General features: G+C 41.5%; 7 protein-coding genes, 3 long non-coding RNA genes and 1 other non-coding gene across 93 annotated transcripts; 5 read left to right on the top strand and 6 right to left on the bottom strand.

The window, feature by feature from the left end:
- The first annotated feature begins 5064 nt into the window (after positions 1-5064).
- TMEM126A (transmembrane protein 126A) lies at positions 5065-13831 on the top strand. 5 transcript variants are annotated; one of them, XM_012101646.5, is made up of 5 exons: positions 5065-5184; positions 8034-8132; positions 11684-11877; positions 12938-13052; positions 13596-13831. In XM_012101646.5, the coding sequence occupies exons 2-5, from the start codon at positions 8041-8043 to the stop codon at positions 13786-13788; spliced, it is 594 nt and encodes a 197-aa protein (XP_011957036.1). In that variant the 5' UTR covers positions 5065-5184; positions 8034-8040; the 3' UTR covers positions 13789-13831. The 5 variants fall into 5 exon arrangements, with proteins under 5 accessions (XP_011957036.1, XP_004019456.1, XP_011957037.1 ...); XM_004019407.6 differs by having other exon boundaries at positions 7999-8132; XM_012101647.4 differs by having other exon boundaries at positions 5065-5253.
- A 4075-nt stretch (positions 13832-17906) lies between these two features.
- CREBZF (CREB/ATF bZIP transcription factor) lies at positions 17907-23364 on the bottom strand. 11 transcript variants are annotated; one of them, XM_042238149.2, is made up of 4 exons: positions 22048-23364; positions 21393-21835; positions 20632-20700; positions 17907-20012 (listed from the first exon to the last, which is right to left on the bottom strand). In XM_042238149.2, exons 1-2 carry the CDS (start codon positions 23115-23117, stop codon positions 21820-21822), a joined length of 1086 nt encoding a protein of 361 aa, XP_042094083.1. In that variant the 5' UTR covers positions 23118-23364; the 3' UTR covers positions 17907-20012; positions 20632-20700; positions 21393-21819. The 11 variants fall into 11 exon arrangements, with proteins under 11 accessions (XP_042094083.1, XP_042094084.1, XP_042094080.1 ...); XM_042238150.2 differs by having other exon boundaries at positions 17907-18881; XM_042238146.2 differs by having other exon boundaries at positions 17907-18881; positions 19905-20700; positions 21758-21835.
- Positions 23365-39925: 16561 nt separating this feature from the next.
- On the bottom strand, positions 39926-41910 carry CCDC89 (coiled-coil domain containing 89). The gene has a single exon (XM_012101644.5). The coding sequence runs from the start codon at positions 41790-41792 to the stop codon at positions 40680-40682; it is 1113 nt and encodes a 370-aa protein (XP_011957034.1). The 5' UTR covers positions 41793-41910; the 3' UTR covers positions 39926-40679.
- A 6581-nt stretch (positions 41911-48491) lies between these two features.
- On the bottom strand, positions 48492-170142 carry SYTL2 (synaptotagmin like 2). Of its 33 annotated transcripts, none has more exons than XM_060403904.1 (21): positions 161654-170142; positions 116854-117090; positions 114210-114702; positions 101775-101926; positions 99424-99556; positions 87199-87280; positions 85879-85993; positions 83945-84727; positions 80360-80428; positions 73185-73286; positions 71123-71176; positions 69850-69897; positions 66111-66205; positions 63106-63225; positions 61618-61787; positions 60401-60503; positions 57524-57694; positions 54444-54522; positions 51845-51944; positions 50384-50589; positions 48492-49558 (listed from the first exon to the last, which is right to left on the bottom strand). In XM_060403904.1, the coding sequence occupies exons 3-21, from the start codon at positions 114308-114310 to the stop codon at positions 49413-49415; spliced, it is 2829 nt and encodes a 942-aa protein (XP_060259887.1). In that variant the 5' UTR covers positions 114311-114702; positions 116854-117090; positions 161654-170142; the 3' UTR covers positions 48492-49412. The 33 variants fall into 33 exon arrangements, with proteins under 33 accessions (XP_060259887.1, XP_042093969.1, XP_060259885.1 ...); XM_042238035.1 differs by having other exon boundaries at positions 77981-80428; positions 170085-170142; XM_060403902.1 differs by having other exon boundaries at positions 170085-170142.
- An 11202-nt stretch (positions 170143-181344) lies between these two features.
- On the bottom strand, positions 181345-255812 carry LOC121817498 (uncharacterized). 5 transcript variants are annotated; one of them, XR_009597808.1, is made up of 16 exons: positions 255249-255812; positions 253984-254127; positions 240279-240443; positions 239998-240082; positions 238862-239116; positions 238195-238343; positions 237634-237706; positions 237143-237383; positions 223610-223751; positions 220764-221617; positions 218731-219273; positions 216497-216560; positions 212483-212602; positions 190008-190095; positions 186865-187041; positions 181345-183032 (listed from the first exon to the last, which is right to left on the bottom strand). It is a non-coding gene; the product is annotated as an uncharacterized LOC121817498 (long non-coding RNA). The 5 variants fall into 5 exon arrangements; XR_009597807.1 differs by lacking the exon at positions 181345-183032 and having other exon boundaries at positions 184479-187041; XR_009597810.1 differs by lacking the exons at positions 181345-183032; positions 186865-187041; positions 190008-190095 and adding an exon at positions 203280-204491 and having other exon boundaries at positions 255249-255811.
- Positions 195749-197135, top strand: LOC101113971 (RUN and FYVE domain-containing protein 1-like). Its single transcript, XM_042237832.2, has 2 exons — positions 195749-195771; positions 195889-197135. The coding sequence occupies exon 2, from the start codon at positions 195903-195905 to the stop codon at positions 197118-197120; it is 1218 nt and encodes a 405-aa protein (XP_042093766.1). The 5' UTR covers positions 195749-195771; positions 195889-195902; the 3' UTR covers positions 197121-197135.
- On the top strand, positions 215582-274032 carry CCDC83 (coiled-coil domain containing 83). The gene is given in 12 exon segments (XM_027959747.3): positions 215582-215694; positions 215915-215995; positions 222451-222573; positions 228042-228126; positions 236098-236260; positions 239598-239765; positions 247110-247201; positions 252394-252462; positions 257689-257827; positions 261802-261942; positions 262483-262691; positions 266698-274032. Coding segments are annotated over 10 exon segments (1323 nt in total). The 5' UTR covers positions 215582-215694; positions 215915-215995; positions 222451-222478; the 3' UTR covers positions 266860-274032.
- Positions 274033-291308: 17276 nt separating this feature from the next.
- On the bottom strand, positions 291309-550806 carry PICALM (phosphatidylinositol binding clathrin assembly protein). Of its 33 annotated transcripts, XM_060403877.1 has the most exons (24): positions 550718-550806; positions 549021-549078; positions 543212-543261; positions 438002-438103; positions 355330-355472; positions 352012-352087; positions 348307-348409; positions 341750-341843; positions 338580-338691; positions 336986-337092; positions 334939-334980; positions 330711-330796; positions 328852-328975; positions 328441-328577; positions 325928-326031; positions 320759-320908; positions 314959-315066; positions 313195-313326; positions 313069-313099; positions 312790-312889; positions 309587-309610; positions 308183-308242; positions 306579-306683; positions 291309-293996 (listed from the first exon to the last, which is right to left on the bottom strand). In XM_060403877.1, exons 5-24 carry the CDS (start codon positions 355447-355449, stop codon positions 293904-293906), a joined length of 1908 nt encoding a protein of 635 aa, XP_060259860.1. In that variant the 5' UTR covers positions 355450-355472; positions 438002-438103; positions 543212-543261; positions 549021-549078; positions 550718-550806; the 3' UTR covers positions 291309-293903. The 33 variants fall into 33 exon arrangements, with proteins under 33 accessions (XP_060259860.1, XP_060259858.1, XP_060259862.1 ...); XM_060403875.1 differs by lacking the exon at positions 549021-549078; XM_060403879.1 differs by lacking the exons at positions 543212-543261; positions 549021-549078.
- On the top strand, positions 497680-510054 carry LOC121817519 (uncharacterized). Its single transcript, XR_006057466.2, has 3 exons — positions 497680-497768; positions 498267-498918; positions 509547-510054. It is a non-coding gene; the product is annotated as an uncharacterized LOC121817519 (long non-coding RNA).
- LOC132658338 (uncharacterized) lies at positions 549631-550355 on the top strand. The gene is made up of 2 exons (XR_009597804.1): positions 549631-550026; positions 550171-550355. It is a non-coding gene; the product is annotated as an uncharacterized LOC132658338 (long non-coding RNA).
- A 19293-nt stretch (positions 550807-570099) lies between the features above and the next one.
- Positions 570100-570171, bottom strand: TRNAC-ACA (transfer RNA cysteine (anticodon ACA)). Its single transcript has one exon. It is a non-coding gene; the product is annotated as a tRNA-Cys (tRNA).
- Between the last annotated feature and the right edge of the window lie 6545 nt (positions 570172-576716).

Below are 576716 nucleotides of genomic sequence, written 5' to 3'. Positions count from 1 at the left end.
TGTTGTTGTGAGTGGAATTGTGACCCCCTACCCAAATACATTTTCAAGTTCTAGTCCCCAGTACCTGTGAATGTATCCTTATTTGGAATTAGCATCTTTGAAGATTTAAGTTAAAATGAGGTATATTGGATTAGGGTGAATGCTTAACCAACAGTGTCCACTTATACAATAAGAGAAATTTGGGTACACAGACATACACAGAGGGAAAGGCCACAGTAAGTCACAAAGACACAAAGAGAACCACCATATGAAAATAAAAGCAGAGATTGCGGCAATACTTCTACAGGTGAAGAGACCCTAAGCATTGCTAGAAACCACCAGAAGGAAGGGAGCATAGAACAGACTGTCCTTCAGCACTTCCAGAAGGAGCTAACCTGGCTAATACACTGATTTCAGATTTCTAGCCTCCAAAATAGTGAGTGAATAAGTTTGTTATTTTAAGCCACAAAGCTTGTGGTACTCTCCTGGTAGCCTGTGTAAACTAATAGAGAGGTGGACAGTATATGCTAAATCAACTGTTACCATTTTCTAAAAGAATTATACCTAATAGGCCAATGGAGAAATAAAATAGAATTTTAAAATATTCAGTTCAAAAAATAAAGACAGAAGAAAGCGAAGGGGAATGTAGAACATATGAAACGAATAAAAAACAAATATTAACAGCAAGACGATAGATTTATGACCCTAGAATACAAAAATCACTTTAAATATAAATGGCTAGACACCTTCTTCATTAAAAGTAAGAAACTGTCAATTTCGATTTTTAAAAAACAATATCCACTTATATACTATTTATAAGAAGCCTACATTAAGCATAAAAACACGAATAGATTAAAAGTGAAACAATGGGAAAAAACTATGTCATGTTCAGTTCAGTTGCTCAGTCACGTCCGACTCTTTGCGACCCCATGAATTGCAGCATGCCAGGCCTCCCCATCCATCACCAGCTCCTGGTGTTTACCCAAACTCATGTCCATCGAGTCCGTGATGCCATCCAGCCATCTCATCCTCTGTGGTCCCCTTCTTCTCCTGCCCCCAATCCCTCCCAGCATCAGGGTCTTTTCCAATGAGTCAACTCTTCACATGAGGTGGCCAAAGTATTGGAGTTTCAGCCTTAGCGTCAGTCCTTTCAATGAACACCCAGGACTTGCCTCCTTTAGGATGGACTGGTTGGATCTCCTTGCAGTCCAAGGGACTCTCAAGAGTCTTCTCCAGCACCACAGTTCAAAAGCATCCATTCTTTGGCACTCAGCTTTCTTCACAGTCCAACTCTCACATCCAGACATGACCACTGGAGAAACCATAGCCTTGACTAGACACTAATCAAAAGAAAGTTATTGGAAGGACCTACCTGGGAGTCCAGTGGTTAGATTCCATGCTTCCAGCACAAGGGGCACAGGGTTCAATTCGTGGTCGTGGAACTAAGAACTTGCATGCCACATGGTATGAACAAAAAAACAAGAAAGAAAAGTTATTGGAGTGGCTATGTTAATATTAAATAAAGTACAAAGCAAAGCATATTACCAATTATTAAGAAGGTTATTTCAAATTATACAGAGATAAAGGTTTATTCATATAATAATGAAGCTTCAAAAAAAACATGAAGAGCTGATAGAAATGAAAGGAGAAACACAACAATTCCTATAATAGAGATTTCAATAACCTTTCTCAATAATTGATAGAAAAAGTTGGTTGAAATTCAGAAAGAATAAAGAATTCTTCATTATTAATCAACTTATGGTATTGATGTTTTTGAAAATTTGGCACAGCAGCAGCATATACATTCTTTTTAATCACATGAAACATTTACACAGATGGACCAGAATCTGGGCTATAAATACCAATAAATTTAAAAGGATCAAGTCATACAAAGTATATTCTCTCACCACAGTGGAATAAAATTAGAAATCAATAACAGAAAGGTACTCAAAAAATTGAACTAATTAGGAAAGTAACACACTTCCAAGAAATTCACAGGTCAAAGAAAATAGCAGAGAGAATATAGAAAGTGTTTGGAACTAAACTAAAAGAGTGAACAGTGTTTCAAAATCTGTTGTTGTTGTTTAGTCACTAAGCTGTCTCCAACTCTTTTGGGGCCCCCTGCACTGTAACCTGCCAGGCTCCTCTGTCTACGGGATTTCCCAGGCAATAATACCGGAGTGAGTTCCCATTTCCTTCTCCAAGGGATCTTCCCAGTTTTAGGATCAAACCCGTGTCTCCTGCATTAGCAGGCAGATTCTTTACCACTGAGCCACCAGGGAATTAAGGCAGTACTTGGAGCGAAATTCATAGCATTAAACTCACATATGGAGTACAAAAAGATTTCACACCAATGATCTCAGCTTCCTCCTCAAGAAATCACAAAAAGAGGACCAATTTAAATCTCAGGTAGGAATAAGAAAGGAAAAAATATAGAACTGAGCAGAATACATCAAATTGAAAACAGAAAAAAGCAAACCAAACAAATCAATTAAATATGAAACTAGTTGAGAAGATTTAAAAAATTACAAACCACTTTACAATGACCAATAATAAGAAAGCAATGTGGCCTCACTACAAATTTTAGAGAAAAATAAAAGAAAACCTATGAACAATTTAAGACAATAAATCTAATAAATTTGACACTTCATCCTGTCTTGAAAGAACAGTTTCTTAATAAAATCTCAATGTACAAAATTGCTTTTATTACTCTAGAATGGCTTGCTTCAGATATTGTACAGCACACACACTTATTAATTTCAAATTAGCTTCAAACAATTGAAAATGACATTGGAATAAGAGTATAGAGTGTTAGAGGGAAAACGCGCTCACATGCACGCACACATACACACACACACAATCTGGTTTTCCCAAACTTTCTCATTTACCTCGGAAACTTTCCAGCTGGGATGCACACCCGCTTTTCACCTCCATATATGAGGGCCTGTTTTTATTTTCTGGTTCACTGACAAGCGACAGTTTGACAGTAGATAAAGCCTTCTCAAGATGTTCAAGCTGGTTTTAGAAAAGGCAGAGGAACCAGAGATCAAATTGCCAACATCCACTGGATCATCGAAAAAGGAAGAGAGTTCCAGAAAAACATCTATTTCTGCTTTATTGACTATGTCAAAGCCTTTGACTGTGTGGATCACAATAACCTGTGGAAAATTCTGAAAGAATTTTACCAGACCATCTGACCTGCCTCTTGAGAAACCTATATGCAGATCAGGAAGCAACAGTTAGAACTGGACATGGAACAACAGTCTGGTTCCAAATAGGAAAAGGAGTACGTCAAGGCTGTATCTTGTTACCCTGATTATTTAACTTCTATGCAGAGTACATCATGAGAAACGCTGGGCTGGAAGAAGCACAAGCTGGAATCAAGACTGCCAGGAGAAATATCAACCTCAGATATGCAGATGACACCACCCTTATGGCAGAAAGTGAAGAGGAACTCAAAAGCCTCTTGATGAAAGAGGAGAGTGAAAAAGTTGGCTTAAAGCTCAACATTCAGAAAATGAAGATCATGGCATCCGGTCCCATCACTTCATGGGAAATAGATGGGGAAATAGTGGAAACAGTGTCAGACTTTATTTTTCTGGGCTCCAAAATCACTGCAGATGGTGACTGCAACCATGAAATTAAAAGACACTTACTCCTTGGAAGGAAATTTATGACCCACCTAGATAGCATATTCAAAAGCAGAGACATTACTTTGCCAACAGAGGTCATCTAGTCAAGGCTATGGTTTTTCCTGTGGTCATGTATGGATGTCAGAGTTGGACTATGAAGAAAGCTGAGCGCCAAAGAATGGATCCTTTTGAACTGTGGTGTTGGAGAAAACTCTTGAGAGTCCCCTGGAGTGCAAAGAGATCCCACCAGACCATTCTAAAGATCAGTCCTGGGTGTACATTGGAAGGACTGATGCTGAAGCTGAAATTCTGATACTTTGGCCACCTCGTGGGAAGAGTTGACTCACTGGAAAAGACACTGATGCTGGGAGGGATTGGGGACAGGAGAAGGGGACGATAGAGGATGAGATGGCTGGATGGCATCACCGACTCGATGGACATGAGTTTGGGTGAACTCTGGGAGTTGGTGATGGACAGGGAGGCCTGGCGTGCTGCAATTCACGGGGTCGCAAAGAGTCGGACACGACTGAGCGTCTGAACTAAAAGCCCTCTCAGCGAAGGGAGTGGGGAGAGGTCTTCTGCTCAGGTTTCCTATGAAGTCCTTCCCCCACCCCACCCCACCCCCCGCCTTTATCTTGAATACCACTTTCTCCTTAGATAAAGCTCAATTATTTTCCCAACAACTTCTACAAGAGCTCTAACAGGATCCTCACAGCTTTACAAAATAACCAATGAGACTGTTTCTCCTCCTGCTTTATAATAGAGGAAAGAGCCCCTCTCCTGTTTGGTAAGTGAGGAAAGAGGATGCGAGGAGACAGGAAACAGAGGTCTTCAGAGGTTTGGTTCAAGACTTTCGTCCTCAATTGTCCTGACTGATGGAGCCACAAGACTCTCGCGCTCTAGTTTTTCGTTCGCCTCATTCACCTAATCCTCCTTTCATAAACAATACAGAGAAAACAAGCTCCTGCTGCTCTTCAGGCGCTCAGATTATGGTGGCATGATCAACCAAAACGCACCAGGAGCTCAAGATCCAAAGGAGAACGGAAAATCGATGCAGCAAAGAAATCTCAGGTAATTTTAGACTTCGTTTTAACCGACGACCTATCTCGTATGCCGAGGGCTGTGCAATTTCATATATATATATATATATATATATATATATATATGTCAGTACACGACGTGTAAACTATTGGCCAGGAAATTGTAAGTAACATACCCACTAAGAGTTTCAACGAATGGGAAAGGGCTTCAGGTCACTCAGTTTTCACATTGAAATCTCACAATTTCCGCAGTCCGTATCCTGAGAAGCGGACACAGGTTGTAACCGGTACCCGCCGCGTTACCCAAACCTCTGGCCTCTGAGGCGCAGCGCCGCCCACTTGCGAGAAGGCCGAGCGCAGCCTCGGCCCCGGAAACCCAATCCGCTGCCGGCTCCGACCCGGCGCCCGCCTCCGACAGGTCACGTGGCGCTCAAAATGGCCGCGTCCGGGCGACTCGAGCGGAGCGTGGCGTGAACCCTCGCGGGGCCAGGGGAGAGCCGCGGAGGCCGCGGCTGCACGGAGGAGCGCGTAAGGTACCAGCGCTCGGGAAGTGGGGCGCCGCGGGGACTGAGAGATGCCCAGCGCTGTTCTGCCGCAGCGTGGTAATGAGATCCCAGGACTGAGTCACAAGGAGAGGAGGGGAGTCGGTTCCATCGGTCCGACCATCCCTATACTTTCCACCCTAGAAGAAAATATCTTATATTTAAATTAAGCATCTGGCGGCGGGGGCGGGGGAGGGGAAGAGGTTGGAAACCCATGCTTGAACTTAATCCCAGGTTTACTGCCAATTTACCGGGTGACCTTGGCCCAATATAATTTTCATCGGCCCCACTTTCCTCATTGTCTGTCTCGTGAGCTATCTTAGATAACTAATGCAAAAGGCTTTCGAAATGTTTGTAATATTTAAACGTGGCATTGATTATCTTAGGTGTGGAAATATTATTAATAACCAGGATACACACAGTGACCTACTGCGGACCAGATTAAGGGTGACTTTTAATAGCCACACTTTAGAAATGGCTAGCTCACAGCGGAAACCTCAGCAGTATGCAGAGCATAGAACAGGAAACTAGTGATAGCATTGATATTGCTATTGCTAAGTCACTTAAGTCGTGTCCGACTCTGTGCGACCCCATAGACGGCAGCCCACCAGGCTCCCCCGTCCCTGGGATTCTCCAGGCAAGAACACTGGAGTGGGTTGCCATTTCCTTCTCCAGTGCATGAAAGCCAAAGGTGAAAGTGAAGTCGCTCAGTCATGTCCGACTTAGCGACCCCGTGGACTGCAGCATACCAGGCTCCTCCATCCATGGGATTTTTCCAGGCAAGAGTACTGGAGTGGGGTGCCATTGGTGGGACTTTTTGGGGAAACATTTCAGACATATACACTGTACACCTTGTATATACTTAATTTGATTTTTATCTCTCTTTCCACCACCCCGCCAACACAAAACTATTCAGCGTTCCTGTAGATCAGAGATCCTATCATGTTATTGTAACCAAGGCCCTCAAAAAGTTTGAGTCCAGGAAACCTAGACATAAATTTCCAAGCCTGCACTGTACTTAGGGTAACTTGAACTTTGTTGTTTAGTTGCTACATTGTGTAGCCTGCCAGGCTCCTCTGTTCATGGGATTCCCAGGGAAGAATATTGGAGTCGGTTGCCACTTCCTCCTCCAGGGGATCTTCTCCACCTAGGGATCAAACCCACATCTCCTGCCTTAGCAGGTGGGTTCTTTACCACTGAGCCATCAGCGAAGCCCTAACGAAGGCTATGAAATTCAGTGCACTCAACATTTCCCAAGGCATCTAATGGCTACCCAGTAAAATGTATTATAAATTAATATTCTAGCAAATGAATAGTGAACCAAGAAAATTACTTAATAATGTATTACATTCTTTCTGCACTTTGGCTTTTCTTAACTCTGCTGCCCTGAAATATAATGAGCTAAATCTAATGAACTAAATCTTCAGGATAAAATTCATCATTCACCCATTCCCTTACTCTCTTACTCACTTCAACTAGTGCCTAGGTCAACAGACTACCTGCCTGTGGACCAGAGGAAGGTTATCATTTGTTTCTTTGCAGCCAGCCAGGATGAGTTTTATATTTTTTAATTTTTAAAATTGTTTTGTTTTTCTAAGTATGCAACAAAGACCATTATGTGACCCACAAAGCCTAAAATATACTATCTGGCCCTTTAGAGAAGTTTGCTGACCTCTGCTCTAAGGTAGAGGTGAAATTGCAAGTGTCTTCTACCTACTAAATAACAAATTCTTTTCCAAAGTGGTTGTAATGAAAGTCGCTCAGTCGTGTCAGACTCTTTGCAACCCCAGGGACTATAGCCTACCAGTCTCCTCTGTCCATGGAATTCTCCAGGCCAGAATACTGGAGTAGGTAGCCTTTCCCTTCTCCAGGGGATCTTCCCAACCCAGCTACCCAACTCAGGTCTCCTGCATTACAGGCGGATTCTTCACCACCAAGGGAACCCCAGGTAAGCCCGGTTGTACCCAAATTGGATACAATTTATGCTTCCGGCAGCATATGAGTTTCCCTTACCGCACATTCTTACCAGTAATTGAAATTTAATTTCTATTTCCCTGATTATAGTGGTTAAGCATATTTTCATATTTATTGGCTGTTTGGCTTTCCTCTTTGTTACAATTTCAAATTCAGGATTCCCTGGTGGCTCAGCAGTAAAGAATACACCTGGGAGGCAGGAACCATGGGAGACACAGGGTCAGCTCCTGCGTAGGGAAGATCCCTGGGAGGAGGAAATAGCAACCCACTCCAGTATTCTTGCCTGGAGAATCCCTTGGACAGAAGAGCCTGGCAGGCTACAGGCCATAGGGTTGCAAAGAGAAGTGCCTGTTAACACCCTTTGTCAATTTTTCTATTGAGTTGGTTGCCTTTCTCTTATTGATTTCTAGTACTTTACATATTCTGAGTACCAACGACGACTCCTTTGTCAGTTACATTACAAACATTTTCTCTACCACTGACTTATCTTTATGGTATCTATGAATGAGTTCATTTTAACTGGTTAATACTAGTTTAAAATTAACTTTATGTATTTTATGGTTAGTGCTTTTTGCAGATTTACAATATTTTTAAGGGTCACAAAAATGTTCTGTGTTTTCTGAAAGTTTCATGTGTTGTCATCCACGTTCTGGTTCATGTGTTGTCATCCACAATATAGAATTGTGGCAGTTTGGGGGCAGAGGTGTTTATGCTAATCAGTTTCATAATCAAATTGATGATTATGAAATTAAGCTATGGCTAATTTTTTTTTAACTAAATATTTATGGTCTTCAGAAGGCTTTTATAAGCCCTTTTGCTGTTTTTCTATAGATACACATTATTGAAAAATGACATTTTAATTTAAGGCTCAAGATGGAAAATCATGAACCAGATGGTACTATCATCAAGGAGAACTTAATTGATATCATAGCCAGAAAAATTAACCAACTCCCAGAAGCAGAAAGGTAAGATCCCTTCTTATACTTAAAAAAAATTGTATCAGGTGGATTTTCATTATTGATTCAATTTAGTTTGACTATAAATAACATACACTATCAGAAAGAAACTGAGATTTTTCTTGCATTGATGCGAAAGACAAGGTCCAGAGAGATCAGCCATTTTACTTGAAGGCTAAAATTCATTTCTTTGGACATCTAATAGTTCTCAGTTATTCCATTTGGCTTAGAGTAGGGACAAATGTATTTATTTATGGACTAATTTAAATAACAAAATTTTAGATTTTAAAACTGTCTTCTCAGTTCATTACCACTCTTACCACACTCAATTCATTGTATTTACCAGTCTGAGAGTGCTGTGTAACACACATAGCTGGACAAGAAATTTCAGAGAAATGGGATCATGGCTAAAAGGTCATTGAGATATTATTAATTTATATAGGAAACAGGCTGATCTTTGAAGACAACACTGAATGATTTGCAGTCCCTACAAAATGTTCTTAGATCTCCTTCGGAGGCAGCCACTCTAACATTCCATTTAAACTGAAAATCAGGAGGAATGGCATATGCATATGCACAGGTGACAGGACAGCAGAGTCTGTCATATTTGAGGAACCAGTGTTGCTAAAGTATAAGGGAAGTGGGCATAAGGTTGAAGAAACGGAGTTTTGAGCAGGGAATGACCCAGCTAACATTTCCAAAGAACATTCCAGTTGTTTTCTTTCAGGTAGGAGAGAAAAGGAAGTAAGACCAACAGTAGAAAAACTGGCATAGTAATCCCAGGGAATGGTGGTGGCAGTTTGAAGTGAAAAAAAGGATGGATTTGAAATACATTTTGGAAGTATAATCTTACTATCTTGTACAAATTCCAGTCTTGCTGACACCAGCTAAACAAGGGAGAACCTAAACCCAAGGCCAGTAATAAGAACTTAGTGAGATTTTTTAAGCTGTATAGCCAACTCTCCTACCCCACTACCATACACACATACAGAGTTTTCCAGAGGTAAATAGAAAAACCTTTTTAAGCAAATAAAAGATATGCACCCATGTTTCCAGGCCAGTAAGGAAGGGAATGCCACAAAGACTAACACAAAGAAGGGTAGGTGTGACAGCCTTGAAGAGAAGGAAATGGGATGTGCTATTGGGACTTTCACCAAATTAGGATAAGCAATGGGAAAGTGAGCTAGAACTGCAAAGCAAGATTTAGTTTAGAAGTAAACTGTGTTCAGGCCCTGGCACCTAAGCAGGGCAGATGGCAGCACCTCCATATCTTTCCTTTGTTCCCTATTTTTCCTGTTTCTATTTTATGTATCCTAGTTCTGTTTGAATCCTTTCTTATATTATCAGTTGTTGTTTCATCGATAAAGTCATGTCCAACTCTTTCCAATCCCATAGACTATAGCCCCCCCAGGGTCCTCTGTCCATGGGATTTCCCAGGTATGGGTTTGTTATCTGAAAAGTTCTTAAGTGTATTAGGCTTGAATATCAAACACTTCACTTTCTAATCTACAAAATAATTTCATGTAACAAATTTCATTGCCACTTGTTATTTCTGATCTTATATTTCATTTGTTCATGTATCTAGTTATTTTTTATCTTTCCAAAAAAATCCTGAGTTCACGTTTCTAATTTGTATTAGAAACTTTTTGGGAACAGTGACCAGGTATGGCGCTGCTAGATAACAATTTTCTATTGAATTATTAACTAAACAACATGACTTTAAGCCACAGGAAATTAAAATCTAGTTGGGAGACAGCAGACTTTGCTATTCATATTCCAGTTACACTCCTTAATATATTTAGGGACTTATTTATGTAATTTTCAATATTTAACATTAATATGGAGAAGGCAGTGGCACCCCACTCCAGTACTCTTGCCTGGAAAATCCCATGAACGGAGGAGCCTGGTGGACTGCAGTCTATGGGGTTGCTAAGAGTCGGACACGACTGAGCGACTTCACTCTCACTTTCCACTTTCATGCATTGGAGAAGGAAATTGCAACCCATTCCAACATTCTTGCCTGGAGCATCCCAGGGACAGGGAAGCCTGGTGGGCTGCCGTCTATGGGGTCATACAGAGTCAGACATGACTGAGGCAACTTAGAAGCAGCAACATTAATATATCAACATATTATAATGTATATAATAATTACATATATGGGCAAGTTATTTATCTTAGTATTTGTTCCCATGACTAAAAATGAAGATAATAGGTATTTCACAGTATTATTATGAAAATAACAGTATTTTAGAGGAAATGCTTAAGTTTCCCACTCCCTTAGCTCCCACAAAAACATACAGGTCTTTTCTTTATGTCGTTACTGTTCTGTAGTTCTCCAGGCCCTCATCACAAATAGTCTTATGTACCCTAAGTTTCTAAACTGCCCTCTTTGTACTGCCATTACTGTTTTAGTACACTTCTGTTAAATTTCAAGTTTATGTATCTTTCAGTCTCCAGTAATAAACTATGAAAACACTGAAGGTAGACAATTTTGTACCTTCATAGCCAAGTGTGTTGTATGCAGTAAGGTGCTCAGTGACTAAATGCCAAGTACCATTATGATTACAAAGTGACCAGTAAGAGAAGTAATATCTTACACAATGTAGAAAGCTCAATTAGGAATTCCTAGAAAAGCTGTCTTAAGATTGTTAATTAACCATAGTAGTGAGAGAGGGTATTGTATGGTTAGTCTGGCTAATTAAGAGTAATAAGAAAATTGAGAAACTGAAATGCCTGTGTTATAGGGGGCAAGGCAGGTGGTAAAAGAGTTAAAACAGTAGTTAAAACTCTCAGAAGAGTCTGAATTGGAGTATTTCAATATTCAGCAGTTTTAGGGTTGTTTTTTCCCCTGAAACTAAAGAATGGATGGAATGTGCACTTTAAAACTTATACATACCATGCTTAAAAACCAGTTTTACCATTTACTATCCCAAAACATCATTTTTATTTCAATGCGTTCTTGTGAATTGCCTAGCATTGAGGATCCCTTAAATGTCAGTACTGTTCCACCCCCTAACCCTGACACCAATGCTTCAAGATTAATAGGAAACATCAATTCCACCTTATTGAATGCCTTCTGTGTGTCAGGTGCTATTGAAACCAAGATACTTGTATCTTTGTAGCCAGTCTTCAAGTTGTTTACAGGCTAGCTGGGAAGGCTAACATGTAAATCTGTGATAAGACAGTACCACTTTATAATGTGTTGTGCTACAGGAAGTAAGTACTGGGCATTGTAGGAGCCTAGAAAGGCATCTAAGTCAGACTCTTCAGAAGCTCTTCCCTGCTATATAGGGGTCCCGGGGCAGGAGGAATTCCCATACCTTTTACAAAATCACAAAACAAATTGTTCCACTGCATCCTTAATGTGTTGCCAAATTCAGAACCTTTCAGAATAAAAATCTCTACGTAAAACAATGATTTTAGGTTTGTTTTACAGAGCTGTAAGATATAAATATGATCCTAAAATCCTGGTTAAGTTCTGTAACATATGCCGGAATTGTTCTTGGAGAGCCTACATACACGATAGAGCAAAAAGTTACTGTTTTTTCTCACCCATTCAGGAATCTGCTTGAAAATGGATCAACTTATGTTGGACTTAATGCTGCTCTCTGTGGCCTAATAGCAAATAGCCTTTTTCGACGCATCTTACACGTGACACAGGCTCGTATAGCTGCTGGCTTACCAATGGCAGTGATCCCATTTTTGACAGCAAATTTATCTTACAAAGGTTTTGTAAGTTTACCTTTGAATACAGGTAAGTTCTATTTCACCAGTAAGTTCACGTTGGTATACAGTTTGCACCTTACATCAATCCTTAAAGTAGCTATATGATTTAAGGTAGTCACGACGTGCGTACATCTGTCAGATTCGGCTGGGTAAGACTGAACCTTGCTAGCCTCTGTAACGCAGCAATTAATTCATATTAGCATGGTCTACCAAACAAGTAAAATAGATACATACACAGTAATGCTAAATACTTTCCTTTACCTAACTTATCTTTCCCACAGTGCTTAGTAAGAAATACTTGGAAACTTTTAAAAAAATGTTGACTGCCTTAACATGGGAACAAGACTTTATGTAGTAAATCAAAAAGCACCAAATGTGTGTATGTACAATAGTTATCAAATACATGGAGACTTGATTTCCCTTTGGACAGTTCACAGTATTTGCTGAGTACTCCAAGTACAGCTAAATCATGAAAGAATTTATGACTTCCAAAAAAAAAATTACCACAGGTGGTAGTAGGGAAGGAGGCAGTCCACTTAAATTCTCTTAAGGGCTACTTCAAATTTGTTTAAATTGGATGAGTATTTTGTTTGAATCCCCAAGATCACTGTGCAAAGAATCTTGATATGCAGGGAAACAATGAAGTGAACAGAATGAGTGAAAACATAAGTTAACTTTCTAGCACCATGTACTAATTTGAAAATGAATAATTTTATAAAAATAAAAGCAGACTATATAATGTAAAAAATTTAAGATGAATTAAATTGTTAAAACAGATTTCCCATGGGTTTAAAAAAGTTTCTTAAAGACAAAAATACTAGCCCAGGTTTGCTAATACAAATGAAGAAAACTAGAGGCAGTGCAGACTATTATATTCAAATAGAAAACAAATTAGGGAATTTTCCCTAAAATGGTTTTATCAGTTACTCGTTTTAATTATCCATATGTATACCTTTTAACATGCCTTGTAGAAATACATTTGCTGTATTACTGCTTGAAAATTGCCCATCTGTGATACATATAAGGGTACCTTGAGTTCTTTAAGTGTTAGCTTGAATATCCATTTGCAGAACTAATTTGTTTCCTAGGTGATCTGCATTGTGAAACATGCACCATAACACGAGGCGGATTGGTTGGTCTTGTTTTTGGTGGCCTGTACCCTGTTTTCTTGGCTATCCCTCTGAATGGTGGCCTAGCAGCTAGGTAGGATTATTTTCCATAATTACTGAAAAACTTAAGTACACTCTACTTTTTAGGGAATGTTACCTGTTTGATTTGAAAGCATTAATGAGCCTTGTTTTTTCCAAGTAATCAAAGAATATTTTTCAAGAATCTGAAAACATTTCTGGAAATTTATCTAACCTCTTGGGTATGAGGTTCAGGTTTGAAACATAAAGCTGCAAATAGTACTACTGTGACTATGCGTAATGTTCTTAAGAGTTTGTGTACTTCTTCTAAAAGAAAATTCTATCAGAAAATGTGTAGCTATAAGCCAAAATAACTCAGTTATTCTCTGATGAACTCTTGTACCAAACAACCTATGAGCTTCCAGAGGTGAAATGGGGGAAAAAAAGTACAAAACAAAAGGCTAGTTTTTAGGACTATCAGACATTGAAGAGAATGCTATTACCTTAATCTATACCCTAAGCTAGTTTTAAGACTTCTGGAATTAATATATGTTGTACATAAATTTATCACTTAATATAACTATCTCTTCTAGTGAACTGTCTCAATGTTTTCTTACAGGTATAATTCAGCCCTGCTACCAGAGAAAGGAAACATCTTAAATTACTGGATTAGGATTTCTAAGCCTGTCTTTAGAAAGATGTTATTTCCCATTTTGCTCCAGACTGGGTTTGCTGCATACCTCGGGTCTAGACAATATAAACTACTTATAAAGGCTCTTCAGTTACCAGAACCTGGCCTAGAAATTGAGTGATTGTTAACCAAATCTGTACACAAAAATAAAACTATAAAAATAACCTACATCTGATTATGAATAAACAGAGACTTGTACATAAGGTACATTTCTGGGATCTACAGTATTCAACACTGTCCACTTAGGTAAGAACCTAACTTCCTCGTCTTCCCAATACTTCTCCCACATTCACTTGCTCTGCTCCTTTATATTAAGCACTTTGGTTTGTAACACAGGAAAAACCCATACAGCAGTTTTCATTAAAAACCTCATATCCAAACAGGAGTGAAAATGGGGGGTAGGGGGTGGAGAGGTATCAACACACTACAGAAATGGTATTCATTTTAATTCACTGTTTTCTATAGGTATTATTCATAGATTCTTAGAACATATTTAAAAACATTCCTGGGACTTCTCTAGCAGTCTACTGGTTAAGATGCCACACTTCAAACCCTGGTCAGCTAAAAACAACAAAAACTCATTCCTCACAGTGATCAATTCCAGTATTCCTGCCAGAAGATTATTCAGGCTTAGCTCAAGCTGTCCTAATGATAGGCTTCCCTGGTAGTTCAGTGTTAAAGCACCTGACATCAAGCCCTGAAAGAGTAGCCATGTTCTTCCTATTTCTAGTTTTGTTTTTTGAAGTATCAGTCTATTCCTGACTTCCTAAGATAGATTATTTATATTTTTGAAATGACCAGTTGTTTTCCCTTTCTAAAGCTTTTCATCTCAATTCTTGAAACCATTTTACTTGACAGCATCTAAATCAGCATTGAGCTTCCCTGGTGGCTCAGCAGTAAAGAATCTACCTGCCAATGCAGGAGATGTGGGTTTGATCCCTGGGTCAGGAAGATCCCCTGGAGGAAGCAATGACAAGCCACTCTACTACTGTCTGGGAAATTCCATGGACAGAGTAGCCTGGCGGGCTACAGCCCATGGGATTGCAAGAGTCGGACATGACTTAGCAACTAAACAATGACAGATCACTACTGGCCAACAAAACTATGATGAGGAAATATCTTTATACTGTGTATGACTGATAACGTTAGCACTAGCCATATGTGGCTACTGAGCACCCAAAATGTGACTAGTGCACCTGAATAACTGAATTTTTTATTTTGTTTAGCCATACCTAGCTAATATCCTCGGCATTAGACAATGAAGATGGATATCAACACTTGCTTATGAAACAAGCTGGTCATACTAAATTACTGTGTCACCCTAGAATATTATTCACAAGCATCTTAACTATTCCTTTTCAAATACGGTGATACATCTGTTAGTCTTGTGCTATTTAAAATTATATAAAAACATTTAGCTTGTCACCTAAAAAAAGCAGCTTTGAGTGGGATAGGCTTTCAGCGTCCCGTAAAGAAAAGAAAGCAGTACAGCCAAAAATTTAAAATTCAATTTATAAAATACAAGGGAATTCCCTGGCAGTCCAGTAGTTAGGGGAGCTTCCCTGGTGGCTCAGCAGTAGACTCCACCTGCAACACAAGAGCTGCAGGTTCAATCCCTGGATCAGGAAGATGCCCTGAAGAAGGACAAAGCAACCCACTACAGTATTCCTGCCTGGAGAATCCAATGGACAGAGGAGCCTGGGGGGCTATAATCCATGGGGTCACAGAGTTGAACATGACTAAAGTGACTTAGCATGCACAAACACCAGTGCTTTGACTGCTGAAGGTGCAGGTTTATTAATCCAGGGACCAGGAAGACATGTGGCAGGGCTAAATAAAAACCAAGTCAAAAACCTAATAAAAACAGATTATGTTAAAAAAAATCCCCTATCAAACTACATTTGGTAAGAAATGACCCCAATTATGAAGCAAAAGAATATATTTTACTATGGATATTCTCCGGGTTACAGAATTATGGCTGATTTTTCTTTTCATCTTGATTCCTTTCTGGATATTCCAAGTTTTCTGTAATGAATATGCTTTTAAAACTAGGAGAAAAAAAAATATATATATATATATATGGCTAAAAAGAAAAACCCTTTATTTTATAAAATATCTAGATAAAGCTCTGACCCAAAGTTATATAATTTTATATGCATTCTCACTTTTATTGAAAGCATGGTTCTACTCATCACAATAGAAAACCCCAATAAAATTCCTGACTTCAAAAATAAGAAACCCAAATTACTGAATCAGACGTCTTAAAAACAGCATGGTGTAATCAACTTAGATAGTTCAAAACCCACTGATTTAACTATATTGATAATTCAGTACAAATTGTTTCCTTACTTAAACATTTCCACAGTACTTACTCCCTAGCATACCACCATCTGTAAACATACAACAATTTACAATGGTTTCTGCAACCAAAAATGATTTTCTTTCTTACACCTGTCCTCTACCATATTTTTCTTAAATCATCTTCTCAATTAGTAGAAATGGGCAACACAGGCCAAAGAACCTGTTATTTCAAGCCTGTTGCTACAAATTTCCTTACCAAAATTTTTGATCAGGGGCAAATTAGCAAGAACGTTCTATGATCTGCATTACAATTTAAAGAAAGTCCTTTTTAGCTAAGACCTAAAGAACACTGCCTCAGAGAGGAAAATAGTTTATTTCATCAGTTCTGTCACAATTTAAAAAAAACCTATTTAAACTTTTCTTTGTTCTGTGTAGTTATTTGGCTTTAAAAGAGAAGGCTCATGTTATACTGTACTTAAGGTATTAATTTGTAAACCCCAGACTGGTACATTAGATGCCAAAAGGGTCCAGGACTATAAAGGAGAGATACAGAACTTAATGGCACATTCTAAAGGATTCTCAGCCACCAATAAAATTCAAATCTGTATATATTAAGAGCTACACAGATGTTCAAAACACCAAGGGGCTAGATTTTTAAATCAGATTAACTGAAAATTGAGCAAAAGATTTTCAACAAATTTTGCGTCAACAAACTACAAAAGAACTGGGAATTCTCAAGCAGTCCTGCGGTTAAGACTCCATGCTTTCACTGCTGAGGTCCTGAGGTTGGATCCCTGGTTGAGGATCTAAGATCCCACAGGCTGCAGCATAGCAAAAAAAAAAAAAAATATATATATATATATATAAATTATTAGAAGATCTTTAATAAAGCACTGTGATCTGCTTTTTAAAAAGTGGGGAAAATGGCCAAGAAATCTTGAATGTACAAACTGGAGAAAGGTAAAAAAACAGGAATAAAAACACTATTATCAGTAACCAAAGCAATGAAAAGGGCAACTATTAGCCTTTTTTAAAAAATACATAGTTTTCCTTACAGGATTTGTTGCTAAAGTAATTTACTTTTGGAATAAAACTTAAAGTATCTCCAGTTTCATTTTTATGCACTTTAAAACTGAATGTCAATAACCACTTGCTGTCTAGGTTAGAGCTCTGAGCTCAGTCTGTTATTGTAAGACAACAGGGAGTAACAGGCAGATTATTGAGGTATTCAAGTTCAAATATGTACAAAATATTGTGCTAGCTAAGCAAACACTTTACAAGTATCTATTAGAGGACATCCCCTTTTTGATTCCTGGCTTAGATGGTAACCACCTGGTTTCTCAACAAAAAACAGCACAGTAAAATATAAAAACGTAACCATTTGGGAAGGTCTCAAAAACTTTTGTGTCCATAGGCAGGGAGGAAAACCAAACACCTGAAAATATTTTACAAGGTATTCAACTTTAAATCGTCACCAGATTACTTAGCTTAAAACTGTGACTAGACTAGTGAAAGTCACCAGATTACTTAGCTTAAAACTGTGACTAGACTCCCAAATGCGGAACTGGATAATTAAGTATTTTAAAACAGTCACTCATTATCAGTGAATTATCTACTCTATCAAAGCAGCACTTATGGTTACCAAATAGTGTTGATGCCTACCTGATTTTGGTTACGACACAACCAGCTGTACTGTTCAATATACAGGAGCATCCATCAATCACCTAAGTATAACAGAACGCTCTTTGCTGCCTGGCCTCAGACTCTGAATAAACTTGAAACTGAGTGAATTTAATCAAGCTTGTGTACCACCATACAATAATCAAACTGAATAATTATGATGATGAATCATTTTGGTGAGAGAAGAAATAAGAGCCTATCTCCCTCCCACTTCTACCATCTGCACACCTCTGAAATGAGTAAGATAAAATGACCCAGTCTAGACCAGGTGAAACAATGTATTAACATAATCCAACAAAAATGAAATAAAACAATCAGAGTTTTGAGTGTTTTTTCACACTTGTAATGAACTCGAAAAATGTTTCAAATAAGTAAAACCACCATATTCTGTTTTTAAAAACAAACCACTCCCATCATCCAGAATGCTAAAAAGCCTTTCACACTAGAGAAATTTTAATACAAAACAGTAGAAACTAGTATACCATTCATTAGAAACCTCAAAATAATTTTAATATGTCCTCAGAGGAAGCTCAATAAGCCAAAACCTCAGAATCCACACATCTTGGCATTACCCTGAATTGCAATTAACTACCCACACATTTAATCATAATAAATTTTTCAAAGATATACAGACAAATCAATGCATCTATTTAAAAAGACTACTCTTTATAGTTAAAGACTTTACATTAACTCTTATATTCTACTCAGCAAGGTCTGTCTATACTTCAGATTAGCTCTCATGTTCCAGGAAATAAATACAAACTCATGATTCAGCCTTGTGATCACTGATGGCCTGTTTATGTAATTCTACTGGATTAAATGTAATTCCATAAAATGTGCTCTTGATTATGAAAAGAATCTAATATTCCTTGATGAAATACTATCAATCTCTTCTCCAGTGGTTACAATTTTTAAAAGGTATGCAAAGAACTGAGTATCACTCCCATGAAAGACAAAAAATGTATAATTTTGTTCCAAAATTAACTTAGTCTCATGTAATCCTATTAAGTCTTTCAAGGATTCCAGACAATCTTTTCATATCTCCATTTCTGGAAAGTGAAATCTGGAAAGTGAAATCAGTATAGAAGTAATTTGGGAACTTGAAAATGGCATTCATTTTTTCAGCAGATGCCAAATTTTTGACCGACATGGCTCCCACAATTACTTTGTTACCATCAGTCCAGTCAGTTAACAGGTTGTAGGAAAAGATTCGTTTTTGCAGACACTGCTAAGCTGTTTAAAGAGAAGAGAGAGAGATTAATTTAGTGATTATTAAATGAACAAATATTTAAAATATTTTGAACACTTTTTGTTGGATTATATCAGAGGTGTGACTACATTTTAACAAACGTGGACTCTTTAGTTAGGTTTGGTCAAGAAGTGCAGAAACATTAAGTCAATATGATAGAAATAGTAGGTCAATATGATGTGTTAGTTCAATTAATGTATGAATTCCTGTCACAATCAGAAGACAACTATAAAAAGGTACATCTTTAGTTCTTTCTGTATCATTTTGCCATAGAGGCACAATTAGGAAAAGAAAAAAAGACTCCCCAAATACTAAACTTCTTTCATCCATTACAGTAAATAGAGCCAAACCTGAAAATTTCTAAACAATCCATATTATATTCCAGAAATCTCCTTTATCCAGCTACTAATCATTCAGAACACAATTTTCTAAAAATAGTAAGACAACAGTTTCATATTAATCAACTTTTTTAATTAACAAGTAGTGAATAGGACACTTTAAGATATTGTTTACTACATACTGAAATAAACATATCTGTTGTAAATTCAGAAACCCAAACATTTACAGTAAAATGTGTTTACACATAAATATGACCAAATTTATTTAAAGTCCCTGTTAGGTCTTAAATACATGCAATACCATGTAAAAACAAGACTATGACGTTGATGCAAAAAATGACAAAATCACTGTAAGTCACCAAAATTTGAAAAAAAGAGAATGAAATGGAAACTAAGAAAGACAGTTAAAACATAAGGAACCTAACAAAGCAGCTTTTAAAATAGTTGATACTAATCTCCATTTTCAAAAGTTCTTAATCAAGTATTTCCGAAAACTGCCATTTATAAAATGACATTCTAAAAATCTATACTTGGAATTTCAAAGCATCCCAATTCAGAAAGCTTTGACTGTTTCTCCCCAGCCCCCAAACTTCAAATAATGCAGGAAAATCATTGACATTAGGAAGAAAATATTCCAAAGGAATGGTATTTTTAGAAAAACGCACTTACTGCTTCCAGAACCTAAGACCCACAGCATTAACAACAATCATTTTTCCTATTTTCATCCATTGTTTTCCAATGTCATGTTAGAGATGAATAAATTCTTTGAGCCCATAACTGAAAGATCAACAAACCTGATTTTATTATGACACCATATTTTTGTCATTGGTACTGCACAAAATTATATACAAAGATATATATATACAAAATGTTCAAGTATTAATTAAATTTCAATTCAAGGCTTCTGTTTCAAAAAGCTACATTTAACATATTCCATAAAGATAGCACAAATTAGTCATTTCAAATAATTTTTCCAACTACTTTTGGTTTATATATATTATATATTATTCAGTAGGCACTAAAAATCCATGCAGCTGCATTGTGAGGGGCTTGCTCCTGCACTTAGGTATAAGCAGGTTCATCACTCCAGGTTGTGAGTTTGGCTACTATCCGTATTCATGCTCAAGTGCAGTAGATGATTTTACAAAATATGCTGTAATGCACTGGAAACCAGAGACCAAGTTAGGTCTCAGAGTGTATTATCTAGCAACAAAACATTTACAGTTGTGCAAGAACAAGATTCCATTTTCATAACCAAATAACAACAAAATAAAACATTTTATGTGTAAGATAACTTACATCTTTGGACTGCTGGAAAATACTTTTTAATTATGAACATTTTAAAATAAAAGCAGAAGCCCTGATATTACCTCTTTTTCCTCATTTCTTATACTACCTTTTAAAATAAAGCAGGAAATGTGGCCAGCAGCTGGTCCCGTCTCTTCTGCCCCAACAGCTGTATCCACTTTAGCACAAAGAAAAACAAGGATGCTAAATACGTATATACTTTATCAAACAGTGATGTTTCACAAAGAATTTCTTCATGTCCCGTACATTGAAGGACATCATGGCTAAATCTATATACAATCGGATGACAGAGTACTTCAAAGGAAGACTGTGTCCCAACTTTGGAAAAGTGTCAATCGTGTCATTAAGTAGGACAAATACCTTTGAAATATGGAGAGTAAGATTCTTTGTGAAGCCTCACTTTACACGTTTTCATTCACATTTCATAACCTTCAATATCTAATCATACATAAATTTAACCTAAAAATTTAATACAACAAAAATAAAGGTGTTCAACAATTTCTTCATACTCAGTGATAGGGTAATCACTGTGCTGGTCCTCAAAGAAACATTTCATTAACCATTCTTATTCCTCCTTCAAGTAACTAACACAGGAGTCTGGTGTGCATGTTAATTTCCAACTTCTCTAATGGTGAAATATAAAAATCTATTAATCTGAATAGACTGTATGTCTAGATCTATTAAAACTGAAAGGCATTCTTATATTTAAGAGATTTCTGTCATCTCCAGCAAAGTAACTGTCACATTTGTGCATGCCCCAAGTACTTATTGTCAACCTCTGAAAAGTTGCTCTAAAATTGGAATTCCAATTTGCACCTTGTACAACTCGGAAGTTCCATTCAACTTCACCTGTGTCACTGTCTCCAAACTGTATCTCTATTAGCAGCTTTCAGTGTACAGTTGGAACCGATGTCATCCAAGGCCATGTCCACACTGGGGACAGAAGAGCTAGGTACACGCAAGTCTGAACAAGGGGACACATTAACAGCTATTTCAACCAGAAGAAGCATCTTGAGTACATTATTGACCAGCACAAGTCTGTTTCCAGGGTGGACAGGGCCCAAATTAGATTCCCCTCCCAACTTCCGAAAAAGAAAACAACAAACAAACAAACAACAAAAAAAAAATCACACACACGCACAAATTGAGATGTTGCCCATTAAAGTAGACTAAGCAGCAGAGCATGAGCGTTACGTGAAGAGATGGGTCCTTACCAGGTGGTGAGGCGGGAACGACTGTTCTGTAACCCCTACAACGGAGCCTGGCAGGAAGGAAATCACCTAAAAAAGAAACTGTCAGAGAGATTTAATAGTCACATGTTATCATTAGGAGTTGGTTACAGTGTCACATTCATGCTTTTAGCTAAACACTTAAAGATTCAATATTACTTTTTTTTCCTTCTCTGAAATGTGTCCAGTGACGATGTCCCACTAAGGTGTTTTACATGATGTAAGGGAGTTGAAAGGGGATAAACGCGGATAAAGAGCGGATTACTTGACCCTACATTTTAAGAGAAGACGACGCCTTCCGGGCGCACGCCGAGCAGAACTCCACCGACACCTTATCCTTGTCCACATGCAGACACACTCCTCCGGCCGAGTCGTCCTGGTCTTCCAACGGGTCCGGCTGCTGCTTCCCCACAGGCAGAGCGTAGTCGTGGTCCCCGGCGGGCGAGTCCCTGAAGAGCGAGGTGGTCAGCCGCAGTCCCACGCCGCTCAGCCGGCTCAGCAGGCGAGCCAGTCCGGTCTCGTTGGCTAAGACGGCCCGAAGGTAGCGACTCTCCTCCTGCAGTGCCTGCACGCGCTTGCCCAGCTCCCGGTTCTCGGCCCGCAGCTCCTGGTTCTCGGCGGCCAGCCCCCGCACTCGGCTCTCCAGACCCATCACGTATTCCTTCTTCTTCAGCCGGTTGAGGCGGGCAGCCGCCGCCGCCGCCTTCCGGGGACTCTTTGTCGCCGCCTGGTTGCTGTCGTTGCCGCCGCCGCTGCCGCCGCCTCCGCCGCCGCCTCCCGGGGACTTTCTCCGCCTCTTTTCGCCGCCGCCACTGTCACTGCCGCTGCTGCAAGCTCCGATGCCGTTTAACAGCCTCTGCAGCAGGTCCGAAAAGCGCTGCATCTCGGCAGCCGCGGCCTCGTCGTCGTCGTCGCCTCTCCACAGGCCACCGCTGTCCGAGCCTCCGCCGGACGAGGAGAGGGGCCCCGGCGAGCTGAGCCCGGGCTCCAGGTGCCAGTCCGGCTGCCGGGGGTCCAGCAGGTCCGCCAGTTCCAGGCCGGACAGAAAGTCCATGTCCTCCGTCTCCTCCCCGGGGACGCTGGCCATCGCCTCCTCCTCCATCTCCTCAGGCGAGGGCGCGCGCGCGGCCACGCCGCCGCGGCCCCCCCTCCCGGCCTCCGACTCGCCCTCGTCGCCGCGCGGCTGTCTGCGGCCGGGAGATCCGGCCGCCGCCGTCCCCTCGTCCTCCGCCGCCCCGGTCAGGTCCGGGGGCAGCGAGCAGGTCGCGACGGGCGCCGGGCTCTCACTACGCGTCGGGGAGTCGCTGCACGAAGCCGCCAGCAGTTTAGTCAGGCTATGCCTCATGGGGCCCGGCGGCGGGCCCACGTAGGCCCCGGGCCCTCAGATCGGGCCTCGCGGGTCCCAGGGACCCAGAACGGGTAGCCGGGGAGCAGGCCAGAACGAAAGAAAGGGGAAGGTCCGCGTCGCCTCCCGCCCCCGCTTGGCTAGTCGACCCCCCGCGCCGGGGCGGGGGGCAGGGAAGGGAGCTGGAAGCAGCGAGGCCCAGCGATGACTCGACCGCGCCACCCAGACAACGGCCTGGCCGGAAGTCAGTGGATCTCGTTCCAGCCCCTCCCACCGCATTTCGCGCTCCACTGGGCTCTAGTATCGCGAGAGTTCGGTAGACCGGGCGTATTTCCAGATCTGCAGTGATGTCATAGTAACAGCGGCAAAAATAACAACAAACCAGGGATTTATTGGAACGGTGGTCTACCCTCTCGGCCCTCGCTTCTCTGTCCTCTGTATTCTAGCTTCCACCTGCAGTGAAGCAACTCTCGCTCAGAACTGATCGATACCACATCTATGAATAATCAAAGTTATCCTGGAATTTAAGACTGCTGATCAAATCCTTTTTGAAATTGCCCCGCTCCCTTACGCTATAGTACAAGATGGTTTCATTCAAACACTTAAATAGTACTAGAAGAAAAAAGAGGTAAATAAGTCATTCTTATGTAATGTTTCCAAATTGTTTAAAAAATTTACAAATAAACAGAATATGTGAAAGAGTATTCTAATTCAACGATACAAACCAATACCTAGACTCAACAATTAACAGTTTGCCATATACACTTTATCTGTATATAAATGTTTGTAAAACTTTTTGCTGAATTATCCCAAAGTTTGAAACAAAACACACCACCTCAACATGCTTCCGTATGCATCTTTAAAAATAACATTCTCTTTCATAATCATACTACTATTATCAGGTCTGGAGAAAATTAACAATCTTGTTAATATTACCTATTACACATATCATATTCAAAATTTGTTCAGCATTCTTCAAAAATAATCTTTTATAGCAGATGTGTTCTTTTGAGCCAGGATCCAATCACAAACCACTTCTTGCATTTGTTATGTTCCCCCGCCCCCCATTTGTCAAACTAGAACACCCCCTTTTACATTTCACATTGGCTTTTTGGAAAAAACAAAGTCAGTTGTCTTGAAAAATCCACCACAATCTGGATTTGTCTGTTTCCTCATGGTGGTGTTTATATTGTTCCTTAAAACCCACAAGGATTTCAGGTTTGAAGCAGTTCACAAATACACTAAAAAAACAGTGAAATAACTCACATTTTTACAAAGCAAGGTCAGTGAAAATACAGATGAAAAAGATAAGGAGTTCTAAAAGGAGGAAAGGTTTGTTTCAGAATCGGATGGACATAAAATCTTACTCATGTTACTCATGTTGAGCTAGTTCAGTAGACTAAGCTTCTTGGTAACCCAAACAAACAAACTTTCCTTTATTTGCTTATAAGTATACATGAATTCCTTAACTGCTTTTCCTGTTCTCACATCTTAAAGAAATTTTTCAATGGGATACTGCATAAAGTAGCAGATAACCTCACCAATAGTTTCCTTTATTTGGCTGTTTCTTAGAAGGATTCAAAGCAAGTTCCAGGAAATTTGGACACTAATAGGTCCCAAACACAGGGTAGGCTTTGATAATTATTTGTTGAATGAATGAAGAAGGTTTCCAACTTTTAACTGAAGGCATTGCATTAAAATTCAATTAAAAACGATTCTGCAAGGGACACAAATAAGCATGACCTGTGGTATCTAGACATGCGTTTGACCAAGCTCCAGGAGTTGGTGATGAACAGGGATGCCTGGTGTGCTGCAGTCCATGGGGTCACAAAGAGGCAGACACGACTAAGTGACTGAACTAACTGACTGATGGTATCTAGAAGAAAAAATTAGTGGCCTCCAGGTAACTCCTTAACCTTCCCATTAGGAAAAGAAAGAAAGGGAAAAGTGAAGTTGCTCAGTCGTGTCTGACTCTTTGCGACCCCATAACCTTTAGCCTATCAGACTCCTCTGTCCATGGGATTTTCCAGGCAATAATACTAGAGTGGGTTGCCATTTCCTTCTCCAGGGGATCTTCCCGACCCAGGGATCGAACACGGGTCTCTACCATTGCAGGCAGATGCTTTACCCTCTGAGCCACCAGAGAAACCCCATTAGGAAAGGTTTTGCAAAAGTAGAACAGCAAACAGTTCAAGATGATAAATTTTCTGGCATACTTTAACAGGTGTTTTGTATGGCTGGTCATCCAATCGAACTGTATTTTCTCCTAAGGCAAAATCAAGATCATGGATTGATTTATCATTTTTTCCCTAAATTACAAGATTTTGGTTTAAATATACACGGTTTAAGAGCCTCTATATTGAATTAAGAGAAAAGTAAAAAACTGAGAGAGGGGAGTTTTTACAAGTGTAGCCTCAGAAGACAAAAAAGCAGCTGAAGCAGAAACGACCTTCCCTCCCTTTCATCATTCCTCTCCTCTCATTCTCTCCTTCTTCACAGTTGGTTTTTTTTTTTCTTTTCTGGTTATAATGATCACTGTAAAAGATTCAGACAGTGCAGAAATATACAAATAAGTAGAATATTACCCATAATCTAACTACCCCAAAATGACTTATTAAAATTTTGATGTGTAATATAAAGAGTTTTTCTATGTATGGACATATGATATAAATTGTTTTATTTCTCTGAACTCTAATGTTTTGATGTGAATATTTTGTTGACATATTTTATGCTACCAAATATATATTTGCATGCTTATTTTTGTTGACTGTCTAGAATTCCATTTCAGGAACTTTCCAACTTTCAATCAACCTCACTGATAGCACTTAGGTTGTATTGGATTTTTCACTGTTATATATCACACTAAATGTTACACAAACATCTTTGTTCACTTATCCTATGATTTCCTTAGGACAAATTATTGGAAGTAGAATATCTGTCTACAATTGTTATACATAAACTCTTATTACCTATGGGAAGGTATCTGTCACCAATGGTATTTGACAGTATTTAATTCCTATGCACTCATCAGAGTGGATTTGTTCTTTTTAAAACGTGCTAAAAATAAAAAAGGGGCATCTTTTTGTATGAATGTGCATTTCTCTAATTATTAGCCTGAATGTTTTTCAAATGACCAACTGATTTCCAATGTGAATAGTCTTTTTACCGCCTAAGTCCATTTTTCTTTGAAGTGAGAGATTTTTGTCAAAAAAGATATTTGTCTTTTTCCTTCTTAATTTATATGAACCCTTGCATTATAAGAAAAATATACCTTTGTCTCATATATGTTCCAGTTTTTCCTCTCATTTCAGTTCAGTTCAGTCGCTCAGTCGTGTCTGACTCTTTGCGACCCCATGAATTGCAGCACGCCAGGCCTCCCTGTCCGTCACCAACTCCCGGAGTTCACTCAGACTCACGTCCACTGAGTCGGTGACGCCATCCAGCCATCTCATCCTCTGTCATCCCCTTCTCCTCCTGCCCCCAATCCCTCCCAGCATTAGAGTCTTTTCCAGTCAGTCAACTCTTCGCATGAGGTGGCCAGAGTATTGGAGTTTCAGCTTTAGCATCAGTCCTTCCAAAGTACACCCAGGACTGATCTCCTTTAGAATGGACTGGTTGGATCTCCTTGCAGTCCAAGGGACTCTCAAGAGTCTTCTACAACACCACAGTTCAAAAGCATCAATTCTTTGGCACTCAGCTGTCTTCACAGTCCAACTCTCACATCCATACATGACCACAGGAAAAACCATAGCCTTGACTACATGGACCTTTGCTGGCAAAGTAATGTCTCTGCTTTTGAATATGCTATCTAGGTTAGTCATAACTTTCCTTCCAAGGAGTAAGAGTCGTTTAACTTCATGGCTGCAATCACCATCTGCAGTGATTTTAGAGCCCCCCAAAATAAAGTCACCCACTGTTTCCCCATCTATTTCCCATGATGTGATGGGACCAGATGCCATGATCTTCATTTTCTGACTGTTGAGCTTTAAGCTAACTTTTTCACTCTCCTCTTTCACTTTCATCAAGAGGCTTCTCAGTTCCTCTTCACTTTCTGCCATAAGGGTGGTATCATCGGCATATCTGAGGTTATTGATATTTCTCCCAGAGATCTTATTCCAGCTTGTGCTTGGGTTGGAGGGTGGAGTGGGGAAGGGCTAAAACTACTTGTTTTACTATAATTTCTAAATAGTCTACCAAACTTTTCTTCATGATTTCTGGCTTTGCTGTTTAGCTGAAAAAGCCTGTATTAAACTAAATAATATTGATATTTACTTATGTATTTTAGAACTCCTTTAATTTCTTCTATTTATAAATTACTGAGTTTTTCTAACAATATGAGTGATTATTTCACTTATTAATAGATCCAATTGGAATTTATTCTAGTATAAAATGTGATATAAGAATATAACTTTTCAAAAAATTATCTGCCACAGTACAGTTTATTGAAGAATCCATACTTGTACCCACTGATGTCCCAACATTTGTGCCATATACTAAATTCTTATATATAGTTGGATCTATTTCTGGTGTTTTTCTTCTATTTAATTGTTTAGTATATCTATTCTGGAAGCAACATCAGTACATTTTTATTGCAGTTTTATATTTCAATATGTCATAGGACAAGACGTTTTAGTCTTTCTCAGAATTTTAAATCTGCATTTGAATATTTATTCCTCCAGATAACTTTATAAAATTTTCCAAGCTTAAAAAAAAAGCTGTAATTTTCATGGAAATTGAATTAACTCTATTAAATTTTTTTCCTCAGTTACTTCATGCATTTTTTTGGGCTACTGGACTAGATTATTTCCTCTTTTATGCTTTCTAAATGGTTATTGTTGCTCCATAGGAAAGCTACTGATGTTTTTGTTAAATTTTTAACTGACTCACTCACTGAATTTTCTTTTTTTCCAGTTTCCATCAACGTAGTTCTAAGGACCTACAAGGCAAGGATCATTTTAATAATTGTAATATGATAGTAATAACAATAGCTGCTAGTTAGGTGTCCTTATCAATTATTGGGCATATATAGGACTTTACACATATTATTTCCTTAAACATGATAATAGATTTGGGAGGCCTCCCCAGATGTACCAGGGAATCACTGTAGGCTCTCAAGTTGTGCTGTTTAGTTTCTCCCTAGAAATGATACATTTTGAAAAGGCTATCTCCAGACCATTTTCTACCAGATGCTTTCCAGTTCAGTTTTGTTCATCTCTGATGCTTCATGTGGCAGAATAAATATGTATAATGAAGACGGTGTTTATCTATATTCAATGGCTGAACTTTCTTAAGTCTTTATTTTTAGTTTATTTATTCAAATTTCCCTAGTAAACAGTTATATCATCTTATTATATATAATGACAATTTTGCTTCCTTCTTTGCAATACTTGTTTTATTACTTTGACTTATAATCAAATAGCACTTCCAGAGTGATGCTAAATAATGCTGTGAATAATCAATTTCCTTGCCTTATTCCTGAACTTCACAGGAATGCCTCTAGAGTCTAGCTACTGATTTGAGATGGGTATCTTTATTAGGTTAAGCCCAGTTGCAGGAAACAGAAACTACTTCAGCTATTTTAAGCAGGCAAAGCTGTTAATACAGAGAAGATGTATACAAAGTAATTGGAAGGACTAGAAGAGTGGGCATTAGGCCAGGTGATCAAGAATGCCTCTCAGTGCAATGTGGCCTAACAGGCCTGCTAGGGTGCTGTTATCTCTGCCCAGGTTGGGATAGTTGTAGATACACAGATGGAATGTTGGCTTCAAAAGCACTGCTTCCAGGACTCTCAACCCCATTTATTAATTATGTACTGCTGCCTAAAAATGTACCCAAAACCTAAAACAAACAAACAAAACAATAATACATGCTATTGTTGTGGCTTAAACTAACAATAATCATTTCTTATCTCTAGCAGTTTCTGTTGGTCAGAAATTTGTAAGTGCCTTGGCTATGCAGCCTCACTTTGAAACTCTCATGGAACTCAGCCAGATTTTTACTGGGCTGGAGTCATCTGAAAGCTTGGCTGAAACTAGAGCACCTACTTCTAACGTGGCTGACAGGTTGCTCCTGGGGGAAGCCTCGGCTCCTTCTCCCTGTGGGCCTATCCACAGGTTGTGTGAGTGTCTGCACTGCCATGTGGCTGGCATCCTCCAGAGTGAACAATCCAAGACACCAAGGAAGCATCAGCAAATATCCTATGACCTAGCCTCAGAAATCACAATCACTTCTGTAGTATTCTATCAGTCATACGAGTCAGACCTTACTCACTATGGAAGGATATGAACACACGGAGACAAGAATCGTTAGGTACCATCTTGGGGGCTGACTACCATATCTCATAAAACTAGTGAATGGACAGCCACACGTAAAAGATTAGAACATTCTCTAACATCATATACAAAAATAAATTCAAAATGAACTTAAAGACTTAAATGTAAGAACATAATACCCCTAGATGAGAATACTGGCAGAACATTCGTTGATACAAATAGTAGCAAGTTTTTTTGGATCTTTTTCCTAAGGCAAAAGAAGTAAAAGCAAAAATAAACAAGTAGGACCTAATGAAACCTAAAAAGTTTTGCACAGCAAGGGAAACCATGAACAAAATGAAAAGACAATCTACTGAACTGGAGAAAATATGTGCAATGATATGACCAACAAGGAATTAATATCAAAATATATAAACAGTTCATACAACTTGATATCAAAAAAACAACTGATTACAAAATTGGGAGAAGACCTGAATAGACATTTTTTTAGAGAAGACATACAGATGGCCAAGAGGCACATGAAAAGATGCCCAACAGTGCTAATCACTAGAGAAATGCAAATCAACCATAATGAGGTATCACTGCACACATGTCAGAAGGGCCATCATCAAAAAGTCTATACATAACAAATGTTGGTAAGGATTGGAGAAAACAGAACCCTTGTACACTATTGGTGGAAATGTAAATTGGCAAGTCATTATGGAAAAAGAGTATGGAGTGTCTTCAAAAAAACACAAAAATAACTAGCACATGACCCAGCTTCTGTGTATGTATCAAAAAGAAAAAAAGGATGAAAGGAAGAAAGGGAGATAAAGACACAAGGGAGGCAAAGGAGGGAAGGGAGGGAGGGAGGGAGGGAGGGAGGGAGGAAACACTAATTTGAAAAGATACATGCACCCCATTGTTCACAGTAGCATTATGTACAAGAGGCAAGATAAGGAAGCAACCCGTGTCCATCAACATATGAATGGATATGTATACAATGGAATATCACTCAGCAATAAAGAGAGTGAAATTCTGCCATTTGCAACAAAGTGGATGGACCTAGAGAGTACTGTGATTAGTGAAATAAGTTAGAGAAAGAAAAATACTGTATGTTATCAATTCCGTGTAGGATCTAAAAAAATAAAACAAACAAATGCATATAACACAACCAAAACAGACGTATAGATAATAGAAACCAACCTAGTGGTTACCAGTGGGGAGAGAGAAGGGGAGTGGGGAAAGGTAGGGGTAAGGGATTGAGAGATACAAACTACTATGTATAAAATAGACTCACACAAAGGATATATTGTACAACACAGGGAATTGCAGTCATTGTTTTGTAGTAACTGTAAAAGGAGTATAATCTATAAAAATATTGAATCATGATTTACAACTAAAACTAATACAATATTGTAAATCACCTATACTTGATAGATAGATGATAGATAAAACTAGTGAGTGAATACTACGATGAAAGCTCAACATCTCCAAGAATGTGCTTGGGAACAATAACAGCCAAAGCAGGGGGAAAAGATGCCTGCCACATTTGTATCTACCAAATATAACTGCAGAAGAGTCTGAAAATACAATTTTGGGGTGTGTGTTTCTTTTGTTTTAGCTTTTCCATTTGCACAATACAGAAAAGCACATTAAAAACAAATTAAATTGAAATGGGTGATGAGTACCAATCTATTAAATCCTGCACAAAGACCATGGCTGTATGGTACCTCGTCACCAATACATACATCTATCGGATTTTTCTATAGTGGGAGTTGGAGCAGAGATGGTAGGGAATGCAGCTGAATCAGGGCTGAGGTTTCGCTGAATGGATACAGCAGGATAAAAGTGCTAGAGGCCAGAGTGCTTATTTTAATATAATTTGCCTGTGCTCCCATGAAGTGTAATCCATAAAAGGCAGGAACTATAACCATGAGAGGATTTTTATGACTGTATGAAAACTGTAGACTCAAAAGGTTGGTACTGTCTAAGGTACCGTATTAGCAAAATGTGGCTCAGACGGTAAAGCGTCTGCCTGCAATGTGGGAGACCCGGGTTCGATCCCTGGGTTGGGAAGATCCCTGGAGAAAGAAATGGCAACCCACTCCAGTATCCTTGCCTGGAGAATCCCATGGACAGAGGGGCCTGGTAGGCTGCAGTCCACAGGGTCCCAAAGAGTCGGACACAACTGAGCGACTTCACTTTCACTTTCTTTCAGGGTACTCTAGGATTATGTTTACAAGCACTACGTACTTTCATAGATTATAAGCAGTTTTCTGTGTTCTGGCTGTATTTCCATTCCCTTCATCTGAAAAATGCATTTGTGAATGCAAATTAATGAGCTATGGTATTCTGGAATAATCTGGGATCTGATTTATTTTATTTAAAAATGATCACCATTTGTAACCAATTAAAATAGTAAAAACTTACCGTGCTGCTGCTACTGCTAAATCTCTTCAGTCATGTCCAACTCTTAGCAACCCCATGGACTGCAGCCTACCAGCCTCCTCCATCCATGGGACTTTCCAGGCAAGAGTACTGGAGTGGGTTGCCATTGCCTTCTCTGAAGAACTTACCATGCCTCCCAACTAATCAAGCCACACAGCTGGGGCCAGTGAAGGTGAGATTTGCTGCTTTGGAAAGGAAGGAACAACCGGTGGAGAAGTTTGGGCATTGGAGACTTGCAGGATTTTCCTGTTCTGATGGGAAGGACTCCACTTCTCAGATGGGAAATTGTCTTATCTCTCACCCCAGGAATCTCAGAGTCAGAACTTGGCAGAGTTGCTCTTGCATCCCATTACCAGTTTCAAATAATTTCTCTTCCTCCTTCCTTCACAAATCTCAGCTTTCATTGACTTTAATTTTTTTAAATACTGAAAATCTGCAATCATACACAGAGCTAGAGAAAAGAGTACCCTGAATCCCTTATATACTCCTCCAAATTTAAGACATATCCAAATTTTGCCACATATGCTTCATCCCCCTGCCTTTTTTTTTTTTTTTGCTGAAATATTTTAAAGTGAAAATCCTGGTGTAGGGCTTCCCAGTTGGTCTACTGGCTAAGAATCAGCCTGCCAGTGCAGGGGATACTGACTACAGATGGCTTTATTAAATAAGGATCCAAACAATTCTATACATTTCCTATTATCTCTGAAGCCTCTAAGACAGCATCCCTCCACCCCTTTTCACCAATGCCATCTAATTTTCTGAAGAAGCCGAGTGAGCTGTCCTGTTGAGTGTCCCATTATTCTGTATTTGTCTGTTTTCTTTCTTGTGTTGTTTGACTTTTCCCTCAACCCTGTATTTCCTGTAAGCGGGAAATTAGTTCTTAGGGTTTATTTAGCTTAAGGTTCAACAGTTTTGGCCAGAATACTTCCTAAGAAGTGCTGTTTCTCATGGCACATCACGTGTGTGTGTGTGTGTGCGCACGCACACATGCACACTGAGTTGTGTCTCTTTCCAACCCTATGGACTGTAGCCCACCAAGCTCCTCTGTCCATGGGAATCTCCAAGCAAGAGTACTGGAGCAGGTTGCCATTTCCTACTCCAGGGGATCTTCTGTCGGTACCCAGGGATTGAATCCACATTTCTTGTGTTTCCTGCATTGGCAGGTGGATTCTTTACCACTAGCATCAACTAGAAGGCCTACAGGGTCTAGCTTTCCTGTCTTTAGTGATGCCAAGATTGATCAATGTTTTCAAATGGTGACAGTAAACTTCTCCATTAACCTTTCTCCTGATGGCTTCATCTAGTGATGATCAGTGCCTGAATAAATTATTTCACTACATTTATTAACTGGGATTCTTCTACATTCTGGGATTCTTCTGTGAAAAGCGACTCTATCTCATCACAAATGGGCCATTTTGTTAGCCTGAAATACACAAACAGGAAAAGTAGGATAAATGCTCAGTCACTAAAAATTTTAGCTCTCCGATTCCCTCTTCACCCAGTAAGATCTTATTTAAGGACACCCAGTGACAAGATTTGAAACCAGGCAGTCTGATGCCAATGTACCCCTTCACTCACTGTACTTTGCTAGTTTGCTGATCATAGATTTTGGATTCTAAAGGGTCTAGTGAAAGGATTTGAATGCGGACAGGGGAGGCTTAAGCCAGATTATGAAGACTCAGATTTTTAAGAGGAGTGGAGATAAATATGGAAGTGTGCATAACTGGATTAATCTCACCTGTTTCTGTTAGAGTGCTTATTTTGCAGCCCTGGATGGTGTGGCTATTGTGAAAGCAATTTTCTTAAAGAACAGGAAGTCCTACGAAGGATTCTGAACTACTTTCATATTTTCCTCATCTCTACTCTTTGACAATTCTTACACATGCTACCCAGGTAGCTCAGTGGGTAAGGAATCCGTGCACAATGTAGGAGACACTGGTTCAAACCCTGGATTGGGAAGATTCCCCTGGAGGAGGGCATGACAACCTACTCTAGTGTTCTTGCCCAGACAATCCCATGGACAGAGGAGCCTGGAGGGCTACAGCCCATGGGGTCACAAAGAGTCGGACCCAAGTGAAGTGACTGAGCTCTCAAATACACACAATTGCTTTAACTTAAAGCACATTAATACTTTAACTTAAACGCCACTTCTAGGAAAAGCTGTTTCTTATCTCTTCTACCTTAAGAAACCCTGCTATGTACTCTCATGTCATCCCCTCCTTCAGCATTTCCTTCTCACCTACTAGGATGCAGATTCAGTGAGATCGGGCCTCCTTGTTGCTCATGTTGTGCCTAGCACCTAACACAGTGCCTAGTGAGTAACAGGCTCTCGGTAAATATTTGTGACATAAATGAGATATACTAAATAAATCAGTTATTGAAGTTGGAGGATCAGAATGGCTTGGCCTGCTCTTCCTCTACCATCTTTCTTCATCTGTTAAAGTAAAACAAGAAACCAATACCCAAAGCCTAAAAACTTGAAGATATGAGAAGGCTTTCCAAAATCTAAAATTTAGATCTCATACAGACATGTGAAAATCCATGAGAAAAGTTAATATAGTTAAATCTTTAAATTTAGGAGAGACATAGAAATCATTAGGAGGTACTCCTTATGGTAGAAAAAGATACTGTCATTAGCCATGTGTGGCTGAACATTCATGAGAGCAGCAGCTTCCAGATGAAAAGCCTGACCCGGATCTGTCAAGCCGTATTTGGTTCCATATAAAATGTCTTGTCTACGCAGTTCTTGCGGAAGGAAAAACCTGTAGGATTTTTGAGTCATCTACACAGAAATACAGCTTACTAGGAAATAGTTATGTGGAAGATACTTCCTTGTTTTTAATTTTACTACATACAGCTTATATATATATATATATATATATATGCATATATATATATATATATATATATATATATATATACACACACACACATACATATTGCCATGTTGCACAGCTTGTGGGATCTTAGTTCCTGACCAGGGATTGAACCCAGGCTCTCAGCAGTGACAGCACAGAGTTCTAACTACTAGACCATCAGGGAATTTCCAATTTTACTATATTTTTAAAGAGGTGATATAGTCACATGGTGGGGCTTCCCAGGTGATGCTAGTGGTAAAGAACCTGCCTGCCATAAGAGACGAGGGTTTGATCTCTGCATCGGGAAGATCTCCTAGAGGAGGGCATGGCAACCCACTCTAGTATTCTTGCCTGGAGAATCCCATGGACAGAGGAGCTTGACAGGCTACTGTCTACAGGGTCACAAAGAGTCAGACATGATGGAAGATACTTAGCATGCACAGTCACATGATTCAAGAGTCAAATGATATAAAATGGGATAAGTTGAGAAGTTTCCTTCACATTCTATCCCTACCCATCCTTGTCCCCACATTCCTCTATACCACCAATAAACACTTCTCTCTAGCATTTCTTTTTTTCCAGTATTTATTTATACAGATGGGGGTACATATGTTTACATTCTTATTCCCCACCCATTCTCTCTCCCTTGCACTAAGGTAATGATAGATATTCTGCACTCTGTTTTCCCTTACATATACCCTGAAGATATTTTTGTATTAGTACATAGAGAGCTTCCTTTTTCTTTCTGCCTTCCCCCTACCCTTTGCAATGTATTCCAGGGAATGGAGGGCCCATGATTTATTTAATATTTAATTAGTTCCTTATTGATGGTATGTAGGGTAGTTCCAATCTTTTTATATTACAAACAATTCTGTAATGAATCATGTTAAACATGAAAGGGAAGATTATTTTACGTTAATGCAAGAAAAAGCAGATCAGAACATTAAAGAGGGAGAGTTTGGCAAAAGCGAAGTTTCTTTGGTGAACTGGGGAGTGAAGGGGCTGGGGAAAGGGTACTGTAGTTAGTTGAGTTTGTAATGAATGACTAGGAAGTTCTGTCCAAGGGAAAAGTTTTTCTTGAATTAGTTTTGCCAAGTGGGATAAACAGAAGTTTGGAAAGAACATCAAATAAGGAGACTCATCTGTATAGCCCTAGGCCCTAAACTTAGTTTGGAAAATAATATCCAGTTTGTTCTTAAGTAGACAGACAACTGATTAGAAAAATCTTCTCTTGGCCACCTCCCAAAATTCCAACAACTTTTTTAAAAGGCTGAGATTTGTAAAAAATAAAATAAAAATTCCCAGCCTGATCAGGCTGGGAATCTAAGTAGTTGTGGTACAGCAGACATTGTTGGTGACTCACTCAACATCCATCTCCCTTCATCCTTGCTGACAAAGTCATACTTTTGTTAGGTAGCCCCACATACTATATGTCACAGAGACTGGCTTAAGTCGGTCATGGTAACAACTTTGCCCATGGAGATGTTTGGTTGAGGTGTTTGCATATGGCCCAATTTTGGCAAATGATAATGGAAGATAAACCATCTGGTCAGCTTTGGGGAGACTAGTTAGGGTTGTGGTCCTCTTTCCTTTATTTGTGTGGCAAGAGATAGTATCTCAAAGGTCTACCCAAATCTCTTGATCTTGTCATGGTGGGGAACACAGACTCATTCCCGCCTTGAGGCAGTCACAGCCACTCCACAGGTAGCTGAGTCAACAAGGGCTGGATAGAACAGCAAGCACCTGGGCAGGTATTCCTTCAAACAATATTATTTAAAGGTTTAATTTCCATGTAGCCGAGTTGGGGAGAAACAGGTTTTTTAACAATACTTTGTTTACTAGAAACAAATTAACTTCACTTAATTTTCACTAAGTGAAAGAGAGTCGATACTATGAGAACATCAGCCAGGCAGTTCCTTTTTCCTGTAGTTCTCCTTCCTTTTCTATTTCACTTGGAATTTTGGGAACCAGATAAGTTCCTCAGAGGCACACTGAAAGGCTTAATGTGGGTAACACAAAAGATCACACTTATCAGCTACACAGCACTGCTCACATATTAGTTGGTTTTCAAATCTCTAAGGATTTTCATCTTAGGGTTACTGCTTGTGGAGGCCACAGACAAATTCACTAGCAATCTAGGTCTGCTTTAGATAGGAGTTCTGTTGCTCTGTTTTTTCAATTTCCCCTCAAGGGCAGTAATTTGAAAGTGGTTGATTTACACTTTGACAATTTGTTGTAGTGATAAGCATCACTACAGATCAGCATTCCACAGTAACTAGTCACCCATCCTCTGATCCGGTCTGAGTCACAGATTAAATACAAGATAAACATTGAGAGAGTAGAATAGAAAAGTGCTGTGAAGCACAAAGGAGGGGAAAGAAATCAGTGTCTTTTTGTGGCTGGTTAGAAGGTGGTTTGCATACTGGGGGAAAGCATGGGTTTTATAGCCAGTAAGCAGGTGCAGCTACATTATTTGCAGTGCCCAACATGAAAATGTGGAGCCCCTTGCCACACAATTATGATTCTCAGGGCAGCAGCAGTAGAACCAAGTGCTTGATTCATGGGCAGGTGGCACATGCCTAAAACAATCGTGCCAGAAGAGCTGAGGTTCAAACCTCACTCCTGTACCCCAAGGCTTCCTGGCTTCAGGCAAGTCACCCTCTCTGGTCTCACTTTTTGCATCTGTAAAACAGTGATCATTGCACCTCCCTTGAAGAGCTGGAATGAAAGTGACATGAAAAGCACTTGACACATGATAGGTTCACATTCCTCTTAGTTTGTGTTGTGGGTTCTTTTGCTCAGCTGTTCTCTAGGCATCCATCCATCTTTGACCTTCTAATTCTCATTACCCATCTTCTTTCCAGTATCTTTCAAAAGGGTATTAGACTTTGTCAGCAAGGATGATGGGTGTTAGAACCTATCCCTCAGTCACGTCCGACTCTTTGCGACTCCATGGACTGTAGCTTACCAGGCTCCTCTGTCCATGGGATTTTCCAGGCAAGCATACTGCAGTGTGGTGCCATTTCCTTCTCCAGGGGATCTTCCCCACCCAGGCATTGAACCCTGGTCTCTCGCATTGCAGACAGACGCTTTACCATCAGGGCCACCAAGGAAGCCCTCAGGGTATTAGAGTGAGCATTATCAAACAACCCGTAGCTATTCATTTGTGACCTACAGAAGTGAAAATTATATATGGTTCAACTTAACAGGAACTCCTCAGCATGACTTTGAATGGTATTGTCCTTAGACCAGGGGAACTCAGACCCTTCCTTTGCGCCCACCTTGTGGGGAGCATGTACCTGACGTTTCCCCACCTAATAAGGAGTCCCGGAGGCAAGCCCTGCACTAGCCAACACTCAACGAGGAGCCCGGTATTCCCTGCTCACATGGCCCTCAGGTGCCTTCCAGGAGCCTCTTCCTTCTCTTCACAGGCTGGGCGTGAGCAAACGGTGAACCGGTGAACCAGAGAGACCTGCATCCCACATGGTGGTTAGGGCAAGTGGGCGGAGCTTGCACGGGCGGGGCAGGGAGAGCCGTTGGCACGCAGGCGCACAATCTCCTCACCGCTCAGCCTGAACCCGCGTGGGAGGCGGAGGAAGCCGGTGGCACTGTGGGTCCCTGTTTGTGCCCTTGCCAGTCTCCTCCGCCCTCTCTCCTCTTTCCTTTTAATTGTAGACATGCTTCTCCCTCACCTCCTCATAGCCACTTATGATTTCCCCAAATATCCTGGATATTTGTAAAAAAAAAAAACAAAAAACTCCGTGACTTTCTACACAGTGCTGTCTCAAATCTTTCTTTTCTCCACCTTATAAAATTCTACTAGTTGTTTAAAGAACCAGCTTATATGTCAACTCCTGTGTTAGTCATCCCTGGCAATCCTCTCTTCCATCCCAACCCTCACCCTCAGGCATGTAACTGCTCTGTGTGTGTTTTACCCACTATGATCTCAGAACACCCCTGAAAACACATTATTATACTGCTGTGACTGCTCCTTTGCACCTAGACCGTATGGGAGCTCTTCTGGGGCAGAAAACATGCTTTTTCATGCTTATTCTCAGTGCCCACCCCACTCCCTAAGCTTACTCAATAGACAGTCAATAAATCTTTCAGTGTGATGTCATCAAAAACCACTGCTCCCCAGTGACCATGTGCAAATTACTGAATCTCAGTTTTCCTCTTCTTTGAAATAGAAACGAACACTATTACTTTCTTCCCTACTACTAAGGATTAAATAGAGCAATACATTCAAAGTGCTTCAGCACAATGATAAGCAATATGAACTCAATAAAAGGTAACCATAATTAGCTCCTATATTCTGGTTCTTGATAATGTGTAAAAGGAAGTAAATAATCCTTTCAAGCCAGCAAGGTGGATCCTTGGAAACTGTATTTAATACCACGATCTTATTAAAAGTATGAGAAAATTGTTTTTAAAAACTGCTTTAGGTTAAACTGAAAGCAAGTGATGCTTAAAATTGTTTATTAAAAAGGTACCAAGTAATATTTTTAACAAATCCATATCATTAGGTATCTCTTGGCACCCTATACTAAATGAGTGAGAAAATTACTATATTACAATCTGTCTTGGGAAGTAGTCATAATAATGCTTCTATGTCAACTAAATACCTAGAAATAAGGAAGCATAAAGTGTATTTTTATATCTACCTCTTTAAGAACTTTGTATATATATATATATATATATATATATAAAATAACTTGTTTTTAATCATTACACATTTAAGTATTCCTACAGAAATGCTGTCAGTATACATATATACTTCCCATTTAATTTTTATTTTACAAAAGAAAAGAGTTTCAAGAAAGTATGCTAATAGAAATAAAGCAATCACTCTGTGTTACTGTATGTATCATATCCAGTGTATGACTTGTTACCCTAAATTGGGGACTTTTGTTAACATATTGTGAAATATTAAAGCTACTGATATCTGCTTTTTTATAACTCTAAATCCCTGGTGGCTCAGACGGCAAAAGCGTCTGCCTACAATGCAAGAGACCTGCATTCGATCCCTGGATTGGGAAGATTCCCTGGAGAAGGAAATGGCAACCCACTCCAGTACTCTTGCCTGGAAAATCCTATGGACCCAGGAGCCTGTAGGAGGAAAATCCTACAGTCCATAGGGTCGCAGAGTTGGACACAACTGAGTGACTTCACTTTCACTTTCAAATCCTATTTTTATTAAGGGGAGGGGGGTAAAACAAGAAAATGGAATGTGATCTAAGCTTGCAGGGAAATTTTAACGGTGGATTTTATTTATTTGAATCATATTGCTCATATAGAATGGCTATAATAAACTTTGACTACTTTGGAAAAGGTGGATTTTATTTATTTGAATCATATTGCTCATATAGAATGGCTATAATAAACTTTGACTACTTTGGAAAACAATGAGCTTAATTTTTGTTCTCCAGGCTAGTGCAAATAAAAGGATATTCCATAAAGAAGGTAAGGCAAGTAATTGTTTGGCCAGTTATAAAATCAGACACTTTTCTGCAAGTTATTCATGCTATTAACTGTTACAGCTTACAGTCTCAATTGTGGGGGATTACAAGCCTGTTTACAAGGGTTAACTGTGATATTTTTCACAATAATACATCCTATTGCACTTATTCACAATAATACATTCCCCATTGCACTTTGAAAAGAGCTGCTAACTTTAAAACTTAGCACAGCTGAAGATATCTGAGATTGAGAATGAATAAGTTATAGGAGAGGTGGAGATACTGATAGCAAACTTAGGAAGATTTCAAAGGCACACAATGAAATTTGGTAAATCTCGTGTATTCTAGGTGGTGGGACTGAAAAATCAGTGTTACCCTTACAATGGCACTGTAGTAAATATCACTGTAGTAAAGTAGCTTTTCTTTGAGCGGTCTTTCGTAATTAAAAGTAGAATAAATGGAATACAATCTTGACTCTCGCCATAATAGTAAGGCACAGATATCTGATTTCTTCATTGGAGGCCAGAGGAGGAGGAAACCTCCTTATGGAAAGAGATGGCGTAGTTTGGCATTGAGTTCTCTCTCCTTGCTTAAAAGATCCAGGCTGTGCTTTTTGAAAGCTTCAGACTGCAGCCTGAGTTCATCATAGGCGGCCTGGATGCCATCCACCCTGCGCTGTAGCTCCCTGACTCGCAAGTTGCTGTTCACGGCCACGGCCTCTTGCTCAAAGCGCTCGAGCGCGTGCCTCTTGGCCACGTCGGCCATCTGCAGCTTCTCCTCCAGCTGGCAGATCTCCGCTTGCTTTTTCTGAAGCACCTTGCCCCTCTCTACGGACAGCAGCAGCAGCTCCTCTTTCTCCCGAGTGACGGTCTGCAGCCGGGCCCGCAGCTCCTGGTTCCGCTGGCTGTGTGCCTGCTCGGCCTTGGCCGTCTGCTGCAGGGCCTCCTGCTGCTGCTGCTGGAGGCTCTGCAGCTGCATGCGCAGCTGCTCGGTCTCTTCAGTGTGGGCGCAGGCCTGCCGGTTCTGCAGCTCCAGCAGCTCCTGCTCTCGGGCCTGGGCCTGGCAGACATCCTGGGCGTACTTCCGTTGCAGGGTCTCCAGCTCCTTGGCGAGGGCCTCGCTCCGGGCTGTGAGCTGCACCACTTTGGCCTCCTGGGCCTTCAGCGCTGGGCTGAAAAGCTGGTCATTCTCCAGCCTCAGCTTCTCGTTCTCCTCCCGCAGCTTGGCGTTCTGCCTTTTGTGTTCATCCTTGAAGCGGATCATCAACTCGTGGTTGGAGGCCAGGGTCATAAAGCGTTCCTCCAGCTTCTGGGCCTGCTGAGTTTTGGCCTTCAGCTCCTCGGCCTCCAGCAGCCTCTTCTCCTCCAGCTCGGTGTTGAGCAGTTCCAGGGTCTGGCAGCGCTCCAGGGCCTCATCGGATCTCCGCTTCAGGATGCAGATGAGCTGGGACTGCTCCTGGATGCGGGAACACAGCATCGCCCGCTCACTCTTGTCCTCCTCAGACAGCCCCCGGAGGTTCGCCAAGGCTTCCCTCAGATCATCCAGCTCCTTAAACTCCATCTCCTCTTCCTGGACTTCCAGTTTTCTGTTTTGCTTATCTAAGGGTTCTTCAGAGGGTGGGGTGTCCATCCTGGGATCCGACTCTTCCTGAGGCATTGGCACGCTCCTCTACTGACTGCACCCCACCTTCCAGGTTTCAAAAGCCAAGGTGTTGCTAGGGGCTCCTGGCAATCTCCGGCAGTTGCTTGTGCACCCAGTAAGGAGCCCTGTGATTGGTGGACCGGTCTTCAGGCTGCTGTGGAGTAACAACAGGAGGGAGTCCAGAGCCAATCAGGTCAGGTTATGCTTGCCTTTCTAGCTAATCACAGCCCTCCGCTAACAGCCCAGGCTCTGGTATGTACTAAACCGAGATGCCAAGCCCACTTGATTTCCAGCCAGCATCAGGGGAAGAAACCTGACTCTACCTAATCTCTTGTGGGAGTAAACAAATCAAGCAGTGGTGACATAGTCCTCCTCCCTGTCCCCACTTCAGTGGTCATGAGAATAAAGTCCTCTCCGTGGAAACCATTGGCTCTGTAAAGAAATTTGTAATCTATAAATACAAAGTAGCAGGATGACCCTGCGAACAAGGATCCTAAACGGCTGTGACTTTGTACCTGTAGTGATTAACACAGCTCAGTGAAAGAACAAACCCCAGGGAAATGTATCTTGTTTCTTGAAGCACTGTTCCCAGCTGGGAATATATTTATTAGCTAGCACTCCCTTTTTACCTTTTAACACAATAGGGTTACAGAGAAAAGCTTAATGGACAATATAGGCATGATAAACATTAAGACACACACACACAAAAGTTCAAATGAGGCTTACCTTATACACACCAAAGTCAGTTTCAGATGGATTAAACACCTGAAATGTTTAATGTTAAACGTAAGGACTAAAACGAAAACAAAATATTAAACATGGAAGGATGTCCCTGGTGGACTGCGGTTAAGAATCTGCCTTGCAATGCAGGGGACTAGGGTTTGATCCCTGGTCGGGCAACTAAGCCCCTGAACAACAACTACTGAGCCCACGGTGCCTCAACTAGAGAGAAGCCCGAACGTGGTAACAAAGAACCTGTGCTCTGCCATGAAAAGACCCCTATGCCACAATGAAGATCCTGCATGCTGCAACTAAGACCCGACAGAGCCAAAAATAAAATACTGTTTTAAAATGGAAACTAGAGGAAAACAAAGGTAAGCATTGAAGCGCTGGGTGAGGAAGGACTTTCTTAGCCTACCTATTATGTCGTGTCATCGCTCAGTCGTGTCCGACTCTTTGTGATCCCATGGACTGCAGCCTATGGGGCTCCTCCATCCATGGGATTTTCTAGGCAAGAGTACTGGAGTGGGTTGCCATTTCCTTCTCTAACATATTATGTAAGAGACGAATAAGGTAAAGCTTAATTGGACTAAGTTGAACATCCAAAAGATAAAAAAGTTATATATAATTTAAAAACCTGTGAGACTCTGATGTCTCTCTAGTCTTTTCTTCCTCTGGACCTGCCTGCTGCTTTATTCCCTAACCTAACCTAGCTATTGAAGTTTCCTTAGTTGGCCCTGTTGGTGTCCCCTCTGCCTGAAATGCTTTTTTCCTACCTTGTTGCTTTAGTCATTAACTCTGCATTTTGCACTCAGTTAGGAAGCACCTCCTTCATGAAACCTTTCCTGGCACCTACTGCATGTACATACATGACCACTCACCACTTTTAGAGCAGTCACTCTCGCCTATTTGGACTTCTAACAGAGCATTTAAAAGCCTTATTGCACTCATCATTTATGCCCCTGCCTCCTACTATTAAACTCTGAGATCCTTAAGGGTAGGGCCTGTGTCTGTTTCATCCTTAATGATTAGATCAATGCCTTGGGGAGACTCAGATGTGTGTGTTGGATGGATGTTGAAGTCAAAAATCAAATGGAGAAAAACATTCACCATAAATATGACAGACAACAGATTTACTTTTTTACAAAGAGCCTGTACAAATCAATAAAGTGTTAACATCTTAAAAGAGAAATGAACAATTCACAGATGAGGGGGATGAAATGGCTAATAATCAAACCCCATCAGTGACCCAATAAATGTCAGTTATAAATAGACAATACTTCATCTATCAAGTTAGTCAATAAGTTTCCTCTTATTTTTAAGACAATCCATGACTGATAAGGGTATAGTGAAATAGTTACTCTTCTACTGTGATCAAAGTCAATTGATGGCATGTATTGCGAACTTAAGACATCTTTATGCTTTTTGAATTAATGATTGTCCTTCTGGGGACTTGTTTCGAAAGAAATAGTCTGAAAGAAAAAGTTTTATTCAAAGTAGGGTTCATAACAACTGAAAGTTGGAGACCTAACTGTCCAAAAAAGAGAAAATGTTAAGAAAATTATGATATCTTCATATATAATATTACGTAGACATTAAACATTAGCATGTTTATAGGTAATTTGATGGCATGGAAATGCTTGTGTTTGAAAGATAATTGAAAAAAGCAAGATTTAAAAAAATTAGAATTTAGAATGATCTGAATGATGTGAAAACTTAAGCAGAGAGCAAAGAGCTAGCTATTCCTGTGATCACTATTTCTAGTGGTCAGACTTAAACTGTCAAGTCATGATGATAAGGAAAAAGTCTGGGGTGTTACTTATGGATGGATGGATTTTATAATGCTTCAGAGTTCATGTAGAGCAGAATAGATCTGACAGAAGAGTCTGAGATTTTACTTCTGGTCTCAGAGATCAAGCTCTCTTGTCCCCAATCCCAACTCTCATGTTTATGTAGAGAAAGCAAGAAATCAAGGCTGAGGACTGGAGAAATCTCCTGAACTAAAATTTTAGCAACAACTCAGATTGTAGGATATTTAGGGTTTATGAAAGTGGGTTCCAAGACTTTTAAAAACATAAAACATATTTTAAATTTCTGTCTCACACCGCTTCTTCACTTTTCCTTAAATTTCAAGCTTCACACACTGAAAAAAACTTGTAAGACTGAAGGAAGTAATGCTAAGGAACATTAATAAATTGAACACAGCACTCTTCTCAGAGGACTTGCAGTTCAGTAATAACGACTTTTGATTCCTCTCTGCCATGATTGTTTTCTTTACTGTACCTTTTTTCCCACCTACCTTTGATCCTGAAGGTGTTCAGTATATTCCCTTCCAAGGGAGGTCCAAGTCACAAACCTTGGCCAACGTTCTCCCTAGTGGTATCCAACAAGTCCCCCCCCCCACCCCACCTGCCTCTAAGTTTTTAAATGTCTCTTTCGTCTAAGCTACTATTAACCTATTAACATTTACAGAGTTCTTCTATACACCCTACATGAAAGTGAAAGTGTTAGTTGTCCAACTCTTTGTGACCCCATGGACTGTAGACCACCAGGCTCCTCTGTCCATGGGATTCTCCAGGCAAGAATACTGGAGTGGGTTGCATTTCCTTCTCTAGGGGATCTTCCCAACCCAAGGATTGAACCCAGGTCTCCTGCATTGCAGGCAGATTCTTTTTCATCTGAGCCACTGGGGAAGCCCTATATACCCTATGTAATACTAGGCATTTGTACATCTTTCTTCATGTAATTCTAACAATATTCTGGAAAGACAGGCGTTTTGATCCACATTTCATAGTTGGCAGAGAACAAAGAAATTAAGACACAGAGAGGTTAAGCAAGTTGTCCCAAGTCACTCAGAGAGTAATAGAGACAGAATTCACATCCAGATCTTTTTGATACCAAAGCCCATGGTCTTTAGTTCATCATTCATTCAATTGTTTAATTGTTCATTCATTCATACATTCAATTCATATGCTGAGAAACTGGTTTGCAGTCCTGGCTCTTAAGATGACTACAGTAAATGGTAGAGACAAATAATAGAAAAATGGCTATTAGGTGTTATAACTGCTAACAGAATCATGGATAAGTTAGACATACTACTCTTCGCAAAGAATAAAAACAGGGGTGCAGTGATCTGAAGTCTGATCCCACATCCTGACTGAAGTGCTGAGTGTGGAGAGTGAGAGTCTTCTCTTTTAAGGCTGAAGGAGAGGCAGTCTTAACAAATCAGCCAAAGAAGTGGAAGGAATGTGTGTGACTGGATCACATAGGTGGGAACATTCGTTTTGTAAAACAAACTAGGGAAATTAGTGAATGAGTCTAGGAGTGGGCGGAGATAGGAGACCAATCCCAAAATCAGAATGGGAAGAGAGCACAGGAGAAGGCAAATGCTGAGGGACTTTTAAACCTAGATGGTGAGTATGGATGAGAGATCTGCAAAGAAGTCCATGTAGCTTCCCTAGAAGTGACCCTAGGCTAACAGTAATCATGCTTTGGTGGATGCCAAGGCCATGTGACCAGGTTATGCCGTTCCTAGGATCCTTACCACCTCTTTAGAAGCTGCAGCAGTCACGGAGGGTGTAGAAATGTTGGCTTCTCTGGGAGAAGCCAGCAGTGACTTTTCGAAATATTACTTCATTTTTAAAATAATGGAATTTGGAAGTATTTTCACCAGAGGGGGATACAAACTGCAATGGCTACCTAGCCCTTGATTTTTCCAGTGCCTCTCTATATAACACCCCATTCTTCTGAAAATGGATCACTTCTCCCTGGCCACAGGGTGGAGACATAACTTAGGTAGGACCAATCATAAGAGCTTACCCTATCTGTTCCTGGCCACTCTGAGTGGTGCAGTAGGTGAGGATAGGACCCAAGCTCAGCCAGTTTCTCCCAAAGTTCTCTCAAGCTGAACCTAGGAAAGAGGAGTGCTTTAGCTGAGAGCTTGTGACGTTGGAGCTCTCTGTGGTGCTATTTCCTACTCCCAAGGAAGTCAGGATTCCCTGGTGGCTCAGAGGTAAAAGCAACCACCTGCAATGCAGGAGATGCGGGTTTGATCCCTGGGTTGGAAAGAGCCCCTGGAGAAGGAAAATTGCAACACACTCTAATACTCTTGCCTGGGAAATCCCACGGACAGAGGAGCCTGGTGGGCTACAGTCATAGGGTTGCAAGAGTCAGACATTAGTTAGGGACTGATCCACCACCACCAAGGAAGAAAGAGACAGTATTGGAATTCCTGGGAACTCATGTTTCGCCCATGAGTCCCTAAAGTCATACATACTAACAAATGGTCATACACAACCTAGTGTATTTAGGTTTATTTCTGATGGGGTTTCTGAAAAAGAGGAAAAGAGCCCTAAAACATGCAGTCCAAGGAAACACCTCTAATTTAAGAAAATGAAAATTTTCAGAAGGGACTTTGCCAAAAAATCCCACTGAATCAAAAGTCTGCCAACCTGAGTTCACTAAAGAATTTAGGTGGCCCACACTTTATAGTGCATGAAAATCCCATTTAGACTTTGCCTTACAGCCAGTGAGATTCAACATTTATATTTCTTTTTTTGGAAAAAAAAAAAAAAAGTGACACTACATCTTCCTGGACGTCATGAGGCAGTTGGAAGTTCTTTGGGTAGATGCAAGGACGGTTCTGTTGTCTACTTTGGTGTTTTGCAAATCTGGGGCTGGAGGAGGCAGGCAGTCCTAGCCCTGGATGGGGAGGTTCTAGAAGCAATCTCATTAATGCTTCTGAGATGGCTAGATGCTAGCAGATGGTTGAGAAGGTAACTGGAAAAAAAAAAAAGGCTGAGAAAGTAGCTTGTAGTATGAAGTGACAGGGGCTGAAACAGGGTCTGTACTTCTGCTATGGTTGCATGCCAACCTTGGAGGTGTGTGTCTAGTCACCTGGTCTTGCCCTCGTCTACAGTCAGAACAGGAAGAGGAAATACAGCTAGATAAACAACCTCCTAAAAGACCTCGAGAGACAATGGGGCAAGGGTGTTGTTCTAGGTTAGTTGCTTTTACTGGCCAGTGGGTCAAAGGTTCTAGCATTTGTTTGGGGGAAGAGGCAAGCACTGGAGCTGTTTTCAATGACATTTGTTAGATACTTGTTTTAAGATCTCACTGTCTTGTCACCATCTAGGCTTCCTCTGCCTGTGTGCTTAATTGTTCAGTCATGTCCGACTCTTTTTGACCTCATGGGCTGCAGGCTCCTCTGTGATCTTTCAGGCAAGAATATTGGAGTGGGTCGCCATTTACCCCTCCAGGGGAATCTTCCAGACCCAGGGATTGAACCCATATCTCCTGTGTCTCCTGCACTGCAAGCAGATTCTTTACCTGCTGAGCCATCATCAGCTTGTTTTGGAAATGACGAGCTAGTGGAGCTCTAACAGGGAATGATGATTCATGTATTAAATGACCCCAATGTCTTTATGGAAAACTTTAAGAATAAACGACAACTTACCTTCAAAGCTTTTAGCTACTTCTAAAAAACAAAAGTTCTACTCTTAGTAACATAGCTGAAGCTTCCAGTTTAGAGAAAATCATGCCCAGAGCTGCAGCAAAGACTTTGGAGAAATATTAGCCCAAAAGTTCTTTAGCCTGGCTTGTGAATTTAGATTCTAGAATTCCTTCTTTAAAAGAAGTTTTTAAAATTTTTCTTTATTTATGTTTGGCTGTGCTGGGCCTTCACTGCCCCTTGCAGGCTTTCTCTAGTTGTGATGAGTATGGGCTGCTCTCTATCGTAGGGTTCAGGCTTCTCATTTCAGTGGCTTCTCTTGTTGCAGAGCATGGCTCTAAGGTGCACGGGCTCAGTAGTTGCGGCACACACGCTTAGTTGTCCCGTGGCAAGTGGCATCTTCCCAGACCAGGGATCGAACCTGTGGCCCCTGCATTGGCAGGCAGACTCTTAAGCACTAGACCACAGGGAAGTCCTGGCCTTTAAGATTCCTAACATAAAGTATTTCATTTAAATTAAGAAGTCAGATTACCTTGACAATATCATTAAATCATATAATAATTTATTCTAAGGGTTTTTACAAAATACTTTATGAAAATTATACATACATAGGAAGGACAGTATAATTTAACAATTTACATTCTAATTAAAACTTTATCGCAAATCATCTTTGTGACCACTCTCATGCTGCTTCAGATAGTAGAGTTGTAAGAAAAACAGAATCTTATATATGCAAAGTTTTTGTTCTTTGTTTTATTTATGGGTACCCTATTATAAAATACAGGCTTGGAACTTAGGAGAAAATTAAGCCAAAAACTTAATTTCACCTATGGCCAGTGGGTGGCACCAAAGCACATAAGACTTTAAACATTGGGAAAAGGGGCCACTTCTCAAAGCAAAAATACATGCAGTGAATTCAGTCTCATTGTCCTAACATGGAATTCCATATTTCAATAGAGACTACAGAGTGAATAGTTTTCTTATGAACAAATTCTTTATCTTCACGATATTCTAATTTCTTTTCCCTCCTGCTCATAGGAATATCTTTGAGTCACTCTTCAACAACCAACATTTTTTCAATTCCTGCAAGGGTTTTCAGTGATCAAGTGGGAGGCCTTCCTAACCCTTTTGTGATTTGAAACACATGATAGCAAACTGGAAACTTTTGCTTATTAACAACATTTAATATTTTTTGGCAGCTTTTTCTTTGAAGCAGCAGCAATGCTTTGATTTTCTTAGCTTTCTCAAACATCTTCTTTTAACGTTGCAGTCACAAACTAAGTTACACATTTTGCTATTATTTAAGTTTTTTTAGTCCTTGTAACCAAAGAAGCATGTGCAGGTTGACTTTAACATGCTATGTGGCATTTGTTCCAGGCAACAGATAGAAAGTGAGGATCTCTGCCTACAAGATCGGATTCCACCTGTCTGGTGGTTTTCAGTGGAGGAGCCCATGGACTTTGGCTTCACTTGGAAATCTTGGCAATCAACAGCATTCGGAGAGGCAGGATTGCTTCAATCCAAGTGTTGGGAGACTTCACCATCTTTTCCCAGAGAGCCACTTCCTCTGAAGTAGAGTCCATCCAATCCACTTCAGTACCATAGCTTTTACCTGGACAAAAAAGGGAAGCTTTGCATTTAGAAAGGAATAGTTCATTGGGAAAAACTGAGCCATTCCCCAATTATAATCACCAATGGAGACAGCTAGGAAGAGTTTTAACATCACCAGTAGGGCTGGGACTCAACAGAAGACAAGATCTGTTTAATCATACGAGATGTCTGATAATGGAACTCTCCACAATAGGGATTATTCTCATTATTCTCAGAGTAATAACTTCTCTTCTTGACCATATAAAATGCAGATGAAAATCTATCAGGTGTATAATGGAACAGCAAGGAAGATTCCAGCATTAGGTTGAAAGCAACAGTAGGTGATCTCTAAGAAAGTGTTGTTTACAGCTTTAGTGTCTAACACACTCAATTTTGAATCTTGGTTCTGTCACTTATTAGCTCTGTTTCTTAATTTCTTGAAACATCAGTGTCTCTGGGCATAACATTAGAAATAACTCATAGAACTTCTGTGAGGATCAAAGCACTCGGTACAGTGACCAGTGCTCCATAAATGTTAGCTGCTATTATTATGCAAAGCACACGTTTAGCCATGAAGGGCCATAAACGGTTTTTCAGGAAAGGGTAGTGATGAAGGCTTTTCTGGTGTCCACCACAATAACTTAAGCTCTGTGTGGACAAACACAGCATCCTGATAGTCTTCATATCTAGAGTCCCTGGCACGCAGCTTGACATTCCTTTACTGATTCATTTCACCACACTTAACAGAAATAGAGTACATGTCTTCATTAGGATGAAGCAAACCAACCAACCTCTAGTGTCTCCAGAGGCATTAGACTCACGGAAAATTAAAAATGTAACACGCTACCTGTTCCAAAGCCAATCCGAAGACCTCCCAGAAACTGGTTGGTTAATTTGTAATGGTCCCAGACAGTGAGCTCTACACAGGCTTCAGTCAGATCCTCAGGCCTGAACCCATCATAGACCATGGTGTGGTTGAAGACAGGGTTGGTGGTTTTCCCCACAGCTCTCGTCTTCTGGCGACTTTTCCTACTTGTGTCTGGAAGGATGGTACTGCAAAAGGAAACATTCCCGTGAAAGCATGTGAGTAAGACAGCAAACTCTCATGCTTTTAGTGTGCTTCAGCTACTGAGGACTGGCAAGAAGCAACGGAAGAAAAAAAGAACACAGAGAGATGGTAATGGTGGGCATTCTGCTGGCAAGATCATGCACTAGAGTGGACCAGACTTGCTTTGAGGAAGTCCTGACTCTGCTACTTATTGGCTGTGTACTGTGGGAAATTGACTTAACTTCTCAGACACTTGCTTACTCATCTATGAAATGGGAATGGTGATGCCTACCTCATAAGGTCAATATTAGAATTACAGATTAAGCAAACAACTTAGTTCAGTACCTGTATTTAGCATTTACTATGTAGCAACTGTTTGAGGATTCCTCTAAATCTACTCCTGATTATCTGTGAGAGCCTAAGAAACTAGTCTTGTACAGAATTGAAAAAGAAAAGAAACCTCTCCAATTCCCTAGATTTGACTTTGGGAATAAATTATATTACATATTTGTGATTATTTACATATAATTTATGGTAATAATTGAAATTAATTTACCCTACCATGCCTTTTGTAAAGGCAAGAAGGGTTGGACCTAGTCCTGGAATGGGAGATTGACCTCAGCTGAAAAGCTTACCAGTTGACATCTATGAAGAATATGTATAGGGAAAACCCTAAATAATGTCACATAAATTTAAGTAGCTATAACTCGTCTTCTGATAAAATCTATATAGATAAAATTAGTTAGAGTCAGGACAGCACACTAACATCTGTTTAGTTACTATTTTCTAGATGCCAGGCATTTACAGTATAACTGAGAAAAAGGTTTGCAACTTAAAAACCCAAATTGTTTCAAGCTCTTATAAGCTAATTATTAGTGTGGACCTGTTTATCAAATAACTTCCAGATATTCACAGGCTGACGCAAAAGGCTTTTTTGCAAATGGGCCACAATACAGATGTTCGACAAATGATACAAGGGGTGTGGTATCACCATTAGCCATTTCATAAACTCTTTGGTACTGAATATTATCCTCGCCAGCAGATGTACCTCCTATTGTATATATTCCCTCTTAAACTAAATGGAGCCTTGCAGGGGGTTCATGTCAGAGATCCTTCTAGCTTGTGTCACCACTGTCTCAAATTATTTCATTTATACTATGAATGATGAACTTCAGCATCATAGTTACAGAAAATTAAAATCAATTGGCAAAGGCCAGCCTATTGTGGAACTGAGGGAGGCAGAATTATCGATGCTGGTACCATTTAACAAAAGAATTTAGATGGCTGCCCCTTAGCAGTGGTAGATCGAGGCATTCCTTCACCCAGATGTGCACTTCTCCAGTTGTAGGAAGTTTTTTACCTATAACAGAAAAAGAGAGAGAAAATGAAATTCCACTGCCTTTCCTCTCTTGGCAGTACTGCCTCCCAAGATGCCAATCTAAAAATGGTCTGGCATAGCGACGTGACTGAGTGCTTGATGATATGATCCTAAATGATTATATCTATTCTTAATTACATCTTTCGTAGTCTGGCTGTATTGAGCTCAGGGAGCTCTATAAAAATAATTTATTGCAAGTACAGTATATTACATCATTGTTTCTGGGTCTTGCTTGGTTCAACAAAATCAATTATAGATATTAGGTGTGTGAATCATCCATCTATAGTTATGTTCAAAACTACTCAGTGAGATGCATGTACTTTTCAAATATTAATACCATTATCAATCAGTGCTCATAGGAGGCATTTAAACAAATTTGAGTATGAAGTAACCAAAACAGGTACTGGTTTAGGTATAGTCACTCTTGTTAAAAGTAGTTATGCATTTTATAGGAGTATTGTATAGACACATGTAACAGCCAATATTATAGAAGGGGAATTGCTGAGAAGTTGGCCTTAGTCTGAAGTTTCTATACAGGTTGGGTGCACATGGATGGAGGGAAAAAAGTGAAAGTGTTAATCTCTCAGTTGTATCCGACTCTTTGCGACCCCATGTTTTTCTGGATGGGTGAACCCAATCTGTCAACCAATCAGTGTTATGCCCCGTGCTAGGAATGTTGTTGGATATACAAGGAATCCAAGAAATCTATGTGCTTGGGAAATGTTTACAGGTAAGCTAGAGACAGAAACTCAATAAAAGCAGTGAAATGTAATATAGAATGAAATGCCAAGTTATTACTGTGATGATCTAGAAGATGATGTGATCAGTGAGGGTAAATGCATTCAGGAAAAGCTTTGCGGAGGAGATGGGATTTCATCTAAAGACTTGAATAGGTTTAGGGGAAGAGGAAGCCATTCCAGGGAGAAAAAACTATTACAGGAGCAAAAACTCAGACAAGCTGGAGTCCATCACATGTGGGTCTCCTGCCCTTCCCCCAGCAAAAAGTAATCACGGGGAAAATGGGAAATGAGACTAGCAGAATCTCTATGTATGTTGACCATACATGATAGGATACAGATTATATAGGGAAGAATCTGTCTTTTAAAAGGATCCAGATGTAACAAGATGGCAGTTTGGGTGCCATGTGGCCTAAAGATATGTTTTGCTTGTCCTCTCTCTCTTTTTTTTAAGCTGAATTGGAATGCCTTTCTTTATTTAGTCACTGCCCCCACCATCATTTCTGTCATCCCACTACCTTCAAGAAACATTTATTTCTATTTATTTATCTGTTTGGCTGTGCTGGGTCTTAGGTGCAGCATTCACGCTCTCTAGTTGTGCCATGCAAACTTTTAGTTGGTCACGTGGGGTCTAGTTCCCTAAGCAGGGATCGAACCCTGGCCCCCGGCATTGGGAGCACAGAAGCTTAGCCACTGGACTACCATGGATGTCCCTCATATGAATTCTTAAGGAGAATAACTTAGGGAACTGTATGAGAAATGAGAGAGGGGTTAGCACTCATTTCCCAGCAATCTCTTGCTCCTTAACTGTGCTGGAGACCTGAGGCTCTAACATCAAGGATGCAATGTAGTAATTTTGAAGAAAAAACTTTCTACTTTAATGAGACCTTGAGAGTAGAGGACAAATGAGCTCTAATCTCTTAGGGGCTTAATATGAATCCTTTTAATTTCCACCTGTGGGGGGTAAAAACTACTCCAGTTCCATTTGCATCACAGCACTACACAGGAAAAGCCATTTACACTGTGTAGATACGAACTTTGGGGAGAGTGAGGCCAAAGTTAAAACAAGGGCTGTAAACTGGGCTGAGAGAAAAATGAGTATTTTTCTCAAAGAAACAGAAAAAATATAATGGTGGTTACCAGGAAGGGGATCTTGGAAGGAAGGGCAAGAGAAGAGTTGTGGTTTAATGGGTATAGAGTTTCAGACGTACAAGATGAAAAAGTCCAGAGACATGCTTCACATTATTGCAAAGATACTTAACACTGCTAATGGGCTTCCCAGGAGGTACAGTAGTAAAGAATCTACCTGTCAGTGCAGGAGATGAGGGTTCAGTCCCTGGGTCAGGAAGATCCCCTGGAGGAGATGACAACCCACCCAGTGTTCTTGCCTGGAGAATCACACAGACAGAGGAGTCTGGCAGAGTCCATGGGGTCGCAAAGAATCGAACACAACTGAGCGAGCATGCAACAACCACAACCAATCGCACACTTAAATATGGTTAAGAAAAATTTTATGTTATGTGGTTTTGTTTTTTTTATATTATGTGTTTTGACCACAATTAAAAATAAAGAAAATTTTCTAGTTTACAAGTATGGATTGACTCATTTGGATCCTTACTAAGTAAGTTAATTTAGTTCTTCACCTTTGAAAATTAAAAAAAAACCAACATAGAAATCAAAGAAATCCTTGGAGAGGGGAAGGCTAAGGTAAGGCCATAAATCTGGACAGAAAACCAGTACATACCAGGCATTGGCTCTGGGACATACTGGAGAGCCAACTTCATCTCACCTCTGTTTTCTGCTTCAAGGGGAACTGGTGCTGTCTGGAAAATGAAGGCAAGTCAGCAGGTGTGAAACAAAAACCATTCACCCCGTGTGTTGGTGCTCTGCTACAGAGCCATATCTGCCTCATTTCTGAGCTTAGGTATCATTCATGAGTGCCCTGGATTGAAATTTCCCTCCCCATCACAGATGGACTGTTGCTTTGATATCTGGGAAGGCTACACTGTGTATCCTGGAAAACTCTGCAGGGTACCCAGAACACATTTTAAGTCCTTCAGTTCAGAGAAATCAGAATGGGTTTCTTGCAGATGGGAAAGGTGTTCTGAAATGCTTAGATTTTTATAAAAATACGTACATTTTTGCTAGTGATCCAGCCACTGCATAAAACAACTTATCTGTATTTTCTTTATTTAAAGAAGTAGAAAGAGCCAGGGTATGGGTGGGGGACTAATAATACATTTTCATAGCTGCATTAACCTAATTATTTTAGACCAGATGAGGAGATGCCTGTAAGAATAACAAAAGCTGAACAATCATTTTACAATATAAAATGTACAATGTATGTTACGTATGCCCACAGCTGATTCAGGTCAATGTGAGAAATCTAGATGCAGGTCAGGAAGCAACAGTCAGAACTGGACATGGAACAACAGACTGGTTCCAAATAGGAAAAGGAGTAGGTCAAGGCTGTATATTGTCACCCTGCTTATTTAACTTATATGCAGAGTACATCATGAGAAATGCTGGACTGGAAGAAACACAAGCTGGAATCAAGATTGCCAGGAGAAATATCAATCACCTCAGATATGCAAATGACATCACCCTTATGGCAGAAAGTAAAGAGGAACTAAAAAGCCTCTGGATGAAAATGAAAGTGGAGAGTGAAAAAGTTGGCTTAAAGCTCAACATTCAGAAAATGAAGATCAAGGCATCCGGTCCCATCACTTCATGGGAAATAGATGGGGAAACAGTGGAAACAGTGTCAGACTTTATTTTGGGGGGCTCCAAAATCACTGCAGATGGTGATTGCAGTCATGAAATTAAAAGACGCTTACTCCTTGGAAGAAAAGTTATGACCAACCAAGCATTTTCAAAAGCAGAGACATTACTTTGCCGACTAAGGTCCGTCTGTCTAGTCAAGGCTATGGTTTTCCATTGGTCATGTATGGATGTGAGAGTTGGACTGTGAAGAAGGCTGAGTGCTGAAGAATTGATGCTTTTGAACTGTGGTGTTGGAGAAGACTCTTGAGAGTCCCTTGGACTGCAAGGAGACCCAACCAGTCCATTCTGAAGGAGATCAGCCCTGGGATTTCTTTGGAAGGAATGATGCTAAAGCTGAAGCTCCAGTACTTTGGCCACCTCACGCAGAGTTGACTCATTGGAAAAGACTCTGATGCTGGGAGGGATTGGGGGCAGGAGGAGAAGGGGACGACAGAGGATGAGATGGCTGGATGGCATCACCGACTCAATGGACGTGAGTCTGAGTGAACTCCGGGGGTTGGTGATGGACAGGGAGGCCTGGCGTGCTGCGATTCATGGGGTTGCAAAGAGTCAGACACGACTGAGCAACTGAACTGAACTGAACTGATGGCAAAAACCACCGCAATATTGTAAAGTAATTAGCCTCCAATTAAAATAAATAAATAAAATTTTTTAAATGTGTATTTATTATAGAACAGGTGGTTTTCCTTTCAAATTCTGATCTTTTAGAGCCTTATTGCCAAAACGGGGCTATATGTCAGAAACAACAGAAGGAAGCTAAAAACGAGACGCTTTTGACAACTTCTGAGAAATTCTTAACTAGCAAATCTTGGGTAGACCTACAAATAAGAGCTTCAGGTGACCTTAATGTGGTATTTTGGAACCATTCCTTAAGTAGAATGGCTCTACTGTATAGATACTTAACAGTTTGTATAAATTGTATGTATCATACTAACCCTCACATTGAGAACAACAACAACAACAAACTTGATTAAACAAATCTATTTGAAGGTGCTGAAGAATTATTAAGATAGATAGGGTTCAAATGGATAAGCTGTTGTAGCCTGAAATTCTTTCTTTCCACTTCAAGGCATTAGCTGCATTGTGAGGAGTGCTGACTAGCACTACTTAGCAGAAAGAGGCTAAGAAGCTGAGCACAGCCTCTCACAGGGCTGGGGAGGCAAAAGTTGGCTAGCTAAGGAGAGATGGTCTCAGAAAACACTCTAGACCAATAGTTTTCAAAGTATGGTCCCCAGGCCGGCAGTATCAGCAATGCCTGAGAATTTGTTAGAAATGCATATTTGGGGCCAGGTTGGATACATGCTAAAATCTGCAAACTACTACCTAGGTTTTCAGCTGGAGCCCATGAAAGACCACAGCCTAGAAACACGGGCAAAGAAAAATGAGATCAGACCACGTGAAAGCTGAACCCCAGCTTCTCGTCAGTTCATTACCAGGCTAGATTGAGGCAGTGCATCCTTTCTCTGTGGGTCAAATGCAAAAGTAAACCCTCTCAAATTATCCCTAGAATTTTTCATTTTATGCAGTGTCCAGCATGCAATAAAAAAAATGAACAGGCATACCAGAACAAAGGGCCAAATGACCAAACAATAGAAATTAGATGAGACTCACAAATGTTTAAGATATAGGAGTTTTCAGATACATACTTTGAGTAACTTTGATTAATGTGAAGATAAAGAATTGTAGCAGAGAAATAGAATCTATAAAAAAGAGTCAAGTGAAAATATAAATCTGAAAGTATAATAACTGAGGACCCATAGATATCCATCTAGATATTAGATACTAGATTAGACACAGCAGATAAGAAAATTTTTGAACTAAAAGATAGGTTAGCAGAAACTAGCCAGCCCAAAGAATAGGTAGGGGAAGAAAGACTACACAACATGGAAAGGAGCCTAAGAGATTTATTGGACAGAGTGAAAAAACATGACGATCCCAAACAATGGATAAGCATTCTGAACGAAAATGGAATCTTACAGCAGCTCTCTCCTGAATCCCAGGCCCTAAACCACCAAACCAAACAAAAAGTTCCAAACTTACCTTCCGCTTTAGAGGGTACCACTTCAATTGTTTATTCTGTTTGTTGTCCCAGTCCCAAGTTTCCAAATCAAGTTCCACTTCCCCTAGAAAACTATTGCGCTTAAATGTATCTCGATGCCAAACAGACACGTTCAGCTTCTGTGTCTTTAAGGTTTGCTTGTCGATTTTATACTGCAGTTCAAAGAAGGAAATTAAAGGGGTAAATAACATTATTTTAGGCCAAAGTTATGACATAGAGGTGAAGATAAAGTCCTCTGTGTAGATCAGATTTTCTCATCTGTTAGGTTTCAAGTCTCAAAAATACTGCAAAGTCATCTTATTCTAAGTGTCTTGTTTCAAAGAGCTAACATCCATCTTTCACAAAAGCTGATTTTTCTTTCCCTCTCTGGAAAAGCAAATCATGGCTCAAGTATCATAGTTGGTAATAGCTCTCTAAAAACAAAAGCCAATTATTCAGTTTTTACTGGATGTTTTTACTTCTAACTAGATATAACAGGAATCCAATTCAGTCTAAAAATACAAATGAAGCTTAACCCAATGGCCTGTTTTCTCCCTGAGGACAAGGTATTTTTTTTAATAGACTAATTGTTAGAGCAGTTCAGGATTTGCACAAAATTGAAAAGAAAGTACAGAAGTGTTCCCATATTTCACCTGCTCCATATATATACAATCTCTCCAATCACTGATATTCGGCAAGGGCAAAATATTTTTCAAGAAAAGATCGACCTGTTTTTTGCTTTTTGGGGGGCATCCTAACAGTGTTAATCTGAAATGTAGTCAATTCTTGATTATATATAATTATGGAAGGGATGATAGTCTTTCTAATCTAAAAATAATCTCTACTTGGCTTTATGATATACTACTTGAATGTCCATTCTGGTTGTAGTAGACTTGCTTTTCTCCGAGTTTACCATTTAAATGAGCTGGCTTTTCCTGAGTTTGTGGTTCAAGTAGATGACCTAGAAATAGCAAGGGTGCTGAGGTATATCACAGTCAAACTGTAATTAAAAACTTGCTACAGAAAATCTATAGACAATTCATTCACCCATGGATAACTGAGGATTAATTTAATGCAGCTCTTTTTTTCAGAGGATAACCAAATACTTGGACAGAATTTTCAGAAAGAGAATGAATAATACTTCTCACATTTGTTGTTTTAAATAATCTGTTGCCCATGACTAAGGCAGCATGAGACAGTTTGCAGGAAGACAGAACATGGGCATCTGAGCGAGGCATATTCTCCACTCCTCTATCCAGCCATCGTTCCTTCCAACAAACATTTTCAAAGTACCTATCCCAGACACTATACTAAGAGTCAGCATTTACTAAGTGTTTAATGCATACTCTGCATACTGATGGTGATGGACAGGGAGGCCTAGCGTGCTGTGATTCATGGGGTCACAAAGAGTCGGATACGACTGAGTGACTGAACTGAACTGAACTGAATTCATACTATACTATGGACTTCCCTATACCTCAGCTGGTAAAGAATCTGCCTACAGTGCAGGAGACCTGGGTTCGATCCCTGGGTTGGGAAGATCCCCTGGAGAAGGAGATGGTAACCCACTCCAGTATCCTTGCCTGAAGAAAACCATGGACAGAGGAGCCTGGAGGGCTACAGTCCATGGGGTCACAAAGAGTCAGACATGACTAAGTGACTAACACACACTAATGCATATTTATCACTTTACACATATTAACTCTTTTAACGTTCACAACTACTGAAGTAGGTAGGCACTATTCTTTATTATAAATTAATTTTAAAAACTTTTTGGCCACATCATGCAGCAGGAAGGATCTTAGTTCCTACGAAGGACTGAACCTGTGGTCCCTGCAATGGAGGCTCAGATTCTTAACCACTGAACTGCTGGGGAACCAGCAGGCTCCTCCGTCCATGGGATTCTCCAGGCAAGAATACTGGAGTGGGTTGCCATTTCCTTCTCCAGGGGACCTTCCCCACCCAGGGATCGAACCCTGGTCTCCTGCATTAGAGGCAGACACTTTAACCTCTTAGCCACCAGGGAAGAGCAGGGAAGTCCCAGACAGGTACTATTCTTATTTCCCATTTGCAGATCTAACGTGCAGATGGGTTAAGTCATTTGCACAAGGTATGCAGTTTATAAGCAACCTAGAGTTGATCCCTGCTCTTGTGGAATTTACAATTAAACCAGCAGTTAAAGTGCTGAATGTCAGCACCACCTATTGTGAAATAAAGAGACTGAGGCAGCAGACAGCAGGGAAACTTAGGAGTTAAGGACAACCTCTCACAGGAAGAGGCATTTCAGGCTGTGGGAAGTAGTTAGGGACAGCATGTGGGGAAGAACATCCCAGTTTGAAGGAAGAGAAAGTCCCAGCAGAGTGAGAGACTGTAATTCCTCCAAAGAACAGAAAGGAATCAGAGTAACCTGAAAAAAGACGATGAAAGTAGAAGGATGAGGCCAGAGCTCAGGTTCTCAAGGGAGGGGTATGCATGTTAAGATGGCGGGCTTGACCTAAAGGCTAATGGGAGTCCTCCAAGATTTTAAGCAGAGAAATAACACGATCAGAATTGGGCTTTTATAAGATTGTTTTGGCTGCAGTGCTCAACTTTATCATCTGTGTATCCAGTTTCCTTTATTTCCCTAAGCTTCCTTTGCCTCATCTGTGAGATACAGATAATAATAACCCCTGGCAGAGTACGGAGGGAGTGCATGAGACAAGGCATCCAACAGTCATGGTGTATCATCTCATACAAAGCAGATTCTCAGAAAGTGGTTATTCATTTCCTTCTCTCTTGGGGACTGACTTCCTCTGCAGAGATACTACCCAAGATCACATGGCCTTTTAAATGCACAGGTCACCATTGGGGATTTTCCTAGATAGAGAGGTCGTAGGTACCCGCAGTATCTCATTATACACAGGATTCAAAGTTTTCTTCACTACTAGTGTTTTCTTCTTGCCCATTTTGCCTTTGTCTGGTAATAGGTAAGTCTTTACGTATCTAAAAAGAGAATTGAACAGACAAGAAGGTCAGAGAAAATAAAAGTGACATGTCTACCTGTACTTTTAAAAATGCATTCGAAATTGATAGGAATAATTATTTCATGACACTAGCGAAAGTAGTATATAATAAATGCTCTCATCAACACCTTTATGCTTAAACTTTTAAGGGATTTCAGTGGAATGGATCATTTTAAATTGTTCTGAAGATTTTTAAGGGATAGTCCCTGAATTCCTTTTTTCCTTTGACCTTAACTAATGTAGGGCAGGAGAAGACAACTGACCTCTAATGTGATGCTTAATTTCATTGGCTAGTGTCCTATTAAGAAAAGGCTTTGATGTTTGCAGAATTAAAAAAGACTGTCTTTTGAAAGAAAAATCTTGGTACATAGCAATCAGGCCATATTCAGTGTAAAACAGAAAAAAAAAAAAAAAAAAGGAAAAAGAAAAGCTATTGGGCCCCGCTGCTTTTATAACAAAAACAAAGGGTTGGGCTTATGCTAGAAAAATTATTAAGAATCAGACTTCTGCAAAGGGGTAAGTGGGGACTGTCATTCAACTTTTATAACTGAACTGAAATGCCATTAAACCTGTGATTTCAAAAATGAATTGATAATCCCCCCTAAAGTTCCACAGAATATAATTTAAATGTGGAAACTACCTTATTCTAGAATCTTAACTATCTCTGCATCACTGAGCACTATAAAGTATGCCTAACACGTCCCTCCTTTTAGAGAAAGTCTAAAAGTGTGTGCAGAGAGGGGGCTCAAGTCTCACTCATCCTGCTGCTATAAATAGACAGAGCTTGTCTTCCCTATCCTTTGTTTCCTTATCGGTAAAAAAGAAGGAATCAGGGCAAGTTGACCTCAAAGGTTCCTTCCAACTTGAAATGCTTTGTGTTTCCCTGACATTCTTATAATTTAGTAAGTTTGGCGAATGAATCTATAAACAGCATTTTTCCCCAACTCTTTTTTCACCCCCCCAAATCCCGTTTTTTTCCCTGAACATTCCTTTTCAACACAGTCACACACATACCTTCCCTTCAATTTCTTTCTTTCTTTCCCAATTTTTACAAGAGTAACTAAGAGGAAATAGCGACTCCAGAATGTACTTACGGGTCCGAACGCTGTTTCTTAACATCCGCTGCTGCTAAGTCTTTACACTGGGCCACAAAGACATGCAACTCCTTCAGTGAGTCCACGTAGTCGATGGCAAACTGGATGCTTCCTTTCACTTCCAGATTGCCAAAGTCTCCACTATAAACACTCATCACACTGCCGCTGACCTGAAAACGCCAGGAAACACATGGTGTCTGTCTCTGACTCACTCTCGAATCCAGTGCAAGGATTACGTGGGTGTAATCTTTGCTTGCCATTATTTCTCTACTTTGCATATAAAAGCAGCTAATTTAATGTGGCATTAAAAAAGCATACCAACACAGACAACCTGACATGATATACATGACATGATGACTGGTGTTTAACAAACACTGCCTGAAAGAGACATAGATGAAAAGTATGAAATGCAAAGTTATTTAGATGCTGACTCATTTCAAACCAGGGTGATTTTATAGTAGGGGGCACTCAGAGTCCCATTTTTAGGCATGCTTAGAATTTAAAATGTTAAATAAAGAGGATGTGAGAAACCCCAGGGCACACAAATCACAGTGACACATTGCTCTATCAAATTTCCAAGGCACTAAAAAGGAATTTTACTATGTTACCCATCCACTGACTCTAAGAAAATGCTTACTGAGCCATACACTTTTAGAGGTCAGGAAGGGTAGAAAATGGATGATTGATGAAGGAAGTTTAAAGCCTTCCCAAGGCCATACATTTGATTGTTATCAGCAGAAATTCAATTTAAATAGATTTTTTTTAAAGAGTTTGAAAAATGCAAGGCCAGTAAGAATTTAAGCACAGATTTATCATTCATTTAGCATATCTGATGAGATCTGTGCATGTATATACAGATCATAGATATTTGGATAAATGTATATGGATATATTTACAAATATATATATTTCTATATACATGCTACATGCACACACAAAACTATCTCACTTCTATATAAAGTCAAATTCTCCAAATCAAATCTAAGTAACTATACTTAGGGAGCTTCCTTTGGAAAATCCCATTCTGAATCCTTCCATGAGGCAAAGAATCACCTTTCCTTTTAATGTGAATCAGTACTTTTAGTCGTCAGAATAAATGACTTGCTAAAAGAGGTACAATTCTATATCTGCAAAGAGTACATAAAATCATATCTGATAAAAGCAGACTTTGTAATAGGTACCCCATTCGCCACACAGAGAAGTTTAGTGGTTCATCTTGTCGGTAATTTAGGTTTATTTTTGAAGTACGTAACATCCAAAACAAACCGTATTTGTTTATCTTGGATATGAACTGTCTTGTGATTTAAAAAAGAGAAGAAAGGAAGATGTAGCTAGCCAGAAGCTAATTGTGGGTTAGATAAAAAACAAAACTCTCACGCCCCTGGAATCTAAGAAATATAACAAAAGGCCATTTTACAGGAGCAGGAGCATGGCAGAGCAAGGTTGGCAGAAGCAGAGGGATATTAACACAAAGCCTTTGTTTACATACAGAAGACAAGGACGTCATGCCAGAGGAGCTGCTAAGATTGGTTAAAGAGCTTGGGCTCTTCTTGTGTCTGCTGAGCTGGTAACTGCCTTCTGATGCTGTATCTGTCTCTCTGTCATCACTCTACAAAACATCATATAATACACACAAAATTCAAATTCAGAAAGAGTCAAGATCAAGATCTTAGTTTAGATAAAGATAATAGCTTGGTATCCCACTCATGTATGACGTTTTCCAAGGTCAAAGGACAGCAGTGATAACTGCCAAGGAATGGGATTCAAATGGGGTGGGTGGTCTACCCAAGATCTCACTTAAGCAGGAGAGCAGTGTTTAGCTACTGAAATAGCAAAGTGATTTTTTTTCACCAGCAAGGTAGCCCCCAGGTGCTACAGCAGATAGCATATTGTGAGCTTTCTTGGCTTTCTCTTAATATTATACATTTATATTGCTTGGCAAACTTTTTTGCTACATATGAGAAATTATCTTTACCTAGACAATAAAAGGTCTAATATTTACTCTTAAATCATAAAATGTCATGCCTAATTCCTCTCAGTAACATAGACTTAACTTCCCTAAAAATCAAGTCTTTTACTTGAGACACTATTAAACTAGGGAAAACAATTCTAATCTGATCTGTGTTTCAAGATTTTCATATATGCATGTATGTGTATACACACACACATATATGTGAGCTGAACTGATACGTAATTTTAAACCACCTCTTAGGTATTCCTATAGAGTTACTGTGCTTATCTTTTTTGTTGCTACAGGGAGGTATATTGAATTATACATTCTACCCACACTGCATTTTAACAATTTTTTTTTAATGGCAGTAAGGTATTTATTTTAAATATGTCCCTGGAAATATTTACCTGGGTCAAGAAAGAAAAAGTGGTGATAATAAATTTTATTATATTCAGGTCTATAGTATATTAGATGGTAGCTTTAAGGGTCTGTGATTCAGAATGAGCTCCTTTTGGGGTTAGAGAGTTTATGGAGCAGTTCAGCGGCTCCTGGGGTTAGGGAAACACCTTTACAAAGGAGTGGTTAGTTCATGCCAACATATTCCAGGGCCATGCAATTACATGTCAATATAACAGATGCCAATCCTAATGCAGATTAAGAAAGGAGTTTAAAAATTATGATTTATGTGGATAAGAAAAGAATCTTTCCTCAAGGATGAAAAAATCCACACCTTTGTAATGTTTCTATTATCACACTCCCTCCCCACATGCTTAGAGACCATTTCCCTCTATCACAGCCATAATACATTCTACCTGGTACATCAGATCATTAGTGATTATTGGAAGGACAGGACCTTGTCTTGATGACTTGTAACACTGATTTTCACAAAGTTGGCACTCAACAAATGTGACTGATGGTAAGCCTCAAAGGGACAGTGGATGAAGAAGCAAAGTCTGATTTTATCCCACTTTCTTTAACATTCAGTCCAACCCCAAGTACTTTGAAAAGTAAAACAATACAGCTTAAATTGGCATCTCTGATCCACAGACTCAAACTATTTGGACTATCTTTTGTGTGGAGCAATGAGGCAGCAGGTTAAAACTGAAGGAAGGAGAAAAAATCAGCAACTGGTATCATTTGCCTCTCAAATTATTAGCTGTTTTATTCATATGACCAGCCAAGACCAAAGTACATCTACAGAGGTATAAAACTGCAGGAACTCTATCAGGTACCTATGCTGGCTTCTAGCTCATGAGCTTGTTTCAAAGAATGAGTGCTTCTCCAAAGCAACTATAATGTGGGCTGTTAAGCACATGCAGGGGTTGAATATTTTCTGATACAGTTCATGGAAGGCTCAGGTGTAGACAGAAGGGTTCCCAGGAGGTTGGGGAGGAGGGATGTAATTTGCATGTTTTCAGAGTTTCCTTACATTCCATCTACTAAGAGAAAGGATGAAGCTTTTATTTCATCATGAAAAATCAGACCAAAACTGCAAACAGCAACAGTAAGCACTGAGGTACTACGTGTCAGCACGGTGCTGTGTGTTTTCCCTGAATTATCTCACTGACTCCTTACAGTCTAATGAGTTAGGTACTAGGAAAGTGCTCAAGGAAGTTAAGGAAATTGTTCATAACCACATAGCAAATCAGCAGCATAACTAGGGGTGCGAGTGTCTAACATCAAATCTCAGACTCCTAATTACCTGATTGCACAACATGGAATCTTAGTTAAATCAAAGAACCTGAGTTAAAATCCTAGATCTACTTTTTAGTAGCTGTTGAATTTGGGGAAAGGCTCTGTGAGGCTCTTTCTTCTTGTATAAAATGGAAAAAATTGTACCTACCACATTTTGTTAGTAAGAGTTAAAGATATCAGAGTGCCTGGTACTTACTATGAATTAAATGAATAACAGATAATAGTCATGTTCTTATTTGAAACAGAAGGTATAGTAGTTAATTGCATGAAGGTCAGATGTAGATTCCACTCCTAGGTTCAGCCCCTTTCTAGCTGAGTGAGGTTGCCTGATCTCTCCTAATCTCAGTTTCCTCATCTGTAATAACTGGGGATAGTGATGGTGCCCACCTCCCAGGGTGTTTGGAGGATTAAATGAGATAATGTATATAAAGTGCTTACACCTGGTTGACATCCTTAAAGTTTTCCATGTCATTGATACTTTGTAATTTTAACATATGCTTTCAAGCTAGTCATGCTATCTAGACTAAGCTTTCACAAATGAACCGTACTCTAAACTACAGAGAAGTACATGCCAACATTTTTCTGCCTGGATTTCTTATTTTGAAACAAAAGTCACATTCCCTGTATGCAATCTGGCTTCACCACCAAAGAGTTACTGTATGAGTCAAATGAGATATGCCTTGCCTGGTTCCAGGACCAAAAACACTACATCTATTGATAGGAGAGGCAAAGGTCACCCCTGCTGCCTCTTAGGTCTCTGCTATGGCTTAATGCAAACACACCAACCTTGGCATAGCAAATCCACTTATTTGGTTCCATTTCTGGGAAGGTACAAAAGACAAACTTGCCTCATCTTGGAGAAATGCTGGAACAGACTTGCTCATCCTTTTGAGTTTGTCAGGGTGGGAAAACTGATTATCAGGCTGTGAAGACACTGTGGAAACTAAACAGCAGCATTTCCATTCAAAATTATCCTCACAATTGTCAGACAAACATAAGGCATAAGTTGAAAACACACTTTTTTCCATCTATGAACAGAGACGTTTTTGTAAAATGGTTAAAGGCACAGTAGTTCACATGCACAGGACTGTAAGGTAAGCAACATGCAATTTTCGTAAGTTATATAGAGAGAACTAGCAAGGAGTTGAACCAAACAGAATACAGAACTTAAAAACCACTAGGTTTTATTGAACTGGAGAACTGGATTTGAATTATACTGAAATATACTACTAACATGAATTGGTTTTAATTTATATTTTTTCACAGTAGATCTTTGAACCACAAGATCTGTACTTTATTGGTTCATCTCCTTGAGATATATTTTTTAACATGCTGCAGGCTGAAAAACTATTTCATTGAATAGCAAGGATCTTTGTACACAACTCAATTATAAAAGTGTCCTGGCTATTAATGTCTAAAAGGAGGCTGGATTCCTTGGTGACTGTTGGCATTACTGTAAGAGTATTTCTCCCTCAGAATCATAAGAGACTACGGTTTCAAAATTAATTATTTTCTGAAAATAGAAATTATTTAGCTATCTGTCAATCCAGATAACTTTCAACAGCGATATCCAAAGGTCACGTATGAATGACTCAGTTTAAGATACTCTAAGAATTTAATATGAAAATGTAGCACACGGTTTCTTTTTGATACAGTAAGTATATATGTGGAAGTCACAACATGATGATGAATTCTCTTCCTAGTATGTTTAGTTAGAAAACTTTTCTTCTTCTTAGTCTAAGAATGGGAGAAGGCACTGGCACCCCACTCCAGTACTCTTGCCTAGGAATCCCATGGACGGAGGAGCCTGGTGGGCTGCAGTCCATGGGGTCGCTAAGAGTTGGACACGACTGAGTGACTTCACTTTCACTTTTCACTTGCGTGCATTGGAGAAGGAAATGGCAACCCACTCTAGAGTTCTTGCCTGGAGAATCCCAGGGATGGCAGAGCCTGGTGGGCTGCCGTCTATGGGGTCGCACAGAGTTGGACATGACTGAAGCGACTTAGCAGCAGCAGCAGCAGCAGTCTAAGAATGACAACGTCTAAGCTTTTCTTATGGTGAATCAGAGCTTTTGTATTGAATGACTTAATATTTTTCAAGGTACTCAGAACAGTGCTTAGCACATATTAGGCTCTATATAAGTCTTTGCTAAACAAGTAAATATCTGATAGGAAATCTTTAAATTATCTTTTCCATGTGACATAAATATACTGACTTGACTTTCTCATTGCATAGATACAAGGAAAGCAGATAAATAAAAATCAAATTATATATCTACATATAACTCAAAAGGCTCAAGTTTAGCCCTAAATATTAGGCACATTTATCATTAAAAGAAATCTAATGAAGGAAAATGGAAAGTTGAACTATCAAATATTTGCTTATCACATAATAGCTCTCACCTAGTTTTAGGCTCACAAATGCATCAAAATATATTTATGGTGTCTCACAAGATGATAACCTGCTTTAATTACTTCCCATGGTGTGTATTTGAGTGACTTATACTGAAGTAGTATAAGATCAGGTCCTACAAGGGCAAAGGATAGCCCAATGAGTATGCAAAACTTTATTATAACATTGCTCTGTATTATTTTCAAAGTATATATTTACTACTCAAATGTAGTCAGTTTAGTAATATGTTTACTGGGCTTTAGTTATTTGTGTTTTGACCATGCATTTCTTTTTTTTTTTTTTTTTTATGGTAAGAACACACTCTTCACTAAAGAAAAGGAATAACCCCAGCCCAGGCATTAAAAGTCATCTTGGAAAATACCACAAAAAAAGAGAAATAATTTATCTAGAATTTAGCACTGATTAGCCTCTTTGCCTTGACAAAAAACTAAGCTAGTTAGGAAGTCACAAATGAAGACACAGGTATATAGGCATACATCATCCATGTCTATGCTTTGTTTTCACTTCTCAGACTAAATGTTGAATAAAACATACAAAGATAAACCAAGATGCCCAAACTTAAGTATCCAGTTGCCGGTTCAACAGCAACTGGAAAAGCCTCTTTACCCAACACCCCTGAGAGACAGAAGTCTTGTTGCCTCTGCGGCAGCCAGACAGAGAACACACACCAATGGCTGAAGCCTGGACAGCCTTATTTCCTAGGTAGTTCTTAAGAATTTGTCAGGTCATGTGCCAAGGCTCAGCGCCTTCATCTCTGGCAGGAGAACCTCATGAGCAGAGTTTCAGATTTCAGATGAGAAGTCACTGTTTTCAAGCATCAGCACTTTTCCTCTATCTTATGGCTCCTTCCTTTGGCAACGCTTCTCTTTAAGAACCATTAGCACATCCAGTGACTGTTGGGAAACTGTTATTAAAAATCCTATGGGCCGGTATGTGTATCTTCATCCCTCCAACACTTAGGATTTTGAAACCACCTCTGAAAAGGGATGCCAAGAAGACACACAAACATATCTGCATTCCTTGCTAGTCCCCACAAACCCCTTTTAATGCACTATTTGTACTCAAGATGATAGTCACAATTAAGAACAACAGTCTTAAGAGTGAACATAAAACACTGAATAACCATTATCTTTTCCTGGTGGTGGACACTAATTAGTTGATGCATATGAGCTACCACAACTGTACATACATCTTTCTTTTTTTTAAAGTGAAACATAGTTGATATACAGTATTATATTAGTTTTAGGTGCACTACCTAGTAATTGGACATTTGCATACATTATGAAATGATTACCATAACGCTAGTAACTATTTGTCCCCAGACAATGGCATTACAATATTATTGACCATATTCCTTACACTGTATATTACGTTCCCATGATTTATTTTTTATCTTAATCCCCTGCACATTTTCACCCCATCATGACCCCCAACAAACACCCATTTGTTCTCTATATCTTTGAGTCTGCATGTTGTTTTTCGTTTTTTAGGATTCCACATATACATGAGATCACATTTATGTCTTTCTCTGACTTATTTCACTTAGCATAAAGCCCTCTAGACCCATCCATGTTGCCATGTGCATTCACTACTTAAGATTCAGAAGTTCACTTGCCTTATATATTGAACTATATACTATTTTAGTTTTGAACTTCAGAGCTTAAACCCTGGGCATTAAAAAAAATTGCTTCTATAGATAATGTAGGGAGGCATACACAGCCATACTACATACTAATTGTCAAAGTACAGTCCTTTCCTCAGGTCCAAATACATTATAAATTGTTAATGTCTATAATGTTTTGTAGAGGCCATAAGAGATCCAATACTCCAGACCATACTACCAAGTGATATTATTTTCATTAAAGACTCAAAAGGCAGGGAGACTGGCAAAAGCATAATAGTATTCAGCAATAATGTGTGTATATATAACACATACATATATATATAATTTTAAAAATATATAACTATCCTTCAGTAGAATCATGAATGAACACAGAGTAGTAAAATACTTTTAATAAACAAAACCCTTGTCAGAATGAAATAGTTTTGTAAGCTGTAAGAATTTAGTACAATGATAAATGCCGCATTATTAATGGGGTTAGTTATTTCAGTACATTTAACACCATGTAAAGTGGCAACATTTAGTCATTTCTGAGAAAGATTCTGCTACTCACTTCCTGGAATGCATTCATTTGTGTCTGGTTCCTGATCTGCTTTTTGATCTACTCAGAAGAGCAACATTGAGAATAAATACCATTTTAACAGAAAGAGACATGAAAGTAAAGCTCAGATGTCAGTTTCACAACCAAGACTGCAGACTACATCTGACAGGTTCTCAGACTGCTTCCATCCATTCCCCAGTGCAATTCTTCCTCAGCCTCTTTGAGGTCTCCTGTTCAACTAAAAATCCAACATCCAGCATAGATGTTCAGTGTCTTTCCTCTTACTCATTAAGCCATGGCATGGAAAACAAAAGGAACACTGGGCTAGGAGTGAAGCTGAGGTTCCCATCCTTACCCTCTCACTGACTGACTAGCTACGAAAGCTCAGACAGATCACCTCCTTTCTCTGAGCTTTTTTTATCTGTAAAATGAAGATAAAAATCGCTGCCCCACCTACTTCAATGAAATTGTTATCAACGTAAAAGACAAAACCATTACACAAAAGTAAAGAATGACCTTTGAGGATCTCTGCTGCTTCATTTTATATGAGAAAGCTCAGCTGACATACATTTTTATTATTATAGTGAAAGCAACTTAGAAAACAAAATTCTAGCACACAAGTATAAATTACATATTTGTATAAATGCTGAACCATAAAAAATCAGACTCATTTCCATCCTTGCCCCCACGATTACCCTATTCAGTTTATAACTGAACCAAGTATAATGCCTGATCCATAGACAAGCTGCAAGACCTTCTGGCTCCTTAATATTCAGAATCAGTCAAATTCACCCTTGGTCTATACTTGGTTATTGATGTAAGCAGAGGCAAGATACCCAGTCTTATTCTGGGACCCTTTTCTTTGATCTTAAATCTTTACCAGTTAAATCTAGAGAGATCTATATGCTGACTTGAAAATGAAATACAGGAATAACTTAACCCAGGAACCCATGCCACTCTCCCTGCCTTCACAAGGAGTTCTGCAAGTCAGAGTAGCAAAAATCTGCTCATGCTCATAGAACTACGATTTCCTATTTTTAGAACCCTTGCTTCCCAAGGGTCTCTGATGAGATCTTCACACCAGTATCACCAGCAGAAACCTTAAGAATACGAACAGTATTAAATGCACCAAGTCAGAACCATTTTATAACAACTTAGGCACCATTCATCACATAGTGACAAGTGACGTTCTTCTATTTATCCTAATAGCTGTGTCCCGGTGACCACCCAAACCACCCCAGAACCTAACACACAGACAGACATGCAAATACGTAAAGATATTTACCATCTTCAGCACTACGTACTAATTCTTCTGGCAGATTATCTACTTTGGCTTGATCTGTGCAGGAGAAATTAACAAATGGTTAACACGACTGACCCTTGGCGAGCAAGAACAATGAGACTGTCCCTGGAAGCCCCTGGAGTTGGAAGCAATTAGTCAAGATGCCGTGTGAGGGGTGCAACCAAGATGTCTTCCCCAAAATACTTTCTCTTTAGATTAGCTACTCGAGCCAGTGCCATAGCGGGAGCTCCCATTTCAGCCCCGATGCAGCTTACATCAGCACACTGCTGCACACGGACTCCCAAGGGTTAGTGGGTTAGCTCAGAGCAAGCAATCAGCCAGCAGCAGGAGAAAGCACGGGGCTGCAACAGCCTCTCTATTCTTCCGGAAAGGGTAAGATGCTAGCCATGACTAACACCTTCCCAAACCCACGGTCATTAACAAATATTTCTGGGCGTGCATCATTTGTGCATGCCTCTGGGAGCCTTGCTTGGGAAGTCAACTGAAGAGATGTAAGTGGGGACCAGCTGCTAAGTGGAATCTTGGCAGGCTAGTGTGAGAGTGGGTATCGGTATTTGGAAGGGAGCGTGCAGGAATACCCGTCAGCTGATGGTGGTGTTTTTTTTTTTTAACCCTACACATTCCTGAGTACTTTAAAGCTGCACCATGGCAATAGCCCCACGTTTCTCAGGCTCGAGTTTTGCCAAATTGGACAATTGTTGCTGAAGTTTTTTTTCCCCCTTCGGGTCCATCACTGACATCAGAAGGGACAATTAGGGCTGAACAACAAAGGACTGGACTAGCCTTCTCTGGAAGCATTCAGGCGGATGTGGGGGGTTGGACACCTGTTGAGGCTTTAGAGGGAATTCCTGCACTGGAGGGGGAGTTTGGAATGGGTGACCTTCAAGGTCCCTTCTAACCCTGAGATTCCAAGATCTTTGGTGGGGTGAGGGCTGCATTCCAAATTGGGAATACTGCCTTCACAGCCCTGAAAATCTCTGAATTTTATGCCACTATGTTTAGTGGCATAGCTTGTTCTTTTTTCTTTTCCTTTTTAAAATCGGAAACTTTTCAGTGTCAACTGCAGATGCATAGAAATATTTCAAACATGAAAGTGATCAAATTTTAATTATATGAGTTTGGCAGTGGTTAACTTGCACTTGATAAATTTCCTCATGACCATCTGTAATCCCAGGGGTACATCTTAGCTTAGAAAGAAAAAGAACAAAACCCCTAGAAGTCACAGTCTCTAAATCTGTTTGTCTGGCTCACAAGTCCCTATATATGTTAGGCTTTACGTTATTACTCTAGAAATCCTTCACCAATTAAAGCAGTGGGGAAGAGTGTGCCTGGAGTGCTGTATGTCAGTCAGTCTTTGAGCTTATAGTTCCACTATCCAAAAGAAATGGGTGGAAACAAGGGATAAAAGAGAAAGCAAAGTCCCTGAAGCCAGGGATGAATTCATCTCCATATCATGCAAAAATTTATCAGACAAGAAGCAGTTATATGTAATACAATTACCTCATAAATGCTCTTGATAACAGCCTATTGATTTTGAGTCCTAGCTCTGCTGCATGGTATGAAGCAAATTACTTCACCTCTCTGAACTCTACTTACCTCATCTGTAAAATGGGGATAACAATTTGTGCCCCCCACCCCCACATGTGGTTGCCTATGCCAGTTACATGAGATCATGCACATAAAACGCTTAGCCACATCTTGGCACACAGTCCTAAATCAGCGTCAGCTGTTACCACTAGAGCCACAAGGTACCACAGTCTTTTAAAACTCAGTGTTTGAAAAGTGTTTGAATAAATATTCAAACTGGGGTTCTTCAAGAAAACCTAGTATACTTGTAACCAAACCTCATGTGTTATTTTAAAAGCGAAGTTCCAACCACTTTTGGCTGAGCCTGTTTAGCTCGGTTGGGAAAAGCTGTTCTCATCTGTTAACCCCTCCTTTAGGGGTTCAGGGTACAACAGCATGCAGCGAGGCCACAGAAGAGCACATAAGCGTTTTTAAGCTTAGATCGGGGCATGGACAGTGGGGCACACTTTATTCTCACTTGATGAATCTGATGAAATATCTTCCAGACTTTTGGAAGGCATTTTCCTAGCAGCACTCCTTTCCAAAATTTTCAAAACAGGACTGGGTTCTTCTTCTGAACCTGTTACAAGACAAAACCGATGAATACTGCACAATACAAACGAAAAAAGAAAAGAATCAAACTCTTAATAGTTCAACAGACACTGAAATGGTAGGTTGAAAGGAGGTATTATGCCATAAGCCTCCATACTTTCAGGAGGCAGTACTATGAGGCAGTCCACAGAAGAAAATAAAATTTCTTCACCAAAGAATATTAGTGCATGCATGCATGCTCAGTTGTATCCGACTCTTTGCTGCCCCATGGACTGTAGCCCATCAGGCTCCTCTGTCCATAGGATTTTCCAGGCAAGAATACTGGAGAGGGTTGCCATTTCCTCCTTCAAAGATTTTCCTGACCCAAGGATCAAACCCTCATTTCCTGTGTCTCCTGGATTGGCAGGCGGATTCTTTACCACTGAGCCACCAGGAAAGTCATTTAAAGAAATGACTTGTAAGCATAAGAAATATATGTAAGCACAAATAATATAGAGACAAGATTAACATAATGACCACAGTAACAGCAATGTGCTAAGTCTTCTACACCCCTATTTTAGGCACATGATTTGCTCTGTTCTAAAATTTGCATCTTTCCCCTTCACTTCTAGCTTTTGAAGACACCCACAAAATGGTTTTAGGAGCATTAAAATAATTAGCTGAAAACCATAGAAGGCAGGATTCAGATGTTTTAACATCTGTATATAATTGGGTACACAGATGGGTGAATTCTCCAGATCAACGAATATAGACTCTTTGGGTTTCATGAGCTAGTAAGATTTCCATCAAAATGTTGGGTAATGACCTGAGGTGGTCAACTTTTTATTTTAAAATAGAAAGCATTTTAAAGTGGGGGAGGTTGGTCTCTATTAACTACCAAGGGCTTCATTTTATAAAAAATGAACGGTATTTCAGGAACACAAGGAAAAAAGAAAAAGGGCATAACTGGAGAAAAAGAACTGTTCTTTAAATGCATCTAATGTTATAACATTTTTCTCTAGACTGTCTTTAAGTTTTCCATTTTGACAGTGAAAACTCCAACATGGATAAGCCTTGGTCTGAGTACTGTCACTCATCACTGTTATATTCTTAGTGCCTACAACTGCGGCAGGCAAGAGGCACTTCAACATTGTTTGCTAAATCCATGAATGATTCCATTAATGAGTCAATCCACTTGGGAACAACTCTAGACAACACTTTCCTGAAGTGCACCCCAGTTCTGCCCAATGTTAATAAGCATTCTCCAGTAAATGGATTCTAAGATGAATTAGATTTGGGATGCTCTGTGTTCAAATTTTAAAGTTTTCTTACTATGGACCTTCTCAGTGATTTTAATATGCTTAAAAAAAAAAAAAGAATCATGTGCATATGAATCATATAATTCACAATAAAACATGAATCATGTGCATAGTCTCTCAGCAGTCCCTTCTCTCTTTATTAAAGGAACATCATGAGGTCCTGGCTGGTTAAGAGCTCAGCCACAAGTCAAACATATTCGGCTGCTCATCAAAATTGGGGTGGCCTTGTTGCCAGGTTCTTCCATACTCTCATTCCACCCAACTCATTCACTTAAAAAATAATTATTTAGGTTAGAAGTTAGAAAACTATGCCTTCCAGGTGGCTCAGTGGTAAAGAATCTGTCTGCCAATACCAGAGACGCAAGATACACGGGTTCGATCCCTAGGTTGGGAAAGATTCTCTGGAGGAGGAAATGGCAGCCCACTCAGTATTCTTGCCTGGAAAATATCACGGACGGAGGAGCCTGGTAGGCTATAGTCCATGGGGTCGCAAAAGAGTCAGACATGACTGAACACACACACACTCCGTGCACCATTTTATACCTCCTACTTGGCTTTAACATCTCTGGGCTCTGTCTGGGTAATCATTTATATTGATTATTTATTTTTTAGATAGGTTTGTTGCTGTTCAATCAGTTATGCTGGTATACTTAAACACAGCTATACACATTCAGGAACAGTCTTCAAACTTCAGTGTAAATTTATAAGCCTTCACCTCATATAGGCCCATTTACCCTAGTAATTCATGGGGTAGCTTGGTTAAGTCCACTTCGATAAGTTTAAGATACTGACTTACACTCTTGCAGAGACTGGTATTTCACTTTCCTTTTCCCACTAGTTACAAATATTAAAGAGGCTTCAGCTTCATTAACTAGGATTATAGATGGATTCTCTGGTCAGTTTTCAATAAGAGGCCCTATGGCTATTTGCAAAGAAACCCAAACCTCACAAATGAGCCACTCAGCGAAGCTCATTTGTTCTTACTGAGACCGAAGGGAGCTAGGAAATGACACATTCTATTAATTTTCTACTGAGGAAGGTGATCAACACTAGTTGTTGTGCAACTTTGATTAAAATGTTCCAACCGGGGAGCATCCTTTATTATTTCATCACTCTAACCGGGTGACTTCTAATCCCTATTTGTTCCTGGCTTTCTCTCCTAAAATAGTCACGTTGCTCCAAAGAGCAAACTGAGACAAGCCCTTTCTTTGGGAGCCTGGCTGAAACCAGTATCCCAAGTCCACTTAGAGGAATATGGTAATTGATGAAGATCTCTACTCAGCTAAAGCTTGAGCCAAAGAAATGCACAGGCCAGGCCAGGCCCTTAGGTGGGGTCAGGTGAAGTCATCACACTGAGTCACGGCCTAGAAGGGAGGATTCTGCAGGTAATTGGAAACAGGAGGGAGAGAGCAGCAAAAAACGAAAAAACAAACCCCACAACAGTTCACAGTATCTGAGGGCAAGTTCCAGCCCTGCACCTTGTTCCTGGTACTCAGCCACCACTGTGGAAACATGTTGCTCCTAAGAGGGCAATCTATGCCCACCTGCAGCACTTTCTTGCCGCAAATCTTACTGGAGCCTGCTGCGTGGACTGCCAATTAGGAAATTCTAATTCTTTCCAACAGGAAAGCTTGCTTGGATGTCTCAGAGGTACTCTCTAAACCCCAAAAGTTCTTTAAAAGACATTTTTGGAATCTGAAAATTCTATCGTTGATCAGTGAGAATAAAATCAGATTCTGAAACACTGCCTGATGGGTAACACTATCTCTATGTAACTCATTTGATTAAAGAATATAACAGGAAATGCAGTTTTTATTAAGAAAATCTAGGGAGAACTGAAGTACAAAGATGAATTTCGCACCATTTGGGATTATCAAATTAATTTCAGTTTTAAAAACTATATCATTCTTTAAGTCAGCATTACATAAATCAACTCATTAAACGATCAGTGAAAAACCTCAAAACGCTCACTGGAGGTGTTTCTCCAGCTTTTTGCATTAGAACCAGTGTTTCCGTCTGAAAAATCATAGTCAGAGAAACCTTTTTCTTCCTTTTTCTCTAGTCTCTTAAACAGTGATCCCAGAATCAACTCAACTTGACTTGTTTTTGCAGAGTTTTCTTTGTCAGGAGAGGAACGGGTTGCCTATTTCTGGGCACATTAATTGCTTCATTCAGGAGCCTCTTTGAAACCAGGCTCCTGAAAAGCTCTTTCTCGAACCACTGCAACCTCACTTTCACTATCCCTCTCCTCTGGGGGGTTTATAGTGTCTGTGGTCCCTACTTCATGGTCCACGGAAAGTTGTGAGGCTCCAGGGATGTCAACCCCACTTTCAGAACCACAGAGATCTGAAAAGCCAGTCATAGCTTTGTGTCTTCCCAACACTATCACGTTGGTTGACTTGAGATTTGAATACATTACTCTTATGTTTGATTTCCAAGGCCCCTGAGACTGACCAGTGAAAACGGGGCACTCTCCCCCAACACCTGGCCTGCTTTGCCTCTAATGGCTCCTCCTCAGGATATTGTTCCTTCACTGACACTTGGGGCTGATAAGAAGGACCGTTAGATGTTTCTTTAAGGAGTCTCTCCAAACCAATATCAAAAGCACTCTCAGTAGTTGATGGAGCCTCAGACTTCTCTACTGTTTCTTTTATTTTCTCAGGATGGAATTCAGAAGCAGCTTGCCTGGGCACCTCAATAATACCTACTAACTCTGACAAATAAAGACCCCTTGTATCACTGTCATATTTTGTGCAAGGGGTTTCAGTTGTTTCCTTTAGTAGTTTTTCTAAGGCAACACTGAATTCAAGGGGCTCTGATTTAGGCTGAATAGTCATTTCCCTCACAATTTCTGTCACTTCCTGAGGTAACTCTTTGCCATACTGAGCAAGAGTAGAAGCAAATGAGCTAAGGGTTTGGTCTGATGGAGACGTCTGGGCAGCTAAATAAGATCCCATTTTATGAGTTTTATCAGAAACTACATTGGAGGAATAAAAATCCTTTCTGTCTGAAGCTGTGCTGTCCACTGTTGTCTGTGGGATAACTCCCAGAGAATTAGAGGCACTACTTTCTACCTGTACACCTTTAGGAAATTCTATTTTTACTTCTCCAGAAACTACTTCCAGCCCTGCTGGATCACTCAACCAAGCTTTTCTAAGTAGCTTTTGTAATATAGCTTTTACGTCATTCAGTGCAGGTCTGGGTGGAAGAATAACTTTTCCTATAGTCTCTGAAACTTCCCTTTGAGAAAGCAGTGTCTTATCCTGAGGAGAAGAATGGGCATCCCTGGAAGAAGGCATATCTTGGGGAGAGTGGACCACATCCCCGGAAGAACCCTTTCTTTGGCAACAGGAAGGTTGATCCAGGGGATGAGAGCCTTCTGCAGCTGCCTACAACAAGTTCTCTGGATTCAGCTGGCACTCACCACTTTGAGCTTCCTGAGAGAGAGCGCTATTTCCGCAAGTTTCTGTCCCCTCTGGAAAAGAAGCCATTTTCTCTCTCTCATCAGCTGATGTGTTCTGACTCTGCTCTATCCTGTTTTCATCACCGCTACTCTCTTCAGACTCTGAGCTGATCCCAGTGGTGGTGGGTTCACATTTGGTTTGCAAGGGAGAGGGTGGGCTTCCGGTTGCTTCCTTCAGGAGTTTGTCCAGACTAGCAGTCAAAGTGTTCAAATAGGCCTTTGGAGGAGCTACTGTTTTGTCTATATGCTCATTACTGATCTCTTTAGGCCTTTTGGCTTCTTCCTCAGGATCAACAAAATCTGTCTCCTGAGGCCATGTCCTATTTTCAGAAACATCTGGCTCAAACACTTGTTTCGCATGAACTTTTCCACCAGAAGGCTGGAGGACTGGTGATGAGGCTTCGGAAAGCAGCTTCTGTAAGCTGTCATTAAGTGTGTCTTTGTAGTCTTTAGATGAAACACTTGCTTTCACTGTGGATTCTTGAATCTCTTTGAGCTCTTGGTCAGAGTCATCGTTTTCTTCCTTGAACACTGGGGTAACAAAGCATTCAGTATTTTTCCCCATGTTTTCCTTTGGTGATTCGTATCTTGGCAGCTGATGAGTGGACTTTCTGGGTGGTCTCCATGGCAATGTGGTGTCATCTGGCAACACCTGGAGTGTGCCCTTTGAATTTAATTCCTCTGTTTCCTCTCTTGCAGGGATTTCTTTCTGGCTTAGAAGCATCTCTCTCTCATGGGTACAGTTTCCTGACGATGTCACATCACTGAATCCTTTGTGTTTCTGGCTATTAAAAAGCACAGAATTTTTTTGGCTTGTTGTGGTAGTATTCTTCTCGATATTATCTTGACGGTCTGGATTGGCGCCTAAGTCCCAAAACCTTCTCAAATTCTCAAATTGAGAGTGATTATAGACTTGTTCTGTATTGGGTTCATTCATTCTTTCTTGTAAGGACATAACTTTAAAGTTGGGATTCCATTCACCAATTAGAGATCTGTCTTTCTCCAAAGAGGTATGCATTTCAATCCCGACATTTGAAGGATGATGCAATGGTGGGAAAGTAATGTCCTTTTCAGAATGCAAACTGTCTGTCACTGGTAATCTTTTTACAGGCTCAGCTGTCTTATTCTGAAAGAGAGACACTGTGCCTGACTGGTCAGCTGAAGGATCATTTTTGGATGGACCTGATATTTGGGGCCTAGTCTCTTTAGGTTTCTTTGAGGAATAAAAACTGGAGACATGGGCTGCTTGGCCATCGTTATCTAGGATTACGTGTTTGGCAGTGACTTGAGTATTACATTTACCAGGGCCCATAGGTAAACTGTCCACGGACGTCACAGGCTGACATGCTTTAGCAGAAGGTCGTTCCTGACTGAATGGAGATGGCGGTTCTTTATGAACGGCAGCTTTTGTACTTTCCCAAAAGGATATTCTGTCACTCACTCTCTTGTATTTCTCTCTTTGTACTCGGTTCTGGGGAACCTCACCAGCTTCTGGTAACTGGACCTCAAGCTTCTTCCAAGGAGATACGCCGTTGGCAGCCCCAAGTGGTGACTCAACATTCTCTGGTTCTAAAGAAGATTTTAGGATGGAAGTATCTCTTCCTTTGCTCTCGCTCTCTGCCTTTACGTGGGCTTCTAAACTCGGCTCTTGGATAATTGTGGAAGAGTCAAAATTTACTTCTGACTTTCTTGTATTTTTTTCATAAACACGAAGCTTGGGTTCTTCTTCACCTAAGCTGCCAGCATCCTTAATATTGCATAGAACTTGGTCTTCTGCATGAGATCCTTTGTGAATACTATAGGAACAGTTATTGGCTGGAAGAAGTACCCCAACTGCTTTCCCTGTGTTTTTTGAACTTTGGCTATAGTCTTTAGTTTTACTTTCTTGATTTGGACTGTAGATTTCAAATGGTTGCAACATGCCCGGACTTTCCTTGCCTTGTGGGGACAAATTAATAGATCTGGGTTTGATGTGCACATTGTTATCTTGGCAGTTTCCAGAAGGCAGCATACGTTCCTCTACCTGGAATACTGAATCAGGTCCCACAGGTGTCAATTCAACTTTGGTGGGTAGTAGAGCAATCAAACCATTTCCTTCTTGACTGGTGTCATCTGTCACCAAGGCAACAGCAATCTGTGGCTTGGCGTCTGGTTTTTCTTTGGGCTGTATTTCTTGGGGATATTGCAGAGATGCCATACTGTCATCTGAATGAGAGCTTCGGTTAAACCAGTCTAGGACTTTAGATATGGAATCGTCAGTTGTCTTCCTTATCTCAGTGGCATATGGACCAGAATGTGAGGATGTCTTAGCTCTTAGGGCCTGGAGTAGAGGGGGCTTACCTTGCTGATGGTCTCTAGAACTGCAGTCTGGCACCTGAGATGACTTGGGCTCAGTGCAAGACAGTTCATCTGCAACACAGAAATGCTCTTCTAAGTAAGAAAAGAGAACACTTAAAGAATTGTTATTCAATCACATTATCTTCTAAAAAGATTTTGAATTTACATTTGCTCCACCATTAGTTGTTTACAGTTATAATATAAACCATCCTAATTAAGATATTCTACCAAAGATGCCCTATAATAGTAAAGGAAGGTAAATACAGACCCCTGAAATTATGAGGGGAATTTCTTACAAGTGTCTGTTTTATTCTAAAAATTCAAGTAGATTTTATATTCTGATCCATGCTTCATTGTACATACAGATTTTTCTCAAAGCTTTGCATAAAACAGACACTCCAGGAAGATACCTCTTGTTGCTTATCTACTGGCCCACTCATAAACCCTAGAGAGGGCTTATACTCAAGTTTGAGAAACACAGGACTTCCCTGGCATTCCAGTGGTTAAGACTCCAAGTTTCTAATGCAAGGTATGTGGGTTTGATCCCTGGTCAGAGAACTAAGACCCCACATGCTATGCAATGTGGCCAAAACCAAAACCGAATAGAACAAAAATAATTTTGAGTAACAAAGACTTACGCGATTTCAGGAGTTAGGAAAACAACGTTCAAGGAAGATTAAGCAAGGAGTTCCTTCCAAACCATCAGAAGGGCACAGTGAAGATATTTGCATCCTGGGGCCTTAATCCTGATACACTGAGCTAGAATCTCTGAAGACAGGGCCCAGGAATCTTTCCTACTGGCTATCTCAGTGGTCATCTTGTACACTGCAGTTTCAGACCATGGTCTCAAGGGCTCTTCCGCAGTCCCCTACTTCCCTTCTATAATTTGCAACTTTGGAGGAAGTTTCTGTGAGACAAAGTAAGTGAGGACTGACAGAGAATGTGAATTCTACCTGCTGCCTGATGTTTGCTAGCCAATGGCTAGGAGGCTAGAGAAGGGCGTTGAAGTTCTTTCTAAGCTATCGAGAAAGCAGGCCAAGACCTTTCTGAGCCTTAGGCACAGCCATGTGAGGGAACTCAGGCATTCTTTCCCTTTAGTTAACAGGTGGGTGTTTCAGCATTTCTCGCTCTTCCTTAGAAATGCTACATATATGTTCTTGAAAATTATGTGAGCTGAATTTTTATGAAGTTGGCTACATTTCAAGTGCACCAGAGGAGATGTCAATTAATAAAATTTTCTCTTTAATTTTAATAATCAACTCTGGCTAAATATAAAACAACAAAGGCTTATACAATAACTGGCACACAGTGGATACAGTTTCCTTTCATAACTACACATGACACTATTAAAAATATGTCAGTGATGGTGAAGTTCCTTTGAGAGATCTTTAACAGTTCCCTGTTAGGCTGTTTAATGGAAGACTAATGAGGAAAACAATTCTTGTAATACACTGTTAGTGAAAAAAGAAGTCTGGACAGTGTAAACATAACTCAAATGATATCCATGCCTGAAAACTATTGAAAGGCCCTACAATGAAACATTAGCAATAGTTGGTATCACAGGTGATCATTGTTTTATTTTGTGCATATTTCTTTTCAAATGTTTTTACACACTTTTCAATAAAAGTGTATTATTTTAAAAAACAAGAACGGTTATTTAAAAACCTTGATGCCAGGTAATGTTTTTGTTTCCTTTGAGGAATTCTTTTGTTTTCTCCTGGTATAATCATGAGTGTGTATTTGAAAAGCAGAAATAGAGACACAGACGTATAGACCAAATGTACGGTCACCAATGGGAAAGGAGAGGTGGGATGAAGTGGGAGCTTGGGACTGATGTATACGAACCACTACGTGTATAGCAGGTAACTAATGAGAACGGACTGCACAGCACAGGGAACTCTACTCAATGCCCTGTGGTGACCTAAATAGGAAGGAGGGGATATATGTATACATATAGCTGGTTCACTACGCTGTACAGTAGGAACTAACACAACATTGTAGTAACTATATTCCAATAAAAAAATTTTTTTAATGAGTGTGATAGTGATTGTCCTAAAGCTCAGAGCTAAAGTTAAACTCTCATAATTCGCACATTTTAAGAGTTTACCATTTTTCGGTTCTGATTTTCCTTTTATGCTCCATTATTTACTTGTATATATTTTTGTGGTAAGCAGGGAGAAAACAGGGCATTAGTGAATAAGCAGAACTTTGTTTATAAGCTTCAAGACCAGAAGGCCTGTCTGTCAATCAAAATGGGTTGACTGATGATGCCTTCTTCCCAGATTTCATGGTGAGTTAGATTTAAAAATCAGAAAGCATAAATAAATAGCTAACAGAAAATTGTAAAGGTAGCCTATTGGAAAGCAGGCACACTTTGAAAAACAGGAATGGCTTACCATTTTTTTTTTCTATGGATTATACCAAAAGAAAATATTACCAAAGAACTTTTTCATCTTTTAGATAAACATTTAAGTAAGTATCATCTAATTATTTGTTAGTGTTTACTCAAAATTTAGAAGTTTCCTTAAAATGAGTTCCTTTATATCTTCGAAGAAGTACCTGCTAATTTTAAAACTAAAAAAAAATATTCTGCCTTTTGCAAATTATTTAAAATATCCAAGGAGAGGGGTAATAGAGACACTTTGTCTTTAAGAAGCCGGATTGATCTGAATAAGTGTGAAAGAGTAGGACTGAGCAAAAGTGACTCAGGGTCAACGCAACAATGACTAATAGGGGATGAGAAGAAAAATGATTTAGAAACTTGTCTGCTGCTACTATATATTTTTCTGACTACAGAAATTATCATAGGGTTGGAGGAAGACTTAATGAAGATGAGAGAGAGTACATAAAATTGTTTTCACCACTGCTTCTGTTTTAAAACACAAGAACTATGAAGTAATCATATGGGTATCAGAAAGCAGTTTGAGGCATCCTTTGAGAGCTCTAAGATCTTCAAGAGAGGGCTAAATCAATGAGCTAGCAAGAAAAATCAGTATTCTCACTGCCTCTCAACTCATAGCAACTGAAGGAGAAAGTTTCCTTCAGAATACTTAAAGTCTAGGAGCAAATGGATGAAGGCCCTGGGCAAGATATGGTGTCAATACCAAGCTTTTTCCTAGTAAGAATTTAAAGTCTAGTTTCCCAACCTCTGAGGCTAAGAAAGTGAAGGTTCTCCTGAAATTAAAGAGAAACCAAAGTTTTGTTAAATGGGAATCAATCAATTTGCATTAGGTGAATAAGAATATATTTACTCTATGTAAAGGTATTAGCATATGTTTAATTTTCACTCTGTATACAAACCTTGATTTAACTAAAAAAATACTATAATTTGACTAAATAACTGACACACTTACAATTGTTTAGGGTGAAGTGTAAATACGTGCCAGATAGTGTGCTATTCTGGATCTTGTAGTTATTGGCGATTGAGGACAACCTGCAAGTGTCTAAGAGGCATAAACATTCCCTAGTGGCTTCTGCCTGAATTTTAGCTGGAATACCTAGAAGGCAAAATGGGCTTCTACCAGGCTGCCTGGCTATCCCAAGCCCACTGGGTCAGTTTTCAGAGCCTGGTAGTGATGAATCTCTTACCAGCAGGGTTTTTGGATAATTCTGATGAGCTAGTTTTGTGTTCATTGATGGTATGTGAATTCTCAGTGGACTGTGCTCTTGTAGTTAAAACTTCTTTGGAAGAACGGTGCTCATTAATTGGAAAGGAACCAGAAGTCGTTGGCTGACTTGTTTCATTTTTTGATGGACTTGGGCTTGAGGCTGATGACTGAAAAGGCAAACCGTTTGTGTACTGGGAAGGCTGAGGGTCATTCCAAACCTCATCTGGGAGCTCTGCATCTTCTGTTCCATTCTTCAACCTATCGGACTCTAAAACTCTAAATTCTCCCACTTCCCGGCCGTGGACCAGCCCTGGACTCTGTGGCAGTTCATCCTTCACGGCAGAGAATCTCACATGCTTTAATGGCTCCAGCGAGTCTGAGGGGGAGTCGTCTTCTAAAGAATGCTCCTTCTCAGAAATTCTCTCATGGATGGTTAGGCCCAGGGACACAATTTTGCTTTTGGGTTCAAAGTTGTGATGAAAACGCACAGTTTCTGAGTCTGTGCTACTTGAACTGGAATTGCGTTTCAGGATCCCTCTGGGGGCCCCTCTTGTGTTCAGGGAGTCTATCCTTTGTCTAGGAAAAGGCTGGTTATCATCTTGCTTTAAGTTCTGGGACTTGTAGATCATTTTCCTGGCTTTGGGGACTGGAGCCTTGACTGGGGACCCATTCTCAGGACCTGGAACAGTCTGCTTTGGTTTTTCTAACTTTTGGCTTGAATTATCCAGGATAGATGACTCTTCTTTGGACTCTGACAACTCCCCTGAAAAGGAAAACATCAGATGATATACCAAATGGAGAGTAACGCATTAATTTAAAATACCTATCTTAAATTTAATCTACATTTAGCAAAAAATGCTAAAATATTAAAAGACAATAAAGCATGAAGGTTAAGTACAGACCTAATTAAAAACTCTAAAAACACTCATGCATGAACTTCACTGAATTTAAGATGCCTATGCTTTATATTCACACTTTGTGGTATTTTATACTCAATAGAAAAAAAATTTTTAAGAAATTTCAAAAACTCCTTGAGGAGAGTAAAGAAAAAATACAAAAGTTACTTGAAAAAATTCATATATGGAAACCAGAAAAATGAGCTCAGTTTTCTGCAAAGAAAATTTCAACACCTAAAATAAAAATTAATTTTGACAAAAAGGTAAAAAAAAAAATAACATGTTTCAGTGACTTCTTTTCTATGAAATATTTTATGCTATATAAAGTGTATCCAATGGAGAGGATAAAATACACTAATATTAAAACAGTGTAATTGAAACTCTAGTCTATGGGGGGTCACAGAGTTGGACACAATTTAGCAACTGAACAATAAACAAATTAATTTTCTACTCCTTGTCCAGTCTTTAATGCCTAAGGAATCTTCTTACAGTTGATTTTGAAGAGATTAAATTGTCTAATGTTTCTTCTTAATAGAATGTAAGAATGGTAAAATTCTGTAAGAGGCAGACTCCAATCAGTTCAGCAACAAATCTAATCAAAAGCTCCTGGGAGACTGAGCTGATAGTTACAGATTAGAGGATGATAACATTATCAAGTGGTCTTGAGGCAAACTGTTTTAATTTTAAACAGAGAACTGTGTCTGCACAGTAGACATCCAATAAATAGTGTTCAGTAAGTGACTGAATGCCTCTGGTCAAAAAATTTCCCAGGTCATTGAGGGGGAACCCAAGGCATGGAGGTCACCTCTGAGCCTGGAATGTATGAACTTCCGGTTTCTAAAATTTCTGCTTCCTTTCCTTGGGCAGGAAAATGGTGGGTATAGTAGAAGAATAAGAAAACCATCACAATTTTTCACTTTCTCTTGAAAGCTATTTTAGTTAAAGGAACTCTGAGAATTTCCCTTAGTCCACAGATAACAAAGATAAAAATATCTAGCTCAATAAAAATAATATTTACCCTCTTTTGAAGTCTGAAAGAAACCAGTCTTTCCATTTTTTGACTGCTCATTTTTGGTTTGTTGAGATAAGTGATCTTCTGGCAACATGGAGCTATTAAACGGATTCTTCCTTTGCTGGGGAAAAATATTGTTTATTAAATTCATTTTATATGTCATAACAGCAACTCAGTGTCAGCAAATGCTTATTATATGCAATAGTTAATAGTTTTGACCAGTAAACTCTATCTGGCATGTTTGAAAAATGATGGTCCTAGTTAATCCGGTCAGCAAAGAATCACTACATATATGCCATGCCAAAAAAAAAAAAAAAAATCAGACCAAAACTGTATAAAATGTACTCTATCCCAGAGTCTTACAAAGTTAAACTAGAACCAGCCATTTGAATCTAATCTCAGAGGTGAGATTTTTACAGAAGCAAAAAAACTTGGGCCTGAACACATCAAAGAGGTAGTCACAGGTCAGGGTAAACCTGAGGCTCTAATTAGGGCAGATTCACACCAGCGCTCTTTCTACCGTACGGGACTCTCTGTGATAGGTTAAAGTCATACTAAATATGATCGTAACTGACCTTTTCTATAAGGATTTAAGAGTCAAGGTATCTTGAAGTGCTTCATAGTCACTAATACGATCATTGATTCTAATGTCAGAAAACATAACCCAGACGCTTTACCGTCTGAGCCACCAGGGAAGCCCGTATCAATAAATAGAGTTCTGTTTTTCAACTGAAGTATACTTTATTTACAATGTTGTGTTAGTTTCAGGTGTACAGCAAAGTGATTCAGTTATATACATATTTTTCAGATTCTTTTCTCTTCTAGGTTATCATAAAATATTGCATACAGTTCCTTGCGCTATACAGTAGGTCCTTGTTGGTTATCTATTTTGTAAATAGTAGTGTGTATATGTTAATCCTGAACTCCTAAGTTATCCCCGCTCCTAGTATTTTTCTTTATTAATATAAGACTGAAAATCAGTGTTTGCTATCTGTAGTTCCATAAATTGAAAATCTTCTCCCATAGGCAGGCTTCTAACAGGGATTCAGGAAGCCATGAATAGGAGTAAGAACAGTCACGGAACTAACAAGCCACACGCCATATGCTTAAAAGCAGCAGCCCCCAATAGTGTCAGACCTTTTATTCCTTAGGGTAAAAAACCTAGGTCCACCAAAAGAGTGATTTCCTATATTAAATAGTAAAACTTATCTATATTTGATGGGAAAAAAAGTACTACAAAATTCCTCTTTTACATGGTACTTTGATAAAGTGAGAGAATGGCATTCTGGCCCCAGATGAGCTTTTCAAAGCCCAAGTTCAATCTACCTTGGCTGTAGATACAGCTGACTTCCTTGTGTTTTCCTGGGATGCATCAATCATGGTGGGCGCTGGATTTACCACGCTGGAACTGCAAAAGAAACAATAATTCAGAGAATAAAACCTTACCCTTTGAGGAAGCGTAAATCATGCCTCTGAAGCCAGAAGCTATTAAGGCAGGATAGGAGAGGAAGTTTGTCAAATCAAACTGCCAGGAAGGAAAAGGGAGTTGGAGCTGAGATGATTAAGCAGTGAAGCAAAAGCAATGGGAAAACAGGAATGAAAGACAGGCCTGAGACAAGGCAAAGCTATCCATCAGAAGCCTTGAAGATTTCATCACCGTGCCAGGCACACAGGAGGTTCACGGTTGAAATTTGTACAAATAAACTTATCTCAAAGTTGGGACCTCACATTAGATGCAGACTAGAAAGTGAGCAACTTGTTCTCAAGAAGGGAACACCCTTGCTGAAATAAGGCCCCAAAGTCTTCTAGAGATTCTCTGGTCCAAGACTGGAATGGCACTGCTTACTCTAACTCAGGTAGAAAATAGCCAAAGCGGGACTTTTCTGGTAGTCCAGTGGCTAAGAATCAGCCTTGCAATGCAGGAGAAATAGATTTGACCCCTGGTGAAGGAACTAAGATCCTGGATGCCACGGAGCTACTGAGCCCAGAGACCACAACTAGAGAGTCCGTGCACCGTCACGAAAGATCCCCCCAATGCAGCAAAGATCCTGGGTGCCGCAACCAAGATCTGATACAGCCAAACAAATCAGTGTTTAAAAAAAAGAAAATAGCTGAAGAAAACACTCAGGTGAGACAAGTGGTTGGGCAATGACACAGAAGAAACAGCAGACAGAGATGCTGTGCTGGGAGGATGGGGGATGGGGGCAACTTATGGGGAACCTTCCCCGATTCTCCAGGCTGGCCAGGTGAGTTCTTGTTCAAATACAAGAGGAGTGAGGATGGAGCACAGTCAGAGGATGGTGGGAGGTTAGAAGCCTGCAGCTGGCCCAGAGAGGAGAGGAGAACTCTCCAGACCCTGGCTCTCTACCCCAGGGACTGGGCAGCCCTCGGGTGAGAGTACTACCGGAAGCGTGAATGGAGAAAAGTTGAGCTGAGCTGGCTCCCTCTTGAACCACCACTCCCTTGGTGACTGAGTAAGAAGGACAAAGAAGGTCACAGTGGCCTTGGAAAGAGAGGAAAACCACCTGCTCAGACTTCCTGCTCCAGGCGCTCAAGGCATAAGAGGGGAGGTCACTATTGCTTGAAAGCACCGTGCCTTGTTAAACTCTACCCTGGTTAAACTCCTAGTGGCATCACAGAGTCAAGGACTTGGAAAAATACCTCAGAAGGTGCTGGTTTTTCACCAGGAAGCTAAGGAACTGGAGGGAGGGAAGGGGAGCACTTTGCCCCACAGCCAGAGAGCCTTGCCCAAGACTGCTGTCTCTAAACTCATGGGCCAGGTGTTCTTGCTGCTTGATTTCCTTTCCTTCCCCCTGCACTTGGACTGATGCTTCTATGGAGAGGTAGTCCCAGGAACAGGCTGAACACTTGAGGAAGCATGCTTCCTGTTGTTACCTTCCTCGCTGCTGCAGACAGAATTACAGCCGATGAGGCAGACGTATGTGGAACACAGCCTGAACACAGGGATGTGAGAACCTGAGGCGGGGGCAGGATGGGGAGGGAAAGAGCAGGGAACAAGGGTGGGAACTTACAATGGAGCCAGAATTCAGGCTAATATCAAAACACATGGCAGGCGGCCTCTGTTCTTGCAAGAGGTGAGCACAAACATGAATCAAGCTGTCTATCAGCCAACAGGAAAAAAGGACCCTGGTCACTGACAGAACTCACAGTAAAGGCAGTCCACAGCTCAGGACTAGAAAGCTATGTCTCTTGAGTGTCACTGTAAGAAGCCAGTGAACAATATGAGGAAGCTTATAGCAGATGTCATGTTCATTTTCTCAGAGTGCTTTGCATCATCTCCCTTAGCTCAGACAATAAAGAATCTGCCTGCAATGCAGGAGACCCCAGCTTTAATCCCTGGGTCAGGAACATCCCCTGGAGAAGGGAATGGCAACCTACTCCAGTATTCTTGCCCAGAGAGCCGTATGGGCAGAGGAGCCTGGAGGGCTACAGACCGTGGGGTCACAGAGAGTCAGACATGACTGAGTAATGAACACTTTCAACTAGAAATAAATCATTCACATAACCGCAGGACCTGAGCAGACTGCCGCCCTCCTCTCCTACTATCTTCCTCCCTTCCCTCTCCCTCTCCCCAAGAACAAAGGACAAGCAGCGTCCCTACAGCCTCCTCCTTCTGCTCCCTGGAAACCCCACTTCTGCACCCCCAGCCACCACCCCAACCGCCCACGCTGTACATCACGTGGTCCCTGCCTGCCCAGGGACGAAACCAACCTCTCTCTTACCAAACCCTCCACAGCTATGGATTTCATGCGACCATATAGGAGTGATGCAACCTCACCCCATGCATATGTATCTTCTCTCTTACAGTAAGCGGGGAGACCCCTCCAGAGCATCTTGGCCATCTTTCTGTTCCTCGCAATACCATGTACAGTGTCTGGGACACAACTGGTGAGTGAGTGGCTGTGCAACTCAAGGCCAAATAAGCCAGTGCCTGGGAGATAGCAGCACACACAGGTGACCACAGCTTTTGTTTTTCTTTTCAATCTGTGGTTTGCCAAACTACAATGAGGCAAATTATTTAGGTTTTAGACAAGATGTCTTTGTTCCTGCTATTCAGAAAGCAAAAGAGAAAGAAAGAAATGAGGCATTCGGTGCACATGATCAGACACGGAACTACCGGGAACATATAGGGTTCACTGGGTTCTCTGGTGGGTGGGATAAGCAGAAAACGGGATGAGAGTGAGGTACTTAGTTAACCACAGTTCACAAGTCTGCCTAAATAGAAAAAAATCAAAACAGAGTTTCATGCCTCAAAATGCTTCTGAAAAATGTAGCTACTTCCTCGATTAAGCTCCGGCTTTGTGTCCCTCAAGGAATACAATGATGTTTTGTTTGCCTGTCTTTTACTGGGCAACTATCAACACAGCAACCATCCTATTCTCAGCTGACCTTTGCAACATCCCTGTGCTGTATGTACCCTTCTCCCCATTTTACTAGTGAGAAAACTGAGGCTTGGAGAGGTTAAGGTAGTGAAAGAGCTGGGAATGTAAACCAGGTGTCTGACCCTGACTCCAGAGACAGGCACTGGAATGGCTGGGCTGCACTCCACTCATTCCTCAAATCAGTAAAGCCGTGGTTTATGGCAAGAGGACTGGAATGAGGACGGGGTGATTCTAACTTCCCGGTGACTCTCCCATCTGTCGCTTCCTTTCCACCGCTCCTGACTCCTCCCTGTCATCTGTATGAGCCTCACATTGGACGTCTGGACACCAAAGTTCCACTCTCCCCATTCCACCTCTAAGCTAGAACGGTCTGAAACAAGACTTTGGGCACATCCCTCTCCTGCTCGTTACCTTTCTGGGATCCTTAGGAAGGAGTTGGAAACACTCCACCATCTGCCCCTTGTACCCTCCCACTCCTCCTGCCCACTGACCTTCGTGCCAAACCTGGCTCCCTGCCCCTCTCTGCGGTCCCCCCAACCTACCCCCACCCCCTCCCTCAAATGTTGGCTCTGCTCTCTTGACCCACACGCTCGCTCTCACCGCCAAGCCTGGTCCAAATCTCACCTCCCTTGTGGCGCTGCTTGCCTATCAGCCCGATGGCAGTGGGTCTCATTGTCTCAAATCTCACCGCACATTTTATTGGTACTTGGAATTAGAATTTGCTCCCTACCTGGTGCTATTCGAAATCAGGTGATTAAATATTCATAAAGGGAAGCATTATTTTTCCTAAGAGAACACAGTCTCTCTATAGCCACGTAATGCGTCTTTTGTTTCTTACAAGCCCTCTCAGAGGGCTTTCCACTGCTCCTAAGATTTCTATTCTTAGGGTGTGTCCTGTATAATAAGATACTGAATACCTTCCACGTGATGAGTTCTTAACAGCATACAGCAGGCCAAAGCTCACACCTAGTGCTCTGTAATTTCTGACCTCAGGCACCCTTCAAAAACTGCCTGCAATACTAGATGTGCATTGGGAACTCATGTACACCCGTAGCGGATTCATGTCAAGGTACGGCAAAACCAATACAGTATTGTAAAGTAAAAAAAAATAAAATAAAATAAAGAGCAAAAAAAAAAAATACTAGATGCGCACACGTGCGTGCTCAGTTGTGTCTGACTCTTTGCAACCCCATGGACTGTAGCCGCCAGGTTCCTCTGTCCATGGAATTTTCCAGGCAGGAATACTAGAGTGGGTCGCCGTGTCCTCCTCCAAGGGATCTTCCAGACCCAGGGACCAAACTCGCGTCTCTTGTATCTCCTGCATTGGCAGGCAGATTCTTTTAACACTGTGCCACCTGGGAGGCCTCAATACTAGATACAGCACTCAGCCAAAAGTGGTTTACTTCTGTAAGAAGATTATTAAAATGTTAGACTATGATATTGTTGTTAGAGTTTGGCTCCTGAAAGTGTCTGCATTTTAATACAAGTCTTTGAAGGCTTAAATGAAGAAGAATGTTAGGTACTCTGGTTGGGACACGTGGGGAAGAAGGCCTTCACAGCAGTCTTAGAACTACATCACCTGGGCAGTGGGACAGCCCATCTGCTTCTACGTCCAGCTGTAAAGTACTTCTAAGCACATGCAACAACTTTTAAAGCTTTTAAACCTTAGGCAGGCTTTCCCTCTAAAGCAGTTAAAAATGAATTCCCTGGCAGCCCAGTGGTTAGGACTCTGCGCTCCACTGCATGGGCCATGGGTTTGATCCCTGGTTGGGGAACTAAGATCCCACAGGCTGCGTGGTGTGATCAAAAAACCAAAAAATTAGTAAGGAAGTTAAAAATAACAACGGACATACTCTTCTGAGGTATGTTTCAGAATAAATATTAACTGTGTCTGGACCCAGAAGAGAATTTTTCAAGTGATTTTTCTCCCTGTGTTTCTTGCCATTGCTGCTTTCTCCCTTCGAATTGTGAATTCCTTAGATGTAAGTGCTGTGCCTGGCACCCAGCATTGTGCTAACATGTGTTACATGCAATGAGGCTTGAACATGTGAAAAAAAAAAAAAACACATGAAGAAATGGCTCAGGGCTTGAGTGAAGCAGATTCATAAATATACTATGCCAGCCTCTCGAGTCAGTATTTTTTTTTTAAGTAAAATATTACTTCTCTGGTTCTTCCCCAGTTCATGCTACAGATTTATTTAACACAAACATTCCCATCCATCCATAAGGCACACTGATGTCAGGGTGAAACTATCCCTCACAGGGATAGTTTGGGTCTATCTAAGATTCTATAGGATTAGCAGGATTCTTTTAAGAGCTCAATATGAGTGATTCTGTAGAGCAGGCCTCCAAGAAATGAAACAGTCACATCACTGGATTTGCAAGTAGTCCAAGAACAAAAGATCAAATGCATTGTCCCAGAGCTTGGCTCATCTCTACCCTGCCTTTGGGAGTAAGTGAAGTGCCTCACACTGATCTTATTATAAGGGTTAAGTAGCTAATCCCTCTGCAAAAGGGAGATAGATATATACAAACAAAAGCTTTCCAGGAAAAAGAGCATTAGTGGAAAAAACAATACTATTTCAGAGCTAAAGACATTGTGTTAATTGATAGGTTCCCATTCAACACAGAGTAAGAGAGAGGGGTGTCAGAAGTGAGCATCATGGAAGCACAGGAAGTGAAGCTCAAAGATGAGCATTTTTTGGTTCACTATGATAACATATAACGAAACAGCACTTTAATTCTACCAAAAACAAAGAAAGGTGGGGTGCACAGCTTTTGCTTACCGGAATACTCATCACTTTCACAGCATTTCATAGGAAAATTCCCAGAGAAAAATCTGCCAATGTCATGGAAAGAAACATCATAGTACAGGCTTTATCCTATTCTCCCTGAATTCATTTTGGGGACATTCCCCAGGAATATTTTTGATTAATGGGCATCGCAACCCCTGCAGCAGCCAAGCTCCCTCCTACCTCCATGCCTTCTTGTTCTCCATCCTGAATGCTCCTTACTTGTGGTTGTCCAAATTTGAGAATAGCCCTTAAAGTCTCCTCCAGCTTTTATAATCACCAGAGCTCATGGTGATATGTCTGAAGTGAGGCAGTCTTGGCAAAGCAATAAAACCTGGATGTTATCAATGCCATTCTTACCTTGTAGCTTAAATTTTTTCTCGCTGTCTTAGTCTCTTTTTCTACTGGATCCCTGGGGTCCAAAGGACTTCATTCAATTATTTATTACTCATTTGTTTATCCATTAACCCCTCTTTCACCATTATTCTCTATTTAATAATTTATTATATCATAAACTATTCTCAGTCAATCCATCTCTCACTCTCCATCTATTTTTCTCTTTTTAAAAAATTTTAAATATATTTTCCCATATATTCTTCATTCATTCATTTATTCCACAAGACATTTGTTGGGCACTGTTGTCTGTTCCAGGAAGACAGCAGTGAACAAAATGAAATGCAGTAGCAGACAAAGTCTTTTTCCTCGTGCAGCTGAGAGGAGGGGACAACAAACACACAAAAATGATTATGTAATATAATGTCAGGTAGTGATAAGTGATGGACGACTGTAAGAGACGGAACAACATTCATTCACTTGGTTGGTCCATAGATACCAAGTACCTACTATGTGCTGGATATATTGTTGGAAGCTTGGGGGACAGTGGTAAGCGAGACCCAAGTCCTCAACCCAAGAGAACACCACAGTGATACCTAGCCCTGGGAATCTGGATTATTAAAAGTTGCTTGGGCAATTGCGTCATACAGGTCACAGTTGAGAACTTCTCTTCCCTGGTGGTTTAGACAGTAAAGAATCCACCTGCAATGCAGGAGACCCAGGTTTGATCCCTGAGTTGGGAATATCCCCTGGAGAAGGGAATGGCTACCCACTCTAGTATTCTTGTCTGGAGAATTCCATGGACAGAGGAGCCTGGTGGGCTATAGTCCATAGGGTCACAAAGAGTCAAATACGACTGAGTGACTAACACACACACTGATGCTAAAAGAAGTAGTTAGAACCAGATTATGAAGAGTCTTAAATGTTGACCAAAAGGCTGCTGCTGCTATTGCTGCTGCTGCTAAGTCACTTCAGTGTCCGACTCTGTGCGACCCCATAGATGGCAGCCCACCAGGCTCCCGCGTCCCTGGGATTCTCCAGGCAAGAACACTGGAGTGGGTTACCATTTCCTTCTCCAATGCGTGAAAGTGAAAAGTGAAAGTGAAGTCACTCAGTCGTGTCCGACTCTTAATGACCCCATGGCCTGCGGCCCACCAGGCTCCTCCGTCCATGGGATTTTCCAGGCAAGAGCACTGGAGTGGGGTGCCACTGCCTTCTCCAGACCAAAAGGCTAGACTTTCTAAGTCACAAGGAACCATCAAATGACTTTACGATCCAGTTTACTTTTTAGAGTCATGATCTGGTAGCTGTGTAGACGGGTTCAATCCAATAAGGACATTATAACAGAAATTTAGGTGAGAGATGGTGAAATCCTAATTGAGGGAATGGAGAAAAGAGGAAACATACAACAGAATTTGAGAGATGCGTTTAGAAGAGATTTGAAGTGTTGGCAGAACGCTCAAGAGATGACTAGTAATTGATAACTGCAATATATCCACTATATTAGACCCTTCCCGATGTCAAGCTGAACCAGATCCCCATGTCATCCCTCTGCCTGTCCTGTCCTCTGTCTCCCTAACAGAATCCTTCTTATCCTTCAAGAAATCCCTTAAATATAATTATTTCTGGAATAAGTTCCTCAAGGACAGGGATCATATCTTATTCCACTTTGAATTCCTAGCTACCCCCTTGTGTACAACAAATACTCAACAACTGTTTACCGACTGACTGAATGACTACATGGAGAATGAATTTCCAACCCTACAGAATGACCTTTTGGTCATTCTACTAGGTGCTAGAAAGATGCTAAATCTGTGTTTTTCAATCAACTGCAAACAAGGATATTTAAACATTTCCAAAAAATATCCTAAAAGTAAACCAAGCCAACACATGCCTTAACGGCTCTATCCTCACTATCCTTACCTGTGTCTCTTTGTCCTATTTTTCTCTGCATCTCACTCTTAGACGGCTTTTCTTCTGGCTTCCTATTTCTTCTGCCTGTGGCTCAGGCTGGCACACAGTGCCCCCTGTGACTTCTGCTGCAACAGTAGCAGCCATTGGCCTATTACTGACTGTCATCTGTTACTAGAGCCGGTTTATATGTAGTCAGAGTAGGCTACCACGTCCTTCGTGTGGTGTCCACTGCCTCTAATGTAACCTCCTTTGCACCTAGGAACTTGCTTTCTATGGTTGAAGGTTCTGAACCTTATCAGGATACATTCTCAGAGTAATTCTTTAAGCTTCTGGAAACAACCAAGAAAAGGAAAGACGCTCAAAACTTTCATCCACACTGGCTTAAGTTATTAAAAGCTTAAGTAAGCCTTAGGGCAGAATGCACGGTAGAGCGTTCCAAGGGGAAAGGAGGAAACCATAAGGGAACTGAAGGATGTGGGATGGCAACGAGTGTGGGAGGAGAAACCAGGAGAAGAAACGATTTGGGAAGCCTAGAACACACTTGAGAAACTCTTGCTTTTGTTTTTCATTTTTTTAGAGGTCTGGGCTGACCCTGTTTGTGGCCACATACCCACTCCAGCATTCTTGCCTAGAGAATTCCGTGGACAGGGGAGTCTGGCAGGCTAGAGTCTATGGGGTCTCAACGAGTTGGACACAACTCAGCAACTAACACTCTCACTTTTTACTTTCAGCCAAGATGATATAAGCTACCAGAGGGACCAGTCCTCAGAGGGGTAGTCTTAGGGGAAGAAATTGGAGAGATAGAGGGGAACTAAAAAGGTCAGTCCACTTCCGGGCTCCTTCAGACCAAAGTAGCACCAAGGGTGGGGACACGTAAGGCCCTGATTAGTCGAGAGACTACTAGACTCTCCGTGATTCCCTAAGCACCCAAACTTTTTTCCATAGAACATGTCATCTCAAATAATAAAGGTGAGGCTTCTCATCCCAGAGCAGGCCTACCTCTACACCCAGGAAACACACGTTATTCCTCGTTGGGGAGGCAGGATCTGATGCACATGAAATTTCTCACATTTTCATCCTCTGCTCCCCATCAAGGCTCAGCCATGCCCTGGGGATTATTGTGTGCCTGTCCCACAATTATTTGGGGGTAGAGACACGATGTGCTATCAAACTGCGGACCACTGTACCAGTGTCAGTATGTGAGCTGCGTGTTACTGGTTTTACAACAGGTACAGACATCAAGAGTATGCGTTTAGAATCAGTTACAGCAGTTTGCTGAGACACCACAGCACATCTTGAGTGGGCTTATGTTTTGCATGCCCTTGTTGTTATCTTTATTTCACTTTTCGAGTATTCATTTTTAGTATATTTTATTAAAGGGCTCAATCTGTGATGACTAGAAATAGAAAACACATAAATCCCAAACACCAGCCCTTCACCACTGTTTGTGCCAGTACTACCCAGCAGCCAGAACTAGAGTTGAGCACACTTGGAGTTTTCTTTGCCGCTCGAAAGAGAACCTCATCCACTGCCCCCCACCCCTCTGTTCATCAGAGCCCTCTCTGCCTCCTCAGGCTATAGATGCAAAGACCAGTTTCAAAGGAACGCAGGTAGCTTCTCATGCTTGAATACATGTTGAATACCCACAATGAGTTAATTATTCACAAACAGAAGCGCTCAGAATTGTGCCCACAACAGAAGAAGGACTCCTGCCCCAGAGCTCATTAGGGGGAAAAAAAAAATCCTTCAGAAACTGCAATACCCCGTCAGGGTTGCCTCACGCTCCCTGACTCCTGACTAAGAAAGTATTGACAGATATTGAGTCATTCTATTGAAGTTCACTTAGTCTAAAAGTACAGGCCCCAAAATATGCTTAACACACCCAGTTCCCAAAGGTTAAAGTATAGGTGAGAAACAGGCTGGAACCTGACACTGAGTAAAGCAGGAGTTTCTGACACAGAGAGAAGGAAGTTAACAGCTCCTGCTACAGTTCTGGGTGATCACCACTCAGGCCACGTAATGAGCGAAGTATGCCGGACACATCAAACATGTTTATTCCTGTCTTCTTGGCCTACCTCATCTGTGTTATTATAACATGTTAGTCACTCAGTCTTGTTCGACTCTTTGCGACCCCAGGACCATAGCCCACCAGGTTCCTCTGTCCATGGAATTCTCCAGGTAAAAATATTGGAGTGGGTTGCCATTTCCTTCTCCATGGGATCTTCCTGACCCAGGGATTGAACTCAGGTCCCCTGCATTGCAGGCAGATTCTTTACCATCTGAGCCATTGGGGATTGCCAACCTAATATAAGATCACCTGCAAACTGCCCATTTTCTTTCTTCCTGAGAAATGCCAAGTGGTACTTTTACCTCATTACATTTCATCTCATAGCGCCCTGGTGAGGCAGCTTGGTCCTGAGGTACATACAGATGAAACCTTAAAGATGTGTCTGAGGTCATCCAAGAAATGTAACCAACAACAGAGACACAAATGTGGACACTATTCACAGCCTCAAATTGGGAAAGGAAGGTGGGTACCCACCAGGCCGCCTGGCCACAAGGAAATTCAGTCAAGCTCTAAGGGCCGTAGCACCTCGGTCCCTTAGGCCATTTGAGATGAAATGCGTTCCTGGGAGAAGGAAAGAAGTCCTTCACTGTCTCCTGGAGTTTGCTCAAACTCATGTCCATTGAGTTGGTGATGCCGTCCAACCAGCTTCTCATCCCCTGCCACCCCCTTCTCCTTTTGCCTTCAATCTTTCCCAGCATCAGGGTCTTGATAGAACATCACAGATCATCCTGGGTGGGGGCCGGGGGGATATGGTGCCGCCTACCACCCAGGAAAACAAAGTGAGTCCTTTCTAAAAGGGAAATGGATAAACAACAGGTACCTTAATAGACTCAGTATTCCATTATTCATATAGCATAATACTTATATTTGACTCTGAAATGCCTGTTGGTGCCTATAGAATAGACCCACTGTCTCATCCACAAATCATATTGAAAACATCCCCATTTCCCAGGTGTCTCAGCCTTGGACCCTGACTCAGTGACTGTCCCATCAGCAAATTCACTGACTTCACTACAGTTGGAGATTCTGATTCAATTGCCTTCACTGAGGAACTAGAGATAAAATGTAATTGTCCTTCAATCAAAGAGTAACAACTATACCGCCAGTGGACAGATACCAATGGGAAGACCCCTAAATACCTAAAAACAAATCATCTTGGTTGAAAAAGTTTGTGGCAACATAGCCTCATAATCAGCTATATCATAGAAAGGATGTACAAATGTACATTTTGATTGGTCAGGTGATAAAAATGGAAAACACACAAAAGCAAGACTGAAATATCGTGACAATCTGCATCCTTAAGAGGCGTCTATTCAGTACCTACCATGTATCAGGTATTTTATGTACTATTTCTCATCAGAATCTTTCTTATACAGTATGATTCCTACCTATAGTTAGGAAAAGACATTCAGGGAGATTAAATGACTTGCCTATGGTCAAATGGCTAATAAATGGCATATTAAGGACTGGAATTTCCATCTGCTTGGTTTTGGTGCTTAAATTTCTTTAATTACACCAGGCTGTTACAATTTGATCATCACTGATTTCTTTTTTTTTTTTTTTCTTTTGGCCACATTTGCACAGCTTGTGGGGATCTTAGTTCCCCAACCAGGGAAGGAACCTGGGCCCACAGCAGTGTAAGTATCTAAGTCCTAACACTGGATCACCAGGGAATTCCCCCCTCCATTCATCTCTTTCCTTCAATGACTTATTCCACAATATTCATTTTGGAGTACATTTTCATTTACTCTATGAAGAAACCCTTAGTACAAACAACAATTTAAAAAAAACAGCTCTAGTTGGTGCTGGAAGAAATCACCACTTGACATTTTAATTTTATTTAATATGTAGATTTGTTAGACATTCTGGAAGCTGAGAAAGAATACCGCTCAGGCTTTGCTCATATCAGGGCCCAGAACGCTCTCATCCGTGCCCTCCTCCCCACATCCACGAGACCTGGCTGACCTCTGCATGCACACACACAGCAGGACCTAGCCAGGACCCCCACATGCAGCAGCTCTCCCCATGAGCTCGGTCTCACCTGGGGCTTGCTGGGGCTACATCTTCCGGCTCTTCTACAACACCGGTTAGCTCTGGGGGGAGGAACGCATCCTTGTGGACATTATTCACCCAGCTTTCCTTTGCCCTGTTTGCTCTGTCCTTACTCTGCTCATCTGAAACAGGAAACAATACAGGCAAGAAGGTTATCCTGTCTGCTCCACAATCTACAACTTCATATCAGCTCTAACCTCTGAAGGCTGGAACCTGAATGTCAGGCCTTCCCTTAGCACCCAGGCAGTCACGAATGAGTCTGTATACTTGAGATTAGAATTATCAATACATCTGTGAGAGGAGTCGTGTTGTTTAGTTGCCCACAGGTAGAGTCTCCAGAGAGCATGGGCGCACCTTTAAATGTGCTGAGGCGACTGAAGCAAAATTGCAACTGCTCTAGGTGAATCTGACCTGAATTGGGGCCAGAACTTATTGTGTATGGCCAGGGGATGCTCAGGGCAGGGAAGTTCTTGTTGGGACAGACACACCACCATTACCAACTCTTTACTGAACAGCTCTACTCAAGGCTGCCTTCTGGGATACAGAAGGGAACAAATGCTTCTGTTCTGGAATGTTCCTCTCCACTGCCTCCTCCTCTCACAGTCTCTACACAGCCAAATTCTACAAGTTCTCAAAAGCTAGCTCAGATGCCAGAGCCCACTTAAAACCTCTGTGATCCCTCTTCAGGAAATAATCTCTTTGGCCCCTGAACACCCACTGCTCTCTACCTGCACCTCTTGGATAATTAGCATCAGCTGAGTGATGACCGAGTTTGAGGCAAAGTGCTGAGTCCCTTGCATGCATTATACTCTGAGGAGGGAAAAATTTTCCAAGTTTACAGATTTCAAAATTGAAGACCAAAGGGATCAAGAGACTTGCCTAAGGCCACATAGCCAGTAAGCACCAGTAATACTTCCATCAGTGTTAAGAATTAAGATGAAGCAACATGTGCTTAGTCACTTCAGTTGTGTCTGACTCTTCACCACCCCATGGACTGTAGCCTGGCTGGCTCCTCTGTCCATGGGATTCTCCAGGCAAGAATACTGGAGCGGGTTACCATTCCCTTTTCCAGGTGATTCCTGACCCAGGGATTGAACCCAGGTCTCCTGCATTGCAGGCAGATTCTTTACTGTCTGAGCCACCAAGGACTCCCAATTTCCAAATACATTCATAGGTCTCTCTACTCATAAGCCTAGTTTCTTTAGCTGCAAAATGGAGCCCTCAGTATAACCCATGGGACCCTTCAAGATTTCTGGAGTTCTGGGTGGTTTTGGGAGGGTGCATGGCAGAGCTGGGATTTCAGCCCTTCTGATGTAGAGCCACGCTCCTTATAGACTGGGGCTGACTCCTTGTGATGAGCTGTGCAGTGCTCATAGCCCATTGATGACCTTAGGCAAGTTACTTCACTTCTCTGAGTTTTACACATTGCATATATATACCGACCTTATAAGATTGCTACTACAATTAGAAATATTAGGGAAGAAATGCCTATAACATATTAGATGCCAAAGAGGTAATTTCCTTATTGAGAACAGGTTAGAACTAGACAGGGGCTAGTTCTCAGGGGTAAAGGTTTACACTGACTAGCGCAGAGTTAATTAGAGAGAAGGCACCTGGTAAATATTTAATGAACTCAACAGAATTCTAAAGAAGCCTCCAAAATGCTGTCTTTACAGCCCCTTAAATGATGTACTTGGTTTTTAAAGAAGTACCAGGTGTCACAGTCATTGAGCAGGAAGGCCAATCTCTTCCTGTTACTCAGGAGAAAAGGTTCTGAATTTTTAGTTACAGCCAAAGAAAGAGGAGATGGTAGATCCCTAATAAGAGCTTTCCAGGTGGTACACTGGTTAAAAAACAAAAAACAAAAAACCTGCCTGCCAATTCAGGAGACACAAGAGATGTGGATTTGATCCCCCAAGGTTGGGAAGACCCCCTGGAGTAGGAAATGGCAACCCGCTCCAGTATTCTTGCCTGGAACATTCCATGGACAGAGGAGCCTGGTAGGCTACCGTCCAAGAGTCAGACACGACAGAGCACACACATGCACACACACACACACAGATCCCTTATAAGCCTCAATCGTCAATGTTACTCCAAGTAAATATGGCAGCTAAAGGGCTTCCTTTGTTCTTCTTTACCACACTAAGTCACTTAGCTCTGACTTCATCCATCCAAACCCAAGAAGATTTTGACCTACAGGACCACACATTATGCAAAGCACACCCCTAAATGATTTCCCTCCGCAGATTTCAGGAGTGATGGTGACACCCTTCCCTTCTCCCAAGGGCTACTTCTCCCAAACAAATGCTGCCTTGAGAGGCACTAGCCCAATCAACTTACCTGCTACCTGGGGCCTCTTCTTCCTCATGGATGCTCTGATGATATCTGCACCGTGGATTCTGTCTCTGTGTCTTTTTGCCTTGGCTTCATAAAACCACTGGCCACTCATATTCTTCAGTTGCTGGTCATCCTTAACTTTTTCAGGCAAATGTCTACAAAAGGAAAAATGCTTTGTTATGAATCCACAGTAAGTAAATGAGTTCACAGTGACACTGCACAAAGAAGTTGTAAGCATATAGCCAAAATGAAGCTCTCAATGTTTTATGAGATCCCACAAACCTCCCAGATGACTAACCAGTGTATGCTTTAACTAAAAGGTCACAGGATCCAATGCCAACATTTTTCAAAAATTCGAAGATTAAAGCCACGATCCCCAGATGACGCCTGAGATTTCTCAAGAGCAAATTCACTTTTCAGCTGCAGGCTTATGTGTTCACTGTTGAAATGCAAATACCCCAGAGAAAGAGGGCATATTACGTTTCCCTAAGCCTTGGTTTCCTTATTTTTAAAAAGGGGTTAAGGAATTTCCCTGATGGTTTAGTGGTTAAGACGTCACCTTCCAATGCAGCGGGTGCGGGTTTGATCCCTAACTGGGGAGATAAGACCCCACATGCCTCAGTGGCCAAAAAAGCAAAACTTAAATAGCTGCATGCTGTAACAAATTCAAGACTTTAAAAATGTCCACCTTAAAAAACCTTTAAAAAGGAAGGGGGTTAATAATAGTAACTCACCTCGTGAGATTTCTATGAGGATTAAGTTAGCTAATGCATATACACTACAGTCTGCGTACGCCTGGCACCTAAGAAACACTGAGTGGATAACTGGTGGGGAAGTTATCAGCTCATCAGTTCTTGCCATTTCAGTGAAATGAACTTATCAGAAACTTTTGTGGAAGCCTATATGTCCCTGGTTGTAAATTCTAAAAAAATGAATTCAACAAGGCAGGCTGGGATGAGGGAAGATCAAACTTAGGTGGGGTAGGGAGTGCAGGCAGGGATAAATTCCATTTGTGCAGATACTGCTTCTAAGGCTTCCACAGTCATTAATGCTCACGGAAAAGCTAAAATCTAAAGAAGAAACCAAGTACCACCCTCCTAAAGCTTCCCCCATTTTCCAACAGACAGATAAACACTGTTCTGCAATGACAAGTCTCATAACCTCCGCATCTCTATCCGTGTCGATAAAATGAGAGTCAAAAAAAATCTATCTTTTTTTGTTCACAGAGCTGTACGTAAAGTAAAATAAAAGCCTTAAGGAGACTTTCAACTCTTGGAAGATACTGTGCTACAAAAACCCAACAGGGTTTGGTGACTGTCATTCAAGCAAATACACACACTACCTAATGTAGCAAATCTGAGTGTTTTAGCCAGAGAATGCGCAGGGTGGCCACACCAAGGCGGTGGCAGGGCTGTGTGTGACGGCTGCACAAAGGCCCACCTGGGAAAGAGGAAGGCAGGAGGGACAGTCACCAGGGTTCTGGCAAGTACGTTTTCTCTCTCCAAAGCATGCCTGAAGAGACACTTTCCAGCCAGAGTCTGACTCTCTGCTGGAAACGTCTCTGCTCTCCACTTAAAAAAGTGGCCCTAGGCCAAACATGTCCAATCACAACCCTTGGATACACGCTGTAGTGACAGCCCACCACCAAATCCTAACAGGGACAGTGTCTTCACTTCATGGTTCCCATGAAATGTGGCGAATGATTTCCCATTGCCCAGATTTTCTTTTTTCAAATATCTTTATTGGAATATAGTTGGTTTAAAATGTTGTGGTAGCCTCTGCTGTACAGCAAAGTGATTCAGTTATACATATATGTATATCCACTTTTTTAGATTCTTTTCCCACACAGGTTATTACAGAGTATTGAGTAGAGTTCCCTGTGCTATACAATAGGTCCTTACTAGTTATCTATTTTTATATATAGTAGAGTGTACATTTTTAACAGCCAGGACATGGAAGCAACCTAAATGTCCATCAACAAGAATGGAAAAAGAAGATGTGTTCATTCAGTCATTAAAAAAAAAAAAAAGAGTGAAATGATTCTGTGGTAAAAGAATCTGCCTGCAGGGTAGGGGATGTGGGTTTGATCCCTGGGTCCGGAAAATTCCCTGGAGAAGGAAATGTCAACCCAGTCCAGCATTCCTGCCTGGGAAATCCCATGGACAGAGGAGCCTGGATGGACTTAGAGACGCTCATATTGAGTGAAGTAAGTGAGACAGAGAAAAACAAATATTATATGATATTGCTGACATGTGGAATCATTGCCTTGATTTTCAGCAGAGCAAGTAATCCACCCTGGTTGCTGATGGAGCTTTTGCCTTCTCTTCCCAAAAGGACCACATTCAAGTTCAATGCCAGAAAAAAGAAGTCCTTCCAGCTCTCCATGACTAGACAGTGAGCCCCTAGGGGCAGGGCCTGTAGTCAATATATCTTTGCTTTATATCTTTCCAGACATGGAACAGTGGGTGTTCACTCAGCACTTCTGGAAGGAAGGAATATCCTATGCTGCCCCTGACCACCTGGCTTCAGGCTATCTTTTCAGATTCATTTTCCAGCATTTGCTCCCATGCTCCCCACCTGACTTCTCACTGATCTCCAAACTGGTCTTGCATGACCTCTGCAGACATTAAGGGCAGGAGGTTGTGGCAGAAAGACTACGGGCTTTGGCATCTCCCCAGATTGGGTCCAAATTCCAGTTCTGACTCTGCTTACATGCCATCTTTGGCAGCTTCCTGTACCCTTCTAAGCTTCAGTCTCCTTGTTTATAAAGACAGGGGGAAATAATAGGTACTCTGCAGGACTTCTAGGATGATGAAAGGCAGTATTTACCTGGAAGTACCTAACAGTTCCTGGATCCTGGTAAGAGACCAGTAAATGTAAATTCCCTTGGGATGTCTTTCTCTCACGTCTCTGTCCAGCACGTGACCCCTCATCCCTCAGATCTATGCACCGCCTCACCGGGGAAGGCTTCCCTGACTCCCGAGGGCACCAGGCGGCCGGCCCTTCTCCGTGCTCCCACAGCTCCTCCATGGCAGCGCTCAGCACGCCGTGTTCAATGATCTGTTGGCACATCCATCTCACACACTGACCTGCGAACTCTGCTAACCCCTTGAAAGCGAGGACTACCTCCTAATCACCTTTCTAACAAGAGCGCCAGCACAGAGCCTGGCATGGAACTGATGCCTAGAAACTGTTAAGTGGATAACTTATTAATACGTAAATGCACAGCAGCCAGCCTGGTGGGAGTCGGACAAGAGATGGGAGCCTGTTGTTCCTGGGCTTGAGTGAACCAAGCTCCATCACAATGGCAGTGCCTTCTCCGGTTCAGGCAGGACACTTCATCTCTTGGAGGATCAGGAAAATGCCGAAGGAAATCTGACATCAGCCATCAGCTTGTTGAAGACCACAAACCCTCAGAGCGCAACAACGCCCAATTTCCCTTCACGAGGTTATTTATTTACTTGTTTTTGTTGTTCAACTGAAAAGCACTTTGTAAGTGTCTTTAGGCAATGCTTGATCTGCTCCTGCCTAACTGTCTGTCTCCAGGACTCTGGCCCCCCTAAGCCTGCAGTACTGTGGGAGTCAGGCTTCCAGTAAGGTCATTACAGTAAAGAATTCAGGCTGGGTTCCTGGTTCATCTCTTTTAAAGTGGCAAAAAAAAAAAAAAAAAAAAAGGAAATACTTTCAAATGCATTAAGTGCTATTTATATATTTCCTATCATGATAATCACTGCCAGAGTTAATCAATCTCTTTTTCTATCTTAGCCATTTGGAATATTTTATAGATGAAACCACATGGAAGACATCGAAGCCCAAATTCTGCAGAGATGTAGATTACAAAAGAAATCACACCATCAGGGACTTCCCTGATGGTCCAGTGTTAAGACTTGGTGTTTCCACTGCAGGAGGCGCAGGTGTGATTTCTGATTTGGGAACTAAGATCCCACAGGCTGCACAGCATGACCAAAAAAGGAATAAAAAGAATCTACCACCTAGGCAGTGCTGGTAAAATCTTCTTAGCACCTGGAGAATATTATGGGTAGTGAAATAAGTCAGACAGAAAGACAAATCATATATGATGTCACTTACTTGGGGAATGTGCTCATTCCACACACTAGCAAGGTAATGCTCAAAATTTTTCAAGCTAGACTTCACAATACATGAACTGAGAACTTCCAGATGTACAAGCTGGGTTTAGAAGAGGCAGAGGAACCAGAAATCAAATTGACAACATCCATTGGATCATAGAGAAAGCAAAGGAGTTCCAGAAAAACATCTGCTTCTCCTTCATTGACTACACTAAAGCCTTTGACAGTGTGGATCACAACAAACTGGAAAATTCTTAAAGAGATGGGAATTCCAGATCACCTTACCTGTCTCCTGAGAAACCTATATGCAGGTCAAGAAGAAACAGTTAGAACCAGACAGGGAACAACAGACTGGTTCAAAATTGGGAAAGGAGTACGTCAAGGCTATATATTGTCACCCTTCTTATTTAACTTCCATGCAAAGTACATCATGCAAAATGCTGGGCTGGATCAATCACAAGCTGGATTCAAGACTGCTGGGAGAAATCTCAACAACCTCAGATATGCAGATGATACCATTCTAATGGTAGAAGTGAAGAGGAGCGAATGAGGGTGAAAGAAGAGAGTGAAAAAGCTGGCTTAAAATTCAACATGCAAAGAACTAAGATCATGGCATCTGGTTCCATCACTTCGTGGCAAATAGAAGGGGAAAAAGTGGAAGGAGTGGCAGATTTTATTTTCTTGGGCTCCAAAATCACCGCAGATGGTGTCTGCAGCTATGAAATTAAAAGACGCTTGCCCCTTGGAAGAAAAGCTATGACAAACCTAGGCAGCATGTTAAAAAGCAAAGACACACTTTGCTAACAAAGGTCCATATAGTCAAAGCTATGGTTTTTCCAGTAGTTGTGTACAGATGTGAGAGTTGGACCATAAAGAAGGCTGAAAGCCAAACAATTGATGCTTTCAAACTGTGTTGCTGGAGAAGACTTTTGAGGGTCCCTTGGACAGCAAGGAGATCAAACCAGTCAATCCTAAAGGAAATCAACCCTGAATATTTATTTGAAGGACTGATGCTGAAGCTGAAGCTCCAATACTCTGGCAACCCGATGGGAAGAGCCAACTACTAGAAAAGACCCCGATGCTGGGAAAAACTGAGGGCAAGAGGAGGAAGGCGTGACAGAGGATGAAATGTTTGAATGGCATCCCTGACTCAATGGACGTGAGCTTGAGCAAACTCAGGGAGATAGTGAAGGACAGGGAAGCCTGGCATGCTGTAGTCCATGGGGTCACAGAGAGTCAGACACGACTGAGTAGCTGAACAATAACAAAAAATAATACAAATGAATGTATATGCAAAACAAGAACAGACTTAGGGATATAGAAAACAAACTAATTGATAATAAAGGGGAAAAGGAAAGGGGGAAGGGCAAAATAGGGGTACCAGATTAAGAAATACAAACTACGGAGGAGCCTGGTGGGCTGCAGTCCATGGGGTCACTAAGAGTCGGACACGACTGAGCAACTTCAGTTTCACTTTTCACTTTCATGCATTGGAGAAGGAAATGGCAACCCACTCCAGTGTTCTTGCCTGGAGAATCCCAGGGACAGGGGAGCCTGGTGGGCTGCCGTCTATGGGGTCACACAGAGTCGGACACGACTGAGGTGACTTAGCAGCAGCAGCATGTATAAAATAGATAAGCAACATGGATATATTGTACAGCACAGGGAATTATAGCCATTATCTTGTAGTAACTTTTAAAGACATATAATCTATACAAATACTGAATCCCAATGCAGTACTAATAGGAAACATATAATATTGTAAATTAACTATACTTTAACTTTTAAAAATTAAAAAAAAAATCTTCTCTACCAGCCTACACTGATCTCTCATTTTTCTTGAAATTGTACCAACAAATTAGCATTTGATTCTCCAGTTGTACCATTTAGCTGAAGTGGGGAGAAGGGTAAGTTCCTTGGCCCTCACGCTTTTTACACCTTACCATCCTCTCCACTTGCACGTTATACTTAGTAGTGAGCTGAGGACAGAGAAGATGCTCAATAAATACCCACAGGCTGCTGGACAAAGCGAAAGCAGAAGAATACTCAACCTAGAGAAGACACTGTCCTGGCCATGCCCCTATTCCATCAGCTAATATACGCTAAGCATGTGTTTTATACTGGGCTTCATGCATGGCACTTAACATGCATTATCTCATTTAATCCTTACAGGTTTACTATGATGCCCAAAGAATTCAGTCAATTGCAGAAGATGGCCAACTTGCCTCCTCTGTATGTTAAAGGCCTTATCTGTTCGTTTGCTTATCCACTAGTTCATTGATTCCCTGCTGCATACAAGGTCTATGCTTGGAACTGTACATAAAACAGTCTACAGCCAGTCTCACTGCCAGTGCCAGCTCCCGTGGTGCAGAAAGAATGTGAGCGCTTCCACAGAAAAGCCTGAATAGCGGCACCCTTCATCCTGGGTTCAAACAGCTTTCTTCCTTGTACTTACACAGCACACCCCAGATTTTAGCTATTCATCATGAGGAAGCAAAGGTCTAGCATCATAGGCAGAACCTGGACGATGTTATCTGATCAGCTGTGGATAATGAGAATCAGCAGACTGGCCAGAGAGGCTGACCGTTTGATTCCCTAGATAGTATTTTTAACCACTCAGCATATTCTGGGCAAGAGGGTTAGACTAGGTGATTTGAAAGTACTCTTACATTATTGTTTTGAATACGAGAGCTGATAGTTACAAATGGCCTCACTTCAGAGATGAATTGAAACCCAGAGGGGTTAAGAGGTTTGCCCAAGGCCACACAGAGCCAGGACCAGAAGCCAGCCTGCCTCCTCAACCACATTCTTTCTGCTGCTTTCCCACCCTGCCGGGGACAGCCAAACGTGGCTATGATTTCTAAGACGGCTGTCACACTTCACTCTTTCTATGAAGGAGTTCAACCTTTGATAGAGAATCTGAAAACAAGCACACGTGAGAATGAAATAAACTGCATAAAGCTCATTACAGCGGAAAATAAGACCAAACACGCATCACCCACGTTGTGGCTCCATGGCAGGTCCCCAGTCTGCTGTGAGGCAGTACATTGTATGGGAAACACAGGTTTGTAGTTGGATGAGCAAGGTTTCACTCTTACAGGGCGCTTAACCTCACCCCTCCCACCCCCCATTTCCTCCTTGTTGAGTGGGTTCGGCTACACCGTCGCGTGGATCAAGGGGGAAAATGTGACACTGTGTACAATGTCAACCCGGGACAAATGTTGGTTCCTTTCCCCTTTGCTTTGACAGAAAACACCATCAGAGGTGCTGGAAGGCAGTTCTTCAATGACAACTGCCTTCATTTCAAAGAATCTAGGGCTTAAGGCGGCAGCGGAGGATCACAAGATGCGGTCGCGGTTGAGATGATATCTACTGCAAGAGCACCCATCACCCTAGACGTGGTTGTGTGTTTATGGGCTGGGGGCACAGTGCTGGCGGTGTACAGACACCCAGGGGCAATGACTTCCTGCTGGCAGTGTGACGCAAAGCACAGGAAACACCACCTCTAGAGTGTGTCATTTTCAAACCATAAAAGACCAAAATTATATCTATGTATGTGTGGTGGTGTTTCTTAAAAAAAAAAAAAAAAAAGAGGACAGAGAGGGAGGAGGCAGCCAGGAGGGAGAAAAAGAATCCACGCTGATGTCTGCTGCCCTGCTGCTTTGTGAAATGTCTCCAGCTGGCAGTGGGGAAAGCAGGCTGGGCAGAGCGGCACGGTAGGTGACTGCACCTACCACTTGTGGCCACAGGTAGCGGGGAGCTACAGTGGCCTGGAATTGCTGTCTCACTGAACTCCAGAGACACCACAGCAGATATTCCCTGGGGTTCAAATCCACCGTCTACCATTAACAGGTTGAGTGATTTGGGAACTGGACACTTCTTTCTATACGACACTCACTTTTGGTCCATGAAATCTGGAGGTTGTTGTTGAGTCGCCAAGTCGTGTCCAACTCTTTGTGACCCCCTGGACTGTAGCCCGGCAGGTTCCTCCATCCATGGGATTCTCCAGGCAAGAATACCAGAGTGGGTTGCCATGCCCTTTTCCAGGGGATCTTCCTGACCCAGGGATCGAACCCATGTCTCTAAAGTCTCCTGCATTGGCTGGCAGGTTCTTTTACCACTGGCGCCACCTGGGAAGCCCTGAAATTTGGATAGGAGGTAACGTACAGGATAAATCATCTCCAAAGGGTCTTGAAAGAGCTTGGGTGTGAACAAGCCAAAGCATTCCTGGATAAATGAGGAATGGCACAGATTTCAGTTTAAATGCAACTCTCCTCCACAGCCGTACTGAAGACTCCGAGGCAGTGTCTGCTCCTAGCGGGCAGCAGTGCTGTAGCCCATTAGTAATGTCCTCGCCGCCGAGGTCCATACAGAACCAGCATTTGAAATAGCACGCTGAAGCACTCTGAATTTCAGTGGCAGATTTGCCTTTCTAATGGTGTTTTGCTTAGGCTAAGAATAGAATTATCTAAATTATGTCTCTAAAGTCACTCACCAACTTGGAGGAGAACGGGGGCATTGCAAAATCATGTTAAGGAAACAAGGTGGAGGTTTTAAATTTGCAATTGATAATCCAATAAATGGTAAATACCTTGAGGGCTGGGACGGGTAGGCTAGTAATGTTTCAATTACCCTAAAATCCCTTTCATTAGTCCAGAGAAGTCTCCTATACTTAAAGAGTGCTCAATTAGACTCCATTATTTTATTAATAAATAGTTGAGAGCTTTAGGAGTAATTTCCTTCTAAGGAATCAGACCACTAACCAGAGAATTCTGTCCTTTTTTTTTTCCTTAGAGGCAAAGGTGGAGTGGTGAATAAGGAAATTAAAATGTATCAGTCATCTACTATGTGCTAAGAAGATAAAGAATTATTTTATTTGGCTATAATTCTTTTGAGTTTGATACTATGGTTATTCCCAGTCTCTGAGTTGAGGGCTCAGAGAGGTCAAGTAACTTGCCGAATGAACCACAGTTGATTTAGTGGTGAGGAGAGGATTCAAAATCACATTAGTTTTGACTGAAGGGCCCTTACTGTTCTTCTCAAACCAGGGGACCAAGAGCTTTTCTTGTCATGGCGTTGGCACTATCTGTGTGACCCTGGGTAAGTCACTTCTCCTCTCTGGGTTTTTCCTGCTTTACCTGTAAAGTGACCGATATGGACCCCAAAAATCTTTCCAGAGCTGTCAGGCTATAACTCTGATAGAAGCACCAAAGACAAACAGCTTAGGGGATGGTAACAGGACTGAAAAGCAAAAGCCCAAGGAACAGCATTTTGTTCCATCAGTCCAGGAGCAGACAGCCTCAGACTCATCCAAGTCCCTTCAGGGCTAAAGCAAAGGGTTCGAGAGCGCCATTCCTCTTGTATGGAGCAGGCTGTGAGCTGGGCCTCTGTCAGTGTCCACAGGGTGTGGGCCTGCTGCCCATCTGGCCCCTGGCACTCAGTCCTGGACCCACCCATGGCCAAGTCCACCCAAGCTGCTTGGTGCCTAACTAGGAAGGCCCCCAGAATGGAGGCTCAGACGGTAAAGAATCCACCTGCAATGCAGGAGACCTAGGTTCGATCCACAGGTTGGGAAGATCCCCTGGAGAAGGGAATGGCAACCCACTCTAGTATTCTTGCCTGGAAAATCCCAAGGACAGAGGAGCCTGGCGGGCTACAGTCCAGGGGGTCCCAAAGAGTTGGACACGACTGAGCAGCTGACACACCAGAATGGTAGCAGCAAACAGGGTTTGACTCACACTAGATTTTCACCACCCCAAGCCTTCTTCCATCAGTTTACAAAAGCAAGAAACAAGGGCAGCACCAGAGGCAGCTTCAGAGGTGTCCTCAGAAACAGGGCATGGAAGGAGACTCTGCAAGGTCACCTCTGCAAGAAGACCCACAGCCTTCCTGCTGTGGCTGTAGACTCACTGGTGCCAGTGGCTACACATTCCCACCCCTCACCAGGCTCACTTTCAGGCAGAACTTGGAATTTTTAAGGATATTTTCAGCTGTTACCAGAGATGCCTGAGAAATACCTCCACTCATACAGAATCGGAGAACTATGAGGAAGACCCAATGGCCTGGAATCCCAGAGGCCAAGTAAATATAGAAGGGAGGGGGACTTCCCTGGTGGTCCAGGGGCTAACATCCCACACTCCCAATGCAGGGGGTCTAGGTCGGATCCCTGGTCAGGGAACTAGATCCCTCATGCTACAACTAGGGGTTTGCAGCCACAACTAAAGATCCAACACGCTCTGACTTAGATCCAGCACAGCCAAATAATAAATATTTTCTAAAAAGAATAAAATATTAAGTATGTTTAAAATAGAAGGGAGGATAACCTCCCTCTAGCCTTCATAATCCGGCTAGGTGGAGGAAGCAGAATTACAGATCACACGTAAAACGTTGTCGGTGCATGCGTGCTCGGTCACTCCAGTCATGTCCGACTGTGTGCAACCCTACGGACTGTAGCCCGCCAGGCTCCTGTCTCCATGGGGTTCTCCAGGCAAGAATACTGGAGTGGGTTGCCTTGCCCTCCTCCAGACGGTCTTCCCAACCCAGGGATCGAACCCACATCTCTTGCGTCTCCTGCACTGGCAGGCAGGTTCTTTACCACTAGCGCCACAGTGGGAGGAATCAAAGATGGCAGATTGCTAATACTGAAAGTTCCCATGTCTCGAGGCAGGAAGAGGGATGGGGCCCTGGGGCAATCTCAACTCCACTGCTTTCCCTCCGAGTCTCTCCATCTAGCCTTCTGAGAGACTAAAGGAACTCCCATTCCCCTCTATGCTTGAAAAACCTACTAATTTTTCCTCTGCGCTGCTCCCCCACCCCCTCATTTCTAAAATGGGTCTAACAGTCTTGCCTTGCCAAATCTCAGGGCTGCTGGGAGGATCATAAGAGGATGGCATTCATGTACTGTGATTGCTTAAGGATGAATGCTACCAAGAGGCCCCGATGGCTGACTGGCGTAATTCCCAGCTCTACAGGGGACACAGTTTGAGGTGCCCCACTTGCTGAGAGTGGGGAGCAGCAACTTGGAGGACGGAACATGACAAGTACAGAACCCCATTCTCATGATCCCCACCACCTACAGCCGCCTCCTTTCACAGTCCCAGCTCAGTGTCCATGGCAGCCATCCCCTCCGTCACGGCTGGCTCCCAGGATGTCCTGTCTGCTGCAGTTTTCTCAGGAAGGGACAGTACACTCAGTGAATGAGTACCTGCGGGCCAGGATTTAATTCTCACTTCTGACATCTATGGATTGCATGAGCCTGGGTGAGTCACTTGACCTGTCTCAAGGTCAATTTCCTCACACATCAGGTTGGTGTAATTACAAACCACCCTGCATCCCAACTTCATGAGTGTTGTGAGCTCAGAGGAAATAATGGGCATATAAGCCCGTCGCAGTCTGTTAAGCACTGTTTAACATGAATTACGATGAACAGACATAATCAGACACTCTGGAGTACTTAAAGGGAACTTCAGCATGTTCTTTTACAAAGCATCCATGTTCAAATGAGGGTCAACTATGAAAAAATAAATTAAATATGGATACAAATAAATCCATTGTTTATGATCATGGTGTCCCAAGAAGTAAGAAGATGGCTGATGCTCCTCTTGGATAACTCCTGGGATGAGGGGTTATGCCATGAATACAACTAACTTATTTCAGGAAGCCTTTCACTGCCTTCAAAACCCAGATGATGAAGGCAATAAATGGCAGGGCTAGGACTCAAGCACTCTAACCTCATGCTCCTCCTACCCCACAGTAGGTGAAAGTGGTAGGACTGTTGATGCGGAACATTTGGTTTGAGTTCCTCCCAACAAGAACAGCATCACACTTTCTCAAGGGACACGAATGAAAAACTGGCTCAGTCAGAACCAATTTCAATTTGCTGTTGAAATCATTTCAAGCATGTATGAAAATATGCAAAAATGTGAGCTACTTCTCTGTTCTCAATACTTTAGAAACTTAACATTTTTTTCTAATTTAGTACATGATCTACTTTTAAAGAAGTAGATTCAGTAAAAAAAAAAAGTGAATATGTATGTGTTTGTGTACACATTATAGATATATATGGGGAGTGTAGATGTATGGATATGTTTGTAGAGAGTACTTCACTTTTAATTCAGTGTTTTATATGTTAAAGCCATTTAGTTAGGTTTTTAATCAAGACTATTTCTGGCATGAGTCCTATGGGATGAGAGATACCAAGGAGGAGAAAGTCCAGTCCAGGAAATACACCTGAAATTGGAACCCGTAAGTCAGGCTCCAAGTCAGAACGACCACTTACAGCTGAGAGGAATGAAGTGTCTCATCCTGTTACGGACTACCCTCCTCCCCCCGCAGAGGGCCAGCCTCCTACCTGACTCTCTCCTCTTCAGCCCTCTTCAGGGCGGCATCTCGCTGCAGAACCTTCATGATGGCCTCCTGCTCCTCCTCCGTCAGGAAGCTTAAGTCGATCATTTTGAAGAGTGTTCACAAAAATGACAGTAAAAAACACAGCCTCAGATTCCCCAAGCTGAACAAGTCACCGTAGCCAGGATGATCAAAGGATGAAAAAGTGCAGTGGAATGGTATCTTGTTCAGTTTTCAGCAAAAGTCTTCTCTCGGCTAGGCAAAAGTTTTAGGTGGCTGATAGCAAAATCCTAAGCACCCTTTCCTTCAAGGCAGTAGTGGTCTGGAGGGTGATGTCAAGAGGAAGCGCTCAGGATGCTGGATTCTCGGCCAGACAGGTCACTTGTTCCCGCTGCGGCATTCTCACTCACACCCCCTCGCTGGACCAGTCTGAGACAGTTTATTCTCCTTCCGTCCGACGTCAACTCGGTGAGCAGCCACAGGATCTGAGTGTCACCTGCCTGGGGAATCATGAGACAGTAAATACCAGACAGCGACAGGCAGTGGTTCTCATAATTAACAATAAGCCTTGCTCATTATTAGAAGATTTCAAACATGTCTGGGGGGAAAAAGTGACCATGTGAGATGGTCTCCGAGATCAGGGAAACCAGTTCTGCCAGCTTCTTGAGCAAATAGAAAATGGGTCATGAAACATGCTTCAACTCAATTCCGGACCGCCGAGATGGAGTGTGCACAAAAATGCCTGTCAATGTTTAACGATCCACAGAGGGAAGGGATGGTTGCAGAAAGATGGCGGTTCTCTCTGCAAACGCATGGGACACTAGGCTGAAAGGTCACACTAAAGATCAAGAAGACCAGGGAGACCTTATTCCAGTTGTGAAGTGATTACTGGTAGGAAACTAGAAATAAAAATTCACAAATGCCCACTTCTTCATGCACAGGGATGTTCCACTTGCATGCACCTGTGCTCCGTAATGATGGAAGAGTTATTATCAGGTAGAGGGAGTTTGCACCATAGTGAAATCAGTTATTCTCCACTTAGTCCCACCTCTATCTTTTGCTGGACTTGGAGCAACTCACCAAGCTGTCTCCCTTCGTTTCCCAGGAGAAAGAACAGTAACTGTGTGTATATAATCTGGGGGGAAAAAAGAGGCAGGATTTCAAAACACCCCACCGTTCAAAGTGAGCATTTCTGCATAGAAACATAGGCAAGAATCCTATTTTCTCTGAGGCATTTTAAGCCCATGAGCAGGGATTTCCCTGGTGGTCCAACAGTTGAGACTTCACTGTCCAGGGTGGAGGCGTGGGTTTGATCCCTGATCAGAGAGCTAAGATCCCACATGCCTCATGGCCAGAAAATTAAAACATTAAGACAGAAGCAGTATTATAACAGAATTCAATAAAGATTCAAAAAAAAAAAAAGTTTTTGAACCTATGAGAATAAGGTGAGACCTACAGAATGCCACAGCCAGGCTAGACTTGAGGAACTGCTCCAGGACTGGGGTCCTTTACCAAGCAGAGTACTGCATATATAGTAGACACTTAAAAAGGGGGGGATTTACTATATTTTAAAGCAGCCCTACTCAATAAAAGACAGTGTGTACAGTAACGTAGTAATGTCTATGAATACATCTATGAGTAAACTCTCTGCTCTTTGGCAAAAGAGAAGAACAAGGAAGTACTCCCACTACAACTGTCTAACTATAAAACATGAGGCAAGTTACCTAACCACTCTGAGGCTCAGGATTCTCATTAGGACATCCTTCAAGGGTTGCCAGGATTAAATGAAATAATGGCTAGAAAGCAGTGCATACCAAAAGTAGCTGCTAAAAATATACTCTAACTTCCTTTCTGAGTTCACACTTTTGTTCCATTCAGCTGGCAAGAATGTGTTGGTTACATGTTTTCCTTTTCTTTTCTGTATCTTTCTCCCTTACAAAGTTCGGACTTGAAGGCAAGCACTCTGGTGACCTTTATTTTTATCTTCCTGTAGCTCTTTACATATTGCCCACAGTGACTACCGAATTTTAAGATAACACTTCACATTCACTGTTTAAATCAGCATGCACTCCCATGTATTTGCTGTTGTTGCCGTTCAGTTGCTAAGTCACATCTGACTCTTTGCAGCCCTACAGACTGCAGCATGCCAGGATTCTCTGGTGCATATATTACTACTTGTGCATATATAAATATATGTGTGTGTGTGTGTGTGTGTGTATGTGATACTACAAAATTGCAAATATTACTGCCTGCTTAATTGTCTCGAAAAGGACTTATCCTTCAAGATGAAAGTTACTATCTCCAAGAAGCCTTCCCTCATTTCCACAGCTGGAGCTAAATGAGCTAAATGCTGTAGCACATTCGATCGTTGTCGTTGCTGTTTAGTTGCTCCGACTCTTTGTGACCCCATGGACTGTAGCCTACCAGGTTCCTTTGTCCATGGACTCTCCCAGGCCAGAATACTGGAGTGGGTAGCCATTTCCTTCTCCAGAGGATCTTCCCGACCCAGGGATTGAACCTACGTCTCCTATGTTGCAGGCAGATTATCACTAAGCCACTTCAAGTACAGTATTCCTAACTCTTCAGTCCCTCCCTGAAATAGAACAACACAACCATGTTGTCACTAGAGTAAGCAGAGTATTCACCCCTACCTTCCAGATGGTGGGCTTGGCCTGTGACTGACTTTAGCCCATGAACTGTTATCAGTGTGATGCAAGTATAGGCTGTGGATGTGCTTGTGTGGTTTCGCCTGGCTTCTTGTACTCTGGCCATGGGCCCCAAGAAGAGCTTGCCCCAGGTAGCCACTGCCTCTTCAGTCTGAGTCCCAGAAAGAGATACAAGGACAGACCAGAACTTGATCCACCTGAAGCTCGGCCACCTTAGCTGACCTGTAGGTATCAAAGCAAGAAATGAATAGTTTTCGTTGGAAGCCACTGAGGTTTGGGGTTGTCATACAACAAACACTCTTGTAGCAGGGACTTCACTAACACAGAAACTTTCTCCTCCACCTATGTGTTTCCACTGCGATAATGATTTGTCTGCTCTGGTCTCTCCCATCTGACTGTGAGTCTCTTGATGTGAAGAAATAAGTGAATGAGTAAATGACTGAGTGAACCTAATCTAAACAGACAACTTCACCAGGGGACAGCTGTCTCAGTTCTTTCACGCACAGTAGCTTTAATTCATGCACAGTAACTTCCTTAGCTCTCAGAGGCTGGCAAGGAAAGGCACTCAGGCCACCTTCTGGGAACCATGTCCCTGGCATCACACTGCCATCAGGTTCAATGGGAGATTGTTTTTAAGTCCAGTGAATTGAGGACAGGAAGCAAACAAAGAAGAAAAATAAACTGTCCAGCAGTGGAAGCTGGCAGGGGGGCAAGAGGGGAAATGTTGGTTTCCACATCTTCAAGGTGAACTATGAGCTAACCAGTGCTTCTGTGTAAAAGGTTCTAGGGTTAAGTTTTTTCTAAAAATAGGCTATTTATGGGACTTTCCTGTGGTCCAGGAGTTAAGAATCCACCTTGCAATGCAGGGGATGTAGGTTCCATCCTTGATCCGGGAATGAAGATCCCAAAAGCTGCAGGGCAACGAAGCCCAAGTACCACAACTACTGAGCCTGAGCACTGTAACTACTGAGTCCAAGCACTGCAACTACTGAGACTGAGCACTGTAATGACTGAGTCCAAGCACCACAACTACTGTGCCCGAGCACTGCAACTACTGAGCCTGAGCACTGCAACTACTGAGCCCACGTGCTCCGGAACCCATGCCACAACTAGAGAGCTGGTGTGCAGCAATGAAAGATCCTGAGTGCTGCAACTAAAACCCGATGCAGCCAAATAAACAAATAAAAACACACATCAATAAAAAAAATTTTTTTAATAAAAATGGGCTTTTTAGTGAGGCAAAGAGCAAGGTCCTCATTTTACAGACAAAGGAGTAAAGGACTGGAACTCTTGTCTCCTAGACTCCTAGCAGGGAGTCACTACCCAGCCAGACTGCAGAAGAACCCTCAGATGGCAGTCAAGACTCTTCAGTCCCAGGTGCTCCCCCAACTCCCAATATTCTCAACAGTTATCATGAGAGCTAATCGATCATTCATTCATCTCACAAACACTTCCTGAGAGCTTATTATGCACCTGACACTGTTCTAAGCACTGGAGATACAGCAATGAATAAGGCATTTAAAACTTCCTGTCCTTGTGGAGTATGTATGCCAGTTGGAAGGGATAATGAACAAATTAATAACAAACACACAAAAAAATAAAAAATAAATTATATAAATTTGGGGAAGGTAATAAGAACTTTAGAGGAAAATAAAGTTGGGAAAGCAATAATAAGATGAAGGGTGCTGGAGTTTTAAAGAGTGTGGCTAGGGCAGGTCTCACTGAGAGGATGATAACTGAGCAAAAACTTGCCAGAGATGAGGAAACAAGCCACGCAGGTGTCAGAGGGTCCTGAGGTGCGAGTGTGTCTCGAGTGTTCAAGAAACTTCAAGGCAATCAGTGTGCCAGAAGGACAGAATGGAGCGGGTCAGAAAGGAAATAGGTCAGACTATTCTGGGCTTGGAGTTGACTGTAAGATTTCTGGATCAGTGATAAGGGAAGGCAGGAAAAAAGGAAAAGGGAATAAATACTTACTGGGCACCTCCTACATGCCTGGCAGTTTACATATATCATCTCATTGGATCCTCACAAAGATCTGAGGAAGGTATTTTATTATTCTGTGGTGCTGGAGAAGACTCTTGAGAGTCCCTTGGATTGCAAGGAGATCCAACCAGTCCATCCTAAAGGAGATCAGTTCTGGGTGTTCATTGGAAGGACTGATGCTGAAGCTGAAACTCCAGTACTTTGGCCACCTCATGCGAAGAGTTGACTCATTGGAAAAGACCCTGATGCTGGGAGGGATTGAAGGCAGGAGGAGAAGGGGATGACAAAGGATGAGATGGCTGGATGGCATCACCAACTCGATGGATGTGAAGGACAGGGGAAACCTGGTGTGCTACATACAGTCCATGGGGTCACAGACAGACATGACTTAGTGACTGAACAACATTTTATTATGTGTGCTTTTCAGATGAAGACTATGAGGCTCATGGAGGTGCTTGCCACCTAGCTTCTGTGTGTAGCAGGGCTGGCATTTTTTAGAACAAGTCACCACTGGCTTTGTTAGAATAAGTCACCCCAATATTGACCTTCCATTTAATTCTCTCTTGCACACAGATCCTCAAACTGGGGAAGCAGAAGAAGAGCCCTTCTGTCTGCCTGTGGACTCTCATTCTCTGCTTAAGCACAGAAGAATCACTGGCCCAGAGCTGGCTGTCAGCATGGGGGCAACCTCCGTGCAAAAATCCGGGAGGGATGAGTCTTGGCAACAGGGATGCCTGACGTGTCCACAGCAGGAGGAGGATGAGCAAATAGTTCCCCTAAGGTTCAGCCCTCCCTCCCACCCTCCTCCTGCAGCTGGAGGATTTTTCTAAAACTCAGATGTGACGAGGGCACATTCCCAGGCTTAAAACCCTTCACCAACTTTCCACCGTCCACTGGCTAAGGCTCAAAGCCCTCACCACGGCCTGTAGGGCTCTCTGTGAAGTAGCACCTGCTTTCTTTTCCAAACTCTCTTCCTGTCACACTGAACGTTTTCAGCTCCTTCTGCCTTCAGACCTTTGCATATACTTACCCTCCCTCCTGGGCTTCCCTGGTGGCTCAGAAGATAAAGCGCCTGCCCGCAATGAAGGAGACTAGGGCTCAATCCCTGGGTTAGGAAGATCCCCTGGAGAAGGGAATGGCAACCCACTCCAGTATTCTTGCCTGGAGAATTCCATGGACAGAGGAGCCTGGTGGGCTGCAGTCCACGGGGTCGAAGAGAGTCAGACATGACTGAGTGACTAACACTTACACTTTCACTTTCCTCCTAGAATCCCCCTCCCTCAAACAATACCTCCTGGGTCTCAAGTGAGATGGCACGTACTAGAGACGTCTTCCCCATCCTCTCAAGGCCAGGTTGGTGCCGCTCTGGAGTGCTCCATTAGCCCCTAACTTCCTCACCCAGGATACTCAGCAGAGGATCCCAAACCCCATCTACTCATGTCTGTCTTCCCCTGGTTTACGTGCAGGCCTGGGTGTCCGAGTGCTCTGTGTCTCCAGCCAGCGCTTGCCACTGCGGCTCCCCTCTACGTAACAGGCACTCACGTATCTCACCTGTGAACACAGCTGGACGGGAATTCACCTCCCCCTTAACATGAGCCTGGTGCAACACTGAAAAATCAGCCACATGTTCCTTGCCGGGTTCCAGCTCCAGGCCTTCCTCAGGACTGTCTGGTTTACATCAATCACACGGCTTCTCCAAGCCTGTTTCCTCAACTGCACAGTGGATCTATTCACTCCTACCTTCCCTTCCTTACGGAGATCATTGTGAGGATCCGGTGAGAAGGAAGAAAGTGTCAAGGACAAATAAGAAATGAGCAGCTGAAAGGGACGTGGGAGGGTTCCAGGTGCAGACTGTGCTTAATCCCAGCTCTCCTTGTGCCGGTTTTGAAACGTATAGATATACAGAATCACCATGCTGTATAACAGGAACCACCAGAGTGCTGCAGGTCAATCATGCTTCAAAAGCAAACTCATAAAAAAGAAAAGACATCAGGTTTGTGGTTATCAGAGCTGAGGCTTGGAGACAAGGGGAATTGGAAGAAGGCATTCCAAAGGTACAAACTTTCAGGAACAAGATAAAGAAACACTAAGGACAGAATGCACTACATGATACATATATCAAAACTGCTGCGTGTTAAACATGAAAGGGGTTACGAGAATAAATCCTGAGAGCTTCCGTCACAAGATACATTTTTTCTACTTCTTTAATTTTTATACCCATATGAGATGACTGTTCACTGTAGTTACTGTGATAACCACTGCATGCTGCATCTAAGTCAGATCATCGCGCTGTACATATGTGCGTTCAGGCGCTCAGTCGTGTCCGACTCTCTGTAGCCCACCAGGCGCCTCTGTCCATGGGATTCTCCAGGCCAGAATATTGGAGTGACTTGCCATTCCCTTCTCCAGACCTTCCTGACCCAGGGATCAAACTCTTGTCTCCCAAGGCTCCTGAACTGGCAGACAGATTTTCTTTTTTAACACCAAGCCACCTGTACACCTTCGATTTATACGGTGCTGTATGTCAATTATATCTCAACACAACTGGAAGGAAACAAACCCCCCAAAAAATATCTTGCAAGTTTCAGCCCTGTTCTGCCACATCTATAAAAGCTTATTTTCTTTGCCAGCTGTCCAAAAGTTAAACTGAAGGGAGAAACACCACAGCTGGTGTCTGCTTTTGATGCCAGCAAAGAGACGAGTGAGGCTCGTAGGCCTAATCCCCATCACCCGGCCAGCCAGACCCAGGCTAAAAAGGCTGATTAACAGCAGCATTTGTTCCCACAACTTGCTGTGCTCCAAGGAGCGGCCCCAGTGGCACCCTCTCCTGTCTAGGATGGCTGTTGCTGTCCCAAAGCCTCAAGGAAGACCATAACATTCTCCATGACCCCAGGGAAGGGAAGGAAAATTCGAGGAAGTCCTGACTCTCACATGATGAGGTTTTCAGAAGAGAAGCAAACTGTTCTGACAGTCCCATGACATCAAGAAGGAAGCCGTGAAAGAAAAATCTGGGAGGCAGCAGGAGAGCAGAACAAGTATGCTCAAGTCAGGGTGGGTCTGGGGGGAACAAAGGCAGCCTTGATCAATTAAGAGGCTTACCCCCAGCAATGACAAACCGCCATGTCTAAGACCAAATGCTCAAATATCACATGATGTCCCTTGTATGCGGAACCTAAAAAGAAATGATACAGATGAACTTACAAAACAGAAAGAGACTCACAGACTTAGAAAAAGAACTTACTGTTGCCACAGAGAAGGAATAGTTAGGGAGATTGGGATGGTCATGTACACATGCTGTATTTAAAATGGATAACCAACAAGGACCTACTCTAGGGCAAAGGGAACTCTGCTCCATGCTATGTGGCAGCTTGGATGGGAGGGGACTTTGGGGGAGAATGGATACATGCGTACATATGGCTAAGTCCTTCAGCTGTTCACCTGAAATTATCACAATATTGCTAATCAGCTATGAAAGTGAAAGTGTTAGGCGCTCAGTGGTGTCCGATTCTTTTCAACCTCATGGACTGTAGCCTGCCAGGCTCCTCATGGGGAATTCCTTCCATGGCATTCTCCAGGCAAGAATACTGTAGAGGATTGCCATTTCCTTCTCCAGGAGAGCTTCCCAACCCAGGGATTGAACCTGGGTTTCCTGCACTGCAGGCAGATTCTTTACCTTCTGAGCCACCAGGGAAGCCCCCAAAATTGTGTTAGTCACTCAGTCATGTCTGACTCTCTGAGACCCCATGGAACTGTAACCCACCAGGCTCCTCTGTCCATGGGATTCTCCGGGCAACAATACTAGACTGGGCTGCCATTCCCTTCTCCAGGGGTTCTTCCCAATTCAGGGATCAAACCCAGGTCTCCTACATCGCAGGTGGATTCTTTACTGTCTGAGCCACTAGGGCTATACCTCAGCACAAAATAAAAAGTTCAAAAGAAAAAAAAAAAAAGAATGCTAGCCCTCAGAGAGGCATCCAAGGATAAGCAGAATAACCCACAGATGGTTCCTGAGAATCCTCATAAGGAATAAATGGAGTGGGACAATCTGAGATGCTTAGCCCACCTCCCTCCTGGCAGAGAGATCTCTCGTCCCACCCCCACCATGCCCCCCACCTCGCAGTCATCAGACCACCGGGCCACACGGCCAGGGCTCGCAGGCCCTAAGCTGCCAGCTCCCCCGCTGGGCTGCCCCACTTCTCAGGCTGTGCGCTCCAAGGTCGAACCTGCCTGCCATTCCCACCCTTTGCTGCCCTCGGCTCACTCTCGCTTTCACACAACAGTCTATGAGGCAGACAGCACTCGTGTTCTCCCTGCGTCTCTGTTGAGAGGGAGCTGAACTTCCTCCCCTCCGCTGTTCCTCACAGGATGTTTTCCAAGCCTCTCACCATCTCGGTCATGTTTCTCTAGGCTGAAAACTGAGCATGTGGTGCTGAGATTCTTCACCCACAGGACAGCAGTTCATCCCTCTGCCCATTGAATGCGGCGGGTCTTCTCCACATGCTGTGGATAACGCGGAGCTCGAGGAGTTAAGTGACGTCCACAGCTGCTCAACCAGAATGTGATCTGAACCGAGGGCTGTAAGACTCTGAAGAGCACTGACATATATACACCACCGTGCGGAAAATAGACAGCTAGTGGGAAGGTGCAGCTTGGCACGGGAGGCTCCGCTCTGTGCTCTGTGACGACCCAGAGGGGTGGGAGGAAGGTCCAAGAGGGAGGGGCTGTATACACACATATAACTGCGTCACGGCGGAAACCAACACAGCATTGTAAAGCAACCATATTCCAATAAAAATAACTATATGTTCACAATCAAATGCTAAATAAAGCTGCTACTGTTAATCTGTCGCTGCACGCCGATCCCCACTTATTCCCTGAGAGGTCGCACAGCTCGTCAGGCACAGGGATGAGACCAGAGCCCAGGAGTCCTGGCTCCCGGCCCAGCCTGTTCTCACCTGCTGTTCCTCCTTCTGGACGGCCTACTTCTTTCTGTGTCGTTTCCTACGAGCATCACGCCCTGGCTCGCAGAGCACGGCACGCTCCTCTCTGCCCAACTTGTCAGGAACAGGAAAATGGCTGGGCCCTCTAGGTTTGTTATGTGGATAGACGTGGAAAACACAAAAGCATGGATACAGAAAAGGGCACCCAAGTCAACACGCAGGTGTTTATACGGGCTCATTAGCCTCTCAGAATGCGAGCAATCGCTGAAATCAGAAACTATTCCTAAAAGATGCTTTGTGCTTTTTAAACTCAATCAGAATTTTTATTTATTTTTAAATTCATTTAAGTATTCTAACTGGAGGATAATGACATTACAGTATCATGATGGTTTCTGCCACATATTAATATGAATTGGTCACAGGCATACGTGTGTCCCCTCCATCCTGAATGCCCTCCCACACACCTCTCCCCAAGAAATGTGTTTATATGAATAGCAAATTTTGTCCACAGCCCTTTCAGGAAACAATGCCATATGAATATTTTGTTTCTACATGGTCTATGCTTTCATCATTATTAAAAAATACAGGTAAATTACTCAATCTAACATGTTGCCTAAATTTGGCTTCTTGAAAGAATACTTGCCTTGTGACGGGTCCAGAGTAGCTTCTCAAAAACAACCTGAGCTTAGTGAATAAATAAAATGAACACGTGAAATGAGCCCAGGAAGAAGCGAACAAATGAAAAAATACAGACGGAATAATAAAGAGTAAGTTATCCAATGAGTTTCTTTCTGTTATACAGAGGAATAAGTGAAAAAATCAAAATTGACAGGCACCTCAATAAACAGAGGTTTCACTTTGTGGGGGGCTCTTCTGAAGGTGGAAGCCATTTTTCTTCTTCAGGTACCTCCTTCGGGGACAGACTGACGCAGCTGACCGGTAACATTTCCCACAGACTGACTTGGTCACCTCGAACTAAGAACTGAGAAGTAAAGATTGTTCCTATGTGACAATGCTCCCTACCCCTTAATCTCATCTTCCAACTTAATAATAATCTCTGGACTTCTAGAAAGGCTCACCTGCCATTCCCAGGTAAGTTTAGATTATGGTACCCACAGGAATCTAACAGTTTAATCAAGTCCCAGGCAAGGGTAAGATAATGGGCAGTCTGAGGAAGACAGTACCACACACACCTACCCTCGTGGGGCTTTCCTGGTGGCTCAGATGGTAAAGAATCCACCAGCAATGCAGAAGACCCAGGTTCAGTTCCTGGGTTAGGAAGATCCGCTGGAGAAGAACCCACTCCAGTATTCTTGCCTGGAGAATTCAATCATGGACAGAGGAACCTGGTGGGCTACAGTCCATGGGATCACAAACAGTCAACACGACTGAGTGACTAACACTTTCACAAGCTACCCTCATACAAGTACTACATTAAGCGGTAATACAGGAGGTATAAACCAAGCATCAGGGCCACAGGGACTTAGGCAGGAGATCAGAAGAAGAAAATCTTGGGGGCTGAGAAGAAGAGAGGGGGCATTCTGGACAAGTGCACTGGCCGTGAAACTATGGAGACAGGATTTTCAAGGCTGGTAGCTGGAGTGTGATCACAAATGGGGAAACAGTATCTGGGGTCAAACCCTGAGAGGCTGAAATGCCAAGGGAGGGAACTGGAACTTTTCAGTCTCAATAAATATGCCTAAACCACCTTTTAAAATCTGTATTATTTGGGAATATCAGAATTTCAAAAGATAAAAACAGTAGAGAGAAAGGAGCTAAGGAGATAGGCAGCTGAAAACTCATTTTAATCTTCACACTTGGGCTGAAAACTCAAATCTAAAAAAAGGATGACAGCCTACAAAGGGGATGACTTACTTTGACAACACACCGAGGAACTTTGAGAGAGGATGAACATGGCCCATCAGACATGGCACGGAGCTGCTGTGAAACCCAACAGTCACTGGCTCTCACTGATGACACAGCTTGGGAAGCCCCTAGAGTCGTGCCTCCAGTCAAAAAGCCAGAGAGAAACTTCCTCTCCCCCGGCAACCGCAGCATCCACCAAAGGCCCGGATCTCCATTCTGAAAGAGGGGAAGTTGCATGCCCCAAAAGCTGTAATAGTGTACACAATCCTGGCCCTCAGAGAGCTTACATTCTGGAAAGGAAGACAGATGTGAACTAGCCCAGGAAGTCCTGTGAGGCAGAAGAACAGGATGCTATTAAACTTTTAACCAGGGGCCTTAACACAGTCTTGGGGCCCAGGGAAGGCTTCCTCGAAGAACTATGACTTAACTGTAAACTCTCAAGGGATACCGAGATTGGAGATTCTAGCACTTTAATTAACCTAATCATTGCTTACATCCTAACCTGGCTGATGAGTGGCACATTCCCAGATATCACTTAATACCTATTGAAGACCAGGACTTCCCTGGTGGTCCAGCGGCTAAGACTCCATGTTTCCACTGCAAAGGGGCGTGGGTCCGATCCCTGGTCGGGGAATTAAGATCCCACCTGCCATGTCGGGGGAGAAAACAACCCAATGAATCAAGATCTTCACAATGTCCTGTGGCAGCCTGGATGGGAGCAGGGTTTGGGGGAGAATGGATGCATGTATGTGTATGGCTTCAGTGAGTCCCCTCACTGTTCACCTGCAACTGTCACAACATTGTTAAATTGGCTATGTGGTGATGCTAGTCGCTCAGTCATGTCCAACTATTTGTGATCCCATGGACTGGAGCCCGCCAGGCTCCTCTGTCCATGAAATTTTCCAGACAAGAATATGGGAGTGGGTCTTTCCAACCCAGGGATCAGACCCCAGTCTCCCACATTGCAGGCAGATTCTTTACCATCTGAGTCACCAGGAAAGCCCCCAAAACAAAATTAAAAGTTCAAAAGAGGAAAAAAAAAAGACCCAACGAGTAAAGGTAGACAGTTTGACCAGGGCTGCATTGATTAAACACCATATTTAATGGGGCAGTGGGGCAGGGGAGAAAGATCTTCAGGGATGAAGTTCAGGAATCTGCATTTTCTGAAAATTTCCCACATGATGTTTGGCCAGGTTTGGAAATCACAGCTTTAAATGATTCCTTATATGTCAGAAATGACTGGTTGCAGAGCACAGCTGTCAAAGTTAAGCGTGTTCATTTGTATAGCAGTTGTTTCCCAGCTGGAACAAGAGCAAACACAGAAATGAAGTAACAGCTGAACCATGGAGTCACAAGCACCTCTTTGTAGAGATGAGGAAGGCGAGACGCAGAGGGGTCAGAACACTTGTTTAGGGTCACATGGCTCCCTAATGTGAGCGCTGGGACACTCAGAGGGGACTTCCTTTCTCTTTCAGGACAGACACAGTTTCAACCCTCAGAAGGATTTGCAAATGGGCTAATAAAGTGGGTTGAGCTGCCTTTCACAGCAGCCCTGAAGCCAGCACTTGATAACTACAGCCATTACAGATGAATTCTACATTTAGTTATTTTCCAGGTTTCAAATTCAGAGGAGGGGAGTGGAAGAATCAGCTGATTTATTAACCAGGCTGGAATTAAACCCAGAATCATAAAGTTAACTGAACTGTAGCCATCATCAGCTCACATTTTAAAAGAACTACCTAAACCCTCACTTTTGCTACAATCATGTACATTCTTGCTTAGCCTGGCAGTAAGAGACTCTCTCCTAATGTACAAACTCAGGGGTTCCCAAACCTGGTTGTATATTAGCATCACGTGAAAAGCTTTAAAAAATACATCCATGCCCAGGTCTTTGCCTCCTATCCCTTCTCCATGCCACCCCATGCCAGTGATTCTGATTTAATTGGTCTGGGGTTATATCTTACCCCAGATGTTTTTTTTAAAGCTGCCCAGAGGGTTATAATGTACAGCCAGTACTGAGACCACTGAACTCACTGGTCCTCTCCTCCTCTGGCCTCAGCACAAAGTGAGGACCTAGGGTGAGGGAAGCAAGATGCCCAGAGCACAAAATTCAGAGTCAAGATTGTGTGAGCACAGCACACTGTGCTGAAGTGCCCTGAGAGCGAGGTCTCCCTCCTACTCAGGCACCCTGGGCACACGACTAAGGAGGCACTCACTGTCCTGGTATGGCAAGTGCAGTGCCCGCACCTGTATGAGCCTGTCTCCATAGTCTGTGCCCTGGGTACCTCACTGGCCTTGCCCCAGGCCCACACCTGCACAAATCCCTCTGGTCAAGCCATTAATTATCCCATCAAAGATACGTCAACTGCCTCCTGTGTGTGAGGTCTTCCTTGTTCTGCTTCATCCTCTAAAGAGACTCTGGTTTTGAAATGGATACAGGTGAATAAAGCCGACTACATGCATTAATCTTACCCCTTCGACATAAGAGGCTGCTGTGATGGAGTAGGAAGACACATTGGTTTTAAAGTCAAAAGATGCCTGGAAGGGGACTAATCCTTCATCAGTTCTTTGGCAGTTCTGCTATGGACTCTGGGTTTGTTACTTGGTCTGTGCTTTGTAGACAGCAAGGCCTACCTTACAGGGTTTCTGTGAGATGACATTAGGCTGTAAGTTAAATGATCCGGGACATAGTAGGTGCTTCATGGATACCAGCTGACTAAATCTTCAACATTTCATCAACTCTTATTACCTTTTGGAAATTTCACCCCTGGTGGTGCAGTGGTAAAGAATCCACGTGCCAGTGCAGGAGACGGAGGTTTGATCCCTGGGTCAGGAAGATCCCCTGGAGAAGGAAATTGCAACCCACTCCAGTATCCTTGTCTGGGAAATTCCATGAACAGAGGAGCCTGCTGGGCTACATGCTACGAGGTTGCAAAGAGTCAGACGCAACTTAGCGACTAAACAAAAACAGTAACATCACCTTTCTATGCTACTTGAGGTTGGAGTGTTACTGCTGCTGCTTTTTCTGTTTTCCTCTTTAGACTGTCTCCTTCTTCTAACCTCCCACCGTATTCTAAAAAGGAGTCAAACTCCTGGTCTCAGCAAACACCTCCGCCCCAGAAGCCTTTGAGTAGATTGAAAAGAAATCTAAACTTGGGATTGGGGTTTGGCAGTAGAGAGGGTGGGTAGGAGGATCCCATTTTTAAATTACCAAAAATTCTTCTATATCTTGTCATCTCAGGCCTAGACCTCAGCTTGCAAAAATCAAAGCCAAAAGTCTGACATGCTGGTCTCTGGCTCTACATTAGCAGCCCTTCTCTCATTTGCTTCCTCTAGAGCAGGGCAGAGAGGTGCCTTGGCATCCCCGAATCCTCAGTGCCTAGTGTGGTGCCTGAACTCTCAACAGCTGCCTCCTCTACTGAATAAAGGGAACAAGAAAGAGATCATAGGGACAAAAAAGGTTTGACAAGTTAGCGTCCATAGAAGTGCTAACTCTCTGGTAGGCAGAATAATGGTCCTCCAAAGACAGCTACATCCTAATTCCTGGATTTGTGAATATAGCACATGGGGAAAGGGGCTATATGACTGAGGATACTGTGATGGAGGAGTTATCCTGGATTATGTATGTAGACCCAAGGTAATCACGAGGTCCTTATGAGGAAGCAGGATGGTCTGAAGGAGGCAGAACAGTCATGAGGATGAAGACAGGTTGGGTGGTGCGCTTTGAAGATGGAGGAAGGGGCCATGAGCCAAGGAAGGCAGGCAACCTCTAACAGCTGGAAAAGGAACCAAAACTGATTCTCCCCAAACGTGTCCAGCAGGACCTCAGCTCTGCCGACTCCTTTATCCTGTGAGACTCATTTCAGACTTCTGGTCTCCAGAACTGTAAGATAAGAATGCTGTGTTGTTTCAAGTCACTAAGCTTGTGGTAATGTGCACAGCAGCAATAGAAACAGACAGAGCCTGATAGCACGCCTTATTCATCTCTGAACTCCCAGCTCATTGCCTGGAACCCTGTTAACTAAATACAGCCTCATAAGCACCACCAAGGGCTGACGCTTTCGTCTCCTTGCCATACAGCCAATCAGTTGCCAGCAGGTTCGGCTGATTGAATCTCTGTGCTCCGTCCAGTTCCACCTTTTCTCTCCTTTCCTCTCTCATTTAGAAACAGATGGACATGAACTGCACAGGGCTCCTTTAATTGCTGGTTCATTCTCTCTTCTGGCTACCATACACAGTCCAGCTAGACTCACATTCCAAGGCCCTACTTCCAGGATACCATACTCAAGAACCCTACCTAGTTCTTCAACAGAATTTGTACCAAAAATTATCTAAATCTTAATTATATTGAATTGGTTCATCACACGTTTCAGGCCTATTATATACCCTTCTACTTTTCTGTCTATTCATTCTACTGTTTCTTTGAGAATTTAATATTGGAACTTCAAGTAAAAAATCTTAATTTATCTACCCCAAAAAACTGTAACACATAGTGAAATTACATGTAACTTTGTTCTATATTTTCCAAGTTGCCTGTAAATGAATTATCATACTGTAATAATTTAGAAGATGGCAATGACGACCCTGTATGCAAGACAGGGAAGGAGACACAGATGTGTATGGCGGACTTTTGGACTCGGAGGGAGAGGGAGAGGGTGGGATGATTTGGGAGAATGCCATTCTAACATGTGTACTGTCATGTGAATTGAGTCGCCGGTCTGTGTCTGACGCGGGGTGCAGCATGCTTGGGGCTGGTGCATGGGGATGACCCAGAGGGATGTTGTGGGGAGGGAGGTGGGAGGTGGGTTCATGTTTGGGAATGAATGTAAGAATTAAAGATTTTAAAATTTAAAAAAAAAAAATAAATAAAATAAAGACAGACCAAAAAAAAAAAAAAAGAAAGCAAAAAAGAATTCTAAGCAAAGGAATTAAATCTTCACAATATAGATAAAAAATTAAATCTTCACAATGTAGATTAAAAAAATTATCACAATATAGGTGACAATAAACAGATGCAGCTCTTTGGGAAAAACAAAAGCAAAAACATCCTCCCTAGCTCTTCCCTGACTACCAAAAAGTGAAAAAAGTGGAAAAAAAGTGAAAGCGTTAGTTGTTCAGTCATGTCCAACTCTTTGCGACCCATGGACTGTAGCCTGTCAGGCTCCTCTGTCCATGGGACTTCTCTAGGCAAGAAGACTGGAGAGGGTTGCCATTCCCTCCTCCAGAGGATCTTCCTAACCCAGGGGTCAAACTCAGGTCCCCTGCATTATAGGCAGATCCTTTACCACCCAAGCCACCAGGGAAGCCCTGATCGCAGAGTGAGCCCACATTCCTTGTACTGACATCTTTATCCTCCCAACCTCCCTATCCAGTCTTTTTTCCCATGGACCCTTTCCTACCTTGTGAATCCCAGCCAGACCAATATCCGCTGCACACAGTCATCATCAGGCATGTGTTGTTTCTGCTCCTCTGTCCGTGGGGATTCTCCGGGCCACAATACTGGAGTGGGTAGCCTATCCCTTCTCTAGGGGAACTTCCCAACCCAGGAATGACCTGGAATATCTTTTCCTTATATCTCCACACACCCAAACCTTACCCATCACTCAAGTCCCGGCTTAAATGACAGCTCGTCCATGAAGCTGTCCCTGCAGCCCCCGTCCCCTCACAAATATGCCTTCCATAAACTGGCCATAATTCCCTCTTTCACTGACCCCTCCCAGCTCTTCTCCGTACATCTCTCATCTGAAGTACGAAAGAGCACAGACTCTACAGTCAGACAGACCCGGGTAGAAGGTGACACTCTTGTGCAAGTTACTTGGCTTCCCTGAGTCTCAGGCTTTTCATATGTAAAATGGGCATCATACCTTTCTCACTAGGTTGTTGAGAAGATTTAAGCTCACATATAAGTGCCTGACACACTAACTATTCAATAGTTACATAAACATTACAGAAACTTATATACATTACATGCCAAATTCCTTCTCTTTTGGACCATGCAGCAGAGCGGCTGGTGGGATATTAGTTCCCCAACTAGAGAGGAAACCCGGGCCCATAGCAGTGAGCGCAGGGAATTCTCCCAATTTCCGTTTCTAGATTCTTTGAGGGGAGGGTTTATTAAAATATCCACTTTCATTTTTGTAGACGCACAGTACTTTGCATGCAGTGGTTTTTTTAAACAGATTTTTAATATTAAGCCACCGATGTGTTGGGAGCATAGACTCAGGCTTCCTGTTCTGTGTCTAGTGAGGATGGCCTCATTTTTCTCCATTTCAGAGAGAAGGGGAGAAGTACACTGGCTCACCTTCTGATCATCAATGTGACAGAATTAAGGTGGAAACTTTCTAAGATCTCCTCTCATTAGTTAATGCCTCTCCACTACTGTTCATTCCAACCAACAATAAAAAATATTGTTTTCATAAGCATAAGTTATGCACTTCTATTCTAACGTCACTGTGTCTGTTCTAACTCAGAGAACAGCTGTTATTCCAGAGCTAGTGGGACAAAGTTCACTTTTACTCCATCACGTCTAGAAATCCCACACTGGACACGATCCTTCATTCCTTAGCTGGGTATGCAGTTGAGTCACCTTCCTTTTAAAGGCATTCCTTAAACCACTTTTATGCTAGATGAGAAACCTGGCCCTTTATTTCTCAATCTAAGTTGGCAGCATCATGAAGAGCAAAGAACAAGAGATTTAAAGTCATAAGATCTGGTTTGAAATTGAGTCACCCACTTACTACCTTGGTGACCAAAACATACCAAGTACCTGAGTCTCTGTTTCCTCCTTTCTAAAATTGAGACTAACCACGGCCCACCTTCCTTGCTGAAATCACTACAGGGGTGAATGAGATCACATGTGGGAAGACAGTTTGTGCATTGAAAACTGCTGGACAGCTAGTTATCCACTCACCTTCTAACACAGTGTGAGCTCCAGACAGACACCCTAAGACTGGATAGGAAAAAATATTCATGGAGAACTCGAGAAGAAATGAAGGGTGCTTTTGCTTCACCTGCCTGCAGAGAGTCCCTGACACAGAGCAGAGAGGCAGTGTTGTAATTGTAGATGCCAAATAACCACAGGCAAATTCCCCTCACAGGATTCTTAAAGAATACCTGACTTGGTATCTACACAGTGTTCTGAGATGAGAGTCCCGAATGAAGGGTGCTATTCAGTGTAATTACCATGTAATTAGTCACCACTATCTCTACCTAGGCATCGAGCCAGACTTTACATATAAGAACATCCCTGAATCTTCAAAACCCAACCATCCTTTAAGGTAGTCGTTGTAATCCAGAAAGATCTTCACTGTGATTGAGAAGGTATGAGAAATAACCCACCGTATCTAAGACAGCACTTGCCAGTAATTAGCACTTAATGTTAATTAGTGCATAACATTTTAAAAAGGGCAGCAGCCATTCCAATTTTGGTCTACTTTCCCTCACACTCTTATCCCTTATTTCCCAGGACAGGCTGACTCAGACTCAGTAGAATGCCTTACTGAAGGGCAAAAGCCCTAATGAGCACATCTCATGAAAAATTCAGCTGGTCTTTTGGAGAAAAACAGCTGGGGCTGACCTTAAGAATTCCACTAATTTCCCCCTACCACACAGCCTAAAAATAGCCAAAGAGCATTTCTAGCTAGTGATGGCCTTTCCTTTAAAGGACATAATATGCAAAAAGGCATGCTGGGGTCACTAGCCCAAACCATACAGTCCCCATGATAAATCCTCAGCCAAATGTTCCTATGAGAATCTGCCTTCACAAGGACAACACTGGAATTTCATTGTGAAGGCTCCCCCTACCAAGGCCTCCCCCCGCCCAAGCACCACTGGGTCTATACAAAGATGTACATTAACTGTGCAGCCACGAGAACTTCCATTCTCGGTTCTCACTTTCCATATCTGCCAAGTGAAATGCTAGACTCTGATGTCCAAGGTCTCCTTCTGGTGTAAGGCTTCTTGGGCGGTTCATTCAATACCTCCTTGTTGCTTAAAATTCAGACCCCTCAGTGTTGCACGGGACCCTCCAGATCTACCTCCGGTCTTCCTCTCCATTTTCCCCAAATCATACCCTGATGTTCCTTCAATTTACCTGTAAGGCTTCTATGCCTGTAGAACACAGAGCTCCCTCTGCCTGTAACATCCTTTCTCAGCTCCTTAGACTCCTACTCATCTTCCAAAGGCTTCCCAGGTGGCTCAGGTGGTAAAGAATCTGCCTGCAGTGCTGGAGACCGGGTTGGACGCCTGGGTCAGGAAGATCTCCTGGAGAAGGGAACGGCAACCCACTCCAGTGTTCTCGCCCAGATAATTCCACGGACAGAGGAGCCTGGCAGGCCACAGTCCACCGAATGGCAGAGTCAGACACGACTGAGCAGCTAACACACACACACCTTTCAAGCCACAGTCCAGGTATCACCTCCTCTAAGAAGGCTGCCTCTTCCTCCCAGTTGGGTTAGAGTCTTCTCCTCTGTCTTCTCACAGGACTCTGTATTATACAGCAACTGCCTGCTCATTTATCAATTTCCCTTATGAGGAGCCTGGGCATCTGAAGGCAGAGACCTCGTGTTCCTCTCATTCCACCACCTGATCGAGTCCCTACCATTCGATATTTACTGATACTAGATCCAATTCCACCAAAGTATCACCTGTGTTTAAGTTGCTATTCCAAAGAACCAGAAAGCGAATTTTTTTTGTAAAGGAATGTTTTCTCTATTCAAAAAGCAAGAAAGAAAACTATCTCCAAGCTTTTGCCTTATTAGGAAAAAAATATATATATAGCTGTTTGGAATTGTGACATAATCTTTGTGGAGTTGAAAAATATACACTGCATTTGTTTCTGGGAAACCTCTCTTTAAACTCACTGAACCGCAGTTTTTTAAAAAGGAGATTCAAATTTAGAAATGATGTCCGACTTGGTGGGTTTTGGTTTTATGAATTTTTTTTTTAACCAAAAGAAGGAAAAAAATTTCCAAAAGAGATAAATTATACACTAAGCTTTCTGAAGATTTTCTGCCTGGTCCTGGAAAATCAGATGAAAGGCAACAAGAAAGCATGTGATTTCATATAGAAAAGCAAAATGCCTTATATTTACCACTACTTTTATTGAAAGTTATGTATGTGCGCTATAAAAGATAAAAGCTAAATTAATGCAACTAATAGGTAGAACTTGGGCTTGATGGAAAAGTTAAAGAAACAGACATTTTATCTTCCTTCAATACCTTCTCCCACCTTTACATCCATTGCCTCTATACCATAAGCCAAATCAGCAAAGTAGGCAGTGTCCTCTGTGGATTTTTAAATTCATTTATTTATAGTTGGAGGATAATTGCTTTACAATATTGTTGATTTCCATGCATCAACATGAATCAGCCGTAGGTATACATATGTCCCCTCCCTCTTGTCATCTGTTTTATAGATGAGGAAACTGAAGTTCCTGGAGGTTAAGGGACTTGCCTAAACCCATCCTGCCTCTAAACTACAGAGCTGGAATATGAACCCAGGTCTGCCTGGCTCCAAAGTGCTATCAGACACACCAGAAAGACAGTTACTGGTGGAAGAATTGGTGAGGCACACAGGTACCCTGTGACAGAACCCAAAGGTACAAAGACGAGCTGGGGGTTTCCTCAAACCCCCACGCACCTGAGACACCGAGCTCTGCAGTACCGAATGCTGTTAAAACTCGATGTGTGTGCAACTAGTTATGAAGGGAGTTTTATTCTTTCTGTGATCCAATGATCAACATACATAAGCAAACTCAAGTGTGGACCTCAGGCAGAGACTATGATGACCCAGCAGCAGCAGCAAATCTGTTTTTCTGAAAACTTCCTGAACAAAAATCTTTGCACTGATCCAGAAAAGAGCTTTATAGTGGTAAAGAATCTGCCTGCCAGTGTAGGAGACACAGAAGATGCAGGTTTGATCCCTGGACCGGGAAGATCCCCTGTAGGAGGAAATGACAAGCTACTCCAGTATTCTTGCCTGGGAAATCCCACAGAAAGAAGAGCCTGGTGGGCTACCGTCCATGGGGTTGCAGAGAGTCAGACGTGACTCAGCGACTGAACACGCATGCCCAGTGTTAGTCCCTGAAATACCCTTCAAAGGCAGGCAGAAATGATCACTGACACTTCATTAATTCAGGGGCAGCCTGAAGAAAGAGATGAAGATGAATTTTGGTTCTGCCACTAATGACTGAAACCGTTGGTGGTTTGATGTATCTCTCTGGCTGACCTCACCCATCAAACGAGGCACTTGGTTTCTGATCTTATCTGCCATTTAAATAATTTAATTTTCTCATGACCATAAAATCAAGTGATCAGAATGAATTCCAGTATCAGTGCCAAGCTATCTGAGGAAGAAAGAGATGTAGAGAAAGATTTTGGAGGAAAAAACACCATTCTGCTGACCAACGCAAAACGTTTTTTTGAAAAAAAAAAAAAATCCATCTTTCATTAAGATAGTTATGTATTGAGGGAGAGAATGATAATTAGGAAAATAAGGTATAAAAACTGACAAAAGTTGCCCTTCCCCTCTCTCTGTCTCCCCCATCCTTCCCTGTCTCACTGGCACGGTCTTCTGTTCCGGGCGGGCAAGGCAGCAAGGATTCAGCTATCAGGTAGTGAGACCTGGTTCCCATTGTCAAAGAGATTCAATCGTAACAGCTTCCATTTGTACAAGGTTGGGGGTTTACACTATTCTCTGGCATATTCGCTCTTCACAGCACTCCTGGGAGGTAGGGAGGAAGAAGTGTCATCATAATCCTTTTATGGATGCGAAAACGAGGTTCAGCAAGGTCAAGGGGCTTGTCCACGATCACAAAGCTGCTGAAGTGACAGAGCGGGACAGGGAACGCATGCGCAGAGGAGGAACAGGCCTGCGGACGAGACTGCAGTTGCGTCAACCGTGTAATGAGCGGGGCGGTGAAGAGATCGCGGCAGGAACTGGGAAGAGGGGAAACGAGAGTGGAGCTTTGACCATGGGGTGAACCCGAGACAGTTCACAGCCTACACTCACGGAAGCCCACGCAGAAGAGAGCACAGCGCTACTTTAGAGGGGCGGAGTACAGAAAAACAAAAGGATGTCTATATTTATGTGCACACAGCAGCCTACTGTCTTTCATTTAAAAGGTGGACATTCTTTAGTTACCATCAGTAATCAGCATGTGCACTCTGGGTATTTTTCTCAGGAAAATGGGTGGCTCTGAGCTTCTCGCCTGGGTACTCGCTGTGGGTACCAGGGAAAGGGCCAGGTGGCATTAAGGACATGGAATCTCCACCCACTGAGCCAGGGTTAAAATCCTTGACCTTGGCACTCTTGATCATTACTGAAACTGCCTGAGCTCACTGACCTCCTCAGTCAGGTATTCTTCTCTGTGAGAGAAGCAAGTCACGTGCATGCACCGCCAGCCCACCTTCCCAAACTGCATTCGCTGCTACCGAGCCTCAGGAATGTAATTAATAAGCAACCTGGACCTGCTCCTGCAGTGGGAAGGAAGGGGAGGCAAGTGTCTGGGAGAGATTTCAAAGTGATGATAGAATCTCAAAATTACATAAGAGCACAATGAAACAGGCCCAGGCTCTGTATATCAGAGTTGGATTTAAGCCAAAAAAAAAAAAAAAATAGGAATTGGGGAGTTTGTGGATTCAGGCTAAGGGTCCTTGAGAGGAGGGACTTTAGACACAGAAGAATGAGATGAAAGTTAAACCACAGACCTCTTGAGGAATTCAGGTGACAAGAATTCTATGGTTTACTCTTTGCAGAATTATAATTCTTATTTGTTAACTAGTGAGACTTGAGTCAACTCTCCAGAATTCTGATTCCAATTTCATTTCATCAGGTAACATTTCAAACAATACCTATTTCATCAAGGGTGCTGAGATGAAATTCACACAATATAGGAGAGTAAGCAATCCCCCGTGGTCCCCAACCCCAAGCAATTGGCAAGAAGTCAGGATGGGATGGAGGCAGGGACTATATGATGATGGTAAGTGGTTTTGGAGTTTAGACTTGAAAGCGACTCTTCCCAATCAGGGAGAATTTAAAGCTTCTCTTCCATCACAGGTGAGCCCAGTATTATTTGCAGAGTGGATACAATGACCAAGAAAAACAGAGCTCCAAGCTAGAGAGCAGAACCAGTTCCAGCACCTTTCCAGCCTTTCTGGCGTCTTGAGGAACGATCAGAAGGCAGCAGAGCCTTCCACGGATACCCGCCAGTGGAGACCTGAAGATCTGTCTGTCCTTGAGCAAGTGCTGAACAATGACTAAGCTTAGTGAGGAGGAAAAGAATAGACACATATGTACTAGCTCTATCAATGTCTACCCACCTATCAATGTCTAAAATGCAGTGTGTGTGTGTATATATAAATTCAAATATAGATACACATCTGAATATAACAGTATTTATATGCATAACTATATGCAATATATATATATATATTTACTTCTCAATCATTTGTAACCAATTTATGAAATTCTGAGAACCCGTCATCCATTCTTCTATAAAAAAAACTGTTGCTAAGTGACTGTAAAATCAAGATTCTAATGTCCAGGTAAAGGATAAAATCAGACATCTCTCTCCCATAAAACAATGCCCTAACAAAGCTTATTTTGGTTCAGATGTAGTTGGGGTTTTTGTTTTTGAGAGGATAAGCAGTATAATATGTGATGTTGTATAATCTGATGTATAATATGTGATGTTGTATAATATGATATGCTGCTGTCACTATGAAGACCCATAATGTCAGAACACTTACATAACCTACCTCAGTGAATCCTCAGCAACACTGTAAGGAAAGCAGTGCTACCATTCACATTTTACAGAAGAGGGACGGGGCTCAGAGGAGTGAAGGAACTTCACCCCTGTCCATCTTCTTAAATATTGGTTCATACACAGATATGTGCATACATGTGTATTTTATAAATAACAGTTACCTTCTGCAACTTTCTAAAAGAATTTCCTGTTTTCATTTCAAAAAGTACAAACATATGGGTCAGCTAACACTTATACAATCTCATTATTCTAATTTTTTTCTGAATGGAGATAAGTCTTAAACAGTCAAGCTATAATGGAAAGCTGAAAATATTGAGGTAAATCAATCTTTATCCATAACTTTGATTACAGAAAAAGATGGGCACTCATCTTATAAAGCTTTAATCAACAAAGGTTGATGAATAAATACCTCCTAAGGACATCTGTGTGAGAGACTTATCAGGTACATCACACTTCAGAGAGAGGCTGTGGTTGTGGAAAAACCAAATGTACTGGAAAAAGAAAACTGTCATGGGAATTAAGGTCAGTCTCTCTCACACCTCTGATGGCCCAGGCTATGTGATGCTGTGCGAGTCACTCAGCCTTCTGGGTCTTTGCTCTCACTGGCAAAATAAGGGCACTTAAAAAGATGATCTTTCTTTTCCAAAGAGAGATCTCATAGATCCAACAATAAAATGCTCTGATTCATACTAGTGAAAGAGCAAAATACAGACGCCAGCAGAATTTGGCTACGATGGACCATGGCCCTATAACTCACAAGCACACTTTTCATCTCAAAGCCCAGAACAATGCCATCCCAACTGGCAGGAGCAAGTTAACGGGGTCACTCAGTAGTGCTCAAGCTCCTCTAAATAATAAGATATTTTGCAGCCAAATTAAATAGCCCTTATTGACAGTAGTAGCAAACTAGGCAAAATTAGTTATTATTAATAATAACTATAAGAACATCAAAGACTTACATAGCACTGACCATATGACAGAACTGTTCTAAACACTTTTTGAATTTTTTTAATTGGAGGATAATTGCTTTACAAGGTTGTGTTGGTTTTTGCCATACGATAATGCCAGTCATAATTGTATGTATATCCCCTTCCTCCTGAACCTCCCTCCCCCTTCCTATCCCATCCCTCTAGGTCATCACAGAGCATCAGGCTGGGTTCCCTGTGTTACACAGCAGCTTCCCCCCAGCTCTCTATTTTACACATGGTATGGAGAAGGCAATGGCACCCCACTCCAGTACTCTTGCCTGGAAAATCCCATGGACGGAGGAGCCTGGTGGGCTGCAGTCCATGGGGTCGATAGGAGTCGGACACGACTGAGTGACTTCCCTTCCACTTTCCACTTTCATGCATTGGAGAAGGAAATGGCAACCCACTCCAGTGTTCTTGCCTGGAGAATCCCAGGGACGGGGGAGCCTGGTGGGCTGCCATCTATGGGGTCGCACAGAGTCGGACACGACTGAAGCGATTTAGGAGCAGCAGCAGTGTACATAAGTCAATGCTACTTCCTCAGTTCATCCCACCCTCTCCTTCCCCCGCTGTGTCTATGAGTCCATTCTCTATGTCCGTGTGTCCATTCCTTCCCTGCAAATAGGTTCATCAGTACTGTTTTTCTAGATTCCATATACATGCGTTAATAGAAACACTTCATATTATTAATTCATTAATTTCTAACAAAATGCCAAAGTAAGCATTGTACAGCTAAGGAAACAGGCTGAGAGAGACTGAACTACTAGTAAGTAGCAGTTCACAACTCAGCTGTTGTTCAGCCTCGGCATCCAAGCTCTTGACCCCCACGTCACCCCGCCTCTCTCCGACGACAGTGTCACAAAGCACACAGTCCTCCTCCGGAAGCCTGGACTGCAGTCTTGTCCTTGTCCTTTCTCTCTGACCCTTGTGGACTCTGGCTTGGCTCATTTTCTAGTCTCTGGCAGACTCTGCCCACAGACTCGAGCTGAGCTTTCTGAAGCAGCCCAAGGAGAGGAGGTCCCCGGAGACCCCCAGGGGCCCAGCAGATGGACTCAGCGCTACAGCCCAGGATCACGTGTCCCAGCGCAAACAGCGTGGCCTGACCCGACACCATGTCCCAGCATCAACCTTCACCCGACACCCGAAAATTTATGCTTCTCAGATCCTGGAAGAACTTTCACCTTCACCAAGAGACAAGGTCAGAGGAGGAAAAAAAAACCACATTTCCCCAAGAAAAGCATCCAATGAACTCAGATAAATTAAGACTAAACTTTATAAAAGTTTAATGGTAGAGATGGGGCAAGATGGTCTGAAAATAGAGTTTGGACTTTAAGGGCAGCTTAACCACCAAATTCCTTAAATTCCTTCTGCCTCATTCTTCCCAAAGTTACCAAGAAGAAAAAGTGTGGTGAACCTCATGTGAACATGTTGCGAAAAGGAACTAAGTAAATGAATAGAAATGTGAAGAAAAAAAATCTTATCTAAAGATAGGATATACTCTGCCTAATTTTTTTCATCTGAGATACAAGAGAGGGAAAAAAGAATGGAAGAAAAGACAGAGGAGATGAAGGAGAACTCGTCAGCCTACAATGCTTTCACTTCAAATTCTGGGTCCATAGTTTTATTATTCTCCAAAATAATAGCTTTCAAATGCCACTACTATAAGCTGTGATACAAAGGAAACAAATGATATCATCATGGGGCTTAACTTTATGACATGTTCATCTTATTACACTTACATACATCAGAAGCACAGAAAATGACCAGCCTTCAACATTTCACTAAAAAACAAAATTATCCCAAGAAACCCCATCACCTTAAATTTTCATTTTTAATTTCTTCCCACAATTCCACAGAGCTGGTAAGGGAAAAATGTTCCCATCATCTAGACTTATATAAACTAGTTTCTATCAGCCCTGAGAATCACTAGTTATACCACAGCCTTCTGCCTGCCACAATACACCAGCATTTGCATGTATTTAATGCCATGTCTACTTATTTGGATATTATTTCTTATTTGAAACAGTCAGAAAAGGTTTCAAAGTAGGGAGGGAAGAAGCAGAAGGTGAAAAACAGGCAATTTGAGTCAAGAGAATCCCATACCCACTGTCCACACTGAAATCACAGCTATGTATGACATATGGCCCTGCTAAAGGGAAAAGAATTTGGGGACCCGTAAAAACCGAAGGCAAAACACCAGTGAGGTCTGCTCCGTGGGATTCAGTCTCACTTGAGGACAGAGGCTTTTGTAATTCCAAATAAAACTCAAATGAAAAGACATCTCCTAAATAACAGAAGGGACAGAACAGACTTTCAGTATGGGCTCAAACTAAACACAACTCATTTGAGGGCACTTGGAAATAAACCCCCTTTGGGGATGTAAAACAGAAGGAATAGTGGAATTTCAACTTTCCCCTTTGCTGACAAACATCTATACCTTGTAGGAGTCAAAATCCTTACCAATTTTTAAAAAGGAAAAGCATATTTTCTCACTGACTTTTAAAATTAAAGTGTAGTTGATTTACAATGTTGTATGTATCTTTCCTGTACAGTGAACTGTAATATAGTATATATATGTATATGTATGTATACACAGAAGATATTAAGAAGAGGTGGCAAGAATACACGGAAGAACTGTACAAAAACGATCTTCACGACCCGGATAATCATGATGGTGTGATCAATCATCTAGAGCCAGACATCCTGGAATGTGAAGTCAAGTGGGCCTTAGAAAGCATCACTACGAACAAAGCTAGTGGAGGTGATGGAATTTCAGTTGAGCTGTTTCAAATCCTGAAAGATGATGCTGTGAAAGTGCTGCACTCAATATGCCAGCACATTTGGAAAACTCAGCAGTGGCCACAGGACTGGAAAAGGTCAACTTTCATTCCAATCCCAAAGAAAGGCAATGCCAAAGAATGCTCAAACTACCGCACAATTGCACTCATCTCACATGCTAGTAAAGTAATGCTCAAAATTCTCCAAGCCAGGCTTCAGGAATACGTGAACCATGAACTCCCTGATGTTCGAGCTGGTTTTAGAAAAGGCAGAGGAACCAGAGATCAAATTGCCAACATCCACTGGATCATCAAAAAAGCAAGAGAGTTCCAGAAAAACATCTACTTCTGCTTGATTGACTATGCCAAAGCCTTTGACTGTGTGGATCACAAGAAACTGTGGAAAATTCTGAAAGAGATGGGAATACCAGACCACCTGACCTGCCTCTTGAGAAATCTGTATGCAGGTCAGGAAGCAACAGTTAGAACTGGACATGGAACAACAGACTGGTTCCAAATAGGAAAAGGAGTACGTCAAGGCTGTATATTGTCACCCTGCTTATTTAACTTCTATGCAGAGTACATCATGAGAAACGCTGGACTGGAAGAAACACAAGCTGGAATCAAGACTGCCAGGAGAAATATCAATAACCTCAGATATGCAGATGATACCACCCTTATGGCAGAAAGTGAAGAGGAGCTAAAAAGCCTCTTGATGAAAGTGAAAGAGGAGAGTGAAAAGTTGGCTTACAGCTCAACATTCAGAAAACGAAGATCATGGCATCCAGTCCCATCACTTCATGGAAAATAGATGGGGAAACAGTAGAAACAGTGTCAGACTTTATTTTCTTGGGCTCCAAAATCACTGCAGATGGTGACTGCAGCCATGAAATTAAAAGATGCTTACTCCTTGAAAGAAAAGTTATGACCAACCTAGATAGTATATTCAAAAGCAGAGACATTACTTTGCTGACTAAGGTCCGTCTAGTCAAGGCTATGGTATTTCCATTGGTCATGTACGGATGTGAGAATCTGACTGTGAAGAAAGCTGAACGCCAAAGAATTGATGCTTTTGAACTGTGGTGTTGGAGAAGACTCTTGAGAGTCCCTTGGACTGCAAGGAGATCCAACCAGTCCATTCTGAAGGAGATCAGCCCTGGGATTTCTTTGGAAGGAATGATGCTAAAGCTGAAGCTCCAGTACTTTGGCCACCTCATGCAAAGAGTTGACTCGTTGGAAAAGACTCTGATGCTGGGAGGGATTGGGGGCAGGAGGAGAAGGGGACTACAGAGGATGAGATGGCTGGATGGCATCACAGACTCGAATGACATCTCTGGGAGTTGGTGATGGACACGACTGAGCGACTGAACTGAACTGAATGTAGACGTAGACACACACACACACACACACACACACACACACATATATTCTCTCTTATATTCTTTGCCACTACAGTTTATCCCAGGAGATTGGATGCACTTCCCTGTGCTGTGCAGTAGGACCTCAGTCTTTATTGATTCTAAATGTAGTTGTTTGCATTTACCAATCCCAAAGTCCCAGTCCATCCCTCCCCGCCGCCAGCTCCCTCTTGGCGACTGCAAGTCTGAGTTCCATGTCTGTGAGTCTGTTTCTGTTTTGTAGATAGGTTCATCTGTGCCCTATTTTAGATTCCACATGTAAGTTACATCATATGGTATTTGCCTTTCTCTTTCTGACTTACTTCACTTAGTATGATAGTCTCTAGTTGCATCCAGGTTGCTGCAAATGGCATTATTTTCTTTTTGTGGCTGAGTAATATTCCATTGTACATGCATGTATTATATCTTCTTTATCCATTTCTCTGTTGATAGACATCTAAGTTACTTCCATGTCTTGGCTATTGTGAACAGTGCTGCTTTGAACATAAGGATGAATGTATCTTTTTGAATTATAGTTACGTCTGGATTTCTGCCCAGGAATGGGATTGCTGGATCATATTTCAGTTTTCTGAGGAACCTCCATACTATTCTCCATAGTGGCTGCACCAATTTACATTCCCATGAACAGCACAGGAGGGTTCCCTTTTCTCTACACTCTCTCCAGCATTTATTATTTGTAGACTTTTTAATGATGGTCATTCTGACCTGTATGAAGTAAATTTGACTATAGTTTTGATTGGCATTTCTCCAGTAATCAGTGATGTTGAACATCTTTTCATGTGCCTATTGGTCATCTGTATGTCTTCTTTGGATAAATGCCTATTATGGTGTTCTGCCCATTTTTTAATTGGGTTGTTTTCTTGTTTTTGAGTTGTATGAACTCTTTGTATATTTTGGAAATTAAGCCCTTGTCAGTCACATCATTTGCAAATATTTTCTCCCATTCTGTAAGCTATTTTTTGAGTTTGTTTTTTTTTTAATAGTTTCCTTGGCTGTGTGAAAGCTTGTAAGTTCGATTAGGTCCTTTTTTGTTGTTTGTTTCTGTTTTTAAGGAAAAGTAGATTTTTAAACAATTTCTGCAGAAACTTCTTCTATCCTTCTGTTCCAAAATAATTCCAGAGACTGATTGGTAAGATTTTCAATGAAAATTTTTATCATGAAAAGTTCCTGAGAATCATGATAATGAACAAATCATGAAAGTCTGACTTGTTCCAGAAGAATTAAGAGAGTAAAACTCTGAAAGTTGAATTTTTGAGGACTGTCGAGTCCATGGGAGCACAACAATGCCCACACCTGGACTTGCAGTTTGACTTTTTCCCCCAAAGAAACCATATACTGAGAGCCATAGGCCACCGAAGTCCAAGAATCAACAAAGGTAATTTTCACTCACCTATTTCTTAGTAGAACGTAAGTAGTACAATGCGCTGTGGTCTGTTGCTCAGTCATGTCCTACTCTTTGAGACCCCACGGACTATAGTCCACCAGGTTCCTTTGTCCATGGGATGGATTCTCCAGGCAAGAATACTGGAGTGGGTTGCCACTTCCTCCTCCAGGGGATCTTCCCAACCCAGGGACTGAACTTACATCTCCTGCATTGGCAGGCAGGTTCTTCCCACTCAGCCACCCAGAAATCCTCAAATAGTACAATGCCCACCTCACGAAGTACTTGTTGAATGAGTGCAAAATAAAAGAACAAAATATCCCCAAGAAAGGAGTGACAGTGGCTCCAACGCCATACTCTTCCTGAGGCTGGACCCAACCGTGCTACATAAATAGCGTAGAAGAAAATCTTGTTCGTAGCAGTTTTATTTATAATAGCCAGAAACTAGAAATAATCTCGATGCCCTTCAAAAGGTGAAAAGTTAAAGTGAAGTATATCCATACCTCATGATACTAAACAATAAAAAGAAACAAACTATAAATACACACAACTTGGATGAATCTCAGGGGAATTATACTGATTGTAAAAAAGCCAGTCCCAAAGGTTATATACTCCATAGTTTCATCTATATGACAGTCTTGAAATGGCAAAAATATAGAAATGGAAAGCAGAACAAAGGTTGCCAAGGGTTGGGAATTTGTGGGGCAGGAACAGAACACTGTCTCTGTAGTGGTAGACATATGTGATGAAACTGTACGGAACTTAAGACACCCAGGTGTGTACAAGATTGCACACACACATACAGTGTAGTCTTAGTCACTCAGTCGTGTCCAACTCTTTGCAACCCCATGGACTGTAGCCCACCAGGCTCCTCTGTCCATGGGATTCTGCATGCAAGAATACTGGAGTGGGCTGCCACTTCATGTAAAATTGGGGAAATCTGAATTGTACTGATGTCATTATCCTAGGTGTGATTATTATACTACAACTGTGCAAGATGTTACCACTGAGTGAAACAGGGTAAATGGTACACGAATCTCTCTCTATTATTTCTCATAATACATGAGAATCTATAATTATCATATAAAGTTTTTTTAAAAATCTTAAGCAATCTGTCCTCTCCCAGCATCAACACCACCACCTGAGACTGTGTGTGTGTTTAATACATGAAATCTTTTCTATCCACCTACACAGATCTCGCCCATCTCTAAGTACACCAACTGTTTTAACCACATAGTCTAACTCCTCTTCTTACATTAAGGACAGGGATTTCAGGACTCTTATCTCCCTAGAGGATAAAAGCTCCTGAGACAGGGCCCATGTCTATTTTACACCCTCTTGGTGCCTAGCACAATGTTGAACAAAGAGTAGAAACTGAATAAAAAGGTTCTTAATAGATGAGCAAGTGAAGGAAGGAACGTGTACATTCTCTACTCCTCACAGTAGAGCTAGATAAACTGGTAATTCACAATCCTTTTGTTCCCATTTTCTCAACTCTGAAAGGCCTGTAAATGCTGTGCCCCAACTTCTCCACCCTTACGGTCTACAGTGAGATGAAAGATCACCTCCCACTAAGCCTGCAGTAGTAGCTGCATTGATTATTTGCTGTGTGATATGCCAGCTAATTTCTCTGAACCTCAGTTTCCCCATTTGTAAAATGGGGGAAACTACTTATTTTTGCAAGTTTGCTAGGTGAATGAGATATGGTGTACATGAACAGCCTTGCTCAATACCAACTTAAGAAGATGCTCAATAAATGTTTTTAGCCTTCCATAGATACTTCCAGGCACTAATGCCCACCCACTTTGTAGTTCAAGTGAAGTGAAGTGAAGTGAAAGTCGCTCAGTCGTGTCCAGCTCTTTGTGACCTCATGGACTGTACAGTCCATGGAAATCTCCAGGCCAGAATACTGGACTGGGTAGCCTTTTCCTTCTCCAGGGGATCTTTCCAACCCAGGGATCGAACCCAGGTCTCCCTCATTGCAGGCAGATTCTTTACCAGCTGAGCCACAAGGGAAGCCCCTGTAGTTCAAAATGGTGGCCAAATTGGGAGATTGGGATTGATATATACACACTATTATATATAGAATGTTGTTTAGTCGCTAAATCGTGTCCAGCTCTTTGCAAACCCATGGACTGTAGCCTGCCAGGCTCCATTGTCTACAGGATTTCCCAGGCAAGAATACTGGAGTGGGTGCCATTTCCTTCTCCAACGGATCTCCCAAACCCAGGGGCTGAACCTGAGTTTCCTGCATTGGCAGGCAGATTCTTCCCACTGAGCCATCAGAGAAGCCCCACTGTATACAGGATAGGTAATAAGAGCCTACTGTATAGTGCAGGGACCTCTACTCAATATTCTGTAACAGCCTATATGGGGAAGAACCTAAAAGAGAGCGGATATATGTACTGCATAACTGATTCACTTGCTGTACACCTGAAACTAATACGATGTGGTCAATCAACTGTACTCCAAAAAATTTTTTAATGTAAAAAAAATGCTGGCTAATTCTTAGTAAGTTTATGTCTCTTCAATAAATAGTGTTTTATTCATATAGCACCTTCTCTAAAGATCAAACTTTAGCTCCATTTACAATGGGAAAAGTAACGTGGACAAGGTAAATGGAGACGGAGGATGGAGAGATGGAAGACCAGTTCAACTGGAAGATGAGAAGGGAACTTACGGTAGTTGTTAGGACAGGATCAGTCCCCCTCCCTGAAAATCTCTCTGCAGAAAAAGGTTTCTCTCGGGCATGTCCTCCTCCCCTTGGTTTCATGTCTTAGTCCTGTCCAAAGACAACATAGACAGCAGGGCAAGATATCCCGAAAGCCTACAGTCCCTAAGAATACTGGGCTGGTGGTACTGAGGAAAAAGAGAAAGGGCTTCTTTCCTTTTTCTCTAAAGAGAAGTGTTTGTTTTCAGGGTAAGTCTCCTGCTTCCTTCTCAGGACTGGGAGTGCCTTAGTCCATTCTTACCCAGAGGGTGATAACTTATCCCCTAAATACGCAGCTGTCTGAAAACATATTTGCTCTGGATGTGTCACTGGGCCATGAAGAGTTCTATGAGAAATACTTTACACATGGGTGTCTCCAAGCCCGAGCAGTGGAGATATTTGCTGACCCATAAGGCAGAGACAGCAAACAAAGGATATGGTCCCAGGGTCCAGGTTTCAAAAGAATATACTGGGGTCACAAAGAGTCAGGCCTGACTCAGCAACTGAACACACACACACGCACACACACACTTGGATCAGTTGGTCAGTCATTTTGAGCCCTGACTATCCACTTGTCCTTGGCTAGACACTGAGGTCATCCATGACCTTGACAGAAGAGGTCCCCTCCCGAAATGGAGCTCTTGATCTAGTTCTGCGTAGTCACACGTTTGCCTGACTTCCGCCGTGATGATCTTGCGTGGCAGGACAGCATATTTGTCAAAGCCAAGGACTTAAAAATAGAACATCTTTCCAAGCATACTCTCTGTAACCAGCAAAGCATATGAAATAAAGTGAATATAAAGATACGTCAATGTGAGACCACAAACGTGTGGCATATCCCCTAGATTTCAGAGGAAAAAAAAAAAGAATGTGTGGTCTAGAAGGATTATAAATCTTTAAAACTTTATGAGTTCTATTCTCTTCCTTATTAATTTAATGAATAACAGTATTTACTCATTAAGTAATTACTACATGCCAGGCAGTATACTGGGGCTCCCCCGGTGGCGCAGTGCAGGAGAGGCAGGAGACCTGAGTTTGATACCTGGGTTGGGAAGATCCCCTGAAGAGGGGCATGGCAATCCATGTCAGTATTCTTGCCTGGAGAATCCCACAGGCAGAGGAGCCTGGCAGCCATAGTCCATAGATCACAGTCAAACACAACTGAGCGATTTAACACACACACACACACACACACACACACACACACACACACACACACACACGCAGTACACTAAGCCTTTCAAAGAATCATCTCATTTAATCTCAAAAACAATCTCAAGAGTGATGCACATAATATTTTTTCTATTTGAGAGATGAGGAAACGTCAACTTAGAAAGATGAAGGATATACACCCAGGCTCATCTGCTGAGAAGCAGTATTCTTGACCTTCACACTAAGCTACACTGCTCCAGGTTTGCTTGTTTTACAGAGAAGGCCAAGGTTGTTATTACTATTATTGATTGAGAGAGAAAGTATATAATACTGATCCTTCTAACATATTAGGTTGTACCACACAAAACTGCCAATATGCAAATGTTCTGATCCACAGAAATTACGACTTCACTTGGTTCAACGTAATATAAGAACAAGACTGAGAAGGACACGTCTTTCAATGCCTGGCCCTGCACAGTCCCTAACTAGCTGTGAGACTTTAGGCAAATCACTAGTTTTCACTTGTCCCACCCCATAAAATGAAAAGATAGAGCTGAATTTGTTTCTAAGTTCCCTTCCAGCTCTATAATTACCAGTGAGGGAAGAAAAACACCGTAATTCATTTGTTCAACAATTATTTCTTAAGTGACTACTACATGTCAGACACCGACCTTTCCTTTCATTCTAAATTTATCTGCATTTTAAGGACAGCCTCCCAGTAGCTTCCTCTGATCCCTGGGCTCTCACACATTAGAGATGAAAACCCAGCTTGAGGATCCTTGCTTGCCTGCTATTTAGGGAAACTGGCCTGCGCCCTAGGGCAGGGGCCTCCAAGCTCTAGGATCTAATGCTTGATGATCTGAGGTGAAGATAATATAATAACAATAGAAATAAAGTGCACAAGCAATGTAATGCAGTTGAGTCATCCAGAAACCATCCCCTCTCCCCACTGGTCTGTGGAAAAACTGACTTCCATGAATCCAGTCCCTGGAGCCAAAAAGGTTTCAGGCCACTGCCCGAGGGTGCTGGCAGCTCCTGCCCCACCACAATTCTACAGCGGAAGAGAAAACGGAAGGACCTAGAAACTACTTCAGGGTGAAGAGATGAAGTATGGTGTGGCAGAGGAAATGGTAAGTGTGTGCAAATGTGTATCTTCCAAAACAAAGAACTCTCAGGAAGTATTCTGGCTCACAGCAATTTCCAGAAAATATTCTACTTCTTTCTAGACCTTACTTGCACACACCTCCCCCACAATGGGAGATAATCATCTTTTATACTTTAAAAAAAATCCAGAAGGAAGAGCACTTGAGCTGAAGAGAGTAATTGAGCATTGAGTCACAGCGTTTGCAATAATTAAGGACTGGTAATTCAGGATTACAGGAAAACACCAAAGGGCAAGCCTCAAGACATTGATTCAACTCTGACTGTGCTACTCACTAGCTTTGTGAGCCTGGATTCATCATTCAACCTGCTTCTGCCTCAATTTCCTCATCTGTAGGATACAGACTGGAATACACAACCTCTAAATTCCTTTCCTATCCTAAAGGTTGACCAGCCCCTTATCATCTAAATTGTTTCCATCTAATCTGCCACCTGTTTCCTTGTGCACCATCCACTGTGGACACAGCAAACAGCTGTTTTCCAACACACCTACAACAGCTCTTCAAATACATACTTAAAGACTCTTATGTGAGCCCACTCCAATCCCTTGCTTCAGGCTTAAATCAAAAGTCCTAGAGGAAGTCATGTGGTTAGCAAGATGTTGGGAGTAACTCCTATGGGGTCACAGATCTAAACTTTGAGCTCGTAAATGAGGGAATACATGTGACAAATAGCAGTTGGCTTCCCCAGTTTCTTGAAACTGAGAAAGACTCATAGCTCCCAACCTTGTTCCCTAGGAATCCTACCGGCTGTTACAGGAATACAAAAGCTTCAGGAAAAGAGGATTAATAACCATGCTGACAGTCTGGCTGAGATGGCACCTGCACACAGTGTCACTGGTGAATTCCACAGGAAAGATTACCATGCGCTAAATCTGGGTATGTACCAGTAAGAATCAAAGGAGACCAGATGAACAGGTCCAATGATGGGGACAATCTGCTCCAGTGAAAGCCTGTTGTTCTGTACATTAGACTCTGAATCACTGAAAGAGACCGGACTCACGTGGAAAAGCAAGACACCAACTGAGCCTCTAGCCTCTTCAAATCAGAGGTGACCTTGGGCTCTACCTACTGTTTAGTTGTTAAGTCGTGTCCGACTCTTTTGCAACTCTATGGACTGTAGCCCGCCCGGCTCCTCTGTCCGTGGGACCCTGCAGGCAAGAATACTGGGGTGGGTAGCCAATCCCTTCTCCAGGGGATCTTCCCCAGCCAGAGATCAAACCCAAGTCTCCTGCATTGGCAGGCAGATTCTTTACCATTGAGCCACCAGGGAAGCCAGGGCTCTACCAGCAGAGCTCCCCAAACCCTTCTGGGACAGATTAGAAAGGGATATCAGACATGGCAGTGGAGGCCAAAGCCACGTATCCTTTGCCCTTTCCTGTTCTATTCCCAGTCAGGGCTCATTTCTCTCTTAACCTGCAGCTTAACTTTCTAACGCAAACCATCTCTAAATGGGGCTCCCATAAAAAGTGTCAGTTTAAGTGCCTTAAAGTCTCCAGAAGGACTTTTCCTTCTCCTCAAACAAGTACCTTTTAGAAACAATAAACCAAAGAATCAAAATGATTTCACGGGAGAAGTAATCACAAAAGTTAATTGTTAATAAACAGCTTTCCACCTGCACAGATTCTTAGTATCAGAACTTTTATTACATCTGTTTTTCATTATAAAACATGAATATTTATAAGGAAGAAAGTAACTTGAGAACTGTTATTAGTCAAATTCTATGTTTTGGAGATGAGCAGTTTTCTATTTTCTCTTCAGGGGTTTTGAGTTATAAACCTTCTCCAAGAGACAGACGTGGAGAAGTTTCAGCCACATCAAATTTTCAAAACATCCATGAAATGTAAGCTGATATATCTCATAACTGATGTTTTATAAACCTGTCCCTAAAAATCAAGGGCATGCTCTCAACACTTTCTGTCATGGAAATTGTTCCAACGGGCAAATAAAGAGGCATTTCCATGGTTAGGGCCTCACAGTTGTCATATTGCTTAGTTCTGCACAAATGAAAACTCCTATTACCAAAAAAAAGGCTGGAGAATCTGTGGCTGGAATCTGGCAAGCAATGGCATTTCCACATTGTTTTAGTCAGCATGCTCTCTCAATGCAAATATAAACCCCACAAAATAGTCAATTAAAAATAACCATGTGGTCTGAAAAACAAGTGCAGCACAGCTGGAAACATGTCCAAATGGGAAGTTTATGCTTTGCCATCTTTGATTAATGATGCTGTGAAACTCTTTGGAGAAAAGAGCTCACAGTTCCTCAACTCCCATGCTCCAATGGCTTGAAAACTCGTGTTCAACTCTAAAAGACAACAAAACAAGCAATAAAATCTCCCATTTCCTCAGGGTCACAGAATAGACTTTCATATCACAAAATTCAGAAGAATCCAGATTCTCAACTGGGGATCATGTCTCCCCATGACCTGGTCCCCCAGTGAGGGAACTTGAGTTTATGAAGTCTTTCCTGCTTGTTTGAGCTTAATTTCTACTATTTGCCTGGTATTTGTGGGAAGAACAACATTATGTTAGGCAGGAAAGTATAAAAAGACTCAAACATGAATTTTCATTTCTTTCAAATAGTTGTTAAGGTTTATATAGACCTAAAAGAAAAAGCAGAATTTCTAGAAATTGCTCCAGGAATTCATGGAAAGAAATACCTTTCACCTGTACTTTTAATAAAAAAGCAAAGAAACAATAAGAACTAGATGGCCTCTCAAAATGTCTAGGACTCCTCGAATGACTTGTGACAAGGGTACCAGGACATTCAATGGAAAAAGGACAGTCTTTTCAACAAATAATGCAGGGAAAACCGCATACCCACATGCAAAATAATGAAGTTGGGCCCTTACCTAACACCACATACAAAAATTAACTCAAAATGGTTAAGAGACCTAAATGTAAGGCCTACTACATATACTTCTTAGAAGAAAACATTGAACAAAAGCTTCAGGACATTGCATCTGGCAGTGACTTCTTAACTGTGACACCACAGGCACAGGCAACAAAAGAAAAAAGTAGACAAGTCGAAATTCATGAAAATTTCAAAGTTTTGTTTATCAAAACACTATCAACAGACTAAAAAGGCACCCCACAGAATGGAAAAAAATCTGAAAATCATGCATCTGATAAGGAATTAATATTCAAAATTTACAAGAGAACTCCTAAAACTCAACAAAAAAGCCAAATCAATGAAAAATGGGCAAATGACTAGACATTTCTCCAAAGAAGATACATAATTGGCCAGTAAGCACATGAAAAGGTACCTGACATCACTGATCACTAGGGAAATGAAATCAAACCTGCAGTGAGACACCACCTCACATCCATTAGAATGGCTACTATCAAGACACCACCTCACATCCATTAGAATGGCTACTATCAAGGAAAAAAAAGAAACAAAATAACAAGTGGTGGCAAGGATGTGGAGAAGTTAAACCCTTGTGCAGAGCTGGCCGGAGTGCAAAATGGTATAGCTTCTGTGAAAAGCAGTATGGCAGTTCCTCAAAAAATGAAAAGTAGAATTACCATATGATTCAGCAATTCCACTTCTGGGTCTATACCCAAAAGAACTGAAAGCAAGGTCTTGAAGAGATATTTATACACCTGTGTTCACAGCAGCATTTTTCTTTTTTTTTTAATTTAAATTTTTTTTTTTACTTTACAATATTGTATTGCTTTTGCCATACATTGACATGAATCTACCACAGGTGTACATGAGTTCCCAACCCTGAACCCCCCTCCCACCACCCTCCCCATATCATCTCTCTGGGTCATCCCAGTGCACCAACCCCAAGCATCCTGTATCCTGTATTGAACCTAGACTAGCGATTCATTTCTTACGTGATAGTATACATGTTTCAATGCCATTCTCCCAAATCATCCCACCCTCTCCGTCTCCCACAGAGTCCAAAAGTCTGTTCTGTACATCTGTGTCTCTTTTGCACAGCAGCATTTTTCACAACAGCTAAAGAGTAGAAGCAACCCAAGTATCCACTGATGGATAAACAAAATGTGGTAAGTTACAATTTTTCCACAAAATGTGGTAAATCTGTGTACAGAATATAATGGAATATTACTGAGCCTTTAAAAGGAAGGGAATTTCAACATATGCTACAATATGAGAGATCTTTGAGGATATTATGCTAAGTGAAATAAACCAGTCACAGAGAGAGAAACACTGTGTGATACCACTTACATGAGGTGCTCAGGGTAATCAAACCACAGAAGCAGAAAGTGGAATGTAGTTGCCAGGGGTAAGAATACGGTGGGGCATCCCTGGCAGCTCAGTGGTGAAGAATCTGCCTGCCAGTGCAGGAGACAAGGGTTTGATCCCTGGGTCAGAAAGATCCCCTGCAGGAGGAAATGGCAACCCACTCCAGTGTTCTTGGTTGGAGAATCCCACGGACAGAGGAGCCTGGTGGACTACAGTCCAGAGGGGTGCAAAGAGTCGGACACGACTGAGTGGCAGAGCACACACACACAGGAGTGGGGTGAAATGAGGAACTGTTGTTGAATGGGTCTAGAATTTCAGTTTTATAAGATGAAAAGAGCTATGGAGATGGACGGTGGTCATGGTTGCACAACACTGTCAATGTGTTTGATGCCACTGAACACTTAGAAAAAGCTAACATGATAAATTTTTGTGAATTTTATCCCAATAAAAAATTGGGGAAAAATATTTAGGTTCCTGTTCCTTTATAATATGACTGAAGAGAGGTTAGTGACTGCTCTCTGGTATCCACATTTACATTTCAGAATTACCACTTACCTGTGACCTTGGGCAAGTTACATAGCCTCTGCATTTTAGCTTCCTCACTGGTAAAATATCTACTTAAAATTATGACGTCTGGATTAGATGGGTCTGTATGTGTAAAGCATTTAGTCTTGCATAATAAATACTAAGTACTAGCTGCTATTATTCGGAGAAGGCAATGGCACCCCACTCCAGTACTCTTGCCTGGAAAATCCTACGGACGGAGGAGACTGGTGGGCTGCAGTCCATGGGGTCGCTAAGAGTCGGGCACAACTGAGCGACTTCACTTTCACTTTTCACTTTCATGCATTGGAGAAGGAAATGGCAACCCACTCCAGTGTTCTTGCCTGGAGAATCCCAAGGACGGCGGAGCCTGGTGGGCTGCTGTCTATGGGGTCGCACAGAGTCGGACACGACTGAAGTGACTTAGCAGCAGCAGCAGTAGCTGCTGCTCCTATTATTATTACCTCTACCACTAAATCTATGCTCAGCATCACAAATAAAATCTCATCCCGCCAAGAAGAAGCCATTTGCATTTCATTCTCTGAAATGATGATGGCCTGGCCCTAGGTTCAACATCTGATCTAAAAAAAGAGAATCTTCCCTTCCTCAGCAGAAGCACATGAATGGGACCTGGGGCCCAAGTTACTCCATCCTTTGGACAGCAAAAGAGGTAAGACACTTGCCCCCAGTTGTATTTATTCAACAAATGTTAATTGTGTACCTTGTCTGTGCTCACACTCAGTGCTTTGTACTATCCTGTAGAGTCCAAGGCCTTGTTTCCTTATTGAAATATGCTAATCATCTAGAAGCAATGTTACATAAAAAACATTTCCCAAGATGAAACTAACAAGACTAGGGCACCCCAGATTACTCCATTTCTTTTTAAAAATTCATTTTACTATAGTTTCTTTACAATGTTTAGTTTCTCCTGTACATCAAAGTGAATCGGCTATATGTATACGTAGATCTTCTCTTTTCTGGATTTCCTTCCCATTTAGGTCACCACAGAGCACTGAGTAGAGTTCCCTGTGCTATTCAGTAGATTCTCTCATTGGTTCTGTTTTACATGTAGTATCAATAGTGTATGGATGTCAATCCCAATCTCCCAATTCTTCCTACCCTTAGTGTCCATACATTTGTTCTTTACGTCTATTTCTGCTTCGCAAATAAGATCTATACCATTTTTCTAGATTCCATATACACAGGTTAATACGCTGATCTTTGTTTTTCTCTTTCTGACTTACTTCATCTATATGACTATTTCTAGGTCCATCCATGTCTCTACAAAGGACCCAATGTCATTCATTTTTATGGCTGAGTAATATTGCATCGTGTATTTCAAATCACCCATTTCTATTTTCCTTCTTATAGTTCTATTCCTTTAAAAAAGAAAAAAAGCTCTCACTTAAAGAATTAACTTATGGTTGCCGAGGGGAAGGGGAGAAGGGATAGTTAGGGAGTTTGGGATGGAAGGGCAACCAATAAGGTCCCACTGTACAGGACAGGGAACTCGGCTCAGTGTTATGTGGCAGCCCGGACGCGAGGGTAGTTTACAGAAGGACAGATACATGCACATGTATAGCTGAATCCCTTTGCTGTCCGCCTGAAACTATCATAACCTTGTTAATCAGCTATACTCCAATACAAAATAAAAATTTTAAAAAAAAACCCTCTCCATTTACTTTCAAATTTAATAAAGCAGGATGTTCCCAGATATGTTTTTGAGCAAAACTGTCGGGAAGAAAGACTTTCGTCACACCTGCTCTGAAACTGACAAAACAGCAGAGCAGGCTATGTCTGCCCACCACCTATTCACAGACTGCAGCACACACCCGGGCCATGTGAACACAGTCAGGACAGTCCCCCTGCTGCAAGCCCCGCACGACCCTGGAAAGGCAGTTCAAAGCCTAGGGCATGCACAGAAGCCATCATCGCCAGGGCGATTTCCTCCTTCTCCAAACCTTCCAGCTAGGCACCAGAAGATAAAACTTCTCAAAACCCTGACTGAGGTCCAGGTCAGATTTAGCCACTTAGGGACTCCAATGGTTAAGGATCTGCCTTGCAATGTAGGGAATGTGGGTTCAATCCCTGGTGAGGGAACTAAGATATCACACGACTCAGAGCAACTAAGCCCATGTATGACGCATGGAAGATCCTGTGTGCTGCAACCAAGACCAAATAATAAATATTTTAGAAAGAAATATTTAGCCACTCATAAATGGGCTGATATAATGATTATTATTCTTGAAGTCCCACCATTGTGTTCAGGCAGCACAATGGAAAAAGTAAAAGAGTATATAGGCTGGAATTCCAGGGTTACATGGACTGTGTGACTCTGGTTTCATTTTCGTTTGCATCAACTATATTGTATAGCTTAAAATTCCTACCTTTGAGAAAATGATTCATGTTAAGCATCTAGCTGATGTCCCACACCATAGCATCTCAATATTATGGATGTCCTGTCCACCCCTTATTTTCAGGCAGGAAAAATGTTCAAGGCATTCAACTCCTGATTTAGAAGAATCATAAGAATGGGTGGATCCCAGGCTAATACTACCGCTAGTTTTTCTAAAAGCCTAGTTCCGATAAATAACATTTTTATGACAGTACTTGAGATGTTATGAAAAAAAATCAAACCTCCTCCAATACTTCTTTCTCACCCAAATTTTACAGAGACAACCAAGAAGGCTTCAGCTTTACCCTGCAGAGCGCCATGTACCTGCAATATGCAAGCAGTCCTAAGAATTGGGTTCCCCTCTAATGTAAGAAGCTGAAACCTCTCTGAAACTTTAATAACTCTGAAGTTTTAGCCAAAAAACCCACAAAAACCCAAAGGATTGGCTCTGCATTTGTGGCATTTCATGGTGTGTTGAGGGGATTCCCAACACCAGCCCCAGGTTTTTGATGGTTCAGTGGGAGGACTCACAGAGCAGCATACACGTCATCCCCACAGCCATGGTTTATTACAATGAAAGGGTACAAAGCAAGATCAGCAAAGACTAAAGCCAGCTGAGGTGAAGACTGGTAAAAACCAGCCATGGGCTTCCAAGAGGCCTATTTCAGCTGAGTCATACACACAAGCTGTGACAACATGTGTGAAATGTTAACCAGGGAAGCTCATTAGAGAGTCAGTGCCCAGGGGCTTTTATTGGGGACTGGTCAACATGGATACCCTCTGGCTAGCGTGTACCCAAATTCCAGACTCCCAGAAAGAAAGCAGGTCCTCGGCATATACTGCACTATTTGCACAGTTTAGGTACAGTGAGTGCTGGGGAAAGAGTAAGTGGTGGGAACCCTTCTGAGATTCCGGTTCCCAGATACCAGTCAAGGACCAGCCTTACAAGCAGGCATTTCTAAGGACAAGCAGTCTCAGGCTCCCTATGTTAATCGTTTCCTGCAGTCACAAACCAAAACCCCAGATATCTAACTCATAACTACCCTCTGACCACTAAATTCCTATAGCCAACTGACATACTGAAATTCTTTTAAAAAAGTGAACATAACTTAGGGTTTCAAAATATATTCTTTCAGCATATTTGGACTGTGTCAGCCTGCTGTGTTCCAGGCCTTAAGGAAATACCAGCAAGTCCCAGCCCTCTAAGAAACTTCAGACCAATAGGGAAGATAAGCTGAATACACAAAGAATGCTAACACAAGGTGGTGCGTGATGACGATCATAAAAGAGGCGGAAGCCAAACGCTAAACCAGCCAGAGAAAGGAGAAAAAACTTCCTGCTGTGACGAACCAGGAAGATTTGGGTAAGAATTACCATAGGGCTGCAGTTTTCAGGACAGGTAAGATTTGAGAGTAAGCGGCAGGGTTGGGAAGAGCTCAAGCAGGGAAATAAAAGTATCGTTTTGGGCACAGACAGGAAGCTATGTGAACAATGCACAGAGGCTGCTGTAGGGAAAGGGGAATATGGTCTGACTAGAAGATTAGGTTCAGAGAAGAGGACAGTGAAAGATAAGACTCTAAACAGAAGTCAGAAAAACAAATATTGCATATTAACACGTACACATGGAATCTAGAAAAATGGTACAGAGGAACTCCACTTGCAAGGCAGAAACAGAGACAGACATAGAGAACAAATGAATGGATACCAAGGTGGGAAGAGAGGGTGGAATGAACTGGGAGATTGGGATTGACATATATCCACTACTATAGCAGAGCGAGCCTCCTCAATGATCTGTGGTGATCTAAACAGGAAGGAAATCGAAGGACGAGTGGACGGATGCACAGCTGATTCACCGATTATAGCAGAAACTAACACAACACTGTAAGGAGCTGTGTGCTGTAGCCTGCCAGGTTCCTCCATCCATGGGATTCTCCAGGCAATAACACTGGAGTGGGTTGCTATCTTCTACTCCAGGGGATCGTCCCAACCCAGGGATAGAATCTGCATCTCCTGCATTGGCAGGCACACACCCCACTAAAAACCAGAAGAATCTAAAACATGGGTCTCAAATGTAGAATGAAGGAGATTGTCTTTTATGCTGTGGGGACTCTGTGTGTGAGTTTCTTTCTTTTTTTTTTTTTTTTACTTTTTAAAACATGTTACATTAGTATGCATGAAGGAGAGGACTGACTGTAAGCAAAAGGGCTAAGGCTTTTGCAGTAGATCTCCCAAAACTCAGAGAGCTGGGAGGTACAGAGAGGTGAAACATAAATGTCATTTGGGAGCAACATCGAGAAGGAAGCAGTAACAACGCTCCTCAGGAGATGCAGGAATCAAACAAGACTCAAAACTCTCAAGTTAACTTCAGTATTAGCACATTCAACCAGAAGTGCCTGGAAGGCAGCCAGGTTAAAGGTTAAAAGTATTTTTACAGTAAAAAAGAGCTGGTCAAAGAATTCAGTGAAGTATCTAGAACTCCGATGGAGATGAGGTACCAGTGCTCAGGAAGGAGGTCGTGGCTAGATCAGCATATGTGGAAGAAGCCCGCTTAGAGGATCTGCTGGAGCAGAGGAGAAGCCACACACTGCACGTGTCAAGTCCAGAGCTGTGAGTTTCATCAGCCTCAAGCAAACATGACTGAGGCCTTCAGCTTGGCAGAGAGACAGCACTGTAAACTCAAGCATATCCACTCACACACAACTAAGAAACACTCTGGGGCCAGAATGCCTCAATTCAAATCCTGACTCTACTATGTATTATTAACTTTATGATCTGAGACAAGGTACTTAACCTCACTGCCCTCGATTTCTCATCTATGAAATGGGCTTAATAGTAGTACCTATCTCATAAAGTTGTGGTGAGGACTCAATGAGTTAATTCATGAAAAGAGCTTAATGCAGAGTCTCTCTGGCATACCGTGAGTGTTCAATAATTGCTGGCCACTATTATCTTATTTGAGTCTCACGGTCATGTTATGAGATAAAGTCAGGCAATCATTACCATCTCCATATTACTAATAAGGCAACTAAGGCTCAGAGGGGACACGTTTGCCCCATCTTCACACAGTGAAGAATACAGGCTAGGATTTCACAAAGTCCAGCCTCCTTAATGAGATGGACAAGTCTCTCCAAGCTCAGCCCACTCCCTACCTCACTGGCCTCAGTTCTGGCCAAGCTTGCCGTACACGTGAAACTGTGCCCACCACATTAGTTCCTGGGCCTCTTAACTTCCTGACCCCTCTTCATCTCTTAAGTCTCTTCTCAAGTATCATCTCTTCCAGGAAGCCCTTGGCACTTGCTCCCACTTCCCTCTTACCACCCACCTCTCTCAGTGCTCATATCTGACTATTAACACCACAATGTATGCAGTTACAGACCGATTCTTTCCCCACTGGACTCAGCCTGAACAATCTCTAGCACACTAAATACCAAGTATTTGCTGAATGAACTAACTCTTGTCTCTAAGTCTGATATTCTTTCCCTCAGAGCATGTGTGTGTGTTACTGGCTCAGTCGTGTCTGACTCTTTCCAACCCCATGGACTGTAGCCTGCCAGGCTCCTCTGTCCATGGGATTTTCCAGGCAAGGATAGTGGAGTGGGTTGCCATTTCCTCTTCCAGGGGGTCTTCTGGACCCAGGGATTGAACCTGGGTCTCCTAGATCGCAGGTGGACTCTTTACCATCTGAGCCACCAGGGAAGCCCCCAAAGGATACTGTCCCTTTATCAACAAATGTGCACTAATTATAGTTTAAAAAGAATACCAACAAAATTGCAAAGACCAACCAATCCTACTGTTCTAAACAGGTAGTCATTCACTACCTCTAGATGGTGAAGCATGGACATGCACGCGCACCCTCCCTCCCCCTCCCTCCCCCTCCCTCCCCCTCTCCCTCCCTCTCCCCAGAGCTGGCCATTCTCACCCACGGCTTGTCAGACTGGCTGCCTGTGGTCTTGCCTCTATCAAAGATTCCTCCCTCTGCCCGATTAACCCAGTGAGAAAAACCTGGGGCGTGGCACATGAAGGAAGACAGGGTTCAAAGCCCTCACCTTCCGGAAGCCCAAGGTAAGGCGCCCCCGGGAGGTGAACGTGGGCATCTCACCCTCCGTGTACCACCCGTCAGCCTGAGACTTGGTACCAGTCCCTGACAGCTCAGAGACTGACCTTGGGGAAAAGGTTAGCAGAGAGAAAAAGCAAGGAGATTCACTCCATCCGCAGTTCCGCAAACACCAGGCGGACACCTGTGACCGGTTCCACGAACATCTGTTCCCGGAGCCTTCTGACAGGCCGAGCCGCCTCCCTTCCACGCCCCTGGCTCGGGGCCACCACCTGATTCAGGTGGGAAGCGGGCGATCCTTGCCACATCTCGGCCCCCCTGGCAACCACGGCTGATCCCCCGAGGGGATCCTCCCTGGGGAACTCCCAGTATGTGTCAGGTTCTCCCTGTGGTCTGCATAAAGCAGACAACACTCGGTCAGCATAAACAGGGACCTAGAAACACAAACACACACCTGTGCGCGCTGCTGTCTGATGCTGATGGCTCGGGGAACAGGGCCACTCCGTTTCTTGCGATTTGCCCACAGATAAGGGTTTTGTTGCACTGCAAGGAGATCCAACCAGTCCATTCTGAAGGAGATCAGCCCTGGGTGTTCTTTGGAAGAACTGATGCTAAAGCTGAAACTCCAGTACTGTGGCCACCTCATGTGAAGAGTTGACTCATTGGAAAAGACTCTGATGCTGGGAGGGATTGGGGGCAGGAGGAGAAGGGGCGACAGAGGATGAGATGGCTGGATGGCATCACCGACTCGATGGACGTGAGTTTGAGTGAACTCCGGGAGTTGATGAAAAACCGGGAGGCCTGGCGTGGTGCGATTCATGGGGTTGCAAAGAGTCAGACACGACTGAGAGACTGAACTGAAGCGTTTTGTGGCCCATGCCTCCCTGCTCCTCCCCCACCAGGAAACTCAGAGACTGCTAACCACAGCGGTGCCTGCTGAGCACAAGACATTCTGCAAAGCACTAACCAAATTCAGCGTGTACTGGCTGTCAACAATTCGCAGAACTTCAACTCTGGAAATATGGAAAAGGGGCGTAAACGTTCTTTCTGGGGCCAAGCCTCAATCATTTTGCCAAAAGCAAACCCAGGTTCTTATTTTAAAAGTGGTAAATGCTTAGCTCCAAGGCAGGACATGGGCTTCCCTCATGGCTCAGCTGGTACAGAATCCGCCTGCAATGCAGGAGACCTGGGTTCAATCCCTGGGTTGAGAAGATCCCCTGGAGAAGGGAAAGGCTACCCACTCCAGTATTCTGGCCTGGAAAACTCCATGGACTGTATAATCCATGGGGTTGTGAAGAGTCGGACACGACTAAGAGAATTTCACTTCACAAGGAAGGACATATTTATCATTTATGGAATTACTGATCTCCAGTGTGGTCCAGTCCATAGGTTAGGATACGGCATTACCATTTTTCAACACATATATGCCTTCCTATGGCAGTGGTTTAGTTGCTAAGTTGTGTCCAGCTCTTGCGACCCCGTGAACTGTAGCCCACCAGGCTCCTCTTCCCAGGCAAGAACACTGGAGTGAGTTACCATTTCCTTCTCCAGGGTAGCTTCCTGACTCAGGGATTGAACCCCCATCTCCTGCATTGCAGGCAGATTATTTACCATTTGAGTCACCGAGGAAGCCCTATACCTTCCTACAAAAGTCCTGAATTAAATAGCAGTACCATTCTCTACCAAGTACCTTTTATCAAAAGCTTTAAAATATCTTATCTGTACCCACAAGTCCAAACAAGCGTGCCTTCCAGCAACCTCAAATCCACCTTTCAAACTTTGAACAGTGTTACCATTCTAAAATCTAGTTATTTCACACACAATATTGAGATACTTTTATTAGCCCCTTGCTGCCTCCAAGATAAGGAGAAAGTTTTTAGACCAATTCACTGTTGGGCATCAGCCCCCCACATTAAATATATGATCTCATTTAATCCTCTGAACAACCTTGTAAGGCAGGTCTGATCACTGACATTTTACAGACACGTTAAGGAAATGGTGATAAGGTCTCAGGATGCACCCCTCAACATGTCCCAAGACGGTAGACCTTAAACAACCCTAGAATACATTCTATCAAGAATCAAAAAAATAAACTGAAAACCAAGATCCTTTGTCTCTTTTTCTCTTTTCTTCTTTTCCCATTTAGGTTATTACAGAATATCAAGCAGAGTTCCCTATGTTATATAGAAGGTATAGATAGTAGGTATAAAGCTACCTTGATAGGTCCTTGTTGGTTATTTTAAATATAACAGCGTGAGGGACTTCCCTAGTCCAGTGGATAAGAGTCTGCCTGCCAACACAGGGGACATGGATTCGATCCCTGATGCAGGAAGAGCTCACACGCCGCGGGGCAAGCTACACTGTGCACCGCGACCACTGAGCCCCCGCTCCGCAAGAAGAGAAGCCACTGCAATGAGAAGCACCCCCCGCCCCATGCGAGGAAGAGAAGCCCCCATGCCGCACAACTAGAGAAGCCCACGTGTAGCCGCCACGCAGCAACCAAGACCCGGCACAGCCAAACAGAAACGAACCAATAAAAATGCGTACATGTCAATCCCAAGCGCCCAGTCCATCCGTCCAGCTACCCTTCCCCCCAGCCCCCAGTAACCATAAAGTCATTCTCCAAGTCTGTGAGCCAGGCTTTTTATTACTAAAACTGAAATGATTAGCCTAAAACCAGCAGGGGTGAAGATTCTGCCCTCAGTTCAGTCTTCCTCCCAGGGCAGATGGCTGGCGGAGCGGTTGAGGCACGGATCTGGCGGAGCGCCTTGGCTTGGCCAGGGGTCCAGCCCCTGCCCTCAGCCTCAGAGCCCTGGGTTTTAATCATCTGACTCAGCCAGCGGCAGCAGACCCCAGGCGCCTGTGGCTGTGAGTAATGGCGACACAAAACACATCTGTCTGATCAGAAGCTGATGGTGTCAGTTACACCAGGGGTTACAGTAAAACAATGCTCTACAAGGGAAACAAGAACGCCTATTCGCCCCGGAGCTAAGCAATGCCCTTCTTTCTCCAACTCACAATGCGAACTTGTGGTACCATTTACTAGATCTTACCATTTACTAGATCTTATATGCCTTTCTCGAATATGCCTTGATGCATTTATAGAAAGAAGACTTATCTAGGAATAATAAAACAAATCTGTTTCCACTAGTTGCAAAATGTCTACCAAGTCATGACATCAGGAAATGCTTTTATTCTGGCCTTTAATCTCCCACACCGTTATGAGGGATAATGCATATGAAGGTGGTTCTGTAAGTGGTAAGTGCTTCTTATACCGAATGTCAAGACTTCATTTCAAAAGAGTGACTCATTCATTCTTCCCTTCGTTCATGTTATTAATTCATTAAAAACACTTCGCTAAATTCCCACTGAGTGCCGGGCAACTGGATGCAGAATTAAATCAGAGACCCCAAGCCCTTAGAGGGTCAGTTTTCCCCCAAATTGGTCTTTTTATCTCCACAGTATTCCAGCCACAGCCAGCATGCGCTCCTCTCCTCTCTTCCTTCCTCTCTGCCTCAACCATTCCTATAGGTCTGCGTGCTGCTCCCACTTTCTGCAGAAGTCCTCAGCCAGGACCAAGTACCCAGGGTGGTGGTGGTGGTTTAGTCGCTAAGTTGTGTCCAACTCTTGCAACCCCGTCGACAGTAGCCTATCAGGCTCCTCTGTTCATGGGATTCTCCAGGCAAGAACACTGGAGTGGGTTGTCATTTCCTTCTCCAGGGGATCTTCCCAACCCAGGGATCAAACCCAGGTCTCCTACACTGCAGGCAGATTCTTTACCAACTGAGCTATGAGGGAAGCCCAGTACCCAGGGGGTACCAGACAAAAGTACTGTATTTAGTGATTTCAGAAGTGAGTAGGAGTGACACGCATGGCCTTATTAACATAAATAACCTGTTTTCACAGTACTTCTGTCAACCAGAAGTGGTCCCAAAGCAGTTCTCCCTTCTATAATCTGAGGAAGTTCTAGATTAAGAGTTTAACAGATAGATGAGCAGAAACAACTCTCCCCTCGAAGATCTGCGGACCATGTGTTCTCCATGAGGGCAGTCAGCTGAGGAGACCCTGGGAAAATCATGAGAGGGCCCTGAATGCAACCGGAAGTGGGAGCACTTTCTGACCCCTGATTTATCTGTGTAAGTAATGCGCGCTAACTGATAGTACCAGTGGAGCTCCTATCTGATTCATCCGGACACAGTCATTCTCTACCAAGCTTCTATCTGGGCAAATGTGAATGGAAAATAACCCAGAATCATAGACATTTATGGATGGGCTTCCCAGGCAGCACTAGTGGTAAAGAATCTCTCTGCCAATGCAGGAGACGCATGAGATGCAAGTTCAATCCCTGGGTCAGGAAGATCCCCTGAAGGAGGAAATGGCAACCCACTCCAGCATTCTTGCCTGGAAAACTCTATGTACCGAGGAGCCCGGCAGGCTACAGTCCATGGGGCTGCAGAGAGTTGGCAGTAATTTAAGACTGGAAAGAATTTCAACTGGTCCAACTCCTTCACTTTATAGATTAAAAAACACTTGGACTTTCCTGATGGTCCAGTGGCTCAGACTCCATGATCCCAATGCAGGGGGCCCGGGGTTCGATCCCTGGTCAGGGAACCAGAACCCACAGGCTGCAACTAAGATTCTGCCCAGCCAAATAAACAATCTTTCCTTAAAAAAAAAAAAAACCAAGAATCAGGGAGAGGACGTGAGTAACCCCGGATCTCCCAGCATGTCCATGAGCCAGGCAGAAGCTGAGCCGTCGGCTTCCCAAGGCAGGGCCCGTTCCACTGCCCTGCCGGGAGCTGGTGCCTGCCCGTGAGTAGCCCTGACTGCAGGAGCTGCTGCTATCCTCGGGTACACCTCACCTCTCCAGCTGCTCTCACGGCCTTCCCTCAGTGAGCCTGGACCTTGTCTTAGGCAGTGAGAGCCAGCCCTCAGGAGCTCCGCACTCCCTGTGCAGAGGAACAGTTTCCTAGAATGGCAAGCCTGTTTTGACTCTGTGAGAAGGGCTGTGTTCTGTCGTCTTCTCTTCGGGATTGTGATGAAGACGAGTGAGATGCCAGCCAGCCAGGAATCCTATATTCTCTGTGGAAGACAGTAGGGATCCAGTAGAGAGTCTGCATCACAATTAAATTCTACTGATGTAAACCCCAAGAGTTGGAGCCCAGCATTTTATAAAGGCCAACAATGCTTTTGCCCAACCATCAAGTTAGCTTCAACTGCATACACACTGACAGGCAATTCAGATAACAAACAACATTTGACTCTCGGTCCTCCTAATGACTTGTGGTGGAGAAAAATCAAGCAAGTGTCCCAATTTATGAAAGGAAAAGCTGGTTCACAAAAGCTACCCAAAGCCACACAGGTACTAAAATGCAATGTTGGAGCAATGACCTTATCTACGGCTCCCTCCTCCCCACTGGGCATTTTCTGCTCACATGTTCCACGTCAACAACCGTGAAGACCTACCTTTTCGGTTACACCTGAGACATTCAAGATACTTGAGCCACATAAGGAGCACAGCTTGACCCCACAACCTCAGCAGCAGCCCCGGCTCACGGGCACTTGTACTGGAAACTAAACGACACAGGGGAACTCCAGGGGGCGAACTTTGGGGTTCACAAACAAGAGTAACCTTTATGGCGGCTTTAATTATTCAAAACGACTTGAAATGGCTCTTAGCTCTGACAATAAGAGAGTCAAAAGTAAGGGTTATATTCATTTGTTCCTTTTTTTTTTTTGAAATGTATAGATGCAGAGAAAGATATGAAAGGCTACATTAAGTTTTGTATTAGTTGTCTGAGTACAGATGTATTACTGTTATTAATGCTAATCTGTACTTTATCTTTTTCTACAATGATCAGGTTATAGTTTGGATAATAAGAAAACAAACAGTAATGATCTCGCTTTTATGGAGAATCTTAAAAAAGCTAAACTCCTAGAAGCAGAGTAAAATGATGGTTGCCAGAGGCTGGGGAGTGGGGGAAAATGAGGAGATACTGGCCAAAGAATAGAGATTTCCAGTTATAAGATGAGTAAGGTCTGAGGATCTAACATACAGTATGGTGACTGGAGTATGTATTACATACTTGAAAGTGGCCAAGAGTAAATTGCAAACATCCTCACTATAAGAAACACAGAAGCAACATATACACATATAACCATCATGAGCACACCTTAGACTTACGCGGTGTTGTGTATCACTTGTATCTTAATAAGACTTGGGGAAGGGAAAACAATGATTGTTTTTATTTTTTAAATATGTTCTTCACTTCAAAAAATGGGAAAAGAGGTAATCATCACCGAAGGTTGGGAAGCTCTATTACTGTGAACCAAGTGAACAGAAAATGCAAATACTTAAAGCCCCGAGACCAGAACCTTTGCCCTGCTTCTCCATTTGGGTCCCTTCAGCCCCCCAAGAATATAAAGCAATATGCCAGGGCACCAATTTTACACAAATATTTTGGGGAAGAAAACTATATACAAATATTTGTATATAAAAAAACAAACCTAACAAGTATATGGAATCACATAAAAACTGCATAAAACCTTAAAAGCATTTTCAAGCTGCCTGGGGCCCATCTGAACTACACACCCCAACGCGCAGGAGCACTTGCTAGGCTTCTTTGCTATTGGAGACTTTTTATGGAGAAGTCTGGGAAGCTGGAACACGAATAGTACCGTCCTATTTTCCCCTCTTCTTGAAAGAGCAGAAACCTGATTAAAACTAAGTCATTTTTCCAGTTCACTTTTTTAAAAAGTCAAATTCGTCTTCATCCACTATCTTTAAAACTCCTTTACAAAACAGGTGCCAGTCAACATATTACCAGGGTAATCTGTAAGCCCACAAGGGCACAGTTCACCCTACCTTCCTCACCTGAGGAGGAAAACAATCTGGCCTGGCATCCTGGGGTTCTGAGGATGGTGGGGGCCCCGGGCTGCCACTGCCCACTTCTGCAGGATGGCAGACCACTCTGCACAACGTGCTAATTCATTCATTCCACAAATGTTTATTGAGCGAAGCCTGAGAAAGGCCTTTCAGGGGACAGTGGGATCATTCACAACCCAACGGTCAGGTCTAACGGATCAGCTGTGGACAATCAATCTTTCATTAGACCTCAAACCACCTCTAGGATAGAGCAAACAGGGCCCCCACCCCATCCAGGCACCAGCAGCTGGGCAGGATCAGGCAGGGGCATTCTGGAAGGGGGCTGCCGCTGGAGAGAGCCTAACGCATCTCGGATTCCCACCAGAATGACGGGACCCCTCACACCTTAGGTGACATAACACCTCCAAAGTGCTTTGAATGGCGCCCGGCACCTTGTGTAAGCTCAGTAACAGTCATTTCTGCTGTTACTATGCCAACTTGCCCTTATTCACAGAGCACCAAAAAAAGGGGGGAGGGGTGGAGAACACAGGTTTTCAAATCAGAAAGATTGGATTTGAATCCCAGCTCGGCCATTTACTAGCTATATGACTAAGGGAAACAAGTTTTCTGAGCCTCAGTTTCTTATCTGTAAAATGGAGTAAATACCAGTATCCTAGCCCTCACATAGATCAGTGAGAGTTAAGGATATGTTGTTTTACACAACAGAGTATCTGGCCCATAAGGGCCCCCATAAAGTCAATACTGCCACCTCCATGGCCCCTTCCGCTGCCTCTGATGGGCCCTGGAATCTAGTTTCACCCGGATACCACACTGAGGGCAGAAGGGCTACAGGGCAGAGGGAAAGAGATGCGAGAGACCCACAGGGCACCTTCTACAGAAACCCACCAGGGCCCTCTGCTCCGCTCAGCTCTCCTCCCCTGGGTGGCAGCTCCATCCTGCAGACACCTGCCTGCCTCGCTGGGAATGCCTGTCAAGGGGACCGGAAGCTGAAGAGCAGTTGGAATCTATCCAGCCTTCCAGAGTGTGAGTGTGTGTGTCTGTCCGGGGCTTCCTCTGCACATTCCCGAGTGGTGGAGGCTGGCAGCATGATTCATAGTCTCTTCTTATCTCTGCTTGCATCTCAACCCAGAACCCAAGCCCTGGAGCCTGCTGGTCACAGACCAGCAATAAGTGAAAACGAGGACTTGTCATGCAGACAGGAAGGGAGCCCCCTCGAAGTCAAAGGGGCTTTACAAAGGGAGGCGGGAGGAAAGGGAAGCGGGAGGAGGCGGGGTGGGGCAGAGACAGGGGCCCACTTCCTACAGGCTGGTGGAGCCCGCTGTCCTAGCTGCTGAGGCAGTTGGTTTCTCCACTTTGAAAAGACGATAAAGCCCATTCCTGTAATACACAACTCAACCGCGGGACAAGGGCTGGGTGCAGGCAGAGAACTCCAAAACAAACCGGCTTTTTTCCCAGCAGCAACAGTCGGTTCCTAACTCTCCCTCCCCAGCCCCCACCTGTAGGTAGGTCCTCACGCCCCACCGCACCCCACCTGAGCAACCGAGGGGCAGCCTGCAGACAGGTCCACCCAGCAGCCGGCCCCAGGTCAAGCTCAGTCCTCGAAAGCGCAAGGAGCCGCCGCCCACCCGAGCACTCGGCCTCCTGGAGACTCGCCCCCCGGGCACTAGAGTTGGCTCTTCAGCGGGTGGGAGACTAAGCAAGGGCGCTTGCCGGACGCCGCCACAAAGTGCAGCGCGTTTCAGAACTCAGAACCAAAAAGCGTCACACCACAGCAACTCCCACATTTAAGAGAGGAGGAACCAGTACCAGAGAGGGAAAGAGAACTCCTCGAGGTAACACAGCGAGCGGGCTGGACCGGCTGCGGGGAGGCGCAGGCAGGCGGGCGAAGAGAGCATCTCGCTGCTCCCCGTGTCCTCTCGGCTCCGGACCCTGGGCGGGTGGTACAAACCCCGAGCCCCACCCCGGGCCCCCCTAACCCCGGAGCGGCGCGCTGCGTTACCTTCCTCGGAACTGGACGCTGCGCGCCTCCTCTCCCGCGGCGAGGTGCAGGCGGCTCTGCCCCGCGCGCTCGCCCGGCGATCCAGGTACCGCCCGGCAGCTGTCCGCGCGGGGCGGCGCGTGCGGGCTCCCGGGGCGGGCGGCGGGCGGGCGCGGGGGCCACTCCCGGACGCGCCGGCCAATACCTCCCCGCCCGCCCCGCGCCCCGCCCCGGCCCGGCCCCCGCGCGCGTGGGCTCCGGCCTTCTCTCCCGCCCTTCTCTCCACCCCACTCCGGCCCTCTCCTGTGTAATTCTCTCCCCCTGGGCTCCACTTCTTGGCCTCCATCTCAGGCGTAACTTAACTCCGAAACAACTTTTTCACTCTGCAGATCAAGACCGCAACACGGTTATTTTTCGATTCCTGTGCATTAGTGGTCCTTGGAGTCCGAGAGCGTGGAGCGCCAGAAGCCCCTCCACTCTAAGATCGGGGGTCAGCTCCCCACCCGCCCCTGCGCGGGAGAAAGGGGCGCAAAGTGGTACCCGACAAGATGCTTTCACCCCGGATGTCAGTTTCCTCACCAGGGAAATACAGAGAAGTACTTCACAGGTGGTGGTGGCGGTGGTGGTTTAGTCGCTCAGTCGTGTCCTACTCTTGCGACCCCATGAACTGTAGCCCACCAGGCTCCTCTGTCCATGGGATTTTCCAGGCAAGAATACTGGAGTGGATTGCCATTTCCTTCTCCAGGAGATCTTCCCAACCCAGGAATCGAACCCAGTTCTCCTGCATTGCAGGCAGATTCTTTACCGACTGAACTATGAGGGAAGTCCATCACAGGTTGTAGGAGGGATTAAATGAGCTGATGATTTAAAAATACCTTATACAGGGTCTTCCCTGGCGGTCCAGTGGTTAAGACACCGTGCTTCCACTGCAGGGGGCACAGGTTCCATCGTTAGTGGGGGAGGTAAGACTCCCACATGCAGCGTGGCTTGGCCAAAAAATGGTGGGGGTTGGGCAGCGGTGGTCTATGTATTTTATATGTATACACAGTAATACCTGGATAAATGGTGAGGGCGGTTTGTTCGGTCTGACTACCCAGTGGGGGCACAGTAAGGACTGGCACACTGCTGGAAGGTGCTGGTTGCTGCAGAAGCAGGTACGCCTATAAACACAATATTGTATCTTGGCCAGTTTAAAAAAAAAAAGTTACTGATGATAAAGCCAGCTCAGGCAAACTTGGGAAATTGGTGAACTTTAAGGCTTTTTGCTTCCTGGTCATCTCCCCAGTCACTGTTGAACATCCATTTGAAGGTAACCCATGTCTGCCTTGGGTCCTTCCAGAGACCTTCCTTCTCCCAATCTTGCAAATGCTGATCCCCAAAGGACTGGTTCAGGCTGGGTGCAGCACTGCCCATCTGTCCTAGGAATCCTTGCCTTGGGTTAATGTGGGTATTTGGGCTTTTATCCAAGCTTTAAGAGCCTAAATGTGTCCCCATGCTGAGTGAGCACTGCAGATGCAAAAGAGGATTAAGTCTTTGAAAAGACAAATTTGTGAACAATTTAAGTGTAGAGTTGTTGAGTGTAGAGTTGTTGCTCAGTCGTGTCCAGCTCTTTGCTACCCCATGGACCGCATGCAGCACACCAGGCTTTCCTGTCCTTCACTGTCTCCCGGAGTTTGCTCAGACTCATGTCCATTGAGTCCATGATGCCATCCAACCATCTCAACCTCTGTCACCCCCTTCTCGTCCTGCTCCCAATAACTCGTGTAGTAGCTGCACAGGAAGGAGAAGAGTTTATCTCCCTGCTTCTCTTCAGCCTGTTAGGGCAGGCACTGGGTCTTGGGCCCTCCCCACCCTCCCCCTTCCCCACCCTGCATCACCTGTTACAAGGCTTAGTGCGAACCCAATGCTTGCTATTCTGTGTCACTCCTCCCCAGCAAACAGACAGCAACTCCCAACGGCAAGGGAAGGTCTAAGGCTTCTCACTTAAGGTTCTGGGGCAGGCAGGTGGGGGAGAAATTTTGAGGTAGGGTCTCTTTAGGGACTCTGAACTCATCCAGAGCTATATGGCTCAGAGGTTGAAACTAGAGCTCTGAGACTCCTTTAGTGGTCCAGTGGTTAAAACTGTGTGCTTCCCCAGCAGGGGCCATGGGTTCCATCCCTGATTGGGGAACTAAGATCCCACATGCCTCAAGGCCAGTAAATTTTTTTTAAAAAAGCTAGAGCTCTGACGTCAAATGACCAAAGTTCAAACACTGAACCCACCATTTTCTAAGAGAACCTGAGTTCAGTTATTTAACCTCTCTGTGCCTCCATCTGTTCACCTGTTGAGAAGATGATAATCTTGCTCCTCTCTAAGGCTCCTGTGAAAATTAAAATGAGAAAGTGCGTGTGTTTAGCAGGGTGCCTTGCACACAGAGTGTGTTGAATAAATCTTAGTTAACATGATCCTAGCAAGTCCGGGGTGGTTTGTTCCTCTTAACCTATGGATTGCCACTCTTCAAAGTGGTTTGCTTATAAGCGACAGAGATTTCACAGAATTCTCTGTCTATATCGAAGAGAAAGAGAAGGAGGGTAGGGATAATGCAATGCAGTGGTGACAAGCGCCATGTCCTGACTCCGCTGGACTCCACCACTGAACTACCCAGGTGACTCTGGACAAATCACATAAGCTCTTTAAGTCTCGGTTCCTCTTCTGTGAAATGGAAATAGTAAGATTACCTATCTCATGTAGGGAAGACGCTGTAATACACATAGCACACTGCCTGGCCCAGTTAAGATCTCAATGCTACTGCTAAATCACTTCAGTCGTGTTGGACTCTGTGCAACCCCATAGATGGCAGCCCACCAGGCTCTGCTGTCCCTGGGATTCTCCAGGCAAGAACACTGGAGTGGGTTAAGATCTCAATAGCTAATAGTAAGACAGGGCTTCCCAGGTGGCACTTGTGATAAGAACCTGCCTGCTAATGCAGGAGGCATAAGAGACGTGAGTTCAATCCCTGGGTTGGGAAGATCCCCTGGAGGAGGAAATGGCAACTCACTCCAGTATTCTTGCCTGGAGAATCCCATGGACAGAGGAGCCTTAAAGAGCTACAGTCCATAGGGTCACAAATATAACTGAAGCGGCTTAGCGCACACACACGATAATGATAACGGTTAGAAGAGAGGCCTTATACTTTGGAAAAAGGGAAAAGTAATCTGACAGTAATGCATTGGAAAGGGAAATGCAATCCCTCCCCAAACTAAACTTAATCATAAAGGATGGAGCTAGAGCTGTGAAAAAAAACTGATTGGGACGGGGCAGAGGTTAGCTTAGGAACCCAAAGGTGGAGCTCAAGCCTGGGGAGTTTCCCAACTGGGCGTGGGTTATTTAAATTGGGGGCCTCAAGTTTGAACAAAGATAAAATTCTTACAACTCTACAAACTAAAATAGAATGAAGTGTTGTTTGCAGAGTTGTGTATGACTGCCCTCTGAGCTGGCCTCTTGGGATGGTAGAAAGCCAAAGATCTTGTTTTCAAATGGGAATCTGGGATTTAACCCCCCATACCACCCAACTGTGACTTTGTAGAGTCACAGGCTCTTTGCCAAGTTTAGTTTTATCAGCCAATTAGGTAAATATTTGTGGGGTAGGTTAGGTGTGGTTCCTGCAGGCTTGGAACATCCTCACCTCCATTTCTATTCCAAGGAATCCTTTTCAGCCATAAGGACCAGTGACAAATGTCACAAGAATCTACCCTCCTAGGTTGAATGAATCAACCCTTTGAATCTCTCTAACCCCCATGATGTATTACTTAAACCTTTTCTTGGCATTGATTTCATTGTGTCTTTATAGTTAGGTGTCACAGGATATGCCACTCCTCACCAGTTTTTTTTAAATATAAATTTATTTATTTTAATTGGAGGCTAATTACAATATTGTATTGGTTTTGCCATACATCAACATGAATCCACCACAGGCGTACACATGTTCCCATCCTGAACCCCCTCCCACCTCCCTACCCATACCATTCCCTCTGGGTCATCCCAGTGCACCAGCCCTGAGCATCCTGTATCATGCATCAAACCTGGACTGGCAATTCATTTGACACATGACAAAGAATTAATCTCAAAAATATATAAGCAACTCCTACAGCTCAATTCCAGGAAAATAAATGACCCAATCAAAAAATGGGCCAAAGAACTAAACAGACATTTCTCCAAAGAAGATATACAGATGGCTAACAAACTCATGAAAAGATGCTCAACATCACTCATTATCAGAGAAATGCAAATCAAAACCACAATGAGGTACCATTTCACGCCAGTCAGAATGGCTGCTATCCTCACCAGTTTTAAAGCTTCTCCAATTTAGGGGCTTCTCTGATAGCTCAGTTGGTAAAGAATCCACCTGCAATGCAGAGACCCCAGTTTGATTTCTGAGTCTGGAAGATCCCTTGAGAAAGGATAGGGTACCCACTCCAGTATTCTGGCCTGGAGAAGTCCATGGACTGTACAGTCCATGGGGTCGCAAAGAGTGGGACACGGCGGAGCGACTGTCACTTTTCCAATTCAGGGACCCCTTTGTTCTCTTTGTGCTTCTTCTCACAACCTCCACCCGTCCGCCGCCCCCACCTCTACCCCAGATGACTGTACACCATAGGAACTCAATGCTTGTTAAACTGCATCTCATAGTAAGCACGTTACAGAGAACAGCACTGTTGCTACTGTGGAAAAGTGAAACAAAACAGAACAACAAAATCTTCCAGGGAAGACATGCGTTTATCTTTAAGCTATGTGGATTTATAACTTCTTACCCACAAAAAACGGAAGATGTTGCAAAATGCTGTACAATCACATCTAGTATGGAAATGTGGTTAGGTGACATAGCAAGCAGTAGGGATCAAATGTACAACATTTAGAGTATAATTCAGTCATAGTACTGGGTTTTGGAATTTGGTTTCCTAAGCAATTTGCAAATACTGACTATCATTTTAACTTTTGGAAGCACAAATTCTGGCCTTAAATTGTGGTAGCAGTCTCTCCACAGTCTTTAATAATGCCTTGCATTTCTAACAAGGCTTTGTATTTTTCAAAGCTCTTTCACTTTGATTATCTCGTTTGATCTTCACATCAACACCATGATGTACGAAGGGCTGCTATTAGTATCTGCATTTTACGGATGAAGTTAGGAGGGATTTGAAAGGATCAGGCCCTTTGGCTTAGGCCAAATGGCACACTAGTGACACAGCCGGGGATCTGTAAACCAGAGATTTCTGATTTCCATGAACATTTTGGCATCATTAGTTATAAGCTTTATGAGCAACAGTCTTATGCAGACATGTCTTAATTTACATTCATGTGTAAACTTTTTCACACAGAGTTCCTTTTTAAAAATAAAGAAAGGGACCTCCCTGGTGGTCCAGTGGTTAAGAAGCTGCACTTTCACTTCAGGGGGCATGGGTTTGATCTCTGGTCTGGGAACTAAGATATCACATGCCACACAAAAAAATAGGAAAAAAAAAAAAAGTAAAGAAAAACCTCCATGGTGCTCATCTCTCTCTGATGTGTAATAATCATAACTTTTACGTCAGTGCCTCTCATCTGTGGGTAGCAACATGCATTCTGACATTAATTATTCTTTAAAAACATTTCTAGGTTTACTCTATCAGTGTTTCAGAACAAATTTTCTCAACCTTAATATTCAAAGAAGTAACGTTACTTCAAAAATAAAGACCTCCATTTATATGAAATACCTAGAATAGTCAAACACAAAAAGGCAGAAAGTAGAAGAGTGTTCCCAGGGACTAGGGAACGGGGGCGGAGGGGGCGGAATGGGAAGTTACCGGACACAGAGTTTAATTGTGGGATGTTGAAAAAGTTCTGGAGATGGATGATGAGGACCATTGCAGAACAGTATGAATGCACTCAGGGCCACAGAACTGCACAGTGAAAAATAGTTAAAGTGGTCGATCTGTTACCTAACGCAAGCTTGTGTGCCCAAAACACAGAGGGGTCAAACGAACCAAATGAGCGTACAGCAGAGAAAGGGTCACTGCAGGGCTCACGCCCAAAACACCTCCAAACTCCCTGAAGGGCTTCAGCAAAGCGTTTTCAAAGGCCGGGTGAGAGATGGGCATCCTGGAGGGTGTGTCGTCATCTGTGCGCAATTCTCTGATTGGTTGACGGTGAACAATCCTGAGTCACCAGCAGGCCTGGGGGCTAGGTGCTGAAGAGCATGAGGTAGTTAATTTCTTCCATTTGGTGGTGGTTTTCAGCAAATGAAAAGCCCAGGAAATACGCATGAGATACTATTAACCCGGCACTACAGAGAGGAGCTACAGCAGAGGATGGGGGTGGGGTGCAGGGCTGTCCCGGGACCTTCTCAGTTACAGAGTTTTTTGTTATGTATATTTTACCACAATTTTTTAAAAGTAGAAAACCACCTCACTTTAGTAATATGATCTCCTCTAATAGGAGAAGTCTAAAGATAATGTAACTCCTAATCTTTTTTGTTTACTTTTTAAAAAATTCACCTTGCCTAAAAGCCCCTTTACACTTGATGCGGATGAGAAGATAATAATCTGTAGGGAGCCCTGGGCTTCACGGGTGGCTCAGCTGGTAAAGAATCTGCCTGCAATGTGGGAGCCCCAGCTTTGATCCTTGGGTCAGGAAGATCCCCTGGAGAAGGGAATGGCTACCCACTCTAGCATTCTTACTAAGCTTTTTATAAACTCTAAGATGAGTCTGAGGTTTTCATGAAAAGCTGGGATCCTAGTAGATTTTTTTATTGGGGTACAGTTGCTTTGAGCCTTCTATGGCATTGCCTTTCTTTGGGATTGGAATGAAAACTGACCTTTTCCAGTCCTGTGGCCACTGCTGAGTTTTCCAAATTTTCTGGCATATTGAATGCAGCACTTTCACAGCATCATCTTTTAGGATTTGAAATAGCTCAACTGGAATTCCATCATCTCCACTAGCTTTGTTCCTAGTGATGCTGCCTAAGGCCTACTTGACTTCACATCCAGGATGTCTGGCCCTAGGTGAGTGATCACACCATTGTGGTTATCTGGGTCATGAAGATCTTTTATGCTCTTCTGTGTATTCTTGCCACCTCTTCTTAATATCTTCGGCTTCTGTTAGGTCCATACTATTTCTGTCCCTTATTGTGCCCATCTTTGCATGAAATGTTCCCTTGGTAGCTCTAACTTTCTTGAAGAGATCTCTAGTCTTTCCCATTCATTGTTTTCCTCTATTTCTCTGCATTGATTCTGCTTTATTGACTATGCCAAAGCCTTTGACTGTGTGGATCACAACAAATTGTGGAAAATCCTTAAAGATGGGAATACCAAACCTCATTAACTGCCTCCTGAGAAACTGTATGCAGGTCAAGAAGCAACAGTTAGAACCGGACATGGAACAACAGACTGGTTCCAAATCGGGAAAGGAGTACGTCAAGGCTGTATATTGTCACCCTGCTTATTAACTTATATGCAGAGAACATCATGTGAAATGCCAGGCTGGAGGAAGCACAAGCTGGAATCAAGATTGCCAGGAGAAATATCAATAACTTCAGATATGCAGATGACACCACCCTTATGGCAGAAAGTGAAGAGGAGCTAAAGAGCCTCTTGATGAAAGTGAAAGAGGAGAGTGAAAAGGCTGGCTTAAAACTCAACATTCAAAAAACTAAGATCTTGGCATCCAGTCCCATCACTTCATGGTAAATAGATGGAGAAACAATGGAAACAGTGAAAGACTTTCTTTTCTTGGGCTCTACAATCACTGCAGATGGTGACTGCAGCCATGAAATTAAAAGACACTTGCTCCTTGGAAGAAAAGCTATGCCCAACCTAGACAGCATATTAAAAAGCAGAGACATTACTTTGCCAGCAAAGGTCTGTCTAGTCAAAGCTATGTTTTTTCCAGTAGTCATGTATGGATGTGAGAGTTGGACTGTGAAGAAAGCTGAGCCCCAAAGAATTGATGCTTTTGAACTGTGGTGTTGGAGAAGACTCTTGAGAGTCCCTTGGACTGCAAGGAGATCAGTCCTGGGCATTCACTGGAAGGACTGATGTTGAAGCTGAAACTCCAGTACTTTGGCCACCTGATGCGAAGAGCTGACTCATTTGAAAGACCCTGATGCTGGGAAAGATTGAGGGCAGGAGGAGAAAGGGACAACAGAGGATGAGATGATTGGATGGCATCACTGACTTGATGGACATGAGTTTGAGTGAGCTCCAGGAGTTGGTGATGGACAGGCAGGCCTGGCATGCTGCACTCCATGGGGTCACAAAGAGTCAGACACAACTGAGCAACTGAACTGAACTATCAATTGCTTTACAATATTTTGTCAGTTTCTGCTGTACAATGAAGTGAATCAGCTGTATGTATGCACATAGCCCCTCCCTCTTGGACCTCCCTCCTGCCTCCACCCCACCCAATCCAGGTCCCCACAGAGCACTGAGTTGAGCTCCTTATGCTATACAGCTTCCCGCTAGCTAGCTACTTTACACATGGTAGTGGATCCTACTAGATTTTTATAGCTACTACTAATCAAGTGCTTCCTATCTGCCAGGTACTGACTAAATGATTTTACCTATTATTTTGTGTAATCATCTAAGTAGCTCCAAGTGAAAACAGATGAGAAACTGAGTTGTAAGAAGATTAAGTTACTTGCTCAAGCCTAAATAGCCAAACATCTTTTTGGACTTCTATCAAAACTCTTGAGACTGACTCCCCAGGAGGCCATAGAATCTCCCTTCAAGAAGGAATGGTCTAAGCATTTGTCACTGGTTTCAAAAGAATTTGCAACAACACATGCCTGAATTTTGCAAAAATTACACAGTTAACATTGTAGGCAAAAGAATGATGGGGTTTGACCACAAGTTTTTCTAGAATTGGGTGGAGTCCCAAAAGGAAAAGATTGATGTGAAGCTTGGAAATTTTACTTTGGATTACTTAGATCAAATAAGACTCAAAAGTCTGTGTAAGCCCAAATCATCCACATGCAGACTGCAGGATGCTGTGGTTAGTCAGGTTACAGCTCTGATAACCACCATCATGTTCAGAGTAAACAAATAGCAATTCTGGGGCTTGCAGAGAAGCCATGGAAAACCCTGAGAGGGGCTTTAACTTTGAATTAAAGGCCACCAAAACCCACCAAACTGCTGACTATCAACATGTTTATGTTTTGTCTGAAGAGGGGTGGGTGAATGCAAAAGAGTTTGAGTGACTCTCAAAGCTGCTGCCTGTGGTGAGGTCGAAGCAGCCTAGCAGTGTCCAGGGGAAGCGAACTGGGGAAGTGCAACGAAAGGATCCAGCTACACACAGTGAGAGGCTCAGACGGTCCAAGGAGAACTTGAACTTGGGTTGGCCAGGTATTACCCTCTGTTGGGCACATGAGTGGAAGGAAGGGACACTTAAGTCAGTAACAGGTCTCACTCAGAGCAACATAGGGTGTACAGAAGATTGCCACAAGTCTGGTTTATGATCATCAAAAGTGTCTGTCTAAATATGGGGAATGGATGACAGAATTTTGTTGAAGATTTCTCACTAAATGTCACACTGAGTGTCTTGGAGTAGAATGGATTGCATTGAGTATCAGAGAAAATGTTATAACCATCAGAGAGAACTTGCAGTGATACACTTCAATACCTAACGCTTGCTAAATTCTCCCACTCTAAGTAAGATAGAGCGTTGAGATAAGCAAATATCCCCTCTCCCCCAGGACTGGGTAATTCAGTGGGATAAATGAACCAATAGGAAGTAAGCTCCCTGCTTCCTGGGAGGCAGGCTAAGAGGAGCAGGGGGAAGAGAGAGTGAGGAAGACTATGAGAATTCAAAGCTATGACCACAGACCAGGGCTCTGGTGATTTATGTGACATCCATCCTGGGCACATGACTCCCCTGGAGTTTATCCCACTCTTTCTACATTTCCCAGAGCCTTGACAGAGACTGGAAGAGCTGAGATGAGGTCTAGGACAAGTCACATCCTAATCACTACCATCTGCTACATCCATTCATAGGGAAAGGATGCTGGGACCATTAGGTATGCTGCCCTGGGTTAAGAGGTCAAAGAAAAAAGTTTTCATAATGAGTGCCATTTCTTTCTTTGTTCACTTTGCCTATTACATAATTTAATTACTTTCTGACGTGTCTGATGCTGAGTATGAAACTGGAAAGAATCATGGCCGTGAGTTATAGAGGAAAGGTAGCTTTCCTCTGGCTAGTTCCTAGAAGCTATTTTGCAACATGATGCAATACTTTGTGTTTCCAGTTAACTGGACTGTCTACAGTAGAACCCAAACTGGGGGATGGGGGGTGGGGAGGAAAGAGCTGGGTGCACGATTTCTAGCCAAAGAGTCTGGGGTTTGGAGCAAGGATCACCCGAAGCCAGAGCTAAAGTATTAGGCAAGAAAACTGAGGCAGGAGTCCAACTGTATGGATTTTGGCAACACAAAAAGATTAAGGAAACAGTGCTCACAGTCAGAGAGCTGAGAACCGAAATTCAGGCTGTCACTTCCGTTAGTGTAACCCTTGACAAGTGCCTTAATTTCTCTAAGGCTCTGTGTCTTCATGTGTAAAATGGGTACAGTAATAATCTCATAGGTATATTGTGAGAATTAAGCTATATAAAGTACATTGTTGTTATTTAGTTCATAAGTCACCTCTGACTCTTTTGCAACCCCATGCACTGTAGCCTGCCAGGCTCCTCTGTCCCTGGGATTTTCCAGGCAAGAATACTGGGGTGGGTTGCCATTTCCTTCTCCAGGGGATCTTCCCAACTCAGGGATCAAACCCACAACACCTTTATTGGTTCACAGATTCTTTACCACTGAGACACCTGGAGCCCATAAAGTATATAGGTTGAAAATAAACACTTCTTTCCTTTTATAAGCTCCCTGACAAACCTAAAGTCAACAGAAGGAAGGAAATAATAAAGATCACAGAGGAAATAAATGAAATAGAGATTTTAAAAATAGAAAAAAAAATCAATAAATCCAAGAGTTGGTTTTTTGTAAGGGTAAACAAAATTGACAAACCTCCGATCAAGATCACCAAGAATAAAAGAAAGAGGATTCAAATAAACAAAATGAGAAATTAAAGAGGGGAAATAACAAGCAATACCACACACAAAAAAATAAATAAATACGAGAATACTATGAACAATTATCCAACGAATTGGACAACCTAGAAAAAAATGAACAAGTTTCTGGAAACAGCCCACCAAAACTGAATCAAGAGGAAACATATAAGTTAAACAGACCAATTACTACAAGTAAAATAAAATCTGTTAAAAAAAAAAAAAAAGGGGGGGGGGAGGAAAGAAAGATAACAAAAAACAAACAAACAAAAAATCTCCTTGCAGACAAATGTCTAGGACCAGATGGCTTCACTGAGGAATTCTGCCAAACATACAAACAAGAACTTATACTGATCCTCCTCAAACTCTTCCAAGAGACTGAAGTGGAGATAACACTCTCAAGGTCATTCTATGAAGCCACCATCACCCTGATACCAAAACTTGACAGAGACACTACCAAAGAAGAAAATTACAGGCCAGTTTCTTTGATGAATATAGATGCAAAACTTCTCAAAAAGTAACTGAATCTGACAACACATGAAAAAGATCAGATACCACAATGAAGCTGGATTCATTCATTCCTTGGACCCAGGGTCATAAGAATGGTTCAATACATACAAGTGAATCCATGTGCTACATAAACCACATCAACAAAAGAAAAAAAAAACACAAAATCATTTCAATAAATACAGAAAAGGTATTTGATAAAATTCAACATCCATCCCAGAGAAGGCAATGGCACCCCACTCCAGTACTCTTGCCTGGAAAATCCCATGGATGGAGGAGCCTGGTAGGCTGCAGTCCATGGGGTTGCTAAGAGTCAGGCACAACTGAGCGACTTCACTTTCCCTTTTCACTTTCATGCACTGGAGAAGGAAATGGCAACCCACTCCAGTGTTCTTGCCTGGAGAATCCCAGGGACAGAGGAGCCTAGTGGGCTGCCGTCTATGGGGTCACATAGACTCGGACATGACTGAAGAGACTTAGCAGCAGCAGCAGCAACATCCATTCATGAGGAAAACTCTTACCATGGTGGCTGTTCAGTTCAGTTCAGTTCAGTTCAGTCGCTCAGTCGTGTCCGACTCTTTGCGACCTCATGCATGGAAGCACGCCAGGCCTCCCTGTCCATCACCAACACCTGGAGTTCACCCAGATTCACATCCATCAAGTCAGTGATGCCATCCAGCCATCCCATCCTCCGTCGTCCTTTTCTCCTCCTGCCCCCAATCCCTCCCAGCATCAGGGTCTTTTCCAATGAGTCAACTCTTCGCATAAGGTGGCCAAAGTACTGGAGTTTCAGCTTTAGCATCATTCCTTCCAAAGAAATCCCAGGGCTGATCTCCTTCAGAGTGGACTGGTTGGATCTCCTTGCAGTCCAAGGGACTCTCAAGAGTCTTCTCCAACACCGCAGTTCAAAAGCATCAATTCTTCAGTGCTCAGCCTTCTTCACAGTCCAACTCTCACATCCATACATGACCACGAGAAAAACCATAGCCTTGACTAGACAGACCTTATTCGGCAAAGTAATGTCTCTGCTTTTGAATATACTATCTAGGTTGGTCAAAACTTTTCTTCCAAGGAGTAAGCGTCTTTTAATTTCATGGCTGCAGTCACCATCTGCAGTGATTTTGGAGCCCAAGAAAAGAAAGTCTGACACTGTTTCCACTGTTCCCCATCTATTTCCCATGAAGTGATGGGACCGGATGCCATGATCTTTGTTTTCTGAATGTTGAGCTTTAAGCCAACTTTTCACTCTCCACTTCCACTTTCATCAAGAGGCTTTTTAGTTCCTCTTCACTTTCTGCCATAAGGGTGGTGTCATCTGCATATCTGAGGTGATTGATATTTCTCCTGGCAATCTTGATTCCAGCTTGCATTTCTTACAGTGCAGCATTTCTCATGATGTACTCTGCATATAAGTTAAATAAATAGAAGGAACATATCTCAACATAATAAAAGCTATTTATGACAAACCCACAGGCAACATAATACTCAATGGTGAAAAGCTGAAAGCCTTCTCATTAAAATCTGGAACAAGACAAGGATGCCCACTTTCATCACTTTTATTCAGCATAGTCTTGGAAGTCCTAGCCAGAACAATCAGAAAATAAACAAAAATAAAAAGTGTCCAAATTGGAAAGGATAGATAAAACTGTCATTATATGCAGATGACATGATACTATATATAGAAAACCCTAAAGACACCATGCAAAAGCTATGAGAACTGATAAACAAACACAGAAAGGTAGCAAGTATACAAGATCAACACACAGAAGTCAGTTGCATTTCTTACACTAACAATGAAATATCAGAAAGGGGAAGTCAAAGAACAATCCTTTTTAAAATTACATCAAAAAATAAAATACTTAGGTATAAATCTGACCAAGGAGGTGAAAGACTTATAAGCTGAGAAATATAAAACATGATAAAGGAAACTGAAGGTGATTCAAAGAAATGGAAAGATATCCCATGCTCTTAGACTGGAAGAGTTAATATTGTTAAGATGGCCATACTGCCCAAAGTAATCTATAAATTTAATGATATCCCTATCAAATTACCCATGACATTTTTCACAGAACTAGAATAATCCTAAAATTTATATGAAGCCCATTTAAGACTCAGAATTACAAAAGCAATCCTGAGGAAAAAGAACAAAGTTAGAGGCACAGCCTCCCAGACTTCAGACAATACTACAAAGCTACAGTAATCTAAACAGTATGGTATTGGCACAAAAACAGATATATGGATCAATGAACAGAATAAAGAGCCCCAAAATAAGTCCACACACCTACGGTCAATTAATCTTTGACAAAGGAGGCAAGAATATACAATGGAGAAAAAACAGTCTCTTCAGCAAGTGGTGTTGGGAAAGCTGGACAGTTGTACGTAAACTAATGAAGTCAGAACAATCCCTTGCATAATACACAAAAATAAACTCAAAATGGCTTAAAGGTGTAAGTATAAGACGTGATACCATAAAACCCCCAGAAGAGAACATAGGCAAAACATTCTCTGACATAAATTGCACCAGTGTTTTCTTAGGTCAGTCTCTCAAGGCAAGAGGAATAAAAGCAAGATAAACAAACAGGACCTAATCAAACTTACAAACTTTTGCACAGCAAGGGAAACCATAAATAAAATGAAAAGGCAGTCTATGGACTGGGAGAAAATATTTGCAAACTATGCAACTAACAAGGACGTAACTTCCAAAATATATAAACAGCTCTTACAATTTAAAAAAAAAAAAAAAACACCCAATCAAAAGATGGGCAGGAGAGCAGAACAGACATTTCTCCAAAGAAGAAATGTCATACAGATGGCCAATAGGTACATGAAAGTTGCTCAGTATTACTAATTGTTAGAGAAATGCATATCAAAACAACAATTGAGATATCATCCCACATTAGTCAGAATGGCCATCCTCAAAAAGTCTACAAATAATAAATGCTGGAAAGGGTGTGGAGCTAAGAGAACCCTTGCACTACTGATGGGAGCATAAATTCTCTCTACAGAGAACAGTATAGAGGTTCCTTAAAAAATGAAAATAGAGGTATCATATAATCCAGCAATCCCACTCCTGGACATACATTCAAAGAACAGTCTTAATTTAAAAGATACATGCATCCCAATGTTCATAGCAGGACAATTTGCAATAGCCAAGACGTGGAAGCAGCCTAAATGCCCATCAACAGGTGAATGCATAAACAAGATGTGGTATATATATAAAATGGAATACTACTCAGCTATAAAAATTGAGGGTTCCTTGGACTGCAAGGAGAGCCAACCAGTTCATCCTAAAGGAGATCAGTCCTGAATGTTGATTGGAAGGACTGATGTTGAAGCTGAAACTCCAGTGCTTTGGCCACCTGCTGCGAAGAGCTGACTCATTTGAAAAGACCCTGATGCTGGGAAAGACTGGGGGCAGGAGGAGAAGGGGACGACAGAGGATGAGATGGTTGGATGGTATCACTGACTCAGTGGGCATGAGTTTGGGTAAACTCAGGGAGTTGGTGATGGTCAGGGAGGCCTGGCATGCTTGCGGTTCATGGGGTTGCAAAGAGTTGGACATGACTGAGCGACTGAACTGAACTGAAAAAAAAATGAAGGAAAAAAAGAGTGAAATAATGCCATTTGCAGCAACATGAATGGGCCTAGAGATCATACTAAGTGAAATAAGTCAGAGAAAGACAAATATCATATGATATCACGTATATGTGGAATCTAAACTATGATACAAATGAACTTATTTACGAAAGAGAAACAGACTCACAGACATGGAAAACAAATTTATGGTTACCAAAGGGAAAAGGTGTGGGGAGAGAGATAAGCTAGAAGTTTGAGATTAGCAGATACAAACTACTATACATAAAATAAACAGCAAGGTCCTACTGTATAGCAAAGGGAACCACATTCAATATCTTGCAATAAACTATAATGGAAGAATCTACACATAAACACACACACACACACATATATGAATCACTTTGTTGTATACCAGAAACTAGCAAAACATTGTAAATTAACTGCTTTCATAAGAAAAGAAAAGGAATTAAAGATTATAAGCTCCTTGAAAGCAAAGAATGAATCTTAGCAGCAAGCAATGGCTGAATAAAAAGTGTTAAGTAAATGTTTACTAATAAATGAAAGAAAAAAACCAAAACCAATGTATACTAAGACCCTACCCCCAGGTAAGGCTAAGGTCTATACCCATTCTCATTCTTACCACTCAAAGTGAAGTTACGAACCCTTGACATCACCTGGGAACTTCTTAGCAACAGGTTGTCTAACCCCAGTCGAGGCTAATGAATCAGAAGATCCACTGTGGCCTGATCCCCAGGAGATTTGTTTACAGGTGACATTTTGAGAAGCACCGCTTAGTCAGGAGGAATGGGAGGAATGAGCAGGCCTGAGTCTCCTGGAAGAGGGCACCTGTGGCTCCAGCCCGGAGGGACAGGGGAAGACAGAATCTGTCAGGTGGTGTCCAGAGTGATTTCTCAAATTGTGACCACTGTCCATCGGGGCCTGGGCTGATGGCCAGACGGCTCTGCATCAGAGGAGCTAGGACCTCGGCCTGGCTGCCTGCAGACTGCAGGAAAGTGTGAGCAGAGGTGGGGGGTACTTCCCAGGTGGCGCTAGGGGGAAAGAACCTGCCTGCCCACGAAGGGAACACAGGCGATGCGGCTTTGATCCCTGCGTCAGAAAGATCCCCTGGAGAAGAAAATGGCAATCCACTCCAGTGTTCTTGCTTGGAAAATTCCATGGACAGAGGAGCCTGGGGGTTACAGTCCACGGGGTCACAAAGAGTCGGACACGACTGAGTGACTGAGCATGCGCGCCCATGGGCAGAGGTGGAGATACAGAGCCTCAGCCCGGGCTCGAAGGCAACGTCCAAGGTCAAGGAAGTAAGAAATCAAGTCCAGGGGCATCAGGCGAGAGAACCTAAAACCGGTCATGCTGGTGCACGGAGCCAGAGCCTAGAGAACAGAAACAGCCACTTCTACTAATACTCAGGGCTTTCCAGGTGGCGCTCATAGTGAAGAACCCGGCTGCCAATGCAGGAGACGTAAGACACACGGGTTCGATCCCTGGGTTGGGAAGATCCCTTGGAGGAGAAAATGGCAACCCACTCCAGTATTCTTGCCTGGAGAGTCCCATGGACAGAGGGGCCTGGCGGGGTACAGAGGGGTCTCAAAGAATCGGACACGACTGAAGTGACTTGGCACGCACGCCCTAATACTCACTGAGTAGCTGACGGGTAAGACAGTGAGCTCTCCCTTCAGGAAAGCCTGCTCCTTGTTCTGGGTCTCCCGCCTTCACTGTGTGGGTGGGCGGGCCTTTGCAGCTGTTTCTGTAGTCCACGTGACGGGGCTCGACATTACAGTAAGGGCAGGCGTGACACTTGCTAGTAGGTTCCTGTCCTGCTGATTGAGAGACAACAGTGTGGGAAAGTGAACATTTCAGAGACTAGCTTTGCAATTTTTGTGAAAAACTGGGTAGATATTCCCAGAGCCTTTCGCTCACACCCTGGCCCTGTGTGTTTTCAGTCAGGAGTGGGCTGCGCTTCAGGAGATAATAGGAGATAATAGATAATGCTTCAGGCATCTTCAGCATCAGATGCCCCCTAGTCACCCAGATACACTGACTGGTATATGGCAGTGGAAGGGAAAGATCCAGGTAATGGCGGAAGTGTGTTTAGGAAATGCAAAATGAGACACCCTTAAAAAATGTTGGTAGGTCCATAGCATAGCTGCCTACGAAGGGGTCACGGGGACTGGCACATGTTTCTTGTGATGACAGTTTTTTCAGACCTCACCCTGACCTTCTGCCACACTAAGAGTTTAGAAAACATATGGCCACTATGGAGAACAAGATGAAGATCCTTAAGAAACTAAAAATAGAACTACCATTCAGTTCAGTTCAGCTCAGTTCAGTCACTCAATCATGTCCGACCCTTTGTTAACTACATGGACCGCAGCACACCAGGCTTCCCTGTCCATCACCAACTGCTGGAGCTTGCTCAAACTCATGTCCATCAAGTTGGTGATGCCATCCAACCATCTCATCCTCTGTCGTCCCCTTCTCCTCCTGCCTTCAATCTTTCCCAGCATCAGGGTATTTTCCAATGAGTCAGTTCTTCACCTCAGGTAGCCAAAGTATTGGAGCTTCTGCTTCAGCATCAGTCCTGCCAATGAATATTCAGGACTGATATCCTTTAGGACTGAATGGTTTGATCTGCTTGCAGTCCAGGGGACTCTCAAGAGTTCTCCAACACCACAGTTCAAAAGCATCAATTCTTCAGTGTTCAACTTTCTTTATAGTCCAATTCTCACATCCATACATGACTCCTGGAAAAACCATAGCTTTGACTAGATGGACCTTTGTTGACAAAGTAGTGTCTCTGTTTTTTTAGTATGCTGTCTAGGTAGGTCATAGCTTTTCTTCAGAGGAGCAATTGTCTTTTAATTTCATGGCTGCGGTCAAAATCTGCAGTGATTTTGGAGCCCAAGGAAAGTAAGTATGTCACTGTTTTCATTGTTTCCCCATCTATTTGCCATGAAGTGATGGGACTGGATGCCATGATCTTAGTTTTTTGAATGTTGAGTTTTAAGCCAGCTTTTTCACTCTCCTCTTTCATTTTCACCAAGAGGCTCTAGCTCTTCTTCACTTTCTGCCATAATGGTGGTGTCATCTGCGTATCTGAGGTTATTGATATTTCTCCCAGCAATCTTGATTCCAGCTTGTGCTTCATCCAGCCTGGCATTTCACATGATGTACTCTGCATAGAAGTTAAATAAGCTGGGTTACAATATACAGCCTTGACATAACTCCTTTCCCAATTTGGAACTAGTCTGTTATTCCACGTCCGGTTCTAACTGTTGCTTCTTGACCTGCATACAGATTTGTCAGGAGGCAGGTAAAGTGGTCTGGTATTCCCATCTCTTGAAGAATTTTCCCCAGTTTGTTGTGATGGACACAGTCAAAGGCTTTGGTGTAGTCAAGAAAGCAGAAGTAGATGTTTTTCTGGAACTCTCTTGCTTTTCCTATGATCCAACAGATGTTGGCAATTTGATCTCTGGTTCCTCTGCCTTTTCCAAGTCCAACTTAGAAAAGGAACTTAGATCTGGAAGTTCATGGTTCATGTACTATTGAAGCCTGACTTGGAGAATTTTGAGAATTACTTTACTAGTGTGTGAGATGAGTACAATTGTGTGGTAGTTTGAATATTCTTTGGTATTATCCTTCTTTGGGATTGGAATGAAAACTGACCTTTTCCAGTCCTGTGGCCACTGATGAGTTTTCCAAATTTGCTGGCATATTGAGTGCAGCACTTTGACAACATCATCTTTCAGGATTTGAAATAGCTCAACTGGAATTCCATCACCTCCACTAGCTTTGTTCATAGTAATGTTTTAAAGCCCATTTGACTTCGCATTCCAGGATGTCTGGCTCTAAGTGAGTGATCACACCAGTGATTATCTGGGTCATGAAGATCTTTTTTGTATAGTGCTTCTATGTATTCTTGCTACCTCTTCTTAATATCTTCTGCTTCTGTTGGGTCCATACCATTTATGTTCTTTATTGAGCCCATCTTTGCATGAAATATTCTTTTCGTATCTCTAGTTACCATCAGAATTATCATAAGACCCAGCAATCCCACTACTGGGCATATGCCCTGAGGAAACCATAACTCAAAAAGACACGTGCACCCAGTGTTCATTGCAGCACTATTAACATTACCCAGGACAACAGAAGTAATTTAATGTTCACAGACAGATGAATGAATGAAGATGTGGTACATAGATACAATGGAATGTCACCCAGCCATTAAAAGAAACAAAACTGGGTCATTTGTAGAGACAAGGACCTAGATAGAGTCTGTCATACAGAGTAAAGTAAGTCAGAAAAACAAATGTCTTATATTAATGCATACATGTGAAATCTAGAAATATGGTACAGATGAACCTATTTGCAAGGCAGGAATAGAGACGCAGAAGTAGAGAACAAACAGATGGACACAGGGTCGGAGGCAAAAGGGGAGTGGGATGAACTGGGAGATTGGGATTGACCTACATTCACTCCCAGGTGTAAAACAGATAGCTAGAGGGAAACTGCTGTATCAGACCGGGAGCTCAGTGTGGTGTGATGACCTAGAGGGGTGGGTGGGGGAGGGTGGGAGGAAGGTCCGAGAAGGAGGGACTGTATGTATACATATACTGTATACAGATACAGCTGATTCGCCTCACTGTATAGCAGAAACCAACACAGCACTGTGAAGCTACTGCACTCCAATGGAAAAGGAAGCGCTCTTAACCCCAGTAACCATATTTGACATTACCATTAGGTAATCTTCTGAAAATTTAACAAGGAATTATTCACAACTTACCTGATGACAAAATACAGCCATAAAACATAGTGTTTGGTATTTCTAAGGCATCTCTGGTGGACGAACGAATCTCTCCCAAAAGACCCATCTAACAGGGAAAAAAAAAAAAACACCAAATAAATATGAATTCGCATTGTGCTAAAATTTTTCTGAATATGCAAGAATTTAAGTAGACAAATTTCAAAACTGGCTTTCCTCCTTAGTATGTAGGCAGTAAATTACTAAGGAGAACTCATCATGTCTTGAGATAGTATTACCCCCAAAATTACTTTTACAAGCATTGTAGAATGATTCAGCAGGTTAACTTGACACTGCTCAAGTATCATTTTATTTCAAGTAACACTTCCTGGTAAACAGGTTTTTAATTAAAAAGGAAAATTATATTTGCATCCCTGAAAGATAAGAAACTACAGGTTATTTAACTATCTACAGTTTCTATCTTTACTCATCTTTGGCACCAGTTACAAAGGAAAACTACCTGCAAAGGATAATTTCTCCCACAATAATCCCTTCCAGGACTTAACAATTTATAGTGTTCACACATATGATTTCATTTGATCCTCTCAACAGTCCTGTAAGGCAGGTATAACAAGAATTAGCATTAACTTCATTTTATATGTGAGGAAGCTACATGACTTGCTCATGGTCATCCTGCAAGTGGGGTTCAGCCAGATCTTGAACCCCAAGTTGCTGACCCCAGGTCTATCTCAGTGTTATTAGCATCAGGTAAGCCGTGGCTAAGTCTATCTAATGTCTTAGGTCACACTGCAGAGGGACCTTGAGAGTCTTCTAGAGCAGTGATTCTCAAACTTTATTTCTTAGAAACTTAAAGGTCCACAGTGATACTTGGGATACTTGGGAAGCCACTCTAGGAAAGTGAGAAGTCTGGGTCCTGGGCTACTAGTCCAAACGAGCTCTGTGTTTATGTCTCAGGTAAAATTTCTTTGAAAGGAAATGATGTTTGAAACTCCAGAATACTAATCTAAACTACTCATTTTATAGATTGGAAAAGACCCATAAAGATCACATAATTTATCCTTGTTCACACTCAACTAAGGCTAGAAACCAGTCTTTTTGATTGGGATAAAAGTTAATCCTCTCAGTACGGTGCTTTGTCTGCCTCTGAAGTTCTCTGACTTTAGCGAGTAATCAGGAATACTTGCGGGGCTGGTTGCAGAGTTCTGAGTCCTCTCCCCGCCTTCCTCCACTGACAGAGGTTCTACTCAATAGGGCTGGGGTTGGGTCTGAGAACTTGCATTCCAGGTGATACTGATGCTGCTGAACCAGAGAACACATTTTGAGAATGACTTGTCTACAGGATATAAAACAACAGAAAAGTCAGCTGCATTGGCCAGCTAATTTCATCCATCTTATTTCAGTCTGGGAAAATGGTAAAAAGGAAGTTCCTCCTTCAGAATTTATAAATCCACTGCTCTCACCGTATTACTACACATTCCTCACCAGCTAGCACTGATATTCTATCACATCAAAGATCCTAAATGATCCATGTAGCAGATGGCATTGGCGTTCCAGCCCACAGCCCCTTACCAGCTTCTGAGCTCATCTGCAATTGCACTGGGTGGTTGGCATGCTCCCTGCCAGCCTCCCACCTCAACAGCTAACATTTCTTTGTGCCTCTGTCTGGGGACTTTCTTTAGTCAACAAGAGTGTGCTCAGTCCGCAAGCACTGTGTGTGTGTGTGTAATTAATATCCCCACTTTCCAGGGTGACCTTCAAACAACGAGGCTATGACACTGCAGAAAAATACTCCAGAGTCACCATCTCTCTGGGGGACAACTGTGAAGCTTGTTCAAATGACTCCTCAGAGGGCCCCTGGTGAGACTGAGCCCCAGTCTCCCACAGCATCAACTTGCTCATTAGTGCACCCTTTCTTGGCATTTCTCCCTTTCCATCCACTCCTCCCCCTTCCTTACTTGTGCTTCCAGGGACCACTTCCTACATAAATTATCTGGATTGCAAGCTCTTATCTCAGAATCTGCTTTTGGGGAAATACAAATGAAGACACTCAAAGTTCTTCACGAAATTCATGGAAGCATCACCTGCTGTCAGACCCATATCTGCTTTTTTTCACCTCTCCATTCTATGCCCGAGGGCTTTATTTAAAGGTTTTGGGGCTGGACTCGATGGACATGAGTCTGAGTGAACTCCAGGAGATGGTGATGGACAGGGAGGCCTGGCGTGCTGCAATTCATGGGGTCACAAAGAGTTGGACACAACTGAGCAGCTGAACTGAACTGAACCCAAGTTCACAAAGAGTCAGACACAACTGAGCAACTGAACTGACTGAACCGAATCCAAGTTCAACAGTGTGTTGCAAAGCAGAAACATCACTCTGCCTACAAAGGTTCATATAGTCAACGCTGTGGTCTTTCCAGTAGTCAGGTATGGTTGTGGCAGCTGGACTATAAAGAAGGCAGAAGGCCAAAGAATCGATGCCCTAGAACTATGGTGCTAGAGAAGACTCCAAAAAGTCCCTTGAACAGTAAGGAGATCAAACCAGTTGATCTTAAGGAAGATCAACCCTGAATATTCATTGGAAGGACTGATGCTGATGCTGAAGCTCCAGTATTTTGGTTATGTGATGCAGACAGATGACTCATTGGAAAAGTCCCTGATGCTGGGAAAGACTGAGGACAGAAAGAGAAGAGGGCATCAGAGGATGAGATTGGATGGCATCACCAATGCAAGGAACATGAACTCTGGGTGATGGTGAGGGACAGGGAGGCCAGGCGAGCTGCAGTCCACGGGGTCACAAAGAGTCAGACACGACTGGGCGACTGAAGTACATGAAGTACAATAACAACAACAACAAAGCCAAGTTCAGTGCACTCAATGGGAGTTAAATGATACAACGATTGTTGCTGCCATAACAGTAGCAAAAATACAGACTGTTGAATCACGTGCAGATACTCATGACTCATTAATTGTACACCTAAATAGTCACTCTTTAGAAAGAGGCCCAAGTTCATGTAGTTCCAGATCTGTGAAGGATGACAGCTGAAAAAACCTGGCATTATGAATATTTTTCAAGCATGACTATAAAAAGCAACCATCAATTCTGAAATGGAGATAAGTTTCCTTTTGTACTGTTAAAGCAAGATTAACCTTCAGCAAATATTTACATTTAAGGAGTGGAGTTTCAGCAGTGATGACATCAACATTTGTCAAACTGCAGTTTGGATCTCAATTTAAAAAAAGAGCTATCGCAAAAACAATTAAATTGTCCTCAAATTGGAGCCAAATAGTGGAGACAGATCCCTTTGGTTTAAAACATAATTAAATTAATCAAATTGTATCCTAAATAATAGAGCTATTTCATGTATTTAATTCCATTTATTGTTGGTGGCTTAATTTTTAAAGAAAACAGCCTCATTGTGGCATAACTGACATATAATAGCAGTACAAATTTTGACATAAGCATGCACCCAAGAAACCACTGTGCTGGCTTGGTTTTGAAAGCAAGTCTACCTAATTTTAAGTGTATATCATTTTTAAATCCAACTTTGGAATAATCTATTAATTACACTTATATAGTGACCACTATGAGCTAAAGCTCTTTACATTACTCCCTATTTTAAATGGCTGAGTATGCTCCAAAGTATATAGGTGCAAAACAATAAGTAAATTCCAATCTCCAGAATTTAGAGGCATATCTCGCAAATAGTATTAACAATAAGTGCTACCACTTACTTGAGTTAGAAAAGGCTGTGGTCCATGCGATCAGATTGAATAGTTTTCTGTGATTATGGTTTCAGTGTGTCTGCCCTCTGATGCCCTCTCGCAACACCTACAGTCTTACTTGGGTTTCTCTTACCTTGGACGTGGGGTATCTCTTCACAGCTGCTCCAGCAAAGCACAGCCACTGCTCCTTACCTTGGATGAGGTCACCCCTCCTGACCTTGAACGTGGAGTAGCTCCTCTCAGCCCTCCTGCACCGGTGCAGCTGCCGCTCCTTGGATGTGGGGTTGCTCCTCAGGCCGCTGCTCTTGACCTCGGAGTAGGGTAGCTCCTCTCAGCCGCCGCCCCTGACCTCAAACATGGGGTAGCTCCTCTCAGCCACTCCTGCAGTGTTGCAGCCTGGCACTCTTGGTCACCGCCCCTGACCTTGGGCATGGGGTAGCTCCTCTCTGCCATGCTTCTGCATGATCCATCGCAGCCACCTCGCTTCAGAAAACTAGCCAATCTAATCACACGGACCACAGCCTTGTCTAACTCAATGAAACTAAGCCATGCCATGTGAGGCCACCCAAAACAGGCAGGTCATGGTGGAGAGGTCTGACACAATGTGGTCCACTGGAGAAGAGAATGGCAAACCATTTCAGTATTCTTGCTTTGAGAACCCCATTAACAGTATGAAAAGGCAAAATGATAGGATACTGAAAGAGGAATTCCCCAGGTCGGTAAGTGCCCAATATGCTACGGGAGATCAGTGGAGAAATAACTCCAGAAAGAATGAAGGGATGGAGCCAAAGCAAAAACAATACCCAGCTGTGGATGTGACTGGTGATAGAAGCAAGGTCCAATGCTGTAAAGAGCAGTATTGTATAGGAACCTGGAATGTTAGGTCTATGAATCAAGGCAAATTGGAGGTGGTCAGACAAGAGATGGCAAGAGTGAACATCGACATCCTAGGAATCAGCGAACTATAATGGACTGAAATGGGTGAAGTGAATGCAAATGACCATTATATCTACTACTGTGGGCAGAAATCCCTTAGAAGAAATGGAGTAGTCATCATGGTCAACAAAAAAGTCCAAAATGCAGTATTGGATGCAATCTCAAAAATGACAGAATGATCTCTATTAGTTTCCAAGGCAGTCCAAGCCTATGCCCCAATCAGTAATGCTGAAGAAGCTGAAGTTGAACGGTTCTATGAAGATCTACAAGACCTTTTAGAACTAACACCCGAAAAAGATGTCCTTTTCATTATAGGGGACTGGAATGCAAAAGTAGGAAGTCAAGACACACCTGGAGTAGCAGGCAAATTTGGCCTTGGGATGCGGAATGAAGCAGGACAAAGGCTAATAGAGTTTTGCCAAGAGAACACACTGGTCATAGAAAACACCTTCTTCCAACAACACAAGAGAAGACTCTACACATGGACATCAACAGATGGTCAACACTGAAATCAGATTAATTATATTCTTTGCAGCCAAAGATGGAGAAGGTCTATACAGTCAGCAAAAACAAGACCAGGAGCTGACTGTGGCTCAGATCATGAGCTCCTTATTGCCAAATTCAGACTTAAATTGAAGAAAGTAGGGAAAACCGCTAGACCATTCAGGTATGACCTAAATCAAATGCCTTAAGATTATACAGTGGAAGTGAGAAATAGATTTAAGGGACTAGATCTGACAGACAGAGTGCCTGATGAACTATGGATGGAGGTTCGTGACATTGTACAGGAGACAGGGATCAAGACCGTCTCCATGGAAAAGAAATGCAAAAAAGCAAAATGGCTGTCTGAAGAGGCCTTAAAAATAGCTGTGAAAAGAGGAGAAGCGAAAAATGAAGGAGAAAAGGAAAGATATAAGCATCTGAATGCAGAGTTCCAAAGAATAGCAAGGAGAGATAAGAAAGCCTTCCTCAGCAATCAGTGCGAAGAAATAGAGGAAAACAACAGAATGGGAAAGACTAGAGATCTCTTCAAGAAAATTAGAGATACCAAGGGAACATTTCATAGAAAGATGGGCTGGATAAAGGACAGAAGTGGTATGGAGTGAGAACTCCAGTTAATCCGCACGTGAGTGCTCAGAGCCGACCAGCCGACGGGTCTTCCCTTCGTTGTTCTGCGTCTAGCCTTCTCACCCGGGACTGCATTCAGTGCACTAACGAAGCTGTCCCTGCTTCCGCTCCACAGCTTCCAAGGGCCAGATGATGGAGGAGCGTGTCAACCTGATGCACATGATGAAACTCAGCATCAAGGTCTTGCTCCAGTCTGCCCTGAGCCTGGGCCGCAGCCTGGATGCAGATCATGCCCCCCTGCAGCAGTTCTTTGTAGTGCTGGAGCATTGCCTCAAACATGGGCTGAGAGTTAAGAAGAGTTTTATTGGCCAAAATAAATCTTTCTTTGGTTCTTCGGAGCTGGTGGAGAAACTTTGTCCAGAAGCATCAGATATAGCCACTAGTGTCAGAAATCTACCAGAATTAAAGACGGCTGTGGGAAGGGGCAGAGCTTGGCTTTATCTTGCGCTCATGCAGAAGAAACTGGCAGATTATCTGAAAGTGCTTGTAGACAATAAAAATCTCTTGAGTGAGTTCTATGAGCCTGAGGCATTGATGATGGAGGAAGAAGGGACAGTGATTGTTGGTCTGCTGGTGGGACTCAATGTGCTTGATGCCAACCTCTGCTTAAAAGGAGAAGACTTGGATTCTCAGGTTGGAGTGATCGATTTTTCTCTCTACATTAAAGACGTGCAGGATCTAGATGGCGGCAAAGAGCATGAAAGAATCACAGATGTCCTTGATCAAAAAAATTATGTGGAGGAGCTTAACCGGCACTTAAGCTGCACAGTTGGGGATCTTCAAACCAAGATAGATGGCTTGGAAAAGACTAATTCAAAGCTTCAAGAAGAGCTTTCAGCCGCAACAGACCGAATTTGTTCACTCCAAGAAGAACAGCAACAATTAAGAGAACAAAATGAATTAATTCGTGAGAAAAGTGAAAAAAGCGTAGAGATAACAAAACAAGATACAAAAGTTGAGCTGGAGACTTACAAGCAGACTCGGCAAGGTCTGGATGAAATGTACAACGATGTGTGGAAGCAGCTGAAGCAGGAGAGGAAAGCCCACCTGGAACTAGAAAAAGAACTGGAGTTACAAATTGGAATGAAAACCGAAATGGAGATTGCAATGAAGCTGCTAGAAAAGGACACCCATGAAAAGCAGGACACTCTAGTCGCCCTGCGCCAGCAGCTGGAGGAAGTCAAGGCCATTAACTTACAGATGTTTCACAAAGTCCAGAATGCAGAGAGCAGTTTACAACGGAAGAATGAAGTCATTACATCCTTTGAAGAAAAAACCAATCAAGTCACGTCCAGCATGAAACAAATGGAAGACAGGTACAAAGGCATTTCAATGGAGAAAGGATAGTTTTTTCAATAAATGATATTGGAAACAGTTGGGTATCCATAAGCCAAACAATGAACCTCAATTTAGGCCACACCTTTATATAAAAGTTAAAAAGAATCATGAATCTACATGTAAAACTTAAAACTAAAAACTTTTAGAAGAAAACATAGGAGAAAATCTTTGTGGCCTTAGGTTAGACAAAGAGTTAGATGTGACATAAAAGCTCTGTTCATAAGAGAAAAACTTGATAAATTGAACTTCCTCAAAATTTAAAACTTTTGTTCAGTGGAAGACACAGCTAAGAGAATAAAAATCCCGTATCTGACAAAGGACTCATATCTAGACTATATAAAGAACTCTCAATGAACAATCCAGTCTAACACAGACAAAAGACTTGAAAAGACCCTGCATCAGATAGGACATATGGAGGGCAAATAAGCACACAAAAAGATAGTCAAGAAATCTGTTGGATATCTTAACACTAACTATGAAATATTAGAAAGAAAAAAAAATTGCTGTTTAAAATCACATTAAAAAAAAAAAAACAACCCTAGGGATAAACCTAACCAAGGAGGTGAAAGACTTTGAAGATGATTCAAGGAAATGTAAAGATATGCCATGTTCTTGGATTGGAAGAAGTAATATAGTTAAAATGACCATACAACCCAAAGCAACCTATAGACTTAATGTGATCCCTATCAAATTACCTATGACATTTTTCACAAAACTGCAACAAATAATCCTGAAATTTATATGCAACCATGAAAGACCCTGAATGCCAAAGCCATCCTGCGGGAAAAGAGCAAAGCTGGAGACATAACCCTTCCAGACTTCAGACAATACTACAAAGTGATAGTAGTCAAAACAGTATGGTATTGGCACAAAAACAGACATGGATCAATGGACAGAATAGAGAGACCAAAAATAAACCCACACACCTACATCAATTAATCTCTGACAAAGGAGGCTAGAATATACAATGGAGAAAAGACGGTCTCTTCAGCAAGTGTTGGCAAAGCTGGACAGCCTCATGTAAATCAGTGAAGTCAGAATACTCCCTCACGCTATATGCAAAAATAAATTCAAAATAGTTTAAAGACTTAAAAAAAAAAAAAAGAAGTGGTATGGACCTAACAGAAGCAGAAGATATTAAGAAGACGTGGCAAGAATACACAGAAGACCTGTACAAGAAAGATCTTCATGACCCAGATAATCACAATGGTGTGGTCACTTACCTAGAGCCAGTCATCCTGGAATGTGAAGTCAAGTGGGCCTTAGAAAGCACCACTACGAACAAAGCTAGTGGAGGTGATGGAATTCCAGTTGAGCTATTCCAAATCCTAAAAGATGATGCTGTGAATGTGCTGTACTCAATATGCCAGAACACTGGAAAACTCAGCAGTGGCCATGGGACTCGAAAAGGTCAGTTTTCATTCCAGTCGCAAAGGCAATGCCAAAGAATGCTCAAACTACCGCACAATTGCACTCATCTCACATGCTAGTAAAGTAATACTCAAAATTTTCCAAGCCAGGCTTCAGCAATATGTAAACCATGAACCTCCAGCTGTTCAAGCTGGTTTTAGAAAAGGCAGAGGAACCAGAGATCAAATTGCCAACATCTGCTGGATCATCAGAAAAGCAAGAGAGTTCCAGAAAAACATCTATTTCTGCTTTATTGACTATGCCAAAGCCTTTGACTGTGTGGATCACAAGAAACTGTGGAAAATTCTTCAAGAGATGGGAATACAGACCACCTGACCTGCCTCTTGAGAAATCTGTATGCAGGTCAGGAAGCAGCAGTTAGAACTGGACATGGAAAAACAGACTGGTTCCAAATAGGAAAAGGAGTACATCAAGGCTGTATATTGTCACCCTGCTTATTTAACTCATATGCAGAGTACATCATGAGAAATGCTGGGCTGGAAAAAGCACAAGCTTGAATCAAGATTGCCGGGAGAAATATCAATAACCTCAGATATGCAGATGACACCACCCTTATGGCAGATAGTGAAGAGGAGCTAAAAAGCCTCTTGATGAAAGTGAAAGAAGAGTGTGAAAAAGTTGGCTTAAAGCTCAACATTCAGAAAACAAAGATCATGGCATCTGGTCCCATTACTTCATGGCAAATAGATGGGGAAACAGTGGAAACAGTGTCAGACTTTATTTTTTGGGTCTCCAAAATCACTGCAGATGGTGATTGCAGCCATGAAATTAAAAGACGCTTGCTCCTTGGAAGGAAAGTTTTGACCAACGTAGACAGCATATTCAAAAGCAGAGACATTACTTTGCCAACAAAGGTCTGTAAAGTCAAGGCTATGGTTTTTCCAGTGGTCATGTATGTATGTGAAATTTGGACTGTGAAGCAAGCTGAGTGCCAAAGAATTGATGCTTTTGAACTGTGGTGTTGGAGAAGACTCTCGAGAGTCCCTTGGACTGCAAGGAGATCCAACCAGTCCATCCTAAAGGAGATCAGTCCTGGGTGTTCATTGGAAGGACTGATGCTGAAGCTGAAACTCCAATACTTTGGCCACCTCATGCGAAGAGTTGACTCATTTGAAATGACCCTGATGCTGGGAGGGATTGGGGGCAGGAGGAGAAGGGGACGACAGAGGATGAGATGGCTGGATGACATCACCGACTCGATGGACACGCATTTAGGTGAACTCCAGGAGTTGGTGATGGACAGGGAGGCCTGGCATGCTGCGATTCATGGGGTCGCAAAGAGTTGGACACGACTGAGAGACTGAACTGATCTGAACTGAACCACTTACTTAGCATCTATCGTTGCCAAGGTCTATTTTGTAACTTTTTAGATACATCATTTGTAACCGTCACAACAGTCCTTTGAGATCAATATTACTAATTCTGTCTCACCAGTGAGCAAACCAAGATTAGAGACATTGAGTGACATTGAGTGAGATTAGAGACACTTAGCTAGCTAGAATATGACTAAGCTGGGAGTGAGAGTTATCCCACTATGCTATTTCCCAAATTGTTAATTTATTCAACAAATATATGCCAGGCTCTAGGTTAGATGTTGGAGATTATAGCAGTGAAGTTCATGTTTCCAGCATCATTAACTTAATAATCAGGGGTACAGATTGGCCACTTCACTGAAATACATTTTAACATATGTATAAAGATGATAAAGATGATAAAGATTATGAACATATCCATCACTGCTATAAGATTCCTCTTGATCCTGCCTAATTCCTGTCTCCTAACCCTCAGTTCAGTTCAGTCACTCAGTCGTGTCTGACTCCTTGCAACCCCATGAACTGCGGCCCGCCAGGCATCCCTGTCCATCACCAACCCCTGGAGCTTGCTCAGACTCACTACCCTACCTATAACAAAGCAACCGCTGATCTGCTTTCTTGTGCTGTGATCAGTTTGCATTTTCTGGAGTTTCATATAGATGGAATCGTGTGTGTGTGTCAGTCATATGCTCTGCGACTCCATAGACTGTAGCCCGCCAGGCTCCTCTGTCCATGTGATTTCCCAGACAAGAGCACTGGAGTGTGTCGCCATTTCCTCCTCCAGGGGATCTTCCTGACCCTTGTCTCTGCATCTTCTGCATTGGCGGGTGGATTCCTTATCACTGTGCCACCTGGGAACCCCAGATGGTATCACACATACGTATTATTTGCCTGATTCCCCTTGGATATATTTGACCTTTATTCAATTTTTTAAAATCAGCTTTATTGAAGCATAACTAACAGACAAACTCACCAATTTTAAGTGTAGAATTTGATGAGTTTTGATACAAGAATATTAATGTAATCACCACTAAATCAAGATACAGAACATGTGAAGAGGGATATTTTAAGTCTAAGCCAAGTTTTACCCTTAAAAGCACAAAATTTATTAGTTTCAGAAAAAGCCAAGTGTGCTGCACAGGGGACATTCATGCATATCCTGGGAGCACACTAAAATCAGTGCCACTTTGCCTCCTTTTTAAACCTGCACCGTTGTGGGAACTTGCATTCTTATTGTTTGTGGGAAACCTTTGTGACTGCTATTCCCAGGTGGTGCCAGTGGTAAAGAAACCGCCTGCCAATGCAAGGGATGCAAGAGACGCGGGTTCGATCCCTGGGTCAGAAAGATCCCCTGAAGAAGGAAATGGCAACCCACTCCAGTATTCTTGCCTGGAAAATTCCGTGGACAGAGGAGCTCAGTGGGCTACAGTCCACGGGGTCGCAAGATTTGGACACGACTGAGCGACTGAACACAGGCACACACCTTACTCTTCTTTGAAACACCCCTTCAGTGCTTTGGGAAACAACTTCAGAGAGAACGTAACAGGAAGGGCCCGACTTCGATTCATTCACCTCTGCGATTTCTCGGTCGCCAGCCAGTCCAGTCACCTGCAGTGGAGAGCTTCACGTGGCCCCAGCGTCCGTCAGTCAGGCCATCTCAGTCTCTTTGCTATCTGTTCCCCAGCCTCCAGCCTCTCCCCACGCCATTCCCTCTAAACATCACCGTTCCACATCTCGCTTGGCAGCCGTGCTTTCAGCTTGCTGGGAAGTCTCTCCTCACGGCCCAACAGTGCCCGCAGGAGCAAGTCCACGCTCCGGGAGGCCGCCTTCATAGGCTCCACCTGCTCGTCCTGCTGCTGAGGAGCAGCTGGGAGCCAGCTTCCAGGGCTGAGCCCGGCTCCGCCTGGGTGGGCTCTGGGCGTTTCGAGCTCCCTGGCGCTGGCACAGCGTGTGGAGTGGCCGGGGACTAGACGAAAGACATCAGGACCATACTGGTCGCAAGGGGATGCAAACGCACACCCTAAGCTTTGTCTGTTGCTGTTGTTTAGTCACCCAGTCGTGTTCGACTCTTTGCAGCCCCATGGACTATATAGCCCACTAGGCTCTTCTGTCCATGGAAATTTCCAGGCCAGAGTTCTGGAGTGGGTTGCCATTTCTTTACTCTAGGGGATCTTCCCGACCCAGGGATCAAACCTGCATCTCCTGCCTGGCAGGTGGATCCCTTACCACCTGGGAAGTTTTACTTAGAAAGTCTAAGTAGGCCTTTTGTTGGCATTATTAAGAAATGTCAGTGATGTATGTGAGTGTGGGGATTCAGACTTAACAATAGTTAGAGCTTTTGTTGCTGCCTGTGTTAATTTTTTTTTTTTTTTTTTTGTCAAATACAAAACATGATGTGACTGGGTTCCTTTCTGAAAGGATCATATTTCACTTATCCAAACATTCACTAAATATCTCTTGAGCACCTATCACATATCTGGCTCTGTGCTAAGCCCTGGTGGTACCCTGGGGAAGCGGAGAGGTGCTGTGCTACGCCCTTACAGAGCTAACAGATGAGTCGATGACTCGGGCCAGGGCGAGGAGAGCCACGAAGAGGAGATGAGACGCCTTCCGGGAGCCGTGGGGACACGGCTGGCCCGCCCGCGTCCGCTCAGCACCCACCAGGCAGACGCAAGGCTCCTTCCCCGCAGGAGCGCCTCTGACCACAGGGAACAGGAGCTCGGCCCTCTCCCGGCGCAGGCTTAACTGCGGGGGAGTCAGGGCCCCGGGGGGCTGCCCCGGGGGCAAAAGAGGACTGAGAACTAATCACCCCGCTCCCCCCTGGGGCAACCTCCGACAGCTCTGAGGCTCTTCTCTGCCGCCTTAGCTGGAGCTGCCAGTACAAAATGCCAAAAACAGCAGCATTTTTTCTCACAGTTCTGAGAAGCTGGGTGGCTGAGATTAGGCTGCCAGCATAGCTGGTTTCCTGTGAAGCCTCTCTTCCTGGCGTGTGGGCAGCCACCAGATCTCTGTGTGTGCACGTGACCTCTTGTGTGACCCCAGAGGGAGACACACAGAGAGGTCTCCAGTGTTTTCCTTATTTTTTTTTTAAGTATAGTTGCTTTACAATGTTTTATTACTTTCTTCTGTAAAGTGAATTGGCCACGTGTGTGTGTGTATATATATATATGGGCTTCCCTGGTGGCTCAGCTGGTATCCGCCTGCAATATGGGAGACCTGGGTTAGATCCCTGGGTTGGGAAGATCCCCTGGAGAAGGGAAAGGCTACCCACTCTAGTATTCTGGCCTGAGAATTTCATGGACTGTATAGTCCATGGGGTCATAAAGAGTCATACACGACTAAGCAACTTTCACCTCATATATATATATATAATATTTATTTAAATATAAAATATATTTATCATATTGATTTTTTAATATATTTATATACATATATCGCCTCTTCCTTGGAATTCCCTTCCCATTTAGTCAGAACAGAGCAATGAGTGGAGTTAGGTTCTCATTAGTTATCTATTTTATACATTCAGTTCAGTTCAGTTCAGTCGCTCAGTCGTGTCCGACTCTTTTCAATCCCATGAATCGCAGCACTCCAGGCCTCCCTGTCCATCACCATCTCCCGGAGTTCACTCAGACTCACGTCCATCGAGTCAGTGATGCCATCCAGCCATCTCATCCTGGGTCGTCCCCTTCTCCTCCTGCCCCCAATCCCTCCCAGCATCAGAGTCTTTTCCAATGAGTCAACTCTTTACATGAGGTGGCCAAAGTACAGGAGTTTCAGCTTTAGCATCATTCCTTCCAAAGAAATCCCAGGGCTGATCTTCTTCAGAATGGACTGGTTGGATCTCCTTGCAGTCCAAGGGACTCTCAAGAGTCTTCTCCAACACCACAGTTCAAAAGCATCAATTCTTTGGTGCTCAGCCTTCTTCACAGTCCAACTCTGACATCCATACATGACTACTGGAAAAACCATAGCCTTGACTAGACAGACCTTATTCAGCAAAGTAATGTCTCTGCTTTTGAATATGCTGTCTAGGTTGGTCATAACTTTTCTTCCAAGGAATAAGCGTCTTTTCATTTCATGGCTGCAATAACCATCTGCAGTGATTTTGGAGCCCAAAAAAATAAAGTCTGACACTGTTTCTACTGTTTCCTCATCTATTTCGCATGAAGTGATGGGACCAGATGCCATGATCTTCATTTTCTGAATGTTGAGCTTTAAGCCAACTTTTTCACTCTCCTCTTTTACTTTCATCAAGAGGCTTTTAGTTCCTCTTCACTTTCTGCCATAAGGGTGGTGTCATCTGCATATCTGAGGTGATTGATATTTCTCCCGGCAATCTTGATTCCAGCTTGTGTTTCCTCCAGTCCAGCGTTTCTCATGATGTACTCTGCATAGAAGTTAAATAAGCAGGGTGACAATATACAGCCTTGACATACTCCTTTTCCTATTTGGAATCAGTCTGTTTTTCCATGTCCAGTTCTAACTGTTGCTTCCTGACCTGCATACAGATTTCTCAAGAGGCAGGTCAGGTGGTCTGGTATTCCCATCGCTTTCAGAATTTTCCACAGTTTATTTTATACATAGCAGTGTGTATATGTCAGGGGCTTCCCTGGTGGCTCAGTGGTAAGAAATATGCCTGTAAAGAAGGAGACCTGGGTTCAATCCCTGGGTTGAGAAGATGCCCTGGAGGAGGGCACAGCAACTCACTCCAGTACGCTTGCCTGGAGAATCCCATGGACAAAGGCACTGCAGCCCATGGGGTCGCACAGAGTCGGACATAACTGAGCAACTAAGAGGCAGCAGCAGCAGCTTGTAAAGGTCAATGTCAGTCTCCCAGCTCACCCAGCTCTCCCTTCCTGCCTCGATAACTAGCCATACGTTTGTTCTCTATGTCTGTCTCTATTTATGCTTTGCAAATAAGTTCATCTATACTATTTATATAAATTCCACACATATGCATTAATAGACGATATTTGGTTTTCTCTGACTTCACTCTCAATGACATCTCTAGGTCCATCCACGTCTCTGCAAATATGGTGCTTCTTTTCATAAAGACACTAACCCTACTATATCTAGGCCCCACCTTTATGATCCCACTGTAGGACCTTCTTGATTTTTAATTACCTCCTAATATGCCCTATCTCGGAGAAGGAAACAGCAACCTACTCCAGTATTCTTGCCTGGAGAATCCCAGGGACAGAGAAGCCTGGCAGGCTAGAGTCCATGGGGTCAAAATAGTCAGACACGGCTTAGTGACTAAACCACCACCACCACCATGCCCTATCTCCAGACACAGTCACAGTTCAGGTTAGGGCTCCAACATACACCTTCTGGGGGAACACAATTCAGCCCACAGCATATACCATCTTCCAGAGTTCTCCAGTGAGGCTGAGCCCCAGTTACCCATCTCCCAGGAACTTGCTCACTAATGCATGCTGAATTGTTTTTTTTTTCCTTCCCTCTTCATTTTCCTGTCTTCCCACCAGAGTGTCCTGAGACTATCTCCCAAATGAACAGTTTGCACTCAAATTTCAATCTCAAGGTATCCTTCTGCTGCTACTGCTGCTGCTAAGTCGCTTCAGTTGTGTCCGACTCTGTGCAACCCTATAGATGGCAGCCCACCAGGCTCCCCAATCCCTGGGATTCTCCAGGCAAGAACACTGGAGTGGGTTGCCATTTCCTTCTCCAATGCATGCAAGTGAAAAGTGAAAGTGAAGTCGCTCAGTCGTGTCCGACTCTTAGTGACCCCATGGCCTGCAGCCCACCAGGCTCCTCCGTCCATGGGATTTTCCAGGCAAGAGTACTGGAGTGGGGTGTCATCGCCTTCTCTGAAGGTATCCTTCTAGGGGAACCCAGCCAATGACCAGAGCGCATAACGGTGGCCTGCCATAGACCGGATGAGATTTTAGAAAGCCTTACCAACGGTGTCAGGAATTCTTTCCTAAGGGCTCTGTAGGAAGCCACTAAGGTCTTAAGCAAAGGACTGAATCTCTGGAAGGATGTAGAGAAAGGATTAGAGGAGGTAAAAAGTTGACTCAGGCAACTAGTTGGGAATCTATTCTTCAGTCAAATTAGGACTAAATTGTGAGCCATATTAGAAAGGAGGCAGTGAAGACAGAGACTGACTTGGTGCCTGGTCCATAGTGAGCCACTCAACAAATATTTTTGGATGAAAATTAATGAATGGGCTCAATTTACCCAGTCTCAGGGTAGACTGACAGAACTCAAAGACTGATTAGATCTGGGGCTGGGGGGAAAGGAAGGAACTGAAAATGCTCCCTGTCTGCAGAATTAAACAGCTAAGTGGATTCTGGTTCTATTTGCTGAATATGGATATAGCCTCGAGGAGCAGGGGCAGATACAGGTGGTAGGAGATGAGTTTGATGCATGATATACATGTGAGACATCTAACTGATGCTGAGTAAGCAGTTGACTATACAGGTTTGGAGCTGGGTAGGAAATCAACCTGAATATTCATTGAAGGACTGTTGCCAAAGCTGACGTTCCGATACTTAATGCCACCCAATGAAAACAGCTGACTCATTGGAAAAGACCCTGATACTGGGAAAGACTAAAGACAAAATGAGAAGGAGGTGGCAGAGGATGAGATGGTTGGATGGCATCATGGACTCAATGGACATGAATCTGAGCAAACTCCAGGAGATAGTGAAGGACAGAGAAGCCTGGCATGCTGCAGACCAGGGGGTCGAAAAGAGTTGGACATGACTCAGCGATAACACCAGAGATGCCTATTTGGGTCCCACCAGACCAGCCACGTAGGAAATATGACCCAGAAGGTCTCCACTTCCCCTACTTTCTGGAGTTCTCTCTAAAGTAATATTTTAGAAGGACTATGATGGAGTGTGAAGGAGTATTCCTGGGTTGGGAAGATCCTCTGGAGAAGGAAAGGGCAACCCACTCCAGTATTCTTGCCTGGGAAATCCCATGGACAGAGGAGCCTGGAGGGCTACAGTCCATGGGGTCTCAATGAGTCGGACATGACTTAGTGCCTAAACTACCAGCATGATGGAGAAGCTACTGCGTGCCAGGAATTGTACCAGGTGCCTATTTAATCATCAGAACAGTACGAAACATTATCTCCACTTATAGATGAGGGATTGAGGTGCAGAAAAGTGAAGTTACTTACTCAAGGTCACACAGCTGGTAAGCAGCTTCGGAAAAATTCTGGACTATCTTACTTCAGATTTCATGGCCTTAAAGAAAATAAGCACCAACAAAGAGTGGTTCTGTATCCTACGTCTCTCAGCCTCACTGCACCCCACAGTGAGCAATTTCCAAAGTCAGGTGCATTCACTAGAAGGATCTTTCCATTTCAGGGCCCAAAGACTCTCTGCAGTGCCCTGCTGAGCGACTCAGCAGTCATCTGGACAGTTCTCTCTCCAAGTGGTCCCCCTGCTGGTGACCCTGTTGTGTACAATTCAAACTGAGGTCTCAATTTCTGTCTGTAGATTTGCTTTTTCTGGACATAGCATCTAAAAGAAATTACATCATGTGGTTTTTTGCAAGGTTTTCTTAGTGTGCTGTATAAAAGGTAAAATATTTAGTATTTCTTCAACACCCTATGAAATGGAGGGAATAATCCAAAGCCTCATTGTTTGTATTTAAAAATAGAACACACTGCCTTGGATTTGCTAATATTAATATATAGTCCTGAAAATGTCCCAACTATTTTCTCTTCTGCAAATAAATATTTTTTTGTAAATCTGCATTAAACTTAAACATTTATTTGGAAAGGACTGACATTGACATTCTTCAATGTTATATATTTTCTCTTTAGGTACACAGTATTTCCTTTCCAATGAAATATGCTAATTCAAAAGTTTTAAGAGCTTTAAAATATATGTATTATTTAGGTTTTAAATATATATTATCAGTGTTATAAACTCTGTTCTTTCTGTGATATTTTCATATGGCATATTTTCCCATAGTCTGTTCTAAATCATTGTTTCTGATAGGAAAGCTATGGAATTGTGAATTAAAATTTTGGAAAACAGTATAGAGGTTCAGAAAATTCAAAATAGAACTACCATATGATGCAGCAATTCCGTTTTTGAGTATTTTTCCAAAAGAACTGAAATTAGGATCTCAAACAGACATCCGCACTTGTAAGTTCACTGGAGTATTACTCACAATAACCAAAATGTGGAAACGACATCAGTGTCCATTGATAGATAAATGGATTTACAAAACATGGTATATTCATTCAATGGACTATTATGTACCTTTAATAGAAGGAGGAAATACTACCGCTTGCAACAACATGAATGAACCAGGAGGCCATTATGCTAAGTGAAATAAGCCAGTCACAGAAGGACAAATACTCTATGATTCCACTTATTGGAAATACCTAAAATACTCGGACTCACAGGAAGGGGAAACAGGGAGCTGCTGTTCAACAGGAATGAAGTTTCAGTTATGCAGCTGCATAAATATTAGAGATCTGCTGTTAGACAGAGTGCCTATTGTTAACAACACTGTTACTATACACCTGAGACTTTAAGAGGGCATATCGCATGTGTTCTTACCACAATAATAAGAAAACCAAGTGAAAAACAATTATACAAATACAGCTTCTAAAAATGGAAGCTATTATCCATATGGCCCCGTTCTCCATGTGGAGGCAGTGTCACTCCGCATGTTCAGATTCCTTTAATGTTTGTTAGAGGCAGAGTTTCATAGACGACTTTCTGGTGCGGGGGTGGGCATCCCACCTGAGGCTCAGAGAAGGCTCCAGAGATTGGGCAAGCTGATGACTTGAGCCCAGGAGATGAGCTCACTCTTTCTGCCAGTCACTGCCCTCTGGCAAAAGGCAGAGCCTGAGAAACTAGACCTTAGGTGAGAGGCGCTGAGGCAGAAAAAGACATGGTCAGTGGAGTTCATCCTGGAGACTGTCTGCATCTGACTTCCCCCACCCTCCTCCACACTGGAGCCAGCGTGAACACGTCTGATCGTACAGGTGTGTCCCTGCTGGCTCACCCAGCCTCCCCTCTCGCTCCATTTCTCTCTCTGAGACCCTAACCATTTCCCCAGCTCCATAAGGAGCTGACTCATCACGCTCATTTCCACCTCTAGGCCCTGGGACACGCCCTTGTCTCTGTCCCAGCCCCTCTCAAGTCCCCGCCTCCAAAACTCATTCTTGCTCACTGTCAAGCTGGGTTTAGCTTGACAGTCAAGCTCACTTCCTCTGGGAATTTTTTCCCTGAGTCTCAAGACTGGGCTGGGTTTTCCCTTAACACTTGGCTTTCACCCCTGTTCCAGGGGTTACCCAAGTCTGCTTCTATTGCCCCTTCCCCTCCAGACTGAAACCTCCTCCAGGCAAGAGTCAGAATCTGTCCAACATCTGACCTCATGAGATAACCCAAGTTAGAACTGCCCAGTCAACTTGCTCCTAAATTCCTGAGCCATAAAAAACTGTGAGATAGTAAGTGATTATTGTTGTCTGAATCATTAAATGTGGGATAATCTGTTATGTAGTAATGGACTGTCAATGCACTATCAAAACTCGATGGTTTCAAACAACCATATCCCAGACTCCGTAGGTTAGTATCTGATGATTCTCTTGTGGCTTCAGCTGAAATCAACTCAGCAGTACTCAGCTGATGGATGGGCTGGTTGGGAAGAGCCAAGTTGGTTTTACTCACGTACCTAGCACTTTTGGGGCTGGAAGGCAGAACTCAGCTGGTTGACCACGGAGCATACTCTTGGTCTATCTAGTACGGTCGTCTCAGAGTGGACTTTCTACAGGCAGCTGACTTCCCCCACAGTCCTTTTATCCCAAAAGAACCTAGAAGAAGCTGCCTGCATGTTTATGATCCAGCTTTGGAAGCAACATAGAGTTGTTTCTGCCATATTCTGTTGGTTGAAGCAGGCATAAGACCACCCAGATTCAAGGAGAGGAAACAGATCCCATTTCTTGATGACAGGAGTTATCAAATAACGTGTAACCATTTTAAAATTAACTTTAAACACGTAATCTATATATGATAGAATGCACCCACTTAAAGATAATTTGATGAGTTTTAACAAATACATACACCCTTGTAACCACCACCACGATCGAGCTCTAGAACATTTCCTTCCTCCTGTCCTGTTATAGTCAATCCCTTCATCCCCCCCAGCCCCACCCCCACCAGCATTCGGTAACCAGTGATCTGCTTTCAGAATTTTCCAGAATTTTCTGTGATATGGTATATAACTTTTCACGCTTGACTTTTTCACTTAGCTAAATGCTTTTATGACCATCATGCTGTTGGATGTATTGATGGTTAATTTCTTTTTTATTACTAAGTAGCTTCTATTGTATGAATGTAGACTTTTTACTTATGCAATTACTTGCTGATGTACATCTGAGTTGTTTTCAGATTTAGATTATCATAATAAGGCTGCTTGGACATTCATTTTAATTTTTTTTTTTGGATAAATATCTAAGGGTATGGTGGTGGTTTAGTTGCTAAGTTATGTCCAGCTCTTGCGACTTCACGGACTATAGCTCACCAGGCTCCTCTATCCATGGGATTTTCCATGCAGTACTGTAGTGGGTTGCCATTTCCTTCTCCAGCAGATCTTCTGGACCCAGAAGTCAAGCCTGGGTTTCCTGCATTTCAGGCAGATTCCTGCACTGCAGGTGGATTCTTTACCGACTGAGCTACAAGGGAAAACAAGGGTGTGGTAGCTGGGTCATACAGTAGATATGTTTAACTTTATAAGAGATTACCAACTTGTTTTCCAAAATGGTTGTGTCATCTTCCTCTTCCACCAGTAATACAAGAAAGTTCTAGCTGTTCCACATCCTTGTCAACACATAGTATTATCAGTCTTTTTAAGTTTAGCCATTCTAGTGGGTAAATAGTGATATCTCATTGGGGTTTATTTTGTATTTCCCTTATGACTAATGATGTTGAGCATGTTTTCATATACCAGTTGGCCAATGATATATTTTCTTTTGCAGAGTGTTTGTTCAAATCATTTGGCATTTATATCCGACTATTCTATTTTCTCATTACTGAGCTTTAGAAGTTATTTATAAATTATGGATACCAGCCTTTAGTCAAGTATATAAATTGAAAATATTTTTCCAGATTGTGGTTTGCCTTTTCATCTTCTTAAAACTAATTGAAGACTAAACACCTGGGAATTTTACTGCTAAACATAAAGTTGCTCATATTTGGAAACAGAACAATTTTGCAAAATCGAGTAAATAAGTTAAGTATGTGGTCCCTAAACTAAGGTTCCTAAAGCCTTTCTCAGTCTGGGCCGTCTTCAGGCACGCAGATCCATCTCCAAATGAAACCTCGAGCAGGAAGGAGCCTGATACCTAAAACTGAGCTTGTGTGATTGACACCGGGCTGCAGCAACCTTCCTGCCGAAAGAGGAAGCTCATCTGAACCTTTGAGAGACTTCCCAGGATAATGCACTGAGCACTGAAAACCCCTCCGCTCTCACTTCCCCTTCATCCCTGAGGACTGCGCTCAAAATTCTTCTCTTCCCTAGTCCCCTTCTCTCAAATTTATATTCCTCTTCTGCCATAAAATTTATTCTTTTTCAACTCATGGGGGCCCCAAGATAACTTCTGGACACAAATACAGGGGATTTTCTTACAATGCCAATGAAATGTTCCACGATTGCCTAGAACATTCTTGAATTTGACTTGACTTCAAGGAACCAGAAGACAAAATACTGTGCATGATGACTCTTTGTTTTGAAACTCATGTAACTGTTTCTTAAGAATTCCTGCCTGTTGACCTTAAAAACATACCAAGTAAGTGATTAAAATTCCATTTTCTTTTTAAAGAAACTAAAGAGCAGAAATACTTAATTTTGATTAAGTCCAAATTATTATTATTATTAAGTCCAAATTATTATTATTATTATTATGTCTCTCTCTTTAGATTCAAGCTCTTTGCCTACCTAAGGTCCCAAAGATTTTCTTCTGTGTTTTACTCTAAAAGTTCTATAGCTTCAGCTTTTATGTTCAGAACTATGATTCATTTTTAATTTCCTTGTGTATGGTCAAAGTAAGCCTCATTTTTTTTCTCCCCAGATACACAATTGCTACTGTAGCATTTGTTGAAAATAATATCCTTTTGTTAATTACCTTGGCATTTTTGTCTGAAGCAACTGGCTATACGTATGTCCAGATTTTTTGCTCATGTTCTATTTACTTGAATGGGGTTTCCCAGGTAGCACTAATGTTAAAGAACCCACTTGCTAAGGCAGGAGACACAAGAAACGAGGGTTTGATCCCTGGGTGGGGAAGATCCCCTGGAGGAAGGCATGGCAACCCACTCCAGTATTCTTGCCTGGAGAATATCCCATGGACAAAAAAGCCTGACCAGCTATGGTTTACAGGGTTGCAAAGAGTCGGACATGACTGAAGTGACTTAGCACAAACACACACATTTATTTGAATGTTTATCCTATGTGGTCATGTTTCAAAATGGCCTGAAAGCTGAACTGCTCTTGTGACACCACACACTGAAGCCTGCAGGCACCATGCACAGCACCTGGCTCAAGCTCCTGGGACATGACCCTCTGTCTCCGACTTAGCATCCTGGGCTCCTCTTCCCCAGAAAGAACAGAGATCACACAATCAATTTCCAAACTTACTCAGAGGAGATCAGTGGGAGAGAAGAGGTGTGATTTCTTTTTTGCCAGAGTTCTCTTCATTTAACTTAAACTTGGTTTGAAGAGATGACAAGACGTAGGCTGAAGAGCCATACCTCCAGCCTAAAGGGGATAAAAAAGAAATGCAACCTTTATCCCCTGGAGGAGGAAAGGGCAACCCCCACCAGTATTCGTGTCTGAAAAATCCCGTGGACAGAGGTGCCTGGCGGACTACAGTCCAAAGGGTAGCAAAGAATCAGACATGACTGAGGGACTAAGCAGGCATAAATAAAGTGGAAACAACCCCATTTTATAATCATACCAGTGGATGACAGGTCAAAACATTATCCCTTCAATGTGTTTGTCACCATGCCTGCTTAAAGGTGATGTAAACTTTTCATCTCAAGAGAGCATTTTACTTCATGACTGTTTTACAAAACACCAGTTTAACTGCTCCCAATTTTTTGGGAACCAAGTTTTTGGATGAGAAGTTACAGCAGGGCTTTTCCAGTGCTGAAAAGTAACTTTGTTGTCAGTTAAAGCTCTGATTTACCAGAAGTCTGAACTGTTTTACAAAATCAGTGGGTTAATCACTAGCTCATATTTCTAAAAATTATTGTGAAACTTAATACATTTGGTTGACTGCCTTATGGTTTATTTGCAGAGGTAATGAAAATAAGTTTAAAAGTATAAAATGTTTAGCCACAGAAATACCAAACAAATTCTTTGTGTTTCTATCAAAATCAGATAACACAGTTGGCTTTTTCTACCACAGACACTGTCCTACCTCTATTTCTGCATCATTCAACATGGAAAGGCTAACAGAAAATCAAGGCCAAATGAAGAAACTCAGCAAATGGTTTTTATCTGGCTTCACTGTTTGACCACCAACTGGCAAACACCATAAGAAAAACTGCACAGGAGATAAATGATAGGGTAAAAGTACATTTTTGACCATGGGCCCAGACTCTAGCAAAAGAAGCTGGCCTAGAATTTATAGAATGTGATTTGGGAATGAATTCAAAGTCCTGAAGAATCACAAAATTGTTTTTCCGTTTAACAACAACAAAAAAAATCCCCGTGCTTTAAAAACTGGGATGGTGGTAGCTTTTCTCCTCTTACATCTGTACTCCATTCAATTAGTTTACTCCCCAACCTGTTGCTGCTCTTCTAGAGAAGACCAAGGAACTAAAAACACTTTATCAGATGTGTAGAACACAGCAAATAATTGACACTGAACAAATATAAAACACTAATAGAATAAAGGGCAGTTTGAACAAGATAGAAGACATAAATGACTTCAAACTAGCTAGGTTTCAGGTGACTTTTTACTTAGAAAAATTACCTTAACCAAAGGTAATTAATATTTTTATTCACTGCTGCAGTTCTCATCCATAAGCTCTTAATATGTATTCATGTAACAGCATTAATCATGAAATATATGAAAATGTATTTTTAAAAAATCAAATTCAAGGATGCCAAATGGCAGACTTATAAGATAAAAAGGATGGCTAATTGACTCAAATGTAACTAAGTGCTCTCAGAATATAAGAAATTGTCTTGAGGCAGGAAATGGGAATGAACCCAGGTGAGAAAAGGGGGAAATTCAGAGGTTGTAGGTGTATATTTTTCCCCCTTGAAATTAGGAGTTCAGTTCAGTCACTCAGTCATCAGCATCAGGTTCTTTTCCAATGAGTCAGTTCTTCACATCAGGTGGCCAAAGTATTGGAGTTTCAGCTTCAGCATAGTCCTTCCAGTGAATATTCAGGACTGATCTCCTTTAGGATGGACTGGTTGGTTCTCCTTGCTGTCCAAGGGACTCTCAAGAGTCTTCTCCAAAACCAGAGCTGCCAAAAGTGGAAACAGAGGGAAAGACGAAATCTATACGGGGTTTCTTGAGGTTTTGGAGCGAAAAAAAAAAAAAAGGTAAAACGAGAAGGAACATTAGCAGGATCAAGGGCTTTTAGAGCTGCAAGTTACCTTAAAAGCATTTAGTCCAGGGGTCTGCAGTTCTCCTTGGAGTTAAACCCGGGAGAATGCTTACACAAGATGAAAGCAGGCAGGAGAGAGGCCTCAGTGGCGGAAGGGGCGGGGTGGGCGCGGAGAGGCGGGCAGAACTCACATCCCTTTCCCATCCTACAAGCTGTCGGAAAACCACTGTCCACTCCTGATGTCTAACTTTACAATGGAAGAAACAGTGAGTAGCTTACAGTCGCAACACAGAGCCTAGGTCTCAAGCCTCTACACCACTCGAGGCTTCCCGGTTTGCTGCGAGAGGGAGTTAAAAGTGGGCGAGTGAGTCTTGGAAGCAAAGTTATGACCAACCTAGGTTCGTTATGATCAACCTAATATGCTAGACAGCATATTCAAAAGCAGAGACATTACTTTGCCAACAAAGGTCTGTCTAGTCAAAGCTATGGTGTTTCCAGTAGTCATGTATGGATATAAGAGTTGGACTATAAAGAAAGATGAGCGCCAAAGAATTGATGCTTTTGAACTGTGGTCTTGGGAGAAGACTGGGGAGAGTCCCCTGAACTGCAAGGAGATCCAACCAGTCCATCCTAAAGGGCAGATCAGTCCTGGGTGTTCATTGGAAGGACTGTTGTTGAAGCTGAAACTCCAATACTTTGGCCACTTGATGCGAAGAGTCGACTCATTGGAAAAGACTCTGATGCTGGGAAAGATTGAAGGCGGGAGGAGAAGGGGACGACAGAGGATGAGATTGTTGGATGGCATCACTGACTCAATGGAATGGGTTTGAGTAAGTTCCAGGAGTTGGTGATGGACAGGGAAGCCTGGCGTGCTGCAGCCCATGGGGTTGCAAAGAGTCGGACACAAGTGAGCGACTGAATTGAACTGAACTGAGCTGAGGGAGTCTCGGTGCAGCTGCGCGAGTTGAGACGGTGGGAACCGGATGGGCAGACTGCGGGAGCGCGGACTCTCGACCTGACTGTTCCCCGCTGCGGCCACCAGGGGGCGCGCCCGGCCCGCCGCTCGCGGCTGGTGTTGGTGGAAGGGGGAGGCCCGCGCGCGCCGGTCGCCTTGGAAACGGAGGGCTCGGCGGCTGCCCTGGAGTGAAGGGGCCGGGTCCGCCCGCCCGCCGTGCGCGCTGCCTTCGAGTCCACTGCTGTGTATCCACACCCGGAAGCCGTCCAGGGGAGGTCAGGACACTACCTAGCCTCCTTGCGCGGCCCCGGCTCCTTCCAGTCTGACTCGTAAGACTTTTTATGAGCATCTCCGCCCGGCCATTGGCTCTGCGGCTGGCTCCGCCGCAAAACGGGCCTGGGGTTCTGACTTTCTGGGGGTCCAACATTGGGTGAAGTGCTGGGCGGTTAGGAGCCGCTAACCTAACCTTTTCACCCAGGAGACACAGAGGGAGGAAGAACTTTTTGGATCCGATCAGAATACTAACGCATCTGTCTTTCCGCCTCTCAGTAGAACCCCTGGATACGTTGCTCATTTGCCTTTCTGAGATCTCAGCTTTCCTCCGGAGAGCAGGATCTGACTTTCACTCAGGTTTGTAACCTTCGTGATGCCCTCAGCCTCTAGCACACAGCGGGTGCTCGGTAGACTAATCATGCCTTCTGTTCGTATGGGGCTTTATCGCTTGGCAGTTTTCCCAAAGCATTTGAGCCTCATTAATAATCCTGACAGGTAGGAAAGATGGAAGAGAAAGCGAGGGTCAGAGAGGTCTAGCGACCTGTCCGAGGTTATAAAACTCCTTCATGGAGAACCTAGGTCTAGACTCCAATCTCCTTAGTGCTCTTCTCGCTGAATCCGCAGTCTGGTGAAAGGCTTTAGATGACAGACCCCCCAAATCCTTGCGTCCTTAGTACCAGCATGGAGCCCTCCCGCTGCAGGAGCTTTGTAAGCTCTCGGTGTGGCGCTGATGGCCCTTCACCCTCTGCTTCTTGCCCTGGCTGCTGGCAGCATCCTTCTAAATAGGACGCTTGGCTTCTTTCATTAATCTGTTAGATTTGTATAGCAGCTTGTTTGTCTCCTCATTCCCCTTCTTACCCCGTAATTCTTCACTGGGTGGAGAGTTGAGAAAGCAGCTGGGAGGTGAGAGAACAGGTCACATCTGATGAAAAAAAAGAGAGAGAGAAAGCTTCCTGTGAAGGCAGAGAAGGAAAAGAAGAAGACTAGGTATTTATCAACATGTGTAATAATTGCTCATTGTTTTCTTTCCACCACCCCCAAGACCCAGCCCCAGTTGGTACACTTTATTCGCTGTTGAAGGAGAGAGGTCTTTTCATTCTCCTTTGCCATCAGAGTGTGGAAAGTCCTGCATGTATATATGTCCATTATTCTCACAATATTCTTTTCACGGTTATGTTTCTTTTCCAAATTGGCTGTCTCTTACATTTTAAAGTTGTTTGGGGCTATATGTACATAATCTATACAAAAGAGGTGGGCCTGAAATTTTGTGAGACTAAATGTAGGTGATATTATCACTACTAAGAGCCTTTAAATGAATTCATGGTTTTTTTTTTAATATGCTGGAGAGCATTTCTACAACATTTTAGATTGTATTAAAAATGTATCCTAGCCTAACTGAGAATTTGAATTTGAAAGTCATTTTACTTTCCAAATTCAGGGTATATACAATATTATGAGCAAATAAATAGGACCGTCGGGAAAGAAAGTGACTGTGCGTTATTTGCCAGTCAAGCATTTGAATCAGACCTGAACACCCAGTTTGTGCCCACAGGAGATGGTGACCTATATGCTAATATCTGTTTTGAATTAAATGAGTTGCTGAAGTAGTTACCATTCAGTATTTGAGGAGTTATACTTTGTTGAAGATGAGTGCCTTAATGGTTAGATGTCAGATTTAACAAAGGCTTTTGGAAGTACTGCATTATTACAGCTGTTGTTAGACTGACATAATTTTATAGCTTGTTAATGGCAAAGCCATGTCTAGACTTCAAGACTGCCAATACTCATGGAGAGATCTTTTTTTTTAACTAAATCATGCTCTCAACCCCTGATGGAATCTTATTCAGAACTTTTATCATTACTAATGCTATTAAGTAAATATCCACCATTTCAATCTATCTATGAAACATTAGCTAGCAAACATCAGGATCCACTTCAAATGTCTAGAAAGGCATTAGGGCAGAACTGCCGCTCCCAGCCTCCATAGAACTGTGAAAGGAGTCATTAGGAAGCTTCTGGATATTCATGACTCCACAAAGTCATGAGGAACTTTCTAGGTGTTGAGCCAGGACCCTGAGATGGTGCAGGAAAGGACAGACTCCTTGTTTGGGGGACAATGCAGAAGGTAAAGAATCCACCTGCAATGCAGGAGACCTGGGTTTGAGCCCTGGGTCAGGAAGATCCCCTGGAGAAGAGAATGGCTGCCAACTCCAGTATTCCTGCCTGGGAAATCCCATGGACAGAGGAGCCTGGTGGGCTACAGTCCATGGGGTCACAAAGAGCGGGACACAACTGAGGGACTAACACACTTTACAGAATCAGAGCATTATGGGATGAGAGGATATTTGAAGAAGATGGCTTTTTATATATTGCTTTTTACTAAATAGACTTCTTACTTTTCACTGAGAAGCACTTGGGGAATATTTTTGAAATATTTCATGATAGAAAATGACTATGGAATAGTCTCTGAAAAGGCTGGATACCCAAGTCCTTCAAACCCAGCCTCCTCACCGGCCCTCACTGCGTGTGTGTATGTGTGTGTGGGTGTGCACTCCGTAATGTCCAACTCTTTGTGACCCCATAGACTATAGCCCACAAGGCTCCTGTTTCTATGGAAATTTCCAGGCAAGAATACTGCAATGGGTTCCTATTTTCTCCTCCTGATCCACTGATCGAACTGGTGTTTCTTACATCTCCTGAACTGGCAGGTGGATTCTTTCCACTAGTGCCACCCATAATGTATCTTACTGATGCCCCAATAGAGTTGGGAGAGGAAAAGCAAGCACAAAAGATCATGCCCTGGGGAAGTGTCTCTCTAGCATTTATGACTTGTATGGTTTTCTAAAGCCTTTTAGAGTTGCTGTCTTTTTTTTTAAGTTCTATTGGAGTATGCTTCTTTCTTCCTATCAGTCTAAGTAGAGGTCTCACCTCTTTTATATTTTATAACTACAGGCCAGAAAAATTGCCACAGATGAACAGGCACTTAATAGATGTTTGAAGTTACTGACAAGTTTTCGTTTGTCAGAAATTATTTTAAGTGAAATCTTCTTGGAGGATAGTTATTTTGTAGCTGTTTTTTCTAGAATTCTCACCTTTCCCTGAGATAGGAATCCTCTAGGTGGTCAGGAACTGTAAATCCTTGTCAATGTTTATTAAAATCCCCACTGTTTGTAGGACATTATCTAATGCAAAAGTACATTTTGACAGAATGTCATTCAGTTCAGTTCAATTCAGTCGCTCAGTCGTGTCCACTCTTTGTGACCCCATGAATCGCAGCATGCCCAGCCTCCCTGTCCATCACCAACTCCTGGAGTTCACTCAGACTCACGTCCATCAAGTCCGTGATGCCATCCTGCCATCTCATCCTGGGTCGTCCCCTTCTCTTCCTGCCCCCAATCTCTCCCAGCATCAGAGTCTTTTCCAATGAGTCAACTCTTTGCATGAGGTGTCCAAAGTACTGGAACTTCAGCTTTAGCATCATTCCTTCCAAAGAAATCCCAGGGTTGATCTCCTTCAGAATGGACTGGTTGGATCTCCTTGCAGTCCAAAGGACCCACAAGAGTCTTCTCCAACACCACAGTTCAAATGCATCAATTCTTCAGCACTCAGCCTTCTTCACAGTCCAACATAGCTCACTGCAAAAAGGCAACTGTTAGTCAGGTAACCCAAATGGCTTACTAATTTTCTATAAAGAGTGTGAAACAATGAATCTTAATATAGTTTATGCACAAACCACTTATGCTTAATGGATCCACATTTTCACTCATATTTTATTAAAATCTTTTTCCTTGAGCTGCAGTTAGGTAACTAACTACGTTGGTCAGAGAGTCAGAAACGTAAGAACCAGGTAACTGAAGTAATTGAGCAAAATGAGGTCATTTTTCCTTCAGCACCAGATGGGTACCACAGGTGGGAACCATAACATTTGATCTCTTCCATATGACTCAAAAGAAAATTAGAGGTTAATGTTATCTGTTTCCGCTTTTAAATAGAATGTTTTATAGTAAAAGTTTTTGTTAAACACTAAGTTCTTGTAAAATGAAACCCTTGACAGCATGCTATGGTTTTGTGTAGCTGTTAAGTTAAAAATGCTAATTTTAAAATAGAAAGTAATATAAAAATTCCGTTTTTCTGAAGCAAAAGATAGCAATTTTGTCTTCCTAGTGACAAGTTTCTGTGAACTGTGCCAGTATGCGGCCTATGGAATCATTCTCAATACTTCCACATCTGAGACAATAACACAATATATTAACCTGTCTTAATGAATTGAATCTTTTTGATATGTCACCTTTGTGGTTTCAGCAAATATATTGTAGTATATTTGCATTCACAAATCCTAGAATCTATTAGGATACAGAGATGAACACACTTGCCTAGAAAAGTGTTAGGTACCAAGACTGAACCTCGCTAGAGGTCTGGTTATGCAAACAGCAAGTCTGCAGGGGAAAAGTGTGTTTTTGTTTCAGAGAGTGTTTCCATTGTGGATCTGAATGATTTATGTAGATTGCCTATTTGGTGATCCAAATCAGTGATGAAGGCTGATGGTCGAAAACCGCAGGGATTTGTTTTTACACCTCACCTCTTACTTGGCAGCAGGCAGCATTCGTCTGCTTTAGCTACCTAAAATTTACCAGATTATGCTTCTGGAGCCATAACTAAAGGGACAAAAATACGTACCAAGTTCTTTCTATATGGCAGACACTATGCCAGATGCTTTAGATATTAACCCATTTCCTGCTTCTCCTGCATTGCAGGCAGACGCTTTACCCTCTGAGCCACCAGGAAAGCACCATTTCATCCTTACTAGTGTTTAAAATAAGAATTTTGTTCTCACTTTACAGATGATGGAACTGAAGCTCAAAAAGATTAAGTAGCCTGCTCAAGGTCACCTAGATAGTAGGTGGTAGATGTAGGATTAAAATATGTCTACCTGACTCATCCATCTAATTGTTCATTTGACAAGGACCGCATCTACTGTGCTAGGAGGGGAAATACAGTAATGTACAAGAATTACATCATCCCCACTCTCATGGAGTCTCCAGCCATTTTAACAAATAACTACAAAGGTTATGTTTTTCCTACCACATCCACCTAGTAATACATTGAATACAGGTTAGGTACTTACCTTCTTGAGGTCTGTTGTTGTTTTTCAGCTGCCAAGTCGTGTCTGACTCTCTGCAGCCCCATGAATTGCAGCACGCCAGGCTTCCCTGTCCTTCATCATCTCCTTACATTTGCTTAAATTCATGTCCACTGAGTTGGTGATGCCATCCAGCCATCTCATCCTCTGTCGTCCCCTTCTCCTCTTGCCCTCAATCTTGCCCAGCAACAGGGTCTTTTTCAATGAGTCAGAACTTCGCATCAGGTGGCCAAAGTACTGGAGCTTCAGCTTCAGCATCAGTCCTTCCAATGAACACCCAGGATTGATCTCCTTTAGGATGGACTGGTTGGATCTCCTTGCAGTCCAAGGGACTCTCAAGAGTTCAGCACCACAGTTCAAAAGCATCAGTTCTTCACTCAGCCTTCTTTATAGTCCAACTCTCACATCCATACATGACTTCTGGATTTGACTAGATGGATCTTTGTCGGTAAAGTGATGTCTCTGCTCTTTAATACACTGCCTAGGTCTGTCATAGCTTTTCTTCCAAGGAGCAAGCATCTTTTAATTTCATGGCCACAATCACCATCCACAGTGATTTTGGAGCCCAAGAAAATAAAGCCTGTCACTGTTTCAATAGTTTCCCCATCTATTTGCCATGAAGTGCTGCGACCAGATGCCTTGATCTTAGTTTTTTCAATGCTGAGTTTTAAGCCAGCTTTTTCACTCTCCTCTTTCAGCTTCATCAAGAGGCTCTTGAGTTCCTCTTCACTTCCTGCCATTAAAGGGTATCATTTTCATATCTGAGGTTGCTGTTATTTCTCCCAGAATTTTGATTCCAGCTTGTGAGTCATCCAGCCCAATATTTCACATGATATACTCTGCATATAAGTTAATAAGCAGAGTAACAATATACATTAATAAAAAATCCAAAGATAAAAAATCTGTCAAGAAAAACTATGATCTTAAAAGATATGCATTAGTACCCATACCGAATTCTCAAAGTGTTCCTCCTTACCATCAAAACTAAAAACAGTGGGTCTGGTTTTCCCTTTTAAAAAACATTATTTTTGATGTTTCTTATTGTAAGATACAGAAGCAATTAATAGCTGATAAACAGTCACTGGTAATGATAATACATTATTTTTATCATCCTTATTTTGAAACTTCTTAACCATTTAAAAAACATTTTTATTAAAGTCCTTATATTTGCTCTTTATAGCAACCCTGGCCAAACCTAGTTCCTTTGGATCCCTGTTCTGACTCTTTTGGAGCCAAGTTTCCTGGTCCTCATAGAAGGTTGTGCTTTTGTTTCATCTTAATTTTTAATAGCTAAAAGACATTTATTGAGCTGCTGTTACAGGCAGGGCACTCTACCAAACACTGTGGAGACATGAAATGATTGAAAAAGTTAAGTACTTGCTCTTAAAGAAGCTCGATGGGGGCAACAGTTGTTGATGGATAGTGTAAGAGAGTGAGTCTCAGAAAGTTTGGGGTCCTGGTCTAGACCTGCTGTAAGCATGGAACTCAGACTCAAGAATCCAGCTGATTCCTGATGACCCAGCATTATGGATGATGTCAGCTCTGGGGACACAGGAGCAATCTGGATGGAAGAGCCAGTTTTAAGTTAAGTCCCAGAAGTGCTTGATCTAATAAACACAAGTAAAGGAACAAGGGATTTATTTATTTTTCCTGTGTCTCTTTTTTCAAACAGGTATTCTTCTTACTAGCTAAGCAACACAATGGAAACCACGGCGAAAACAAATAAAAGGGATATTCAAGATGGGCCGCCAAAAGAAGTCAAATTGCCTATCAGTGAAGCACTTCTGGACTATCAGTAAGTTTAGATTATGAAATCCTGAAGTTCTCATGCATAAGTGGCAAGCACTGCTAACACTCACATAATTCCAGCGGAAAAGGAAGCGTTCCAAAGCTGTCAAGGAAGCTGGATTAGAGGCATAATTTCACTCTCATGCTACGTGCATATTTTTTTAAGGTTTTGGCACCTTGGCAGGAACACAAGCCAAGCCATGAAACAGCATTCCTGAATGGGTTTTGGCTCCCTCGCCCCCTCCATTGAATTATTGGTCACTCTCCCTCAAATGCACAGCAACTTGCTGGCTTACCTCTTCAAATAGAGCACACCTCAGTTAGTGTCCATTTACAAAAGAGTAAATGTACACACACTTCTCTTCTTCATTTAACTTTTTATTTCCAGACATTCCAATTTGCATTGTCCTCAAATGCCTACAAATCAAACTCAAATGATTTATGGTTATTTTCAATAAGAATGGGCTTCCCTGGTGGCTCAGCTGGTAAAGAATCTGCCTGCAATGTGGGAGACCTGGGTTCGATCCCTGGGTTGGGAAGATCCCCTGGAGAACAGAAAGGCTACCCACTCCAGTGTCCTTGCCTGGAGAATTCCATAGACTGGATGGTCCATGGGGTCTCAAAGAGTTGGACATGACTGAGCGGCTTTCACTTTCACTTTAATAAGAATACCTTAATATTTCTATCCCAGGAGCTGGAGACGAGACTACAGGTGATACTTTTCATATGTTTCTGTTTTATCTAACTGATGGAGAGTAAGCCCTTTAATAGCTTTTGAACTTCAACTTTGGGTCCCGGGTTGGTGTTTTAATGTGTAACACTTAGGAAGTGAATGAATACATGTCAGTTTTATTTGTTTGTTTTTCAAATAAGAAGGCACTTCATGCCTATTGAGCAAGTATTTGAATGTTAACCAAATACATAACAGGCAAGTGCTGATCACTGGCGGGCAAGAGTGAACCGGCCCACACGGTCCATTCCTAACGAAGCGCGGGAGATGGACGTTAAACACAGAGTCCGGTCTTTCCTGAAAAGTTGCATACCTTAAAGAAGATGCTGCGGAAGAACAGTGTAGGGTGCTCCGCGATCGCGTAACTGAAGGACTGGACAGACTCAGTGCGTGCGTGCTCGGTCATTTCAGTCGCCGGGATCAGGAAGAGCTCGTCTGAGGGGGCGATGTGGGCGCTGATCTCGGAAAGAGGAGGAACAGGTGTTACAGAGCCGGAGTGATAAAGCGGGCGGGTGAGGAAGGGCGTGTCGAAGCCCAGGAACGGGCAGAAGGCAGAGGGAGCGAGAGAGGGCAAGCGCAGGGGCAGATTAGCAGACCCCCGTGGACACGTGGGTCTTGCTAGCGACCCTGTATGCAAGACAGGAAAGAGACACAGATGTGTATAACGGACATTCTAACATGTATACTATCATGTGAATTGAATCGCCAGTCTATGTCTGACGCAGGATGCAGCATGCTTGGGGCTGGTGCATGGGGATGACTCATGTTTGGGAATGCATGCTGACTGGGGAGCAATGCTGGAGACCAGGTCTCTGTTCAAGGGAATCGTTCTCAACGACCTTCAGGGAAAATCCAATGTCCTTCTTGTGAGACTCTGAGTCTGTACGTTCTTATTAGAAGACGGTGAGTGAGAGGGTCAGAACACTGACGGCACCCACGGGAAGGGACTTTTCACCAAGTGCCCTTTTACTTAACACTGGAGGTAACATTAAGCGACGGTCAGATGCTCCCTGCACGCGTTTTGCAGCGTAACTGAAGACGTGGCTCACAGTGGCTTCTGAGAGGTGGGCAGAAAGCCCAGCTCTGTGACTGCAGTCTGGCCTCTCACCTTTTCCCCAGGCCCACAGGGATGGCATCCAGCTACCGCTCCTTCTCTCTCCTCTGGGTCAACCAGAGGCCAGTCTTTCTCCTCTTCAACAGAGGTTTCGCACATTTAAAAATCCTCATGATCTAGTACAAGACGGAAGTTGAGTTCCCATGCTTTCCATTCTCTTCCTTTGTGGAAACTAAGTAAACAGCCTCATGGACTGGAACAGCCTGGGCCTTCCTGCGCAACACGTCAGCTGCTCCCTGAGGCCCCAGGCGACGGGACTATGGCCGCATGATGAATAGTCAAGACGCCCATCTCACCATCTGAGGAAGAATCATCCAAGGGTCCCCGGCAGTATCTTATATTTCTCTTAGACAACCTCAGCCCCTAACAAAGAGCTCAAGGGCCCAGAGCAGGTGGTCCATGACTTCTGAACAACTGAACTTTTCTTAATCTCTCTCAAGAAAATAAGGCCGTAGACCTCTGTGGTGGTTGGCAAAGAACTGAGACTGCCAGTGTTGAATCTGCAGAGTGATCGTGTCTTAGTCACCCTTTTTCCTCAGGGAATTTGTTCCAAGACTCCCAAGGGATGCCTGAAATCATGGATAGTACCAAACCCTTTATATACTATGTATTTTCTTCATGTATATACCTATGACAGAGTTTAATTTCTAAATTAGGCACAGTAACAGATTAACAATAAATAATAATAAAATAGAACAGTTCTAACAATATACTATATTAAAGTTATGTGAATGTGGTCTTCCTCTCTCCCTTTAGCAAAATATCTTACTGCATAATGCTAAATCTCTAGGTGATGGTGGTTTTTATTTTTTCTTTTATATTTATTCCCCCCAACCCAGTTTTCAACAACAAGTATGGACGTAGGTATAGCAATAGGTACAGACATAGTTACGGGTTTTAAAAGTATAATAAGTAAGAGTATAGATTCTTTTTTGGAACCCAGATTTGTGTTCCTTCTCAGAATTTTTAACAAAATTGCATGGAAGAAGGAACTTGACACATTACTACATTAATACTCAATAAACAACCTATAATAAAAATAGGAAAGAGTTTTATTCAAGCCAAACTGAGCCCAGGGGACACAGATGCAAGAAGCAGTTGAATTGTGTTCCACTGACTGCAAAATGGGGAGGCTTATGTAGGCAAAAGGGCTACTTTGGTGCCTCAGTGGTAAAGAATCCACCTTCCAATGCAGGAGATGCAGATTCTATCCCTGGGTTGGGAAGACCCTCTGGAGATGGAAATGGCAACCCAGTCCAGGATTCTTGCCTGGAAAATCCCAGGGACAGAGGAGACTGGTGAGCTACAGTCCATGGGCCCAAGAGTTGGACACAAATTAGTGACTTAACAACAACAGCAACATACAGGCCCAAACCACAGTTACATATTTGTCAAGAATTAGGGTTGGAATTGGTGAGAAGCAAGGATTGGTTGGGATCCAAAATGATCACACAGTTACCAGGGAGACTTTAAGGCCATAAAATTGCAGCTGGCAGCCCCTGGCAAAGATATTATTTTGAAAATGGCTGGTGGTATCTTTGAGTTTGATACAGTTCAAAACAGAGTTCTCAGTGATATGGAAATGTGTCTGAAACCGCGTCCAGGGTGGCCGCCCAGCTCCATTTTGAATGCCTGAACCACAGGCACTCCGTTTTCATGTTCAAATGCACCCTTTTCTGTCACGGTTAAAGCAGATGAACAACAGATGCTTGACAGGCCACAGGTTGTTCTAGTCAGCATAAAGTCCAAGCCAAATCAGGAATAAGCCAGGGTGACTTCCCCGTGCCTCAACATGTGAAAATTCCTTCCATCAGCTGACATTTTGATAAGGAAGGAAGGGACACGGTGACGACGCATTGCATTAGCGTTAATTCCATATCACTGTGCTTCAAAACAGCGCAATACCCTTGTCAAAGCACTTCGGTGTATATTAAGTGCTCAGTATAAACCTCATTGGTTTATTTTCCCACTTGCTTAAGCATTTAGTGTGACATGTGGGTTACTAGGCCACTGAGTAGATAAAGGAGATGTGAAAAGGAAGAAGTGTTCAGAGACCAGGGAGGCTTGAATTCCCACAGTGGCTAATGAGGCTTCCCCTGAGGCTTAGCTTCCTCTGAAAGTGAAAGTGTTAGTCATTCAGTCATGTCCTACTCGGTGACCCCACGGACGGTAGCCCACACCAGGCTCCTCTGTCCGTGGAATTCTCCAGGCCAGAATACTGGCGTGGGTAGCCTTTCCCTTTTCCAGGGGATCTTCCCAACCCAGGAATCAATCCCAGGTCTCCTGCATTGCAGGCGGATTCTTTACTGTCTGAGCCACCAAGGAAGCCCTGCTTCCTGATAAATTCATCATCTCTGAGGCCCGAGGAGGCTGCAGTGAATTCCCAGGAGAGGCTAGGTGAACGCTCCACAAGGGGGCCGTTGGAGGAGCCAAACCTTTAGGGCATCTTAGAATCGACCCCACCCCCAGGCTTGCTGATGCCACTCAGACCTCTCCAAAGTGCCCCCTGCAGAAGCAACTCAAGGCAAAGCCTAAAGGATTTGCTCATTTTTAAAATGTTCTGTTTTTCTCTTCATTTGGAAAGAAAGAGCTTTATTTTTCTTTCTACTAAGTTTACAATATCACAAATATAAATGATATTCCAGGAGAAGGACTGAGGACATAAGATTAAAATTCACCTGAAATTTACGGAGCACTTACTTTATGCTAGAAACATGCACATATGATTTCTTATTTTCATCTTTATAAAACACATAGAGCTGGGTGGGTGTTGTTATCTCTCTCTTGACAGCTTGGAAACTGAAGTTCAGAGAACTGACTTGTTGAGGTCATGTAGGTATGAAGTGGAAGAGACAAGATTGAAAAGCAGAGCTTCTCATCCTGTAAATACTCCTCTGTTCACTACACCGCAGAGGTGCTAGATGTATATAGAGAGATGGATATTTAATAGAGGCAAGGGATTTACATGGAGCTAGCTCTGTTCCTTTATTTTGGTCTCAGATTTAAAGTGGTAAGATTTATGAGGTAATAGAGATACCCTTAACTCTTCAAATAGATATCAAATTGCCTATACCAGAGTCTTTCCATGCTTTCTATATTTTATACCTAACAGACATTCAACAAATATTTGTTTGGTATTTAAAATATATACTTGTGTCAAGAAACCTTTTACTGTCTATAGACAAGATGGTATACTAATGGAATTGACCAGTAGGTCAGCCTGGTTTACGCTACTGTTTCAAGAAGCTGCGCTTGCCCTTGTAAAGTCTTTGTCTTATTGTTTTTGTCTGAATGTTTTTGGATTTCCAGGAAGCATGTTTTCTGTATGCCCTTTCCTAGGTTCTTTTTATGCTGAATTATTTATAGATAATGAGAAAGTAAGTATAAAAGTTATGACTATGAAATAAAAATGAGGATTGATATTTTTAAAAACTTGACGTTATCTCTCTAATACATATTTCAGTGAGTAAAATATACTCAGAAATACATCATCAGTAAAGATTATTATCCCTAAACAGGGTTTTATAGTATATTTAATACTTTATTTCAATTCAAATAGTATAATTTTAAAATTTTATTTCATTAATTTTTCCTGAAGGAAACAATTGTAACACATTATTTCTGTTATTAGCTGTCAAATAAAGGAAAACTCACTAGAACGATTTATGGCTCGAATAAAGAAACTGAGAGAAAAGAATCAAAAGTATCATGAAAGAGTGAGTATAAAACATAAAGCTGATATCTAATCATTAAACATTTATGCAAATGCTTAAAAATTTTTTGAGTTATAATGAAATGAACTCTAGGAAATTATCTTCTTTAGTGCTTAGAGCTGATTAATTTACAATATATTTAAATGTATTTTTGTACATGGGAGGCAAGAGGGTACTGATGTTTCTATTTATTATTTATAATGTCAAAGGAAGTTACCTTGAATTGTGTTACTTAGATCATGAGGACACTGAATCTTATGTTTAAAAATGTAAAGCTCTGCAATCCCATTTATCTTTTAATTTCTTATTTAACCAAACTATAATCTTGAAAGATGATGCTGTGAAAGTGCTGCACTCAATATGCCAGCAAATTTGGAAGACTCAGCAGTGGCCACAGGACTGGAAAAGGTCAGTTTTCATTCCAATCCCAAAGAAAGGCAATGCCAAAGAATGCTCAAACTACTACACAGTTGCACTCATCTCACACACTAGTAAAGGAATGCTCAAAATTCTCCAAGCCAGGCTTCAGCAATACGTGAACTGTGAACTTTCAGATATTCAAGCTGGTTTTAGAAAAGGCAGAGGAACCAGAGATCAAATTGCCAACATCCACTGGATCATGGAAAAGGAAGAGAGTTCCAGAAAAACATCTACTTCTGCTTTATTGACCATGCCAAAGCCTTTGACTGTGTGGATCACAATAAACTGTGGAAAATTCTTCAAGAGATGGGAATACCAGACCACCTGACCTGCCTCTTGAGAAACCTGTATGCAGGTCAGGAAGCAACAGTAGAACTGGACATGGAAAAAACAGACTGGTTCCAAATAGGAAAAGGAGTCCGTAAAGGCTGCATATTGTCACCCAGCTTATTTAACTTCTATGCAGAGTATATCATGAGAAACGCTGGACTGGAAGAAGCACAAGCTGGAATCAAGATTGCCAGGAGAAATATCAATAACCTCAGATATGCAGATGACACCACCCTTATGGCAGAAAGTGAAGAGGAACTCAAAAGCCTCTTGATGAAAGTGAAAGAGGAGAGTGAAAAGGTTGGCTTAAAGAAAACAAAGATAATGGCATCTGGTCCCATCACTTCATGGGAAATAGATGGGGAAACAGTGGAAACAATGTCAGACTTTATTTTTAGGGGCTCCAAAATCACTTTAGATTGTGACTGCAGCCATGAAATTAAAAGACGCTTACTCCTTGGAAGGAAAGTTATGACCAACCTAGATAGCATATTGAAAAGCAGAGACATTACTTTGCTGACTAAGGTCCGTCTATTCAAGGCTATGTTTTTTCCAGTGGTCATGTATGGATGTTAGAGTTGGACTGCGAAGAAAGCTGAGTGCCAAAGAATTGATGCTTTTGAACTGTGGTGTTGGAGAAGACTCTCGAAAGTCCCTTGGACTGCAAGGAGATCCCAACCAGTCCATCCTAAAGGAGATCAGTCCTGGGTGTTCCTTGGAAGGAATAAGGCTGAAGCTGAAACTCTAGTACTTTGGCCACCTCATGCGAAGAGTTGACTCATTGGAAAAGACTCTGATGCTGGGAGGGATTGGGGGCAGGAGGAGAAGAGGACGACAGAAGATGAGATGGCTGGATGGCATCACCCACTCGATGGATGTAAGTTTGAGTGAACTCTGGGAGTTGGTGATGGACAGGGAGGCCTGGCGTGCTGCAATTCATGGGGTCGCAAAGAATCAGACACGACTGAGCGACTGAAATGAACTGAACTGAACTGAACTGATAGAACATGGGCTCTGTATTTTAAATTTATTTATCTGTTTTCTTTTAGATTTTCAGCATGTGCATATGTAAATATTATCGGAAAAGTACAATTTCAGTTGTTATAATGACTAACTTAGTTTTTAAGATGATGTCTGTCTTTATAAAATCAGAATAAAACGAAGGTCAAAGGGGTGCTGTGTGTGACTATCAGGACCAACAGAAATAAAGGTGGGAAGCAGGAAATGATAGTGCATCCAACTTAGCCCTTAAGGGGCTCAAGAATGAGGAAATAGTGAGAGTGTCCCCTATTAAAACATTTACTTTATATGGATCTTGAAACTTCCACGCCTATTTTATCTGCCTTTTGTCTACAGAAGACTGCGTCTACAAATTTTAATGGAACTTGAGTCAGAGACCTGAATTTTTGCATCCTGACCATACAACCCACTGCTAGTATCATTTTGGCCAAAACTGGTGTAAGCCTCAGTTTCCCCCTTGGGAAACGAGGATTCCTGTCTTCATCATGGGGCAAATTTGTCCATTTGTTCATCAAATACGTGCTGGGCAAGACAACCCTGATGTTGTCGTGATTCTGAAGGACCAGGCACTTGCAGCAGGAACTAAGAAACTGAGGTCGATGGATGTGAGTGGAAGAGGAAGTCTGGCTGCGGCACCTGGAGGCAGGTCCCACTTAGAGAGGTCCCGGGGCACAGGAGAGTGAGCTGCCACCAGCAGGCCGATGCACACCGTGGAGTGGTCGGCATTGGAACCCCCGGCTAGCTTTGGGACTTCTGTTTGATTGTGGAAAGGACAATGGATCAGGCCTGAGGAACCACGTTCCCATAACCCATCAACTGGAGCCAGAGACAACATTCTTGTTTCCAGGAGGATTAGCTCAAGACCATGATAGGTCTAAGTTGTCTCTTGGAGTCATTAGTGGACCCAGCCGAGTCACTCCTGGCGTCCTGAAACTCTTTTTCCTTCGGGCTCCAGGACATCACTCTTTCTTGAATTTCCTTCTACTTCTCTGATCATTTCTTCTTTTTCTTTTTTTTCCATTGTTTTTCCCCCCTCGAATAGAAAAAGAAACCCTTAAATTAGAGTATTTATTCCCATCCTTTAATTAGAGTATTTATCAATGTTCTGATCTTAAACGTACTCATTCACTCTAAACTCTCTCTGGATCATCTTATTTAACATCACGGCTTCAAATGCCATCTTTGTGGTGATATGTCTCATATGCATATGTGACAGAATTTATAATCCTACTGAAAGGGTTTCTGACCCAATTCCAACTTGTGTGTGTGGAGGCTTCCCCTAACCGACAAGCGTTTCTCAGACTCTAGCAGGGTGTCCGAGAGTTCACCTCAATTCTGACACTTACCTACCTGGAGATAGAATCAGATTCCACAGGTAAAAGGCTCAGTCCCACAAGACCACCCTGCACTTCAGATGCCAGTTACCAGCCCAGGGTGTTACTTGTACATCTGGTTGACTGGCTATAAATCAGAGGCTCGCACAACCCCATCCTCCTCAGGTTCAATTAACTTGCTAGAATGGCTCACAGAACCAGGAAAACCCATTTACTCACTAGATCATTAAAAAGGTATTAAAGGCTATGAATCGACAGTCAGATGAAGAGATACAGAGAGCAGAGTGAAAGCGAAAGTTGCTCAGTCGTGTCCGACTCTTTGCAACTCCATGGAATTCTCCAGGCCAGAACACTGGAGTGGGTAGCTATTCCTTTCTCCAGGGGATCTTCCCAACCCAGGGACCAAACCCTGGTCTCCAACATTGCAGGCAGATTCTTCACTGGCTGAGCCATCAGGGAAGGCCCTAGAGAGCAAAGTACCAAACAAAGGAGCTTCTGCCCGTGTGGCCTGGCACAGCAGCACATGGAAGCTCTCTGGAAAAGGACCAAAAGATGCTCCTTTTCCAGGTTTTAATGGAGGCTTCATTACATAATCGTGATTGACTAAATCCTTGGCTAGCAGCAGTTGATTCCACCTCAAGTCCCTCTCCTGTCCCTGGAAATCAACACAAGGGGCTGCCATCCTCTAATAACTTGATTAGTTCTCCTGGCAATCAGGCCCTCTCCCTTTCTCTCTCCCAGATTCAAAAGTCACTTTCATTAACATAAACCCAATTGTGATGGCAGAAAATTCCATGGGTTTTGGGCACTGTGGGCCAGGAACTATGGTTGAAAATCATTAAAAAAAAAAAAAACCCATAAGAATATATCTAAGAAATACAGATATATATTTATGTATCTGTCTATATATATTTATACCATAAATTTTTCATATCTATTTATGCTGTTTGGAAGGGAAGCTATGACAAACCTAGACAGTGTATTAAAAAGCAGAGATATCATTTTGCAACAAAGGTCCGTCTAGTCAAAGCTATGGTTTTTCCAGTAGTCATGTACGGATGTGAGAGCTGGACAATAAAGAAGGCTGAGTGCCAAGAAATTGATGTTTCAAATTGTGGTGCTGGAGAAGACTCTTGAGAGTCCCTTGGACAGCAAGGAGATAAAACTAGTCAACTGTAAAGGAAATCAACCCTGAATGTTCATTGGAAGGACTGACGCTGAAGCTCCAATACTTTGACCACCTGATGCGAAGAGCTGACTCACTGGGAAAGACACTGATGCTGGGAAAGATTGAGGGCAGGAGGAGAAAGTGGACAACAGAGGATGAGATGGTTGGATGGCATCACTGACTCAGTGGACACAAGTGTCACTATCAGGAGATAGTGAAAGACAGAGGAGCCTGGCATGCTGCAGTCCTTGGAGCTGCAAAGAGTTGGACACAACTTCGTAACTGAACAACAAAGAAATACATTTTAGTCACCTGAGTGATCAAAGATATGCATACATACATTTCTTACAAATGAAGGTATCACAACCATACACCAAAAAGAAAGAATGTAAAAACTGGTGAAATAGAGATAAAATCTCTTGTTCAATTAATAACATTGTACTAATGTCAATTTCCTCATTTTGATGCTGTGCTATCATTAGATAAGATGTTATCATTTGGGAAAGCTGGGTGGACAGTAGATGGGAATTGTGTGTCCTATTTTGGCAACTTCTATTCTTGTTCTTGTGAGTCTAAAAAAGTTTTTAAAAGGCCATGAGATGGCCTTATAACAAAACAAAAATAATCCTTCCTTTGTAGCTTAGACACTAAATCTCCTTTCTTCTATTTATAATATGATAATTAGTCTTACCTCAAATAATAAATATACTTCATAAGATAAATGTCTTTTTTAAGCATATTGGTGGATATATTTAAATTTTATTTCAGTATATCACTCAAAATAATTTTTCAGATATAGTGAATTTTGTAACACTGTCAGACACATTTCTCTTCCATTTGAAATTCATACAGGATTTGGGAAGTTTAATATAGATGTTATTAAATGCATGTGGCCTTTTAGATTCTTAGGAATACATAAGAGCTGTCAAAACTCCCTATGGACATCTCATCTCCAGTTTTCTTCTGAAGATTTTTTTGGGGGGGGGGGTCAGCTTGTTGTTTACCTCAACTTTTATTAACACCTCAGGGAGCTGTAGGCTTCCCAGGTGGCAGCGTGGGAAAGAAGCCACTTGCCAATGCAGGAGACGCAAGAGATGCGGGTTCAATCCCTGGGTCAGGAGGATCCTCTGGAGGAGGAAATGGCAAGCTACTCCAGTATTTGTGTCTAGAAAAGTCCATGGACAGAGGAGCCTGGCAGGCTACAGTCCATAGGGCTTCAAAGAGCCGGACACAACCAAGTGTGCGCGCGTGCGCACACACACACACACACACACACACACGGAGCTGTAATGTTCAACAACTGTTGATTGTTTTTGACAAACCAATCTAGGAAAAGGCTATTAAGACACTGGGCAAGTTCTGAGTCAGGTCGAATAAAGACAAGGCTTGCCAGTGGGATTTTCCAGGGAATTACCAGATAAGTCAAATAATGGCCCTTATTTAGGAACTGGGCTTTGCAAGAGTTCTGCCTCTCTTCTCTCCCCAGCCCTCAGCCACAGGCTGCTAGATTGCTGGGTTCTGCCATAATTGTGGGGCTACTGGTTTTTAGGGTAAGTTTGAAATGCCACGAAACTCGCTGTTCTTACTAAGATTCAACCATTTTTCTTGAATAAACACTCCCTGGAAGTTACTGCTAAGCCTTTAATTTCCAGAGTTCTGAAAAGTTGATTTTGCCAATTTTTGCCAATTTTTTCTCATTGCCTTTATGAAGAAGCGGATTTTCAGAAGTCTTATTCCACCACTTCTGTTTATGTCATTCTCTACAAGATTTTACGAAATTAGAAGCAAAGAAATTCAGTTTTCAGATATATATCACATCATGAATTCTTTGGCACTAAAAATTCTTCAGAGACAGAACTCAGATACTTTAGAATATTGCAAACAAAAGATCAGAGAATTTAAACTGTGGGATTTTGAATATCATATCTTTTTCATCTTCATTTCTACTTTTTTAAGTCACTCAAAGCCTGTCCAGTCTTTTTGTTTTTTGGCTGTATTTACCAATACTGAGCATCATAAAGTTAATTGTTTGTTGCTTTTGTCCAGTTTATCAAAGTTTTCAATTAAAATTCTAAAGCACTGATATGACAATCAGCCTGTGGAACGACTTAAAGAGCGTTGAGGTTACATTAAAATCCTCTCTGAGGAGTTTATTAAACTAGTGTCTATTTTGCTAAACAATTTTAAGAAATCAAAATTTTCAGCCATCAACTTTAAAGTTTGTTGGATTCAGTGTTAAAGACCTGAGTTTTTAGTAGGCTGCAGCACTATCAATAAATCACAGATATTTAGATTATCAGAAAGAATTTGGCTACCCAAAGTGTGGCTTGTGGGCCAGCAGGTTCAGCATCACCTGGAACGTGTGAGAAATGCAGAATTACCAGCATTGTACCAAACTTAATCAGAATCTGCATTTTTAACAAGGTCCCAAGTGCTGGGTATACATGTTGAAGTTTCAGAAGTATTGGCTTAGAGAATCAATTTTGAGAAAGAAAATATTCTTACAGTAGAGTATCTATGAAGGTTGCTGCTACTGCTGCTAAGTCACTTCAGTCGTGTCTGACTCTGTGCAACCCCATAGACGGCAGCCCACCAGGCTCCGCCGTCCCTGGGATTCTCCAGGCAAGAACACTGGAGTGGGTTGCCATTTCCTTCTCCAATGCATGAAAGTGAAAAGTGAAAGCAAAGTCGCTCAGTCATGTCCAACTCTTAGCGACCCCATGGACTGCAGCCCACCAGGCTCCTCCGTCCATGGGATTTTCCAGGCAAGAGTACTGGAGTGGGTTGCCATTGCCTATGAAGGTTAAGAGAATAAAAACATGAATATCAGAAATAAAATATAATGTTGAAAAACCATAGTAAAGAGAATGTTAAATTATAGGAAAATAAGTAATTTTTAAAAGAAGTATTAGAATATTTTAAGTATATACATTTTCTTAGGTTTAAGAAATTGAAGGAAAGACCCTAGGGAAGTGAGTATTAAAACTTAAAGGGAGAAAAAAAAAAAAGGGAAGGCTAAGAAAAGTACAAGAAATATGTATTAAGTTCACACACAATAAAATATCTCTACATATACATAATAAACTAGCAAGGGCAAAAATAAACTCTAAGTTGATTAAATAAGAAACATGGAAACATGATGGGATATTCACAAGAAAAACACAGTTCATGTTTCAGGTGTGGAGTGTTGGAATGGTGAGTGATCATCACCCCAGAAGAAGAGAATTAGGGTCACTTGTGAGAAAAGCAAAAAATAATGTAAATCCCACAAGAGCAGTACTTTTGTCTATTTGTTCATGGATATATGCCTAGTGTCTAGATGACTCTTGGCATATGGTAGATAACTCCATAAATATTGAATAAATGAGTGACGTTTCCTAGAAAAGAAAGATAATTTGTGGGAGTTGAAGAAACTGACCTCTGAAGTCTCATTTTAATGTTCATTGATCCTATGATAGGTTGATAGACTGGCAGATTATTAACACAGGTTTTAAAAGGAAACTGTCTCTTCAGTGATTACTGATTTGATGGATTTAATTTTGAGTCTTCCATCTTCCACATGCTCTTTGGAGATACTATTGAATAAATTATTTCATTAACTATTTCATATTTTGCAAGTCTCAGCATATGATTCTGTTTTGAGGGAAAATAATGGAGATACTTCAGCAAAGGTAATTAACAACTCTTTGATATTCACGACAGAATAAACGCTTAAAGGATGAACAAATTTGGCACATACGGAACCTACTAAAGGAACTCAGTGAAGAGAAGTCAGAGGGATCCGTAGTTGTAACAAGAGAGGAGGTTGAAAACGCAATGAAGGAAAAATGGAAGTTTGAAAGAGACCAGGAACAAAACTTGAAAGGTGATTTAGGAACTTAGAAAATTATCGTAAAGCCATATCAAGTTATTTGTTGAATGTATAAATGCTTTTGTCTCCTAATATGTTCAAAATGCCACGAACATACTTCGAAGGACATCATTACTGCCACAACCACAAACCCATGGAGGTAAGTGGACGACAGGAGGAAATAGCAAAGTGGGTGGAGATAATGAAGCCCAGTGAGGAGGAGGAGAGCAGTGGTCAGAAACACAGACCAGAGCCCTCTGGCCTTTAACACCAGCCCGCATCCTGTGAGCTGCCACCCCGAACTCCAGGCAGTGGTGATCTGCTCTTTTGCGGGGAAATTGTCTTGTTTGGTGTCTTCAATGGCTTCAGCCTCAGTTCAGACTTGGGAATGGTAAGGAGAGTATAAAGCTTCCTCCCCAGACCCAGTATCTCTAAGGAAGCTAAGCCCCCTATTTAGACGGGGAAAGAGGGATTGGATTTGGAAAAGGGGACGTTTACAGGACGTGGATAGAAATGATGCTGGTACAGGAGGTAAAAGACGCGGGACATAGTCTTGCCCCGGGCTCAGGAAGTACCAGGGTCCTGAGAGCTGGACCCTCAGTGTTGACACACGCATTGAAAAAAAAATCCTGTTCCTTCATCTTGAGCTTGCTGCTCAGATTTCTAGATTTTTTTTTTTCCAGAACCTCTATAAATACCATCCCTGCCAGGAACCTGGAAAACAGGGGAGAGACTGGAGTGCTACCAGAAAGCACTACGAGAACCTTAGAGGCAAAAGCGAGGGGCTAGGTTTTCTTGGATTTCCCCAAGCACTCTAGAGAGCCTAGTTACTCAAGCACTTGGTCTGGAGCAGGCGCTCCGTTCGTAGATAGTTGTCATTTTGGGTGAAATAGTTACCAAGGCCACAGGTCAGTCAGCGAGCTTCATTTTTAGGGGCTCTCCACCACTGTTCCATAAGCTGGCTCCGGCTGAGCCCCTGTAGCGACGGCAGTGACGTGACGGCACGAGGTGGTGGATGCGTTTCCTGGCCGGGCCATCTCTGGGAGAATCATGCTTCTGTGTGCAAGGGATGCTTTATGAACTCTCTTGAGACGGGTGTGAGACCTCAGCCGATGCTCAGACGTGCTCACTAAGCTGCCTTTGCAGGGAATGGTCCGGTTAGTGGAGGTGTCCCTGTCTGAGGTCTGGGCTGGGGCTGGGGTGTGTGTCACCCAAGACTAGGGACATGCTGGGTGACTAAGAATGGGAGGGCTGGGCGTGTGCGGTGGTCCAAGGGAGAAAGAAGCCCATGAATGCTGATGAACAGAGGGAGAGGGAGGGAACAGACGTGTCTACAAGGGGTCTCTGCAGCTGTCACAGTCGGCACCAGGCAGTCACCTGCAACTCACTTCAATTCATGGAGCAGCAACTGCAGCTCCGCCAGCAGCCTGGGATGGTGCAGAGCCTCTGAGCCGTCTGGACCTGCTGAGTCAAAGAGTCTGCATTTGGACAAGGTCACAGGGGGTTTCTGTGCACAGTCAAGTTTGAGAAGTGCTGACAAAACTCCCCTCTTCCAACGTTTACCTGGGATGCTTTCAGCTGCAAGGATAAAAATCCAACCCAGACTAGTCCAAGCATAAAGAAGATGTTAATCTCTTCAAGTAACCAGACAGAAAAGGCACGGTGCTACTGAGCTGAGCCCAGAGCCTCACATGCTGTCAGAGCTCAGCTTCCTTTTATTCGTCTCCTTCTCTTGCTCCTCCTCCCACCATCACCCCCTCTTTCTAGCACACCCTGTCCCTCCGCACCTCCCCTCATCCCTCTTCTCTCTCTGTCTTCCCCTGGAAAGCTGGCTCCTTTTTCTGAGAACGTTCTCCCTGTGAGTCTAGAACTCTGACCACAGACACTTCTGAATGTACATCCTTATAACCTCAAAGTGGAGTGGAGACAAAAAGAGATATGTTTCCTACCAGTTTCAGTGAGAGCCTTTCTAGGGAAGAACTCGGAACCGAGGCCTAGCTTGGGGTGCACACTCAGCTCTAGACCAATCCCTCCGGCCAGGAAAAGGGGCGTCTGTAGTCAGTGTATTTACACGACGAGGGATAGGAGCCGTGTGTTACTAGACGAAAAGGGAGAGGGGGTGCTAAGAAAGCAGAACAGCAGCTGCTACCCCAACCTGTCTTTCAAAAGCTTCAGTGACATCAACCAACCCTCCCCGCAAAGACGGAATGTGGTGCAAGGCTGAGTCCGGGGCAGTCTGCTCACAGAGGACAGCTGATCACTGGGGTATAGTGTTCTTAATTGTTTAATAACAAGAATCACTTGTTAAGGGAATTTAAAAATGTATAGCCTTATATTTTGAATATTAATATGTTAAGTATGTATTAAAAATGTATTATTATCACGTCTCCAACAAAGACATGTTTGGAGTCCTGGATGTTTGGGCTGAGGAGCATCTCTCTGGCCTGAAAGAATGCTTCACTCATTTCGTAAATATTTATTGAGCCTCAACTAATGGCCAGATTCTCTGCCAAGTGCTGGGTTGACAGGGATGAATAAAATGTGGTCTTGCCCTCAGGAGCTCTCAAACAAGATGGGGCAGGACAGTGAGCCAAATAGCCATTAAGTTCATCGTACCTGGTTTTGGTGATGCTTCCTTTTCCAGAATATTCAGCAGCCTGATACTCAGCCTAAAGACTGAGTAGAATGTCATGTGTAGTAAGTACACCGGGGTAAACAAGGTTTATATGATGAGACAGCTCCAAATGTGTACACATTTAACTGAGGAACTTAGCTTTCACTCTGAAGTCTTGCTATGTGGCGACTGGGAAGCGAGGTGATTACGGCTATCATATGCTGCCATATCACACAAGGAAAGTGCAAAGAGTTGATCTGTAAGTGATGGAGTCAAACAGCATACTTAACAAAAAAAGGTCACCAAGGACAGCGGAAGGATGTCAGTTGGAATTACTTTGCCCAGAGACATCATGACCAGAAAAATGACAATTTACAATAAAAAGTATCTGTGAAATAATACATTGTACAAAACAGGATGCTTCTCAAGCGATCACAGGCATAATTTAAACTTGTGGCTCCCTAGGCATATAGGTTGATTGCATGCTGTAATTCTAGGTCACAGCCCCAAACCACACCATCTACTTTAAAATTGGAAGTTTATTTTTACTGAGATTTTGAATCATGAGGGATAAACAATGGTTTGAATAGTTTAGATTTCTCTAAATTGTAGATAGAAAATTGTATTTATGAGTTTATATTTTCATATCAGACTTTAACTTCACAAAATCAGAGTGCCACATAATGATGGTTGCAAGGACAATAGAAATGACCCAAAATCTTGATGTTCTTTCAACAGATATGCGCATCCAAATAAGTAATGCTGAGAAGCTATTTCTTGAGAAACTCAGTGAGAAAGAATATTGGGAGGAATACAAGAATGTAGGGAGTGAACAACATGCTAAACTCATTAGCTCCTTACAGAATGACATCAACAGAGTTACGGAGAATGCCGAAAAAATGTCAGGTCAGTTGCAAGAAAACTGGTTCAGATTCAATAAAAAAAAGTCTTTAGGGGGCAGACATTTGGTGAAAGGAAGAAAAAGGTGCTCTGGAATCATCCATCACGCTCTGCTGTCAGCGTGAGCACTGCGAGTAAGGATGCGGTGGAGGAAGGAAAGAAACTATCCCAGGACTACCTGTGAAACTGAGGAGGGGGAGTGAAGGGATCGGGGTGTGGGCAGAAACCTGCCACTGACTTTGAGGAAGAAGCTGCATCCAGTGGGTGGGGTCTGCATGCTCTCATGCCTGGCTCTCGGTCAGTTCCACCGCAGAAGGAGGGTCCTGGAAAGGGATCGTATTAGAGGAGAAATTCACCTGAGGCCCAGCTAGGGCAACCTACCTAGGCTGGACAATCAGAATCATTATAGAAAAATGGCCAAGTAAATGCTAAGTTGTAGCCGGAAAAAAACTGGAGGATAAACATGGGACAGGAAGGGAGGAGGGTGGGACAGGAGGGCATCGGGGTGACAGAGCTTACCGGAGGGCACCTGTCTGTCCCTGAGGCCGAGCAGAGTGCCTTCAAGGAACACCAGAGACCCAGAGGCACAGAAGTCATAGGGTAGGGCTAACGGGAGAAATCTGGCCTCACAGAGCAGCGTGGGTGGATGGCGGTTCTGAGCCCAGCTGGTCCTGGAGGCTTGTTCTGTGGGAGGAGGGTTTATGTGGGTATCCCAGTATACCCTCTGAGGCTCTGCCCAGTCACCCCGCTTCTGGACCAATTTTCATGTGGGTCTCTCAATTCAGGGCCTCTGCACCACATCGGTGGTATAAATTTGGCCCCAAATCAGTCTGTAATTGGAGTTAAAATATTTCAAAATGTTCTTCTCCCCCAAGAGAAGAGAGTAAGAGTGACACCCTCCTATCCTTGTCTGTTCCCCCAGCTACTGAGATCCCCTTTCTAGATAGAAACACCATTGCTAGTTCCTTATGTAACCTTTCAGAAAGATCCTGTTCATGTCTCAGAATATACATGTCTGTTACAAAACAGCATGCTACAGATGCAATTTTTCACTTATTCATTCAAGTAACAACATGGACATCCTTACAGATCGGTACGTGTTAGTACTGCCTCATCCTCCCAATGTCTCCTTTGTTTTGTTGTACTATAATTTTTTTACCTGCTCCCCTACTCATAAGCATTTAGGTTATTTCCTGTCTTACTATTACAAAGAATTCTGCAATGACTGTCCTTACACAATCTCATTTTACTGCGACAAATATCCTTGTATATATGTAATTTCATTTATGTGTATCTCTAAAGGGAAACGGCTGGCCCAAACAGCCCATTCATTTTTATTTTGATAGGCACGGCCCTCTGTAGACACTGTACCGAGCGTATTCCTGCTGCTGTGGTGAGGATGTCTGTTTTTCCACTTCAGCAACAAGGGATGTGATCCACGTTTCTGTTCTTTGACAGCCTTATAGGTAGAAAAGGGTAACTCTGTAGCTTTAATTTCCATTTCTCTTCCTATAAGCAACAGTGAATATCTTTTCATAAACTCAAGAACCACATGGATTTCCTTTCTGTTCTCATCCTTTGTTCATTTTTCTATTGTGTTGTGGAACTCTTTACTTTCCAAGGAAATTAGCTCTTTAAATGTGATTTAAGGTACAAATATTTCCCCCTTCATTATTAGTCTTCTGTTTGTATGGTGTTTGTATGAGGAAAATTTATAGTTTTATAGTGCCCAATTTATCAGTCTTTGATTTTATTGAAATTACAAATATATTCTCTAGTATTTTCTTATAGAATTTATTATATCTTCATCTTTATATTTAAATCTCTGATTTTTTTCTGTGAAGTAGGGAACCAACTTTCTTTTTTGCCAGATGGCTTTCCAGTTGTCTCAACATCATCTATTAAATGAGCCATTTTTACCCTATGATCCACAATGATGACTTTATCCCACTTTCATTTCCCATGTGTGTTTGGCTCTCTTCCTATATTTTCTATTCTGTTCCATGGATCTATGTATTTGTGCAACAGTGCCACAGAGGGAAGTCCCTGCCAGTCCAGTGGTTAAGACTTGGTGCTTTCACTGCTGTGGGCCCAGGTTCAATCCCCAGCTGGGGAACTAAGATTCCATAAGGCAGGCAGCAAGGCCAAAATAAAATGTTACTGTTCAAGTGTATTTTTAAAAATTTTAATAGTTTTCCAGCATTCATTTAATAATTTTCTAGCATTCCTCATATTAACTTAATCCATTATCCTGATTAGAAATTTGGATGATTTCTTTGAGCTGAAAATTTTCATGCTGTTGTAGCTAACTTGGGAGTGGTGGTAATAAAATTTTTATGCTGCTGGTTGAACCCTGGTATATGGCCAACTTTAGGTATCATGAGAAAATGGCTGTTATAGGCTTATCTTATTCGCCATTAGTTTCAGGCACTTCTCCAGTACTCTTGCCTGGAAAATCCCATGGACGGAGGAGCGTGGTAGGCTACAGTCCATGGGGAAACAAAGAGTCAGGCATGACTGGCAACTTCACTTTCACTTTCACTTTCACTTTCAAGCATGCAGCAGCAATTCTGCCTGGGGACAATTAAACCACTTTGGGGGCCACTCGCTGGACACAATGAATATGAACAGAACGCCTAGATCAATTTGTCTGAAGTCTTACTCCTACCATCCCCCTTTTTCCCCACCTTCCCCCTTCTTCCATGACTTCTCTGAAATTCTCCTCCCACACCCACGACCATGGAGTTTCTGTTAGCTAGACAGCAAAGAGTTGGACATGACTGAGCGACTGAACTGAACTGAACTGAACTGAACTGAGACAGCTTTAATTGCAAGGAATAAGTACTTTAGCAGAAAGGGTTTTTATTGTATGTGAAATGGGATATTAAGATGAAGCTTTTAAAAATCTGTTTAAATCTGGGTGTCTGTACAATGGGTGGTGGTGGTTGTTTAGTCACCAAGTAGTGGCCAGTTCTTTTGTGACCCAGTGGACTATCTGCCAGGCTCCTCTGTCCGTGGAATTCTCTAGGCAAGAATACTGGAGTGGGTTGCCATTTCCTTCTCCAAGGGATCTTCCTGACCCAGGAATCGAACCCATGTCTCCTGCTTGGCAGGTGGATTTTTTTAATCCCTGAGCCACCTGGGAAGCCCCCTATATAATGGATACCTCATTCAAAAATAAAATGAGAATCTGCTATGCAGACTGCCAGTATGATGAGGCAGAAAACAGGTTTTATACCTTCAAGCACTGAATTCCAGTTTATAAAAGACATTGAAGAGACCATGAAAAAACTGTTAAAAATTACGGGACATTTTTTGGAAAGAGCTTGTGGGTGCAGCAAGTTGTACACTATCCCCCAAAGGCCAGGTAAAGTGTAATTCTTCCTTCACCTCAAATCTAGATGGAAGGTCTTTAAGGAAATTCTTCAGACTGTTCAACATGTATCCCCCCCTAGTCTGGGGGACACTGAGATCTAGTTTATGACTCACCCTGTAAAATCTATAGGCTAAGTGACTGACTAGGTAACTGTTCTAACAGCAGAGCGTGTAAGAGGCATGTGGCTGCCACCCTGGGCCCCTATAGCAAAATACCACAAATTGGATTTTCACAGCTCTGGGGGCTGCGAAGTTCAGGGTCACAGGACTGATGGATCGGGTGCCTAGGGAGAGCTTGCTTCTTGGTTCAGAGACACTGTCTCTTTGCTGTAACCTGACCGAGTGGAAGGGGCAAGAGAGGGCTCTGTTACAAGGGGCCTCTGTTATAAGGGCACTGATCCCACTTGTGAGGGCTCTAGCCGCCTGACCTAATGACCTGCCGAATACTAGTACATTTCGGTTCAGGCTGCAACCCAGCAATTTGGGCAAGGGGGTGGGGTCATAGACATTCAGTCTGTAGCAGCGTGCACTCTGGGAGAAGGTTGTGGCAAAGAGTGGAGTGTTTCCTGTGGACCTGTTGTCTGAGAGTGCTGGTACACAGTCCTGTTAAATTTTACCTGTGGGTTGACTCCAAAGAGAAATAGGCGCCTGTACATGTGGGAGGGAGGAGGAGACAGAACCAGAGGCCAAAGGGACAGTCATCAGCCAACCTCCAATGACAGCACATCCCCTGCATCAAGGGCGTGCCGGTGAAATGTTAACTAGCGATGGGGAAGGTGGTCCTCCAGAGAACCTACACAAACACCCCCGAGAGAGGAGCCTCAATCTTGAATGCCAGCTGGACCCAGAAAGTGAGGCCTTAGCGTGAGACAGTCAAGGCCATAGCTTGAGATCAGTCAGGTGAGTGCTTTCTTGTCCTTCCCAGGCTCCCCTTCAGCCCTGAGGGGAAGGAGGCACGCCAGCTCAAGGCAGAGGAATCAGTAGTAGGTTCAAGCTAGGAAGGGAACAGCCGTAACTTTGAACGAAGCTTAAACTTTTGATTATTACAAAGACTAGATATCTTAATTTCAGATTGGAAGATCTTGTTATCACAGAGGAACCAGAAAAAATCATAGGAATGCCATGCATGCTGTCGAGAGAGGGCTAATAGCCTCGCAGCATGAATTTTAAAGGGAAGAGAGAAGGGACGTCCCTGGCTGGTCCCACAGTTAAGGATCCACCTTCCAGTGTGGAGGATATGGGTTCGGTCCCTAGTCGGGGAAGCAAGATCCCACAGGCTGTACCATGCGCCACACCTAGAGAAAGCCCGCAGGCTGCAGCGAAGACCCAGTAAGGCCAAAGCCAAAACAAACGCACAGAGACATGAGGGGAAGAGAAAAACAAGGTTTGTCGGTGCCCTGTGGTCACGTCAGTTGGACACAGGACTTGCCGTGAAGGACAGGAGGACGGGGGATGGAGACAGACGGCCGTCAGACCGGTGCTGGCTCCAGGGACGGGGTTCCTGCCCGTGCTTGCCGCCCACGGTCTGTGACTGTCCCCTCAGGGCGCCTCTGCTCTGCCCTCTCTGCCTTTCCCCACTCCGTCCTTGCTCCCTGCAGACTAATTCTGAAGAGCGTCATCGTGATCACCTACCTAGTTAAGGATGACCAAACATCTCCGCCCAGGACTCCTCGTGGGCCGTCAGCTGTCCAGCCTCCCTGACTCAGCGGCTGCCCTGAGCGCTGGGGGCCTGGGGAGGGGGCAGCTGGGCCTGCCTCCCCGGACTTCAGTTTGAAGGAGATGTCATAATACTGGGTGCAGAGAACACACTCACTGACATCCAGGACAGGGCTCTTGCTCTCAGTAAAAGGAAATTGTAGATTTTTTTTAAACTTCTTTTTAAATTGTTTTCATGTAAAATTTAAAATTTTTTGAAAAAAATTTAAAATGTTTTAATTTATTTTAAAAATTTGGGGTTTTATTAAACCCTTAGATGAGTCCCAGGAATAGAGAAATTATGGAGTTATTACTCTGCTCTCAGAGTTTTCCTTGAATAGGGGAAGTGGTTATGCCAGTATGAAACACAATGAGGGCTGAATGGCTGTAGCCTAGCTCCCTGTGCCCATTTCCAGAGCCTTGGTTGCCTCCAAACTATTGAAAGACCAGACCTGCACATCTTCCCTGTAGCCTAAGACCCCCAAGAGATCTTAGAGTCAGCTTTGGCTGACTTGGTCTGTGGGGAAATTTTTCCCTTTGAAATAATGTCCTAAATGGCTGTTACGTCCCACAATAGTCTCAATACAATACTATTGTTTCATAATAGAATAAGTTAAATGAATTGCTGTGGACCAGTCTAGAAATCTAGGGCTTTCCTTGTGGCTCAGTTGGTAAAGAATCCGCCTGCAATTCAGGAGACCTGGGTTTGATCCCTGGGTTGGGAAGATCCCCTGGAGGAGGCAAAGGCTACAACTATAACTGTCAACATCATTTGTAGGAGACTCTGACTCCAAATAGCCTCTGACTTCCAAATAATTATCTTCCAACTGTTATAAATAAAACACACCTAATGGGGACATATAACACTGATGCCATCATGGAGCACAACTCTGACGAATCTGATTTGGAGGATACACTGCCCTCCTGTTGCACACGGCTAACTACATCACTGTATTCAGTCTTCACTCAGGTATTACCTCCTCAAAAAAGCTTTCTCTGCTCACTCTATCTAAACTAGAAATTTTTAGTTTTTCTATTGTTTTCCCCTTTTCACTTTGGCTGTGCTGGGTCTTCATTGCTTTGCGTGGCGTTCTCGCGTTGCAGCAAGCGGGGGCTACTCTTTGTCGCAGTGCTCAGGCTTCTCATTGCGGCGGCTTCTCTCGTTGGGGAGCACACACTCCAGGCACTTGGGCGTTGGTAGTTGCAGCACGTGGGCTTGGCACCTGTGGTCCCCGTAGTCTAGAGCACAGGCTCAGTGGTTGTGGCACACACGCTTAGCTGCTCCCTCGCATGTGGAATCTTCCTGGACCAGGGATCAAACCTGTGTCCCTGCAATGGCAGGCAGATTCTTACCTACTGCATCACCGGGGCAGTCTGAGAATTTTTGTTTTTCTTCATCACATGCCTCACCACCTAAAATATTATTCACTGGCTTCCCCACCAGGATGTATGTGTCATAAGGGCAGGAGTTTTGTCTCTCATTTGGTAATATTCCCAGTGCCTTAAATAGTGTCATGCACAGCAAAAGAACCTGGTGATGACTTCTTGAATAAAAGAAAGAATGAACAAGCGAGACTCATGTATCCAGATTCATTTCTCTCCACTCCCTAAAGCAGCCCTCATGTCACTTTATCTTGCTTTCCTTAAACAGAAGTGTTGATTATATGATCTCTCAGCATCATTCAAGGTCCCAAATTTTGTGATCCTTGCTCTCTCAGTTCCGACATTTATAATGTAAGAAAATCTGCAGAGGACAGCGCATCCTGCTCTTTGCATCTCTGTTCTCCCCTCTTGCTCTGAGCCCAACTCAGACCCAGTCTGCTGACTTTCCCAGCCCCTCTCTGCCTCCCTCTCCTCTCCTCATTCTGTCTTTCCTGTCCCAGGAAACGTGTGCCAAGAATATTGGAAATTTAGTTAGATGGCGTTAGATGTACAGGATGCTACTTCAGTGTATAATCAAATCTCTTCATATTTATGTTGTGGAATCAGATGTTGTCTGATATGAAGGGTAGATGGCTTCAGAGGTACTAAAGCATTGGAAATCCTTTAAAAATACAGACATTCATGAGAGATACCATCTCCAACAAATTGCCATTAAGGCATTAGTAAATTATTGGAGCATTTTGGCTAATTAGAGGTATTAGATTTTTCAGTAAGATGGTACTTTGAAAATTCAGGGGAAAAAACATGAAGAAAGGAGAGGTGGGGATCATGGAAGATAAAGTTTACAACTTGATCGTTTTACGTTGGATCTCAAGCTTTCTCATTTTCTGTTTAAAGAACAGTATAAAATCACCCTGGAAGATGCTAGAAAGAGAATAATCAGAGAAACTTTGTTGCAACTGGACCAAAAGAAGGAATGGGCCACAGAGGTATATGTCAATTTTCTTTTCTTTTTTATAGTAGATTTTTATTCTTCTCACACCGAACTTCAAAATTTTAAGTGAAACATAGTTGATGTATACTATTATGTTATTAATTTAAATTATATTAAAAGACACTTGCTCCTTGGAAGAAAAGTTATGACCAACCTAGACAGCATATTAAAAAGCAGAGACATTACTTTGCCAACAAAAATCTGTCTAGTCAAAGCTATGGTTTTTCCAGTAGTCATGTATGGATGTGAGAACTGAACTATAGAGAAAGCTGAGTGCTGGAGAAGTGATGCTTTTGAACTGTGGTGTTGGAGAAGACTCTTGAGAGTCCCTTGGACTGCAAGGAGATCCAACCAGTCCATCCTAAAGGAAATCGGTCCTGAATATTCATTGGAAGGACTGATGCTGAAGCTGAAACTCCAATATGCTGGCCATCTGATGCGAAGAACTTACTCATTGGAAAAGACCCTGATACTGGGAAATATTGAGGGCAGGAGAAGAACGGGATAACAGAAGATGAGATGGCTGGATGATATCACTGACTCAATGGACAGGAGTTTGAGTAACCTCTGGGAGTTGGTGATGGACAGGGAGTCTGGTGTGCTACAGTCCGTGGGGTCACAAAGAGTTGGACACAACTAAGCAACTGAACTGACTGAACTGACTTGTGTTAGTTTCAGGTATACTACATAGAGACTTGACAGCTGCATAAATTCTGAAATGATCACCATGATATGTCTAGTAACCATCTATCCCCTTACAAAGTTATTATTGATCACATTCCTTATGCTGTACATTGAATTCTTATGGCTTATCTTATAATTGGAGGCTTGGACATCTCAATACCCTTCACTTATTTCACCCTGGTGGCCCAGAGGGTAAAGTGTCTGCTTGCAATGCAGGAGACCTGGGTTCGATCCCTGGTTTGGGAAGATCCTCTGGAGAAGGCAATGGCAACCCACTCCAGTACTCTTGCCTAGAAAATCCCATGGACAGAGAAGCCTGGTAGGCTACAGTTCATGGGGTCACAGAGTTGGACACAACTGAGCAACTTCACTTTACTTATTTCACCCTCCAAGACCCATTCTCTCGGTATTTCAATTTCCTTAAAAAACAAAACTCTCCCCCTCCTCATGCCCATTTCTTTCTTTGCAGTGTATTACAATGATCAGGAACATGGGCTTTGAAGTTAGGCGTGCATGCTAAGTCTCTTCAGTCGTTGTCTGATTCCTTGCGACTTTATGGTCTGTAGCCCTCCAGACTCCTCTCTCCATGGGATTCTCCAGGCAAGGATACTGGCGTGGGCTGCGATGCCCTTCTCCAGAGGAGCTTTTCAACCCAGGGATCAAACCCAGGTCTCAGTCTTCTGCATTGCCAGGTGGGTTCTTTACTGCTAGTGCCACCTGGGAGGACTCTGAAGTTAGTTTAGTTTAAATCACAGTTCCACCACTTGAAAGTTTGAAAGTGAAAGTGAAAGTCTCATCTGACTCTTTGTGACCCCATGGACTACACAGTCCATGGACTTCTCCAGGCCAGAATACTGGAGTGGGTAGCCTTTCCCTTCTTCAGGGGATCTTCCCAACCCAGGGATCAAACCCAGGTCTCCTGCATTGCAGGTGGATTCTATCAGGGAAGCCCAGTGTATAAATTGAATTTATACTTGACTTTTCTGGGCTTTGGTTTCCCAGTCTATTAAAAAAGGGACAATAATAATACTAATATTTACCTTTAATGAATAGTATGAGGACTGAGATGATTTAAGTAGCACGGTGCCTCATAAGAGCAAGAGCTCTGGAAATTAATATTCAGTTATTTTTAAGTATAGTAATAATGACTACACAAATTGTGAAATTTTGGATTGGAGAAGGAAATGGCAACCCACTCCAGTGTTCTTGCCTGGAGAATCCTAGGGATGGGGGAGGCTGGTGGGCTTCCATCTATGGGGTCATACAGAGTCAGACACGACTGAAGTGACTTAGCAGCAGCAGCAGCATAGGCTGAAACATAATTTGTCTAAAAAGTACTTTCTTACATATGCAAACCTAAGTGAGTACACTTTACTCTGTTAGGAGCTGGAGCTCTAAGAGAGCTCCTGGAGCTCTCTTAGGTTGGTGGAGCTTTAACGATTGAGGATATAAAAAAATGTTTGAGATATAATTTTGAATTCATCTTTTCTAATCTTTGTTTTGTCCAAAATATCTGCTCCTTTTTCCTTTCCACTGTCCCTCATCTTGCTCTTGGGCTTCCCTTGTGGCTCAGCTGGTAAAGAATCCGCCTGCAATGCAGGAGACCTGGGTTCAATCCCTGGGTTGGGAAGATCCCCTGGAGAAGGGAAAGGATACCCACTCCAGTATTCTGGGCTGGAGAATTCCATGGACTGTATAGTGCATGGGGTTACAAAGAGTCAGACACGACTGAGCGCCTTTCACTTTCATTATCATCTTGCTCCAGACTGTGTCTTAAGTCTGTGAGATCCCAGCTGGGATTGTCTCTCAATCTGGAACATCCTTTCTTTGGATTGATAAGCATCTGGCTTTTTCTAGAGTTCTTCCCTGAATTTCAGTTGCTATTGTTTCTTGCTTCCCTTTTGGTTCAATTGTTCTTTCAGTATTCCTATGCCATTGCACAATTTTTACTGAATTACACAAAAACAGGATGTGGAGGCGAACTGATCAATGGTTTTGCTTGCCCATGCAATCCCGCCCCTTTGTAACTGAATATGATTAAATGGTGAAATCAATAAGTGATCTGATCATAGTTAAGATGGTTAAAAATGCATATGTCAATCAAATATCCTTTCAGTAGGTACATTCAGTATATAATGAAGATTTCCCCCAATACTGCTCCTAGTATTTTACATTAAAATCTCTCAACAATCCTATAAGGGAGACACTTGCTAGTAAGAAGACAGAGACCAGAGAAACTTTGTGACTTTCCCAGAGCATGTGGCGGAATTGACCTTTAAGAAGTCTTTTTCAGATCATTACTCTTAATCATCACACTGTACGTTTTCTTTTCTCCGCATAATGCCAAACACTCGCATAAGTGAATGAATTTTTCTCATTTTTTTCTGGCCATCTTATCATGTGGATGGTGGTGCTGGTGTAGTCACTAAGTTGTGTCCAACTCTTTGTATCCCCATGGACTGTAGCCCACCAGGCCCCTCTGTCCATGGGGATTTCACCAGCAAGAAAACTGGAGTGGGTTGCCATTTCCTTCTCCAGGGCACCACCCAAACTCAGGGACTGAACCTCCATCTCCTGCATTGTGGGCAAATTCTTTACCATTGAGCCACCAAGGAAGCCCGTATTTCATCACGTAGTTAACTTCTAAATCTACTTTTGTGCAACCTTAGCTGCTTATTTGGAGAAGGAAATGGCAACCCACTCCAGTGCTCTTGCCTGGAGAATTCCATGGATAGGGAATCCTGGCAAGCTACAGTCGCAAAGAGTCAGACACGACTGAGCAACTAACATACAGTAGCTTATTAGAGTCACCTGGAAAATTTGTTTAACCCAAGTGGGTCCTGGGTCCCACCCGCAAAGATGCTCTGGTAATTGGCCTGAGACTTTGCCTGGGCTTTTGAATTTTTCAAAATATCCCGGGGATTGTGTAATGTGTAGTCAAAGCTGGAAACACTACTCCATTGTTAGTGAAATAAGTCATCAGCTAACTAAATTCATTTATGAGCTACTTCCTACTTTTGTTCAAAGAAAATTCTATGTCTACATAAACTTTAGTCTTACCATTTGGAGCTGAACGTTTATTTGGTTCTTGGGAAATGGAGATTCACTCTTGTTTAATTAACGTGATTTTTTTAAAAAGGAATTTATTGCAAATCTTCCTACTCAAAACACTTACTAAAAATTACCTTTAACATAGTTATAAATTCTTTCAATCCATGTTTATGAGCCTGAATATTTTTCTCAATTTCTCTTTTTTTGGTTGTGTCCTTCAGTTACTTTGTTGTGTGGTGTCCTGGTGGCTCAGACAGTAAAGAATCTGCATGCAATGTGGGAGAGACTGGGGTTCGATCCCTGGGTCAGGAAGATCCCCTGGAGAAGGGCATGGCAACCCACTCCAGTATTCTTGCCTGGAGAATTCCATGGACAAAAGAGCCGGGCAGGCTACAGTCCATAGAGTTGCAGAGTCGGACTTGAGTGAGCAACTTAAACTTTCACTTTCATCCATGTAAAAGTACCTCACATATAAACGTGACCTGTTGTCCACTATAAAATTCCTTTGGGTGAAACTGTAAAGATTCTAGTAACTGAAGATGAAATTACATTTTATGATCATACTGATAAAGTAAGGCTTTCCCTATTTGCTTCATTTAAAATGCTTTTCTCCAGGAGAGGACATAGCTATAGCCTGCTAACCTGCAACTATTTGCTATTAGGTTTATAAATAGGTACGTTGTTGTTATTGACATGCAGAAATGTTTCAGATTTAAAAGGTAGTTATATCATCTATCTTTGCTCTTGCTACATGTTAAATTATGCCTGTGACCATAAACTTGAAGAAAGTTTGATCACTGCAGTTTAGCCATCTTAATGGTGGAACAGGGCTTCCCTGTTGGTGAAGAGTCCACCCGCCAATGCAGGAGATATGGGTTCGATCCCTGATCTGAGAAGATCCCACGTGCGGTGGGGCAACTATGCCCGGGTGTCGCAGCTGCTGAACCTGGGCTCCACAGCCCGGTGTGGCCGCTACTGAAGTCGGCACATTCTGGAGCCTGTCTCCATGACCCGAGAAGCCGCCACAGTGAGAAGCCTGCATGCCACAACCAGAGGAGATCCCCAGCAGCGCCAAAGACCCAGCACAGCCAAAATGAGTACATAAAATTAACTCAGTGTAACGGCGAAGCAGGTCCCTTCATGACTGATTTTACCACGGCAGTCAGATTCAGTCACACCAGCGGCCAAATTGATTGGACAACCACTGTCCAGTTCTTTCAATCATCTACGTTAGGCAATCTAAATCAGGAAAAATAGCACAATAGGATAATAAAGAAAGAACAATGGGACACAATGTTTTTAGGCATATTTCCAAAGTTACTGGAAACCATAATTTAAAATGTTCAGATAAGTTGATTGCGTATCATCATTGCTAAAAAAAAAAAAAATGTGAAATGCTTTGTGGCAGCACTTCTTTAATACAGAAAAAAATTTTTTTTTTTTTTTTTTAAGAATGCTCTAAGGTTCATTGACAAGGGCAGCTATCGAGAGATCTGGGAGAATGACTGGCTCAAAAAAGAGGTAAGTGGAATTTTAAAAAATGAATACAATTTCTTCTTTCTCATTTTTCTGAACTGGAAAGGACTTTTACTTATGAGCTGAAGTCATGGGGGAAGCATGGATATGTGACTGACCGAGGTAAAATGAGATTCTAGTGGAGTCCTAATCTTATTACAAGCTGTTACTCAATGAACACCATAAAGTATTTCAATAAGAACCAGAAGTCATTTTTGGTGTCACAATTTTCATACAGTACACTCAAGTGCCTAAAACTTCTTGACGTTCTAAAACTGACCTGGCCTTCCTCTGGACCCTATTTGCTCCTGACTGATGGAAGCAAGGCTGAAGGATCATTCTAACCTCATTCTCTCCAGTTTTAAATCGTCTCTTCGGGTATTCAAATTGGTATGGAAGAAGTAAAACTGTCATTATATGCAGATGTCAGGACACTGGATATAGAAAACTCTAAAGACTACACACAAAAACTACTAGAACTGATAAACTAATTCAACAAGGTAGCAGGACACAAGAATTAGCATTCAGAAATTAGTTGTATTTCTTTACACTAACAGTGAAATATCAGAAAGGGAATGCAAACAGTCAATCTCTTTTAGAATCACACTTTAAAAATAGCACATAGGAATAAACTTCATGAAGGAGGCGAAGACATGCTGAGAACTACAAAATGTTGATAAAGGAAACTGAAGATGATTCAAAGAAATGGAAAGATGTCCTATATGCTCTTGGATTAGAAGAACTAATATTGTTAAAATGGCCATAGTACCCAAAGCAATCTACAGACTTAATGCCATCGCTATCAACTTACCCATGACATTTTTCACAAAACTGAAACAAATAATCCTAAAATTTATAGAAAAGACCCAGACTTGCCAAAGCAATCCTGAGGAAAAAGAGCAAAGCAGGAGGCATAACCCTCCCAGACTTTAGAGAATTCTACAAAGCTACAGTAATCCAAACAGCATGGCTAGGGCAAAATCAGACATATGAATTGATGCAACAGAGTAGAGAGCCCAGAAATAAACCTGCATACCTATGGTCAATTAATCTTCAACAAAACAAGATGTACACTGGGGAAAAGATGGTCTCTTCAAGCGGTGTGGTGGAAGCTGGACAGCTGCATGTGAATCAATGAAGCTAGAACACTCCCTTACACCATACACAAAATTAAACTCAAAATAGCTAAATATAAGACTAAATATGATGCCCTAAAACTCCTAGGAGAGAATACAGGTGAAACATTCTCTGACATAAATCTTAGCAATATTTTCTTAGTTCAGTCTCCCAAGACAATACAAATTAAAGCAAAAATGAACAAATGAGATCTAATCAAACCTAAAAGCTTTCACATAGTAAAGAAAACCACAAACAACATGAAAGAACAACCTATGGACTGGGAGAAAAATATTTGCAAATGATACAAACAACAAGGACTTAATTTCCAAAATATACAAATAGTTCCTACAATTCAATAACTGAATATTTCCACATGGATGTCACATAGGTACTTCAAACTCAACATACCTGAAATTTATTACATTTCTTCTTAGATCGTCTTTTCCTGCATTTCCTTTTTCACCATCTGCTCAGACACCCAAGGTAAAATTGTCACCATCAGCTTCATTTCTATTTTCCTTGCTCTCATTTGACTGAATAGAGTTGGTGAGTCTAACAAACAAAAAATGTTTAAATAAATATGCTTTCTGTGATATTGACAATTATCTTAAAGTTGCCTTTATAAAGTCATGGTGAGTAGGAATTCCTACTATTTCCGAAACTAATCAAGATGAATCCTCAATTTAAAAAAATTAATATTAATTTAAACAAACTCAAGGTGAGCTCAACAGTTCAAGAATATTATAGAGGAACTTAGTCCTTATAGTTTTACTAAATATAACAGTATGATCCCAGTAATAATTTAACAATTCAGATCTTAAATTCTGTTAAGATATCATAGACATTAGGTTCAGAGAAAATAACTACAAAAATTTATATCTGACTGATAAGAAAGACTGTTTGGTGCCTTGGTCCTTCCTACTAAAGCCACAAATTACATTTTGTTTTGTTTTATTTTTTAATTTTCATAATTCAGTGAAAATAAAAGACAGAAAGATGTGAAGTTTAATTTAATCATGAGCAAAAAGAGCTCATTAATAAAGAACAAAATCATCTCAAAGAAATTCAATATATTTAATTTCTCTTTATTTCAATAAATATTCATTATACTGTTATTAAATTTACTCACAAAATTAATTAAAACCATTTCTGGTTATAAGCGCTATCACAGGAATTGAAAATTGCCTGGAAATAGAACAATGTATGCTAATTAATTTCTTTGAGGAAGGTTAAGAATGAATAACAAGGGATATTTAACACTGGAACTCTCCCAAATATTTCTCCATTAAACTATTCTTCAACAATAACCAAAAAGCTTAGATCTCTGGGAGGGATATTAGGTCTCATTAAATGACTTTATCTGAGTTTATTTAGCATGCTTATTAGAAAAATGAAGAAAATTCAAATTTCCAAATAACTTGAACTTAAATGGAAAGCTGGAAAAACTAGACAGAGATTCAAAGAGGTTAGCAATCGAAGTTTCAAATGTGAGGAGGCATAAAGCTAACTTGGTTCTTGCAGGGGAAAATTTTAAGAGCATACATTTTAATCAGGATCCTAGTTGCCTGAATTATTCCTTTCCAATTTCTTAAGTACATTTCTTGGGTGTCTGGGGAGAAGCAGGGGCTGGGAGGGAAAAGAGGTCTTCCATTTCCTTCTTTATACTTTCTTACCCCAGAAAAAGTGTGATGGTGTTAGTTGTTCAGTCGTGTCCTACTCTTTGCCACCCCATGGACTGTAGCCCACCAGGCTCCTCCATCCATGGGGTTCTCCAGGCAAGAGTACTGGAGTGGGTTGCCATTTCCTTCTCCAGAGAATCTTTCCAACCCAGGGATGAGACCTGGGTCTCCTGCTTTGCAAGTGGATTCTTTACCATCTGAGGCACCAGTTAAGACCCTTCCTGCAGAATCTAAAGGTATTGATATGGCTGTAAAAAGGGAATTTGTTTTCATTTCCCTAACATTTCAGAAGATTGAGAGGGAGACAACAATTGAGAGCCTTACTTAGTACTCTAAAGGCATAAGGGATGTCACAGATTATCTTGTAGCTTGAAAGATGGGACTTAACTCCCCCAAAGGGCCCTCATTCCCTGCTTGCCAGAAGACCAAGAACTGTGCATGCTGCCTCCCAGTTATGCCAAGCCCTGAGGTCAAACTTTTCCAAACATTCTATGCATTCTTTCTTTTATAACCTCTAACTATAATTTCTTTCTCATCCTTTGACATTTGAAAATTATAAATTTCTCCTTAAGGCATTCAGGCTTGTAATCAAGCTGATAATCTCGTAAAATATGAGATCCTAAAACACCAACCATTAACTTGGTGATGTAGAGTTACGGACTTAAATTGTCTTGTGAAATTGGTTAGGATGCTGTTCTTCTCATCTTTAAGCCTTTTCTATGACACTGGTATTGTTTTATAATTGTTTATGTATTTGTTCACTGGATTTGTAGATTTCTTTCCTAGTTTGAGGGAAGGAACCACGCTTCGTTGAATTTTGTATCCATCTACCTCAAGCAAGAATTTACCCTTAGTAAGAATTCAGGCATTTAATAAATGACTTATGTGAAAGAGATATGCATGTGGGGATATACTGAATGCTTCCAAAACACAGTAACTTCAACTGCAAATCGAAACTGTGTTAGTCATCTCTTTCCAAGTATTCATCTCAGTTACACTCTTGGCAACTCCTCATAAGAGATAATGCATACGCCTCCCCTGCAACTCCTCATAAGAGATAATGCATACGCCTCCCCTGTGCCTTTCTTCTTTCATCATGTTCCCTCGAGAGACATAGTACCTTTCCCAGCTATCTTTCTATCATTCTCACCAGCTGATCACTTTCTATTTTACACTCTCAATTCTGCTATTACCCTGACTTCCACCCATCAGCACCACTCAATCCAGCACCTGCATAGCTCATGCTGTTTTGGGGGGCAGAGAGGTAAGTTGGGGGTTCTATCTAGTAACATTCTTCTATATAGTCTCCCCATGATCAAGCCTTCTTTAGACCAAAAATTATCAAAATACATTTCTTAAAGATTGATGGGAACTCTATCCACAGAACCAGCAAGTTGTGTTCATGTTTGAGTTGGCCACGTTTCTGCAGTTAAAGTTAATTAACCCTGCTATGTCTATGAATGGACCTACTGCCTAACCGGCAAGATAAAAATCAGACTGCTTCGCATTATTTGGCTCCCACATTTGTCCAGTTCTTCTCCTACTTGTCCCCACGCCCATTTTGTTTCTATCTACAGCAAAATAGTGGTGCCTAATACGTGTGGTTCCTTCTGCCTAGAATATATCCTCTCTCGTCTGGCTAGAGAATCCCTTCTTTGCCTTCAAGATCCAGAATGGAAGTCATCTCTTCCATTAATTCTCCTTCCCCCACCCCCGACACCTGGCAGACGTGGGGTGAAACGTGCCCTCCTCCCACCGCACCTGGATGGCTTCCATCATTATATTTCATCATGCTGTCTTCTGTTGCTATCACTCTCCTTCCCATTAAGCTAAGAGACCCCTGAAGGTTACTGCATCTTGTTGGTCCTTTGTTCCCAAAATGCACTATAGTTTCTGATGCAGTGTAGGTATACAGTACAATTTCATGAATGAATGGATAACATCTCAGCTATCTGATATTTCTCAGAATGACTCCAGCACACTCAGAATATAGTTGTCATACACAAATTGATAGAAAGGACTTCTAGGCTTGTACTTCTTTTTTTTTAAATGCCATAGTACAGATTTTTCTCCAGTGCTATTAATTTTCATTGTGTTGTTTATCATTAACCTTTGATAGATCCTCATTTAAGTATTAATACCAGACTGATAAATAGTCTTATTTTCTTATTTATCTCTGCCTCCAGGGCACATAAATCCAGTGATGTTCCTGCAGAGTAGGAAAGGAAATTCTTGCCATTCAGTAATAACTGCCTAATCAGGAAACTGAGTTCTGCCTAAAATGACTTGGAATGAAATCCGTCCCATCCCTTCTTTCTTAGAGCAAACACAGTAATAAACAATACAGGATAGATCTTCCTCTCCATCAAATGCATTTTTTAAAGTTAAATTTCTTGTGGAAAACTAACACCTATTCTCCTTTTCCTGAGAATAGATTGCAAACCACAGGAAGGAAGTGGAAGAACTGGAAAATGCTATTCATGAGCTGGAAGAAGAAAATTTGGTGCTTATTGATCAGCTATTCAACTGCAGACTTGTGGATCTCAAGATACCCAGGTGAGAGTCATTACATAGTTAGGAATTTTTTTTTAAACATCTGGATCTGTAAAAAGTTATTTTTTTTAAGATGACAATTCTTTAATAGTTGAAAAGAAAGACACTCACAAAATGGCCATGCGGAAACTGTAAATTTAACACCACTGACCGTTGCTACAAGGCAAACTTTGACTTGCTTTTTCTAACATTGCACTGTGTTCATAATAGCAAACATTTACTATGAATATCACAACTGCTGTCCTTCAGAAACCTCTGGGCCAGCAGGGGAATTTGGCATAAAAATAAATGCATAATAATACAGCAGAAGTATGGGTGCAAAGCCAGAGCACAGGAGGAGGGAGTGATCAACTTGTGGGCGCCTTCTGGAGGTGTTTGGGACTCCTGGTTACCTTGTAGACTACAGAACGGTTTCCTCTGACAGTTAATGAAAGAGCCAAACTACTTTCTAGGCATAGAAAATAGCCTGGCATTCCAAGTCACATTTATTTCTGCATAAGTGAAATCAAATGTGTATATGGCTTTGCATTTTAGATTACTGCTTTTCCTTATCTGACAAAATAAGTCTTAATATACCAATCTTGATGGAAAATCAGAGCCCTGGAATATGGAACTGGGCTTCCCAGGTGGCGTTTGTGGTCAAGACTCCACCTGTCAATGCAGGAGACTCAAGAGATGTGGGTTCAGTCCCTGAATTGGGAAGATCCCCTGGAGGAGGAAATGGCAACACACTCCAGTATTCTTGCCTGAAAAATTCCATGGGCAGAGGAGCCTGGCAGTCTACAGCCCATGGGGCCACCAGGAGTCGGACAGAACTGAGTGACTGAGCACATACAATATGGAATTAAAACAAACTGGCATTCATAATTTGAACAAAAACATGCTTAGAAAGATAGAGGAATCAAACCACTCAAATGTAGGGTGTACATGTGCAAGATGGGAGAAGAATATCTGCGTCTGGGCAGAGAAGTTCAACACGGTGGAAGGCCCAGGAAAACATTTACACCCAAGTAGTTCTGTTGCTTGTGTGGCATGGAAGAAGTACTGTTTGAGACCCAGTAAAGTATTTATTGATGGCAAACGTCCTAATGTGCTCCAGGAAGGGTGGAGATGGGTAAGTTGCAGGTTGTTTGTTTTTGTTTTGTTTTTGCTGAGCTAAATGATGGCTGTCAAGATACAAGACTGGAGAAGTTGGGAGACAGCAGGATGACTTTATAGTCTGAACACTGGGTGGGCAGGACAGAGGAAGAGTCGCCTGCTCCCTTCCACAATCTGTGCACTGCCCCGGGGCGGTAGGTACCAGTAGGCAAAGTGGGCGATCGGGCTGAATGAATTGGCTTCCTACAGGACTCCTGCACTTCCATCTCTTGAGCTGATGCCCTTAAGGGTCCCTAGGGGGCGGGGGATTGCCAGCCTCCTTCCCTATGACACCTCTCCAGTTCCACACCCAGACAGCCTCTGCCGTGTAGCACCTGCTGCCCACATCTCTTTGTAATCACGCATCTCTGCCAGCCAGGCCTTCTAACCACTGCTCCACCTGTTGCCTGCTGTGCTCTTTTTCTCTCTTCCAAACCACCCAAACCTCCAGAGATACCCTGTAAACTGCCGACCTCACTTCATGCTTCGGTCAGCTGGGTCTGTTGTTCCAGATTCAGTGCTGATGTGCAGGTGAAATGCTCATTATAATAAAGCAGAATTCCTTCCCAGGATACAGAGAGTTTGGCAAGGACAGGAAGGGAGATGAGCAAGTTTTAAAGAGGGCTTTCATGAAGTTGTGTGATTTGTTGTGATGTCATTTCGCCCTGTCCTCTAGCTTCCCTCACGGAAATCCTTGGTAAAACCCACATTGTTCGTCTGAGCTTTGTGGGCTGGCTTTCTTTAGTGGGAGACATGAATACTTAGTCTTGCTTCAGAGTTGAGAGAGATAAAATCAAAATCCATCTGAGGGGACAGAAACAACACAGATTGTGTTTCTAGAAGGTGCCTGGTGTATGCGTCCAGGACACCCTGAACTTTTCCTTTGTAACTAGCATTTATCACACTAGCGATTACTTACTTAACACCTGTTTCCCTCCTAGACTGTAAATTCCTTCAAGAGAAGTTTTTAGGACACTTTAGAAAGACCACATAAAGAAACAGAGATATGTGCAAACCCTTAGTTATCTGTTACGCTGCTGATCCACAAGGAAAATGTCGAGTGTCCTTAGGAACTTTTACTGTACCCGTTTTCAAGTCAAAATAATAAATAGTATGTAATTTATGACAACTGTCCATTCCACCTCTTTGCTGAGAATTTAGTCCTGTCTATTCTAGTTGAGAAATAGAGGTGAAGTGTACCCAGTGAACGTGTAAAAAGTTCTCTTCTTTCCTATTTGGATGAAGAATCGAGTATTCTAGCTAATAGAGTTATTAATCCTCTATTTCCCATCAGACCTCCCTCAAGGCTTTCCTTCATGACTCCAATAAGGCATTGCAGGATTTGTTTGAAACATTAGATGAGATGAGTAAGCTAGAGGTGACTGCCCAGGGACTTCAGTGCCACAGAGCTGAGTCTAGGGGAACCAGTACCTCAAATCTAACCAACACTAGTTTCATATGATGGCATTCTTTGAAATGTTTTCCGCACCATCAAACACCAAGTGCTGCTGCCCTGTCCAAAAGTGACAAGAAACCTATGATTAAGAGAGAAGCCAGACTTGTGAAGGTCACAGTGTTTAGTAAGATCTTAGTCATTCAAGAGGCAGAGAACTCTGTGGCCTCAGACTTGACCACCCGCAGACCAGAGCTTCACCGAGACACACCTTCACCAAGTCTCAAGAAGGTTTTAAAAGGTAACTATTGTATGCAGTGGCATCATTTGTTGGAGCTGTAAGTATCTCAGATGATACTTTGTTCGTGTGCTTTAAGAAACTAACAGCCTGTAATCCAGGGGATTCACTCTGGATGCTGGCTGGCTGAGCATGAAGTGTTGTTAGCATATCTGCAAGGGTCACTTGTAAACTTCATGGAAATGCCACACACAGCTTCCAAGGTATCGTGTCTTCTGAGGGAAAACTCCATGGGCCTCTGCAGCACAGAGAGCTGCAGCTGCACACACACAGCTCACCGGGCTTGTAGCTGGGACACGGCACTCAGTGAAAGCCAGAACCGTGACGCCATCGTGGTTTCCTACCGCTCGTTGTCTTGTCCTTTTCTCTCTCTTTTTCTTTTTCAAATCCATCCCGTGCTGGCCACCATCATTCCTCATCTGGATTCCTGCACCAGTGATGTAGCTGGTGGGGTAACCACTCTCATTTCTCGGACTTTGTCTGTTATTCCCTTATCATGGGATACACCCCCCACCCCAAGCTCTTCCTTGACGAATATCTCTTGGTGTTTCAGGACTCGACTCAGGCGTCATCTCCTCCTGGAAACCTTTCCTCACCTCCTAAGACTAAATCTGGTGCTTCTTCTCTCACTTCTTGTGTGTGTGTGTGTGTGTGTGTGCTCACTTCTTGTGTGTGTGTGCATGTGTGTGTGCTCACTTCTTGTGTGTGTGCATGTGTGTGCTCACTTCTTGTGTGTGTGTGCATGTGTGTGTGCGTGCGTGTGTGTGCTCACTTCTTGTGTGTATGTGTGCGTGTGTGTGTGCGTGCGCACACACCCGGGTGCTCGGTCATTCAGTCTTGTCTTTTTGACCCCATGGACTGTAGCCCACTGGGTTCCTCTGTCCATGGGAATTCCCAGGCAAGAGTACTGGAGTCAGTAGCCATTTCTTCCTCCAGGGGATCTTCCCGACCCAGGGATTGAGCCCACATCTCTTGCATCTCCTGCATCTGTAGGCAGATTCTTCACTTCTGCACCACGTGGGAAGACCACAGCACTCCTGACACTGTGCTAATTACCCATCCTAGTAAAAACCATCATCATGAAACACTGTCATCTTGCCTGCTACCCCACTGGGCCCGATGCCCCTTTTTCCTCTGTGCATCTCCAGCTCCCAGCAGAGAGATAGACACTCCTGAGCAGGGTCTACAACATTTGTTGGCTGACAGACTACTTTTCTTATTTGTTTGTAGGCGACTGTATCTTACCCAGGCTGTTGGGCAGAAAGTACCACCTGAAGTGCCTTTGGAGGTGTCAGAAACACATAAAGGTATTATTTTATTGTAATGGTAATTTTTAAAAAAATTTGGCCAACACTTATTGAGGTTCTTATTATGGACAGGCACCTCATAGCCGAGAGCGATTCAGGGGGTAGATACCTGCCAGCTCCTCCACCTTCCTCTTGTCCTTGCAGAGCTGACCCAATCCATCTCCTTTCCTTAGCCCTGTTTTCAAATCAAAGTCACCACGTGTCACAGTGAATGAACTAGAAGCTGGTGAAGAGGGATAGGATGATGTCTATACCAGCATGGTTTGCACTTTGGTTCAGCCAACCAGCCTAAAGGCCAGCATACTCACAGACCCCTGTACGATTATGCTAACTTATTAGCTGATGCAGGGACATGTGCCTTAGCCATGGTTGCTAACAATGGGACTCCCTCTCACTCTGATACCTCGATTCTACATTTCTAATTCTCAAATTCATCTCCTCCTGGAGATTCTCAAAGGACTTTCAAATTCAAAATGTCACAGAGAATACGTGCTATATTTTTATCTGTCCCAAACCTGTACATAATTAATTTCTTCGCAGTCATCCCAGAAAAGTCAGACTCGCAACTTATAGACATAAAAAGCAGAGACGTGTCAAGCATCTCATTTGGGAGCAGTGGTTTTCATCTTAGTCACAAGGACAGCAGACTTGGCCAGCTTCTGAAGATAGATGAAGAAGAGAGTTCAAGCATAGAGTTTGGGGCCTCTGATATGAAATACTTACTGTATGAGGATGAGCAGGATTTCAAGGTAAGATTCATGAGAAGGCATCTTCACTGCTAGAGAAAATGTTGTTTTATTAATTAGTGGAGAAAATTAACCGAAAATATACTGAAAATTTCTATTTGCAAGTTATTAGTAAAAGCGGCCTGCCATTCACGCCTGTTGCTGGATGCTATTTTCACTCTTCCCTTTGCCCAGCGCGCTGCGTCTATGTCTGGATAGAAGTCCATCACCAGTATATGGTATAAGGCAGTACATCTGGGGCTATGTGATAAATTACCTCAAGACTTAGTGGCCTACAACAATAACCATTTATTCTTTTTCAAGGCTTCTGTTGGTTAGGAATTTGGCCAGGTCTTCCATGGACCGTCTTCACTTGAGTTCCGTAGCAGGCGCACCCGCATGCTGGCTGAAGGCTGGGTTTGGGCAGGGAGATCCACCTCTGAGGAGGCTCACCAACCTGGCTGGCCAGGTGATGCTGGTGGAGCTTGGGCCTCAGTTCCTCTCCACATGGGTCTCCTCACAGACACAGGTCTCCTTTATTGTCCCTTTCTTCTGGTATCTGGCTTCTCCCAAGCCATCAGTCCCAGAGACCAAATGTTTCCTATGACGTGGAAATCTTACACCAGCAAGTCCATCATTTTCTATCTGTTGGTGTAGCTACAAATTTCCGCCCAAAGGGAAATAACATAGCTCCTGCATCTTGAAAGAAGGTCAGCATCATATTTTAAGAAAAGCATGGGATAGGACGTGTGTATCAGTGTGACCATCTTTGGAAAGTACAAATGGCCACATAACACCATTAGGCAAGACCTGGATTATCAAGCCTTTTAATTTTAAAACCTTCTTGGTACCTTCCAGCCACTTTCATATCCACCTTTTGCTGTTTTCCTTCCTGGTACTACCAATAACCTTAAAAGTTCTCCTAGAACTTAAAGTCTGATAGGAGAAAGAGTGATTTAGAAAGCAACAGAAACTGAATAAGTCAATAAAAACCATTTTAACTAAGTACAACTCAGTCCTGCTACCATCAAATGACAATTTAAAGACTAAGGTTGCAGATGCTATAGCACTCAAACACCCAGGGTGTTTGAGTATCTTGGTATCAGGACACCTGGCATGTTACAGTGACCTCACACTAGGGGACAACTGCCTACAAAATTCCAAAATTCCACACCATTTGGTTGAGTGAAAGACCTTTTTACTTTTATTTTTGCCTTTATCCATTGAATTTATTTATTTTTCTAAATCCATGTTTTATTTAAGCAAAGTTGAATTACAACATTGCGTTCACTGCTGCTGTACAATAATGTGACTGATATAGATAGGTTCTTTTCCATTATGGCTTATCACAGGATATTAATATAGTTCCCTTTGCTATACAGTAGGACCTTGTTCTTTATTCGTTCTATACATACATGCCAGTTTGCATGTGCTAACCCCAGACTCCCCTTCCTACCCCCTCTGCCACCCCTCACCCCCGTGGCAGCCCCCGGTTTATTCTCTACGTCCCTGATTTTGTGTTGTTTCTGTTTCATAGGCAGGTTCATTTGGGTCATATTTTAGATTCCGCGTATACGTGACATCATATGGTACTTGTCTTTCTCTTTCTGACTTACTTCACTTACTGTTAATATGATAATCTCTAGTCGCATCCGTGTTGCTGCAAATGGGATTATTTTTCTTTTTCACGGCTGAGTAGTATTCCATTGTATATATGTACCGTATCTCCCATATCTGTTTCTCTGCTGATGGACATTTAGGCTAATTCCATGTCTTCCACTATTGTGAATATTGCTGCTATGAACATAGGGGTGCATGTATCTTTCTGAATTATAGTTTTGTCTGGATATATGCCCAGGAGTGGGATTTGCTGAATCACATGATAATTCTATTTTTCGTTTTCTGGGGAACCTCCCTACTAGATTCCACATTGGCTGCACCAACTTGCATTCCTACCAACAATGTAGGAGGGTTCCCTTTTCTCCACACCTTCTCCAGCATTTGCTATCTGTAGACTTTTTAACGATGGCCATTCTGACTGGTATGAGGTGGTACCTTGTTATAATTTTGATTTGCATTTCTCTAATAGTTTGCATTGTTGAGTATCTTTTTGTGTGTCTATCGACCATCTGTATTTCTTCTTTGGAGAAATGTCTCTTTAGGTCTTCTGCCTACTTTTTGATTGGGTTGTTTCATTTTTTTGTTGTCGTGTTGTATGAGCTGTTTGTATATTTTAGAAATTAAGCCCCTGTCAGTCACATCATTTGCAAATATTTTCTCCCATCTGCAGGCTCTTTGTTTTGTTTATGGCTTCCTTTGCTGTGCAGAAGCCTGTAAGTTGAAGTCCCATTTGTTTATTTTCATCTTTATTTCTATGGCCTTGGGAGACTGACCTAAGAAAACACTGGTACAGTTTATGTCAGGGAATGTTTTGCTTATGTTCTCTTCTAAGACCTTCTTACTTTCCATGGAAGTTCTTGATGTGGTGAAAATGGTATTGTATTGCTATGGACTTAACTGTGTTCCTGCCCCCCACTCCAAATCATATGTTGAAAGCCCTAACTCCTATTGTGGCTGTATCTGGAGATGGGGGCTTTAGGAGGTAATTAAGGTTATATGAGGTCATAAAGGTCCTAATTTGATAGGACTGTGACCTTATAAGAAGAGGTTTTGCTTTGTGAGACACTGTGAGAAGGCAGCCATCTGCAAAGGGGCTCTCACCGAAACCCAATCATGCTGGCCCCCTGACCTTGGACTTCCAGCCTCCAGGACTGTGAGAAATAAAGTCCTGCTGTTTCAGTCGGTCAGTCTGTGGTATTTTGCTGTAGCAGCTCAAGCAGACTAATATGGGGTTTCACTTCAGAATCCTGCTCTAGACAGTTCTGAAATATATGGTACATTTCCACTAATTTGCTTTTCTTCTCTCATGCATTTATTGCAGCTCTAGAATTGTGTATTTTAAAAGTCAAATACAGTTATATGCATTTTTGAGCAACAAAACATTGCCTTCCTTTTCCATTCTTTGATTCTCCTAAATTCTTATAAATGTCTATTGATAACCTCACAACATGCCAAGTACTTGTTAGATGCTTGAGAATTTAAAGGGGAGAACAGGAAGAAGTATAGTCTCAAGATGCCCGTGTGGCAGGCCCTACTCTAAATCACATGTTGCTAGTAGAAAGCAGGTAAGACAATCGCTGACTACTGTTCAGGGGGAATGCATACCTCTGTCTCCGTGACCAGTCTTGTGCCCCAGCACTTGGTACACATCCTGGCACACAGTGGGCACTTGGGAAAGGTTTGCTGAAGTGTTGAAGGAGTTCAAAAGGAGGAGGTATGACTTGGAGAAGCTTTCGAAAGGAAGGCACACATTGAACAGGGCTGGAGCTGTTTCAACCCAGTTTGGGGTTAGCTGTGGAATTTCATATCAATTAGACTTCCCATTCTGTTTGTTGATATGTTAAACTGTATTTAGTTTGGCAGAATGTGGTAAGCTTTATACCTACAGTAGATCCTGTGAAGTGTGTAAAACTCATATGGATTTGCTCAGTATTAAGATATTCATTGTCAAAGATGTTAGCAGATCTGTCCCTTTGATTGTGAATAATATAGAAAACTCTGCTGTGGTTATATCCTGGCCAGCAGAGGGCTATATAAATGCAGCCAATACTTTATTTTACCGATTAAAGAGCTTGTAGAGGATATATCTCCCTACTCTATTGATGCCTCCCAACTCCCCCCACCCTGCCACCCCGACCCACTGCCCAAGTCCCCAAGACACAAGCCTTCTATAGCCTTGCTGCCTGCTCTTTGGGGGATCTTGCCTACCATGACCCAGTGGGTGTATACGTTTACTGAGTTTTTTATTTATGGTAGCTCTTATTTTTCACATGTTATACAGCATTCAGACAATTAGGACACAATGTAATCTGCCAGATAAAGGCCAACTATAATAGATAAAACCTGACTGCCAAAGGCTGGTAACTTGCTAAATAACCTCTCCTGTCTCCTCTGTGTCTGTTCACCACAGGATCATGTAAACCTGGGCCCCCTGGAAGTGAAGCTCATGACTGTGGAGAGCAAGAAAATGACCATCCACTTCCAAGAGAAGGAAACTCCAGTCAAATTCTATGAAGATGTCAGGAGCCCAGAAAGCCACATCACGTATAAAATGATGAAGTCTTTTCTCTAAAACTGAAAAGTGAAAACAATTTCCTGTATGTTTCTTTTGGGAACTGAGGTGTATCAGTTGCCCATTTTATTTACACTTTGGTCCATTTTTAAAGCAGTGAATATTTCTAAAGGTCATAATTACAATTAAAATCAAAATTCCGAGTATTCAGCTATTCATTTACTTGCATGGCCTGAGAGACAAAAATGAAAGTACACTTCATATTTCAAGCGTTCAGGAGCATAACAGTGGACCAAGATGGTCCCCTAGGGTGCTTACCACTTAGACCTTTACCGATTGATCTAGAATACCCATATGAAATAGTTCATTTAGAAATTTTCCGAGGAAAATTCAGAGGTTTGCATAGCACTGACTATACATCTTTCCCACCCAGAGGGTGCTGGATGATAGCCAGTTCACAGTTCAAGTCCACTCTTCTTTACCCTGACATGATGTATAATGAATATGACACATTTTATAAGCCCATTTGAGGATGGTAGTTTGTTTTGTGGAAATAGTCCATCAGTCGGGAGGTCCAGGGCTTCCCTGGTAGTCCAGTGGTTAAGAATCTGCCTCGCAATGCAGGGGACACAAGTTCAGTGCTTGGCCGGGGAGGATCCCACAGGCTGCAGAGCAACTGGGCCCGTGTGCCACAACTACTGAGCCTGCACTCTCGAGCCCTGGACCCGAACTACTGAAGCTCGTGCGCCTGAGCCAGTGCTCGGCCACAAGAAGACACTGCAGCGAGAAGCCCAGCACACTGCAGCGAGAGAGCAGCCCCCAGCCAAGAAAAGCCAGAAACCAAGGCCAGTGCAGCCAAAGATAAACATACGGGAAAAAGGATTGAAAATAGGGGGGTCCGTCTCCCGTCAGCGGTATCAGATCTAGACTTCTGAGGCCCCTTCCAAGGCCCTCGTTACTTCCCTGTTATTGGTACCACAAGGCAAGGACACTCTGACTGTACCCGAATTTGACACTGGCATTTCATTTTAAAGCTACTTCTGCTTGTAAAGCTTTTTACAAGAAACACATTTTAAATATAAGGCCACAGATAGATTGACCAAACATTAACCAAAAGGAAGGCGGTATGACCAAACTATTAAAGTAGACTTTAAGGTAAGAAGTGTTAAGAAAAAGAGAAAATGAAGCAAAGTATGTCATGATAATAAGCAGATTAATTCATCAGGATGACATAACAATTCTAAATAATAACATAATCTCAAAATATATAAAGCCAAATTTACCAAACTAAAAAGCAATATGGTAAACCTTATGCTATGTATATTTTACCAAAATAAAAAACCAAAAAAGGCAGAAACAAATTCCAAGTCAAGCTTGAAGATCTTATCACACCTCTCTCAGTAACTAATAGACAAAAACAAAACAAAATAAAAAACACCCAAATCATGAAGGATTTAAAAAGGTGAACAACTGTAGAATACACATATTTTTCAAATGTACACAAAATATTTACAAAAATAGACTGTATCCTGGGCCATAAAAAGTGGCAACAAATATTCAAAAAGCTGAAAGGCGTAAACAGTTCTCTGACCACAGCAGAAAATAACTAACACAACAACAATAACAAAAAACTATAATTTTCAAGTAAGCAAGATACTTCTGAAAAAGCTATAGGTGAAAGAAGAAATCACAAGGAAAAATACTTTTAATTATAATGAAAAATATGACATCAAAACTTGTAACTCCAGGTAAATGTTGTTTAAAGGGAAATTTATAACCTTAGTTCAGTTCAGTCGCTTGGTCACGTCTGACTTTTTGTGACCCCATGGACTGCAGCTCACCAGGCTTCCCTGTCTATCACCAACTCCCGGAGCTTACGTTTATATATTAAAAATAAGAAAGGTTGAAAGTTCAATCATCTGTTCCTTTTCAAAAATCTTAAAAAAGAAAGCAGCAAAAATAAGCCTAAAGAAAGTAGAAGAAAGGAAATAAAGGGCAGAAATTAATTATATAGAAAGTAGATGTATAAAAGAGAAAATCAATAAAGCCAAAAGGGTTAATTAAAAGTGATAACCACCAGTAAGACTAGCCAAAAAAGAGAGAAAATAAATGAAAAAAAAAAAGAGACATCACTATAGGATTACAGACATGATTAAAAAGTCAAGAAGAAATTAAGGGGGAAAAAAACCTTTCCCAATAAATTTGACAATTTATATTAAATGGAAAAATTTCTTGAAAAACAGGATGAAATAAAAATTCTGAGTAGGCCTTGATCTGTTTTAACAAATCAAATCTATATTTTAAATTTTTTCAAAGCCAGCTGGCTTGCTTTACTGGTGAATTTCCCCAAACATTTCAGAAAGACATAATATCAAACATACATAAAATCTTTCAGAGAACAGAGAAAAAAGAAACACTTCCAAAGTACTCTATGAGGTCACTATAATCCTAATATCAAAAGCTGGTAATATCATTTCAGGAAGAGAAAATTAAAGGCCAATATCTCTCATGAATATAGATGCAAAATCATTCAAAAAATATTAGTTTATTGAATCTAGCAATATATAACAATAAATAATATTTCATGAATAAAGAAAGCAAGGTTGACTTAATATTCAAAAATCAGAGTGGAAACATGAACAAGATCAATGTCAGTCCCTTGGTTGTTACATTGTACTACATTCTGAAAAAAACGCTTATTTTGAGGGAAATGGAGAAAAAGCCTGTGTGATCTGTTTGTATTATTTTCTACAATTGCATGTGAATCTACAGTTGTCTCAAAACAAAAAAATTAAGGGTATAATGAACAGAACATAGGTGGTAGCTCATATGATCATCTTAGTAGGTACAGCGTTTGCTAAAATTCAGTACTGTGATAAAAATTTATAGCAATATGATAAAGCTCTTAGCAAACAAGGAGTATCTTTTTAAATAAACACCTAGAGCTAATATTGTACTTAATAGTGAAATATTAAACATTTTCCTACTGAGGTCAGGAATAAGACATATATATCCATCATCATGCTTGTATTCAACAGTGTTGACTAGAACACTAAAGTGTTCTAACCCATCCAATAAAAGGCAAGAAAAAGAAATTAAAAATATAGAGATTAGAAATAAAGAAGCAAATTATCTTACTTACAGATATCAAGTTTTGTATATAGATAATGCAAAGTATTTTACAAAGTAGTAGAATTTACAAGTGAGTTTAGCAAGGTCACAGCATACAAGGTCAGTAGAGATCTAATGTATTTCTTTATACTAGCAACAAACAATTGGCAACAATAAAATACAATAGCATCAAAACATCAAATATCAAGGAATCCTTGTAATGAAATATAAGCCAAATTTCTATACTGAAGACAAACGTTGTTGAGATAAAAGACTTAAATGGAATAAATATATACATGATTATCATGAAGTGGAAGATTCAAAATAGTTAAGAAGCCTGTTCTTTCCAACTTGATCTGTAGACTCAGTGAATCCAGATCAAAATTAAAGCATTTTTTATAGAAGTTAACAAGTTGTTTCTGACATTATTATGGAAATTTATAACATGGCAAAAGACCTACATTAGCCAAGACGATCTTGAAGAAAAGCAACAAACTCTAGCACTTAACAGAACCAAACTGCAAGACCTCGTATAACATTTCATTAGTTAAGACAGCACCCCAGGGGTCCAAGGATGAAGAATAAGTCCAGTGGAACTAGAAACAAGTCCACACATTTATAGTCACTTGATTTCTGCAAAGATACCACTACAATTCAGTTAGGGGGTGTGGTCTTTTTAATATTAATAATAAATGATGCTGAGGCAACTGTATGGCAAAAAATAAACCTTAACTCTTACCTCCTGCCGTAAGTAAAAATCAGCTCAAAGTGGACCAGAGACCTAAATATGGAAGGTAAAACAATAAAGCTTTTAGTAGAAAATAAAAGAATATCTTCATGTCCCCCTGTGCACATCCAATGGATCCACAAAACCTATGCTTGAAATGTTAAATGACATTGGTACATGGGTATACGTGGATTTAGCAATGTTCCGAAGGGTCCCACCAAGCCTACTGTTCCCTAAATCAACCACCCTCCTGGGAAAAATAGAAGTCATAATAGAAAATAACTCATCATAAAAAGATTGATAAATTTCATTTTATTATACAATTTTTACCTATGGTCAATTCATGTTGATGTGTGACAGGAAACAACAAAATTCTGTAAAGCAATTATATTTCAATTAAAAATAAATATTAAAAAATATCTTTTTCATTAAATGGCACTGTTAAGAGTCAAAAGGCAAGCCACATACTGGGAGAATATATTTCCTATACATATATCTAACAAAAAAATCATATCCAAAATATATAAAGAACTTGTACAAATCAATAGAAAAAAAGACTTGAACAGACACTTCACAGAACAGTATATATCTAAATAACTAAAAAGGAGATTAACATGATTAGTAATGAGGGAAAAGCAAATTAAAACCAAAAGGAGATTAACACTATTAGTAATGAGGGAAAAGCAAATTAAAACCACAATATTACACACCCACTAGAATGGCGAAAATTTTACTAAATTTTACTAAAGTTGAAATGAGTAAATATTGATAAGGGTACAGATTTGAACTCCTCATAGTTATCGATGCTTCCCAGGTGGCTCAGTGGCAAAGAATCCGCCTGCCAGTGCAGGAGATGCAGAAGACGTGGGTTTGATCCCTGGGTCGGGAAGATCCCCTGGAGGAGGGCATGGCGACCCACTCCAGTATTCTTGCCTGAAGAATCCCACGGACAGAGGAGCCAGGTGGGCCACAGTCCACAGCGTGGCAAAGAGTCGGACACGACTGAGCACTGCGACCGCCCAGTTTGTGATAGGAGCATAAGCTGGCACGAACACCTTGGAAGAACACATATGTGTGTGTATATATATACATATACATACAAACACACATACACACACATTACAATCCAGCAATTTCACTCTTACCGTAACATGGAACAGGAACAAGTGCTTATGCTTACCAGGAGACATGCAAAAGAACGTTCCTAACAGCTTTACTGATAATTGCCAAAAACTTGAAACAACCCAAATGACTATCAGCAGTAGATGTAAGTAAATTGTGCTGTATTCACTCAGTTGAGTAAATAGCAGTGAAAGAATAAACTTCCATATGTAGCTATTAATATAGAGATCAATCTTATAGGCATAACATCGAAGTGAAAGAAGGCAGATAGCAAAGAGCATATCCAGTATGACTTCATTTACACAACATTCAAAAACAGGACAAGCATGCTAACCTTGATGACAGAAGAGAGGTTACTTCTGTGGTGAAGAAGGATGAAAAGGTACATAAAGGAGTTTTCTGCTCATTTTAATGAATGGCAGTTAACATGGATGTGTTCACTTTGCAAACATTCATCATGCAAGACACTTAAGATTTGTGTGCTAGATTGATATGTTGTATAATTCAAAAAGATTTTTTTAAAAAGGGACCCCCTAAATAACCATATTCCAATCTATTTCATGAACTGACAGAGTGAATGGCAGCAAGACTTTCCTGACAGGAAGACAGAATTCTTTGTTAGGACAGTCTCTGAAAGGTCAAGAGAAACAGAGATGTCCTTGAAAAAGTTAATAATAATATGGAGTGAACTTGCCAATTTCCTTTTTGCGAAAAAAAGGTAAACTTTTTATAGATAAGATTTATCTTTACATTTCTGGAGGAGGAGGAAAAAAAAAACTGACTGACCTTCCCCTGGGACAAACCAAAGAGCTTCCGGTAACTAACAAATATAGCCTGTGTGACAGCTCACTGGTTTCAGGAGGTCAGCAGAAACTGACGTTGTTTTTCTCTCACACTTGGAAAGTTCAGACCATGAGATTATTAAAACAAGCCAGGCATAACATGGTAGGATTCCAGCATTAATTTCTTAGTTGTGGCAGCTTCTCCTTCACAATGTGAATTTGAATCAGAAGAAAACATCAAATGACTAAAACTCCTGTTTGCTGCCAAGATGCCAGAGTAGAAAAGACATTCTTTGGAAAAAGAAAGGGAAGAATGTTATTTTATTCTGTTAATATCATTTTTGTGTATCTGTTTAGACTTTGCAGATAGTGGTATCTCTAAAACACATCTGGATCTTCCTAACAACCCAGATTCTTAACAGCTTAATGTGGTAGCTTTCTTAGATGACTACATTACAAAGCAAATCTCAATAAAGTTGTGAATTCCTATCACTCTTAACTATTCAACAAGACATTTATTAAACGAGCCCTGCATCCAGGCACTGTGTGTATAGGACATTAGAGAAAGAAAGTGAAATGTTAGTTGCGCAGTCGTGTCTGACTCTTTGCGACCCCATGGACTGCAGCCCGCCAGGCTCCTCTGTCCTTGGAATTCTCCAGGCAGGAATACTGGAGTGGGTTGCCATTCCCTTCGCCAAGGGATCTTCCCAACTCAGGGATCAAACCCGTGTCCCCCTCATTGCAGGCAGATACTTTGCCACTGAGCCACCAAGGAAATTCCTGCATAGGACATTAGGGAGGCAAAATAAAATTGCCCCTTTCCTCAAGTTATTCATCACCCAGTAAAAGTGTCTGACAGGCAAAGGAGCCTCTCTGGGTTGGTACAAACTGCTCTCACTCTTGAACTCTAACCGCAGAGAATGAAGAAAGGAAAGTAGAAGATGGCGGAACAGGATATTGTAGGTGGTCGGGTGCTTGTGTTTAACTCAAAATATTCAATTTTTAACACCTACAGCAGTAGGTTTGGAAAAGAAACAAGATGAGTTTTGGAGAATTTTTTGTAGGTTTCAGAGTAAACAAGCATGTGAGTTTTCTAAGCTGCCTTTCAAGATTGGGGAAGTAGGGACTGGGTGGTGGCAGCTTTAGCAACAGGCTGAGTTCTTGTGGCCCAGGAATGAGATAAGTTTGAAGAAATAAGAAGGTGTGAAGAGACAGTGGAGTATGGAACCAGGCTGGCTGCCTTGAACCTTGAGTAGTCACCTTCACTTCTTTCAAGCCTGGTGTCCTCATCGTATTACATGGAACCTAATTCCTGTATTGCAGGATTGATTCAAGGACTACGGAGAGTGCCTGTACCCTGCACACAGTAAAAATGCAATGCATGGCAGTTGAAATGATAACTGACATTTAATAGCAGTCTCTGGGAGGAAGGCTCTAGACGCCGGCCAGTTGCAGCATATCTGCCCAAGGTGCAGAGAGAGTGCCTGTGTCTGATCCATCACATGCTGGAACGCACCGACAAAGCTCTGATGACCGCTGGGCCCTGAACGCTTGCAGCAAGGGGCTCCCTCTGTCCTGAGGTTGTTACTAAACCAAATTTGGGTCCGCTCACCTCGGTGCAGTAAAGCCAATCAGCTAACACTGGGCTGTGATGAAGTGAAGTACAGGGCCAAACAAGAAGATGGGCAGCTAACGCTCAAGAGACTCACATTCCCTGATAGCTTTCAGGAAAGGTTTTAAGAGAGGGTTAGGGACAGGGTTGCGGGGTTTGTGACCAGCTTGTGGACATTCTTCTGATGGGTTGTTGGGATGGTGATTGGGAATCAACATTTATCAACTTTCTGGTTCCAGCCTGTCTGGGTTCTACATGCTTGTGGTCAACATGCAGTTAACTTCTTCCATCTGGGAGGACTTTCAGTACCGGCCAAACAGCTCAAAAATGTGGCTCAGAATATTATCTATGGCCCTTGAGAGGAGCTAAAGTTCCATGACTTTGTTTAATGCCTGAGCAGTTATTATTTTGTCTTGCTTGACTGTTTTCCTTTGTTTTTGCGCTTTCTCACTTCCCTGTGCTCTTTGGGACTCTGGGAGGGCCTAGGAGGCTAGTTTTTCTACAAACAAGATGTAGGTGGAAGACATAGGAAGGATCTGTCGTGGGAAGGCCTCATAGGATCCTGCTCAATTACAGTCTCCCCTTTTCTTTGTAACTCCTCTGTCTTGAGGGAGAACAAGTGCAGAATGAGAAAAGGAATACACAATAGTTTTGGACAGAGCTGATAACTAGAAATTCAGCAGAGGAACTGTTTTAGCAGGGAACTGGTTTCAGGGTGTCTGGAGAGAGGGACTTAGAGGCTCCCTGATGTGAGGTTTCCAAGAAGTCATACCCTGGATCTGATGATTTAATCAGACTTGTAGGGATAAATAGTAAACCCAGTTCCAAAATTCTTCTGAGTATGGGGAAGGGAGGGCATTCCACATTGTGGGTCAGTGGTAACATTTTGGTTTCTGAGTCCTAGAGTTGGACACTGGAGCAATTCAGGGTCAGGGAGATCAGGGGATTTTTGTGGCAATAAAGGGCTGTTTGTTAAAGGCCTGCTTGATCCATGCTTGCTTTACTAGATCTCAACAACAGCTCTCTGTATTTTTCTTGGAATAAAACTGGCTTTTGCACTAGACGCAAGGAACTGTGCCCTCGAGCAGTGGAGGCTTTCTAAACATTAGTGACTTTAACTCGATTAAGTATTTCCATTTCCTACTCCTGTGACTTTGCGAGGCTCGAGTTCCCAGAAAAGCTGCTTTTTGGACCATGACTCTCTAGGTTGGTTACGTTTTAGTTCATTCTGTTCTTACAATCTGCGTAAGGGCAAAAACCCGTCAAGATACTCTTCAAAAATTCTTCATATGGAAATGTTCTCAGATTTCCAGCCAGCAAACGAGTTTCAAAGGACTGCAGATTCAGATATCCTCAAAGATTCTTAGTAAAAGCTTTTGTCAGCATTTCCTTCCTCAAATCCTGTACTCAGCTCACTGACCTCTTGCCTTCTTGGGTTAGGGCCATATTTTTGTATAGTCTCAGCTACAAAAATATGCTACGCCTTGCAACATTCCCTTCCTAAGAGGAATGGAAATGAACTCTGTTGGATTCCCCTCGGCATGACTGAGAGGCCAGCAAGGCACTTTTACCTTCAAGCCCTTAGATACCAAATCAGAGGCATGGCGGGCTCTGGCCTCACTTGAGCTTCTGGTTTCAAGTGTGCAATTAACTTCAGATCTCTGATATTCTTTGACTGTTCCACGTCATTTTGCATGGGTCATTTTCTCCTAGCCACTTAAAAAGTGTCCTCTGTGGCTTTTGTGCTATTTATATAACAATGTCAACGTGGGATACAGCTGGGCCTAAAATCTGGTGAGAAGGTACACATTTCAACATGCCTTGTAACATTGGCTGAGCACAAGCAGTTTGGATTTGCTTATTTTTCCTTTTATAAGCTTTTAACTTTATTATTATTATTATTGCATTTAACTCTTTGAAATATTTAAATTCTAAAGCTAGAAGCTAAATTCTCTTGAAGATATCTCAGATCTCAAGTTACAACCTGTGACATGGCAGGGTTTTATAGTCATTGAGCAGAAAATGTTCAAGAAATTGGGAGTTCTTTTAATAGCTAATGTGTGACTATGATAGCTGCCGCTGGTTTTCCTTCAAATCTATTATCCCCATGCTTCTATAATAATACATTTAGCTGTTTGAGTTGAGAATATGGTCACTCCAATTAAAGTGTTATCTGAATCACTGTCAGTGTGAGCTTTTTATTATATAGAGCCAAACCTAATCCAAAAACAGACTGACATGAATATTCACCTCACTGAAGTCAATGTTTTCGATAGCAAAGTGTAGTCTCCTGGACACTAAATAAGGCTTCAAGGTATCTTTTCTTATAAAATTTTATAAATTTATTATTATAAATAGTATAAATGTCAAAAATTTTAAAAAGGGCTCAAACTACTTTAAGGCTTCCCTGGTGACTCAGTAGTACAAAAATTCACTTGCCAGTGCAGGAGATGCAGGCTTGATCTCTGGGTTAGGAAGATTCCCTGGAAGTCAGGAAGAGACAGATCAGGAAGAATCCTGGCATGGCAACCCACTCCAGTATTCTTGCCTGGAGAACCCCAAGGACAGAGGAGCCTGGCAGGCCACAGTCCACGGGATCACAAAGAGTCAGACATGAGTGAAGCAATTGATCACACATGCACACAAATTACTGTAGAAAGTATTCTGCTTTATCTGAGGGCATCTGAAACTGCCAACCTAAGCAAACTTAGATTTGTGGGGCTTGGGGTTTTCAAAACAGTGTTGCTACCCCAAACTAAAGTATTGCTGAAGCTGCCTCAGAAACATTCAGAAAACAAAGATCATGGCATCTGAGTCCCATCAGTTCAGTTCAGTCGCTCAGTCATGTCTGACTCTTTGCGACCCCATGAATTGCAGCACACCAGGCCTCCTTGTCCATCACCAACTCCCGGAGTTCACCCAAACTCATGTGCATCGAGTCGGTGATCCCATCCAGCCATCTCATCCTCTGTTGTCCCCTTCTCCTCCTGCCCTCAATCCCTCCCAGCATCAGGGTCTTTTCCAGTGAGTCAACTCTTCACATGAGGTGGCTAAAGTATTGGAGTTTCAGCTTCAGCATCAGTCCTTCCAATGAACACCCAAGACTGGTCTCCTTTAGGATGGACTGGTTGGATCTCCTTACAGTCAAGGGACTCTCAAGAGTCTTCTCTAACACCACAGTTCAAAAGCATCAATTCTTCGGCACTCAGCTTGCTTCACAGTCCAACTTTCACATCCATACATGACCACTGGAAAAACCATAGCTTTGACTAGACAGACCTTTGTTGGCAAAGTAGTATTTTTGCTTTTTAATATCACTTCATGGCAAATAGATGGGGAAACAATGGAAACAGTGACAGTTTATTTTGGGGGGCTCCAAAACCACTGCAGATGGTGACTGCAGTCATGAAATTAAAAGATGCTTACTCCTTGGAAGAAAAGCTATAACCAACCTAGACAGCATATTAAAAAACAGAGACATTACTTTGCCAACAAAGGTCCATCTAGTCACAGCTATGGTTTTTCCATGTATGGATGTGAGAGTTGAACTATAGAGAAAACTGAGTGCTGAAGAATTGATGCTTTTGAACTGTGGTGTTAGAGAAGACTCTTGAGAGTCCCTTGGACTGCAAGGAGATCCAACCAGTCCATCCTAAAGGAAATCAATCCTGAGTATTCATTGGACGTGCTGAAGCTGAAACTCCAATACCTTGGCCACCTGATGTGAAGAACTGACTCCTTGGAAAAGACCCTGATGCTGGGAAAGATTGAAGGCAGGAGGAGAAGGGGACGACAGAGGATGAGATGGTGGGATGGCATCACCGATGCAATCGGCATGAGTTTGAGTAAACTCTGGGAGTTGGTGATGGACAGGGAGGCCTGGCATGCTGCAGTCCATGGGGTTGCAAAGAGTTGGACATGACTGAGTGACTGAACTGAACTGAACTGAACTGAAGCTGCCTCAGCACCAAAGGCTCCTTGCTTGAGGTCATGAGGAGTAAGGGGGTCAGGGTTCCACTCCAGAAGCAGCTCATGAGACCTCCACCAGCACTGGGCTGATATCAACTACGCAAACAAAGCAGAGTAGACAGATACAAACACTGACAGTTTCAAAGTTCTTTGGTAACACTAATAATAGCAAACTCTTAAATGCATTTAAATGCACTTTGCTTATATTAATCTAGTTGATCCTTCACATAATCCTATGAGGAAGGGTCTTTAATCATTCTCACTTGAGACATAAACAAAGAGGCAGAGGGAAGTTTAGTAACTTTCCCAAATTTCCACAAGTAGGGGTCAGAGTTGGGATTTGACAGGGGTTTTGTCTCCAGAATCTAGCCTCTAAATCAGTCAGAAGCTATTCGGCATCCCAGTAAGAACAGTACTTATGGACTAAACCTTTATCATGTGCCAGACTATTTTTAAATGCTTCCATTTATTGATTCATTGCACCATTATACTACCTGGTGGCTCAGTGGTAAAGAATCCATCTGCCAGTGCAGGATTCGACTGGGTTCGACCCCTGGGTTGGGAAGATCCCCTGCAGAAGGAAATGGCAACCCACTCCAGTATTCTTGCCTGGAAAATCCCATGGACCAAGGAGCCTGGCAGGGTACAGTCCATAGTGTCACAAGAGTCAGACACGACTTAGGAACTAACCACCACCACAGATGAAGAAACTGAGGCACAGGGAGTGTATATAACTTATTCAAAGTTGAAAAAGGTTGAAAGTGGCAGTCGCTCACTTATGTCCAACTCTGTGACCCCATGGCCTGTAGCCCACCAGGCTCCTCTGTCGATGGAATTCTCTACTTGTGTAGACTAGGGGTTAAACCCACAGCAAGGCTGCAGAGTCCACAGCTACTGCTATGCCTCATTTTCTCATCAAGCGGCCGGTGCTTCCCTCAATGATGGAGATGCTTTCAGAAGGGAAAGATACTTTTCGAAAAAGACATTTTCTGCAAAGTGTCCTCTGTATGAGCCTGTACTCCAGGCTCTCCATTTGCCTTTCTTCCACCTCCACTCCTGACCACTCAGTTCTTCCCTTTCTCCTGTTGATTTTGCAGCTTATCTCTTTTTTTAAACTTCCTTAACTCCTATTCCAAATAATTAATGCTATTAGCACATTTTCAACTTTATTGACATATAATTAACAAATAAAATTATAAGGTAATTACAGTGTATAGTATGATGATTTGATATATTACACACTGTGAAATTATTCCTACCATAAAGTTAACATATCCATCACCTCACATTCTTACCTTTTGGGAGGGGAAGGGTGAGAACATTTAGGTTCTACTTCCTTAGTAAATTTCAATTATACAATACAATATCATCAACTCTAGTTACCAGGTTACTCATTAGATCCACAGACCTTATTCTTCTTATAACTAAAACTTTGTACCCTTTTATTAACCTTTCCCAATTTCCCCCACCCTTCAGCCCCTGCAAATCAATTTTCTACTTCTCTGTTCCTATTATTTTTATTTTTTTTGATTCTACATATAAGGGATAGTATACAGTAATTTTCTTTTTCTAGCTTATTTCACTTAGCAGAATGACCTAACAGTCTCATCTACATTGTCACAAATGACAGGATTTCCTTCTTTTTAAAGACAGAGTAATATTTTATTGTGTGTATATATTTATCACAATTCTTTCCTTGGTCAGTTCATCTGTTGACAGACACTGAGGTGGTTTACATACCTTGGCTATAGAGAAGAATACTGCAGTGAACTTGAGAAGTTAGCTGTCTCTTGAAGATAATGGTTCTGTTTCCTTTGGATACATACCCAGAAGTAGAATTGCTGGATCATGTTCTATTTTTAATCTCCTGAGGAACTTCCACATTGTTTCCCAGAGTGGCTGTGCTAGTTTACATTCCAGCCAACAATGCACAAGGGTTTTCTTCTCTACACATTCTCACCACTATTTGTCATCTTTTGTCTTGTTGATAATAGCCATCCTAAGAGATGTGAGGTGATGTCATTGTGATTTTGAGTTTTGTTTCCCTGATGATTAGTGATGCTGAGCACATTTTCATGTACCTGTCAGCCATTTGTATTTCTTCTTTGAAAAAAAACAACTATTCAGGTCTTCTGCCCATTTTAAAATTGCTTTTTTTTTTTTTTTTTTTGATGTTCAGTGCAAGGATGCTTTATATATTTTGGATATTAACCATTATCTAGTTTTAGTGTCAGGATAATGATAGCCTCAGGAAAAAAACGAGTTTGGAAGTATTTTCTACTCTTTTATTATTTGGAAGTTTGAGAAGTGTTGGTATTCATTCTTTAAATGTTTGGCAGAATTCACCAGTGAAGCCATCTCTTGCACAGGAATCTTATAAGTTGAGGTGCTACATGTGGGATGCAAACCCTTCGTCCCTCAGAGAAAATTTTGACTGTATGGTACTGTGCTGGCCAGGGTGGAGCTGGTGAAACTGTGTCTCAGCCTCACCTCTCTGTTTTGATGTGGGTATTTCCTCATTTACCTGATGTGTAAAGTTGTTCAGAGGGCTTCTACGGTATCTCAGCGGTAAAGAATCCGCCTGCTAATGCAGGGGACGCAGGAGATGCAGGTTCGACCCCTGGGTCCGGGAGATCCCCTGAAGGAGGAAATGGTAACCCCCTCTAGTATTCTTGCTTAGAAAATTCCATGGACAGAGGAGCCTGGTGGGCTATAGTCCATGGGATTGCAGAGCCAGACACGACTCAGCACACAAGGGGTGCTCAGCTGTATCTAGATTCCTATAGAGGTACTTGCCCCGTGTGTTGCTGTACATTTGCTGTGCCTGTAGGAGGGCTGTTCAGAAGTCTCCTGTCACCGTGGTTAACTTCCAGGACATTCTCCTTCTGCTCTTTGTGTCCTATCTTTGGCCAGTTCTTCCAGCTATACTACACAGCGCCTAAGTTTTGCTCATGCTTTAGAGACTATTACGATTGTCTCCTGACTAATGATTTGCCATTTCCTTCTTTTGTCTCTCAATACACAACCACAGTGATCTTTTCATCAACAAAAAGTCTTAAAGAATCCTCTGCTCAACGTTTGCAGCAGCAGCATCCCAGCTCAGAATGAAGTCTAAACATCAGGGTGACCTAGAAAGCCGTGGCCCGCTGCCACCTCCCTGACCTCAGCTTCCACCACGTTCCCTCTCACCCACTCTGCTCAAGCCTTCCTGGTATCGTCGATGCTGCTCAGAGAAGCCAAGCACAGTCTCCTTTACGGTCTTCGCTCTTTTCCTTTGCCTGTGTACGTGGAGAAGGCAGCCAGTCTTCACATCTTTCCATCTTGCTTCCTCACGTCATGTATCTTGGTTCAAATGTCATCTCATCCAAGGTCTTCCTTGATAGCTTATAGAAACGTATTACCATACTCTGTGCTACCTGTGGTGCTGGAGAAGACTCCTCAGAGTCCCTTGCACAGATCAAACCAGTCAATCCTAATGAAAATCAACCCTGAGTAATCACTGGAAGGACTGATACAAAAACTGAAGCTCTAATCCTTTGTCCACATGATGCGAAGAGCCGACTCACTGGAAAAGACTCTGAGGCTGGGAAAGATTGAGGGCAGAAGGAAAAGGGGGTGACAGAGGATGAGATGGTTGGATGGCCTCACCAACTCAATGGACATGAGTCTGAGCAAGTTCCGGGAGATAGTGAAGGACGGAGGAGACTGGCGTGCTGCAGTCCATGGGGCTGCAAAGAGTTGGACACAATTTAGTGACTGAATGCCGACCATACTATGATCACATCATTTATCTCATCACCTTTTTTCCTATAGTACTCTCACATCATAAAATTTGTCCATTGACTATTCTCACAGGAAAATACATTCCATAAAAGCAAAATTTTTCCCCTGCTGCAGGCACACTGTTTATTTGATGACAGGCAGGAAGTGGTGGCAAGCGGGGGCTGGGCAGGTCAGCACTGCTCCCCGCGATCCTGCTTTGATGGCCACCCAAGCTGTTGGTATCTGGGTCAGAAATTCTTTCCCTCCTCTCCCGAATTAAATAAAGAGCATTCTTCTCCCCATGAGACCTGGGGAGACTTCGGTGCTGAGCTGGGTGCCCCATCACAGCCCACAAACCCCTGAGTTTCTCACACTTCAAACTACACGCTCATAGAAGGCACTCAAGTGTCAAGTGCATGAACAAAGTAAATTTACCTTCATCTTAAAAGAAGACTCTTCCTCAGCCTGTATGCCTTGTGTTTATTGTCCTTGGCCTCTTTTAGTTGGTAACCAAGCTTCTTGGTACCTCTACACTTTCCCCATCTCCTCAGTTCCACGCATTCTGGCTTCTGTCCCTGCCAAAGCCTGGATGTAGCTAGGGTAACGTTTATATTCCTACCTGCTCAGTCCAATGGGCAGGGTTGAGCTTTTCACTTTAGTGGATTATTCTTGACTTCTTCATCTATATCCTTGACGTCTCTTCCCTGGTTACTCTTTCAGTTCAGTTCAGTTCAGTCTCTCAGTCGTTTCCGACTCTTTGCGACTGCATGAATTGCACCACGCCAGGCCTCCCTGTCCATCACCAACTCCCGGAGTTCTCTCAGACTTGCGTCCATCGAGTCCGTGATGCCATCCAGCCATCTCATCCTCTGTCGTCCCCTTCTCCTCCTGCCCCCAATCCCTCCCAGCATCAGTCTTTTCCAATGAGTCAACTCTTCGCATGAGGTGGCCAAACTACTGGAGTTTCAGCTTTAGCATCATTCCTTCCAAAAGAAATCCCAGGGCTGATCTCCTTCAGAATGCACTGGTTGGATCTCCTTGCAGTCCAAGGGACTCTCAAGAGTCTTCTCCAACACCACAGTTCAAAAGCATCAATTCTTCGGCGCTCAGCCTTCTTCACAGTCCAACTCTCACATCCATACATGACCACTGGAAAAAACATAGCCTTGACTAGACGGAACTTAGTCGGCAAAGTAATGTCTCTGCTTTTGAATATGCTATCTAGGTTGGTCATAACTTCTCTTCCAAGGAGTAAGCGTCTTTTAATTTCATGGCTGCAATCATCATCTGCAGTGATTTTGGAGCCCAAAAAAATAAAGTCTGACACTGTTTCTACTGTTTCTCCATTTTTCCCATGGAGTGATGGGACCGGATGCCATGAGCTTCATTTTCTGAATGTTGAGCTTTAGGCCAACTTTTTCACTCTCCTCTTTTACTTTCATCAAGAGGCTTTTTAGTTCCTCTTCACTTTCTGCCATAAGGGTGGTGTCATCTGCATATCTGAGGTTATTGATTTCTCCCGGCAATCTTGATTCCAGCTTGTGTTTCTTCCAGCCCAGCGTTTCTCATGATGTACTCTGCATATAAGTTAAATAAGCAGGGTGACAAAATACAGCCTTGAGGTACTCCTTTTCCTATTTGGAACTAGTCTGTTGTTCCATGTCCAGTTCTAACTGTTGCTTCCTGGCCTGCATACAGAGGCACTGGTCATAGTAAACACCCTCTTCCAACAACACAAGAGAAGACTCTACACATGGACATCACCAAATGGTCAACACCAAAATCAGATTGATTACACACTCTGCAGCAAAAGATGGAGAAGCTCTATACAGTCAACAAAAACAAGACCAGGAGCTGACTGTGGCTCAGATCATGAGCTCCTTATTACCAAATTCAGACTTAAATTGAAGAGAGCAGGGAAAACCACTAGACCATTCAGGCATGACCTAAATCAAATCCCTTATGATTATACAGTGGAAGTGAGAAATAGATTTAAGGGCCTAGATCTGATAGATAGAGTGCCTGATGAACTATGGACGGAGGTTCGTGACATTGTACAGGAGACAGGGATCAAGACTACCCCCATGGAAAAGAAATGCAAAAAAGCAAAATGGCTGTCTGGGGAAGCCTTACAAATAGCTGTGAAAAGAAGAGCAGTGAAAAGCCAAGGAGAAAAGGAAAGATATAAGCATCTGAATGCAGAGTGCCAAAGAATAACAAGAAGAGATAAGAAAGCCTTCTTCAGCGATCGATGCAAAGAAACAGAGGAAAACAACAGAATGGGAAAGACTAGAGATCGCTTCAAGAAAATTAGAGATATCAAGGGAACATTTTATGCAAAGATGGGCTTAATGGTATAGACCTAACAGAAGCAGAAGATATTAAGAAGAGATGGCAAGAATACACAGAATAACTGTACAAAAAGGATCTTCATGACCCGGATAATCACAATGGTGTGATCACTCATCTAGAACCAGACATCTTGGAATGTGAAGTCAAGTGGGACTTAGAAAGCATCACTACGAACAAAGCCAGTGGAGGTGATGGAATTCCAGTAGAGCTATTTTAAATCCTGAAAGATGATGCTGTGAAAGTGCTGTACTCAATATGCCAGCAAGTTTGGAAAACTCAGCAGTGGCCACAGGACTGGAAAAGGTCAGTTTTCATTCCAATCCCAAAGAAAGGCAATGCAAAGAATGCTCAAACTACAGCACAATTGCACTCATCTCACACGCTAGTTAATGCTCAAAATTCTCCAAGCCAGACTTCAGCAATACGTGAACCGTGAACTGCCTGATGTTCAAGCTGGTTTTAGAGAAGGCAGAGGAACCAGAAATCAAATTGCCAACATCCGCTGGATCATGGAAAAGCAAGAGTTCCAGAAAAAACATCTATTTCTGCTTTATTGACTATGCCAAAGCCTTTGACTGTGCGGATCACAATAAACTGTGGAAAATTCTGAAAGAGATGGGAATACCAGACCACCTAACCTGCCTCTTGAGAAATCTGTATGCAGGCCAGGTTACTCTCTAGTTGACTGGTTTTTCCGGGTCTCCATGAACTCTTTACTAACCTCTAATGTAAATATTCTTCAGCACTTGTCACTGACTTTATTCTTACTTCACACAGTTGTTCCTTTGGTAATCTCGATCACTGTATTCATTTGCATAATATATGTTCCACTCTGGGTTAATTTCTTTAGATGTCGAGAAGAGGGCTAACAGGGCAAAGGATACAAAAACTTTAATGGCTTTCTGAAAGGGCTGCCTAAGTTAGAAAGCCCCTAAAAATGATCAGAGTTGCTAGTTTTTCCTCCCAGGAGTGACAGAATTTGAACAGTCAAAATAGGTTAACCATATAAACGCAAAGGGGCAGAAAGCTCAAGCTCTATTCAGTGGAAAATCCTGAGAGGAAACATCAAGAACGGAGGCGTGAGAAAGGTGGAAACTGACATAGACTTTGAAAGCTTGGTGAGTGGTGAGCCATACAGGCAGACTGAAGGATTCCAGTGGTTAATGTGCGGGATTGACGGGGAGAGGCTGGAGCCAACCGGACAGATGAATCCAGCACGTACTGGGTAAACTCCACCCATCTCTGGAAGCTACACATGGAGGAAAAAATTGTCAAGCGTGGAAACTTTATGAAACATGTTCACTAAGGCTTGCAATCGAGAGACCATGCCTGAGAAGCTACTTGTTAAGTGTGAAACTGAAAATGCCTTGTGGGCCCTCTAGTTGCCCCTAACATAGGACAAGTTTCTGGGGGGGGGGTCCCCACTTACCTTCTAAATTTCTCATGAAAGTAGAATCCATGCTGATGAACGGAAGCCTCTCTTCTCTACTGGGTGATGGGTAAGGAATCTTGTTCTCCTAAGCATATGAGACCAGTATTCCTCCTATCTTCAGTGGAGACACCTTCCCTCTGCCTTGTTTTCAGCAGTCCAATCCTCCCCTGAGGGTTGAAACCCTCTCTTACCTTTGGTTGGTGGGCCTCGGAATTGGCAGAGCTTAGTGGTGTACAGTGGCTTCTAATCTGGAGCAATAACAGTTAAGGTCTGAGTCTCTAATTGTCTGCTGTCTGCTGATGTGAACCATGCGACTCAGGTTGCTGTGTGTTGCAAGAACCGTCTGGGGTGGTGGGGTGGCTTCAGGGAGGAACGCAATTCATTAATCTGACCTCTTAGTCTGTGATATGGACAATTTCTATTTTTAAACTTATGTGGTACACAATTGAGCACTTTCCAGATGGCGCTAGTGGTAAAGAACCCACCTGCCAATGCAGGAGACATCAGAGACAAGGGTTCAATCCCTGGATTGGGAAGATCCCTTGAAGGGAATGGCAACCCACTCCAGTATTCTTGCCTGGAGAATGTGATAGAGTCTGGTGGGCTACAGTCCATGGGGTCGCAAAGAGCTGGACACGACTGAAGCGACTTAGCACACACCCAAAACTGAAGTCACCCCACTAAAACCTCACCCCCAAATGATTTACCCAGATAGATTTTCTGAAAGTCTAATTACTTGGTGGAGGGTAAGATCTCAAGTGCTGACAACTTATCACAAATTAAAAAAAAAAAGGCTGTACTGGTTTCACTTCACTCACTTCAACTCTGTACTCTTGCCCATGGTGTTACATAGACGCAGTCTGATAGGCAGGCATCTGCTATGAACGGGTCCACTGTGGCAGTATATTGTAGTGTACGGCACAGTGGTTACGGCAGCCCTGGAGCCACACCCTACAGGCCAAGGACTGTCACACAGCAACTTACCCCACAAGCCTGTACGTATCTGTAAAACAGGTGTAACAAAGACTGCCCCCTTCATAGACTTGATTAGATGAACAATATATACACACACATTCAGAACAGCTTTACACTTGGAAAACTGCTGTTTTCACTTGAATTTTTCAGTTACTACTAAACAGTTTGTTTTTCACTGGTCATTAGCATTTTATCTTTGGTGAACTGTTTATCATATCCTTCTCTTCTTCTACTTGACTGAGGTAAGTCACCATACCTCCTTACATTTCTACTTTCTAACTCATTTGGAATTTATGTTGGTACTAGGTTGGAGGCAATTCCACCCTCCTTACCCAAATAGATACGTGCTAGTAAAACTGACTTATATACTCCTTTGAAATGCTCTCTCTCAATCACATAAACACCTTGGTTATTAGGCGTATTATTTGTATAAGAAAAACTCTTGTGTGTCTCCTTTACTCTCACACAATATGACACCAGATGTACAGGTTTTCCACACCAGTTAAGACACTGGCCAGGGCTCCTACGATTCTCATACTAACTACAGTTAGCACAGACACCATGGGTTACAGGCTCAGTCCCGCAAGACTGCCTCTTCCCCACCTTAGCTCAGAGGCCAATTATTAAGTCCGGGTAGTCACCTGTACTTCCAATGAGCTATAAATCAGGGCTTCTGTGACCCACTTTGTGGTCCTGACAATTTGTTAGAACGGCTCACAAAATGCAAGGAAACACTTACATTTTACCAATTTATTATTTTAAAAGGATACGATAAAGGATACAGAAGAGACAGATGAGGATTCACATAGGGCAAAGTCTTTTGGATGAGTCCCAAGTGCAGGAGCTTGTGTCTCCTGGCTTGTATGCTAGCTTCCTGGCACATGGATGTGTGTGTTCACAACCTGGAAGCTCTAAACTCCTTCATATTAGCATTTCTATGGAAGCTTCATGACATGGACAAGATTGATCCTTCAGTCTCTAGCCCCTCCCCTCCCCTCTCCTGGAGGATGAGGTTGGGGCTGTAATTTCCAAACTTCTAAACGTGGCTATGTCTTTCTGATGACTGGCTCCATCTTGAAGGCATTTGGGAATCTACCAAGAGTTGCCCCATTAGAACAGAAGGCACGCCCATCACCCAGGAAATGCCAAGGGATTTATAAACTTTGAGTCAGGAACTAGGCCAAAGACCAACTATTAGAACAAAAGATGCTCTTAGTGCTCTCCTATCACCTGGGAAATAACAGAGGTCTTAGAAGCTCTGTGCCAGGAACCAGGGACAGAGTATTATTGCTGCACGTATTTTCTGTCATTTCACATTACCCTATTTTGTTTGGCTTGCTTTTAAGTCAATATGACACTAATCTGCGTTACCACTTTCAAATGAGCCCGCCATTCCTTGCTTTGCACTTTGAACCCACAGTGCTCTAAGTTCTGTCCATCGTGAATTCCAAGTTCTACATACAGTATAGCTGTCAGAAGACTGGCTCCTCCCAAGAGCTGCTATGAGCACCAGTGGTGCGGCCATTCCTCACCTGCCTCTGACAACCCTGTGGTTGGGCTCCGGGGAATCTCTCAGTCTTATCCCTCCTACTGCGGTGCTTCTGCCTCTGGGTCTGCCATCGATGAGTAATTACATGGGAGTAGAGTTTTTCAGTTCCTACCCTACGTCAAGACAAAACACATGTACACCCATGGTTGACGCATGTCAATGTATGGCAAAAACTACAATACTGTAAAGTAATTAGCCTCCAATTAAATAAATTTATATTAAAAAATTAGCCTCCAATTAAAATAAGTAATTTAAAATTTAAAAAAAATGATGAGAAATGCAGATTTCACCGTGCCTTTTAAGATGGCTACTAGGCTAGGTGACAGTGCCAGAGCAGCAAGCCTGACGCTTCCATTTAAAGTGTTCTTGAAACATCAGGAACACTAACTGCAAGCTCTGCACACAACAGTGAGGACCCTGGAGTCCGTGTGTGTGAAGGAGATGGGGCTGCTTCCTTCCCTTTGGGCATCTCTTCGCCTACAGTCCCAGCCGCGGCACAACAGCCTGGTGCTCACTCATGGGGAGTGTACAAGACAGCTGCCAAGTGCCCGTGACCGCGGCAGGCAGACAGGCGCCCGACTGAAGGAGCTCAGACAGGGTGACGTTTAGCTCCCCAGTGACTCTCATGCAGAGATTTCTACTTCAACACCAACTCTGAAACCAGCTTTTATAGTAAAGGAAAAGGTCTTCTGAATGAGAACTTACTAAAAAGTGAAGTTTCCATAAAACATTCATTTTGCTTTTTGCTCCTGCTAGCTGAATGCCTACAACCAGCCTAGCCTACTCTGCCACAAAACCATCACATCTGCCCCAAAAATAACCACAGAAAGACCTTAACTTTTGACAATGTGGGGAGTTCCGTGCAGCATAAAAACGACACCTGCCTGCTACATCAGTAACAAATGGGGCATTTTCTAAGTGCTTTTAGCAAAACTAGACCAAAATACTAGCTAGAGACTTAGAAAACATCTCTGATTAGTGACACACTAAACAGAATGCCACTGCTTAGTAAAAGCAAGGAGTAAGCTTGAGGTCTTCTGAGACTGCATGTTAGATAACACAGCAGCCTTTCCACTGTCTATTCAGACTGCAGAATTCTAGGTCTAGTCAGATCCATGCGAGGTAGCTAATGTGACAGAACAAAACATCGAAGACAGATGCAAAGGACTCATGGAAGATGTGAAGTCATCTTTTCTCAAGGAAAAGATTATTCACCAGGATGGCTGCTGGGGGCCTCTCCACAGACTGCGAGCCAACTACTGCTGCACACAGGAAGCACCCTCACCTTGACAAGACATCCTGGTTTCCTCCATGCAGTGCTGGAGAACAGGCTGCTGCTAAGCCACTTCAGTCGTGTCCGACTCTGCGCGACCCCACAGGTGGCAGCCCACCAGGCTCCCCCATCCCTGGGATTCTCTAGGTAAGAATACTGGAGTGGGCTGCCATTTCCTTCTCCATGACATCAGTACTCTGAATTCTTAAGAATTTGGAAACATGCTTATTAGTGACGGTAAGCAAGAGAAAGTGGGGGGGGGGGGGGGCGGGGAGTGAAAGTCATTCAGTCATGTCTGACTCTTTGCAACCCCATGAACTGTAGCCTGCCAGGCTCCTCTGTCCATGGAATTCTTCAAGCAAAAATACTGCACTGGGTAGCCAATCCCTTCTCCAGCGGATCTTCCCAACCCATGGATCGAACCCAGGTCTCCAGCACTGCAGGCTGATTCTTTACCATCTAAACAACAGAAGCGCCTTGCAATTATTTTAGTCCAAGGAGAAATTTATCCCATAAAGTCCTATATTCTAGGAGTAACGTTTTGTCAGCTTGTGGAGAAGTAAACAATCCCTGCTCCAACATAATGCCTCTCCCTAAACATGGACTCTCATAGTCACTTATTAAGAAAAATACATCTTAAGAAAATACAATGAACAGTAATAACGAGATGTTAAAAGCATAAAGTTTTGAAAATGATTTGGGATGGGCTAGCTTCCCTCTGCTAACAATCTCTGCAGCCACTACCAACTTGCTACCTAGACAGTAAGATGGTGTGGGCATATACAGGTTTATAACCTGATTCAGTCTTGTGTTTTTTTATGTATTCAACAGCTGATTTACCTCACTTGTTACATTCTGATTATAAAGCTAACATGGTTGTGTGGTTTGTGTTTTTCCTTGTCAATAACGTCTAGACATCAGAGCAGGAGGTGGGAAATGTGCTCCATCTGAGAATAAACAGCGGTCATCGGGCTAGACTACGGAAGGAAAACAATTCCCTTCTCAGTTCATGCAAGGCCTGACTCCAAGGTCTGTTAGCTAATCGACCTGGGCAAGACCCTAATTCCAATCTGTGAACTGGGTATAATGGAGATAATACCAACCCAAGAAGCCCCAAAGTTTGAACCATAAGATGGAAATGTTTATGAAGCATTTCACAAGCTTGAATATAGTGAGGGGGAAAAACAAACAAACAAAAAAAACACCACAGTATAAAAGGAACAAGCCATAGACCTCAACTGTAACATCCACTCGAACACCAGGAGACACAAATCAAAATCCGTCATAATGGTAAGGAAGTTAACTTACAAAAGTACATTTTCCAGTTTGTATGAAAATGGTTTAATAACAGTGAAACTTTAAAAAGTGGTAATATTCACAAAGTATATTGGTTAAAGACTATTTTTTCCAACCATGGCAAATAGTATGCAGACACATTTATCAATGCAAAGCTTTTGGTCCCTCTACCATGTACTATGAATCCTACTTACTATTCACTATGAAACACGATACAGTCAGAGGCTTTTTTGGCAGACATATCACATGCATCAATACATCAAATTCACAGCATTTTCTCCCTTAAACTTACCTGACTGAAGGCATCTGATCAAAATGCAAAAATGAACAATTTTAATAAATAGTTCAGCGTATCAATGTCTAGAAGGTAACAAAAGTACAAAGATAAAGCTTTTTGGAAATTAAAACAGAAATAAATTTTACATTTTATTAAATCATCAAATATAATCACTGGGGTATACTTTTATTAGCAAAAAATAATAATACCAATGATAAAGAAAAACGGAAAAAAGAAAATGCGCCTCAGACCAGAATACCATAACAAAAGTTTTGTGGAAGCTGCATTTTATTTGAAAATCCACCCATTTTTGCTAACATACATTTTAATATTGTAAACAAAAATAGAATCTGCAGAGACAATGCAACAAATATGCTTAAACTCATGTACAGAATTGCTTTCCTACAACAAACTGTCCTTCTTAAGGCCCCTCTCAACCCAAATGTTAAGATGTATTTACACAAAGCACCGATCAACAGTGCACTTTAATTCTTCGTTAACTAAACTCTTGGCTAGACATTAATTTTAAAGATACTATTTCCCCTTATTTAAAAGGTACATGATCATAACATGGCATGAGCCAAATAAAAGGTTCAAGGATTTTGTCCCCTCCCCTCCCCCCATAACACCTCCTAGAGTTTTACTGAAAAGAAGGAAAGTCTTGAAGTGAAAGCAATTCCTCACATTCATTTTGGAAAGGCCCTAATGTCAAATGGAAAATAATGACATGCCAAGCACAAAGCGGTAAAGTTCCTTCCCAATGCACTAATGCTGAATTTAAAATGTAGTGCTTTTCCTAGTTCAGTGACCTGTTCCCTTGCAAAATCCTAGGCACAGAATTGACTATAAGGATTAATGCATTTATAATGCTTCCCTAAATCCCATAGAGACTGAGAATTCTTAAGCGATTCAGACCTATGGACTTGCCTTAAAATATTTAGTGCTCTGTATGTCAGCTGAGAAGCATTCTGAATCAGATTCATTCTTATGGATAACAATCACACATACCGTGTACATCCATACTCATTTTCATAAGGAGGTTTGATACAATATTAATGTTACGTAAATTGATAATCATAAATAAATACAAATACTTAAGGAATGTCTACTGCAAACTGAATATATAATTTTTTTAAAAAAAGAAAAGTTAATTTTAGTTTCTGTGAGGACTGGAGAAAAGAAAGATACTGCATAATGAAGAATTATGATTTGATCCCCCCAAGAGTCCTGGTGCATTAGCGTAAAGGACACAGCTCTTCTCTCCAGGCAGCTTTTCCAAATACAAATTTCACACTTTCCAAATAAGGGCTTTTCTTGGTAGGTTACTGATTATGGGTATTAATAGGACTTGAAAGAACTGAAGGGTTAGTCACCAAAAAGACAGCTCTTAGTCTGAAATCATGGCAATTCTTGGCTTTATAAACTGTATTGATACGTTCTCCTATAGACTAGTCCCAGTTTCCTTCACGGGCCTTTACTGGGTTACTGTAGCATTCTAATGGAAGAAGAGAGTTTAAGAGACAGCAGTTTGGATTTTGCTGGAAGTAAGTATTTGCCGCTTGAGCACTTGTCTTTTTGGAATAATTCCATTCTCTTCCATCTAGTTACATAAACTGTATCTGGAAAAAAAAAAAAAGTGTGTGTGTTAATTCACTGCATTAAGAGATACCTTCTCATTAGTGAAAATGCTTTGTGCCTTTTACCATTCAACTTGCCTGGAAGTGTTCATAGCATGCTTATCACAAACCCTGATTACAAAACAAAGTCAGTGTTATCAGCTTATCATGAGCCAGAACTCAGTATTTGAAGCAAAATTACAGGGCCTTCCAAGTTTCTAACTACTAAAAACCAAGGGGTATGGAAAGAAAGAAGATGAATGAACAATTTTTCCATGAGAAGTTCAGAAAATCTCTCCATGAACACAAATATTTCACTTAAAAATCTCATTCAGTCAACAAGCAAAATTTGAAATTTTACTTCTAAATATTATACCAAAATTAGAGATAATTAAGGGAACAGTATGATGTTTGCTAAAAATTTCTTTACTAATATAAATCAAAATCTGAAAGATCTACTTTCTATTCACTCAGGTTCTTCACTCATAATATCCTTTAAACTGTTCATCAAAAGAAATTTCTGGAATAGATATGCTAGTGAACTGCTGTCAAATCAGAAGAGTACAAACTTGCAAAGATCCATAAGGTATATCTACACTGGGGGCTCCAGCATCAACAAGAAAAATGACACTGCTTTCCAGGAAAAGAGGTGGTATGGATTAAAAGCAGAATCTTTCTATCAAAAAGGGTATTATGTATTCACTTGCCCTTACCTTAGAAAAATAATAATAAGCTGGTTTGGGGGGAGGGGGAAATATTACCATTTTAAAGTGAGCAGGCATATATAAAAAAAATAACCCTTTAAAGAAATTGTTAAAAATGAATTCTTCACAATGAATCCTGGCCATTACATTAAAGCTACAGATGCTCCTTATTCAGCTTGAATGCAATGTATGAAACTGCAGTTGTTCTCTAAATCTTTTAGACTGAACACAAACACCCAGGCTTTAATGGGTGGTGTTTGATCTCACCCATCTGCTGTGGGCAGTGGATGCTTATATGTACACATGTGAGACGGTCTTTTGGTTTCACACCTTCGGACAATGTTAAAGACATTTTCCAAGAGCAGTTTGTCCTCTTGCCCTATTTGGATCTATTATTCTTCACCGCAAGAACAGAGGAGGAAGAGGGGGGAACCTAGAGTCCTTTAGAAACAAAAGAGAAGAGCCATTCGTGCTTAATGTTTGGTAATTTTTAGAAGTTATTGCAGTCCCCGTCTCCCCCAACAAGCAGCAATACCTAAAGTGATTTATAAGAAATCCTCCAAAGAGAGCTCTGCAAAAGGGTCCTTTCCTGAAGCTCTGTGAGGACTGTGACTGGAGGGGCTGGAGGCTGCCGACAGCTGGGGGAAAGAGACAGAGAGAGGGAAAGAAAAAAGATCTCAGAACGACAGAACATGAAGGCAGAAAATGTAATGAAAGAGGAGGTGGTTTTTGTTTGTCATCTTTAATAAATATATAATGGCAGCCTGTGCAGAAAGCAGAATCATTAAAACAAAAGTTTCAGTCACATGTCAAGTTAAAGGGTATCCAATGGCATGTGCTTTTCAGAAAACAAATTCTTGTTTCTGAATTCCAAAGGAATAAAGTCTTTTACCCAAAAAGGTCGAAATGAGCTGACCCATGGTTAAGACTTTTATTGTATGTGTGAGTGGGAGTGGGGAAGAAGGGAGCCACAGTACAGTTGTGAGCTGCAGATGGCGGCTTCCGGGGTAGAGGCTGTCTGTCAAATGGTGTGGAAAATCTGACCTCTGTCCAGAGCCAACACATCTAGCTGCAATACTCTTTCCTTCCTTCCTCATCAGAGGTGCAAAGTCCTGTCCTCCCTGTTCACACTTTGGACAAGGAGCTGTCTCCTGCCTGTTTATATGGAAAAGCTGCAGCTGATGCTTTTATACTCCGGAGGGAGAAATGAGCTCAGAGGTTATCTACCATAGTTGAACTACCCACATACTGCCCTGAATACAGGGAATACTTAAGATCCTTGATTCAGCTTCCTGTTAGAATACATTTACTTGATTCTTGGAATTTGCTCTTATTGTTTAAACATACAGTAAGGCAAATAGACTGCTGAAATAAAAATATTTTTAGTATTTCCTCAAGTAAAGACAACTCCTGAAGTACCATCCATATCTCCTTCATCAAGTCTACTTTAAACCAAGTATGAAGCTATTCTTTTCTCTCTCTTTTTAATCGCTAAGTCATGTCCTACTCTTGTGACCCCATGGACTGTAGTCTGCCAGGCTCCTCTGTCCATGGGATTCTCCAGGCAAGAATATTTTGGAAGGAACTTTTGATTTTTTTCCTCCACCTGCATTAGACTGCAGAGGCACACAGCACAGGAATGTTCAACTGAGCATTAAATCAGAGCTAAATAGAAACAGTTTCAATTCATACCTCAACATTCAAATTCATGTAAAGGATTTCAAGGCTCAAAATCTGTCTTTGCTGGCTCAAAGTGATCCCATTTCTGCCTTTTTTTTTTTTTAAGCACTACAAAGCATGAATAGCCAGTGAATTTTCAACAAATGTATCACACCTCAAGCATATGAAATTTGTTGTTTTGGGTGCCAAGATTAATTTACAGGTTTAGAAATCATTCTCAGTTATATTAATGAAAGAAAGTGAAGTCGCTCAGTCATGTCTGACTCTTTCAGATCCCATGGACTGCAGTCTACCAGGGTTCTCTGTCCAAGGGATTTTCCAGGCAAGAGTACTGGAGTGGGTTGTCATTTCCTTCTCCAGGGGATCTTCCTGACCCAGGGATCGAACCCAGGTCTCCTGCATTGCAGGCAGACGCTTTACCCTCTAAGCCACCAGGGAAGCCCAGTTATATTAGTGGTTGAGTCATTTTCTTAATCCAGACCTTGTTCTCAGAAATAAATGTTCAAAGACAATGGGAAGAGACAATGGAAAAGTTGATGGAATTTACACAAGCAGCTATGGACAGCAAGACAGGACAGTAGGCCTGGGATTGGAGAGTCAAGTATCATCCAGGCAGAGAAGCTTAATTGGAAAGATGCTTCTCCTCCACCTTTCATACCAACTAGGATGACCATTCAGCAGCAAAATGATTTTAAGTAAAGTAATCACTGAGCTGGGAATTAAAGATTAACTGGGTTTTTTTCCAAAACACGTTTTCTTTTTCATCTGATGTTAAAACAAAGTCCCTGCTTACTGCAGAACGCTAATCATCCAAAATCTACAGTCCTGTATGAGAGCCTCTCACTAAAACATCTTCTTGTATCGCATTTTCATAAGGGCAGCAGTCTGAGAGGAAAATGCACTCTGAAGAATATGGGAAAATGGAACACCAGAACTCTTTTCTTTTCCATATGTGAGCACACTGCTAGAGAAAAGTCCTAGAGGCTTAATAATAATGTTGAAGAGCATCAATTTTCCTTGGGAGAAAAACTGCTAGTTTCTAACACTTCAACTATTTCTTAAATTGGCAAAATAAACGCATACATAAGTCTTCAACACCTACTTAAAAAACATGTAGCTACATTAAAACATGAGAAAATAAGACTCAGTAGCCCCACAGTTAAGTTGCATATCAGCAACACCCATCTCAAGCAGATGGAACCTCGGCCCAGACTGGACAGGCTGCTTGCACGGGGTGCCAAGGGCTGAGCCGCGCAGCAGTCCTTCACCGCCTGTCCCACCCTTCCAGCACCCATACCAAAGGACACGCACATCATGCACTGCTGAGACAGTCATCAGTTCAGAGAGCAAGAAAGGCAACTGAAGGAAAGGAAATACGCTGCAAGAGCCCAGTCACTGCTCAAGGAAAGAAGGAAGAATGGAGTGCACCAAAGGGCAACAGGATCCTGGTAGCTGAGAACCAGCAGGATTTAAAGAGCCTGAGAAAGTCACCCAAAACTACAAGGGTTAGCTCTCCTTTACTTATCATTCTTGAGAGTATGTTAAAGAATATGTAGGGCTGCTACGTACTGGACAGGGTTCAGGATGGGGAACACATGTACACCCGTGGCGGATTCATGTCAATGTATGGCAAAACCAATACAATACTGTAAAGTAATTAGCCTTCAAAAAATAAATAATTTTTTTTAAAAAATTTAAAAAAAGAGAAAAATCCAATGATCTTCGTTAACTGCAAAATCACTATTTTACAAGGTAGCAATAAGACAAATGGTAACTGACCACTTCAGTCATATTCTACTACAAATATGGCAACACACACACATCCAAACAAAAGAAAGACTTTCACTTATTTATTTCAGTAACATTCTCTAGACCACACAGAGCTAAAAAAAAATTAGTACAGCCACCAGTCTGTTCAAATTAAATTGACCTATCCCACAACTAAATATGCCATTTAAACAAATGGTCAGTCTCACTAGTCTAAAACAGACATACTTAAGTTTTTTCTCATTTTATATGAAAATGAAATAGTGAGCAATGAAAGAAGAGCTGAATATAAATAAAAATACTAAACTGTACAGGTAATTGATGATGGCAACTCAGCTGACACTCCCTCACCCCCTTTCTCCACCTGAATCAACCTTTATAAAAATGCTGCAATTAAGTAGATTTTTTTTTCCTTTTTGGCTGTAGTGTGTGTTTAGCATAGTAAAGACGACAGTACAGAAATCGTAAGTTAAAAAAAAAAAGCAAATATTCCAATAAAGGAATTTTTAAAAATAGAGTTCTATCAATATACTAAAGACCATAAAATAAAAATGGTTACTACTCCTTCAGTTTACAACATTCAACACCAAAGAAAGAAAATTTCATGTTAGAACAAGAAAATAGCATCAGTCTCAGAAAGTAAGCCTAGTGCAACTGAAAGCTTATAGGAGAAGACTGGGCATTTTAGGACAAACTTCTTGAAATACATACTGGCTGTGCTTAAAATTCTTAGAGACGGAGCAACTCTGCCACATCTTTACATCTGAATTTGAATCCAAAAGCCTGGATATCAAATAGCAACACTGTAAAGACTCATCTTGTCTTTGTTCAAGAGGCAAGTTAGGAGAAAAATGGGTGTACTTCTTTTGCCAAGGATGAGAACACAGTTTTATGGAAAGATGGAGACAAATCTAATCCTGGCTCTTTCGTAAAGCAGGGTTAAGAAAGACCCAATACCCAAACCTCCCTTAACAGCTGCCTTGAGGACCGAAATATACAAAAAGCACCCAGCTCGTCGAGTGGCATACTTTAGTCTCTCAAATATTAGTTCAACCCTCCTTACCCTCTACAATCAAATGCTCATCTAATTTTATATAATAGGATCAGCTTGAATCTCAATGAATCTGCATTGCTCTTTTAAGAGTTTATTTTACCATCAGCCAGTCACTTGTGCTTCCATATTACACTCACCTTCAGGCTCCTCAAATGTACAGAAACATTAAGAATAAGATATTTATTTTGTCTCTTGTTCAGCAACTAGCAGTGACTTACACACAGTAAACACATTCTATAACATGTAAAGTTAAAAATGCAAAACTTATATTTTAAAGTAACACTAAGTAAAATTTTCATTCTACAACACGCTAAGTTAAAATGATTTTTGGTCATAAAACAAGCTCTGTATAAAACTGATCACCGAAGTGGGGTATTTAGAAGCAAATATTAGAACTTCCCTATTTTTACCCCTCTTAAAACGTCTATTTCTCCATGTCTTTAATGTACATAACATTGCTATAAGAATAAAAAAGTACAAATACACTGAAGGTACATGCTTAAAGACTACTTTCCTGACACTGCTGTGTAATCAAAACATTTTAGAAACCTCAGCCCTACTTAATATGATTTCACCGAGACATTACCTACAAAACTAAGCCACAGAAAGATATGTTGAGTTTGTATGTTACTGAATCCAGATGAGTAAGACATAAACATACAGTATTGCACTGCAATATTTTATACTAAAGACAATGCTATTCTCAGCTGCCTCTGAGAAGTATGGCTACAAAGAGAAGACTTCTTTATTGCATAAGGTAAAGGACCTGTTCTGGAGGCTGAGTCAAATACCTTTGATAACTGTTTCCTGGGTTTATGTTCAACACAACCCCATCACGGGCTTCCGCCCATCAGTAACACCAAAAAGTAATGCCAACATTACTCCTGTTGCCTTCAAAGCACTACTCATCTTGTTTTTAGGGGCACAAAACAGTGACCTAAGAGGATTTCTCTTTAAATGTATGTTGTTTCTAAACCTCTTTACATAGGAGAAATGTTATTGCAAAACGGCATCTGAGACATCTTAAAATCATGGCAATATAAATTGACAAAAAATTAAAGAAAACCAAACTGCAGAGGGAAATGGATCGCAAGACTTCTTAAACTCATGGAAGGAAATATTAACTGCTGAAGCTAAAAATAAACATTTCCATTATAAGAAGTGTTTCCAGGGTAAGAGAAGTCTGTTTAAAGTTCAGTTTGATGGATGGAAATCCTAAAAGCTGGCTCTGCTTATGTGAATAAAATGTTCATGGCTCATTCTATAAGACTTTAACTTCTTATCCCTTGAAAACCAAAGAAAATGAAAAGCTTAGGTTTATGTTAACTGGTACATAAGGAGATGAAATAGTAATTATACCTAAAATGAACCACTTATTTGCTATTTATTGAAAATATGGCACTTTTCTTCAGTCAAAACAACTTTCAAACTGTGTTCCATATATGAGCTTGAGGCTATTACCTGATTTATCTACTAGGCTTCAATTTAAAATATCTAAGGAGAGAGCTCCTTAGACTTGGGCATTATCACAAAAGGTTTGCTACCCCCACCAAAAAGGCGGGGAAGGGGGCTTATAAACTATACTAAATTGGACCAAATAAAAATTTTAATATAAAATCAAGTTTGGTAGTTTATGGTAACACTAGTTCCGCAAATGCTAAAATACATAAGGTAAAATCATCATTTTATAGATAAAGAAACTGAGGCTCATCAAATTTCCAAGGGCAACTTTTCTCCCCACCTGGTTAGTGGGGAGTCGAGCTGACGAATCTGTTGAACTATCCTCCCAAAAGGTATCAATATGTTGAAGTCCTGACCCCTATGAATGAATCTATGAAAGGGACTTATTTGGAAATAGGGTCTCTGTAGATATAATCAAGTAACGATGGGGTCATTAGGGTAGGTCCTAATCCAATGACTGATTCTACGAGGGAAATGCCACGTGAAGACAGAGACACAAGGAGAGCGCCATATGCGAGAGGCAGAGGATGACTTGGGCTGCTAAAAGCTGGAAGAGGCAAGGAAGGGTCCTCTGCTAGAGAATTCGGGAGAAGCATGACCTGCTGACACCCTATTACTGGACTGTAAGCCTCCAGGACTGTGAGAGATGAAATTCCTGTTGTTTGAAGCCATCAACTTTGCGGTTCACTCTGTTATGGCAGCCCTAAGACACCAACAACAGACTTGGAGCAGTCTCAGTTCACAAAGCAGTCTGACTGCTTCCTCTCTAAAACTCGCTATCTCTATTAATCTCCACTCAGCTGGAATTTATGGCTATATTTAATATATAGAAAGAAGTTTAAGATTAGAAAGATATTTTTAAAAAGGATTTCTCTAGTCTATGTCGGTCAATACACACTGTGTGCCTTCTATATTCACAGTGCTGTACAGTCACTGATGTTCATCATGAAGACTTTGTAGAACCTCACAGTCACCCAATATTTTATGAATATGTGCCAGTTTTGTTGAAAACAAGAATTAGATTTCCACCTTTTAGGGAAAAAAAATGTCCTCAGCAAAAATCCAGTGAAAAGGCCTGGTTCTACAGGTAGTCTTATTAACGATAATGGTCAGCAGATGGGACTCCTCCAATTTTTGTTTTGACTGATTCAGGTAGGCCCAGGGGACTACAGAAACAGTCTCACCAATGGTACTAAATCCCAATTTCCAAAGTAAATCCCCACCATGGGATCTTCTACTAAGCAAGGATGAATGACCACAACACACTGCTGACGAGGCAAAAGGCTCCACAGAAATGCAGCTGGGCAGATCAGCTGACAGAGAGGCACTGCCAACACCCACAATTAACACACCAAGAAAGTTAAAAAAAAAAAAAAAAAAACACACACACAAACAAAAACGTAAAGCCTAAAAGCAAAGACAGCTATTAGTTCTCACACACAAGAAAGTCATTAAAAAGGCCATTTTTTTTTGGTGAGACTTAAATTATTCCAATAGCCAAAGCTAACAGTACTCCCATTTAGGTCGGTAAAAGGCACTCACAACTAGCCACTGTGTTCTTTCAGACACTCAACTGATGTCATACTTTCTTAGATCTGGCAGATACAAATAAAAACACAGCAGCCATTTTACATCTTATCCATATCCTCTACTAAAAAAACCCTCAAAGCCTCCCAATACCAATCAGGAAAACAATAAAACTTTTAATGTGCTTATTTTAAAAATCAGATCTGCAAATGTAACACTCCATGGTTTTCATATTGCTTTTTGGAAAACAGATTGATAAGGGGATCAGTATGAGATTCTCATATAAAAAAGTGGTAAGAACATAAACACAACACACCCCTCACCAAATCTTCAACAGCTCAACTGTTTTATGAACATTCATTAAGAGATTGTTACTTCACATCACTAGCCACTAGTGAAGTCACTCAGTCGTGTCCAACTCTTTGCGACTCCATGGACTGTAGCCTACCAAGCTCCTCTGTCCATGGGATTTTCCAGGCAATAGTACTGGAGTGGGTTGCCATTTCCTTCTCCAGGGGATCTTCCTGACCCAGGCATTGAACCCGGGTCTCTCGCATTGTAGACAGACGCTTTACCGCCTGAGCCACCAGGGAATTTAAAAAAAAGAAGAAGAAAGCAAAACTGGGCTAACTGTCTTCATGCTTAGTAACATAATTGCTACATTACTGCAACATAGAATGAGTTTACAAACTATTAACCAGTAATGTACATTTCAATTTATATACCAGGATGTACCAGTGTTTATATAAAGCACAAGCCAAGAGAGGGCAGTAAGAGTCCCCATTCTCCCCAAGTTAATAAACACACTAGTAACTGGTAACAGGTGTGAGGAAGCATGGAAGAGAAGAAAAAAAAGCATTAGCCATACGGTTCTAGTATTCTCCATACAGTCAAACAAACAGAAATATGCACTCATGTAGGGCATTAAAAAAAAAAAAAAAAGCTACATTAGTCATGAAACAGAACATCTTTAAGCTGTGTGAAAATATTTTTTAAAATATAGAATTAGCACAAAATGTGAACAGAACAGAGTAAGTGTATAGGTCTACAGGAACATAAGAGTATGGTAGATAAGAGAGCAGGAGCTATAAGCTACATCTTTAGTAAGTAATGGCTCCCAAAAGAAATACTTCAAGAAATAGGAAGACTTCTGACAATAGTAGGAGAACTGGGACTTGATTAAAAGATTCTATTTTGATGGGAGTTCGCTTGTATTTATAAACTGTTATTTATTTTATACTGTATAAAGAGACATCTTTGCCTCAAAGAATTTTTATTGAAACAAAGAAAGCATAGCAATGAGAGAACAACTAAAAGGTTTAAATTAAACATTAAGAAAAATTATTTTGTTTACTGCTACCACTGAACGGCCAAAGTTAAAAGAAACTAGCTTTGTTGTTGTTCAGTTGCTCGGTCACATCCAACTCTTTGCAACCCCATAGACTGCAGCATGCCAGGCTTTCCTGTCCTTTACTGTCTCCCGGAGCTTGCTCAAACTCACGTCCATTGAGTCAGTGATGCCATCCAATCATCTTGTCCTCTGCCGTCCCCTTTTCGTCCTGCCTTCTCTCTTTCCCAACATCAAGGTCTTTTCCAATGAGTTGGGCCTTCGCATCAGGTGGCCAAAGTATCGGAGTTTCAGCTTCAGCATCAGTCCTTCCAGTGACTTTTAGGGCTGATTTCCTTTAGGACGGACTGGTTGGATCTCCATGCAGTTCAGGGGACTCTCAAGAGTCTTCTCCAACACCACAGCTCACAAGCATCGATCCTTCAGCACTCAGCTTTCTTTCCTCATGGTCTAGCTCTCACAACCATACGTGACTATTGGAAAACCCATAGCTTTGACTAGATGAGCCTTTGTTGGCAAAGCAATGTCTCTACTTTTTTAATATGCTGTCTAGGTTGGTCATAGCTTTTCTTCCAAGGAGCAAGCGTCTTTTAATTTCATGGCCACAGTCACCATCCACAGTGATTTTAGAGCCGAAGAAAAAAAAATCTGTCACTGTTTCCATTGTCTCCCCATCTATTTGCCCCGAAGTGATGGGACCAGAAGAAACTAGCTAAGAATTATTAAAAACTAAAGCTTGAGAAAATCTTTCCTACTCCAAAGATAGTTTAATTCTTAAATGATTAAAAATATTCAATCATGAAATTAAAGGCACTTTCATTCCTCAGGTTAGTCACCTAACATTTTAGCTTACAGTCTTTAGCGAAGAATTTAAACCAATTTTGCATACTGCTTTAAATTACTACAATGTTTATAAGTAAGTAAAAAGATACATCAATGAGAAACAGAGTAAGTGACACAATGGAAAAGGTAAGTTTTCAACCAAATTCCCTTCTTTGACAAATAATGTTCAAAACCTGTTATGAGTCAGGCACCATTTTAGGAACCATGAACATAAAAGTTATACAAGCTTGCCTCTGTGAGGGTTAGTCTAATATAGGCAACTCTCACTAGGTCAAATGGATGGATGGAGCGATGAATGGACAAATGGACGAACTGACAGGTGCTAAGTAGTGACAAATTCTATAAGGAAAAATAATGCAGAACAGGTAAAAGAACTTCAAATCTCAGGAGAATGGAAAAGGGATGAGAGATAACTTAGAACGAGTAAAGAGCAAATCCACTTTATGACAGACAAAAGTTATTCTAGAAAAGACAAACAGCAGAAGAACACTGGATAATCACCGAGAATTGTGAATGCATGGAGCTGGAAGGACACGAATGTTCTACTTACTCATTATTATTTCAAAGAGGGAAATTCTGTGAGGTAGTTCTTAAGACAAAAGAAAAGCTGAGGGTGTATCTTACATGTTCAGTTATATCAGATTCATCTCCTTAGATTTTTGAGTCTGGAGATAAGATGCTACAAATACTGCCTACAGAAGTTTACTCCAGTATCTACACATCGATTAAACTAGGAAGGCAAGAAAGGTTCCCATCTGGGTCAACGATTATAGACTGCAAAAAGGGAGGGGCTAAGAAGAGCAGAGGAATGGTTAGTGGGACACTGTCCTAAGATATATGGAAAACAAAGAGGGGAAAGGAATCAAGAGCAACACTGTAACATTTAAGATTCTGACTTTCAACTGGTTCAAATAAGGCTGTAAGGAGAAGTCCAAAGCCTCTTTGAACCACTTCACTGCCACCCAATCTTCTTTTCCTTGTCATCAATTTGCCTTCTTCATTTGCTTTTCTCAACCAGTAATATTTAAAATTACCTACTGACTTCAAATTTGATTTTTCAACTAGATGCTTGTTCCCAAATGTTCTCATTCTCTTCTGGGAGAAAGTAATTAGAAAAGGGCAGTTCTATTTCATTTATATACTTGGAAATTCTTGCACTGTTTTGGTGTTTTGGTGACAGTTAACATGGATTTCAAAAGGAAACAAGATATAAAACCTGTGTTAAGAACTGATGCCAGGGGGCTAGCAATTTTTTTTAAGGTAGATTCTCTTTTACTAAGATCTGTTTTAAACTATATTAAAAACACACACATCAAAAACCCTCATGGCACAATGTTTCAAGGTTAAAAGTATCATCCAAAACTGTATAGGATGCTCTTGACAACTACAGTTATAGTTATATCTTAGATACATAAATATAGCTTATAATCCAACAGGAAACCCAGGAATTAGCAGAGTGGTTCACTATGGGCACAGGAAGACAGTAGTGGCGTAGTGGCCACAGAGGCTGAGCAGCAGCAGTAGAGAGGTACCGTGGCACAAATGAGCACTGGACCAGGAAGGAGCTAAGCAGCATTTCACCATTTGTTTGGTTTAGTTGAAGAACCTTTCCAAATCTCAACTTTTTAAAAATAAAGAATGGTGACACTAGTGATAGGAGGCCCATCTACCTTAAACATTAGTTTGAGAATGAGGTAATGCATGTGAAAGTGTTTGCAAACTGTCAGGTAGCACCCAAGCTTAGTAACAGTATATTCTGTTTCTGAGATAGGAGCTTGCAAGACAAGACCCACACTAGGTGCAGGGTTTCAGCTACGCATCAGGGAAAATTAGGTGGTTAGTGGTTACCAGTATATTTACAGCCCCAAAATATAGTTGGTTTTTTTTCCCTCTAAATACGTTTAAGTTCTTTATCACTTGGTCTTGTAACAGTAAAAACCCAAAGCAATTTTTAAAAATAAACTACATGTACCTGAAGTTAAAAATGTGGGTAACAAAGAAAAAACTAAAAAAAGAAAAAAAGGAAGACATACAAACTAAAGAAAGGATCTACATCAAAAGTTAAGGAAATTATCAACAGCGTAATGTTATAAAAATCTATACATTTCTTTAACAGTATTCAGCCAAATTCAGAACTGCTGCTGGTAAAAGATGGAAAAGAAAGAAAATATAAATACCCATAATCTAATTTATAAAAACAAATGCATAAGAAAGATAACTGCATCAATTACCTCATCTGCCAACTAACTTCATTATAAATACTTAACTGTTTGAGGAGCAGGAAGAAAAGGTCACTTTAACATGGACAAATGGGAACAAAAGAGGCATCTGGGGAAATACATGAAATTCAAAGAACATAGATTTTACCACTCAATCAGAATTAAATTCACTATCCACTTTCAGTCACTGGCACTGCCCAAGACATCAATTTATTAAATGAGATCAATACTCAAAAAGGCTGAAAAATGAAACGGTCTCTTCTGCTTCACTGGTCTATGAGATACATACAGACTAACTTAACTGGATCAATATAAACTAATTTTTGCAATGTAACACTGCATACACTGGCAAGTGTAAAACTACCTGCATTCAAGTGGAGAAGGAATAACAAGTCCATCAACAAACATGCTCATGAATGCTTTCAAACAGCATTAAACATATAAAAGAACCAATCAGTTGGCACTGGAAGCCACGAAAGGGGGTGACTTTTACAATCACATGTCAGTACTTCCCAACTGTTAAACGATATGAGCACGGTCATAGAGAGGGATAAGCCAACCTATCTCTTTACAAAGGTCTCATCCCACAGGATGTCATCAGAGAGGTAAACAACAAAGAAACTTCTCTCCTCTCCTAACCATAATGAGAGAAGCGTTTTTCAAAAAAAAAAAAAAAAAAATCCAGATTTCCCTGATGCTAACAATAGTGAAATGAAAAAGAAAGTGAATATCCAGGTGAATTTTCATGAACTGAAGAAGGCCTTAGAAACATCTGAAGAGAAAAGTCCTTCCTGTGAAGAAATTAGGTCAGGGTGGCATTTCAAGCTTTTTTGCTCTTTTGTGGGGAGAGGGGTATCTGTTTTTAAATATGATCTTCAGCAGGAGAAAGTTATCTAATGAAAAAATAGCATTCACAACTTTTGAAGACTTGTCAAATTTCACAGATATCTCAACGGCAACACTTCACTGTGGCATTCAAGCCAAGAACTGAGTTCTGAGCTCAAGGTTTCTAAGGCCAACAGAGGAGAGCGCACATCAGAACTGTTATCAGAAAGAAGGTTTCTTAACTGGCCCCACCAACTATAAGTTATCAAGACTTTCCCATCTTTACCTATTTGTAATCTGCTTATCCTTTCTTTCCAAATAGTCAACATACCTAAAAGCTCTAACATGAGAAAGATACACGAAGAAAGTATCATCCTCCACGAAGGGAAAAAATGCTAACAACTTGTTTTTTTGAGCTGCATAAAAGGATTTTTTGGTATTATATTTCTTCCACATCAAGCACAGTATAAGTTACGTGCAGCATGTGAATTAGTACCTGTGCTCCTGATACAGGGCCAAAAGGGTTTGGTGGTCTCATGACAGGTTGGCTGTATATTAAGCTTGGTTGTGTCATTACAGGTACACTTCCCATTTGAGGAGGCTAAAAAGACGAAAAACAAAAATTCTCAAGTTAAAGGATGCTGACTCACATTTTCCTTATTATGAGTAAGTAAACAAGAAGGATGATAATGATGTACTAGTACATCTGAATTAACTCAAAGGGGAAATGTCTATAAATGCAAATAAGACTGACAGCTAAAAATCTAAAGAGAATTTTTTTTGTATGGAAAATCTTTCATGTGCTTATTTTATAAAGTTTACCAAAAAACTCAACTTTTTCTATATGAATTGCAAAATTCAAACTAAAATAAACAGACAAAATAATTTAGACCAAAAAAAAATTTCCAAATTTGCCATCTTTAGACATAGGGAAACTTAAAACTATAAAATGGCTAAGACATTTCAAAGTAAATTGCCTTTGTTCATCAAATCCAGTTCTTATACCATAATGCAAGTAAGCACAAGGGAAAATAGTTGATTCTTTGAAGAAGTTTACCTTCAACAGTTCTTTCATTTTATTTTACACATTTTTAGAGAAAACCAAGAAGAGGCTTAAATTACACACACAGATGTTAGTTCATTCTTAAATAATTAAAAATAAGTCTCAACCATCTTTTTAAAAATTACCACTCCACGATATAAAATTAACATAAATGACAGAACAGAGTACACACAGACCATCGTATTATTTTGGTTAAAATGCAATGTTCTAAAATCTTATCTTTCTGCAAGTTCTATTTAACTTTTTAAGATGACTCCTATTTTCAGTGATTCACTTTATGAGTTTTCTGTGTAGACACCCTTTTTATGTAATGACTACTAATCCAAAAGCTTTTATGAAACTTTTTCATATGCAGGGAAAGAGCTACTTTCACTAAGACGTAAATAAAAAAGTAGCACAAGTAGCCTCAGCAGCAATACTGATGGATGAACACCACCTCCCACCAGCAAGTTTCCCAGAATGTGTAGTGGGCTGAAGCTACTACACCTTCATCTCTTATTTGAGTCTGTATATTAAGAAAGCTGGGAGAGTAAGAGCAGTTTATAATGTGGGTTGTGGGCAGCTTAAAAGTTTAAAACACTGTTTCTGCACTATACCAATCATGTCATAGGAAAATTTCTCTGGCCTTCACTAAACTAAATTTACTCCCTATACAATGCAAGAAATATCAACTCCCCACATCCACTATAGTAGTATTAAGGTTATAAGACCTCACTGGTATTAATATGAGGTCAAAGCAACAGAGACTTGGAGTTAACATTAACGTTTAAATGAGTTCACAATGAAGTACAGATGACTAACAATACTTATGAGAGGAAAAATAAGCCAAGTAATACAGTAAACATTAATAAATGATATTTGTTGTATAACAACTGTTCCAGAAATACTTATGAAACCTATGCTGTGGCACAAGGTTCTGTGCTAGTTACTAAGGGTATATGTGGCACTAACTCTTTTTTCAGTTAAATTTGGAAATAAATACATGTTAAATGCAGGTCAACCGATTTTCAAAAAGCTGTGTTGGGAAAAATACTTACGATTCCATATCCTATCATGCCTGTTGGTGTAGTAGCAGGATAGGCCATTACAGGGGGGGCCTGACATGGTGAGAGAAAAGACAAACAAGCAAGTGTAACTCACATATGTCAATGGAGTCCAGGTAATTAATAGCTAAAAAGAATTGCTAAGACAGCTGTGATTAAAGGTGATATTTGTGTTCGTTAATAACTGTGTCAAGCTCAATGACAAAAGGTGTCTTAAAATTAGCAGAAAAGCAGAATTATTAGAAAGAAAAAATACCATTTAAACTTAGATGCAACAGTAATCTAAGATTTCAATGTGCTTTTACAGCATTAAAAAATTCAGATTTTTAGAAATACTCAAATCCTGCAACATAACGTCTCTCCCATAAAGATGTCTGCCCAGAAAAAGCAGCACAGTGAATGTTCCTAGGTGCTTCACTTCTGCAGCAAAGACAAAGCTTAAAGATTTCAAATCAATGAACAATCTGATCTTCCAAAAGACTAGTTTCTAAGGACCTCATTCACTTCTTTCAAATAAGCCCAAAGATTTCAAACCACTATGGAGTATGACTCAAGTTTGTATGTAGAGTATACATATTAGTATTCCAATTTATTCTGTAAATTATTTAAAATATCTTCTGCAAAGCACAAATTCAGAAGAGTAATACATTTTCAAGTCTGTTTATGCTTAAATGTCTAAAAGAACGATCTACCATAAGATGTTTAAGGTCCTTCCTCTTCCCACTTCAATTCATGCTTTGAAATATGCGACCTCAGCAAAAATAATTTTAGATATATTTGCTGTCTTAACAACATTCCCTATGTGTTATCTTTTAATAAAAACTTAAGAGGAAGACAGGTGAAAGACCAATAACACTGCTAAAACATAAAAAATAAATTATATGGCAATTTGAACATACACATGGAGAAGTTAAATGAAGCATAACTAAAGTGAATAGTTAAAAGTTTAGTATTTGAGTGAGCATGTAGAACTTATTGGTCTCCCCCTACTTAAGAACCAAGAGCTGCAAGAGCAGTAGACAAACTGCCAAGTACAGCAGAAGCCTGTAAGAGTTCATGCAACTGTGATTTCCAACATTACCACAATCACCATTTCCCTTCATTCAGAAGTCATCAAGTGCATAGTGGAAGCACAGATACAAACACAGACGCCCAGCCATCTGGCAGCAAATGGCAGAATATTAAGCAAGAAAAAAAATTTCTATTTCCCATGCTACCGTCATCAGAATCAATTCTACAACAAACCCATGAAATCAGTAGATGCTAGGAAGAATTTTTGGCACATTGAAAATTTGAATGTGAAAACAAGTAATAGCTGGAAGGTTATGAGATTCTGCTACAGCAGTGGTTAATAGCATGCCAATTTATTGCAAAAAAGGCTAGTTTTTGGTCACTTACGTATTGTGGAAAATGCATGCCATTCTGTTTTTCCCAGGGAGAACAATTACACAATGCAATAACACTGGATTAGAACAAGTACTTACACAACAGAAAATACATAGAGAGCATTTTAGTTCACATGTACATTCATTAACTACCTAGAATTCCTTGTATTTCCAGTATCTAATGGAAGAACATCTACACTAAAACACTATCAAGGTTGACAAGGGAAATTTAGTCTTTGGCATCATCACCTTACTTACCCAAGAGTTTAATGATTTCAAGAGTCATTAAAATATAAAACCTATCGGTAGTATGAATAGTGTAAAGTTCAGTGCATACCATAAACAGGGATGCATTGTATAATGAATACCACAGAAAAAGCAGCAAGCAGTTAAAAGAGTTGGTAATGTAACATCATTATATATTTTAATAAAATATCAATAAATTTGTTTTAAATTTTTAAAAGCTTAAAAACCTTGACAGTGTTTAAAGATTAATAAAAAAGTTAGAAATGTAAAGAAATGTCATAAGCAGCAGTTTATCTAAGTAGTGAATCACATCACCAGCCCTAAATGTTAGTCATTAAAAAGAACCTCTATAAAATACATACATACAAATATTTTCACAACTTCTAAAGAGATGACGCACCTTACCATATACAACACAGCACCATAGATATGGTTTCTTATCAGCACATTCTAGATGGTTAGATGTCTATTACATTCTAACAGTCAATCTAAGGTCAAGTGTTATTTGCAAATTTCTACTATTTCATATAGATTAATACTAATTTAATACAAAATAAGAAACTAGTCATTGTATTTTTGTATCAGCATTCAGATTTATATCATGGTTCATGTTATATCAATGTATGACTCACACCTAGAGGTGTGTTACAGTGGGAAAAACATTGGATTCAGAGTCAGAAGGGATGGATTTCAATTTAAATCTGCTTCTGAGCTGCTTTCCACTTGAGGGGAAAAAAAAATCACTTTACCCCTACAGTTGGGACAACAGCTGCTCCCACGAATGCACTATTTTAGAGTCAGGATAGTGTGTGTGAGTGTGTGTGTGTAAAATGTAAACTATTTAAAATGTAAGGTTTTATTACTGGTGATGGTAGTGACCACTACCAGGAAAAAAGTTGTTGTTTAGTCACTAAGTCATGTCCAACTCTTTAGAGCCCATCAGGTTTCTCTGTCCATGGGATTTCCCAGGCGAGATTTCCCAGGCAAAAGTGGGTTGCCATTTCCTTCTCCAGGGGAATCTTCCTGACCCAGGGATCAAACCCATTATCTCCTGCATTGGCAGGTAGATTCTTACTGCTGAGCCACCAGGGAAGCCCAGAGAAAAAGTACTGATTTTAAAAGGTGGCTAAATTTTAGTATTATTTTCCACTAATGAAGACTGAGATTAATAAAACTCTCTAGATAATGTCATAGAAAACTTTAATAGCACACTATTTTTAGCTCAGCCCTATATTTAATTTTTATAATTAACCCAAGGAAAACAGCAAAACAGCACAATGCTCTGGAGGAGATTTAATAATAAAAGTGGCTATAACAAGGGTATGAGGGTCTCCAAGAACAGCAAGGACAGAACATGCAAAATGCTGCTTATTAGCCCAAGTTTGCAAGAAAGCACGTTTCAAATTTTTCTACAAAAAGAAATTGGTTTTCTCTGACCCAGGAAGACATATTGGATTGGTAAAACAGTAGCTAACCAAGGGTATGGTACAGCCACAAAACTACTCAGGGACAACCATACCTTATGGTAATTAAAACTATTAGAACTTCTTTAGTATTAGATGCCAACTCATTGGTCCTCCCTGGAAGCTCAGACAGTAAAGAATCTGCCTGCAATGCAGGAGACCCAGGTTTGATCTTTGGGTTGCAAAGATCCCCTGGAGAAGGAAATGGCAACCCTCTCTAGGATTCTTGCCTGGAGAATCTCTTAGACATTAATTATCATACAATTAATTTTCATTATTCATAGATTCTATATTTGCAAATTTGCTACAAACTAAAATTTATTTGTAATCCCCAAATCAATACTTGTGAAGCTTTTTTTCATAGACATGTGCAAAGCAGTGAAAAATCTGTACCAGATACATCCAGTTCTAACAAGAAGATAACCAGAGGATGGAGAACTAGGGAACAATGCGGAATACTTGAAGAAGCTCTGGCTCTGGGGCCAGTTGGCCAGGTCTAGAGTTTCAACTTAGGTACCAATTAGCGGGGTGGTCAACTTAACACCTCTGAAACTCCTTTTCTCTTTTGTAAAATAAAATATCATCTACTAGAATAAATTTATTTAGGATTTAAGATTATAATCTATGTAAGATGTGTGAGTGTGTATACATACACAGCTGAAACTAGCTTTGTTAATACTGTCATCTAATTTTTATAGCCTATTCTCCTTATTTGCTGCACTTAAGGTTCAAAAGACCCTGATGCTGGGAACGACTGAAGGGAGGAGAAGAAGGGGACGACAGAGGATGAGATGGTTGGATGGTATCACCGACTCAACGGACATGAGTCTGAGTAAACTCCAGGAGTTGGTGATGGACAGGGAGGCCTGGCGTGCTGCAGTCCGTGGGGTTGCAAAGAGTCGGACACGATTGAGTGACTGATTGAGTGACTGAACTGAACTGAACTGAAGGTTCTTAAAGTCACCAGAACACTGAATTAGTGAACACTGAGCCATTTTTAGGGGAAACACTGTGTGAAATTAGCAACTGATTCAGTGTTAGACAAATAAATAACAGATTTGAAACCAGCAATAGAGAATAATAATTAAGAGCATAGCCTCTGAGGTAACGCTGCCTGAGTTCTAAAAACCCACCCCATCTCTCTTATTTGGGCTTATTACTTAATAATCCTATGTTTCCATTTCCTTATCTGTGAAATAGGATAATAATAGTTACTACCATATAAGGTTAATTTGAGGATTACATAAAACAAAACCACATATTATGTTAGAATGATGCCTGGCACAAAATAACTCTTAAGTAAACGTTAGCTACAAAAATGTACCTGGCAAATAGTGTCAACCCAGCTTCCTTTAGAAGCTGAATGAAAGAAATAAAAATTACTTTTATTTCTTAAATTTTGTAATGACCTTTACACTTATGCTTTATCGCTGCTTTAAACACATTTTCATGGTACATATTCACCCAAATTATTCATGTTAGTATATCATGAGATTTTCCAACTCACCATTGTTGCAGCATTCCACGCAGTTGTTGGTGCAACCTTTGGTTGCCAGTTAGATCCTCCAGTTAGCTTCTTTTCACCTGGCTGACTCCAATTTACATCACTTTAAATAAACACAAGTAAGATATAAATGTCTGTAATTATGAAGTTTTTTTACTATAAACTTAGATTGAACAGAGCATTTAAGATGCAGATGACACTTATAGACATACTTTCTTGAGATAAAAGCCAAACCAACCTCTAGATGGCACATGGGGGAAAAAATGCAAATTTAACACTCACTTCTTAGTGGTTCCATTTCCAATGCCAAGATCTAGGACAGGAGAAAAAGGAAGCATTTAAAAACTAGACTCATTTTTATAAAACAACTTATTGTAAAGAAGAGTCAAGAATTCAAAAAATACTTACTGCCCACAAGGTTGGCTAAGGATGAATCCAAGTCATCAGATACTAACTTGTTAGGTGGGAGTTTGGCAACGGGAAGACTCTGGTTCTGAGAGGCCACTGTTGGTTTGAGAAGTCCACCTAGTTCATCAAAGCCTTAAAGTTACAAACAGATGAAATAGGATTTTGTAAGGAACTTTACAGAGCTATAGCTTTCTAAAGGAGGTCTCGACTTTTCTCCTTGTTTGTTTAATGGAAAAATCCTCTAAGAAAATGGGCACTAATAAATGCCCTTAAGTGGAAAAAGGAGAAATCCACCATTTCAAAGTAAATCGATTGAGACGGCTCTATGTACTTTGGCAGAATTCATTTGTCTCACGTCATAACAAAACTACACTAAAGTTAAAGAGAATGAAGAAAGAAGCATTCAAGTAAACTACTCTTATTCCAAAACTGGGATGAGAAGGATGGAATTAATCCTCCCCCTCAGCTGACAAAGTCTTCTGAAGACTCACTCACACTTGAAGAAATATAGGTAAAAAATACATCTCTGAAAAAACATTTCTTTTAAGAAACCATATTTCATAGACTTTTTAATACTCTTCAAAGTGAAGAATGGAAGGTATATGTAAAACAGTGTATTAGAACCAAGTGAAAATAAACCACTAGCTTATCTCTTTTCTTCTGTCTAAAAACCGCCTAAATTAAACCTAAGAAATAGTTAAACTACACTCTAATTGCACAGAATCATGTAGTAAACTAGGACATTGCTGAAAAATAAAATTCCTTCAGGTTCTCTCCTGAAGGGTAAAAGGTAAAACAAATCCAATCAACCAAGCCACCAAACGACTCAATAGCATAACCTAGGAATACTAGAGAATTTGAAAAAGAAAGTCACTAAAAATGGGGGCTTATAAAATATGAACTGGTTTCTATATCCTTTATCCTTCCTCCCAGTAAGACAAACTCGAGAGGAAAAAGTTAAATACATCAAAAATCATTGTAAACCTACCAGTGCACAGAAAAACATGAGTTCCTAGTCCGTACATACTGTTTATAAGCTTGCTTCTTACTTTTGTATAAACACCTATGATAACTATTAATAACTGTATATTATGAAATTAAGAGTATCTCAATGTTTAAATGGTCTGAATTTAATTACTACACTTACCACTCTACGATTAAGAACATAATTTAGTGTCAACTTTATAGGATTTCAATTTTTACAAACTTCAAATTAACAAGATACTAAGTGGAAACCTAGCTCTATAGGTCTATAAAGCTGTCTTAAGACAAATGAACAAGCATACTACAAAATGATTTAAAAAAAAAAAAGGCCCTGCACCCATAGCTCTGATATTTAATTATTTCAGCCATTCACTATACAGACTATTTCAATACATCAAGGTACCTCAGGTAATACTTTCCTAGTTTTCAAAAAAGCCAATTTTATTTCAGTAAAAGTAAAAATTATAGTGAGTAAAAAACAGAGCATTCTACACATAGTCACTAGTAATTGAGAACTCTAATCTAAGGAAAATCTCTTTTTCCTCTCTCTTAACCCCTCAGGGAGAAACAGAATCTTCCCAGATTCAAAACTGCCACTAAGAAAAGAATAAAGGCTAATAGTCGCTTGAAATTTTCTTCCAGTCATTGGGGGAGGAGGACCCACTTCTTTGGCTATCCTAACTCCATCTATTTACACATGGTAAAAGTATCATTATCTGTCCTTACACAGACTCTAAACTAGAACACTAGAGTAAAGGTAATAAAGTAATTTTTTCTTACCCCCAGAATCTACAGTAATGTTGGTAGATTTATTTCCAAACACAGATTCAAAGTCAACATTAAGGCCAGCTGAAGGATGCGGCTGTGCAACTGGAGAAGGAGTGAACCCTAAGAGAAACCAAAATGGAAGCAGCTCAATCTTTAATAACTCTACATTTATAGATATCTAACAATGATGAAAATAGAGTGGAAAAAGCCCTGAATTCCCACAGCAAAACACAAAGCCAACCCTTCAAGCAAGATGTTTCCTAGACTACCACATCTCCTTGTAGTGATTGCATTTTCCAAAACAAAATCACCTCACTGACTAAGGAAATAAAAAAGTAAGTAAAGTTGAATTACTAGTTTGTTTCATTACAAGATAACATTTTTGCTTATTTTTTACCTTAAATTTTTATGCTAACGATCTTTAAAAAAACCAAACACATCTAAAATTCTAGGATCCTGTACGAAACCAAAATTTAAAGGATCATCTGGGAATAAGAATTTTGTGGTGTTAAAAAAAAAAATAACTTAGTATCCCGAAAAGTCTTTCTCCCTCTGCCTACTCACCTTCCATATTTCTCGCCTTCCTTCCTTCAATGGTTAATCAAAAGCTATACAGTTTAAGTTCACTTGTGAAGGAAGAGGATTCTTAAAAGTTATAACCCACTAATCCTTATGAATCCCTTGTGTCCAGATGTTTTTTGAATATTAAAAAAAAAAAGGACTATTTTCAACCATCTTCTAAGTTGAACTTTATTTCCCAAAGTGGGGCTGCCACATATATAATCAAATATACTGATTTAACTATCTACACTGAAACACAAGAACATAAAGGGAAAATTTATTCTCTCCTGTCAATGTTACGCTGATGCTAGCGGCATTCAGCCAAGACATCCAGTTTATATAGAAACCAGGTAATGCTGAAGTAAATGTAAGATTTTCAGTTGTGTGAAGTTTTATTTTTGTGAAGTGAGGTTCTGAATTTCTATAGGCTAACTAGAAGAATTAAAACCATCTAGACCTATTAGGGCTGTCACATGACTTGAGGAGCTTTCAATCACTGAGTCTATATTCAAGTAGAGAACAGCCTAGCAAGGATCACAAAGAAAGAATTCTTTCACTTGTGGAAGGCTGGAATAAATGGCTATAATAAATTCCTTCCTTGTGGAAGGAATTGTCTTCCATCTCTAAATTTTATAAACTCATAATGTTAAAAAGTTTTAAATATCTGGTATTAGAAGATTAACAACTATATTTGAGAGAAATTAAACTTTTGAGCCCTAAACATAGACACTTTCTTCCTGTCCCATTTTTCTGCTAAAGGCAATTTCAATCTGTAAGAATCTCACACTGAACTCTTAATGTACATGACCAGGATTTAAGGAAGTATAATAATGCTGTACTAAAAGACTGATCTTAAAGAAAAAGGTAAAAATTAGGACAAGATTTGGTGACAAGTTCAAGAAGGTCCTCAAAGTCAGAGAAGCCAGAAAGGACTTTTTATTAACAGTGACTCACACAAGCTGGTATACATCAATAATACTACTGAAAAAGTAGCATTTTACATCTGAGTATCAATATTCTGTAGAGGCAAAGATTTTTAATTGTACAAGTTTGATCTTACCCCATAGTCATTTAGCCCTTAAAATACTCTTAACTCAGACACTGGCCATACAATGAGAATACAACATTATCAAAATATAATTACATATACTGATTTAACAGTTCTCTGAAGTATACAAACTATTTAAGAAATATACCACAGGCTTGCGAGTTCTTCTCAAAGCTCCTTACAAAAGGAACAGATGTATCTACTCAAGAAAGACAAAAATCTAAATGCTTTATAATTACATCCCCATGCTACACCATTACAGTGTAAGAAGCTTACAGTGTTCTTTAAATCCTAGAAACAATGTCTGAGCTATGGCATCATTTAATAAGAAAACAAAGGGAACAATAATTTGTAACTAGGACAGTATATCAAATTTCTGTTTTCCTCTGATATCCTGTCTCAAATTCTTTCTAGAATTTTGTTGATATTCAGAGATGAGCCTATCCTTCATAATAATACAAAAACGACTTCATTACTTTCTGTAAAGAGAGGAGCCGTCTCCTGAGGTCCCAAGGGGCACCAATCTGTGAAATTACGACATTACTGGGTAGAACAGCATTTAACACTCCGAACTCCCAATGCAGGGGGCCAGGGTTTGATCCCTAGTCAGGGAACTAAATCCTACATGCTGCAATTAATTTTTTTTAAATGAAAATAAAATGCATTTCTTGTAAAAAAATAAATAAAATAAATAAAAGAGTTGAAAAGATACAAAGTAATCCAGAGCTAGTACCTCAAATTTTAACAGCTTTGACTAGTAGAGGAAAAAAGTAAAAGGGAAATTCTTAATAAATTATAATAGCTGATTAGACTATCAACCTTTAATTTTTAAGAGTGACTTAAAGCAAAGTTATAAAATATCACCATTTCAAGAGAGAAGATTTAGGGATTCCCAGCAAAAGATGAATAGGCTCACCAAGTTAAGGTTAACTTGATGAAAACTGAATTTGCCTATCTCTTTCATTTCACAAAACCCAGTGAAAAGTCTGTCACTGGCCACTTCATAGATTAACACTTATTAATATTGCACTGTAGGAACAATTTCAAGAGGAAAATAATAAGCTGACTGAAAGGTACAAGATGAACAAGTGTTGGGGACAGAAAGGCATTCCAACACCTCTGAGAAAAATTGGCTGGGTTGTTAAAGATTTTGGTGGTAGTTTGGTAATAAACAGGCCTCATACTTTTTTGAGAAAATAACTCTACTATTTATTAAACCAAATGTTTTTGTTTCTTACCAACTCATTTTAAGGAAAACAACAAAACGAAATACCTCTTGCATAAACAAACTAATAAATTTTAGAGATTATTGTTACCTACCTCCAAATAAACCAGCTACAGTAGAAGGCTCATGGCACATAAAGGTAGTATTACGATAAGCTTGAGTGCCACAAAAAGTATCTGACAAGGCATATAAGGGAGGAAAAGAAAGGATAGGAAAAAGAGAGAAAAGTGAGAAAGTGAGGAGGAACAGCTAAGAGTGGAATGGAATAATTAAAAGCAAAAACAGGAACAAAACCAAAAGAGAAAACAGAGGAGTCCAAGCCCTTGGTGTTAATTTACAACTTACTAAAAATAACCACTTAAGGCTCCATTACGAGTACTATATTTAAAACATATATATAAATAATATTCACAACAAATTTTAAAAAATAACCAACATTTCATATCTTTAGATGAAAAAACATGAACCAGCTGGCTTGTTAGCCAATACTAACATGTCTTCTAATGTCTTCTTCTGCAGATGAGGAAGGAGGCCTCAACAGTCACAAACATGGCATGGCTAGGACCACGACCCACTCGCCTGACTTACACATCCCAGTATCCTTAGGGCTGTAATGAGGGCAAGCCACAAACTACAATGAGAACTATATCAAGTCAAGGTCCTCCTCTGAAAGATCTGGAAGGTAGCTACATACCTAGCTCTCTGATTTTTTCTGGTCATGCTTAACTCTATAGAGCAGGAGTTGGCAAACTACAGCCTGTGGCCTATTTTTATATGGCATGAGAGCTAAAAATGGTTTTTACATGTTGAAAGGGTTTAAAATAAAAGAGAAAAGATGATGACTCAGAGATTTTATGCATCATATAAAAGCCTACAGTATTTATTACCTGGCTCCTTACACTAAGTTTCCTGATCACTATTCTAGAGCAGCATGATCCAACAGAGCTTTCTAGTAACAGAAATGCTTTATAAATCTGCACACTATGCAGATATGTGCATACGGTACATTAGGGTAGCCACTGTGCCACTGAAGAGTGGAACTGTGGCTAGTACAAGTGAGAAAGAAAAATGTTAATTGTAATTTAACACTTAATTTTAATAAACCAAGCTTTAAAGGATGACATGAGGCTAGTGGCTAATTAGATGATGCAGTATAAGGAATGACACACCTTGGGTGGTCCTTTCATGCTCTTACTACTGAGTGAGAAACTACTGGAATTTTTATTACACAACTGTACTTCTTAGGAACTTTCAACTTCCACTGAAAGACTTACTAAAGGCCTCTTCTATGACAGGCATCAACAAACTATAGCTGCTTGTCTTTGTAAATAAAGTTTTACTGGAACACAGCCAAGCTCATGCGTTTGTGTCTTGTTTATAGCTGTTTCATGCTATGTCAAGGTTCAGCAGCTGTGAAAAAGACTGTGTGGCTCACAAGCCGAAAATATTTACAATCTAACAACCTTTTAAGAGAAAGTTTGCTGACCCCTACTCTAGATTATTGCCTAATTGGTTGATATCAGTGGGTTTTAATCTCCTCTTCTGCACTTTCAGAAAAAAAAAAGTATTTAACAATACGTTTTAGAAAGAAAGAGTATTTAACAATACTCTGTAACAATACAAAGATAAGGTGTTTAACAGTAAGTTAAGTCCCCTGTGTCTTCAGTGGACACAGATGTGACATCTTGAAGCCCATGCACTGCTCTGACTTAAAAGATGGAAATATACAGCCCAAATCAAAGTCATATCTGCTTCATATTCTCAAACTAAGGGAACAGACTAAAAAAGATAGTCATATTTACTAAATACATACCATGCATAGTCAGTAAATATGAAGAAAAGATACAACCTGTAAAAGACTACAACAGAACACTCTGAAGATAACTCTTGCTACCGCTTATTACCAAGCAAAAAGGTACCATCTGACATATTTCTAAGAGTAACAAAATGTATAATTTAGTTTCAACTGCTTTTAACCTAATTTTTAAATGTATTACAATATAATAAAGGAATTACAGCCACCAAATATTACACTTTAGAACGATTAGACTAATTATGTAATTAGAGCACCTGCCTTGAAACTTTCTCAAGTCTCCAACTACTGCTTTCCAGTCACTCTCCCCTCTTCTCTCTCAGATATAGCTAACACAATATTCAGAATGTGGCCACCTGCTCTATCTAGGGTACACAGATGACTTTATGCATGATGCTTCAATCAAAGACTTACATTTGTGTCACCTTACGCTGGCTGTATCTCTGAACTGAATAAAAGCATGTTCATCATCTTTTAAGGGGTGTTAGCATCATTTTAGCAGGATTCAAAAACATTTATTTCAGTTTAGCATATATTTAAAAACGTATTCTTCCTAGTATAACTTTGGAATGAAATTTTGCTTTCTTCAAAAGATTTTTATATCACAATTAAAGCTATTCAGTCAAGTTGCTTTTCATTTCCTATTTTCCATTTACCTCCAGGCTAACAATGAAGTGAGACCCCTAAGATTAGATACAGGGTATGTACAGGTTTTAGACAATATAAAATTATACCATTATTTGAAATTAAAAAGGGGAAAAAAGATTAAGAAAGCTACTAAGGGTGATAATCACCCTCTCTCTCAAACAGAAAGGGAAAAACATAAGCACACATAAACACGTAAGTTCAAGAGACGTCACTCTTCAACCAGCTCTAGTAACCAACTCTGAACTAATGAGCAGGATGTAGCATGTGATGCTACAGTATGACAGAGAACAAAACCAAACTCAGTTTCAAAGGAAATTTTCCTTCCTGAAAACTTGCATCAAATAAAATCAGGGATACTAGTGTAAAAAAAACCTCACTACACTATTGCTAGTTTATTTTAAAGTTTGTTATTAAAATCCAAAGTAATTATTGCAGTGCTTTAAAAATAATGGATACGTTAAAAAATACTTAGGCAGTATAAACATTAATTGGAAAGAAAGGTTAAATGGTACTTTACCAACAAACATTTCATGAGTAGGTGTCCTAGTAGTAAAAGTGGATACATCTGAAGAGATAGGAAGGTGAACATCACCACTACTTTTTGTGAGGAAAGGATTTAAGCTTGGAATGGCATCATCAACAGCATCTACAGTAGCAGAGAAAGGATCTGTGCAGTCCAAGTGCATTACAGCAAAATGAAGAAAGGAAGTAAATTAATTAGTATTGTAATTAGTCAAAAGAGGCAAAGTGAAAAGTAGTAGCTATTATCATTATTAATCCAAATGCAAATGATCAAATCTAATCACCAAGATGGAAGAAATGCATTTAACACATATTTTAAAATGAACCCTCAGAAAAAAAATACTTTTGTGTCCATAACAAGAGCAGCATACTAAGGATGGATCTGCTCTACAACATCAGAAAGACAACAGTCAGGTAGTTTAAAAAGAGAATAACAACAAAATGGTTCTATAGATGAGCCATCTCACCTGAACCGTGTTCCCCACCCAAGATGGGAGTGTACTGGCTCTGGCTGCATAGCTATGCATACTTAAATAACTCATATGAATATGGAGTAAGTAGTATTTCAAAAAGCCAAAAGGGGTTAGGAGTTTCTAACATGTCCATATAACTCTTGTACAGCTTCAGATGTAGGAAACAAAATAATAAAGATGAAGCAAATGTCTAATGATGGAAAAAGAAATTTTGAAAAATTAAGAACAGAGACAAAAGACTGGCCATGTAGTAGACTGGGATTAGCTTTGAAGGCCTGGCTGGAAGTTTTAGAGCCTAAATGATTTGGCAGGAATAACAAAGGTACTATTCCCTAGTAGAATGTATCAAATACATACTATCATCAAGTCCTACAATTGAAGTTATTTTGGAATCATTATTTACTGTATCTATTCCTCATTCAAGATAACTAACACTGTAATGACTGAAAGCCATTCATCATTTCTTAAGTATGGGGAGAAGCAAAAATAAACTCTCATAATTTTCTAGCACAACTAAAAATGAAAGGTACTCCCGTAGTCCAACCAGTAGCCTATTTCTGTGTATTCTAGTCTGTGGTCCTAACTTAAGAATACAGTATTCAGCACTATTAATCTACTCTAAGGTTGTAAGGGAGAACAATAAGGAGGCAATGGCCAAAGAAACAGCTTCTGCATTTCAATACAGGCACATTTTATCCTTAAAGTCAATAAACTGAAAGTTAGTGTTCTGCAAATCCTGCAACTGTAACTTCAAAAAGAAAAACATCAAAATAAAATCGAGGTCACTGTAGTAAGTCTTACAAACATATCAAAACTCACTGATACACTATTAACTCAAATGATCATGAACATCTTTCCCATCCCTCCAACTCCTCAATAAATGGAAAATGGGGGGAAAGAATCAGAAAAAAAAATAATTCAGAAACAAAAAGTAGAAGAGAGTCAGAAATAAGATTCACTTTTTGTACTAAAATACAAATGCGATGATGACCACTCTAACTCCTTCTTGTATAAGAAAGGAGCTGCATTAAGTTTAGAGTTGATCAGTTTGGTTGAAAGTATTAATACTACTCTGAAATATCTGATAGTGGCATAGAGCTTTTAAAGTACATTATACTTTGGTGGACAAGTAAGTAACACAAAAACTCTATCTAGTTTTCCATGCAGAAGCAACCATGAGAGAAGTCATTCAAAAAGAGTATACACATTTCTACAACAGATTCATTAGGTTTTCGAGAAATGACATGTTTGGAAAAAGTTACTCGTTATCTGCTACTCTGTTGACTGATACTTTTTACCTAAGCACTTAATATCATTCATTTCCTATTATATGAAACATCCTATAGAGTATGCAGAAAAATGTAAGTGCATCTGTATATTTAGATCAATCAGACAATAAGAAAAACCACCTTTTAATCTACCTTGACAAAACATTTCTACTATGGTATAGTGGATATCATCATTTAGATTTAATTATACCATAAAAATTAATTCAAATTCATTAAAGATTAAAAAATACTAATAATATTCCAGTTATTCCAACTTAAACTTTTTATCAGCCTGGCAACTCTAAAATTCTGTATATTTTAATTAAATACTTTTTTCTATTATCATTATTCACTTGAAAGTTTAATTTTATGTAGAAAAATAATCCAAAAAGTTCAAGATTAAAATAGTACCAGTCATTTTTTTAGTCTTGAGATAAATATCTGACATCTACATTTGCACACAGAAAATTGAGTGTTTTCATGATGTATTTTTAATGAGTGTTTTCATAATGTGTGTTTTATGCCAGCTGAGAAAGAAATTAAACTTAAGAATGGGTCGTTCTTTTTTGCCTGAAATAAATTTTGAAATCTTGCTTAAAATATACAACAGTGTACTAAGCTGAAAATAATGTGTATCTCTAGATTTGCTGTAACTCAAAGTTTTTAAGGTGGTAAAAACTGAAATCTCAGCTATTAGTATTCAATAGCAATTGCGTGTTCGACTCCAGACCATTTCTTGAAAAATCAAAGGCTCGTTAATAATGGAATGAAAGAAACAAGCGAGCTTGTATTCTCTTCAATGTTCATTTAAAGGTACAATCTTACTTACATACCTCTCATATAAATAGGCAAACCTTACTTCCTCTTAACTGTTTACCACTACCCTAGCTGTGAGTGGAAATGCACACCATCTCTGTGGTGCCTATGATAAGAACTAAATTAAATACCAAATCTGTTGCTGATATTCATTTTCAGCAAATGAGAGCAATAAAAACATTAAATAATATTTTAGAATTATAAAAATATCTAATCTTTGTTTTGTCACATGCTATAAAAGCATGATACAAAATGCTACATATTTCAAATGTTCAGGTAAGTGGTTAACTTCAAAAAGTACCTTCTGGAATTTACTGTTATGATCAAAGCTTTATATAAAAGACTTATTACCTTAGTAACTTTAATTTTAAAAATAAAGGAAAATATCTTAACCTGAATGTCATGGTTATGAACAATACAATGATTAAGTATTAAGAGTTCTTGGTTTAAAATACTCTTCGGCTATCTCTTTATGCATAAGTCAAAACTTTGCAGTTATTGCCAACACAGAAGCCAAATATAAGGCAAAGTTTCATTTTTCTTAAATTGAGGGGCTTATAGTAAGATCACCACGCTTTCCTCATATATAACTGTAGGATTTTGGAAAAACAGTAGTCAACTGCTACTGCCTCTGCTCCCAACTATACCTTATAGTATAGTATAGTATAGTATAGTATAGTAATACTTTTTTTTTTCAAAACAATCTTTACAGTGCCACATTTAGATAGCAAGCCTAATGTTAAAATATGGGGGAAATTTTGACGAAAACAGTACATAAACCAAAATAACCTAAAAGAGAAAAGTACAGCATAATTAAATGTACTCCAACATTCTATACACAAACTGCTATCAGATAATTCTTCTAACAGACTATAAAATAATTTTTACATACTGAAATTACTTAAAATTATTCTCCCACAGCAACAGTCTATCTGCTTTCATATGTGAGCTCACTGATTCCAAACAGAAACTTTGATTTGTCATTGTTACAATTGTATATGGTATCCAGATAAAACTAACACCCAGTTCAGTTTCACTGAAATGTTATATTAGTTCTACCAAGTCTTCTGTAAAAGTTTTCATCTCTCCAGTAATACAACTTTTTAGCCTTAATTTCAGAAAACTATAGTTTGCTTCTTTAAAGGTAAGCAAATTAAAACCGCTTGAATGGTCCTGTTAATCCTATTAATAAGCAATTCACAATAAGCAGAAAATAAGCATGCAAATTTTGCCAGATTAAAAATCCTAAAATTGTAATTATCATTAGGCTATTAAGAAATTTGTTTCTCTTAACCCTAATATGCTGTCTACAGATCATTTAAATAATTCTGAAAAATTCACTGACTTTGAACTAGCTTACTACTTTTAGAAATTACTCCTAGATCTTAAGATTTAGCTCAATTAGTTTTTAAAATAAAGTGATAGCTCACAAAATTCGTCTAAAAACCTAGTATTTTCGTGTTTTACTATTCCTTTTCCCTATCCTGTCTTGAACCAGAAATAATCTGCCCCCTAAAAGGAAAACATCTACTGACTCAAAAAGCATTTACAAAGTACCTGCTATATACCAAGAAATGTTCAATCCATCAGGGATATATCACTCAACAAAATATTTTAGAGCTCCTATTCACATAGTTTATGTTCTATTATATAAACTATTCACAGAGTTTATGTTTTATTATATAAAACTGGGTCTGAAGAAATAACTATTAAAAAAAACCCAAAAGTTATTAACTCAAATTATTAAAATAAAGGAAAAAAGTCTAATATATCATAAAACTCCACTAGAACAATGAATCCCTGCTCTGAGAGGTAAGCCACTCAAGCTAGATTTTACATGTGAGCCAGCATGAAGTTTAAGGTAGTTTGCCATTCTCTTAACAGTTTTCTTGACAATGTCCTTTCTCAGAATATCTTCCCCTCTCATAAAATTTTTTGACTGTTTGTAAAATAATATTTATATAAATACAAACAGAAGTACCAAAACCAAAGGAAATGATTTGAAAACATACTAAATGTCTAACTTAAAAACTGACATGGCTCACTCTTCAAAAATGCTGGGTCATGAACATAATATGTTCACCTTAAGTTCGAAGAACTACTCAAGGGCAGCAAACTTTCCTGTTGGAACTAGGGGAAAATTTTTTGAATACCAAAATCTGAATTAAATGAACATTTTAAATATAAGTAGCAAAAGTCTGTCATGACAAGATAGTGCACTGCCTGATACTTCCTGAACTTAATTAGAACTTCAATAGATGAGTTTTCCCCTCTGCAAGTAAGTTTTTTTTTCCTATACCAAAAGTAAAATACCCATTATGTATTTCTGGGTAACAGAACAGAAATTCAACATTGAAAGAATAATTTCACACTTAAACATATTTGGTCCTTCTTCATCTGCATTAAATCTCATTTCATAATTTAACTGAACATATATTCCAAAATTGTATTTATTAATAAATTAAAATGTCTTCAAGGGGCAAAACAACTTCACTGTCATATTAATATATTTCAAGTTCTCATGTGTCAAGTGAAAGCAAGTAAATCCCACAAAATGGGGAAGGGAGATGCCTATACAACATACAAAGTAGATTCATTGATGCTTACCTCCCCATGTACTTGCTACCTGAGAAGCAGTTGACATTGAAAGTACAGATGGGTGAAAAGTTGGCTGCTGCAAATCAAGCAGATCATTTGGTAGCTTTGATGTGCTAGAAAGATATTTTGAAAATACGATTTATTAGACTTTGCTGTATTAGTCACTCCTCTCACCCATTCCAGTAAATAAAAACATTTTTTTTAAAATGAGAAAAAAGTCCCAATAATATAAATCTCAAAAGGAAGAACAGTTTTAGCAAGAAAGAATTGCATGTCCCTTGTATAACAGCATATTTCAAAGGAGACCTAGAAAATGATTCAAGTACCATATCTTAAGTTTAGAGAGGATTCAAGTAATAACAGCCATTTTGGAAAGAATCAAGGTCTTGCTCAGGAAAAAATTAGTCTCTTTATTGAAAAGAACCTAGTACCTAAACAACATAATTCCAAATTATGAAATACATGACAAATTAGTTTTTCTAAGAAATGTGTTTTTTAATATTTAAAACTCCAATTACATTTTTAATACCAAAACTCCAACAAAATAAAATACCTATTAATATTACCTCTATTGCTTCAAATATCAAGCATATCAGTAATATAGGGAAAAAATTAAACATGCATATATGATATAAACTTGTAACAGAGCCACCCCCTTACACAATACAACTTACATATATCTTACCATGAGACTTTTACATGATTAAGAAACAAATAAGATTCCAGTTTCTAAGAATTGAGGCATTATTTGTACCTCAGCATAGTTTAATTTACACTTATTCATAGTTTAACTTACACTTATTTAAAAATAAAAAGTTTTGAAGATATATCTTTTAGATGTAAAATATAGTGTTATAAGTAAATAAAAATACAAATGTATTTAGTGCTTTGGGGAAAAATATAGACTATGCAGTAAGTGTTACATAATAGGCTGTAAGATTTGTCCTTAATTACCATTAAAAAGGTGAAAATGTTTAATGTATTAAGTGAAATAAAAATATTAGATCTTTATCAATTGATTGTTTTATCCTCAAATATTTAACATTCTTTTCTATTTACCCGCATCCTCTTACCCTGCTTAGACAGGCTTCTTTCTAAGATCCCTAAGACAAAAACTTAACACTTAATGGGTCTGATGTTATTGGGGATTAAGGAGAGTATTATACAAAAATCAAAACAAACAAAAAGACAAAACTGAAAGAAAGAAAAACACGTAACTAAATACAACATCTACTAAAACTTTTGGGAGCAGGCAGCAGTTAAGTTACACTGAACTCTGACAGGAGTAGGTAAGTTGAAGGGAAGATCGTTTAAGGATAAGTTAATAAACAGCAACAACAAAATCAAAGAAAAACAAGCAAGCATCACTCTCCATGTGGCATTTACCATGCAATAAGCACCGTGTCCATGGTATTAAACCAGTCAATCCTAACTAAAGAAAATCAACCCTTAATATTCATTGAAAGGACTGATGCTGAAACTCCCAATACTTTGTCCACCTGATGCGAAGAGCCTGATGTTGGGAAAGACTGGAGGCAGGAAGAGAAGAGGACAACAAAGGATGAGATGGTTGGATGGCATTGCTGACTCAATGGACGTCGAGTCTGAACAAATTTCAGGTGATAGCAAAGGAAAGGGAAGCCTGGTATACTATAGTACATGTGGTTGCAAAGAGTCGGATATGACTCAGCAAATGAACAAGCAGTACCATGTTAAACCCTATATTAGTGATCCTACAACCCTGACAGATATGAAGATTCTTGGTCCTTACCCTACAGCTACTGAACCAGAAACTCTAGAGGTGGGGCTCATAAATCTGTGATTCTGATGGTGGCTAAGACTGAGAACCATAATCTGTACATTATCTTATCTGGAAACTGAGATTTAAAAAATAAAACAGACCAGGATTCTTATACTCTAAATCACTTTAAGGTAAAACACAGGAGGGATTTTTAAAAAGCCAGTTATTCTAATTTGCCTGGAATTAAAATATTTCTATTGTTAAGTAGCTTAAACTAGGCAACAGGATTACTGAAGTTGGGTTGATAGGGTTCAATTACCACAGAAATCTGGCAACTAACTCTTACTGTGTTTCACGTTACCTAAGGGACTAGAAGTGAAAAACTTTATAAGTATCTAATGAAAGGATATTCTGAAATTACATATCATACGTACATATCCAAGAGTTATACACAAGGTCTTGAACCATTAGAAACTTCACAAATGTGTATAACTAATAGTTAACTTTTATATTTTTACAATGGAACATTTGCCCAGAGAAAAACCACCACCCTCTAACTGGTATAAATTTATCATTTAGCCATCTTCCATTTTTTAAATATTCAAAATATAAACTCATCACTTTGTATTTAGCTATTATTCACTACCACCGTTTATTACTACCTTCTTTGTGTGAATTCATGATTATGAAAATCTGGTATCAAATTAAATCTGAAAAGCTCTGCACAATTGATATATCTTTATACCTAGGCATTCAAAGGTAAGCGCAGCATTCCACCTACCTGTTAGAAGAACTGGGGGTAGAAAATATGTCAATGGCTGGTGCAGTCATTACACTCCCTGCTGAGGTGGACACAGGAGAGGCTGCAGTTGTTAAAGAGGTATGAGGTTTCTTTGCAAGTTCTTTTAGGCGCTGCTCCTGTTGAGAAAGGGCACTACCATAAGGAACCTAGAAACCAGACTGATTTGTAAGGCCTTTGAAAGAAAGTGTTTTCTAATTTTGTTTTGATAGCAGAAAGGTATTCTCTGTATTGTCAATTGTTCAATGTCAGGATGAAAAATTAAGACTACTAAATTTCATCTTGTTTGTACAAATATTTACTAAATACTGTTAGTCTGTATGGAAGTCCCAACTACTTTATGAGCACTTATACTTGCTTTTCCAAATAATTTAAGAGAACGCATACACCTACCTTTAAAGCTTTTAAACGAGCCTGTTCTTCCTCTAATGCTGCCTGCTTTTCCCTTTCATCCACTTTGGTAAGAGACAGGCCAGTGCTTGCCAGGGAAGAGACTGCGTTGGAAAGTGTTGTTGCCCTAGGATAATCAGGCAAAAGCAATTAATTCAGTTTTTGGCCAAACGTTTCACATTACATCCTGGTTACAAAATGGTTTAGCAGGGTAGCCATGGATAGATACTATAATTATGAACTAAACCTATGGAGTCAACATCAGTACTTCAGAAGAAATATTCTAGCCACTCATCTAGAGTATTATTAAGAAATTAGCTGATTTACACATATATTCATTTATTATTAATATTTTAAACTAAATGTTAGACTTTGGAAAGGATTTGGAAAGGATTCACAATAAAGGTGAAGGACACTGCCTCTTCCAAGCCCAAGGGAGGGATCCAATGCAACTGGAAAAAAGTTCACATACTTCAGGGAAAACCCTGACGGGTAAAACATATTGAATTTCTCATTAAGAAGTGACCTGCTAATTTACAACCTGGGTTTTGGCAGTACTACTACAGAACACAAAAATACAAGAACCAGCAATAAATAATGCGTATGTAGATATGATGTCACTCTCAGAGGGTTCATAGGTTCTCCCAATGGAAGACTAACATCATCCCAGTCACCAGTCCATTTGGCACCTCCTTTCTATCTGCTACCCTTTTGCCAAGCTGGAATTTTCTTTTCAAACATACTATATTTGCATATGCATATATAATTCCTCATTCCTCACTGGTGGATTCACAGCAAGCCATCTCCTTTCCCTTAGAACAAAAACTTACCAAGATCATAAACCCCAACATTTACTTTCCATATGTTATTCTAGGCAAAATAAACATGTTTGGTAAAGAATTCTAACCTGAAACTACTCCTCAGGGACTGCTATTAATTTTCCTTTATCACACACCAAACACCATTAATTTCCACTCTAAGTAAACAAGTAGAAAAACTATTCAAGTTTTATATAAAAATCAATTTTATAAATGAGCCAATATAAAGATAAAACTCTGATGACAAAGGAAGAGTAATACTGTTCTAAAGAAATTTGAAAATATTAGAGATTAAAAAAACATATAAGGTAAATCAGTATACCTGAAGCTACTTGGCTATGTTTTGCGTTACTTGCTCAAATAATTGGGCCTTACATTTCTAAAAACCTATTAGAAAAATCACATCAAAAAGAAGGAAAGTTCTAATCATAATTTATACAAAAGTTTTTCTTCTACTAACCAACACAATAACAACATTACAAGGTCAATAAGAGATGATCTATATTATTTTTGATTTGCTAGGTTCATTGGTCTTAGTCTTGGAAATCAGCTAAAAGCCTAATAGAATGATGAAAATATGTCACCAATCACCCCCAAGAACTGGCATTAAAGACAAGATGATGAAATCTTATGTTGGACATCCTAGTTCTGAGTCCCTGAATTACTACTGCATATTTCACAGGGCTATTTGTAAGGGTGAATCAAATTTGTAAAAAGGAGCCTTATAATTATAATACACCATATGAACCCATGCATTTCATCTTTAAGAGAAATACTAACATTATGAACACCATTTTAAACCACACAGTTACTGTCATCATCTTAACAAATGCTAACATTTACTGAAAATTAGAAATTGCCACAAAAACTTACATGTATTAATCTTTAAGAGCAACTCTCTGAGGTTGATACTATTAATAAACGACTTATAAATGGTGAAATCAAGATAAAGAAAAATTAAATAACTTGGAACTTCAGCTAGACTTATCTACTACTTTCTCAGAAACAGCACTACCCCTCTTTACCCCACAAAGAATAATGTACCTGCTTGCAGCTGTAGAATCTTTGATCTTCTTTCCTTCCAAGGAAGCTAAATGTTGTTCCAAAGCATCAAGAAGACTACTGGGGGCCTAAAATTGTACAAATATTAAGACTTTCATGATAATCACACCATTACTCAAAATAAATCAAGAATCATCTAATACAATAAAGAAAATAAATAGGTATATTCCCCATGAATGAATTAACAATGGCATTTTAGCTATTAAGAATGACACTATTATTTTTATTACATAAGCATCATCTGTTAAGAGTATTAACAAATAATCAAAGCTATAAAAACTAAGTCTATGTGAGCATAAAACATTAAGAGGATCCTGCAATTTTTTAATATTTAACTTATTTAAATTTTGAATAAAAACAATCCTAAAAGCTGGACATATTGCTGAGTGAGCTCCTGCTGCTGCTAAGTTGCTTAAGTCATGCCCGACTCTGTGCGACCCCACAGACGGCAGCCCACCAGGCTCCCCCATCCCTGGGATTCTCCAGGCAAGAACACTGGAGTCGGTCGCCATTTCCTTCTCCAATGCAGGAAAGTGAAAAGTGAAAGTGAAGTCGCTCAGCCGTGTCCGACTCTTAGCAACCCCATGGACTGCAGCCCACCAGGCTACTCCGTGCAAGGGATTTTCCAGGCAAGAGTACTGCAGTGGGTTGCCACTGCCTTCTCCTAGTGAGCTCCTAGTACTTAATAAATACTGAGTAACTGAAAGTGTCCAGACACCGTTTTGAAACTGACAAATGAAACTGAAAATTAACATCAAGGAAACAAAAAATCATAATGAGATCCAACTTCTGACTCACTAGATGGTTACACAGACTAGCAACATCAAATGTTGATACAGAGCAAATATAACTCTCATACAATGCTGGTGGGAATACGCCTACCTTGAAAAAAGACATGGATTTTTTTTTTTTTTTAAGAAAGCTAAATATACACCTACCTTAATTACTCAATTCCATTTCTAACTGTTTATTTAAGAGAGAAGCGTATCTCCACAAGAAAAGACTTGTTGTAAGCACCTTTATTTGGTGGTTTAGTAGCTAAGTCGTGTCTGACTTTTGCAACCCAATGGACTATAGCCTGCCAGGCTCCTCTGTCCATGGGATTTCCCAGGCAAGAATACCGGAGTGGGCTGCCATTTTCCTTCTCCAGGGGATCTTCCCAATTCAGAAAACAAACCCAAGTTTCTTATATCTCCTGCACTGCAGGTGGATTCTTTACTGCTGAGACACCAGGGAAGCCCCAGCTTTATTTACAACAGTTAAAAAACTGTACATGATCCAAAAATTTCCAAGTTTTCTAATTTAGAAAAGAGACAAAACTATGGTCAATTCACATGATGGAATACTATTCGGCAATTAAAAAGAATTATTTAGTGGTATATCTAACATATAGACAGCTCTCAAAACATTATGATGAGCAAAAGAAGCCAGACATAAAAATAGTCACATGATCCTATTTATGTTAAATTCAAAAACTGATAAAAATTACTCTATTAGAATTCAAAATAGTGATTTGTGTGGAGCGGACTAGGGGTGACTGGAGGCAGACAGAGGCTGATGGAAACAATTTACATCTTAAATGGTGTATTGATTATACGAGTGCTTACAGTTATCAATCCTCATTTAAACAGATATTTACCTCAATTTTTTTTTAAGACTAGCTTGAAACCCTCAGTCTATGTGTCAAATCTCAACTGAATATGAACAGTTAATTACTTATTTTCAAAAGGAAACCTTTTCAGTGAACTGAAAAGGAACTGTTCACTACTTTCAAAGTACGTCAGCGGCAAATATTCTTTAGGATTCGATCTGAAGTTTCTGAATCACAGGCCTCCAACAGCAGCTGGAAGAGACAGCACCAGCTGATTTCTCTGCCAACTATGACCCGAACAGCTTCATCCTGTGCCTTCTCTCTCTATACCAAGGCCGCAGCCGAAGACAGACATGGTGGGAACCAAGAACTTCTGTGCTGATCTGAGGATGCACGTGCAATCCCTCAACCCCAACAGATCAGCAGGCCAACTACCATCTAGGCTACGCCAGAGACGATGAGGAGTGTGTTACTAACAGCGATTAACACTTTAAAAGCTCCTGTAACACAACGGGCACTGTGCGAGCTACCCTGTATGCCATCACCGAATCTGTGAGAAAGACAGGACTACCACATCCACTGTACAAGTAAACAACCTGAGACAGAACATGAACTTGGCCCAGATCACATATCTGATACACAGCAGGAACCAACACAGTGTGTAAGCTGTGTCCTGCCTGAAAGCCCAGATACTACTATGCTGAAGAATCTTAAATTAAAACTGAGGTCATTTAAACTATGTATTTTTTTCTGAAACATTTAAGTTGTGCTTACAAATACTTAAACTACCTAGGTATGATAATTAATAACTATATCTTAAATTCCTTTTAAATATATCTATTTTTTCAAAGTCAAATCCACATTACAAAAAATGAAGGAAATGTGATGCTTCACATCCTAAAAAGAACAATTTATAACAAACAAAAAAAGAGTAAATAATCTCAAATTTCCACTTGTGTATAACTACCATCTTTCCTAAAGTACAATACCATGAATACTAAAGTACAGACACATATGATAGTATGGCCTGAGGCTGATCTTTTTACTTTTAAATTTATTTAAACTTTTTATTTATATTGGCATATAGCCCATTAACAATGCTGTGACAGTTTCAGGTGGACAGCAAAGGGACTCAGCCATATTATATACATGTATCCATTCTCCCCCAAATTCCCTTCCCATGTGAAACTGTCGAATCAGTTTATACTGTTCAAACAATGACTCTTATCATACTTAGCCTATAGCAATAATGTGCTCAATCTTAATCAGGCCAATTATTTCATGTGGGCACATACAAAAATTTTTATTTGCATATAATTCATAATCAGATCTAGTATATACCCTTAGCCTGGAGATCAAAGAGATAAATCAGAGCAAGTGAGTACAAAGAAAAACAGTAAGAACCATTAATAAGCAAAGTATTTAAAAGAATCCCAGAATGACTGAAAATAAGGTAAAAGAGATAACTACTGAGGAGAGAGTTGATATAAAAGGATAGTTTATGCCAGGTCCTTTCATTGTTAATACTCAGTAAACAAACACCAGAAAAGGCCAGAAAAAACTGAAGGTTTAACATTTCCTTCCTAAAATTTTTTTAAGATAATGATAATAAAAAATAATATTATAGTAGCTAACACTGAGTGCGTAATGCACTAAATGTTTTTAGGTGTCAACTCTTAATCCTCCCAACTGAGGTGGGTGGGTATTGTAATATCTACATTTTAGAAATAATGAAACTGGAGCACAGAGAGTAACTTCCCCAGATCACAGGGCCAGCTGGTGCCACAGCCAGGACTCAAACTTAAGAGCAATGTTTTGAGGTTTATACTGATGCTTTTGAACTGTGGTGTTGGAGAAGACTCTTGGGAGTCTCTTGGACTACAAGGAGATCCAACCAGTCCATCCTAAAGGAGATCAGCCCTGGGTGTTTGTTGGAAGGACTGATGCTGAAGCTGAAACTCCAATACTTTGGCCACCTGATGCAAAGAGTTGACTCATTGGAAAAGACTCTGATGCTGGGAGGGACTGGAGGCAGGAGGAGAAGGGGACAACCGAGTGAGATGGCTGGATGGCATCACCGACTCGATGGACATGAGTTTGGGTGAACTCTGGGAGTTGGTGATGGACAAGGAGGCCTGGCGTGCTGTGATTCATGAGGTCGCAAAGAGTCAGACACAACTGAGAAGACCGAATTGAACTAAATGTATCTACCTGAGTCAAAGAGCCAAAGAGGAAGGTTTAAAACCAGAAAAACAAATCCTGTGTAAGATAATTCTCTACCAACAGTACAGTGAAGATTTTGTTTTTAAAACACCATTCTCTGAGTTCAGTTCTTTCTGAAGGGGGGGGGGGGGGGGGGGGGTGGTAATGATGATGAGAAACAAGAGACTAAAAGGGAATAAGCTAAAAGAACAGCAGAGCACCGGCTGGCTCCACCAAGAAATGAGTAGCCTTCTATATGGTTATAATGTTAGAACAATCATCAGCAATACATCAAAACACTGAAAATCAAGAAAAACACACTGATCTTGACAGCAAGAGCTGCATGTTATTTATCTTTGTACCCTTCAGACCTGGTAGAACACAGCAGACAGAGACTGACATTACAACAATACTTACCTGTGAAAGATCTGGTATATCACCTCTGTCAATTCCAACTTGCTGTAAGAAGAAGCAGCATCGTATTTAATAGACAAAATTACAATAAAGAGTTTTATAAGTAAAATTTAGAAAATAACATCTGTGACTAGTAGTAGGAGCAATATTTTAGGAAGAATTCTTTAATCCCCACAGATATTATTCAATACCTCCAAAGACTTAGATATTATCTGATGGCTCTAAAAGTTCTAACAGGAGGGGAAGGAGAGTTAGAAATTCAACCAGGCTACTAAGTTACCGTCTCCACATCCTCAAAACACCTAAAGAAGCTACCTTGTCACAATCTGAAAAATTCATCCCTTCTGTGACAAAAACACTACACCAAGAATTAGAAAGGCTGACCATGAACAAGCCTGTTGGAGCATAAGAAGTTAAGGAACAAACCTAACAACAATGACTCACTCTTTCACCATAAAGTACACTTTCCCTGGCAGTCACCACAGGTTTCAAACCTACGTTCACTAAAGCAGGCCAGGTTTTATACAAATACCAAGTGATGTTTAACCAGGATATAACTGTCCCCACAAAGCAATCCCAACATGCTTTCATGATACTCAGGTACTAGGCAAATTCCAGCAAAGAAGATAAAAACCATTCTTATTTATTCCAACACCCTAATTTAAAAATTCTTTTCCCTCCAGTGACTATATGATTATTCATGCTATATGACTATTTCATTTTCTAATCATTCCCCTTTCCTTTTCTCAACCTTTTAAGGGCCAATTCCAGAATGGTATCAGTAGAAAATTTGATAAAATAATTCATACTAAGATCTTCAAAACTAATCACTGAATATTTGTCATCTTCAAACACATTTGAAAAGGTTACTTGAGTCTTCACTCCAAGAACTTAGGTCTCATAATGAAATTGTGAGCCCAAAGACCACTTCATCAAAGAATATTCTTAAGGTAGGAGAGTATTCCTATGGAGTGGATGGTCCAGCAGGGTAAGACCAGCAGATCTGGAGGCGAATAAGGGCTTAAAACTTAAGTCAGTATATACAACTTATCAAATGCAAAGAACAAAAGAAGCCAAAGGGAAAGGTCAACAAAGTAAATGTATTTAAAGAATTTACTAGAATCATCATAAATACTGCTTCTTTCTGGTTTTAGCATATGACTGATCCTAAAGATATTGAGGAATACTTTAAATCCAAATAAATTCCAGTATACTTCATAAAATAGTCTAACACTAAAAAGCTATTTTCTTCAAAGGTCTCACCATCTTTTTATATCTTACTCCACCTGCTACAGAATAAAACATCACTACGATTATAGAGGCAAAATCACCAACTTGCTAGTTTCAGATGAACTACTTTGATATTACTGATCAATAATATATTCATCTTTTAGAATTACCCTAACAAAACACCTCTGGTAATAATAGGTAGATGGAAGAGAAAGGGAAAACAAAAACTCTTTAAGTGCTGCCTTTGTGGACGCAAGATGATGTCTATAAGCATTACCACAACTACCTTCTGTGACTCTCAGAAACTCATTTTTCAAAAAGAGTTACAAAATTAATTATCCTATAACCTACATTCATAGCTTTCATAAACAATGACAAACAACAGAGGCATTAAGTTCACTTCTGAAAGGAAGAAAACATTCTGAACCATATGGCTATGGTTGCAAGTCTTACTGAAGGAAGGAGACCTGCACTAACATAGAATATTCTTTACCATATTTAATAGAATAAATCTTCTATGATATACAGCCAATTCCACACATGAAAATCACTGCCATCTACCTGATTTTACAGAGAAAGAATTTAAAAATTAGACTACTTTTTAGTATTCAATACTAGATTAAATACACAGGGTAATATTCAACGTTATATCGTATTCATACTACAGCACAGAATGCGATATAGTATAGTGTTATAATTGAATATATACCTTACTATATTTAAGACATTTCTTTCACTTGGGTAAAGACTGATTTCTTTGAAATGTACACTTAAAGACAAAGAAACCAAGTTCAGAGATAGTTATTTAAACACAGTTTACCTCTGCAACTTTGAGAAACTCTGAGATTCTAGTCATCCTAGTCAGGAACTTCTTATAGATGTCAAGACCTTCTTTGCACTGGTTCTTTTTCATATCAAAATATTTTTCTGCCAAAAACAGATATAAACATACTTTTATTCACATCAAAATATAATACTCAAAAGAGAAAAAGATTTAAAACAGCCCAAGTTATACTGATGTCTGAGAAAACACACTCACCAAGTGTTAAATTAGCTTAGGTATTCAAAGCAAGTTAAAATAGACATGCTGCTATATTAAAAATTAAGAAATTACGATTTTACTCCTATTACCAGTTTTTCCTACAATATTTCTTCCCTAAGTATAATCTGCATGTTAATATAGATCACATTTGACTCCATTTAAAACAGTGCTAAATGTCTATTTCCGAATATTCTAAATAATATTAAGAAAGATGGCAACTTTTCTAAGTCCAGATGTCACTTGGAAAACTAATTTAATTTACATAAATAGCAATAAAGAGCTTAATGTATACCAAGGTGGGAGACTATACTTTCTAAAACTTTATAAAAAACTTCCCATTTTTCACTTGTGGAAAAAAAGAAAAGTTTCCCTATCTCCATGGATTAAAGCATCCCTAAATGAGTTTGTATTATCCCTGCCTATGAAAATCAAATGTAAATAAATTCTTTAAAAAAAATTACTGCAAAGGGAGAACAAATATATTGGAGTAAATATATCTGACATCTTGACACTTGATACTTTGACACTCTTTGCAGACTGTTACTTTTCTACTCCATTCAAACTCCACTGAAAAAACATTAGCATCTCTAGGCAAAACCGCTGCTGCTGCTGCTAAGTCGCTTCAGTCGTGTCCGACTCTGTGCGACCCCATAGACAGCAGTCCACTAGGCTCCCCTGTCCCTGGGATTCTCCAGGCAAGAACACTGGAGTGGGTTGCCATTTCCTTCTCCAATGCATGAAAGTGAAAAGTGAAAGTGAAGTCGCTCAGTCATGTCCGACCCTCAGCGACCCCATGGACTGCAGCCTACCAGGCTCCTCCATCCATGGCATTTTCCAGGCAAGAGTACTGGAGTGGGGTGCCACTGCCTTCTCCGCTAGGCAAAACTAACTGAATGCCATATATACCTAATACACAACAAAGCACCACACACTCCTAAAATGCCTCAAATGTAAAAAACATCCTTTAAAAAAGTATTTATTTTAAAATAATTATCAATCTAAAAATTAAGTTCAGAAAAAAGTACCAATATTACAATTAAAAGTTCATCTTGGAATAAACTGAGGAAATTATTTTCCTGAGACAGAAAATTCCAACTTAATTTTAAAGAAAATTTTCTATTTCTAAAAATAAAACTGATAGAAAAAATACAGATATATCTAAAAAGTGCACAGTTCATCTGGCTGAACATTCTAATTGTACAATTATTTAATCACTTAGCATTGTACTCAGGTATAAAATTCTTTTCTCCAAATTGTTCAATGAATAACTATATCTCAATGAATTTTAAGGCAGCTTTAAGTAATAACTAAGACAATATTATTTATCAATGACACAAGAGATAAAATGTTATTAAATGATGGAAATATTTACCCAACAGGTTAATAATTCCTTCATTGTATGCTGCAAACAGTCTAATGGCATCTTTGAACAGGAGCATGAAGGCAGCATTTATTACCCCATTTGTAAGTTCGTTGCTATTAACCTGGGGAAAAAAATAGAAAGATTAGCTAATGTTCTGTTCTAAAATGACAATGACTTACTTCAAAGTAAAATTCAATGAATTCAAATACTTAGGTGTAGGATAAAAAAAGACATTTATCTCTAGCAATCAGAGTCACAGCCATTAAGTGCAAAAATATTGATCGAAGAGTTCAGGTTTATTTAAAAGCCACAAAACAAACCCTGTAACATTGACTTTAGTTCAGAAATAAGTCAGTGAGAACAAAAGTACCCTTCAACTCCTGAAATTTTTAGGCTACATCTCAAAAGTATTTTAAGTTCATTTCAACATTAAATACTTCTAATTACAAAATAAAGCCCATTTCTAAGTTCACTTTCAGTCATGAAGAATTTACTGAATGTTTCTAAATTTAAAAAAATATTTATTAAATGGCTACTATAATCACCAAAGAACTGAGTTAAGCTAGGTAGAAAATATTTTTTTAAAAAAGAAATAATTCTCCCAATATTACAAACAAACTCACCTTCAAAATGGTTATAATATTTCTACCTCATATGGTTACAGGAGAATTAACTGACATACTCATGTAAAGAGTTTGATGCAGTATTTTACACATAAATGATCAATATTTATTTTTTCTTAAACTTTTTATTTTGTATTGGGGTATAGCTGATTAACAATGTTGTGCTTGTTTCAAATGAAAAGAGGAGGGACTCACCCATATATATACATGTATCAATTGATCAATATTATTATTATTAGTGACTCATGTTTTAATAAAAAAAAAAAGCAGTTGTCTACCAAGATAGATGAGAAATACCTTTAGCTTAACGAGAAAATAATCAAAAGGATAAAACAAGTTAATCTTAAGTTCCTTTTTAGATAACTGTGGTGGTGGTGGTGGTTCAGTTGCTAAGTTGTGTTCGGCTCCTATGACCCCACAGAGCCTGTCAGGCTCCTCAGTCCATAGGATTTCCCAGGCAAAAATACTAGACTGGGTTGCTATCTAGATAACTAAGTACATGATAATTAACTTGTTAGGTACAGAAAAATGTAAGCTGAATGGCAAGCAACAAACTGGTAAATATTTTCAGAATATCTGACAAGATCAATCTGCATTATAGAAAGAATTCTATAAAACAATTCACAAAATAAAAAATACATATAGCTAATAATGTGAAAAGAAGTTCAATTTCACCAATAGGCAAATTAAAAGAATCAAATTAAATTACTTGAGTACCAGACTAGTAGGTATCAAGACAGTAAAAACCAAGGTATTATTCTACACCAAAAAGAACAAAGAAAAACAGGTGCCTGTTGACTAGTGGCTGGCTCAACCCTTTTGGAGTATAATTTGGCAATATTTATTAAAAACTTTTATGTTTATGGCCTTTGACCATCTAATTCTTTGTCTAGGGCAATAATTCCATATAAATAGGCTTATAAATGTATAGATACACTATTATCTAATGCACACATGGAGTATCTAGTATCCCTCCCTTCTGGGTTGTTTTTTTTTTTTCTCCCCATTTTCTGAATTAAAAAACCAAATGCCCTAAACATTTATCAACAAGTAAAGTGTTAGTCGCTCATCTGTGTCGAACTCTTTGCAACCCCATGGACTGTAGCCCGCCACACTCCTCTGTCCATGGGATTTTCCAGGCAAGAATACTGGAGTGGATTGCCATTTCCTTCTCCAGCGGATTTTCCCAGCCCAGGGATTGAAGCCAGGTCTCCCGCACTGCAGGCAGGTTCTTTACCATCTGAGCCATCTGGGAAGCAATAAATTATTACATAGAACAAAGTATAACAGACATTGAAAAGAACATGCCATTTTTTAAAGATACCCACAATAAATTAAGTGGAAAAAAGAAATCATGGTTGGACGTTTTCTCTATAAAAACCAAAATAAAGTTCAGCAGTTACATTAATCCCCTGTCTTCTGGACTAGGAGCCAGCAAACTAGGGGCGTGACTCAGTATTTCAGACTGTGCAGGCCATATGATCTGTCACAACTACTTGGCCCCATTATTACACCAAAAGCAGCAGCCACGTAACCAATGAGCCTGTTCTAAAAACAGTATTGTGGACACTGAAATATAAATTTCATATACTTTTCACCTGTTAAAAAATTCTTTTATTACTAGCAACCATTCAAAAATGTAAAAATATTCCCTTTTTAAACTATCTGCAACCATTTAAAAATGTTCTCAGTTCACAAGCCACATAAAAAAACAGTAGCTTCAGAACCTGCTCTAGTCTCTAAAGTACCTATGGGATGCATTTAGTCAATGTTTGTTGAACACTATGTGCCACACAGTACTGACAACAGGGACACAGCAGGGAAAAGCAAAGCTGGTCCCTGGCTTCTGGGAATGAAAGATGACCAAGTGACAGCACAGCATTAAAGGAAAATCAATTTCAGCATAAAACTGTCACAGCTTCGATCACTAACTTACATGTACAAAGTCTAAAAGAAAGTATCTTTAAGTTAGATGCACCGAAAGAGACGACTTGAAAATGCTAACACCCAACATACTACAAACAAATAACAAAGCTGGAAACTCGGTTCAAGTAGCGGTCATTAAAACAAAAATCCCAGGGAACACAGAGTCCTTGGGCAATAGATATATAGTACACTGTTACAAGTATATTTGAACTTCCCTTTATTTCTTAATAACTGTCATGCTTTGAGTTCTGCAAAGTAGACAAAAAGTGAAATCTGAAGACAGCTAGTCATAAGGAAAATTTTTGTACATTTTTAACATCTAAAAACCATTATCAAAAAAAGCAGATTTTCACATTAATCTCTTCACCTCTCCATCACTTTCTTCAGCTTGTATACCCTATAATATAGTGAGGATTCTGGAAGCACCACCAAAGAAATCAGAGTAGATCTTAAGCAATTATTCAAACAGAAAGTAATCTGATTTGGGGCCACATTTATAGAAAATCCTTAGCCAAATAGGATAATTGTGTGAAAAAATTAGTCTATGACAACTTGAGGTTAAAAAATCTAATTAAAATAATGCAATTTTAAAAATATCAAATTACAAAAGCTTTTATGTAATCAACTTACATTAAAATCAAGAAGGGCATCCATTTGATTCTGAATAATTGGTACAGTTTTTAGGAGTTTTTCTGTGTTCATGGTTCTCATAACTCCATCAGCCCTGTTTAAAGAAAAGAACAATTGAGTTTGTTATTAAATCTATGTTTCAAACTCCCATCTGGTTCTCTATTTAAACAGAGAACAAGCTGTTACCAAACATCACATGTTTTTATGTCATTATTGAACCTGAAACCTCAAGTAGAAATCGTAAAGAAAAACAAAACCAGAAAATACCATATGTCCAATATCAAGGTGCTCATTTCAAACTAAAAAGATGTAAAACATGAGACATAAAAATAAAAGCTTACAATATATAACCAGGTTTATACTATACTTTTCACGTGAGGAAATCATCTGATGCTCACACTGCTCATTCGTCCAAAGGGCATTTCCCTCAAATCACTAAACAGGACACGATGGAGTCTGCAGTTGAATACAAGTCTTGGTAAGCACCATTTTATTTAAAGCAGTTTATTTGTGACTCAAATAAAACTTATTTTAGGAATTCCTTGGCGGTCCAGTAGGTAAGAATCCTCCTTGTAATGCAGGGAACGCTGATCGGTACCCTGGTCTGGGAAGATCCCACATGCCACTGGGCAACTAAGCCCCTGTGCCAAAACTGCTGAGCTCGCACTCTGGAGCCTGCGCGCTGCAACTACTGAGCCCAAGTGCAACAACTGCTAAAGCCTTGGGCCCTAGCGCCAGTGCTCCTCAGCAAGAGAGATCACCGGAACAAGAAGCCCGTGCCCCACAACGCAGAGCAGCCTCTGTTCTCCACAACTAGAGAAACCTGTGCACAGCAACAAAGGCCCAGCATTGCCATAAACAAAACATGAAGCTATCTACTCAAATATACACAATTTAAAAACACTTTATTACAATATAAAGGACAGTTTTACCAAGTCATTCTAATCAGGCCATTAAAATAAGTGATGCTTAAGAGAAATTGTTTTTAATAAAATATTCTGTTAAATATTTCCAAAAAGATTTCTTTAAATATTTCTTTAGATATTTCTAAAGAAAGATAAACATCAGCAGTACCAAATAAATTAGATTTTTACAAAACTGACACCAAAAACACTAGATAAGAGGTAATAGAGTTAACACACACAACTAACACCAATATGTTTATTATAGACCAGGCTTCTGTCTTACGGGCTTGGTGTATGTTTTTCAAATTCTCAGAAAAATCCTGCAGGTGGTCTTGTCCCATCTTATAGACAATGAAATTTTAGGTTCATTGAGGTTATGAGAGTATCTACGGTCAGAAAATGAATTGATTTTAGGGTCAGTGTGTAAACCCAAGTGTATAAGACTCTAAAGCAAAGCTTTTCATAAACTTCTGATAGAGGAATAAGGCCCCTTCAAAAAAATGTATAGATGTACCCTAACTTACAAATGATCCATACTTAGAAATAGCTGTTCTACCCTAAGCTATCCCTTAAAACACAACTCCAGATACCAGAAAAACAATTAAGCTATGAAAAGCAAAAAAAGTTCTTTGCAGGACAAGAGTTTAAAGAACAAACGCTGGCCTGCCTTATGTAGGCAGCTGTTGACCAGTTTTACTCCAACAACCCTCCCAAATAAGACGTGTTAACTCACACATACCCATATCCTCACTGACTGGTACCAGCTTCAGGAGTTCAGGATGAGGACCTCACCCCCTCTTTGCAGCCCTTTCTTTATTCCCACACATATCAAACTCCTGTTTTCTCAGTCTCTGCTGGTCCCTTTAGTTCTCCCTCCCTCTCCTTGCTAAGTGAATTTTTTGACCTTCTGGTCACTTCCCCTGTATCACAAAAGACTTCAACCTTGGCTCAGTTTTTCTCAGTTAATTTCAACATCTTACACGCACAATCAATCCAACATCTTGATCTCAGTCCCTTAACCACATCCCCTATTCTCACAGTCATATCTTGACCTTACTGCCTGCCAAGAAACCACATTATCCCTAGCCCCCACTACCACACCCTTACCCTCAATGTAAGAAAAAGCCAAGATTCAGACACCTCATCCTGACAATCACCTTTTAACTTTCTAGCTACCTTGGTCAAGTGTCCCATGACAAAAACTATTTGACTTCATCATGAACTTCAATGTTATCAACCTTACCACTACCCATATTGATCTCCTCTAGTTTTTCCTTCTTTCATCTAGCTCATAATTCCAAAGATAAGTATTATCTATCATGCCCTTGCAAATACCCTTAACTCTCTTGTGCCTATCTTTCCCTTGCAGTCACCTGGCAAATTCACAATTTTCATTCATTATTCAACTTACTCCGTTTTTACCTCTATGTTGCCTTTCCAGTGGATACTAGTCCAACATTACTTGACTAGACTTTTCAGCAGCATTCAAACTTTTTCCTCCTTCTTATAACTCTACTCTCTTAGCATTCCTGATACCGTCACTCCTCGTTTTCTTTCTACCGCATCACTACTTTTTCAGTCTCTTTCTCCTCATCCTCTACTCATTCTCTAACATAAATGCTGTGTATCTCAAGATGTTTCTGGGCCCTCCCCTCTTACTCTACACTTATTCTCTAGGATACTGTCATTCCCCAGGCAGAAATTACCAAACTGCCACTTATACAGCCAGACCAGAACTCTCAAAGGTCCTAGCTAGTACTGTCAAATTGCCTACTTGATATCTTAACTTATAAAAATCAAAGACATCTAAAAACTAGTATTTCCAAAATTAATTTCTTAATTTTTAACCACTACCCTATGTTGCTTCCAAAAACCTTCCCAGGAAAAGGTGCCATCTCCCCAATGGCTAGAAACAATGGGAACATTTTTTATTCTTCTCTCTCTCACTAGCCTCCACATCATTTCTTCCCACAGAACTTTAAATTTCTCAATTAAGAAAAATCCAAACAGTTATCACATGCTACATCAGCAATTGACTTCAAAAAACTCAATTCACAAACCCAAATGCTAAAATATGATTCATACCAAATGCATGACAATTCATAGTCCATGTAGAACACAAGTATTTATTACTTCTGTAATCAAGTGTAATTAAATTCAGATACCTGCTTCCCAAATATAAGAGCAATGAATTAAAGGTTGATCATCCATACTCTTATTCACAGACAATACCTGGTTATTCTTTATTTTGCTAGTTACTAACAATGTCTTACCACTTCAAATTGTACCAATTTAGAATTCAAGATAATTCTACACGGCAAGTTAACACTATCAAAAAATGGAATGCTAAACAAAAAGAAAATGAAGGGACCAATGTTTAACACAACCAACTAAAAAAGATATATCACACGCAATTTACTGGATCCATTTTTCATAGAACTATTTAATGTACTATTTAGAAACTCATCTAATCATCTTTTCAAAAACTATTAAGCATCTACCATGTTTAGACACTGTGGAAAGTCCTGAAAATAAGAATGTGAGACTGTACTGTCTTCATGGATGAGACAGTGTCATAAAAAATCTAACAGAAAAAAAGGTTTCCTCAAAAAAATATTTGAGTGAAATCTTGAAGAATGACCAAGAATTTGCCAGAATAATAAAAAAGGGGCTAAAGTGTATTTAAGTGAAGAGTCATTTAACCAAGTGCATGCATGCTAAGTCGCTTCAGGAGTGTCCAACTCTGGGAACCCTATGGGTTATGGCACACCAGGCTCCTCTGTTCATGGGGTACCCCAGTCAAGAATACTGGAGTGGACTGCCATGTCCTTCTCCAGGGGATCTTCCTGAGCCAGGGACTGAACCCACATCTCTCATGTCTCTTGCACTGGCAGGTGGGTTCTTTATCACTAGTTTCACTTGGGAAGCCCATTTAACCATACAGGGTAATGATTCATTTTGACTTTTGAATATCCCATATTTCTATTAAAGATTGTAGTTAATCTCCATCTCACTTTTTTAATATCAAGATATAGTCTAAATGAATTTAAGATTTAAATAAAAATACTGAATCCATAAAAATATCCAGTGAAAACAGTCAATTGATCACTTTGGGGTAGAAAACCCCACTCGAGTTTGCTTAAAAGACAGTAGCCATAAAAATGAAGATAATAATTTTATCACATAGATTTTTTAAAAAGTTTTAATAAATGCTAAAAAGGGGGGGCAGTATTTATAACCTGTGACAATTTATTTTCTCAATAAATCCAAAAGCTTGTCAGTTTGTCATGTGCTAATAAGCATTATATACAATAACTCATTTAATTCTCACAAAAATCCTAATAGATAAATGCTATTAACATCACCATTCTACAGATGAAACAATATTTACAGAACTTCGCAGTGGCACAGGGGACATGGGTTCAATCCCTGGTCCTGGAAGACCCCACATGCTATGGAGCAACAATGCCTGTGCGCCACAACTACCGAGCCCACATGCTGAAACTAACGCAGCCCATGCACCCCAGGGCCTGAGAGCCACAACCACTGAGTACACGTGCTCAGCCACCGAAGCCCACACTCCTAGAGCTGTGCTCCACAACAAGAGACGGCCCTGCAACGAGAGGCTGCGCGCTGCAACCAAGGGTAGCCCCATTCACTGCAAGGAGAGAATGCCACGCATAGCAACGAAGACCCAGTGCAACCAAAAATAAAAATAAATAAATGTTTTAAAAATTCACAGATGAAATAACTTGAAGCTTAAGTCAATGCTCTCCAACTGTGCCACACCATACTGCTATGGTACAAATGGGCTATACGTATGCTGACACATTAATCCCAAACCCTTCAGTCTCATGTAGTCCTTTCCATATAACACACTGTCCTGTAAAAATAGCATTAGTTTGTGCGGCATGATGTGGAAAAAGTTGGCCAATTGATGGATATGTAATAAAAGATATTTTTTCTTAGGAAATAGGCACTGAAATGTTAAGAGCTATGAACTATAAAAAGGTATGAGGTATATATAATCCATTCTCAAATGGATCAAACAAAAAAGTAAAAAACACACAGACACAAAGAATAATTAAATGTTAAAAACTGATGAATCTGAGTGAAGTGAATAGGAGTTATCTGTATTGTTCCTGCAGCATTTCAGAAAGTGAATTATTTCAAATAAAATTATTTTTTAAAAGTTAGCAAGCTGGCTGAAGTATCTTACTAAAATCCCTCATCTAACTGGAGTGAAGCTAGATATCCAACCTAAATTTATCTGACTAAACTGCAGTAAGCTTTTAAGACAGAATTTTTAAAGTCCAATGGAGAAATGGGCAAAAGATACTAAAAAGCAACTAACAAAGCAAGAGTGGTATTTTCAGAGAGAAAGAGGCTTAATATCACCATTTAAAAGTTAGTCAATCAACTAACAACATAAATATCTAATGAGATACATTTTCATTATGATGGAAGAATACAGCGAAAGAGGTATTTATAACTGTATTTAACTCAATAATTTGGTACCACTTTTATACAGGGTAATTTGGTGTTTTCTATTAAAATGGTACATGTATATATATATATATTATGGTACATGTGTATATATATTTGACTTGTCAATTCTAAGAATTCATTCTACAGGAAACTTCACTTACAAATGCAACCATAGGGACCTCCATGATGATTCAGTGGTTAAGACTCCGTGCTTCAACTGTAGGGTGCACGGGTTCAACCCTGGTTGGGGAACTAAGATCCCACATGTCAAGTAGTGTGATCAAAAATAAATTTAAAAAAAAAGAAAAAAGAATGCAAGCATATGTAAAAGAATATTCAATGCATTTCTTTTATAAGATTTAAAAAAAAAAACAAAATAAACCAAAGGTACATCTAGAACATAATTCTAAAGCCATTCAAAAGAATGAGTTGGTTCTATGTGCACAGATATTGAGAATATCTAAAATACCTATTAGGGGAGGGAAGCAGTCTTCAAACAGCGTGATCCAAATATGGGATTTTCTGTGTGTCTTCATACACCTACTTTTATTTCTATTTTCACACAGAAAACACATTAGATACACCAAAATATTAACAGTTTAAGTCAGATTTCTATGTTGCCTGAATTTTTAAAAAATAGTTTATTACTTTTATAAACCTAAAAACATTCAGAACAGACAAATCCATAGAGATATAAGTAGATTTGTGACTGCCAAGGTCCAGAGGAAAAGGAAACACATGTTTTGGAATTAGACAGCAGTGATGTTGCACAACTTTGTAAATATACTAAAAACCACTTATTGTACACTTTAAAAGGGTGAATTTTATGTTGTATGAATTGTCTCAATAAAGCTGCTGGAAAATTTAATAAGAACTTCAAAAATCCTAGTGTAAAAGTATCTGATGCACTTCTTAAAAAAACATGAAGTTCATCTTTTAAGACTGGCTTGAAATTCTGTAATTCATAATAAATAATGCCTATTGTTTAGTCGCTCAGCTGTGTCTGACTCTTTGCGACCCCATGGACTGTGGCACGCCAGGCTTCCCTGTCCTTCACCATCTCCCGGAGTTTGCTCAAATAATGCCTGCAGTTAACATTTTAAAATATTCAAATTCGTTAGATGTCGAAAAGAAAAAGAATGAAAGAAAGAAAGCTTAACTCACCCTCGTTTCACTTTTGTGAAATCAAATGCAACTTGTCTGTATGAAACTGCTTTTTCATTTAGATACCTACTATACCTCCTAATAAATGTAGACATGTCATATCCTGTAAGAAAAAAACACAAAAGGATTTCATAAAATATTAAAAACCCAATTAGCTTAGAAAACCAACTCATTTTATCCATTGGACACAATGTCTTGATATTACACCTTCAATTTAGTGATATGAATTAAGTGACATTAACATCTATAATAGTTTACATTTTTAAAGTTAGGTATGTCATATGTGGGTTAGAAAAATCTTCCCCCTTAGAATTTCACTAAAATAATAATTCTGCTTTATTCTGACCAACATTCCTTTTATTTACTGGGAATTGAAAAACTTGCTTTCTTAAACTACTTGATAACCCCATGACTCAAATTTAACATCCTGCAGAACCAAAATCCCTCTCCTCAAAATCATTAATCAATTTAATATTTTTCATACTTTCCCATTTTTAGTTGCATATGATTTAGAACAACTTATGGGTGCCAACCTTATAAGTAGCAGAGAAAATTACTGCATTGTACAATGAAATAAGTGGCAATACGCAAATTTAAGGCCTAAAAAAAAATAATTCTATGACAGTTTTCAATGAAACTTTCTAAGTGAATAGCTAAATCATTCTAAGTTTTTGCTTCAACACAATCATGAGATTTGAAGACTTCAGCACCATAAAATCTAATCAATATTATTAAAAACAAACAAACTAACAAACTTGTATTTTAGCTATTGCCTGGCTCAAAGAAGTCTACAAATTTTTGTTCTTTCCCTTGTGGCTCAGTTGGTAAAGAACCTGCCTGCAATGCCAGAGACCTGGATTCGATCCCTGGGTTGGGAAGATCTCCTGCAGAAGAGAAAGGCTACTCACTCCAGTATTCTGGCCTGGAGAATCCCATGGACTGTATAGTTCATGGGGTCGCAAAGAGTCGGACATGACTGAGCGACTTTCATTTTCACTGTAAAAGCAGATCCATTCTACTTTAGTTCATCTTCATCTAACAAATTTAATTTTAGTTGATGGTCTCTGCTACTTTAAAAAAATATACACCAAAACAAGTGCACACACACACACACAAAGTACAGTGACTGGATTTAACATAATCACCAATTCATTTATTCAGCAAATATTTCTTAGTAGCTACTACCTTGCTACTGGAGAAAAACCAGTGAAAGAAATCACTGCCCTCAGATATTCTCATAGCTATTAGTGTACTGTATAAGGTGTTACATACTCACATTTTTCAGCTCTTCAGTTAATACTGTTCCCTCTAATACACTCTATTAGATCCTCACTAAGGGGAGAAACATCTCTCATCCTTCAAGGCTCGGTCTCTAAAACTTTCCCTGAACTCTTTGTGTTCCCATATTCTTACTTCAAGTACAGCTATTAGAAGTACACAGTTATCTCATGCACTATAAGTTTAATTATAATATATACAACTAGCGTAACAGCCAGTATATACTGAATAAAATATACCAGACTCCACCCAACAAAATACATCAGCAATCAAAATTACAAAAACATCACTGAAATATAACTTTTATCATTTCAGTCTAACCTTTATAACATCTTTGAATATAAGCTTTAAATAAAAGGCCTAAAAACTGTTCTCTACATGAAAGGAATGAAAGCCTTAAAACCTTGTCACCAGAAGTGCTTAATTTCCATCTCAAGAAAGTAGAAAATCAGTAGTTAATGAGACACAAAAAACCCACTTGGAACATAAGCATATATTCTGCTCTAGAGTAGTGATTTGCATATTGTTTTCCAGACTCTTACAGTTCAAATGAACTAAATAAGGCTGAAAGCAGAAATAAAAAGATGAGGTAGTTTCATCCATGTTCCAGAAAACAAAACAGCTCCAGTTTCACCTGTTATATATACAGATAGCTTCTATTAAAGATTTTACTTGAAAAAGGGATTCCATGGCTTCATTTTTTTCCCTCTTAACTATTTAAGGCATGATATCTCTCATTAAAGTAAAATCAACCTTGTAACAGCTGGTTCTACGTACAGATTATTGATCTTCCAGAATCTCTGAAAGATTGAGTATTCAATTCTAATTAGTACTTTCAACTGCCAAAAGTAAAGAAGTATTGAACAGTTCATAAACATATACACAGCTAATCACTAAATTCTACTGATTTTCATCTCCACAGAAGCCACAATTCAGGTCCTCACTAACTCTCTACTAGATGATCAAAACAATGACCAGAGCAATCTCAAGGTCCTCAAGATGTTACTCACTCAGATACAACAAGCTAGAGTGGTTTTTTTTAATAATATACATTCCTTCTCTCCTCCTCCCTCAACTCAAAAACCTTCGATGGTTTCTCGCTGCATCATAAAATCCCAAACATATCAAAATCCTTTGTGCATGATTTTGGCCCCAAACAGCTTCCCAAGAGTTATCTGCCATTACATATTCTCCAACATCTCATCTCACATTCTATTCATATTCATTTGCCCTATAAAGAAACACCCATGCTCTTTACCATCCACATACATCTGTCTACCTTTGCTTAAGTCAACTCATGTCCTCATCCATCTTTCAAAGCACAGCACAAATATTACCTTTTCTAAAGATATTTCCCAGCTGAAACTTACTGCTGAGTACTCCTTTAGTATGGTCTCAGTATGTCCTTTATGAGGCTCTTCCTAGCGTTATTCTATAATGCTAACAGTCTAGCTCTGGCTAAGTGTAAGAGATCCCGTTAAGAGAGTACGTACATGGAGGGCTACAGTACTAGATTACAGCAATTTCAAGTTACTGAATTAAAGTAAAATAAATATCTGGTAAGTATTAATAAGTAATTCATCTGAGAAACATATTATACTTACCTTTGCTACTAAAATGTATGATATTCTCAACATTTCTTAGAATAAAGTATAAAATAATAACAACAATGAAGGCAGATACAGTAAGAGCTACATTCTACATTTATAGATATGTAAAGTTACATTCTAACTTTACATTTTTAAAGCTAGGTATGTCATATGTGGCTTAGAAAAATTTTCCCCTTAGAAGTTCACTAAATAATTCTGTTTTATTCGACCAACATTCCTTTTATTTACTGGGAATTTTAAAACTTGTCTTCTTATACTACTTGATAACCCCAAACTCAAATGTAACATCCTATGGAAACAAAATGCCACTCCTCAAATCATTAATCAATTTAATATTTTTCATACTTAACAGTCTTCAGTTGTGTATGATTTAGAACAACTAGAACAGAATATACGTAGAGTTTCCTATGTGCCAGGCATCATTCTAGACACCTTACACGCATAACTAGGTTACACCTCATGATAATCCTACAAGTGGGTGCTGATCATTACTCCTCATTTTACAGATGCAGAGAGGTAAAGCAACTTGCTCAAGTTTATGCAGTCGGTGTCAGAGATGGGATTCGATGCAGGCAGTCCACTTTCAGAACCCATGCTCTTAAACTGCTACTTTATACTGCTTCTCAAAGAGCTCGGGGTGGCGAGAAGTGAAGTCAATCCATCTTCTTATGAAAAGATAACTTTTTTCTTCTCTACAACCTTCACTAAAACATGAGGCTCCTCCACAGCATACGTTCAAAAGAACAGAGTTCAACTTTACAGTAATCCTCAAATGGGGTCACTCTTGATTTTTCTGTAATGAATAAGGTGTCTTTACCTTGCAATCCACTTTTATCCAAAAAATTGCTTAAGTTAAACAATGTGTTTCTTGAAGCCAAATACTGAATGAAACGCTGGGGGGAAAAAAGACAACAAATAATTATGTCAAACAGTACTGCCATCTAAGAAACTTTAACTTGAGAATTAGGGGGAAAGTGGTGGTTAACACATTAATCTTATCTAGCTTAAATTTATCATCTTCAGTCCTCCCAAAAACATAAAACATATTTTTCACTAGCATGCAGGAATTGATTGAAGTCTAATGCCACAGCTATGGTATTAAAGTTAAAAGGAAACAGGCACTTTTAACTAGAAGCGCTTTACTATAGCATATTATGGCTACAGCTAATCATACTCAGATGGTGCCTTTATTTTTAAAACAGGTATCTAGTGATCCAAATTTTTATTATTTCTTTTTAAAAACAGAATATTAGTAATCATATTGGAGTATAACAGAACAGACATCCTCTTACCCACAGTGCAGATTAACAATCATCACTTTAGTTCCCCTTACAGAATCCAATTACACACTATTAAAGACACATGCCTTCAATACCATTCCCTTTTCCTCCCTCTGCAAAGGCAATCACTTTTCTGAAGTAGGTTTTTACCATGAATGTTTTTTAAACTTTTACTACATATATAAGGATCTAAAAACAGTACATAATTTTGGTTTCTATTTTAAATTTACAGAAATTCTATACTGTACTCATTCTTTTCCAATGTGTTTTTCAATAACTTCTTCCCAAGAATTATCCATTTACTATATGTACATCTAGTTCACTCATTTTCAACAATGTCTGAGTATTTCAGCAAACTACTGCACCCATTATATATCCCTTTCTACACGAATATTTAAGTTCTCTCTAGTTTTACGAGTATTAACGATGTTTCACTGACGTCTTTGTACTGGTCTCCACCTGCAGGCATGCAAAGGTTTCTCATGATATATACTTAGGGTTGAACTGTTGGCTCAGCAGGTGTATAAAAATTCATCTTCTCAAAATACTGTCAAGCCCCTCTCCAAAATGCTTACCAGAGAACACTACCTTAATTTCCTTTCACACACAACCTCTAAAACAGCTCAAGAAACTCTTTTCAACTTTGTAGGACAAATTTTAAAAGGATTACTTTTGTAAATGTATGCAGAGGATTACTATCAATTTTATGTACATGATCACTTCTCTGACTCAATAGTGTTCATCAGAGATCACCACAAACTAACAAACCACGATTTTGAAAAACAATTTGAAAATCAAAGACTCCTGTTTCATCACTTATCCTAAAACAACTTGTTTCAAAATGCATTCGAATATCCTAAGACAACAACAACAAAAAAATCCTAAGACAATGTAACACTCTACGATTTTCCTAAGTTTTGATGCTTCTTTTTTGTGAGGGGCTGTCTTGTGCACTTGTAAGATGCTCAGCATGCCAGTAGCATCCCCTCCAGTTATGCCAATGTGCCTTGAGGGTGAAAATCACTTGCCTGCCTTGCCCTGTTTCAGAACAACTGTTCTAGAGAATCTCCATCCCCACAGCATAGTGAAACTCGATGCATACTCTCACAGACCAGTAACGCCTGCCAATGCAAAAACTTGAGGATTGTACAGACTAGCACACGAAAAAGAGCAGAAGGCCAAATTTCTCTCAGCTACTGAAGGGGAAGAGTTTATCTGAAAACCAACCACTACTGAAATGCTACCTTTCTCAGTCAGTCAGTTGTAAGGAATGACAGTCAACTTTCTATTTCTTTGCCTTCTAAAAAGGTTTTGCTTCTGGTATTATCACTGTTGGGGTTTCCCAGGTGGCTCAGTGATAAAGAACTCGCCTGCCAATGCAGGAGACCCAAGAGATGTGGGTTCAATCCCTGGGTCAGAAAGATCTTTGGAGCAGGAAATGGCAACCTACTCTAGTATTCTCTCCTGGAAAATTCCATGGATAGAGGAGATTGGCAAGGCTACAAGTCCATGGGGTCACAAAGTTGCACAAGACTGAGCACTGGGCAAATCATTACCTTATTCACCTCTGAAGGTCACCACTGAATGTGTCTCTTTAAACTAGCATTGCAGTTGGTTGTATTTGTGGCTTTTTCTTCCTAAAGAATAAACTACATAGTTTATTCTTTAAGGTAAAAAATATATACAAGCCTGAAATTCTTCTGAATAGATGATCATGATCTTGGGTAAACACATTCCTAATAAAAATAGAAACTATTATTCTAGTTAAGAAGAAAATGTTTTAGGTTACACTGAAGCTAGCATATTCAACTTTTTCTACTGACTCTGTATACTGCCCAATGATTAGAAAGCAACTGAGTAACATGTCCTAAAAATGGGTCACACGTGTTACCCAAGTAATCATACTTCAGGTAGCACTCCTGAAAATAATTTTTAAAACTTAAAAGCTACACATATAATCAAAAAAGTCCCTCCTCATCTCAGTGGGAACTCTCTCCTAGCAATCAGTGATCTGCATTTTTCTAAGGCACATACCAAGGCCCTAGATTTATCTAATTCCATTCAAACTTTCTTTAAACACAGTTTTAAATACTCCTTTTGACACAATTTTACAAGTAAGCATACTAGGCTGAGAAAATCAAGAACTCAAAAATTAGCTACTGGGCTATCATGGAAAACAAGAAGATTCTCTCCACACATTAAATTGCAAAGGTTTACCCACTCCAGTGTTGTTGCCTGGAGAATCCCAGGGACGGCGGAGCCTGGTGGGCTGCCGTCTATGGGGTCGCAGAGTCGGACACGACTGAAGCGACTCAGCAGCTGCAACAGCCGCAGCAGCATGCATCTTATTCATTGCCCTTTCCGGGTAACAAAGACTTTAGACACAACTCTGCTGAAGAAGGTGTTCTTCTATCAGTCCCTCTCAGCAAAATGCCATCTTAGTCCTTAATATCACAGCCTTGAACTAGGCAAAGGGCTTCTACAGACAACTATATGAAATCAGACAGAAATCTGACTGGGCTGTAATGAAAAACTAAGTGAATAGAGACAAACATATAACCTATACACAAAGGCCTGCAAAAACCAGAGCTGCTTATAGAACCCATCTCCGGGCATTAATCTTTGCTTCCTGATCCCATTACTGAAAGTCCCCTGTGCTCTGACCCACTTTCTGCTTTCTGATTTAAAAGGCAGAAAAAAAAGTGTAGGGGCTACAATTCTATTTCTGCAGGAGCACCTTGCCCTTTTGACCTATATTATTCAGTTGCTATAGGCATTTCTGAGGTGTCAGTAGGAGAAGCAACCTGAACCAGTCAACACCCCCAGGACACTTGTTAACCAAAAATACTGCTTACCTCATTTCCATACACCATCAAATGATGAGTTGTAATGAGAGATTTGAAGACCACCACCCAACTACTGTTAGTAGTTCTTTCAAATAAACTGTCTGCTAACTGCGGGATGTTCACATTCATCTCATTCGTGCACTGAATTAAGTCTGCAATTAAAAAAAAAAGATTAATTTACTCTGCTTTACTTTTAATGGCAGGTCTGCATACTAACAGAGTACAGGTTTAACAAGAGTGGAACAAAAATGGATAGTTTGGAAAAGTTGTTAAAAAATCCTCTTGAGAACAACTAAGACAGAACTTCTACCTGAGAAGTAAACAGGGCATTGATTAACATCACATAATTAATCAATAATACCAGAAAGTAAATCAAACTTCCTTCACCCTGAAGTACATTTTATTTATCTCAAAAGGAACTGTTTCAAGGCCTTGAGTAACTCTCAGTTCTCTTACTTCTCATAAAAATTTAGAATTACAATATTAATAATATTCATCCCTACACTTTAGTCATACATATAGAAACAGATGCAAGCTGAAGGTTGAACACCTTTATTAAAATCCTCCCTAGAATGCTGTGCTTGTACTAATAGAGCAGATATGTGGTCTGTGAGTGGACAGGACTCTCAGTTTATATAAAACAATTCTAATTCTTTTCTCCCTTCAGTTCTGAGTTAGCTCAGTTTTCACTTGATAGCAACTAGCTAATATTGACAAAACTGAAAATGGGCTAATAGTTTCTCAGTGCAATGAATTTCCAAAGAACTGATTCAGGAACTCTACTCAATTATTACTCTGAAAACAAGTAAAACAATGTAAGTTCTAACTTTATATTTTAAAATATAAATAACTGGAAAACATTACCATAAAATAGTCTAATCTTAGTTAATTAGTCTAAAGTTAATATACCTCTCAGAATTTCACCTCATATCTGCTTCACAGATATTACTGGCATATTCAATGAAGAAAATACAAAATATGATCCAATTTAGACATGTAATGAAGATGATCAAGAAATGAGTTGTTTTAAAAGTATCCATAAAACAATGTATAACTACCTCAGTTGTAAGTACCATTAAAGGGGAAATAGGAAAATAGAGACTCATTAAAAGTTTGTCCACTTTTCACCTTTAGTACTTAATATTCAATATGAACTCAAGTGATCTAATTTGGCTGTGATTGCTAAAAAGAAACAATGCAACTATGACCATTTATCTGCTTATAAATCTTTCAAAAATGTTTGTTTAATAGGGCCAATTTCTGTACAAAGTAACATTTGATAAGCAAATGCATTTTAGATAAGCAGTTACCCTGGCCAACAATGCCTGAAGAACAAAGCACAAAACAGTCAAAGAGAATGCCCACCGAACACAAGGCTTTCACAATTGAGACTACTTGCAACAAAAATTAAATAGTTCATTTACTTGGCTCAGCTTCTGATATTTTACTTCTGCTATTTTAAATTTGATCTCTGCCTTTCTGAATAGTACTTTATATCTGCCCTAAGGCACTGAATATACTGTACTTGCCTTACTCCAAAGATAATCTTTCTCTCTCAAAATATAATTTACTGGGAGCAAGGCCTATCTATGTTCTGCTCATTTTGAACCCTTTAAAACGTCAAGCACAGTGATCAAGCTTTGATTTTAATTATATGAAGTTATATTCCTAACTTCCTGTTTTCCCATGTTTACATATCTATTTTTCTTTTTCCTTCCAGAAACTATCTTTATAAGTTATTCATTTCTTTTAACAGTTATTTCTCACAATGATGTCAATAATCATTTTACTCCTCAGAATCTTACTTTCCAAAACTGAACCTGTCACAAAATTTGTTGTCACAATACTTGCCCAAGGGCACTCCTACATGTGTGTACGTGTTCACACACCCACATTTGTGTAAACACTCCCTAGAGCCCATCAAGAACCAAGTCTCTTAAACGTCTAGATATCCCACCTTCTCCTCTCCACCCCACTATCACTGACAAAGCCAGAGTGAAGATCCTGTTTCCCTAACTAGACATCAACCAGTCCTGGGAGTATTTAGAACCAAGTTAGGGGGAGGAATTATCATGCCCTCTGAAGGGCTTTACTGGCACATGAGGACAAAGATGAGGGAGACTGTCACGCAATGCACAATGGACACTCCACAATTAAATGCACAACGGACACTCAGCAATTAAAAGCTGCCCCGCCCTGCTCAGTGGGAAAGACTCCGCCTGCAGGAGACAAGGGTTCAACCCCTATCAGGAAAACACCCCCACACAGGGCCACAAGGCTCTGTGCGCCACATCTACTGGGCCTGTGCTCTAGAGCCCAGAGCGCAACCACCACCCCTAGAGCCCGCGCTCCACACCAAGAGAAGCCGCCGAGGTGAGAAGCTCATGCGCCTCAACCAGAGAGCAGCCCCCACGTCAACAAAGACCTAGCACCGCCAAAAATAAACAAACATTAAAAAAAGAAAAAAAGCCGCTCCACCCAAAACCGTCCCCCCTAAGGAAATGCTGGACTAACTGGCCTCTTCACTTCTAATGAGATCTCATTTGAGGTCTCACCCACCCCCACATGCCCAAATAAAAACTGGCCATGACACTGACTAACCTCAATGATCTCCCAACTACACACAGGATTAGCATACATTCCATCTTTGTCAATATCCTCCCTGTTGAACCTTAACTTCCAAGACAGGCTTCCCTGGTGGCTCAGATGGTAAAAAATCTGCCTGCAATGTAGGTGGCCTGGGTTTAATCCTTGGGTCCTGCAGAACCCCTGGAGAATGGAACGGCTACCCACTCCATTATTCTTGCCTGGAGAATCCAATGGACAGAGGAGTCTGGAGGGCTATAGTCCACAGGGTCACAAAGAGTCGGACACGACTGACTCTCTCTCTCACACACACACATACACACTGCTGCTTCACACCCAAATTCTTCCATTCTTGCTCATTCCTCAAAACGAATAATGTATTTTCCTTTGTGAAATTCTCCTCTCTACAGACTAAGGTACCCACCACACAGACACTAAAGTTGGTACACAATTCTACACTTTTATTATTTACTTCCCCATCACTCTCATCTAGAATCAGAGATTTTAAAAGGAATCTGCAAATACTTTTGTTGGTAATTTTCCATATTCTTAATCAGGGAGATAAGCAAATCGCTGGATTAGTCAGAGACAGCCTGATTCTAAATGAAGCCAGAAGTGTAGGTTTCAGCTTCAATGAGCATGTTACGCATTAGACTATGCATACTGTATCTACGGTATACTCCCTTTGTGATCGCTCTCCTCATCACTTTGCTTCAGTTACACTAAGGCCTCCTTTGCAACGCCTCCCACGAGCCAAGCACTCTTAACCTCAGGTGTTCAGTATTTTGTTCCTTCTGCCTAGAATATTCTTCTCCCAGATATCCACACTTCTCTTACTCCCTGAGTTTATTCCTATAGATCTTTGCTCAAATGTCACCTATTAGATGAACATCTCTAAATATTTATAAAAAGTAACAAAGCCTTAAGGCAATCCTCTACTTCCAAACCCTCACTACACCCTCTTATTCTGCTTTATTTCTCCCCAAAGCACTTATCACCTAACTCATTTTAACTTGTTTAACGTCTTTCTCTCCCAATTAAAGTATAAGTTCCATGTAGGGAGGGCTCTATTATGTTCTCTGCTGGATTTCCTAAGAATAGTGCAATGCATACAATGGTCACTCACACTTTTTGAATAAATAACATTTACTTGAGTATGCACTTGAGTAGCCCTAACAAGACCATTCAAAATGTATTTTTTACACAAATTACACCAACGATCTACAACTCTTTGCACAACCTGCAATCCTCAAAGGTTAAAAGGTCTGTTGTACCTGAGCCCATCACATGTGAAAATTCTCAACTTCAAAGTTGAAGGAGATCCAACAAGTAATGGTTTATTGTAATGTATGAAAACTATATTTCATAGCATTTAGAAATGACCACATAAAAATGGAAGGAAAATTCCAGAAGCTAAAATGTAACACTTCATATATAACAAGAAAAATAGGGTAAGAGTTCATGCATAAATTCAGAGTAGACCAAATGCAAAAACCAAAGATATACAAACGCTTCTGGGAAAAAATATACTGCACGGTTACACAAACTCTGCAGAACACACTTGCCCGTAGTACTTTAACTCAACCAGTCATTTTCTCCAGGGGTAATTTTTCCTCTGAACAATGTTTCTACTATAGTAGTAACTTGAAAATGCTTCTAAGCTTAAGCCCCAACAACTCAGGAAGGAAAATGTTTTCCACACCTCTAATCAACCAAAAGCCAATTGTTTCAAACAAATATCAAGCATATCATGGAAACCTTGATAGCTACTGCTTTTCTCATTCTCAAATCAGATTTCATTTCTTAAAAAGCACAAACCTGAAAGTAAACTTCCTTTACCATCAAAAGGCTTCTAAAGTAGAAACTCATATTTTCATTTAGCCGTTTACCTTGAGAATATAAAAAATGTAAAACCTTCTTTAATATTACATTAATAACAAATCCTAAACTCTACACGCAAAAAAAATAACTATATGGCATATAGGTTCTCTGCTTTAAGTATAGGTGAGAATTCATGAGGATTTCTAGTATTTAAGGGTAGAGGAAAACAGGCCTACTATGGAAATGAAGAGCATTTTTCCACACAGAGACAGCAGAAGGAACCAATCTAAACTTTTAAAACAAAATGCTCACTTTTATTATTTAATATGCCTCTCCAACAAACAAGGTCTGGGGTAGATAAAATAAATGTTTACTGCATTAACACAGGTAAGGTACTGACCCCTAGGTAAGGTCACAGGAGCTCACTAGATACCAGACTTAGTAACAGAATTAAATTTTTTGTAAAAGATAAGGATGCTTGGAAACATATACAAAGCAAATACCCAACTAGCCAATTTAATGCAGGTTCTAAATTTCTAGCTAATTTAAAAATAATAAGAAAAGGGAATTCCCTGGTGGTCCAGTGGCTAAGACTCTGAGCTCCCAGTGCAGGGGGCCCAGTTCGATCCCTGGTCAGGGAGCTAGATCCCACATGCTACAACTAAGACCCAGAGCAGCCAAATAAATAAATAAAAATTTAAAAAAAAAAAAAAAGAAGAAGAAAAGCAGTAGAATGCAAATATATATATATATTTGTATTCATTAGGAAATGTTCAGCGAAGTACAAAAATTAAGAAATAGCCAGTTACCAGATAGCCACAGATCTGTACTGACTTGTCGAAGGGTAGATTTTCACAAGTCAGGCAACCCAGTCAGTGACATGCACCATTAGCAGAATGTAAAAGCCTCAAGTTCTCATCTAAACAGGCACTCACTAGGCTATATCAAAACTACACTGATACCCAAAGTAGATTTTCTAATAAAAGAGCTTGCCTAAAGCTAGTCTTTAAAAAAAGCAAAATGCATCACAATCATTCAGCCACATATTACTGTCTCTTTCAAAAGGGTCATTTCGAAAGACAATCCTTTTGCAACTGCCTTCAGAAATTATTTTAGTAGCATAAGACTGATCTCTTCAATCATCTAGAAAACTGGAGACACACTCAATTTGGAAGGCAAATTAAGTGGTTCATCAAATGTTGCTTCGGTGATCAGATCTTTGAAACTTTTCCTGGGTAGGAGTACAAATAAAAACAATATTCACCAAGAAACAGCAATGAGAGAATAAAGGAAAGCTTCTGAACTTTTGCTGTAAGGTATCAGCACAGTTTTTTTTCACTTAGGAAAAGTCTGAAAGTATTCAGAAAACATGCAAGTTGAAATCAGACCTCAGCCAAAAGATGTCTGGGAAACAGAATGAACCATCTTACATCGTTCAATTTTTTGTATAAAGGGTCACAAAATATGGTCCAAATTAAGATGTAGCTGTTACAATTTTCTTTAAAGTTTCTGGGATCCTCTGTGAGAAATGTGTTAGACTTTCACATAATTCCATTAGAATTAATTCAAAAATACAACCTTTACAGACTGATTTATACCCTAAGAAACAAATCTAACCAATATTTTAACTGGATTTAAAATTAAAACTAGGGAAAGACTCACATAATATAGAATACTCAGTACAAGTAATAAGGATTGCTGCTGCTGCTGCTAAGTCGCTTCAGTCGTGTCCGACTCTGTGTGATCCCACTGACGGAAGCCCACCAGGCTCCCCTATTCCTCGGATTCTCCAGGCAAGAACAATGGAGTGGGTTGCCATCTCCTTCTCCAATGCATGAAAGTGAAAAGTGAAAGTGAAGTCACTCAGGACTCTCTGCGACTCCACAGACTGTAGCCTACCCGGCTCCTCCATCCATGGGATTTTCTAGGCAAGAGTACTGGAATGAGGTGCCATTGCCTTCTCTGAATAAGCACTGAGTTAACTTGAAAGAGGAGAGAAAGAAGCATTCAAAGCACTAAAAAGAAATGACAATGATATCCAAAAAGTTTTGATAAGAGTACTCTGAAGCTAAGGTATCTAAGTCACAATGTGAGTGGACACGTTCAATAAGGGAGGAATAGCTCATTAAATGACAGCAGTCTGGTAGTGAAATATTATGAGGCCAACAAATACACAGAAAAGAAAAAAAGCTGAGTGGGGAAAATGCTTACAGTAGATTATACCAAAACCATGTTAAAGAATAATGTAGAGTAACAGTAAGATCTCAGATATACTCTACTTTCTGATGTATAGCATATTTGCCCAAATATGGGATGATGCAAAAAGAACTGAATACTTTCATAATTACTCAGCAATTTAGTTACATGTAGAACAGCTAGTTAAAATCAGTATGTAAAGGAACTATATCACTATTATTTCCATAATTTCACAAATTTCAGTAAGGACTTCTCACATCACACAGCAAACAAGTACTGTAACTAATTCCAAACCCTTTAGAGCATATCGTGATCACTGGCAAAAGACAGCATTGATTTCTTCCTTTATTTCCTCAAGGATGAGGAAGAGGTGGGATAAGCACAAAAGCTGCAAGTGTAACAGCTGGAAATCTGGTAGCCCCTGTTGCAGAGGTAGACCAATACTTTGAATACAAGTTCAGTCTTACACCATTGTAGGTGAGTCTTCAGGAAACTCCAGAACCAACAAAGAAAGTAAGGCAAACTCCCATCTTACTGAAAAAAAAAAAAACCAAGTTGCAGCTGCAGGGAAAAATCAACCTGCTGGCACAACTAGGTACGCTATTTCTGTCAGTGTGTTTTCTGCAAAAATGAATGGAGTAAGGATTCACACTGTTGAAAACTAAGATTCATTCTGGTGAAAACTAAAATGTAAAGATAACTTGATAGCTTGATAATTATATATCTGTACATCACCGACTCAGTGGACATGGGTTTGGGTAACCTCCGGGAGTTGGTGACGGATAGGGAGGCCTGGTGTGCTGTGGTTCATGAGGTCGCAAAGAGTCGCACGACTGAGCAGCTGAACAGAACTGACAGCTATATTAAGAGCACGATAGTTATATTTAATCCGGTTATTGAGTAGTAAGTTTTTCTTTCAACTTTTTTTTTTATAAATCACATAAGAGGTTTTGCCTCCCTTAAAAACTATTCAACAGAAAAGCTGCTACAAATCCTCACAAATTCTCGCATCATCTAGCTCTCAATTTTAAACAAAATATTTGAAGAAGATAACCTGAAAACACCTTCATGAGTGCAATTTCAGGTGCTTATAGAAACCACCAAAAGAAATCAACTTTTTTAGCAAGAGGAATAAGAAACGTAACAAGATTTAGGAAGTGTTGAGCATCTTTCAGTTCAGTTCCATTCAGTTCAGTCGCTCAGCTGTGTCCGACTCTTTGCGACCCCATGAATTGCAGCACGCCAGGCCTCCCTGTCCATCACCAACTCCCGGAGTTCACTCAGACTCGTGTCCATCGAGTCCGTGATGCCATCCAGCCATCTCATCCTCTGCCCCCTTCTCCTCCTGCCCCCAATTCCTCCCAGCATCAGGGTCTTTTCCAATGAGTCAACTCTTCGCATGAGGTGGCCAAAGTACTGGAGTTTCAGCTTTAGCATCATTCCTTCCAAAGAAATCCCAGGGCTGATCTTCTTTAGAATGGACTGGTTGGATCTCCTTGCAGTACAAGGGACTCTCAAGAGTCTTCTCTAACACCACAGTTCAAAAGCATCAATTCTTCGGCGCTCAGCTTTCTTCACAGTCCAACTCTCACATCCACACATGACCACTGGAAAAAACCATAGCCTTGACTAGATGGACCTGTGTTGGCAAAGTAATGTCTCTGTTTTTGAATATGCTATCTAGGTGGGTCATAACTTTCCTTCCAAGGAGTGAGCATCTTTTAATTTCATGGCTGCAGTCACCATCTGCAGTGATTTTGGAGCCCCCAAAAAAATAAAGTCCGACACTGTTTCCCCATCTATTTCCTATGAAGTAATGGGACCAGATGCCATCTTAATTTTCTGAATGTTGAGCTTTAAGCCAACTTTTTCACTCTCCTCTTTCACTTTCATCAAGAGGCTTTTGAGTTCCTCTTCACTTTCTGCCATAAGGGTGGTGTCATATGCATATCTGAGGTTCTTGATATTTCTCCCGGCAACCTTGATTCCAGCTTGTGCTTCTTCCAGCCCAGCGTTTCTCATGATGTACTCTGCATAGAAGTTAAATAAGCAGGGTGACAATATACAGCCTTGATGTACTCCTTTTCCTGTTTGGAACCAGTCTGTTGTTCCATGTCCAGTTCTGACTGTTGCTTCCTGACCTGCATACAGATTTCTCAAGAGGCAGGTCAGGTGGTCTGGTATTCCCATCTCTTTCAGAATTTTCCACAGTTTATTGTGATCCACACAGTCAAAGGCTTTGCCATAGTTAATAAAGCAGAAATAGATGTTTTTCTGGAACTCCCTTGCTTTTTCGATGATTCAGCGGATGTTGGCAATTTGATCTTTGGTTCCCCTGCCTTTCTAAAACCAGCTTGAACATCTGGAATTTCACAGTTCACGTATCGCTGAAGCCTGGCTTGGAGAATTTTGAGCATTACTTTACTAGCATCTTTAGAACGCTTTAAAAGAACAGAAGAAAATTCAAGTCATGAAAGCATTATATAGAAAAACATAACACTCAGAATTCAAAGCTACTATCTTCTTTTTCAAATGAAATAGTCGTTTTACCCTTATGAAAATGCTTCAGCCTACTATGTAAAGCATTTGTAACATGAAGTCTGAAAACCATGGTGTTGTGGTGTACTCTGCATTCCTACCACTAGATGGCAGACTGTACAGAGAAACAACAGGACTCTGGTAAGAACAGACACTTGGGGCTTTCCAGGTGGCACAATCGTCCTCAATAACCCACCTGCCAATGCAGGAGATGCAAGAGATATGTATGGGTTTGATCCCTGGGTCGGGAAGATCCCCTGAAGGAGAAAATGGCAACCCAGTCCAGTATCCTTGTCTGGAAAACTCCATGGACAAAGGAGCCTGGTGGGCTACGACACAGACCGGGTCGCAAAGAGCTGAACACAAGTGGGTGAGTGAGCACGCACACACACACACAAGAATAGTCATGGGTCCAAGCTTAGCTATAAACAAACACCTTAATTTTTAGACTGTTTAGGATTTCTGGCGGTTTCCAAACCTAGATAACTTTAGTCCCAACTCAGATTCCAAATAAGATCTCAGAGGTGAGGAGAATCGCATCTTGGTAAGCACTATCTCAGAGGTACTATTACCATGTCTAATTTTCCACACAATGTAAAATAACAATAAGAAGTTACTTAATAGAATAAAAACACATCACTTAATATAAGAATAAAAATTTTTATTTAAGTTGAATAGGAAAACAAAACAAAAGCATTACAGTGTTCCAACATAAAAAAAATTACATGTCCATGGTATAAGCACAAGGTGTTCTCCTTCCCTTCCTTGAAGATCAGAAACCTCCTTGAAGTTTCAGAATTACAATACCACCTATAGAAAAGAAAACAATGTGTTATTAAGTATGTACAAAGCAATTTAAGAGTAAATGCCAAAATTACAAACTTTTTTTTTTACTACATTCTAACAACTTAATAACAGTTCATCAATCCAGTTAAGCAGACATACCACGGCTCTCAAAACCATCACACACTGGATCAGAAACACACAAAACCTGATTTCCTAAGCAAAATAAAAGGTCAGCTAACAACATATTACAAGTTCTGTACTTACCTCTACCAATGCTGTAAATCAGAACAGTCCAGGGCTGCAGAAAATATGGAAAGAATTCTTTCATTCCACCGAGACCAGGTAAAAGGAACCAAAGCTTAAGAGACTCTGTGAATGCACATTAGAGCTCACTAAAGGAGAAAACAAATTACATGGAGAAGTTCAAATAACTGGGACTAAGTCTGGAGCAAAGCACGTAACAAGCAGGGGGTGAGCAAGCGTCCTCGTTTTCCTGGAGCAGTCCTGGTTGACACCTGCTGTCCCAGTGTTCCATTCAGACCGCATATACTTTCACTCTCAACACTGCCCCAGTTTGGAATATAAATTACATGTCACCCTAGTTATAAGTGACCTAATAAAAGTCTACATGCAGCTACGGAATTAACACACTATTGTCATCTGCTCCCAGTGTACTTGCATTTTTCGTTCTCTGAGGGCTGAATTCTGGTTCTTCCCTAGCCTTCCTACACAAACATGCTTCCACTCTATTTTGTCCTCTCATCCCCAACAAAAACCTGTACGTAAATGATTCTCAGATTTCTTCTCTGGGAAACTGTAAATACTAGAAATTTTCACCTCTATGTCCAAAAATATCTTACGTTTGAAAAACAGAAACACAATCTCAACTGTTATAAGACTGTCCCACCATTTTTAAGTGATCAAGATTCATTCTTAGATTTGTTAAATTCAGTAATCTTTTTTTGCTTTTATTGTTCACATGTGTGGCATGCTATTTTGTACATGTGTTGATATGATGGGATAAATACTTGTAGATTTATAGGTGAAACAAAAGTCCGTTTCTACACTCTAAGATCCAGAGCGGAGGAGAGACAAGGAGGCAAAAAGTCTCCACAGCTAGATTAATGTTACTCAGTAACAGCCAAGCCTACGTCTAGAAAGTAGGAATCCAAAAGAATTTTAATGGCTTCTCTTAAGAATTTAAATCTGTCTAGACAGAGAGAATAATAAATTGTAGTTAGCCTCTGTGCCAGAATCTACCTCATCCAGAAAACACAAGTTTCATGTCTCCAATGCAATTAGAACAACAGAATCTTTATATTCCATCTTCCCACAACTTTGCAAACCTCAGTATGAACAGAAATCCTATTTCTATAATACTCATTGCATGGGGTCACAAAGAGTTGGACACGGCTGAACAGCAACAACACTTACTGCATACTATGCCAAATATTTAAGAAATACACAATAGCGGACAAAGTTTCTGCCACTATATACTAGTGAGAGAAACAATCAATAAACGAACAAAAGCACGTCAAATGGTGAAAAGTGCAATAGATTTCTTAGCCCTTAAAAAGAATGGGCCAAGTGTTAGGGGGAGGCGGTTATTTATACATGATAATCAGGAGCCTTGGATAAAGACCACTGAAAATGACAGTAACAATGACAATGTGTCCCAGGGGCTTGGAGGCCTACAGAACTGACTGCCATGTTCAGTTACCATCATCCACGTGATACCGAAGCACGGAGGCGTTCCATCACCTGTCTGCTCCACCCTTGCCAAACCTAAGTCTTCATGAACAGCAACCTTGTGGATCCTGCAAAAGCCTCTAGCATTACCCAGATAGCTCAGTAAGAGATAGTGGGAATCTCATTTATTCACACACTTCAAAATTAAAGCAGAGTGGTATGCTCCCCTTCAGTGAGTCAAAGCGGCACCAGTCATCTACTACAGTTCATGAAGCAGGCACCCTTCTTAGAATAAAAGCCACTGCTGAAAAATGTTTTTTCTAACTGATATAAACAGTAATGACAGATACAACAAAATAGTAACCACCAAATAACAGCCCATCTACATGCCTTTAAGTTTTGAAATACTGCTCTGTAAGTGAAAAATGTTTGGAAATAATACATTATTAATAAATCACGCTAAACTAAGGCCAAAGTAGTTTTCCTAGTGATTACTAGGAGCATTTCAGCCAAAAGATCTCCATTTTCACACATTTCATAACCATACAGCTGTTTTTATAAAATTCACTATAAACTCATGTTTGCCCATTTCGCAGCATTAAAAAAAAAGAATCTGAAAAGTTCATGACAAACGAATTTCATACAAAGCATAATATATTCTGAGATTAAAATCTACTTTATAAAACTGCTAAAATTGAAGATATTATTCTTTCAAGTTAAAAATCCCATGTAAACTATGCTTCAGTAATACTAAAGAATAAAAATACCCCACCAGTTTAAATATGTTTGTTGATCTGAAAACACTTTTCAGAACTATGCAAGAGAATAGGGAAGTTATTCGAAAATACAGTTATCTGAATCACTCGATGTTTAAAAATCATTAACCTAAGTATATTAAAGCAAAAATCAGTGTTTTGAAGATTAGTTCTATTAAAAATTGACATAATCATAACTTATTCTGCACACTGAACAGTTAATCGTGGATTTATTTCCCCGAAATATAGACTTTAAGTTATTTCTCAGTATAAGACATTTTGATAAACTGATCTCTGCTACTATAGAATTTGGAAACAACGAATTTAACACAACATATATTGTACATAGCAATTACAGTGGGTTTTTATTTAGTTCTGCTTTTATGTACCAACTTCAATAACACTAATAGTAAAAGAGTAAGAATAAAAAGTTTGTTCTTTCATGCAAGTATCTATATTTAGGTACAGATAATATCACAAATAGTTTTCAATACTCACATTCTGTCTCTGAATGGGTATCTGAGGAACTCCTCAAATTTGCAAGAACATATCTTTCACTTGATTTGTTAAGATGATATAAATCTTAAAATGGTCCAGACAAGTAGCAGGAAAATTTAACCCCCTTTCTCCCTTCCTTTCACAATGCCAACCCTGCACCAATTTCTCTTTTGCTATAGTAACAAGGGCTCCCCAAATAGCCTTCTACCCAACTGAAACGGTACTACTGTGAAGACTGCTACTTTTAGAGCATAATCCTTGCCTAAATTTGACAAATACCAGAGAACATTAGCTTTGTCTTTCACTGCTATACTGGCTACCTTCCAGAAGGATTGATTGGCAGGTGGGGAGAAGGGGGTGTCCGGTTTTTGGTTCTTTTTATTCCTTTGAAGTTTGTTTCTCCCTATTAACAGTCCTTCTCTGATGCACACTTATTTGACAGTCTGTCCTAAGATATCTTATCCTATTTGTTTCCAATCTGCTTTGAACAGTAATGATGAAGATGCTAATTCCACCAATCACTAAAATTCTGCTCTATACTGTCCCTCCAACACTTCCATGCTTGGTCAAATCCATTTCCATGTGCTAGGACTATACTATAACAGGATGAAGTGACATCAGAGTAACTAGAGGCTCTAGAACCAAACCTAGATTCACTATTCTACACCTTTATAACTTCAAGGCATGTTAATTTCTCACCCAGTTTCAAGTTCTCTATTTTAAAAATAGGGATGCTGCTGCTGCTAAGTCGCTTTAGTCGTGTCTGACTCTGTGCGACCCCATAGACGGCAGCCCACCAGGCTCCCCTGTCCCTGGGATTCTCCAGGCAAGAACACTGGAGTGGGTTGCCATCTCCTTCTCCAATGCATGAAAGTGAAAAGTCAAAGTGAAGTCACTCAGTCGCGTCCGACTTTTCACGACCCCATGGACTGCAGCCCACCAGGATCCTCCATCCATGGGATTTTTCAGGCAAGAGTACTGGAGTGGGATGCCATTGCCTTCTCCGAAAAATAGGGATAGCAGTCATCAATTTTCACAAGAATATACTGTAATACAATATATTCAAAGTACTTTACAACTTTAAAGCACCATGAAATATCAGATATCACTTATTTTATTTAGTATCATATTTTATTAGTCAACTTTAGTAGACTATTCTTCCATCACTTTTCCAATACAGTACTATGAACCACCCCAAACACAAAAGGTGTCTTACAAAACCTTCAGAAAATTTATAAAGCCCAACCTCTTCATACTGAGAAATGTTAACCAGATACTTGCACTCAATCTTAAGTGACAAAAATCTTTACATGTGGGGATTTCTTCATATTGGGTTTGCCAAGAAGTTCTTTCACATTCTCAGTCTTTTAATTCTGTATTACTGGAGCCTTTGACAAGGCAAAGAGCTTCCCCTGGTGGCTCAGACAGTAAAGAATCTGCCTGCAATGCAGGAGACCTAGGTTCAATCCTTGGGTCTGGAATATCCGGAGAAAGGAATGGCTACTCACTCCAGTATTCTTGCCTGGAGAATTCCATGGACAGAGGAGCCTGGTATGCTACAGTCCACGGGGTGGCAGAGTCCAACATGACAGAACTACTAACACTTTGACAAGGGATGCTGTTCTCTCCATTGAAGAGATTTCAATACCTTAAAGTTAACACAAGCCAACCTTAAGTTAACACAAACCAGTAGCTCATTATTTAAAAAAGTAATCTTTCCACTAGAGGACAGATGAAGACATATACGTATTTTCTCTGCATTCTCTTTCTGTTCATTCTACATGGTTCAAGTCTTGTCATCGCCTACTATAATTATTCTAAAATTCACACATTTCTCTTTAGCCCTCACAAACCTAATTTCTAGGACAGACAGTAACCAATTCTTATCTGGTGTGTATATGCTGCGCATTGGCATCTTCATTTTCATTCTGACTGCAATAAACTGAAGTTGACAGGGTATACCGAAGGAATCATAATATTCAACCCAAGTTCACAAGAAACAGGTTTCAAGAATTTTGGTATTCCCATCTCAAAATGCCTTAAATACTACAAGCCTTAATTTATATGCAAGGTTAAAAAGCCAAGAAGGTTTCAGCCCCAGAAATGTAATCATTACTAATTCTAAGTAATAGGAGAGCAGGTAAACTATGTTTATAAAGGGCCTCAAAAGCTACACCACCTTCTTGGTTGGTCACTGGCTAAGTTAGGAAAACCTAACTGATGAGGAAAATGAAAGAAAAAGCATTTTTAGGTTAAGTCTACAAGCACAAAGATAAGAAACAGCTTAAGCTTCCCTTAAAAATGTTTCCACCTCCTGATAGGAAGAAGTGGTTTTCTTTCTGCAATCAGTCAAGGAGCGGCTCAGCCTCCTGAGCTGCTTTATAAATACCTTTCTAACTTAGCTGCCAGTTGCAACTCTATAATTAATTTCTTTTTCTATAACTAACTTTTAAGTCAGTACTTATCCTTCTTGTTTACTGCCACTCAGCTATGTTTATGCAGTGTTTCTGGGATGTGCTACTGAAGTCACCTGAAAATAATGCCTTTGTCCACTCTAGGTCACCAATTCGAAACAACCTTTTGCAAGAATATGAAAAACAGAAATAAAGGAGGATTTATCCTATACTAAGTCTAAAATCTCATACTAAACTAACACCTAACACTAATTCCAAACCTGCTAACTAGTATACAACTATATAGTTCTGTGAAGAAAAGTTGTAATAGTTAATGTTGAGAAAAGAAAAATAAAAAAAGGAAATACTGCCTGTTAAACCTTAACTTCTCAGTGATTATGAAAAAGCTGGTTTTGCTTCTAAAAACAAATGTACAGATTGGGAATAAGGATAATGTGATTGTATCTCCCAGATTTGAAAACAGAAGACAATGTTTTTCATCTAAAGAACAAGCCAGATCTTCAAAAGATCAAATGCAGCTATCCTGTAACCCTCTTGGATATTCAGTTCTTAAAAACAAATTCATGTAGAGCAATTCATTCAATTTTGTATTTATCTTCACAGTGGCCTTATAAGTCAAAACTAGACCAACTTCTCAGTATCTCACCTGAAACAAAGCTAGAAGCTACAATTAGTGAGATGTTTTGTTTTCTACTCTCCTGATAAAAATGGTACACACTTCCAAAATCTTGCCCCTCCCTTTTCAAAACTGCTATGTGAAGACAGGCCGGCTGCACTTAAAAAGGTTGTTGTTCAGTCACCCAGTCATATCCAACTCTTTGTGACCCCATGGACCACAGCACAATAAATATCACAAGTTTCCTAATATAATTTAGATTGTATACAACTAAGGATTATTCTAAATGATACCAGTAAGTTGCTTAAAGTCACAAAAGGTAAAAATATTGCCAAAAATAAAGACAGCTCATGCTGTATTTGAAAAGTTAGCTCAAGACCAACTATACATACATGTACCTGCAAATAAAAGCAAACTTTGTGGGGTTTTTTGGCTGATCCCTGACCAGGGATTGAACCTGGGTCCTCAGCAATTAGAGTGCAGAGTCCTAACTTCACAGCCAGGAAACTCCCCGACCTTCTCTTAGCGGTGATCCCAAGTACACAGATGGTTGCAGACCGAAAAAGAGGAAGCAGCTACAGTCACAAAAGTGGACGCAGCGTTGGCCTATCACAAGTTCCAGGAGGCAGCCTCCATCCACAATGTACATTCATAGCACACACACACTTCAAAAACAGTCTCTCCATCAAACAAAGAATCTTTGAAACAAAAGCAATGCTTAGATTTCTATAGTTCTATGAAATCAAAATAAGGGATAACAATAAGGTTTAAGGCATTAATTCACAAATTCATCACTTAACCGAATAATTTTAAATTACTCTGCAAATGAACACATGGTGATAGATTAGTGATGCATCATTATAAACCATCAACTGATCTCCCATTATACCCAACAGCAGCAAGATGAATAGCCAGTGTAGACCATTTAGTCTATAGTTAAGGGACCACACCATTACCCCTTTCCAGATATCAAGTACATAACCCTAGCATGAACACTATTAATTTTTATCAAGTGAACCAACTCACTAAAGACCAAGATCATATCTGAATATCTGCAATAAAGATGAATTCTGTCCAACAACTTCACATTTAAAACACAAAAAAACTGATGACTAGATAGTTCATTCACCAGCCCAGCATAGTAAGTTCATTATCTTCATCAAAGATTTATTAAATATTACTAAGATACTACTCGGAGAAGGCAATGGCAACCCACTCGTGTTCTTGCCTGGAGAATCCCGGGGACGGCAGAGCCTGGTGGGCTGCCATCTCTGGGGTCACACAGAGTCGGACACGACTGAAGCGACTTAGCAGCAGCAGCAGCAAGCTATTATAGACCAGGCAAATATTCTGGGTATTGGGGATACCAAGATGAACAAAGCAAGAATTCCTGTTTTCAGAAAAAATAAACAGGCACAAGATGCTATGAAAATTCAAAATAAAAAGAAGACGAAAACCAGAAAAAAGAAAAATGCCTCTGCAGATAGACAGAGGAGCAATTTGATTACAATTGCTACTTGCACCCAAAGGGAACAAACAGGAAAGGATGAAACATCTTGTGGTCAACCTGACTGAAAATTCCAAAAAGCAGGCATTTGAAACACGGGTGGGAAGGCTTATAGGAAGTCTTTTATTATCAAGTATTTTAACATTTTACAAAGGTCACATATTTTTAATAAAAGAAAATTCACATTTTTCTTGGCCATTTTCACCTAAAACAAAGTCACAGAAAACAAAGCTATGCCCCCACTCCCAATGACAGTAAAATATGCAAGTTAAAATTGTTTTTCAAATAAAGATAATATATATCAGTAGGTGAGATACTGTAATGGAGAATGAAACAAAGCTCATAGCGAAACTCCTTAATTGTAGTTCCCAAAGCACCAAGCCAAGAACAAAAAAGCTAAAGGGGCCCAAATACAGCATCACAGAGTAGCAGAGCAGGGAGGTAATTTAGAAATCAGTAATTTCATGAGAAAGGTATGTTCCTAAGGTCATATGGAGCTGAGGCCAAGACAACACATTCCAGTTCAGGGCTTGTTCCTTCTAAAAGTTTAAGAAGTTGCTGTTTCCAAATATAATCTTACATACTTACAGAAATTATATTTTTCAAGGAAAGGCTTTCTCCTTAACTATTGCTCATTCCCTATAACTTCTCTGTGAGCTATAGATTCCCCGGATTGCCTCACTTCCACTGCCATTTAAATGTTAATTTTATTCTCTATTTCCTTCCATTACAGTAATGTTTCTCATGATGTATCTGTACAGTAGAGCTAATAAGACTACCTACTCAACGGGCTTTTTTTTAAGTCAACTGTGTTAATGCATGTCAACTGCTTAAGAAAGGATTCTTTAAATCTGAGCTATTATTTCCATCATGCAGGCTATATCCTAAAAAATAAATGATCTGATCAGATTTTGTGTAATAATGAAACTGAAAACGTTCCAGTTTATTGATTGTTAAGCGTCAATAAAATATCTTCAGATCAAAATTAGGAATGTATTACTACTGGTTAGAAGATTTCTTCAATAATTCATTCCTGAGCAATCTATAGACTCAGAAATCCTCCAAACCTTAGATACCACCACTGTGATGCCATTTTTAATAATCAAGCTAACATGAAATGCTAAAGGCAGTAAAATCTCATTCTCAGCTTATAGATCAGCAAAACTTGCCTTCCCTATTTTAACACTGGCAGTAGAAAATACAGTACAGCTTTGAAAATCAGCTTTAACTAGGGTCCAACTTTACCTACAGTAGCCAAAAGTGAAAGAAACAAAGTGAAGTCGCTCAGTCATGTCCGACTCTTTGCGACCCCGTGGACTGTACCCACCAGGCTCCTCTGCCATGGGATTCTCCAGGCAAGAATATTGGAGTGGGTTGCCATGCCCTCCTCCAGAGGATCTTCCCCACCCAGGGGATCGAACCCGGGTCTCCTGCATTGTAGGCAGGCGCTTTATCCTCTGAGCCACCAGGGAAGCCAGGAAATGAGATATATCTAAAAGTCACAGGATTAAAACCCATATTCCCTCCACAATCTCATCCCAGACAGTTGTTCCAACTATACTTCCCCTCAGGCCTGACCTGTCCTTCCTCTGGCCTCAAAGCACCCCGCTTATCATCTACAGGTAAGGTAGATTCCTTTGTTTACTATCTAGATTCCTTTGTTTCCCAAACACAGTTCCAGCTTTGCTACCTACAAAGTTTGCTCGTGCTCTTTGCTCCACCTGAAATGCCTACCCCTCCTAATTACCATTTAAGGTCCATTTCTCCTCCTTTATCAAAAGCAGTTATCTCTCTCCCCTCTAATTTTCAATGACATCCATTCTGAGCTTATCTTACACTGCTGCCCCATAATATAACTATCTGTATATGTCATCTTCCTTACTAGACTGAGGACATGATCAAACAAATAATTTCACTTTTAGATTTCTCAATAATCTCAACACAGTAGCTTGTTTATACTAGTAGACAACATGTAATTGCTAATGAGTATATTATTTTCCATTAGACTAATAAAGTCTTGTTTGGTAGAAATTGAGCTTTAAAAAGCTAAAGAAACTAATAATTAATGTATCCTATGTAACAAATTGCTATCGATTGTTACATCACATAAATCAAACATGCCCCCAAGAATCTTAGCAAACTTTTCTATTCACACTGACTGTCATCGGATGATAAGATAGTCTGTGTTTAAGTTCATTCACAAAGTTGAAACAAAAAAACTTCTACCTGCAGACAGGCCCACAAAAGTCATTCAATCAGTGTACCTGATTCTATTCATTCAGTGACCCAAATGACCACATGTAACAACATTCAGTACTTCTGCAGTTCTGTAACACTGGCATGGAAAACTAGGAGAGCAGCTAACAGGTGGAAAGGGAGTCTAAAATGAAGATCTGGGCAGAAGAGACCAGAGTTTACCAAGGTAACTCCTGTCCATTTCAAGACAACCTCATCGCCCCCCATTCTCATTAACAGTTTACATTCCACCATATGGCACTCACTACTTACAGTCTTCACCAAACACACCAAAATGCTCTTTCTTGCCTTTGTGTCACTGCATGTGCTAATCTATTTAGAAGGAATTTCTGTCTGGCAAATCTCTGTTCATCCTTAAAATTCCTGTTACCTCCTCTATGAAGCTGTCACTAACTCCTTCAAAATTAATTACTCCACCCCATATTCTGATACTTTATGTAAATAATATTGTGCATTTATCTCAATGTATTAGTTATTCATTTACACATTTTCACCATCAGCTCTCAGGTTCCTTTTAGGGTATGACCAGTGTCATTCATTTTTCCAATATTTCCTAGACTTCAGTCACTTTTCCTTAGCACTCCACTTAATGCTTCTTTCTAACCAGGGTTTTTGCTGGCACTGTGCAACTCAACAGAACTCAATCTCAGAACTTTCACCCCATAGTCTTGCTCATAGAACAAGTAAAAGATCGTATTATAGTTTACTAGTTAATTTTACTAAAATAATATGAAATTAAAAAGAAAAATGTGTTCTTATAATTCTTTTTCCATTCAAGGCCTTCTCCAAGAAACATAACGTCAAACAAAATGCTCAGTTCTTGAGTCTGTGGGTACACAAATGAATTAAGATTTATCTACATTACACTTTCCAAAAAATTAATTTGGATTTCAAGAAGTCAATCAAGGTCAACATCCAGTTCATTCATTATATAGCCTATTAAAGTCATATATTTCATTTCTAACTATCTTCCTTTGTGCTTTACATGTTCTGCCAACGTCTTATAACAAAACACACAAGCAGGTAGCAAGTAAAGCATTTATAGCATTCTGCAGTCAAGTGAACTACTGCAGATAACACAAAGTCTGACGTCAAAGACTGCCAGGAATACACTTACAACAATCATACATTAGCAAATAAAATTCATAAAAGGGAAAAAACATCTGAAGTCAAATATACCAATATTAAGTAGGTCCTGGAATAAATAATATTTTAAGTGTGTCAAACTACCCTAATTTTATATAATCTAACTCCAGAAGTCTACTTCTGAACATCCGTAATTCCTCAGGTTTTCAAACCATAAAGAATAAAAAGTAGCTTCATTATGGGAACAGAAAAAAGGTTAAACAAACAACTACTACTCATAGTGAAGACATTACTCTACAACAATCTTCCTCTTCCTTCATGGAAAAAAACCTAAAACATTGTTTGGTAACACATTAGCAATCCCTCAAGAAAATGTTATCCCTCCTTCGTTCTTTAAGCATCTTTTCATTACAAACTTGCTATATGCTCTATTTAGCACAGTAAAGTAGACACGCAGTTATAAACACTTATAATTATAGAAGCTATAGAGCTACATCACATGAAAAGTGTCACTATGGGGAAGTGTAAGATAGTATGGAATCATACACACCATTCTGTGTTAACAAAAATACCTGCTTACTGATCCTCACACAACTATGTGTTATCTCGTCACACATTTAACGTACCCTGAGAACGTTAAAAAAAAAAAAAAAAAAGTTTGTTGGATTAGATTAAGTGGTCTACCCAATTAAAAATGTTTGACTTGAATTTTCCACAGTCAATGAATTATACCAGTACTGGAGAATGACATTAAGGAAAATTTTTTGTCCCTCATTAGTCTCTACTTCTTTGTCACACAGAAGCAGAGTTGTACCCCATGTCAACCTCAAAAGAAGGGGAAAACTCAAATATCCCCCATTTTCCTTACTATCACCTTGCCACCACACACCATATATGAAAATTAACTCAAAACTGATCAAACCTAAAAGAGCTAAAAAACATAAAACTCTCAGGAGTAGTTAAGGCCTAAATCTGCATAACCTTGGACTAGCCAATGGTTTCTTAAGATAAAGCACAAATAACAGAAAATACAAAAAACTGAACTTCAAAATTAAAAAGATTTGCACATCATTTATAAAAATATTATAAATCACTATGCTGCATATCTGAAACTAATAAAATATTGTAAATCAACTATACTTCAATTTTTAAAAGGGCAGGATGTAGAGGGGTTACTATCAAAAAAGTAGAAAGGTAAAATGCAACATGGGAAAAAACAGTCATGTAAGTCACATAAGGACCTACTATCTAGAATACCAAAGAACTCGTCTAGGCTTCCAAATAGTCAAATTTCAAATGGGCAAAGGATCTGAATAGACATATTTTCAAAAACATACAAATGGACAATAAGCTCAACATCATTAAAAAGATGTTTAACATCACTAGTCATTTGGAAAATGTCAAGCAAAATCATTAACAGCTTCCCTAATAGCTCAGTTGGTAAAGAATCCGCCTTCCATGCAGGAGACCCGGGTCCGATTCCTGGGTCGGGAAGATCCGCTGGAGAAGGGATAGATTACCCACTCCAGTATTCTCGGGCTTCCCTTGTGACTCAGCTGGTAAAGAATCTGCCTCCAATGCAGGAGACCTGGGTTCAATCCCTGGGTTGGGAAGATCCCCTGGAGAAGGGAAAGGCTACCCACTCCAGTATTCTGGCCTGGAGAATTCCAAGGACTGTACAGTCCATGGGGTCGCAGAGTCGGACATGACTGAGCAACTTTCACTTCACACAAAACCATTATACACACACACACGTATGTATTTAACTAGGATGACTGCAATGAAAAAAATTTACTTAAATTTTAAATACCCTGAAAATAATAAGTATTAGAAAGTATACAGAGAAACCGAAACCTTTATACATTGCTCTTGGGAATATAAAATGGTACAACTGCTGTGGAAAACAACCCGGTAAACCCTCAAAAAGTTAAACATTTAACTACCAGAAATTCTTCTCTTTGGTACATACCCAAGAGAACTGAAAACACATGTTAACACAAACATTTTTATACAGATGTTCATAGCAATACTATCCTTGGTGGATTTAAAGGGGTAAACAACCCAAAAGTCCATCAATGGACGAAAGAACAAAATGTGGTCTATCCATAAAGGGAATATTATTAGGGGTTATAGAAAGAATGAAATATTGTTACATGCTACAACATCCACAAACCTGGAAAGTTTTATGCTAAGTGAAAGAAACCAGACATGAAAAGCCAAGAATTGTATGATTCTGCTTATATGAAATGTCCAGATTAGGAAAATCCATAGACAGAGAGCAGATTACTGGTTGCCAGCGAAAGAGGGTGGCCAGATTGGGGAGTTGACTGCGAACAGATAGCTATTTTCTTTTTGGGGTGGTGGAAAATGTTCTGGAATTAGACAGTGGTAAAGGTCACACACAACACTGTGAATATATTTGATGCTCTGTGAACTACATCTCAATTTGTAACTTGCATACAAGAGACCTCCCTGGCAGTCTAGTGGTTAAGACTCCCAACTTCCACTGCACAGGGAGCAGGTTCAACCACTGGTTGGAAAACTAAAATACCACATGCCGTGAAGTGCAGCACTCCCCAAAAATTTTGCATAAAAGAATCACTTTGCCTCACAATCCCCCTTTCCACAATAGCTCTGTATGACTTAAATGACAAAATCTCAAATTGTTCAATACCGTACATGGAATCAAATTCCTATAAATAATTGTTTCAAATATAACAAAAAGGTCTGCAAACCCTTTCCAGAGTGAATATCACTGTAATTACTTTTGGTATATACGTGAACTAAAGTAAGATTTTTGCATACTAGATGTATTTAAAATGTTACTTCTGTATTTCTCAAGCTTCCACAAGACAACGAACTCTATTCAGTTCAGTTCAGCTCAGCTCAGTCATGTCCAACTCTTTGCGACCCCATGAATAACAGCACGCCAGGCCTCCCTGTCCATCACCAACTCCCGGAGTTTACCCGAACTCATGTCCATCGAGTCAGTGATGCCATCCAGCCATCTCATTCTCTGTCGTCACCTTCTCCTCCTGCCTCCAATCCCTCCCAGCATCAGTCTTTTCCAATGAGTCAACTCTTCCCATGAGGTGGCCAAAGTATTGGAGTTTCAGCCTCAGCATCAGTCCTTCCAATGAACACCCAGGACTGATCGCCTTTAGGATGGACTGGTTGGATCTCCTTGTAGACCAAGGGACTCTCCGAAGTCTTCCCCAACACCACAGTTCAAAAGCATCAATTCTTCGGCGCTCAGCTTTCTTCACAGTCCAACTCTATTACCAGCACATAAAAATCTTAATACACACACACACACCATGACGCTTTTTCTTAGAGCTTATAAATCACATGAGGAGACCTATAAAGACCTATAATTAGCAGAGAAATGTATTGGGTAGGCTGAACTTGCTGGATGAACCAATACATTAAAATGGGGCTTGCCATTAAAATGGTGGCTCTGTGGTAAAGAATCCTCCTACCAATGCAGGAGATTCAGGTTCAATCCCTGGGTTGGAAAGATGCTTTGGAGAAGGGAATGGCAGCCCACTCTAGTATTCTTGCCTGGAAAATCCCACAGACAGAGGAGCCTGGCGGGCTACAGTCCATGGGGTTACGAAAGAGCGGCATAGGACTGAAAGACTAAACCACCACCATAAGGTCAAAATACAGCAACTAAGTAGACCCTATGAAGTCACTTGTAAAGTACACCTGCTCTCTTTAAGTGAGGATAGAAGTTTGGAAAGCACGTCTAAGTTTCTTCAACCACTACTTGGAAAAAATTTCCCTTGAGTAAATCAGGGCCCTTAGCAAGCTTTCAAGTACCAAGTTTATGACTTAAATACCAGCACCATTTCAGAAATCACTCCGGGAATTCCAAGCATGCAGAGAAGACTTTGAGCAATTCGTACCAGGCCCTGCAATCAGCTGATTGATGATCTAGATTTAGTGGTCTTACTATCACAGCCATCACTATTATCACTCCAACCTCCATTCTAAAACAGTCATCTCTTTTGCATTCTAACATTATCTACCAAGCGTGTACTGCAACCTTTCCTATATCTAAAGTGAAGCTGTTATACAGTTATATACAGGAAGCAGCCTCCACATAGATTATAATGTGATCAGCACCTCCTGGAGCTGTACAAGGAAGCAACTCTGATACATATTTCAAATATAATTCTTAAAATTAATTTCTTCTTTTAAGACCACATCCTCAAAAGCATGCATTTTAAAATAGCTTTCAAACTGAGTAGCTGTAACCATGAAATTTTTTCCCTTGCTATAACACCACTTTGGGAAAATCACAAAATATTGAAACAAAACCAAACCTCAATTCCTCATGGGTCCCATGAAATACAGCAATTTGGTATGTTTTTTATCAATGCTACTGAATGACTTTATATATAATTTTGTAACCAAGTGATTATCATTCACTGGAACTAAGATAATGCCCATAAAAACATTATTAAAATATCTACTGGGATAGATCTCGATGCTATGTCCATAAGTTGTTCATTCAATAGCCTGAGCTGTGACAGATTACATGCATTCAGCGTGCATTCAGTATTTAATGAGTACCCAAAGCACCACTGATTAGGTAGTGTGAGAAGAGATATACAACAGTACAAAAAAGTTTCTATTCACAATTAAAACACACACGAACCCAAAATAAACAGAGAATCAGAATAACCAGGGGGAGTTGTTCAGTAGTGTCCTTATGAAAGAGGTGATTTTAAACATGAACTTTAAGTTTAAAGAAGGTTAAAGAGGAAGGATGGATCTGTTTTGACACAGAGGGCAAAGATACTTTGTGTCCTAGGAATGGTATCTGCAAAGGATGGCTAACAGTTTGGGAGTCAAGAACTTACTTTGGCACAACTGGTACCCAACCTGCTTAGCTGAAAAAGAAACAGCTTAGCTATATTTAAAACAAAAAACAACAAAACCAGAAAGTGAGGAAAAAGAGGATCCAGAGTGTCAACTAAAGATGGACTTTATCAAGGCCTTTTAGGAAAAATTACATTATTACTGTTAGAAACTCTTTGCCCCAGTGCAGTCTCCTTTGAAAGTCACACATCACATTCTTTCCACTCTACTCAACAGTATGACATAATCAAAGGATTATGTCACATCTCTTGCTCAGTCTTACAATGACTGGGTCACTGTTATCCATCAAATCAAATGCAAAATTACTCTGAGAACTGCAAGGACCACTTAAATCTAGTTTCTCAGTTTCTTTTCCTCCCATCTTAACAGACACTCTTCCTTCCAGTTGCATTTTTTTTCCAGTCTCAGAGCATTTATTATCTTAAAAATTAAGGACTCCAAAGAGCTTTTATGTGATTTTTCTCTGATATTTACTGTGAGGGTTAGAAATTAAAACTCAGAAATTTTAAAAGATTAATTCATTTTAAAATAATAAAACTCATCATGTTAATATTTTTCATAAAAAATAACTATTTTCCAAAACTAAAATTTAGAACAGTGGCATTGTTTCATATTTTTTCCAAAACTCTTTACTATCTGGCTTAATAAAAAACAGATTCTTCTATCTGTTACTACATTCAACTTGTTGCAATATCACATAGCCTCTGGAACACCCCACTGTACAATAGTGGAAGAATGAAAATGGGAAAGCTAAACAATGTCTCAGCATATGAATACAGTTTTGACCTCACAAATATGCTGAAAGGTCTTGGGGACTCCCAGGAGGCAGAGGACCACACTTCAAAAAACACTGCAAGGGACTTCCCTGGCAGTCCAGTGGTTAAGACTCTGTGATTCCACATTAGGGGACGTGGGTTTGATCCCTGGTTGGGAAACTTAAGATCCCACATGCATGGCCAGGAAAAAGAAAAACACTGCCTTGAGTAAATAAATATGGCTTATTCATTTCCTGGAATAGAAAAGCATTACATAAAAAGTCACACCAAGGTGAAACCCAGACGTGATGCCAGACCACCTGAGTTCAAATCCCAGTTTTATACAACCTTGGGCAAATTACTAAATTCAATGCCTTAGTTCCCTCTTCAGCAAAATGGTAATAATTATAAAAATCTCTCTTACAAAGTTGTTGAAAGGAATAAACAAGTTAATAAATACAAAGTGTTCAATAATGTGAGTGCCCAGCACAAAGTAAGCACAAATAAACATTTGTTAAATAAATATAAACACAATCCAGGCATAAGCACAAAGCACATGCCTAGCTATGAGTACTGCTACTACATTCTAAAGTAACTTCAAAAATCCTTGGTATTCTTATAATCTGGCAAACTACAATTCTGAAAGTAATTTTTAACACAAAGGTTTAGGGTCATCAAAATACCCTTTTCAAGGAATATCATTAGTAAATTCTCAGTGCCCACAAACAATTCTCCATGAAAATAACTATATATACATATATATACACAATGAATATACAAAATTCTAAAATGTCAAATCCAAAACTTCAATTCTCTAGAGAAATATATAAAGCCATTTAACAGGGAACATACTGAGAACACAAAGTAACGGAAATGCCACTTCAGCCACCAAAAGAACAGGAAGAGCAAATAGTAAGCCGTTACTTTGAAAATCTAACCCTACTTCTCCTTGCTAGGGTTGTAACCTCTGGCCAAGAAATCTTCAAGTTTATTTTTCTTACTTCTTTGATTTTAAGGAAAAAATCAGGGAACTAGGCACTTTGAAACTGAAAAAAAAAAAAAAAAAACAGAACAAAAGAGATTTCCATATATTATGACGGTGAACATTAAGTATTCCAAATGATAATCAGAGCCAAAATAAACTATTTTATTTAAATTAAAGCAATTCTGACTATTTCAAATAAATTATATTAAACAATTAATGTATTTTTAAAACATCTAAGGAATTCTCTGCCTATCCAGCGGTTAGGACTCCACGCTTCCACTGTAGGAGGTACAGGTTCAATCCATGGTTGAGAAACTTAAGATCTCACAAGCCTTCAGCCCAGCCAAAAACTAAAGGATTAAGTAGAAGAGCTTTCAAAAGCTAAAAAAATAAAACATATAATTAAATACAAGTACTCTACAAATCAAAGGAGAGGAAATCAAATGAGTCAAAATTAAATTCTAAGACATCTTAAAAATTATTCAGACTAAAATCTAAATATTATTTCTTAAAATAACAAGTCCACCAGTGATGCCTAATTATTTTACAAAGATATTTTATAATTAATTTGCTAATTACACATAAGGCAGGTATTGAGATGGCTAAAGGTCAGATTCTTTTCTGGGTTTCTCTTTTAAAATACGTACTATCCAGAAATATAACTAAATATATCAAGGAGGAAAAAACTTATATTTGTAGAGCTCTACTGTACGCCTCCTGCATTTGACAGAAGTAGTCAAATCTTACTATTACCACTTTGATGACTCAATCACCATTTTTTGTTATTTCAGAACTATTACAGGAGTAAGGGACAGAATAAGTCAAATAAGGAAAATGAAAATATAAACCACAATTCTTATGGTAATTCTTATGGGAAAGAACAGTAAGCCCAAACATAACTACAAAATAACTGTCCATTTGGAAAGCCTCAGCTTCCTTATTTCTTCTAAACAAGAGCCATCAAGGGCAGATCTTCCACTTACTACCTTCTTCACATGTACTTTCTTGCAGATCAGATTCCAGTTACCAGACATCTTCTTGATAATACAGAAACTAAGTACCCATTGAATATAATTAAGACATTAAAAATCAATAATTTGCTTTAAAAGACCATTATTTCAGCTGCATGTCAATATTTTATATGTATTTTCAATGTTATAAAAACTACTAACCCAAATACAAATTACACCTTCTATAAATTCAAAGTATTCACAAATTCTTACTTTAAAAACATGCACAAATTTCACAATTAAAATTAGGATGAGTCTAAATCCAGTACACAAGACACAAATACCCACACTATATCTACCTTAGAGATATGCTTACAATGAATACTTAATAAGAACGTGATTTTGATTTTGCTGTGCAGAATGGAAGGCAGATGGTGGCTAGGATGAAATGCCTCTTGAAATTAACCAGGAAAAACATGGATATAAAAGTGAAGACATTAGATCTGTTAACACAGTATTTCATTTCAGTGAAACACGTCATAAAATAAATGCCCAAGGAAAGAAAACTAGTATTAAAAAAGAAAAGTGTTCTTGTCAAAAGCAGAGGGATGGCTGTGAAATTAGTTAAGAATGTTTTTAAGAAATTATAAATTATAAAACTGTTCTGTGTACTTCAATCATCAATGTTTTCAGCATTCTACATCCATCTCATTAAATGGAGTTAGAGACAACCTTCTATGCATATGACTTGCCTATCCCATAGCTATGAGAGAGGATTAAATTAGATAATGGTTAATAAGTGCCTGGCAAACAGAAGTCCTTCAGGTACAAGGGCTGCTATACTCCTACCTTGATTATGGACATTAGAGGCCTAGAATTAAATGCAAATCATGTTTATTTTTAAAAATGTGTTTCAGAGGTTTGACAACTCTTTTCCCACTGTGGACACTAGTTAACATTATTATCTATTGACCCCTATAAGCAAAGCAAAAGCTCTTTCTTAAATATACATACAATGCAGTATGAATTAAGCCATAATTCATGGATTACAATAATCATTTCCTAATATGGACAGACCTTGGCAAGGTGCACAGAAACCACCTCCACACTCAAAAGGCTTAGAGGGAAGAAAAAAAAAAGTCCTAAGCATATTTTTATTAACTACTAACATTTAAAAAATGAAACCACTTTCATTAGGCTCAACTAATTAAGCAACAGTTTCTCGGGATATTAAAAGGTGGAACAATAGAACTAAGCCTTCACCAGAAAAATTTCTAAAAGAGGAAAAATTATATTTGCTGTAAAGCCCTAAAAGTCCATGGTGTCATATGGCTGAGTCCCTTCACTGTTCACCTGAAACTACCATAATTTTAAATTATATATGTTAATCGGCTATACTCCAATAGGAAATAAAAGGTTTAAAGTTTGGGGGGGAAAATGTCCATGATGTCAAAACCCAAAACTATTTGTGAAAGCCTTTTGAATTTTCTCTAACTATGTTAAAGTGTGTAAGGCAAGAGGGTGTTTAGAAAAGCCACTCATTGGTCAGACTTTAGTTAAGTGTATTTTATTAATGGAATTGGTTATATAGGTGTTTTAAGCAATATAGGGAAGGCAATATTAGTGTATTTTTAAAACTTCATTTGAAAAAAATGAGAGTAGTGGCACCTTATCTACACAGATTTTTAAAAAAAATCAAACATTATCAGCAATATTCAAGTTCTAAACAAGTAGGAATGTATAAACACAGCGGTGGTAAAGAAAAAGAACTACAAACGTGCAATTACCCATACCAAACATAATCCCAGTTCAATTCTGCAGTAGCTTAAGAGAAAAGGCTAACATTTAACATTCATAAAACCACAAGCAAGTCTCACTCTCCTAAACTTACCTAGCCTGTTTTCTGACCTTTTCCACAATGTGTTAGAACTGCAACATTTTAAATAAGACAAAAATCTTTAAAAGGACTTTCAAAACCGCTATCTATTCTTGTTATAATTTATCATTTTGAAGTGAGAGAAGAGGGTAACAGTTCACAAAGTCACAAATTAACACTGAAAACAAGAAACAGAAACCAACCTCACAAAAGAATTGTTAGGGCAACCATAGATTGAAGAGAAGTAAACAGTAAAAATGTCTATTCCAAATATCAGATAATCAAAAAAGCACTTACGGCTTCATAATACATTTTAAAGAATTTTCCGTTTATGAAAGTGTCACCATTCAAATAACATTCTGAATTCCTTAAAACAGTCTAGGATTGACGGTTTAACAAGCAACCTGCAAGAACCGCACATCAGAAAGAACCACCGAGCAGTAATAATGTTTTTTTAAACTTTTCCACAAGGAAGGAACAAGTCACAATGAACAATGGGTTTGTCTGTAGCAATAACTTGTTCTAACAGTACTTCACGAGCAAAGCGTCTTGGAAGAATTCACATTTTGTGCTTTTTTTTTTTTTAATAAAAGCGCAAACCTTAGGGCCAAAGTCCAAGGGAGAAATCAAAACAGGACTCCAGTCAGTGAATTCTCTTTCAGGACATGCTCACTCTTGCTTCAAACAGTAAAGCAAAGTAACTTTCATGGAGGATAAAAGTCAGTCAGGCTTCTGTGTCCAATAGCCATTTAAAAAAAAAGGAACTTATTTCTTAACTATGCCTTTTCGCCCATGTTTCCCTTAAAGTTTCAGGTCAAAGCTCCACCGTATCAAAGATTTGAGTAATCCACTGATCTTTGTACCCTGAGGTAAAGGAGTGGAATAAAAAAGGATATTACAGGTGGCTTCCAGGTTTGGAAGAAGTTGGGAGGAGTTATCTGGAGTAACTGTATTTGTCAGTGAATGGTGTAATGTTATGCCGTGTAAGAAAAGCTAGTCTCCCAAAAGACAACCAGCATAAAATAGAACGGAGTCCAAACTCAAGCATCACCAAATACTTTTCACCAGTATTTAAAAGAAGTATGTTATTTGAGGGTTTGATTACTAATCCACTTTGAATTCCAATAGTCTACGCTTCACTAAAGCGTCTAAACTGAAACCGCCAGGTTTAACAGCTCTACTAGAACTGACACCAAAATCAGCAAACATTTTTCCGTATCCCCATCAGACAAAAAAAAAAAAAAAAAAAAAGGAGGTGGGGGTGCGCCTGACATCCACAACTTATTCCAGTCCGAAGCAAGAAAACACAATGGCTAAATTCCACCAGGGGTGATTAAAAATCCCGAATTTCCCACAAAGCTGTCCCCACATCAAGGAAATCCCTTTACTTTCACGATCCTAAAAAGAAAAATAGTCCAGGGGAAGGGGGGAAAAAAAAAGTCGGGGACTGAGTTATAATATTTACAATGAGACGAGGGGAACTTAAATAAAGCTACGGAGGCGAAGAAAGGTAACCGAGAGGAGGAGGAAAGGTGGATGAGAAAGCGGGGGGGAGGGAAGGGACGGGAGAGGCTGGCGGAGCAGAGAGCGGGGACTGTCCCTTCGGGGGGAGGCAGCCCTCGGGGGCTGCGGAGGAACGGGGGGGGTCCGGGCGCTCACGGAAACCCCGAGGAGGCTGCTGCGGGAAACAATGGGGCGCTGAGGCCGGGAGCCGGCGGCGGGGAGACGCCGGGGAGCGGGCGGCTGGGTGCGGAGAGAGGACAGAGGACAGAGGGCTGCGCCAGGACCGGAGGCGGCCGGGGGGCGAGGGGCGAGGTGGGGGGCGACCGGCCGGCTGCGGCGGGGGCCCCGGGGACCCGGGAGGCGACGGGCTTGTCAGGGACGGTCCAGACCGGGAACGGAAGCCGTGAAGGCAGGTGTGGAGGCGAGAGACACAGAGAACACGGCTCTGGGAGGGGAACCCAGGACCCGCCGGGCCCCGAGGAGACCGCAGCTGAGGGAAGAGGCAGCGTGAGACGCGCGGGGGCCGTCACTCACAGTCTAGGTGCTTCTTCTTGGGCCCCATGATCTCGTGGGTCGTGGCCTTGCATACTGTCTTGGACACGGCGGAGCCGGTGACACTGTGCTGGGCGGCGGTGATCCGGTCCGTCAGGCTCTGGCCGGACATCTCTGCGGCCCCTCCGCCAGCCCTCCCGCTCGGCAGCCGGCGGGGAACTGGCACCCCCAAGCGCCGGAGGGCCCCCGCCGCCCCCCGCCCCCGCCGCACCCCCTTAACCCCGCACCGGCCCCCCTCCTCCTCCGCCTGCCGGCCCGGGGCGGGGCTCAGGGCCGCGCGCCGCCACCCGGACCGGAAAGAGCCGGCTCCGGTCCGCCGCGGGGTCAGGCGCGGCGTCGGCTACTCCGCCGGCCCCCGCCTCAGTTTCGGCTCAGCCCTCCCCTGGTCAGCTGGAGCCCGGCAGGGCGAGAGGCACAGGCGGCTGCAGGAAAATGGCGGCGCCAGGCTCCTCCTCGGAGCTTTCCGGGCTGCCCCGGGTCACGTGACGCGGGCGCCGCCCCTCCTCCTCCTCCTCCTCGTCCTCCTCCTCCTCCCGCCCCCTTTCTCCCTTCTCCGTCCTCTTCGGCACCCGCCCTCCCTCGCTCGGCGAGGGCAGAGCGGGGCGGCGCCCGCGCGTTACGTGGTGGAACCCGCCCGGCGGGCGCAACAGGAGGCCCGCCCGCGGGGGAGGGGGGAGGGGGGAGTGCGCGGCCCGCCGCGTCACGTGACGCTCCCTGCCAACAGGTCGCCCGAGGCCGGGCTCGCGTGGGGGGGGCGGGGGTCACAGAGAGGGGGCGGGGTCACTGTGGGGGCGGGGTCACAGAGAGGGGCGGGGCTTGCGGCTGCGCCCCTCACCCGCCTCCTGGGTGTCCCAGCGTTTGGTCGGAAGCGACGGTGTGACAAAGAGGAGGTGCGGCCGCCTCCTCAGCCCCTCCCTGAGGAAGCGGGTGTCGGAGCTCCCGGGGCTTTTTTTCGTTGTAGAATCAAGAACGGGATGTTCTATGATGCCCCCCGCCGCCCCTTCGAAGCCATCCTCCTGGCTTTAAGGGCAAGGCTTCCGTCGACCCATTCTCAGGCCTCTCCCTCCAGTGGGCATTGAAACTCTCCCTGCTTCCTGACCCAGGAGGGTTGGGTTTTTTGTTTTTGTTTTTTTTCTTTTCCCCACCCTTTTTCTTGAGAGGCTTGGAAATAGCACCTGTTTTTGTTGTTTCTCTGAAAACGCGACGCGTTAATGCCAGTCTATATTTGAATACTAATAGACCAGGGTTCTCTTGGGGCGTCAAATACGACAGGAAACACATAGCTTCACTGGAATTTCAAAAGGGAAGTAGTAGGATGATGTCACCAGAGATTAGCTTGACCCTACAAGGGCTGACTGCTGTGGTGATTAAAGGTCCAGACCATAGAAGGAAGTGAGAGGGTGGTAAATGGAGACGTCCCATTCAGAGAACCCAGACATCACCACCTGGCATCTGCCCCTGGTTTAGTCTTTGTTCTCTTTGGCCTCTATTCTCTTGCATAAACCAGATTTTCAGGGAAAGAAGATACTGAAACCGTCCTGTGGGCATTTAGAAAAGTTACCATATCCTGTGAATCTGTTACAGGAGATCCAGATCTCTTAAAGTGTTAAAATGTTATTAGGGCCCCACTTGCAACACTAAGTTTAAGGATAAATTTTTAAACCTCTGTGAACGTTAATTTACCATGTAGTCCTTTGTAGTCTTGCTAGTTTCATATGAAATGCTAACATACTCAGAGTCTGTGTACACCATCTGCCAGCCAAGTCCAGAATACTGTGCTTCAGTCTGGTGACTCTCAGAAGATGCAAAGCTAATAGATAGTTAACATTTTGTGTGTCATCATGAATTTTGTGGTCTCTTCTCATTCCCTTTCCCCTCTTTTTTATTTCACGATGGCTGGTGAAATTCTGCAGCACTGTGCTTTTGCCAAGAACATAAAGTGCTTAAACCAGCAGGCTTCATCTTTCTCGAGCCAGCCCAAATTTCTCAAAACTGTAATGACTTCCTTCAGTACATCTGCAACCCGCCTGTCGTTTGGTGCCCAGTTTGCTGCCCTGGGTCCATTGGGCTGTGGAGTTACCCAATTTTCAAGACATCCTTGCAATTCTTCTCTGGGTTCTATTTAATAAGTTACTGGGTGGTCTCTGTGCTGGTACACCCACAGTGAGATCAACAGGAGCTAAATCAGTAGATAAATACTTCATCTTTAGGGAAAATCTAAAAGTTATTCCTAAACACACAGAAGGCAACATGTATGTTTTGCATGCTATGAATGACATTCTAGCAAAGTATTTCACCGTTACTTCTACCAAAGAGATTCTTACAAAGCACCTTTATTCAAATAACTGTGGACATGTTCCCTTTACTAATAAACTAGCTTCTATTAGAAATATCACCGTACTCTTTTTCAAGGATACATTTTAGAAGTTTCCAAATATGTAAATAATTAGTGATCATTGGAGAGATGTATAATTGTGGACTAAACTATATGAAGCGATGTAGATGGTGGAGAAGTGCTCTAAGAATAGGGATTATTGACCTACTCTTTCTTATATGCTCTTCTGTATGTTCCACTTTCCTTGTTCTAGCCAAGAAATAGCTTTTCCTGAAGTTCCACGGATGCCTCAAACCCACTATGGCCAGAGCTGAATTTCTCTTGCTGTTGCCCATTTTACATCCTGAACCCATAGTGATCTCCTGTATTCCTTGTTTCTGTTAATGGCCTCACCACCTGCCCTGAAGTCCAAACCAGAAAACTGTGATTCGTTCTCAGCTCTCTCCTCTCTTATCAAAGAGATCCAACCAGACCATTCTAAAGGAGATCAGCCCTGGGTGTTCTTTGGAAGGAATGATGCTAAAGCTGAAACTCCAGTACTTTGGCCACCTCATGCAAAGAGTTGACTCATTGGAAAAGACCCTGATGCTGGGAGGGATTGAGGGCAGGAAAAGGGGGCGACAGAGGATGAGATGGCTGGATGGCATCACCGACTCGATGGACATGAGAACTGAACTTAACTGAAGCCTGTACTACTTCCATTCCCTCTAACTCATCTTCTGTCTCCTCAGTCAGTTCAGTTCAGTTCAGTCGCTCAGTCATGTCTGACTCTTTGCGACCCCATGAATCGCAGCATGCCAGGCCTCCCTGTCCATCACCATCTCCCGAGTTCACTCAGACTCATGTCCATTGAATCGGTGATGCCATCCAGCCATCTCATCCTGTCGTCCCCTTCTTCTCCTGCCCACAATCCCTCTCAGCATCAGAGTCTTTTCCAATGAGTCAACTCTTTGCATGAGGTGGCCAAAGTATTGGAGTTTCAGCTTTAGCATCATTCCTTCCAAAGAAATCCCAGGGCTGATCTCCTTCAGAATGGACTGATTGGATCTCCTTGCAGTCCAAGGGACTCGCAAGAGACTTCTCCAATACCACAGTTCAAAAGCATGAATTCTTCGGTGCTCAGCCTTCTTCACAGTCCAACTCTCACTTCTGTCTCCTACACCACTTCTATTGCCTTAGTTCCAGGCTATGATCTCTTTCCCATGTAGGCTGTTCTAGCTGATTTCTCTTTCTGAAACCTCAACTCTCCAATCCAGAGCATTCTGAACCTAAAATCTAATTATCTTTTCTTTGCATGAAAACCCTTCTCTATAATCCTTGTTGCTGTTGCTGCTGCTGCTAAGTCGCTTCAGACGTGTCCGACTCTGTGCGACCCCATAGACGGCAGCCCACCAGGCTCCCCTGTGCCTGGGATTCTCCAGGCAAGAACACTGGAGTGGGTTGCCATTTCCTCCTCCAATGAATGAAAGTGAAAGTGAAGTTGCTCAGTCGTGTCCAACTGTTAGCTATTCTAGAGGATAAAAATTCAGGACTCTCAGCCTGCCATCCAGGCCCTTCATGATCAGTAGCCCCTACCTAACTGATGCTCCTTGAGCCTCATGTCTTCCCAGGCCTCCACATGCACTCCAGCCGGTATCACACTGCTAGTCATACTTGGATATGCCACCCAGTCAGCAGTTTCCTTTTGTTGCTTGTGTAGTATTCTGTACATCCTTCTGCTATCAAATTATTTTAATTTTTATTGCACTAGCCACTGAGCAACTGAGCACTGATTATACTAGCGTGGGGTGCTGGCAGAGATATCTTCTTGGTAGCATTGTGGCTGATGCATAGTAGGTTTGTTTTTAGGTTTGTCTTAGTCACTCAGTCATGTCTCACTCTTGTTGCAACGCCATGAACTATATGTAGCTCACCTGGCTCCTCTGTTCACGGGATTTTTTAGGCAAGAATACTAGTGTGAATTGCCATTTCCTACTCCAGGGGATCTTCCTAACCCAGGGGGATCGAACCCCCATTTCTTGTGTCTCCTGCATTGGCAGCCCAATTCTTTATTACTGAGCCGACTGGGAAGCCCAACACATAGTGAAAGTGAAAGTGAAGTCAGTCGTGTCCGACTCTTTGTGACCCCATGGACTGTAGCCTACCAGGCGCCTCTGTCCGTGGGATTTTCCAGGCAATAGTACTGAAGTGGATTGCCATTTCCTTCTCCAGGGGATCTCCCCACCCCAGGGATTGAACCCAGGTCTCCCACATTGTAGACAGACGCTTTACCATCTGAGCCATCAGGGAAGTCCTTAGACATAGTCAAATGCTGGTTGAATGAATGAATGAAAACATTCTGAAGTCGCCGATTGGGAAACAACACTCCAAACCTCTCATTTAATAAAACCTGCCCATTTTTTCACATTAAGAGCATAATTGTCAGGTTATGGACAGTAATTATGTATTATGGGCGGCAGGTAAACATAGTTATGTCCATCCTATCATTATCCATATGGAGCATTGTCCATATTTCAGTACTGTATTAATTCATTCACTCTTTCAAAAAATATGTATTGAACAGCTGTTGTGTGTAAGGCACTGTTCTGGGTGCTGAACACTGTTCTAACAGAGAACCCATTAATTCTTTGGGAACTAATAACTCTCAACTTTGATCATCAACTTGAAAGTCTTTGTGCTTTCATTATAAATGAACAGAACCCAAAACAGAAGAAAGGAAGAATTTGAATAGGACATGATATTTCCTAAGCTAAGCTAAGTCACTTCAGTCGTGTCCGACTCTGTGCAACCCCGTCGACAGCAGCCCACCAGGCTCCCCTGTCCCTGGGATTCTCCAGGCAAGAACACTGGAGTGGGTTGCCATTTCCTTCTCCATGAAAATATTCCATAAATGAATTTCAGTAACTCTTAAACATTCCACAAAATTTTCTAAGAACCTGTGAGAGTATAATACCTGGCAATCCTCTCTAAAACAGAAATTCACCTATCTGCTACATTACTGCTGATGATCTGAAATGTACATGATCTCTAAAAAATAACAGTACTGAATAAAACTGAAAGGATCATCCAAGTTCCTACATAATACCAAAGTATTTATCCAGGATTACTGAATAAATCATAGCAATTTGGTATCCTTTTCAGAAAAAAAAAGTGTCAGAACTTACAAGCATGTGGCATTGATATTTCCTAAGGTTCCCTAAATTGTAAAGTATATTGTAGAGAGGTATGAAGGACAGAGGAGGGAGAAACAGTTTTTTGAATGCTTTTTGTGTGCTAGGAACACTACATGAATTTTTTCATTTAACTCTCGTTACTATTACTCTGGGTTTCCCTGGTGACTCAGTGGTAAAGAATCTGCCTGCCAATTCAGGATACTCAAGTTCAATCCCTGGTCCAGGAAGATCCCCCAAAGAAGGAAATGGCTCCCCACTCCACTATTCTTGCCTGGAAAACCCAATGGACAGAGAAGCCTGGCAGGCTACCCAGTCCATGGGGTCGCAAAGAGTTGGACACAACTGAGCAAATAAACAACAACAACTATAACTCGAAAAAGTTTTGTGCCACTTAATACAAGGAGTGAAAAAGTTTAAATGTTTGTGCAATTTTACTCTATTGCTTAAAAAGAATCTTAGAAGTCTCAGATTTCCACAAATACTCAAGTGGTAGAAGCAAGATTTAAAAACTCATTGTCTTATATACGCACTACTATGTATAAAATAGAATACTAATGAGAGCCTAATGTATAGCACAGGGAATTCTGCTCTGTGCTCTGCGATGACCTAAATGGGAAGGAAATCTGAGAAAGATTGGATCTATGTATCCGTATAGCTGATTGACTTTGCTGTATAGTAGAAACTCACACAACACTGTAAAGCAACTATATTCCAACAACAAACCTCATTGTCGTTCCGTTACTTTATCTAGATCTTTACACGAAGACTTAAGTTACTACCATATAGATTAAGTTCATTCGACAAATACTTGCTGGCCTACTCTGTGCTAGGCATTGCTAGATGCTAAGATATAATAATGTATGAGGCAAACGTGGTCTCCATTCTCAGGATTCTTACACTATTTTAGATAACAACAGAGGAGAAAAATAAGTGGGGAGAAGAAAATACGCTGTACCTAAAGAATCTTTATGAGGTCTGTAACTTTTAAAGTAAGAAAGTGAAGGAGAAAAAGAATACGGAAGAGAGGATTAACCAGAATTTTTACCTTTATTATTTTAGTTAAGCCCGTGCCCCAATTCAAAAAATCTACCAGTTCCCTGTTCCCACTCTTCTTAGGCATAATGGTAAACTAAATTATAATCTTTTGACATTCTGTTAGCTAAGCTGACATGAACACCTTGGCAACCTCTTCACCTCTCGCCTTTTTATGTTTATGCTTCCTGATGCTGCTGAATCAGTTAAAGATTATAATCTTATATAACCTTACACAAAAGTAAGTACTTTTCTTTGAATGTGGCTGAGTTCTCTGGCTACAACCTCCAAACAAGGACTTCACTTGCAACCTGACTTCCTTATTCAGGCTCTCAGCCTACATCCTTGTGATAATAACAATTACATGCTGCTGTGTTGATTCCTTAGCCTGTGCTAAACAACATTGCATTTTTTTTCTCGGTGAAACCCTGAAACAACCTCATGATGGAAAGTAGCAGAGACACCTTTGAATTCCCCCAAAGTCTGTTTCCTTTTCTCCTGCGCGTACATACTATGATTCCCAGCCTCCTTTGTAATTAGTTGGGGTCATGTGACTGACCTGATACACAGTGGATTGTGGACAGAAACAAATGAAAGCCATATATGGTTCGGCCCACAAAACCTCTAAAACTTCCTGCAAGTGCATCATATTCTCTTTATTTACCTACCAGCAGAATGAAGATTTCAAAGAATCTAGAGGAAGTCAAAATGGAAAAATAGAAGCCTGGGGCCCCGGGTTAGTCTTTAGAGGAATCCTGCCCCAGAGGACTGCATGAGCAGGAACACCTGTGTTGGATTTTACTTGCCTTATTAAATTACGCCTCTAAAATTTTGATGCTGTGTTTTATAGTAGTCCCTTAGATAGCAAGGAGATCAAACCAGTCAGTCTTAAGGGAGATCATCCCTGAATATTCACTGAAAGGACTGATGCTAAAGCTAAAGCTAAACTCCAGTGTTCTGGTCATCTGATGTGAACAGACGACTCATTGGAAAAATCCCTGATGCTGGGAAAGATTGAGGGCAGATGGAGAAAGGGCATCAGAGGATGAGATGGTTGGATGGCATCACTGATGCAGTGTGAACATGAACTTGGGCAAAATCCAGGAGAGGTGAGGGACAGGGAAGCCTGGCGTGCTGCAGTCCATGAGATCGCAAAGGGTCGGACACAACTGAACAACAACAACAACAAAATTACAGTAGTAATTAACTACCCTACCAAATACTCTTCTTTTCTCTCCATTTTACTGATAAAGAGATTGATGCTTAGGGAAAGTTAAGCACCCTTATGGTTCAGCTGGTGAAGAATCTGCCTGCAATGTAGGAGACCTGGGTTCAATCCCTGAATTGGGAAGATCCCCTGGAGAAGAGAAAGACTACCCACTCCAGTATTCTGGCCTGGAGAATTCCATGGACAGTATAGTCCAAAGGGTTGCTAAGAGTCAGATAGGACTGAGCACCTTCACTTTCTCACTTATATTAGGTGGGAGAGCAAGGGTTAAATATCAGGTCTGTCTTACTTTAGAGCCTGGCGTCTCATGGCTTGAGCTTCTCATGATACTATTTTATGTACTCCTAAAGTTTTATTAAAATTTTAGTACACACTGCTTCACATAGCAAGCAGAAAAGACAGTAATAAGGGTGACCATCAGGTTCCTCTACATATCTGAGGGTCTTTTACTATGTCTTTAACTCACTCCTGCCACATTCTCCTTTCTTCCAGGTATGTTAATTATATAATCTCAATATGAATTACAGTGTATTGGGACCTTTTATACCTCTTGAAAATGACATGTGGACTAGCTATTAAATATAATCCTTCTGTTAAAAGCAAAGACTAACCAAACCTTTACCCTGAATCATCATCGAAAACTCTAATCATGAAGCAGAATGAAAATAAGATACTTGAGCTGTTAAGGTACCTGGGGTCCATTCTTCTCTGTAATCTGAAGAGGCTGAATAAAGTAAAAATGCAACACTGATCATGTTGCATGCTGCAGACACAAAAATAGATCAGAGTTTCAATGTTAATAATAGAATTAATATATTAAATTTTGACTAGTAAGTATCAATAAAATTAAGGAGATTTATTCATTCATTTGAGGCAATGGTAGAAGTATCAGATTTGGAGTCAGACGCACTTAAGTTCAAAACTTGGGCAAGTTACTCAGCTTCCTCACATATAAAACAGGAATCATAGCAGATATCTTACAGATTTCTTGTCAGGATTAAAATAATGTACAGTTGTAGCCTTTTTTAGATTTGACATATAAGCGATATCATATTTGTCTTTCTCTATTTGGCTTACTTCACTCAGTATGACAATCTCTAAGTCCATCCATGTTGCCATAAATGGCATTATTTCATCCTTTTTTATGGCGGAGTAATATTCCATTGCATGTATGTACAAATGAACTTATCTACAAAACAGAAATAGAGTTATACATGTAGGAAATAAATTTGTGGTTACCAGTGGGTAAGGGACAGGGAGGGATGAATTGGAAGACTGGAATTGACGTGTACACACTACTATATATAAAACAGATAACTATTAAGGACATGCTGTATAGCACAGGGAACTCTCTCTACTCAATACTGTGTAACAGCCTATACAGGAAAAGAATCTTTAAAAAGAGTGGATATGTGTTTATGTATAAGAGATGCACTTTGCTGTACACCTGAAACCAATACAACATTGTAAATAAACTATACACCAATAAAGATTTTAAAAATTAAATGAAATAATGTACATAAAAAACTAGTACAATGCTTGACACACAGTTGTTACTCAGAGAATAAACTCATTCAATAAACATTTACTCAGAATTTGCTGTGGGCAAAGCCCTCTACTAGAGTCTCAGGATACAGACATAGATTAGACAAAATGTTAGTGTAATGTACAATTGACCTTTGAACAAGATGGATTTCAACTTCACAAGGCCACTTATACCTAGATTTTTTTCAGTCAATACACCTACAGCACTACACAGTCTTTGGTGGGATGAATCTACAGTGCAAAGGTTTGACTGGAAAGCTACACTTGGATTTTCAGCTTGGCAGTGGGATGGAAGGCGGAGGGTAACTCTTGCCTTCTTCAAGAGTCAACTAACTGTATTAAGTAGTATGATAGAAGTATGCCTACAGAACTATAAGAACAAAGAAAGATGACACCTAGTTCTTCCTGGTGGGATCAATAAAGGTTTATCAGAGTCAGTGACATGTAAACAGTCTTGAAGGTGATTAGAAATTGTGAGGGAATAAAGGAAAAGTTATTCCAGGCAGAGAAATACCACAAATGCAAAAGAACGAGCCATTTGGCGATTACAAATTGTTATATATGGCTGAAACATTAAGTGTATGTGAGGTTTTTATTTATTCATTCAATCAGCAAGTAGTTACTAAGCACATATATATGCTGAATAGTGTTCTAGGCCCTGAAAACACATCAGTGAACAAAGTGGAAAAGTGTTCTTTCTGCCTTCTTGACTGTGTGTACATTCAAGTGGAACATATAATGAACAAATAAATATAAAACAGATACAGGGAGAGAAGAATGCTATGAGGAAAAATTCAGCAAGATAAATGAATCAAGAAGGACAAGGGAAGAGGACCTTAAGCTGGATTACAAGGGAAAGTCTTTCTAAGATGGTGACACCTGACTTGAGTGAATTGTGGGATCAGCAGTGCAAATATTGGGCAGATCATTTTGTGTGCAGGGAGCAGTGAAAACAATGGCCCTCAGACAGGAACAAGATTAACTTGTTTGTGGAACAGTAAGGCCAGTGTGGCCGCTGAAGAAAGAGTGAAGAAGAGAAAAAAGATTTAGGAAATGATCTCAGAGATATGACTAGACTATGAAGAGCTTCATAAGGTATGCTGAGGAGTCTAGGTAACATCTAGAGGTAGCTATCCCATGAAAGACAACCCTAGATCCTTGGAGCAACCTGATAACTGCATGAAGTTAGCTGTTTCCAGCCAAGACAACTGGAACAAGACCCCATTGGTCACTATATTATTCTTTGTGCATGTATCCCCTTGGCTTTGCATGTTTATCTTGTCAGCTATTTTTTCCCCCAACTTCTAGATTAAGGTCCTAGACAGTTAATGGACATCTGTGGCCTTGACACCTGGTATTCCTAAGGTTTACATTCTTAATACACTGGTAAGGTTGAATAAACCCTACCCATATTAAAGGAAAAAAGAAACTTGATTATGTAAGGAAGATCCAAATAGATCTTCCTTCCTTATGTAAGGAAGCCAAAGAGATTGGCTTCCCAGGTGGTGTTAGTGGTAAAGAACCTGCCTGCCAATGTAGGAGACGTAAGAGACGCAGATTCGATTCCTGGGTTGGGAAGATCCCCTGGCGGAGGGCATGGCAACCCACTTCAGTATTATTGCCTGGAGAATCCCATGGATAGAGGAGCCTGGGGGGTTACAGTCCGTGGGGTCGCAGAGTCGGACACTGCTGAAGCCACTTAGCACACATCCAAATAGATTGTCACATCAAAATCTAAGAATATGGATTTGAAACGCCTTTCAAACTCTAACAGTCTTTGTCTTAGTGTCTATCTACATGGCAGTTACCAGATATATGATCTTCAGTGTCTTAAATACTACTGCACAGTCATGGCTGCACTCGGCTTTACATTGATCATTTACAAATGATCAACCAGCAAAAAGAACAAAAAACTCTGATGCTTGTAAAGGTCGATATGACTGGTGAAAAATTCAATACATAATTGCAACTTATAAAATAGCAATGCAGATCTGCGTTGATCCCATCCCCAGAAAAATAAAAGGCCTTCTCCCAGTTTAGGGTGAAAACTGATCATAAAAAGAAGGACTGAGAAATGAGGCAACAATGATCATTATGTGCAAAGTGAAATGAAGCGCAAACTGAAATGATCTACTGTACCATTCCATGATATGTAACAAAAGCTATTTAAGCTCTTGCTGTTTAACACCAGCTTGTTTAGGCTGTTTGTTACAATATAAGACCACATATGAACTGGTTTGACTGTAACTCTGCACAGATGCATAGATTCTAGCAATTCAGTTAGCTTACAAATTCTAACCAATTCCTGCCCAGGCCACTAATATCCACCACCAAGACACCCCTATGATTAATACAGGCCCCCTTCCCAATTCTGTAAGTATCTTTCCCTTATCACCCTCTTTGAGATGTTATCGGGACTCTATTACTGTGGTGCTCCCCACTAACAACAATCTTAACAAATCCAGATTTTATTGATGAATGGTTTTTCTCATGGTTTCTGTATAGAATGTGGCAGACTAAGTCATACCCCCGCCCCTGACAAAGACGTCTAGTCCTCATTCCCAGAACCTGTGGATTTGTTATCTCGGGTGGTAAAAAGGACTTAGCAGATATGAATAAGTTAAGGATGGGGCCCAAGGTAATCACAGCGCCCTTACAGAGGGGAGCAGGAAGTCAGAAGGAGACGAAGGCTATGTGAGAACAAACAGAACTTGGAGGGAGGTGATCACAAGCCAAGGAACGCCAGTTACCTCTAGAAGCTGGAAGAAGGAAGGAACGGGTTCTCTCTAGCACACAAGCCAAGGAATGCCAGTTACCTCTAGAAGCTGGAAGAAGGAAGGAACGGGTTCTCTCTAGCACACAAGCCAAGGAATGCCAGTTACCTCTAGAAGCTGGAAGAAGGAAGGAATGGGTTCTCTCTAGCACACAAGCCAAGGAATGCCAGTTACCTCTAGAAGCTGGAAGAAGGAAGGAATGGGTTCTCTCTAGCACGTCTGTAAGGAACCACCTCTATTGACAGCTTGAAGTGAATTCTGGAAGTTACAGGTCTAAAACAAGACAACAGGGAATTCCCTGGTGGTTCCGTGGCTAGGATTCTGTGCTTCCACTGCAGGGGACATGGGTTTGGTTCCCAGTCTGGGAACTAAGATCCCACATGCTACTTGAAGCAGCCTAAAAAATAAACAAATGAGCGAATAAAGAAAATAAGACAACAGATTGAATAAAGTCTAAAATAAGACAAAGTAATACATTTCTGTTATGTAAGTCACTAAGTTTGTGCTAATTTTGTTAAAGCAGCAATAGGAAACTAATACAGAGCTTTGGCAGGAATTTGGATTTTATTCTAAGTGAGATGAGAAGTTATCAGATGGTTTGAACAGAGGAATAACATGATCTCAAAATATATATATATTTTTTTATGTCCAATCTTGCTGTTTGGAGAATGGAATTTTGAGCAAGATAGAAGCAGGGAAAGTGGTTAGGAAGGACTTGCTTCAGACAAGAGGAATAGTCAGTGACAGTGACTTAGATTAGAGTGGAAGGCAGAGAAATAAACTGTAGATAGATTTAGGTATATTTCTAATGTAGGATCAATAGAATTTGCTGGTGGATCAAATAGTGGGGAGAGAATCTGAGGACAGCGACTCAAGGGAAAAAGATGATACAAGGATGACTTCTAAATTTTGACCTAAACAACTTAGGTGAATGCAGAATAGGGGCAAATGAAGCTGAAATGAAGACAGTAGCCCTGTCATGAAACACCTTGTATGCTGTGCTTAGGAATCTGGATATCGTCCTGAAGGCAATGAGAATACTTTGACAAATTCTAAGTCCAGGATGACATCAACATCTAATTGACCTCTGTGTCCCCTTCATTTTTTAAACTCAACAGATACATTAAAAGATGTCCCAAGCCCATAAACCATTATTCCATCTACTTTCTCATTCTCTACCTATGTGATGCTTTGGTTTTTAATTTAATGAAAGCCTCATTATGAGAGAATTTATCAAAAAAAGTTCTGAACAGCTAAGTTTTACATTTTATGGTCTGCATTGGGCCTGATTGAGAAAACAAAAATCTTGTAAAAATAGTTGTACTTGTTCATAATACTTAACCCAAGGGTAGAGCAAGGGAAAACTGGTTAGTGGGTGAAGGGCATTGTAGTAGAGGCATTAGAGAGGGGAAGAAGGATATAGATCCTAGAGATAGGAAGCATCAATAAAATGCATAAAATCTGATAAATAGATTGCATGAAATACACGAGAGGACCCAAAGTAAAGGTTGATTCCTAGTTTTCTGGTACGGTTTAGCTGGAGACATCATGATTCCATTTACTGAAAAGGATTATCTTAGACAAAGAGGAAGTTGCAGGGAGAGAAATGCATTCAATTTGAATATGATTAATTTTTAATTCATAAAACATATTTTAAGAGTAGTTTTAGGTTCACAGCAAAATGGAATGGAGGGGCTTCCCAGGTAGTCCAGTGGCTAAGACTGTATGTTCCCAATGCAGAGGCCTTGGTTTCCATTCTTGGTCAGGGAACTGGATTCCACGTGCCACAGCTAAGAGTTTACAGGCTACAGGTTAAAAAAATATCCCACGTGCCACCACTAAGACCCAGCACAGCCAAATAAATAAATAAAATAAAATGGAGTGGAGAGACAGAGAATTCGCATGTACCCCTGTTCCCTCACATGTACAATCTCTCCCACTTATTAACACCCACTATTAATACTTGTGACAATCAATGAACCTACACCAACACATTATTATTATCCAAAGTCTGAAGTTTACATTAAGGTTCATTCTTCATGGTGTGCATTCTATAGGTTTGGACAAATGATAATAACAAGTATCCACCATTGTGGTATCATAATAAGTAGTTTCTGCCCTAAGCATTTTTGTGCTCTCCCTTTTGACCTCTTCCTCCTCCCTAAACTCTGTCAACCAGAGGTTATCTTTTTATCTGTAGTTTCGCCTTTTCCAGAATGTCACATAGTTGGAATCATACAGTGGGTCACCTTTTCAGATTTGCCTCTTCCAGTTAGTGATAGGTATTTAAGGTTCCTCTATGTCTTTCTGTGGCTTGATGGCTCCTTTGTCTTTAGTGCTGAGTAATATCCCCAGTCCATTCTGAAGGAGATCAGCCCTGGGATTTCTTTGGAAGGAATGATGCTAAAGCTGAAGCTCCAGTACTTTGGCCACCTCATGTGAAGAGTTGACTCATTGGAAAAGACTCTGATGCTGGGAGGGGTTGGGAGCAGGAGGAGAAGGGGACAACAGAGGATAAGATGGCTGGATGGCATCACCGACTCAATGGGCGTGAGTCTGAGTGAACTCCGGGAGTTGGTGATGGACAGGGAGGCCTGGCGTGCTGCGATTCATGGGGTCACAAAGAGTCGGACACGACTGAGCTACTGAACTGAGCTGAACTGAACTGAACTGAACTGAATATCCCATCGTCTAGATGAACCACAGTGTGTTTTTCCATTCACCTTCTGAAAGACGTCTTGGTGGATTCCAGTTTGGGTAATTATAAACAAAGCTCTAAATATCTGTATAGAGGTTTTTGTGTAGACACAAGTTTTCGGTTCATTTGGGTAAATATCAAGGAGCACAACTGCTGGGTCACATGGCATTAGTATGTTTAGCTTGTAAGAAACTGCCGAACTGTCTCCCAGAGTGGCTGTACCAGTTTGCATTCCCGCTAGCAATGAATGAGAGTTTCTGCTATTCCTCATTTTGAACAGCATTTAGTGTTTCGAATATGCTCATGAGACACTCCCAGTATACCAAGGATATTAATGTGTAAGCTGGAGATATAGGCCCAAATGATACGAGTGTACAAGTACTGTGGTTGGTACAATCACAGTGTTAATCGCTCAGTCGTGTCTGACTCTGTGACCCCACAGACTATAGCTCACCCGGCACCTCTGTCCATGGAGTTCTTCAGGCAAGGATACTGGAGTGGGTTGACATTTCCTTCTCCAGGGGATCTACTCGACCCAGGGGTTGAACCCAGGTCTCCTGCACTGCAGGCAGATCCTTTACCATCTGAGCCACCAGGGAAGCCCCCAGTATATTTGTATAATGGAATATTATTTAACCATACAAAGGAATTAGGTTCTGAAATACACTATGATATGATGAATCTTAAAAACACACCAAGTGAAAGAAGTTAGTCACAAAAGACCTCATCTTATATGATTCCATTTATCTGGAGTCAGAAAATCCACTGAAATAGAAAGCAGATTAGTGCCCACCAGGGGCTGGGGAAGGGGAAATGAGACATTGAAGTATGTGTTCTTCAAACTGTGGGCAGGATTGAATGGAGCTATCTTTCCTTGTTGAGGTCAGGATCCCTGTCTCCTCCGCATGAAAGCACAAGAAAATCAATTCAAAATTCCCAAGAAATCGATCATTCTAGATCCTGATGATGAAGTACAAAGCAAAGTTCTAGTGTCAGCCCAGTATCTGCACTCACCAACCAGACAGTTCTCTTCTCAGGAATCCCTTCGGAGCACTTCAACCTCTAAGAAAATGAGGCTTCCAAAATATGGATTTTTAAACTTTCAGACAGTTGCAAGTAAGAGCATCTGTCTAGGCAAGCCTCTCTGTTTATTTGAACATACCCCTTTACCTGGGCTTCCCCACCCTGAGGCTGTCTAGCTACAAGACCGGAAACTGAAGGATCCAGGACCTCCAACTTCCCTAGTCATAGCAAAGATCTGCTGTTGGCCTGGCGCTGTCACCATCAAGGCTCTACTCTCAAAAACGAAGTCAATCAGGGGCTTCCCTCGTGCTCCAGCGGCTAAGACTTCACCTTCCTAATACAAGGGGGCCCAGTTCCAGCCGTGATCAGGAGATTAGGTCCCACATGCCCAAACTAAGAGTTCTCACACCAAGGTAAAGATTCCAAGCGCTGCAACTAGGACCCAGCACAGTCAAATAAGTAAATAATTTTTTTTTTAAAGTCAACCACGTACAGCTACAGAGTACTTGAAGTCACCCTGAGCATAAGCTCCCAGGAGTGAGACAGAGTCCTGGGGAATTCCAGAATTAAAGAGATAGCATACAATTTTGAAGGAGCACTGAATAGAAAGCCACCCTCCGATAAAATTAAATTTTCTCTGGTACTTTGTTATTGCTCATATAAATTCATCAAAGTTCATTACCTTCTATTCTGTTACACCCACACCTCCCACACCCCAATTAACTAAAGCAATTATATTACATAATCCTCTCATCCTGGGGCGATTTTTAACATGGAGACTTTTAAAAAGTATAATAAAATATTTTAAACTCCCTTTTAAATAGAGATCTATAGCTTGTTCTATAAATCTTTTGTTTAAAAATATCTCTGGGAAGCAAAGATAGTTTACTCCAATTGGCAGACCGCAGAAAGCTTTGAGTACCAAGTTCTAAACCTCCAAAAGTCGGATTAAAATGTGAGATACTGAAAGATTCCAGGAAACAGCAGCATTTCTGCATGCGCCAGTAAAATGAAGACAGGAGGATGCATCTGCCAAACTTTATATTGTAATTAAATCACTTTGTACTGACATAGCTTTACTTTGGAGGAGAATGTTTGTGGGGACTTTTAATCAGATAAAAGGAGGGCTGCTGTTTTCTCTATACCAATTAACATAGTTGACATCTAGCCAGATCTGCCCTGGACGCAGCAGGGGATGTTCAGTTTGTCCTGATTCTGTGGGAAATGAAAAATGCAGTACTTGGCACAGAGAAAATATGTGAACCGAAGAAATGTTGTCAAATATAGCAAGTCAAATTAAGAAAATTGATTTACTGAAGGGCAGTCTATGCTTTCTAGAGAACAAAGGAGGGAGGAAGACTCTGGACTACTAAAAATGAAGGACCTTGAGTTTAGCTGTTAATACTCTATGTTAATGAATACACATATTTAGTTAAAGACTTTCCTACGACTCTATTAAATATGCAATTTGTTCTACTTTGAGTTTAAAGAAGGAACCAGTAGTGGCTCCAACATGGTGTATAAAAATTTATTTAACATTTTTGCACAGAAAGTCAGCCTATATGTCATCTAGTCAAATTTCTTCTTTCTTGGAGGATGATAATTGGTCCCAGGGATGTTGAATAACTCTCCATGAAGTCACAATGGTACAATGCCCTCACAGACCTCTTTGGCTCATGGGCAGAAAACTATAATGGGGACATCAAAGCTATAGTAATATTTCAAACAACCAGAGTACTTTCAGAATAGTTTATTCTAGTTCATTTAAACATATGGTTAAGTAGTGATTTGAAAGAAAAGTGTTTTTATAACTGCTTAAAAACTGATCTAAAGTGTCAGTTCATAGTCCTATCTTTAAAAGTAGTATGTTAAAAACATGAAGTTACTGATGTTGGGTAATTATTTACCCACAAAAATCACTAATTTCATATGCTTCAACCTAAAGTATAAAAGTAAATTAAACTGAATATGTGAGTAACTTGTATAACTCAACTCCATCACTCTAAAAAGTATTTTATATAGTTCAGCATTATGGCTTAAATATAGATGGTTTAAGTGGCTTTGGAGGAAATATTCTGGTTCCTAAATACCCTTGTGCTAGCCATTAAATAATAGCTATCTTATTAAAAGCAAAGACATCACTTTGCCCACAAATGTCCGTATAGTCAAAGCTATGGTTTTTCTAGTAGTCATGTATAGAAGTGAGAACTTCCTGGCCCAGGGATTGAACCCAGTTCTCCCAAATTGCAGGCAGATTCTCTACCATCCAAGCCAGCAGGGAAGCCCCTGCAGATGTGAGAACGGGACCATAAAGCAGGCTGAGTGCCAAAAAACTGATGCTCTCAAATTGTGGTGCTGAATAAGACTCTTTAGAGTCCCTTGGACAGCAAGGAGATCAAACCAGTCGATCTTAAAGGAAATCAACTCTGAATACTCTTTAGAAGGACTGATGCTGAAGCTGACCCTCCAATACTTTGGCCACCTGATGCGAAGAGCCAACTCATTGGAAAAGACCCAGATGCTGGGAAAGATTGAGGGCAGGAGAAAAAGGGAGTGACAGCGGATGAGATGGTTGGATGGCATCACCGACTCAATGGACATGAGTCTGAGCCAGCTCTGGGAGATAGTGAAGGAGGACAGGGAAGCCTGGAGTGCTACCATCCATGGGGTCAAAAAGAACTGGATACAACTCAGCGACTAAAGAACAGCAACAAAAATACCCTGAAAAACTTGAGACCTGTGCTAGCCAGCATCCATGAGGGATTTCAGTGATCCTCATCTCCTGGTGTTCATGCCAACATATCGCCCCCTCCCACAGTGAACAGGAATGGCCTGTGTAATCAATAGAACCTTGAGGAAATGATGGCCTGTGTCTTCTCAGACTTGATCATAAAAAGTATTGCAGCTTCCACTTTGCTGTCTGTGGGCTCACTCACTCTGGCAGAAGTCTGTCACCGTGTCATGAGAACACTCAGTCTAACAGAGAGCTCCACGTGGCAAAAAGCGCAGGCCTCTTGCCACCAACCTTCACTCACTTGCCAGTCTTGTGAGGGGACCATCTCGGAAGCAGATCTTCTAGCACCGCAGCCAAGTCTTCAGATGCTCTGACCAGCGTCTTGATTGCAACCCTGGGACAGATCCTGAGCCAGAACGATCCAGCCAGCCTGTTCCCAAATTCCTGATGCACAGGAACTGTGTGAGATGTTGGCTTAAGCCACAAAGCTTTTGGAAAATGATTTAATATGGGGCTTTTCAAATATGTCTGTGCCCTAGGTTTGTTTCCCTGGGTTGCTGTAATAAATTAACCCAAATTTGGTGGCTTAAAAACAACACACATTTATTATCTCACAGTTCTTGGGGCCAGAAGTCCAATATCAAGGTGCTGGCAGGGCTGCACTCCCTCCTGAGCGTCTCAGGGAGAATCCTTCCTTTCCTCCTCCAGTTTCTGGGGGCTTCATGTGTTCCCTGGCTTGTGGCTGTGTTTACTTCTTTCTCTGTCTCCACTTTCACATGGCCTTCTCCTCTTCTCCATGTGTCTTTTCTTTGCATGGCTCTTAAAAGGACACTTGGGTTCAGAGCCTACCCAGCAAATCCCCATGGGCAGAGGGGTATGGCAGGCTACAGTCCATAGGGTCGCACAGAGTTGAACACGACTGAAGCAACTTAGCATGCACGCACAGGTAATCAGGGAGGATCTCATGTTTAGATCCTTAATATAATTACACATGCAAAGACCTTTTTTTTTTTTTTTCCAGATAAGGTGACCTTCTCATGTTAGAGAATATGGACATATTTACAGGGGGGCCACCATCCAACCTACTATGCCCTGTGTGAGTTTACATATAATTCAACATATAATTTGCTTAAGTTGCCAAAGGAGTCATAAAAGCAAAATAATTTAACAGTAACAGAGATCACAGTGGTAAAGAACCCACCTGCCAAGGCAGGAGATGCAGGAAACATGGGTTCGATCCCTGGGTCGGGAAGATCCTCTGGAGGAAGGCATGGTAACCCACTCCAGGATTCTTGCCTGGGGAATTCCATGGACAGAGGAGCCTGGCGGGCTACAGTCCATGGGGTCACAAAGAGTGAGATGCAACTGAGCATGCATGCAATTATAGCAGGCCTGGTTAATTGAGTGCTCTGGTGAATGGGTTTAATCACTCATAGCTGCATAATATCATTTTTTTTATGAACAGGAATCAGAAATCCTGTGTTCTGGTCGTCACTGGTTGTATAGCCTTGGCAAAAATTCTTTACTTCTAACTTCTATGATCCTTTTTTTTTCTTTTCTTTTTTTGGCTGCACTGTGCTGTGTGGCATGTGGGATCTTAGGTCCCCAACCAGGGATGTTACCCATGCCCCTACAGGCGAAGCATGAGGTCCTAACCACTGGACCGCGAGGGAAATCCCTCTGTGATCATTTTTAGAGGAGACTCCTTTCCCCTAGCCTCTGTTCATGTATGAACATCTCCACTAGGTTACACCTCTGGCTTCTCTTTCCCTCTGCAGTCACTCTCTGTAGGGCAAGAGGAGGGATGTACCTGATTGGTGAGTTCAGGAAAAACAACTGGACTTGCCGGTGGGGCCAGGACAATGTGAGGCACCTGAGGCACAAAAGTGAAGAAGGCCCGCACCCTCAGGGTCAGGAGACAGATATGGTCTCGAGCTGAGAGTGAGGGCCTCCTTGAGTTTTGCATCCTAGGTGCCTCGTTCACCTTACTCTACCTCTAGCCCCATGTGTAGGCTTCACCTGGTTGGAGCTGCCTGCCTGCAGAGACCTTGTGTCTGTCTGGTCTGTCTCTGCTAAACGGTAAGGGGCCGGGACCTGCTTAGGGGGGCATGAGTCTCCAGTGAACCCATGTCTAAATGAGTGAGTCTACCCAATTAAGCAATGAAGTGTAGCCACATAACAAAGCTTTATCTTCCAATTTAGCTTTTTACCACTAATAAAAAGAGCTGACTCACTGGAAAAAACCCTGATCCTGGGAAAGACTGAGGGCAGAAGTAGAAGGGGGCTACAGAGGATGAGATGGTCGGATGGCATCGCTGACTCAATGGACATGAGTTTGAGCAAGCTCTGAGGTTGATGGACAGGGAAGCCTGGCATGCTGTAGTCCATGGGGTCACAAAGAGTTGGACTTGACAACAACCACCACCACCACTAATAAAGCTGCTATTTTAATCTCTAGTTATTTGTTCTGTCAGCTGATTCCGCAGTCAGGTAAAGGAAAAGAGCACTGTTAATGACATTCATACACACACGCACATGCACACACACATACATGTCACAGTTCCCTCACTGATAAAAAAAAAAAAAATAGAACTGGACAACACTAGGAGCCTTTATAGCATTACTATGGGAGAGGAAGGAGACAGAGGGATGGCATTTTGTTTGTATTAAATTACTATTTACAGTTCATGTGATTTCCCTGGACCTGTAGGGCCCTACTCCATTCCAGGGATCATGTTATTGGTCTCACCCCAGTGTCCCTCTGTGAAGTCCTCCCTGCTGGGTGACTCAAGATAACACCAATCTTTCCCTGCTCTGATTCTCCATAGCACTTGTTTGGACCTCACAGTTCACGGTTCTTCCCTATTCTCTAATTTTTCCAGGTATACATTATTTACCTCTTCAATTAATTTTTATTATACTTATATTTATTATTATTATTAAGAAACCCTCAGTGTTGGCCAGCCATGTTGGGGCACATTACAAGAGCATCATCACTTATTTACCTATTGCCCAAATCAATAGGGACACTTCTTCAAGAAAACTCCCCTTATCATGGTTTTCTTCTTGGAGATCATTTTGTCTCAGAAATGATTCTTTATTTCAGAACACAGTACAGAGATTTTCTACATGGGCTATTTTCCCCATGAAAACTGTATAGTGCTTAAAGTACTTGAATCCCTTATGTAAACTTCTTTAAGCTATTCATATTTCAGAAATGTGCATAAACTTTTTGCTGTTAACTTGCTTTCCCAGTTTCTTAATTGGTGACTCTTCTCTACTTGTGAGGCTACTGATTTAATTATATTATTTTAGACAGGCTAAAATACCAGTTATCATTGGAAGGACTGATGCTGAAGCTGAAACTCCAATACTTTGGCCACCTGATGTGAAGGCCTGACTCATTTGAAAAGACCCTGATGCTGGGAAAGATTGAGGGCAGGAGAAGCGGATGACATAGGATGAGATGGTTGGATGGCATCACCAACTCAATGGACATGAGTTTGGATAAACTCCGGGAGTTGGTGATGGTCAGGGAGGCCTGGCATGCTGCGGTTCATGAGGTCGCAAAGAGTCGGACATGACTGAGTGACTGAACTGAACTGAAAATACCAGTTAGGCCAAAGAAAGCTTGCTATGTATAGACTCTGCCTGAAAGGCACACTCCTAATGTATGTGGAGGTGGGACCAGATGGTACATAGAGACATACACATCCTATATCTACATGCTTAAAAGTCACATATTAAGTTCTCAGACTTTTAGAGGAAAAGAATAATCCTATACTTCTACCTTGACAAATTTTCTTTTTTCTTTTCTGAATTTTACTTTTATATTTTCTATTTTTATATTGTCCTGAACTTGAACTCACTCATAATGCTCTAAAAGATTAAAAGCCAAAATACAATTCTATTCAAACTGTCCAAATTTTGAACATGCTGCTGCTGCTAAGTTGCTTCAGTCGTGTCCGACTCTGTGCGACCCCATAGACAGCAGCCCACCAGGCTCTCCCATCCCTGGGATTCTCCAGGCAAGAATACTGGAGTGGGTTGCCATTTCCTTCTCCAATGCATGAAAGCGAAAAGTGAAAGTGAGGTCTCTCAGTCGTGTCTGACTCTTATCGACCGCATGGACTGCAGCCTACCAGGCTCCTCCATCCATGGGATTTTCCAGGCAAGAGTACTGGAGTGGGGTGCCATTGCCTTCTCCAAATTTTGAACATATTGTCCATCAAAAAGTATAAATATAAAAAAATGAAAAATTGCAATTATTTTTGAATAAAGACAGTCAAAGAGTGCAAAATTCTTGCTAAAAGATAAATATGTTCTGGGGATATAATGTACAACATGACAGTTTTAGTTAAAAATGCTGTATAAAAAGTCTTGTATATTTGAAAGTTGCTAAGAAAATAGATCTTAAAAGTCTTTACCACAAGTTGGAACAAATTGTAGCTGTTATTTAATGGATATTAACCAAATTATTGTGGTAATCATTTTGCAGTTTACACATACATTCGGCCCTCTTTGCCAGCGGGTTATGTATCCATGGATTCAACGAACCATAGATCAAAATTATTGAAGAAAATGCAGCTGTTATGAAAAACAGTGTGGAAATTCCTCAGAAAACTAAAAATAGAATTACCATTTGATCCAGCAATCTCACTCCTGGGCATATACCCATACAAAACTATAATTCAAGAGGATATGTGCATCCCTGTGTTCATAGTAGCACTATTCACAATAGCCAGGATATAGAAACAACGTAAAGGAAGATGTGGTACATAAATACAGTGGAATGCTACTCAGCCATAAGAAGAATGCAGTGATGCCATTTGCAGCAACGTGGGCGGACCTAGGGATTACCATGCTAACTGAAGTAAGTCGTATCACAAATACCGTATGATATCACTTACATGTGGAATCTAAAATATGGCACAAATGAATATGGCACAAATTCTATTTCTACAGAATAGAAACAGATTCATGGACTTGGAGAACAAACTTGTGGTTGCCAAGGGAGAGGGGGAAGGGAAGGGAAGGACTGGGAGCTTGGGATTAGCAGATGTAAACTGTTATATACAACAAGGTTGTACTGTACTTGGAGAAACAACAAGGTTCTACTGTATAGCGCAGGGGGCTATATTCACTATCCTATGATAAACCATAATGGAAAAGAATTTTAAAAAAAAGAATATATGTGTTTAATGGAGTCACTTTGCTGTGCAGCAGAGATTGGCACAACATTGTAAATCAACTACACTTTGATAAAAAGAATACTTGAGATAAAAAAGTTCCAGGGAGTTTCAAATAAAAAACTAGAATTTTTCATGCTGGTAACTATTTACACATGGCAAATAGATGGGTAAACAGTGGAAACAGTGACAGACTTTATTTTGGGGGGCTTCAAAATCACTGCAGATGGAGATTGCAGCCATGAAATTAAAAGGTGCTTGCTCCTTGGAAGAAAAGTTATGACCAACCTAGACTGCATATTAAAAAGCAGAGACATTACTTTGCCAAAAAGGTCCATCTAGTCAAAGCTATGGTTTTTCCAGTAGTCATGTATGGATGTGACAGTTGGATTATAAAGAGAGCTGAGTGCCGAAGAATTGATGCTTTTGAACTGTGGTGTTAGAGAAGACTCTTGAGAGAGTCCCTTGGACTGCATGGAGATCAAACCAGTCAATCCTAAAGGAAATCAGCCCTGAATATTCATTGGAAGGACTGATGCTGAAGCTGAAACTCCAGTACTTTGGCCACCTGATATAAAGAACTGACTCATTGGAAAAGACCCTGATGCTGGGAAAGATTGAAGGTGGGAGGAGAAGGGGACGACAGAGGATGAGATGGTTGGATGGCATCACCAACTCAATGGACATGAGCTTGGGTAAGCTTCGGGAGTTGGTGATGGACAGGGAAGCCTGGCGTGCTGCAGTCCATGGAGTTACAGAGTTGGATATGACAAACAGCAACAACTAATCTGCTCAAGGGCACAGGTAGTAAGTGACTGTGACCTTCAAATAGATGTTTTATGCATCTTAAGCCTGACTTTTTTCACTTTGTTGTTGGTGAATCAACCATGTCTCTTAATCCCAGATTCCAGGTTCTCAGAGTACAAGGTTACTATTATTCATTCGTGAAGGATGAAAATTATAAGTAACTTGTCATCACCAAACTGAACTCCTTAAGGGCAGAGATTGTTTTATTCAGCTCTTAGCACAATACCTGGAACATAGTTGACATTCAGTACAAGTTTGTCAAACTAGAGGAAGATAAATATCATATGATATCACTCATATGTGGAATCTAAAAGATGGTACAAATAAACACATTTACAAAACAGACTCGGACATAGAAAACAAATTTATGGTTATCAAAGGGGAAAGGCAAACAGTTTTGGAGAGGGGGCAGGGAGGGCCAAAGTATGAGTTTGGGATTAGCAGACATAAACTACTATATATAAAATAAATAAGGTCCTATTGTAAGCACAAGGAAATGAATTCAATATCGTATAATAAGTTATAATGGAAAAATATAAAAAAGCATACATATGTATAACTGAATCACTTTGCTGTACACTGGAAACCAATACATTTTAAATCTATTATACTTCAATTATATGTATATGTATATATGCATATATATGTATACATATATATATGTTTAGCAAACCAATGATGATTAATTTGGAGCCAAAAACAGGCTAGGGAAATTAACAAACAGTATTTTGTGAATTGATAGTCAAAAATAGATTCACTGAGATAACTGCAGTAGTACCTCTGATCCCTGTAACAAAATTTTATATGATTAAATAGTGATTTTTTAAGTTCAGTCATCTCTAACTTAGTTCTTGTTTTAACATCTTTAACCGAGGGTATACAGGCCTTGACTCTGCCATGACTCTTCTTGAGGTGAAGACTAGGAACATTCAAATTCTTTCTGGTGTCCACTAACATTCCCATGATCCTTGCTAGAAAACAAGCTACAGGATGTTTAGAGATGTTTTCTTTATTTAGATTTGAATTGCATATGGCTATATTTTTCTCAGAAAAATCTCATGGTATACACAGGTTCTTACCAGCTTGAAATATTGTTATTTGTATGCCTGTCACTTTAAATAACATTTAAACTTAGGTTCACATATTTAAGAATATACTGATGATTCTACAGAGTTTTATTCTGAGTTTCAGTTCTTCTGGAGTTCCACAAGGAGCAACCTGCATCTAGCACTGAACAACATCTTAAAATGCATTTCCTAGCAAGTTGTAGAAGGGAAAAAACAAATAAGCTATTTATTTACACTTTAGTCCAGACTAGGAAAATAAGGGATTTCAAGCAAACTCCAGCAGCATAAGCTCAAGTGACTGACTAACCAAAATGGTGATTTAAAAAAAAAAAAAGACACTTATGTCAGACATAATCCCAGATCATAATCCCAGATATCCACTCCTTCATCTTTACTTGGTGATGGAAACTTGATTTAGGCTGGGTTTATAGCCACTCCAAAATAAAAGCAAAAAACTATCTCTGGTTGTTAGGTATGTCTATAAAACTAAATTCTAATCAGTGAAATGTTAGTAGAATTGTTCTTTGGAATTTCCCAGAAGACTCCTTAATGGGAAATCATGCAGGCTTCTTTTTCATCTCTATCTCCTTCATTTGGACTGAAAACAAACTATGATGGCTGGAGCTCCAGCAACGACTCTGTATCATCAAGCAGAAGCCCTGTGCTCTGAGTGGCAGAGCAAGAGGGTAAAAAGAATCTGTGGCTTTGACAATTGTAAATCCACTTTACCAAACCCGGACTGCTTACTTCCAGACTTCATTCATGTAAAAGAGATATGAATTTATACCTCATTTAAGAACCTGTTACTTGCAGCTTTCTGTCTTTCTCATCTGTATCTAATCTTAACAGACAGAAGGATCTGTTATACTGAAGGGTCTATTGTAGAAGACCTCATATATATTTCTTCTCTTAGACAAAGAAAAGAGAAAGATTTGACCTTATCTCCATGATCATTTTCTTTGTCTACTCCCCACTCAAAATAATTATCCTATTTCCATCTGGCTCACAGAAGCCAAAGATACCTAAACGACTTTAAGATACAATTTGTCAATTAACCCTAGCTTATGAATACAGTAGCAATTTCTCAAATAATATGCATATATTATCCTAAGATGACCTAATTAAATATTCTGTTTTGTTTTATAAAATTACTTTAAATGGTTCCCAGCTCTTTACACAGTTCATTAGCTTTACACCTTTAAAGCCCTTAAAACCTTTTTCTACAGATAAATGTGACTTTTAATCTCAAACTTCAACTTGGTTTATACATAGCATTGAAAAGAACCACACAGATGTTTCTCCTAAAAGCCTAGTTTTTCTTTTCAAATGTTCCCTCATTTTTGTAATCCAATCTCTAAACTCTCTCAATTTATTATTATACATTGAATCATGTTGTAAGGTTATAAATTCATTTTTTTACATTTTCTTTTTTATCCTCGAAAAGACATTTTACATTTTGAATAGTGAATAATTTTTAGGGAGGTAGGTAAGAGTAGGAGATGGGAGGAGAAAAGAAAATGACATTTAAAAAAGATTAGACTTTAACATAAAACCTAACTAAGTACACATTAAACGTTTTGGCCAAGAAAATTCTAATAAATACCAAAAAGATTTTTAAGCAGCAGGAACAGAAGTGTGACAAAACCAAAAGGCAGGTTTCCTTATAATCTAATGGGATGATTTTGTCTTATTAGCAAATGGATGTTAAAATAGCACATGGAGAAGTAGGCTCAGATGTTCCCCCAACCGTAGCAATGCGCATGATTCAGACCGTGAGCAACATCAGCTTGATTTTGGGGAAAAGTACACAGTTGCCAAATCATATCCTCAGGCACGAGAATGTGTGTGAATCCTCTACCCACGACCATCTCATGTCTCCAAGATATGTTGACACACTTGTTTCTCATATGTCTGTCTTTAGTCAGCAGTGTGGTGTAATACAAAGAGCACTGGGTTCAAGGTCAGAAGACGTGAGCCCCAGGCCAGGCTCCCGCACACCCTTGATGGCCTTGTGCCTGCCACTTGACCTGGCCCAGTGTCAGTTTCCTCATCCATAAATTGGGGTTACTAGCACCCACCCTGGACTTTCCTGGTGGTTCAGTTGTTAAGAATCCACCTGTCAATGCAGGGGACATCGGTTTGATCCCTCATCCGGGAAGATTCCACATGCCTTGAGGCAACTAAGTCCATGCACCACAGCAACTGAAACCCAAGCACCTAGAGCTCATGCTCCGCAGCCAAAGAACCCATCTCAACAAGAAGCCCACGCATCCAGCTAGAGAGCAAACCCACTTTGCTGCAACTAAAGAAAGCCCACGCACACAGTGAAGACCCAGTGCAGCTGGAAAAAACCCAAGCAAACAAAAAAAACACCTGCTGTAGTGTTTGCTCCGAAATCCGTCGTGAAGATCCAATGATGTGAATGTATCAGTCCTTCGTAAATTATAAAAGTTAAGCATTGTCTTACTGCAGGCTTTTCTGCCTGTACCTCCAGATCTACTCAGACATTTCTTTTCCTGAACATCTTTTTGTTTTTAAATTAGTAGTGAGTCCGAATCTTTCAGTTACCTCTCTCAAGAGAAAATACCTTATCCTCTTCATCCTCTTGATCATAAATGACAAAGTGGACTACATTGAGAGGTCAAACTTCTATTTAGCTACAGAAAATGTTTTGAAATAAATGTATTCAGAAGATCAGCATGTAAAAAGGACAGAAGCAGGTTTTCTTTTAGCTGAGATGGTTGAAGCTGGAATGAGGAGACTTCAGAATCCTAATTAGATGTTTCCCCCACTATAACCCATTCAGGCATTTATTGAAGCCCTTCCAACAAACCTGAGGTCCTTGCCACGCTACATCTACACTGTTTATATTATGATTGCAGTCCTTATGTTTCTATGATTCTCCATGCAAATTTCTCTACTTTAAAGGGGTAAAGAAAAACTGTAGTATGTTATGGGCAGATGGACGCCCTGGAATCTGAACTCTTATTAGCAGACTGACAAACAGGCTGAAATGCAGCCAAGTCAGTCTAATCAGTGAAGTATCAGACTCCTCAAGATGGAAGATGTCTTTAAGAAGCTACGTGAAATATCTCAGCAGTCCCCATGGAACAGAGAGCTCTGCCTGAAACTATAAAGGTAAATATCGAATGGGCAGTTCTCCAAGTTGTTCCACACTAAATATACAGCAATTGTGCAGGCTCTTTGAAACTGTTTTCAGTAAGAATGACTCAGAGATGAAGAAGCCACTCATAATAAAGCAAATAATGGAATGCCGTTTCTCAGTGCCCCAAACAAGAGAGTTTACTTAGGGAAGCTGGCTTCAGAATACACAGATCATATAATTGCAGAATGTCAGACCTGGAAATAATGCTAGAAAGCAACTGGTCTATTTTACAAATGAGAAATCTGAAATCCAGGAAGTCTGTGAGCTGCCCAAGATTAGAAATTCATTCAAGCTTCATTAAGTAAACATTAGCGGAGGATGAGCTATATGCCAGGTGGAAAGAATAAGAAGGCAAAGAAAACATGATCCCTGTCCAAGTGGTGAGAAAAGACAGACAAGTAAATCCATCATTGTGGTTGGATTGTTGTAAAAACAAGATTCAAACTGTGTCCAAGTTCTTAAGTCAGAGTCTGTCCCACCACCTCACTCTGCCTCTCAAATCAAAAAGCTTGAGAAATTAGTAGTGGGGAACGATGGCCAAAATTGTAAACATAAATTAATGTCAACTAAGTCTCAGTCTTTGGGATGCACAGGTAAGTACCCACATTTTTTAAGGACCTATGAGTTATAAAGAGGACTCTATCTATAAATTAAAAGAAAATTCTGATGAAGACCATTCACTAGTACTTATAAGGACTTCTTGGAATGCTGAGGAAATCACAAATGAAAAAGCCCTACAAAGAAAACTAACAATAGCAAGGCCTTTGCACAGCTTTTGGAGAAGTTGCCATCAAGGTCAAAGTTATGAAAAATTCTGTTAACTGCTGGCCTAGTTTTCAACCTACTTAAGCAAGAAAAGGAGATTTTAATCAGCTGTTTTTCACGGGTTTATTATTTTTCTTTAGTATGTAAAATATTGAAGAAATGTACTAAATGTCAAAGACCTATACCATCCTCCAGAAAGAAAAACAAAAACAAAGCCAACCAAAAACCTATGACCATGGCTATAAAGTCTCATTTCTTCATTGTTGATAAGATATTATTTATAACATGAAATTGTTTCTTGCCAGTTCTTGACTATCATGTCTTTTCTAAACTGCATTGTGATTTTTCAACTATAGCAAAGTAAAACAAACACTTATACGTAACAAGAAAACTAAGAAACAACATCAATATCCCTACATCTATTTGGCAGAAGTCTAGCATTAGTAGACCCGAGGTCAGGTCTACCTTACAAGGAATCCATCATCTATCCATCTGTTGTCCATTCATTCATCTAGCAAGCTTTTTCTTAAACGTGTTTATTTTATTTATTTGGCTGCCTTGGGTCATAGTTGCAGTTCACAGGCTCTTTTGTTGTGGTGTGGGGGCTTCTCTAGTTGTGGTGCGTGGGACCACGGATTGAACCCACAGCCCCTGCACTGGAAGGCAGAATCTTAACCACTGGAAGGGAGTCCTTGGCATGCATTTATTGAGTGCCTTCTTCACGAATATCATAACATCAGGAGCTATGTAGAATACTTGAGACATAGAATGAAGTGAAAGTGTTAGCTGCTCAATTGTGTCTGACTCTGTGACTCCAAGAACTGTAGCCCACCAGACTCCTCTGTCCATGGACTTCCCCAGGCAAAAATACTGGCATGGGTAGCCATTCCCTTCTCCAAGTGATCTTCCCAACCCAGATATCAAACCCAGGTCTCCTGTACTGCAGGCAGATTTTTTTTTTTTTCCTAACCATCTGAGATATCAAGGAAGCCTAAGACATACAATAGTATTTCTCAAAATATAGTTTGGGGATCCACCTGCATCAGAATCACTTGGAGAACTTGCTAAAACCCAAGTTCCTAAATTTCACTGGTATCGTTTATATTGATTAAGGTTCCCTATAGTTCTACAAACAATACAAATCAACTCGTGCTACCAAGGAGTTGATTGGAAGCGTATCTGGGGTCCACAGAATTAACCGAAGATTGGAACCAAGGAAGATTTAGAGGAGCCACAACACAGGTCATAATGCAGGAATGACGTTGTCGTACACCGACACGGTGACTATCCCTTCTAATTCTGTCATTGCGTCCCTGCACTAGACTGAAAGTTCTGAAAAAGAACCTCCAAACAATGGGGCCAACACCCCAGCCCAGATGACTCTTCCAAAGACTACTCTCCAAAGGGAGATTCCACTGAAAAGAAATTAGGGAGAAAATGGGAAGTGGAGTTAAATGCCAGTTAATCAAAAGTGACAAATGCCTGGGTAGCTATTAAATCAAAACCTCTGAGGATTAGGATGGAAATTTTCGACATTTTTAAAACAAGCTTCTCAGATGATTATGAAGTATTCTAAAGACTGAGAAACACTGATGTGAAGGATAGGAACTACACACTAAAATGGATATAAATCAATTTTAGTTGAAGTAGGAAACAGAGATATCCTATTTATGAAACTGAAGAATAATTCCCAGTTTCTTCTGATCAGATGTCTCCCTGTAGACATTGCCCCCATCTCTATCTCTTACTTTCTTCAGCCATCTAGCTATTCAATCAAAAACGAACATCTTTATTAAGGGGGATATTATGCTTATATTTAACTATAATAGAATATAAGTGTACACTTATTTTTATGGAAAAAAAAATGTGTAGCTGCATAAAAGTAAATTTGGAATGCTGCTGTGCTATGCTTAGTCACTCAGTCGGGTCTGACTCTTTGTGACCCCCATGAACTGCAGCCCACCATGTTCCTCTGTCCATGGGATTCTCCAGGCCAGAATATTGGAATGAGTAGCCATACCCTCCTCCAGGGCATCTCCCCACCCAGGGATCAAACCCAGGTCTCCCGCACTGCAGGCGGATTCTTTACTGTCTGAGCCACCAGAGAAGCCCAAGTTTGGAACACTACACCCCGAAATGTAAACAATGAAAAAGAAAGAAGGATTCCAAAGAAAATATAAAATGCCCAACAGTCATATAGAATACACATACAACAAAAGTAGCAGAAATCCTTTGCTTTATTTTTGTCATTTATTATTATTCTTATTTTGGCTGCACTGCACAGCATTTAGGCTCTTAGTTCCCTGACCGGGGATCAAACCTGCACCCCCTGCACTGGAAGCATGGAGTCTTAACCACTGGACCACCAGGGAAGTCCCCAGAAACTGTTTATTTTGAACTCATACATATTCTAGTATTTTCTAATTTTTCTGAAATGAGAAAAAAAATACCCTAATCCAACAGATTTGGAGTATAATTAGTCACTGTTAGTGACCATCTTCATTTGGCTGGTAGTTCAAGACTTTCTAAAAGCACTACGTGTCAGATTTTTTAAAGTTATAGACATTTTCATCAGTGTCACTTATTGAAATGTCAAATGAAGAGAAATGATCACCAACAAGATTCTATAGTGCAATTGGTTTATTTATTCCAGATGACATTTGAGTACTTTCTACATGTGTAGTTTTATCATCCTAAGCTCTATGTTATAGAAAAAAAGTAGTGATAGGAAAGAACTAATATGAGAAAAAAGAGTATTTTAATAGGGGACAAGTAAAAGCAATGTGAAAGCACCTTATCAACAAATACCTGATGGCGTACTCTAGATATTGTCTAATAATAATGGTTTAACAGCCTTAAAGCACCTTCCTTTCAAACTAACTCCAGTGTATGAAAGCGCGATAAAACATCAGCTTCTTGTGTGTGGTTACATTGATATGAGATAGCCGTAGTCATAAAGTAGAAAATTTATAAGCAGTTCTGAAATACAGCATCAACCATTGTATGGTAGCTGCCGTCAGGGCAACCAAGAGCAGTATGGCTCTTTTTAACAGAACAGTATCCACCAGTCACCAACAATTGTCATGCCTCTGGTTGATCACAGGGCTCAGAGGCAAAACAGACCAGTGAACCAGCAGAGCAATTAGCGGTGTGTTCAGGCGAATAGGACATTAGCTGGCTCCTAGGAAGAGCCCAGTAAACGCTACACGTTCAATGGTCATTCATTTGGAAAGAGCTGCTCCTGCTCTATAGATCTGTCTAACTCTTTTCTCACCCTTTCCTCCTCATATTCTCATTCCTCTGGGTCCCTGCCACATACAACACGAGGAAAGAATAATTACATCCACAGTGTTATCTCTTAATGAAATACAGAAATGTTTACCCAAATGCCAAACACTTAAAACCACAAGGTATCTAAATGCATTGTAAAACATAACCTAAAATGTACATTTAGCTAGAGAACACCTAAAAAAAGAAAGAATTTTAAAAAATTAATTTGGGTTCAGGCAAGAAGAGATTTTATATTGTTTTTATGCATAATATTCCAAGCTTTGGTTCTGCAAAGCTTAGAGAGATTTGCTAAAGACATATTAAAATGCCCTAGCTGGTTAGTTCACAAGTCAAGTCTTGTAGATGTAGGTCATTATTATCGTAATTATAACAGTTAATAATTATTATAATCAACATTTATGTAGTGCTGTACATTACAAAATGCTTTACACTCTTCTTGGCTCTTATTCTGCTGATACCAAACCAGTTAAAGCCAAGAGTGGTTTCATTTTTATTCACTACTGATTGTGAAGTTTGACTGTTTTGTGGAACTTACAGAGAAAAAGACAGATGGACTAAAAGTTTAAATATTTGGTGTAAATTGCAGTTAAAATATTCAACTGTGTAATTTAATTATGAACATAATGAAGCTTCACACATTACAAGATCAAATGATTAAAGTGGCTATTTTAAAATTTTATGTACTTATGCATGTATTATTTATTGAAGTATAGTTGATTTCCAGTTTTATAAGATTATTTTATTTTGATTTTGCTTGCAATTATAGGACATGACAGATAATGATAACCTGTATGAGTGTTTCCATAACTTTTCTAATGGTATGAATTATAAAGGAATGTTTATTAAAAATACAATTTCTTGGCTCCCAGGGCTTGGAGTTTCTGTTCATCCAGTCTGGGATGTAACCAAAAATTGTGTTTTTAACCAATACTGTAAGAAATTTTTATTATCAGGGAAACGTGGGAGACAGTAGCTTCTGTTAACTAGTATCCAACTGCCAGACTCCATAGGAACTTGCAAGATACAAACTCTACTTGTACAATCAACCTGTTGGCACAGGGCTTGAGACTTCCCACATCTCTTTCAGTCTTCGCAACATTCCATAAGACAGAGTGTTACCATTCTCAGGACTCAGACTTTGAAAAGTTGGATAACTAGACCAGAAATACAAAGCCAGATCTACCTGGCTCCAAAGGCTGTGTCTAATCAGTCTATGCTTTCTTCTGCTCATCACCAAGACTTGCATCTCAGAAAAGGAAAAAAAGAGAGGAGGAAAATTCGGAAATTCCAGAATTCCAGTAAGTGCACTTCAGCTTTTCAAGAGATTATTAAATATACACAGTAAGTCAAAAAGTTAAATACACTGTAAAATTCTCCAGCTGAAATGTAAAACCGTTTAAAAAGAATCAGGTAGAAGTCCCAGGGGAAGACCAAAGGGAAAAGCATGGCCATAAAATAGATCAAAGATTATAGGTGATTTCTGTATTGGTGTTGATGTAGTTGTTATTTTGTTGGGAAGCAGAGAGCCCTTTCTGGTTGAGGAAGGAGAGAAAAGAATAACAGGCTATGATTCTTGAATAGAACTAGTTTATTGTGTCTCTGAAGGTGACACTTTAAACTGTAAAGAGAACATTCTTTTCTGGTGGCTGTGACTCTTAATCTTGACTGAAGGAATGAAGACAAAAGTAGTGTAGTCTGTAGCTCCAGTTTTTATTCTGCGTGAGTAATACAGAGGGGGTTCCCCAGTGGCTCAGCAGTAAAGATTTTGCCTGCAATGAAGGAGACACACCTAGATGTGGGTTCAGTCTCTGGGTCAGGGAGTCCTCTGGCAGAAGGCATGGCAACCCACTCCAGTATTCTTGCCTGGAGAATCCCTTGGACAGAGGAGCTTGGTGGGATACGGTCCATAGTGTTGCAAAGAATTGGACGTGACTGAGCATGCATGCATGCCGTGATGCTGAGAAGTTTTCCAAAGTCACTTGATAAGCAGTCCTAGTTGTAAGAATCAGGTTTGTCATGTACAAATGCAAGACCTGAGTTGAGCTAACTTTTTCAGAGAGCATAAGCTGAATTGAGTTTTTACGTAAAACACAAGCTCTAATGTTACCTTGAAAGGCTCAGCAAAAAAACCCCTTCAGACTTTTGGTGCAGAAATGGGGCAGAGAACCCATGACAAGAAAGGGTGGAATAAGTCAGCAAGCTGTCATTGAAATAACTTCCCTCTTTTTGGTTTGTGGTGACTCTGATGCTAGGAAAGACTGAAGGCAAGAAGAGAAGAGGGTGACAGATTGATTGGGTGGCATCACTGACTTAATGGGCGTGAATTTGAGCAAACTCTGGGAGCTAGGGAAGGACAAGGAAGCCTGGTGCCCTGAAGTCCACGGGGTCGCAAAAAGTCAGACCCAACTTAGCGACTGAACAGCAATTGGTCTGAATGTAGACAATGGTGATAATTTTTTAGTTTTGTTATGGATGTGACTGCTTCCTTGACTTTCAAATAATTTGATTTCCTTGGTTTCTTTGTTTCAATCTGTCATAATATCTCTGCTTTATAGTTAGGGGAGATGGTCTTGGGAATAGACTAGTTGTGAGGGTCAGGTTTATAACTGAGGGGAGACCATAGTTTGGTAATGAACTTAGCTTAGGGGAACTTTCAGAAAGGTAACAGACCCATCAAGCAGTAAGAGAATAGCTATAGGAAAGAGCCTGAAAATGAGAAAGACATTATAAAAGAGTGTGATAAACTGAAAGAGCCTAGCCATAAAGCAGTATCAAAAACCTTGTTAACTCCCACTCTTCTTATATAGATGAGACAGGACAGAAATTAATCTTAGAACTTTGTGTTAGAAAAGCAAAATAAAATTCTGGGTGAGACGTTTAAACACTAGGGCAGGGTATTGTGGTTTTCACTTTCAAAGCACAGTTTTCATATAAGGAAGCATCTTAGTGAATAGAATTAATTTTATTATTTCGTCTGTATTTAACTTATTTCATTTTTACTTATTTTTAGCTGAAAATTGGTTTTTAAGACCTGAATGTGCAAAGTAAGACTGTTGAAGAAAAAGCCCAGTTCTCAAAGGCAGAGAACTACTACAAAAAGTGGTGTGATTTATCTAGGCATCTGTTGCTTTGCTACTTCGTGTGCCTGAAATCAGGAGTTAAACCCATTGTTCTTTGAGATCCTCCTAAGTCTAAGAGCTATAAATCTATGAACCAGAATCTGAAGGAGAAGAAAAATAAAACCTTTTCTCATTAGCATGACTAAGAAACACTTTCCAACTAGATTGTATTGTTTCTTCATAGCATGTCATATTCTATCTACATGCCAAGTGGAAAATATAGTTGGAAAGGTTTTTTTTTTTTTTTTTTTTGCCAAATATAACTCTGTTCTGGGAAACTACTTTCTCTACCAACCACAGCTATCCAGACACATCTTAGAATATATCAATAGTATAGGTGTCCATGAAATACCCACCATGGTCTTACGAATCAACTCTTAGAAAAAATTGCCAATACATTACAAAGGTACCTGGTTCTGGCATAGTGTTTGCTGATTTTTCATGCAGATGTCTAACTCAGCCAAGCAATTGGTTATGCTTTGTGAGAGGGAAAACAGACGTATCCTGTAATAGCCAAGCAAGACATCTCCGTATGGTTGTCTCATGGGTCTATCATACTCAACACATCAAAACCAAATCCCCCAAATGTGTTCCAACTGCAATCTTTCCTATCTCAGTAAATAGCACTACCATACACACAGGAATTCAAGTCCAAACCTAGGGATCATACTAGTTTCTGCTTTTACCTCACTCCCCAAATCCAATTTATCGACAAATTCTTGAAATTCTGAACAAATTCTTCTGAAATAAATCCTGAATTTCACCATTATTACTCATGTGATCCTACTCTAAGCCACTATCATCACTCATCCAGACTGCCATTCCAGCCTCGTGTTTTCCGTTAGTCCTCTATACTCCATTCTCTAGCCAGATAATGGGATCATCTTTTAAAAACACAAATCGGCCCATATTTCTTCCTTGTTTAATTCAACCCTGTCCGTGGACTTTCACTGTAACTAAAACAAAGCCATATTCTATAAGTCTTACCATATTCTATAAGATCCTACTTGATCTGGCTTCTGCCTACCTCTACAGTCTCACCTCTTACCGCTCACCCTTTTGTTCAATTCGTCTTAACCAAATTGTCTTTTTTTTCTGTTCTACGGACCTGTGGACCAAGCGCCTCGGCACTCAGTGCCTTTGGGTTACTGTTCCCTCTGCCTGATATGCTTTTCCTGGGCCTTTTAATAGTTGTCTCCTCATAATCCAGGTCTCAGCTCAGGGATCACCTCCATGAGAGAGAAGCCTCCTTCTCTCTCCTCTTCCTGCTCAATATATTTATTTGGGGATTTAATTTTTCTAAACTATATTCATCTATCACTTTGACTTTTAAAATTAAGGTAAAAATATATAAAATAAAAATGAATAAAACAGCATCTCTAGTCACTAATCTAGCACTTTATTTTGTTTTCATTAGAATCATAATGATCTCAAATTGATTTTTTAAATTTCCATGTTTACTTGTTTATTGTGAGTTTCCACTACAATTTAAGCTTCATGAGTAGGGGGATTTGTTTCAATGACTCGCATGTCTGCCATGTATCTCAGCATCTACAAGGTCTTTTGTACATCACGTTGTTGTTGTTCAGTTGCTAAGTTGTGTCTGATTCTTTGTCCTCCACTGTCTCCCAGAGTTTGTTCAAATTCATGTCCATTGAGTTGGTGATGCAATCTAACCATCTCATCCTCTGTCACCCTCTTCTCCTTTTGCCTTCAATTTTTCCCAGCATCATGGTCTTTTCCAGTGAGTCAGCTGTTCACATCAGGTGGCCAAAGTATTAGAGTTTCAGCTTTAGCATCACTCCTCCCAATGAGTATTTGGGGTTGATTTTCTTTAGGATTGACTGGTTTGATCTCCTTGCTGTCCAAGTGACTCTCAAGAGTCATCTCCAGCACCACAGTTAGAAAGCATCAATTCTTTGGTGCTCAGCTTTCTTTATGGTCCAACTTTCACATCTGTACATGAGCACTGGAAAAACCATAGCTTTGACTTTGTATATCATACACTTTCAATAAGTATTTGTTAAGTGCATAGATTTCACTTGCCTAAGAGACAGGAAGTTTTCTGTTAGCTGAGAATGGTCACAAACATTCATTTGAAAAGAGTGCTTTAATTACATATTTTGTTCAAGTTAGATTCTGTCTTCATATGAAGAGACTATTGCCAATATTCATGCACATGGAATGGTTCCTTGATACAAATGATAAATTGTCAATATACAGATAGAGCTTATAACAAAGATGGCAAATAGTGTCTCTATCCATTTCAGCATGTCAGTGATGAGGTTCACATCAAAGTAAAACTTGAGAAGCAAAGTTAATGCTGACCTGGATCTGACAGCTAAATCCTGAGTTCTGCTTTTTAGGCAGTGGTCAACTGGGTGGAACTGCTAACGATGGAAGTGAAACCAGAATATGAGAATGTTCTAAGCTGGTTTGCAGCACCGCGAAAATGAGAGAATAAGAGGTAAAAACAGCTGCTAGAAACTCCAAAATGAATACGAATTTCTGAGGAAGTGATTAGGGCAAGTGATTTAGAATTAGGGCTTTGAAAAATAAGTGCTCTCACTGGTTGAATGCCTCTAATGTACTAGACCATGGCTTATAATCCTTAGAGAAACAACTTAGGTAGGTAGTAATTCCCCATATTACAAATGAGTAACTTGAAGCCCAGGGAGTTAAATGACTTGCCAAAGCCTCAGAGCTAAGTCAAGTGTAGAGCCATGACTTCCACTAGATTTTTCCAATCCCAAAGCTGGTGTGCTGCCCACTGCACCGCACTGTCTTCCTTCCATCTATTACTGAGATTTCTGGCACCCCATTTGGGGCCTGGCACAGCGTCCTGATGGCCTCATGCCTAGCTGGGCAGTAAACGCTTCCGCTGCCAGTGGAGGAGGGCCGCCCAAGTGAATTGTCCAAGCTGAACGGGGTCCAAGGCCTGCTGACCAAGCAAGTTTCCAGGATCGTGCTCACCCCTGTCCTCCAGCATACCTCTACCTCTGCCGGCTGGGAAAGCATCTTCCAGGTGCTAATAAGAGAGCTAGTCTGGCCATAGCGCGAAGGCAAGCCGAAGCTCAGCAAAATCATTGCCAAGAGCCTGGGCAGGCTGAGGTCACGTGATCTTAAGGGCTGAAGTGTGCAACTGGCCGAGAGAAAGAACCGGGTAAAACGCAGAAGTGACGAGAAGTGCGAGAGGAGAATCTTCCTGACAGAGATGACTTAGTTATGGGGCTAGCTCCCCGGGGTAAGAGCTGCTGCTTGGTTTTCCAACTCCTGAGCAGAAAACGGTGCAGAGGACGGGCGGAGACAAGGAGGGGTACGGCAAGGACCAATAGGCGCTCCCCACCTCCGAGTCGCATGAAGATGAATGAAGCACCTTGGATGGAGGAAGAAATTTTAAAAAATAATAGAGCTGGAAAGACGGAGCAGACTAAGGTACTGCAGGGATCAAGAGGAGCGGAGGCTGTGTGCCCTCACGCTGAATGAGGAAAACCGTTTCTTCCAACCAAGAGACACAGGGCTGAACGGTCCAGAGGTTTGAATTCAGAGTTCAGGCTCGGCCACTTGCCAGTTGTGTGAACCCGAGACAATCACTCAGACTTTCTAAGCCTCGAAATGGGGCTAAGAGCCCCATTTGTTGGCCATTTCAAGATATGAAATAAGGCTAACCCTGTTGCAGAGGGTTCTTGTGAAAACTGAATGAGAGAATTTGTGAAAAATGAATGAGATAATTTGTAAAAACTGCCTAGCACGTGGTGAGTACTCAGGGAGTGACAGCAATTATTACTGGCTGTGGCTCTTTGTGGAGGGGGAAATACAGCTGGCTCACTTTGATCAAGGTCAGGTTATGGGGACAATTCTTCCCTTTATTCTTAACAGCGGTGCCTCCTTGGTTTAATTGTTTGCTGTGCTGTTAGCTCACACCCTCTTGACCGACTTGGCTCGTGGCTCACAGAGAAGACAAAGCCCAAGTGTGACAAATTCCGACTCTCCTCTACAGCGGCCTTGCCTAAGAGAAGCTCAAGCCATGTTGGTATCATTGGGAGGATAAAGCCATCTCTCCATGGAAGGCTTTTGTACACAGAAGACCATACTAATGACATTGTATACTTATTCAGACTTTTACAGTTTACAGAGCACTTTTAGCTAAGATGGGTTACATCTTCATTTTATAGATGAGGAAACAAAGACTTAAAGAAGTGAAGTAATTCGATTCAAGTGACATTTGATGATTGGTTGTTGGGGCGGGATCCATACCCAGCTCCTCTGACCACAAGTCTGGAGCTCTTTTATGCAAGATGACATGTAGGACATGAATAGGTAGCATATCAGAAAGCTAGTTGCTTTCAATCATAAAATTGTTGACTTTTAGAACAGGAAGGAGTTTTCAGATGATCTAATACTGTGGTTTCTAGACTGTGTCCAGGAAATCCAGTAGGAAGTGAGGCAAGCCAAGTAGGAGGTAGGGTTGTATGCAGCTCAGCTTTTATCAATTAAATTTATAATGTTACAATGGAGTTTGAATAAACGTTTAAAACAGTAAGACTTTCCTTAACAAAGAAAGAAGTTTGAAAATCCGTGATCTAGTTCAACTATTTCATTTCTAGAAGGAGTATACTGAGGCTCAGTCTGGTTGAGTAACTTGTCCAAATCTCGTAACAAGTTAGGAGTAGGGTTGGAACTAAGACTCTGTCTTTACCATCTGCATATTTAATTGGCATGCCATAAATATCCTCATTCTCCAAATAGTTTTCTTTGTTTACCTCAAACCTGTTACTTACTTGTGACAATCATATCATTAAGAAATTAGCTCTGGGGTTAGTCTCTCCGGATGACTCAACAGTATAACCTTGGGTCAGTCCATTGGTCTCTGAACACTCAGCTTCTCCATAGGTTAAAATGGGATGATAATTCCTGTCTAGGCAACGCTCAGTGAGAATGTTGTGATGACTGCAAAAGAGAACATTTGAAGATTCACAGGGTTCTTTGAGGGAAGGACATTCAGCAAGTTCAATATCGTAATATTTACAAATGCCTACCAAGTACGTCACTGTTCTTACGCCGATCTCTGAAATTTACTCTCCTTGTTTATTTGTTTTTCCTTAACTGAGAGGGTAATATATTGTATTTTTGCAACCATGTCAAGCACTACTGGTTTGTGAAATAGCCTCTAAACCTTCCTGTCACACTGGCTTTCTGATAAGACTTTGTGATTTCTTACTACTTACACATGGCAATAATCTTTTAAGGTTAAATACCTTTCATTCCAGACAAGTTATAGAAGCAGCTGTCACTGAAGGGTTCTCAAAAGCCTGGGGGAACCAAAACCAGATTAGATCAAAGGGCTTGCATGCAAGTTACAGGGTTTGGAAGCCGCCTGCCTAGCCCGCAGTTTCTCCTCCTTCAGCAAGGAATACCAAGAAAATGCTATCACAGACCTTCAGGCTGATCTTGAAAACAGCCTAATTTACTTGTCACACTGGCCAAGTTTTTAATCTCTCTGAGCTTGTTTTCTCACTCATGGAAGGCAGATATGGATTGCCTTCAGTTTCTACCTCCTACAGCTTCCCTGGTGGCTCAGTGGTGAAGAATCCTCCTGCCAATGCAGGAGACGTGAGTTCAGTCCCTGGGTTGGGAAGATTCCCCGAAGAAAGAAAACGCAACCTACTCCGTATTCTTGCCTAGGAAATCACATGGACAGCAGAGCCTGGCAGGCTATTAGTCCATGGGATTGCAAAGAGTCAGACATGACTTAACGACTAAACAACAACCTTTTCCCCTCATAGGGCCATTAAAGATCAAAAGACAGAGCACACAGTGGCATGTTTTTAAAACTAAGAAGTATTTACTAAGTTAAAGAATTGTCATTTTTAAGATTGTGTAAAATGCTACAATTATTTATAAAGTGCATTTTCACTAAGCCCTCTCAATTTGTTAGAAATGCCCACTAAGAATGGTCAACTGCTCAGGTTGAAGAGAGATGTTTCAATTTATGCTGATCTCTATGAAGGTGTCAACACTGAGCATGGCTGAGTTATTAAGAGAACTAGGGAGTTACCTCCTTAATTGACATTATCACAAAATGAGAAACATATATATATATTCTCTCTTTCTTTCTTTTTGATTTTTGGCCATACACTGTGGCACATAGGATCTTGGTTCTTCAGCCAGGAATTGAACGTATACCCCCTCTAAGTGGAAGCTTGGAGTCTTAACCACTGGACTGCCAGAGGAGTCCCTATATTTTCTAGCAAGAACATTTTAAACCCCCCAAAAAATAAAATAAAACAGAACTTTAGAAAAATTCTATTGTGAATCCCCCAAATTTCTAACTACCTCTCTTGGAGAATAGCATTTCTATACTTTAAAAAATCTGGACCTAGTTTCCATTAGCGGATGGGCCAGCCACAGAAGCCAAACAATATTTTAAGACAGCAATGTTTACTAATGGATGTCTGGCTAGAAACAGTGTTGGCAGAATTCTGGCCAAGGCATTTATTCTCACTAATGATGTGGAACAGGGCTGTATGATCATGTCCACTTGTGGTAATATTAAATCTAATACATTAGACAGCCCAAGACTGTCATGTTTTGCAATAGAACCACAAACAAGCACCCCTAAAAGTCCTGGGATTTTCCTGGAAGAGGCATTACATCAGAACTGGTTCAGACCTTCCCAAAGTCATTGCCTCAGCCAGTGATTTCACTTAGGACTTTCTTTACAAAAGTGACTTCACAGAGTACAGTGGACATCAGACTGTTTTGCAGAATGTTTAGAGACATAGACAGTATATCCTATAAAGGGACTATCCCAGGCCAGGAAATATCTATCAGACATTCCCTTAAAAACCACATCAAAGTGCTTTTCTTGCACACATACTAACAGATCCCTAAAATGGAAGGACATTCAATCCATTCCCCCAACTCTGTCCAGAAAAGCTATTGCCACTTATGCATTATCATTTTCTTTCCTAGCTGGACCTGGCCCTAGACTCATCAATTATTCATCAATAAGGAAGAAGGACAATGACGTTCATTTTGACTGTCTGGACACTGTTACTGTATCATTTTTGGGGGAAGAGTAATTTCTATCTATTAAAAGAGGTTGATTTCAAACTTAAATATGTGGGAAATCATTTGGTATTTAATAGAATTCAAGTCATGCACATAGCCCTAAAAATTATAATTTACAAGAAGCAAGGAAAATGAATAACCACAAGTCCTTATAATGGAAATCCTTAGAATAGAGGAGTAGCTGTTGTTAACATATTAGTATTGCTCAGTATTAAAGATGTCAAGATACTGTCATTGAATTTCTTTCCTGTCCACCTAGGGCTTAGACTTCCAAGGAATCTTCATTCTATTTTGTGAAATTAGATGCTGATTCAAAGATTTTAGAAGTAAACCATGAATTGAGGACTCTAAAGAAGGCTTAAGTTTTACTATTAGATAACTATTACTATTAAATAACATCTTTATCCCATATTAATAATTTAACCATGACATTTGTCAAAAATTTCAAGATCTACTTTAGAAATATCCAGTATTATCTGAAACCAAATCTGGCTATTTCAAATGTATTTGAACTTGGCTCTGGTATTTTAAAATGTCCTGGGTCCCTCCTCCCTTCTTTCTTCCTTCTCTTCCTTCCATTTATTTTATTTTTTTCCCATTCTTATAGCCTTATGGTGCTCCTTGCTTATACCTAGGGCAACATTTCAGCAGAAGAAAGTACTTTAGGAAGCGTGATATGTTAGTACTTTAACATATCATGTGCCACATTGAGATAAAGAGATGTATTTGCCAGTCATGATGCTGTAAGTCATTTGGACTCATATAGCCTCCATCAAGATGTTTGTGCCTCAGTTGTTGATACAGATATAAAGATTATCCCTTTAATTTTTAACATAGTTGAAGTTAATATATACCATTTCCTTTTCAATCCTGTTAATGTTAATACAAACCTTTTAATTTTTAACATTTTAAGAGTTAATATAAACTCCATTAATGCTTCTTAGCTGATCACAGGATTATTCATCAAGCACTAGTTGTATCGATAGTTTTTTTCTGTAGATAGCCAGTTAATATTTTGGTGATGATATTGTCAACGGTTATAATGACGTCTACGTATACTTAGATTCTTTAATATATATATACACAAAGTGTTATCCTTCTCAGTCCCTCATGTGAGACCATCCTCAGCACCCTGCTCATTACTCCAGGCTTCTTCCCCAGTTGCCTCTGTGACCCCCTGACCTTTTCTCCAGGCCGCTGCTCCTTACCCCTGGGGCGACATTCTTTACATGTGCATCAACTGCTTCCTTCATTCCTCCAAGTACAGGTAACACAGCCTATTACGTGTGGTAGACTTGACTAAGTGTGTTCCTTTCCTGGTACCACAACCCGAATGGCTTAGACAACAAAAATTTACTGTCTTAAAGTTCTGAAAGCCAGAAATCTGAAATCAAGATGTTGACAGAGTTATTCCTTCTGAGAGCTCTGAGGAAAGAATCTTTTCAGAGGCCTCCAACTCTTTGCAACCCCATGGACTGCAGCACCCCAGGCTTCCTTGTCCATCACCAACTCCTGGAACTCGCTCAAACTCACGCTGATCAAGTCCGTGATGCCATCCAGCCATCTCATCCTCGTCGTCCCCTTCTCTTCCTGCCTTCAATCTTTCCCAGCATTAGGGTCTTTTCCAATGAGTCAGTTCTTCCCATCAGGTGGCCAAAGTATTAGAGTTTCAGCTTCAGATCAGCCCTTCCAATGAATATTCAGGACTGGTTTCAAGACAGTTTAACTTGAGTATCTCTATAAAGATCCTATCTCCAAGTAAGGTGACATTCTGAAGTACCAGGTGTTACAACTGCAACACATTCTTTTTCTTTATATGTTTTTGTGTCTACTAAGTCTCTTCAGTCATCTCTGACTCTTTGAGACCCTATGGTCTGTAGCCCACCGGGTTCCTGTGTCCATGGGATTCTCCAGGCAAGAATACTGGAGTGGGTTGCCATGCCCTCCTCCAGGGGATCTTCCTGACCCAGGAATCAAACACGTGTCTCTTACGTCTCCTGCACTGGCAGGCCAGTTCTATACCACTAGCGCCATCTGGGAAGCCTTTATAGTTTTTAAGAAAGAAAGAAAGTGAAATCGCTCAGTCGTGTCCAACTCTTTATGACCCCATGGACTGTAGCCTACAAGGCTCCTCCATCCATGGGACTTTCCAGGCAAGGGTACTAGAGTGAGTTGCCATTTCCTTCTCCTTATAGTTTTTAGGAGGGTACAGTTCAATCCATAACACAAAGTCCTAAAGATAACACATGGGGAAGACAGCATAGAAAAGAAAATCTTACACTGAATTTCAAGTGTCATTGTCAAGCAATCCATTGACTGTTACAAACTCTGGTTCTCTCCTTCTTTCTGTCCAATCCACTACCATGTTTCTGGGGCCGGCTCATCATCCTGGGTGGTAATACTATTATGCACATCTCTTACATCCTGTGATGGGTAATTTTATGTGTCAAATTGATTGGACCACAGGGTACCCAGATAATTGGTCAAACATTATTCTGAGTGTTTCTATAATGTTTGGGGATGAGGTTAATATTTAAATCAGTAGACTGAGTAAAGCAGGTTTCTTTCCATAATGTGAGTGGGTCGCACCCAGTCAGTTGAAAACTTGAAAAGAACACAAGGCTAGCCCTCCCCTGCCTTCTCCTGCCTGACGGCCTTAAAACGGGAATGTCAGCTCTTCCTTGTTATATAACAGCTTCCTGATTTAAGATGCAAACGAGGACACTGGCTCTGTAGAGTATGTACACACACACACACACACACACACACACATACTCACACACACACACAAACTAGTGATTCTGTTTCTCTGGGAAAGTCTAATTAATACATTCCCTAAGACCTACCTATAAAGAAAAATCACAAATAACATAATTATCCCTTCACATTTGCAACCTATCTGCCACACAACCAGCCCTTTATCTTATTAAACACAATACCCAACTCCCCGAATTGTAAGCCTTTGTTGTTGTTGTTCAGTTGCTAAGTCGTGTCTGACTTTTTGCAATCCCATAGACTGCAGCACGCCAGGCTTCCCTATCCTTCACTATCTCCTGGAGTTTTCTCAAATTCATATCTATTGATTCACGATGCTAGGGTTATTCCTCTGGGTTTTTAACTCGGGTTCGATCCCTGGGTCGGAAAGATCTCCTGGAGAAGGAAATGGCAACCCACTCCAGTACTCTTGCTTGGAAAATCCCATGGACGGAGGAGCCTTGTAGGCTACAGTCCATGGGGTCACAAAGAGTCGGACACGACTGAGAGACGACACGTTCATATGGTTAAAGATACTCCCCCATCTGTCTCTTCAAGAATAAAGCAAGAGTCCACCCCAGAAACAAAATCCAGCAGCCAACATTAGTGCAGCCATAGATTGAGAAATACTGAGGTTACAGACCTAGAGCACTCAGTCATGTGCACAAAACTTCTTACATATTCTTTGCATATGCTTCAAAACTTGAGGACTTTCTCAAATTTTCCTCATCTAATTTCACCTAAGTTTTTTTCATTCAACTAGACAATTCCTTTATCAAACTGTCTTTTATAGTTTCATACTGCATGTATGTGACTTTGTACAGAATTAGCCTTGTCTAATTAGCACAAACCCCTCCACAGTTTAAACACATAAGAGCTGAACCAAATCAGACCCCTGAAAGAGCGCCTCCAGGTTGGAAGGGGATGAAAAACTCCCCCTGACTCTGTGGCTTGACTTCCATCTTTACTTTAGATTTCTGTTTTCCTGAATTAGTGTCATCGTATCACCTGTCTCACCCAAGCCTGTGTGGTTCCCCCTTTAAAATTTTCAACGTGGACAAAGTTGTTTCCTTTGGCACAAAGGAGACAGGCTCGTATTTTCAAGAACAGCTTTACTAAACATGAGGGAAAACAGAAAAGAAATAATCACAGAACACATACACAGGGTGAAAATAGCCAAGTTTCCAACTGCAGGTCTCTGTTTGTAAAAATTCCACTAGAAGTAGGGAAACTTTAGGGGGCCTCCATCCCATCTCACCCTAGTCAGCCACATCCCTTCATTTGGCAGTATCCTGTCTGGACTCCTCTCTCACCTCCAACACTTCACCAACCTCTGAACTTTGCAATCTCAAGATTCTATTTTGAATTTTTGAACCCATATCTCAAAGAAAGAATGCCCTATAACTTACTTTTTAAACTAACATTCTCCCAATAAAAATATCCTGGACTCTCAAAGACCTACCAAAAGCTGGCTTACAAGAGATTTTTAAGTTTGGATTTGAAGATCCACTGAGTTTAAGACTTTACCTCTTTCCAATATTGATATTAAACCAACAGAAAGCAAAGTGTATGCTAGGAAATGAGCCATGGGATAATGAGTATTCTCTACAATGGCAAGTAGGGGCCTTTGGTCAAATACTGGGTTGGCCAAAATGTTCATTTGAGTCTTTCTATACGATGTAACCCGAACAAACTTTTTGGTCAACCCAATACTTTTGAGGCATGTCAGGCCAACCTAAGCTCAGTTTTCTCCACTGTACAATTTCTCAAATCATCATGCAGTCAATGACTATTTGTTGAGCACCTATTATGTGCCAGGCACTAAGTGCTGAAAAAACTCTGGTGAAGAGTGAGACATCTGCCTGCCTTCATAGAATTCACTTTCTAGCTGATGTTTATCAACAAAAGTGAACAAGCAAACAAGATTTCAAATACTGCTGAGGACTGTGAAGATCTCAACAGGTGATATTATAGGGAAGGACTGGAAGTGGGGAGGCCAGCAGGCAGGGGGAACAGTGGCTCCACAGACCTCACAGGTCAAAGTTTGGCATGTGGAAGAGCAGACAGGAGACTCCATGGCTGGAGCTTAGAACCTGCAGGTGATGAGGTGTGATCTTAGAAACCGCAGGAAGAAGTAAGGTTTGATTGTTGTGCAATGGAAAGCAATTTTAAGTGTGTTAAGCCTTGGTTCAATCTAATTGACAGTTTGGAGAAAAACCAAAAAGGCAAAACAGAAAAATCTCTCCTTCGCTGTTGGGTGGAGAATAGAATCTAGAGGCCAAGATACAAGTGAAAACCAGTTAGAAGACTCTTGCAGTCATTCATCTGAGATGATGATGATCTTGTCAGTGCAGAAAGAAGGGATGGCTTTAGCACATTTTTGAGTAGAGACAACAGGGCTTCCTGATGGCTAATGGGTGTAATAAGGACCAGAGTAAGACAGTCATCACTTCCAGCTCTGGGGTGTGAGCAATGAAATACATGCTGGTATTACTGAGGCGTGTCAGCTCAAACCATCTGAGCTGGTACTGAATGAGCCAGAAAAGACTAGAGAAGCAAAGACTTAAAGGCATGAGGGAAATAAAGAGATTGTTTTACCCAAGCTGAGTTCAAGATACCTATTACACTTGTAAGAGATGATATCAAGTAGACAGGTCTTGTGCATAGATGAGTCTGGAGCTTAGGAGGAAGGTTTTGAGATATAAATTGGGAACTCATTAGCATACAGATGGCATTTAAAGTCTTGGAACTGGATGAGATTACCTAGGGAGGGTGTAGAGAGGAGTTCAGGCCCACAGCCAAGCCCCGAGGCACTTCCAATTTGGAAATCTGGTATAAAGCAGGAGCCATCAGAGCAAACTTGTAACCTGTTCACATGCATCAGTGACTACAGCAGGCAGTGTTTCCCAGACTTATTTGACCTGGGAACCTTTTGTCACAGAGCATCCTACAGGCCTAGGGTTCCAAGGAAAACCTTTTGGGCAATACTATTTAAATCCTCATAGCTGCACTCCACTGTGGCACAATATATTAACTTCTAAGCTGACATAGGTTAAGTCTTCTCTCTTCAGGCAGAGAGGTGTTTCAATAAAAGCCCATCAGTTACTGGACAAAACAGTTCCTCGAAGATCTAGGCCAAAAAATACACCTACAGGAATCATACCTGTGCCAAATGCAGTAAAAAGGAAAGGAGGGCTGTTCCACCACGGCCTCATGGAGCCAGACCTCTCAGGCCAGAACTTCTAGCCTTTTTACATGAGTAATAGTTATTTTGTTGGAGGAGTGAGATTGAAAGTCTGAGGAGAGGCCCAGGGAGTAAATGCTCTTTGTGTGTGTGAACTACATAACTTTTTCCAGGATACTAGCATTTCAGTGTTTCTCTATCTATATACATTATACCAGAGAATCATCTGATGCTTTGGAAGGAGTTTATTTATTTATTTGGCCACACCATGTGGCTTGCAGGATCTTAGTTCCTGAGCCAGGGATTGAACCCAGGCCCTTGGCAGTGCAAGCACAGAGTCCTAACCACTGGACCACCAGGGAATTCAAAAGGAAAGAGATCATTTAGAAAAAGATATATTTCTCTATTTCCTGGTTAGTTTCTTTCTTTCTTTCTTTCTTTTTTAACACAAATGATAACATTTATCATGGAAAAAGCAGGCCAAATATAGGATTTCATAAACACTGGTAGGTAAACAAGTGAAAATATAAATGTAAATACACAGTAAAGGGGCTTGCCTGATGGCTCAATGGTAAAGAATCCGCCTGCAATACAGAAACCACAGGAGATGAGGGTTCAATCCCTGGGTTGGGAAGATCTCCTGAAGGAGAGAGCATGGCAACCCACTCCAGTATTCTTGCCTGGAGAATCCAATGGAGAGAGGAGGCTGATAGATCGCAAAGAGTCAGACACAACTGAAGTGACTCAGCTTGCATGCATAAAGTCAAGGCAAAACCTACAGCACTTTGCCTTTAAGAGGAAATGTAACGTTCTCCTGCAAAGGCAATCCCACCCAGAGCACGAATGCAGCTCCATCTCCCATAAAGATACCAGGTTTGCTTTCTGAACTTTGCCCAGTCCAACAATCTCAAAATGACGGCAAGAAGTGGCACTGAATAAATCACTAAGACAGATTCTTAACTTTCTATTGACTGTTACTCAATAAAGGCTTTTGTTTCTGTTTTAAAGAATAGAAACTTACTCAGGTATGCTTTTGGGATCTGAGGCAGCCCTAAGAACAGGTTTCTCTCTATAATACATTTTCCCTCCTCTTTCTCTCTGTGTGCCTCTTGCTCTGTATGTGTGTGTGTCTTTTTTCTCTCTATTACCACACATATTACATACACAGAGGCTCAGAGGGTGTATGTTCGTTCTCTCATAGGACTCTGAAATGTCTCATTTTTTAGTTATGTGCTAAAAGATCGTATTAAAATTCTCCATATTTGCACACCACAGTCTAAGTGAATCACATATGTTATGAACTGACTGTGTTCCCATAAAACTCATATATTGAAATCCTAACCCACAATGTGATGGTATTAGGAGGTGGGGCCCTTGGGAAGTAATTAGGTCATGAGGGTGGAGCCCTCACAAATGGAATTAGTGCTCTTAGAAGAAGAAACAAGAAAGATGATCTCTCTCACTCACGTGAAGATGCAGTGAGAAGAATAACATCTGCACACTACGAAGAGTGTCCTCACCAGACGTCAGCTCTGTCAGCGCTTCATCTTGGGCTTCGAGTCATCAGAACTGTGAAAAATAAATGTTTGTTGTAAGTCTATAGCCTTATAACAGATCACACTGACTGAGACAGTGTACCTGGTCTCAAGGTTTGCTTTATGGGCAGTCCAAGGTCCAGAGAGGAGAGACATGGCCAGTGGAAGCAGCCCTCCATGGGTTAGAGAAGCCTGAATTCTGCTCTTTTGGGGCTGTAGGCAGGTGGCTTCACTGGGGCCTCAAATTCCTCTTCTGCAAAGTGAGGAGACGTGGTGGAGATAAGATCTTTAAGATGCATTTTTCAGCGTTTATAGTCTGATTTTATGATTTTGAGATGGAGTGACTTGGCCGAGGTCAGTCTGGTGGCCCACGGCAGAACGGGAGCCACATCTTCTGTCACCTGTTCTATTTCATTGCATCAAACGGCATTTCCACTTAGAAAAGTTTAAGCATCAGCTCATCATTCTCATCTATTTGGATGGCTTTGGAGACACTGTAAGAAGGCAGCACTGTACAGTTTTTTTTTTTTAAGTATATATTTTAAGTCAATGAAACTTAGGTTTGGCTCTAGGGCCACTTTCAGCCCCATCACCTTGGAACAGCTACTTAGCTGCTTCTCAGCCTCAGTTTTTGTCCCCTGTGTGACAGGTGTATTCTGTACCTGCCTCACAGGGTTGCTGATCAGACTGAAACTGTCTGAAAAGCACCATGGCCGTGGTAGGCATAAACATTCTGTCTTTGTCCACTCAGGCTGTCGTAACAGAATACCATAGACTGGGCGGCTTAAACAACAGAAGTTTATTTCTTAGTCTTGGAGCTGGAGAAGTCCAAGGTCGAGGCACCAGCCAATCATCCACTGTCTGATGAAGTCCCATTTCCAAGTCACTCCTTCAATCCCTGACGTCCCTGCCCCTTCAGGGCAGAAGGACCAGCTAGCTCTTGGTCTCTTCTTACAAGTCCCACTCTAAGGGCTCCATCCTCATGATCTAATCACCGCCTGAGGTCCTCACCTCCTAATATCAACACACTGTACGGGGAGGGGGTAAGTTTTCAATATGCGAATTTAGAGAAGACACCCTCTTAATTATTTGGAGGAGATAAAGCACAGAGTTCATGAACCAGGATGAAAGGGAATCATGTGGTGGTTTTATTTTACATATTATTATTGTTGTTCAGCCTCTAAGTCGTGTCTGACTCTTTGTGACCCCATGGACCGCAGCTCTGTCTGCCACTGTCTTCTGGAGTTTGCTCAAATTCGTGTCCGCTGAGTTGGCGATGTTATCTAACCATCTCATCCTCTGCCATCTCCTTCTTCTGCCCTCAATCTTCCCCAGCATCAGGGTCTTTTCCAATGAGTCAGCTCTTGGCATCAGGTGGCCAAAGTATTGGAGCTTTAGCTTCAGCATCAGTCCTTCCAATGAATATTCAGGACTGGTTTCCCTTAGGATGGACTGGTTGGATCTCCCTGTAGTCCAAGGGACTCTCAAGAGTCTTCTCAAGCACCGTAATTCAAAAGCATCAGTTCTTCGGCACTCAGCCTTCTTTATGTTCCAGCGCTAGCATCCAAACATGAGTACCAGAAAAACCATAGCTTTGACTATATGGACATTATACCTTTTAGGTGTAAGTAATATTTATTAAAGAAATCCTTGCGGTTCTATCCCTCTGGTTGAGAATCTTTTCAAAATATTAGTTTATGTTCCTTCTTTGGAAAGCACACACAAAATATAATTGAATCTTTCTTGATGATTGAAGATCTTGCTATGCCTCAGGCTATTTACTCAGAACTTGAATTCAAATTATTCAACTGCCTAGATAAATACACAGAAGGTGCAAAACCTAGTTAGAATGTGTTGGACTCAGGGAATCTTCTAGAAGTTTATTGTTTGTTTTGAATTGAAATCTTTGTTAACAATTTCTTTGTGGTTCAAACTTCTAAACACGTACAAACATTCCATTTATAGATGAGGATCTTGGCTATGGTGTTCTGGTTAAACAAACAACCAACAGATTTTTGTCTTTTCCATTACTGCTTATTACAGCATGTTGAAGGTAGTTCCCTGTGCTGTATGGTAAGACCTTGTTTTTATCCACTCTATATGTACTACTTTGCGTCTGCTAATCCCAAACTCCCAACCCATCCCTCTCCTGCCTCCACCCTCTGCCCTGACACCCTCTAATTCTATGAGTCCGTTTCTGTTTCATAGATAAGTTCATTTGGGTCATATTTCAGATTCCACATATAAGTGATATCACAGTATTTGTCTTTCTCTTTCTGACTTATTTCACTTAGTATGATAATCTCTAGGTCCATCCACGTTGCTGCAAATGGCATTATTTCCTTCTGTTTTGTGGCTGAGTAATGTTTCATTGTATTTGTGTGTATACACATATATGTATACAAACACATATGCAATGCGTGTATGTGTGTATATATATATGTATATATATATACATATGTACCACATCTTTTTTTGAATGCCTACTTTGTTGAAGGACCTAAACCAGGCACAATTTTGAATGGGAGGAAATATAAAGATTAATTTGAGGCCTTAAGGAACATATGCTCTCATTGGGGAGGCAAAACATAAACTCATGAAGAAGTATCAGTTCAGTTCAGTTCAGTTCAGTCGCTCAGTCATGTCTGACTCTTTGCGACCCTATGAATCGCAGCACGCCAGGCCTCCCTGTCCATCACCAACTCCTGGAGTTCACTCAGATTCATGTCCATCGAGTTGGTGATGCCATCCAGCCATCTCATCCTCTGTCGTCCCCTTCTCCTCCTGCCCCCAATCCCTCCCAGCATCAGAGTCTTTTCCAATGAGTCAACTCTTCGCATGAGGTGGTCAAAGTACTAGAGTTTCAGCTTTAACATCATTCCTTCCAAAGAAATCCCAGGGCTGATCTCCTTCAGAATGGACTGGTTGGATCTCCTTGCAGTCCAAGGGACTCTCAAGAGTCTTCTTCAACACCACAGTTCAAAAGCATCAATTCTTCGGTCCTCAGCCTTCTTCACAAGACCCAAATAAATGAAAGAAGTCTTTATAAAGAAGTCAGTACTTGAAATGGGACTTGAACTGTGGTTGGATTTGGACCAGCAATGGTCTGTGATAGTGTTTCTGGAAGGGGGACCACTTCCAAGGCCCAAGTGTGGGCTCCTGCCTAATACTCAGAAATGAATTTTCCAAGGAGACACATGCGCTGACAAGGAAAGAGCCTTTATCAGGAAGGAGCGCCCAGGCAGAGAGCAGCAGCATAAGGGAGCCCAGGAGAATGGCTCTGTTGCGTGGCTAACAGACTCAGGTTTTATGGTGATGAGCTCAGTTTCTGGGTCATCTCTGGCCAATCATTCTGACTCAAGGTCCTTCCTGGTGGCCCAGGCATAACTCACCCAAGCTGGAGTCGAGTGAGATGGATTCTGGGAAACTGGTGGGACATATGGACTGGCATCTCCTCTCTCCTTTTGACCATTCCTGATTTCCTCTGGTTGGTAGTAGCTTGTTAGTTCCATGTTTCTTACCAAGACCTCCTGTTGTAAGATAACTCACGCAAGTGGTTGCGATTGTGTCTGGCCAGGGCGGGAGGAGGCTTCAGTGGGGTTCCCCTAGTGTTTGCTAGGGATGGGTCTTTAAAGTAGAGGGGATAATCTGAATACATGCACAAGGGGGATGGGAAGGCTTGGATATGTCCAAAGGACTACAGTTGTTCATTTCAGAGAAAATTAAGGCTAATGCAAGATATTTAGCTGGGAATTTCCTGGCTTCTGATACCATGTTCTAAAGATACAGATCTCTTGAAAAGTGTTTCTTAGGCCCCAGTAGTTGTGGAAAACTATGATATCCTGTATACTCTTTTGTAAATTAGTTTATTTCTGTGGGCTGATACTATGTAGATCCAAAAGAATTCACAGGGTTTTGAATTTGCCTGTTGTTAGAGGTCTAGACCCATCTCTTATACACCAGACAGCCCTACCAAGACCCATTCTCCTTCGTTGTAGAAAAGAACCTTTCCAGACACTGGTTAGGTCCTAGATTTGGATCTCCGTTGCCCTTCCCTAAACCCCTCAAGCCAGGAGCATGGAGGAGGGAGAGAAACAGGTTTCTCCAACCTCCCCGCTTGCCTTACCTGCTGCTTATTTGTCAGCTCAGCCCTGTGCCCACCCCCATCCCACACTGACTTCATGAAAAACAAGGTCAGTTTCTTCAGAGATAAAGAGCATTTCACCCATTTGATCAATGAACTTATACACTCCTTCTTTATGAAAATGGAAAATGAGAGAAAGACAGGAAAAGTCTGTGTAGGACCTTGGCATTGTGGAACACGAGTTAGTGTGCTTTGTGGACGCCATCACCTCCAGAGCAGGGAGAAAAACAAACAAAAGAACACACACCCACACACAAGCAAAAAAACCCCCATGACGTAGCCATGTGCACTCCACAATTGTTTTTAAGTCTTTTTTAATTTGCTACAATATTGCTTCTGTTTTATGTTTTGGTTTTTTGGCTGCCAGGCATGTGGGGATCTTAGCTCCCTGACCAGGGATTGAACCTGCAACCTGCTGCATTGGAAGGCAAAGTCTTAACCAGTGGACCACCAGGGAAGTCTCTGCATTCCACACTGAAGCATCTGGGCAGTGAGCCTCTTATTAAAAATTGCTGGATGGATAATCTCATGAACATTTTCAAGCACTGATTGGTTTGGAGGAGAGAAAAGAAAGATTGAGATTCTCAAACTCAGGTTTCCATCTGTAAAGAAAATCTAGACCATTCTGAAGAACATGACATTTTTGCTTTTTAAGAAGACCTACATTTTATCCCAAACACAAAACATGGAAGGCCCTTGGTCTAAGGCCTCCCTGTCTAGAGCCCCTTCTAGTCTTCTTTTTTTTTTTTTTTGATGGGGGTGTAATTTTCCCATTTCTGGTCTCTTTGTTTCTGCCCTTCACCTTCAATCATAATGCAAAACTGCTTCCCATATAGTGAAAAATTCCTTTCCTCACCAGGCACAGGACTCGAATGGTAGAAATGAAACAAAAAACCACCAAATTCACCCTCCTGGCTTTTAAGATAAAGAAAATGAGGCCCTGAAAGATAAAGTGGCCTTGTTGAGTATAGGGATGGCAAGAATGGAAGCAAGTGGTGGAAGTATATGATCATTCATATAGTATTTGATGGTCAACAGAGAGCCAACATACATGTGATGTTATAAAAGTTGTGATGTAGATGATATTAATATGTCCATTTTACAGATGCGGAAGCTGAGGCCCAGAGAACTCTCCTATAAGGGGAAAGAGCACATGCCTTTTTATCAGGTCACCTGCTTATGACAAAGCCTAATGACTCTGCAGTACCAAACTCTGCTCTGAAGGGCTGGGCATACAGAGATGAATGGCACTGCCCACATGCTCATATCTATTGGGAAAAGGCTTTCATCTGCCTGTGATGTGGGAAACCTGGGTTTGATCCCTGGTTTGGGAAGATCTCCTGGAGAAGGGAAAGGCTACCCACTCCAGTATTCTGGCTTGGAGAATTCTATGGACTGTCTAGTCCATGGGGTTGCAAAGAGTCAGACTCGACTGAGTGACTTTCACTCACTTCACTTCACTCAAGGCCACCCACAGGGTATTCTAATGCCGTCAAAAAAATTACTGAAGTTGTAGAGGGTCTGGTCTTATAGGGTCATTTGACTCTGTCCTTAACATGACTGTGTGGAAACTTTAGAAAGGAAGGGACAGTTCTTCTGCACAGAAACCTACATTTTAAACTGCGCACAGTGAGAGTCTGTAAAATGTGAAAAGCAGTAGAGTTGGCTCAAGGTTACAGAGACATTTGGAGTTTAATTGGAAATAGAGGTGAGGTAGGAACGAATCCACTGCAGTATTCTTGCCTGGGAACTCCCATGAACAAAGCAGCCTGGCGGGCCACTGTCCTTGGGGTCACAAAGAGTCAGACATGACAACAACTAACCAGTAACAGCAGGGATGAACTGAGGGCTTTCTGGCCTCTTCTTAACCTGTCTTGTTCTGTCCTTTGTGAGCAGTACCCTGCCTTTTCACAGTGACACTGACAAGCACAAGCTCTCCCCACCCCCGCCCTTTTATTCTTGGTAAAAGAATCGGATCAACAACTAGATCATACCCTTCATGGATGGTGAAAAAACTCATCTGGAACTTCTGTTCATCTAAGACAAGTAGGCAAACCACTGCCTGTTTTTGTAGGCTCATGAGCTAAGAATAGTCATTACATTTTTAAAATTTTATTTCTTTATTTTTGGTTGTGCTGGGTCTTCGTTGCTACGCACAGGCTTTCTCTCATTGAGGGAGCTACTCTTCATTGCAGTGAGCAGGCTTCTCATTGCAGTAGCCTCTCCTGTTGCAGAGCACAGAATTTACGCATGTGAGCTTCAGTAGTCGTAACTCGTGGGTTTAGTTGCCCTGGGACATGTGGAATCTTCCAGGACTAGGGATCAAACTGGTATTCCCAGCATGGTGAAGTAGCCTCTTAACCAGTGGACCACCAGGGAAGTCCCTACTTTTTCAAATGGTTGAAAAATCAAAAGAAGAAGAATATTTTATGCCATGTGAATACAATATTAAATTGAAATGTCAAAGGCAATAAAATGTTACTGGGCTGGCAGGCACTTTTATCATTTGCATGATGTTTGTGGCAGCTTCTGTGCTACAGCAATGGAGCTTCATGGTTGCAGCAGAGATTATATGGCCCTCAGAGCTTTAAATATAAATGGCAACCCACTCCAATATTCTTGTCTGGAAAATTCCACGGACAGAGTAGCCTGGTAGGCTACAGTCCATAGGGTCCCAGAGAGTCGGACAGGACTGAGTGAGCACACACATACATTCAGCCTTCAAACATATAACCTTCGTCAGCCCCTATCTTAGAGCACTAACCATACCGTATGAGAATTGATTCTGTTCACATCCATTTCCCAAGCTAGACCTTTGAGCTTATGAAAGGCTCCATATTTCTCAGAATGAGGCTTCATTCCTGGTTGGCTTTCTATAAATGTTTGCAGGATGAAAAGAGGAAACGAATGTATGCTGTGAGCTTAGGCAAATCAGTTCCCTTTTCTGGGCCTCAATTTCCCCTTTTGTGAAATGAGAGCATTGGCTATGGTGAACTAGATCTCTTCTAGCTCCAACATCCTATTTTTTATATTAAAAAAGCTATAACTAAAAATCAATATATCACATTTAGTTCACTGAATCTTATTTCCCCCCAGTTTGGGTTTTCCTTTAGTGACTTCTGATTACTGGTTGGTTTCCCAGGTCTGTCAATATCATGAAAGGGATGCCTGACCAGCTAACTTAGGTGGAGTGTCTGATGTTAGTGGTGTGGTATGTACATTGTACGTAATGTGAAAATTCATCACAAATCAAAAACTTCCTTTCTTCAAGTCCCCTTGTCTTGCATGAATTAATGACATAAACAATATTCTTAGGGGATGGTCACTGTTAAGAATCCGGGGATTTCCCTGGTGGGAACTCCACACTCCCAAGGCGGGAAGCCTGGTCAGAGAACTAGATGCCACGTGCCACAACAAAGACCCAGCATGGCCGAACAAATAAGTAAATACTTTAAAAAGAAACTGAAAAAAACAAAAACAAAAAGCAGGCCTCCCCTAGCAGTCTAGTGGTTAAGATTCCCTGCTTCCACTGTAAGGGGCCTGGGTTCGATTCCTGGTCAGAGAACTAAGATCATGATGCTTGGTGTGGCCAAAAAAAAGAATCTGAATGTGTGGAATCCAAAGAGCACACTCTGGATTTATGGCCACTTCTCATCTCCATGAAGATGCATCTATGTGATAGGCCTAGAAATGAGTCGTCTGCCCTTACTCAGAATTTTTGCTACTTAACAAAAACTTATTAATTGAAAAGTCCTCCTCTAAACCTCAAGAGCAGTCAGGACTATGCCCTGAGGTGGTGTTTGGTGGACACCTTCACACAGGGTTATGTGTTATTACCGTGATTTCATTTAAATCGTTATCCTGCTCTGTTTCCTCCCAGAAGGGTCTCTGCCTCTTCCTAGCCAGCCGTTGTCAAGGGGACAGAATCTTAGAATTGAGGCTCATGAGACATGAGGATGCAGGCTTGCCTGTCATCGGGCCTGATGAAAATTTCCTGCACGGAAGTCAAGACCAGCTCTCATGCGTTAGGTGCAGTTTGTTTTCTGGATTCTTCCGTTTCCCTTTCTACCCTTCCCCCCAGGTTTCTAACACTGTCCACTGGTTATCCTGGGCCACTCCCCTGAGGCAATCAGCGTGGGAAACTCTCAAGCTTTCAGTTCAGTATCTCCTTTCCCTGTCTCTGCTAAACAACCAGCAGTGAGGTAGAGTGGACAAGGGTAAAGCCCCTAGAATCCGATTAGCCTGAGACTCAGCTTCTCCCAGGTGACTCAGTGAGTAGAGGAGATGAGGGTTTGATCCCTGGGTGGGGAAGATCTCCTGAAGGAGGACATGGCAACCCACTCCAGTACTCTTGCCTGGAGAATCGCACGGACAGAGGAGCCTGGTGGGCTACAGTCCATGGGGCCGCAGAGAGTCAGACATGACTTAGCAAGTGCGCCAGTTTCCCCACTGCATTGGTGAGGCTGCAGTTCCTCTTATCTGCTAAATGGAGATAATATTAATACTTCTCATCTACCTCCACTAATCATCCAGAATCCCTTAAAAGCAAAGACCATGCATTATTTATTCTTTTTTATCTCACACTCCTCGGTACAAAGCATGCATTAAATAACTGACATGGGCCTCATATAGGCAGAATGGAACTGACCTTACGTAGATTCATGAATGATCATGAAATGTGGAGTGTATGAACTAAAAGGGACTCAAAGCCCCATCTGTTCAGTGAGAGCAAATGAGAGGCAGATGTACACCACCTCCCACTTGTGTGCTAAACAGACAGAAAGAGTCAGTATATTCTTTCCAGCTGGGTGTCCTTCCTGACCTGGGCTTCACAATCTTCAACAACGCTCTTTGGAAAGCCATCGTCATTCGACTCTGTTATGGCTGGATGGAAAAAAAAACAACCTATATACTCTTCCTGAATGCAAATTCCACCTTAGAAACCTAGACCTAAGAGAGATGATATCACTTGGCCAAGGGCACAGAAGTAATCGCAGGGTGAGCTGGAGCTAGAATATAGGGGTCCAGGTTCTTCATCCAGCGCTCTGTCCACTGCATATCAACTGAGTTCTAACACAAGTCTCGATGCCTTCACACCAAGGCGTGAGCACTGGGGGATATTTCTAGCAAGGACACGTGTTTTGTTTTGCTTCCTTTGTTCTTGTTTTGTTTTTTGGAAACGGGAGAACAATTTGGGAGGCAAGTAAATTATTCAATGCACTTTCACTGAGGACAGGCAAAAGAGCAGAGAAGCAAAGGTCCCCAGAGAGCAAGTTAGATAAAAAGAGGACTCTGCCCAGGCCTTATAGATCCATAAACAAGTAGTGAAAAAAAACACACAACAGGCTGATAAGTGAGCTAACAGAGATACACTTATCTCTGTTAAGGGTTAGAGGGCATGACCACTCAACAGTTAGAGAGGTCTCGGAGGGCTTAACTGAGGAAGTAATTCTCCCTAAAAAGAGTCCAAGTACTCCAGAACGAAGAAGGGAGTGGTGGTTGAATCATAGGGGACTGTGTATGCAAGGATACAACCTGGAAAGAGCCTATACATATAGAGAGATTCGCAAAAGTTTGGCATGGAAGGGATGGTGGATGTGGTGAATGGAAGAGAAGGGAGGGGAATAGGGCTGTGTCAGAAGAGGTTTCTGGATAGATAAGCGAACACAGCCTGCTTTGAAAAAGTCTACAAAGGCTGATAAGACAGATATGTGTGTGTATATATAATTATAGTGCATGATACAATGATCCAAGGTTTTTCAGAGGATCAAAGGACGTTCAGGGAACTCAGAGGTGATTTCCCACTGGGGGTTAGAGAGTATATCACTGATTAGTCAGGCAGGGTTGGAACTGGTCCTTTTGAACTTGGAGGATTCAGGTAGAAGTGAAAGGTCTGCAGTGTAATTACCTACCCAATTGTGTTCTCTCTAAATTGGAGTGTGATTGCTTTACAATGCTGTGTTATTTTCTGCTGTACAATGAAGTGAATGAACTATACATATACATATATCCCCTTCCTCTGAGACCTGCCCCCCTCCTCAATCCCACCCATCTAGGTCATCTGGGTTTGACATATTTACACTCAGTTCAGTCAGTTCAGTTCAGTACCATGTGTAAAATAGGGAATCTGTGGTATAGCATAGGGAACTCAGCTTGGTGCTCTGTGATGACCCAATTGTGTTCTTTTTGGTTCATATCTTTAACTTAATGGAGCAGATCCTAAACCTCAACACACTGCCCATTCCCCTTCTGTAACATGCGGTCTGTTTTGTTCAGCCCTCTATCACCAGCGCCTAGGACAGTGCCTGGCACCCAGGAGGTGCCAAATTAATATTTGTGGAATCGGTCTTTTCAGTGATGTACTTTTACCAGGGCAACCACAAACTCTAGATTTTTTCAGAGTGTCTTTTAAGATATCCTGTCCCTTAGTTGCCATTAGTACAACTGTATCTGTCATGCATCTGTAGTTCTGACTTAGAAAATATGGACACACATGGGAAAGCTTCATTCTCATTTTCAAAAACTTTCCCTATGCCAGCTGGAGTGTTTGGGAGGAAGGTGGGAAGAGAATGTGGTTTTCTGGAGAGCACACCATTTCTGGGCTGGCGGCCGCAGCCACTCCCTTCTGCGTGGTTGGCTGCCCACATGGTCTCAGAGCAGGGCAACCCCTCTGTCTTGTTCTTTGTCCACGGAACACACAGACTTTGGGAATCGTGGATGAAAGTGGAAAGTATTAGCAACTCAAAAAGGATGTAGCTGGGTGTTTGTGGCCTTATTTGGGTCTTTCCAAACAAGTTTTTGGCTGCTCTACTGGGAGAGAAAAACTTCTACTTCTGAGGAGATGAAAGAATATGCTGTTTCACAGGCTTCGCATCTGCTCCACACTCCCTGGAATGTAACATTCAGTGTGCTTGATTCTCATTGCCAAATGGACCATCAGTATCAACCCTATATGTTCCCCTCCCCCCATTGTCTTTGTTTAGTTTTAGGTTCAGATGTCAAAATTACGAGGTGTGTATAGGTTTTTGTTTGTTTGTTTGTTTTGATTTAAGAAAGAGGCTTGCATTATATTCTGACTTTCCACAGCCTATCTCTTCCTCTCTGAAAATTTTAAATCCCTTTTGTACTTAGAAAACAATAGAGAAGGCTGCCTTTCCTTTTTTTTTTTTTTTTAAGTTTCCTATTTTGTATTGCGGTATAGCCATTAATAAACAATGTGTGATAGTTTCAGGTGAATAGTAAAGGGATTCAGCCATAAATATACTTGTATCCATTCTCTCTCCAAACTCGCTTTCCATCCAGGCTGCCGCATAACACTGAGCAAAGTTTCCTGTGCTACACAGTAGGTCCTTCTTGGTTACCCATTTTAAATATAGTGGTGTGTACATGTCCACCCCCAAATCCTTAATCCTCCCTTTCCCCCTAAATATCCCATGTCCCCATCCTTCCCCCTGGCAACCATAAATCCATTCTCTAAGTCTACGAGTCTCTTTCTGTTTCATAAGTCAGTTCATTTGTATAATTTCTTTTCAGATTCCACATAGAAGGGATACCATATGGTATTTCTCCTCCTCTGTCTGATTGACTTCACTCAGTATGACGGTCTCTAGGTCCATCCATGCTGCTGCAAATGGCATTATTTCATTTTTTAATGTCTGAGTAATATTCATATATATATATTTTATATATATACATATGTGTATATGTACCACATCTTCTTTATCCATTCCTCTGACAATGGACAGTTAGGTTGCTTCCACGTCTTGACTATTGCAAACAGTGCTGCAATTAACACTGGGGTGCATGTATCATTTTAGGCCATGTTTTTCTCCAGGTATATGCCCAGGAGTGGGATGGTAGGGTCACATGGTAGCTCTGAACTTTCAGGTGGCTCAGTGGTGAAGAACCCGCCAGCCAATGCAGGAGACGTAAGAGACTCGGGTTCGGTCCCTGGGTCTGGAAGATCCCCGGAGGAGGGCATGGCAACCCACTCCAGTATTCTTGCCTGGAGAATCCCATGGACAGAGGAGCCTGGCAGGCAACAGTCCATAGGCTCACCAAGAGTGGGGAATGACTGAAGTGACTTAGCACGCACGCATGCATAGCAGCTCTATTCTTAGTTTTTTAAGGAACCTCCATACTGTTCTCCGCAGTGGCTGTATCAATTTATATACCCACCAATGGCATAGGAGGGTTCCCTAGAGACGACTGACTTCCTTAATTGTTTAATTATCCTCCCATTCACCCAAAATGAAAACTTTTAGAGCTATCTCCTCTATTCCTCTCACCGCTTCATCCTCCAGCCCTCTTAATTCTGTCCCCAAATTATTCTCACATGTATCCCCTCTCGCCCTCAGTCTCTCAATCTGGGTCATTCCAGCAGCCTCTTAGCTGACTTCCCTAAACTCCAAGATCTCCTAATCAAGCCAGTCTTTGCATTGCTTCCTCAACAACAAATGAAACTGTGACACCATCCTCCCCTAAAGCCTATGATACTCTCTTCTTCCAAATGAAATGTAAAATCCTTGGTATAATCAAGACTGTGTTGAGTCTTGACAATGCTTTCTCAGTCAACCTTGGGAAATGAAAAACGAATAGAAGAAAATTTAATTTATACAATAAACTAGATATATTACATAAAAACTGTTGTCTAAAAATCCACTGCAAATGTGTATCTGTATGTGTATATATATATCATGTAGATAGATAGACGGACAGGTGTGTATATATACACAAATGTTACAGTGATTATTTGAGTTATTAGGCAAGCTGACAAAGTCTCTTCATTGTGTGATTTTAGACTGACTACTGAGTGTGTGTGCTGTTTGGAAAATTTACTCAGCAATTCAAAGAAATAAAACAGAAAAGCCACTAAAATTTAAAGTTATTTTTAAGAAATATAGCTTGACTACTGTCCCTGAAGGTGACAAGATGGACAGACAACTCCATTGGTCTTTGCAGCTAATGTTTGCTATGTGCTTACAGTATGCTAGGTCACGTTCTAAGACCTTTGCAAGCATCAGCCTTAGAAACACACTAAATCGCCTACACATGAACCTTCAGGTTGTGACCTTTCAAAGAGGTGAACATGCGTTTGCCTGTCCAACCACGTAAGTCAGTGCATGCGTCTGGCATCCATCGTCAAGTGCGTGCATCCTCTACAAGTGGTTGCGCTTTTGTGTACGTTACTGTAAAGTGCTGTACGGGGTACAGTAGTACCATATCTTGACTTCAAGCCCGGGATGTCCAGAAGCAAGTGTAAGAGCAGCAGGGCTGTGGGTTGGTATTGCTAAGAAGGGCCAGCTGTTGTATTGTACTACTGTACTTTTCAAGAAACTGTACTGTAAAATTAAAATTGCTTTCTTTATTTTCTCTCTTTATTTAAAACATTTATTTATTTATTTGACTGTGCCAGATCTTAGCTGCTGCAGGCAGGATCTTCAATCAGTCTTTATTGCGGCATGTGAGATCTTTGGTTTTTTTCTTAAGTATTCAGTATTCTCCACACTTACATTGCTTAGGAGATCCAGTTTAGTATAGGCACTATTAAGAATAAATTCTATCAAATATATTGACTGGAGATGTTAGGTATACTTCTTTATGCTGGTGTGTGGAAAACTTTGCCAGACTTAAATATTAAGTCACATTAACTAAATTACTTTAGGTTCTCCATAACATGAATTGATTTTTTTGTTGATATTATTTTCTAAGCTATTATCAATTTTGTTATTTATGACTTAGGCAAGTGAGATCTTTAGGAGCAGTATGCAGTTTAATTTTTTGTGTTTGTTTTTTATGTATTATCTGCGTGAAAGGTATCATAAGCCTCTTACAGCACATTACTGTATAGCCGATAGTGTTAGTTCGGTTCCTAGGCTAAGTTTGTTGGACTTACGAACAAATCGGACTTACGAACATGCTCTTGAAACAGAGCTCACTCCTGTGTAGGAGACTTACTGTATTGCTTGTCACACCAATCTTATAAAATAGATATTATAGTTTTCTCCACTTAACAAACAAGGAAACGGAGGCGCAGGAGAATAAATAGCTTGCCCGAGGTCATGCTGCTGCTGCTGCTGCTGCTGCTAAGTCTCTTCAGTCGTGTCTGACTCTGTGCGACCCCATAGGTGGCAGCCCACCAGGCTCCCCCGTCCATGGGATTCTCCAGGCAAGAACACTGGAGTGGGTTGCCATTTCCTCCTCCAATGCATGAAAGTGAAAAGTGAAAGTGAAGTCGCTCAGTTGTTTCTGACTCCCAGCGACCCCATGGACTGCAGCCCACCAGGCTCCTCCGCCCATGGGATTTTCCAGGCAAGAGCACATGCAGGGAGTGGTAAACGCAGGCTTTGAATTGAGGCAGCTTGGCTCCTAAGTCCCTGCTCTAAATGACTCCCCCAGGTTAAGAGCCACTGCAGAGTTATCTGGGAGAGTCAAGGCCACTTCACAGGAGAGGGCGCACAGCAAGGGTCTAAAGCCATCGGCGAGAGACTGGCTGGGGACAAGGCTGGGATGTCAAGACTGGGGACTGGGCGGATGATGTTTATTGAGGTCATTTTGGTGCTGGGGATATTTTGACATTTACACTTACTTCATTTCTATGAAGGGTAAAGTGATCAGTTCTCAACTTTTAAGAAAAGCATTGTGCATGCTGTGCAGGAGAAACTCAGTCTAACGTCAGGATGAAATGAGGGTCAGAGGGTGGAGTGAGTCAGAGATGTGATGGAAGATGACAAAGCTGAGGAATGGGCTGAGGTTGTTAAACATGTTCAGAAAAAAGCAAAACAGCTAACTAGCGGCAAGCTGCTATATAACACAGGGAGCCCCGCTGGGCTGTGACAACCTCGAGGGGTGGGAAGGGGGGGAGAGAGGGGATACACATATATAATTAGGACTGATTCTCTCTGATGTATGGAAGAGACCACCACAACACTGTAAGGCAATTACCCTCCAATTAAAAAAAAAATTTCACTGATTTTTTTTAAAAAAGAGATTGGTTGATATTTAGGGTCACAGAATGTCCGTGATGTCAAAATGGGCTAAACAAACTGTTCTCCTTCAGAGCGTAACTTGCAGAGGAAGAGGTTAAGCAGTAAGTGCTAACCACAGCCTGCCTTGGGCAGAAGCAGAAGGAAGCCTCCGGCCCAGTGATGGGAGGGAAGATGCTTTCTGTTCTGGTTGTCAGAGGGGCCAAGAATCAAAACACCGCTGTTGCAATGGATGAGTTTACAAAATTACAGGAAGTGTGACACAACTTGAAAGACAAGACACACTGTGGAAACATCTTCAAGTTGTACTTTTTGCTTTGGAGTATTTCCCATCTGGAAACTGAGATTTGATGAAATGGCATCACCTCGGGTATTCCCATGGATCAAGACGAATAGAGTATTGTGAGAAGATTGGAATATAGAACCAGGTTCAAATCAGGCTCCATCACTTGCCAGCTGTGTATCTAAAGGCAAATTTCAACCTCTCTGATCTCAGCTCCTACACTGATCAAAAGAGAATAATAACCCTACCTAAGTCCCAGGGTTGTTGTGGGTCTTCAACTGTGACTCAGCTAGTCAGCAATCAGTAAATATTCATCAAATGGCAAGAGTGGTTAGTGGGATTACAGCTGAGTCTTTGTTTTATTTTTCTGCATTTCTTAAATTTTCATGAGCGTAAACTGTGTTTGCAATTAGAAATAAAAACAATAAAACATTCCTTTTAAAAGGGACAGGCATATATATCAATGTTGCTCTCTCAATTCATCCCACCCTTACGTCAAATAGGTAGCTAAGGGGAAGCTGCTGTTAGCACAGGGAGCTCAGCTCAGTGCTCAGCGCTCTGCGCTGACCTAGAGAGGGTGGGATGGGGTGGAGTAGGAAGGAGGCTCAAGAAGGAGGGGATATATGTAGACATATAGCTATTTCCCTGGTGGCTCAGACAGTAAGGTCTCCCTGCAATGTGGGAGACCAGGGTTCAATCCCTAGGTCAGGAATATTCCCTGGAGAAGGGAATTGCAACCCACTCCAGTATTCTTGCCTGGAGAATTTCATGGACAGAGAAGCCTGGTGGACTAGAGTCCATGGAGTTGCAAGGAGTTAGGCACAACTGAGTGACGAATACTTTTTAACATAGCCGATCCATATTGCACAGCAGAAATTAACACAACATCGTAAAACAATCGTACTCCAGTTAAAATTAAAAAACAAAACAAAACCGTGCACCCAGAAAAGGGACAGCCAGTAATTGCTCATATTTTCACATTTGTTTTCCCCACCTTTGTCTCTTTCTTGTCTCTTTCTGCTGTGTAGAGCTTGGGTCCTCTGTAGACAGCGATAGAGGATGCAATGGGGTGCTGGCTACTCTCTAGACTGGCAGGGTTTTGCAGGGTCAGGCCCCCGCACCCAGGCCTGCGGCACTTAAGTGAGGCTGAGATCAGTGGTAGCTCACTGCGCACGGGGAGCTGTCTTCTCTCTATTGTGCATCGATCCCTGTCCTGCCGTTACCTCATCTGCCACTCAGCTGGATGCTCCCCGCCACCCCCTGCCCTCAGAGAGCTCCATTTGGTGCCTCCTGCTGGTTTCCATTTATTCACCACCGAGGCCCGGAGGCGCTGACACAGGCTGCAGGAGTCCTGCCTGCAGTTGGTGAAACCAGGGAGCATGTGGTCAAGTATATTATACGAAAGAACACTGCCAGGAGACCAGCTTCAACTCTCGAAGCTTCCCCTGGCTCTTTACTTTCTCTTTATAATTTTAGGCGTGTGGGTCTCACAGTTTGCCTTCTGGAGCTGCTTAGCAATAAGAGAAAAGATGGACGTGGGGATGGGAGGCAGAGTTACCAGTCTCTGAAGCCATCCAGCACCAGGAGGCGTAACCGAGGGCCCAGTCGAGTCCGCAGCAACCCAGTCTGCCCGCCCTCTTGAAGGCCTCATCTCAGGCAGGCGGAAGGGGGAGAGCCACAGAGCCAGCATCGCTCTGAGTGTGTGGCTTCTGGGAACACAAGGTGTGGTTCATCGGCTTCCTCTCAAACCCACTCCTGCTGGCCGGCTCCCCTCTCCACAAACATCATTGCTGTCCACCCCTCTGCCCAAGTCAGAATTCGAGGTGTCCCATTCGACCGCTCCCCCTCCTTTATATCCCACACCAAATTACACATGCAACCCTGCTTACTGCTTTAAAATGACTCTCAAATCCATCCACATCTCTCCATTTCCACTGCTACCAGCTAGCAGAGACAAGCAAACTCTCCTGCCTCTAAAACTGCTTTCAGAAATAGGACAGTCATTTGAATGCCAGGTTACCCCCAAATAACAGCTAGAAAGGATAAGCAACATGCAAAGGTCACCTGGGTGGTCAGTGACTGACTGACAGACCCAGAGGAGAATTCAGACTTCCTGGTCCCAGGCCCAGCCCTGCTGGGGACACCTCCAGGCTCCAGGTATGCCTCATTCACTCTGCTGGATTGAGACCCTCATAGGTGCCAGACTCAATGAGAGATGCAATCATTGTCTCCGTCTGGGGGGTGACTCCCCCTGTTGGATGATGGTTTTCTGCCTGTTAATTTATGTCTTGATCCTGCCTGTTCTCAATGGCAGACAGAGTAGGACATCTCTCAGGCCCCGGCCAGCCCTCACATTCCAGCATTCCGCAAGTTGGCTTCTGCGTGGTCTGCTCAAAATAGCTTCTGAGCCAGTGAGGCCAACAGAAAATATACACACACTGAGGCACTTCTTCCAAGGAAAGGGCTCTACAGGAGTCCAACACTTACAGAGAAAATGTTTCCCTCTGGACCAGATTTATAATCTACGTGGGAAAGGGGGACAGGAAACTTGATCTGTTCCATTTTCATTCCATAACTTCCTGGGAAATACCCAGGGCACTCAGGATTCCAACTGACTCACTTAGTGCATGTTAATAAAGGTGTACTAGGTGGCTCAGTGGTAAAGAATCTGCCTGCAATGCCAAAAACGAGGGTTCGATCCCTGGGTTGGGAAGATCCCCTGGAGGAGGAAATGGAAACCCTCTCCAGTATCCTTGCCTGAAAAATCCCATGGACAGAGCAGCCTGGTGGGCTAGAGTCCACTGGGTCACAAAAGAGTCAGACACGATTTAGCAACTAAACAGTGACAAACACGCGCCAGTACGGTCACGGGTGCTGGGAGCACAATGGTGGACCACAGAGAGACGTCCTGTCCTAGGGGGACTGATAAGGTGATGGGATCTGACCTAAGCTATTATGTAGCTTCCTTTTAAATATATTCATTTCTAGATACAACCTTTACAGATTTCAAATACAGCATTATAGAATCATAGGTGCAAAGAGACATAGAGGAGATATTCCTTTAGCCCAATGCCTTTCTGCCCCCGAGTTGAGGTTGGCATCTCTTTTACAATATCCCCATCAAGTGATCATGTGGTCCCTCCTTGCATACCTCCAACAGTAGGTGATTTGGGGCCTCCAAGATGATCTATTTTCTCAAAAAGATATTTTATTTATTTTTTGGCCACTCCATGCAGCATGCAGGATCTTAGTTCCCCAGCCAGGGATTAAACCTGTGCCTCCACAGTGGAAGTGAGGAGTCTTAACCACCGAAGCACCAGAGAAATTCTTAAGGTGATCTATTCTATTACTAAACAGCAGAGGAAGTTAGAAGGCTCTTCTGTATGTTGAACCAAGATCGGTTTCCCTAAAATTCACCCTGCGTTCTGCCCTCTGAGCCTACACAGGTCAAGACAGTGTCTTCTGCTCTAAGTTGCCCCTGGGCTACATGAACATGGTTATAATGTCCCTTCAAGCTTTCTCTTCTCCAGACCAAACGTCACCACTTGATTCAATTTCTTCCCTCTACACATGGTTTTGAGCTCTTTCTCTAGTCTAATGGCCAACAGAGCTACTCTGTCCCACTCCCTGGAAACGTGAAAAGAATCTTCATGTAAACAATATCATCCTCCTTGAGTCTCCCATATTCTCCCATGGGACCTTAGAGCAAATGTCTCCCATCCCTACAATAACCCTCCCCACAAGCATAGCTCTGTAGATAGCTTTAAAACAAAGCAGGTCAACTTTATTACTCACAAACTAGAGCTAATAATATTGCACTTTCAGGGTTGTTACAGACATTAAAAGAGATACGAATGATGAGTTAAATGCTTCAAGAGACACTGGCTGAACAGCCACCATGTACCAGGCACTGCTGGGCTCTTGGGTATACACAATCCTGAAAAAGAAAAGACCTCCTCCCCTGTGGAGCTTACAGCCTCGACCCTAAGGATAAGCAGCTCTCCAAGGATCGCAGACTTTGAGCTGAAGTCTAGGGTTCCCCGTGACCTAAGCTCCTAAGCTTGAAGCTCAAAATCATACCCACTGTTATGAGTACCACCATGAACATAGATGCAACCATATTAACGCCAACTAAGCCTTTAGTGGTACAATTTCCTTATGAGACTACTGCTTTTAGAAACAGAAGACCATACTGGTTGGTATTTCTTACGAATAATAACCATTATATCACAAGTTTCTCATTTTCTCCTTCTAGAAACCCCATTTCCCATAAATCAAGGCATTTTATGATACATGAACCAAGTTAGTTTCCATGCAGCTTGTTTCTTCAAATCTTCATCTCTTTCTAACTTTGTCAAACCAAGTGAGAAACCCTAGTGCAGAACAGCAGCTTCACTGAGGAAGGGGGACTTGCAGTTAAGCACCCTGCTGAGGCTCCTCTCCTCTGCCCAGCTATGCGCCAGGGCGGTTATCCTGTCCATGAAGTTGTCTTCAGCCATCATCTTATTCAGTGGCCTACGAACAGCAGGGCGTGCTTCTGACATCAAGGAGACGTTCAGCTTTCAGGCAGCTGTGTCTTGGCTTCCTCATTATTTCATACCACAGTTTCAAAAGTGTTTGGTCAAGGAACTGATAGAAATGGAAGAGTCATTTACTGCAAAACCCCTAGTCTTTTTGCTCAGTTAAAACCACTGTTCTTCCTGTTTCTCTGTTACCGTCAGATAAGTCACCATCTTGAGTGGGGTGTGTGTGAAACCACCATCTAATAGCTCGCTAGGGGAAGGGATGTCATTACCTGCATCAGAAGAACAGAAAATATTTAGCAGAATATTTTGCATATCAGAGAAGATGCTCTGTGTCCACCATGGTGCTGGAATGAGAGTTAAGATCTCTTTCACTAAGCCCCTTCCACTGATCCTATCTGCTGACAAAATTTTCAAATGCTCTTTATGTCTTGGTGTATTAATCATCAAAATATTTACAGTGGCTAAGGGAGCTGCTCTGCTACCTACGAAACCCTGACCCAGAAGCAGGTCGTTTACGAATGGTTTAGCATCAGTTTCCCCACGAACATTCCGCATGTGACGTATGAGGGGGCAGCCACCTTTCCAGCTGCACCCTGTGTGCCAGGAGGAAGGGACGTGGGGCGGTGGGATGCGGGGTGGTAGCCCACCAGCGGGTCAGCGGGGGACCGGCTATCTGAGGCCAGCCAAAGCTCCCCCAGCGCTGCGCCCTGTTGTTCCGCCTGGGTGGGATTCTGACTTAGAGGCATTTAGTCATAATCCCACGGATGGTAGCTTCGCCCCATTGGCTTCTCAGCCAAGCACATACACCAAATGCCTGAACCTGTGGTTCCTCTTGTACTGAGCAGGGTTACCATGACAACAACACATCATCAGTAGGGTAAAACTAACCTGTCTCAGGGTGGTCTAAACCCAGCCCACGTTCCCTGTTAGGGTGTGAGCAATCCAACACTTGGTGAATTCTGCTTCACAATGATAGGAAGAGCCGACATTGAAGGGTCAAAATGTCCCTTAGAAGGAATGGAGAAGCCCTCATAGTCAACGAAAGAGTCTGAAATGCAGTACTTGGGTGCAGTCTCAGAAATGACAGAACAATCTCTGTTCATTTCCAAACAAACCATTCAGTATCACAGTAATCCAGGTCTATGCCCCGACCAGTAATGCTGAAGAAGCTGAACAGTTCTATGAAGACCTACAAGACCTTCTAGAACTAACACCCCCAAAAGATGTCCTTTTAATTATAGGGGACTGGAATGCAAAAGTAGGAAGTCAAGAGATACTTGGAGTAACAGGCAAGTTTGATCTTGGAGTACAAAACAAAGCTGGTCAAAGTCTAACAGAGTTTTGCTAAGAGAACTCACTGGTCATAGCAAACACCCTCTTCCAACAACACAAGAGAAGACTCTACACATGGATATCACCAGGTGGTCAACAATGAAATTAGATTGATTATATTCCTTGCACCAAAGATGGAGAAGCTCTATACAGTCAGCAAAAGCAAGACTAGAAGCTGATTGTGGCTCAGATCATGAACTCCTTATTGCCAAATTCAGACTTAAATTGAAGAAAGTGGGGAAAACCACTAGATCATTCAGGTATGACCCAAATCAAATTCCTTATGATTATACAGTGGAAGTGAGAAATAGATTTAAGGGACTAGATCTGATAGACAGAGTGTCTGAAAAACTATGGTTGGAGGTTCGTGATATTGTACAGGAGACAGGGATCAACCATTCCCAAGAAAACAGAAAAGCAAAAAGGAAAAATGGCTGTCTGAGGAGGCCTTACAAATAGCTGTGAAAAGAAGAGATGCGAAAGGCAAAGGAGAAAAGGAAAAATATACCCATCTGAATGCAGAGTTCCAAAGAATAGCAAGGAGAGATAACAAAGCCTTCCTCAGCGATCAATGCAAAGAAATAGAGGAAAATAATAGAATTGGAAAGACTAGAGATCTCTCCAAGAAAATTAAAGATACCAAGGGAACATTTCATGCAAAGATGAGCACAAAAAAGGACAGAAATGGTATGGACCTAACAGAAGCAGAAGATATTAAGAAGAGATGGCAAGAATACACAGAAGAACTGTACAAAAAAGATCTTCATGTCCCAGATAACCATGATGGTGGGATCACTCACCTAGAGCCAGACATCCTGGAATGTGAAGTCAAGTGGGCCTTAGGAAGCATCACTACAAACAAAGCTAGTGGAGGTGATAGAATTCCAGCTGAGCTATTTCAGATCTTAAAAGATGATGCTGTGAAAGTGCTGCACTCAATATGTCAGCAAATTTGGAAAACTCAGCAGTGGCCACAGGACTGGAAAAGGTCAGTTTTTGTTCCAATTCCAAAGAAGGGCAATGCCAAAGAATGTTCAAACTACCACACAACTGCACTCATCTCACATTCTAGCAAAGTAATGCTCAAAATTCTCCAAGCCAGGCTTTGACGGTACGTGAACTGTGAACTTCCAGATGTTCAAGTTGGATTTAGAAACAGCATAGGAACCAGAGACCAAATTGCCAACATCTGTTGGATCATGAAAAAAGCAAGAGAGTTCCAGAAAAACATCTACTTCTGCTTTATTGACTATGCCAAAGCCTTTGATTGTGTGGACCGCAACAACCTGTGGAAAATTCTTTCTTTTTTTTTTTTAAATTCTGGAACAACAGATTGGTTCCAAATCAGGAAAGGAGTACATCAAGGAGGTTTATTGTTACCCTGCCTATTTAACTTATATGCAGAGTTATCATCATATAAATGATGATATTTTGCATATCATCATGCAAAATACCAGGCTGAATGAAGCACAAGCTGGAATCAAGATTGCCGGGAGAAATATCAGTAACCTCAGATATGCAGATGACACCACCCTTATGGTAGAAAGTGAAGAAGAACTAAAGAGCCTCTTGATGAAAGTGAAAGAGGAGAGTGAAAAAGTTGGCTTAAAGTTCAGCATTCAGAAAACGAAGATCATGGCATCTGGTCCCATCACTTCATGGGAAATAGATGGGGAAACAATGGAAACAGTGATAGACTTTATGTTGTTGGGCTCCAGAATTACTGCAGATGGTGACTGCAGCCATGAAATTAAAAGACGCTTGCTCCTTGGGAGAAAAGCTATGACCAACCTAGAGAGCATATTAAAAAGCAGAGACATTACTTTGCCATCAAAGGTCCATCTAGTCGAAGCTATGGTTTTTCCAGTGGTCATGTATGGATGGGAGAGTTGGACCATAAAGAAAGCTGAGCACTGAAGAATTGATGCTTTTGAAGTGTGGTGTTGGAGAAGACTCCTGAGAGTTCCATGGACTGCAAGGAGATCCAACCAGTCAATCCTGAAGGAAATCAGTCCTGAATATTCATTGGAAGGACTGATGCTGAAGCTGAAATGCCAATATTTTGGCCACCTGATGCGAAGAACTGACATTGGAAGAGACCCTGATACTGGGAAAGATTGAAGGTGGAAGGAGAAGGGGACGACAGAGGATGAGATGGTTGGATGGCATCACCGACTGAATGGACATGAGTTTGAGCAAGCTCTGGGAGTCGGTGAAGGACAGGGAGGCCTGGAGTGCTGCAGTCAATGGGGTCACAAAGAGTTGGACATGACTGAGTGACTGAATTGAAGCATTATTCTCCTTTTTCACAGGAGAAAACTGGTTCAGAGAGGACGAGTGGCTCACTCAAAGTAATCTAATACAAATGCCAGGATTTAGGCCCACTCCAGGGCCTGTGATCTTGTTATTCCCTTAATCTAGAAACTCATACACATAAGTCCCAATTCAGAATAGAAGGGCCTGCTCTCAGGACATCCTTTCTTACCTATTTTTTCATTCCCTTTCACTGTTTGTATCCTTTTCCATCTCTTCTAGAGGATTTAGTTCCTATGAGGAAAAGATAACTTACTCATCCTTGTATTCCTCCCAAGAGAACACAGTAAGGTCTCAATAAGTACATTTTAAGCGAGAAACACACACAAGCCAAGATACAATGCTATAGTTAGAATTTCTATTTTAATTAATTTTTATTAGGGTATAGTTGTTTTATATGGGGTTCCCTGGTGGCGCAGTGGTAATGAATCTGCCTGTCAATGTAGGAGAGGCAAGAGACTCAGGTTCAACTTCTGGTTGGGAAGATCCCCTGGAGAAGGAAAGGGCAACCCGCTCCAGTATTCCTGCCTGGAAGATTCCATGCACAGGGGAGCCTGGTGGGCTACAGCCCATGGGGTTGCCAAGAGTCAGGCACGACTCGACTGAGCGACTGAGCGCATTGCTTTTCAATGTTGCATTAGCTTCTACTGTGCAGCAAAATGAATCGGCTAAAAGACATATATCCCCTCCTTATTGGACTTCCTTGCCATTTAGGTCACCACAGTGCATTAAGTAGAGTTCCCTGCAGTATACAGTAGGTTCTCATTAGTTATCTACTTTATACTCAGCATCGATAGTGTACATGTGTCAATCCCAACCTCCCAGTTCCTCTTATCCTCTCTTTCCCCCTTGGTATCCATACATTTATTCTCTATGCTTCTGTCTCTATTTCTGGTTTGCAAATAAGGTAATCCATACTGTTTTTCTGGGTTTCCACATAAATGTATTAATGGGCTTCCCAGGTGGTGTTAGTGGTAAAGACCTTGCCTCTCAATGCAGGAGACATAAGAGATGTGGATTGGATCCCTTGGGTTGGGAAGATCCCCTGGAGGAGGGCATGACAACCCACTCCAGTATTCTTGCCTAGAAATCCCATGGACAGAGGAGCCTTCGAAGCGACTGTCCATAGGGTCTCATAAAGTCGGCCATGACTGAAGGGACTTCACAGATGTGCATTAATATCTGTTTTTCTCTTTCTGACTTACTTCGCTCTGTATGACTGTCTCTATGTCTATCTACATCTCTACAAATGGCCCGATTTTGTTCCGTTTTATGACTGAGTAATATTCTGACTCCTATTTCAAAATTACAGAGTCTCTTGTTTTTAAATTAATAATGAATCAAGTCACCTTACAGAGCCCACATGGTGGAAACCATGGAATGACTGAACAGTAAACCCCCTTTCACGGTGGCTCCAAATTGCACATTCTTGCTGTCCAAAGCCAGAGAGCATGAGATCCTCCCATTCTTAGTGTGCCGCTCACAAGGAGTTGAACAGAGACAGGCAGTTGTTCCAATATGAATACAGGGACTTGCTGCTCTATGCAGATAAAGAATGGTCCCCAGAAATACAAGAAACTGGTAGGACTTATTGTGCAGAGGGTAGGGGAAGAAAGCTCTCCTCTCATACAAGTTTGGCTTTGCTTAGAGCAGCTGCGGACTGAGGAGTTCTCGGCTTTAGCATTTCAGACTGCCACACCTGAAAGTCATCATTCCAGCTGGAACGGACAAAGCGCGGAACAAATAGGTGTACAGGGATCAGAGAGCCAGAACAGAAAGCAGACTGGGGTGCTGATAACTCTCCACACTGGCAGAGCATTTCCTAAGTTCCCAGCTCTTACTTTGTTTCAATCCTTACAATAGTCTGAGAGGTAGGTACGTTTTAAAGATGAAGAAGTGAAGCTTAGAAAAGTTAAGTAGCGTGCCCAAGGCTGCCTTGTGGGTAAAGGTAGAGCGAAGAGAGTTGAACCCAAATTTCTCTGAATCCAAAGTCTAAGCTCTTAACCATTAATGCTAATCATTAACCACACTTATCTAACCATTTCATCTGGGTGGCCAAGAACTAGAGGGCAAATACTAGAAACACACTGCTTCTTATTTATTGTCTTTATATGTATGTATATTAAATGCATAATTCTTGTCTTGTAAGATGGATGCTATTATTCTAAATTCATCCTTTTGTTGTTTAAAAGTCCAAACTAATAACCTCCTCTAAACAGGAGACAAGGACAGATGGATTCAGGGTCTCCAAACTCATAATTTTATTCAAGAAACTAATGCCCAGAATAGGCCAGCCAGGCACACAGCAGTCATTACAGACTTGAGCCTGATGAAAAATGCCACTTGGTTCACTTGTGTTTGCAGCGTGGCTTATGATCTACTGGGGATGTCATATATATTATTTCACATGATCTTCTAAAAACTAAGGAGGTACATAAAGTAATATTACCTCTATTCTACAAATGAGGAGACCCTTCCAGAATTGTAAGCCTATTAAGGGGTAGAGCTGGGATTTCGGTTCAGGTCCTGAGAATTCAAATCCCAAATAAATGAACTTCCAGCCTTTTTAGCCTTACAATAAGGGAGATGGAACTGTGCTCAAATCTTGGCTCTATTATACATCCCTCTGAGCTTTCTCCTCTCTCAAACAAGGGATGAGGATGTCTGCATCACAGGATCTGAAACTAAATGGAATGATGTAGGTGAAGCCTCTTAAAGTAGCAAACACGACTGCTGTAGATCCTGCCCTCATGGACGTTATAGTCTGGAGTTAGGAGATGAGCCGTGAAAAATAAGCATCCACTAACTACACCCTTAATGATCAAATTACAATAATCATAAATGTTCTAAAGGAAAAACACAGAGTACTTTGCAGGTGAAGAATAGCTAGCTAGCCTCCTGCGTGGCCAAGGGAAGGCCTGCCTAGTCAGTGGCAGCAATGCTGAGACCTGAGGGATGAGTAACAATTAGCCAAAGGATGTGGGTGTGGTGGGAGGCGGCCATGTGGGTTGTACCAGAGGGTGCTCCAGGCTAAGGAACATCATTGATGTAGAAGCTTAGAGCCCTTGAGGAACAAAGAAATGACTTGTGTAAACAGCTCCAGGAAGAAGGATGTGAAACCATGCTGGTGAGGTAGGCAGCCTCCAGGCCACGTAGAGTCTTGCAAGTCAAAAACTTTGAACTTATCCTAAAAACTTTGAGAAGAAATCAGAGGGCTTCAGGCAAGGGGACAACTTTAGATTTGAGCTTTTAAAACTTGCAGTTCCTCATTTGGAAAACTTAGAGTCTTTTTAAAAGCTTTGCTTTTTTTTTTTTTTTTCTTAAAAAACACTTCTTTAGCACAATTTACATTGGAGAGAGCAATACAGGCTGTGTGTTTGAAACACAGGAGATGACCCAGACTGGGGCAAGTACCAGGTCCTTCTTTTGCTACTTTCAGCATCTAGGACACGTCACCTCAAACGCTATTTCTGTTCTTGCCACTTAATACAGTTCTTTCTCTCTCTGAGCAAGAATTAACTTCCAAATCCCCAAAGGAGATTGAAAACCAGAGAGTACACATTTCTGAGAAGCTTATTTATCCACTCTATGTTGCGCAAACATTGATCAAGAATCAGTCATGTACTCAGCATCATATTTGGTGCTGGGCATGCAGAGATGGGTAAGAGAGAGTCCTTGTCCTTTAAGCACTTACAGTCTGGGATAGAGTTAAGCCAGAAAAATAGCTCAGTAATCACTGTAATTACAAGTAATTATAAGAGAAGAAATGGGGAGGGAGTAACTCACAGAGCTGAGAGTCAAAGGAAGTTTTAGAAGAGGTGATTGAAACATAGTGTGTGCTCAGTACACATTGAGTAAATGAAAGTTTGAGCTCAGTCTTTTCTTCCGGCTCTTTTGAGATATAATTTACATATAACATTGTTTAAGCTTAAGGTATACCACATGTTAATTTGATACACTGATATACTGCAAATGATTTCCACCATAATATTATTAAATTGAGTCTTGAAGAATGAGGGGAAGTTGAGCAGACAGAATGAGAGGAGTAGGGAAGGAGCAAGATCACAAATACCAAAAAAAAGTGACTTTCTGAGATTATTTTATCATCAGTCAACTGGATGGGCTGAGAAGGAGAGATTAGGTGTGAGGAGACCAAGTAAAAACCTAGGGCAGTAGACGAAGAGGATTTAAGGTGAAGAGGATTTAAAATTCACTCAGCTATAATCCTAGCTGTGCTGTTTTCCTGACCCCGAGTTGCCCTAGGTGGTACAATGTATGGCTTGTGAGTGTCACTGCGTTGCCCAGTGAGCGGATATGTGCTCTCCCTCACTAAAGCAGAGACCATCTCATCTACTGAAACCCTTAGAGCATCGAGTTTTGTGCTCTGTACCCCATGTGTACCCATCAAAAGCCGGGTTGACAACTGGATGCACTGAGCTTGTGTGGGACTGGGGCAGCCTTCTCTCCTCCTGTAAGAGAGAAGACAGCACCTTAAACTCGGGCAAACCTGTTTATCTTTCCCCTCAAGCCTGATATTTTCTTTCATCTGTTCAGTTGTACCCACCCAACCTACCCCCCAACTAGACACAGTCAAGATAAAACTGGAAGCCAAGGACAAAATTAGGAGGAAAATTCACTTTTTCAAGTTCTTAAGAACTATACTTTTTTCTCCCAGATCTTCAAAAGAGTTTTTCTCTCATTCTCACATGGAAAGGAGTAGGTGATCTTAAGCTCCAGTGATGACATTTCTCTGAATCTGCTCTACAAATACACCCACACAAGTACCTAAAGAAGCATCTATAAGCATGCTCTTTGTAAAAGAGGAAAAGTGGAAATAGCCTAAAAATCAATTAATACAACACAGGCGAAATAAACCTAAATAAATAAATGGTTTATTCATAACATAGAATATCATGCCACAGCTAAAATGAATAAAATAGTTCTCTAAGCATCAATACAGAAAGCACACCAAGACTGATTGTTTAGTGAAAAAGGCAAATTGAAGAATAATCAGTTTTGTATCATATCACTGATGTAAAAAAACAGCAAACAACATACCAACAACCTAAATCAGTAAGCTGTTACTTATAGCTACATTGTTGCTGTTTAGTTGCTAAAAGTTGCGTCCAACTCTTTTGCAACCCCATAGACCATAGCTCTTTGCATGAGGTGGCCACGTGAGAAGAGTTGACTCATTGGAAAAGACTCTGATGCTGGGAGGGATTGGGGGCAGGAGGAGAAGGGGACAACAGAGGGTGAGATGGCTGGATGGCATCAGTGACTCGATGGACGCGAGTCTGAGTGAACTCCAGGAGATGGTGATGGACAGGGAGGCCTGGCGTGCTGCGATTCATGGGGTCGCAAAGAATCGGACACGACTGAGCGACTGAACTGAACTGAACTGAGACTGTAGCTCCTAAGGCTTCACTCTCTGTGGGATTTTCCAGGCAAGAATACTGGAATGGGTTGCCATTTCTTTCTCCAGGGGACCTTCCAGACCCAAGGATTGAACCCGAGTCTCCTGCATGGCAGATGAATTCTTTACCACAGAAAGAATTAAATGCACAGAGAAATTATCTGAGAGAATATATTCAAAACTAGTAACAGTGGTTACCTGTGGGAAGGTGGGAAGGGACCCAGGGTTGGGAATGATGGTCAAAAATTTACTATTATCTGTATTTAAATTTTTTCACAAGGGTAATAGTTAATGCATGTGTTCATAATTTAATTAAAGAATTTAAGGGAAAATCATTGAGGATATACAGTACTGCTTTTTTTTTAAATTAATTACCTAGTTGATGGATTTTTGGTTGTGCTGGGTCTTTGTCGCTGCACAAGGGTTTTCTCTAGTTGTGGTGAGCTGGGGCTCCTCTTGGGGGTGGTACACGTGCTTCTCACTGCAGGGGTGTCTCTTACTGGCCCCCACAGGCTCTAGGTACACCACTTCAGTAACTGCGGCCCTCGGGCTCTAGATCTTGAGCTCAGTACTTGTGGTGTATGGACTTAGTTGCTCTAGGGCTGTCAAATCTTCCTGGCTAAGGGATTGAACCCGTGTTCTCTGTGTTTGCAGGTGGGTTTTTTATCCACTATACCACCAGGGAAGTCCAGAACTGTTTTTAACAGTGAAAAGTTTAAACAATTAATACCTAAATATCTAGCAACAGAACTATAATTAAATCAATCATAGCATGATCTATATGGCAGAATTTAATTAAAATGATGTTCATTTTTATAAGCACAGGTGTAAAAATGTTAATTGATAGTTTCATTTAAAAGGAAGTAAATGCTAATTATTAGGTTCTGAATTATCTCATTTTTGTTAACAAGCGTATTCACAACAAGATTTGAGATAATTTTATGTAAAAGGTTTATAACTGTTTCTAAATACTTCAGTGGGGTTCTGGTTATGCTTTTTTTTGTTTATTTCCTAATTTATCTATAATAAATAAGTAATAAGAAAATTCTATTTAAAACTGTGAATAAAATGAGGAAATTGAACTAGGAATGATGAAAAAGAGAGAAAGGTTAAGAGGAAGAAATGCATAATAGTGGACAAGGATGATAAAGAAGGAAAAAGATGTTTATTGGAATTTTTTTCTTGAAGAGGTTTTCTTATTTTTTGGAGAGTTAAGGGGGAAAATATTTTTGTTCTCAGGGTTTTTCAGTATACTTTCCAAGCCATCAAATTCCTAAATATAACCAAAGATGATGATTTTATAAGTGAGCCAATATAAACATAGGAGATGTTTATACTTCTACATTAGCAACATGGCATTAGAACTGCAGAAGTTCTTTCAAATTGGTTCTTTTTCTTCTAAAAAATTTCCATTTTGAGTCCCCTTTTAAAATATAACATTCTCTCACCCCTAACGCCACCCCTGCCATGGTATTAAGGTTCAAGAAAAGTCAGAACAAGATCAACATAGAAACATTTAGGAATGAGGGTGGGGTGGGTGGAGGAGGGAGAGAAGGAGGAAGGAGGCTAAGCATTTGGGTAGGAAAAGGAGATAGAACTTTCTTGTAGAGTGTTACCCTAAGGTAGGTATACCCAAACTCTAGTATGTACTCTGGACATCTAGGGATCTCATGAAGAGGCAGGTGTGGGGCAGGACCCCCGAGTGAAGCTCATGCTGCTGGTCCACAGACAACTTTGAGCACCAAAGTCTTAGAGTCTGAGAATTTGCTGTTCCACCTTGGTCCATATGCATTTCAAATTGGAAGCCTATGTGGTGATAACCTCTTTGTTCCTAGTCTTATGGGCTTTTTTGTTTGTTTGTTTGTCAAAATATAAAATAGTGGAAACTCTTCAGAAAGCATTTTAGGGATTTCCCTGGTGGTCCAGAGACTGAGACTCCACACTCCCAATGCAGGAGGCCCACGTTCCATCCCTGGTCAGGGACCTAGATTCCACATGTGGCAACCAAGACCCAGTGCAGTCAAATACATTTTTAAAAATTGTAGCAACACATTTAATTTCTAAAAAATCATTTTGCCATACACAAGGGGCAGTTCAAGGCCCTATGCATTTAACTGAGTAAAAAGGGAAGCAGAACATGGAATAGGCAGGAACCCCTAATACACAAATGTTACTTGTTACAGAGGGTGTGGTTTTATGGAAAAAGCCCTGGACTGGATGACAGGAGCCCTGGTTTCAATCCTGGGGATCATTAGCTGTGTTCATTGGTGCCAGTCATTTCTCTCTCGGGTTTTCTGTTTCCTTTTCTATCAAACAGAAGAACTAATCTACATGGCTTCTAAAATCTTTTCAGCTCTGACACTTGAGGAGTCTAATAACGGAGATGCTATACCAACAGGAAGGGAAGAAAGATGGACCACCGCACACAGAGCTGCTAAGGATCCTGCACATATGATATTATAATGGAGGAATTTCCCCCTTGTCTGCCCAGATGCAAAAATTTTGTTGGGGCGAGAGACTGGGAAACTTGCCTGGTACGAAATTCTAGTACCCCAACTTCCTGGTTTTGGCAATTTTAGCATGTCCCAAGAGATCTGTGCTACATAGAGTAAGGCAGACCACGTAAATAGGTTCTCCAAGAACCTCAGTGTGGTTCAGGCAGCTTTGATGCTGGGGTCCTCCATCTTTGGGACCACCTCCCGATTTCACCTCATTCCCCAACACTGATCAGCAGCCAAATTCTGAAGCCTCTTGAGCTTAAGGTCCCAGCCAAATGGCCCTACAGCCTTCCTGCTTGAGCAAGCCTCCAAATCCCAGCCTACGGCCAAATTCAACTTTCCCAGCAACTCAGCCCTTCCCCTGATAGCACCTCTGCGGACCCCAAGCCTCCCAGGTGCTGCCGGCTCTACTCAGGCCTGCAGCAGCCAAGCCTCAGGGAACTGGGCAGGCCGACAGCTGACATCCTCAAAGACAGGCCTGTCCGCCCTGGGTGTCTGATAAACTCCGGGTGGGAGATGGACCTGCTGGAGAGAGATTACCCAGACTCTGAGGCAAGCCCCACCTCACACCCCCACTGACCTGCCCTCCCTCCCTTAAAAAAAAAAAAAAAATTATTTTTAATTGGAGGATATTTGCTTTACAACGTGGGGTTGTTTTCTGCCACACATCGACGTGAATTAGCCATAAATACACATGTGTCTCATCCCCTCTTGAACCGCCCTCCTAGCTCCCACCCGATCCCGTTCCTCTAGGTTGTCACAGCGCTCCCTGCATCGTACAGCAAATTCCCACCTGCTGTCTGTCTGACACGTGGCAATATGTGCGTTCCCGTGCTGCCGTGCTGCCCTCTCCATTCGGCCCACCCGCTCCTTCCCTGCGTCCGTAAGTCTCCTCTCGCTGTCTGTGTTTCCACTACCATCCTGCTAGAAAAACGGTGTTGATGAACCTCCTTCCCTTTGAAATGACTGAACAGGACGGTGGCTGTTCTAACAAAGACTCACAAGTCCCCTCTAAGCACGCCGGCGGCAGGCAGCTTCCTGGTCTGCCGAGGCCAGCAGGGGGAGGCTGCCTGACTCCCTGCCATGTTCTGAGGCCTTGTCCCCAGTGGACAAGCGCTCCGGGCACAGCCTCCTGAGGTGGCCTCTTGGGACCCAGTGACCCTGAGGGCTGACGAAGGGTTTATATTTTTACCCCTTAGTCCCAGCCTAGGCCAGGCCAAATGATGGGGCTGTCAGTACAAAGGATGCTTTTTATAAAGTTCTTCCAGTGGTATTTTTGGTGTCTGGAAAGGGTTTCCTCTCCTCCCACAGATAATTAGCAGCATGGGAGCATTTCCCTTTCCTCAACAGAAAGTCTGGTCCCACCCCTGGCCAGGCAGACAGGGAGGCAGGTGTGGCCAAATGCTCTCTGAGGTTAACCTCAGACTTGAACTTAGAGCCTTACGTGATGAGAAGCACTGTGAGCCGCAGGGCTGCCTTCCGTGGCTTCCGTTTGCAGCAGACTGGGCAAGCAGGCGCAGGTCCCTGACAAGCTAGGGGATTGTTTCCTAGCATCCCAGTCAGGTGAGGGGACCGGGGAAGGGGCTGGGGAACCAATGGGTGTTGGACACGTTTGTGAATTGTTTCTACAACAAAGGCTTTTTTTAAACAACAGAGTGGAGCTTTATATATTTGAATGAGAAGCCCACAGAAGGACCTATTGTCAGGAGGAAAAACTGCATGAGTAATAGTGCATGACTTCAGGCTTCCCAGTTGAAATGTTAGGCATGTTAAGGATGGCTGTGGACGTCCCATTGTTTTCAGTGTGGGCAAGAGGAAGGAACTCCTGGGAGGTGGGGAGGCAGATTGTCTAGCAATTCAAGGGAGGCAAGAAACTGAAATGCTCTTCCCAAAAACCTTTCCTTGCTGGTTCCCTTTCTGCTTCTACCTAAATGAGGCACCACCTCCTACAGGAAGCCTTCCTGGATATACATCTCCTGTCTTTTCATTATTTACTAGACTCGTGATACTACTGGTAGGCCACAGAACAGTGGGCATGGACTCCAGGACCGACTCCACCACTTCCTAAATGTATAACCTGGGACAAGTAACTGATCTCTGTGCCTCAGTTTCCTCACCTATATTTTATTTATTTATTTGGTTGTGTTGAGTCTTAGTGGCAGCACACAGGATCTTCGTTTCATCATGTAGGATCCTTCATTGCAGCCTGTGGACTCTTTAGTTGTGGCTCAAGGGCTCAGTAGTTGTGGCTTGAGCTCAGTTGCTCTGCAGTTCATGAGATCTTAGTTCCCCAATCAGGGATTGAACCTGCATCCCCTGCATTGTGAGGAGGATTCTTAACCACTGGACCACCAGCGAAGTCCTTCCTTATCTATAAACGGTAGCAGTATCTATATTCTAGGGTTGTTGAGATCATTAAATGTGTTAATACACATATGATACATAGAACCATGCCTGATGTGTAGTACGCACTCAATAAATATTAACAATTATGTTTTTATTTGTAACCACAGTGGCTAGCAAAGGTTGTCAGAGGTTTTCCAACACTCATATGCATCACAATGGCTTGAGGAGCTTTAAAAATATATGGGCCTGGGTTACCTTGGTCTAGCAGTGAAACCTGGTCATGGTATTTTGGAAAAGTTCCCTGGGTGGTTTTATTGTGCAACCAATGACATACCTGCTCAGTGAATATTTGTTGAATGAATGAACCAAAGGGGATTAGAACAAATAAGCCCAGGTCACCCCTTCCTTAGGGGTTTTCAGGTGGCTCAGTGGTAAAGAATCCACCTGCCAATGCAGGAGATGCAAGAAAGGTGGGTTTGATCCCTGGTTTGGGAAGATCCTCTGGAGGAGGAAAAGGCAACTCACTCCAGTATTCTTGCCTGGAAAATCCCGTGGACAGAGGAGCCTGATGGGCTACATACAATCCACGGGTCTCAGAGTCAGACACGATTGAATAAATGAGCACCCATGCACACACCCCTTCCTTGGGAATGTCAAGACATGATTCTATCTCCTTCAGAAAGTAGACTGGGGGCTTCTCTGGTGGTCCAGTGGTTAAAACTTCACCCTCCAATGCAGGGGGTGCAGGTTTGATTCCTGGTTGGGGAGTTAATATCACATAAGCCTTGTGACCAAAAACAAAACAAGCCCATAAAATACAAGCAATTTGTAACAAAGTCAATAATACTTAAAAAAATAAAAAAACATCTTAAGCAAAAAAAGGAAAGTTGGCTCTACTGAGATAGGCTTGACAACACCTGACCATGAATATAATGGAATATATGAAAGAATCACAATTCTGTTCACCTCAACACATTGCGATATTAAAGAAGTAGAAAGAAAATGATTAAAGCTAATATTAGAGATCAATAGGTATTTCCTCTTGTTCTCCCTTCTGTTGAGGCAGATGTTGGTGCTCAGAGAGTTGCCATAACAACTCGAGCCAGAAGCTGAACTCTGATCTTTCCTCCAGTTTTAATATTGACTTGCAATCCAATCTTTAATTTAGTGGACATAATAAAACACTTAAAAGACCTTGAATAAAACATTTGCACCACTGTAATATGTAATCATGTGCAAGATAATAACATAATTGTAATTAATGCTTTATCTCCTTTACAAAATTCAAACTGACTGATGATTGCAGAACATTAAGTCATTCATCTCACAATAGAAATAAGAAACTATAGCCAGGGCCCCTACTCTCAAGGAACTTATATTTTAGTGGGGGAAGATAAACATTCTGAAAACTAGAGAAAAATAAATAGAACAGAAACAAATATGGCATTTAAATAGTGTATAGCAGCATAATGAGGGCTTTACAGTCATTCTCTAGGCATGTTTCTGCTAAGTCGCTTCAGTGGTGTCCGACTCTGTGCGACCCCATAGAGGGCAGCCCACTAGGCTCCGCTGTCCCTGGGATTCTCCAGGCAAGAATGCTGGAGTGGGTTGCCATTTCCTTCTCCAATGCATGAAAGTGAAAAGCGAAAGTGAAGTCCCTCAGTCGTGTCCGACTCTTTGCGACCCCATGGATTGCAGCCTACCAGGCTCCTCCGTCCATGGGATTTTCCTGGCAAGAGTACTGGAGTGGGTTACCATTGCCTTCTCTGACTCTTTAGGCATATTTCTTATTAATTATGTGACCTCGGTAATTCAATTAACCTTCCAGAATTTCAACTTCTTCATCTTCTAAATGTGGGGTTTTTTTGCCATGCTCCTTTGCTTGTGGGATCTTACTTCCCCGACCAGAGATCGAACCCCAGCCCTCAGCAGTGAATGTACAGAATCCTAACTACTGAACCAGCGAGGAAGTCCCCAAAATATGGATTTTTATGTCTATATCACAGGATTATTGTGAGGACTCAAAGCGACAACATATGCAAGGGTCTAGTGCTTTTTTAAAAAAGTAATATTATTTTAATTAAAAAAGAAACAGCATTCCAACAGCATGCTTTGTTGTCAGAGATTTCATTATCAAGAGGAGAGATAATATGTAAAAAGTGGAAGCAAACAAGGTGGAGAAATAACCACAAGAATATACCCACTGAAAGTGAAAGTCACTCAGTCGTGTCCGACTCTCTGCAACCCCATGATATTCCATGGGATTCTCCAGGCAAGAATACTGGAGTGGGTTGCCATACCCTTCTCAAGGGGATCATCCCAACCCAGGGATCGAACTCAGGTCTCCCGCATTTCAGGCAGACCCTTTGCTACCTGAGGCACCAGGGAAGCCCACATATAGCCACTCCCCCCACCACCCCAAATCCCTTAAAAGACAGAAAGGACAGCTTTTAAAATCAATAAGTCCTGACCAGTAGTAGCAAACAAGAGCGGAGGCAAAAAAATGACATAAGTCTACAGAGACAGCCTGGGGGTCTGACTGATAGAAAACCCAGAGCAGAGAATCAACACACTCCAGAACACTCTAGAGAGACAATTTGAAACAGAGGGTCTCCAAGCTCCATGGAAGCAGACAGCAAGAACGAGAGGGTGTTGTGAAGCAATCATTAGGATTATTAACCTTTAAACGGCTCACTGAACAGCAGACCTCTCTCCTCCTTTCTCCACTTCAGGCAGCTGCAGGTGAGGGGTGATTAACCTCAGATAAAACACACAGCTGCTCTCTAAGAAAGGGACTCACCTGCCTGGGAAAGGTACCTGCTGGGGTTCAAGGGCCTATGACAGAACTGCAGCTGAGAGGAACCCCAGCCACTTTTCACTGACACAGAAAGAGGACTGCTCCTGTCCAGGTTGTCACCTGTGGCTTTATTAGAGTAGAGGCCTCCTTATTTTACCATACGGGGATAGATAAAGGATGAAGTGGGGGTTGGTCGTCTCCAAGCCTGCCTCTCTGCCTGCTTTAAGCATGGTACACGAAAGTCTGCAGTTAAAATGTCCTACCTACAGAGTTCTAACTAACCCTCTATTTCTCGAAGGAGCCTGTGGAGGAAAAAACTCAAAACCAAAGCACTGTAGAAACTTAAACAAGATATCCACTAGGTAACCTATCCTTTTAACAATAGGTATGAACGGAAAATTAAGCGTCACCAGCACTTGACAAAATTCAACAGCTCTAAAGGAAAGTATTAACAACAATGACCACAAAATGATGGACAAACTGAAAAGTGACCCCAGAGGAAACACAGCTAAAAGAACAACAAAAAAATTGGAAAAATTCTAAATAACATCATCCTTAGAAAGATGCACAAAGATATCGTATGAAGCTGCTGTGGAAAAAAGTGCAAACAATTGCCATGATAAAGGAAAACTAACAAACAAAGTGGAAGTTTCAAAAGATGATAGCAAAACTAAGTAAAGCAACAGAATAAATACTAGAAAGGGTAGGGCAAAATCTGGGGATATTTTCCAGAAGCTAATTGTGCGGATATTTCCCTGAATACATATATTTTAAAAAGAGATTAAGAATGGATATTTTGAGAGAAAAATCAAAAGACTGTTACAGACTGAATGGTGTCCCTTTCCTCCCAAACTCATATGTTGAACCCTAACTCCAAATGTATGTGGGGATAGGGCCTGTGAGGCGATAAAGTTCAAACAAAGTCATAAGGGTAGAACTTTAATTTGAGCTAGTGCCCTTCTAAGAAGAGATACTAGAGCTTTCTCTCCACCATTACTACAGCAAGAAGGTAGTAATCTGCAAGCCAGGAAGAGAGCCCTCACCAGAAACGGAAGTGGTCAGCACCTTGACCTTCCCCTTTAAGACTGAGAAAACAAATTTCTGTTGTCTAAGCCCCATGCAGCCTATGGTATTGGGCTGACCAAAAATTTAGTTTGGTTTTTTTCCATAAGATATTATGGAAAAACCCAAATGAATATTTTGTTATGGCAGCCCAAGCAGAGTAATGCAGAGACACAAAGGACTGATCCACAAGCTCCTCCATTCGCAAGTACCAAGAGAAAACTGAGATTCCGTGGGGGAAGAGAAAATATAAAAAGTCAGAAAAGACAATTTCCCTGACTCAAGGAAAGGCTCAAAACTTCTTAGGGTTTGCCAAGTGTCGGGCAAGGTAAATTTTTAAACATCCTTACTTAGACAAATAATAGGGTGGTTTCAGAGCCAAGGGAACAAAGAGAAAATCCTAAAGGAATTCAGAGAAGAAAAACAGGTTTTCTACAAGGAACAAAAATGAGATTGGCTTTCAGACTTACAGAAGGTAACTGAATGCTGAGCAGCAAGGAAGTAATAATTTCAAAATTTGAAAGAAAATCATTCTGAGGCTAGAATTATGTACCACACTAACCAAACCAGCATTCTAATGAGATAGCCAAATAAAGACATTTTTTATTTACCCTTCAGTTTGTCAAAAATTGGTAAACCTGATTAAATCCAGCATTATCAAGGTTTCAGAGGAAATGGTACTCTCAAACTCTGTGGAAATGTCCATTGGTACAACCAGTTTTAGAGGAGTACTTAGAAGTCTGTGTCAAATTTTTCCATTTCCAGCTATCTAATCCAGAGAAAAACTGCAAATGCATGAGAGGCTTACACTGACAGCGAGGTTGAGAGTGCAGACCCTGGAGTCAGAGTGTTGGGGTTCAAATCCCAGCTCAGTCACTTATTAGTCATGGGGCCTTGGGGGAGATTACTCTACTTGCCTCAGCAGTGAAATCAGGGTGATACTATATGGTACCTATGTCACAGGTATACATTTCCTTTTCTCCTTTGCCTTTAGCTTCTCTTCTTTTCTCAGCTATTTGTAAGTGTTATGCACCAAGCCCGTATCTCCAAACTGACCGAGAGAGCGAATAAGTCCACCACAGTAATGCAAAGGCAAGAAGGGAATTTTATTTCTACCGCGCTAGGGCTCAAGCCTCATCCGACGTAGCGGAATCAGTTGAGAGCCCCGAACAAAGGAATATGGTGGATTATATACAGGCAGTTCTTTGTCTCAGTTACAGGAGTAGCTGGCGTTACATGATTGGCTAGGCAGGATGAGCGCATGTCCTGTCTCTTTCTGGTTGGTGTGTACGGGAAGTCTTCCTAATTTGGTCAAGGAATGCTGTTTTTTCCCAGCTAACAGGAAACATGACTCAGGTCCCTGGTGCTATGCACCTCACTGAGCCGTCCGGCCTGCCTGACAATAAGGCCTCCTCAGACAACCATTTTGCCTTTTTGCATTTCTTTTTCTTGGGGATGGTCTTGATCACTGCCTCCTGTACAATGTCACAAACTTCCATCTATAGTTCTTCAGGACTCTATAAGATCTAATCCCTTGAATCTATTTGTCACTTCCACTGTATAATCATAAGGGATTTGATTTAGGTCATACCTGAATGATCTAGTGGTTTTCCCTACTTTTTTCAATTTCAGTCTGAATTTTGCAATAAGGAGTTATTGATCTGAGCCACAGTCAGCTCCCGGTCTTGTTTTTTGCCAACTGTATAGAGCTTCTCCATCTTTGGTGCAAAGAATATAATCAATCTGATTTCAGTCCTGATGGTGATATACATGTGTAGAGTCATCTCTTGTGTTGTTGGGAGAGAGTGCTATGACCAGTGCCTTCTCTTGACAAAACTCTGTTAGCATTTGAACAGCTTCATTCTGTACTCTAACGCCAAACTCGCCTCCAGGTATATCTTGACTTCCTACTTTTGCATTCCAGTCCCCTATGATGAAAAAGACATTTATTTTGGTGTTACTTCTAGAAGGTCTTGTAGGTCATCATAGAACCGTTCAACTTCAGCTTCTTCAGAGTTAGTGGTTGGGGCATAGACTTGAATTACTGTGATATTGAACGGTTTGCCTTGAAAGTGAACAGAGATCATTCTGTCTTTTTTAAGATTGCCCCCAAGTACTGCATTTCAGACTCTTTTGTTGAATATGAGGGCTACTCCATTTCTTCTAAGGGAGTCTTACCCACAGTAGTAGATATAATGGTCATCTGAATTAAATTTGCCCATTCCAGTACATTTTAGTTCACTGATTCCTAAAATGTTGATGTTCACTCTTGCTATCTCCTGTTTAACCTCTTCTAATTTACCTTGGAAATAGGTAAAGGAGTACCTATATCTACAGTAAGTACAAATAGGAAAAGGAGTAAGTCAAGGCTGTATATTGTCACCCTGCTTATTTAACTTATATGCAGAGTACATCATGAGAAACGTTGGGCTGGAGGAAGCACAAGCTGGAATCAAGATTGCCGGGAGAAATATCAATAACCTCAGATATGCAGATGACACCACCCTTATGGCAGAAAGTGAAGAAGAACTAAAAAGCCCCTTGATGAAAACGAAAGAGGAGAGTGAAAAAGTTAGCTTAAAGCTCAACATTCAGAAAACGAAGATCATGGCATTTAGTCCCATCACTTCATGGCAAATAGATGTGGAAACAGTGGCAACAGTGGAAACAGTGGCTGACTTTATTTTTCTGGGCTCCAAAATCACTGTGGATGGTGACTGTAGCCATGAAATTAAAAGATGCTTGCTCCTTGGAAGGAAAGTTATGACCAACCTAGACAGCATATTAAAGAGCAGACAGACATTACTTTGTCAACATAGGTCTGTCTAGTCAAGGTGATGGTTTTTCCAGTAGTCATGTATGGATGTGAGAGTTGGACTATAAAGAAAACTGAGCACTGAAGAACTGATACTTTTGAACTGTGGTATTGGAGAAGACTCTTGAGAGTCCCTTGGACTGCAAGGAGATCCAACCAGTCCATCCTAAAAGAGATCAGTCCTGGGTGTTCATTGGAGGGACTGATGTTGAAGCTGAAACTCCAATATTTTGGCCACTTGATGCGAAGAGCTGACTCATTTGAAAAGACCCTGATGCTGGGAAAGATTGAGGCAGGAGGAGAAGGGGACGCTAGAGGATGAGATGGTTGGATGGCATCACCAACACAATGGACATGGGTTTCAGTGGACTCTGGGAGTTGGTGATAGACAGGGAGGCCTGGCATGCTGCAGTTCATGAGGTCGCAAAGAGTCGGACACTACTGAGTGACTAATCTGAACTGAACTGAATTTACCTTGATTCATGGACCTAACATTCCAGGTTCCTATGCAATATTGTTCTTTACAGCATTGGACTTTACTTCCATCACCAGTCACATCCACAACTGGTCGATGTTTTTACTTTGGCTCTGTCTCTTCATTCTTTCTGGAGTTATTTCTCCGCTCTTCTCTAGTAGCATATGGGGCACCTAACAACCTGGAGAGTTCATCATTCAGTGTCATAGTCCTCAGTGATCGATGCAAAAAAATAGAGGAAAATAATAAAGTAGGAAAGACTAGAGATCTCTTAAAGAAAATTAGAGATACTAAGGGAACATTTCATGCAACAGTGGGTTCGATGAAGGACAGAAATGGTATGGACCTAACAGAAGCAGAAGATATTAAGAAGAAGTGGCAAGAATACACAGAAGAACTACACAAAAAAATCTTAATGACCCAGATAACCACGATGGTGGGATCACTCACCTACAGCCAGACATTCTGGAGTCTGAAGTCAAGGAAGGGCCTTAGGAAGCATCACTATGAACAAAGCTAGTACAGGTGATGGAATTCCAGCTGAACTATTTCAAATTCTAAAAGACAATGCTGTGAAAGTGCTGCACTCTATATGCCAGCAAATTCGAAAAACTCAGCAGTGGCCACAGGACTAGAAAATGTCAGTTTTCATTCCAATCCCAAAGAAAGGCAATGCCAAAGAGTGTTCAAACTACCACACAATTGCACTCATCTCACATACTACCAAGTAACGGTCAAAATTCTCTAAGCTAGACTTCAATAGTACATGAACCATGAACTTCCAGATATTAAATTTGGATTTAGACAAAGCAGAGGAACCAGAGATCCAATTGCCAACATCCGTTGGATCATGGGAAAAGCAAAAGAATTCCAGAAAAACATCTACTTTATTGACTACACCAAAGCCTTTGACTGTGTGGATCACAACAAACTGTGGAAAATTCTTATTTTTTAAAATATAAATATGTTTATTTTAATTGGAGGTTAATTAATTTACAATATTATATTGGTTTTGCCACACATCAACATGAATCCACCACAGGTATACACGTGTTCCCCATCCTGAAACCCCCTCCCTCCTCCCTCCCCGTACCATACCTCTGGGTCATCCCAGTGCAGCAGCCCCAAGCATCCTGTATCCTGCATCAAACCCGGACTGGAGATTCATTTCATATATAATACTATACATGTTTCAGTGCCATTCTCCCAAATCATCCCACCCTCTCCATCTCCCTCTGAGTCCAAAAGACTGTTCTATACATCTGTGTCTCTTTTGCTGTCTCACATACAGGGTTATTGTTACCATCTTTCTAAATTCCATATATATGCATTAGTATACTGTATTGGTGTTTTTCTTTCCGGCTTACTTCACTCTGTATAGTAGGCTCCAGTTTCATCCACCTCATTAGAACTGATTCAAATGTATTCTTTCTAATGGCTGAGTAATACTTCATTGTGTATATGTACCACAGCTTTCTTATCCATTCATCTGCTGATGGACATCTGGGTTGCTTCCATGTCCTGGCTATTATAAACAGTGCTGCGATGAACATTGGGGTACATGTGTCTCTTTAAACTCTGATTTCCTCATTGTGTATGCCCAGCAGTGGGATTGCTGGGTCATAAGGCAGTTCTAGTTCCAGTTTTTTAAGGAATCTCCACACTGTTCTCCATAGTGGCTGTACTAGTTTGCATTCACACCAACAGTGTAGGAGGGTTCCCTTTTCTCCACATCCTCTCCAGCATTTATTGCTTGTAGACTTTTGGATCACAGCCATTCTGACTGGTGTGAAATGGTACCTCATTGTGGTCTTGATTTGCATTTCTCTGATAATGAGTGATGCTGAGCATCTTTTCATGTGTTTGTTAGCCATCTGTATGTCTTCTTTGGAGAAATGTCTATTTAGTTCTTTGGCCCAGTTTTTGATTGGGTCGTTTATTTTTCTGGAATTGAGCTGCAGGAGTTGCTTCTATATTTTTGAGATGAGTTGTTTGTCATTTGCTTCATTTGCTATTATATTCTCCCATTCTGAAGGCTGTCTTTGCACCTTGCTTATAGTTTCCTTTGTTGTGCAGAAGCTTTTAAGTTTAATAAGGTCCCATTCGTTTATTTTTGCTTTTATTTCCAGTATTCTGGGAGGTGGGTCATAGAGGATCCTGCTGTGATGTATGTCAGAGAGTGTTTTGCCTATGTTCTCCCCTAGGGGTTTTATTGTTTCTGGTCTTACGTTTAGATCTTTAATCCATTTTGAGTTTATTTTTATGTATGGTGTTCGAAAGTGATCTAGTTTCATTCTTTTACAACTGGTTGACCAGTTTTCCCAGCACCACTTGTTAAAGAGATTGTCTTTAATCCATTGTATATTCTTGCCTCCTTTGTCAAAGATAAGGTGTCCATAGGTCTGTAGATTTATCTCTGGGCTTTCTATTTTGTTCCATTGATCTATATGTCTGTCTTTGTGCCACTACCATACTGTGTTGATGACTGTGGCTTTGTAGCAGAGCCTGAAGTCAGGCAGGTTGATTCTTCCAGTTCCATTCTTCTTTCTCAAGCTTGCTTTGGCTATTCGAGGTTTTTTGTATTTTCATACAAATTGTGAAATTATTTGTTCTAGCTCTGTGAAAAATACCACTGGTAGCTTGATAGGGATTGCATGGAATCTGTAGATTGCTTTGGGTAGTATACTCATTTTCACTATATTGATTCTTCTGACCCATGAACATGGTATATTTCTCCATCTGTTAGTGTCCTCTTTGATTTCTTTCATCAGTGTTTTATAGTTTTCTATATATAGGTCTTTAGTTTCTTTAGGTAGATATATTCCTAAGTATTTTATTCTTTTCATTGCAATGGTGAATGGAATTGTTTCCTTAATTTCTCTTTCTATTTTCTTGTTATTAGTGTATAGGAATGCAAGGGATTTCTGAGTGTTGATTTTATATCCTGCAACTTTACTATATTCATTGATTAGCTCTAGTAATTTTCTGGTGGAGTCTTTAGGGTTTTCTATGTAGAGGATCCTGTCATCTGCAAACAGTGAGAGTTTTACTTCTTTTCCAGTTTGGATTCCTTTTATTTCTTTTTCTGCTCTGATTGCTGTGGCCAAAACTTCCAGAACTATGTTGAATAGTAGGGGTGAAAGTGGGCGCCCTTGTCTTGTTCCTGACTTTAGAGGAAATGCTTTCAATTTTTCACCATTGAGGGTAATGTTTGCTGTGGGTTTGTCATATACAACTTTTATCATGTTGAGGTATGTTCCTTCTATTCCTACTTTCTGGAGAGTTTTTATCATAAATGGATGTTGAATTTTGTCAAAGGCTTTCTCTGCATCTCTTGAGATAATCATATGGCTTCTATTTCTCAGTTTGTTACTGTGGTGTATTACATTGATTGATTTGTAGATATTGAAGAATCCTTGCATCCCTGGGATAAAGCCCACTTGGTCATGGTGTATGATCTTTTTAATGTGTTGTTGGATTCTGATTGCTAGAAATTTGTTAAGGATTTTTGCATCTATGTTCATCAGTGATATTGGCCTGTAGTTTTCTTTTTTTTGTGGCATCTTTGTCAGGTTTTGGTATTTGGGTGATGGTGGCCTCATAGAATGAGTTTGGAAGTTGACCTTCCTCTGCAATTTTCTGGAAGAGTTTCAGTAGGATAAGTGTTAGCTCTTCTCAAAATTTTTGGTAGAATTCAGCTGTAAAGCCGTCTGGACCTGGGCTTTTGTTTGCTGGAAGATTTCTGATTACAGTTTCAATTTCCGTGCTTGTGATGGGTCTGTTAAGATTTCCTATTTCTTCCTGGTTCAGTTTTGGAAAGTTGGACTTTTCTAAGAATTTGTCCATTTCTTCCACGTTGTGCATTTTATTGGCATATAATTGCTGATAGTAGTCTCTTATGATCCTCTGTATTTCTGTGTTGTCTGTTTTGATCTCTCCATTTTCGTTTCTAATTTTATTGATTTGATTTTTCTCCCTTTGTTTCTTGATGATTCTGGCTGATGGTTTGTCCATTTTATTTATCCTTTCAAAGAACTGGCTTTTGGCTTTGTTGATTTTTGCTATGATCTCTTTTGTTTCTTTTGCATTTATTTCTGCCCTAATTTTTAAGATTTCTTTCCTTCTACTAACCCTGGGGTTTTCCATTTCTTCCTTTTCTAGTTGCTTTAGGTGTAGAGTTAGGTTATTTATTTGACTTTTTTCTTGTTTCTTGAGGTATGCCTTTATTGCTATGAACTTTCCCCTTAGCACTGCTTTTATAGTGTCCCACACATTTTGGGTTATTGTGTTTTCATTTTCATTCGTTTCTATGCATATTTTGATTTCTTCTGTGATTTGTTGGTTATTCAGCAGCGTGTTGTTCAGCCTCCATATGTTGGAATTTTTAATAGTTTTTCTCCTGTAATTGAGATCTAATCTTACTGCACTGTGGTCAGAAAAGATGCTTGGAATGATTTCAATTTTTTAAAATTTACCAAGGCTAGATTTATGGCCCAGGATGTGATCTATCCTGGAGAAGGTTCCGTGTACGCTTGAGAAAAAGGTGAAATTCATTGTTTTGGGGCGAAATGTTCTATAGATATCAATTAGGTCTAACTGGTCTATTGTATCATTTAAAGTTTGTGTTTCCACCTAGATGTCCATCAGCAGATGAATGGATAAGAAAGCTGTGGTACATGCACACAATGGAGTATTACTCAGCCATTAAAAAGAATACATTTGAATCAGTTCTGATGAGATGGATGAAACTGGAGCCTACTATACAGAGTGAAGTAAGCCAGAAAGAAAAACACCAATGCAGTATACTAACATATATATATGGAATTTAGAAAGATGGCAATGACGACCCTGTATGCAAGACAGCAAAAAAGACACAGATGTGCATAATGGACTTTTGGACTCAGAGGGAGAGGGAGAGGGTGGGATGATTTGGGATTATGGCATTGAAACATGTGTACTATCATGTAAGAATCGAATCGCCAGTCTATGTCCAATGCAGGATACAGCATGCTTGGGGCTGGTGCATGGTGATGACCCGGAGAGATGTTGTGGGGAGGGAGGTGGGAGGGGGTTCATGTTTGGGAACGCATGTACACCCATGGTGGATTCATCTCAATGTATGGCAAAACCAATACAGTATTGTAAAGTAAAATAAAGTAAAAATTAAAAAAAAAATAAAATAAAAAAATAAAAAGAAATAAAGTTTGTGTTTCCTTGTTAATTTTCTGTTTAGTTGATCTATCCATAGGTGTGAGTGGGGTATTAAAGTCTCCCACTATTATTGTTATTGTTAATTTCCCCTTTCATACTTGTTAGCATTTGTCTTACATATTGCGTTGCTCCTATGTTGGGTGCATATATATTTATAATTGTTATATCTTCTTCTTGGATTGATCCTTTGATCATTATGTAGTGTCCTTCTTTGTCTCTTTCCACAGTCTTTGTTTTAAAGCCTATTTTATCTGATATGGGTATTGCTACTCCTGCTTTCTTTTGGTCTCTATTTGCATGGAAAGTCTTTTTCCAGGCCTTCACTTTTAGTCTGTATGTGTCCCCTGTTTTGAGGTGGGTCTCTTTTAGACAACATATATAAGAGATGAGAATACCAGAGCACCCAATCTGCCTCCTGAGAAATCTGTATGCAGGTCAAGAAGCAACAGTTAGAACCAGACACAGAACAATGGATTTGTGAAAACTGGGAAAGGAGTATGTCAAGGCTGCATATTGTCACCTTGCTTATTTAACTTTTATGCAGAGTACATCATGTGAAATGCTGGGCTGGATGAAGCGCAAGCTGGAATCAAGATTGCTGGGAGAAATATCAACACCACCCTTATGGCAGAAAGCGAAGAGGAACTACAGAACCTCTTAATGAAAGTGAAAGAGGAGAGTGAAAAAGTTGGCTCAGAACTAACATTCAGAAAACTAAGATCATGGCATCCAGTCCCATCACTTCATGGCATATAGATGGAGAAACAATGGAAACAGCGAGGGACTTTATTTTCTTGGGCTCCAAAATCACCGCAGATGCTGACTGTAGCCATGAGACTCTTGCTCCCTGGAAGAAAAGCTATGACCAACCTAGACAGCATATTAAAAAGCAGAGACACTACTTTGCAAGAAAGGTCCATCTAGTCAAAGGTATGGTTTTTCCAGTAATCATATATGGATGTGAGATTTGGACCATAAAGAAAGCTGAGCACTGAACTGATTTCACGAGAATTGCTGTTGCTGCTATTTCCATTTGATTCATTTTGTTTTTAAGAATTGAATGAATTACTATGTGCAAAGTGCTTGGAACAGATCCTGGTACTGTCACCACCCCTTACCAGTGGCTCAGTCAGTTCAGTTGCTCAGTCATGTCTAACTCTTCAACCCTTGGACTGCAGCACACCAGGCTTCCCTGCTCATCTCCAACTCCCAGAGTTTGCTCAAACACATGTCTACTGAGTCAGTGATGCCATCCAACCATCTCATCCTCTGTCATCCCCTTCTCCTCCTGCCAGTGGCTGCCTGAAACCTAATCCTGATATACTATGCTTTTTCCCTTATATACCTATGATAATATTTAATTTATAAATTGGACACAGTAAGAGATTAACAATAGCTAATAATAAAATAAAACAATGTTACAATAGAGAGTTGACTTTTGAAAAATATGGGCATTAGAGATACTGATCCCCACTACAGTCAAAAATCTGCATACAAGTTTACAGTTAGCCCTGCCAGTCTATGATTCTGCATCAAGACTCAACAGATTGTGTCCACAGATTGTGGAATACTGCAGTGTGTATTTACTGGGAAAGATAATACATGTATAAATAGATCTGCACAGTTCAAACCTGTGTCATTAAGGGTCCACTGTTCTAAGATAAAAGTTACGTGAATGTTGTCTTTCTCTTCCAAAGTAGTTTTTGTTGTAGAAATTTAATGCCCTTTTTGTCTCAACTAAACACTGTGGCCGTAACTTTTGCAGTTTGAGGTTCAGCAGTGAAACTAGCACGCGTTTATTTTTCCTTCACAATTTCATGGCTAGACGATCCATTCTTACTGTATATCTTAGCAACCTCAGTATACAATTTTTTTCTTTCCTTTTGAGTCAAGAACTTTTACCTTTTCATATAGAGGAAGCATTTAATGGCTTTTCTTTGGCATATCCGAATTGCCAGCATCACTATTCTTGCCCTTTTAAACCATATTAAATAAAATGAGGGTGACTTGAACACAAGCGCTTTGATACTGTGACAATCTGATAACCGAGATGGCTACTAAGTGACTAAAGGCAGGATACATCAGACAAAAGGATGACTCACATCCCAGGTGGGACAGTTAGAAATTCCACTGTGCTCCCCAGAACAGTGAGCAAGTTATTAATTTCCAAGGGGAGAGAAGGAGTAGGAGAAATTGGGAGATTGGGATTGACATATATACCCTATGGACAGTATGTATAAAATTGATAACTGATGAGAACATATTGTATAGCACAGGGAACTCTACTGAATACACTGTGATGACCTGAACTGGAAAAAGTCCAAAGGGAGGGGATATATGGCTGATTCATTTTGCAGTACAGTAGAAGTTTACACAATGCTGTAAAGCAACTATAGTCCAATAAAAATTAATTTTAAAAATAAAACATGAATTGCTTATTTCTGGAATTTTCCATTTAATATTACAAATCATGGTTGACCATGGCTAACTGAAGCTGCAGATAAGGGGGACTACTATACAGACAAAGCACTCAATAAGTGAATATTATTATTATAAAGTGTATGCATGGATATTAGATGTCAGGAAAGGATATCAGGTATTAGATTGCTTCCAATTTTCAGCTCCTGGGGTATTTGCAGTGACACAAAATTGGATGACCTAATAGGGTTTCCCTGGTGGCTCAGATGGTAAAGAATCTGCCTGCGATGCAGGAGACCTGAGTTAGATCTCTGGGTGGGGAAGATCCCCTGGAGAAGGGAATGGCAACCCACTCCGGTATCCTTGCCTGGAGAATTCCATGGACAGAAGAGCATTGTGTGCTATAGTCTATGCAGTCACAAAGAATCAGACACGATTCAGTGACTAACACGTTCACTTTTACAATATCTATTAATAAGACAATGGTACAGCCACAGTATGGACTACTACACAGCTGTGAATAAAAAGGTGATAGAACACCATCTCCAGGGGCAGAGCTGGCTCTGCAACCACCATCCCTGTCTGCTCCCCATGGACACCATCAACACCTCCCCTTTACAGGAAATTGACTTCCTTTCCCCGAGCTTGTATTCTTTTGGTTTGTTTGCAATTATATTTGTTTCCTTTTTATTAAAAAAAGGTGATAGAATTATACTGATTTTATGTGTAGCACAGAAAGGTCCCAAAGACATATTGTTAAATGGAGGTGAAGGAGAGAAAGCAGCTTATAATATGTAATGGATACAGATTATCTCACTAAAATATGTATGCTAGGTCATTATTTTAGTCATGTCCAACTCTTTGCATCCTTGTGAACTGTAGCCTGCCAGACTCCTCTATCCATGGGATTCTCCAGGCAAGAATACTTTAGTGGGTTGCCATTTCCTACTGCAGACTCATGCGTGTTATATTGGATGTGTTCAGTGACATACCACAGGGGGGCAAAGCAGGAGGAACTGTGCCCTGGATGTAGGCAGTAAGTGGATACATCAGCTGAAGATAACAAGAAATGATAATTTTAAACAATAACTTGAAAATAATAATGTGTGTGTGTGTTAGTCATTCAGTTGTGTCCCACTGTTTGCGACTCTGTGGATTGTAGCCTGTCAGGTTCCTCTGTCCATGGGATTCTCCAGGCAAGAATACTGGAATGAGCTGCCATTTGCTTTTCCAGGGTATCTTCCTGACCCGGGTTCAAACCCAGGTCTCCTGCATTGCAGGCAGATTCTTTACCATCTGTGCCACCAGAGAAGCCCCGAAAATAATGATAAATAATAGTAAAATCTACTTGGTATGCTTTTTATTATTGCCAAGAACTGTGGAAATAAACCATGTCAGCGATAAAATGCTACTCTCTGCCAGGAGAACCTCCTTCTCCCCCAACCTGTAACCCTGTATGCTCCTGTATCTCCCTAAATTCTTAGAAAAACTTAGAGCAGGAATTTACTTACAGTACTTACTAAGTAGGAGAATAACTTACACAAGGAAATGGAGTGGAGTAGGGGTGTGTAAGATTTTTTTACCTTTTAATTGTTTCTAAATTTTTTTTTTTTGCAAAAAAATATATTTATTTATGATTACTGGCTTGTGCCATTAAAACATTTTTAATTTGTAAAAGAAATAACATGGTAGGCCAAAGGACTTTTTCTAGGAAGTCAGAAAAATGGAATATAATGATGGTAGCATATAACCATTTTACCAAATATTTCAGTTCATGGACTATGGGGTTAAGTACAATGATTGCATTTTCAGAACTAAAAATCAGAAGCCAGAATCTGCAAAAGAATTTTTGGTGGAACTTCTGAGTAGGAGAGGCAGCCTGGGACATTCAATCTGGATGCCAAAATAATAGAATTTTCAAGACAGTCTAATGGTTTATTATCTCAAATAGACTGCTTGAACTGGGCCTATCTATAAATCCCCAATCCCACTCTGTTTTTGGATCCTGTTGGAGCTGAACTCCTGACGTGATACCAGCTTAAAACCTAGCATTCAGCCTGCCTTACCCTAATTCTCCTAAATCCCAGGCCTCACAGACCTTGCTCCCCCTGAGAACTGCCAAGAGCCCTGACAGAGCATTGCTAATGCCTGAGCAGCAGGCCTACTGTCTGCCCTCACCTAAGAGGGTAGCTGTTTTCCAGACTCTTTGCCCCACCTCTTTCCCTACTGGCCTCCTGGACACCCAGCTTGATCTCCTTCTGAAGCCCTACTCTCCAACTATCCCTCCAACTTCCCTGTCCCCCTTTGCGTGCAACTGAGCCAGTCTGGCATGAGCTACTGACAGCAATCCCACTGGGGCTCCTGCAGACAGTCACAGGCACACGGGCCGCTGAGGCCGTGGAAATGAGATCGCCAAGTACAGAAAGGAGGAGGGGGACAGACCCAGAGAAACAGGCAATAGTGCCAAGAGAGCAGGCTGAGTGGAAAAGAGAAGTTAGAGCAGGACTCTCAGAACATCTGGGCTTCCCTGGTGGCTCAGCTGGTGAAGAATCCACCTGAAATGTGGGAGACCTGGGTTCGATCCCTGGGTTGGGAAGATCCCTTGGAGAAGGGAAAGGCTCCCCACTCCAGTATTCTGGCCTGGAGAATCCCATGGACTGTATAGTCCATGGGGTCACAAAGAGTCGGACACGACTGAGTGACTTTCACTTCACTTCACAGAACATCTTGGGGGTCAGTAAAGAAGTGGGATAGAGGTGAGAACTGCATGCAGACAGCAGTTTCAGTTCTAAGCGTGAAAAATGGTGTCAAGGCAAGTGCATGGATTCATCACTGAGAAGGACAAAAGGGAACGGTTCCAGGGGACCCCCAGAGGGCTGTGCTAGGGAACAGGGTAAGAACACGTATCAGGGAGACCTGTTCCCTATCCAGGCTGCGTGATTTCGAGACAGTTCTTTAATCTCCTGAGATTCACCTGAAAGTTGGGAGTCCTTTTTTTTTGGCTGCACTGGGTCTTCGTTTTCATGCATGGGCTCTTTGTTGCCACGTGTGGGCCTTCTCTAGTTGCAACATACAGGCTCTTGAGTGCATGGGCTCAGTAGTTTTGGCTGGGGGCTTAGTTGCCCTGTGGTGGATGAGAGCTTGGCTCCATGACCAGGGATCGACCCTGTCTCCCCTGCATTGGAGGATGTGATGAAAAAGTCTCTCAATCCTGTCCAACTCTTTGTGACCCCATGGACTCTGCAGTCCACGAAATTCTCTAGGCCAGAATACTGGAGTGGGTAGCTGTTCCCTTCTCCAGGGGATCTTCCTAACCCAGGGATCAAACCCAGGTCTCCCTCATTGCAGGCAGATTCTTTACCAACTGAGCCACAAGTGGATTCTTTATCACTGGACCACCAGGCAAGTCCTGGGGGTCCTTTTAAATATGAAATAATTTCAGGTAAGTAAAGCTCTTGGGCCACCATCCAGTAAATCTGGATTTCATTCTCCTTCCCTCAGCATCTCACTACCCACTCCAGCCCCAGTTTTGAGCAGTGGACACAAAAAACAATCACTATTTAAGATAGATAGTGTGATAGCGGAAGAGAAGTGATTGTGATAATAGGTTATATTTGTCACTTATATTTATATAACATAGCAATGTTATATTTAATAACTTTAAGGAAGTCTCATGAGGTTTAGCTTTATAGTTACTTAAGCTATATATTTTTGTTTTATTCTATGCATAGTTCGTCCTATGCATAGGGCTTCCCTGGTAGCTCAGCTGGTAAAGAATCCACTTGCAATACAGGAGACCCCAGTTCCATTCCTGGGTCAAGAAGATTGGCTGGAGACAGAATAGGCTATATACTCCAGTATTCTTGGGCTTCCCATGTGGCTCAGCTGGTAAAGAATCTACCTGCAATGCGGGAGACCTGGGTTCGATCCCTGGGTTAGGAAGATCCCCTAGAGAAGGGAACTGCTACCCACTCCAGTATTCTGGCCTGGAGAATTCCATGGACTGTATGGTCCTTGGGGTCACAAAGAGTCTGATGTGACTGAACAACTTTCACTATGGATAGTTGTGCATGTTGTATGTGTATCATATTTCATAATACAAGACATGAAAAAATCAAGGGAGCATGAAGATGAGTCACAGTTCTAGATTTATGTAAAGAAATGAGTTGAAAAATGAATCGTGTTTCAACCTTCTGTATGTTGTATGTTAGTTGCTCAGTCACATCCGACTGTTTGCAACCCCATGGACTGTAGCCTGCCAGACTCCTCTGTCCATGGAATTCTCCAGGCAAGAATACTGGAGTGGGTTGCCATTCCTTTTTCCAGGGAATCTTTCTGACCCAGGGATCAAATCCAGGTCTCCTGCATTGTGGTCAGATTCTTTACCGTCTGAGTCACTAGGGAAACCCAGAACAAGTGGGCGAGGGGGGGTAGGGGTGGGGGTGGGGGAAGACAGTTACTGTGGATGGAGGGCATTTTATTTGCAGGTTCTGTTCTAAACCCTGTGCAGCATTAACTCCATCCTCACAACTACTCTATGAAGTAGATACTATTAATTTTAATTCATATGTGAGAAAATTAAGGCTGAAAAAATTAAAGTAATTTTCCCAAGAGATATACCTAATAAGAAGCAAAACTAAAATAAAAATTGAGCTGTAATTGCAAAACCCCTGCTCTTTAACACTGCATCAGCTACCTTCCAGTAGAAAGGCAGATAACAGAGAGAAGGTTAAACAAGGAGAGGTCCCATCAGAGGCCTCCAGGGAGATAAGCAGGAGGGCTTCTGTTGTCCTGTGTCCCTGTGTGGAGGATTCCTAGAGTCCTCCCATTTGATAGTGGAATCTGGGGAAACACTACTGCTGAGATGAAGTCATTACCCCCGCCCCTTCTGCCACAGATGGGTGATAGCATCTGAGCGGAAGTCAAGCACATATGTACCTGGAGCAGATAAAGCTGCAGACAGAGGTATTGCTTCATGTTGTGAAAGGATCTTGCAATAAGAGGTGGGGCAATAAGTCCAAAGGGAAGGGTGATGAGTTGGCAGGCAGTCTAGAATAAGCTGACTCAAAGTTTGCCTATGTGAGTACTGCTCTGTCCACTCTAATTCCAAACGTTCCATCCTGGCTCTCTAGGCTTTGCCTAGAGAAACCTTGTGGTGAAGGAGATGCCGCCCAAATAATGTCAACTACTTGACGAGTAATGTCTATTTTGTAATGCCAAAGATATGCGGGGTTCTGTTGTGGCTGTTGCTAACTTTGGCTGCGTCGGGTCTTTGTTGTGGTGTGCATGGGCTTCCTTAGCTGTGCATGTGGGCTTTCTCTAGTTGTGGTGCAAGAGCTTAGCTGCTCCATGGCATGTGGGAGCTTAGCTCCCTGGCCAGGGGTTGAACTTGCATCCCCTGGCATTGGAAGGCGGATTCTTAACCACTGGACCACCAGGGAAGTCCCTGAGGTTTTTATTAAGGTTATAATCATTACCACCACTTCATTTACTCACTCATATAATATGTTATGAGTTACATAATATGACATATTTATATGTATACCCAGGCAATATTTATAGAGAACCTCCCATGCTCCAGGCCCTGTGCTACATGTAAGAGGTCCCTAGGAGCTTAAGGGTAGTTGAGAAATGGTAGCTAGCAGGCTCTTTCAGCACAGTCAGGTAAAAGTTCTGCTATCAGTGAGGGCCTGCCACGTGCTACATCAACCTTCCCTGCAAGCAGGTGATTGTGCCCTTAGGGAGTAAAGAAATGCCTCCAACAACGTGCAAGCCAGAAAGGGGCTTTGAGAAGCAGTCCAGCTCCCTCCATGATTAGAGAAGGAAGCCATGGACTTGAGCTACAAAAAGGATAAACTGAAAATTAAGACTACTAATGGTCAATTGGGAAGGGAACTTGGGGGAGCATTGATAAACATATATATATGGCTGAGTCCCTGTGCTGTTTATCTGAAACTATCACAATATTGTTAATTGGCTATACCTTGATTCATTTTATAACACAAAATAAAAAGTTTTTAAAAATAAAGAAAAAAATATATTTGGAGCTGAAGTATATACACATAGAAAAGACTACATATGATATCAGCTGAGTGGCACTATCACAAATGTTCCAGGAGTTTAAGGGAGGCAAGTGTCACTGTGAGTCAAGAAGTCTTCCTGGAAGAGGTAGGACATAAGCTGGGCTTTCCTGGAAAAAGAAAGGATGTGTGTGTGTGTGTGTGTGTGTGAAGGGGAGAAGCCAGGTTACAGATATTGATTGATTATTCCTTCAGTTTGTCTAATTTTCTTTTATCTGGTTTATTAACCACCCGAAGTCCTTCAGATCTGCAATTTTTTTGTTTGTTCTTTTGTTTGAGAAGATGATGCCACCAGATATGATATGATGAGTTGCACAGGCTTTGGAGTCTGACAGACTTGAAGTCACACTCAAGCTCTGCCATTTTCTGACTGTGTGACCTCAGTTTCCTCATCTGTTAAGGGGGAATTGTAATAGAGTTGTTATGAGTATTAAATGAAATAATACACATAAAGCATGTAGCATAGGGCCAGACACTCAGGAAACACCTGGCATAGTTGCTTAAATGTTGTAATTATTACTCACCTGCGTGGACTGTTTGACAAATACAGTGCATTCATTCACTTTCCATTAATTATTTCATAAAACATTTAGTCATAGGGCCAGGCACCATACTAGATATTGAACATAACCATGTACCAGACAGACATTTTCCCTGCCTGCTCAGTGCAGTCTAGAGGGATGTCAGACATGTGAACACATGCTTGAACACAATGTGAGTTGCACTGTTAATAGTGCATGGTGAGCAGTAGCTCCTGATGATCCGTTCTGGGTAGGCTAGGAATTTGAAAGGCCATACCAGGGCCCATAGGGCCTGACTTCACCCTGTTGCAACTGCCCTGGAGACCGAGCTGAAAGAAGCCCTCACTAGCAAGGTTAGTACCACTTCTTGACAGCTCTGTGCTCCTGCATGTCCCACCCTTATGAATTCCCCTCCTGCATTGTACCATGGTTAGTTTTTGTGACCAGCAGAAAATGCCAGAAGTGATAGCATGGCACTTCTAAGGTTCGGTTATAACCTCCCTCTCATACACGCTTTCTCTCTCGGATGACTTGGTTTAGGGGAAGTCGTGTCTTGAGCAGATTCGTGGAGAAGCTCACATGGCAAGGAAGTGAAGCCTCCTTCCAACAGCCACATGAGTGAGCTTGGAGGTGGATTCTCCAGCCACAAATGAGTTTTCAGAGATGACGTCTGTGGCCAACAGTTTGACCCTATGAAAGGCCCTGAGCCAGAACCAGACAGCGAAGCCATTCCCAGGTTCCTTATTCTTAGTATACAGATGAGATAAATGCTTGCTGCAAGCTACTAAGTTTCAAGGTAACATGATTTGCAGCAATAGATGACTAATACAGTGCCCCTCCTCTGGCACTTACCACACTGTGTTGTAATTACCTGTTTACATGTCTGTCTCTTCCTCAGACTGTGAGCTTAATGGAGATCATGTCTTATTTTCTTTGTACCCTCATCACCTGGCACATGTCTGGCCCATAGCAGATGGTAAAAAAAACTGAGTTGGATGAATAACTTGCATTTGTATGTAGTATATTAGAATTGACAAAGGATTGATATCAAGTGATAACTTGTAATGGAAACTAATCCAAGGGTGGGGGGGGGATATACATATATATATATATAAACTGAATCACTTTTCTATATACCTGAAACTAACACAATATTGTAAATCAACTATATTTCAATTTAAAAAAAGGAAATGACAAACATTGGTGCACTCATTCTCTCATATAGTCTTCATGACAACTCTAGAAGGTAAGTATTAATATCATCCCCATTCAGTGACCTCCCTGGTAGGTCAATGGTTAAGAATCTGCCTTTCAATGCAGGGGATGTAGGTTCAATCCCTGGTTGGAAAGCTAAGCACTGGAAAATTAATCCTGCGCACTGCAGCTTTTGAGCCTGAGCACTCTAGAGCCCGTGGGCCACAAGAGAGAAGCCCACGCAGCTCAGTGCAGAACCTGAGTGCCGCAACAAAGACCCAGCTTAGCCGAAAATAAATGCATAACATATACACCCAAGATGACACACTAAGAGTGCCTGGTGCCTACTGAGCGTTTAATAAACATTGTTTTGTTTTTTTTAAATACTATCCCCATTCCATAGGTAGGGAAATTATGGCTTAGTGCTTTGCTTGATTACTCAAGCAATTAATTACTAAAATCAGGATTCAGATCCAAGCTCATCCAATTCTTAGTCTGTTTCCTCTTCTACACCAAATGGCTCTTCATTTAGCTTGAGGGGTGGGTGAGGGGTGGGAGAAAAATTAATCTGGAGAATGGAGTGCTGTTCAGCCAAGGATGGAGCTTCACAGAAGGGACAGTGGACAAGAACGCAGCTCGTTTACGAACAGACCTGCTCTCTGTGGGCCGTCCCTACACCGCAAGTTCAACATTTCATTTAGTCCTCAGAAAAATCCTAAGTTAGAAAATCAATTCTTTTCTGCCCACTTTACAGATGAGAAAACTAAGGCAAGAGCTTACATATGTTAGGTCATAAAAGCTGGGACTCAAGAAAATGTATTCAGATTCCTAGTTCAAGCTGCTTGTTGTAAAACTCCAACTTCCTCCTTTCCCCAGCACTGGACAAATGGGTTTGGAGTCCAAATAGAATTCCTGATTCCAGGCAGGGTCACAAGGGGTGAGATGTTATAGTGTCAGACTGGACTCACTGGATCCTACATGTGCAGCCGTGTCCCACCTCACCCCCACGCTGAGCTCCATCACGAATTCTCAGGCCCAAGGTCAAAGGCCTCACAGTATCCCTTTTGCCAACAAAAGGAAACATGCTGTTGTGCTTAGAGACAGTTTCAGTTTGTGCATATTTAAAACGGGAAAAGAATGAGAGTGATGATGAAATGAGTTGATGTGTGTAAAATGGTTGGCCTGTAATAGGTATTCACAAGTATGTAAATACTCTGCTCTGCCCTGGCTCACTCCTGTATCTTTAGAGACATTTAAAAGATTATGAAACACATCTTCCTGTGAGACTCTCTTCGCCCCCTAAGCTGAAGGCTCAGCAGTGGCAGCGGAAAGTGGAGGGAACACAGGGCACTTTTGAGGATTCTGTGCAGAGTCGCCAGTGTGGAGGAAGCTTGCAGTGGGTTTCTGCTTTGTGTCTGCTGTGCAGTGGGGCAGGAAATCGTCCATCCTCCGGGGCAGGTATCATGCTGAGAAGGAGAAGCCGCAGCTGTTGTGGGCTCCCCTAACGGAATATGGCTCAGGGCACTGACGCCTCGCTGGGCTGGGTAAACTTGGCTTGTTTGCTTCCATCCAAGAGACCTTTCACCTCCAGGGCTTAGGGACCAGAAAAACATTGCAGAAGCCAACAATTTCCCATTCTCCAGGGAACCAGGGAACAGAGAGTTTCTGGGCTGGACATCAAGGGCAAACCCATGAACTGTGAGAGGGCCTTTGGTCTGAAGGCTCCATCTGATCCCTGGAAAGGGAGGGCTGGTTCCCTGTGCAAGAAGACACCATTTCCTGCTGGGAGGGGATCTGGGCTTTGTCCCCACGTGTGCTTGCACTGAGATGTAGCTGTCTAGGCTTTCATGGGTGAGTTGTGGGGTTGGCCAGACTCCAGCAGTGAACCTGACTCTTGCAGTCCTCGTCAATGCAGCTCAGAGCAATGAAACGACCAAGTGAACACCCCGGTGCAGGCCTGGGAGGAAGTAGGTGATACGTAGAAAGGCCATGGGCTTTGGAAGGGCCTCAGATGGTAAAGAATCTGCCTTCAATGTGGGAGACCTGGGTTCAACCCCTGGGTCTGTTAGGGGAAACACCCTGACTGAAACTGCCCACCCTGGCCGGGCACCGTCATAGCGGTTTGTGTGAGTTGTTTTTTGACAGGAGGTGCTGGTAAGGAACAATGAACTAATAAGCTACCACCAATGGGAAGAGTTCAAGAAAGGCCAAAAGGAGGCGCCATGTGTCCGGCCACCTCCCAGAATCCTCCTTGCTGGCATCCATCTTGGCTGAACAATGTGCGCGCCACCAGGAAGGACCCTGAGTCAGAATGATTGGCCAAAGACAAGCCAGAAACTAATCCCATCACCATAAGACCCAAGACCATGAGTCATGTGGCACAGCAGTCCTCCTGGGTTCCCTCACCCTCCCGCTCTCCACCCAGGTGCCCCTTCTCAGTAAGGCCTCTTGCTTTGTCTGCATCTGTGTCTCCTTGGACAGTTCATTTCTGAGTGTTAGACAAGAGCCCACTCTCGGGCCCTGAAAGGGGTCCCCCTTCCTGCAACAGGTTGGAAAGATCCCCTGGAGAAGAAAATGGCAACCCACTCCAGTATTCTTGACTGGAGAATCCCATGGACAGAGGAGCCTGGTGGGCTACCATGGGGTCTCAAAGAATTGGACGTGATGGCGTGACTAACACTTCACTTCACATGGGCTTTGAAATTCGAGGGACTTCAGTTTTGATCCTAGCTCTGTGACCTACTAACCAGGACTCAGGAAAGATCCTTAACCTTTTGGGCCTCAGTTTCTTTATATGTAAAGTAATAGTAATGTCTCCTTTGTAGGGTGGAGATAAGGATTAAATTAAATTGTCCCACGTAAAAGGTAAAACATAACACCTGCTGTCTGATCAGTGCTCAGCAGACTATTTAAAGATTAGGTTTCTTGGGGATATGGAGCAGAGGGGAGTAGCAGTCACAGGAAGACAGGACAAGTGAAATGCAATAGAGTGCATATTTTTGTTTTCTAACAACATATATTGGAGAACCTCTTCAGTGCTAGCAACAAAAGAGAAGATGTAAAAGTTATGACCCTTGACCTAGAGGAACTCAGTTTTGCAACTGAGATGGATGAGTAAGCAAATCATTTCTATCAGGGTTGTAAGGAGTCTGAGATAAACAAATGAAAATGCCATGGGAGAAGGTGTTTATGTTGTCTGGAGTTGAAAAAGGCCTTGCTGAGGAAGCAACTCTTGGGCTCCATTGGCTGAGTCTTAGAAGATGAACAAACAGGAACTCACCAGGTGAAGTGAGAATGGAAAGTTACTGCTGATATCAGAGACAGCGAATAGAAAAGACACAGGGGCACAAAAGAGCTTGATTAGGGTAATGGGGCTTCCCTGGTAGCTCAGTTGGTAAAGAATCTGCCTGCAGTGCAGGAGACTCAGGTTTGATCCCTGGGTTGGGAAGATCCTCTGGAGAAAGAAGTGGCAACCCACTCCAGTATTCTTGCCTGGGAAATCTAATGGACAGAGGATCCTGGCGGGCTATAGTCCATGGGGTCTCAAGAGTTGGACACGACTTAGTGACTAAACCACTAACCAAGAAAAGTGGGAACCGTGGAGTTAACTGGATATAAGCATATGGATAAAGGACCATCAGTCTTGAGAGATATTGAAAAGACCTTTCTCACGTGCTAAGGAGTTAAGGCTTTGCTCTGGACTTTGCTTTGGAGACTAAGGGGTTGAGACTTTGCTCTGGAAGGCAACAAGGTTTTTACAATATGATTAATTTGTTTTCAGGAAACGGAGGAGGAGGGAGCGCTAAGAGGGAAGACTGGAGGCTGGAGGCTGGAAGCACGTGCAGATAAGAAGCCCATCTGTGTGACATGATTAGGAAGTTGGTGGGGGGTCAGGAAGAGAGGCTAGACCTCCTGGCTCCTGGCTCAAACTTTTCTGATGAGACTGCTCCTCCCAGTACATCGTTGAAACCTGCTTACTAAGCAGACCTTGACTTCAAATTACAGTGCTCATACGAACAGGAAAATAAAGCCCCAAAAATTGCAACTAGGTTTGAATTGACTGATGCACCTGCTTTTCATCTTTGGTTTCAGTTCAGTCGCTCAGTCATGTCCAACTCTTTGAGACCCATGGACTGCAACATTCCCTGTCCATCACCAATTCCTGGAGATTGCTCAAACTCATGTGCATCCAGTCAGTGATGCCATCCAACCATCTCATCCCCTTCTCCTCCTGCCTTCAATCCTCAGGGTTTTTTCCAATGAGTCAGTTCTTCACATCAGGTGGCCACAGTATTGGAGCTTCAGCTTCAGCATCAGTCCTTCCAATGAATATTCAGGACTGATTTCCTTTAGGATGGACTGGTTTGATCTCCTTGCAGTCTGCCACTGGATTAAAATATGTTCAGCATTTTTCTGAGCATCTCCACCATGAGGTATGTATTCCCAAGAAGAATACAAATCCTTGATGATTTGGGCCAATCATTCATCCACTTAGTCCATTTACCCACCTGCCAATGCAGGTAATGATCCCTGCATCAGGAAGATTCTCCTGGAGGATGGCATGGCAACCCACTCCAGTATTCTGGAGAATCCTATGGACAGAGGAACCTGGTGTTAGTCCATGGGGTTGCAAAGAGTTGGATATGACTGAAGTGACTTAGCATGCACATGTTCTAATCTGAGGCTGTGTTCCCGGGGTTGTGGAGATGGAAGGCAACCTTGTCCCTAAGAGAGCTCACAGTTTAGTGGAGGGGGGAGACAAAGGTAAACAGACAGGACAGTCCATTGTGATGAGCACCATTCCGATGGGAGGGAGTGCTAATTGCTCTGGGAGCTTGAAGCAGGCACTCTTATAGACTAAGCCACCAGGGGAGGAGACCCTGGTGCCAAGTCTTGAATGGCAAAGAAGAGGCCACAGAGGTGCTTCAGTAGATAGAAGAACACATGTAGTTTGGGGTTATGGTACAGTGATAAGAATTCGAGAACTCAACAGTCTTCCTAGTCCTGAAACCAACCGCATGGTTTGCCCATTTTAACTACATTGTTGTCATTGTTTGGTCATTAAATTGTGTCCAGCTCTTTTTGATAGCATGGACTGTAGCCCACCAGGCACCTCTACCCATAGGATATCCCAGGCAAGAATGCTGGAATGGGTTGCCATTATTTGACTACATAAACCACACTAATTCTTTTTTTTAATATAAATTTATTTATTTTAATTGGAGGTTAATTACTTTACAATGTTGTATTGGTTTTGCCTTGTATCAATATGAATCCACCGCAGGTATACACTTGTTCCCCATCCTGAACCTCCCACCCTCCTCCCTCCCTGTACCATCCCTCTGGGTCTTCCCAGTGCACCAGCCCCAAGCATCCTGTATCATGCATTGAACCTGGACTGGTGATTCGTTTCATATATAATATTATACATGTTTCAACACCATTCTCCCAAATCATCCCACCCTCTCCCACAGAGTCCAAAAGACTGTTCTATACATCTGTGTCTCTTTTGCTGTCTCGTATACAAGATTATCGTTACCATCTTTCTAAATTTCATATATATGTGTTAGTATGAAAGTAAAAGAGGAGAGTGAAAAAGTTGGCTTAAAGCTCAACATTCAGAAAACGAAGATCATGGCATCCAGTCCCATCACTCCATGGGAAATAGATGGATAAACAGTGGAAACAGTGTCAGACTTTATTTTTTCGGGCTCCAAAATCACGGCAGATGGTGAGTGCAGCCATGAAATTAAAAGCCGCTTACTCCTTGGAAGAAAAGTTATGACCAGCCTAGATAGCATATTCAAAAGCAGAGACATTACTTTGCCGACTAAGGTCCGTCTAGTCAAGGCTATGGTGTTTCCAGTAGTCCTGTATGGATGTGAGAGTTGGACTGTGAAGAAGGTTGAGCGCCGAAGAATTGATGTTTTTGAACTGTGGTGTTGGAGAAGACTCTTGAGAGTCCTTTGAACTGCAAGGAGATCCAACCAGTCCACTCTGAAGGAGATCAGCCCTGGGATTTCTTTGGAAGGAATGATGCTGAAGCTGAAACTCCAATACTTTGGCCACCTTATGCAAAGAGTTGACTCATTGAAAAAGACTTTGATGCTGGGAGGGATTGGGGGCAGGAGAAGAAGGGGACGACCCAGGATGAGATGGCGAGATGGCATCACTGACTCGGTGAACGTGAGTCTGAGTGAACTCCGGGAGTTGGTGATGGACAGGGAGGCTTGGTGTGCCGCAATTCATGGGGTCGCAGAGTCGGACACGACTGAGAGACTGAACTGAACTGAACTGAACTGAAACTGTATTGGTGTTTTTCTTTCTGGCTTACTTCACTCTGTATAGTAGGCTCCAGTTTCATCCACCTCATTAGAACTGATTCAAATGTATTCTTTCTAATGGCTGAGTAATACTGCATTGTGTATATGTACCACAGCTTTCTTATCCATTCATCTGCTGATGGACATCTAGGTTGCTTCCATGTCCTGGCTATTATAAACAGTGCTACGATGAACATTGGGGTACACATGTCTCTTTCAACTCTGATTTCCTCATTGTGTATGCCCAGCAGTGGGATTGCTGTGTCATAAGGCAGTTCTAGTTCCAGTTTTTAAGGAATCTCCACACTGTTCTCCATAGTGGCTGTACTAGTTTGCATTCCCACCAACAGTGTAAGAGGGTTCCCTTTTCTCCACATCCTCTCCAGCATTTATTGCTTGTAGACTTTTGGATCACAGCCATTCTGACTGGTGTGAAATGGTACCTCATTGTGGTTTTGATTTGCATTTGTATGATAATGAGTGATGCTGAGCATCTTTTCATGTGTTTGTTAGCCATCTGTTTGTCTTCTTTGGAGAAATGTCTATTTAGTTCTTTGGCCCAGTTTTTAATTGGGTCGTTTATTTTTCTGGAATTGAGCTGCAGGAGTTGCTTGTATATTTTTGAGATGAGTTGTTTGTCATTTGCTTCATTTGCTATTATATTCTCCCATTCTGAAGGCTGTCTTTTCACCTTGCTTATAGTTTCCTTTGTTGTGCAGAAGCTTTTAATTTTAATAAGGTCCCATTTGTTTATTTTTGCTTTTATTTCCAGTATTCTGGGAGGTGGGTCATAGAGGATCCTGCTGTGATGTATGTCAGAGAGTGTTTTGCCTATGTTCTCCTCTAGGAGATTTATAGTTTCTGGTCTTACGTTTAGATCTTTAATCCATTTTGAGTTTATTTTTGTGTATGGTGTTCGAAAGTGATCTAGTTTCATTCTTTTACAAGTGGTTGACCAGTTTCCCCAGCACCACTTGTTAAAGAGATTGTCTTTAATCCATTGTATATTCTTGCCTCCTTTGTCAAAGATAAGGTGTCCATAGGTCTGTAGATTTATCTCTGGGCTTTCTATTTTGTTCCATTGATCTATATTTCTGTCTTTGTGCCACTACCATACTGTGTTGATGACTGTGGCTTTGTAGCAGAGCCTGAAGTCAGGCAGGTTGATTCTTCCAGTTCCATTCTTCTTTCTCAAGCTTGCTTTGGCTATTCGAGGTTTTTTGTATTTCCATACAAATTGTGAAATTATTTGTTCTAGCTCTGTGAAAAATACCACTGGTAGCTTGATAGGGATTGCATGGAATCTGTAGATTGCTTTGGGTAGTATACTCATTTTCACTATATTGATTCTTCTGATCCATGAACATGGTATATTTCTCCATCTATTAGTGTCCTCTTTGATTTCTTTCACCAGTGTTTTATAGTTTTCTATATATAGGTCTTTAGTTTCTTTAGGTAGATATATTCCTAAGTATTTTATTCTTTTCATTGCAATGGTGAATGGAATTGTTTCCTTAATTTCTCTTTCTACTTTCTCATTATTAGTGCATAGGAATGCAAGGGATTTCTGAGTGTTGATTTTATATCCTGCAACTTTACTATACTCATTAATTAGCTTTAGTAATTTTCTGGTGGAGTCTTTAGGGTTTTCTATGTAGAGGATCATGTCATCTGCAAACAGTGAGAGTTTTACTTCTTCTTTTCCAATTTGGATTCCTTTTATTTCTTTTTCTGCTCTGATTGCTGTGGCCAAAACTTCCAGAACTATGTTGAATAGTAGTGGTGAAAGTGGGCGCCCTTGTCTTGTTTCTGACTTTAGGGGAAATGCTTTCAATCTTTCACCATTGAGGGTAATGTTTGCTGTGGGTTTGTCATATACAACTTTTATCATGTTGAGGTATGTTCCTTCTATTCCTACTTTCTGGAGAGTTTTTAAAATCATAAATGGATGTTGAATTTTGTCAAAGGCTTTCTCTGCATCTCTTGAGATAATCATATGGCTTCTATTTCTCAGTTTGTTAATGTGGTGTATTACATTGATTGATTTGCGGATATTGAAGAATCCTTGCATCCCTGGAATAAAGCCCACTTGGTCATGGTGTATGATCTTTTGAACACGCTGTTAGATTCTGATTGCTAGAATATTGTTAAGGATTTTTGCATCTATGTTCATCAGTGATATTGGCCTGTAGTTTTCTTTTTTTGTGGCATCTTTGTCAGGTTTTGGTATTCGGGTGATGGTGGACTCATAGAATGAGTTTGGAAGTTGACCTTCCTCTGCAATTTTCTGGAAGAGTTTCAGTAGGATAAGGTGTTAGCTCTTCTCGAAATTTATGGTAGAATTCAGCTGTGAAGCCGTCTGGACCTGGGCTTTTGTTTGCTGGAAGGTTTCTGATTACAGTTTCAATTTCCGTGCTTGTGATGGGTCTGTTAAGATTTTCTATTTCTTCCTGGTTCAGTTTTGGAAAGTTGGACTTTTCTAAGAATTTGTCCATTTCTTCCATGTTGTCCATTTTATTGGCATATAATTGCTGATAGTAGTCTCTTATGATCCTCTGTATTTCTGTGTTGTCTGTTATGATCTCTCCATTTTCATTTCTAATTTTATTGATTTGATTTTTCTCCCTTTGTTTCTTGATGAATCTGGCTGATGGTTTGTCCATTTTATTTATCCTTTCAAAGAACTGGCTTTTGGCTTTGTTGACTTTTGCTATGGTCTCTTTTGTTTCTTTTGCATTTATTTCTGCCCTAATTTTAAGATTTCTTTCCTTCTACTAACTCTGGGGTTCTTCATTTCTTCCTTTCCTAGTTGCTTTAGGTGTAGAGTTAGGTTATTTATTTGACTTTTTCTTGTTTCTTGAGGTATGCCTGTATTGAACTTTCCCCTTAGCACTGCTTTTACAGTGTCCCACACATTTTGGGGTTTGGGTTGTGTTTTCATTTTCATTCGTTTCTATGCATATTTTGATTTCTTCTGTGATTTGTTGGTTATTCAGCAGCTTGTTGTTCAGCCTCCATATGTTGGAATTTTTAATAGTTTTTCTCCTGTAATTGAGATCTAATCTTACTGCACTGTGGTCAGAAAAGATGCTTGGAATGATTTCAATTTTTTTGAATTTACCAAGGCTAGATTTATGGCCCAGGATGTGATCTATCCTGGAGAAGGTTCCGTGTGCGCTTGAGAAAAAGGTGAAATTCATTATTTTGGGGTGAAATGTCCTATAGATATCAATTAGGTCTAACTGGTCTATTGTATCATTTAAAGTTTGTGTTTCCTTGTTAATTTTCTGTTTAGTTGATCTATCCATAGGTGTGAGTGGGGTATTAAAGTCTTCCACTATTATTGTGTTATTGTTAATTTCCCTTTCACACTTGTTAGCATTTGTCTCACATATTGCGGTGCTCCTATGTTGGGTGCATATATACTTATAATTGTTATATCTTCTTGGATTGATCCTTTGATCATTATGTAGTGTCCTTCTTTGTCTCTTTCCACAGCCTTTGTTTTAAAGTCTATTTTATCTGATATGAGTATTGCTACTCCTGCTTTCTTTTGATCTCTCTTTGCATGGAATACCTTTTTCCAGCCCTTCACGTTCAGTCTGTATGTGTCCCCTGTTTTTAGGTGGGTCTTTTGTAGGCAACATATATAGAGGTCTTGTTTTTGTATCCATTCAGCCAGTCTTTGTCTTTTGGTTGGGGAATTCAACCCAGTTACGTTTAAGGTAATTACTGATAAGTATGATCCTGTTGCCATTTACTTTATTGTTTTGGGTTTGAGTTTATATATCCTTTTTGTGTTTCCTGTCTAGAGAATATCCTTTAGCATTTGTTGGAGAGCTGGTTTGGTGGAGCTGAATTTTCTCAGCTTTTGCTTGTGTGTAAAGCTTTTGATTTCTCCTTCATATTTGAATGAGATCCTTGCTGGGTACAGTAATCTGGGCTGTAGGTTAGTTTCCTTCATCACTTTAAGTATGTCCTGCCATTCCCTGCTGGCCTGAAGAGTTTCTATTGAAAGATCAGCTGTTATCCTTACAGGAATCCCCTTGTGTGTTATTTGTTGTTTTTCCCTTGCTGCTTTTAATTTTTGTTCTTTGTGTTTGATCTTTGTTAATTCGATTAATATGTGTCTTGGGGTGTTTCACCTTGAGTATATCCTGTTTGGGACTCTCTGTGTTTCTTGGACTTGGGTGATTATTTCCTTCCCCATTTTAGGGAAGTTTTCAACTATTATCTCCTCAAGGATTTTTCTCATGGTCTTTCTTTTGGTCTACTTCTTCTGGGACTTCTATGATTCAAATGTTGGGGTGGTTAACACTGTCCTGGAGGTCTCTGAGATTGTCCTCATTTCTTTTAATTCATTTTTCTTTTTCCCTCTCTGATTCATTTATTTCTACCATTCTATCTTCTACTTCACTAATCCTATCTTCTGCCTCTGTTATTCTACAACTTGTTGCCTCCAGAGTGTTTTTGATCTCATTTATTGCATTATTCATTATATATTGACTCTTTTTTATTTCTTCTAGGTCCTTGTTAAACCTTTCTTGCATCTTCTCAATCCTTGTCTCCAGGCTATTTATCTGTGATTCCATTTTGATTTCAAGATTTTGGATCATTTTCACTATCATTATTCGGAATTCTTTATCAGGTAGATTCCCTATCTCTTCCTCTTTTGTTTGGTTTGGTGGGCATTTCTCCTGTTCCTTTACCTGCTGGATATTCCTCTGTCTCTTCATCTTTTTTATATCGCTGAGTTTGGGGTGGCCTTTCTGTATTCTAGTAGTTTATGGAGTCCTCTTTATTGTGGAGTTTCCCCACTGTGGGTGGGGTTGTACAGGTGGCTTGTCAAGGTATCTTGGTTAGGGAGGCTTGTGTTGGTGTTCTGGTGGGTGGAGCTGATTTCTTCTCTCTGGAGTGCAATGAAGTTTCCAGTAATGAGTTATGAGATGTCAATGGTTTTGGAGTAACTTTGGGCAGCCTGTATATTGGAGCTCAGGGCTGTGTTCCTGTGTTGCTGGAGAATTTGCGTGGTATGTCTAGCTCTTGAACTTGTGGGTGCTTGGTTTCAGTGTAGGTATGGAGGTGTTTGATTAGCTCCCGTCGATTAATGTTCCCTGGAATCAGGAGTTCTCTGGTGTTCTCAGGATTTGGACTTAAGCCTCCTGCTTCTGGTTTTCAGTCTTATTTTTACAGTAGTTTCAAGACTTCTCCTTCTATACAGCACCATTGATAAAACATCTAGGTTAAAGATGAAGAGTTTCTCCATAGTGAGGGACACCCAGAGAAATTCACAGAGTTACATGGAGAAGAGAAGAGGGAGGAGGGCATTAGAGGTAACCTGAATGAGATGAGGTGGAATCAATAGAGGAGAGAGCAAGCTAACCAGTAATCACTTCCTTATGTGCACTCCACAAGTGGACTGCTCAGAGACATTCACGGAGTTATACAGAGAAGAGAAGAGGGAGGAAGGAGACAGAGGTGGCCAGGAGGATAAAAGGGAAGAAGCAAAAGGAGAGAGACAGATACAGCCAGTAATCAGTTCCTGTTCTCCACCATCTGGAACACACAGAGATTCACAGAGTTGGGTAGAGAAGAGAGGCGGTAGGGAGGAGACAGAGGCGGCCTGGTGGAGAAAAAGGAGAGTCCAAAGGGGGAGAGAGCAGTCAAGACAGTAATCTCGCTCCCAAGTAAAAATGGGTACTGAAGATTGGATTCTTAAAGGTACATAATTGATAACAAATACCAAAAAGCAAAGATTAAAAATCTAGAGTAGAGTTTGGAATTTCAAAAATATCATATTAAAGAAAAGAAGAAAAAAAATGAAAAAAAGTTACAAAAATTGTAAAATATATATATATGAAGTTTGCTTTAAAAAATAGGGTCTTTTTTTTTTTTGCAAAGTAATTATAGGTTATAAAAGTGAAAATTAGAGGAGTAATAGAGGACTTAAAAATTTTAAAAAAATTTAAAAAAGAATGATTGTAAAAATAGTAAAAATATATCTAGGACTTTCTCTGGTGTTGCTGTGGGTAGTGTGGGGTCAGTTCATTTTTGGATAGTTCCTTGGTCCAGCTTATATTTCTCAAGATCTATAGGCCCCTTCCTATGTAGTTGGTATGAACAACAGGGTTTTAATCCATTGCACCTGTCACTTCCAAGGCGGTTCCCTCTGTTTTAGCTTCTTCTGTTTGCTGGTCTCTTCAGTGTCTGATTTCCGCCCTGAGACAAAGGGGGTGGTGGTAGACACTTTTTTTAGGCTCACTTGTTCAGTCGCGCTGTGGGGAGGGAGGGACGCCGCAAACAAATAACACTGGCATGTGCTCGCAGTGCCTCAGCCACACTGGGCCTGCCCCCGCTCATAGCGCGTGTGCCCTCCCTACCCACACTGCTCAGGCTCCAGGTTGCTCCTGCTCCAGGTTGCTCTGCCGGAACCATCCAAAGCCGGCCCTGGGCTGCATGCACCTCCCAGGTCTAGGCCGCTCAGGTTCAGGCACTTGGGTAGTCCTCAGAGGCACAGACTCGTTTGGGCCTGCGTTTTGTGCCCTACCCAGGTCCAAGCAGTTTGGGTAATGAGGCGTTTGGCGAGCGCGGTTGCTACGACTTATCGCCTCCCCCATCCCTGCCACTCAGTTTTCTGGGTGTACAACCAGCGCACCTTCTCAGACGGATGTTGACTGTCCAGAACCCCAAGAAGTCTTAGTTAGCAAAGAAGCCTGCTTGCAGTTTGGTAGATAATGTCTCTCTGGATCTGTGATTGCCCCCTTCTGGCTCTGGCTGCCTGTCCCCAGAGGGGGATGGTCTGCAGTCGGCTAGTTCTGTTCAGTGCTTTGTTCTGTGCTTGGTCCTGGCAGTGTCTTAGGGCTTTTCACGTGGTAGCTATCCCACAGTCTGGTTTGCTAGCCAAGTCAGTTTGCTCAGATTGCCCTCGGGGCATTCAGGCCAGATCCTTACTCTAAGCAACGCAGCCTGAGCCTCCTTGCCCAGCCCCCACTTGCTGGTGGCGGGTGCAGGCATCTGCGCTGCTTCTCCGCTGGGGGAGTTACCACTGGGCTCGTAATCTGTGGGCTTTAATTATTTATTTATTTTTCCTCCCTGTTATGTCAATGGCAACCCACTCCAGTACTCTTGCCTGGAAAATCCCATGGACGAAGGAGCCTGGTGGGCTACAGTCCGTGGGGTTGCTAAGAGTCGGGCACGACTGAGAGACTTCACTTTCACTTTTCACTTTCACACATTGGAGAAGGAAATGGCAACCCACTCCAGTGTTCTTGCCAGGAGAATCCCAGGCACAGGGGAGCCTGGTGGGCTGCCGTCTATGGGGTCGAACAGAGTCGGACACGACTGAAGTGACTTAGCATGTTGCCCTCTGTGCTTGCAAGGCTCGCCACAGACTCGGCAGTGAGAGTGTTTCCTGGTGTTTGGAAACTTCTCTCTTTTAAGACTCCCTTCCCGGGACAGAGCTCCGTCCCTAACTCTTTTGTCTCTTTTTTTGTCTTTTATATTTTTTCCTACCTCCTTTTGAAGAGAGTGGGCTGCTTTTCTGGGTGCCTGATGTCCTCTGCCGGCATTCAGAAGTTGTTTTGTGGAATTTACTCAGCGTTTAAATGTTCTTTTGATGAATTTGTTGGGGAGAAAGTGGTCTCCCCGTCCTCTTCCTCCACCATCTTCTAAACGTCCTCCACACTAATTCTTTTAAAAAATATTTATTTATTTGGCTGTGCCAGGTCTTAGTTGTGGCACATGAGATCTTTGATCTTCACTGCAACCTGTAGTATCTTAGTTGTGGTGATTGGGATCTAGTTCCCTGACCAGGGATCAAACCCAAGCCTCCTACCTTGAATGCTCAGAGTCTTAGCCACTGGACCACCAGGGAAATGACATTAATTCTGATTTAACTTATGAACTTCCCTCTGGCACCTACTGTGCAAAACTAAGCCGGTGCCTACTTTCACCCAAATCACCAAATAGGCCGACTCTGCTCGGCCTTGTCTGACCTCTTTCAGCACCTGTCTTAGGCCATCTCCACCTCAGTGCATTAAGCTGTTCCTCCAACAACTAAGGGCTCACTGCAGGGCCCCCTGGTCAGCGGCCCAGGTTCCCAGTGGCTGTACATTCTCTCTCACTTTCCTATCGAGTCTTAGTGTGTTATTTGTGTCAAGTCACTTCAGTTGCGTGATACTCTGTGCTACACTATTGTAGCCCGCCAGGCTCCTCTGTCCATGGGATTCTCCAGGCAAGAATACTGGAGCGGGTTGCCGTGTCCTCCTCCAAGGGGTCTTCCCGACCCAGGGATGGAACCCATATCTCTTACATCTACCTGTATTGGCAGGCGGGCTCTTTACCACTAGCGCCACCTGGGAAGCCCATCAAGTCTTAGCTTGTGGGTCAAGTTTTGCCCAGTTTTCAGATGACTTTACATTGAGAACCTAGGGATCTACTGTCCATTCCACTTTGTTGGTACCCACTAGCCAGCTTAAAGCATCGACCCTGTCAGAGAGGTCTGTACTCAGCATTTTCTTTCCTCCCCTAACTTGCCCTCTGTGAAGTCCATGACTTCATCTTTCTTCCACTTGTGGTTTTCTGTGACTTCCCATTCTCTGGAGTCACCTCCCTCCCCTCCAGCAGTCCCAAAGGTGAAGTTTTAACCATCTGACAAAGGCTCAGAGTTTTAACCATCTCCTTATTTTGATCTTCCCACAAAATGAAAAGCTTTGAGTCCTTCTCACTTTTCTCTCCAGGGTTCCTGCACACAGTGGCACTAATTAACATTTGATGAATGAATGAATGAGCAAAGGGATGGATGGAAGCATCTGAATCAAACTTCTGCCAAGGGAATACCACTCTGGAGGTAGGAATGTCAAGCATTAGAGGTGGGTTGGAGGACCACATTTTGAGACCTTCAGCACCCCTCTATGCTACAGGCCAGTGCCTACGTTGCCTGTGTCTAAGGTTACTTATGAGAAAAGAAGTGCTGCTCCTGAGACCAGGGAAAATGCAGCCTCTTATCCCTTCATTTCTTTGAGCCTTACTTGGCCTAATTTCCTCAGGCCCATTCCTGTGGGCCTGTGCTACTTTGTAGGGCTCTTATTCATGAACAAGGAACTATTAATGACACCCCAGGAGCTGATATTATACTTGACCTGAATTATGTTTGAACATTAATGCTGTGAAGTTTCGCAGAAGAGAACTAAATGGAAGTTAATACTCACTTAAAAAGAAAATGAGTAGTCCCTGGTTTATTATTAGAAAAATCTTGGCCTCTGGTCTGATTATTTTTTTTTTTTTTTTGGTATTAAGATCCAAAAATATTAAAAGGTCGGACTGACTAGCCATGTAAAGCATATGATGAGAGTCCCCAGCCAAAGCCAAATATGAGAGAAGTCAAACAGTGTATAGAAAACAAAGGAATGAATCACAGCGTTGGGTAAACTGCTGGTTGGCAAGAATCAATGAACACAGACCAAAACATGTCTCTGTAAAGATGGAAAAAATATCTGTGGAAAATATCTCAGAAATAGATCTCAATTTGACCTGAAATCTTGAGTATGATTGAACTTTGTCCTGTGGGGACAAAACATCATTTCCCTTTAGTACATATTTGTTCACTAATTTGTCCATAGATAGAGACTGCACCCTGCAGAGTGAACCGTGGCGGCCTTGGTCACTGTCGTGCATGGCCAGCTGGGGTCAGGCTGACCCACAGCCATGGGAAGAAAAGACGATAGAATCTGGCGCTGGGAGCAGTGGAACAGGGGCAGGACTGGGAGCTGGGAGCCCTGGGTCAAATAGCTGTACACCACAGCAGCGCTCCTTAAAAAGCCTTGTCCTAACCGCATGCACTAGCATGCCACTGACACTAGACTGTTTAGTCTAAGGTCCAATTTAACATTTAATTACCATAAGCTTCCTTAATTCATGGAATCACTTATTTCATGGTTCAAGTCATCTTGTTAATACTAGGGATAAAAAGGGAGGAAGGATTTGAGCTGAAGTTTTCTAACACCTGTCAGATAACTAGTTCTGTATGCTAAGTTCTAGGCATAAAAGGAGTCCCCCTAAAATGAACAGGCACAAATCCTCATGTTCTCAGTGAGTGTAGTGTCTAGGAGGAAGCATGAGACAGGAATATTCTATCTGTAAAATAAGATAGAAGAGGACTTCCCTGGTGGTACAGTGCATAGGAATCTGCCTGCCAGTGCAGAGGATACAGGATAGACCTCTGGTCAGGGAAGATTTCACATGCTGCAGAGCAACTAAAGCCCATGGGCCACAACTATGCGGCCTGAGCTCTAGAGCCTGAAAGCTACAACTCCTGAAGTCCACACACCTACAGCCTGTGCTTAGCAACTAGAGAAGTCACCACAATGAGAAGCCTGTGCTCCGCAATGAAGAGCAGCCCCCACTCACCACAACTAGAGAAAGCCCATGCACAGCAATGAATACCCAGCACAGCCAAAAATAAATTTAAAAAAAAGATAGAAGGAGAGAAGCAATGATAGCTAGCATTTATTAAACACTCACTATGGGCAAGATGCTATTACAAATGCTTTACATTTAAAGACTCAGGTAAATCTAATGAAAACCTGATGAGGTTGGTACTACCATTAGCTCCATTTTACAGATGAGAAAACTGAGGTGTGGAAAGGTTTGCAGCTTGCCTAAAATCACAGCTGAGGGGTCAGTAGTGATTTGAATTCAAGTGGTGTAATTGCAGATTCTAACTGGACTATTCTTGCCTGCCTGGGATCACCTGAAAGGTACATTCCAGAAGCTTCTGGGAGCTCAGCTGAGGGGCATATTGCATGCACCCAAGGAGAACGATTACCCACACTTTGTGGGAGAAGTGACCTTTGTGCTAAGCCTCAAAGGATGGGGAGAGTTTGGATATATACATGTTGACAGTCCAAGTGGGGGAATAATTCAGGGAAAAGGAGAGAAGTGTTTCCAGATTGAGAACAGCCTCAATAAAACATTGAGCAGGATTCAAGGAAATAGTCAAGCTAAGTCTGGGTATTAGAATGTGCCAAAACAAAGTAGTGAGGGGTACTTCCCTGGTGGTTCAGTGGTTAAAACTCCACACTCCCAGTACAGGGGGCCGTGGTGGCTCAGATAGTAAAGAATCTGCCTGCAAAGCAAGAGACCTGGGTTAGATTCCTGGGTCAGGAAGATACCCTGGAGACAGGAATGGCAACCCACTCCATGGGTCACAAAGAGTCAGACATGACTGAGTGACTAACACAGAGATTCAGTCCCTAGTGAGGGAACTGAATCCCTATGTTGCAACTAAGAGTTTGCATGCTACAACTAAAGATCCTGCAGCTGCAACGAAGACCTGGTGCAGCCAAATTAACTAATTAATTTTTTAAAAACAGTGGGGAAAGTGCGAGGGGTTGAGCCAGAGCTGGACTTGAAAAGTTTGCTTATAAAATTGATTTTTCTAACCTACTCCCAATGCTTTGCCAAGCTGATTAATTTATCACCAAAAGCCACTCTCAGAGAAAACCTTTGATATTACACATGAACAGATGAGAAAGTTAAAAAAAGAAAGAAAGCTTTCCCCTAAGGACTAGAAAGTACAAGGGGACTCAACCTCTGGTTCCAGTTTTCTGTTTCTCAGCTATGAACATCCTTCCAGATGTTCTAAATCAGTTTTACATTATCAGATCATTAGATAGATAAAGGCACACGCATGTGGTGGTGGCTTAGTTGCTAAGTCATGTCCAACTCTTTCAACTGCATGGGCTGTAACCTGCCAGGCTCCTCTGTCCATGGGATTCTCCAAGCAAGAATACTGGAGCGGGTTGCCATTTCCTTCTCCAGGGGATCTTCCTGACCTAGGGATAGAACCTGCGTCTCCTGCATTGGCAGGTGGGTTCTTTACTGCTGAGCCTCCAGGGAAGCCCACACATCACATCTTGGATGGTAAACAGATTTTGGGCACAGACCCTTAGTAATCATGAAAGATTCTAGAGCTTCTTTAGAAATAACTGGGGCTTAACTTACTGTCATAGCCACACAAGTAATATGTAATTTGAGTGTAAAATAAATTCATGTATTTATTTTAGAGTTGGTAAGGCCTTTAGAAATCATGCCCACTTATTTTGCAGAGGAAGCAAACAGATCTGAAAAGGTTAAATGGACTCATTTTAAGTCAATTCACCAAATCAATAGCACACTCACTTGTTGAACACATTTTTGGAACGTAGAACAAATACTTTTATTGCACATTTATAACATCTGCATGTAGACATGTGTCCAAAGTTCTGTCCCACCATTCATTCATGAGTTTTTGAAATTTGGTTAAAACAAAATATTCAAATAAGAGGCTTTAAAAATGTTGAACGCAGAATGTTTTATGGTTACAAAAGTGATCTTTTTCTTTTAGTACACCAAGTTACAAAATAATTCAATAGTTATATTAAAGTTAGCAATAGCTGACTTGGGACTTCGCTGGTGGTCCAGTGGTTAAGAATCTGCCTTCCAATGTAGGAGATGCAGGCTTGATCCCTGATTGGAGAACTAAAATCCTCCTGGCCTTCAAAGTCAGATTCCCTGGGGATTCCCTTTTCCCGATCCCCAGGCTGGGCAGCCTGAGGCGGGGCCCAGAACCCCTGCCACAGCGCGAGAACTTCTGGTATTATTGCTGTCCAGCGTGTGGGTCGCCCACCTGGCGGGGGTAGGCTTTGGTTGCACTGTGATTGTTCCGCTCCTACTATCTCACTGTAGCTCCTTCCCTGTCCTTGGACGTGGGGTATCTTTTTTTGGGTGGGTTCCAGTGTCCCCTTGGCGATGGTTGTTCAACGGCTAGCTGTGACTTTGGTGGTCTCTCAGGAGAAGAGGAGCTTCTACTACTACTGAGCCATCTTGAACAAATCCCCCCTGGTTGGAGAACTAAGATCTCACATGCCGCAGGGCAGCTAAGCCCATGCTCTACAGCCTGTGCCCTGCAGCTCGAGAAGAGCTGACCCAACACAACTATAGAAGCCTTGCTGCAACAAGGGCCCACACGGCCCAGCATCCCCCATGCCACAGCGAAGACTCTGATTGCCACAGCCAAGACCTGAGACAGCCAAATAACCCAATATTTTAAAAAACCCAGCTGACGCTGCTTGCGCACTTGCTCTGAGCACTTAAAATGCTTTATCTTATATCATCAGGACAACGACCGTTAAAAAAGTAGTACTGCTGTTCCCATGTCATAGTTGGGATAACGTCAAGGGATTTAGTAATGGGCTCAAGATTACACAGCTAGTGAGTACCAGTCAGTACTCAGACCCCAGGATTTCCTGACTCCAAATTCTGTGCTATGAACTACTCTAAATAGGGGCTTCCCAAGTGACTTAGAGGTAAAGACTCCGCTTGCCAATGCAGGAGATGCAGGTTCAGTCTCTGAGTCAGAAAGATCCCCTGGAGAAGGAAATGGCAACCTACCCCAGTATTCTTGCCTGGAGAATCCCATGGACAGAGGAGCCTGGCGGGCTACAGTCCACGGGGTCACAAAGAGTTGGACACCTCTTAGGGACTAAAAAACAACAACAACAATAACTATTATAATACTTGAACTCTGTATGCAGCAGTGGATGGAACTTAACCTGCCTACCAGGAAATGTTTATTATCCAGACAAAGTATAGGCACTAGAAGGCTTAATCTTCAAGAATTTTTGCCCTTCACTGAAAGCCTGCAGGTAGAAAACACTTCTTTATTTTTTTTTTTAATTTTTTTTTATATTTTTTTGGCCTCACTGCATGGCTTGTGAGCTCTTAGTTCCCTGACCAGGGATTGAACCTGTGCCCCCTGCAGTGGAAGTATGAGTCTTAATCAATACATCTCCAGGGAAGTTCCCTAGAAAACCCTTTTAATAGGACTTTCTGTGTCACAACCAACCATCTTTGCAGCACTTTGCTGGGGAAACTGATGCCCCAGTTTATTACACAGTCAGGATGCCAGTGGCGGTTGTGACTGTCAACAGCCTGTGGCCTACCCAGTGCCAAGGCCATCAAAGAGCCGCCCTGCCATGAGTGAAGCCAGGGACCCTGGGCAGGAGACTAGAGGCTTGAGAAGCTGTGCTCTGGTGGCACAGGGCCCAGCCTTCGGCCCCTCCTCCCAGCCCCACCACGGCCTTTGGTGCGTCTGCTTCTTCTCTGCCCCTGCCACCGCCCTTCATCGGCAACCAGCTCTTGCCATGCATACTAAGTCACTTCAGTCATGTTGGACTCTTTGCCACCCCATGGCCTGCAGCCCACCAGGTTCCTCTGTCCGTGCGGTTTCCCGGGCAAGAATACTGAAGTGGACTGCCATGCCCTCCTCCAGGGGATCTTCCCAACCCAGGGATCAAACCCAGGTCTCCTGTATTGGTAGGTGGGTTCTTTACCACTAGTGCACCCTGGGAAGCCCTGTCTCTTGCCAGGATTACTAGAAAAGGCCCATATATCCTCATGCAGTGAACTGGACACTTTCAATCCATTCTCCCCTCTGCAACCAGAATGAACTCTCTCAAATCATTGAAATGATCGTACCAATTCTCTACTCTGAAATCTTTGATAGCTTCGTGTTGCCTGCAAAGGAGAACTCATACTCTCAAGCATGGCATTCGATGCCTGTCATGATTTGGCCCTTCCTGACCCTCTGAGACTCAAAAAATATTACTAAGTGCTCTTCTGCTTGGGTATCCTGTTAGCAAACATTCTCTACACTTAGTTATTCAACAGTCAGATCTTCTGTGTACCCACAATGTGTTGAATTCTAATAATCACTATTTTTTTTTTCTTTTACAGTTAGGAACATAGAATCTAAAGACCTGAGTTTAGGACCAGTTCTGACCCTTTCTCTCTATGTGGATTTGGGCAAGTCTTTTCCTTCTCTGGACCTCAGTTTTGCTATATGTACAAAAGAAGGTGGATCTAAGTGATCTTTAAGGTCAAAACAGCCCATGTCTACCTATTCTGGTCCTTGATATTAGATTCTCCTTGAAAGAACAACCAAGAATATTTGCCCTTAATCAGCCCAAGGTGTGTGTCCTGTAGCTGATTCCTATGCTTAGCAACTTGTAGACATGCTTGGTTTTGTTTTGTTTCTTTTTTTTTTGATGAGAAACTTAATTCTATTTATTTACTTGACTGCCTGGGTCTCAGTTGCATCATGTGAAATCTTCGGTTGAGGCATGCAGGCTTAGTTGCCCTGTGGCTTGTGGGATCTTAGTTCCCTGACCTGGCTTGGAACCCATGTCCCCTACATTGTAAGGCAGATTCTTAACCACTAGACCAGCAGGGAAAGGAAATCCTTGGAGACAGCCTTTCTTTACCCTCTCACCACTTCAGCACTGTCTCTTGGACTCTCCTGACTGGAGCTGCCCTGAATCTCAACACTAACATTTACATCTTCAATGTAATAGAACCTGAAGCTGAGCCAGCCAATGGAGTGCTTAGAGCCTTCAGCTGTGATTTCATCTTCTGACCAAGATTTTTCTTGGCCTGTGATTGCTCAGCCCCAACCAAGACGGCGGGGGCGGTGGGTGGGGGGGGGGCGGGGGGAGGACGGGAGGCGGGGGGCAGGTGACAGGGGAGGGTGGTGGAAGCCCCTACTCCAGGAAGTGCTGGCGCTGATTCAGTGTGTTGTAGGTCTATATTGGAGCAGAAGTGTGTGGACCAGCAGGGACCATGTAAGCCCCAGTAGGAAAGACAGAGAAAAAAATCCAGGCAATCCCCAAGGGGAAAGAGACTTCCAGATATGTTGTGAGGGAGAAGTCCTTTGTTGAGAACCTTCTGTGTATCAAGTGCTTTTAATCTGAATTTCAGTTTTGCAAGGCAGGTATTATTATCCTACTTTCAAAACTCAGATTAAGTAAGTTTTCCAGAATCCCATGACTAGTAAGTAGCTGTGGAATGCAAACCTAGGCCTTGAGAGACTTGCATTCTTTCACACATTCTGAGAAGTATCGGGGAGGAACTTAGGAAGTCTTGAGAGTAAAACCCGAGGCTCAGGGAACACTCACTGGATGGCTATTCCAAGTAAATAGGCAAAATACTGATGGGAAAATATTGAATCTGAAATCCCCAGCATTAACTATGAAAATTCTCCAAGCCAGGTTTCAACAGTACGTGAGCCATGAACTTTCAGATGTTCAAGCTGGATTTAGATAAGGCAGAGGAACCAGAGATCAAGTTGCCAACATCCTTTGGATCATCGAAAAAGCAAGAAAGTTCCAGAAAAACATCTACTTTTGCTTTACTGACTACACCAAAGCCTTTGACTGTGTGGATCATAAAAACTGTGGAAAATTCTTCAAGAAATGTGAATACCAGACTACCTGACCTGTCTCCTGAGAAAACTTTATGCAGGTCAGGAAACAAGTTAGAACTGGACATGGAACAACAGACTGGTTCCAAATTTGAAAAGGAGTACGTCAAGGCTGTATATTGTCACTGTGCTTATTTAACTTATATGCAGAGTACATCATGAGAAACACTGGGCTGGAAGAAGCACAAGCTGGAATCCAGATTGTCGGGAGAAATATCAATAACCTCAGGTATGCAGATGGCACCACCCTTATGGCAGAAAGTCAAGAGGAACTAAACAGCCTCTTGATGAAAGTGAAAGTGGAGAGCAAAAAGTTGGCTTAAAACTCAAGATTCAGAAAACTAAGACCATGGCACCCAGTCCCATCACTTCATGGCAAATAGATGCAAAAACAATGGAAACAGTGACAGACTATTTTGGGGGGGCTCCAAAAATCATGGCAGATGGTGATTGCAGCCATGAAATTAAAAGATGCTTGCTCATTGGAAGAAAAGCTATGACCAACCTAGACAGCATATTAAAAAGCAGAGACATTACTCTGCCAACAAAGGTCTGTCTAGTCAAAGCTTATGGTTTTTCCAGTAGACATGTATGGATGTGAGAGTTGGACTATAAAGAAAGCTGCGCACCAAAGAATTGATGCTTTTGAACTGTGATGTGGAGAAAACTCTTGAGAGTCCCTTGGACTGAAAGAAGATCCAACCAGTCCATCCTAAGGAAATCAGTCTTGAATATTCATTGGAAAGACTGATGCTGAAACTTAAGCTCAAATACTTTGGCCACCTGATGCAAAGAACTGTCTCATTGGAAAAGACCCTGATGCTGGGAAAGACTGAAGGCGGGAGCAGAAGGGGATGACAGAGGATGAGATGGTTGGAAGGCATCGCTGACTCAATGGACATGAGTTTGAGTAAACTCTGGGTGTTGGTGATGGACAGGGAGGCCTGGCATGCTGCAGTCCATGGGTTGCAAAGAGTCATACACGACTGAGCAACTGAACTGAACTGAACTATGAAAAAGGGCTTCCCTGGTAGCTTATCGGTAAAGAACCCACCTGCCAATGCAGGAAACGAAGGTTCTATCCCTTCAGGAAGATCCCCTGAGGAAGGAAATGGCAACCCACTCCAGTATTCTTGCCTGGAGAATTCCATGGACAGAGGAGCCTGATGGGTTACCATCTATGGAGTTGCAAAGAGCTTGACATGACTTGGCAACTAAGCAGCAACAAACTATGAGGACCAGTAGAATGGCAATCACCATACTAAATAGCTTCAGGTCCTTTGTGGGGGGAGGTGGACAAAATGATGCTGGTAATTCCATGAACACGAGTGTGACTCAGAAGCTGGGTGTGGCCTCAGGCATCTGGTTGCCACATCTGTCTGGGCAGGCTAATCTGTGGCTGGAGCCCCCGTCTGCCCGGCGGGTGCTCGGCACTCTAATCTCCTGGCTTCACAGCCAGCTTGACATTTCTGCTGAGTCTGACTCACTCACTCCCAGCCTTAATTGTTCTGTGCCAGTGCAGACTTCTTTTACTGTTGGCCTACTTAGAAATACAGGAAGTTAGTGTTGGAAGGGAACTACGTCAGAAGTCACCTAGCATAACCCCCTTCACGTCACAAATGAGAGAAGGGGCCCCAGGCGAGGATTGGTGATGCCTGAACTCTGGTGAGCTTAAACGTTAGACATGGCGGGACCTCAGCCACACAGACTTGTGGGGCAGAAGGAGGACGCTGGGGTGCAGCAACCCTGAAGCTGGCAATGAGCATTCTGCCGCAGGATGTGGGCCCGTGCGGCGGGGGGCATGGGGAGTGCATCCAGCGCTCTGGAAGGATGGGCTGGGATGGAGAAGCAGAGTGTCGGGATCCTAGCCAAGCCGTCTGGAGTTCAGGGCGGTGTTTCCGTTCCAGCTTGGGAAACATGAGGTTTGGAGAGGAGAGTTAGGTTTGAAGGTTAGTTGTCAGGATTCGACCCATACGTGCAGGAGTGTGATGGAGTGTGAGATGAAAGTCGTAATAAAGAGGCTTTCGGGGTTATGAGTGGTCAAGTGGTCCAGTGATTACGAGTCCACCTTGCAGTGTAGGGGACCCCGGTCCAATCCCTGGTCTGGGAAGACCCCACCTGCCAAGAGCCCGTGAGCCACAACTACTGAGTCCGTGCACGGCAAGTACTGAGCCTGTGCACGGCAAGTACTGAAGCCTGCATGCTCCCCAGCTTGTGCCCCACAACAAGAGAGGCCTCCACAGTGAGAAGCCTGAAGAAAGCTTGAGGGCAGCAATGAAGATCCAGCACAGCCAGGAATAAAAATAATAAATTAAAAAAGTTTTTTTTTAAGAAAAAGAGGCTGTCAGGGCATGCAGAGTTCACCAAAAGCTCAATTGAGTTCTGATTAGAGTCAGCACACCCTGTCCCCATGGGGGGTTGTGGCTGATGCTGTTCTCACCCTTTCAAGCAGGCTCTAGCGTGAAGCTGGAGGGGGCAAGTGACTCCAGGTACCGCTGGGGAGCCAGGGAAGATAGCCCCGAAGTGTTCTATCCGTTCTGCCTCCCAGATGTCTCTGGAACATCCCTCTCCTCCGTTTCTGCTGTCAGCATCCTGAGCCCTGGTAATCGCCCATCTGAATTATTACAGCAGAGTTTTGGTTCGTGTCTTATGAACCAAAAGAGGTGGTTCATCCTCTGCCTCTAATAAGGATTCTTACTGTCACCAGAGCAATGTTTTTACGATGCATGAGGATGTCATTTTCTTTCTGTAAGTACTGGGTGGCTTACTGTTGTCTTGCAGCCTTTGTCAATCTGAAGAGTAAAGCCCCACAGAGAAAAGGGCTGTTCTCTCTAGGATGGTATAAAGCTAGTATTATTCTAGGCATAGAGGGGGTATCTTGATTTGTGCAATGGATATCTGGAGTCAAATGGGCTTAAAAATTTCAAAAGTCTAAGCCTGACTTTCCAGGTCCCACACAACCTCAGCCCAAGCTTCCCCGAGCCTCATCTCCTGCCCTCCCTGCCATGCCTCCTGTACTCTGGCCACACCAAACTCTACCCATTTCTTTCTCATGCCACTTTGCATTTCATGGTTTAATGTTCTTCCTTCTACCTGGCCTCCCTATTGACCTTGTAAAATCTTAATTATCCTTCAAGGCCTAGCTCAGATGTTACCCTCCTCTTTCTTTGAATTGGTGCCTCTATAATTGTCAAAGGTTGATCAAATTATTCTTTCCTCTATGTATCCATATTATTTGGTATGTGTGCCACTGTACAGAACATCATTCCCAGTTGGAGGTTTCCTTATCTCTGTGTGACCAACAAAACTTTGAGTTTCTGAGCAGTAGGTAGCATCCCCCTCCCATCCCCTCCTCCAACCTGAATAGATGTTTATCGAACTGAATGGTCCGTAGCTCCCTAGAAATTAAAAAGCAGTGGTAATTCTGGAACACAGGGGCCCTTGACTCTTAGTCCACCATTATTTGGGTTTCTGGGGCTTCCCTGGTGACTCAGCAGTAAAGAATCTGCCTGCCAGTGTAGGAGACGCAAGATCAATCCCTGGACGGGGAAGATCCCCTGGAGGAGGGCATGGTAACCCACTCCAGTATTCTTGCCGGGAAAATCCCATGGACAGAGGAGCCTGGTGGGCTACGGCCTGGTGGGGTCGCAAAGAGTTGGACACTGAAGCAACTGAGCACAAGCATGCTTTGGGTTTCTACACCTGACAACAACTAGATCAGACATTAAATATGCAGGTGCGCGTGGTGATAACATGGCCTGGGAGGAACCTTCCTGAGTAATTACTGACAGAGCGAGGGAGTAAGGGCTGGTAGGCCCCACTGGGAAGGGAGAATGGAGACAGAAGTCAGGATGAGGAGTTAAGCCCCATCAGGAGTATGCATGGGATTGACTTTATCATTTTTCCAGGAAATAAGAAAAGAAAAAGAAGGAGATATAGATGGTGATGGGGTTAAATGAAGAACAGCTACATCAAGAACTGATGTTCGAAATGACTCATCAAAGCTAAAATGTGATAACAAAGAAAACATACATTTGCATGTTGCAGAATACCGTCACATATCTGATCTCACTGAATTATCAGAATAACCCTGTGGCAAGATGATGGATAAGGGTGTGTGTGTGTGTGTGTGTGTGTGTGTGTGTGTGTGTGTGTCTGCGTGTACACTCTGTTGTTGCACTCCTCCCTTCAACTGAAGATGACTAAGGTTCAGAGAGGAGAAGTGATGTGTCCGCTGCTCCTAAGGGAAGCTGCTAGAACCAGAAGGTGGGCCTACGGGTCTCTGGGTCCAGAGCCACATTCCCTTTATTTAAGACCAAGGAGCCATCTCCTCTGGTCTAAAAGCTGAAGGTCTTTGTCAAATCAAATCAGATAACATATAGAGGTTTTTCTGAGTCATGACTCAGAGGGACTCTCCATAAACTCAAGACTTCTTAAGCTGTTTTAAAAGGAAGATAGAAACCTATGAGTCAGCTGACTTGCTGGCTGATACAGAGCAGTTCTCGGTTTGAACTGGGCAACAGTTTGACTTGACTGCAGAATCTGGGGCAGGAGACAAGAGCTGGGGGTGGTTTGTTTTGACCTGCCTGTGGCGGCAGGAGGCATATAGGGCAGCGGATGAGGGCCCTGCTCCCACTGTTCTTGTCCATCGGCTTCAAATGGAGCAAGAGAGAGAGTCAGGAAAATGGAGTGAAAGAGTTGAAATCACACGAGACTTCTCAGCTGTCCTCACCACCTCAGTTTTATCCATGAACCTCTGAACCTGTGAGACCACAGAACAGAAGTACCACTGACCGGCTCCCCAGACATCCCTTCTGCGGTCATTTAGTGTCCCTGTTATACATGTCCTATGGCCCCAGCAAAGTGATGGAGACCTTCAGGGGCACCTGATTGGTTTAAATAACTTCTTACCCCACTATGTAGTGTTCTGAATATATAAGACAAGTCTCAGGGGACTTCCCTGGTGGTCCACTGTGTGCTAGGTGCTACTATGTGTGGGCCCTGTGCTAGGCGCTAGGTGGTTGCTGTTTAGTCGCTAAGTCATATTTGACTCTTTATGACCCCCCAGACTGTAGCCCACCAGGCTCCTCTGTCCATGGGATTTCCCAAGCAAGAATGCTAGACCAGGTTGCCATTTCCTCCTTCAGGGGATCTTCCTGGCCCAGGGATTGAACCCATGTCTCCTGCGTGGCAGGCGGATTCTTTAACACAGAGCCACCAGGGAAGCAGGTGCTAGGTATCTGGAGGTAAACAAGAGTCTGCCCACCTTCACGATAGTTAGAGTTCAGGTGAGGTAGACTGGTGTGGCTGAAAGACAGCCCAGAGACTGTTTAATTCAACTGCCTCATTTTAACAGTGAGAAAATGAAAGACCCAGAGAAGGGTGGTATCTTGCTGAAGGTCACACGACTAGTCCAAGGCGAAGCCAGATAAAGAAAACAGTTCTCCTTTTCAATTAAGATCTTGATCTGGAGTTATTCTGGAGGCCAAGAAAAGCATTATCTCTCTTCCCTTCTGTCCCAACTCAGCAAATCTCTTTCTTGGCTTCTTGATTATTGGAGAAAGTGAATGTTTTCCTACCCTGTCATTTCTGGAACTAAGAAGGTCTGTTAGCAATAAACCAGAGTTCCCTCATTCTCTGGAATTCTTTCTTCTATGTCCTTTGCAAACCCCGCTCTCCACCGAGGCTCTTAGTCTTGTAACTGGAGCCCCAGGACCAGGGGAAACAGGCTGCTTGAGTTTTACTTTTTTTCACAAGAAGCAGAATATATTAACTCCATCTCAGAAAACACCATGAAGTTCCATTTCGCTGGTGTCTAAAAGATTCATTATGGAAGGAATACCAATATTACATGTATTAGTGTTCTCTAGAGAAACAGAACCAACAGAGGAATGAGAGACAGAGAAAGACAGAAAGAGATTTATTTTAAGGAACTTGCTCCTGTAACTATGAAGGCTGGTAAGCCCAAGCTCTGCAGGGTAGGCCAGCACACTGGAGACCCAGGGAAGAGCCAGTATTGTTGTTCAAATCCAAAGGCCATCTACTGGCAAAACTCCCTGCTGCTTGGGAGAGGTCAGTCTTTGTTCTAAGCAGGGCTTCCAAGGATTGAATGAGGCCCACTCCCATTATGGAGACAATCTTCTTTACTTTAAATGTTAATCTCATTATCATGAGGTATCATGTTCATGCCCTCATAGAAACATCCAGAATAACATTTGAGCAAATATCTGGGCACCACGGCCCAGGCAAATTGACACATAAAGTTAACCATCAGGGCAAGTTCAAGAGGAAAGGGACAGACGTATACCTAGAGCTGATTCATGTTGATGTTTGGCAGAAACCAACACATTATTGTAGAGCAATTATCCTTCAATTAAAAATAAATTTAATTATTAAAAAACTCACCATCACAATAATATAAGCTGAGATTTTTACCACCCCCAGAGTCATATCAGAATTCTGAAGTCATCACGTGGGTGTCAGTTGCTGGGGAACCACTAGATACAAAGTCCTAGAGATCAGCATCAAGGGAGAAGGACGCCTGGGGAGACTAAAAGGCATCAGTGGACAGAAAGGTGATTCTCAAAGACCAGTCAGAAGAAGGTTTCATTTTGGCAAACCTGGAGGCTCCCTAGCCCTCATCCTTTTTTTTATACTGTGTCATAGATGAAGAGGAGGAAAATTCAGAAATAAAGACCAGATAGGAAGACATTGCCTTGCTCTTCCTTTTCAGATACGCCGGTGGACCAGAGTTAGGGCTGAGATCCTTCCTCTGCTGATTCCTCCTTATATAGAGGACTGAGAGACACTTGGCTTTGCGCTCAGAGTGAGCTTGCAGCTGTAGAAGAAGGTCTGTTGAGGCTTCGTGAAGCTGCAGCAGCCTCCCTGCACATGTCCCACGAAGGGCTTGGAACAGGGAGAATTGTATACATTCTCCTAGTACCCACTGTGCCAGCCACTGCTCCAGATGCTGGCTACACCACAGTGGACAGAAGCCACCGAAATCCTTGCTCTCCCGGAGTTTGCATTCTACCTGTGAGACAGATGGTACACACTACACATAAGTGCAATGCAACCTAGAATATGCTAATGACAAGGGCTAAAGACAAAAACAAAGCAGGGGAGGGACTAGGAAATGTAGGGGAATGGATGTTCCCATTTCAAATGGCTAAAGAAAGCCTCACTGAGAAAATGATATTTGAGTAAAAGCCGCGGACATCGCTGGTGGTCCAGTGGTTAAGACTCAGCACTTCCACTGCAGGGCATCCCAGGTCAGGAACCAAGATCCCACATGCCACGCAGCATGGCCAAAAAAAAAAAGACCAGACGCAAGTGAAAAAGTGAGGAAAAGTGAGGACTGCAGACATCGAGGGAAAGAGCATTTCAGGCAGGCAGAAGACCACTGTGGGTTGAATAGTTACCCAACGGATACATTGAAGTTGTATTTCCTGGTAGCTATGAAATTTGCCCTTGTTTGGAAATAGAGGCTTTGTAGAGTAAACAAATTCAGATGAGGTCAGTAGGGTGGGTTCCAATCCAATAGGTATGACTGGCGTTCTTATAAGAGGACACAAAGACACAGATACAGAGGGGGAAGGCCAGGTGAAGACTGCATCAGAGACGGGAGAAAGGCAGCTGCAAGCCAAGGGCTGCCAAGTACTCCTGACCGCCCTCAGAAACCAGGAAGAGGCAAGGAGGCGTTCTCCCCTATAGGATTCAGACGGCGCACAGCCCAGCCAGCACCTCGACTTTGAACTTCTGGCCATCAGAACTCTGAGACAATGCATTTCTGAGGTTTTGAGCCACCCAGTTGGGGTACTTTGTTAACAGCCATCCTGGGAAATGAATACAGCTATGAAGTAGAAATGTGCCAGGTGTGTTGAAGGGATATGGAAGCCAGTGCAGCAGGGGTGGGAGTAATAGGAGGTCAGAGAGGTTACATCACAGATGTAACAGCACTTTATGGTCAGAGAAGTCATGTGACCTTATTCTTCCACGGGTTCACACACACTGTATTTATGGCACAAAAGGAAATGCACAGGAGAACCTGGATTATATTAGGTAGAAGAAATCATCCTAAGGAGTTGTGAAAAAGTTCCCAAATTGTACAAATACTGATACTTATGATTAAACCTTTCATTTGTCCTTTATGTCTATTTTCATCTATAGTGCAAATGCACAGTTAATTTTAAAAGGATGAAATTTTTATTTTCAAAACAGATCATTGGGTGGCAAAGCATGAACTCTCTTACTTCTTATCGCTAGTTGATGACACCAGTGACCAGCTGGGTTGTTCAGACCATAATCACATGACCCCACAGTGCCAAATGTTGGCCTCAGTTGCCCCCTCTGCCACCTTGCAGGTTTACTGTCTGCAGCCACTACATCTGGTCTCTCTGTATTTCTCGGAGATCAGTGACCCAGCTTTCTCCTGGGTCAGATGTCCCCTTCTGAACCAGGGCCCAGATCAGGGCTGAGAACTGGGTCATTTTGAATGGAAAACTGCCCTCCATCTTGGACTGTGGGTAGGGAGTTTATTTTCTAAAAAAGAGGATACGAGAGTGGGAAAGATGTAAAGGGCATCTCTAGCACCAAAATCTTTAACTATGGGACTTCTCACGTGGGTCCTGGGACTAAGACTGTGCTCCCGGCACAGAGGGCCCAGGTTTGATTCTGGGTCAGGGAACTGAAATCCACATGCTGCAACTAAGACTTGGCATAGTCAGATAATAAATGAATATTTAAAAAAAATCCTCGCCTGTGGTATTAGAGAAGAAATCTTCAACTTGAAGCCAGTGATCAGCTTTGAACTCCGCCTCTGCCATATTATTTGTATGATTAATTGTAATATTAATTTGTATGATTATTATAATTACTAATAAATTAAATATAATAATTATAAATTATATTTTGTATATAATATAAATTAATTATAATAAGCATAGTGATGATTATAAATTAATTATTAATTTGTATGATTATTTGTATGTTTTAATTGTATGAACTTGAATGGAGTCAATTAAACTTCTAAGTCGGTTTCCTTAACTGAAAATAAGAGGGAATACCCCTACTTCACATGTTTGTTTTCATTTACTTATTTTTCAAATAATTCTACATTTTTTGAGATGAGCACTAAGTTAAGCACCAGAAATACAGAGATTAAAGTTATAGCCTCTGCTGCGGAGATGTCCACAGACTAGTGAAGGAGGCAGGTAAGAAAACAAATTCCTCTTTTGATTAAAATAGCCAGAGTTGGCTTCTGGTATTTGCAACCAAGAACCCTGACTGATACAACTGGTGGGCCCAGAGTAGGTGGTCCTGGATCCTGGGAAGCCAAAGGCCAGCAAGTAATTTCTCCTTGATGCAAAGCCAAGACAGAGATACAGCGCTGCCTTCAGTCTGCTGTCCTTTTAGCTTTCCACCTCCACATTTCATCCTCACAACAGCTCTACCTGTAGGTAGGTGGGCTAAGCAAAAAAACAAGGTTTTAAGATAAGGAAGGTCAGAGAGACTAAATGGCTTCCCTGATGTCCCCAAACTAGTGACAGAACCCAGACTACAATCTAAATTTCTTAGTTTCCACACAGAGGCTCTTTTACCCTGATTAACACTGAATGAGCAACTTATACTGAGTTTTTAAAACTTCATTCACAAATACACATTAAAGATGTTAGGGGCCAGTCATTGATTAGGACAATGGGCACTCTTTATCCTAGGCTCAATATTATGTTCTCTGAAAACTACTATAAGGATCAGTAGGAAGGAATTCCTTTGTGGTCCTGTGGTTAGGGCTCAGCATGTTCATTCCGGGGGCCTGGGTTCAATCCCTGGTCAGGGAACTAAGATCATTCAAGTTGCACAGTGAGGCCAGGGGAAAAAAAAAAAAAAAAGTATTCCTAAATATATTCAGTTCAGTTCAATCGCTCTGTCGTGTCCGACTCTTCGCGACTCCATGGACTGCAGCACGCCAGGCCTCCCTGTCCATCACCAACTCCCATAGTTGACCCAAATTCATGTCCATTGAGTCGGTGATGCCATCCATCCATCTCATCCTCTGTCATCCCCTTCTCCTCCGGCCCTCAATCTTTCCAGCATCAGGGTCTTTTCAAATGAGTCAGTTCTCCACATCAGGTAGCCAAAGTATTGGAGTTTCAGCTTCAGCATCAGTCCTTCCAATGAACACTCAGGACTGATCTCCTTTAGGATGAACTGGTTGGATCTCCTTGCAGTCCAAGGGACTCCCAAAAGTCTTCTCCAACAACACAGTTCATTAGGAATATGTTTATTAACTATACTTTACTTTTAGGAAGCAGTATGATAGACATGAGTTTGGGTAAACTCTGGAAGTTGGTGATGGACAGGGAGGCCTGGTGTACTTTGATTCATGGGGTCGCAAAGAGTCAGACATGACTGAGTGACTGAACTGAACTGAACTGATGTTGTTAAAACCTGAGTCAGACTGCTTGGGACCACCCCCATTTCCCCCACTTACTACCTGTGTATATAGCACATAGAGCTTCCATGTCTACATCCTGAAATTGCCTACAGAGAACACCTGTGACTCCCTGCTTAAAGGGTGCACTTGTCCCTTTTGCAGGAGAAGCTAGGAAGAGTGGCTATTTTAATCAGAAAAGGAATTCATTTAAGAGATATCAAGAAGAAGATCACAGAACTGGCAGGAAGGCTAGAGAGTCAAACTTCAGAAATGGACATGAAGCAAAGGAGACCACCTCAAAAGACAGAAAGACCACATCACAGAAACAACTCAGTGCCCAGGCTGCCGCCGCTCCCACCGAGCAGAGGACTCCAGTGCTGCCACAGCATGCATTCTAAGCTGTCCCCAGGACTTAGGCCACTGGCTTCAAATTCAGGGTCTTGGCAGGCACATAAGCAGGACCCAACTCAGATCATACGCTTGTACACCAGCTGCCAGCCATTCAGGAGAGCAATTGTCTGACCTCCTTTCCAGCTTCCATAAGGAGAAGACATACTCTGCCTCCCATGAGACCCATGTTTCCTGCAGTGCCAATTCCCCCAGACATAGAAAGTGGGCTCAGATGCTAGAAAGCCAATAAAAAATGGAACCCCTGACAAATGTACTATACTAGAATTCTTAAAAGGCCCATCCAACTCAGGATGTGGGGGAAGTGAGGATGTGCACGTACTGAGTCATGTCTGACTCTTCAAGACTCCATGGACTGTAGCCTGCCAGGCTCCTCTGTCCATGGGATTTTCCAGGCAAGAATACTGGAGTGGGTTGCCATGGCCTCCTCCAGGGGATCTTCCTGATCCAGGGATCAAAGTCACGTCACCTGCGTCTCCTGCCTTGGCAGGCCAGTTCTTTACCAGTTCTTTACTGAGCCACTTGGGAAGCCCTGGTTCAAAATTGGAAAGCTAAAGCTAAGAGGTCATGAATTACTGAGTAGCAACAGTGACTTGAGACTTTATTTACCAGGAACTGTTCAAGGCACTGGGTACAAAGATGACAAAGACACAGATGCTGGCCTCGAGGTGCTCCTGTCGGGGAGGGAAGAAAGATAAACAAAATACTAAAATAAAATGTGATAAGGAAAGGCCATAACTGATAGGCGACAAAGCAGAAAGGGAACCCAAGAGTAAAGGATTGAAGCTGGGGACCGTGGGGGTGGTCAGGAAAGCTTTCACAGAGAAGACGGGTCAAAGGAAGGAAGGGGAGAGGAGGAAAGAGCATTCGAGGCAAAGCCACGTCTGGTATGATTTAATCTTCTTCGTCAGCCAAAATCTGGTCCTGGCATTTCCTGCTCAGTTCTTCCCCACTGCCACCAACCACAGCACACATGTTACAATGATTAAGGTCTAAAATTAGTATCAGTACCAGCCGAGTGTTATTAGAGCACGTTTTGCTTTTGCTGGTCTCCCCCCAAGCTCCAGTGCATGATGCTATTGGCACACGCTTACTGCTGCTGCCGTTGTCCTTAGATGCAACCAACCACATGCTCAGTCAGGCCTGGCTTTTAAATAATCGGCCAGCCATTGACTAATGGTAAGGCCTCTCCATGCCTTGATTTCCTGGAAAGTAAAATGGGAATCAAGCTTACTTGCCCCCCTAAGTCTGGATGGGAGGGGAGTTTGGGATACATGTATATGTGTGGCTGAGTCCCTTCCCTGTTCACCTGAAACTACACAATATTTGTTCATTAATTGGCTATACCTCAAAACAAAAGTTAAAAAGAAAAAAAAACTTGCCTTCCAAATAAACAAACTCATAGAAAAAGAGATCAGATGGTGGGTTACCAGAGGAGAGAGGAGGAGAGAAGGGAATTGGAGGACAGTGGGCCAAAGGTACAGGCTTTCAGTTATAAATAAGTACTGGGGTAATATAACACATGGCAAGAGCTTTTGAAAATATTTTTTGATTTATTTGGCTTCCCCAGGTCTCAGTTGCAGCATGAGGAATCTTTAGTTGGGGCACGTGGTTTCTAGTTCCCTGTCCAAGGAACAAAACTGAGCCCCCTTCATTGGGACTATGGAGTCTTAGCCTCTGGACCACCAGGAAAGTCCCACAATATGATTAATATATCTAAAACACTGCTCTATGTTATAGATGAAAGTTGGTAAGACACTGAATCCTAGGTGTTCTCATCACAAGGGAAAAATATCTTTTTCTTTAGTTTTGTATATATATGAGATGATGGATGCTCACTAAATTTACTGTGGTAATCATATCATGGAAGAAAAAGCTATGACCAACCTAAACAGCATATTAAAAAGCAGAGACATTACTTTACCGACAAAGGTCCGTCTAGTCAAAGCTATGGTTTTTCCAGTAGTCATGTATGGATGTGACAGTTGGACCATAAAGAAAGCTGAGCCCTGAAGAATTGATACTTTTGAACTGTGGTATTGGAGAAGACTCTTGAGAGTCCCTTGGACTGCATGGAGATCAAACCAGTCTATCCTAAAGGAAATCAGTCCTGAATATTCATTGGAAGGACTGATGCTGAAGCTGAAACTCCAAAACTCTGGTCACCTAACACAAAGAACTGACTCATTGGAAAAGACCCTGATGCTGGGAAAGTTTGAAGGCAGGAGGAGAAGGGGATGACAGAGGATGAGATGGTTGGATGGCATCACTGACTCGATGGACATGAGTTTGAGCAAGCTCCGGGAGTTGATGATGGACAGGGAGGCCTGGCGTGCTGCAGTCCATGGGGTCGCAAACAGTCCGACACGACTGAGCGACTGAACTGAACTGAACTGAATCATATCATGATGTATATAATTCAAATCATTAAGCTATACACCTTAAACTAGACAGTGCTGAATGTCAAGTCTGTCTCAATAAAACTGGAAGAAAAAAACTACTTGCCCTCCAGGACTGTTGGGGGAATTAACTGACGTAATGTTTGCAAAGTGCCACGCCTCAGCTGTTAGCCATGATTGCTGGGTTGAGGCCCTTCCCTGCAAGTCTGGTGAAGACGAGAATACCTCTGTGCTCTTTTCCTTTTACCTAAAGGGTTTTGTAGAGAGGCTGAGGAGACCACAAGAAGGAAACATCTTTCACCAACAGATAAATGGATAGAGAAGGCATGATATATACACACAGTGGAATATTACATAGCCATAAAAAGGAATGAAACTGGGTTATTTGCAAGACATGGATGGACTTAAGAGATTGTCAAACGGATGGACTTAGAGAGTGTCAAACAGAGTAGCGTTTAATCAGAAAGAGAACAAATACTGTATGTTAATGTGTATATACATAGAGTCTAGAAAAATGGTGTAGATAATCTTATTTGGAAAGCAGAAATAGAGACACAGACATAAAGAACAAATACATGGATACGAAGGAGGAAAGGGATAGTGGTGGGAAGGATTGGGAGATTAGAACTGACACATAAACACTATTGACACTATAGATAACTAATATAACATACTGAGAACATACTCTATAGCACAGCGAGCTCTGCTTACTGCCCTCTGGTGACCTGAACGGGGAGAGAGTCCAAAAGGGAGGGCATATATATGTAAATATGTGGGTGATTCATTTTGTTGTACAGAAACTAACACGACATTGTCAGGCAGCTATACTCCAACAAAAATTTATTTTAAAAAGAGAGAGAGAATTGTCTTCTGAGAAAGAAGGAGATGGTTTGTGCCAACAATGTAAGGAAACTGAGGTGAGAGAGGAGGGACATGAAGTTTATTATGAGCTCTGAGCCCCTTTCAAAGCTTGACTTCATGGAGGGACTACAAGTCTGGTTCCTGGAGCTGAAGAAGGTTTTCCAGTCCCACAAGAATGATTTCTAAAGCAGTCCTCCTGGCACTAAGAATGTTTGCCTCTGCCCGTTATGAGGAGGAAATGACTTACCCAGATGCAGGCCCGGTCAGGCTCAAGGTCAGGCGGCAGAGCTCGGAAGGGTGCAGGACAGCAAGCCCACCCATTGACCAGCCATCTTCACACACTGTTCCCACACAGTCACCCTAACAGGTTGAATAACACTGGCGGAGTCACATGGTGTCCTTTCAGGATAATAAGCAGGATATCTGAGGGGAATTTGCTACAGGCTGAAGTGGCTTAACAAATGGGGAGTCTCCAGATGTGAAAACGCCATGTGGCTTGAACAGACACCAAATTATGTGAAGTATGAATTCAGACCCCCTTTCTGAAATTCCTGGTGTACCATTTATGAGTCTATTCTTACTAATAAACAATGCTGTTCTAGTTCAGCCTTGGATTTCTAGGTAAATTCTGATCATTCACTGCACAACTCTAACACTGAGTACTTAGCATACGCCAGGCACTGAGAGAAGGTTACTGGATTTTTACTCTGGTTCTGAAGGAAGGAGAGGAGATCAGTTTGTAAAAATTCAGAGGTCTTCCCCCTAAAAACAGTATTTGTGAGGGAAGTGTGAATGTCCCCACACTCGCACTGGGGAAAAAACAATGTCGTGCAGACTGGCTTAGTTCCGTGTTCAGCAGGCTTCTTGGATCGTTTGGGGGCAGGCTGAGGAATGGGACCGTTGCTATGGCAACTTGGCATGAACACACCTTTGTGTTAGCTCCATTGTGTTGCCCCCAGATTACCTTTACAACCCGTGTACATTTTCAGAACGTGGAAAGCTTTTCTTAATGTCTGCACAGCGAGATATAAAGCATTATCCAGGGCAGATAGACAAAAGGAGTGCCCTTCGTTTATGAGACTGAGGCTCTGCTGACGCTGCTTCTTCAGGCACAAGTACAGAATCAGGATCTAAACTCTTGGTTTCTTTTAGGGAAGATTTCACTTTCAAATCCGTCTTACAGCCTATCTTACTTTTCACTGCCATGTTTTTTAACCTCATCCTTAAGCAAATCAAAAAAGCAGAAAAATGAGCCTCCTTAACATTTATGCCTCAGAATAACCATGCGGGTAAGGACCTAATATCTCCCTTGCACAAACGGATTTTCCATAATATGTCCACAGTCACATGGTTAGAAACGGTGAGACGAGGAGTAGAACTATGCCTTTAGGTTCCAGATCTGGTGTCTTTCTGTGAAATCTCTACTGACTCCCAGTCGCTTGCAGCCTTCATTGTTTTACAAAAACACAGACATATACAAAAAAAGAAAAAAGGTGTTGCTTTGCTTTTTAAAAAATGGCTTTATTGAAGTATTATATATATAGTTCATAAAATTCACCCATTACAAACATACAGCTCAACGATTTTTAAGATCTTTCTGCAATAGCTTTATTGAGATAAAATCATATGCCATATAATTCACCCACTTAAAATGCAAAATTGAATGGTTTTTAGTATATTCACAGAGTTGTGCAGCCATCACTACAATCCATTCTAGAACACTTTTATCACTTCAGAAAGAAACCTGTGCCCTTCAGCCAACCATCATCTCTCAGTCCTCCCCTCTCCACCCCACCCCCCCAAGGAACCACTAATCTACTTTCTATCTCCATTGATTTACCAGTCCTAGAGTTTTCATATTAATGGTATCATATAATACATGATCATTGTGACTAGCCTCTCTCACTTACTGTAATGTTGTCAAGGTTCATCCATGCTGAAGAATGGAACAGTACTTCATTGCTTTTTATAGCCAAAAAGGATTCCATTGTGCGGATATATTCCACCTTTTATTTATCCATTCTTTAATCTATGGACATTTGCATTGTTTCTACCTCTTGGCCATTACGAATAATATTGCTGTGAATATTCATGTACATATTCTTGAGTGCACCTAAGTTTTCTTTTTTCTAGAGATGAAATTGCTGTGTCAACTTTCATGCCTATCTCTCTAGGAATGATTTTAAATTTCTACCAACAATATGCCAGGGTTCTAGTTTCACCACACCCTCACCTTCATTTGGTGTGCTTTCCTTTTTTCACTTAACATCATTTCTTACACATATTTCCATACGCACTGTGATTGTCAGTTTTAATGCTTACATAGTGTTCCAAAGCAGTTAGACGTTGTTTAAGCATTATGTTAGAGCTGAGGGTTAGTACTGTTTCCAGTTTTACTGTAAGTAGTGGGAGGAGGATCTGTACCACTTACTACTTTTTTCCTTTAGTTTGTATCCTTCAGATATGCTCTGAAGTGGAACAAAGGGCACACCTAGCTCTTTGTCATTGCTTCCCAGGTTACTCTGCAAAGATTGACTGTGGTAATAATGCCACCTGCAAATCTTATGCCTTCCCACTTCCCCCTCATCTCTGCCAACATAACACTTTATGGCTTTATTCATAGTACCCTTGATCTTAAGACAAAAAGCCAAGAAGCGATTTTATTGCTTTATTCATGTGTATTAATAATACAATATATAATAGAGTCTTAAGTTCAATTTGCATTTCTTTTGTTGTTGGTTAAGCTTAAAATTTTTTAACAGCCTTCAGTCAGTTTGAGTCTTAGATCTAAAGAGGTCAGGCAGTGTAGGAACATCTATCGTCAGAGCAAAGGGTCGCAGAAGGAGCTGGGTTTGGAAACATGGGTCCAGCTATGTTTGATTGGGGGTGGGGGTTTCAGGAGCTCAGCGGTAGTTGAAGACAATGCTACCAGGGTGCTATGCTGACTTAGGCAGCTCCTTTTTCAAACTCCCCTTCCATTTGGCATCTCTTCTGGTTCTGGTCCTCCTTCTCTGACCTTTCCTTCTCACTCCTCTTTGAGAGTTTCTTTGCCTTTACTTGCCCCTTAGAGACTGGTATTCCCCAAGATTTCGTTCATGGGATTCTTTTTCCACTTAGTACTCTGGACAAGCTCATCCACTCCCGTAGCAGGAATGACTACATAAACACTGACCACTCCCAAGCATTTATCTCTAGCCAAGGCTCCTCTCCTATGACACCCAGATACAGTAAGTCCTCCGCACACAAACCTTCAAGTTGTGAAAGATACAAATGTGTATTTGCATGTTAGTTCTATTGGAGGAGGTACTGTTAATTTTCGAGGCACAAGACCCAAACTTAAATTAGTGCAAAGAAGGTAGCAGCCATTCAGAATGCAGTCCAGTGGTACTGTGTCATCTATGACGAGGAAAAAAAAAAGAGCTACCACCCAGAATCACTGGATCTTTTGTTCAAGAGGGTAGATAGAATTGAACCCAGCAAAGAACCTGTGCTATCAACGTCAGGCATGAGTGAAATTGCAGCCTACCCTCCATCTCTGTTGCTGATGATCCCTCAGCTCTACCAACTTCCACCTCCTCTTCCTCCTCCAGTCAGCAACTCTTCTTGCCTGTTCACCCGATGCCAGCCCCTGTGTGCCTGCTGTTGTGCCGTACTACTGTGCTTTTCAAGGTACTGTACTATAAGATTAAAAAATGTTATCTTTCAGACTTCCCTCGTGGTGCAGTGGATAAGAATCAGCCTGCCAGCGCAGGGGGCATGGGTTCAGTCCCTGATCCGGGAAGATTTCACAAGCAATGGAGCAGAGAAGTCCACGTGCCGCAACTACTGAGCCGACATTCTAGAGCTGGAGAGCTGCAACTTCCGAGCCCGCGTGCTACAACTCCTGAAGCTCCTGCACCTAGAGGCTGTGCTGCTCAACAAGAGAAGCCGCTGCAATGAGAGGCCCGTGCCCGGCAGGGGAGGGCAGCCCCTGCCCACCACAACTGCAGAAAGCCCACACAGAGCCATGCAGACCCAGCACAGCCAAAAATTAATAGTTAACTTTAAAAATGTTTTCGTTCTTTTTGTGTTTGTTTTGCTGTGTCTTACTTGTATGAAAAGTAAGACTTATTACAGTACATTACTGTACTTATTACAGTACATTACTAGATAGCCAGTTGTGTTAGTTGGGTACGTAGTCTTTGTAAGCCTAATTTTGCTGGACTTACGCACAAATTGGACTTACAAATTTGCCTTTGGAAGGGAGCTCTTTCGTATGTGGGGGACTTCCTGTACATATGTCTAACTTTCTATTGTACATCTCCATCTGAAAGTCCCCTCCGCATCTCAACTCCAGTATTTCCTCTTCCAACCAACTCCTTCTCTTCTCACCTCTTTGGTGATGGTGGCAACATCTGCACCAAGTCAGAAACCTGAAAGTCACTCCTTTCCCACCCTACATATCCCTACATGTCTCTCAACTGAACCTTCTTAACTTGAAACCTATTGCATTAATTTCATTCGCGTTTTCATTATTTCTCCCAGTAACTGTGGCCTTTAATAATGTCTATTAGATAGGGTTTTATTGGTCATAACTATGTCATTTGAAGAAGGGAAAGGAAAAAAGGTTTTACCGAATGGATACACATGCATGGAATGAAAGGAAGAACTGAGCAATCACGGGAAAGGCGGCTCCAGGGCTGTTGCAGGGCCCTTGAAAGCAAGGAGGTTGCCCAGGGACCGTCTCTCAAACAACTGCTATGAATGTGACTTGGTTCCAAAAATGCTTAACCTCTGCCTCTTTCAGTTCAAAGTACTAAATTTCTGGGAGAGTCTGGAGACCAGTGAAGATCCAGAGGGTGGAGGGACTGAGTCATGTGAGAGAAAAACAGTTGCTGGAGGATAGTCTTCATGTATCGGAGGCAATCATCAGAGGAAAGAGAGGGTGTGAGATGGACAGTCTTTCCAGAAGTTGTCTACTACATTGCCACAATCTCAGGACTGTTCCTCCCGCTCTAGCCTTCCCCTTCACCACCGTCCCCGCCCCCCCCACCCCCCACCAACATATGCCAGAATGATCCTCCACAATACAAGTCCAGGAGAAAAGAGAAGTAGTGGGGAAAGTGTGGGCCCGAAATCCTCACTCAGCTCTTACTAAATCTGGGACTTTGAGCAAAAAACACTCTCATCTGTTTGAGTCCTTGCTATTTGCCAATGCTGTGTAGGGACTTCGTATCTGTTATTTCTACTCCCTGTATAGTCCTTCAAGGTGAATACTATAATTATTGTGCAGGGGAGCGCAACCTTAGATGGCAGAGTGGAAAGCCTGTGAGCTCCCCTCCTCTCATGGACATACCAAAATCACCACTAACCGTAGGACAATCATCAATGAAAAAGAGTGGAACCTACCAGAAAAGATCTTTTACAATTAAAGTCATAAAGAAAGCACCACAGTGAGGAGGGTCGGAGCCAGGGACTCGTGCTATAATCAAATCCTTTATCCCTCAGGTGGATAACCCCACAAAGCAGAAAGTAAATATATTGAGGAGAATCCTCCCACCAGAGTGAGAGTTCTGAGCCTCAGCCCATAGGTCTGGTACTGGAAAGATGAGCCCACAGAATATTTGACTTTGAAGGCCAGTGGGACTTAATTGCAGGAGCCCCACAGGACTGGGGGAAGTAAATTATTATTATTTTTCACCCTATCTTGAGGGATTTTGCAGGAGTTCTATAGGGGGTAAGCCAGGGAGAGCTGGAATGAGAAATACTCAGTTATCAGAGGCCCCTTGCCTTAGACTTGTCAGTAAGCATTATGGCTCATGCTGGACTGTAAAGTTCTTAGAGAGATGAGAATAACAGACCGCCTTACCTGTCTCTTGAGAAACCTGTATGCAGGTCAAAAAGCAGCAGTTAGAACCCTGTCTGGAACAACTGATTGGTTCAAGATCAAGAAAGGAGTATGACAGGGCTGCCTCCTGTCACCCTGATTGTTTAACCTAGATGCTGACCATATCATGAGAAACGCCGGGCTGGATGAATTACAAGCTGGAATCAGAACAGGCAGGAGAAACAACAGCTAGATGGATGATACCTCTCTCATGGCAGAAAGCGAAGAGGAACTAAAGAACTTCTTGATGAGGGTGAAGGAGAAGAACGGAAAAGTTGACTTAAAACTAAATATTAAAAAATCTAAAATCATGGCATCCGGCCCCATTACTGTATGACAAATAGAAAGGGGAAAGGTGAAAGTAGTGACAGATTTCCTCTTCTTGGGCTCCAAAATCACTCCTGATGGTGACTGCAGCCATGAAATCAGGAGACAATTGCTAATCTTGGCAGGAAAGTGATGCCAAAACCTAGACAGTGTATTGAGAAGCAGACACATTACTCTGCCAACAAAGGTCCGTATAGTCAAAGGTATGGTCTTCCCAGTGGTCACATACAGTTGCGAGAGCTGGACCATAAAGAAAGCACAATGCCAAAGAATTGCTGCCTCTGAACTGTGGTGCTGGAGAAGAATCCTGAAAGTCACTTGGACAAGAAGAAGATCAAACCAGTCAATCTTAAGGGAGATCAACCCTGAATATACATTGGAAGGACTGATGCTAAAGCTGAAGCTCCAGTATTCTGGCTGTCTGATGAGAACAGACGACTCATTGGAAAAGTCCTTGATGCTGGGAAAGATTAAGGGCAGAAGGAGAAGAGGGTGTTAGAGGATGAGATGGCTGGACGGCATCACCGATGCAATGAACGTGATGTTGGGCAAACTCCAGGAGATGGTGAGGGACAGGGAGGCCTGGCGTGCTGCAGTCCATGGGGTCACAAAGAATCGGACATGATTGGGTGACTGAACAACAAAAACAACCTTTCAGGCAAACCCCAAGCCTCACAGACATGTCCCCATTCAGCCCTCCACCCGCAATCCAGTCAGTCACAGTACTGCAGCAGCTCGCCCCAAGGGCTAATCTGGGTGTGGGGCATCCAGCACCCTCTTGCCCTGTGGAGGCGCAGGGGCAGCCTGTAGCCTGGTTTGGGTAGTCAAGGCTGCACACACAGTCTCCTGCACTCCATGACCAAGGGCAAAAGCTGTTGTTTGATAGGAGCCTGGACATCTTAGAGAGTCTCCTGAAGAGACGGAGGTGCAGGGGATCAACGGCAGCTCAGGCACGTGGACATCGGTGGCAGACATATTCATAGGGAGACATTCAGCCATGCATGCTGATAGCTAGGCTCATTAGTACCAAAATCTAGCACCACCCAACAGGCTACAAGCAGCAGTGCTGTGATGCCTCGGGCCAAACAATTAACTGGGCAGGGACACAACCCAATCCATCATCAGACAGGCTGCCTCAAAGACTCGGATTCCGTAGCTGCCTCTGAATGTGCCCTTCCACACGGCTCCACCCACCAGCAGACACACTCCAGCCCCTCCACCAGGAAGCCTACACAAGCCTCTAGACCAGCGTCACCCACCAGGGGGCAGACACCAGAAGCAAGAAAACCATGTTCCTTCAATGCAGGCCAGATGCTCCCTTGGGACCAGCTGGGCCCTGCTCCTGCCAATGCAACGTTTGGGACACCTCCTCCGACCTCATACTCACCCAGTGATCTGAAACAAGCTCTGGAATCCCTGGCCCCTGCAGCTAGACTCAGGACTCAGCTCTGCCCCCCAGGGTGTGCATGCGTGCCTTGTTTGTTCAGTCACTAGGTCATATCTGACTCTTTACGACCCCATAGACTTCAGCACACCAGGCTTCCCTGTCCCCCACCGTCTCCCAGAGTTTGCCCAAGTTCATGTCCGTTGAGTCGGTGATGCTGTCCAACCATCTCATCCTCTGCCACCCTCTCCTCCTTTTGTTTTTAATCTTTCGCAGCTTCGGGGTCCCAGCATTAGCGCACATACATGCTCAGTCATGTCTGACTCTTTGCAACCTCATGGACTGTAGCCTGCCAGACTCCTCTGTCTGTGGGATTCTCCAGGCAAGAATACTGGACTGTGTTGCCATTTCCTTCTCCAGGGGATCTTCCCAACCCAGGGATGGGCAATAGCTCCAGAGTCTTTGGGACCCTGACTCCACCACCAGTGAGCCGACGCTAGTCCAGAGTTCACAAGGCTTCCAGAACCAACCACCTCATGGCCAGGACCCACCAAACAGTGGCCATCACCATCCACACAAGATAGGATCTGACAACCAACCAGACTAGCAGCCAACCAAGCCTCCCAGACCACCCACATAGTTAGCCCACCACAACGGAAGGACCCACACAACTCTCTTAGGGGGACCTCCTAGAGCATGTGGCTTGGGTGGCCAGAGAGGACTGCACTGGTGGGATGCGTCAGACACCGCCTACAAAGGGCCACTTCTCCAATGCAACTACCTTACTACACACATAAAAATAAAAGAGCAACTCACGCAAAATGAAGCAGCAGAGGAATATGTTCCCGTTGAAGGAACAAGAAAAAAACACAAAGAAGGACTAAGTGAAGTGGAATGGACAGAAGCAATTTACCTGAGAAGGAGCTCAGAGTAATGACAATAAAGATGATGTAAAATGAAAATGTGGGATGAAAGCGAAATTAACTCGGTCGTGTCTGACTTTCTGCAACCCCATGAGCTACACAGTCCATGGGATTCTCCTGGTCAGAATACTGCAGTGGGTAGCCGTTCCCTTCTCCAGGGGATCTTCCCAACCCAGGGATCGGACCCAGGTCTCCTGCATTGCAGGTGGCTGCTTTACCAGCTGAGCCACAAGGGGAGCCCAATAGAGGAGCATAGCATGGCCCCTTGTCAAGTAATTATTAGAAGTTTCAAGTCAGCACCAGCAGAGCATTAAAGCAAGTGCAGATTGCTCCTAAGTGTGGGGTTTGTGTAACTGCATAGGTTAAACATCCATGAAGTTGGTCCTAGAGTTAGGGTTAAGGGACATGTGATATTTTGCACAGAATAGATACTCTTTAAATTATAGTTGTACTAATTATATTAGCTTCTTTTTACTGCTGTAAGAAATTACTAAAAAATTAGTAACTTAAAGCAACACAAATTTACTATCTCGCAATTCTGGAGTTCAGGAATCCAAAGGGAGTTTTACAGGCCTAAAACGAAAATGTCAGTTAGGGTCACATTCCTTCTGGCAGCTGTAAAGGAGAATCCACTTTCCTTTCTTTTCAAGTCACCTGAGGCTACTTACATTCCTTAGCTCATGGCCCCTTCTTCTACCTCCAAATTCAATCTCTCTCTCTCTCTCTCTCTCTCTCTCTCTCTCTGACTTTTGTTTCCCTTGGCATACTTCCTTCTCTGACTTTGACTCACATGCCTTCCTCTCACAAGGACTCTTTTGATTACATTGGACCCACCCTGATTATCCAGGAAATCTCTACATCTCAAGATCTTTACTCAATCACAACGGTAAAGTGATTTTGCCATATAAGGTAGCACATTCACAGGTTCCAGGAATTAGGATGACAACATCTTTGGGAAACCACTATTCAGCCTATAATAATCATATTTTGTCATTGCTGCATTGTTCTTTTATTGAAGTATAGTTGGATTTACAAAGTTATGTTAATTTCTGCTATACCAGCAAAGTGATTCAACTTTTATACACACACACACACACACACACACACACAAATATATGTAGGGGCTTAGGAGCTTTCCTGGTGTCTTAGATGGTAAAGAATCTGCCTGCAACTCAGGCTACCCATGTTCCATCCTTGGGTCAGGAAGATCCCATGAAGAAGGAATGGCGACCCACTCCAGTATTCTTGCCTGGAGAATTCCATGGACAGAGGAGCCTGGCGGGCTACAGTCCATGGGGTCACAAAGAGTCGAACACTCCTGAGTGACTAACGCACCACACTATATATATGGCAACCCACTCCAGTACTCTTGCCTGGGAAATCCCACTGACAGAAGGGCCTGGCAGGCTACAGTCGATGGGGTCGCAAAGAATCAGACACAGCTGAGTGAATAAGCGCACATGGCACACATATATATTATATAATATAATTTTTCATTTTCTTTCCCATTATAGTTTATCATAGGATATTGAATGTAATTTCCTGTGCTATACAGTAAGACCTAGTTATTTATCCATCCTATACATAATAGCTTGCATCTGCTAATCCCAAACTCCTAATCCTTCCCTCCCCTACCCCTCTTTCCCTTTGGCAATCACAAGTCTGTTCTCCATGTATGTAGTCTGTTGTTGTTTCATAGATAAGTTCACTGGTGTCGTATTTAGATTCCACTTGTAAGTGACATCATATTGTATTTGTCTTTCTCTTTCTGACTTACTTCACTTAGTACAATAGTCTTTGCTGCTGCTGCTGCTAAGTCGCTTCAGTCATGTCCGACTCTGGGCAACCCCATCGATGGAAGCCCACCAGGCACCCCCGTCCCTGGGATTCTCCAGGCAAGAACCCTGGAATGGGGTGCCATTTCCTTCTCCAATGCATGAAAGTGGAAAGTGAAAAGTGAAAATGCAGTCGCTCAGTTGTGTCCGACTCCTAGAGACTGCATGGACTGCAGCCCATCAGGCTCCTCCATCCATGGGATTTTCCAGGCAAGAGCACTGGAATGGGATGCCATTGCCTTCTCCAACAATAGTCTTTAGGTCCATATGTATTGCTACAAATGTGGTGTTATTTCATTCTTTTGAAGACCGAGCAACATTCCATTGTATAAATACACCACTTCTTCCTTATCCACTCATCTCTTCATCGGCATTTAGGCTGCTTCCTTGTCTTGGTTATTGTAGATAGCGCTGCTATGAGCATAGGGGTGCATGTAGATTTTTAAGTTATAGCTTTGTCTGGATATATGCCCATGAGTGGAAGTGTTAGATTATACGGCAACTCTATTTTAGCTTTTTAGGACCCTCCATACTGTTTTCCATAGAGGCTACAATTTGTGTTCTCATCAACAGCGTAGGAGGGTTTCATTTTCTCCACACCCTCTCTAGCATTTGTTATTTGTAGACTTTTAATGATGGCCACTCTGACTGGAGTGAGGTGGTATCTGATTGTAGTTTTTTAAGTTTTTAATTGGAGGATAATTGCTTTACGGTGTTGCATGAATCAGCCATAAGTATACATACGCCCCCTCCTTCTAGGGCTTCCCTCCCACCCTGCACCCCCATCTCACCCCTCTAGGTTGTCACAGAGCACCAGGCATGCATATGTATGGAATCTTTAGAATGGTACTGATGAACTTCTCTGCAGGGCAGTAACAGAGACGCAGACACAGAGAATGGGCCTGTGGACACAGTCGGGGAAGGAGAGGATGGGACCAGCTGGGAAGGTAGCATTGAAATATACACATTGCCGTATGCAAAACAGATGGCTAGTGACTGCAGCTTTGATTTGCATTTCTCCAGTAATTTGTTACTCTCCTTTTTTTAAGGGCTTTTAACAATTTTATTTATTTTAATTGGAGGATAATTACTTTACAATATTGTGATGGTTTTTGCCTATATCAACATGAATCAGCCATAGGTATACATGTGTCTCCCCCATCCTGAACCCCCCTCCCCAGCTCATCCCTCTAGATTGTCCCAGAGCACTGGCTTTGGGTACCCTGCTTCATGCATCAAACTCACACTGGTTATCTATTTTACGTGTGGTAATGTACATGTTTCAATGCTGTTCTCTTAAATCATCCTACCCTCTCCTTCTCTCACTGAGTTCAGAAGTCCTTCAGCAATTTCAGGATAAAGTCCAAACACTTGCAGGACATGACAGCTCGCTGTCATCTGACCTGTGCTTGTCTTTCTAGCTTCACTCCTATTACTCCCCAGTGTGCAGGGAACACTCAAGGAACACTGAAGCACTTGTAATTCTTCAGTTGCAATCTGCTCTTATTTGCTAACCAGTCTCTTTTCTACTGTTATTTCTGCAGAAAATACACTCTACCATTTCCCCCCTTCAATAAACTTCTTTCCTTTCAATTCTTTTTATTTATTACTTTTTTTTAACACTTAGCCCAGATTTTCTCCTTGGGAAATCTTCAATTTACCACTTACCAGTGACCTTGAGTAAGTTCCTTCACTTCTCTAAGTCTCAGTTTTCGTATCTAAAGAATGAGAATAATAAAATATTACTTACATTATTATAAGGATCTGATGACATAACCGACAGAAAGCTCTTAGCAGACTGCCTGTCAGGTTTAAGTGCTCACGAATAAGTTATCTACAATTGTCATCATAAAGATTTCTCCCAGTGGGATTTAAGAGCTTTCTCGTCTGTCTTCTATTAGCAACCGGTACATGGAAGGCAGTAGTCTTTCCCTTTACTGCCTGTTGATTTGTAAGTCTTTTCTGCTGTACTGACCATTCCTTGAGATCAAGGATCAATCATTTATTTCCATATCCCTAGTGTCTAGCACAGGATTTGTACCTGTAGATGAGTATTTATTGAGGCAAAATAGGAAAATAATAATTATTATTATTAGGAAGACACTGTGCTAAATCATTTCAGCTGTGTCTAACTCTGTGTGACCCTACAGGCTGCAGCCTGCCAGGCTCTTCTCTCCATTGGATCTCCCAGGCAAGAATACTGGATGGGTTGCCATTTCCTCCTCCAGGGGATCTTCTTGACCCAGGGATCAAACCCGAGTCTCTTTCGTCTGGCTGGATTGGCAGGTGGGTTCTTTACCACTAGCGCCACCTGGGAAGCCCTATTTAGGAGGACACATGCTAATTCTACTGCCAGAATATTTCTGTAAAGTGTTCATTCCATGTTTATCTTCCTGAAGTAGCAGTCTAAAAAGATTTCATTTGGCTACCGTCAATTTATTTTTGTTTATGGATTTATTATTTGCAGCTGTGTTGGGTCTGATTGCTGCACTCAGACTTTCTCTAGCTGCGGTGCGCGGGCTTCTCTTGGCAGTGGCGTCTCTTGTTACAAAGCCCGGCTCTGGAGCATGGGCTCAGTAGTGGTGGCACATGGACTTGGTTGCCCTGCGGCATGTGCACCAGGCATAGAACCGGTGTCCCCTGCATTGGCTCAGATGGTTAAATAATCTTCCTGTGATGCAGGAGACCTGGGTGATTTCCCTGGGTTGGGAAGATTCCCTGGGGAAGAAAATGGCAACCCACTCCCGTATTCTTGCCTGGAGAAGCCCATGGACAGAGGAGCCTGGCAGGCTACAGTCCATGGGGTTGCAAAGAGTCAGACATGACTGAGTGACTAATGCTTTCACTGCGTTGGCAGGTGGATTCTTAACCACTGGACCACCAGGGAAGAACAGTCTACCTTCAGTTCAAATAAAAGTGCAGCCTTAACAAAACTGAACCGGTTATACCAAATTTCCATTTGTCTGCCTTTGCTCTAGCCACTTCCTCCTGGTCAAAATCATCTCTTTCTGTGTCATAATCCCATCAGTTTTTTTTTTAATTGGTGACAGTCTTTTTCCAAAAATTTGCATTATTGCAAGCTCCCCAGAAAGCTGTGAGCATTACCCATGACAAAGGAGACCCATCCTTCCTTCTGCCTTCTTCCTGCAGCTCTTTGAGTCAGCAGGGTTTCTGGAATCTTAGCACAAGGTCAGTACGTGGCCTCTCTCCCCGATGGTTACAGCCATGCCAGAGTTGGACAAGGGATTAGAATATCCCAGGCACAGATCCAGGCATTATTATAAAGAATGAAGTGCTCTGTGAGCTCAGATTTGAGGAGGGGATTTGGCTTGGAGAAGACTCTTGAGATTCTTGAGAATCCCTTGGACTGCAAGGAAATCAAACCAGTCAATCCTAAAGGAAATCAGTCCCAAATATTCATTGGAAGGACTGATGCTGAAGCTGAAGCTCCAATACTTTGGCCACCTGATGCCAACAACTGACTCATCAGAAAAGACCCTGATGCTGGGAAAGACTGAAGGCAGGAGGAGAAGGGGAGACAGAGGATGAGATGGTCGGATGGCATCACTGACTCGATGGACATGAATCTGAGTAAACTCCAAGAGTTTGTGATGGACAGAGAGGACTGGCATGCTGCAATCCACGAGGTCACAAAGAGTGAGACACGACTGAGTGACTGAACTGTGTGTGGCTATCTAATATATTCATGAAATCATGCTCTTGACAGGCTTCACAGAGCTCTGAGGCCTATCCTTTCACATAGCAGAGAGAAGCTGCCCAGTTCAGTGGAAAGAGTGCTGACTTTAGAGTCAGGACTTGACTTTGAGTCCAGTTTTACCACTACCTGGCTGGCTATTCTATGGCAAATCACCAATATGAGATCACTTTGCAATACACACAAATATAGAATTATTATGTTGTATTCTTGAAACCAATGTACTGTTGTATGTCACGATGCCTTAATTTTTATAAACCAGGCTTTCCTATGACTGATGTCCTCTTTTAGGGTCACCTTCTCTAGCTGGACAGGAGATTTGAGACTTGAGATTGACTCTCTCTGATAAGAGTCTCTTTTCCTTCCTTCCCTTTATTCCCTCTTTTCTAGGAGTTGAGTAAGGAACCCTTGCTGTGCTAAGTCACTTCAGTCATGTGTGACTCTTTGCAACCCTATGGACTGTATCCTGCCAGGCTCCTCTGTCCCCAGGGATGCTCCAGGCAATAATTCTGGAGTGGGTTGCTATGCCCTTCTCCAGGGGAATCTTCCTGACCCAGGAATCAAACCCGCATCTCATGTTTCCTGCATTGGCAGGTGGGTTCTTACCACTAGCACCATCTGGGAAGCCCAAGGAACCTATAATTCTCTGATTATCTGTAATTCAATCAACAAGTTTGTACTTTGGCATCACCTTAAAAGTCTCCTGACTCTAGTCTTCTAAGGTTCTGACCTTAAATTATTGTCTTACTTTTTCTCCCATGTTCTGTTTATATTCATGGTTGATTCCCAATTGTTCCACAACTAATTGATTTAATGACTTAGCTCTATAATTCAAACTTACTCTGAAACTCCGGCTCAGAAACCTAAAAATAAGGGCCTGTCCTCTAATATAGATTGAGCTCAACATTCCTAAACTACTTGTTATCTAATCATAGATGTGTGATTTATACACATCAAAGTAAAAGATTGGATAGAACTAAACTCTAAAATACATCAGTTGGTAAAGAGAAAACAGTAAGGTCTAGTGGAAAGAAAACTAAGGCCAGGAGACATGCGATCCAGTTCTGTCATTACTTAGCTGTAGCTTCGGCCAAGTCTCTGAACCTCAACCATGGAATTGGATTCTATATGATTTAGAACTTAGAAGTCTGTCACTAAGAGCCATGTGGCTGAAGAAAGAGAACTGCTTGGGTAGCATTTGTTGGGTGAGCCTTCAGGGGAGAAATAAAAAGAAACTTAAGATGACTCCTACATTAGAAAAAACTCTGATGCTGGGAGGGATTGGGGGCAGGAGGAGAAGGGGACGAGCGAGGATGAGATGGCTGGATGGCATCACCGACTCGATGGACATGAGTCTGAGTGAACTCCGGGAACTGGTGATGGACAGGGAGGCCTGGAGTGCTGCAATTCATGGGGTCGCAAAGAGTCGGACACGACTGAGTGACTGAACTGAACTGAACTTACAGATGGGTGGGGTTTTTGATTGGAAAGATAAACCTGAGCACACGTGTGAATTGGAGGGAAAATCATTAGTCGAGTAGGGAGGTAGGAATGAGTGGAGTGGTGTATGGCACAACTAACATGCAGACCTGAGCCACGGGGGAAGCTGGATGGGCATGTTATGGGGGACACAAGACTGACGGGTACGAGAGGATGCTGGAAGAGGGAAGAGTGGTCTGGGAGCAGCGGGCGGGATGGATTGCTAAGAGAATATGTTGGCAGGGGGAGGTTAGATGGTGACAGTGGACAGGTGTTAGTTAAGTAAGCTTGGATCAGAATAGGTGAGGTGTGAGCTGAGCACATTTTGAAATCTGGGAGACATTTTGAGGAAGAAATTAAATAAATAAGAAAAGAAGAGAAAGCAATCCAGGGTTGCCCCCAAGAGTGGAAAGGTATTTCTCTAGGGTAAGGTTGGTGTACTGGGGAGTTTCATAGTTTCATTTTTAGACATGAACATGTCTGAATGAAAGAAAGCTGAGTACTGAAGAACTGATGCTTTTGAACTGTGGTGTTGGAGAACACTCTTGAGAGTCCCTTGGACTGCAAGGAGATCAAACCAGTCCATCCTAAAGGAAATCAGTCCTGAATATTCATTGGAATGACTGATACTGAAGCTGAAACTCCAATACTTTGGCAACCTGATGAGAAGAATTGACTCACTGGAAAAGACCCTGATGCTGGGAAAGATTGAAGGTGGGAGGAGAAGGGGATAACAGAGGATGAGATGGTTGGAAGCCATCATCGACTCAATGGACATGAGTCTGAGTAAGGTCTGGCGTGCTGCAGTCCATGGGGCTGCAGAATCAGACACGACTGAGCAACTGAACTGAACTGATGTCCGAATAGTTTCACTGAAAATCCTCTACAGTGAACACATCTTTGTAGGCAGTTAGAAATGGGAATATGATTGTCAGGACCACATACACAGAGTTTTTAAAAGTCATTCACTCTGAGGCAGTAGTTGAAACCATAGGAGTGAATGCTATGTATGAAGAATATTACAAAGAGAGAGACATACAGATAAAGTACTAGAAAACCAAAAGAGTATTATTATAAGCCTTTTACAATTCCCAGAAAGTCTATTTTAGCTTTCATCGTAGTGTTTACATCTCTTATGCTGCTCCTTTGACTTTGACTTACAGTACTACAACCTCTCTCTCTCTCTGCAAAAATGTTAGCAATCTTTTCATCTCTGGGTACTTGTGTTAGTAAAATGAGTGAATTTACACTTACAATCAGGGTCTCAGTGGCTTAAAAAGTCCTTCTCATTCACTGTACGTGTTTGTCACTTCCACTCACATTATATTGTGCAAAGAAAGTCACAGAGCCACATTAATCTTCCGAAGAGGTGGAAAGCGCCTATTCCGGTGTGCATTAATAGAGAGTATTGGTGAACAATTCGGACAGCGACCACGATAACAAACTGTTTTCCTTAGACTTCTATCTACAACCGTGTTTCCTCTGCCCTCTTCTGCGTATCATCACTAAAATGTTCCTGCTATCAGCGTTTTATAATCTGTGGCACCAGAGCAGAATTCCCCTGCAAACAAGGTATTCCTGCTTCTATTCTCTTTGTTTCCTCCTTACTTTGATGTTGAGCCTCCCTTTGGTTCCATGGTTGGCTCTTTACCCTTCATTTTCCTATTCTTGGAATGAAAGAGAGCCAAGAAAATGCTACCCCCTTGTTCTCCTGCCAACGGTTCTGCTTCTCTTTCTTCTTTCATAAGAATAAGTTCCTCCCCTCTGGGTCCTGCCACACTTTCTTCTGCTCACTTGCTTTCTTATCACCCCGAGTCTAAGGCCATCAAAGAGCAAAATAACCAAAACAGATATTACTCCATCCACTCTTTATTCTGCCCAACATTAATTAGCAGGTTGCCCTGATATTCAGTCTGTGCACATCTCGTAAGTTGTTGACATAATTAATTCTGATCAGAATTAATCTTGTTTTCCATGAGAATCCTATAGAATGCTATTTGAAACCCTAACATTATTGTTACAGTCTGCCTTGTCTCAGGGTTATTTTTATATATTCTTCCTCACTAAATCATGACATTCTTATAGATGAAACTGTGATTCGCATGCAATGAAAACTCAATAATTGTTAACTCACTGGTGAATCTTATATTTGACTGAACTATTGGTTTTGGTAACATTTGGATATATCTTGATTCAGCAGTGGACACTTATTAGACACTTGCTCATGTCTAGGAAAAAAGGAATAGACATGATTTTTTAATTGATGATGTCTCAATTTCTCACCTTCTGTATTGAAGTGTAGTATTATTGTTTGTTTACAGTTCATAGTTACATCTACCTCCTAGAAGAGTTTGAAAAATAGATGTATTAGTAAATCCATTTATTCACTTATTCATTCATTGATTTATTCAATAGTCACTTTGTGAGTGCTTATAACAAGCTAATAAGACATAGTAATCTCTTTCAAAATCTAGGAGCAAGCGGGAGACAGGTAAGTAAAGCAATTTGATAAATGCTATGGCTCAGAGGAAAAATACCTAAAATCAGAGAGGGACTTCTTAGGAGATTGGACCCTGGAAACTAACTTTGAGGTTAAGAGAAAGAAATAGTTAGGAAGCTGGGGTGAGACATGAGCTACTTATGAGAAGGAAACAAGCCACATTCAAACACTGAGATGGGAAAGTAAATCACTTGCTCCAGAAACTGCTCAAGAAATTCAATACGGCTGAAACGTAACATACAAGTTGAAGCAATGCCAGCGACAAAGCGACAAAGAGCAGGTGTCAGCTCTAAAATGGGCTTGTGTGCTAACCTAAGGAATTTTAATTTCAAAGCTTTGGAGCATATCTGAACTCTCCCAGGCAAGTGGGATCAGGGATGTCATTCTGGGACTACAGTTCCAGAGGCTGGTTCTGGTTATGGGTGGGGTGAGACTTCCTTATAATGTAAAAGAAATAGAACTAAGAGGATTTGAAAGTGATGGCCCAGGACCTGGGATGGTTGGAGAGGGGGATGCAAATCCAAGATTAATTCAAATTCGAGAGAAAAAACCAGAAGTAGTTAATATGGAACATGAAGCAGAGCAAACAGGTCAAAATAGAGAACCAGAACACAGCCCAGTGTGATTTCTTAAAGCCTCCTCTCCCCTTGCTGGGCTCCTTCAGCCTTAGACCTGAAGCCTTTCAAGGATTCAAAACAGAAAAGCGATCAGCTCTTGGTCTCTTCCAAACTAGGCAGACAGCGTCTTGTCCTGTCCTGTAAACACGTCCCCAAGGGTATCTGACCCACAGTAAGTCCTCCATAAGAATTTAGCAAAGGGTATGAACTTGCTGCTAATTGCCGAGCACAGAAATGCTTTTGTTGAGATATTCACACGTTATGTGAGTCTATTGTTGCTGTTTAGTCACTAAGTGGCTTTCCATTCCTTCTCTAGGGGATCTTCTCAAACCAGGGATGGAACCTGAGTCTCCTGCCTCGGCAAGCATATTCTTTACCTCTGAGCCACCAGGGAAGTCTGCCTGAGTGTAAGGGACAAGAAAATGGATTTCGTACAAACTCATAAGAACTCACTCTTCTCTTTAATAAATTCACTCATTTAATAAATGTGAACTAAAATCATGTTATTTACAAGCCATTCAGATATAAAACTAAACTTTTTTTTCAATTGTCTTAGGCAAATCGCATCATATGCATTAAGAAATAAAACAATAGAAAAGAAGCCCCCTCCCCCCAAGAAGAACTGACTAAAACAAAAGAACAACACAAGTAGTTTAGCAGTGAGGTGGTATGACCCCGAACAATAGTAATCCAGAAACAGTGGCTGGGGTGATTGTCAAACGTAAGTTTGAATCATACAGAGCTGCTCACAAATCTGTATGGATGCCTGTGTAAGTTACCAATTGTCACTGAAGATAGGTGGCTCAAATTAATGGGGGCAATAACAAGCTAGAATTCTCTGGGGGAGAAGCCTCACTACTCACCTGCCATTCTGAAGTCAGGGGCAATCAGATAAGCTTTAGTCCAGTCCACCAGGAGAGAAGGCTTTCGACATAACGGTTGAGCAGGGTGTGGCCAGCCTGTACACATGTCACAATGGTGCCATCATGAGACAAGTCCACGTAATATAAAAAGCAAGGAAGGAAGTGCAAACTTCAAGTGAAGACTAAACTGCTGAAAGTTGCAAAGCCTCCTAAATTACCCTTTTTCCACAGCACAAGCATCTTGTGATGTGATGTAATGTTGACCATAAACTATTTCAACATTTAATAAATTCAGGCATTTAAACCTGTACTATGATTGCAGTAATTTCCATAAACTTTCTGTCTCAGATTTCAGGATGATTCCCTCATATTTAACATCACCAGAGAACAGGAAGCAGTATTCTTTTTCTGCAGTGGTTTCCCTTGCGGTATAATAACAATGATAGCAATTGTTTTAAAAATACTTCTACTTATTTGTTTAACAATGTATTTATTTGCTGCATCAGGCCTCCTAGCCGCATCATGTGAGATCTTTCCTTGTGGACTCTCTAGTTGTGGCATACCGGTTCCAGGATGCTCCGGCTTGGTAATTATGGTGCTCAGGCTTAGCTGGTCCGGGGCACGTGGGATCTTTGTTCCTCAATCATGGATCAAACCCGTGTACCCTGCACAGCAAGGCAGATTTACAAGTACTGGACCACCAGGAAAGTCCCAACAATTCTTTTTTAAAAGTATTCGATCTTTGTCCCCCGTTCCTGGAACAAGCTCCTTAGAGAGATGGGTATCTTTTGTATGCTAGTGAAATGACTGGTGACCAGGGGCCTGCAGAAAGCTTCAGGATAGGGGTGGCCAGAAAGAAAAAGACGTGATTAGACGCTTAGAGCTTTTAGCTCCAAACCCCAAACGTCCAGGCAGGAGAGAAGGGCTTAAGACTGAGTTCAGTCACCAATGGCCAGTGATTCATCAATCACGCCTACATAATGAAACATTCCTAAAAACTTCTGTGCTTCCCAGGTGGCTCAGTGATAAAGAATTGGCCTGCCAATGCAGGAGTCACAGAAGATGCCAGTTTGATCCCTGGGTCAGGAAGATCCACTGGAGACGGTAATGGACACTCTAATTTTCCTGCCTGGAGAATCCCATGGACAGAGGAGCCTGGTGAGCTACAGTCCATGGGGTCACAGAGCTGGACACGATTGAGTGACTGAACACACACACACACACACACACACACACACTCCTAAACAATGCAGTGTGGATATCTCCCAAGCTGGTGAACACATCAGGGTGCTGAGACGGTGGCCCACTCCAGTTCCATGGGGACGGAAGCTCCTGCCCTGGGGACACTTTTGCACCTCACACTATGTACTCTTTCATCAAGCTGTTGATTTTTACGTTTTATGATAAATCAGCAAACATAAGGAAAGTGATTTCCCAAGTTCTGTGAGCCATTTTAGCAAATTATTGAGCTTGATAGTAGTGGGAAGCCCCAGTTTATAGCTGGTCCATCAGGAGTACAAGTGACCTGATGTTTGTGACTGGTGTCTGAAGTGAGGGCAGTCTTGTGAGGCTGAGGTCTGAAACCTGTGGGTCTATCACTAACTCCAAATAAGCTAGTGTCAGAAGAAAATGAATCATGGGACACCCAGTTGGTATCGAGAGAATTGGTTGGTATGAGGAAAAAAACCCCATAAATTTAGTGTCAGAAATGTCATGAGTAAAAACAGCTCACCCTGGTGAACTGTACCTTTCTAATCTTACCATGGGCTTCCCTGATAGCTCAGTTGGTAAAGAATCCACCTGCAACGCAGGAATCAGTAACTGTTAGTTGCTCAGTCACGCCTGACTCTTTGCAACTCCATGGACTGCAGCCCACCAGGCGCCTCTGTCCATGAGATTTTCCAGGCAAGAATACTAGAGTAGGTTGCCATTTCCTTCTCCAAGGGATCTTTCCAACCCAAGGATCTACCCTGGGTCTCCTGTACTGCAGGCAGATTCTTTACCAGCTGAGCTACAAGGGAAGCCCAGTGCAGGAGACAAAGGAAGCAATGCAGGAGACCCCAGTTCAATCCCTGGGTTGGGGGGATCCCCGTATTCTTGGCCGTAGAATCCCATGGACAGAGGAGCCTGGTGGGCTACAGTCCATGGGTTCGCAGAGTCAACACGACTGAACTACTAAGCATGGTACGATCTTCCCATTCTATTTGTTGAAAAGTTAGTATCTAGCAGGTCTCACAGGTTCTCTATGTAGTGCGTGATCAGGAGAAGTTTGAAGTAAAGCTTTGGTAGGTATAGAAGTGAATCTGGAGGGATTTTTCCCCCATAAACAATTCAGGTCTAGATTTAATGTTCTGTTATTTCTACTCCATCTTCTTTACTTTCTCAAAGAACATATCGAGTTAACTTGCTGCTTTTGGAAACCAATGCCAACCCCACCCCAATGCCAACCTCACCCCAATGCCAACCCCACCCCAATGCCAACCCCACCCCAATGCCAACCCCACCCCACTCAATTACTCTCTGCTTTGTTCTGTCAGATACTCTATTTTCTAACACGTTCTGCAAGGCACTGGAGAGCTGAGGAATGGTTTCGCGCTTTGAAGACATGGTAAAATTTGCCATGATTTTAGGGAATCACGTAGGCCCAAGGCTACGTAAAGGATGAATTTGAGGGAAGGGTCTGTGTAGTGGAATGCATGAAGCACAAGCTCTGGAGGCATCCAAGTGAAGTCGGTCAGTCATGTCCGACTCTTTGCGACCCCGTGGACTGCAGCCCACCAAGCTCCTGTGTCCATGGGATTCTTCAGGCAAGAGTACTGGAGTGGGTTGCCATTTCCTTCTCCAGGGGATCTTCCCAACCCAGGGATCGAACCCAGGTCTCCCGCATTGCAGGCAGACGCTTTAACCTCTGAGCCACCAGGGAAGCCCGCTAACCTGGGTCCAAATCTAGTTGCCGACACTTACTGCTGTATAACCTTAAACAAGTTCCTTATACTTTCCAAAGTGGCATTCCTTTATCGAGGGTGACAGTAATGGTTTGCGATTAAGTCATGTTTATGAAGCGTAAAGGCTGGCACATAGTAAGCACTCACAAGTGGCAGCCATCCACTTTAATGGCCATGTTGTTCTATGAACATTTTTCAGTTGGGTCTTTGCTTGATTTTAAACCCCTTCTCATCAGCATCCTTTACTTCCCGGGAAGGGCACCTGATACAGTGTCTGTCTCCCAGTCCTGAGTAGAAGGTTATTCAAATGTCGTCTGGTTCCTCCTGTGAGGCAACCTCAGGAATGCAGACCAAGCTGCGCTGGTCTTCAACACATGTCTTTCTTCTAGAGCCCCTGAGACTCTATTCCTGCTAGACTTCCACTTCTGGGCTCATACCTCATTCAATGCCACCCATCCACACCACCCCTGTCCTGCCCTTCTAGAAAGAGTCCTTTCAAGAGGGAGGGGATATATGTATACCTATAGCTGACTCAGGTTGATGTATGAAAGAACCAACACAATTTTGTAAAACAATTATCTTGCAATTAAAAATACATAAATTTAAAGGAAGAAATGAATAAAGGTCCATTCCCACCAACCTTCAAAAAAAAAAAAAAAACAACAACTCGTTCCTCCATATCATATACATTCCAGCTTTCTCTGTTAACTAATTTGTTCAATATATTCAACCAACTTTTACTGAGTGCTTATCACATGCTTCAAGCTGGAGAAACCCAGTACAGCCTTTCTACCCCAGTAATTCATATTCTACTTTGTTATGCTACAGTAAGAGCTATGATCAGAGATTCTCCATCCAAGCATTAGAACCATCTAGAATTTTTTAAAACACCATTAGAATTTTTTAAAACTACAAATGTTTATTTCCTGCCTAATTTAATAAATCTGAATGGGACTCAGATATACAAAATTTCTAAACTTTTCTCCAAGGTTTTATTGACTAGCTAGAATAAAGAAGAACCCAAGGAGTATTGCTGAGTATGAAAAAATGATAAGAATTTGGAAGTGTTAGGAGACTTCATGTTGAAGGTTTAAAGTGTATGCTGAAGGATAAATAAGTTTTCCAGGTGAGAAGAGAACCCCAGGCAAAGGAAAAACATAAAGCCTAAACCTAAAGTGTCCGAATTTGATCAACACAATTTTTACTAATATGCTAGTGGAAGAACCCTAGAAGACTCATTTATGAATAACATTTATGCATATTAGCTATAAATTTATGGGAAGAAACAGCCTTACTTTTGTTCATCAATGCAATTAACAAATAGCGTCATAACCATTTCGCTTTCATGGTTAGTTTCTTCTATAAATTATGAACCCTCTCAGGATGAGAACATGTGACTTAGTCTTTGTAACACCACGACTGGTAGGCAGTAGGTTTCTGAACCCGTGTTTGCTGATGGAATGAATGATGGTCTCTACGCCAGGATCTGTTTTTCCAGTGTCCATCAAGTTGTGCTGGGACACAGTCGCGCTCATCCACTTACTGATACCTGTGGCTAGTTTCACATTACGATAGCAAAGCTGAGTGGTTGTATCAGTGATCACATGTCCCACAAAATCTAATTTACTACCTGGCCTTTCAGAGAGAAAAATTGCCTGCCCTTGCTTCACACCAGTGCTGTTCAATAGAACTTTCTGGGATAATGAAACTGTTCCATAACCTTTTGTCCAATCCAGTAGCCACTAACCTCATTTGGCTATATACATTTAAGTTAAAATTAAGTGAAATTAAATATTTATTTCCACAGTTGCCCTAGACACACTTTAGTGCTTGATAACCACTCATGGCTAATGACTTTCTTATTGGAAGTACAATCCTATGTCATGATCTTAATAATGAGAATTTCAAGTCAAGTGAGAGAGGAGGTGTTTGGGGGCAAAAAAGCATAATTCCACTTGTAAAGCATAAAAGTGATCACCTGCACCTTGTCTAGTTTGTGATCCTGTTTCGAAATACCCATTTATCTGACAAGAATTTGTTGAGTTTCTTTTACATACCAGGCCCTCTATATACATATTTTCAAAGTGATATGAATTAATTTCTTGTGTTTTTTTTTTTTTTTAATAGGGACTTCCCTGGTGGTCCACTGGCTAAGACTCCATACTTGAACTGCAGAGGGCCTCAGTCTGATCCCTTTTCAGAGAACTAGATCCCATGTGATACAACTAAGACCTGGTGCAACTAAATAAACAATTTTTTTAAAAAAAGGATTTATTAGTTAATATTAGGGAAGAGAGGTTTGCATGTAAGGCCGATCATACTCTTGGCCCTTTACATATCTGATCTGTAAAGTACTGTGCAATTTTTATTAACAATTTTCACATCAATCTTGAAAATACTCTCCCCCCCTGGAAGGGTGGGATGAATTGAGAGAGTAGCACTGATGTATATACACACTACCATGTGTAAGACAGGTAGGTAGTGAGAAGCTGCTATATATTTTATGGCACAGGGAGCTCGGCTCAGTGGGCTGCACTTCTAGTTCTTCAGTCTAAAACACACTCTCACTGAGTGTTCAGCAATGTTGAAATTTTGTGACTTACTACCCACAGGCAGAATAATCAAACTCTAAACTGATAGGAAGGCTTCCTAGGTTGCTCAGTGGTGAAGAACCCACCTGCCAATGCAGGAGACACAGATTCAATCCCTGGGTTGCGAAGATCCCCTGGAGAAGGAAATGGCAACCCACTCCAGCATTCTTGCCTGGGAAATCCAAGGACAGAGGAGCCTGGTGGACTACAGTCAATAGGGTCAAAAAGAATAGGACACGACTCAGTGACAACACCACCAAATGTTAGATGAAGTTCATAAACTGTCCCAAAGCTGAGTCTCCTGTGTCTTCCTCCTCTACCCTCCTAGTGGCTTTAGCTCCCCTCTTCTTAATTTCATGGTTGGAATGTCCCAACAGGGGATCCATCACTGTCCTAGGACAGCCCCCTTTCTGCTTCACTTATTAGTCAAAGCTTTCTCCATCTTATTCAGAAAATATCTGAATCCTTTTGAAGGCAGCAAGAAACAGCCCACGGCCCTCACTCTTGAGACAGGGCCTCTCTCTGGGGGAAGTGCTCAGTGCAAGGGTGAGACCTGGGTGAAAACCTCAGCGTCACCCACAGAGTTTTGCCCTTACCCACCACTTGACGCTTCTCCTGTTTGTGGCTGGGGAATTCCAGCTCAGTCATCTCTGAAGACCTTTGAATTAAGAACTTGGGCTTCCACTCTGGTTGCTTTTGGTGGGGAGAGATGGCCAAAGCAACTGTCCCCACCCACACTGAACCTTTCACACTCAACTACTTGAACCTTCCAAAACACTCTGTCCTCTCCGACAAAAATATGTATGCTCAGTTGCTAAGTTCTGACTCTTTGGACCCCAGGAATGTAGCCTGCCAGGCTCCTCCATCCATGGGATTTCCCAGGCAAGAATATCAGAGTGGGCTACCATTTCCTCCTCGAGGGGATCTTCCTGATGCAGAGATCAAACCCATGTCTCCTGTGTTGGCAGGCGCATTCTTTACCATTGTGTCACCAGGGAGAGCCCGTGAAAAATATACCATCCTTATAAATCCCCCAAATTAGTCAGATGCAGACACAGCCTTCAGAATTGTATACACCCACAACAGCTATATTTGGCACACTCTTTCCATAAAACTCTCTAATCACTAGTCACATATTAAAGATTATCACCCCTATCAGCTTACTCCCCCTCCTACACTCCCGAGAATAGCACAGGAAGAGACAGGCAGGTCTGGCTCAACCCCTTGCTAGGGCACTTTAAACAAGGTTATCAAAAAGCTTAATTTGTAGAATATAATCAGTGTGTGTGTGTATACTTAGTCACTCAGGCATGTCCGACTCTTTACGACCCGATAGACTGTAGCCCACCAGGCTCCTCTGCCCATGGAATCTTCCAGGCAAGAATACTAGAGAAGGTTACCATTTCCTACTCCAGATCTTCCCAACCCAGGGATCAAACCCATGTCTCTTGCATCTCCTGTACTGGCAGGCAGATTCTTTACCACTGTGTCACCTGGGAAGCTGTAGAATATAATCAATAACTAGCATTAAATCAGTAGACAGGCTGTTAAAGCTGAAGATTCTCTGTGCCATCAATGTCCCCATCTTTTCTTTCTTTCCTCCTTTTTCTTTTTTTTTTTTTCCCTGACTGCACTTCAAAGCATGCAGCACTTTAGTTCCCCCATCAGGGATCAAACCTGTGCTCCTTGCAGTGGGAGTGCAGAGTCTTAACCACTGGACCACCAGGGAAGTCCCCAAAGTCCTTCTCTTTTAAACATTCTCCACTTCACTTGTGGCTGTTGACAAGATCAGGAACCTTTCTGCTGGAGCTTCTCCCTATAGCTTCCACCAGTGACCTCTGAGCCACTTGTGCCTCTGACTCTTGTCTTGGACCACAGTTGCGGTCTCCACTTCTGAGTTCTGCTGTTTCAGGCACATTCTCAGTTGAGTATTCAGCAACTTTTAAATTTTGCAACCCACAGCCCACAGGCAGAACACTCAAGTTCTAGGCGACAGGAAGTCCGAAACCTGTGCCTCAGTTCCCTCATGGTTGTTCTCTTTTTCTTCTCTCCCATCCAATATATTGACTTCGCCTATTGTGGTTATTTGCAGGAAATGGAACTGACTTTAGGGTTGGTGCCCTTGGAAGATTCACCCCATCTCTCTTCTTCCTACTGATTCTGCGAAACTCCATCCTGCCCAACGATGCTGCTCAAACAGGATAGATAATGGCCACCCCAAGATATTCCTGGAACCTGAAAAGTGTTGCCTTATTTGGAAAAAGGCTCTTTGCAGGTGTGATTAAGTTAAGGATCTTGAGATGAGGAGATCACCCTGAATTATCAGTGAAGTGAAAGCCGCTCACCTGTGTCTGACTCTTTGTGACCCCACCTACTGTAGCCTGCCAGGCTCCTCTGTCCATGGAATTCTCCAGGCAAGGATACTGGAGTGGGTAGCCATTTCCTTCTCCAGGGGATCTTCCTGACCCAGGGATCAAACCTGGGTCTCCTGCATTGCAGGCAGATTCTTAGCTGTCCGAGCTATAGGGCTAAAACATTATCAGTTCTCAGAGTGAGTCAAATCCAATCACAACTGTCCTTATAAAGAGCAGCAGGGGGGTATTTGACACTCAGAGAAGGTGATGTGAAAATGATTTGAAGCTACTGGCCTTGAAAACTAGAGGGCCACAGCCTGTTCTCAGGAATGCTAAAAGTCACTGGAAGCTGGAAAAGACACAGGACTGATTCTCCCACAGGGAAAGTGGCCCTGTGGAAACTGATTCCAACACAGTGAGACTGAATTCAGACTTCTGGTCACTGGAACAGTGAGAGAACCGTCCACTCTCTGGGTGATTGTTTTAGGCCACCCCTCATGTGGCCATTTGTTTTAGTAGGAAATGAATACAGCAGCCACACCCGAAGCATCTTTCCACTGCATCTCGCCCGCTGCTGCATGTTCGGTTCAACGCAAGTAATTCTGATGACTGACTCCCTTCTTCCTCTCTTTTCCAGGAAAGGAAGTCATTTTTGCCAACAACAGCATAGGTCATTTCCTAAGAATTCTTTAGAAATTTTAGGCTGCTGGATCGCTACTTTCTCTTCTTTGTTTTCTTTTACTCTAAACAATTCACGGAAAAGAAAGTACTGTTAAAGCTAGTATAGTTGGTACTCTCTCAACCAAAACTCTCTATTAATTAACCAATATCTCTAAGGTCTTCAATACAATGTTGGTCTTCAAAATGACACCCTTTAGACTCAGCAAAAGTTTGAAACCTTTTCCGAGACCCTAAAAGAAAGGTAAAATTTACCAATTTTTCTTATCTCTGGAAAGGCATAGCCATTTAACCTCTCTGGATTGTTGGGCATAGAGAGGGTCTTGAAACCAGAAGACTGATGGATTTTTTTTAACTGACATTTTTTTAAATTTACTATTTTATTTATTTATTTTTGGCTGTAGCTGGGCCCTCATTGCTGAGCAGGCTTTTCTCTAACTGTGGCGAGCAGAGGCTACCCTTTAGCTGCAGTGCAGAAGCTTCTCACTGCAGTGACTTCTCTTGTTGCAGAGCACAGATTCTAGGGCACGTGGGCTCAGTACTTAGAGTTGCAGCCCTTGGGCTCAACTTCCCTGTGGCATGTGGGATCGCCCCGGACCGGGGATTAGACCCATGTCCCCTACTTTGGCAAGTGGACTCTTCACCACTGAGCCACCAGGGAAGCCCAGACTGGCAGATTTTAAAGAAACAGAAGAACAAAGGAGCTGTAGATCTTAATAGTTCATCGTAAAAGCTGAAGAATGAAGCTGGAGTGGCAAGAGATGGTCAGAGAAGACCTGACGTAGGGTAAGGGTTGGCGCCATGTGGGTGATGTCAAAATCCTGGTGGAGAACGAAAGTACCTGAAGTAAGCTGATGGCAAAGGGCATTGGTGTCAGGAAGGCATGAAACTGGGAACTTGGGATGTTGGGTTGATCTTCCGCCTGGGCACTGTTTACCTAGAATGCGTGAATCCAGGCCATAGAGAGGAGGGAGGGAGGAGAAAGAAGCACTGTGACCAGGATGAAAAAAAAAAAAAGCTTCAGTAAGTGAGGATATTGAAAGACACTAGGTCAAAGGAGGCAGGGGCTGGGGGAGGATTCAAAAGGGGTTTTAAATAATGTGAAATGAATTAGAGAACTGAAAGTACGGAGAATTTCAAAAGAGACTGCTGCAAGTGTGGTAAAGAGGTTATTAATGAACTTCAGAAAAGCAGTTACCCCACATTAAAAAGCACCTTTCCAGACTGTTCTTGTTCATGGGGTTCTCACAGCAGGAATAGTGGAGTGGTTTGCCATTCCATCCTCCAGCGGACCACATTTTGTCAGAACTCTCCACTGTGACCTGTCTGTCTTGGGTGGCCTGTCTGTCTTGGGTGGCCCTGTACAGCATGGCTCACTGAGTTACACGAGGCCCTTCCCCACGACAAGGCTGTGATCTCAACGTGCTGCAGTCCACGGGGGTGCAAAGAGTCGGACACAACTCAGCGACTGAACGACAAGAAGAAAAACTAGCGTTCTAGAGAATATCCTCTAAGTCCTTTCTCCTTCCTCTTCATTTCTAAAGGGGTTCAGGCTTTTGCCGCCTTGTTTGAAGGTGGGTTTCCTGATTCTAACCTCACTTCCTTCCAGTCCTAGTTGCCACACTAGAAAAATTTCCCTTAAATGTATTGTGAGTATGTCACTCCTTTGGTCAAAATCCTACAGGCAGAGAATCAAGCAAACTACCCCAAAAGAAAGTAACCCAAGACCCTTCTCACTTACCTAAGACTGAGGAGTTTCCAGGAATGCAGGACTTTCAGTGCTAAAACTAGGAAAGTTCCAGGAAAATCAGGATGAACTGGCAACCCAGAGAATTAATTTGAAGAAAAAAATAAGTTTCCATTATTATCCAAAGATCCAGGCAGTTAATAAAGTTCATCAGAGTACTCCTTCATTCATACAAGGCCCATATCACCAGTAAATTTAAGACCAGAACATAACTACAACGAAATCACAGAACCATAACACAAACAACTGCCAATATCTTACAATTGCCTGGCTGACAGAATTTCCAAAGCAAAAGCTGAATTCCCAGAATCCAATTTTCACTGCATTTTATAATCTAGAACCACACTGCTGTTACCAGTCACAAGGCGGTTATATCACTAAAAGTCCCACATCTCAGCAAACCAGGTTAATTGGTTACCCATGACCATATTGGCTTTTTTAGAAAACAAGAACAGAAGAGGAAAGAGAAATGTCTTTATAAACTTGGTTTCTCCAGATTTCCCATCAGTCTGTGATGGTTGTTGAGGTTTCATCTTCTACAAACTTAAAAACAATTTCTATCAAGAAAGTAATTGTAACAGTGTTGTGCTATTTAATGAAATACCAAACAATTAACCATAAACACTACAATCAAAATAAGATAACTCTTACAAAATGAAACATACTCTTACCAGCACTCACACTCCCTGATATTTACTCAAATGAGTTGAAAATTGGTCTACACAAAAACCTGCACAGAAATATTTATAGATGCTTTATTTATAATTGCCAAAACTTGGAAGCAACCAACACGCCCAACAGGTGGACACATAAAGAAACTGTGGTACAGCCATACAGTGAAGTATTATTTGACAGTACAAAGAAATGGAGATTCCCCAATGGCTCCCCAATGGCTCAAACAGTAAAGAATCTGCCTGCAGTGCCAGAGATGCAAGAGACTGCGGTTCGATCCCTGGATTGGGAAGATCCCCTGGAGGAGGACATGGTAATCCACTCCAATATTCTTGCCTGGAAAATCCCATAGACTGAGAGAAAAAAATGAGCTCTCAGTCTGCAGAAAGACCTGGAGGAAACTTAAATGTGTGTTACTAAATCAAAGCAGCCAGTCTCAATTGGCTGCAGGTGCATGATTCCAACTTTATGATATTCTGGAAAAGGCAAAACTATGGAGACAGTGGAAAAAAAAAAAAATCAGCAGTTACCAGGAGTCAGGGGGAAGGAAGGGATGAAAATGAGGGTGGAGCAGAGGGAATTTTTAGGTCAGTGAAACTATTGCATGAGACTGTAATTGTAGACATATGTCATTTATCAAAACTCAAAGAACGTACAGCACAGAGTGAACCCTTGTGTAAATTATGGGCTTTTGTTAATAATAATGTATCAACATTGGCTTATCAATTGTAACAAATGTGCCACAATTATGCGAAATGTTAATAATAGGTAGGGGGGCCTCAGGCCAGGATGGGAGTGGGGTGGTATATGGGAACTCTCTACATTCTACAACATTTTTCTGCAAACTTAAAGGGCTCAAAAAAACAATCCATTAATTTAAAACAAACAATAATAATTGACTCCATCCCTCAAATGTGGAGTCCATTGATTTATAATCAAATTGGATGCATATTTTTCCAGAATATTAAGCAGAAATCTAAGAATTTTACAGTGAGTTATCCATAAAGTGGAAAAATTGAATTATGAAAGTATTATTGAAGAATACTAAATGTGAAAAATTTCAGACATAGAAAACAAACTTATGGTTACCAAAGGAGAACAGAAGAGGGGCGGGGAGGGATAAATTAGGAGCTTGGGATTAACAGGTATATACTACTATATACAAGGTAGACAAACAACAAAGTCTACTGCATAGCACAGGGAACTATATCCAATGTCTTTAATAACATATAATGGGAAAGAATCTGAAAAAGAATATATGTGTGTGTGTGTGTGTGCTCAGTCGTGTCCGACTCTGCGATCACATGGCCTGTAGCCCACCAGGCTCCTCTGTCGTGGGATTCTCCAGGCAAGAATGCTGGAGTGGGCTGCCATTCCCTTCTCCAGGGGATCTTCCTGACCTAGAAATGAACCTGTGTCTCTTGCATCTCCTGCACTGGCCGGTGGGTTCTTTACTACTGCACCACCTGGGAAGCCCATAAATACATGTATATATAACTGAATCACTTCGCTCTAATCTGAAACTAACACAACATGGTAAATCAACTATACTTCAATATAAAAATTAAAAGACAAAGTGAAACAAACATTAATATGCCAACATACTTACTGTCTTTTAAAGAGCAAAATTATAAATGGTAAGAACTTCGGAAAAACAAATTTGCAACAATATGATACCTGAAGGATTGGAATCTTCATTGTAAAAAAGGAGATTTTATATTCTTTTTTTGGCAGCATCACTTGGCTTTTGGGGTCTTAGTTTTGGGACCAGCAATCGAACTCTTTGCCCCCTACAGTGGAAGCACAGGATACTAACCACTGGACTGCCAGGGAAGTCCGAGAGACCTTATGTTCCGATGAGGAAATAAGCAAACTTTCTAACAGGAAAAATAGGCTACAAATACGAACAGTGGATTCACAAAGGAAGAAATACAAATAGGCAGTTAGCATTCAAACTGAGTAGGAATCCAAAAAATTAAAAAGAAATGCCAATACTCACCTATCTGAAGGGTTTGGGCAGTGGGCACTCTCCTAAGCTATTAGTTCTTTTTTCCCCCAGTTTATTTATTTATTTATTTAAATATACATTGATTTATTTTAATTGGACGTTAATTAATTTACAATGTTCTTTTTTATTTTATTTAACTGATTTATTTATTTCTGGCTGTGCCGGGTCTACATTGCTGGGCTGGCTTTTCTCTCCTTGTGGCGTTTGGCTTTTCTCTCGTTGCAGCGCACGCACACCGGGTGGCTCCTCTTGTTGCAGAGTGTGGGCTCTAGGCAGGCAGGCTTCAGCAGCCGCAGCACATGGGCGCAGCAGTTCAGCTCGTGGGCTCTGGAGCACGGGCTCAGCAGTTGTGCCGCATGAGCTCAGTTGCTCCACGGCACGTTGGATCTTCCCAGATCGGGGATTGAATCGTGTCTGCTGCATTGGCAGATGGATTCTTTGCCACCGAGCCCCCACAAAAGCCCATGCACTGGTTGTTCTTGTATAAATGACTAAGACCTTTCCTGGGGCGATTTTTCAGCATGCGTCAAAAACCTTAAAATATGTATTCTCTTTGACTAGCACGTCTACCTTCAGGAATTTATTCTTGGGAAATAATTCAGCAGAACTAGCAATGTACCACGATTTACATTACAATCTTAATTATAATAGGAAGAGCGAATATGAAATAATCTAAATCTAAGACACTGATAGAATAAATGTTAGGAGAGCATTCAAGGTAATAATGTAAATTTATCAAACATGCTAAGGAAATATTTTATAATTCATTGACATGAAAAGATCTCTACACCATACTGTCAAATTATAAAAAGTTTCCAAACAGTCTATGTCAAATGAGCTCAGGTACACAAACCTGAGAGGCAGTGCTATTTAATGGGCCGAATCCAAGGCAGACCTGCACTCAGAGCTCTGAGATCTGCCGCTTACTGGCAGCAAAAGCTAGGGCACATCATATCACCCACCAATGCCTTAGTTCCTCACAGGGAATTCAGGATGGTAACAACATCTCCCCCTTAGGGAGGCTGTGAAAATTAAGAGAAACAACTTGAGCAAAATTGTCAGTTCAGTTCAGTCCATTTCAGTTGCTCAGTCGTGTCCGACTCTTTGCAACCCCATGAATTGCAGCACGCCAGGCCTCCCTGTCCATCACCAACTCCTGGAGTTCACCCAAACTGACATGCATTGAGTCGGTGATGCCATCCAGCCCATCTCATTCTCTGTCGTCCCCTTCTCCTCCTGCCCCCAATCCCTCCCAGCATCAGAGTCTTTTCCAATGAGTCAACTCTTCACATGAGGTGGCCAAAGTATTGGAGTTTCAGCCTCAGCATCAGTCCTTCCAATGAATACCCAGGACTGATCTCCTTTAGGATGGGCTGGTTGGATCTCCTTGCAGTCCAAGGGACTCTCAAGAGTCTTCTCCAACACCACACTTCAAAAGCATCAATTCTTCAGTGCTCAGCCTTCTTCACAGTCCAACTCTCACATCCATACATGACCACTGGAAAAACCAGTCTTGACTAGACAGACCTTAGTCGGCAAAGAAATATCTCTGCTTTTGAATATACTATCTAGGTTGGTCATAATTTTTCTTCCAAGGAGTAAGCGTCTTTTAATTTCATGGCTGCAATCATCATCCACAGTGATTTTGGAGCCCAAAAAATGAAGTCTGACACTGTTTCCATTGTTTCCCCATCCACTTGCCATGAAATGATGGGACCAGATGCCATGATCTTCGTTTTCTGAATGTTGAGCATTAAGCCAACTTTTTCACTCTCCTCTTTCACTTTCATCAAGAGGCTTTTTAGTTCCTCTTCACTTTCTTCCATAAGGGTGGTGTCATCTGCATATCTGAGGTTATTGATATTTCTCCCGGGAATCTGGATTCCAGCTTGTGCTTCTTCCAGCCCAGCATTTCTCATGATGTTACTCTGCATAGAAGTTAAATAAGCAGGGTGACAATATACAGCCTTGATGTACTCCTTTTCCTATTTGGAACCAGTCTGTTGTTCCATGTCCAGTTCTGACTGTTGCTTCCTGATCTGCATATAGGTTTCTAAAGAGGCAGGTCAGGTGGTCTGGCATTCCCATCTCTTGAAAAATTTTCCACAGATCATTGTGATCCACACAGTCAAAGGCTTTGGCATAGTCAATAAAGCAGAAACAGATGTTTCTCTGGAACTCTCTTGCTTTTTCAATAATCCACTGGGTGTTGGCAATTTGATCTCTGGTTCCTCTGCCTTTTCTAAATCCAGCTTGAACATCTGGAAGTTCAAGGTTCACATATTGCTGAAGCCTGGCTTGGAGAATTTTGAGCATTACTTTACTAGCATGTGAGATGAGTGCAATTGTGCGGTAGTTTGAGCATTCTTTGGCATTGCCTTTCTTTGGGATTGGAATGAAAACTGACCTTTTCCAGTCTTGTGGCCACTGCTGAGTTTTCCAAATTTGCTGGCATATTGAGTGCAGCACTTTCACAGCATCATCTTTCAGGATTTGAAATAGCTCCACTGGAATTTCATCACCTCCACTAGCTTTGTTTGTAGTGATGCTTTTTAAGGCCCACTTGACTTCACATTCCAGGATGTCTGGCTCTAGGTGAGTGATCACACCATCATGATTATCTGGGTTGTGAAGCTCTTTTTTGTACAGTTCTTCTGTGTATTCTTGCCACCTCTTCTTAATATCTTCTGCTTCTGTTAGGTCCATACCATTTCTGTCTTTTATCAAGCCCATCTTTGCATGAAATGTTCCCTTGCTATCTCTAATTTTCTTGAAGAGATCTCTAGTCTTTCCCATTCTGTTCTTTTCCTCTATTTCTTTTTATTGATCACTGAGGAAGGCTTTCTTATCTCTCCTTGCTATTCTTTGGAACTCTGCATTCAGATGCTTATATCTTTCCTTTTCTCCTTTGCTTTTCACTTCTCTTCTTTTCACGGCTATTTGTAAGACCTCCTCAGGCAGCCATTTTGCTTTTTTGCATTTCTTTTCCATGGGGATGGTCTTGATCCCTGTCTCCTGTACAATATCACGAACCTCCATCCATAGTTCATCAGGCACTCTATCTATCAGGTCTAGTCCCTTAAATCTATTTCTCACTTCCACTGTATAATCATAGGGGATTTGATTTAGGTCATAGCTGAATGGTCTAGCGGTTTTCCCTCCTTTCTTCAATTTAAGTCTGAATTTGGCAATAAGGAGTTCATGATCTGAGCCACAATCAGGTCCCAGTCTTGTTTTTGCTGACTGTATAGAGCTTCTCCATCTCTGGCTGCAAAGAATATAATCAATCTGATTTCGGTGTTGACCATCTGGTGATGTCCATGTGTAGCGTCTTCTCTTGTGTTGTTGGAAGAGGGTGTTTGCTATGACCAGTGCCTTCTCTTGGCAAGACTCTACTAGCCTTTGCCCTGCTTCATTCCGCATTCCAAGGCCAAATTTGCCTGTTACTCCAGGTGTTTCTTGACTTCCTACTTTTGCATTCCAGTCCCCTATACTGAAAAGGGCATTTGTTTTGGGTGTTAGTTCTAAAAGGTCTTGTAGGTCTTCATAGAACTGTTCTCAGCGTTACTGGTTGGGGCATAGGTTTGGATCACCATGATATTGAATGGTTTGCCTTGGAAACGAACAGAGATCATTCCGTCATTTTTGAGATTGCATCCAAGTACTGCATTTCAGAATCTTTTGCTGACCATGATGGCTACTCCATTTCTTCTAAGGGATTCTTGCCCACAGTAATAGGTATAATGGTCATCTGAGTTAAATTCACCCATTCCAGTCCATTTTAGTTTGCTGATTCCTAGAATGTCAATGTTCACTCTTGCCATCTCTTGTTTAACCACTTCCAATTTGCCTTGATTCATGGACCATTCCAGGTTCCTGTGCAATATTGTTCTTTACAGCATCGGACCTTGCTTCTATCACCAGTCACATCCACAGCTGGGTATTGTTTTTTCTTTGGCTCCATCCCTTCATTCTTTCTGGAGTCATTTCTCCACTGATCTCCTGTAGCATATTGGGTACCTACCGACCTGGGGAGTTCCTCTTTCAGTATCCTATCATTTTGCCTTTTCATACTGTTCACGGGGTTCTCAAGGCAAGAAAACTTAATTGGTTTGCCATTCCTTTCTCCAGTGGACCACATTCTGTCAGACCTCTCCACCATGACCTGTCCATCTTGGGTGGCCCCACACGGCATGGCTTAGTTTCACTGAGTTAGAAAAGGCTGTGGTCCATGTGATCAGATTGGCTAGTTTTCTGTGATTATGGTTTCAGTGTGTCTGCCCTCTGATGCCCTCTCTCAACACCTACCATCTCACTTGGGTTTCTCTTACCTTGGACATGGGGTATCTCTTCATGGCCGCTCCAGCAAAGTGCAGCCACTGTGCCTTACCTTGGATGAGGTCACCCCTCCTGACTTTGAACGTGGAGTAGCTCCTCTCGGCCCTCCTGTGCCTGCGCAGCCGCTGCTCGTTGATTGTGGGGTTGCTCCTCTCAGCCGCTCAGTTGTGTCCGATTCTTTGTGACCCCATGGACTGTAGCCTACCAGGTTCCTCCGTCCATGGAATTTTCCAGGCAAGAATACTGGAGTGGGTTGCCATTTCCTTCTCCAGGGGATCTTCCCCACCCAGGGATTGAACCCAGGTCTCCCTCATTGTAGGCAGATATTTTACCATCTGAGCCACCAGGGAACCTACAAAGTTGTCAGTAATGGCAAAGGAAATTGTCTGGAATAATTACTAAAATGTTAATAATGCTTGCCTTTGGATGGTGGGTTTTGGTGTGATTTATAGTGGCCTAGTTTATTTTGGGGGCTCCAAAAATCACTGCAGATGGTGACTGCAGCCATGAAATTAAAAGACACTTACTCCTTGGAAGGGAAGTTATGACCAACTTAGACAGCATATTAAAAAGCAGAGACATTACTTTGCCAACAAAGGTCTATCTAGTCAAGGCTATGGTTTTTCCAGTGGTCATGTATGGATGTGAAAGTTGGACTGTGAAGAAAGCTGAGTACCAAAGAATTGATGCTTTTGAACTGTGGTGTTGGAGAAGACTCTTGAGAGTTCCTTGGACTGCAAGGAGATCCAACCAGTCCATTCTAAAGGAGATCAGTCCTGGGTGTTCATTGGAGGGACGGATGTTGAAGCTGAAACTCCAATACTTTGGCCACCTGATGTGAACAGCTGACTCATTTGAAAAGACCCTGACGCTGGGAAAGATTGAGGGTGGGAGGAGAAGGGGATGACAGAGGATGAGATGGTTGGATGGCATCATCGATTCAATGGACATGAGTTTGGCTAAACTCCGGGAGTTGGTGATAGACAGGGAGGCCTGGTGTGCTGAGGTTCATGGGGTTGCAGAGTCGGACACGATTAAGCAACTGAACTGAACTGAACTGAAGCTTTCTTTTATATTTCCTGTATTTAATTAAAACATATATACATGAACTTATTAGATTTACTCCAAAAAACCCAACAAAACCACTTTTTTATTAATACAAAGGAAAAAAGACTTATATATATATAATTGCAATACTACAGCAAGAATGCATTTACTTATTACTTATGGAACTTTGAAAAAACAAACTGCCCAGATATAGACTAAAATATCACAAGCAATTAATCTCTGGATGATAGGATTCTAGATGACTTATTTCCTTTGGTATAATTTTTCCCTATTTTCTAAGCTCATACAGTGCACAGATAGAACTTGTGTAATAAAAAATATATATACAGAAAAAATAATGATGTGGGTTGTTTATCAATGTTGAATAGTTTCATAAATGGATTACTAAGTGAAAAAAATACAAAACAAAATGTAGGGACTTCCCTGGTAGTACAGTGGATAAGAATCTGCCTGCCAGTGCAGGGGACAGGGGTTCAATCCCTGTACGGGAAGATTCCACTCGCCACGGACCATCTAAGCCCATGCACCACAACCACTGAGTCCACACTCTAGAGTCTGGGAGCCTCAACTACTGAGGCTCTTGTGCCCCAGAGAAGCCACTGCAATGAGAGGCCCACGCCCTGCAACGAGACCCAATGCAGCACGCCTCCAAAATGGCTTGGCTACTCGATTTGCATTTGTGTTAGTGTCAGCCGTACAGCAAAGTGCATCAGTTGTACAGAAACATATATCCACCTTTTTTCAGATTCTTTCCCCATACATGTCATTACAGAGAACACTGCTTATCTTTAAGTGGTTGAATTATGGCTAATATTTGTTCTATGTTGTATTTTTTTAATATTCTGCATTAAGAAAGAAAGTTGCTCACTCGTGTCCAACTCTTTGCGACCCCATGGACTGTAGCCTACCAGGCTCTTCCATCCATGGGATTTTCCAGGCAAGAATACTGCAGTGGGTTGCCGTTTCCTTCTCCAAGGGATCTTCCCAACCCAGGGATTGAACCTGGGTCTCCCGCATTGTAGGCAGACGCTTTACCATCTGAGCCACCAGGGAAGTCCAACATTCTGCATTAGTCATTTATAAATTCTATAGTGAGATAGAAATATTACTAAATAAGAAAAGTCAGAAGCGCATAAATGATAGAATAAGAGATTATTTGGGTTAGGACCCCATAGGTTTTCATATTAAAATATCAGATCATGTGTTAGAATAACAATACAGTTCCTATAACTGAAACATCAGTTCAGTTCAGTTCAGTCACTCAGCTGTGTCCAACTCTTTGTGGCCCCATAAAATGCAGCACGCCAGGCCTCCCTGTCCATCACCAACTCCCCGAGTTCACTCAAACTCACATCCATCTAGTCGGTGATGCCATCCAGCCATCTCATCCTCGGTCATCCCCTTCTCCTTCTGCCCTCAATCCCTCCCAGCATCAGAGTCTTTTCCAATGAGTCAACTCTTCGCATGAGGTGGCCAAAGTACTGGAGTTTCAGCTTTAGCATCAGTCCTTCCAAAGAACACCCAGGACTGATCTTTAGAATGGACTGGTTGGATCTCCTTGCAGTCCAAGGGACTCTCAAGAGTCTTCTCCAACACCACACTTCAAAAGTATCAATTCTTCAGCACTCAACTTTCTTCACAGTCCAACTTTCACATCCATACATGACCACTGGAAAACCATAGTCTTGACTAGACAGACCTTTATTGGCAAAGTAATGTCTCTGCTTTTTAATATGCTATCTAAGTTGGTCATAACTTTTCTTCCAGAGAGTAAGAGTCTTTTAATTTCATGGCTGCAATCACCATCTGCACTGATTTTGGAGTCCAAAAAAATGAAGTCTGACACTGTTTCCACTGTTTCCCCATCTATTTCCCATGAAGTGATGGGACCGGATGCCATGATCTTCGTTTTCTGAATGTTGAGCTTTAAGCCAACTTTTTCACTCTCCTCTTTGACTTTCATCAAGATGCTCTTTAGTTCTTCTTCACTTTCTGCCATAAGGGTGGTGCCATCTGCATATCTGAGGTTATTGATATTTCTCCCAGCAATCTGGATTCCAGCTTGTGCTTCTTCCAGCCCAGCGTTTCTCATGATGTACTCTGCATATAAGTTAAATAAGCAGGGTGACAATATACAGCCTTGATGTACTTCTTTTCCTATTTGGAACCAGTTTGTTGTTCCATGTCCAGTTCTAACTGTTGCTTCCTGACCTGCATATAGGTTTCTCAAGAGGCAGGTCAGGTGGTCTGTATTCCCATTTCTTTCAGAATTTTCCACAGTTTATTGTGATCCACACTGAAATATAAAAGGGAGTAAAAAAGCAAAAGCAAAACTGTTCTCTGAATGTATGCAGAAACAATAAAGTTAAAGTTGTGCGTTCTGATACTCACAGTCTAGGGTAAGTCCAACACTTGTGCAGACAGCCTGCCCTCCCAGAGACTTGCACCTAAACACCACTGTGAACGATTAATAGCAGAACTAACAATTCTCAACACTGGCATCTCTCTCCCCTAGGTCATTCACAAGCCTCCTTCATTCCTGGAGATTAAATACCTTTCCAGGGTCCTAGACTCATGCCATTGCTTCGGCATTTCCAGCTCCTCACATGTAAATTAGGTGAGGGGCAACTCTGTCCAAGAAGACAGACTTTATTTTAGAGAAGGTATATGCCTCACATTGGGCTTTGTATTTTTTCAAATTCCAGGCTCCTGCTGATGAAAATATTCTAGTCCCAGAAGTGAATGCGAGCCCAGGCTGGGTCCTGCTGCCACCATGAGGAAGGAATTTGCACCAGTGTGCAGCTGCATTTTTTTGTAGTCTCAGCCTTCACTGCTGTCAGAAATAATAGTTCCCCATCTCAGCGTGGGCTTCCCAGGGGGCTCAGTGATAAAGAATTCGCCTGTCCATGCAGGAGATGCGGCAGACTTGGGTTCGATCCTGGGACGGGAAGATCTCCTGGAGGAGGAAATGGCAACCCACTCCAGTATTCTTGTCTGGAAAATTTCATGGGCAGAGGAGCCTGGCGGGTTACAGTCCTGGGGTCGCAAAGAGCTGGACACGACTGAGGGACGGCACACTCACACATCTCTGCCTACTGATGCTCACCAGTTGAAGCTTTGAGCAAAATCCCCTCTCGACAAGAATCTCACCTATGAAATCCCACCTCAGAAATCCTAGTCCCCTGTGTGACCACACCAAATGCTAATTACATACAGTTGGGTGGAGGCAGTCTGACCAGAACCTTGCATCATACATGGGCTACACACGCATCTCACCGAACACATACACAAAGGACCCTCTGGCCCAATGCCCACTCTTTATGACCAGCTCATGCTGGCCCCAAATCCTATCAGGCCTCTGGCTCAGCAGCTGGGCAGGACAATATGGACTCCCCCAGGAATTTTTGCCCTTCTGGAACCAGACACTCATCACAGGCAAAGAAGAGGTAACAAAATAAAAGCATTATAAGAGCTAACCAAAGCTGAGAGTCACCAGAGGCGACTGATGGGGGAAAATGTTCTCTCAGCCCACTTTCCTTTACAATGACTTCATTCCTCTGACAGAATCTCCCACAGAATGACTCTTTTCTCTAAAATATCTATTTTGTTCTAGATTGACACCAGCTCCTTTTGCGTTGGAACCAAGGATGGAAACCTTGAGCTCCCCCTGGAGGCAGGCGTGTGCTAGTAAGCGTCGCCGTGGACTGGGGCTCCTGACCCACTCTACCCAGTTCCTCTTAGCAGCCACCTCGGTTACTACGGTTGCTGACTTTTGCCCATTTAAAGTCAGCTTCTAGGTGACCTGCCTATAGCCTCCACGACGTCTGCCCGGGGCTTCCACCCTCTCTGTATTTTGGCTACTCCAGTCGCTTGCGCAGTTGCACATCAAACAGCGCACCCTGTTTCCCAGGTCTGTGTTCTCCTCTAATTTGTTCTTGTTCAGTCACTTAGTCGTGTCCAGCTCTTTGTGACCCCGTGGGCTGCAGCCCTCCAGGCTTCCCTGGCTGGTTGGATGATGCCATCCAACCATCTCATCCTCTGTCTCCTCCTCTGATAGAAACACTTTGTTAACCTTATGATTCTACTGGACATCTCCCCAACGCTTCCCTTCCTTTGTATCCTTGTTATTATTCGTCACATTACCTGGAATTCTTTTCCTTACCCTCAGCCCTTACCTCATTTCTGAAAATCTTTATCATCTCTTAAAAGCCCAAGTCCCAAGACACGATCCTCACACAGACCTCTGAAATCCTGTAGAACCTGTTTACAAAGCCCTTGAGTATGCTACTGTGTATTTTAGTTATCTTTGTATAGCTTATTTTACTGTATCCAACCAAATGCCCAAGAGGATGACTAGTGTGCAGAAGATGGTCCTTAGATAAATACTGAATTCGGTTGTTGAAGGATGATTTCAAACATCCCATTTTTAAAGAACAGAGAAAATCACACTTTTAAAAAAGTTTTTGGGAAGAGAGAGAAAGAAGAGAAAAGGGACCCATGAAGATAAATGGCTTGAGAATCTCAGTCTATTGTGGAAAGAGCGTTGGATTGAAAATCAAGAACACGGGCTCTAATCTGACGTGGCTGTTAGTGAACTAAGTGAGCACTGAACTATCCTCTAAAGATCCAAGGCCGTGGGTTTTATGTACTCTAGCTTATCACCGCACTGAAACTGACTGACCATCTCCCTATTTAAGCACGCTGGTAGCTGACTAAACAAGATACCATTCAAATTAGCCTACAACAGAGGCTAGCAAAACACGTGTGATAATAAATGGTAGCTGTTCTTTTTTCCCCCACACATGATGGGAACATTCTGTAACATTCTCAGTTTTAAGAAGGAAAAAGTTTGCCTTTATCCATCGAGGATGGATGCATACGAAACTACATGCCTGATAAAATGGTAATAAAGAACAGTACACTTGTTTAATCAAAAATATTGCTGAAACATTTGTCTTCCCCTCTGGATATGTACTTTATGGAAGAACTTTCAGTGGCTGGTCTCTCATTAGGCTGAAATTATTTTCTTATCATTTTTCCTCTAGGTCTTGCCATATGTCATTGTAGGTAGAAGCTTCCATTGCAGCAAATAAAGGGAAACAGAAAAAGAGCTATGCCAAAACAAATTCTCAGTCAACTACATCATAGTCTGGGAAGATGTGGAAAATCATTTGACAAAATTCTAAAACAGTAAGCAAGAAAAGAGAAAGGTAACACTTCGAAGCCAATGAAAGAAAATGGAAAAGAACTTAAGATATGCCAGGAAAATAAACAGATTTTGAGGGATTAAACTAAGTTTCTGGAACCTAGAACAACTGCAGAAATTCAGATTAATACATGTAGTAGCAATTCCTTTAGAGAAGGCAATGGCACCCCACTCCAGTACTCTTGCCTGGGAAATCCCTCGGACAGAGGAGCCTGGTGGGCTGCAGTCCGTGGAGTCGTGAAGAGTCAGACACGACTGAGCGACTTCCCTTTCACTTTTCACTTTCATGCATTGGAGAAGGAAATGGCAACTCACTCCAGTGTTCTTGCCTGGAGAATCCCAGGGACGGTGGAGCCTGATGGGCTGCCGTCTATGGGGTCACACAGAGTCGGACACGACTGAAGCGATTTAGCAGCAGCAGCAATTCCTTTAGAGAAGATTTTATAAAGTGACAAATTCTATTTATGGGACTTTTAGAATTCACTAAACGTTTAGTCCTTTTGATTTCTGAAATGCTGAGTAAATTTCAACATTCTACTATGCTGCTTTCCTGACTTTATTTAAGAGAATTCCAAACTACCACTGTCCTGCAAATAAGTGATGTTCTTCTGGGTCCTCTGTGCCATGTGGATGCTGTCTCCTCCTCCCAGAGTCTTTCTTCCTCCCTCATTCTTCAAAACTCAAATCTCTGGGAAGACCTCCAAGACTCCAGTCAGCAAAGCATGTTGCTCCCACTGTCCTCCTCCAGTCTTGGCCCAGAGCTCTATTGTTTTCACAATCACCGGGGCTCTGGCTGTGTGAGAGCAGGTGCACACAATTGGGGTCAGTGTGGAAAGTGACAAGGAAACTGATGAGAATGGCAGTGCTCAGTTATGAGAAGGTAGATGCCTTACTTTATTGGGCATCTGATATATACTATGATCTCATTTTTTTGAAAAAAAAAAAAAAACTTTATAAAATGTTTTCTCCTGATGCTGCTCTGAGTGTATTCAGAGTGGCTCTTCATATAAGCCAAATTGTGGGGGAATATATCTGGAGGAGGAGGGTACTGAACTAGGAGGGTGGAGATGAAGAATGCTCAGGCTCAGAAGACTTTATAATAAGCAAGGTCTAAGTTTACCCACTCCCACGTCTTCACTTAGTAATCCTCCTACAGTTCTTCAGATTTCAGCTTCCTTAGGAAAGCATCTCATGTTGTTTCTAATGAGAACAATCATAGCATCTTGTACCTCTCACAGCATTTACCATAATTGTAAATCTACCTGTATATGAGATTCTTTGACGGGTGTCTGAGTCTACCACTAGGTTCATGAGAGGAAACACTCATCTGATTTTACTCACCATTGTTCCCTAGGCCCTATCATAGAGCCTGGCACATATGGGATTTCAACACTTGTAGAGTAAATAACTATTGTTGCACAAAAGGACAGTAGGGTAGTGAAGTGAAAGTCACTCATTCGTGTCCAACTCTTTGTGACCCCATGGTCTATACAGTCCATGGAATTCTCCAGGCCAAAATACTAGAGTGGGTAGCCTTTCCCTTCTCCAGGGGATCTTCCCAACCCAGGGATCGAACCCAGGTCTCCCCCACTGCAGGCTGATTCTTAAAAATCTAAGCCACCGAAAGGAGGGTAAAGGGCATTGAAAGAGATTTAAAGGGGCTGCTTACAGTAGCTTAGCATATTGCTCGTTATCAGTGACAGAATGTTACAGGTATGAGGACTAGGTGAGAGAGGCTTTTTTCCTTTTTGGCCAAGCTATGCAGCATGTGGGATCTTAAGGTTCCCAACCAGAGGGTGAACCAATGATCCCTGCAGTGGAAGCATGGAGTCTTAGTGACTGGGCCACAAAGGAAGTCTTGTGAGAGGCTTATTTCTTCCTGACTCTGTGTATGTTGATGTCTTTTCTAACTCTCTGACACTAACTGGGAGTCCAACAGTTGCAACTCTAACACTATCCACTTGGAATCAACATCAAGTTCCACAAGCTAGGGCTTCCCAGGTGGCGCTAGTGATTTTAAAAAAACAAACCCTCCTGCCAATGCAGGAGACATAAGAAGTATGGGTTTGATCCCTGAGTCGGGAAGATCCCCTGGAGAAGGGCATGACAATACACTCCAATATTCTTGCTGGAGAGCCCCATGGACAGAGGACTCTGGCAGGCTACAGTCCATACAGTTGCAAGGAGTTGATCATGACTGAAGCAACTTAACACGCACATCCACAAGTTAAAGGGCTCATTCCCACATGACCGGCCCCACTTTCAGACGCCGATTGCACGTCTCTGGCCATTCATGCTTCTGATCCATTGGATATAGATCAAGGATCACTGTGACCCCTCCTCAGGTTGGATGCTTCACTAGAATTGCTCAGAGCACTTAGGAAGACACTTT

This window comes from Ovis aries, chromosome 21, assembly GCF_016772045.2.
Source record: "Ovis aries strain OAR_USU_Benz2616 breed Rambouillet chromosome 21, ARS-UI_Ramb_v3.0, whole genome shotgun sequence".
NCBI lineage: Eukaryota > Metazoa > Chordata > Mammalia > Artiodactyla > Bovidae > Ovis > Ovis aries.
Note: the sequence above shows the minus strand (reverse complement) of the source record. Positions and strands in the feature narration are given on the sequence as shown.

Bases quoted from the DNA above. Each gene is read 5' to 3' on its own strand.
- TMEM126A (XM_012101646.5), top strand. From the start codon at position 8,041: ATGGAAAATCATGAACCAGATGGTACTATCATCAAGGAGAACTTAATT. The intron at 11,878-12,937 runs GTAAGTTCTATT...TTTGTTTCCTAG, and splicing joins AAGTTTACCTTTGAATACAG to GTGATCTGCATTGTGAAACA. The intron at 13,053-13,595 runs GTAGGATTATTT...GTTTTCTTACAG, and splicing joins AATGGTGGCCTAGCAGCTAG to GTATAATTCAGCCCTGCTAC.
- CREBZF (XM_042238144.2), bottom strand. From the start codon at position 23,117: ATGAGGCATAGCCTGACTAAACTGCTGGCGGCTTCGTGCAGCGACTCC.
- CCDC89 (XM_012101644.5), bottom strand. From the start codon at position 41,792: ATGCCTCAGGAAGAGTCGGATCCCAGGATGGACACCCCACCCTCTGAA.
- SYTL2 (XM_027959800.3), bottom strand. From the start codon at position 109,957: ATGCAGGAGACTTTAGAGACATGGGTTCGATCCCTGGGTCAGGAAGAT. The intron at 80,429-83,944 runs GTAAGAGATTCA...TCTGTGTTGCAG, and splicing joins ATTATCCAAAAACCCTGCTG to ATGAACTGTCTTGCACTGAG. The intron at 73,287-77,980 runs GTGAGTGCCAGC...GTCTTGTAACAG, and splicing joins CTCTCAGGAAGCTCAAAGTG to GTTCAGAAGAAGAACCCAGT.
- LOC101113971 (XM_042237832.2), top strand. From the start codon at position 195,903: ATGATGGAGGAGCGTGTCAACCTGATGCACATGATGAAACTCAGCATC.
- PICALM (XM_060403865.1), bottom strand. From the start codon at position 387,688: ATGTCCGGCCAGAGCCTGACGGACCGGATCACCGCCGCCCAGCACAGT. The intron at 355,473-387,558 runs GTGAGTGACGGC...TTTTAATTGCAG, and splicing joins CAAGAAGAAGCACCTAGACT to ACTTAATTCAGTGCACGAAT. The intron at 348,410-352,011 runs GTAAAGACACCT...TTTTTCTTACAG, and splicing joins GGATAAAAGTGGATTGCAAG to GATATGACATGTCTACATTT.